Source organism: Stenella coeruleoalba, assembly GCF_951394435.1.
Source record: "Stenella coeruleoalba genome assembly, chromosome: 17".
Lineage (NCBI taxonomy): Eukaryota > Metazoa > Chordata > Mammalia > Artiodactyla > Delphinidae > Stenella > Stenella coeruleoalba.
The window spans coordinates 5,410,598-5,893,412 of NC_137163.1; the positions used below are offsets into that span (position 1 = coordinate 5,410,598).

The 482,815-nt window shown below is 44.1% G+C and overlaps 1 protein-coding gene and 3 long non-coding RNA genes across 19 annotated transcripts; 1 reads left to right on the forward strand and 3 right to left on the reverse strand.

The window, feature by feature from the left end:
* Positions 1 to 24,420: 24,420 nt before the first annotated feature.
* Positions 24,421 to 150,442, forward strand: LOC307176257. 4 transcript variants are annotated; one of them, XR_013824666.1, is made up of 6 exons: positions 24,421 to 24,570; positions 95,094 to 95,225; positions 97,255 to 97,321; positions 99,537 to 99,656; positions 100,813 to 100,974; positions 150,058 to 150,442. It is a non-coding gene; the product is annotated as an uncharacterized lncRNA (long non-coding RNA). The 4 variants fall into 4 exon arrangements; XR_013824667.1 differs by lacking the exon at positions 150,058 to 150,442 and adding an exon at positions 112,116 to 112,215; XR_013824669.1 differs by lacking the exon at positions 150,058 to 150,442 and adding an exon at positions 101,579 to 103,235.
* On the reverse strand, positions 117,167 to 124,563 carry LOC307176256. Its single transcript, XR_013824665.1, has 3 exons — positions 122,743 to 124,563; positions 118,858 to 120,038; positions 117,167 to 117,297 (listed from the first exon to the last, which is right to left on the reverse strand). It is a non-coding gene; the product is annotated as an uncharacterized lncRNA (long non-coding RNA).
* On the reverse strand, positions 124,644 to 445,973 carry LOC307176255 (uncharacterized protein). Of its 12 annotated transcripts, XR_013824663.1 has the most exons (13): positions 445,854 to 445,973; positions 404,529 to 404,645; positions 306,754 to 306,967; positions 201,727 to 207,517; positions 200,808 to 200,913; positions 171,897 to 172,152; positions 169,671 to 169,751; positions 163,299 to 163,445; positions 137,978 to 138,070; positions 132,563 to 132,637; positions 131,860 to 131,903; positions 127,174 to 127,266; positions 124,644 to 126,576 (listed from the first exon to the last, which is right to left on the reverse strand). XR_013824663.1 is itself a non-coding variant. In XM_079902182.1 (12 exons), exons 8-11 carry the CDS (start codon positions 163,443 to 163,445, stop codon positions 131,898 to 131,900), a joined length of 321 nt encoding a protein of 106 aa, XP_079758308.1. In that variant the 5' UTR covers positions 169,671 to 169,751; positions 171,897 to 172,152; positions 200,808 to 200,913; positions 201,727 to 207,517; positions 306,754 to 306,967; positions 404,529 to 404,645; positions 445,854 to 445,973; the 3' UTR covers positions 124,644 to 127,266; positions 131,860 to 131,897. The 12 variants fall into 12 exon arrangements, 1 of the variants encoding a protein (XP_079758308.1); XR_013824655.1 differs by lacking the exon at positions 163,299 to 163,445 and having other exon boundaries at positions 124,644 to 127,266; positions 201,727 to 204,673; positions 206,555 to 207,517; XR_013824656.1 differs by lacking the exon at positions 163,299 to 163,445 and having other exon boundaries at positions 124,644 to 127,266; positions 201,727 to 204,673; positions 206,369 to 207,517.
* Positions 445,974 to 452,431: 6,458 nt separating this feature from the next.
* LOC307176182 lies at positions 452,432 to 470,759 on the reverse strand. 2 transcript variants are annotated; one of them, XR_013824636.1, is made up of 5 exons: positions 470,629 to 470,759; positions 455,981 to 456,023; positions 455,334 to 455,463; positions 453,512 to 453,575; positions 452,432 to 452,786 (listed from the first exon to the last, which is right to left on the reverse strand). It is a non-coding gene; the product is annotated as an uncharacterized lncRNA (long non-coding RNA). The 2 variants fall into 2 exon arrangements; XR_013824637.1 differs by having other exon boundaries at positions 455,238 to 455,463.
* Positions 470,760 to 482,815: the final 12,056 nt, after the last annotated feature.

Sequence of the window (482,815 nt, forward strand, 5' to 3'; positions counted from 1 at the left end):
TTAAGTTTGCATTTTTAAGAGCTCACTCTTACTGTTGTGTAGAAACAGAGAAGAGCAAAAATAAATCTCATGAAGACAAGGCTGGAGACCAGGAATAGAAGAACAGGTCCTTACCATGAAGAAAACGTTCAAAATTAGCGGTCAGCTCCATACTGAATTGTGAACACTAACTGTTGTCAGAAGCAAAGCAAGGATTCTGAGAGGTGTTATCTCAGAGGGAGGGAGGATGAACTTTAGACAAGAGAGGAAGCAGCTGCCCTAAGATTCTTAGACACTGTGGCGTAGGTACACAGTGATGGCTGTTTTCCTTGATTTTCCCTTTTATTTCTGGACACATCTGAGTAAAGACGTGTTAATCATGCTTTTTTATTTCTGATACTTTAACATCTGGGACCTTGCTGACTGTGGAGCGATAGCCCCTCCCAGGGCTAATCAATTCCTAGAGATACTACATGATATGCCTGTGAATGTGCCTTTCATATGCAAACTAACCAATGCAAAGCCCACACCCCAACTGCGTCCTTTATGGGACTCTTATACTTTGGGCCACTATTCACCTGCCCTAATCACCCAGGACCAGGCACCAGATAACTAGATTCAGCCCTACTCCCCAGTGTCTACTGACATGTTTCAAATTAGCCCATCATAAACCGACTTACGCTGCCTCACCTCTTCCTTCCCACAGAAACCACAACGAAAGCTCTTGCCCACATTCTACCTCCTGCCTCCTGACTGACCCTGGTGCTTCCCTCCCCACCATTGTGGTCCCCACCAGCTGTCTTCATATCTGTTGGCCTCACCCTACCTGACTTATAATAAAATGTACATTTTAACAATCTTAACGTAAATCTTTCAAGTAAAGCCTAACTTTCTGGGAACTAGTATCCAGCCTTTACAGACGGCTCGCTATGTGCTAGGCGTTGTTCTAAACACCCGACCTGCACTAACGCAGCTAATCCTCACAACACTGCGTTATTCAGGGGGACTATCCTTACGCCATCTGACAGATGGAAAAATTAAGGCACAGTGAGGTGAAGTGACTCTCCCTACGTCACATAGCGTGGAAGTGGCAGAGGAGGGTTCCAAGCCCATTTCTGTCTGACTCCAAAGCCCTTCCTACTGACATGACAGCTAATTCTTCTGGGGAATGTGGAAGAAAGAGTAAAGAACCTTCTTCGGGGACTAAGATGCATGTGAGAGAGAGAGGGAGGGAGAGAGAGTAAGAAAGTACAGCTCTAGGAGATGCCTAGTCATGGGGCTGTGGGTGAGGAGACGGGAAAACAAGAGCCATGAGAACAGTTGTACGCACTCAGACGGGGAGATTGTGCCCCAGCAATGGAGACATACTGGAATTTTCTTTAAATGGGTACCAAGGCCAACAGGGTCACTCTCAGAGGCCACATTTGCCTCTTGGCTAGTTGTAATTACCGGCATCAGTGCTTTCTATGGGCAATTATCCAGGCTCAGGGAGCTGCCTCAGTAAATAATGGGAGTGCAGGGAGCTCTGGAAGGCTCTTCACACAGACGCTCTTACCCCACACCCTTGCTCCAACTTGCCGTCAGCGTGGCCTCCGCAAAGCTGGCCCAGGGCTGTTGAGCAAATCGCAAAGCTGATCTCTCTGCATTAAGAGAAGCCCATTAGCCCAACAGAGCTATTACAGCTGTCAGATCACTGGGTGCCTGGCCATGCCTGCTTTCTCTTCTTTTGAGCCTGGCTGGCAGGGACCTGGCTATGCCTTTGGGATGGATCAAAGTTGTACTCCACTCACTCTGACTCAGGGAAGGGGGCCTTACCCAACAAAATAAAACACTGGTTTTCCTCCACTCACACCAAATGTGTAGGCTTTTTTCCCTCACATGGAACAATTCTGACACTAACTGCCCAGAGTTAGCACAGACCCCAGAGGTTAAGGGCTCAGTCCCACAGGACTGGCCCTGGCTCCAGATGGCCAATCCCAAGTCCCAGGAGGTCACCTGAAGTCCTGGCTGATAGGCTGTAATTTGGGGATTCCTATAATCCTCCCCTCCGGCTTGATAATTTGGTAGAATGGCTCACAAAACCCAAACCCGGGGGAATATTTTACTTACTGTTTAGTGACTTATTACAACTCAGGAACAACCAGATGGGATTGATGCACAGAACAAGGTTTGTGGGTAGGGCACAGAGGTTCCATGTCCTCTCCAGGTCCGTCCTCTCCCAGAAACTCTCCAAATGGCTTTGGTAAGGGTTCTTATGGAGGCTTCTTTACCTAGGCACAATTGATGAAATCATTAATCGTCGGTGAGTAATTCAACCCCTGGCCCATCTCCCTTCCTTGGAGGAGGGGTGGAGCTGGAAGTCCCAACCCTCTAACCATCTCTAATCCAATGGTTGGTTCCTCTGGCAGCCAACCCCTCATCTAGGAGCTTTCCAAAAGTGACCTCACTAGCATAAGCTCAGATGTGGATGAGAGGGGCTTGGTACGAATAACAAAAGACACTTCTTTCACCTCTACCCCTCCAGAGCTATCTCAGGAGCCAGCAAGGAAGGCCAAGTGTACATTTTTAATTATATCACGGTATCATGTGGGGTCAGGGGCACATAATAGGAGTAATTCAATTACTTTTTAACACTTCTTTGGTGAGTCGTCAGACTGTCCCAGAAATTGTACTAAATCGGAGAGATATACGGAGTAAAACCAGCGAGTCCCTGGTATCGGCCAACCATAGTTGGTGCGGTCCACGAATGGGTGGTACAGCTACCCAGCAGTCAGGACTGGGGAGGAGCCCTGGGGAGGACTGGGGAGGAGCCCTGGGGAGACCCACATAAGTTACAGCCTGTCCTGGTGCCACGTGGTCAGTGAAGAATATGATCCTTAGCCCAGTCTGCTCCCTATTTTTCAGACTTGTGTCCATATTGAGTCTTTCTGATGTGAGAACCTAGTCTGTTTCCCTAGTGCCTCTTCTAGAATATGCTTTAGATGCTTTCTGCTTCCATCAGCACCTTCTCACAAAACACCCTGACTTCCCACTCTAAAATCAGAAAAATAAGGGAATTCCCTGGCGGTCCAGTGGTTAGGACTTGTGCTTTCACTGCCGGGGACTCGGGTTCAATCCCTGGTCGGGGAACTAAGATCCCATAAACCGTGCAGCACAGCCAAAAAAATAATGAAATAAAATAAAATCTGAAAAAGGAACCATCTCCACCCAACATACTGCCTTTGCATCTGACCCTTTTCCCACTTAATATCCACTATTTCCCAGCACAATCGTTGTGGTTATCAGAAACTTTTCTTGCCTGTTTTTCACGGTTGAAAAACATCTCCAAGTCATCAACAATTTCTCTTTTGTCTCTTTTCCTACTTCTCAACGCTGTTTCTGTTTTCATCCTGCCCTCCCACTTTGCTGTAATAAGATACTTCCCAAGAAACCAGCTTCCTTCTTCCTTCTGCCTGTCTCCTCATGTCCTTATTTATCTGCTGGTTCATTTCTCTTCCCTGCATGAGCTGTGAATTGGTCGAATAAAGACACTACATTTTCAACAGCACTGAAATAGACATTGTGTTCCTGAAGCTTTTGAAAAGGGAGGGTGGGTTGGCACCCAAACATTCCCCAGGCACTGTGACTAGGAGAGCTGCATCTTCTTTCTTACTGAGCCAAGCCCAGCCCTTTCTGTTTGCCTTTTAATTTACTTCCCTAAGAAAGATGAATTGTAGTACACAACTCCTGAAGAGTGGGTGAAGAATGACATTTTAATAAGACTGTGGGAGTGAATCACGGCTGCTAAGGACTGACGGACAGAATAGAATGAAAATGATTCTCTGCTGTACAGCTTAGTTGTATGTTCCCTTGTTTTCCAGCATTTCCCCTCAATGGCATCCTGGGAACTTGTGCCTGAACCCAGAGCAAGTTCACCCACCTTCCCATTCTTACCTACAACACTGTGACGTGTGTCTGATATATACAGAGCGACACCAGTATTTAACAAACACACAGTGACACTCATTTGTTCCTTCAAATTACTTTCTGACAAAGACTATTTCACCCAAACCACATGGACTCTTCTCTTTAGAACTGTCTTCATAATGCAGTGTTTCTATCCCAGTGTTTCTAACCAATGTTAGCTACTTAACTGGATCTCAGGAAATGAATTCAGAGCCAATTCATTCATCTCATAGGAAATGTAGTTTAGTCATTCTGTAGTTACATCATGTGTTTAATTCCAATGATGTTTTCAAGTATAATAAGATCATTTTATTCTCAAGATCCAGCTCTGTCAACTTTTTCTTAACTATACATATTCTTTCAAAACTTGAAAGATTGAAGATATTTCACCACTGATGAAATAAAAGAAAATGCTGTGTAATGTTGAAACATTTTGGGGATAACAGTAGAGCTTTGAAGAGGACAATTTAAGTACAGGCATCCCACTTGGAATTAGTAGGTCCTTGAATGTTTAATTTGAAAATGCCAACCGTCGTATCCAAGAAGTTAGCACAGATATCGAAAGTAGACAGTCCTGGGGATAAAGCCTATCTATGACCTTGAAAAATACGTGGAATAGTTTATCTGAACCTTGGTTCTCCAAAATATAAGGTGGGAATAATTGTGTACAGAGGGTAGAGTTCTTGTGAGAACAGAGACGTGCATAAATCTAGATGAGTTAGAGTCCAGTCAGTAAAATAAAACCACAATGAATATTTCAAATAGAGGTGAGCAAGTACACGCAATGGGTCACCCACGTACCAGAAAGCTGATAGAGCAAGTTAAAATTAGTAACTGCAAAAATCAGTGACTTCCCATAGAGCTCAGGGAAGAAGAGAGAAGAGGGAGTGTTACCAGAAACCAGAAGCCTGTAGGGGGAGCATTTCGGGGCTCTTGTTTGCACAGCTAAGAAGAAAAAGCAAAACTCAGAATGTTCTCAGCTTCCAACACCTGATTCCGCGGGGACCTTCAAGATGGCAGAGGAGTAAGACGCGGAGATCACCTTCCTCCCCACAAATACATCAAAAATACATCTACATGTGGAACAACTCCTACAGAACACCTACTGAATGCTGGCAGAAGACCTCAGACTTCCCAAAAGGCAAGAAACTCCCCACATACCTGGGTAGGGCAAAAGAAAAAAAGGAAAAACAGAGAAAAGAATAGGGACGGGACCTGCACCTCTGGGAGGGAGCTGTGAAGGAGGAAAGGTTTCCACACACTAGGAAGCCCCTTCACTGGCGGAGACAGGGGTAGGCAAGGGGGAAGCTTTGGAGCCACGGAGGAGAGCACAGCAATAGGGGTGCAAAGGGTACAGTGGAGAGATTCCCGCACAGAGGATCGGTGCCGACCGGCAGGCACTCACCAGTCTGAGAGGCTTGTCTGCTCACCCGCCGGGGTGGGCGTAGGCTGGGAGCTGAGTCTCGGGCTTCGGAGGTCAGATCCCAGGGAGAAGACTGGGGCTGGCTGAGTGAACACAGCCTGAAGGGGGCTAGTGCACCACAGCTAGCTGGGAGGGAGTCCGGGAAAACATCTGGACCTGCCTAAGAGGCAAGAGACCATTGTTTCCTGGTGCACGAGGAGAGGGGATTCAGAGCACTGCCTAAAGGAGCTCCAAAGACGGGCACGAGCTCTGGCTAACAGCGCAGATCCCAGAGACGGACATGAGACGCTAAGGCTGCTGCTGCCGCCACCAAGAAGCCTGTGTGCGAGCACAGGTCACTATCCACACCTCCCCTCCCGGGAACCTGTGCAGCCCGCCACTGCCGGGGTCCCCTGATCCAGGGACAACTTCCCCGGGAGAACGCACGGCGCGCCTCAGGAGGGTACAACGTCATGCTGGCCTCTGCCGCCGCAGGCCCACCCCGCACTCCGTGCCCCTCCCTCCCGCCGGCCTGAGTGAGCCAGAGCCCGCGAATCAGCTGCTACTTTAACCTCTTCCTGTCTGAGTGAAGAACAGACGCCAGAGGGTGACCTACACAGAGAGGCGGGGCCAAATCCAAAGCTGAGCCCCGGGAGCTGTGAGAACAAAGAAGAGAAAGGGAAACCTCTCCCAGCAGCCTCAGGAGCACCGGATTAAATCTCCACAATCAACTTGATGTACCTGCATCTGTGGAATACCTGAACAGGCAACGAATCATCCCAAAAGTGAAGTGGTGGACTTTTGGAGCAACTGTAGCTTTGGGGTTTACTTTCTGCATCTAATTTGTTTCTGATTTTATGTTTGTCTTAGTTTAGTATTTAGAGCTTATTATCATTGGTAGATTTTTTTTATTGATTTGGTTGCTCTCTTCTTTTGCATATATATATATATATTTTTTTCCTTTTCCTCCTTTTGTGAGTGTGCATGTGTAAGCTTCTTTGTGTGATTTTGTCACACAAAGCTTTGCTCTTACCTTTTCTCCTAGGGTTCTGTCTGTCCGTGTTGTTTGTTTGTTTGCTTGTTTTAGTATAGTTTTTCGTGCTTGTTATCATTGGTGAATTTATTTTTTGGTTTGGTTTCTCTTTCTTTATTATTATTACTTTTTAATAATTTTTTATTTCTTATTTTAATAAATTTTTCTTCCTTCCTTCCTTCCTTCCTTTCTTTCTTTCTTTCATTTCTTTCTTTCTTTCTTTCTTTCTTTCTTTCCCTTTTCTTCTGAGCCATGTGGCTGACAGGGTCTTGGTGCTCCGGCTGGGTGTCAGGCCTGAGCCTCTGAGGTGGGAGAGCCGAGTTCAGGACATTGGTCCACCAGAGACCTCCCAGCCCAATGTACTATCAAACGGCAAAAGCTCTCCAAGAGATCTCCATCCCAACGCTAAGACCCAGCTCCACTCAACGACCAGCAAGCTACAGTGCTGGACACCCTTTACCAAACAACTAGCAAGACAGGAACACAACCCGACCCATTAGCAGAGAGGCTGCCTAAAATCATAATAAGTTCACAGACACCCCAAAAAACACACCACCGGAAGTGGTCCTGCCCACCAGAAAGATAAGATCCAGCCTCATCCACCAGAACACAGGAACCCGTCCCCTCCACCAGGAAGCCTACACAACCCACTGAACCAACCTTACCTTCTGGGGGCAGACACCAAAAACAATGGGAACTACGAACCTGCAGGCTGTGAAAAGGAGACCCCAAACACAGTAAGTTTAGCAAAATGAGAAGAGAGAGAAATACGCAGCAGATGAAGGAGCAAGGTGAAAACCCGCCAGACCAAACAAATGAAGAGGAAATAGGCAGTCTACCTGAAAAACAATTCAGAGTAATGGTAATAAAGATGATCCAAAATCCTGGAAATCGAATGGAGAAAATACAAGAAACGTTTAACAAGGACCTAGAAGAACTAAAAGGGAAACAAACAATGATGAACAACACAATAACTGAAATTAAAAATTCTCTGGAAGGGATCAATAGCAGAATAAGTGAGGCAGAAGAACGGATAAGTGAACTGGAAGATAAAATAGTAGAAATAACTACCGCAGAGCAGAATAAAGAAACAAGAATGAAAATAATTGAGGACAGTCTCGGGGACCTCTGGGACAGCATTAAATGCACCAACGTTCAAATTATAAGGGTCCAGAAGAAGAAAAGAAAAAGAAAGGGACTGAGAAAATATTTGAAGAGATTATAGTTGAAAACTTCCCTAATACGGGAAAGGAAATAGTCAAGTCCAGGAAGCACAGCGTGTCCCATACAGAATAATTCCAGGAAGAAACACACCATGACACATAAATCAAACTATCAAAAATTAAATACAAAAAAAATATTAAAAGCAGCCAGGGAAAAGCAAAAAATAACATACAAGGGAATCCCCATAAGGTTAACATCTGATCTTTCAGCAGAAATTCTGCAAGCCAGAAGTGAGTGGCAGGACATATTTAAAGTGATAGAAGGGAAAAACCTACAACCAAGATGACTCTACCCAGCAAGGATCTCATTCAGATTGGATGGATAAATTAAAACCTTTACAGACAAGCAAAAGCTAAGAGAATTCAGCACCACCAAACCAGCTTTACAACAAATGCTAAAGGAACTTCTCTAGGCAGGAAACACAAGAGAAGGAAAACACCTACAATAACAAACCCAAAGGAATTAAGAAAATGGTAACAGGAACATACATATTGATAACTACCTTAAATGTAAATGGGTTAAATGCTCCAACCAAAAGACATAGACCAGCTGAATGGATACAAAAACAAGACCCGTATATACGCTGTCCACAAGAGACCCACTTCAGACCTAGGGACGCATACAGACTGAAAGTGAGGGGATGGAAAAGATATTCCATGCAAATGGAAATCAAAACGAAGCTGGAGTAGCAATTCTCATATCAGACAAAATAGACTTTAAAATAAAGAGTATTACAAGAGACAAAGAAGCGCACTACCTGACAATCAAGGGATCAGTCCAAGAAGAAGATATAACAACTATAAATATTTATGCACCCAGCATAGGAGCACCTCAATACATAAGGCAAATGCTAACAACCATAAAAGGGGAAATCGACAGTAACACAGTAACAGTAGGGGACTTTTTTTTTAACAGCTTTATTGTAGTATAATTGCTTTACAGTTGTGTGTTAGTTTTTGCTTATAGTCAGGGAGTTTAACACCCCACTTTCACCAATGGACAGATCATCCAAAATGAAGATAAATAAGGAAACAGAAGCTTTAAATGACACATTAAACAAGATGGACTTAACTGATATTTATAGGACACTCCATCCAAAAACAACAGAATACACTTTCTTCTCAAGTGCTCATGGAACATTCTCCAGGATAGATCGTATCTTGGGTCACAAATCAAGCCTTGGTAAATTTAAGAAAATTGAAATCTTATCAAGTATCTTTTCCGACCACAACGCTATAAGAGACTTGGATAGACCTAGACACTGTCGTACAGAGTGAAGTAAGTCAGAAAGAGAAAAACAAATACTGTATGCTAACACATATATATGGAATCTAAAAAAAAAAGAAAAAAAAGGTTCTGAAGAACCTAGGGGCAGGGCAGGAATAAAGACGCAGAATGGACTTGAGGACACGGGGAGAGGGAAGGATAAGCTGGGACGAAATGAGAGAGCAGCATGGACATATATATGTTACCAAATGTAAAATAGATAGCTAGTGGGAAGCAGCCACATAGCACAGGGAGATCAGCTCGGTGCTTTATGTCCACCTAGAGGGGTGGGATAGGGAGGGTGGGAGGGAGACACAAGATGGAGGAGATATGGGGATATATGTATATGTATAGCTGATTCACTTTGTTATACAGCAAAAACTAACACACCATTGTAAAGCAATTATACTCCAATAAAGATGTTAAAAAATAAAATAATAAAATAAAATAAAGGTATTAAACAAACGCCCCCCTCCCCCCAAAAAACAAATACTTGATTCCATTTCCAACAGACTGATGGGAGGAAGGGAACAGAACACTCTTACAGTGGTGAAGAGTCGGACCCTGGTACCAGGATGTCTGGGTTCAGATCCAGCTCTAGCACTTAACTTGCTCTGTGTCTTGAACAAACCATGGAACCTCCTTATTCTTCAGCCTGCAGATTGGTGAAATGGGGACAAAAATACCACCCATCTCATAGGGTTGTTCTGAGGACTCAGTGAACCAAAATATGCACTAGATGTAATATGTGTAAAGTGTAACACACAGTCAGTGCAGTATGAGTATTTGCTAATATTGTCAGTAATATTATTTTATTGTCATTATCACTCTTATCCTTTAATCTTTTGGCAAAGGAAGTACCCTTCTCACATGAAAATTGGAAGAATGTAAAGTAAATATTGTCTCCACTGAGTGGGTCCTGTCTTTTCTGATTAGATGTCCCCTACTTAATTATCAGCTCATGAAAGCGAGAATTCTCGCTTTCCTTTTGCTGCAAAGTTTTCTCTGATTTATAGCACTATAGAAGAGAGGAATGCAATGAACATTTACTGGTTGAATGAAATAGATGTAAACTCCTAATTTCTGATTTGGGCACCTGGGCAAGTGGTGGTATCTTTCCTTTATTTAAGGCCAAGTTGAGAAAGATGAGGAAAAGTTCAGTATAGATGGAAGCAGTGTATGTAGGTCAGTATATGTAAAGCTGGATGGTGTTGCCCAAGGAAAATGTATGGCATGGGAAAGTGTATTTATTTATTTTTACCACTTATTCTATGTCAGGCATTGTTTTAGACATTGTAAACGACTGTGAAATTGAAGTAGATAAAAGTCCTTGCTCCGTGGGGGCATTCTGATAATAAATATGACGAGAGTACGTCGTATAGACTCTTCAGAGCACAGTAAGTACCATGGTGGAGGTGGAAAGTTTATTTATTTATTTACTTTATTGACATATGGTTGATTTACAGTATTATATTAGTTTCAGGAGTACAGCATAGTGATTCAGTACTTTTATAGATTATACTGCCTTAAAAGTTATTACATGATAATGGCTGTAATTCCCTGTGCTACACAATATATCCTTGTTGCTTGTCTATTTTATACATATTAGTTTGTATCTCTTCATCCCATACCCCTAATGTGCCCCTCTCCACTTCCTTCTCCCCGCTGGTTACCATTTGTTTGTTCTCTGTACCTGCAAGTCTGTTTCTGTGTTGCATACACATTCATTTATATTAATTTTAGATTCTACATGTAATGATATCAGACAGAGGCTGAAATTTTAAATGTGGTGATCAGCGTAGGCCTAACTGAGGACATTTGAACAAAGACTTAGAAGAAGTGAATGAGTGAACCGCATGGGTATCTGAGAGAAGAATGTGCCAAGAAGATAAAGTAGCAAGTGTGAGCGCCCTGACACAGAAGCGTGTTTCACATGCTCTAGGGTAAATACGAAGGCCTCTGCGGCCACTGCAGAGCCAGTGAGAGGGAAGTAGAAGGTGAGTCAGGAAAGTGGAGAAGGCCCAGATGGTGCAGGGCAATGGAAGCCCCTCTGAAGATGTGGCTTTGCCCTGAGTGAGTTGGAGGAGTGGGAAGGCTGAACAGGGGCCTGAACGGGACTCAACGTTTTAAAGGATCCCCTAGCCCGCTGGGTTCACCATAGCGCTGGGGGCAAGTGTGGATGCAGGAAGAGCAAGTGGGAAGTAGTTGTGATGATTCACGTAAGAGACAAAAGCTGGCTCAGTGATAGCAGAGGAAGTTGTGAGAAATTGGTCAGATTTGGGTAAATACGATAGCCAAGCCAACAGGATTTATTGAGGAGTCAGATGTAGATTATTAAAAAGAAAAAGAAGTCAAGGATATCTCAGAAGTCTATGACCCCAAATGCTGCAAAAATAGAGTCCCCTTTCATTGTGTAAAGAGCAGGGCTGTGTGAAAAACTGGGACTTTCCCAGCCATGAAACACACTATTTAAGGAAGGACAAAAGCAGACAAATCAATACAGGCACTGAATGAGAGAAGCCGGAGAAGAAGGAAAAAAATATTAAAGTGTATTTCTACAGAGAACAAGAAAGTAAATGAGGGTTTAGTTCTTAAGAAGGACTATGGAATAATATTAGCATTTCTTGAGGTTATTCCGTTTATCCTGGGTTTAGACACTGAATTTATCTCAAGTAATGCAGAATAATTTTCCTAATAGAGAAGAAGCAAGGATTGGTGTGTGGATAGGTCAGCCTTGAAACTGATGTGAAAAAGAAAAAAGGAAAAGTGAGGCAAAAAAGAACTGAAAACTTTTTATCACCCCAATATCGTAGGATGGTAATGAGGTCAGTACTGGCATGTGCTTTGCCTTCTGTGCATTATGGTGGGAAACAACAAATGGGCACATAATGAAAATCTTTACAGGCAAAAAGAGATTGGGACAAGTTCATTGGTTTTCTATTGCTCCTGTAACAAATTATGATAAACAGTATCAAAACAGCACAGATTTATGATTATACAGTTCTGGAGGTCAGAAATCCAAATTGGGTTTCATTGGGCTGAAGTTAAAGTGGCAGCAGGGCTGTGTCCTTCTGGAGGAGAATCGTTTCCTCACCTTTTCCACCTTCTGGAGGCTCCCACATTCCTTTGCTCATCTTTTTTTTTTTTTTTTTGCCCGCACCATGTGGCATGCGGGATCAACTTCCCTGACCAGGGATGGAACCTGGGCCCCCTGCACTGGTAGCTCAGAGTCTTAACCACTGGACTGCCAGGGAAGTCCCCCCTTTCCTCCATCTTAAAGAGAGCTGCATAGCATCTTCTAGTCTCCTCCTGACTCTTACCTCTGCTTGCTTTTTCATGGCTCCCCTCTATCCTTCAAATGGTCTCCAGACTTCATACAGAATGTCACCATGAAACAAAGGCCAGGCTTCAGTGGTGAGCATGGGGTTGGGAGCCTTTTCTTCATAATAGTCACTAGAAACAGAAGCTGTCCTAATTCTCTGCACAGTTGGGTCTTGGGCCCTTTGAGAAGCAGGGTTGAGTAGCCAGGGGAGGGAAGTGGAGTGTAAACCAGTGTTTCACGAACTGCAGTGATGCAACGGTGCCCTAAAGGGTTGTCAGGGAGGAAGCAATGTTCCTCCACCCTTTTAGGTTCTTCTGGCTGGTCTAAGAATTGAACTGGCAAGAGACAGATTAACAGGAGAAAACCAGACAGAGGCTTACTAACATGTATACATGGGAGAAACCCAGGAAAACTGAGTAACTCATACAAATGGCCTTCAGCTTCAAAACGAACTTCAGCTAAAGACAAAGGAGAATACTGGGGGTAGTGGTTTGGGATGTCAAAGAGGAGGAAGGCAATGGACGTGGACATGGAAAAGCAAGTGTTCAGTAAACAAAGGTTTGCTGGGAATACCAACTTCAGCTAAAGACAAAGGAGAATATTGCGGGTAGTGGTTTGGGATGTCAAAGAGGAGGAAGGCAATGGACATGGACATGGAAAAGCAAGTGTTCAGTAAACAAAGGTTTGCTGGGAATACCAACTTCAGCTAAAGACAAAGGAGAATATTGTGGGTAGTGGTTTGGGATGTCAAAGAGGAGGAAGGCAATTGACATGGAAAAGCAAGTGTTCAGTAAACAAAGGTTTGCTGGGCCAGGCAGAGGCAAAGGGACCCAGTGAGGCATTTTAACAAGCAGACTTTGCTAGGTTCCTCCCTGTCTACACACCTAGTTCATACTGCAGTGATCTATGCTGACAGCTCCCTTCCTAGAACAGGTCCTCCATCTACATTCTTTAGGCAGGGAGGGAGAAGGTCAAAGGTTCTTCCTGAGTCTTTGGGGTCTTGATAATTTTCAGCTTGGAATAATCTGCAGGCCCAAGAGATATTGGGGGAGCAAATTTTGCTCCCCTATGGGGTATTTAGTAGCTAAGGTAAGGAAGTGAGGAAGGCTGAAGCAGTGAGAAAAAAAACATTCTGTTTACTACTCCTAAGTGTAGACTTAAGGCACTACATGTGTGAAAACTGATGGGCCAAAGCAGAGAAATACTAGTAACTAATCACCAAGAATGATGGATAAAAACAGCGAGATTGACTTATACACACTACTGTATGTAAAACAGGTAATAAGGACCTACTGTATATCACAGGCAACTCTACTCAATACTCTGTCATGACCTACCTGGGAAAAGAATCTAAAAAGGAGTGGACATATGTATGTGTATAACTGATTCACTTTGCTGAAACTAACACAGCGTTGTAAATCAACTGTACTCCAATAAAATTTAATTTAAAAAATAAACAAACGGACCAAAAAAAAAAAAACAAAACCCAGCAGGAGTCCTGGTCAAACCTCTGTCACAGAGAAAGCCCTTCCTGGCTGAGCAAAACTAAAAGCACAATTAAAGGGAGTTCTGTGTGTAGGAGTCAGAATTCAGCATGAAATGAGAATACACAAAAGCAAATTCCACTGAAATATCAGACAACTGAGAGGCAGGGTATGCTCGCCTCTACCCGCGCAAGCTGCACTTAAGGGCAAAGAATTTCTTCACTCCAAGGACCACACAGAGAATATCGTGTCTTCCATTCGTTTTAAACTTACTGTTCTACCACAAAAGCTGCTAAGAGCAAACCGGGGGTGGAAAGTGGGGAACCACCTGAATCTGTGACAAGACCCAGATCATGGCGCCCGTAGGCTGCCTGGTTACTCAGGAATGTGAACCAGTTCCTAAAACATTCCCGAGACCTGGGGGTATGCAGCTCAGAAGGGGAAGTGAAGGTGTGAGTGAACTAAAGCAGGGGGCAGCGGGCTGAGAGGGACCCGCTTAGCTCAGGCCTCTGGTTAGTTTCCTGGACCTACAAACCCCATCACCACTGGGTGCTCTGGGCTTATGGAAAAGTCCCTAGCAGGCCTGCAAGATGCATGACCAAAAATGCTGAGTCACCTGCCCTGTCCTTGTGAAGCTCTCTTCATCTCTGGACAAAATGCAGATAAATCAATAGCAAATAACTCACCTTTAATCACCCCCCTGTCTTCCCCCCTCAATAACCTCCCCTCCACACACAGGCTCACTGTGCTGCACATGGGGTGAGGGCAACTCTTATTTGTTAGGAGCTACAATGGCGATAGTTAACAAAATTAGTGTTTTGGTTTTGGTTTTGTTTTTTTGCGGTACGCGGGCCTCTCACTGCTGTGGCCTCTCCCGTTGCGAAGCACAGGCTCCGGACGCACAGGCTCAGCAGCCATGGCTCACGGGCCCAGCCGCTCCGCGGCACGTGGGATCCTCCCGGACTGGGACACAAACCCGTGTCCCCTGCATCAGCAGGCGGACCCCCAACCACTGCGCCACCAGGGAAGCCCACAAAATTAGTGTTTTAAGATAATTTCCTAAGAGTTGTTCATATAACTCATTTAGTTCAATTCAGTCAACACGTGGTCTGTGAGGAAACGAGTATTATCATCCCCATTGTAAGGCACGGCTGCATTGGAGCTTGGCTCCAAACCAGTCTAAAAACGTTTAAGAAATACATCTAAGATCAGCATTTATCTTGCTGTTGCCTGGCTCTACTTCTTACAAGACAGGAGGAAAAAGACATGGTTCCAAATGAGAAGGCATTATTTTGGGTTTGCATAATGAACATCGTTTTTATCTGTCGGGTGGCTTGAAGAAGCCCAGCAGCCATTATAAGGTCATTAGGAAAGGGTAGCCATAGGTCCAGAAGACCAATCAGCTGTGCTCTAATCACGGGAGAAGCAGCGTCTTGACAGGGGCCTCGGGGAAAAATGTATTGAAGCAGCTAGAAGAGTTTAATGAGTGAGTCAAGGTAGGAAAATCACTACCTGTGCCCCGGTGAATAGGATCATTTTAGTGGGGATGCCGACGAGCTTAGGGACAGTCTCCCTGCCCCGCCCCCCTTCCTATTCCTGACCCCACAGCAGCAGCAGATGTCTGAGCGACCTCAGACAGAGACCTGAGCAAGGATAGAGACAGAGGAAGGGAATCCCTGAAGTACACAGGTAGGCTTGGCTCAGTAGGTGGGAGCCTAGCCCGGAGGCCCCTCCCACTTCTGACATGGTGGGCCTTAGGGTAAGAGTCTTGTGCATTTGTTTCCAGAACCCAAGCTTTGCATGGAACGGGAGTGGGGCTTGAGGAAGAGAATGAGAACATAGCCTCCTAATTGAAGCAGAATCTAATTTTAAAATCTCCTTTTCAGTAGGCATCTGGGTGTTCTGTTTTAATGCGGCCAATTACCTGGGGTCTATTTCCTGCCCAGCAGCCTATGGAGAGAAGTACTGGAGGAGAAAATGATGTAATGAGAACCAGGCCTAGGACAAGCCTGAGTGCCATGCACAAAAGCATCCCAGTCTGCAGCATAGGGGCCCCTGATGACCACATATCTCAGAAAATCTTGGCACTGGGCTGATCCACATTAGATGCCAGCCAGGGAACATCGCTTTTCCATGCATTGTTTTCTTTCCTCTTCAGAGTGATTAGATGTTGGATGGTAAAAGGAAAATATTTTAGTTACTTTACATTTTGTAAGGAGCACCCTGCAGCCACCTTGTCTGGGTAAGCCTGGTTCACCCCTGCTCTAATGTCCCCCAAACCATCTTCCACCAAAATAGTAAACATCTTGCAATGCCTGACCTGTTAGATAGATCATTACAACAATGTTTTGTGATTTTATCATACTCAGTTTGCTAAAGCATGCCAAGGCACATAGAGGTTAGGGAATTCACCACAAAAGAGACAGTTTGTAATCAAAGCTTACACTTATTAAGGGGCACTGTGCACGAGGCATGGGGAGAATCACTCTGCAGAGACAATGCCACTAAGACCCACCAGCAGCATCTTGAAGGGGGTATTATTACCATTGTCACTTTTTTATAGATAAGTAATCATAGACTGAGATTGATTAAGTAACTCATCTGAGCTCGTACGGATAGAAAGGGATTCAGGGTTGCAATGTGGGCAGTATTACTATATGGCTCCTTCTAAACTTCCATGCTGATTTGCTAGTTCACCAAGATCGTGGCTTTTGAATAAAGGTCTTCTAACTCTAAGTGAGGACTCAGCAAATTAAACAGGAAATACATCTATAGAAAAATAAAATCCTGTTTAATATAAAATTGTTAATTATTAAAAATAGATAAAAAGTGTAAGTGTACAATTACTGTGGGACTCTCAATAACCTGAAGATTTTCAGGTGTTTGGTTCTGGTTCGTGGGTGTGCAAGTTTGGAGCTGATGTGATGCTATGCTATTAACCTCATTGGTATCATAAAACCTTAGGTGATTTAGAGACTTGGAATTTCCCCAGTGGAAATTCCTGGATCTCAGAGGATAGAACTGGACAGGAATGGATGAAAACAGTAGTGGCTCTTCTGTTGTTGGCAGTACCGACAGTGACTTTTAGGAAGGAGGTAAATGTCTAAACGGGATTTGTGAATTTGCTTGCTGTGAGGTGTGCGATGGGAACTTACTCTCTCACTCTCCCGCGGAAACGTCAGTGAAACTCAGAGTGACTACTATGTCTGATACAACTGTGTTTCTTTTTTTGGAAAATACAAAGAAGTTATGAGCCCTGTGTCAAGACTGTTGGGAACACACGGGGATGGCCAATTTCTCTCTTCTCCAGAGCTTAACTGACTCCCAGCCCAATAGGAAGTTGAAAAAAGAGCTGACCATACATACGTACTATACGTAGATCCAACTGCAGCTGCCAAGTTTATGATGGAGCCGTGTCCAACACGGGGCCTGCGAACTGAGGTGTAAACTCAAGCCCTGCATTCCCTGGGGTGGGTTCATTCTCTCCTCACTGAAACATAAAATCATTCGGTATATTATTCAGTCATTCAGTAAGTCATTCACGCATTAATTTGATGAACAGTAACAGTACCCATTTATTAAGAGCTTAACAAATGCTAGGCATTATACAAAATACTTTACATGTGATTTACTAATTGAATTCCCACTACAAACCTATACTATTTAATTCCTATTTTATAGACAAGGAAATTAAAGTGCAGAGGCTTTGAATAACTTGTCCATAAATCCATAGCTGATCAGTGACCAAGGTATGATTTGGATCCAAGCATGTTGGCGGCAGAGCCCTAAATGGGTCCCTTCTTCTGTCTGAAGGTCTGTGCTTGGTGCTGGATACAGATTACACCCTGAGTCAGAAGTAGCCAAGATAGTGTCTCTGTCCTTGCCCTAGTCCAGGTCATTTTCTAATGTTCTTTTCCCTTTCCCCACATAATTTGATTCTTCATCCCAGTCTATGTGACCTAAACCCTGAGATCGCTGTTACACAGGATTCTCTGTTCCCTGTCGTGCATTGCTTAGAGTTCAGTCCTTAGAATTCTAAGACCGTGTCACCAAAAAAAAGAGAGTTTGGCAAATGCATCATAAATACCACGCATTATCTTTGTTACTTTTTGATTTACTTCCCACTGGAAAAATCCAAGCAGTGCATAAAGTGTGGAAGGTACCAGGGAAAATCCCTCTTTAGAGATAATGTTGGGCTGCTCTAATCACTGATGGGAAACCCATTCGCCTCCTACGAAAACACGTAATCCTTTATAGCTGCTTCTGTGCTCTTTGTCATGCTCGTTGGCTTGGCATGTGGTGATTTGGCTTGTAGGAAGTTACATGTCATCTGTGCCAGGGATTGGCAAACTGTATCCCGTGGGTCAAATCCAGCCACCCATCTTCTTTTGTGATAAAGTCTAATTGAAATGCAGTCATGCTCACGCACCTGTATGTTGTCTATAATAACAAAGTTGAGTAGTTGTGACAGAGGCCACATGGCTTGAAAAGTGAAAATATTTACTGTATGACACTTTACAGAACACATCTGCCAGCCCCGCTCTGTGTCATAAAGATGATGGATGTGAAAGTTTTGCTAATGTAAAATGCAGAGCTGTAAGGGGTTCTGGCAGAAGGTGGGAACTGCCTGTAAGGAATTCCACCCCTAATTGGAGATATTACATTTCTTGAACAATCCATCTACATGACTTTGCCTTCAATGTACCCATATTACATTAGCCGAAGTGAAAGACCCTAAGCAATTTCTATGCATTGTCCATAGCAAATGCTGAATATCTTTGTTAAAAAAAGTGAAAATACTACAACCGAAGAGAAGAACTGCTGTACTTTATTGAAGGCCAACTGTGTTCCATGCCCTTTATTTATAGCTATAATTTCATTTGCTCATTACCTAAACCAGGTAAAGCGTGTATTCTCATCTCATCTTTACAAATGATGATACTAAGACTAACCTTAAGAAATTCACCCAGCCCACGCAGTGAATAAGTAGAGAAACGGTTGTGTATTCAGGTTCTCGGGTCTCTAAAGGTATTGTTTTTGCTCCACAAGACTTTCCAGTTATAATGTCTTTCTTCTGTAGTTTAAATGTTTTCATCATATGCAATAATGTCTTTAAATCTGTGATCCACACTGTGATTTAAAGAGAGCTGGTACCACTGTCTTTATTTTACTGCAAGGAACTTGAGATGTAGTGTCACTGAGTTGTTAATTACAGGGTCATGTTTATGTAACTTTAGAGTCTCCAACGTTTAATTCTCAAAACAGCCCTGAGAACCAGGAGATTCACTCTTATCCCAGCTTCATAGATGTGGAAACAGGGCTCTTAGAGGTCAAGTGAAATGCCAGGGTTCAGACACCTAGAAGTAGTGATGCCAGGACTCAGATGCTTCTCTCCTGACTCCATGGTTTTTATTCCCTCTCTCACCTTAGTGCATCACCTGGAGTATAGATGTCCAATGGGTAGCTGCTAAATAAATGCATAATAAGTAACATATTCTCTTGCACTATTTAGAACAGGGCAAAGACATTGGCTTAATGTATCTAAAACGCGTCCTTACTTACTCATTACAAATCATGGAAGCATAAATTGTCCTCTCCTTAACCTGTCAATGTACATTTTGGCTGATTGTGGTATGAATCTCTTTTCTATCTGGAAGAGCTGTGAAACCCTTCCACAAATGCGCCACTGTTGGCAAGATTCAATGTTTGTCCTTGAACCCCACACTGGGTTTTAATTTCAAGACAACAGCCTCCAAAATTATCTTTCTCTCAGCCAAACCCATTTCCTGTTGATAGATAGGTGAGAATTTTGTTTCACAAGAGTAGACATGTAAGGAGGTCCTGAGAGCAACCTACATTACTCTTCTCATTACATTTCTCAAGCCATTTAGGATGCCTGTGGAAACTTGAGGACATTCTCTCTGCCACACTTTGTTTTTCAGTTCAGTTCTATGCAGAACAAAAATTGATTGAATGCACACATTGTATAACATACTATACTATGTTTGGGTTGGGATACAAAGATAAATAAGATATGGTCACTTGTTGACCAGGGTCTCCCATCTGGGTGATCGCAGGGAAAATTCTGAGAGATGCTCAGGAGACACATGACAAGACAAGTAAGTGGTAGGAATCTGCAGAGTATAAACTGTGGTGGGAGGATAGAGGGAAACAATCATTTGTGGCTTGAAGGTGGAAAGATTAGGTTACAGTCTATGAAATGAGCAAACTGGCCAGAGACAGAGGTAAGAAACACATCACAGTGGTAGAGCAGAATTAGCAAGGCCATGGAGTGTATGAATGCATCCGTGATGAAGGATGTTTAGTGCCAGCTAGCTGTAGGATGAATGTACACAGATAACACATTGGGTGAACTGGGAAGCTAAGCTGGGGACATTACAAAGCCATGAATATCATGCTAAGGAGTGAGTCTGCTGTAAACATCTCATGATCTTACACAGGCAACTACTGTACCCTGTGGTCCTTCATGCCTAACAGACAGCCTGTTTCCTACTGCATTCCCACGAGTATTTCCCACATCCATTCTCGGTCCTTCTCTGCCCTGCTCTGAGCTCCCTCAAGCTGACCTTTACAGACTGAATCATACAGACTCCCTTGCATTCGAGCTTCCCATTGGGTGTGGCCAGTGTAAGCCGTGGACTGAGGACTAACAGGCAGAAGAGAGCACAGTAGAAGAACATACCCCTCCCATCTTTCCAGCCCTGCTGGCCTGGGGTCGGCACCGATGACAATCGTCTCTGTAGACTGAGAGGTTTCTCAAGATGCAGAACTTGCCATATAAAACTGGGAAAGTCCCAAGCTAAATAGGATGAATCTGTCACCCTGGCAATCTCCTTTTTGGTGACCTCTCTCCCATAGATGCATCTGTTACTACATCTTAAAGAGTCTCCCTGGGTTCTGGCCATTTCAGTGGCTTCCCTCAGTAGCTAGTGTCTAGAAGCTTCCCTGTGCCTCATCAGTTCGCATCATTATGTCCACACCTCAGAAAATCGTCCCTTCATCTCACTCTTGTCAAACACTCCTTTGAATGTGATGCCTGTTTCCTGCCAGACTTTGACTGACAAAGAAAATAGAATTTACCATAATCCATATTATACGCAACTGGATCCACCTCCTTTAAAGATCTCTACCATCAACAGAAGAATAGTTCTTCCATCTGACTCCTGGAAAGGCAATGTAGTGAGTGATAAAGCAGGGACTTCTGAGCAGAATCTGAGCTTGCAATTTTTATAGCTCAGTGACTGAGTGGGCACGGGTAAGTTATTCTATCACTATAGGTTCTTTGTCTATAAAATTAGAAAAATTATACTCATCTGACATACTTAGCATGGGAATTAAAAAAGAGAATGAATATAAAATACTTAGGACCATGCCTCGACACAGAGCACCTGCTCGAGCAGTTTTAGCTCCTGTTACAAAGCACATTTAACAAGATCACCGGATTGGGAAGTCAGCTAACACTTACGGATACTTAGGTGTGTTGAGATTGTGGGGAGAGTACACATGTTATCCACACAACACATATTCACTGCAGGTTTATTATGTCCAAGTGTTGTTTAAGATGGTGGTTTTCTCATGTCTGTTGAGAGCCTACCATGTGTCACACACCAGCCACACGGCCTCCTCACTTTCCGTCAAGCCTGCCCGGCATGTTCCTGTCTTCGGCATTTATACTTCCTGTGTCCTGTTTGGAATGTTCTCCCTCCAGATATTCAAGGGCTACCTTCTTCCCTTCATTCAGGTCTTGGCTTTAATAAGAACAGTGCAGAGAGAGTCCCATGAGCACCCACAGAAAATAAATCCCCACTCCCCATCTCGCCCTATCTCCTGACCTTATAGCACTTATCACCTGCCACTAAATTATCTGCTTATTTGCTTGTTTACTGCCTGTCTCTCTCCCTAGAACTTAGGGGTACAGAGGTGAATAAGGTGTGCCCTGCGTCATTACAGTTCTCAAGGCCTGGTTCGGAATGAGTTAGAGGCAGCTTTGTGGCCCAGGAGAGGAACTAATTGAACAATTTTGCAAGCCCCGCTAAGAGATTTTGACATTCAGGAGACAAAAGCCTCTTCAAATATCTTTTTTCTTATCAAATGGAGAAGGCAGACTTGAATATGGAAGATTCAATTAAGCCTGGCAAATCTATCTTTCATTGATTGTCTCCTGAACGAGAGAGACCTAGTTGTAAGCCAAAGGAACAACACTGTAATGGGATTGTGAAACTGACTTATGGTTAATTGATGTTTCAACACAGGGAAGCAAATGAATATCTGAAGAACACCAGGATGTGAGCTTACACATGATGCAGTGCTCTTGTTGGGTCTCTGCATGTGCCCAATTTACACTCTTAAAAGCTCATCCTGCCAGTTTCAGAAAAGACAGCTCAAAGAGATGCCCTTTCATCTCTGACCCTAGCTGCATTTACAATCAGATATAAAATGTGTTCTGCACTACAGCCTACTTATTCTTACCTGCCATAATCTATCAAAGATTTTTCAAGGATGATGGAGATAATAACCGTGTCATGGAACCCAACCAAAAGTCCTGGAACCATGTTTAGCTCCACCAAGTACCAGCTGTGTGAATGAGGGAAAGACACTTCATACCTCAGTTTTCTCATTGCTACACTGAGATGTAAATTTTGCATGAATTTTTGGAACTCATTTTGTAGTGTATAAAATCGGAGTTCTTAACCAGAGTTTATAAATTCCAAGTGGATGGAATATTTCATATGGATGTATATGCTTTGTGGGTACATATAGATGTGAACTCAAAGGATATATATTGTGTGTAATTAACTAAGTGCATTTTTTTCTGGATTCTGTCTCCACGCAGTCTCTAAAGCCTTTGTTAGATTCTCAAGGCCTTCCTGATGCAAAGAAAACTAAGCCTTCCCACTGTGAAATGGTGTGAGATATAAGGGATTTGGGGCAAGTGTAGCAGGAGCACTTACTTTGGTTACTCAAAGAGGAAAAGCCAGTTCATACAAACTAGTCTTTAGAATTCCTTGGATTACCAATCAGTATTCTGTACTTGTTTTGTACTCAGAATTCATGGACAAAAATTTGATTGTGGGAGTGGTTAATTAGAAAAGTAGGGTCTAATTTTGACAACTCAGTAGACTATATGAGCCACGTTGCCAACTAAGGCAGCCGCAGAAACACCCATACTTGTATTCACAGGCAGTCATGATTTCTTATATTATTTGCAATCTTTGAAGTGTGTCATCTTCTGTAACCCTAAGAGCTTTTTAACTTAATCATCTTGTAAGGATGAAGTAGTCAATCCAGCAAAAACAACTGGTCGGACTATTTACTTATATTGCTCAAATGAGCCAGTTATGAGTTCCTTGGATGAGTTGCTAAATTCCAGTGACTCTCAAGCATTCCCATCTATTAAATAAGATGTTTGGATGAGATTCCTGTTTCTATCCATTCTCGACCAATAAATCGTCTTCTACCACATTTCCACACCTTCTGCCCTCTGAGCTTATCCTGTGTTCTCCCTGCATTTGTCCATCATGTTTTCTCAGGCTGGATCACATGTCTAACTTCTGCACCTACTGAATCTCAATCCTAAAATCTTAAGTCAGATGCTTCCCAGGTTTTTCCATTCACAATACTTTCTTCTTTTGCCAATTCTACTTAATGTAAATTGTACCTCTCTTTAGCATCGTCCATTACACAGTAAGTGCTCAATATATACTTATGTACAGATGTACCTTAATGTACAAAAGGAAGTCAACCTACATACCCTTCTGTCCCAAGATGCAGAAACAGAGACCTACAGTGCCTAATGGTTCACATTTATTAGAGTCGTACCTCCTAGTTTTAGTATGTCGTGTATCAGGAGAAAGATACATACTGTGACCTAGTAACTAAGCATAGAGAAGGAAATGCAGACCTGGACTGAGGGGAATTTGATATTTGGGAAACTAACCTAGTTGTGTGTATCCGTGTCTCAGTTAAGTGGGCCACCTTGGGATAAGGTCTCAGTACAAAATGGGAAGTGAGATGCTTAGAGGAGAAAAACCAGAAAGGCAATGAGGAATCATTCAGGGGAGAAGAAACCTCTAAAAACTGGGTCAACAGGGTGAGAAGGAAGAGAATGCAGACACAGAAAGCATTCCCAGAGAAAAGCACGGACCACGGTTTGAGTCCACGCCCTTTCCCTGATGTGCCGTGTGATCCTGAGCACATTGCTTCATGTTTCTCGGTCTCAGTTGTCTTGTCTATAAAGCAGAGATAGACTCCTATACCTCAGCATTTAGCTTTGTGGATTAATAATAAATGTAGTTGCATAGCCCCGTGTCTTACATAGAGGATGTGACTAATGAGTGGCCGCTGTTATTCCTCTTGTCATTTTCATCATCCTTGGGATAATACGTTCAACGAATATTGCCAATAATATTTACTTCCATTTGGTACCAGATAGTGAGGTTGAGTTGCTGGTAATTTCCCATCCAGGTTAAACTTTACCCATGAGCTGGAATGAACCTGGAGGGCATAAGGGTGCATGGATTGGCCCATGATTAGATATGGTTAACAGGAGGTGGTCACTATGATGGTCAGAGAGAGATGCATCAGGACCTGTTCCAGCCTAGGGCTTGTTCCATTGTATCATGCAAAATGTGTTGCCAGGCCTTGAGCTCCATGGTAACCTCCCCGCTGCATACACAAACACACCAAACATCTGGGATTCTTATTTTAAGTTATAGCTATTTTTTCCCCTTTTTTCATTCACTTCCCCAGAGTTCTGTAATGCCTGAGAACTTGCATCTACCTAACATCATCGACAGACTATTCTGCCAGGAAAAGATGCCCAATGAAAGCAAATCAATGGGCCGTGGAAGAAACTCTTCCCAGCAGTGACCTAATCTGCCTACTTCAAAAGAAGGTAAGGAAACTACAATTCAGTCACAGGCCAGGATTACTGGAAGCAATCATTTTATATGCAGCACTGTCCTCACATTCTTTTTATAGAGGTTACAATGACGTGAACTGTGAGGTGGAAGAGATATTGCAGTGAACTTGAGTCCTGGCCCTGGGGCTTACTTACCTGCTAAATCATGTCTCTAAGCCTCAATTTCCTCATCTGTGAAATGGTAAGAGTGATAGTTACCCAACCTGCCTCTTCAGGTTCTCTGACTGTTGTTAAGGTGTTATAGGTAAAGATTTTGTACACTTTACACCGCTATACAAAGGTATGTTCTCACTGTGCATCGTGCTTTGATCCCTCTTTAATTTTTAGAAGGAGTCTAAAGCTACGCCTTCTCTGTCTTCCTCTCTTCAGTTGAGAGAACTACTAAGCAGCGAAAGCACAAGCGCTTATGTACCACACTGAAGGCAGGGGTTTTATTCTGTTTTGTTTACTTTCATGTGCCCAGCCTCGGAACAGGAGTTAACTTGTGTATACATTTAGCAAATTTGTTGTGTGGATATATCTTTGTCTTGGTTTGGGATCTGTAGGAGCAGACTCTGAGACAAGGATCTGAGTGTCAGTAATTCACTTGGGAAGTGATCTCAGGAAACAGCAGTAGCAAATGGGGAAATGAGTCAGGGGAGGGAAGAAGCCAAGGAAAGGTGTATTAACAAGGAAGTAATGACCACAGTTGGCAACCAGAGCTTAATCCTGCTGGAAAACAGGAGAGCCAGTGTAGGACACACCCCAGAGTCATGCCATCCAAGTCACAATGGAGCTGGGGTACTGAACCAACACCTCCTGTCAGCCAGTTGGTTCAGGGCTTCACCCAGGAGGCATTAGGTCCCCAACACTTCCTGCCCGGCCCTCACATAGACAGAGGGAGGTTCTGCAGCCGGGGAATGACCACAGGTGAAGAATCATGGGTGCTGGCTACTGGAAGTTGATCTAGCATCACAAAATACTAAGGGATTATAGGCAGGGCACCAATGGCATCAGTTTCAATCGTGTATCAGGAATTTTGTGAAATCATCTTAATTTCTGTGACTCAGATGGAGTTTTCTGTTATTCAGTGATTCTAAAAAGTGTGATCTATGATTTGATGTTATTAATGTTGGATGTAGGAGAAAGTAAAAGCTGAAGAGGCAGTGTCTAGCTTGCTGTGACATTAGACCATCCTGTGTGTGTGTGTGTGTGTGTGTGTGTGTGTGTGTGTAATAGAAGCTGTTGTCTGTTGTGACTAAGGATCAAGGTGTTGTGGTGAAAGAAACAAAAATAGAAAAAAATGTAAAAAAGAGCACTAAATTGGGGCTCAGGTGCTTTCCTTGTTATCAGCTGATATGTAATCACAAACAATTCATCTCTCCTCAATTGCAAAATTAGAGTCTTGCACCAGAACAGGGACAAAAACTACATTTCAAGGCACATGCCTCCTCCACTGAATTAGGGGTGTCTGCCTAGAGCACTTTGTTGAGAAATATGAGACCATGTTCAGGTTGTGGTAGACAAGCCCCATCACTGTCTACTCATGTCAGCAAGGAGCCGTGAAGGGCCATGGCTCCGCCTTCCTGGCTCTAGATGATCGCTATGGTCACTGGGAACTCCTTTCACCCCATCCTGCCCTGTCTTTGTTCTGTAATAATCAACTTAATAGAAAACTTCCACTAATGAGAGACATAGACTAAGATTTTTTAAAACTCTCAAATGTAAAAAACAAAATGCACATATAGGCACTCACTGTAACTACTTATATCATACTCTCTTCCCCCGAAGGTTCAGAAGACCCATCTGAACTGGTAATGCTCAGGGTCACTAAAGTGGACAGAAAACATCACTGCTGTGAGGTTGTGAAAAAGCCTGGGTTAATACTGATTGCTATTTCATGACAAGTAAATGAGCTGTTATCACTCATGGGTGCAAAGGGCAGAATTTAACAAGACGATAGATATAACGTAATGAAACAGAGGTCATAGATATAACGTAATGAAACAGAAGCCCAATATCTTGAACAGTCATTTAATAATTACATTTATTTATAAGTTTAAATAGACATTCGTATATATTTTCATTAATGGTCCTCAGAATAAACACTGAGATAAATTATGGCATGTAAGCCCAGGGATGGAGTACTCATGTCTCCTTTTTCAATATTGTATCACCATTATCTAGACAAAATTCAATAAGTATTTGCTGAATTAATGTCTTATTTTCCTTATTTTAGACAGGATGAAGCAATTTTTCTTAGCTCATGCAGCTTGTAAATAGAAGAATCATTGCTTTAACACAGGTTTTCAGTGTATGCACCAGACGTTGTACCTGTATATGATTGCAGTTAATGTTCAGTCCCATCTTAAATCATATCGTTTATTGTTTAGCTCCTCGATTAGATTCTAAGCTCTTATCTGTCTCTCTCACACCTGAGGCCTCAGTACCTAGCCCAGAGCCTTAGATACAGTAGCTGATCAAAACTTAATTGTTGTAGCAATTTCCATCTTAATGATAAAATAACTTAGGAAAAAAAATTAAGGAACTAGATCAAAGTCATTTAGAGAATGAATGACAGAGGCTTATCTAGAATCCAATTCTGTTTCTTAAGGCCTAATAGAAGTAACAAATGCAACACAATTTTAACTAACTGTGTTCAAGTTCTGTCTGATTTGGATATAAAGGAAGGAATAGTTCCAAAATACCAGCTGCAAATTGGTTGGGGAAAAAAATGTTTTTTTAAATTGCCCAAACAGTCACCATGAGTCAAAACACTCTCGGTTTGGGGTGATATATATTACCTTTTAAGGTGATCTCTGGCCTTATTGAACCTACTGGATGGTGAGTCCAAATATCAGATTTTCTTCTTTTTCATTTGACCCTTAAATTTCAGAGTGAATCACATTTATCACAGAAAGGTCAGCAAGTTCTTTGAAGTGAAATATGGGCAGAGGAGGAGGGAAATACAATGGTTAATAGAAGCTGGCTTTTCAGGATCCTTGCCAGTGGGAAGCATGCTGTCAGCCTTCTAGCTTTACGAAAGGAAGACACAGCTAAACTGATCCTACGCACTCGGAGAGGGGAACACAGCCTGGAAATGAGGGGAAGTGAAGGCATGCCTGTCCTTAGTCTTAATGGTTAAATGTTACCAACTCTCCATACGTATGTGTGTGTGCGTGTCCGTATTCAGCTACCAGAACGGGGGTACAAAGCAAATTTCCAGGAACAATTTAAAAAACATTGGTTAAATGTCTGCAGTATATACTAGGTCTTGGGTTTACAAAGATGACCGAAGATGGCTCCTGAATTGTTAGGGCTCAGGATTCAAAAGGTGACAGATGTCTAGAAATACATTTTTCTTTCTGTCATCTTGGGAAACTCAGGTCAGAAGTCAGCTCTTTCAGAAAGCTTTCCGACACCTTTCCTTCAGAATCTCCCTCTACAAATGTCCTTATCAGTTGCTTTTGAATATATGTGCTTATATCTGTCCCGTTGCTCCAAGGTGGACCCTTTGAGGGCAAAGACGCTTTATTCAGCTCTGTACTCCCAGAACGTAGAACAGCGTGCACAGTGGGTCCTCAATAGAGGTTTGATTTAAGGAATCAACTTACACATCCTTGGAACATTTAGCAAAGTTTCTTGTTCATAACTCTGTATTTCCTCCCTCCCTCCCTCCCTTCCTTCCTCCCTCTCTCCTTCTCTTAGTTAAATGAGTTCTTCCTGTTGCTACTCCTGTGGGCAACTTCTGTACCTTTGCAATTCCATGGAAGAGCAAAACCTCCAGTCCTCTAAACACAAATGGATTTCCAATGGTCCCGGAGAAGGGTGGGTCAAACTTCTGACTACTATACCTTGGGCAGTCTTACAATTCAGAGTTCCTATGGAGTTGATTTTGGTGCCTTCCATTTTCAGGATAAACCAGTTCTCAAAGAAGATAGTAGCTAATGGCAGCCACAAAGGAGAGGATAACAGGTTAATTACCAAATGCTGCTGTGAAATAAGAGAAGAAAAATAACGAATAGCCGGTCCCTAGGCTGGTTAGAAAGGTGGCCCAACAGCATGCATTTTGTATTTTCTCTCTCATCTGGGAACTCCAATACCATCTTGTCCCTAGGTCTGTATCTTCTGGCACCATGGTGCTCCTCTTCTATCCTCCCGTACTTACTCTAAATAAATGCATATAATCAAACACCCATGCAAGTCGCCTGGCTCACTGAACATTTGATGTACACCTACAGCCATTTCTTTCCATTCTAATGTTATCACTCATCGATCACGGCTGTAAAATGGAGGGGGCAGAATCACACTGCCATTCAGCAACTGGCTGTATATCCCATGTTCTGGTGGGCTGGCTGTGGACCATTTTCTTTTTGAACGAAGGAAGTCATCCTGAACACACATTCATTTCTGGTAATTGCTTTTTCTTTTATATCACAGTATGCTGGAGGATGTGTTTTTTGTTGTTTCTCTTCTGTTGGTTCCATTGCTTATTAACAGATTTTGAGCTCTGTATTTTTAGGTTTATTTCCCGATTTTGGTCAGGGACTTTTACAGAGAGCACTGCTATGCTTAGGTGGGAAAATCTTGAGGGCAGTCTAAGTTTGCAAAATATCCCCATGGACAAGATCTACTTTTCTTGTCTCAAAAACTCTGTAAGAGTGGAAGATCAGGTCTTATTATACTGTTTTCCAGATTAAGGATGAACTCTGGGAGGTTGAAATGACGTAGCCAGTTTCATTCACATGAAAAGTTGTGGATCTTGCTTATAACAAAATCAAGTCCTGACTCCTGTCACTTCTTTTTCAATAGATCAATGTAAAAGTTACCATAATAAGAATAAATCAGTTATAATAAATCAGGTTTTCACTTTATTCCAAAGATCTACTGTGGCATCCCCTAACTTCATCTTTTGTCTTTGTAACCTAAAAGACAGGTACTTTCCACCCAAAATTGAAGAGCCCAGAGGAAGGGCTCTGTTGGTAGAGCTTGATGACAGGCAGAGCCCTGGACCACATGCTGAGAAAAGAGGAATGAATGACTGGCACAGTCTGGGTTACACACCCAACCTGGTGCTAGAGGATAAGATCCTATGATTGGTCACCACACAAAAATCACATTACTACATGGGAGATGAGATATTGCCCAAGAAAATGGGGCACTAGATGGAGAAAACTATCTAATGTGCACTACAGAAAGGTCCTAGTGCAGTAATGATGGGTGATAAGAAGTGGAAATGATACAGTATGGAAAAGGAAAATGGGCTGGGAAATCAGGTAACCTAGACTCTATTCTATTACTTTCTAGATGTGAACAATGATTTTTACCTCTCTGGGCTTCAACTTGACCATCTGTAACATGAGGAATCCCAAAATTGGCTGTGTATAAGAATCATTTTGGAGATTTTAAAACATATATTGCTGGAATGTCCAAACATGGGAAAACTGTATATGTGTAATGATAAAAGGTAGAAAAATAATTATCTCTTGGTCAGAAATCAGGGACCAGTATACTAGGTGACCTATCTGGACCTTTCTTGTCCTAATATTTTATGATTATATGAGAGAGAGAGAGAGAGAGAGAGAGAGAGAGAGAGAGAATATGAATCTTTGGATGAGGAATAAGAAAAGAGTTTCATGGCCAACCCAAGATAGCTGTACCATGTGCCACTCAATACTCCCATTACAGTCTCTGCTGATAAACAGTGAAACCCTACCACATGCTTTCAGGCAAAGAAGATTCTCAAGACTTTCCAAATAAAGATCAATGGGCTCATTCTGCATGCAGACAATTTCATCAACAGAAACACACCCTAGAAATAGACTACTCCCCATGGTTTCCTGCCCTCCAGCTTTCGTAAAGTCATAACAGATGCTCTCGACAGCCTTACAGAGCCCCAGACTGCTAGCAGCTATGCATTGACTCCTGCTAATTAAGCCACCTATCACCTGACCAACAGTGCACTCCACGTTGGGATTGCTTTAGGAGAGCAGCAGTCTCACTAATCATTCACCTTCAATAGAGAAGATTTCAGACACAAAACAAGCTTCTTCCAGCACTGCCTGCTTCTACAGGGAAGACAAAAGCTGCACACTGAAAGCACGCACACAGCTTACTGGGGATTAGTGGCACAGCTCGTTTTGAATGTAAAAATAAGTAGCTTAGAGATCATTTAGTGAAGGAGCTCTCCACCAAAGTATACATTTGAATCACTTGTGGGTATTTTGGGTGACAGATATCTGGACCCCAGCCCAGACTGTCTGTATCAGAATCTCACGGGGGTGGACACATGTGTAGACTTAGAAAAATCCTTAGTTTACTCTGATGTGGTTAAAATCCCCACCTCTGTAACAAATACGGATGCTGATATCTAGCTGGGTAAGGGGTTAACTTAAGAATCGAACTCAGACTTTTTGAAAATTAAAAAAAGAAAAAAAGAAATGCAAGATGAAGATTTGAGGGCTGAGGCTATCGTGCAGGGGTTTTTTCCTTAAAAAGCTAATTTTAAAATACATATTCGTGTATCATCTCAGACAGCGTAGGGATACAGCAAAGGTAATGAACACCAGTTTGGATTCATGTAACTGGCTTATATTCTGCCTATGTGTATGCATTTGGAACAATATTATGAATACACACACCACTAATTAATTGCATTTATCTGAAAAAATGATCTTACTCCTAGATTTGAATTTCAACCCCATCACTTCCTGTGAAACCTCATGCAAGTTAGTTAACCTCAGAGGCCTCAAGTACCAATTGGGATAGCAGTAGTGCCTACTTCACAGAACTGTTGTGAGATTTAATTTTTTTTTTAAATCATCAATGTAAAGCACTTTGTTCAATGCTTGGCCTGTAAATGCTTGGTAAATATGAGCTATGATTATTATTCCAAGCCTTGAGAAACATGTTTCTACTTACCGTAAATAGCAAAGTCTAGGCTACCCAGGGTTAAATCCTGACCATGCTGTTTACTAACGGCCATGATGCATTTGTCAACTCTGGTCAAAGTGGGGTCTGGACCAATGTGAGTCTGAAGGAGGCTAATAGAGGGGGAACTAGAAGCTGGGAGCCAGCAGCCTTAAGGCTTTCTACTCAAAGTGTGGACCACGGAGCATCACAGCATTTGCACCACCTGGGAGCTTGTTAAAAAGCAGGAATCTTGAGCCCCACCCCAAGATATATTGAATCTAAATATGCATTTTAACAAGCTCCCTAGGTGATTCATACATATTACATTAAATTTTGAGAAAGACTGCTTTAATGGGTCAGGTCCAGGTAAGGCAGATGCTGAAACAACAGCATAACTCAATGCAAAAAATGACAAAACAAAAATAGAATTTTCCAACAGTGGGTAAAGACAGTTACAGAGTAAACCCATTGACAGGTAACTGACAGGTAATTTTACAGGCACAGAGCCAGTAAATGGAATTCTGGAATAGAAGGTTGTGCTATCTTGGACTATTCTTTAGGGTCAGTTCACTTTAAAGGGTCTGTAATCCTCGCCAGAGAGGTCAAAATACTGAGCAAATTTAGAAGAAAAAAAAAATGTTTCTGATTTCATGTATCAGAGGCAAGATGAAAAGCTGAGGCAAAATTTCTGAGCTGGAGATGGGCCTGGGGCGAGAGAAAAGCTGAGAGGTCAGCGTAGGAAGAAATAGAATGAACTGTGCGGGAAGAAGTGCTTGGCCCAAGAGTAAAGAGTTTCAAAGTAATGGGGGCTGCGCCCCATCTCTTTTGTACGAGAGTGGTGAGGCATCATTACAATGTGGGTAACAGGATTGTGAAATGGTGCTCGTTCTGTGAAAAGCAGGAGTAGCGAAACACACATGAGACATTCAGTGCTTCTCAAGCCTGGCAGCACGTCACCATTGTCAGGGAGAGTCACAAAGGAAAACGTCTGCCCAGGAGTAGTGCTTGACGATCGGGGGCAAAACGCTGACATTTCCGTTTTCCTAAAGTGTCCCACGGGTGATACCAGTGCTCAGCCATAGTGAAAAAAGCGTTCTGGGGAGTAGGAGAAACAAGTTCCAAAACCAGTCATCGTAACAGTGAGTCATCGCCAGAGATGAGAGATGCTGATTGAATAAGCAAGCGAGTGGGCTCAGAACGAGCGTGAGACAGAGGCCATTGGGTCAGGAGTGCCTTCTTTCGTAACTTAAAAATAATACTAGAAAGTGTGTGTGTGTGTGTGTGTGTGTGTGTGTGTGTGTGTGTGTGTGTGTGTTGGGGTGGAGAGGGGGTGGTATTCAAACCCTAAGCCAGGTAATAGCTAACTTTTATTGAACATGTATTATGTATGTTATTCTAAGTAGCTCATATACATGATCTCAGTTAATCTTTAGAACCACCTGTAAAGTGAGTACTATTATTATTTTCATTTTATTGATAAAATTGAGGCACAGAAAGATTCAATACATTTCAATTTATTAAAATTAAAATATTTTAATATATATTTTAATTTTATTAAAATTAAAAATTTTAATTAAAAATTAGCTAAAACTCAACAAATCTAGGATTCAGCAGTCTTGTGCTTTGAAGATCTGTGCTACACACCACCTCTCAGTTGGTGAACTGTTGTATTCCTTGCTTTCCAGGCAAGTAATACCATGACCTTATACTGGTGCAGAACTCTAGGCAAGACCCCTCAAAGTATCCTAGTGAGCTTAGGGTGTCCCTAAGACGAAGTTGTGGGAGTGAAGCCAGCACATGCACGAACCTCCGTATATGCACTCCTCTGATTCCTATCGTGGGTCTATTCATGCTAAGGTATCAAATATGACTCTTCCTGTGGTCTTAAAGGTTCTGCGGAAGTCACAAATGCTGACAACAGAATAACTGATTCTAAGCACACCAGTGTAGTGCAGGGCTCGCAGACGTATCAGAATTAGCCCATCTTACTAAGGTAGAGGAGGTCGGAGACTGGAGACTTGTAGTGTAAGCCCTGACCATTGTTTTGTAGTTGTTTTTTGTTTGTTTGTTTTTCCTTTTTTTTGTAATGCAAGTGCCTGACTTGTCAAAGGCATCCGCATCAAGGAGGCACCATTTCAAAGAGGGGCTCTTGAATAAACATCACCACAGCCTAGAGAGCCAGATGCTGTCCCCTGATTTAGGCTTTCTTCGTTTTAGAGATCTTGGTTGATTTCAATAACTGACCATTTGGGCTAATTTTTTTTTTTTTTTTTTGTGGTACGTGGGCCTCTCACTGTTGTGGCCCCTCCCGTTGCGGAGAACAGGCTCCTGACGCGCAGGCTCAGCGGCCATGGCTCATGGGCCCAGCCGCTCCGCGGCACATGGGATCCTCCCGGACCGGGGCGCGAACCCGCGCCCCCTGCATCGGCAGGCGGACTCTCAACCACTGCGCCACCAGGGGAGCCCTGGGCTAATTTTTTTTCTCTTCCCGTGATTTAAATTCCCACTCTTACATTTTAAATTCACCCATAGAGAATGAGCCTGAAAAATCCTAGGCCTACACCCTTGACTGCAATAAAAGCAAAACCCAGGTGCTCTAACTCTCTCTCTCTCTCTGTCTTTCTCTCTCTCTGTGTCTCCCCTCACACCCTTGCTGAATAATCCTCGATGTGCTGTAGTGCTGTGTGTAGTCCTCCAGGTCTTGTGAGTAATAAGCCTCTATTTTTTCAAACTTTTCTGATGATTATTGCTTGGGGGCAATCATAGTAAGAACCACACAGGCTGGTCCAACCGCAACACTGGTTTTCAATAGGCTGAGAGCAGCACAAAACAAGGCTGGAAGACCTACTTTGGCCAGGGTTGCCGGTCTGTAAATTATTGCTCAACGCGGGGAGAGGAGGGCTTTCTGCCCTTTCACCTTAAAGCAAGTGAAGAGCTTCAAGGGAATTAATCAGAGAACTGATGTGTGTTCCTTGAAATTCAGGGGACTTACGGGTTGATACCTGATTCAAGCATAAAAAAAGCTGAAGGCAAAAGGTATCTGCTGGAGTGACTAGGATAACAACCAAAAGAGAAGAATAAGATAGAAGCAGCAGAGCAGCCAGGGGATGAACCAGGCCTTCTTGCTTGGGGACGTTCCACTTTGAACAGGTTTCCACCTGGGGAGGTGCCAAGAAGGAATAATTCACATTGAACATCTGCAAAACACAGCCCTGCTGGCCATGAAATAGCATTTCCGCCTTCCCGTTACCTCTCCTCCGTCCCTGCTCTGTCCCTGGAAGATCAGAGGCAGCACAGGGAGAGAGTGAGGAGGAGATGAAAAAAAATGGAATGAATAGGTGAAGATGCCCTTCCTGGCCTCTTCCCGAATGTAAGTTTCTAGTCTGAGACTGAACAAGCTAGGGGGCGGAGAAAAGCTTTAAATTTGATGTGAGATTACGTGGGTGGAACTGGACATTTTAATACCTGGAAGTTACCAGGAACATTGTAAGATATAGTCCAGATTCCACCCACAAACTAAAAAAGCTTCAGCAGAACTTTACAGACACGATGTGATACAGCTGGTCTGCTTGCCTCCTTGTAAGACCAGCTGACCCTTTGTCGACTTGAGAGTTTGGTTGGATCCCAGCTCAGTCCCCGGCTCTGCATCTTTTAAAGCCCTCTATAAATTCCCAGCTCAGTGCCAGTCCCAGCATGTGCTTACCCAGTGCTCTCCAATGGCACGTCATGGCTACATGCCACTACAGTGTCCTTTCTTATATTTTTCAGGTTATTATGGGGAGAGATGGAAAAGACTAGAAATAAGACAGCAATGTCCTGTTATTATATCCAAAGCTCCATTTGAAGGCATGTAAACATGCACTAGTGTTCTGTATAATCACACATTTGTATGTATTATCATTTGCTATTAGTTTTATTTCTCCTATTTTAAACGTTATTATCCAAACCGGCTGGGCACAAGCTTTCTGTACTTGTTCCACCATAAATAAACAAAAACGCCTAAACACAATTTGTAATAGGTCATCTCCGGACCACAGCTAGGATGCTGCCTAAGTAGAAAACCAAAATTAAATCAAACTGGGCACAATGCCCAGACCGCTGGCTTCCAGCAAACAGATGCAGAGGAAGAAAGAAAGAAGCGACTATATCGCAAAAAACTGGTGAAATAACAGAGAAACCATAGTAATTAACCCTAGGACCAGTTTGTCTGTTCTGGGCCCCACGTTCTAGTTACCTTTGGAAAATGAATGTTGAAAATTTTATCCATTTTTATTTGAAGTGAATCTCCATTATTGGCATCACCCAATTTTCTGAAAGGAAAACTAGAGAAAAGACACATTCTTTGTTACTCTGCAGGTACAGGTCATTTTCTTTAGCCCCTAATACTTTCTTAATAAGTAAAATAATAATAAAAGTAGTGCCAATAATGGTAATAATCAAGACAACAAAATCAGTAGCAGCAGTGACTACAGTAACAAGAGCTGCTCCCCTTTACTGGCGAATTTAGCAGATGCCAGGGGTGCCTCACTTCACACCCCTCAGCTCATCTGAGTCTGCTTAGAGCTCTGGTCCCCGGCAGGCGGGCAGCTACCAACCTCAAGCATCTGGATCTTTCATCTCCCTCCTCTGCCTAAGGGCTTTCACCAGCTCCGTGAGAGCTGGAGCGCACTCCACCAGAGGCAGTCACAGACCAAGGACAGAAGGAGTAGACAACCCAGGGGACAATGTTTAATCAATGTGGGATGGGAGTCAGTGGATGAAAGTTCCAGTCTTTCTGGTCTGTAGTTGGACAATTTACAGTTTCTTTAATAGGTCCTGGTAGGCCTGAACCCCTGAGGCCCACAAAAGAATCCCACCCACGAGTGTGCCTTGGCTTTTCTCCCTCCTCTGTATCATTTTCCCTCCTTCTAGGATCACCTCCCCAAAGTCTACTTGCCTCAAAGCCCTTGTTTCAGAGTCTCCTTTTGGACAATCCAAAGTGAGACTATCTTCTATTATGAGTCGATTACTTTAAATCGCTATCTGTAATGCTTAGAATACGTTTAGTTATTTTACATATAGTATGTCTAATTCTCAGAATAAACATGCATATTAAACTTATGATCCTTATTGAAGAAATGAGAAAACTGAGAGTCAGGCTAAAAAACTTGTCTGAAGTTTTGTAACTTGAACGTGGCATAAACAATATTAGAATTCAGCTCCAAAACCAGTACCATAATTTCTTTAGATTCTTGTTATCCTTTCTTACCATAAGCCTCATTATGGTAGAGGTCATACAAAACATATCATCACAACTTCTAATACCACCTCTAGTACTCTGACTGGTAGAAAGTTTTTTTCCCAGTAGATTTTGGGGAATAAATCAATGAATTTCACGTGTTCAACAGTCACGTGTTACGCACAAACATTGTGATTGACCTGAAGATACAATAATCTCTAAAATAAAAAAGAATCATGGCTTACCAGGAAAAATACAACAGGTCAATAGATGAAGTAGGGTGAGCATTATAATAAGAAAGTGAACAGACAGGGAGATAAGGGGATGCACCGCTGACTCTCCTTTAAGAAATGACTTGCTGCTGGCCGGTCAGTGGAGAATGAGATCAGCAGAGGGTGTCAGCCATCATCCCCTCAGGGTTGTGTCTCAGCTGCAGAGAGAGGATGCCTTGTCTTTGCCCTTCTGGGACCGACCCACATCCAGTGACTGAGTGAAGTGGGCATTAAGGCCCAGCACCTTTCCTCCCTCACAGGATGGCTCTGATGGAAAATACTCTCTCCAGACCTCTGCTCCTGGCTAACCAAGGCTTTGTTAAACCTGCATTAGTTTTAATTATTCCTCTATCTAATCCTGCTTCCTCGATTCCGATTTCTTTCGCAGATATTTATCTCTAATGAACATTTTACACTCCAAATAGCATCTCAGCATTTGCTTTCAGTGAACTCAATCTGTGACTGTTGGTACTGAGAGTGATGCAAGAAAGCAGGTGGTAAGGTAGAATTTTGAAGCAGGATCATTCACCACCTGGCTGGCAAGGAGGGCCCAATAGTAGTAGAAGGTGAAGTACAGATGGGTCCTAACATAAAGCTGTGGTCCAGTTGTTAAAAATGTTACTGGTGAATTAGGTTGCATAGGGGAAAGGAATCAACCAGTGAGCACTGTGTATTAGTCATTTGAGACATATGGAGGAAATAGTACCCATCTCCTTTACTAAAAATGAACTGATTGTAGATGTTAAAGACATCTGTAAAATATCTTCACAGTAATACCTAAATTATTGTTTAATTAAATAACTAGGTCCTATCACCTGGCCAAATTGACAGACAAAACTAACCATCATGATGGTTCCTCTGTTAGAGTAGGGTCCTACGGGTGTCAGGTGATGTCCTTAAGTACTGGGCAACATTCAGCTTACAGTGTCCAAGGCATCCAGAAGACCACCCAGTGGTCATTTCTCTGATCCCTGAAATTGGGATCGACGTGTTTGGCAGTTGACGCAATCTCTATACTGTGACCGTGGGCCGTGGAGTAAAGCTATCACAGTGGAGAGTGCCAGTGGGAAACTGAAATTACCAATGTCCTCTTCCTCCCGTCCAAGGTAGTAAATTAGAAAAAGTATCGCACTCTAGGGGGAAAGCAAGATTAGTACCACTCTAAAGGACTGAAACGATACAGGAGTGTCATGATCCCTGTGATATCCTTCTCTAATTAACCGGGATGCACAACATAGAAACTGGAGGAATTCTGGAGGATAACTGAAGGCTACTGCAGCTCAACCAAGAATAGCCCCAACTGGAGTCACCATGAGAGACATACTGTCTATGAGAGAGCAGATCAGTACATCCTTGAATATGTGGCATGTGGATTTGGATATTGTGTTCTTTCCTACCTTATCAGAAGGTACATCATAACAGTTTGCACTTGCATGAAACCACACACACACACACACACACACACACACACACACACACACACACACAGTTTTGCCCTGGGACTATGTTAACTGTCCTGCTCACTGCCATAATAATGAAGTTCAAAGTGACCTAGACTTTCTGGATAGTCTGCCAAAGAGCATTTCAGTCCATAACACTGCTGACACCAGGTTGATGGTGCTGGATGAGCAAACAATGGCTAACAAGCGGGAGGGTAGTAAGACACACATGCCTCAGGGGTGGGAAATAAGCCCCACAGAGACTCGGAGGCTACACATAACTACACTTTTAAGGGTCAGATTGTCAGGAGGGCATGAGATCACATGTTGGGAACATGGCCTCCAGAGTACAAGATAAATTACTGCGTCTCACACCTCCCACTGTGAAGAAGAAATCTCCACTCCTGGCGGGCCTCTTTGGGTTCTGAAATATGACAGGGTTCACACCTAGAAATGTTTCATTGGCTCATCTTCTGGGTGACACAGAAAACTATCAACTTTAAGTGGGACCTAGAGAAGGAAAGGGTTACTGCAGCAGGTCCAGGCTGACGTGTAAGGAGTCCTGTTGCTTGGGCCATATGATCTGGTATACCCTGTGGTATTGGCAATGTCAATGGTGGGAAAATATGCCATGGGGTGTTTTGGCAAAATCCAATGAGAAAAATACAACACAAGCCACTAGAATTCAGGAACAAATTCAAACCACCTGCAGCAAATAATTATAAGCTTTTGAGAAACAATTCCACATGGAGACAAAACATCTGACCATAGCACATTAAATGAGAGTCTGGGCCAAAACTGCCCAGTACAAACTGGCTTCTGTCAGATACACTAGGAACTGAAGCCAGGCAAGCCCAACCACCATTCACTATAAGACAAAAGTTTTACATCCAGGATTGAGCCTGAGTGGGACACAGAGCATAAGCGAACAGCATGAAAAGTTAGCCTCCACACCCATGACATCCATGTCTCCTGAAAAGAGCACTGCTCCGTCATTTCACCACTATGCACGGTTGAGTGTGCTTAACCCAATAAAGGAGGAGAAGGAAAAATCCCAAGCATAGTTTATGGATTTGCTGTATAGAATGGCAGTGCAAGCTAAAGTGAGTGGAAAATTCACTGTAGCCTCCTGCAAAGATTTCACTGAAAGTCAGTGATGAGGAACAATCCTCCCAATAAGCAAAGTTCTGAGTAGTGCACATCATCATATACTGCGCGTGGAAAGACACTCGGGTTGAGATTAAATATAGTATGTATATGTCTGTGTATACACACACACACACACTCACACACTCACTGGCAGCGGTGAATCTGGTCATAAAATATTGAAGAAGGATCAGGGACAAGACGGACTACAGAGATACCCGTGGATGGAGTAAACATGAAGTGTGATGTTTTGTTATATATTACTGCTCACAGGAGAGCATCCACCACCGAAAAGATGCTAAATAGGTGAGGAAACACAATGCATCCAGTAGCTGATGTTACTCAGCCGCTGGCATCAGCCACTCCGTTTTGTCACACTGGCCACAGGACCACATTTGAATAGATGAAGGCTACCCGTGGTCTTAACACCACGAGCTCCCACTTACCAGGGCTGATCTAGCTGCTCTCACTATTGATTGTCCAACATGCGAGGAACAGAGGCAAAATTTCAGTCCTTATATGGCACAGTTCCATTAGGAGATCCAACCACTTGGTAGAAAATTAACTACATTAACTTCTCTCCTGGAGGGGCCAATAGTTTGTCCACGTTAGAGTATACCTCTATTTCAGGTACTTTCAAGATTTTTCCTTACCTCCCAGAGGGCCTCAGTCAACACTCACTATCTGAGGACTTTTGACCCACCAGCATGGAGTCCCACATAATGTTGCTAGGGGGACTCACTTTACAGCAAAGGAGGTATGAAAGTAGGAACAATGCAATGGAATTATACTGGTCATACCACATACTCTCCCACCCAGAAGATGCCAGCCTGAAAGAGCATAGAAATATCCTGTGCCAGCTTGGGGGCAATACTTTATGAGAAATAGCTCAGCTGCAGGGAGTGTGATCAGGAGACAGCCTCCAGCTGTCGACACCTTCAGAGCTGTCTGGCTGAGATCATGTCCTTTGAGCAACCCACTTTAGTGACTGGATGAGGGAGGCATAAAAAGTGCCTGCCATTTTGGTTCAGCGCGGGATGATTCTGACTAGCGTTACTCAGTTTAGACTGGCTGAAGCTCTGTCTGGCTGCATCACAATTTGACTTCTTTCTCTGTACAGTTCTGCCTTTCCCCCCTTCCTTTCATGGCAATGATCCCTGATTAACATTTGCCCCACACAACTTCAGGTTATCATCTGCTTCTAGAAAGCCCAACCTACGACATATTCCTAGAACTCAAATACTCACAGGCATTGGAAGGGGGCTTCACAGAAGTTTCCCTGTGCCTCACAGGTAGTGGTTACACCATAAACACTTAGTGACTTGAACTGAACTGACATTGAAGCTGGATGTTTTAAATAACTAATCATTTCCCAAGACTGAGGATATTCAGAGCTATAAGTAAAGTTTGGGCATGTTGGAGGGGGAGGGGCAGGACATGGAAGGATGAATACTGTGGGTTTTTCAGAAAAAACTTCTGCAGGAGAATGACTAGACCTACACCATAAAGCAAAGAACTGTGTGTAAACAAAAGATGAGACAGGGGCTTCCCTGGTGGCGCAGTGGTTGGGAGTCCGCCTGCCGATGCAGGGGACGCGGGTTCATGCCCCGGTCTGGGAAGATCCCACATGCCACGGAGCGGCTGGGCCCGTGAGCCATGGCCGCTGAGCCTGCGCATCTGGAGCCTGTGCACCGCAACGGGAAAGGCCACAACAGTGAGAGGCCTGCGTACCGCAAAAAAAAAAAAAAAAAAAAAAGATGAGATAGGTGTGCTGAGAGAGTAGTTAGATGTAAGAGGAGTGGAGTGATCATAAAAGTTGGTGAAATGGTAGAGCCCTTGAAGGCAAAGACCAGTGCAAAGCCCTGGCCATACATTATTTTTTTATTTCTAGTAACAATGCAGTAAAAGAGGTACCATTATTATTTTTAATATTTTACATGTGAGACTCTAATGCTCAGAACATGTTAGCAACTTATTCTTTGTGAAACCACTTGAGAGGCAGAGCTAGCCATCTAGAGGATACAGGAATGGACAGAAATACAAACGTGAAGGTTCAGTGACACAGTTGTTAAATCAGTGCCAGGAACTGACTATCCCCAGACTTCCACTTATATGGATATTATAAGCCCTATTGTTTAAGCCATTTTTATTCAGATTTTTGGTTACTTGCAACTGAAACCACTGATTAATTGAGGGTAATTGCATATTTACTGTAAAGTAAAATCTAATATGCTGTTAAAAATTTCTCTTTCAGCATAAGGCATTTGCAAAGAAGATCATATGCAATTCCCATATGCAATCTTATGATTTGCGTGATTTTAGTGAAAAATAATAAAGTACAATTAGCATGTTTGCCTACTTACTTGCCTTTGTCCCATAAAACAACATTCTCTATACAAAATGCCCCTTTAGAGTTACAGGCTCCAGAAGTGAGAAAGTAGAACAGAGACCACCTTAGTATAACCACTGCCTGATACGGGCAACCCTGCATCTGAGGATGCTTGTCTCTCCTCTCCTTTAACATTTCATCCATCATTAACTAACCACTGTATAGGGCAGCCTATTTCTTTGATACGGATATACAATACTTTATAAAGTTCTTTCTTTTGGGAGAGTTAAACTCTATTACCTCTCTAGAACCTCATCCATCAAGCCTGTTTCTGACCCCTGAGGCTAAACATAAGTTTATTAATTCTCCTATATTTTACAAGACAACTATTCTTGGCTTTTCACCCCTAAAAGTCAACATACCCTTTCATTCACTCAGTAACTATTTGTCATCTATTATGTATCAGGTACTGTTTTACATACTGAGAACATAATGGTGAATAAAGTAGGCAATGTGCCTGCTCTCTTGGAATGAAATTCTAGCAGAGAGAGGCAGAGGATGAATGAATAAACAGGATAGAAACGTCTGTTATAAAGACCAGAATCAAAAAGAGAGAGGAATGTTGTAATATGCACAGGTTTCTAGAGGAACAGCTTTAGGTAAGGTAGGCAAGGAAGTCTGGTCCAAAAAGATAATGTGTAATCTGAACTCTGAGAATGGTAAGAAGTAGCCATCTACTACTAGAGGAAGATCTAGAGGAAGAATTTTTCAGGAAGAGGAAAAATAAAATGTAAATTCCTTTGGTTCTTTTTTCTCAGGATTGCTTTGGCTATTCAGGATCTTTTGTTGTTCTATATACATTTTAGGATTTTTTTGTTCTATTTCTGTGAAAAATGTCACAGGATTTTGATAGGGATTGCATTGAACCTGTAGATTGCTTTAGGTAATATGGACATTTTAACAGTGTTAATTCTTCCATTCCATGAGCATGGAATATCTTTCCATTTCTTTGTGTCTTCTTCAATTTCTTTCAACAGTGTCTTATATTTACAGGTCTTTTACCTCTTTGATTAAAATTTTTCCTAGGTATTCTTTTTGTTGTGATTATAAATGGGGTTGTTCTCTTAATTTTTCTTTCTGCTGGTTCATTGTTAGTGTAGAGAAACAAAGTACACTTTTGTATATTGATTTTCTACCCTGTAATTTTAGTGTATTTGTTTATTATTATTAATAGTTATTTGGTGGAGCTTTTAGAGTTCTCTGTATATAAAATCTTGTCATCTGCATATAGTGAGAGTTTTACATTTTCCTTTCCAAATTATATGCCTTTTATTTCTTTTTCTTGCCTAACTGCTCTGACTAGTACTTTCAATACTGTGTTGAATCAGAGTGGCCAGAGTGGGTATCCTCATCTTGTTCCTGACCTTAGAGGAATATCTTTCAGTTTCTCAGCATTGAGTATGATGTTAGCTCTGGGTTTGTCATATATGGCTTTTATTATGTTGAGATACATTCCTTCTATAATAATTTTATGGAAAATGTTTACATGAATGAGGTTGAATCTTGTCAAATGAACAAAGCTGGAAGTATCACACTTCCCAATTTCAAAGTATATTACAAAGCTATAATAATGAAAAGAGCATGGTATTGGCAGAAAAACAGACACATAGATGAATGGAACAGAATTGAGAGCTCAGAAATGAACCCACAGATATATGGACAATTAATTGACAACAAAAGAACAAAGAACATACAATGGAGGAAGGATAGTCTCTTCAATAAAAGGTGTTGGTAAAACTAGCAGCCACATATAAAAAAATAAAATAAAATTAGATCACTATCTCACACCATATACAAAAATCAACTCAAAATGGATTTAAAACTTGAATGTAAGACTTGAAACCATAAAACTCCTATAAGAAAACAGGCAGTATGCTCTTTGACATTGTTCTTAGCAATGGCTTTCTGGATACGTCTGCTCAGGCAAGAGAACTAAAAGCAAAGGTAAACAAATGGAAATGGGACTACATTAAACTAAAAAGCTTCTGCACAGCAAAGGAAATCATCAAAAATATGAAAAGACAATTTAGAGAATGGGAGAAGATATTTGTAAATCATGTATCCAGTAAGGAGTTAATATCCAAAATATAAATAAATATTTCATACAACTCAACAACAGAAAAACAAACAACCTGATTAAAAAGTAGGCAGAGGCATATATATATATATATATATATATACACACACACACACACAGACATACATATATATATGTGTATATATATATATATATGTGTGTGTGTATATATATATATATTATATATATATATATATATATATATATATATATATATAAAATGGAATACCATTCATCTATTAGAAAAGATGAAATCTTGCCATTTGTGAAAACAGGGATGTACCTTGAGGGTGTTATGCTAAGTGAAATAAGCCAGATTAAGAAAGACCAATACAGGGCTTCCCTGGTGGCGCAGTGGTTGAGAGTCCGCCTGCCGATGCAGGGGACGCGGGTTCGTTTCCCGGTCTGGGAGGATCCCACATGCCGCGGAGCAGCTGGGCCCGTGAGCCGTGGCCGCTGAGCCTGTGCGTCCGGAGCCTGTGCTCCGCAACGGGAGAGGCCACAACAGTGAGAGGCCCACGTATCGCAAAAAAAAAAAAAAAAAGAAAGACCAATACAATATGATTTCACTCATATGTGGAACCTGTATTTTTGAAAAAACAAAATAAATGAACAAACCAAATCAGACAAACACAAACATGTAGATACAGAGTAGTGACTACCGGAGGGGAAGAGGCTGTGGGGAGGGTGAAATAGGAAAACAGGATCACTGTATGGTGATGGATGAAAACTAACTTTTGGCTGGTGAGCAACCTGTACTGTATTCAGATGTCAAATATAATATTGTACACATGAAATTTGTGTAATGCTATAAACCAGTATTACCTCAATTTTTTAGAAAAGTATAAATTCCTTGAGGTGTAACTTTGGTTCTTTGTGGAAACAGCAATAAAACTGATCTGTCCAGAGAGTAGTGAATGAGAAGAAAGTGAAAGGAAATGCCATTGGAAAGAAAAGAGGCTGATGAGGAATTAGTCAAGGTGAGTTTTGGATATGATTAATACGGGCAATTGGAACATCTGAAAACTAAACTAGATTATCTAATACTTGCCTCAAGATATTGACTTTCCTAAAATTCCTAGGAGTGTCACCTTAACAGACATCACCAAGCTCAATCTTCAGATTTCTCATTTGTAAAAACAGAAGACTTGATTAAACTATAAATTCTTTTGAAGGATAAATGAGGAGAGAGTTACGTGTAAATGATTTGTAAATTTCAGAGTGATATTTACATGGGTACCAATTCTAGGATTACATTTTTCCTTTTCTATCCTGGTCCCCCACTTTAAGGCTTAATGTATTTAGAGTAACTAACAGTGTAATTCCAAGCATCAGTTTGTTTTGTGTTCCTTCACATTTGTCTTGGACTTTTACAAAGAACGTGGCTGAACAGCCTAAGGTGTCTGATAGTAAGAACAGAGACAGAAGTTAAGGCCACTTGGATTCTATATCAGGTAGCAACATAGCCTCCTAGTGGGACCTGACACATTCTCACTGATCTTATGGTGAGTTTATACATTTGTATAAATGGGGATAATAGCTATCTGGATTAATTGGATGAAATGAATGTTGGGAGAAGTCCTGAACTCCAGGGACACAGGTAATGCCAATGTTATCCCTGATCCATCCTCCTGTAGAATTAGTAAATTGCCTCTTAATGGATTTGAAGGTACTGTGATGCCATTCAGTGTACCCTTAACAGTAATTTATTAAATGGAACCTGGTATAGTGGCCATGACATTTGAATGAAGCACCTGATGCACAGCAAGGCATTCTCTCCTCTCTCACCAGTAATATCAGGAACATGGGATGAGAAAAATGATAAACAAAAACTCCAAATGCACATACGCCTTACAAAAAAGAACTTGTCCTCTGATGACCATTTCCCTAAACAAAGTACACTTATGAGTAAAAGTACTGTGAACAATTATATGTATATGATTACAAATTATATGTGTATACATTATGTGCGGGTTATACATATGTATGTATACCAATCTATTTGTATCTATCATCTAACTATTATCTATCTACCTACCTACCTATCCAGAGAATGGTATTTTTATATGTTCTTCCTAATTCTCAAAACAAGTTCATGAGGTGGATGTTATTATCAATATTCCCCATTTCATAAGTCAGACAGAAAAAGATAAATCCTCTATGATATCATTTGTATGTGGAATCTAAAAAATACAACAAACTAGTGAATACAGCATAAAGAAGCAGACTCACAGATATAGAGAACGAACTAGTGGTTACCAGTCGGGGGAAGGAAAGGGGAGGGGCAATATGGGGGTGGGAGAGTGGGAGGCACAAACTACAGGGTGTAAGATAGGCTCAAGGATGTACTGTACAACACGTGGAATGTAGCCAGTCTTTTGTAATAACCGTAAATGGAAAGTAATCTTTAAAAATTGTATAAAATAAAAAAATTCCCCATTTCAGAGATAAAAACACAGAGGATTAGAACACTTAAACAATCACTCAAAGTCACCTAGCTAGAATTGAGGTCTTAAGATTTGAGTCTGGTTCTGTATGGTTTTAATGTCTGTACTTATTCCATTGCCAAGCGTTTGTTTGTTTTTGCCCTATTTCTCTCATACTAAAACTATCGTCATTAGCACCATCACCATCGTCATCATCATCATCATTATTTTTACCATATGCCTTTTGTTGAGTGTCTACCATGAACTTTATTTGACTTCCCCACAAATACTATGAAATGGCCATTATTATCTTTATTATACAGAACAAGGGGATGAATCTTAGAAAGATTCTGTTTTTTGTCTCAGATTCACATTCAGCAAATATAGATCTTTGATACAAATTAATCCCCATCTGTCACAAACCTTTGTCCATTGATTAAAGGAAAGATTTAAAAAAAAAAAACTGTGGAAATAGAAAATGGAGACTTATTAGATATGTGATAAACTTTAGCCCTTTGGAATCAAGAGATATATATGTGAAACCATTCCTCTTAGTCTCAATCAAATTGTATAAAATGCACCCTCAGCCAACTAAAATCAGGCTACACTCGTCCTCGGAAGACCCAACAGATTCCAGGAGGGAGAGATTTTAATAGCCACTTTTCCACTAGCCAAAATGTTAGGCAGATTTGCACATGCTCCATGCTAGGGCTCTGGGGTTGCAAACCAAGTAAATAATTATTTATCTACAGGCTTCCCCTTGCTATTTGCCCTTGTATTAGTCAGATATTATAAATGATGCTGCAATAACAAACAATTCTCATATTTCAGTGACTCAGCACACACATGTGAAAGTGTATTTCTTGAAAATTTCATGCAAATTTTGTTGTGGGTCTGAGTTACTCTTCATATCCAGTGAACCAGGCTCTAAAAACTTTCATCAGCCTGTATGTAGCTGCACCCTTTGGGACATAGTCTCCTTGGATGATGTAGCAGGGGAAGAGTCTGCTGAAGGATCTCACACTGAAATTTAATGATTGATCTGGAAGTAATATGTAACCTTCATTCTCACAACTAATTGACCAGAACTAGTCACATGGCCCTGCTCATGGCCCGGGAGCAGGAAACTATGATATCCCTTGGTCTCCAGCCGAATAGAACCAGATAATCATAAACAGTAGAAACATCTACTACATCCTTGAAGCAATAAACTTCTCAGATCCTTTGAATACCATACATGTTCATTCTTTCCTTTCTCTACCTTTTTTTCCTTAAGTTTTATTGAGATGTAATTCCTATACCAAACTTTCCACCTATTTAAAATGGTTTACAGAATACTCAGAGTTTTGTAGCCATTATAGCAATATAATTTCAGAACCTTTCACTAACCCTAAAAGAAACTCTGGGTGCATTAACAGTCAATCTTCAATTTTTACATCACCCCCTCATTCTGCCCTAGGAAATCTCTAATCTCTTTTCTGTTTCTATAGAATTTCCTATTCTGGATATTTCATATAAATGTATCATACAACATGTGGCCTTTCGTAACTTACTTCTTTAATATAACAACATGTTTTAAAGGTTCATCCGTGTTGTAGCATGCATCAGAACTTTATTTCTTTTTATTGCTCATTAATATATTATTGTAGGCATATACCACATTTATTCACCCATTCATCAGTTGATGGACATTTGTATTGTTTCTGTTATTGACTACTGTGAATAATGATGCTATGAAAATGTGTGTACATGTAATAGTGTGGACATATGCTTTTAATCACTTGAACATATACCTAGGAATAGAATTGCTGGGTCATATGATAAAATCATGTTTAATATGTTGAGGTACTGCTAAACTGTTTCTCAAAGTGGCTGCTCCATTTTACATTTTCATCAGTAACATATGAAAGTTCAAATTTCTGTTCATTCTCTCCAACACTTGCTATTATCTATTCTTTTGATTATAGCTATCGTAGTGGGTGTGAAGTGGTATCCCATTGTAATTTTTTATTTGCATTCCCCCGGTGATTAATGATGTCAAGCATATTTTATGTGCTTCCTGGCCTGGTATTTCTTTTTTTGGAGAAATGTCTACTCAGACACTTTGACCATTTTTAATTGTGTTATTTATATCTTTAGTATTGAGTTGTAAGAATTATTTAAAATTCTGGATGCAAGTCTCTTATCATGTATAAGATTTACAAATATATTCACCAATTCTGCAGATCATATTTTCACTTTCTTGATAGCATCATTTGCAACACACAAGTTTTAAATTTTGATGAAATCTAATGCATCCATTTTTTTCCTTCTTTTTACATTGGTGCTTTTAGTTTTATTGATCTTTGCTATTGTTTTCTTTGTTTCTATTTCATTTATTTCTGCTCTGATCTTTATGATTTCTTTCCTTCTGCTAACTTTGGGTTTTGTTTGTTCTTCTTTCTCTAGTTCCTTTAGGTGTAAGGTTAGATTGTTTATTTGAGACTTTTCTTGGTTCTTGAGCTAGGCTTATATAGACAACTCTATGTTTATAGTCAACTCTATGTCTATAAACTTCCCTCTTAGAACTGCTTTTGCTGCATCCCATAGGTTTTGGATCATCGTGTTTTCATTATCATTTGTCTCTAGGTATTTTTTGATTTCCTCTTTGATTTCTTCAGTGATCTCTTGATTATTTAGTAATGTATTGTTTAGCCTCCATGTGTTTGTGGTTTTTACGTTTCTTTCCCTGTAATTGATTTCTAATCTCATATCGTTGTGGTCAGAAAAGATGCTTGATATGATTTCAATTTTGTTAAATTTACTGAGGCTTGATTTGTGACCCAGGATGTGATCTATCCTGGAGAATGTTCCCTGCGCACTTGAGAAGAAAGTGTAATCTGCTGTTTTTGGATGGAATGTCCTATAAGTATCAATTAAATATATCTGGTCTATTGCATCATTTAAAGCTTGTGTTTCCTTATTAATTTTCTATTTGGATGATCTGTCCATTGGTGTAACTGAGGTGTTAAAGTCCCCCAGTATTATTGTGTTACTGTCGATTTCCTCTTTTAGAGCTGTTAGCAGTTGCCTTATGTATTGAGGTGCTCCTATGTTGGGTGCATATATATTTATAATTGTTATATCTTCTTCTTGGATTGATCCCTTGATCATTATGTAGTGTCCTTCTTTGTCTCTTGTAACATTTTTATTTTAAAGTCTATTTTGTCTGATATGGGTATGGCTACTCCAGCTTTCTTCTGATTTCCATTTGCATGGAATATCTTTTTCCATCCCCTCACTTTCAGCCTGTATGTGTCCCTAGGTCTGAAGTGGGTCTCTTGTAGACAGCATATATACGGGTCTTGTTTTTGTATCCATTCAGCAAGCCTGTGTCTTTTAGTTGGAGCATTTAATTCATTCATGTTTAACGTAATTATCGATATGTATGTTCCTATTACTATTTTCTTAATTGTTTTGGGTTTGTTTTTGTAGGTCCTTTTCTTCTCTTGTGTCTCCCACTTAGAGAAGTTCCTTTAGCATTTGTTGTAGAGCTGGTTTTGTGGTGCTGGCTCCAGATGCTTCACCACTCCTCCATACTGCCCACAGAGAGATATACATGGAAATCCTTCGACCAAAAGATGCTGGGAAGGGAGGTGAGAAAACCCTGATTGAAAAGAGAGAGAGAGAGAGAGAGAGAGAGAGAGAGAGAGCGCTTAGATGGATTATGGGAAGAAGGAAATGAAGGGCTCACTGTGACCGGAGGTTAGACCATGGAGAGAAGGGTCAGCTGATGAAATGCTTTACTCATAGAAATGATGAAGATATGTTTAAGGGTATAGTTATCTAATACACAACTTTACAGTATTCTTTTTTTTCTGTTGAGACACAGACACCCTCTAATCACTCAAGCTTCAGGAAAGACCTGCTATGTGTTACTAGTATCTTGGAGAAAACCAAGACAAGGGACTCATCTTCCACATTGTCTCCTCTCTTTAGTTCTTTGAAACTAAAGGAGAGGTAGAAGCCATAAACTCAAGAGCTCAGCGGGCTCAGGATATCAGAACAGAGGCAAATACGAAGACATCATCTTAGAAGGCTGCAGAGATTAAAGGGAGGCCATTCACTTCCCTTGGACTATGAGAAAGGAGCTCAAAACATGTTTATTATGAGCTAATGTGATATACTGTCAATGTTGGGGGCTTGAAAACACATAAGTAGTAGTCATCAGAGAGATATAAAGACCCACATCCTTGGGTTCTGAGTTTTGCCATGGCTGGATGTCATGCAAGATGTTGGGCCCTTTGTGTGTCTACATCTTTTAATCTAAATGAAGTTCTCCAATTAGCTAGCTGGATGGATAGATAGAGAAATAGGTAGGTAGAGCGATGATAGATAGTAGATAGATAGATAGATAGAATATTTTAATAAAAATGAAGCATCGATCATTATCTCTTGATAAATTTTAAATGCTTCCTCATTTATTTCAGTCATTCTGTGTTCTTTCCCCAGTTTTTAATTTCTAATATATGAATGTGATATTCAAAACAAATGTCAAATACAAGCATGATTACATGCTTCACATTCCTGAACATTGGATCACTGAGTTAAAATTTTTCCAGTAAGCCATATTGGCATGTTCCAAAAAAAAAAAAAAATCCTGGTAATTAGGTAATTTTATTCATTTATTCACTTATTCACAATTACATTCAACATTTCTTGAACACATGTTTTTCCAGAAAATGCACTAGGCAATAGAGAGTTCAAAATTCAATGGAAGACTAGTAAAATGTTACTGTGATATTTGTTCTGATGGAGGGTGATGTGGATAATGAGATGGGATGTGATTAAAATGGTACCCTATTGGTATTCTGGCCAGGGATTTAGAAATAACCTGTTTTTTTCTGGCTCCACCACTTCCATTACTGGAAAGGAAATAATACGCAGAGCATGATAAATTAAGCTTTACTTATTATGCAGTGCTTATGTTTCAAGCCCCAGGTAGAAATCAGTAAACTCAACTAAACCATTTGGTGACCTTGTTTTGTCTATACCAGGAAGGCCTACATTTTGCTGAACAAAAGTTTTTCATAAGGCAAGTTAGGGCATTTTTCCATAATGATTAAGCTAGAAACTCAGGTCTCACTATTCTGATGTGAAGAAAGGCAAAACTGAACACCACCATCTGCTGCTCCTGACGGCCTTGCAGGTGCGATGCAGCCAGAGAGTTTATCTTGGTGCATGAGATGAAAATGGAGAGCCATCTGCTCCAGTCCTGGTCTGCCTGAGGCAGTAGACCTGGACCCAGCGGCAGGCTTTAAAGGATACACCAAGGCAATGGCAGAGAGTGTGCACAAATGAGAAAGCCAAAGTCGGTTCAGCAGCCCCAAGTGTCTTGATCTCTCATGTGCGTATCAAAGCAATACCAAAGAGAAAAAGAAAACGAGAAATAGTCCCACCTAATCTAGACCACAGAGCATGCACTAACCTCATAACACCCCTGAAACTCTACTGCCTGTCACTGTCCTAGGGTCTATCCAGCCTGGTTTGTACTCAGTCCCCCTAAAGGTGGGAAGTAGAAACTCGACAAGAAACTTGATCTCTGTGGAGGCCATAGGAATATATACAGAGATCATCAGGCTAGAAGAACAAGGGAGACTTACATGGTCCTGTCACAGCAGAGGGGAAAGTCACAAAGGAGCAGAAGCAATGCTAAGGCCTCCAAATGAGTAGGGGCTCATGGGAAAGAGTTCCTTTCATAGCTGTCTTCTTGGGCTGTCTGATGTTCCCAGGTTCCTGAAGCTCAGCTATGTACCACCCCTAGGTTGCACGAACGAGCCCTAACATTTATAATAAGTGCCTCAAGTTGCTTAAACCAGCAGAAGGCAGTTTCTACTCATTATAGCCCCAAATTGTAAACTAATACAAATGCCTACCCTTTGTAAGGCAGTGCCAGTCAGTGGCATAATAAAAATGAATTTGTACACCCACCGCCTTTAATGATTAACGAATGGGCAAGATGGGCAGATAGCGTAGTAACCGTCATATCAACTCTTTGAGGGGCTATCATGACCTCCATGGTTCAGACCAGAGAATTGAGAGGCAGAATAGTACTTTGCCCAGAATCCACAAGCACAGGGAACTCTGCTCAATATTATGTAACAACCTAAATGGGAAAAGAATTTGAAAAAGAATAGATACAGGTACATGTATAACTGAATCACTTTCCTGTACACCTGAAACTAACGCATTGTAAATCAACTCTACTCCAATATAAAATAAAAAGTTAAAATAAATTCACAGCACTGAGCTTCATACCCAGGACTTGCTAATGCTAAAGGGAAAGCTGGCCCCAGCAGAACTGGAGATAATTCCAAAGGAAGCTACTTCCTTATCATGACTGGGGGGCTCCCCTGAGTCTTCAGAACATGGATTCAAACATCCTTCCATGGCCTCAAATCTCTTTATCTTGAAGATGCATTTGATATTGGAGGAGCAAAAAGACAAGTTTCTCAGAAGCACAGTTAATGAATAACTTGGGTGGTCAAGTGTCTTTGGGGTGAAATAAGCACTATGGATACAATGGGAAGGGTTTCATGTGTGTCTTATGAAATTACTCTGAAAGCATTTCTGTAAGAGAACTTCAATGTGTATCAACCCATATATTGATTAATGTCACTGGAATAATCTAGGGAAATTTGACATCAGCTAAGCGTGGGGGCAAGGAGCCCATAGATGCAGAAACACTGAGACCTAAACACTGCTTTGCACTAAGCTTATAGGATGACTATGTCCAAGCTACTTATTCCTTCTAGAACTCAGTTTCTCATCTGAGGGTGAAAAGGTCAGCTGAATAACCTGGCTCTTTGCAGATACACTCATTTTGTAAGCCTTTAGATTTATACTCTGCTGAAAAGTTGGGATGAATTCAATGTTGTTATAGTATCTGTTCTTCTCTCTTCTCTCTCTAGAAAGGAAAAGCACTCATATGAATTAGGGAAGAGTGGAAGATGCAGTAAAGGGCGTAAGCTAGCTAGATCACTGTGTGCAGCTAGAGAGAAGATAAGGCTTCCTCCTATTTGTGATATGCTGTCTTCCCTCCCACATAGCTGCAGTGGCAAATGAGGCTCATTACAGCCTCCTGTTGATGAAGTGTCTTTCCCTTTGGAAGGTCATTTGGGACTAAAATAAGTTTACAGAGAAAGAAATCATGGAGTGAGTGGCTCAGGCTGGCTATACACCATTAGAGAATTTGGGGAGTGTTTTCTGTGCCACCCAAAGTTACAAGTGACACAGGAAGACAAGGACCAGAGATGATGGTAAAGGAACAGAGTCTGCAGTTGCTTTATCTCTCCCCTCTGCCTTCTGCCTTATGCCCTCTGCCTTACACAGCGCCCAGTGTGAGCACACTGACTGTGAACATGGAAATATTTACTAGGTCCTGGAAATTTAGCTTATCTGGGGGTGTGTGTTTAATGGTAATTGTCTGCATTAAGCCTGCTGAGAACATACACTCTTGGTTTTAGAATGGGCCCAAGAATAACCACATTCAAGCATTACAATTCTTTCCATTATGAATACAACAGCCCAGAGCAGGTTTCTAAGGGCCCTGACAACTCGAATTACTATCTTTTCCTACTCAGCTGCCTCAGACGGAGCTTACAATGGAATGGCTTTAAACAATGTCATGCCTCTTTACCCACAGATGCAGCCTCCAGGACCTCATTCACATCCCAGTGGCAAACATAAGGAAAGGGAGTGTTGGATCAAGAGGCAGAGGGCTCAGGGTTCTTGCTGTAGCTCTGTGGCTGATGGGCCACGTGACCTTGGCAAAGGTCATTTCCCAGCTCTTGCACTCACTTTCCCTCTCAGAGAAAACTGAGAAGTTAGATAAACCAGAGGATCTTTCTGAATCGTTCCAATTTCTAGTTCAATTCCACAAACATTTACAAAAAGTGTATATGTGTTTCAGTCACTGCTAGACAGCTCCCAGCTGTATAATTTATTTTTTATTCCACTGAAAACTAGAGTCAGGTAATTTTCATGCAATTTTTAGCACAAAATCACTGGACTGGGAGCCACAAGCCTCAGGTTCTACTTACAGCTTCATCATTAAATATTTGTGTGATCCTTACAAAGTCACATCAGCCATCTGGTTTTAGTTTCCTCGTCTGTAAAAGGAGAAGGATGAGGGCTATGTTGAGAGTTCACAGCCATCCTGAAAGTATTGCTTCGCCCACCAATCCTATAATAACCGCTCTCTGAGTGCACATTCTGTGCCAGGTAGTCAGATAAGAGCTGGGGGTGCAGAGACAAACACTCTCTGGAAAGTTCTTTAAAGAAATTCAAAAGGATGAGAAGTTAAATTTATTCCCTTTTGACTTTGCCTTGTTCAGCACATCTCCCTGGATGCATTGTCAGAATTTCTGTTCCTTGGAATCCTGAGTGTTTTCTTAATAGGAAGTCTTTACACAGCATAGAAATGGTTGGCTTACGTGTCAATCCTCCCTTCCAGGCTGGGAGTCTTGAGGACAAAGCCCATATATTTATTCAATTCCTATGCAGGTTCTGCAACCTAGTAGGTGCCCAATAAAAGTGAATCATAGTTATTTTCCACCATGTGTTACTCTGTTCCAGGTGAAAGTTTTTCCCTAACACATCAAACAGAGAACAATCCTCACCAAAGAAGATCCCAATGTGTTATAGTCTAGATCCTAATCTTAATAAATGGTACATCAATGCATTTCTATTTTTTAGTTTTTTACTTTGGAACATTATAAAGTAAATATTTCCTCCCGTCTTCCTTGCATTGTCAGTAGGCACAGTATCCATTTCCTGCGTCCACTGACGTCGACTCTGGTCACGTGACTTGCTTTGGCCAATTGGATGTTACCAAGCACAGTGTGATCAAAGACTTGAAATGTGATTTCTCTCTTGAGCGTCTGCAATTACTAGGAGAAGAACATGGCCCAGGAGTCACTGTTCCCCAAACAATGAGAGACACACAGAGTGGAGTTAGACTAATTCTGCAATTTGGAGCTCAGCTTAGGTCAGCCAACACTCAGATTCATAAACAAAAAAGAATTGCTGTTTTAATCCATCGTTTTGAGACCATTTGCTCTGCAGCACCGTGGTAGCAGAGGATGATTGATACCCTTAGAAGGCCACAGCTGAGTCATTTGTGTGTATACCTTGTGGCTCCTGCCCCCTCTCCAGTTTCTAGAGAATATCTTTGCTCAAGAGAAATGAACTGAAAAAGCTCAAAAAGTTTTGAGCTTTGGGTGCAGAGATTAAGGACACAATCATTGCCTTGAAAGAACTCACAGTCTAGTAAGTAAATTGACAAATTTAATTAAATGTGATACATGCTTTGACAGATTGACACCACACATAGAGGGGAGACTATGAGGTACCACATAGAGGGGCACCTAAAAAACCTAGGGTTTAAGGGGACTTCAGGAAAGGCTTTTAGGAGCGGTGATATCTAAGCTGAGTTTTGACAGATGGGTAAGAAATAGGAATGTGTAGAGAAATCAAAGATAACAAACCAGAAAGAGTTGCATATGCAGAGTCCCTCATGTAAAAGAAAGTGTGCCATGATGATGTACAGAAAGAAAACCTCAGACTTTGAAACCAGAAGGGTAGTGAGGTCACATACCGACTCTAACACTTACTAACTGCATTCATTCGCATGCTACTTAGCTTCTTTAAGATTCAGTTTCCATAACTGTAAAATGGGGATAATTATGCATTCCTTACAAAGTTGTGATTAGGTATAATACCAATGAAACAAATACAGAGGTAGCTAGTAACACAAAGGAGAAAGAAAAAGAAGAAGAGAAAGAGGAGGAATTATTAGAGTAGATTTTCCCAGTGTGTTTCAGAGAAAGGAGGTGAATCCATTCCAGACCCTATAAAATGGTTTTGGTCACAAACTCAACAGATTTTTCCTAGGAGGATGAACAACCAGCAAGCCTCATTCCCGGTACTGTCACTCCTCCAAGGATAAACACTCTGGCCTCCCACATCCTTCAAGTTTCACTGGCCCACCCAGGCAGTCATTCAACCACCTTCTACCATGCTTCTCTTTGAGAGTGGCCCCAAGTCCAAGGTGATGGGGACCTTCAAAATTTTGGAGCTTGGTCACGTAGAGGGGATTTATATTGTTTATTCTAATTCAGGACTTCAGGATTTAAATTCTTACTGCTCACTCATTCTCTACCTCCCCAGTCCCTCCCTTTCTCCCTGAACGTAGCTCTTACCATGCACACCATCCTCCTGCCCTATCCTCTAGATACAAGGACCTTCCTTTGATTCTTCACAGACGGCAACCTTTGTTCTGCCTCAGAGTCTTTGCCTTTGTTGTTCCCTCTGCTTAGAAATCTTTCTGCAGAGGTTGTTTTCTTTCTTTCTTTTAAAATGACCGACTCTTGGCCAAAACTCAGGTTCGAACTCCAGCATTTCCTCCTAAGAAAAAAATTTTCCTGATGACTGATTTGCAGATATGTTTCAAAGAGAACTTATATAAAATTATATATTTCTAATGTATGTCTTTCTTTTCTTTTCCCCATTCTTATTCAATCTAATTGTAAACTCCGTACTGTTCTGTAAACCTAAAGCTTATTAGATAAATGACTGGAAAATAATGTGTCCAGTAATGATTTCTTACACACAGACACACAGAGAATTAAGAGACATAAAGTCTGAGGGTGCAGAGCTCAATAAAAGCCAAATTTATCTAAACCAAACCTCCCTTAAAATGGAATGGGGATATTCATGAAACTCTGAGGCAGAATGTGAAATGAAAGGTCAGGGGGTGGGCGGGGGTGAGAGATGAGACAGGAGATGCCCCAGGGGGTAGACACTTGGCTGTCACATGAATATATCACATTTTATTGTTGAGATAATATAGAGCCTTTGAAGGGTATATTAATCAGGGTCCTTGTTTAAAAAATAAAATCAATCTAGCTATCTTAAGCAAGAGAAGAAATATTTAGTATGTTTCAGCGCTCACAGAATCTCTGGGGGATCAGATTTCCTGGGAATGATGCGACACAGCCACATCACAAGTCTTGTCCAGCAGAAACACCACTGCCGTCACTGCCCATCACGGGCAACTGGGACTCAGTAACTGGATGCTAGAAACATCACCACAGTTGTCTCAGAGTAGGAGATCAGGTGACTCATGTCAGCCTCCAGGTTTCAGAAAGTGCACTTGCTTTGCAGAATCTAGGAGCTACATGAAACCCTAGCTGCAAGGGTGTCTCAGAAATGTAGTTCTTATCTTGTCAGCCTCTCCAGCACAGAAAGATTTGTTAGGAGACCGTGGATGGGTGCTAAATGAACCAGCCCACTCTATCTTCTACCCCGGAGTTCCACTTCAGGAGCATGAGTCAGTCTAGAAGAGAATGTCAGACAACCTGAAGAGGATTCCAGACAAGGAAAGTCTTCACTGGATGGGACTAGCTACTTTCTGAGTTACCTTCCAACATTGGGATCCTTTGACTATTTTGGGATCAGCTTCTTAAAGAGGATATAAGTCAGGAGAACAACATTATTTTTTATTGAACAACTACTATGCTCCCAGTGCTGTGCTGAGTGTCTTGAGTGCATTGATTCATAAAATACTCTTTGATATTCCATGAGGTTTGTGATGAAGAAACCCCTCTCTTCTCCTCCATTCTCCCTCTGCCCTTCTCTCCACCCATCTTCCCTCAGCTGGAACTCTCTGTCCCAATGGAGGAGAAGTTGAAAGTCAGAATACTTATTAATATATTAGGCTACATACTTTTCCAGAAACAGGTTTATTGCCTTTAAATGTCACCATCCCTCCCTCTCTTCCCTTTTCTGCTCTGACAGTGAATGGCTACCTAAAGGATGCTTCTTTATGCATGCTCTGGACATTTAAGTGGTCAGCAACTTGAGACAGTGCGTACTTCCTCAGGGCAGACCCAGCCATGTGTCTAACACTTCTGTGTATGTTGTATTCTCTTCGGAAGTGACACTGCATGGGCGTCAAAGAGAAGGAAGGGAAGACAGGGTATCACTTAAACCTCAAGCCTCAACCATGTTCTACAATCCAGTTTTTACCCAAGATCCTCTCGTTTGCTGTAATAGGTATTTGTTCAGACACTAAGAGATCCTGTATTTCTGTGTATAACTCCCTCAGATGGGAGTTCCACAGAAAGTAAAAGTGAATGCTAGAACATGGGCGCCAAAATGCTAGAACATGGGCGTTACACAGAATCCCTAAAAGTAGGTATTTTATTTTATCATGCCAAGGCCAGTTTCCTGGTTGTGATATTGTCAGACACATAAAATGCCACCATTGAGGGAATTGAGGTGAGAGGTACATAGAACCTCTCTGTGCTATTTTTGCAATTTGAATCTATAATTAGTTCAAAATGCCATCCTTTTTAAAAGATGGTATTAAAATCATCAGCAACAATGTTCGCAAAATCATTGGTCTCCTCCAGGGCAGGGAGGGCTCAGTCTTCAAAAATCCCAAGGCCTGTTTCTTACTTCTTGAGGGAAGAGGAGACCTTTTCATTACTTCCTGAGCAGATGCACCAAAAGAGTTGTTTTTAAATTAAAACAGGGTGGAAAGAAAGAAAGAAACAGACGGGGGGGGGGGGAGGGAGGGAGGGAAGGAGGGAAAAAGAGATACTTTATGTCTACTTTCAGTTGTAGAAACAGAATCTAAGAGTAAATAACTTGCTCAAAAGTATATAGTTAGGAAGAGATTGTGTTTGGATTCAAACTTAGATATTTCTGTTCCTTTTTTCACTCATTTGACATAGGAGGATATAGAATGCAAAGATGACTCTCTCTGTGCGTCCAGAAGGATGCTCGGATAATATTGTCCCTGACACTCAGGGAAGAATCAAGTCCAGCAAAGCGAACTGCACAGCTTCCAAGGGAACTGCTAATATCCAGGGAGCCTTTGATCCCTGAGAGCATCTGGACCAAAACATGACAAGCATTTTTCTCTGTCAGAGCTATTTCAGAGGCCTGTTTATGAGCCACATTTTGCCAAGAATAAACCAGCGTGAACACCCATAGGTAGGAAATGTGAGTCCAACAGCCACCTCCATAATTTGCGATTATGCCGTAACCTTGCAGACACTGTTGTTCCACAGAGGGCTTTGACATAGTGGAGAAGGAGAAAGTAGCCACAGTAGGATGCGATGTAAAGAAATGGAAAGAAATCCTTGCTCCGTTAAAAACTTAAACACCTTGTAATCAAGTCTCTTTTCTTTGATAAAATTTGCGCTGAGCATGTCTGTTCAAAGGGGAATATGGTGCATGGGTGGAAGATAGGGCTTACAGCTCTAAGAGATGTAAGTTAACATCTTGTTTATAGGTAGATTGTCTTCTGACAGTTTCAGTATTTAAACACAGGAAGGAGGACCCTGATTCAGAGATTTTGGTTGGAAAATGTGAACAGAGGAGGAAAGTGGGGAGTTCAGTTACCACATAAAGAATGACAAGGTGAGTTAGGAATTGTGGGTCCAAGCTTTCTTCCATCACAGAGTAGCTGTGAAACCTGGAACAAACCCCTTTTCAGTCTCTCTTCTGCAACACCATCTTGGAACAGGTATGAAGATCAATAAAGTAATCTACATGAAAGTAATTTATATAAGGTGAAAACTTCACATTTTGAGTACTTATTGAGTACACCTCTTGTATGTCAGACAGTTTGCTATCATTTATGTGATGTCCCTTGAGCACACCAGCTATTCTTATGCTCCGTGTCTTCTTGAGTACTCTCTCCTCTGTCTACAATGCTCTTCCTACTTAAATTTTTTCTTGCTTTCTCTTTTTATTAATTCAGTTCTTTTCCCAAAAGTCACCTTCTCTGAGACGTCTTTTCTGGCTGTCGATAGAGAATTAGAGCCCCTGCCACCCTCCTTCTCATTTTCCAGCTTTATTTTGTTTCATATTTGTAATTAATGATTATTTTTTACAAATTTAATTTTACAAATAAGAAAACTGAAGTCTGTATGCATTTCCCTATACAATAATATAGCTAACGTTACTGAGCACTGATTATGGGCCAAGCTCTAATGTAGGTGATTTGAATATTATAACTCAACCTATATCTGGTTAATTTGCAAGTATATTCCCTCCTTTAAGGAGTTAAACTATTAAAGGGAGAAGTGAATCAAAGACCACTTGTCTTAGGGCATTCCCTAGTGGTCCAGTGATTAGGACTTCGGGCTTTCACTGCCGAGGGTGCGGCTTCAATCCCTGGTCAGGGAACAAAGATCCCGCAAACTGCGCAGCACAGCCACAAAAAAAAAAAAAAAAAACAAACTACTTGTTTTATAAATGTGGCGGAGGCTAACTGCAGTGGATGATGCTGAGATAAGTTTATTTGTCTGACTTCCCCACTTGACGGTGCCTTGGTCACTGTTGTACCCTTGAACCTCTCATACTGCTTGGCATGTCAAAACTGATTAATGCATGGCCATTGGTTGAAGAAAAAGCTTCATAGAATGTAAATAATCTTGTGCCATGCCTAGAAGACAGGTGATAAGTATCATCAGTTATATTATTATTGAGCGCCTATCTGAACCCAGCATTGCATCTCGCAGATGCATTATTTCATTTGAACCCGACACAACCTAATCAGTAGGTGCTGTGATCCATGTTTTACGTTTGAACATTCTGATACTGATGAGGGTTAAGTAACAAGCTGGCAAACATCCAAGTTATTTGAACCAGCTCTGTCTCTATGTCTAACTTGATTCCATTCTACATTCATCACTCCTTTGTGAAAACTCAGGTGCAAGCAGACTCTGAAGCTGTCTTTCACTGGCCCAGATGTCTTTGAATGGAGCATAATCTGTCAAAGAAAATCCATCTCACATTTTCTTTCTTGGAAATGTCCTCAACATTCACTCGGCAGGAAACACTGAGTTTCTACACTGTGCCAGACAACGTGCTGGGTATTGAGGAAATCCAGAGGAATTAGACCAGTCATCACCTTCCAGAGGCCCTCCACCTAAAGAGAGAGACCGTCAGACAAACATAAATGTTGATGCCATGTGGTCAGAGCCTTTAGTGAGGATGTTCCAGGCAGGAGTGCAGTGCTGCACAGGAGATGAGACTGGTCCCCAGGCCCCTTCCCATCCAATATTCTGTGACTTCTCTTCCAGTCACCTAGTTCCCTCCCTCTATCTACTTTAGAAAAATTCATAACTTAATAATGCATGAGGGAACATTACCTTAGGTATAATTATGCATTTCCTCAAATGACCTATGCAATTACACCAGAGTGGTGAACAGCTATTGCAGAGAGAAGTTGGAACGAGTGCCTGGGAATATAATGCTACAAGATGATCCCCGTTTCAACGTTCCTTCTAATAACTACATAAAAATTACATTTGCTTCCATCACAGAGATGTGCAGTAAAAAAAGAAAAAGACCCATTAGATTATCTACTCTCATCTCCTCCTAGGAAGTTTGTTTGTTTGTTTTTTTAAACTACAATAGGCTTTCTAAGGACTTTAGGCTGTTCAACTATTCCAAGATAATAGAGATAATGAGGAGGGAGGAAAGGCACCTCACCGCACAGTGTTTATACTTTATAAATCTGTACATTGGTACCAGGCGGGGCTGGGGGGTCGGGGGGGGGGGGTGGGGGGGGGCAGGGACACCATCATGGCCAGAGTATAAGTGGACAAAGCTCAAAGGAAAGGTGGGAAACTGAGCCAGGAGACCCAAGGCAAGGCTGGGATTATAAAATTAGAGCCATTGTTAGAGTTCAAATAAATAATCACAGCTGGGTAAAAGAGAGGAGCTAGTTAGTGGTCATGCAGGCAGTTTCAGACCTGGGAACCAGAGGTTCGAGACAGCATGTTTGATATAAACGTTGATATGGAAATGATATTAATGTAGATTATTATGCAGATATAAATATTTTATAATATTTCAATCATACTGTGAAGTGTTCTGATTCTGTTCCCTTAATATTAAATCCTTACCTTAATCAGGATTGTTAAAAAAAACCTCAAAACAATTTCCTTAATGTCTTAATCATTTTTTTAAAATTAAAAAAATTTTTATTGAAATATAGCTGATTTACATTATTACATTAGTTTTAGATATACAGTATAGTACGTCAATAATTTTTATAGATTATACTCCATTTAAAGTTAGTATAAAATATTGGCTATATTCCCTGGGCTGTACAATATATCCTTGTATCTTACCTATTTTATACCTAGTAATTTGTACCTCTTAATTCCCTCCCCCTAACTGTCCCCCCCATCCTTGACAACACTTGATATTATCAAAGGGGTGGAAAGAAAGAAAGAGATATTATCAGGCTTTTTAATTGTATCCTCGTTAGTGTCTGTGTAGTGGAGGTATCATTGTGGTTTTAACTTGCATTTCTGTAATGATAATGAGTATCTTTTACTGTGCTATACATGTTTTAAATCCTTTACCTATTTATTTAATTCATTTAATTTTATAAATAAAGTATTTGGGGCTTCCCTGGTGGTGCAGTGGTTGGGAGTCCGCCTGCCGGTGCGGGGGACACGGGTTCGTGCCCCGGTCCGGGAGGGTCCCTCATGCCGCGGAGTGGCTGGGCCCGTGGGCCATGGCCGCTGGGCCTGTGCGTCCGGGGCCTGTGCTCCGCGGCGGCAGAGGCCGCGGCGGTGAGAGGCCCGCGTACCGCAAAAAATAAAAATAAAATATTTGTAAATAAATTTTTTTTTCTTTTTTTTGCGGTAAACGGGCCTCTCACTGTTGTGATGCTTATTTCGTCTCCAAATGTTTTCAGAATGAGGGACTAAGGACCTACACAAAGAAGAGAGGGTGAGAGAGAGAGACAGAGATGGCAGGGTGGAGGGGGGAGCTGAAAATGTAAAATGTCATCATTTCATCATTTGAGTTCATTGTTGAGTAAGTTGACACATGTGAGTAAATAAAGCTCAGTTAACTGTAGTCTACTTGTGTCGAATTTAATATCTAAAGATGTTATTATTCAAACTTGACTATCTTTACCTCTATCAATGCTTTATCACTTTAAGTCTACTATGTATAATAGTAATCTGGATTAGCAGGATGCTTTTTATTATACCTCTTCCTTGGTTTGGCAAGAACAGATGACTGTCCCTCATTATCCTTTCCCCAAAGTAATTGAATCATCAATGAAGACTGTATTCCTCACCAGACATAAGGGAACATAAGCCGTTTAAGCAGAAATGTCCTAAGGTAGCTTCTGAGAACTGCCTGTTAAACAAAGCGGTTGTGTGGTATTACCCCCTTTCTACCCTCCTTCTTCTTCTGTGCTTCTACTGTGGGTGTTTGGACTCCATCTCATGCCTGGATAACAAGGTCTCTCACCTAAGAGGTTGCAAAAGGGAATAAGGAAGTTATTTTTTTGTCCCGGAGGAATTTTAAGCCACCATAAAAACTCCAACCACCCAGCGATGCATTAATTTATGTGAGATTGAGATAAAGTTTTATTTTATATAAGCCACTGTCACATGAGATTTCTGTTAGTTGCATATGAACACAGTTCTAACCTGGTGTATATTTTCAATCCATTTACTTTCAACCTGTTTCTATTCTTTTGTTTTAGATATATCTCTTATAGCAATATATAGCTGAAATTTTTTTCATCCAATCTGCCAAGAGTTTAACTCTTTCTAATCTCTTTTAACTAGACAATCAGACCATTCATATTAATTGCTTACTGATATATTTGAATTTATTTCTAACATCTTATTGTTTTCTATTTGATTTTTATTATGATAGTGCTTTAAATTTTCCTTTCTTGTTGGATTCTTTTATACTGATTTTTTTCTCATTAAAATTTTAATTACTAATTTTGAATGTGTATAACATAATATATTTGTATCATTTTGTTGATGACTCTAAAAATTTAACCTGTACCTTTATCTTAAGAGTCTAAATTTAAGCAATATCTTTACTATTCTCCTAGAAAATGTATGTATTTTAAGACTAAATCCAATTCACCTCCTTACAAAGCCAGTATTAACCTTGCCTCAGATCAAATTTCTTTCTTGATTTTTACAACACTCCATATTGAGCTTTATTGTCATTACTTTGAATTGTCAGTGCATGAGTAGTTGTATTCAAATGTTTAACATTTTGTTTGTTCACCATCCATTCCTTTTTAAAATAACTTTATTGAGATATAGTTCATGAACCATACACTTCACCCATGTAAGTGTACAGTTCACTGGTTTTTAATATATTCACAGAGCTGTGCAACCACTACCAAAATTTAATTTTAGGACAGATTCTTTATCACCAAAAGAAGCCATGAATCTGTTAGAAATCATTTCACATTTACCACATTCACTACCCAAACCTAGCCAGCCACTAATTTACTTTACGTCTCTATAAATATGTCTGTTCTTGACATTACACCTGAGTGGAATCATGCAATATGTCATCTGTTAGCAATAGTTTCTTTCACTAATCCTAATGATTGTTTCTCTCCCTACATCATCAATTTTTCTCTCCACTCAATTATTTCTCATCAGTATACAAATATACCATAGTGTTTCCCATCTAAAAAATAATAGTACATTGAGTCCATATCCCTAGACACTTCTGCCATATTTTTCTGCTCTTCTTTGAAGCAAAATTTCTCACATAAATTTTCTCCTCCCACTCATCTCTCATTCTGTCCTGTTGTCACACCATTTTTCCCTCCACCACTATTCTAACTCATTCTCATCAAAGGCATCAATAAATTCCTTTTTTTTACATATATTTGGAAAAACGTCAACCTCCATGACTTATTTTTGTCAGTTATTCCTTAATTTTTGCAACACTCTTTTTCATTTCTGGAATTATTCTGGTTCATCTCCACATTTTGGGATATTTTCAAATGGAAAATTTTCCATAAGCAACACTGACCCTTCAGATCAAAATCCCACATGATTGGCACCCAGCAAAGAACTAGATCTTAATAAATAATATATTTTCCCTGTCTGAGTTCTGAACCGATTTGAGTGAATATAAAAGATTAAATGGATGACACTTTAGTAGTGCATTTGGGATCTTTACCAATTAGTTTACAACAAGGCTGAGACAAATTGAGAGTACATGATTTCTATGAATAGGCAAAAGCTCACAAGGAAGGGAAACAAAAAGAATAAAACCACATGTGCCCTCTCCCCAAATTGTGAATCATATAACTCACTTCATTTCCTCAACATTCTACCCAGGAAGGAGTCAGTGAGTGATGGAAAGAACACAGAACTGTTATACTAATGGATAGTCCCTACATGAGAGGAAGCATCATAAATGACAAACAAGCCTCCCACTCTTCCAATATGAGCAGTTCTTAAACTTGAATGTTAGCATCAGATAAAACTTCAGTCAATCTTTCAAGTATATTTTTAAAAATACCTTCTATCTGGTGCTAATTGGAAATAGGCTATATACTTTTTTTCAAGAGAAGCAGAATATAACCCACAAAGTGACATTTTAAACATTTCTAGCAGTTTGGTGACAGTCATTATAAAAGTCAAATAATCCCCTGCCTTTTTCTTAAATGAAGTTCCTTTTATATAATTTATTATTTCCAGTTGTGGAATTTTCTGCCTAAAAAAGATCATTTAACACTTCTTGTAAGGCTGGTTTAGTTGTGATGAATTCCTTTAGTTTTTGCTTTCCTGGGAAATCTTTATTACTCCTTCAATTATGAATGATAACCTTACTAGATAGAGTATTCTAGGTTGTAGGTATTAATACATCTTGGTGTGGATCTCTTCAGGGTTCATCTTCTTTGGGATTCTCTGTGCTTCCTGGATCTAGATGTCTGTTTCCTTCCCCAGGTTAGGGGGATTTTCAGCCATTATTTTTTCAAATAAGTTTTCTATCGCTTTCTTTCTCTCTTCTTCTGGGACCCCTGTAATGTGAAAGTTAGTATTCTTGATGTTGTCCCAGAAGTCCTTTAAGCTCTCCTCATTTTTAAAAATTCTACCTTTTGCTGTTCAGATTGGGTGATTTCCACTCTTCTATCTTTCAGATCACTTATTAGTTCTTCTGTATCATCTAATCTGCTATTGATTCCCCCTAATGTGTGTGTGTGTGTGTGTGTGTGTGTGTGTGTGTGTGTGTGTGTATAATTTCATTTATTGTATTCTTCCACTCTGATTGGCTCTTTCTTATATTTTCTACGTCTTTGTTGAAGTTCTCACTGTATTCCTCCAGGCTTCTCCTGAGTTTGGTGAGCATCCTTTTGACCATTTTCCTGACCTCTTTATCAGGCAAATTACTTATCTCCATTTCATTAGATTTATTTTCTGGGATTTTATTTTGTTCTTTTATTTGGAACATATTTCTCTATATCCTCTTTTTTTTTTTTGCGGTACGCAGGCCTCTCACCGTTGTGGTCTCTCCCGTTGCGGAGCACAGGCTCCAGACGCGCAGGCTCAGCGGCCATGGCTCATGGGCCCAGCCGCTCCGCGGCATGTGGGATCTTCCCGGACCGGGGCACGAACCCGTGTCCCCTGCATCGGCAGGTGGACTCTCAACCACCTCGCCACCAGGGAAGCCCTGTATCCTCTTGTTTTTTGACTTTCAGTTTTTGTTTCTATGAATTAGATGAAACGGCTACCCCTCCTGGTCTTGGAGGAGTGACCTTGTGTCTTGTGGTCTTGAAGGAGCATCTTCTGTATCAACTGTTCTGGTGGTTCTGGCAGGCTGGCTGGGGCTGGAGTGGGCATGAGCTGGGGGAAGTGCAGCTATAAAATAAATAAGTCATGGGGGTGTAATGTACACATATGGAACGTAGTCAATAATATTGTAACAACTTTGTATGGTAATGGATGGTAACTGGGTTTATTGTGGAGTTCATTTCATAATATGCAAAAATATCAAATCACTATGTCATATACCTGAAACTGAAATAATATTGTATGTTAATTATAACTAAATAAAAAAAGAAGTTCCTGAGCAAAGTATACCACTTGCATAATGACATAGGATCATGCACACGTCATTCATCACATGCTGCTGTAATATGCTCCCAGGATGGACTTCAGATTATATAATCTGTCGCTAACTGATTCCATGTTATTTTGCCTTTATCTTTACATAGCACCATCAGGATTTCCACTATATCATCTCTAAATTTACAGTAGACAGTCTTGAACTCAAACAAATACAGCTTATTTTAGTTACCTATGTGATAAGACCTCTGCTCATAACAGCGTTAGGTTTAAATGTATAATAATAATGGGTAGTGAATTTGAGACAGAAGGATTGGGCATCAAACTTGTGACATCCTTTATGTAATCTCTTAAGAAACATCCCCCTCACTTTCACTTTTGTCTGTTTGTTGTTCTCATAGCTTTTCCAGAATTTTAAGATATTTATTTAATAGTTACATTTATTTAGCATTTACTGCGTGGTAAACTCTGTTCTGGGGACTTAACGTAGATTGTTTGACTTAGTTGTCACAAGAATCTATAGGGTAGCTACCATATTATCTCCATTTTCTTAATGAGCAAACTAAATTCAGAAAAGACAGCTGACTTGCCCAGAGTCACACTTCTGATAACAACAGCAGCAGGACTTGTACTCATCATTCTAACCCGTCCTTTTACTGCCTTTCTAAGTCTAAGGGACTTGCAAACAAGTACAGGGCTACTCTGAGGGGGTAGCTGAGAATATAGTGAAAGATGTCATTGTCTATAACCCAACAGAAATCTCCTTATTTCAATAGGTTATAGAATAAAATGATGAGATGGACCTAGCCTCAGAGATAACAAATTTACCAGTATTTCTTATGTGATATCTGGTTGGTTGGTTTCTATTTCCATAGTTCAATGATAGAGGTTTAGAAATGTCTTGGTTTAATTAGCACAATGAGATTCAAATGTTCATTAGTTAGGACAAAAATGGAAACTTCATTTTTTCTAAAAATGGTGTTTACCACATTGGTATTTTAGTCTTGATAATTCAAAAACCAATATTGCTAATGTCTGGACATTGTGCTCCAGCATTGCTCCAAATATGGCTAGGTTAACAAGTGCCATGGAAATAAAAACAAATACTTTTCATGCTTCTAAGCGCTCTTCTCATTGCTTTACAGGGAATACCCTATTTAATCCTCGTCACGGTTTTTTGAGGAAGGTAGTATTATTAACCACATTTCACAGATAAATATAGTATATGCTCTGGGAGATGATACTTGTTCACTCCAGTAAGATGGCATTTGCTGATGCTTGTATGCAAATTCAGGATGCTGGACTCCCACTCTTGTGTACATAATCACCTTATAAGACTGCTTCTCAATATGTGTATGTGCATTCACATGTGTTTGTGTGTGTGTGTAACAGTCTGATGAAATTATAGGCATTTAGATTCAAAGGACATGCTTTGTGAGTTAAAAAGAAAAAGGCCTATGATTAAAATTGTGTAATCTCACCTATTTCTCAACCTCTGTGGTTTTGTTTTTCTACGTGTAAATGAGAATAATTATTTATTTTATGCTTTATAGGTTTTTTCAAGTGCCTACTATGATTAAGAAACGTAAAAAAAAATTTTTTAAGAAACCTGAACTGTTTAAATTAGAGTTTTGCAACCTCAGCACTATTGGCATTTTGAGCTGGTTAATTCTTTGTTGTGGGAATGCCCTGTGCATAGTAGGATGTTCAGCAGCTTCCCTGGGTTCTACCCACCAGATGCCAGTAGCACATCTCCAGTTGTGGGGAAAAAAAAAAAAAAAGTCTCCAGACATTTGTCAAATGTCCCCTGGGGAGCAAAATTACCCAAGCTGAGAGTTGACTTAGGAGTAGAGTAGATAATTTTGAAATTCTCAGTATATTTTGTCTCTTTGTTTATCAATGTTTTTAAATCCTTGTTTCTTCAGCTTCTTTTTTTTAACTTTGATGCCTTCCTTCTATAAAATTATGGTCTATCATGTCTCAGGAAAAAATTGAGAGAAATCTACCTAGACAAAGAAGTCTATAGAATATAACATAGAAAAATATGACATAAGGGGAGTTACTGTCAGACAAGAAGGGAGAGAAGAATCGGTGCAGAAAGAGGGGGAAATGGGAAAAGGGGTAGAAAGGGATAAGAGGCCAAAGACAGGACTGCTTACCTGTCAAGTACATACTTACCTTAAGAACTTGGTCCTAAGTCCCAGATACCTTGACATTATTCCTATACATTTTAGCTGAACTACATTCTTCACAATCTAATTATAGCCAGGCACTGATGACTATAATGGAAGTCTCTACCCATTTAACCATATCCATCACTGTCTGGTTAGGGGAGTGTTACTAATTCCAAGTGGAACCATCTATCAACATGGTTCTTTATTTTTCTTTCAGACAATCTGTAAGGGCAACTAATTTTCATCTAAGAGCAAATAAAATGAATCTATAGGAAAAATGATACTTAAAAAAACACCTATGCTTCTTTCCATAAATCTAATCTCAGTAGAACTAGACATAGTAATCAATACATTTATACAAAATAATTTAATACTACTAATAAATTAGTACAAAATGAATCTAAATATTAAATAAACCATCTTCCTCTTTGATGGGAGTTAGCTTGGTCTTGGACTTTAAAGACCACTGAGAAAGAAAGAATCTGCATTACATCAATCCTATTCATCTCCCTCGTCATTATTTTCCTCCTCTTTCTCTTTTTTTTAAAATTGTCTTATTGTGACTATAGTTTATGAAGCACTACATCATGAATGTCCCATTTGTCACTCATAGCAACCCTACATCATATGGAAGCAAGTATCGTGGTTGAGGAAACCAAACCTCGTAGGGGGTAAGTGTCTCTGCCACATTCATACAGCAACAGAGAGGCAGAAAAGATATTAGAAGCAAAATCATTTGTTTCCTAAATTCATTGCTCATATATCTTGTAAGCAGGATTTTAATCTTTTGGAAAACTGTATAATAAAAACAAAATATCCAGTAACATGGTACAAAATGCAACTTGTTTGCTGGGAGAAAGAGTAGTGATGAGTCTTGACGTCCAGGGAGAGGGAGAAGGTACTATATTATACCCCTTCTTAGCCCAGAATGATGTCAGATGATGTCAGATGATGGATGCTTCAGACTGAGTGGATCTGAAGATCACCTAAGGTTGGCACAATAAACAATGACCAAAGGAAAGATGTAACCCAAATCACTGCCACTGACAACTGCATAATTTTTATCATAGCCTCTCAGCAAAACATCCTAAGTCAGCCATTACTCACTGCTCTGTGTCAGAGGTGAATATGACTGTGCTTCTGATCTCTGAAATCATCTCAAGTCTACACTGAACTAGGGCCTTGTGTCTTCCACAAATGTTGATCTAAATCCTGAACTCTTCTTATTATCCAGGAGAGATGCAAGGCTCCCTAAGTTATTAGGATTGCTTAAAAATAAAACTCAGCATTGTTATTCCAAAAATATCAGATATATGACTAAATAATAGCTCGCAAATATTGAATGTTCAACATGTATCAACAAATCATGCAAAATGTATCCCTCATCCTTGAAATGTGCTTTGGGGTCATTGGTGCTTCCTTGGCTTTTATATAAAGCAATTGGGGGATCAGAAAGTCTCAGTTACCTGCTCAAGGTTTAATAGCTGGTAAGGGCAATTGTTAGGGTTCGAGCCCAAGTCTGACTACAGAACTCATGTCCTTACCACCCTGCCATAATGCCTCTTAGAACGAGGTAATTAGTGTTCATCAGAATGTGGCACATGATCCTGGGCAGAGAGGAGGTCAGTGGAAATACACTGGAAAGACAAAAGTGGCTCATCCTTGTAAGTGCCCCAGATCAAAGCACCGAGACTAGGGCCATGGTAAATTCTTCCACCCAGAGGGACTATCCTTGGATTCAAATCTGTAGGTAAGGCTTGTACACAATTATTTTGGTCTTATTACAAATCCTTTAAGTCTGACCAAGGTGATATTTGGAGAACCAGAAGCAGGCTCAGTTCCTGCAGCAAAGAAAGGCCTAGGAAGGGCTAGTAACATGGTTAAGCTTCCCCATCAGTAAGTCATGTGACCAGACCTACAGCTTGTCCCTAAAGAGAGCAGAATTGAGAAAAAGAAATCATTGCCCTAGGCATGGGTAAGGCTGCCCACCCATGAGGAAAAGAGCCGAAGAATCCACATTACCAGGCTTCTTTGAGTTCCCTGAAACTAGAGCCAGCCTGGCACAATTGACTGTGAGAGAACAGCAGTAAACATCTCTAAAATCATGACCATGGGTGAAGAGAGCTTTTCAAACACTGGCTGAGAGCTCAAATCTGGAGCCAATCAGCACCCAGCTTACAGATGACAGGACTTTGGTTCATAAAGAGCAAAGGTGGGTGTGTTGGCAGTGGAGAGGGCAGGTAGGCGTGACAGGACAACCACGGACAACTGAGAATCAGGCAGATGTTTTGGTTTGGGCTTTTCAGAAACAGATTCTGAGGCAAGAATTTGTTTCAGTTTGGGTTTTTCCGGAAACAGATTCTGAGACGAGTAGAGTGTGCATGTGTGTGTGTGTGTGTATTGGCGGGGTGGGGGTGAATTCCAAGAAACACTGATGACAAATGGAGAAGTGATATAGGGAAGGGAAGCAAGTCAATACAGGGTGCATTATCAAGCAAGTTGCCCCTATGGGAAGTTGGAGCCTAAATTGCATTGAAGAAATGTGGAATACAGTGTAGATCGTACTTCAGAATCATCCCAACTAAGGAGGGAGGAGGCTGGGGGGTCTATGTAGTAACTCTCTGTCTGATAGTGGATGAGGACCGATCTTGAGGACATTAACTCTGCAACACATGCAGCTTGTCACTGCTTTCATGGCCAGATAAAATCCCCACAAGAATACGGAGTAAAGAGCCTTCCGGGTTCAGAGATCATTGCTTAGGGGATATGGTCAAGGCACCAAGAGCATCTGCTACAGTGGATGCCTTTGTGTCCTTTCCATTCTTTTTATTTACTCAACAGAGTGGTATAGGGGAAACGTGTGGGCTTTGGAGTAAAATAGACCTGAATTTGAAGCCTAGGTTGGCCATTACAGCTTTTCAGGCAAACTTCTTTCAAAGAAGAATTAGTCTACATGATTCCGTAGATCAATAATGCCAGGGTCACCCTACATCCTCTCCCATGGGCACCACTGACTCTATAAAGTCAGTGTCAGATTACAGCCTAGTTCTACAGTTAAAAAGAGGAACTGAGCGCTGTTTAGGAGAGGAATGCTCCACTCTTTCCAAAGAACTCCATGCTGCCTGCCTTAGTTTCTCATTAAGCCAGAAAAATAACACGTACCACCTCAGGTTGTTGTGGAAGTGAGATTATGTGTTTGAAGTATACAGTACAATGCTAGGTACAAAGTAAATGTTCAAAGGATGTTACCTAGTTTTGAGTCATTTTGTTAATAATTTTTAAATAATGATAAATAGTTTTGAGAAGTGCCGTGTTCTAGAAACTATGTTTGTGGAAATATACAGGTATGTTTATGATTTTCCTTTGTAGGAGCTTTCCAAATTGTAGAGATAAGACAAACATACCATTGAGTCATATAATAGATGCTAAAATTTTTTTGTAAGAAGAAAGAACCGTTCCAGTTGAACAAACCATAGGGGACTCCCTAGTGGAAAGATTTGACGTTATTTTAAAAATTAGCATAGGGCTTCCCTGGTGGCGCAGTGGTTGAGAGTCTGCCTGCTAACGCGGGGGACACAGGTTCGAGCCCTGGTCTGGGAGGATCCCACATGCCGCGGAGCGGCTGGGCCCGTGAACCATGGCCGCTGAGCCTGTGAACCATGGCCGCTGAGCCTGCGCGTCAGGAGCCGGTGCTCTGCAACAAGAGAGGCCGCGACAGTGAGAGGCCCGCGCACCGTGATGAAGAGTGGCCCCCACTTGCCACAACTAGAGAAAGCCCTTGCACAGAAACAAAGACAAAACACAGCCAAAAAAAAAAAAATTTTTAATTAAAAATTAGAATAGATTTCTTTATAAGCTGCAAGAGAACAGGGCCCTGGCTGTCTTGTTAATTGCTGTATCCCTGGTGGCTAGAACAGGACCAGACCCATAGCTCAGTACTCGATATTTATCAACTAAATGACTGTGAAGAGGATGGGAAGTGTTTTCTAGACAGAAGTAATGACATGATCGAGAAGAGGAGACAGATAAGGTGCAGAAGGAGATACTGAGTGATCATTTCAGCTGCAATTGGAGTTTGTGTAGGTGAGAGATGAGAAGTAGCCCAGGAAGAGTAGTTGAAGCAAGATTAGCAGAAAGCCTTGAATATCAATGCAAGGTGCTTGGGTTTTATTCTGTGGACAAAATGAAGCCACTGAAGACTGGAAATAACCTGATAAAAATGGTGATTTAGGAAGCTGAATCTGGCAGTACAATGAAGAAGAAATTAGATTAGGGAGGCAGGAAGCAAGGAGACAGGTTAGAGGCCATTCCAGTCGTCCAGGCACAGGTACATCTTCGTAATTGATGCCCATGTGGTTAGCCCCAAATTACCAAGAGCACCGGCTGCTGCAAACTGATTCTTTCTGACATCAAGGGCAGAGAGACAGGAATATTTATCTCTGGCTCTAACCCCTACATGGGACAACCTGTGAATAAAGCAATCTGTTCACCCATATGGACCCCACAAATTTTATAAATGTGAGTAAATTCACTCTCAACTTGTATTTCCTACAATTAAATTTAGCAGAGATTAGTCATCAAAAATATACCAATTGCGGGCTTCCCTGGTGGCGCAGTGGTTGAGAGTCCGCCTGCCGATGCAGGGGACACGGGTCCGTGCCCCGGTCCAGGAAGATCCCACATGCTGCGGAGCGGCTGGGCCCATGAGCCGTGGCCGCTGAGCCTGCGCGTCCTGAGCCTGTGCTCCACAACGGGAGAGGCCACAACAGTGAGAGGCCCGCGTATCGCAAAAATAATATATATATGTGTGTGTATATATATATATACACATTATATATATACACATATATATATATACATATATATATGTGTATATATACCAATTGCAATTCCCCATTGTAGGGAGTGTTTATCCATTAGGTAGAAACACACATAGTCACATACACACCAACAACAATAGTGACAAAATTCTTTATCCAAAATTATCTAACTAATCTATATTCCACAAGGTACCTTTAATCAGTAAAACCACAGACAATCTGACACTCAATATCATGAACACGACTGACTCTATAAGGTCAATCTCTGATCACTGGCTAGTTCTTAGTTAAAGAGAGTAAACTGATACTATTTGAGATGGAAATGTCCCACCCGTTTTCTAAATAATATCATGCCTGTCAACTTAAAATATACCCATGGGAAATATATTTCTTTATAACCATTCAGTCAGTCGTTTACCAAGTATATATTAAATGCCTGGTTGCATAGTTGTGACAAACGTGATAAGGATGATCTAGGTTATGGGGAAATAAATATGAACATAACAAGATTCTTGTCTTTGAGGAATTCAGAGTCTCTTGCAATACGTAATCAAATGCCACAGAAGGCAGGAAGGTTAAGGCATAGCTGGCTCTAGAAAATCAATAAGTATGTATTGGATGTCTGTTGTGTATAAGATCTTAGGTTATTCACATTATTTATAAATAACTGAAAGATAAAACTTAATAACCTTTCAAAATTCAGAAATATCTATGGGTTTGCACACTAAGGCAATATTAGTAGATACACTTCTATTTGTCATTAAACAATAGCTTTATTGAGTACCTACTATATTCTAGGAACTAACGTAGATAATAAGTATTTAAAGACAATTAAAATGTGGTCTGCACCCTATGTATCTCATTTATCTAGTGAGGTATATCTGTCAGATTAAATTATACTGCACATATAACTTCAAAATCAACAAAGATTTATTCTCAGTCATGCTATATACACATCATAGCTCAGCCTCAGCTCTGCTTCACAGTCTTACATATAGGCTAAAGCTGGCGAGAAGGTGTCTATCTGAGAAATCGCTGCTTTTTTGGGGGGGGCGGGTGGGGGAGAGACGCGGGCAAAAGGGACACATATCACTTCTGCTCACATTTCATTGGCCAATGCGCATCTCATAGGCATGATAGCACCAATAAGATGGGGAAGGAAAATCATCCCATGAGAAGAAGCATTACAGGGAAGGAACTGAGAGATTTGGTGAACAATAATATATCTACCACAGTGAGTTCACTAAAACCACAAACCCTCCCAGTAGTACTTTCCCTAGTTCTCAAAAATATAATCAGTGTGGGGCTTCCCTGGTGGCCCAGTGGTTGAGAGTCCGCCTGCCGATGCAGGGGACACGGGTTCGTGCCCCGGTCTGGGAAGATCCCACATGCCGCGGAGCGGCTGGACCCGTGAGCCATGGCCACTGAGCCTGCGCATCTGGAGCCTGTGCTCCGCAACGGGAGAGGCCCCAACAGTGAGAGGCCCACGTACCGCAAAAAAAAAAATATATATATATATATATATATATATATAAAATCAGTGTGGACATACTTATCAGTTGGTAAAAAGAAAACATCGTCGGTTCACCCAAGAGCTATTATAGTAGGAAGGACTAAGTGCAAACCCATGAAATTACCTCCACTTGCTAATGCCAAGAACAGAATAAAAAACAATAGCCCTTCACAAGGGTAATGGCCCAACAAGAATTGGAAAATTCATTCTTCCTGACCCCATAATTTTAGGTTCCATCTTTCCAGAGGTTCTGGTTCCCAGAGCAGGAAAAACTACAGTAGGGGCCACAATATTCTGCTAAACTTAAAATTATATTAGTCAAGTCTCCTCTTAATATATCAGTTTCTACACCGACATATTGACTATATTGACTATATTGATATATTGACTAAATACTGACTATTGCTTCTGCTGCTACTGATGCTACTACTAGTGCCATCACCATCACCACCAACACCACCACCATCACCACCAACACCACCACCATTACCATCAACACCACCACCATTACCATTACCCCTCTGTCACCTTTTACTCAAGACTGCTGTGTGTCTTATATGTATTTTTATTTAATTGAATGTACAGTGGTCCTATGAGGTAGGTACTATGGTTATTCTCATTTTATAGCTAAGGTAAATAAAGATAATGAATTTTTTTTAATTGCTCAAGTTTCCATAGCTAATGAATAATAGAATTTGAAATTTAAATCCAAGAATTCTGATATCAAAACCCAAAAACCTACCCAGCATATAAATTACCCATAAGTAATACTGAATTCCTTAGAAAATGTCCAAACTCTCTTTTTTCATGATGGCACACACAGAACAACAGTAAAAACAAAACAGTGTTCCACTTCTTTCACTATTTGGGGGCGACAGTAGGAAAATCACAGGGTTTCGGACCAGAAGATGTTTTTCTTCTGTTCTAGTTTCACTGCCAGCTGACTATGTGACCTTATAGAAATCTGTTAACCTCTCTGAGTTGTAGCAGTAAAACTGAAACAATAATCTTGGATTGCCTTACCCAGTACTGGTGAGAAAGATCAAAAAATACATGTGACATCACAGTGTAAACTATAATTCCCGTAGAGGTGTAAATTACTATTATTTCTGCTTGATTTTTCCTCTCTCTGAAAAGCTAGCCTCCCCTTATATTCCAAAAACTTAGATTATGGTCTCTAGTCTGTGGTTGGAGAGATATTTATAATATTTTCTACAAAGGATAATCATAAATATTTGAAGTTATCTGCTTTTCAATAATAGAACAATAGGGCTTCCCTGGTGGCGCAGTGGTTGAGCGTCCGCCTGCCGATGCAGGGAACGCGGGTTCGTTCCCCGGTCCGGGAAGATCCCACATGCCGCGGAGTGGCTAGGCCCTGTGAGCCACAGCCGCTGAGCCTGCGTGTCCAGAGCCTGTGCTCCGCAACGGGAGAGGCCACAACAGTGATAGGCCGGCGTACCAATTAAATTTAAAAATAATAATAATAGAACAATAACCTTTTTTCATTCTGATGTCTAGAAAAGAGGTAGTCTCTGATTGGTTTAGGACCCCCCGAAGGGAGCAGGGCCTCAGGGAATTTCCCAAACGTTCCCAATTCAATGGGAGGACAGGTGATGAGGAAGAAGTGAAAGCCTCTATTGTTCACCCTAAAGAATCATTTCTAAAGGGAGGTTTTCTGACTCATGAGCTGCCAACGTTCTTCAATTATTCAGTTCACAAATTGGCAATCCCATTATTTCATCCAGAAAGAAAATAAAGGGAAGATTATGACACACCACAGGACAACTTCTCCTTTGGTTTGTCATTTACAAGATGACAAACTAAGGTCCTACACAGAAGAATGGACTAAGGTCCTACACAGAAGAAGGACCTCAGGAGACACCCTGCCCAGTGCGTATTCATGAATGACTTACTGCTAGAGAGGATCCTTTGTGTAAGTGACCTTGGCTTTTCTGAATAGGTGCTGTGCTGTTCACGCCCTCCTGAGTCACCCTGAACTCACCTGTAGAACTTCACTGAGGGCAAACCATTGCTCAGGATGTTGGAGAAGAATCCATGTGGTTCTACAGAACCCTGTCCCACCACCCTGACACAAGAGCTGATAACTACGGAACCTTCCCTAAAGTAGAGAAGACCTCCTTCTCTGGATAAGGCCTCATTTTAAAAAATTATTTTAAATGCAATGAGGGAGAGTCATGGGATGCTAAGGTGTAAGAAGCAGTCAGATGGTGGTTACTGTTCCTTTGCTTTATGCAACATACTGCTAAGCGACGCTCAGATATTGCCTACATCCAGTTCATCACTCTGGCAAAGAGGAAATTATTTGAAACATGGGAGATGTACCAGGTCCTTGCCTGGCTTTACCTACTTGTATAAATGAATGAATATTAAAGCGTTTGCCTATAACCCTCATCCAAACTCCATGGGTTCAAATAAGCAACTGCCTACAAAAGGGAAACCATTCTGATGGCTTCCTTTCCTCATAGGGAGCAGAAATGATGTACCACAGAAACCTCTATTCATAATTCTTTTACCTCTTGAACACCAAGTGATAGATTTTTCTATACCCTCTAATTGAAACAGGCAAATCTAATTTCTGGTGTAGAAAGTACATCCATAGATATGTTGCAAACATTACCCGTTATCTTCTCTTACTGTGAAGTGTATAATTTATCTTCTAGGCAATGGCACCCATATCTTAGTATGACTTATGTAAGAAAAATAGCCCACAGTCGTGGAATATTAATTGTTTCTGTTTTCCCCAAAATAAAGAGAGCAAAAAAGTTATATGCCTTGGGAGAATAGGTCCAACTTCAAGTTCTTAAAGTTAATTCAACATTTCCCCTAACATCCTTCTAAACTTTGGTTCCAGGTGTCTTCCGTGGTAGTTAAAGTTGGTGCTCTGTATTTACCTCCCTGTATAAAGGACCCTCCCCTTTAGAGAGAGTCAGGAGCTTTTCTTTATTTTGCCTGATTGTTTTAACTAATCACTTACTTTGGCTGCCTGAATCTATGCCTTTTGGAAAAGTTACAACCTTGTGTTACTCTTGGATTTACTTTCAAGGTACTGCTGTAAGTTTTAAAATAAGGGACAGCCTTTGTGACTTTAGAAACAATATATATTATGATCCAGTTAAAGTTATAGGAAAGCTTTTCTCAAGGCCCTCGATTGAAAAACAACACTGCGTGCAGAGAACAACGCTTGTGTTCCCAAGAGTGGTGGCCTGACACGCCAGTAAAATATGGCCTGTCTTCCTCTTGTCGCTTGTGGCACCTGCTCCCAGTGTCACAGGATGAAATCACTCCACTTGCATCTCAAAAACCTACACCGCAGTTTCCCCTGACCCTCACATCTGGACATTTTATTTATGCCTATGGCTTTCCACAGTACTTTCTCCTGTTCCTAAGCATCTCTTTTTTTTTTTTAACATGTGACTGTTATGGTTATTGTTTTTGCAAATATATAATCTATCTGCTTAGACTGTATGCTTCCCGAGGGTGGGAAGTGATGCCGTAAGAGGTTCAATGCATCCAATAGGGCCTGACACGTTGCTTGACACTAAGTAGGTCCTTAAAATACTTACTGAATAAATATTTTGAGAACATGCTACCGGATGATGAAAATTAGACAACACTAGGCAAAGCCTTTGAGCCCCTTGTAGGCAGGTGTCCATACCTCCCCAAGGTGTTGAGGAGCTAGAGGAACAAAAGTGTACAGAGTGAGTTCTTGGGAACCGCAGAGTTGGTTGTGAAGCAGGAAGTGTCTACACTGTTGCTGTCACTGCGTAAGTCCCTATGTCCGTCCATCAGTGGCTTGAATTTCTAACACTCTGGAGAGAACATCATTTTAAGTGACACGGGGTCACCGTCACAGCAGAGTTTTGGCTTCACCAGTGTGAGGAGAAGGGGGCTGTCTCCCAAAGACATGGACAGGGAAAGGTAGACATTTTTCTGTCACCAAGACTACACATAGTTGGAGAAACGCTGTTTTCCAAAAGCAAAGCTGCACGATGTTAGAAGAATCTTGGGTGCTGAAACACTAAAAATGATAAACGTTTCTTAAACCTCAGTTTGCTTAATAAGTGGCATATAGAAGCTACTCAGTATATAATTTGTTAAATGATAAATATATCACTAGGAATTCTTTCCAGATATTTAAATCCAGAGCCCGAAGAAGCATGTTACTTCTGTTTTGTGTGTGTATTTATGTATCCATAAACAAGGTGTCATTAAGCCACATTAGACCTTGAGAAAAAATTATGTTATATTAAAGTTAAACACAATTTTAGCCAGATCAAATTCACACTATTCAGAGTCTTCATGAACCTATTCTTCCCCTTACTTGATATTCTCTACAGAGAAAATAGCATATATGCCCCCATTCCCTATCGTTTCCCAAAAGCATTGATATGGCTGTCATCTTCTGAGGATGTGCTAAGAGCTGGGTTTGCTGATCCAACTCCAGTTGTTGTGCTGAGTGAATTCTCTTCTAAGCCAGAGATGGAGTTGCTGAACTCAAGCTGGAATCGCATTTATCCTGCTACCTTGACAAGCTAAGACTTCCCCTTACTTCCCAGCTGATAACTTAGGCCACTGACGCTTTCACTCCTCATGTGTCATAACAAATAAACAGAACGCTGCAAGACAGAGGGGACAGTTCCTTCTCCTCCGGGGAGAATTCTCTTCAGCTGGTCCCACAGCAAGTTTGGTTGCTCCTCACGATATCGCTGAGTCTAGGTGTATATCTTCACTTAATCATCCTTGTCTTGGAATATTGGAGAGAGATATTTGACCCTCCCTTAAAGCCTATGTGAAAAAGTATACGCTTGTAGCAAAACAATTCTTCTCTTGTTCCCTAGACCTGAATGATGAGGTAATATCTCAAAGATTACTAACATGAAGGCCCATCTAATTATCTTATTTAAAACTGCAACCTGGGTCAAGTGGTGTTTATCCCAGGAATGCAAGGATTCTTCCATATACGCAAATCAATCAATGTGACAAACCATATTAACAAATTGAAGGAGAAAAACCATATGATCATCTCAATAGAAGCAGAAAAAGCTTTCAACAAAATTCAACATCCATTTATGATAAAAACCCTCCAGAAAGTAGGCATAGAGGGAACTTACCTCAACATAATAAAGGCCATATATTACAAACCCACAGCCAACATTGTTCTCAGTGGTGAAAAACTGAAACCATTTCCTCTAAGCTCAGGAACAAGACAAGGTTGTCCACTCTCACCACTCTTATTCAACATAGTTTTGGAAGTTTTAGCCACAGCAATCAGAGAGGAAAAAGAAATAAAAGGAATCCAAATCGGAAGAGAAGAAGTAAAGCTGTCACATTTGCAGATGACATGAGAGTATACATAGAGAATCCTAAAGATGCTACCAGAAAACTACTAGAGCTAATCAATGAATCTGGTAAAGTAGCAGGATACAAAATTAATGCACAGAAATCTCTTGCATTCCTATACAGTAATGATTAAAAACCTGAAAGAGAAATTAAAGAAACACTCCCATTTACCATTGCAACAAAAAGGATAAAATACCTAGGAATAAACCTACCTAAGGAGACAAAAGACCTGTATGCAGAAAACTATAAGACACTGATGAAAGAAATTACAGATGATAGAAACAGATGGAGAGATATACCATGTTCTTGGATTGGAAGAATCAACATTGTGAAAATGACTCTACTACCCAAATCAATCTACAGATTCAATGCAATCCCTATCAAACTACCAGTGGCATTTTCCACAGAACTAGAACAAAAAATTTCACAATCTGGATGGAAACAGAAAAGACCCCGAATAGCCAAAGCAATCTTGAGAAAGAAAAACGAAGCTGGAGGAATCAGGCTCCCAGTCTTCAGACTATACTACAAAGCTACAGTAATCAAGACAGTATGGCACTGGCACAAAAACAGAAATATAGATCAGTGGAACAGGATAGAAAGCCCAGAGATAAACCCACACACATATGGTCACCTTATTTTTGATAAAGGAGGCAAGAATATATAATGGAGAAAAGACAGCTTCTTCAATAGTGGTGCTGGGAAAACTGGACAGCTACATGTAAAAGAATGAAATTAGAACACTCCCTAACACCACACAGAAAAATAAACTCAAAATGGATTAAAGACCTAAATGGAAGGCCAGACACTATAAAACTTTTAGAGGAAAACATAGGCAGAACACTCTATGACATAAATCACAGCAAGATCCTTTTTGACCCACCTCCTAGAGAAATGGAAATGAAAACAAAAATAAACAAATGGGACCTAATGAAACTTAAAAACTTTTCACAGCAAAGGAAAACATAAACAAGACAAAAAGACAACCCTCAGAATGGGAGAAAATATTTGAAAATGAAGCAACTGACAAACGATTAATCTCCAAAGTATACAAGGAGCTCATGCAGCTCAATATCAAAAAACCAAACAACCCAATCCAAAAATGGGCAGAAGATCTAAATAGACATTTCTCCAAAGAAGATATACAGACTGCCAACAAACACATGAAAGAATGTTCAACATCATTAATCATTAGGAAATGCAAATCAAAACTACAATGCGATATCATCTCACACTGGTCAGAATGGCCATCATTAAAAAATCTACGAACAATAAATGCTGGAGAGGGTGTGGAGAAAAGGGAACCCTTTTGCACTGTTGGTGGGAATGTAAATTGATACAGCCACTATGGAGAACAGTATGGAGGTTCCTGAAAAAACTACAAATAGAACTACCATATGACCCAGCAATCCCACTACTGGACATATACCCTGAGAAAACCATAATTCAAAAAGAGTTATGTACCACAATGTTCATTGCAGCTCTATTTACAGTAGCCAGGACATGGAAGCAACCTAAGTGTCCACTGACAGATGAACGGATAAAGAAGATGTGGCACATATATACAGTGGAATATTACTCAGCCATAAAAAGAAACGAAATTGAGTTATTTGTAGTGAGGTGGGTGGACCTAGAGTCTGTCATACTGAGTGAAGTAAGTCAGAAAGAGGAAAACAAATACCATATGCTAACATGTATACATGGAATGTAAAAAAAAATGGTTCTGAAGAACATAGGGGCAGGACGGGAATAATGACGCAGACAGAGAAGGACGTGAGGACACAGGGCTGGGGAAGGGTAATCTGGGACAAAGTAAGAGAGTGGCATGGACGTATATACACTACAAAATGTAAACTAGATAGCTAGGGGGAAGCAGCCACATAGAACAGGGAGATCAGCTCGGTGCTTTGTGACCACCTAGGGGGTGGGATGGGGGGTGGGAGGGAGACATAGATGGAGGAGATATGGGGATATATATATATGTATAGCTGATTCACTTTGTTATGAAGCAGAAACTAACACCATTGTAAAGCAATTATACTCCAAAAAGATGTTTAAAAAAAAAAAAAAGAAAACTGCAACTTGCCCCCATTCTCCTTATGCTATTCTGTTTGAAAAAAAAAATCCATATCATTTATCACTGTATAATAATTTACCTAATTATTATGTGTCATATGTCTGTCTTCTTTTGCTACAATATAAGCTGCATGAGGACAAGCATTTTATTTGTTTTATTCATTGACATACCACAAGTGCACCTTGCAATTCTTTTTTTGGTTTTTTGGTTTTTTATGCGGTACGCGGGCCTCTCACTGTTGTGGCCTCTCCCATTGCGGAGCACAGGCTCTGGACGCGCAGGCTCAGCGGCCATGGCTCACAGGCCCAGCCGCTCCGCGGCATGTGGGATCTTCCCGGACCGGGGCACGAACCTGTGTCCCCTGCATCGGCAGGCGGACTCTCAACCACTGCGCCACCAGGGAAGCCCACCTTGCAATTCCTAGTGTACGTTTGTTGACTGAATGAATAAGTGATTGGCTTTGATTTGCATATTCCTCTTATTTCTCCTCTGGGACAATCATCTTCTCTTGTGCTAGCCTGGAGAAGACTTCAATACCAGCACCAACTCCTCTTCTGGTCCCAGCTTTCCTCTCTGAACCTCTGGTGCCAATCGGATCGCCTCAGTGCTCCTCAGGGTAAATCACTTCTCAGGCTTTCTCGTCTGCTCCAAGTCTTCCAGGTAGATCTCTGTATGTCTGAACCCCAGTAGTGGAAATGGGTTGGCTTTTCCGCCATTCTCTGTACAACTTCAGCAAGGAAATTCCACCTCTCTTGCATAAAACAATGTATAAAATAGACATTTGGGAGGGAAAAGAGTGGCCTGACTGCATGCGTCTAAAGCTTGTATTTGTTTCTTTAATAAAGAAAAACAATGATAAGGAAAACTTTGGAATGTCAGCTTCAGACAGTCTGTGGATTCATAGATGTTTGTGGAATTATTATCTCCTCCTAACCCCCAGTCTTGGCCCATAACCCAGTATCTTCCACTCTTATTGACCTATTGCAAAGAACGTGTTTGTCTGTCTGATAGGTAGGGCTATTCAGGACCTGAGAACCCATGAGAATTTGGGCCAAATATAAGAGCAAAGGATGTTAGAAAATGGTTAAGCCATCACATGGAGCTGTTATGTGGTGTGTTTGGAATCATAATAGGAAACAAAAGAGAGGCTGAGCAGGACTGGCCAATAAAATGGGAGGAAATCCAGAAGGTGTGGCACCTCAGAAAATCAATGGGAAAAAAATGTTTCAAATAGAAGGAAAGTCCTATGATATCATGTACTGCTGAGATATCTGACAGCCTAAAAGCTGAGAATGAGAGAACTGGTAGGATAGAGGTCTTTAGAGGTCTTTGGAGCATAATTATAGAAATTCTAGACTATAAAAGCCAAGTGAGGAAGATTTAAGGAAAGAACAGAAGGTATAGGATAATCAAAAGTAATTGACATTTTAAATGTTAGTAGTTTTGCTATAAAAAGAAACTGAAAATGAGTAATAAGGGGTCTAACAAGGTTTATTTAAAAAATGTTTAAGATAAAAGATATCACAGTATATTCGTATGTGAGAAGAATTGATCCAGAAGAAAAAAAGAATTTCTTGTTTTGGAAGAAGGGATACTCATACGTGCAGTATCTGAGTGAGCGAAACAGACAATGTAGGTACAGTGCATCCTGCAGCAGGAGGGAGGTGAGACCATATCGGTACCTGCTGTCAGTTTGGTGGAAGAAAGATGGAATAGTTCTTTTGAGATGGACCTAATTTTCTCAGTTAAGTAAAGGTCAGATTTTCTGCTGAAAGTAAAAAGGGGTGGGTTTATTGGCAGCTTGAAGATGGAGGAAGCTGAGGAATAGCTGTTCAAGCTTGTGTGTTCAGTAGAAAATCATAAAGGTCACTTGACTAAGCAGTTTTCAGACTTAGCCAGTCATCCACATCAGCCGGAGAGAGCACTGCCAACAGTGGGTTCTCAGCTCCAACCCGTACATAAGGAGTTATGTTTGTAATTATGGGAAATAGACCCAGAAAATATTTACTTAAGAAAGGTTATTCTCAAACAATTCTAATGGTCTACCAGCACTGGAGACCACTGTTAATGTTACACTGCATCCCACCTATGGAATATCTAGAGAAGCAGCCTTACGATGAAAAGAAACAAGTTCACCATTTACAAAATACAGGAAATGACAGTTGCATATTCCGAACTCTGAAAGACCTGTATTCGGAGATCCTTCATGGCCTACAGATAATTCATCCGAGGCAATGAATGGGCAGCAATGATATCTGAACACAGACATTTGTCTTCCAGTCCAACTCAGACCTTAGATTTAAAACACTCGATTTTTTTAAAGTCAGTTATTATGGGTCAGTACTTTGTTTGACCCATAGGATATATTAACCAAAATGATGACATAGGGCATTGCCTTAAATCATGAGCATATTAGTAGAATAGGGAGTGGGAACGAAGAGAGATAAATCTGAGTTTCAAGTTCAATTTGTATTTATTAATAGCTACTTTGTGCTGGCCATTCTTAGTCACCTTCGTGTCAATCATCTCACTGAATCCTCTCAACCTGCTCATTGCCAGTTGAGGAAACACAATTTTAGAGATACGAAGTGACCCGATTAAGATCACACACAAGCAGATGTGAGAGCCAGGATTTGAATGAAGGTCTCCTTAATACAAACTTAGTGCTATTTATTCTATTCTTAGTGTACAGATGTGTATAATGAATATAAAGGCATTTAATCAGGCCCGTAGCAATGACAGGAAAACTTACTCCAGAATTTCCTAAGTAAATGGGAACCAAATGACTGGGTAATGGAACACTCTCTCATTTGTAAACTATGCACCTAGGTAAATGGCTATAATCACAAAGTAGATTAAAAGCAAGTAGTAGTTTAAAAGCAAGCGGCCAGAAACCCAGAGAGACTGAAGATCTGGGGTGACGGTTTTCAAGGTCATCTTGAAAATCAGATTTACAGGTCAATGAACGATCTTTCTTTACCTATCTCTTGTTGGTTCTAATGAGAACATAGTAGTTAGGTTATCATGTTATCATTTCCTGTGCCCCTGGCAAGCCAAGTGATGAGCAGAAGCTGATCGGGAAAGTTTTGATGAGAAGGCATATCCTGGGAAAGAGATGAGTGATGGAGGTTTATTTTTAAAGTATGAGTCAGTGCCTCAAGAGCCAGAATGAAATGCCTAATTTGGGGAATAGATCCATGATATTGGGATGGATGTAGAAACACACACACACACACACGTATATACATATATAAGTATATATATGTAATATATATCACATCCTCTTTACCCATTTATCCATTGATGGACACTTGGATTGTTTCTGTATGTTGGCTATTGTGAATAACTGTGTATCACAATTTATTTAAAGTTTGCAATGACCCTTAAACCTACGTACTATCATTCCAGCTTTAGCAATAAGAAAACTTGTCCAAAATTGGCCATGATCTGCCCCAAATCAAAGATCTAGTAAGTCACAGCAGCAGCCCTGATTTACTCCAAACTTGGAATCCAAACTCTATCTTCTTTGTGCTACACTAGGCTTTCTTCATGCCATACTGACCAGAGACAACCATGCACCAGCACAGCAGTCACTGTAAAAGCCCAGCACTTGGTCTGACCAATCCCATTATTCAAGAACCAAAATACAGGCTGGTGTTGGAAAAAGAGTTAGCCTTCCATAGAGAATTAGAGGGTTTAGCTCAACTATACTGTAACCCAGAAGGCTGAACGTTTACTAAGTAAGAAACAAATCCAACGCTTTTATCATTGTTTCACCCCTACCAGTCTACCCACAGAAATCAGCATTACCTTAAATTACCAGGGTAGGACAAATACAAAAGAAGGCCTGACATTTTAGCAATTCTGCACATGTAAGGGAGTAGGTTATCAAAATCGAGTCCACATTTTATTATGTCACATAAAAATAAATTGGCTCCAAGTAACACATAATCACTTTTGTCATTATGGTCCTTTTAAAATAGTACTGCCACTGTCACAGGTTTACCCTTGTGTGTAAGTGATTGCATTATAATATTGCTGCCTAAAGGAACAGACCCCACACACACACCCATACACAGAGATACTCACAGACACTTAATAATGAACCAGAACCTACCAACAGGTTTTTCCCTTTTCCCTTTTTCCCCCAGTGCGTAGAGAAGAACCTATGCCTGACCAAGTCAGGAAGACTTATCATCTTATGCTGTTTGCTAAATTAACAGAAGGGGAGAATGGCCAACCCAATAGAAGCTGAAAAAAGTTTCTTTAAGCCAAAAATCACTTCTCAAGGTTTAGCATTTTTAGTAGAGGCATATGAGAATCCAGGGACCCAAAGAACTCTTCTGATATTCCTAGAAAAGAATGTCACTTCTTCTGACCCTTAGGTGGCCTTTATGTGTGGGCAGAGTAGGTAGTGCCCACGTGGCACGACCATAAAGGGGCCAGGAGAGTTTCCAGAAACAGCTGCTTCTACTGCTTCAGTATTTAAGTGTTGACTTTCACTGCATGGCATCATATAACTATTGGGAATGAGCGCGAGCTCTTGGGAGCCCGTGAGATGTGAGTGTGAGTTCACACTCTGTACTGATGAGCTGGAGGAGCCCGAGGCTCCATCCTCTGTGCGCTGGGAGCGACACCTCCGTCCGCCTCGCGCGGCTGCCGTGTAGACGCAGTGAGCTAACTTGTATGATGCTGTGTCTGCCAGCACCGTTCCTCCCCATTTTGGGAACAGCCCTCTTCCTCCTGCCTACCGGCATCTTTCCTGTCCATCCCCAATTGAGATGTATCTGGAAGCTGCCACGTTCTTTCAGAGTCCGTGGCCGTGATTCATTAACCCAAGGTGGGGTCCCAGCGAGGAGGTTTTGAATTGGACCTGGGAACGTGAATTAAGGGCTAGTGCCGTCCCTCCTTGGACGCAAAGCTGCGAAATGGCAGCGTGATGCTGCAGCGGCCAAGTTCATAGTTATTTGAAATGAGTCCCATTCATTCAAAATTAGTACTGAAAGCATCGACCATCGTCCCCATTTCTACTTGCTTACCTCCCTTCTCCTTTCAAGTAACGTCATTCAGGATTTTGCCTCTACTTCTCCACTAAATCTGTTCTTATCAAGGACACAATGTCCTCTGTTTTGCTAAACCCAACAGTTGCTTTTCTGTTCTTTTATTAGGTTATGGCGGCATTAAATATAGTAAATCCTCCTTCTGCCTCAAAACACTCTTTTGTGCTGTTACTTCCAGAGCTCCACCCTCTCCTGTTTACATATCGTATTTCTGGTCACTTTTTATTCAGCCTCTTCACTGGTTCTTTCTCCATTCCAGCTCTGCTTGTGAGAGTGTCAGCATAGGATCTGGACTGCCCCATGCTACATTTTTCAATCTTTCCGTACACTCTCCTCAGATAATCTCAGCAGCCCGCGGCTTTAAGCACCATTGTGACACCAGTGGTTCCCTAATCTAGAGCTCCCAGCTCTGACCTCTCCCTAGAAGTCCGGACTCTTATACCCAGCTGTCCATGAGGCATCTCTATATGGATGTCTAATGAGTAACTCAAGGACCTGAATACCATTCTTAATCTTCCCCTCTCTAAAACCCTCTCTCCTCTCATCTCTCATCTCATTTCAGTAAGATATCAATCGTTCAAGCCAAACAATGGGGTTGCCTTTGACTTGGTTTCACAAGTCCCTTCTCTTCTGCCTTCAATGACTGTTTCATGATTCCCTTCTAGATATGGTCTCAGATAAGGCCCATGGTCCACAATTTACATTTCTTATCACTGAAGGCTGAACTCAACCAAAGAGAGCCCTCCCGCAGACTTGAGCTTAGCTCAGATACTGACCAAGGATTTTTCTAACACCTGATCCTAAAGATGCAATCAGAGTCACACTGGACTTGTCCCATTGTGTCTCTTCAGGTGACCTCTGGTCACAAGTAGGTCTGAAGCAGTTACAGCTGACACCTCTGAGCTAGCCTTCCAGAAGGAGTGATTGCTGTCTCTGGGACCCCAGGCTCTGTGCTCTCTGAGACTGTCCTCATAATTAGATTGTTCTCCTCTATGAAAGGAAGAGCAGAAGCTGAGCCATTCTCTCACTATGTACTGAATAGACTTTTCCTACTATATCATTTTAGAGGTGTAGATTCTAAAGGCTGGTTTACAAACTGGAAAAAAAGAGCTGCCTATTATTCACATAGTGAGATTCTCAAGTGGAGCTAGTGGTTTCGTTGTACCCTGCTGTCTGTGAGGCCCTACCTAACGCAGAGACTGATCACTTTAGGACCAGGACGCTACACATGAATGAATGTGCTCAGATGGGTGTGGAGACAGGTGGGTAAGTCCACTCTGAAGGTCACTGTTACAGGCTGAATTGTGTCCCACAAAATTCATATGTTGACGTCCTCACCTCTAGTACCTCATAACGTGACTGTATTTGGAGACAGCATCTTTGAAGAGGTGATTAAGTTAAAATGAGGTCATTAAGGAAGGCTGTAATCTCCTGTGACCAGTGTCCTTATAAGAAGTGATGAGAACACAGACAACACAGAGGGGAGACCACGTGAAGCCACAGAAGGATGGTCGTTCACAAGCCAAGGATAGAGGCTGCAGAGCCAACGCTGCTGACATCTTGGTCTTGGGATTCCAGCCCTGCAGAGCTGTGAGAAAATAAACCCCTGTTGTTTCAGCCACACAGTCTTTGGTACCGTGTTATGGCAGTCCTAACAAATAACACGGTTGCTGTGTCATAAGCTCTGGAACTCCACGGGCCACAACTACAGGGGAATAACCCTCCTCCAGACCCAGGCCTCAAGAGACCCTGCAGAATAGAGGGCACTTAGAGGAAAGAGAAGACAGAGTCTCCAGCAGACGAAATGCCTCACCTGCTCTATAACTATATCCTACCCACCCCAGAACACTGGAAATAAGCCCAGGCAAGGACCCGAGGGATTGGGAGTCGTAGCCTGTAATGCTGGGCAAGGCCACTGTTGCATATAAACTTCAGTCACCTCACTGGTAAAGTGGAGTTAGCCCTTTGAGCCTTCCAGGACAGCTCAAGGGGATGACGGACAGCAAATCAATTTGCTAACTCAGACACGCTCTACAAATGTGAGGGGTTCCTCTTATTATTTTTCCTCCTGTTTTCATTTAACAAAATCTAACCAGTGGCCCATTCAGCCGCACTGATGAATGCCCCCTGCCTCTGAGGTTGCCTTCTTCATTTGTTTCCATTTCAAACACCCTGTGAGCAGAGTAATTGAGTTTGAATTGCTTGGGCGATCCTCCCCCCTTATGGTTCATTGCAAGGAGAGGCTCACAGTTGCTAATGATTTATTATTTCGCCTCATAAGTGTATTTGTTGCTTGTGCCCAGCACAGTAGCTACGTAAGGGCAGCACACATGTGCCGTCACTTCCAATACGGACATGAATAAATCCAGGCCAGCCCTTCTGCCTCAATCACTTATGGAAGCAGCTCTTCGCCCTCTAAAATGGAAATGTTTTTATCTCACAGCCCCTGTCGCGGGAGCTGTGTCTAAATTAACTCGGTGTCCTTAAGCGCCCTGGCTCACATGCAACACTCAAGGTTTCCACTGCTCTGGGAAAGGGAGAAGGATTCGGTGATTTTGCAAGCCCAGAGATAATCCTGTAATTAGAGGCCACGTGTAAATAAAAACAGCTCACGTGTTAGATTATTCATTATATGCTGAGCATTTTACAGTATAGCTTTTCTAAGACTCACACAACTCAATGAGATAAGAATTATTCTTGTCTCTTTTTACAAGTGCAGTGGTTTTTAAACATGGCTGTGAATTCTTAGACAGTCCTTCCAAGGTGAGGTAGGGTCTATGTCTCTTTCCCTCAAATCTGGGTGGGCTCTGACTGTGTTGGCCGACAGAGAAATGACACACAAGGTGCTCAGTGGCTCCAGAAACGTGTCATACAGAGGCCACACTGAGTCCACCTTGATTGTCGGAAGTCTCACTCTTGGAGTCCAGAACCACCGTGGAAGGTGTCTGACCACTCCGAGACCGCCATGCCGGGAAACTGGTGCCTTCCTTTCGGTCAACAGTTCCATATGCACCCAGCCTCCTCATTACTCCTGCCAAAGTGCCAGACACGCCAGCAAACTCGTCTGGGATCCTCGGGACCAGCCATCTGCCAACTGAATACCATCAAGTGACTCCTTTGACACCATGTAGAACAGAAGTATGACTCAGCCAAGTTCTGCCTGTGTTTCTGACCCACAAAATTATGCAATATATTAAAATAGATGTGGATTTAAGACAACAGTTTTGGAAGAGTTTGCACACAGCAGTAAAGAACCCAAATACCACTTGAAGAAACAGAGGCAGAAAATGTGAAGACCTTCCGAGATCACGCTGATGACATGTTGTGGATCTCAGGTTGGACTCAAGAGCGTCTGCCTCTACAGTCTGACTCTTTGACAATACTGCCCTTTAGTAGAAAATCCATAACCATATAATTATGTTATGAATAAGACCGGAAAAAGAAGTAGGAATCAGTTCAACAAAAGAAATGCTTTCCTACAGTGAGACCTGCCAACACTAAAGGTGGGGAAGTTTCAGCATTTAGAGAAATGTCCAATACGTGACTTCAAATCCTTCCCCAACCCCTTATCAGCTGTGTGACTCCCAGGAACTCAACTCCTCTAAACCTTTGCCTTCTCGCTTGTAAAGTGGAAAGATAGTAACTGTGAGGTTCAAATGAGATCAAACCTAGAAGAGAGTGCACACTAAATTTTAAGTGCTGGGGAAATCCTCAGAAGATAATTCCCTCCCTCAGGGATGGTCATCCAGCAGGTGCCATAAAGCAGTGCTTGGGACACTTGGCAGTGGATGAAGATAATTTTCATTGTTACGACGGAGGCGGTGCTACAGCAAACTGCTGGGTAAAGGCTAGAAATGCTGCTAAACGTACTATGGTGCACAGGACGGTAACCCCTCCTTCCCACCCTAACAAAGAATTATCTAGTCCAAAATGTCAATTGCAATGCTATTTGAGAAACGCCCTCATAAAAGAATCTCTGTTAATCTTAGAAGTTAAAATAGGAAACACTTAAGATACCACCAAGTTTGAATTGCATTTCTCAAAAATTCTATTATTCAGGTGTTTAACGTGCTAGGATTCTGACCTTTAACAAGTCTATGATCCCTAGATTATAAGATCTAAAAGATATTATGTGTTGTGATTCTAAGAAGCTACAATTCTAAATTCCTGGTATTCTATATATTATCCTAAGGTTCTTTAAATCTAAGACTACTTTTCTAAGCTTCTGTGATGCTAAGATCTTAAGAGGCTTTAAATTTAGATTCTAGGGCATCTTGAGGTTATGTTTCTAATAAACTCTATGCTAAGAAATAAGACTTCTGCGCTTTTACAGCACCATAATGCTGCCATTCTAAGATGGTAACGTGCCATAATGTACATTTATAGATTCAGTCCGGAGCACGGAAATTTACTGTGTTGAAGGTAAGGAACTAAGCTTTATCCTTAAGCTTAGATTCCCAATCTGCTTTTATAATCTTAATAATGGTGTTTGAGGAATGGAGATTTCCATTGAAATGCTTCTTTCAGTGGATGAAAGTTCAATACCCATGATGCAGTATAGAGTTACTGGCTCAGTTTTGACTAAGTTGCACATTCTTGGATATAAAGAGGATACTAAAATTTGTATGCATTTCACTGAAAAAACGTACTTGTGGGATAAATCATAAAGTAACTTTATTGTTAGTCTTCTGTTGTCTCTCTGCATATACTCTGTGAGGTTACAGAGGTTACTCTGTGCTCCTGGATTACATTTAGGGTCAGTCTTATACTCCTTCTGGTCATGTATGAGTAATTAACATACAGGTAATCAAGAAGCAACTTGTCTGTTCCAGTGAAATAAGCAAGACTTTAAATTTCATTCAAGTTGTAGCTAATACTTCTCTTTCCTGGAACTGACTTACTGCCAGCTGGCCACCTGTACTTGGGGAAGATTCATGGTTGACTCCCTTTTCCTTTCTCCACATTGCTCTTTTATTATCCTACCTTCCTAGTCCTGAGTCCAGACCCCTCCAGGGCTCAGGAATAGGGATGGGGGAGAAGGAGAGGAGGAAAAAGGTAGGAAATGTCTCACTTGACTGAACTGTGGAGGGAGGACTGAGGTCCTCCTTGGGGTTGGCGAGTGTTTAAGCACACCTCTCTCTCAGGAACCAGCTGTGAATTTCTCAGATAAGCTCCTTCTTCTCTGTGGCTTCCCTCCTTGCCCTTCCCTCCAGGTCCATCAATGCGTCTCTATTTCAGCTGATCACACAGGGCTTCTCTTTTAGTCTTAAGCCACCTGCGGTATGCCTCTGGTTTCCTTCTACGCAAGTGCACTCGCCCCGCTCAAGCAAGATCTAAGGCAGCTCTCTTGCAAGGAGCCCACGTGGGTCTAAGGGAGACCACGACATAATCTTTGTCTTTAGAAATTCTGAGAGTTCAAGTCAGTCGTCAGTCCCCATTCAGCCACTTTCTCCTTCCCTAGAGCCGTGAGTCAGCTAGTCCCTTGTCATTTAAAAGTCTCAGGTGTGAGTCAGACACTAGTTCACTGACAGCCCTTCTCTGAGTGATCCCTTCAACCCCTCTCTTTCACCTGAGGTGGAAGGAGAATGCTTCCCAGGCCACCCACACTGAGCCTGGTTGTGGAGAGGATGGAGTGAGATATTAAGATAGATGAGAGGCCTTATCCCAAAACCCTCTTCTAACCACCAACATTTTTTCAGCTGCTCCAACATCTTTCATAGTTCAGAGCAGGGGTCAGTAAATTATGGCCTTCCAGCCAAATCCTGCCCGCTACCTGTTGTAATAAAGTTTTATTGCAACACAGCCAGGCTCATTCATATTGATGTATTGTCTGAGGCTGTGTCTGCTTTTCAACAGCGGAGCTGAATAGATGCACCAAAGTCCAAGTGGTCCACAAACCTACGCCATTTACCATCATGTGCTTCACAGAAAAAGCTGGTGAACTCTGGGCTAGAGGCAAGGGCCATGTTCTGCTCCCTTCTTTTATAGGCACCGCACAGTCCTCTCTTGCTTCTCCTTTTAAATGTTAACATCTATTATATTAGGACCTATATTAAACTGAGACTAAAGTAACTTTAACCTGCTGTCATTCTGTTCATATTTAACTACCTACTCATAAGCCAGGTATCGTAGCAGGATATCCAACCAAGTTACCTTGTTTAATCCTTGTAAAGATACCATGAGGCAAGCAACTGTTCTCCTTTTACAGAGAGGATATTTGGCCTCAGAGAAGCTTAGTAACTTGCCCAAGGATACACAGCTAATAACCAGCTGATGTGGGAATCAAGCCAGGTCTGCCTGAGTCCAGATGAAATGCTCTTTCAAATACCTCAATTCTCTCCAGCTGTATTTTCCAGAGACTGGAAACCATATTGTGAAGCCCACCCCTTCTCGTTACCGATGCATTTCCTGTCCGCAGGGGATTTCAGTGCTGTTGTCATCACCTCCGGAGCACCGGAGCTGGGTGTGCTGGAGGCAACCCTTTGTTGGGTAACAAGAGAACTATTTATCCAATCACTCCTTTTCCGATTCCGGTTGATGCCGTCAAGGTCATCATCTGAAAGGGTGATTTTCGGCTTAGAACTCTTCATTATGAATCTCCAACTTTAACTTACCTTTTGCAAGTAACAAATAGAAGAATTAGGAAAGAACTTTTGACATATTCTGGACTACTCCCAACGCCATTTCCCACTGTTCCATTTTTCAGATGAGAAAAATGAGATCTAAAGGAAACCAAAAATAACTGGTACCAGATGACACAGCAATTAACTACTGAGTTAAGAGAAATGAATTTCAGGCTCCAAACCTAATCTTCTCTCTAGCATCACTGGGACAAAAGGTAACCAAGTCTTTTGCTCTTTTCCATCTTTTTGAAGAATACTCTGTGTTTGCCAGTTAGATACAGAGGTCTTTTATTATGCTGTCAAAAAATACATAAAGAACAAATATTTCAGAAGCTAATAGAAAGGGTTACATTTGTTAAATGAGAAAGACCATCAAGCCACTCCTGGAAGAAACAAATTAATCCAGGATTTATGGGAAGGGGGAGGGGATACATGAGGGCCACAACAGACAAAGGCCAAGGAGAGTTTGGGAGCAACAAAGACAAAACCATATTTGGTTAGACTGAGAATGCAGGGCTTGAGTGGGCGTCATAACCGTACTATATGCTGGATTTTGACAAGATAGGTAGACTGTATATAAGATTATGCCAGATCTTCCTTTTCCATTATACTAAGAGACCTGGTAAATTCTTAATTACTTCTATGTCTTTTTAGATGTCAGACTGGTGTTTCTTTTAAATATGACATATGCTGTGACTTGACAGACGACTCATTTTTGTTCAAAGTACTTTAATATTCATAATCCTCTGTCCTTTCATCCATCTAATTCATTTCTTGATTCACACCACAGCACACATATCTCTTGAGTTCTCTACATTGTCTTGGGCATAACTCTCACTCATTCCCTCAGGCACTTCCTTCATGAAGCCTCTCTGATCACCACTGCTGCAGGGTGTATGTGTCCTGTTGCGTTTTCACCATGCCCACCACGGTGTCTGGTCCGTAAAAAGCCTCCAGGAAACATTGTTATATGGAACTGAGTTGAACTGTAACCCCTGTCTGGGGTACTGGGGACCGAGGTGAATAAGTCAAAGGCTTCATCATTGAGCATCGTAACATCTGGTAGTGAGAAGTAAAGGAAGGGAAGGGAAGGGTACGAGGGAAGTGCAGAGGGAAGCTTCACTTAGAGGCTGACCCCACGCTCTCTCATCGTTGAACAGATGAAAGCAGAAAGGCCACTCTGGCTGGCCCAGATAGAGACTCGTTCTTAAAGGAAGAACAAAATTAAAATTCTGAACCTCTCAGTCCATGTGTTGCCAAGTACACTGCACTGATTACTTACATCCCATGACTGTAAGAGGCTTTGACAAGCAGCAAGTGTGGAACACACTGGGAGTTGATTGTTCTACTGAATAGGCTCTGGGTAAGTTGGATAAATGAAAGGCATGCTGCTTGCCTCTGAAATCCAGGCTGAGGAAATAAAGTGAAATTGGCAAATACACCATTTCAAATGAACTCCAGCCACCACCGTCAAAGACACCAGAGTGAAACCAATATATTAGATTCACAGGAGACATCCGAGGTGCTCAGTGTATATTAATTGGCAGTGTCACTGCTGCGGCCACATTATGTACAGATACACTGAACCTCGATTCCAATTCAGCACACATTTATTAAAGGCTGGCTCTTCACTTATTTATTCATTCATCACTCGATCTACAAATGTTTTGTGTGCCCAGAAACATGCTGGGTGCTACAGAAACAGGGTAGAGCTTACCCAACGTTGCCCTGCCTCGAGGAAGTTCATAATCTAGTGAGTGACCCACGCAGTAAATAATCACGCAAATAATCAGTCAAGATTTGATAAATACAAGGAGGAAAAATACAGACCGTGAAAGGAATGTATCATCAGGGGCTCTCATCCAGCCTGAATGTCAGCAGGCGTCTCCCTTAGGAAGTGATATTTAGGAAAGGACATGAGGACGAGGTGGAGGGAACCAGCTGACAAGGTGGGTTCTCTAGTTAGGAGAAGCACCTGTGTCCTCTGTCACAGTGCTGGGGGCTGTGTGTAGAGAAGTAGACAAATAAGACCCGTGATGACCCACGGCACTCAATGCTTTTGAGGCAAATAACAGAAATCTTGGACAAACTCGAGTATGAACAAGAAAGAAGTGTATTATCTCATATAACTGGAAACCCAGGAGTTGGGCAGCCTCTAGCAGAAGCACATGCGTAATGTAACATAGACTCGGATTCCTTCCATCAGTCTCTCCTTCTCTCTCTCACTCTATCCCTCTCTCCTAGCCTCAGCTCCAGATTCCTCCTGAATCGGATCCTGGCATCCCTTGTAGAACCAAGAGGGCTTCCAGAGGTAACATGGCTTCTATGCATGCTGCCTTGTTCATGTTCAGGGGGACAGCCCAGAAATCCCTCCCTCAGTCATGAGCGGTTGGACATATCCTTCAGTTATCTTGTGATAATTAAGGCATTTCCCCGAGTCCCAGCAATCACAGGGGAACGTCATACACTGATTGGTTTAGGGAAATCAGAATCTAAACTCTGGGGCAGGTCATGGAGTCACCATCCACTAGAAGGGGTAGAGGTAGGTGTTGAAGCAAAATCAGAACTCTGGGGAGAAAGGAAAAGCAGGCTGTGTGGAACAGATGTTGAGTTAGCTACCATCAATGTCTGCTCCACTGCTTTCCACAAACACAGAAAAAACTCATGTCCAGCTTATAGCTGGATGCAAGATGTGAAGAGAGTAGCATCAGCTTTGGTTGTGAAAAGACTAGATTTTATTCCTGTTCTTCTATCCACTGGCCGTGTAAGTAGATTAGCAATTCAATATCTCACTCTCAGCTTGATCATCTTGAAAATGGGGGAAAGAATTACAGCTGTACAGCATGCTTTTGAGAATTAAATACAATAATGTAGACAATGAATTTGATATATGACAGATAATCAGTGTATGTTCCTTCCTCCCTCCCTGCCTTCCATCCGTCTTGCCCCAGAGAATGGGGACACATTGATTCTCAATGGTAAGCAGAATCTGTGGAGGCTCAGTTGCAAAGTTGGGTTTGAAAATGGGCAGAGAGGGCCTGCAGAGAGCACTTTTTGCATATAATACGACATTGGAGACAGTAGTATTACTTGACCTTGAAGAACAGAGAGACACCAGAGCATGGATGAAGAGTGTGTATGTGTGTGATCCCGAGTGTATATGGGGGCGGGGTGAGAGATGAAGACAGAGGAGGTGTAGGTCTTGTCTGGTCACGGACAGCCACCACGCTGGCCTCAGAATCAGCCTTCCTTTTGATGGCTAAGGCCATCTTACCAGATCAAGTTCATTGCATGCCTTCTTTTCAGCAGGAGTTCTTTCTCAGTAGGTTCCTCAAGGCTCACACAAAGAGGCTACGGCAGGCCAGCCCCACCTGTCCACCCAAGTGCCCAGACTTGCATCAGTGGGTTCTCTAGTTAGTTAGGAGAATCAGCTGCTTAGACTCACCCCAGGCCCCACCGTAGGTCAGTACGTGTTTAACCAAAGGCGATGGGGACTCACTCAATGCAGATGTATAAACTGGTTTCTCTGGTGGCAACACCAACAATGGAAAGATGGGGTCTGACTTTGCTCTTGTTTCAACAATTCATAAAAGTAAATAACGAGGTTGTAAACCGGGAGAGGGCAGAAAACATGAAGACAGACTTTTGATAAAATCCAGAGGTCTTAGAAAGCTCTTGTATGTGGAGGGGGGTAAGAAAGAAAAGTAGAAATCTAATATTGCTTCCAGAATTTCATTTGGAACAACCTGGGATATTGTCAATTTCTTCAGTGAAATGGGGAACATGACGAGGAAAATGTAGACTATTTGGGAAAAGGGAAGTAGCTCAAAATTGCTGGAATGTATGTTTTGAGGAGGGGTTGGCAGGAAATGAGGCTGCAGACATTGACAGGCATTAAGGAATGAAGAGCCTCTTACAGTAAAATGTTTGAAATTTATTCTAAAGGTAAAGAAGAATTAAAGAAAGTCTTTAAAGCAAGGACATGTTGTCTATATTTTTGAAAGAAAGACCCTTCTGGCTGCACCGGAAAGATGGACTGAGTGATGGCAGACAGAGGAGATTTCTGTAAAGATCCAGGTGACAAGCAAAGAGAACCTGAAAATAAGGAGCAAGAAGGAATGAAGGAGGGAAGGGTGGAGAGAGGAATGACTGGATAATGGAGGGACTCATCTGCCATCTTAAATGACTTCTGTTTTAAGAGGCAGAGAAGCCCGAGTTTGGAATAACCAAGCTTTAATGATGGAACATCAATGGATCCGTCATTTCTGTAGAAATGGTGTAGTAATGGCTTCAGATGCTGAAAATGGAGCCCAGACTCCACGCAGGCATCTGGGTAAGACTCTACCACCTGGAGCTGAGAGCACATGAAGAACAAGAGATTTGGAAAGTTCAACTTCTCTGAAAAGAATGGAGCTTTTCTGTTTGGAGAGTTTACTCTTACTATGAAATATCACTAATGGGTTATTTTAATATTGTTCACATTTCAGGCATTCGTGGTGCCAATATTACCCTTGTTTACCTTGCAGTTCTGACACAGGGAATCCCTCGATGGCTGAATTGGGTCCCAGCCCCCAAATTCATATGTTGAAGCCCTAACACCCAGGACCACAGAACATGACTGTTTTTAGGACTGCGCCTTTAAAGAGGTAATTAAGGTTAAATCAGGTCACTGGGGTGGGGCCCTAGTCCAGTGCTGCTGATGTCTTTATATAAAGAGGAGATTAAGATACAGACAGACCCAGAGGGAAGATCATACAGAGACACTTGAGGAACACAGCCATCTACAAACCAGAGAAAGAGGCCTCATAAGAAACCAACCCTGCCGCCATCTTGATCTCAGCCTTCTAGCCTCCAGAACTAGAATGAGAAAACACACTTCTGTTGCCAACCCTGACCAATCAACCAGAGACCTCACTATCAAGCCCAGTGGGTTAACAGGAAAACAAAAACTCAAAGACATGGTGACTTCTAGAAAGCACTCATTCTTACCACATCCCACCCCCAACTCTGGCCTTTTAGATTCACATAGGGTTTAAGATTGAGGACATTTCTGGAGGGCCACTTTAACTAGAAGTGAAGTGTCTAAAGTACTTAACAGTCTGAACCACAAGAGTATGATATATTTGGCGAACCCCAAGTGGGATGCATTAGCTGGTTCTGGGTAAAGGTCAGACCTAGGAGCAGCTTCCTACACGGATCACCACTTTACGGTTCTAGCTCCTTCTTCCGTGACATCGGTGGGTGCGCTCACTGGGTTACTATTTCCTCACATTATGGTTAGAAAATCTAAGACATCAGATTGGGTGTTAGAAAAGGGATTGGGAAACAGATGGGGAAATAGGCAGAATTGGCCTTAGTCTTGGTAAAAATGTTTAGTTTTAGCAAAATGAAGTTTTCCATAGGTTCAGCCTTGTATATTAGTCCTTTGCTGATGGTTTTTGCATTGAAGTCAGGGGCTAACACAGAGGGTGATTTTCTTTGTTTTCTTCTGCGTGTGTGCCCATCTCAGGACTTCACAGGGAAAAGAGTGATGGGGTAAAGGGAGATTTGAATACTACTATGCCACCTGGTAAAAATATAGACTATAGAGTAGTAGTTCTATTACTCTGATGTCCCCAATCTTGCCATCATTCCTGTGTAATGGGAAGCCACTGAAGGCACTTAAGTGGGGACTGATATAGTAAGATCTGCTTTAAAAAAACACATGGTGGGTAGACAGGATATAGATGTCACCCAAGGTAGAGAAACCCCCTAAGACGTTGCTCCAGGGGCCCTCATTCATTCTATCCACTTATTTTACAGATATTCATCATGCGTGTATTTTGTGAAATCGATCTTGGCTCCGGAGGCACAGTGACTGAGAAAATCAAAGTCACTGCCTGCACAAAGTTCTACTATAGAGGAAGAAAACAAGGGCTAAGTACGGTGCCTGGGGGCTGCTGTTAAACACCGCAAGGAGGTCAGGTAAGTGCTCACTGATGAGATAATACTGAACACAGTGACTGGAACGCGAAAGCAGGACATGAGGACGTCTGGGGAGGGAGGATTTCAGGCAGTAAGACTAAGTGGAAAGTCTCTGAGGCAGGAATGTGCTTGGCTTGCTGGGGGAACAAGCAAGAAGGCCAGTGTGGCTAGCACAGATTCAGTAGCAGGGAGAGGGGCAGCACATACATTTGGAAAATCAGCAGGGGTAGGCAGAGGGAGAATAGATGAAATGAGGACTTATAAAATCTTCCTGTCTCTCGGTCAGACTTTCATCAAAATGCTATTTTAGTTTTCCTCTGGGGTCCCCTATCTCCTCATCGTTCCCAAACAATAGGAGGCTGGTGCAGGTGGTGAGGGTGACATTGTACAGGCGCTGACACGTCAAAGGCAGGAGGGCCTGAGTCAGGACGGCTACAGAGACGGGCTGCAAAGATGAACACGGTGCTCACCGACCTTCCGTACAAAGACAGCACCTGTGACCGGCAGCCAGGCGGCGTAGGTGTCCAGAGTGGTGATGTTCACGTGCGTGGTGCAGTCTGTGGAGGAGGTGAAGAGTCTCTTAGCCTCGGTCCTGATTCCTCAGGTCATCCAGTTTCTCCAGTCATAGCTGTTCCCGTAAACACTGCCACAAGGTGACAGCATCCCAAGCTGTGGAGAGGCGCTAATGTGTGAGCTGCCACCAGGTGCTGACCCCCCTTAGCAAATGCCCTGTCACTTCCCAGCAGCCTCACGAGCAGCTCTGCGCTGGGCAGGAGGCTCTCTGCTCAGCCTGGGGCCTGCCATGCTGGTTGGGCTTCACAGTCACACCTGCTATATGCTGCTGCATCACTGTTGTGATCAAGAGGCGGAGGAACAAATGCAATTGTGCTCCTTTTAAGCTCTTTTTGATATCATCATCATCGTCATCATTGTCATCACCGTCATCATCATCATCATCATAAACATCTACTCAGTGCTTGCTGTCTGCCTGGCACAGTGATAAACACTTGCTCAGAACCTTACTGAATTCTCCAACAACCAGGAGGTTTTATCACCCACGTATTTAGATGAGAAAAATAAAGGAGAGAGTAATTACATAATTTGCCCAAGTTCACACAACTAGCTTGGGCTCACTGACCCAGAGGAAAGCTAACCTGTCCTCCTGCCAGGATGGTAGACAGAGCTGCACCCCTGCCCACCCTGGGCTCTTTATAAAGACCAGGGGACCTTACATCACTTCCTTAAGGTCCCACAGCTTGTTCATATCAGGAGCTAACACACACCATAGCAAGTACTAGTCTAGTGGCTTTTACGAAATTTTTATTTATTCTTCACAGCAACCTGAATTTTACAGATGAGGAAACAGAGCCCAGGGTCTGAGAGCCACCAGAGAGCTGGGCAGGGGCTTGAGTTCCAGACTCTCTGATAACCTTTGCCCCGACCCCCGTGGTGTCAGGACTCACTTTGAGCAGAGCACGTGCCAGGATTCAGATTTTTAGTGGACAGATTTTGTCTTAGAGCAAACAAGCCAGTGCAGCACCACAAGACAGAAACAGAATGGGAGCCACACGTGCACTTCCTACTTTTTTGAGTAGCCACATTTTTAAAAAGAATTGATAGTCAAGTCATACTCCCGAGAAAGGGAGGATAAATTTTCATCCTCATTCCTGTAAGAAAACTGAAGACAAGAAAAGATCCATAGAGGCGAAGTCCCTGGACTTAGAGTCACTGAGCGAGCTGAATTCAAATCTCCCATCTGCCACTAACTGTGTGACTCTGTGCACTGTATGTAAACACAGTCTTTGCTGCATCGTCTGCAACTTTAAACTCTAACGCCAAGCATCTCAGCACATCATGCTGATTCGTGCCTCCATATGTCTCTTCCAGACTAGGGTTTCTTCCCTTCCTGCTACCTACCCTCTTGTAAAACCGATGCTTATCCAAGGAAATCTGACAAAATGATTGACTTAGCTAAGCTGATACCTACTAGCGCTCCAGCTACAATCCAACTGAATAAGCGCGTCTATGCTTTTTACCTCTCTCTCTCTGCCCCCCCTCTCCCCTTCCCCGCCTGTGTGTGTGTGTGTGTGTGTGAAAGAGAGAGAGAGGGAATTCTGAGGGATTTCTTCCTCCAGTGTAGTTGAGATTAGGATAAATTGAATTGTTGGTTCATGACTATACCGAAGCTTCTTGAGTGTCCAGGAGAGACTCAGTATCAGATGGTTAATCTGAGACAAAACCAATAGCCAGGACTGCGCCATCAATAGACCTGGGTTTACAGTTTGCAGAATAATATTATGAACTTGAGGGTCAGCCTTCTGTTTGCCACTTTCGTCTTTGTTTGCACCAGTCTCACTCAGACCATCTTGCTCTACATGCTGACGTTCAGAACACACTGTTCCCTCTACAGCCATGTCCCGGGGGGCTCCCTTTCTTCCTTTGAGTGTCAGTTTAAATGTCACTTTCTTGGAGAGGTTTCCTTATGCAGACTTAACAAAGTAAAACCCACTCTTTTGGACACTATTTCAACCTCTATTTTTTCCTTCATAACATGTATTTTAGTTCACAATGCTTTTTAAACGTATAAGTACGTGCCTGTTTGCTTGAATATGTTTTTTCTAGACTAAAATGCAAAATTTATAAAGTCAGATATTGGTTTCTTTTATCATTGTTGTTGTTCAGGTTTGTCCTCATTACCTAACATTATTCATGGTACTTAGTAGGTAATCAATAAATATTTGTTTGGGAAAAACAACAGTGACAATAAGGAAATGAGGAAGGAAGGAAGGAAAGCAGGGTGGGTGGGAGGGAAGAGAAGGAGGTTGAAAGAGAGAGAGAAGGAGGGAGGAACAAATAAACTAACGGACAAATGAGAGGGAAATGCAATGAAAAAAGAGGGAAGGAAAGAAGGCAGTTAGGTAGGCACTCAATTTAACAGAGCCTCATATTACCCTTGTGTATTGGGACTCCTGAGTGGAATTAATTATCAAGGATTTTTGTGTGATAATCAAACCATGCAAGTTGTAAACAGTAAAACACTATGCAAATCAGAGCCATTAAGGTTTGTCAATAACTCTTCCCCGCCCCCACCAGAGGCATCTACTATGCAGTACCTAGAACATACTTGGTGTCTCTTTCCTTCTGCCCTGAGTGCTTTCCTCTCTGCCTTCATTCCTACTCACCCTTTAAAACTTCCTCTAGGACTTCCATGATGCCCCGTTTTCCTGCATTTTGAGGTAGGTATCTCCTCTACATTTTTGTGGGGTTCCATGGGCCTCTGGTGACTGGGGGCAGGGGGAGGGACAGTAAGCCACTGCCCTGATCATGTGGTTTTGGTTTTTTTTTCATTTTAACATCTTTATTGGAGTATAATTGCTTTACAATGGTATATTAGTTTCAGCTTCACAACAAAATGAATCAGTTATATATATACATATGTTCCCATATCTCTTCCCGCTTGCGTCTCCCTCCCTCCCACCCTCCCTATCCCACCCCTCCAGGCGGTCACAAAGCACCAAGCTGATCTCCCTGTGCTATGCGGCTGCTTCCCACTAGCTATCTACCTTATGTTTGGTAGTGTATATATGTCCATGCCTCTTTTCTCGCTTTGTCACCATTTACCCTTCCCCCTCCCCATAGCCTCAAGTCCATCCTCTAGTAAGTCTGTGTCTTTATTCCTGTTTCACCCGTAGGTTTTATATGACATTTTTTTTTCTTAAATTCCATATATATGTGTTAGCATACGGTATTTGTCTCTCTCTTTCTGACTTACTTCACTCTGTATGACAGACTCTAGGTCCATCCACCTCATTACAAATAGCTTAATTTTGTTTCTTTTTATGGCTGAGTAATATTCCATTGTATATATGTGCCACATCTCCTTTATCCATTCATCTGTTAATGGACACTTAGGTTGTTTCCATCTCTGGGCTATTGTAAATAGAGCTGCAATGAACATTTTGGTACATGATTCTTTTTGAATTATGGTTTTCTCAGGGTATATGCCCAGTAGTGGGATTGCTGGGTCATATGGTAGTTCTATTTGTAGTTTTTTAAGGAACCTCCATACTGTTCTCCACAGTGGTTGTATCAATTTACATTCCCACCAACAGTGTAAGAGGGTTCCCTTTTCTCCACACCCTCTCCAGCATTTATTGTTTCTAGATTTTTTGATGATGGCCATTCTGACTGGTGTGAGATGATATCTCATTGTAGTTTTGATTTGCATTTCTCTAATGATTAGTGATGTTGAGCATTCTTTCATGTGTTTGTTGGCACTCTGTATATCTTCTTTGGAGAAATGTCTATTTAGGTCTTCTGCCCATTTTTGGATTCAGTTGTTTGTTTTTTTCTTATTTAGCTGCATGAGCTGCTTATAAATTTTGGAGATTAATCCTTTGTCAGTTGCTTCATTTGCAAATATTTTCTCCCATTCTGAGGGTTGTCTTTTGGTCTTGTTTATGGTTTCCTTTGCTGCATAAAAGCTTTGAAGTTTCATTAGGTCCCATTTGTTTACTTTTATTTTTATTTCCATTTCTCTAGGAGGTGGGTCAAAAAGGACCTTGTTGTGATTTATGTCATAGAGTGTCCTGCCTATGTTTTCCTCTAAGAGTTTGATAGTTTCTGGCCTTACATTTAGGTCTTTAATCCATTTTGAGCTTATTTTTGTGTATGGTGATAGGGAGTGATCTAATCTCATACTTTTACATGTACCTGTCCAGTTTTCCCAGCACCACTTATTGAATAGGCTGTCCTTTCTCCACTGTACATTCCTGCCTCCTTTGTCAAAGATAAGGTGACCATATGTGCGTGGGTTTATCTCTGGGCTTTCTATCCTGTTCCATTGATCTATATTTCTGTTTTTGTGCCAGTACCATACTGTCTTGATTACTGTAGCTTTGTAGTATAGTCTGAAGTCAGGAAGCCTGATTCCTCCAGCTCCATTTTTCGTTCTCAAGATTACTTTGGCTATTCGGGGTCTTTTGTGTTTCCATACAAATTGTGAAATTTTTTGTTCTAGCTGTGAAAAATGCCAGTGGTAGTTTGATAGGGATTGCATTGAATCTGTAGATTGCTTTGGGTAGTAGAGTCATTTTCACAATGTTGATTCTTCCAATCCAAGAACATGGTATATCTCTCCATCTATTTGTATCATCTTTAATTTCTTTCATCAGTGTCTTATAATTTTCTGCATACAGGTCTTTTGTCTCCTTAGGTAGGTTTATTCCTAGATATTTTATTCTTTTTGTTGCAATGGTAAATGGGAGTGTTTTCTTGATTTCACTTTCAGATTTTTCATCCTTAGTGTATAGGAATGCCAGAGATTTCTGTGCATTAATTTTGTATCCTGCTACTTTACCAAATTCATTGATTAGCTCTAGTAGTTTTCTGGTAGCATCTTTAGGATTCTCTATGTATAGTATCATGTCATCTGCAAACAGTGACAGCTTTACTTCTTCTTTTCCGATTTGGATTCCTTTTATTTCCTTTTCTTCTCTGATTGCTGTGGCTAAAACTTCCAAAACTATGTTGAATAAGAGTGGTGAGAGTGGGCAACCTTGTCTTGTTCCTGATCTTAGGTGAAATGCTTTCAGTTTTTCACCATTGAGGACGATGTTGGCTGTGGGTTTGTCATATATGGCCTTTATTATGTTGAGGAAAGTTCCCTCTATGCCTACTTTCTGCAGGGTTTTTATCATAAATGGGTGTTGAATTTTGTCAAAAGCTTTCTCTGCCTCTATTGAGATGATCATATGGTTTTTCTCCTTCAATTTGTTAATATGGTGTATCACGTTGATTGATTTGCGTATATTGAAGAATCCTGCATTCCTGGAATAAACCCTCTTGATCATGGTGTATGATCCGTTTAATGTGCTTTTGGGTTCTGTTTGCTAGTATTTTGTTGAGGATTTTTGCATCTATGTTCATCAGTGATATTGGCCTGTCGTTTTCTTTCTTTGTGACATCCTTGTCTGGTTTTGGTACCAGGGTGATGGTGGCCTCGTAGAATGAGTTGGGGAGTGTTCCTCCCTCTGCTGTATTTTGGAGGAGTTCGAGAAGGATAGGTATTAGCTCTTCTCTAAATGTTTGATAGAATTCGCCTGTGAAGCCATCTGGTCCTGGGCTTTCGTTTGTTGGAAGATTTTTAATCACAGTTTCAATTTCAGTGCCTGTGACTGGTCTGTTCATATTTTCTGTTTCTTCCTGATTCAGTCTTGGCAGGTTGTGCATTTCTAAGAATTTGTCCATTTCTTCCAGGATGTCCATTCTATTGGCATAGAGTTGTTTATAGTAATCTCTCATGATCTTTTGTATTTCTGCAGTGTCAGTTGTTACTTCTCCTTTTTCATTTCTAATTCTATTGATTTGAGTCTTCTCCCTTTTTTTCTTGATGAGTCTGGCTAATGGTTTATCAATTTTGTTTATCTCCTCAGAGAACCAGCTTTTAGTTTTATTGATCTTTGCTATCGTTTCCTTCATTTCTTTTTCATTTATTTCTGATCTGATTTTTACGATTTCTTTCCTCCTGCTAACTTTGGGGGTTTTTTGTTCTTCTTTCTCTAATTGCTTTAGGTGCAAGGTTAGGTTGTTTATTCGAGATGTTTCCTGATTCTTAAGGTAGGATTGTATTGCTATAAACTTCCCTCTTAGAACTGCTTTTGCTGCATCCCATAGATTTTGAGTCGTCGTGTCTCCATTGTCATTTGTTTCTAGGTATTTTTTGATTTCCTCTTTGATTTCTTCAGTGATCACTTCGTTATTAAGTAGTGTATTGTTTAGCCTCCATGTGTTTGTATTTTTTACAGATCTTTTCCTGTAATTGATATCAAGTCTCATAGCGTTGGGGTCGGAAAAGATACTTGATACAATTTCAATTTTCTTAAATTTACCAAGGCTTGATTTGTGACCCAAGATATGATCTATCCTGGAGAATGTTCCATGAGCACTTGAGAAAAATGTGTATTCTGTTGTTTGTTTTTGGATGGAATGTCCTATAAATATCAATTAACTCCATCTCGTTTAATGTATCATTTAAAGCTTGTGTTTCCTTATTTATTTTCATTTTGGTTGATCTGTCCATTGGTGAAAGTGGGGTGTTAAAGTCCCCTACTATGAATGTGTTACTGTCGATTTCCCCTTTTATGGCTGTCAGTATTTGCGTTATGTATTGAGGTGCTCCTATGTTGGGTGCATAAATATTTACAATTGTTATATCTTCTTCTTGGATCGATCCCTTGATCATTATGTAGTGTCCTTGTCTCTTCTAATAGTCTTTGTTTTAAAGTCTATTTTGTCTGACATGAGAATTGCTACTCCAGCTTTCTTTTGGTTTCTATTTGCATGAAATACCTTTTTCCATCCCCTTACTTTCAGTCTGTTTGTGTCTCTAGGTCTGAAGTGGGTCTCTTGTAGACAGCAAATATATGTGTCTTGTTTTTGTATCCATTCAGCCAATCTGTGTCTTTTGGTGGGAGCATTTAGTCCATTTACATTTAAGGTAATTATCGATATGTGTGTTCCCATTGCCATTTTCTTAATTGTTTTGGGTTCGTTATTGTAGGTCTTTTCCTTCTCTTGTGTTTCTTGCCTAGAGAAGTTCCTTTAGCAGTTGTTGTAAAGCTGGTTTGGTGGTGCTGAACTCTCTCAGCTTTTGCTTGTCTGTAAAGGTTTTAATTTCTCCATCATATCTGAATGAGATCCTTGCTGGGTAGAGTCATCTTGGTTGCAGGTTTTTCTCCTTCAACACTTTCAATATGTCCTGCCACTCCCTTCTGGCCTGCAGAGTTTCTGCTGAAAGATCAGCTGTTAACCTTATAGAGATTCCCTTGTGTGTTATTTGTTGTTTTTCCCTTGCTGCTTTTAATATGTTTTCTTTGTATTTAATTTTTGACAGTTTGATTAATATGTGTCTTGGCGTATTTCTCCTTGGATTTATCCTGCATGGGACTCTCTGTGCTTCCTGGACTTGATTAACTATTTCCTTTCCCATATTAGGGAAGTTTTCAACTATAATCTCTTCAAATATTTTCTCAGTCCCTTTCTTTTTCTCTTCTTCTTCTGGAACCCTTATAATTCGAATGTTGGTGCGTTTAATGTTGTCCCAGAGGTTTCTGAGACTGTCCTCAGTTTTCATTCTTTTTTCTTTATTCTGCTCTGCAGTAGTTATTTCCACTATTTTATTTTCCAGGTCACTTGTCCGTTCTTCTGCCTCAGTTATTCTGCTATTGATCCCATCTAGAGTATTTTTCATTTCATTTATTGTGTTGTTCATCATTGCTTGTTTCATCTTTAGTTCTTCTAGGTCCTTGTTAACTGATTCTTGCATTTTGTCTATTCTATTTCCAAGATTTTGGATCATCTTTACTATCATTATTCTGAATTCTTTTTCAGGTAGACTGCCTATTTCCTCTTCAGTTGTTAGGTCTGGTGGGTTTTTATCTTGCTCCTTCATCTGCTGTGTGTTTTTCTGTCTTTTCATTTTGCTTATCTTACTGTGTTTGGGGTCTCCTTTTTGCAGGCTGAAGGTTCGTAGTTCCTGTTGTTTTTTGTGTCTGTCCTCAGTGGCTAAGGTTAGTTCAGTGGGTTGTGTAGGCTTCCTGGTGGAGGGTACTAGTTCCTGTGTTCTGGTGGATGAGGCTGGATCTTGTCTTTCTGGTGGGCAAGTCCACGCCTGGTGGTGTGTTTGTTTTGGGGTGTCTGTAGACTTATTATGATTTTGGGCAGCCTCTCTGCCAATGGGTGGGGTTGTGTTCCTGTCTTGCTAGTTGTTTGGCATAGGATGTCCAGCACTGTAGCTTGCTGGTCGATGAGTGAAGCTGGGTGCTGGCGTTGAGATGGAGATCTCTGGGAGATTTTCGCTGTTTGATATTATGTGCAGCTGGGAGGCCTCTTGTGGACCAGTGTCCTAAAGTTGGCTCTCCCACCTCAGAGGCACAGCACTGACTCCTGGCTGCAGCACCAAGAGCCTTTCATCCACACGGCTCCTTAATTTGGGATGATTCATTGTCTATTCAGGTATTCCACAGATGCAGGTACATGAAGTTGATTGTGGAGATTTAATCCGCTGCTTCTGAGGCTGCTGGGAGAGATTTCCCTTTCTCTTCTTTGTTCTCACAACTCCCAGGGGCTCAGCTTTGGATTTGGCCCCGCCTGTGCGTGTAGGTCACCGGAGGGCGTCTGTTCTTTGCTCAGACGGGACGGGGTTAAAGGAGCCGCTGATTCAGAGGCTCTGGCTCACTCAGGCCGGAGGGGTAGGGAGGGTCACGGAGTGTGGGGCGGACCTGCGGCGGCAGAGGCCGACGTGACGTTGCTAGCCTGAGGCACGCCGTGCGTTCTCCCGGGGGAGTTGTCCCTGGATCCCGGGACCCCGGCAGTGGCGGGCTGCACAGGCTCCCCGGAAGGGAGTGTGGATAGTGACCTGTGCCCGCACACAGGCTTCTTGGTGGCGGCAGCAGCGGCCCTAGCGTCTCATGTCTGTCTCTGGGCTCCGCACTTTCAGCCGCGGCTTGCGCCTGTCTCCGGAGCTCTCTCAAGCAGCGTTCCCAATCCCCTCTCCTCGTGCACCAGGAAACAAAGAGGTAAGAAAAAGTCTCTTGCCTATTCGGCAGCTCCAGACTTTTCCCCGGACTCCCTCCCGGCTAGCCGTGGTGCACTAACGCCCTGCAGGCTGTGTTCACACCGCCAACCCCAGGCCTCTCCCTTTGCTCTGACCGAAGCCAGAGCCTCAGCTCCCAGCCCCGCCCGCCCCGGTGGGGGAGCAGACAAGCCTCTCGGCTGGTGAGTGCCGGTCGGCCCTGAGCCTCTGTGCGGGAATCTTGCCGCTTTGCCCTCCGCACCCCTGTGGCTGTGCTCTCCTCTGTGGCTCCCAAGCTCCCCCACTCTGCCACCCGAAGTTTCCGCCCGCGAAGGGGCTCCTAGTGTGTGGACACTTTTCCTCCTTCACAGCTCTCTCCCGCTGGTGCAGGACCCGTCCCTATCCTTTTGTCTCTGTTTAGTTTTTTCTTTTGCCCTACCCAGGTACGTGGGGGGTTCCTTGCCTTTTGGGAGGTCTGAGGTCTTCTGCCAGCGTTCAGTAGGTGCTCCGTAGGAGTTGTTCCACGCGTAGATGTATTTCTGGTGTATCTCGATCACGTGGTTTTGTAAGAATCTCTTTAGAAGCCTGTCTTCTGATTTGGTGGTTAGCTTCCCAAGGGATGTCATGTCTGTCTTGTTTATTATGATACCACTACTTAGCCAAATCACTGGCATATAACTGTATATTGAAACAATAAGCGCAGAGGTGATTGGATAAGTAAATACGTGAGTGAATGAATAAACATTTTACACTTGCTGCACACAGGAGCTTTTTTTGGTGAGCATTCTCATACACTTCCTAGCATCTAGTTTCAAATATAATAGGTACCTAAATGCATCGCAGGTTTTTTTGGATGGCTTGTTATTTTCTTACAAAAGAACCACTGTCTCTATGGTTATGCAGCAAAACCAGACTGCAAACAGGAGTGTTCTGTTCATCAAGAGAGGCCAACAGGTGTTATTTTAGAGGCATCCACTGCCTGAGAGCTGAGCCCTTAATTTACTCTGATGACTACCTTAAGTAGCCAAAGTGACTCGGAAGCCCTCCCTTGAGACATTCATTGGAAAACACAGTTTGAATTAGTCTAATAACTGAATGTCAACCGACTTCTACCACAAAGCAGTGAGGTGTGCTTCCCTCTTTACAAATCAAGTAACCCAGAAGAGTACAGCCTCAATAACCACTAATAAGGGTTCTCAGAGGATTGAGGCCAGCAAGGGAATTCTTTTTACCTGTAGCCTACAGTCCAAATACCTTACCTTAGCATCCACTACCCTTAATGAGTCGGCCCTGACTTCCCCAATCATTGAAAACACTCCGCAAAATCCCACGAGCATTTGTAAAGAAGTGGAGACGACAGCGCATTCCAGGTTGAGGGAACAATTTAAACAAAGGCAAGAAAGTCAGTTAAGTTCAGTAATTCTATAAGGTGCATATGTGGGAGGAATTAATGATAAAATAGGGAAACGAAGGTCTGATTGTGAGATATCTTGGAATAAATGTTGCTCGGTCTTCTGGTCTGAACAGAGTGGTATAGATATATTTTTCCTTGTCCCTCCTCACTCAGCATCACCATAAACCCTAGAACGGGTGCAGGAGACAACCAAGGAGAACTCTGAGAGGTGTAAGAAGGCCAGCAGGCTCGGGCTCCAAGACTGGAAGAACAGCTCAGGGGCAGAGCATCTTGTCTTCTCTCGCCCAACAGAAGAAGGTCACCCAGGCCTGGCGTTCACCAATCCCCGACCCACCAACAGAATAACATGCAGGCAGACGCATTCTGGCCCCGGATCAAACAAGAGTCTCTCTGGATACATCAGGTTACTCACTCAGACACCATGAATAACCAGAGGATAAACAAAGAACTCTTCCCCCACTGGGCCTGAGACTCCCTCTTTCTGCTGAAAGGTTCTGAGGGGTCAGGGATAAAGCAAGAAAAAGACAAGAAAACCAGTGGCTGTGTCCAGGAAGCCTCTCTTTCCTCACAGGCTTAACTGAGATTCCCCCTTCCCACTCAAAGACACCTGGGGAGCAGAGGGGGTGGGACTGGGGTCCAGTAGGTGGACCCAAACCACGCCCCTCACCAGTGGAAGGCATCCGACAGCAGACTTGGGGAAATGCCTTCTGTACCCTCCGCAGCACTAGCCAGGACAGGGAAGGCCCAGCAGCACCAAACCAAGCAGATGAAAACCACGCTGCGCACATTCTGAGGATTAAACTGCCACTAGAACCATACTCCACAAAGTCAGCCAAAGCCTGCATTCTAAACCTAAACTTGGTGACTTGCTAAAAGAAGAGATTTTACTAGGACCCAAAGCATTCTAACATACAGACGCTGTCCAGGACGCAACTGAAAATCACCTAGGATACCAAGAACCAAGAAAATCACAACTTCAATGAGAGACGACAATCAAGTGACGGTGTACAAGGGCGAATCAGACGTGGGAATTATATCGTTGTAAGAGAAGGATGTTAAGGCAGTAGTTGTAAAAAATGCTTCAAAATTCAATTATAGATTCTCCTGAAACAAAAGAAAAAATAGAAATTACAGCAAAAGAATAAAAGTTTTATATAAAGAACTAAATGGAAGTTAAGAAACTAAAAAATGCAGTAACAGGAAAGTCTCACTGGATGAACTCAAACAGTAAAGTAGAAATGACTTGTCGATCAAGACTGTGTGATTGACACACAGATCAATGGAACACATGTCAATGGAACACAATAGAGCTCCTACTGAGAGACTCACATAAATGTGCTCAACTGATTTTTGACAAGGGTAGAAAGGTAATTCAATGGAGGAAGGATAGCTTTTTAAACACACAGTACTGGAGCATTTGGGCACCCATAGGCAAGGAAAGAAAGAGTTATCCTAACCTACTCTCAACACACTATATAAAAATTAACTCACCATTGATCATAGACAAATATAAAAATATAAAACTTTCCACAAAAACAACAGCAACAGAGGAGAAAGTCTTCGGGATCTAGGGCTAATCTGAGAGTTCTTCAACTTGACATTAAAAATATGTTGCAATAAAGGGAAAATTGATAAAGTGGACCTCATAAAAATTTTAAGAAGTTTGTATTTTGACAGTCCATGTGAAGAGGAAGAAAAGACAATTTACAGACTGGGAGAAAATATTTTCAAACCTCATATCTGTCCAAAAATCAGTATTTAGAATATATAATGAACTCTCTAAACTCAACAGTTAAAAAAAAAAAAATGAGACATTTCACTGAAGATATACACATAACAAATAGTACATGAAAAAGGTATTCAACATTATTAACCATCAGAGAAATGCAAATTCAAACCACAATCTGCTATCACTACATACCTATCAGAATGGATGAAGTTAAAAACAAAAAATACCAAAGAAAATGCAAAGAAAATGAATCACTCACACATTGCTGCTGGAAATGTAAAACAGTATAGGCACTCATTAAAATGGTTATTGGCTTCTTGTAAAACTAAATATAAAATTACCATATGACCAGGCAATTTCATACCTGGGCATTTATCCCAGAGTAAGAAAAATTTATGTTCACGTGAAAACCTGTACATGAGAATTCATAGTAGCCTCATTAGCAACGGTGAGAAACTGGAATCAGCCTGGCTGTGCTTCCGCAGGTGAACGGTTAGCAACGTGTGTTACCTAAGTTTCACGGAATACTGCTCATCAATAAAAAGGAATCAACAACTTGGTTAAGTCTCCAGGGAATTATGCTGAGTGAAAAGAGTCAATTCCAAAAGGTTACATTTTGTATTATTCCATTTATAGAACATTTTTAAATGACCAGATTTTAGAAAGGGACAGCTTTTTAGTGGTCAGGACTTCATTCCAGAGCCAAGTGGGGTGGCCATGGTAGGAGATGGGGATAGTTATAAAATGCAACATGAGAGATCCAACATGAAGCAGTAGTTAGAACTATTCAATATCTTGACTGTCGTGGTGGATACAGGAACCTACAAAGATGATAAAACTGTATAGATCTTAACATACACATACATGTGTAAAGTAGAACTGGGAAAATTGGGATGAGATCAGAGGATTGTATTAAAGTCATTGCCCTATGATATTTAATATAGTTTGGCAAAATTTTGCTACAGAGAGAAACTGGGAAAAGTAGTCAAGGGATATCTATGTAGTATTGATTTTTATTACAATTATATGCGAATCTACAATTATCTCAATAAAGCTTTCAAGGAAAAATACTACTTGCTCTAACTTGGGGCAGACCATGGGATGGCTGAGCCCATAAGCCCTAGAGAAAGTAGCTAGAAGGGGTCAGTGTGAGTGGCTGACATTAGGAAAGGATTAAAAAAAAGTGAAGAGCTTGGTCAATGGTTGGCTTTTATGTAAGAGGAAAAAGAAAGAGATAAGAGACAGTTCAGAAATGTGAGACATCAAAAAGTTGGCACAATGAGTATTCTAGGCTCTCAACAGTAGGAAACAAGGTTGGAAAAGCTTGGACTGACAAAGACACATAGAGACTCAGCCATTCTGCATAAAGTAGTAGTGTCTCAGCCTAGCTGTCTTGAAAACAGAGCCCAAGACAATGTTGTATGTCCACGTGTCTTATCTGAAAAAGAATGAAAGACTAGGAAAGCCAAGCAGGGAAGGAGGAAAATCCAATTTAAGAATATTGGCCACTCCTGTGGGTGTCAGGGGCCCCGTCGTCACAAGACCTTCTGAGAAGCTTTACACAAGGTGCCTCATACTGTCAACCCATTAAGTGAAGGATAGGAGACATAAAAAAGGAAGCAGCAAAGTGTATCAAGCTTCAGAATTGTGTCTGGGTTGTGATGACTGGCCACGTGTAACTGACTGGAGAGAAACAGATCAGAAGCTTCCTAAGTTTGGGGGTAAATTACATTGTCAAAACACTACCAAAGGTTCTCTGACTCTTTGAGACCTAAAAGGGCCTTTGAGACTCCATACCATACTTGCACCTGCAGAAGTGGGCTTTACAGGGTTACAGAAACTTTGCAGACCTATAATAATGCACCCTGGAGGATAATGAACAAGAATAGAACTCCCAGAGAATAGAGCAAAAAATCCATGGAGAACGAGGGGCAATGAGTATTCTCCCAAACATCAGAGGAGGATTTAACTAAGAAACGTCACCAATTTTCAAGTTAGAGGACCTTCTTAAAGCCTGCCCTGCAGGACTTCGAAGATACAGACCAGTGGCTGCTGTAGCCTCCCATTCTACCATTTTCTGACTGAGAATTTCTTTGCATAGGAGGAGGATGGGGAAACAGACAACTTCCTTTTTATTTGTAAATTATTGAACCATGAGGAGACATATCCATGGGGAACCACTGGGGCGCTAAGCATCTACCCGACTTTGAGCTGAATGCAGTGGGACAGAAGAAACCTGGCTTGGCTCTACTGCGGAGGGTATGAGAGCTTTTCTGTGTGACAGAAGAACGAAACAGATTTCTGGGCAGTGACCAGAAGGGTAAACTGAAAACCATTCCACGTTTTCTCTTCTCCTTGGGCCCAAAACTAGACTACCTTTTTCACCCTCCCAGCAATTAGCCAGTGGAATATGAACTGAAGTAATTTACTTATACTTTTAGGTCTGACCCATTAAAATATAAATTGTCCATAGATAATTTTCAATTCTGTTTCCATCTGTTGGCTTAATGTAGAAATTTTGAAGAAGTTGGATGTAACTGGAGCCAAAAACGGAAAGAGTTTGGTTCCCAAATACCTTTAACAATGCAGAGTTCTCTTGCTAACCCACATTGGACTGGGATTTATGCTATTTGGCAAAGTGAAGGAATTTTGCAGATGTAATTATTAAAGTCGCTAATCAATTGACTTTAAGTTAATCAAAGGGGATTTTATCCTGGGTGAGAAGGACCTAATCACGTGGATCCTTTATACAGGGGTCTAGATGTTAGTGTCTTTCTACTGTTGGCTCTGAAGACACAAGCTGACATGAATTCTACAGACACAAGGAAATGAGGCTGCCAACATCCTGATGGAGTTTGGAAGTAGATTCTACTCTAGTTGCGCCTCCAGGTGAGGACACAGCCTGGCTGACACCTGGATTTCAGCCTTGGGAGACCCTGAGCCGAGGGTATAGTTAAGTTATACCAAGACTTCTGACCTACAGAAATTGTGAGGTAATGAAGACACGTCAAGTTGCTAATTCGTGGTACTCTGTTATGTCGCAATATAAAATGGAATACAGCTACCTGCATGACACGGATTTCAATTATTTTATGGCAAAACTATATCCCTAAGGTCCTGTCAAAGGAAAGAGTTTTATTATATTTTCCCTTGTTTTCTGAAGTCAACCAGGACAGTCTTCAGTAGAAAAGGACCCCTGGTAGGTGCGGTGGTCGTGGTCACATCCTCGTCTCTGTCGAGTCTAACTGATCCGTTACTGGATCACTTTCAAGTTTTGCCACCTCCAAGGATCACCTGAGATACAATTAAGTAAGTATTTCTTCTTTTCATCGACTCGTATTTTTACTTACGTAAATCTCCGTGAAGAGTGTTAGTTATGGTGACGCCAGCTGCTGTAAGTGACGAATCCTCAGATCTCAGTGGCTTAGAATAAAAGTTCATCTCTTCCTGTGAAACATTCCAAAGATGGATATTCTCCAGGAAACTCTCTTGTGCAACTGGCTCCTATGCACTGATTCAGGATCCAATTTCTTCCAACTTGTATGTCAGTGGCCTTCAACATACAACTTACAAAATCACCTGGTGTTCATCTCAGTATAAGCCAACCTGTGGGTAAAAGAGAATGAGGAATCGTGCATAAGGAGTCCCCAGGTACGAGGCCTTGAAGAAATTTCCTTACTGGTCCCAGGGATATGCCTAATTGCAAGGAACCTGAAAAATACAGTTAAGTCCAAGAATACCCTCCTACCCACCGTGGACCTCAGACATACGTGGGAAAAACACCAGTGTAGTTTCAGTTCTCAACCCTGTGACTACTTCCCAGGTGACAGTTGTCAATGTCTGAAGGCTCTTTTGGTGGTCACAAGTAGGGCGAGGGCCACTACTGACATCTCATGGGTAGAGGCCAGGGATACTGCTGAGTACCCTACAATACACCGGACAGCCCTCCCCCTGCCCCGCAACAAAAATTAACTCTCCCCATATATCAGCAGTGCCAAGATTGAGTAACCTGGTATAGAGTAAACAGCAACAGATCTGTAAATCCCTGATATCATGTATTCATATGGGACAAATTCTTAAGCATTTACCATGTGCCAGGTACTGTTCTATATTCAGTGATGCAAAAGTGAACAAGACAGATTCCTTTCCCTCATGGCACCTACGCTCTGGCTAATTACATATGTGACCTGATTAACCTGCCTGAAAGTTCTGTTTCTCACTTACGAAGTAAGGGTCAATATAACTCACAAGGCACGTATCGAGTTTAAATGAGACAACATATGTGTAAAGGAATGTTAAAATGGTGCTCTTCATGCTTCATGAGGCATGAATTCAACAGATGTTACATTCCAAAGTGAATTGGAGACAGAACACCATGGAAAAAATAATTGGTTATATGACTATCATAAAATGTGGATATAAAAAAGTAGGTGGAGGAGTGATCCAGGAGGACTCTGCAACGGGGGCTTTGGGGAAAGGCCTTGGGGCCAATGAGAATGTGAAGGGGGAGGAGCCTGATAAGAGGGCTTTATGAGCACAGTCAGATTTGATATGTAACCAGGGATGGGTGCTGATCTATACCTGAGAAAGTTATAGTAACCTTGGGCTTCAAGGGTGGAGAGTAACATCTTGGAAGTAATTGCACTCCTTCTGAGAGTCAATCAAACAGGCGTGGGGCTTTGGGACCAAATGAGGTAGGGATGGAAGCTTGGAGTAATTTCCAAAGGACTCCTGCCCCAAAGGGCCACCTTCCAGGCTGATAAGACTCAGCAGTAATGAGATGTGGAGTTTTCTGCTAAGACAGAAGCCCAGAGGAGATTTAGGAAGGAAGTCACATCATAGGAATTGCAGGGGCGGGGTCTCAGCAGGGGAGATTCCGAAGAACTCACCATGGCACTCACAAAGGAAAGGGCAACTCTCATCATCTGCCAAATAAGAAAATCTTAGGACAACACTAGGTAAGAACTTGCTCATTCCCCTATCCTCCCTACCCTCTGCTTGATGGGGTCAGAAAATTACTTCACGAGTCTGGAGGAGGAGAAATTCCAGGTAGAAAAGAGAGTACGAGGATTATACCAACCTCTTTTGTTTTAAATGAGCAGCATAAACCCATTGGCAGCATGTAGAGAGCAGAAGATTTAAAACTAAATCAAGTTCTGGGCTTACCCTGGTGGCGCAATGGTTGAGAGTCCGCCTGCCGATGCAGGGGACACGGGTTCGTGCCCTGGTCCGAGAAGATCCCACATGCCGCGGAGCGCCTGGGCCCGTGAGCCATGGCCGCTGAGCCTGCGCGTCTGGAGCCTGTGCTCCGCAACGGGAGAGGCCACAGCAGTGAGAGGCCTGCGTACCGCAAAAAAAAAAAAAAAAAAACACTAAATCAAGTTCAGAAAATTGGTCAGGATAGGAGAGGCTATAAGGAGGTAACAAATAAACCTACAATTCCAATTAATTCACACCACAATTTTTTTTATTTCTTCTCATCCGCACATCTCAGTTATAACAGCGGGTGTGCGTATGCCTAGGTTTGGGGGGCAGAGGTGCGCTTTCACATATTCACATAGGGAACCTCACTGACTGAGATTCCATCTCATCATTACTACCTCAACAAATGACTTCCAGGGCTTCTGAAGCACAGCAAGAGAGAGCTGGAGTGTTATACATGGGCTTTTATAAAGTGACCCGGAACGGTATACATGGCATAAGTGGCTTTTCTCCATCTCCCAATGGCCAGAATTCATCAACATGGTAGCAAGCATAATTGCACCGGAAGCTGGAAAATGCTGTCTTCCTATGTGCCCAGGAAGGAGAGAGCTGAATATGAGTGAGCACTAGACCCCTTTCAACTTTCCAAGTTATAATCCACTGGGACTAGACATTTTCAATTGCTATCTTGAGACATTGGATTTTAGGTATACCCAACAAAGTCGGGAAACTGAGTTTCCATCCAAGGGCAGAGGAAAGATCGCCAATACTAAATAGGTTAAAGAGAGATAGTTAGATGCAAAACAATGAAGCAGTTTTCATTAGACTCCACAAGTCCTACAAATTCAACTTTCTGGTAATAGAAGTAAAGCCCTAGGTACATTGAGTTACACAGACTGGGTACCATGGGACCATTTCCCTGTTTCTTTCTCTTTTCCATGCACAGATAGCTTCTATACCTTCCTACTCCCGATGTGATACAAAATAATATCCTATATTATAACACATTTTGTAACAGCAACACTTGCCATTTCTTTTGCACCTACTATATACCAGATGCTCTGCTAACACCTCTTCACATTTTCTCTTCACAGTCCTCCAGTGGGTGGGTCCGTGTTTCCACGTGGGGGTTAATGCAGAAAAGTCTGCAGAGTGTGGGAGATATGCAAAGTCAGAATTTCCTGGATCAACATTTTTACTCAAATAGTGGGAAGACAACCTCACTAGCAAGAAATATAGAAGAGGGAATATTATTTTTTATTAGAACAAATGTGAGCGTATCTGTGGGGTTTTTTAAGCTCTGCTGAAATATACAAAAATTGTACACATTTAATGTATATATTTCGATGAGTTTGGGTATATGCATACTCTCACCACAGCTAAGGTACTAAACATATCCATTACCTCCAAAAATGTCCTTGCACTCTTTTGTGTGTTTTGCCCCCTTTGGTAAGAATACGTTAACAAGAGATCCACCCGGTTAACACAGTTTGAAGTGCACAATACCCTATCATTAACCATAGGTACTGCGCCGTACAGCAGATGTCTGGAATTTATCTTGTGTAACAAAACTTTATATCCACTGAAAAGTAATTCCCCATTTCTCCCTCCTCCTAGCCCGTGGCAACCACCATTCTATTCTCTGCTTCTCTGAGTCTGACCATTTTAGATATCTCATTTAAGTAGAATTATGCACTATTTGTCTTTCTGTGACTGGCTTGAGACCAGTTGGGTGTGTGCAGCTCATAGGAAGAATGTACTATTTTATTTTACTTTTATTTCTATGCAGAAAACTGCTAGTCCCTTCCCCTTCCTCCCTCTTCCCGCCACGCCAGGAATCAGACACAAAGCTGTCTCTATCCATCAGCACATTGTACAGGTGTTCCCTGGGGGGGGGGGGGGCAGCTTTGTTAAATCCCTGTCCCCGCACTTAGCTTGTCTTAGCTGAAGAATTAGGAACACTACCTTAGCAGAACAGGTACAGACAAAATTTATACTTTTCCTCAGGGTTTTGGGGACATCTCGGAGAAAAGGTAGGAAACCTTATACTAGCAAATGGAGAAAGAGAATATTCAGGGAAGAATAAGAGATTGACCCAAATAGAAAGGAGCCACAAAACTCTGATGGAAGGAAACCTTAGAGATGAGCATCTGTCCATGAACAAATCATCATCACACCCAGCACTCACAGAGCTGCTCTGTGCTAGGGCGTCCATCAACTTCACTTCGTTTAATCTTCTCAACAACCTTTGATATAGATATTATTATCTGAAGCCATGCACTCAATACAATTGAGACCCCAGAAGGTTAAGCAAGTTTTTGAGTCACTGCGACTCAAAATCTCCCACGTCATGTCCATTCTCCTTCCTGGCCCTGCCCTGAGTCTCCATGGGTCTGTGGCATCCTAGATCAAAAGCTCCCAGACTAGATTCCGCAAATGCTCATTCATCTCTCCACCTTCTGAAGGTAGCTCTCGCTACTTCTCTTTGCCAGAGGGAAGTAATAACCTCTGATTCAGTCAGTAGAATTCATGAAGGAGGATTTAAATTCCAGGTCAAACAAAACCATTAGTGTAAAAAGCCCCCAACAAAGCAAAACTGTAATGATCATTAGTGTACTGATTGCTTTAGATCTTTTCTAAAAACAAGGCAAGTATAAATAAACACCTGAAATGATAGAAGCCGTAAAAATAATACAAACCACGAAGAATGGTAAAAAACTGTGTTTTCTAAACCAATGCCTCGTGGGATACAAGCTCAATGAAATTATCCTTTAAAAAAAAAGATGATATGGTTGTGTAGTTTGGAAAATGGTCTAAGCTTAGAAATTCATGTTAGCATTGTAAAGATTCTAAGATGTCTGGCAATATTATAGTTAACATGGCTTAACTCAGATAATGAAAATTCCAAACTCAGTCACAAAACCATCTTTTCTCTGTAATGAATGTCCTTGATAAAATACACTGTGTATTTACTTCCTGTGGAAATATGTGGAAAATGCCAATAGGAAGCTATTTCTTTTTCCTTCTCAGCCCCTTGTTCGAGCCCTTGATGTAAAACCTCTAAGACTTGCCCTATCTGCCCCTCAGCACAACCAACAGGAGACTTTGTAATATGAGTAGCAGAGGTCCACATCCCGCCTAAGTCTTTTCTCCCCGGTGCTTCCATTGCTTTTCCTGCTCTACCTCTCTTTAGCTTCTCTGACCTCTGGCTCTTCAGCTGGGATATTTCCCTTGACTCACTTGACCAAGGCTTTTGGATTATCTGGTTTGGGCTGAGCTAAGTGAGGTACCCTTCAAAGATTCATCACCTGGTCTCTGACCTAAGAACTTCCCATATTGGCCTATAGTTTATCCAACATTTCAACACGTCTTTACTGAAAGCCCACACTGAACATAGAGGGATGAATAGGAGAGACATGTACGTTCACACAGTTTGTTTATAAATTAAAGCTAGACGAACAGGGAGCACAGCAAGCATTATGGGAAGGGAATAACAAGCAGATAAAGAAGGGCATCTAACCCAGACCTGGGGGTTAGGAGAAGATCCAAGTTTAGAGGAAACAGCACATACTCTAAACTACGGGGTGAACAGGAACATCTACGTGAAAGGACATAGAAATGGAAGCAGAGCGTTGTGTTCCAGACAGATGGAACCACATGGGTAAGAGTTTGAGCTAAGAGAGAGAAGGTGATCTTAGAACAGAAATAACTTCCATTAACTGAAACATGTAGTTTGAAGAGCTGAGAAACAGGGTGTGGGGCTTCAGACAAAAGGGAAGAAAATGTTCCCTGGGCCAGCAACCTAGGGGTGGACGCTTGACCAGGCCAGCCTCCTGGACCAGTTCTTACCAAGAATGCAGAGGAAACATCAGATTCACGAGCTCCGTTCAGCTGCAGGCATCGCGGATCTTCGCCGCGGGTCAGAGTCCTGCCCTTCTGCCCAGACCTTCAGCAAGTTAAGTAAACTCCAGGTGCATATTAGGAGCCTCAGCAGCGCCACTCAGAATGGACACAGGAGGAGAAGTATGAGGCCGAAGCCAGGGCTACTGTACATGCAGGGTCTCTACAACAAGCACTGCTCTGGACTCACTCTCATCCACCATCTCTTCTGATCCTGCAAGTTAAATGTTAAAATTCCCACTTAACATTTTAGGATGTGGATGATAAGAGAGATTAAGTAACTCACTTAAGGATATATAGATTATAAATCACAGAATCTAAGCACTGATCTACCGAAATCCATCCTCTTTCTATCATGCTGCCTCACTGAATGCATGTTTGCTTCCTGGTTGGTTTATTAATAGCAATGATTGTCATATAATAGCATCTAACATTGATTAAATGTCTTCTTTGGACCAGGGGCTTTATTAGGTGTTCTGTATTCATCATCTCCCTTAAACCTAACAACAGCCTATGAAATAAATATCATGATGCTTAATCTGCCGAGGATAAACCCATAGTTGAGAAAAGGTAATTTTTCTGAGGTAAATGGTTATTACACGGAGGAAGTAAGATTGGAATCCAGGTTCTTCTCATTCCAAGTTGCACATTCTTTCTGTAACCACACTCCTTCTGGATTGAATAACTGAATAAACAGAGAGACAAACAAATGCATTAACGAGAGCACTTTTTAAAAATGAAATGCGTTGAATTTTCTAATTGAAAGAACATGCCTTTTTACTATTTTTTGAAAGTGAAGAAGCCTTCCAGCAGAGATCTCTGGGGTGCTGTGCAATTATCCATTACAGTACAAGAGACACAGGTGTCAAATGCGCCTGCATCCATCATGGGTTTATTTTATTTTATTTCAAGGGAGATAACGAGCATCCCATTTATTCTAGGCACTTTTGTCGATGGCATACTAGTTGCCATAAAATCTGAGAAGTAAGATCAATTTTATGAACAATTAAATGGGGTCTATCCAGAGGTAATTAATTTTATGATGGAGGTTGGACAAGGTGATAGGAGAGCCTGTTTTAGAGGCATTGATGATAGGGAGGAATAATGGCTCATCAGCTATGAAGTAATTCTAAATTACCTGGCTTTCAGGTCGTTATTTATATTTTGTCTGCTGCCCTCCCCGTTCGCATCATGAAGGGAGAGCATATTGTTATCCTTAGCATTTTAGGGAGTGATCCAAACTTGCTCTTGGGAGCATAATGGAAACCCAGACTGTTAGGAGACTGACTTTGCTTTCCTGTAGGACAGATGTTCTTTGATCTACAGTTGAAGGAACAATGAGACCATTTATCAGTGAAAGGAGCTGCTGGACTCAGGAAATTGAGAGCAAACAGCTGAGCAAGAGGTCTTTGGAGGTTATGCCCCAGGTAGAATTAATTACCTATACATTCACTAAACAAATATTTATTGAGGATCTTCTATATATCAGGCACCACGCTAAATACTAGGGATATAGAGTAAGATTAACATAATTAGTGGGGAGCTTGTCAGTCTGTGATAACTGTATTTCCCCTTGAGATGATTCCAATTTTTCTTAAAAAAAGTGACTCTTGGGCTTCCCTGGTGGTGCAGTGGTTGAGAATCTGCCTGCCAGTGCAGGAGACACGGGTTCGAGCCCTGGCCTGGGAGGATCACACATGCTGCGGAGCAACTAGGCCCGTGAGCCACAACTACTGAGCCTGCGCGTCTGGAGCCTGTGCTCCGCAACAAGAGAGGCTGCGATAGTGAGAGGCCCGTGCACCGCGATGAAGTGTGGGGCCCTGCTTGCCACAACTAGAGAAAGCCCTCGCCCAGAAACGAAGACCCAGCACAGCCATAAATAAATAAATAATTTTTTTAAAAAAGAAAGTGACTCTTGAATAGGCCTGACCATCTCAAAATCCAGGGATTGCTAAACGCGTGCGCAGTGTGGCTTGCCTCCCAGTTTATTGATGATGCTTGCCTTTATCCTTAGAATGGTGTTCCTGCCAGAGAGAGAGACAAGTTTGATTGTGATCACCAGGGACAGTATAGCACAATAAAAAATGCCAAAGGACATTCTACTCACCATAGTTTATCAAAGCTTTACCAATCCTTCATGTCTTCTTCATGACGCTTCCTTTTCACCTGCGTTTTCCGAGCACCCACTCCACTCTCTGTGTCGCCAGGCATGGGCAGAGCATGGACCTCTGAGTCAAACTAATTTGTCAGACTCTAGTTGTCCTAATAGTAGCTTCAATTTAGGCAAGAAATTGCACCATGTCGACCCTCCTCACCACCCCCTATAACAACTCCATGGTTACAGGTTTTCAGTGAGAAAAAGACCTGACCCAAATTGCTGAAGGGAAAACAAAAGTTTCACTGGCTTGCAGGACTGAGAAGTCAGGTGGAAAATGGCTTCAAGCACAGCTGTCTTCATATTCACATATATTCAGATGATTTAGTGCCACACTTTCTCCATCACTGCTTTGTGCTCCTTTGTTTTTCTCCAGAGGGCTTCTGAGATGGTGACCTCTGGTATCTCCACATGTACATTATCCCTATTGCCTAGAATTCCACAAGGAAAAAGTCCCGTCTTACTTGCTTGAAAAGACATTTCCAAGATTCACTCTGATTACACCAAATTGGGTCTCATGTGCCACATCAAACCAGCCACTCTGATGGGTCAGTTCTGGACTGTACACCCACCCTTAGCAGTAACGGGTGAGATGAACTCCATCAGAATCCCATGGACAAGGAGAAGGTTAATTTCCCAAAGGGAATTATTACGAGTGCTGCTTCCAAACGACAGAGGCATAATTTACAGGGCAGACACAAGGAGCAGAGTCCATTCTGCCTACTTTTTCCTGAAAATCTAGCACTTGAGCCTCATAAAGTTGTTGGGAGAATTAAAATAAATGATTCAAATTATCTTCGCAGGTAGCACAGAGTAGGTGCTCAAATAGTCCATTCTCTTTCCTTTCTTTCAAAATGAAATGCATTGTTTTATGCTTTCCTGTCTCTCTAAAGAGGCAACAGAAGGGTTTTGGTTGGGTGCCAACTCATGTTTTTAGCTTTTTCAAGATCAACCAGTCCTGTGGCTTGTGCCGAGTGACAGGTGTGCGTTTTTAAAGGAAAAGTGTTTATACAAGCACAGACTGGAATTACAGAAAAGTCTAGAGAGATTTCTTGGATAAGATCACTCATGTTGATACAGCTAACTTAACTGGTCCTCTTCATGACCACATCATGGACCAAAAAGGATTCACCTTGAGCTCTAATTGATAGGGAGCTTGAGTTCCTATGACAGGAATAATACTATAGCTGGGAAAAAGATTCAGAAGTCATCTCTGACCCACGCAAAAGTCATCCATGGCACAGCAGCTTCCCTGAAGACTTGACAAACAAAAGTTGTGGTGAAGGATCATGTAGCCACGTGTTCTTTCAGCTAGCCAAGAAGGAGTCTGACCTAGAAACACGTCTTGCTGCACCTATATAAATATAGCCAGGCAAGTAGAACAGTCTGTGGCTAAGATAAAAGAAAAAGCCGTCTGGCTTTCTAGAACAACCCTAGCTGGGATTTGAGACGTGTTCTCGTAGCCTGGGTTTGGTAATCTAAGCTCCTGGCTTTAGGATCTCCTAAAAGAACAGATAGCCATTTTGTTTCTGGTAATCCCTTGTGTTACGATTGGCCAGTGCCTCTTGTTCAGACCCTTAAATGCAACTACAAAGTCATTTTTATACCAGATGATTCAATGATTTATCCTGCAACCAAGAAACAGGAGGAATGAATTCCAGCCCAATTACCAAAAAAACATTCTCTAAAACATTCATGATCAGCAGAAGATGGCAACGATGAAGATCTGGATACCCTGAATAAATGCCTACAGCCCAATCTGATCTACCCTCATCCAAAAGAGGGGACTTAAAAAAAAAAAAAAAAAAAAGGAGTAGTTGTGTAGTTGTGACAGCTCTTAGCTTTTAGCTGTGAGCCACTTCATTCCTCCTACTGCCTAGATTAAAAATTATTGGCATCCAATCATTGTATTACTCCAAGCTCCTGACAGCAAGACACAACAGAGAAAATCCCTTGAACTTTCCCCAAATCACCTAACACAAGTCCAAATCCTGTAACTAGTGCCTCCTAACACCATCTTACCGAAGGTCCCACGGTTCCCTAAGGTGTGTGGTACCATTCTTTCAGCAACTCACAAATCCAGCATCGTTAGACACCAGTGTGTCTTCATCTGGAGGACATGGACTCCATCACTGGTACTCATTAGATATTAGTCACTGTGGGGAGTTATGAGTATGTGGGCAGATTTCATTAAAGGGAACCACTCTTAGGGGGTCCAGACTCACTCTCAATCCTGGTCCTTGCAGCATCTGTGGTAGCTCTAGGGAAAATTTTGGGTTTCCTCTGTGTTTTTCTAGATAACCTTGCGTTGAAAGAACCTAATTTTGGTGAAGAATGAGAATAGTTTGCACAAATGAGGACAGAACTGCACGACATAACCCTGGCTTCAGAAAAGAATCCTTCAGCAGATGGGAGACAAAGATCCTGCCTGTCTCTTTGGATTTGTGCCCTCATCTTTTAGGTCCAGACTGCCAGGACCTTAGGTATTTAGGCTCTGGGGAGACAGTGTAGAAATAACCCCACATGAGAGGGAGTCTGTGAATAGTGAGAAAAACATAGCCTGTAAGCCCTAGAAAGCAAGCCACACCTCGAAAATCAGATTATTGAGTGGTACATGACTTTTGGTGTTCATTTTTTGATTAACACCAAGCCTTTAGTAAACTCTCACTTAAATGTGTCAGCCTTGTTCCACTACGTAAGTGGTTATACTGAATGTCCATTCTTGGTCTTAGAGGCTTAAAAAAGCAACACTGACCCTGCCCCGAGGCCAGTGTGGAAGCAGAGACAGACAGAAGCTAGACCTCCCAAATAATGATGCTTCACATGGATAGCTTTGAAGACGCTGGTTTTGATTGTAAGAGAGGTGGCAGTTCCTTCAGAGTGTGGCTTGGCTGGTTTTAAAGGAGTTTTGTCATGAGCCCAGTAACTGCCCTTCCTTGGGTAATTTGCTAATACTTGGAAAGAAAATGAGGAGGGAAAGCCCTGTGGCTTGAGGCATTCACAGAGAGCCTGCCTAGTAAGGAGACAGTAAACGGAGGAAAGCCAAGGATATATTGTAACTTAAAGCAGCTCAGTAATTCCAGACCCTGTACGCTCAAATCTAGTTTCCACCTGCCCCCCACCCCCCATCTTTGGACACTCATAACCATGACCCAAACGCCCTCTGTCTTGCTAAGAATGAACATGTCTCTCTGCAAACATTTTTATCAGTTCCTTTCTGTGCTAATCTTCCTGCCTGTCATGCATAGGTAGCAGAGTTATGATCTGTAAGTCCAGAAATGTATAATGCAGTTTGAACAAAGAAAATACTGAGAACTATTTGCTACTTACTGGGCAGGATTACGGTGTGCACAAGGGGTTTGAAATATTTACACGTCTCAGAACTACAGGTGAGGATTCATCAAGGCCACTGTGGCTTTTCTTCTTACAGAATTAAGTAAAGCAAGCCATAGAGTTTCACTGGGTGGCAGCGTCTTTGACAGGATATTAATATCACAGGATATTAAAATCACTCTGCTGCCCCTGAAATAATTTTACATCTTTTATTTACAGCAAGCTACTGGTAGATGGGACTAGTCCAAGAGAGCTCAGGGACCACTGAGGTAGGCTTGAAAGATATGGCAGATCAGGCGGAATTTGTGTGATTCAGTAGGCTTTTTTTTGTGTACACCTACTATGTGCCATCTTTTGTGTTTGGGCTTGTGGGAGAAATGGGTGATGTGTTTGCCATGTGATCAGTCCTGAAGAGGCAGAGCCAGCCGGTAAACCCTGAGGTCATCATTCCTCAGTCCTTCCATCCTTCTCACTTGCACATCTGTTCTGTCCCAGGTTAGGGATGCTTTGTACTCACAGTGTGCCCTCATTTCTGCCCACACTTGTTCATGCCTAAAATTGGACCACTGTCCTCTCCACTGCTAACACCCTGGTTTCAGCCACCATTCGCTCTTTTTCTGGGGAACAGAAAAGCCTTCCACATGGCCTTCCTGATGCCACTCTCATGCTCCTGCAATCCTAACTTCATTCTCCACACAGTAGCCAAACTCAGTTCAACTTCAGAGTAGTTTGACTCAGGCCAACTCATGAGTGGCCTGATGGAAGAAAGGGTGTACCCTCTCCTGGAGGTAAATACCATCTATTTCCTTAGCTGCTGTATTTTGTACAGAATGTCTGGCAAGTGATTAAAAATTAGGAACATATGAAAAATGTAAGAACATATGACTCATGACCTAGAGAGAAATTAGTCAATAGAAGCAGGTCTGTGTTGGCTTTAATGTTGGAATTAGCACATTATGATTTCAAAATAAGTATGAAAAAATATATTAAAAGATCTAGTGGGAAAAGTTCACATGTATGAACTGATGGAGAATTTCAGGAGGGAGGTGAAATTAATAAAAGGATTAAGTGAAATGCTAGAAATAAAAAATATGATATTATTTCATGGGCTTCAAAACAATCTGAGTACATCAAGGACAGGATCACTGAACCAGAAGACAGGTCAATAGACATTTCTCAACATAAAACACAAAGAGAAAAAGAGATTCAGTAAAAATGAGTTCTAGCATCCAAGACCTTTGGAACAAAATTAATAATATAACACATGTAATTGGTGTATCAGAGGAAAGAAGATAGAGAATTGGAGAGTTTCCAATAATTTTTCAAAATTTTTGAAAAAAAATCAACTCACAGAACCAAGAAGCTCAGCAAATCACAGACAATATAAATACAAAGGAAATCACACATACATATTTTATAGTCAAACTGTGAGATCTTTAAAGTGCTGAAAGAAAAAAAAAATCAACTCAGAATTTTTTATATAGCGAAATTACTCTTCAAAAAGGAAATCAGGGGCTTCCCTGGTGGCGCAGTGGTTGAGAGTCCGCCTGCCGATGCAGGGGACACGGGTTCGTGCCCCGGTCTGGGAAGATCCCACATGCCGCGGAGCGGCTGGGCCCATGAGCCATGGCCACTGAGCCTGCGCGTCCGGAGCCTGTGCTCCGCAAGGGGAGAGGCCGCAACAGTGAGAGGCCGGCACACCGCAAAAAAAAAAAAGGAAAGCAAAATAAAGACACTTTCAGATGGATGAAAGGTGAGAACATTTGTCTACACCTGACCTAAACCACAAAAATGCTAAAAGATACCATACGAAAGTCAGATCTCAGGAAATACTAAAAAGTAACAAAAGGGCCAATATACCTTTTTATTTGCACACACACACAATTATGTGTTTTTATAATTTCTTTAAAGACCATTGAGTGTTTAAAATTAATATAATAGCAATTTGTAGGCCTGTAGCATAAACTATCAGACAGTCAGGGTGAGAGGAGGGCTGAGACCAGGGCGAGGGGAGTGAGGCACCTAGGACGCAAAACTGAAGGAGGCGCTCACCCTCAGGGTCATGTCTGTACCTCACTCACTTCACCTTCGTCCTGACTCGGAGTGGGAGAGGTAAAATGTAAATATACTATTATAGGAATCTTACATTTTTCATATGGTTGTATAATTTTGTTTGAAGAAAAAGGTGAAATGTTAGCGTGCATGTTATAATATCTAGAGCAACCACTGAAAAATGTGAGCTATAACAAGTCAACGAGGTACATTCAAAAACTTAAAGATACCAAATACTAAACAGTCAAAAACAGAAGAAAGGACTGAGATGCAGAGAAACAAAAAGTAAATGGGATAAATAGAAAACAAATAGGAAATACAGTAGAATTGAGCCCAAACATATATCTTTATATTAAAAATAAAGAGACTAAGCAAACCAATTAAAAGGCAGAAGTTGTAAAATTGGATACAAAGCAAGACCTGGTTACCGGTTATTAGCAAGAAACTTCAAACAGGCTGATGATAAAAGGATAGAAAAAAATACATTGTAAAAACTTTGACAGAAAAAAATGTGATTCTATTAATAGTCTTCAAAGTATACTTCAAAAGGAAAGAACATTACTAAGCAAATGCATTTAACAATGGTTAAAGATTACATTAATCAAGACGGTGTAATGATCATACTCTGTATTAAACTAATAAGGAGCTTCAAAAAGTTTTACAAGGCAAAAATTGACAGAACTAAAGGGACATATAGACAAATCTACAGTCAAATACAGGGATTTCAACATCCCTCTTTTCTAAATGACAGAACATAGATAAAAATATTAACAACATCAATGCTTGTAGAATTTTTCTAAATCAGAATTTAAAGGGAGTAGGAATAACTTTAATAACAATATTAAATAGTTACTCTCCTAAAATCACAGAGCAAATGGCATGACCAGACTCCCAACCAGCTGCTAGCTATTCTGATTTATCAGTTTGGTGCTCTTTCCTCACACCATAAATGCACTGGAAAATGCTAAGGTAATTGTTATATCACTGAAAATCATAAAAAATGTGGCTCCTTGTGTGCGAGAGCCCAGTGCAGGTACTAGAGCCTGAGAGAGAAACTCTAAAATGGCGGACATGGATAAAATGGCAGGTGGTTCCACTGGGAGCCAAAATAGCTCTCTTCCCAAGGGGCGGAAAAGGATAGCCCATTCTTCCCACGTCATTGACTCAAAAGACTGTAATGAAACTATAATGATCCATCATGTCAGGGAATACTACTGTTCAGGGAGCACTTGATCTGTGAGCTGTTGGCACCATGCACCGTGAGGAACCGTTAAGGTACAGCTTCGCCAATGTGCGCAACATTGAGGAGCCACGTCGGCCAAAGGGGCAAGGATCTGCCAACTCTGAGGGCTCCATTCCTGAGACGCAGGGTTAAAGCTAAAGTGGAAGAGGTTTTTCAGACAAAACATGGCACTATTTCTTCATGAGAGAGAGGGAAAGAGGGAGGGAGAGAGACGGAGGAAAGGAGAGGAAATGAATAAAATTCTATCAAGGCAATTTAAAAAATCAAAAGTACCCACACTGACCTGTGTCACTGTCAGCTCAATCAGTCCATAGGTGATCGTTAAGCCTTTAGGAAGAATGAGATATGAAATGATATATATAAAGAATATCATCCTTGGCATACAGACTGAATGGGTTTGTTTGCTCCCCAAAATTCATAGGTTGAAATCCTAACACCCCATGTGCTGGTATTAAGAGGTGGGGTCTTTGGGAGGTAAGTAGGTCACAAGGGTGGAACCCTCATGAATGGAATCAGTGCCCTTAAAAAAGGGACCCCCGAGCACTCTCTCTCTGCTCTTTCCACCACGTGAGAATGTAGGGAATGTAGGAGTTGGTGGTCTGCAAACTGGAAAAGAGACCCCACTAGAACCTCATGGTGATGGCACCTTGATCTCAGATTTCCAGCCCCAAGCCTGTGAAAAATAAAGTTCTGTTGTTTATAAGACACCTGATCTGTGATGCTTTGCTGTAGCAGCTCAAACTGACCAGGATGCTTGGTCTTTGCTCATATAAGCATATTCCTGTGCAGTAAAACTTAGGTTTCAGGGACGCTGCAGTGGAAACAGAATAGTCTGACAGACCTGGCTTTGCATCCTGTTCCACCAACTTTCCACCTTATGATCTTGGGTCGAGAACTTAAGCTTAATTTTCCTCATCCAAAAAAAAAAAAAGTACTCATCACTCCCATTGCTGCTAACCTGGCCCCAGACTGCCCTCATCTCTCACCTGCATCAACATCATAGCTTCTGAACTGGTTCCTTGCCGGCACTTTTCTCCCCTACAGCCAAGTTCCGGAGCATTCTTTAAAATCATAAATGTTTTCATGTCATTTTCCTGCTCAGAACATTTACCATTAGAATAAAGCTCAAAACCCATAAAATTTGTTACAAGGTCTTACAACATCCTACATAACCTTGTCCCTGCCTGTCTCCCCCTGCTCTCCTCCTACGACCCACCTGGTGGTCACTGCACTGTTGCCATTGTGGCCATCTTGTTGCGATTAAAAAACATCAAGCCAGTTCCCACACCAGAGCCTTTCTACTGGTTCTGCCTTCTGCTTAGAACATTCTTTTGCACAGCTTGCTCTCTCAGTTCCCGGGTTTCCGGGAAAATTTCAGGTCCTCAGGGAAGCCTACTCTGGCTGCTCCAACTTAAACAGCCTCCTGCCCCCTCCACCTCTCTCTCCTCATCATCACTCTTCAAGCCACCACTCTGCATTATTTCTTACTGCAATCATCTCTATCTGAAATTATATTATGTATCAATCAATTGATATAATAGTTTATGATAGTGTATTACTTCTACACCCAACTTCTATAATAATGTAAGCTCCAGGAGGAGAGAGTGTTTTTATTTGTTTTTGTTCTGTATTGTGTCCCACATGTTTAAAATAGTTTGGATCGTGAAACAGTTTGGGTCATATCATAATATGACATGTATGTGTATGTGTGTGTATATAAGTATATTATGTGTATACAGGCAGACATATACAATATGTTTCTATTTAGATTTGTATTCATACTCCTATTAAATACATGAATGAATGAACAACTCCACAGATACTGAGTGCGTAGAAGTGACTGAGCTGAGCTGTGTCCACAGTGTGCTGCTTTCCCTGGCCGCTCTGGGTAATTGGAGCTGCTCCAGAATGCCCGTCAAGAACTCTCTGCGCTGCAGCTAACACGGAGCAGACCTCTATCCAACAACAAGACCTTCTGCAATCAAGTCTCAGTGGGCCCCTCTGAAATAACACAGATACAGTGCAGTAAAAAGAGCCCGCAGAAACAGCATTTATAACTCTCTTTACAACTCAAGTCTATCAGAGGAAATGCCGAGAAAACACATATAAATAAAAATGAATTCTCAGATTTATCTGCTGAGACTATAACAACCTAATAAGGTTTCCCCAGCAAAATCAGGGCAGGTGGGGAGGAAAAATACCCCCTCAATTTCTTCTTTTCAGCCCACATATAAAGGCAATTCCTCCTTGTTTCCAGCCAGGGCCTCCCCTGATCACACGTAAGTGGTTCTAACTACCTTCGATTGGAGGTAAGAAGGGAAGGAACCATGCTTTCGCATGGCTGAATTCTTCATGGCACGTAGTGCAAACAGGACCACCTGGTTCCCAGGTTTTACATCCTTCTACTCCCACTAGTGAGTCTGACGTACCTGAAGGTCTGACCATCAAAATCTCAAGATCTTAAAAGAAAAAATAGGGCTTCCCTGGTGGCGCAGTCGTTGAGAGTCCGCCTGCCGATGCAGGGGAAGCGGGTTCGTGCCCCGGTCCGGGAAGATCCCACATGCCGCGGAGCAGCTGGGCCCGCGAGCCATGGCCGCTGAGCCTGCGCGTCCAGAGCCTGTGCCCCGCAACGGGAGAGGCCACAACCGTGAGAGGCCCGCGTACCGCCAAAAAAAAAAGAAAAAATATATGTATTTATATATGTATACGTGTGTGTTTTAACTTCTTGCCTCAAGCAGGATGTGTACATGCACACATGTGTACACACACACACTAGTTACCTCTGTTGTCAACTCATTTTCTGCCACATTAGCTTTAACTCTATACCCCAGTCCTAATAACTAGACTCTAGTTTCCTTCTCTGTGCATAAGGCCCAAATTCCCAGTGCCCTCAAGATACATATAATACCTTACCCTTAGAATTTCCATCCTAGGCATGGTTTGTCTGTTCCTAACTGTTGTCTGGACTCACCTTTTGCCATTCACCCTTTATATCCCATACAACCTAGACACTGTATTCTCTGCACCCCGCTCTAATTCAGAATCCAGTTTGCTTGGAGGTCATTCCAAGCCACAGGTTATTCTAGAAAAGAACCAAAGTTGTGGGGAGGTACACTCATGGTGCAGCAGGAGTAGATGGTACCTTGAATATTAGTTTGGGGGAAAAACAGAAAAAGTTGAATAAAAATACTCAAGGCCTTGGGTCATATCCCGGAGTCTGCTGGGACGGGGGGAGGGGCAGCAGGTACTGAAGCCATAATGGAGGGAGGCGTAGGGAATCAGAAAATGGGTAAAGCATGAAAGAAAATGAATGCATGAATGCTGATTCACCCAACTGTCAGCACTTGCTGTGACCTATAATATGCTGAGTGCAGTGCTGTGCTGCAGGGATAGAACACAGCCCCAGCCATCATGAGAACAGCGCTGAGTGGAGGTGGGAACTAATAAGAAAACTGACAATTTTAATACTATTATCCCCAGCAAGACTTTCATTATGCACAGTGCTGCTGAGGATTTCTATTCAATATAACAGACTGAGCTGACATAAGAATTCTCTATCTCCAAGCTAAAACAAATAGAATGCTGGATAAAACCTAACCAAAATTTATTATTTTTTCATACATAAAGTGAGGTTAATCCAATAAAGGGATGAAGAGCAAACACATTGGTAATGAGATGACAAACCTAAAGGATTTATGGGAGAATCAGGACCAAATCTGCAATTCCATGCCTGGGGGAGAGATCTTTAGCATCAGAAAAGGTCATGAAGTACCAGCCAGGGTTCCTGTGCACATGAGAGCTACCTGTTAGAGAAAAGTACGAATGCCCAGTCTTTATGTGAAACAGAACAAAAACGCTATCCGCTGGCCAAAGAAAGAAGGGAGAAAGCATACAGTCATGCCTGATACGCAAAACTCAGGCCCGCCCTGTAAGAGTATATGGTCTGCATATTAAATAAATAAATATTTTAAAACTGCTCTAGGATCAGTGAAATCATACTCTCCCAATTCTCTGAAGCAGATATAGACACAAATCTGTCTAAATGAATGCTCCGCAAATGGGGGCCCAGATAATTCTCCAACAGACTTAACACCCACTGAAAGTGAGCTCATGGTCAGAAATGAAAAACCACAAGAGGACAGCAACCACTAAGCGGGACAGTTAGCAGATGCTACAAACAGGAAGAGCTCGAGACAATGTATTTATTTAGTCAGCAAATATTTACTGAACGCATACAGAGCACTATTTTAGCACAGTGACAAATACGCAAATAAAACAGACCCAAAATTTTAGCCTTCATGAGTTTATACTGCAGTAAGAAAAGACACTTGAAAAATACTTGAAAGTAGGCAACCAAGAAAGAACTTACAGCTAATGAATTACCTATAAATTGTGTGCTTCCTCTCAAAAAGCCAGGAGTCACCTTATACTCAAGAGTTCAGAGATGCACCAATCATTCAGTAACTTCTATTCATTTCTTAAGATGAAAAAGTTATAGCATAGTGAGATATATGTATATCTCAGTATATATAATGTAATGTGTATCTTACTATGTATTGATATATGATTCACTATACATAGTCCAAGTCTGATGATGCAGCCCAGGCACCTGGACTGGATTTGGCTGTTTCCTCTGCTTCCATCATGGAGCATCTCTTACATTTGGGACAGAAGTGCACACAGGGATTAAAGTGCAAACTACAGAGTCAGCCAATCTGGTTTTGAATATCAACTCTTCATTTACCAGCTAAAAGATCTTAGGGGGGTTGCCCAAACCCACTGAACTCTTTCCACAGTTTTAAAAAGAAGATAAAAAGTGGGCAGAGGAGCGGAATGGACTTGTCTTCAAAGAAGACATACAGATGGCCAACAGGCACACGCAAAGATGTTCAACATCACTAATAATCAGGGAAATGCAAATCAAAACCATAGTGGGGGGCTTCCCTGGTGGCGCAGTGATTGAGAGTCCACCTGCCGATGCAGGGGCCCAGGTCTGGGAGGATCCCACATGCCGCAGAGCGGCTGGGCCCGTGAGCCATGGCCGCTGAGCCTGTGCGTCCGGAGCCTGTGCTATGCAACGGGAGAGGCCACAACAGTGAGAGGCCCGCGTACCGCAAAAGAAAAAAAACCATAGTGGGATATCACCTCACACCTGTTAGGATGGATATGATCAAAAAGGCAGAAAATGACAAGTCTTGGTGAGGGTGTGGAGAAAAGGGAGCCCTTACAAACTGTTGGTGGGAATATAAATTGGTGCGATGACTACGGAAAACATTATGGAGATTCCTCAAAAAAATTAAGAATAGAACTACCATAGGATTCAGATATCCCACTTCTGTGTATCTATCCAAAGGATATGAAAACACTAATTCAAAAAGATATATGCACCTCTAAGTTCATTGCAGCATTATTTACAATAGCCAAGATTTGCGAACAACCTAAGTGCCCATCAATGGATAAAAGGATAATATATATTTATACATAGTGGAACACTACTCAGCCATAAAGAAAGATGAAATTTTGCTTCTCTCATGTGTGGAATATAAGCAACAACAACAAAACTAAATAAGCGAACAAACCAAACCAAACAAAAGCAAACACGTAGATGCAGAGAACAGAGTGGTGGTTACCAGAAGTGAAAGGGTTAAGGAGAAGGTGAAACAGGTAAAGGGGGTTCACCATATGGTGCTTTTGATGGGAACAAAAATTTTGGTGGTGAGCATGCTGTAGCATACACAGAAGTAGAAAAATGATGTTGTACACGTGGAACTTACGCTGTAACCAGTGTCACCTCATAAAAAATAAACTTTAAATGAAAAGGATATCACGAGACAGAAACTCACAGGGCAATTATGATTTCTCTGTGTAAAGCACATAGCAGTGCTTGGCAAATAGGAAGAACTCAATTAGCTATTATTATACTATTTTGATGCCAGATAAAATTTACCCATGATACATATTGATACTTCTTGATTCTTTTTTCAAAGAATGGGATTTCTTTTAAATTCTGGAAGATAACCACCATTCAAACACTTAAATCTTTACACGTGAAATGAAGTCCCTTCCCTTTCATGGACAACCTTAGGAAGAGAGGGAAGCATTTGTTAAACTGACGAGAGATGGATGGCAAGGATTATTCCAGAACCGAAGCAGGTAAAAGCTGTTCAATAAATTGTGACCAACAAGTTAACTGCGATGGAGAAGAAAATTGTGCAGACATGTGATTTGGGACGATTTAGGGCTAAAGCTCCTTTGAAATGTACATCCATTCTGTCCTCTAATACCTCCCGCAGGTTGATTAACTCACTAAGCTGGGTTTTATGAGAAAGCCCCTGTGATAATCTGTGGGTGAAGTCATCTTGAAAATGACAGAGTGCAGCATTAAGGGCAGTTCATCTTACCTTGTGGCTGTTTGATGTCAGTAGACTCTGATAATGTTGAAGTGTGTTATCAATGCCGTGTGAAGCCATCAGAGGCCAGTATGTATGTCTTTTCTATGAACACAATGATAACAGCAAGGATGATATCAATATTGCTCCACTAATGACTACATATGCATACTCTAATTTTATCTGCAATTTATTGTGAAATATAACTAACAGCATCTTCATTTTACAAATCAAGAAAGTAAGACTCAGAGAGCTTAAGTCACATTATGAACAATGGCAAAATCAAAATTCTAAGTCAGTCACTCTGATTCCAAAATTTCTGCATGGAATCTGCTGTAAAATAATCAAATCAAGGAAGTCTGTAAATAGATTTTCTCCATGTTACTCTTCCTTAGTCAAAAAATAATAATAGGGCTTTCCTGGTGGCACAGTGGTTAAGAATCCACCTGCCAATGCAGGGGACACGGGTTCAAGCCCTGGTCCAGGCAGATCCCACATGCCCCAGAGCAACTAAGCCCGTGCACCACAGCCACTGAGCGTGCACTCTAGAGCCCGCGAGCCACAACTACTGAAGCCCGCACGCCTAGAGCCTATACTCAGCAACAAGAGAAGCCACCGCAATGAGAAGCCTGCGCACCGCAAGGAAGAGTAGCCCCCGCTCGCCGCAACTACAGAAAAGCCCACGAAGCAACAAAGACCCAACACAGCTAAAAATAAATAAATAAAATAAATTTTAAAAAATAATAATAACTGATATTAAGCACAAGGAAAACATAGTCAACCATATTTGTAAATATTATTAAAAAATTGTTTCAATGATAAGGTGCTTCCCCTTGAAAAAATTGCTCTTGTGATTCTGGTATTTTATTGGTGTATTATTTATCTCTCCTGCACGTTTGGTTTCATAAACACTTCCCACAATGCTCATATGTCCCTAATAAAACAATGTGACACTTGCATTATGGGCTTTCCACAAATTAGTTTGACAGCCAGTAAAAATCATGTTAAGAAAAAGAAAAATCTCAGCATCGAGATTGTGATGGGCATTTATTTGGACATTTGAGAATAATATTTGAGCATCTGGAGTACACACCCTGATTAGAGTTTACAATTGTTTAGCCAGCTGTCTCATTTCTATTGCCACTGGGTGTTATCCAGACACATATCTTAATCATTCATGAGCTTCATGGAAACATTCCAAGAGGAACAACTAACGGGCCACCGCTCTTGCCTGGATACTGTCAGATAAGATGTAGAGTCCTCGAATGTCAGAGATGAAAGAAACTTAAGTGATAATTTGTCCAACTACATCCTTTTACAAATGAATAAACTAGAGCCCGGAGAGAGGATGCAATCACTGTATTAGTCAGGATAAGGCAAGGTTATACTGCAGCAACAAGCAATCTCACATTACGGTACTTTAAAAAAGAGGGGAGTTATTTCTCTCTTAGGCTACATGACCCAAACCCTAGTCGGCCAGGCATATAGGCCATAAGAGGCGCTCCTCCCACATGGGCTTACATTGTCATCACAGAGGACTAGCACAATGCAAATTGTACCCAAGGTCTTAGACTTCCTTCCATGAAGCAAAGCTCTTCACTTTTGCTTCATTTTGTTGGCTGAAATTAGTCACATGTTTAACTTCAAAGGAGAAGGGATGTGTAATCCTACTAAGTACTCAGAGGATAAAGTCAGGTATATGTTTGAGTTGCAATAAATGTCATAATCCCCATTAACCATAGCCACACTTACGATGTGACATTAGTGTAGAATTCAATGAAAGGCGTGATTCCAGCAGAGGTTAAAACCAAGAAAGAGGGACGTCCCTGTCAGTCCAGTGGTTAAGACTCTGCTCTCCCAATGCAGCGGACCTGGGTTCAAGCCCTGGTCGGAGAACTAAGATCCCACATGCCGTGTGGTGCGGCCAAAAAATTAAAAACAAAAAACAAAAATAAAACAAGAAAGAGATGCTTTGGCAGACCTAGAAGGGCAGTGACAGAAGGAAACCTGACATGCTGTTCTAATAATCTCTCCATTTGGGGCCAAGGACTCTTTGGATAGTTTGGTACATCTGGATAGCTCAGGAAACATATGTCCAGCTCTGACCCTACAGATGGAGAAAACCACGTTGGAAGGAAAATAACACCAAGGTAAGTGGATGCTGGGGACTAATCAAACTCTTCTGTAGGTTCAGGAGACACTGGCAAAGGGAGAACCCAAATTAGGGTGGAAAATAGTCAAAGCTGTAACTAGAATATGTAGCAGCACTCATGACCCAAACTAAAGTGCACTGAGGGTAAAAAGTAAGAGAATGAAGATGGGGGGGAGAGCTGGAACCAGTATAAGGAATGGGTCAAAGCCAACTTATCATACTAAGAGAGTAAATACGGAGAGAAGGAGACACATTCCCTTTCATATGGTCCTTGGTGTCTGAGAAGGGGAAGCAGCATAGAGATTGGAGGAGTCCTGAGAGTAGAATCTGGAAAGCACTAAGCTTGGCTTTAGGAGGACAGAAGAATGCTCTTAGGAAGACAATTGTTCTTTGTTTAGGAAAAGCTCACCAACAGGAATCTTTCCAAGTACAAAGTGAGAGCCGGAAGCTGATTTGATGTATATACCTAAGGAGGGGATTTTTCTGCATCACAAATTAATCGGGTCTCTGTTCTCCAAACATAGGATTTTGAAGATCCCCAGGGCAGCTAAACAAGAGGAGTACAGGCCCAGTAAGGGCTGAAGGTAAAGGGTAAAGGGTAAAAGGCTGGCACCAATAGCAGGAAGATCAGCCAGGTCATGTGGAGAAAGACAGCCAATGAGAGCTCACGGGGGCGTATGCGTCCCGGCCCAGCCTATTGCAATGTCTCACCTGTTCTACTCTGAGCCATAATCATCCTCCAACATCCTCAGCACTCAGGGAAAGGTTGTTGCATCCAATGGCTTCCTGTTAGTAATCTGGAGAGTGTAAGTCATGTGAATATCCTCCATTTGGGAAAAAAGCAAGACAGAGAGTGCACAGCAGTTTCTGAAGGCCATAGGGGAAGCAGAGTGATGGCAAAGTCAAGAAAAAGATCGTGAGAGAACAATCGGAAGGCAGGATACGAGCCCTCTTCCCGCCCTGAGAGTCCTCGGGGATGCTGGAGAAGCTGAGAGGCTTCGCCAGCAAGCAGGCTGGGGCTCCAGACATGCTGTCAGAACACTGACATCAGGGGTGGCGGACAGTCAGGGCTGGATGCGCAGCTACCCTTCACACTCACAAACCTGGAGCTGAGTCTTTGTGCCCAAAGGCAGGTTCACTTTGAACTGGAGCTGGCTGAACGCAAAATCACAGGAATGCTGAGAAATGACAAGCTGGCCCTTTGAGTCAGAGAACTTGCTCTTGTAGTTTTTTCCATTCTGCTCGGGAGGGGGCCAGTAAACATCCCAGGAAAAACCCCAGGGAAGTGATTGTTTCTCGAGCGCTCGAATTACACTGCATGACGTGCTTGCTTCACTCTAACTAGCCCTGGTTTCTGCTTTGCCAGCTACCCCTTATTCCTTCCTAACCCAACAGAGGTTCTGTTCAGGGGGCTACTCCTTTGCCACCGGGTTCAAGGGAAAATGACCACATCACCCACTTGTCTGTGTAGACGGTCACTCACAAAGCCTTGAGGGTGCTGGGAAAGTCTCACGTCCTGCAAAGGAAGCGGGACCTCAGGAGGCATTAGAAATAGGAATAAGAAATCAATCAGACGCCGGGCTTCCCTGGTGGCGCAGTGGTTCAGAGTCCGCCTGCCGGTGCAGGGGACGCAGGTTCGTGCCCTGGTCCGGGAAGAGCCCACATACCGCGGAGCGGCTGGGCCCGTGAACCATGGCCGCTGAGCCTGCGCGTCCGGAGCCTGTGCTCCGCGACGGGAGACGCCACAACAGTGAGAGGCCCGCGTACCGCAAAAACAAACAAACAAAATATAAATCAATCAGACGCCAGGTGCCTCTCCCTCTCTCCCGGTCTTTCTCCCCCTCACCTTTTAATCTCTCCTCCTCATTCTTCCCCACTTCCTTACCTGCTCTGAAAACAAGCGAGCCCTCACATCCATAGCTTTACGTGGTCTTCCAGATGAAGAGCACGACAGAGTCCTACAAGGCTCCGAGACCTGGACTCCAGATTCCCTGCAGGCAGAGGCTGACTGGCCTAGTTTGGGCTACTGACTTACCTCTGGCCTGACCAGCTGTGGCCTGGGGGCCAGAGTCTAAGGGTCCCAACAGCACATTCTCAGGAGAAGGGTGAATGACACTGTCTAAAAAGGAGTGTGTGAACACTGAGAAGCAATGAGCCTTTCTAGTGTTCAATTGTGAGGAGTCCACACGTCCAGGCACCACAGCGGGCACATTCGATAAACTGTTTTCTATAAATCTCACAAGAACCAGGCAGCATAGCCATTATTAGCCCATTTTACAGACATGGAATGAGAGGTGCATCAGAGAGTCCCAGCAGAAAACAGATGGCACACTCCAGCAGGGCTCAGACAGCATCAAGGGGGGATGTTCACCCAGGAACCAACCACAGCTGGAACCAGCCACCACCCCTGGATCCAGGGTCAGGGCGAGGCGCAGTGTTCCAGAACCTGATGGGAGCTGCAGGGGAACCATCTCTACCTGGGGGCTGTGGCCATAGGTAGAAGCACCAGCTGCTACCCAGGCTCTATTCCGACAAGGACAGAACAGTGAGAGCAAATACTGTGGCCACTTTTACTCTCATCATCTGCTGGTGCCTCCCACCAGCAACTAGAAACTAGAAACGCTGCACAGATGATGTAGTCCACCAGGGCAGCCTCCCAGGGCACCAAGTAAGGTGAGAAGTGGAGCTATCAGGCAAATGGAGAATAACTGAACAAGGGCCTTGAGGGTCCAGGCCTTCTGGGGTTCTCATCGCTCTCATCTCCTTTACCACTTGACCCTTTCTTGTCACCTAAACTCCAACCATATTAAATGACTTGGATTACTGATGCCTTGCTGCTCAAAGCATAGTCCACGGACCAGCTGTATCAGCTCAGCAGGGAGCTGCAGAGTCTCAGGCTCCACCCCAGATCTACTGAATCCAAATCCACCTTGAATCAGTATCCACGGGCGATTCCTGTGCACCTGGAAGTGTGCAGGCATTACCCTAATGGACCCCGAGGGCTCTAACTCTAGGACTTCATACAGGACGACCCCCCTTATCTTTGCATGGTGTAACACATATAGCACCATTGTTAATTTGTCCAGAAATATTTTTAAAGGGATTCCTTTCTCCAGCATGGTGGGAATGCTCATAATATAGCTGGTCTCCCCAACCTCATGGGAGGCTCGTGATTCAGGCTGACCTGGGTGCACAGATTTCAGTGTCCAGAGATAAACTCGAGAACAGTGCTTCTAATTAACTGCAGTGGATGACTGAACACATGAGTGAGTAAGAGAATAGGAATGTGGCCCAAACAGGACCATGCAGTGTCCTTTTCTGGGGAACTGACGTGGATCCCGGCAGAGTACCCATTTGTACAAGGACCATGCAAGCCTGGATCAGCTTAGCGTATTCCACTTGCCTAAATGGGAGAAAAATTCTAGAGAAACAAACAGGAAAATAAAATGTATGTGTAAGAACAAGAGAATTGTAGACATTGTCTAGACCGGGATTCCACCCATACCTGGGCAGTCCCTTGAACCCCTCACTTGTGGCAGTCAATAACTTCTTTCTTTGTGCTTAAACTTATTCTTTTTGGTATCTCTACCTAGCAACTGAATGATGTCCAATTAATCCTTCTGGATATTTTATATTCGTATTCATCTTTCTGGAAGAGCATAAGTGTCACCTCCTCCAGGAAGCCTTTCGTGATACCTCTTCCCTAAGCAGAAAGAAGTGTCACGTCTCTTTGCCAACACAATCTTCTGGGCGTATCTCTAGCACAACATGTATCACATCATAGGACCACCACCTGCCCCAGCATCTTTCTCACTGGACTGAAGTGAGGACCAAAGGCAAGTACCACAGCTATCTTTTTCACCATTGAAATAACAGCATGTTGAGGAGTGCCTGGCATATAATGGGCACTTAATATATTTTGTTTTATTTTGTTTTGTTTGTTTTTGCATTAGGAGCTAAAACACTTGCTCTGGAATTTTTTATTTGTTGTTTTTCTTTTAACTGTGGCATGGTGGTTTTTTTTTTAATTGAAGTATAGTTGATTTACAATGTTGTGCTAATTTCTGCTGTACAGCAAAGTGACTCAGTTATACACATATATACAGTCTTTTTACATTCTTTTCCATTAATATATTTTTAATTAAAAAAATCATTGGGCATAACTCTCCTACATCCTATACATATGCAGAATGTTTCTTAAGTCTTTGTGAAAATTTCAAGTTAGTAGTATTTCAGCAGAATGGAACAAATTCTCCTGGGCAGGTCCAATAAAAATAGAGGAACAATGTAATCACCCACTCTTTTCAGCTTCATTAAGTAAGGAATTGGAGGTAAACTGAGAAGGCAGACAGCACTTGGGAATTTGATACATGTCTTTTAAAGGACTTAAAAAGAACAATTAGGAAGACAGGGCTCCACAGTTAAAATGAATCTTAATTGAATCAGTCTGGAAAGAGAAGCCTGAATTAGATTTAAAGGGAAAGTTTAAGGGACTCTTCATAATTAAGTAAGTTAATTCAAAACATTCACAGTCTAATGGTTTCATCCACTCCTAGGGCTGGGTTGAGAGGAAAGAGAACAAATTAGTAAGAAGTACCTCTGTAAAATCTGTACCACGCATGCAGTTGAATCTCCTGCTGGACTAGGACCTGACGTGGTGGAGAAATCAGGTGGTGGAGGCAAGATGGTGCCTCAGACTGCAGCTTGGGAGATGCACAATCAAAGGGGAATTAACAGAGGCTGCACTTCCAAAGGCAAAGTCCATGAAAGCATCCAAAGTCATGTTAACAAATCTAAATAAAGCCTGAAATGAAGAAGCAGGTTCAGTTGTCTGCCCTGGAGTACAAGGAAAACAGCAGCTTGTGTGTGGATGCACATCTAGACATACTGCCAGGGACTTGCCAGGATCAGTCCACGGAGGTTGGGGCATCAGGTAACAGGAAGATGCTAGGCCACACCAGTGTTCGCTGCAGTGCTGTTTACAACAGCCAGGACATGGGAGCAACCTAAGTATCCATCGACAGATGAATGGGTAAAGAAGATGTGGTACATATATACAATGGAATATTACTCAGCCATTAAAAAGAATGAAATAATGCCATTTGCAGCAACATGGGTGCACCTGGAGATGATCATACTAAGTGAAGTAAGTCAGACAGAGAAAGACATATCATATGATATAGCTTATATGCAGAATCTTAAAAAAAATGGAATAAATACACTTATTTACAAAACAGAAACAGACTCACAGACTTAGAAAACAAACTTATGGTTACCAAAGGGGAAAGGGGGTGGAGTGGGGACAGGGATAGATTGGGAGTTTGGGAATAACATATATATACACTGCTATATTTAAAAAAGATAACCAGGGACTTCCCTGGTGGTGCAGTGGTTAAGAATCTGCCTGCAGGGGACACGAGTTCAAGCCCTGGTCCTGGAAGATCCCACATGCCGCGGAGCAGCTAAGCCCGTGTGCCACAACTACCGAGCCTGCGCTCTAGAGCCCGTGAGCCACAACCACTGAGCCCACGTGCCGCACCTACTGAAGCCCACGCCTAGAGCCCGTGCTCTGCAACAAGAGAAGCCACTGCAATGAGAAGCCCATGCACCGCAACGAAGAGTAGCCCCCGCTCGCCACAACTAGAGAAAGCCTGCACACAGCAACGAAGACCCAAAACAGCCAAAATTAATTAATTAATTAATTAATTTTTAAAAACCTTAAAAAAATAGGTAACCAATAAGGACCTACTGTATAGCGCAGGGAACTCTGCTCAATATTCTGTAATAACCTAAATGGGAAAAGAATCCGAAAAAGAATAGATACATGTATATGTATAACTGAATCACTTTGCAGTACACCTGAAACTAACACAACATTGTTAATCAACTCTACTCCAATATAAAATAAAAATCTTAAAAAAAAAAAAAAGAAGAAGAAGTCGCTAGGCATGGTGAAGAAGAGAGGACAACATGGGTTTCCCCCAAACAGAAACCATCTTGACCATCACTGTGTCTGCACAAGACAATAGCAACAAAAAGATTGTGTGCCTCCTGTGTGCATACCTTTGTTAGATGCTGGTAAATTCAGAAATTAATATGACTCCTTTAACCTCTCTCAGGTTTCAGTTTTTATTATCTACTCCCAAAGCTTACTGAAATGAGGTAGAGTATATTTAATTTTATAAGGGATTACGGACATACCAAAATGCGTGACAGACAGCCCCTGCACCGTGGATGTGCACAATCAGGTAGAGACGTAACACAGGACACCAGGATGTAAGCCTGCCGGAACAAAGTAGCATGCTACTTCTAAACAAAGTAAAGCTGCTCAAAGATGAATTCTAATCCAAGGAGTAGGATGTGACTGGGTGATCCTTTTTCAACCGGTCTGTAACAACAGGAAGCGAAACAAAGAAAAGAAACCTCTAGGTAATGGAACCAGCACAAGACTCCTGGATGGAGAGATGTATACACATCTGAGGGATATTTTTGCCAGAAGAGACATTACATTTGATTCTGTTACCACAACCACTACATACTACACGCCACTCTCTCTACTATGATAAATTCTTCACAAAACGCTTTCAGATTTATTTATAATTTTATTTTATTATTTTTATACAGCAGGTTCTTATTAGTCATCCATTTTATACACATCAGTGTATACATGTCAATCCCAATCTCCCAGTTCATCCCACCACCAGCCCCCCCACTGCCGCTCTCCCCGCTTGGTGTCCATACGTTTGTTCTCTACATCTGTGTCTCTATTTCTGCCTTGCAAACCGCTTCATCTGTACCACTTTTCTAGGTTCCACATATATGCGTTAATATACGATATTTGTTTTTCTCTTTCTGACTTCCTTCACTCTGTACGACAATCTCTAGGTCCATCCACGTCTCTACAAATGACCCAATTTTGTTCCTCTTTATGGCTGAGTAATATTCCATTGTATATATGTGCCACATCTTCTTTATCCATTCGTCTGTTGATGGACATTTAGGTTGCTTCCATGACCTGGCTATTGTAAATAGTGCTGTAATGAACATTAGGGTGCATGTGTCTTTTTTGAATTATGGTTTTCTCTGGGTAGATACCCAGTAGTGGGATTGCTGGGTCATATGGTAATTCTATTTTTAGTTTTTTAAGGAACCTCAGTACTGTTCTTCATAGTGGCTGTATCAATTTACATTCCCACCAACAGTGCAAGAGGGTTCCGTTTTCTCCACACCCTCTCCTGAGAGAGTGGCATGGACATATATACACTACCAAATGTAAAATAGATAGCTAGTGGGAAGCAGCCACATAGCACAGGGAGATCAGCTCGGTGCTTTGTGACCACCTAGAGGGATGGGATAGAGAGGGTGGGAGGGAGACGCAAGAGGGAGGAGATATGGGGATATATGTATAGGTACAGCTGATTCACTTTGTTATAAAGCAGAAACTAACACACCACTGTAAAGCAATTATACTCCAATAAAGATGTTAAAAAAAAAAGATCTTGCTGTGATTTATGTCAAAGAGTGTTCTTCTTATGTTTTCCTCTAAGAGTGTTATAGTGTCTGGTCTTACATTTAGGTCTTTAATCCATTTTGAGTTTATTTTTGTGTATGGTGTTAGGGAGTGTTCTAGCTTCATTCTTTTACATGTAGCTGTCCAGTTTTCCCAGCACCACTTATTGAAGAGACTGTCTTTTCTCCATTGTGTATCCTTGCTTCCTTTGTCATAGATTAGTTGATTGGATAACTTATTTTATATTATTATCCTCTTTACAATCCTGTGAGAGGGTAAAACAAGGGATTTGATTCTCCTTTTACATGTGAGGAAGCTGAGGCTTAGGAAAATGAGGCAAAAATGGCAGAGTCAAAGCTGGAAGCTTTCTACCCCCAAGTCTGATGCTTTTCGGTGTTCTACCAACCAGAAAAAAAAGGGGCAATAATGAAAGAGCAGGCCATAAGAGTAATCATAACCACATCTTTACTGTTTCTCTAAAGAGTTTAGAATATAGCATGTAGATAGTTAATAATCAATATTTCATTATTATTTAAATTTTTTAAGCAGAGACTATCAAACCTAATTCTGTTGCAAATCTGCTTTTGCAAAGATAAAACAATTTGGATCAGACATTATTTTCATCCAAATGTTTACTGGTCACACGGCAATCTCCAGGAGTTCAAACCACTCCCCGCCTCCATCCTTCCTTCACCTGCCCCACCCAAGGAAGCCTGAGATGTGTTGTGATGGCCAGCCTCCAAGGTGACCCTCCATCATCCCTGTGTTCATGATCTTGTATAACACCCTCCCTCTAGCTATGAGCTGGAATTGTTGACCCATTTCTAACAAATGCAACAAAGCTGAACCAGCAGGACGCTGCACCTTATCAGGTTTTAAAGATAGTGGCTTCTAGCTTAGGCACTTTCACTCTTTGAAATCTCTTCCTCTGCCATGCTATGTGGGCGTCCCGTGAAGAGGCCCACAGGGTAAGAGATCAAGGTCTGCAAACAGCCACGTATGTGAGCTTGGAAGTGAGTGCTCTTCTCTAAATCAGGACTTCACAGGAGACCACATTGCTTGACAGCTTGACTGAAACCTCATGAAAGGCTTTGAGCCAGAGGCACTCAGTGAAGTTATGCCTTGACCCACATTACACGTGAGATCATACATGCTTGTTGTTTGAAGCTGATAAGTCTGGGGGCAATTTGTTGTACAGCAATAGATAACTCATACAAAATTTGAAGACTGCAAGGAACCTTCAAGAATATATAAGTTGACCTTCCTAAGGTACTGGAGTTTTTAATGACCTGTATTTGTTTTGTTCGTTTGTTTGTTTTTTCTGAAAAGGACAAGGAGCCTTATGAAAAGAGTAAGATTCAGCAGGGTTAAGGCAGGACTCAGAGATTTTCATTTTCAGAGGGCTGCGTGGGTGATTTTGAAGTTAACCAAAGTTTGAAACCCACAGACTCAACGGAAATGTCCTAGCCTTTGGGAGAGTGAGAGCTGGGTTCAATCCTAGCTCCATCATATACTGGATGTAGGATGTAAAACATGTTACTTACGTTGTCAGACAGAGCCTCATTCCCCAAATATATAAATGGGAAGAATTCTATCACCCTCTCAAAGTTACTGGCAGGATCTATTAAGATAAGGGAGCTAAAAGGACTGGCGTGTGGCACGCAGTAAGGACTCAACAAAATTTCATTCTCTCCCTGGCCAGTTGGGTTTGCCCTCAGACCAGGACTGCATATGTGTGATGGTTATTTTTATTGTGTCTACTTGACTGGGTTAAGTGATGCCCAGGTACCTGGTAAGGCATTATTTCTGGGTTTGTGTGTGAGGGTGTTTCCAGAAAAGATTAGCATTTGAATTGGTGAACTGAGTAAAGCAGAAGATCCTCCCCTGTGTGGGTGGGCATCATTCAATCCTTTGAGGGGGCAAATAGAACAAAAAGGCAGAGCAAGGGCAAACCATTCTCTCTCTGTGCTTGGGGTGAGCCATCCATCTTCTCCTGCCCTCAGGCATCAACATCGGTACTCCTGGTCCTTGGGTTTACTGACTCAGAGTGGCACTTAAACCACTAGCCCCAATTCTTGGCTTTCAGACTCGAACTGAATTGTACCACCAGGTTTCCACCTTCTCCAGCATGCAGATGGCAGATGGTGGGACTTCTTGACCTCCAAAACCCCATGAGCCAGTTTCTACAACAAATCTCCTCTTAAAACTATCTGTATCTATCTATCAATCATCTATCTATCTATATATCTATCTATCATCTACCTATCTGTCTCCTATTGGTTCTGTCTCTCTGAAGAACCCTGATTAATACGATATGTTAATACTTACAAGGGCAACACTACTAGAGCAGAGAGCCTGGAGGAATGTAAGATTACTGTTGTCTCCCTCAAGGACTGAAAGAGCCTATCACCTGGTATTTTTCTCTTTTAGATCAAAAAGTAGAGAGTGGGGACTTCCCTGGTGGCACAGTGGTTAAGAATCCGCCTGCCAATGCAGGGGAGCCCTGGTCTGGGTTCGAGCCCTGGTCCGGGAAGATCCCACATGTGGTGGAGCAACAAAGTCCGTGAGCCACAACTACTGAGCCTGCACTCTACAGCCCGTGAGCCACAACTACTGAAGCCCCTGCGCCTAGAGCCTGTGCTCCGCAACAAGAGAAGCCACTGCAACGAAGAGTAGTCCCCACTCGCAGCAACTACAGAAAGCCCATGCGCAGCAACGGAGACCCAACGCAGCCAAAATAAAAAGATAAATAAATTTATATATTTTTTAAAAGTCGGGAGTGATGGGAAAAATGATTGAGCCAAGAGTAACTACCCAAACCTCTCAATCCTCAGAAAGAATGTTATTACTGAGAATAAGAAAGCATTTTTTCCCCAGTGGAGTAACTGAGAGATGCAAGATGTGTGTGTGTGCGTGTGTGTATACACACATCTATGCACACACATGCACATATATATGCGTGCATGCACTTATGAATATTCACACACATATACCTGTGTACACTTGTAAACATACAGGCTTACGCACGCGTGTACGCATATATGTACGCACACACTGTGTGTGTGCATATGTATACACACACCTGTATCTGTATATGTACATATACATTTGGCCCTGAAACCAAGCTAGAGAGTGAGTGTGTCGCATCGCGTAAGGATGCATGTTTTTTCCTTCAAACACACAGAAGCTACCTGCCTAGTGAGCTGTCTGCATGGATTTGTCACCCTGGTACAGGGCACCAACAAGTTGTAACAGACATTGTGGAATAATAGTCAGACAAAGACAAATGGCCCCTGAGAGCTCCTACACCACATGGCACCACGCACCCCGAGTAAAAGCGTTTTGTCCTTGCATCTCACAGTCGGCGGCTTCTCCCTCCCTGCTCGGCTCTCAGGGACCCTCCCTGCCAGCACACTGCCCTATATTGTTCGTGCCTCCTTGCTATTTATTCCTTTTTGTTGCAGCTAATTCCACTCAAGTGCCATGTGACCTTCGGTTTTCCTCCACTTGGGGGCGTGCAAGTAACAAAAAGAGGTTACCGAAGACCAAAGGTGCCAGCCTGCTTGGAGAGGGTAGGAATTGGCTGAATCCCAAATCTGGTTTTTAACTCTCTTAAAGACATGCCTCCATTCTTGCCTGTTCTCTACTCTTTTTTTTTTTTTGGCCGTGCCATGTGGCACGTGGGATCTTAGTTCCCCAACCAGGGATTGAACCCGTGCCCCCTGCAATGGAAGCCTGGAGTCCTAACCACTGGACCACCAGGGAAGTCCCTGCTCTCTACTCTTGACCACATGAATGATCTTGAACATGTCTTTTAAACTCTTGTACATCCAAATTCATTGGGTTATCAAGGAGATTAAAGGAGAACATCCATGTAAAACGCTGGTACATGGTAAGAACTCTTTAAATGTTAACTCATTGTTGCAGTTTTTATTTTATTTTATATGTACCTCCATGGGGTTACTGAAGCAACTGAATGAGGTAATCTATGCATTGTAACTACTATGGGACTGCACACATTGTAGAAGCTCAATAAAAGCTATTTCTATTTCTTTCCCTTCCTTTCCCTTATCTTCTGATATCTTCCAAAAAGTAGAAAGATATGTCAATGATAGATAGATGAAAAGAAGTGTCTGGTCCAGGAAACCATTACCAGCCACTTTAAAACATTCCAGAAAGGTACTGGCTACTGTAGCAACCCTAAGACAGTCTTTAAATTCTTCAGAGGGGCCCTGGCTGTGCCCAGTTCTTCCTGACATTTTCTGAGACTCCCAGTTTCCTCCACATCCAAAAATATTACCCAAATTTTCATTCTGAGAATAAAAACCAAAAAAGAAAAAAAAAAGCAAAAAAGAAACCAAAAAAGAAAAGTAGGAACTAGAATCTGCTCCAGAGTTTCTCATATCTCAATCTTACTTGGAACAAAGTGTGCCGGGATTATGGAGATTCTGAATTCAGTCAACGAGTTTTATTGTGACAAAGATCAGTACCTCTCTGACAAAAAATTGTGTTTCTGGTCCATGCTATAGAGGTGTTTCTGGGACATAGCTTCCACTGCAGGGAGGAGCTTGTCTTTGAGGTCTGGCCAATAGTGGGAGCAATTTATATCTCGTCTTGGCCTGACCCCACTCAACACCCTTCTGGCTGATCCTCTTTTCTCCCACGTCCTCATTCGTCTGCCAGATGAATGTTGTTAATCAATGTAAACTTGAAAACCAAAAACTGTTATGAGGTTGGATCCTCCACTGGTCTGGGTTTCAGAATTAATCCATGGAACAAGCTACCCTCGCCACTATCACCCATCAAAGTGCCCATTGGCCAAAGTTGGTCTTACGAATGACATCCCTTGGAATTTGCTGGAAGTGTTGAGAGAGACACTTTCCAGCTATTCAACTGTAGATGCAGACTGAAATCAGTTTATGGCCATCTCTCTACTATGTTAGACCAGCTTGCCCAAGAGCAAAGCCACTGCAGAGGAAATCAGGACTGGCTAGAAGAAGAACAGCGGCGGCCACTCCATAATGGATCTTTCAGATACATAAGCCATTTTTTCCATTAAACAGTTTGAGCTATTTCTATCATAGGCAATCTGGAGACTCCTGGTGAATATAATCCTACCTACATATTATGTTTCTTCAGAAATCCTTATAACATGATTTCTTGTCTTGCAATATGTCAGAGTTGCAACACAGTAACATGGAAAAAACACAGATTTTTTATTCATTGTTTAATAGCTGTGTGACCATGGATATATTACCTAATGTTGTTAAGCTCAAGTGTCCCATTATTAGATGTGTGGATAAAAATATAATGATGTACAAGTTTGCTGGGATGAAGAAATGAGATTGCTGGATTCAAGTTCTGACATATGGTGGATTGAGTTAATACTGTAACATAGCTACCACTCTTGTATCTTACTTAGAAATAAGGGATAAAATTAATTCTTTAAAGATTAAATATGTAGCCGCAGGGGAAGATGGCGGAAGAGTAAGACACGGAGATCACCTTCCTCCCCACAGATACACCAGAAATACATCTACGCGTGGAACAACTCCTACAGAACACCTACTGAACGCTGGCAGAAGACCTCAGACCTCCCAAAAGGCAAGAAACCCCCCACGTACCTGCGTAGGGCAAAAGAAAAAAGAATAAACAGAGACAAAAGGATAGGGACGGGACCTGCACCAGTGGGAGGGAGCCGTGAAGGAGGAAAAGTTTCCACACACCAGAAGCCCCTTCGCGGGCGGAGACGGCTGATGGCGGTGGGGGAAGATTCGGAGCCGCGGAGGAGAGCACAGCAACACGGGTGCGGAGGACAAACGGGAGAGATTCCCGCACAGAGGCTCAGGGCCGACCGGCACTCACCAGTCCGAGAGGCTTGTCTGCTCCCCCACCGGGGCGGGCGGGGCTGGAAGCTGAGGCTCGGGCTTCGGTCGGAGCGCAGGGAGAGGCCTGGGGTTGGCGGCGTGAACACAGCCTGCAGGGGGTTAGTGCGCCGCGGCTGGCCGGGAGGGAGTCCGGGACAAGCCTGGAGCTGCCGAAGAGGTAAGAGACTTTTTCTTCCCTCTTTGTTTTCTGCTGTGCGAGGAGAGGGGATTAAGAACGCTGCTTAAAGGAGCTCCAGAGACCGGCGCGAGCCGCGGCTAAAAGCACGGACTCCAGAGACGGGCATGAGACGCTAAGGCTGCTGCTGCCGCCACCAAGAAGCCTGTGTGTGAGCACAGGTCACTCTCTACACCTCCCCTCCTGGGAGCCTGTGCAGCCCGCCACTGCCAGGGTCCCGGGATCCAGGGACAACTTCCCCGGGAGAACGCACGGCGCTCCTCAGGCTCGTGCAACGTCACGCCGGCCTCTGCCGCCGCAGGCCCGCCCCGCACTCCGTGCCCCTCCCTCCCCCCGGCCTGAGTGAGCCAGAGCCCCCGTATCAGCGGCTCCTTTAACCCCGCCCTGTCTGAGCGAAGACCAGACGCCCTCCAGCGACCTACACGCAGAGGCGGGGCTAGATCCAAAGCTGAGCCCCGGGAGCTGTGCGAACAAAGAGAAAGGGAAATCTCTCCCAGCCGCCTCAGGAGCAGCGGATTAAATCTCCACAATCAACTTGATGTAACTTGCATCTGTGGAATACCTGAATAGACAACGAATCATCCCAAATTGAGGAGCCGTGTGGATGAAAGGCTCTTGGTGCTGCAGCCAGGAGTCAGTGCTGTGCCTCTGAGGTGGGAGAGACAACTTCAGGACACTGGTCCACAAGAGACCTCCCAGCTCCACATAATATCAAACGGCGAAAATCTCCCAGAGATCTCCATCTCAACACCAGCACCCAGCTTCACTCAACGACCAGCAAGCTACAATGCTGGACAACATATGCCAAACAACTAGCAAAACAGGAGCACAACCCCACCCATTAGCAGAGAGGCTGCCTAAAATCATAATCATTCCCAGACACCCCAAAACACACCACCAGACGTGGACTTGCCCACCAGAAAGACAAGATCCAGCCTCATCCACCAGAACACAGGCACTAGTCCCCTCCACCAGGAAGCCTACACAACCCACTGAACCAACCTTAGCCACTGGGGACAGACATCAAAAACAGCAGGAACTACGAACCTGCAGCCTGCAAAAAGGAGACCCCAAACACAGTAAGATAAGCAAAATGAGAAGACAGAAAAACACACAGCAGATGAAGGAGCAAGATAAAAACCCACCAGACCTAACAAATGAAGAGGAAATAGGCAGTCTACCTGAAAAAGAATTCAGAATAATGATAGGAAAGATGATCCAAAATCTTGGAAAAAGAATAGACAAAATGCAAGAAACATGTAACAAGGACCTAGAAGAACTAAAGATGAAACAAACAATGATGAACAACACAATAAATGAAATGAAAAATACTCTAGATGGGATCAATAGCAGAATAACTGAGGCAGAAGAATGGATAAGTGACCTGGAAGATAAAATAGTGGAAATAACTACTGCAGAGCAGAATAAAGAATGAAAAGAACTGAGGACAGTCTCAGAGACCTCTGGGACAATATTAAACGCACCAACATTCGAATTATAAGGGTTCCAGAAGAAGAAGAGAAAAAGAAAGGGACTGAGAAAATATCTGAAGAGATTATAGTTGAAAACTTCCCTAATATGGGAAAGGAAATAGTTAATCAAGTCCAGGAAGCACAGAGCGTCCCATACAGGATAAATCCAAGGAGAAATACACCAAGACACATATTAATCAAACTGTCAAAAATTAAATACAAAGAAAGCATATTAAAAGCAGCAAGGGAAAAACAACTAATAACACACAAGGGAATCCCCATAAGGTTAACAGCTGATCTCTCAGAAGAAACTCTGCAGGCCAGAAGAGAGTGGCAGGACATACTGAAAGTGATGAAGGAGAAAAACCTGCGACCAAGATGACTTTACCCAGCAAGGATCTCATTCAGATTGGATGGAGAAATCAAAACCTTTACAGACAAGCAAATGCTGAGAAAGTTCAGCACCACCAAACCAGCTTTACAACAAATGCTAAAGGAACTTCTCTAGGCAAGAAAGACAAGAGAAGGAAAAGACCTACAATAACGAGCCCAAAACAATTTAGAAAATGGGAATACGAACATACATATCAATAATTACCTTAAATGTAAATGGACTAAATGCTCCCACCAAAAGACACAGATTGGCTGAATGGATACAAAAACAAGACCCATATATGTGCTGTCTACAAGAGACCCACTTCAGACCTAGAGACACATACAGACTGAAACTAAGGGGATGGAAAAAGATATTCCATGCAAATGGAAACCAAAAGAAAGCTGGAGTAGCAATTCTCGTATCAGACAAAATAGACTTTAAAATAAAGACTATTAGAAGAGACAAAGAAGGACACTATATAATGATCAAGGGATCGATCAAAGAAGACAACATAACAATTGTAAATATTTATGCACCCAACATAGGAGCACCTCAATACATAAGGCAAATACTAACAGCCATAAAAGGGGAAATTGACAGTAACACATTCATAGTAGGGGACTTTAACACCCCACTTTCACCAATGGACAGATCATCCAAAATGAAAATAAATAAGGAAACAAGCTTTAAATGATACATTAAACAAGATGGACTTAATTGATATTTATAGGACATTCCATCCAAAAACAACAGAATACACATTTTTCTCAAGTGCTCATGGAACATTCTTCAGGACAGATCATATCTTGGGTCACAAATCAGGCCTTGGTAAATTTAAGAAAATTGAAATTTTATCAAGTATCTTTTCCAACCACAATGCCATGAGACTAGATATCAATTACGGGAAAAGATCTGTAAAAAATACAAACACATGGAGGCTAAACAATACACTACTTAATAACGAAGTGATCACTGAAGAAATCAAAGAGGAAATCAAAAAATACCTAGAAACAAATGACAATGGAGACACAAAGATCCAAAACCTGTGGGATGCAGCAAAAGCAGTTCTAACAGGGAAGTTTATAGCAATACAAGCCCACCTTAAGAAACAGGAAACATCTCAAATAAACAACCTAACCTTGCACCTAAAGCAATTAGAAAAAGAAGAACAAAAAACCCCCAAAGTTAGCAGAAGGAAAGAAATCATAAAAATCAGATCAGAAATAAATGAAAAAGAAATGAAGGAAACAATAGCAAAGATCAATAAACTAAAAGCTGGTTCTTTGAGAAGATAAACAAAATTGATAAAACATTACCCAGACTCATCAAGAAAAAAAGGGAGAAGACTCAAATCAATAGAATTAGAAATGAAAAAGGAGAAGTAACTGATACTGCAGAAATACAACAGATCATGAGAGATTACTACAAGCAACTCTATGCCAATAAAATGGACAACCTGGAAGAAATGGACAAATTCTTAGAAATGCACAACCTGCCAAGACTGAATCAGGAAGAAATAAAAAATATGAACAGACCAATCACAAGCACTGAAATTGAAACTGTGATTAAAAATCTTCCAACAAACAAAAGCCCAGGACCAGATGGCTTCACAGGCGAATTCTATCAAACATTTAGAGAAGAGCTATCACCTATCCTTCTCAGACTCCTCCAAAATATAGCAGAGGGAGGAACACTCCCAAATTCATTCTACGAGGCCACCATCACCTTGATACCAAAACCAGACAAGGATGTCCCAAAGAAAGAAAACTACAGGCCAATATCACTGATGAACATAGATGCAAAAATCCTCAACAAAATACTAGCAAACAGAATCCAACAGCACATTAAAAGGATCGTACACCATGATCAAGTGGGGTTTATTCCAGGAATGCAAGGATTCTGCAATATACGCAAATCAATCAATGTGATAAACCATATTAACAAACTGAAGGAGAAAAACCATATGATCATCTGAATAGATGCAGAGAAAGCTTTTGACAAAATTCAACACCCATTGATGATAAAAACCCTGCAGAAAGTAGGCATAGAGGGAACTTTCCTCAACATAATAAAGGCCATATATGACAAACCCACAGCCAACATCATCCTCAATGGTGAAAAACTGAAAGCATTTCCACTAAGATCAGGAGCAAGACAAGGTTGCCAACTCTTACCACTCTTATTCAATACAGTTTTGGAAGTTTTAGCCACAGCAATCAGAGAAGAAAAGGAAATAAAAGGAATCCAAATCGGAAAAGAAGAAGTAAAGCTGTCACTGTTTGCAGATGACATGATACTATACATAGAGAATCCTAAAGATGCTACCAGAAAACTACTACAGCTAATCAATGAATTTGGTAAAGTAGCAGGATACAAAATTAATGCACAGAAATCTCTGGCATTCCTATACACTAACAATGAAAAATCTGAAAGTGAAATCAAGAAAACACTCCCATTTACCACTGCAACAAAAAGAATAAAATATCTAGGAATAAACCTACCTAAGGAGACAAAAGACCTGTATGCAGAAAATTATAAGACACTGATGAAAGAAATTAAAGATGATACAAATAGATGGAGAGATATACCATGTTCTTGGATTGGAAGAATCAACATTGTGAAAATGACTCTACTACCCAAAGCAATCTACAGATTCAATGCAATCCCTATCAAACTACCACTGGCATTTTTCACAGAACTAGAACAAAAAATTTCACAATTTATATGGAAACACAAAAGACCCCGAATAGCCAAAGCAATCTTGAGAACGAAAAACAGAGATGGAGGAATCAGGCTCCCTGACTTCAGACTATACTACAAAGCTACAGTAATCAAGACAGTATGGTACTGGCAGAAAAACAGATCAATGGAACAGGATAGAAAGCCCAGAGATAAACCCACGCACATATGGTCACCTTATCTTTGATAAAGGAGGCAGGAATGTACAGTGGAGAAAGGACAGCCTCTTCAATAAATGGTGCTGGGAAAACTGTACAGTACATGTAAAAGTATGAGATTAGATCACTCCCTAACACCATACACAAAAATAAGCTCAAAATGGATTAAAGACCTAAATGTAAGGTCAGAAACTATCAAACTCTTAGAGAAAAACATAGGCAGAACACTCTATGACATAAATCACAGCAAGATCCTTTTTGACCCACCTCCTAGAGAAATGGAAATAAAAACAAAAATAAACAAATGGGACCTAATGAAACTTCAAAGCTTTTGCACAGCAGAGGAAACCATAAACAAGACCAAAAGACAACCCTCAGAATGGGAGAAAATATTTGCAAATGAAGCAACTGACAAAGGATTAATTTCCAAAATTTACAACCAGCTCAATAACAAAAAAACAAACCACCCAATCCAAAAATGGGCAGAAGACCTAAATAGACATTTCTCCAAAGAAGATATACAGACTGCCAACAAACACATGAAAGAATGCTCAACATCATTAATCATTAGAGAAATGCAAATCAAAACTATAATGAGATATCATCTCACACCAGTCAGAATGGCCACCATCAAAAAATGTAGAAACAATAAATGCTGGAGACGGTGTGGAGAAAAGGGAACACTCCTGCACTGCTTGTGGGAATGTGAATTGGTACAGCCACTATGGAGAACAGTATGGAGGTTCCTTAAAAAACTACAAATAGAACTACCATATGACCCAGCAATCCCACTACTGGGCATATACCCTGAGAAAACCATAATTCAAAAAGAGTCATGTACCAAAATGTTCATTGCAGCTCTATTTACAATAGCCCGGAGATGGAAACAACCTAAATGCCCATCATCGGATGAATGGATAAAGAAGATGTGGCACATATATACAATGGGATATTACTCAGCCATAAAAAAAACGAAATTGAGCTATTTGTAGTGAGGTGGATGGACCTAGAGTCTGTCATACAGAGTGAAGTCAGAAAGAGAAAGACAAATACCGTATGCTAACACATATATATGGAATTTAAGAAAAAAAATGTCATGAAGAACCTAGGGGTAAGACAGGAAAAAAGACACAGACCTACTGGAGAACGGACTTGAGGATATGGAGAGGGGGAAGGGTGAGCTGTGACAAAGCGAGAGAGAGGCATGGACATATATACACTACCAAACGTAAGGTAGATAGCTAGTGGGAAGCAGCCACATAGCACAGGGATATCCGCTCGGTGCTCTGTGACTGCCTGGAGGGGTGGGATAGGGAGGGTGGGAGGGAGGGAGACGCAAGAGCAAAGAGATATGGGAACATATATATATATATATATATATGTATAACTGATTCACTTTGTTATAAAGCAGAAACTAACACACCATTGTAAAGCAATTATACCCCAATAAAGATGTTTAAAAAATGATTAAATATGTAAGTGAACATAAAAATCCAAAAGGGAAAGGGAAATTCCAGGTGCTAGAAACCAATGGTATTAGTTCCTGAGCTGCTCCTGAAGTCTTTGGAGCCTAGAGATACACATTAGACAGACATTCCAGGGGCCTAAGGGATGTTAGCCCCATAGAAGGGAAGAAGGTTTGCTATTTGGCCAGGTTATCCAGAGAGTTTGAAATGAGTATCCAGAGATTTTGAAATGGGTTTCCTGTGTTGATTCAGGACCTGAGAAAACCAAATGCCTAAGTGAAGGAGGGACCAGAGAAATACTGTTCAACAGCCAAGGAAAGAGGCAAAGAACATTGTCTCTAGCCAGAGCTCTAGCTGAGAGGAAAGAATAAGGAAGGTCATTCATTCATGAGAAACTGTTAAACACCCAAGCCTGCGTGGAGTGCTGCTTTTGCTCTATCTGAAATGCTCAGTGATCTCTAAACCAATAAATGAACGAACTAACTTATCTCAAACCTGGAACACCCGTGGAACACCCAGGGGAAGGAAATTCAAAAGTTTTCTGAGCCCATTTCCAAAATCTAAGATTCTCCCATAAATACCCCAAATAAACATATCCCTTATGAGAATGTTAACTCTGATATCAATATTTGGACACCAGCTTTCTTTTAATATAGGCGAGACAGATACTAATTAAGTGAATGCAGAAAGCATTAATATGGAGAAAGGTGACCTTTATAAATGATAAAATGAATAATTCACCAGAAAGATAATATAATCCTGGACCTATGAGTACTTAAAAACACAGATGCTAGAAGTTAAAGTAGAAAGGACATTTGATTAACTAAAGAATACTAAATAGAAAGATGTTAACACACCTCGGTAAGAAAATTATAAATCAAGCAAAGAAAAAATACTGAGGATACAGAAAAGAGACTGACAAATGTTTTCTGTGAAAATATTTCTGTAAATATTTTATAACTTGCAGACCACATACAGCTCTCTCTCCCTCTCTCTCTCTCTCTGTCTCTCTCTCTCTTTCATATACCAAATCCCTCAAAGATGTAAAAATTAATCTTTCAGAGATGGTCTTAAAGACAGCGGTAAGCGTGAGGGAATGCCTTCCCAGCGGGCAGAGCTTCAGATGGCGCTCATGGTCATCCAATTTGTATGGAAAAAGTAGTAGCCCAAATGCAGATTAAATAAGGAGTCAGGGGCAGCAGCGAATGCTCTGGCTGCCTGTTCAGGGGCTTCAAGAGAAACTATTAGAATATTGATAATGAGGAGGTCTGGGATTGGAGGGGTAATGAAGTCTCAAGTTCTTAGTATCCCATATTAACGTCCATCAAAGAGCACTTTCCATGGAAGAGGCACCCGCCCAGTACCAAAAGGACCCAGCCATCTGATGTCAGCTGCCCTCTGTCACTGAGTACCCAAGTGCTACCACGACAGGCACATGGGTGGAGTGGCTACAGTGGCAGAGATGGAAGCTATTCGCCAGCCCTATAACAAAGAAAGGCTCACCAAGGTTGATCTATTGCCACTACCAAGTGTTAAACCCCCCACCAGCAGAAACCAATGCGGAACTCTCAATGGGACACAATTTCTCAGAGAGGCCCTGAAGCCACTGGTGACAATCGAACACGCAAGGCCCCTTCTACTCTGAAAGGACCAGCAGTTTGTTCTCACAGTAGTGGACACATACTCCAGGTACAGATCTGCTTTCCCTAGTCTCAAGGGATTACGGAGCATTTGATCCACAATCAAAAGGCTCCAATCATGTGAATCCAGGGAATTCACCTCACAGAAAAGATGCTGAGGGGGGCGAGTGCATAGGCATGGAATCCTCCGGGTGTAGCACACCACACTACCTAAAAGCTTCTGACTTGGCAGAATGCTGACCTGGCTTGATGAAGCACAGCTGCAAACAATAGTTTGGAGACACTACCTGAGGAGCAGTGGGTGCTGTCCTCCAGGAACCAGTCTATGCTTTGAACCAAAAATCTTAATATGGCACCGTGCTCCCCACTGGAAGCACGTATGGTCAGGGAGTCTAGGGGTATACATGGCACTCACAAAAGAAGCATATGTTTCCCATCCTTGTATCTATGGGCTCTTCAAGTTAGATATCCTGGTCCCCAAATACATATGGAGAAGGACATTTAGCAGACAAGGGATGGACCATAGTAGACATGGCTCTGTGCTGTCCTAATCCCTTTTCAAAAAAAGACTTGCTGCCCATCTATAGGGAGTACAGCCCAGAGACAGCCACCGATAACTTCCCAGCATTTAACTAAATATCTGTTCCTTTGTCTTCTATACATGTATTTTTCAAATCTAATCTATATAATTTATACATGATTGAATATTGTTTTATAATATTTTGTACTTCACAATAGATTGTATATATTTTACAATATGACATTCGTGGCTACATCAAATTCTATCAGCCAAATACCATAATATATTTCTCTGATTTTGATATTTATTTTAATTGTATTTTCCTTCTCTGTGTGGAGCAAGTCCAGTTTCCCCTACAAATGGCAAGCAGGAATTCCTAGGATATGCTGTGAGAGGACTTACACCCATGAAGATCCTTACCAACAGCCATGTTGTAGAGTACTGTTAAAATTTTAGGGATGATATAAAGATAATAAGGAAATTTAGATACCATGACAGATAACAGTTACAAGGGCAGGGTGGGAGGAGGGTAGTTAGTGAACAGGATGTAATTGGGGAGGGGCCCACAGGGCCTTCTAACGTACTGGTGATATTATTTTCTTAATACATGCCGAGTACTCAGAGGTTCATTTTTAAAGTAGTCTTTATTTGTGATCTATTTCATAATAAAAAAAATTTTAAGTAAAAAAAATGTTAGGGATGATACATTGAAGACAGAGTAAACTTATTACATTGTTTATAATTTTTCCTCAGCACTTTCTTGACTTATGAATTTAAACACCACCTGCTATTCTTGGATCTCCTTTCGCCCCGAGAGAGAGTCCAGCCCCAGGCAAGATGAGCCAGAGCAGGTGGGGCCTTTGCAAAGCCAATCTCTGGTGGCCTATTTCCCCATCCTAATTATTGGTATAGAAGCAACTGCACAGCATGAGGAAAAAAAATAAAGCTTACATAATTCTGCCTTTAATTTATGCTTGCGATAAGTTAAGCTTGCGCCTAACTACCTGTGCCAGACACAAAGTCGTAACAGGAGGAGCGCGACGGTGCATTTCTAAAACTAGCCTTGACTGAGATTGTCGATGTAACGGTAGTTTGCGCATCACCGAGGAACGACTATTAGGACTTTATATATACATATAAAATCTGTGACTTTTCCTGTGTGTGTTTCTATTTGTTTCTCTGACTCAAAACACATAAATGGCGTGCCTGAGTCAGCGACCCTGAGCGTGACACTCACGTAAGCAGAAGGGAAGATCTCTGCAGACCTCAAGAAGCACAGCCATCCCTTCACCTGCAAGTCAAGCCTCCTCCGATGAGACCAGAGGCCGGTGCGGCGGGAGCCACGCACTTCTCTCCAGAGCTGACTCACTCTCAGCTTGGTCATCTGAAACGCAGACACCGTGTATCTGTCTTTTAGGGACAACCTCTGAAGGTGATGTGACAACTGTATATACCACCTAGTAAAGTGGAGAATGTAGAAATCATGGCAAACTCTATGGCAAATTGTTCAATTTCTTGAGGTCCTGAAAGATATTACTGTAAATCTACAATACGCCCCTTAACAGCTACCTCAGCGTGGATAAATCACTTAACCTTTCTAGTCCTTAGCTTCCCATCTTATACCTGGGAGAAATGATGTGTGTCTGTGAGGATGATATAGGATAATTCATAGAAAGTGCTTACTGGTGCATAAGACAGTTTTGGTACTGGGTTTGCTGGAGCTTCAGATAAGTTGTCACGTATATACAGAAAGACAATACACTTAAAAATTTCTTAATGGAATCCTCACATGTGATCTTACTCATTTTACACATGTAAGAAAATAAAGACTAAAGAAATCTGTGACTTGGCCAACCTCACATAGCTGGTAATGGGGTGAAACTTGGGCTCAGTCTTCTGAATGAAATGCAGAAACTGCCCCTGTACTCATCCTGGAAGAGCCTACAACACACCAAGAAGACTTGTTTCCTCAACTCCTCTATAGAATCTGAAAAACTGTGACAAATACCAACAGCACTGCGTCGCTTACATTAAGTTGTTTTTTCCTTGAAAAATTTTAACGATAACAAGAGTGAACCCAGTCTATAGGACAAAGTATATTCTGCCCAAACTTGTGATTAATGGAGGTGTTCAACAAATATTTATTAGTACCGTCCACATACCACTTAACCATATATTGAATACGAGTGTTGTCCACCTACACACACAAATGTAGTAAGAGTTTGTCTATATAGGCTTTAATAAATATTAGATCAAATCTTTGTTTTTTTTGTGTTTGTTTGTTTTGCGGTACGCGGGCCTCTCACTGTTGTGGCCTCTCCCATTGCGGAGCACAGGCTCTGGCCGCGCAGGCTCAGCGGCCATGGCTCACGGGCCCAGCCGCTCCGCGGCATGTGGGATCTTCCCGGACCGGGGCACGAACCCACGTCCCCTGCATCGGCAGGCGGACTCGCAACCACTGCACCACCAGGGAAGCCTCAAATCTTTGTTCTTTAAAAGTAATATATAAGAGTCACCTAACTGTGGGTCTCATACTATTTACCAGTTTCACCTCACTGTGACACTGATTATGTCCTTAGAATGGTAAAGGCAGTATTGGGTCTGTGTAATCCAATACTAATATTATACTTATTTACAGTGCACATAAGTTGGGCTTAGCATTAAATAAAATGCTAGTTTTTGAGGATACATTTCCTCAAACGTTAGCCTTTAAAGGAATCGTGCCTTGATTACCCAGAATTTATAAACAGTCTACCTAGGTCTTTAGTTATTTTTGTCCCAAATAGCTATTTTGTGAATCCATGAAAATGACAAAATTCAACAAGTGTGGCTCTCTTTGAATGGAAAAACATCACAATACCCTCTATGAAATGCTATGTAACTGTAGTGGGAGGAATTTAATTACCGTCCCCGGGTTTTCAAGGAAAAAAAAAATCATTTTCCTGGCTGACTACTGCCCAGAATGCACACCCCATAACTAACATGCCTTTTCATTTTGTTATTTCCTATCTGCTGCCTTCAAGTATTTTTCCTCCTCTCATCTCATCTTCTACCTCTAGCCTCCCCATCCTACCCAGCCCAACTGTAGCAGACAGAGTGTAAAGTCACACAGAATCATAAAATGAGTTCTTTCTCAGGATCCACTTTGCAATCAGTTTGTGTCTACTCCATGGGAGTTAAATTGAAAACATAGAAGAATGAAATTGCATTGTTCTTGCTTTTCATTTCTTGTAGCTAATACATATTTTGCTATAAAAATTCAAAGATACATATGTGAGTAAATAGGAATAATCTCTGAATTATGCATCGGGTATGCATTTCTATAGAAAAATACTGATAGAATTATTTATTATTACAAAGGAGCAAATTTTTCATATATAATATAAAAAATAAACACTGAAAATGTGAGAACAAGGACAGGCTAGGTGTATGTAAATATACAGGTACATATATTGCTTCAGTCATTTAATAAGCAAGACGGCTTCTATGTTAAGCAGGGCTAGGTGTGGGATATAGAGATGAAGAGACACAGTCCCTGCCCTTAAGAAGCTCACTTTCAGGAAGGGAGATAAGCACAAAAATGGACACATACAAGATATACACTATTTTAAGGGTTATCTCAGAGTGTCTGCAAATACATCGGGGCCCCCAAGTTTCTTGGCAGTATTAGACCAGTTCATGTCTGAGGTCAAACAGGTAATCAGTAGGAAATTCATCGCCCATTCTATAATTGTCAAACGGATGGGCTGGAGTAGCAATCCTCTCTCAAGAGGGTAATTTGCAAGATGCTTGGAGGAAAATTGTTCAGATTTTAAGAAAAGTCAGACAATAACTATCTTCTGAAAAAGATGAGGAATATGACAAAATAGCTTAGGGTGGGGATACTAGTTTGTAATCAGCCTTCTGTTTATAAACAATCCTAGTCAAGAAGAATAAAACAGCAACTTTTCCTGTTTCTCTCAGACTTTTCCTTTGCATTTCTTTTTCCACTGAACAATCCAAACAACCGAGAAATGAAGGAAAACACAAACACTTGCAGACAGACAGACAGACAGACACACACACACACACACACACACACACACCATTTCATCATACACGTTGTCCTCAGGCATGAGAAGCCTTTAACGTTATACGGTTTCCCTAAAGTCATGTTGGATAAAGATCTTGATGTGTTGCAGAAGGGCGTTGTAGGGGGAAGGTTGAGAAAACCGCTTGGGGAGACAGGAAGGAACATTAGGGCACACGTCGCTCGGGTGTGTGTTAACGTGTGTGTGCGGGCAACTCATAGGGACCGATGTTTAGCGGGTTGTTCTATAAAAGAGAAAATCTTTACCGGATTGAAGCTAATCCCTTAATCCCTTCCATTTGTACAGCAATTTACAGTTCTTCAAGCACTTTTCCAACCATTATCACATTTAATCTTCACAAGTGCCACGAAAGAACAGGGAAAGGGATTAATCAGTCCTCCTAATGCAAAAAGGAGAGGGTGTGATTTGGCCAAGGTCACAAAGACAGTGAGGGGCAGAGCTGGCTGAAACTTTGAGTGATTCTTTTTCTTTTTAGGCATGGCCCCTCTTTTTTACTTTTTTAAAGCCTTGAGGTAGATATTAATTTGGGCCATGGGAAGAAGTAAGGAAACAAATGACAGTTTTATGTTTACACCAAGCTTTCATACCAGGTGAAAACTGACTCCTCCTAAAGTCCTGCCTGGTCTCCTAAACTCAGTCAGAAGATTCTAGAAGCAGGACCCAAGGACCTCTGCTAGCCCCAAACAGTGTGTTTTCACTCTGCGGTGAGAAAAGGGTTTGTGCCTGAATGCAATCAGTTGCACACTGCAGGTGGCAAATCTTTTCTTGGAAAGGCTCTGCTGACCAAGGAGGGGGTGTGTGTCATGGATGCGGACGCAGACGCATGCTCCCGTCACAGCCCTGGAACCGGCAGCTGGAGGACAAGCCTTTTGAGCAGCATGGCTCTCGACTAATGAAACTAATGCCACTGAATTAATGAAACTAATGAAATTCCCTAGTGTGGGATTTCGGAGTGCCCTTTCTCCTGGTAACAACTTGAGTTCCCATGGAGAACTCTGGACTTGGGGAGCTTCCTATTCACATCTTGCTCATAACTTCCCTATCTCCCCCACCCTCTCAAGTGGAATAAGCGCCCATTTACTCAGCCACACTCTTCTGAGCCCCTGCTTCTTGCCAGCTGTGGACTACAGGCTGGTGAAGTCTATCGACACGGAAACAAGCATTAATGGAAGAAAGTGTGAAGGGCTGTGACTGAGGTAGGTACGGGGGCTCTGGAAAGACCAGGCAGGAGTCCGTAAACCAGGGTAGTGAGGGAAGAACTTGAGAAAAGATGCCCGAGAGCAAGTAATGACTGTACTGAGCCAGATGAGTGCTAGTAATTTACCAGGCAGACAGTGGAGGGAAGTGAATATCCCATAGAAGAAATAGTGCATAGAAAATCACAAGGGCGAAATACAATGTGCTCACAGAACTGCGAGGAGAGGGGCATAGCACAAGCAGGAGGATCCTGACCATAAAGGATCATAAAGGATCTTTTATGCCAAAGTAAGAGGCTTAGTTTTTATCCTGTGGGCAGTGGTAAGCTACTGATGGCATTTATGCAGGGTCATGGAGGAATAAGTTCAAAGTTTTTAGAGACTGTCACTCTGGAAACTATAAGATTGTTGGAGGAGGCTGGTATAGGAAGCAAGGAAATTAACAGATTTTTGCAGTAACCCGGGAGGGCAGGCCTAGCCAGGACAGAGACAGTGGAAATTTGGGAAAGAAGATTAAAATTTTCAAGAGGTTGATCTCGACACTTAACGATAACATTGGGGTGAAGGGTGTTGAGAGGGAGAGAGGTATGCAGGGCCATGGTGTCCTTGGTTTGTGCTACGTGTAGAACCCTAATGTACTGGTCCCCAGCCCAGCACTCATTTCTCTATGTAACAAAGCAGGTTGCATGTGAATGTCAGGACCCACCTGCCACTGTCCTTGACCTCTGCCCTGCACTGGCCAGGTTCTGCATAGTGACCAAATCAGGTCAGTGACGTGGCCTATCACGCATGACCCTCTGTACTTGCTCACAACATGCTCACCCACGGATCTGGGGTCCCAAGCAGCTTCCAGATCCTGGGCTCCGTCTCATGGTCCCCATCTCATCCTGCCCTCTCAGACCCCGGTGGCTTCTGTTCTCTCTGCCTTCTGACTCTGCCTGTACTCGGTGACCCCAGGTGGGATAACCCATTCTTCCTGCCTGCTTTGAACTGCCTCAGATGAGATGTCCTATCTAGCTGGCACTCAGGATCCAGGGGTGCCCACTTCCAGCCCACCAGCCGGCCTCCCAGACTCGACTGAGTGACTCTGGCCAGAATTGTGCACAGTGTTAAGGTCCCAAAGGGCCTGTGTTTGCTCCATCTTCCCTGAAGACTAGGGGATGGTCACTTCTCTTGGAGACCACGTAGCTCAGAGGGAAGTTTTCAGGACCTAATCTGCTCAGCTGCCCAGGCAGAGCCCGCAACCCATCCCTGCTCCGGAGGTGTCCGTGAGCCCTGTGGGTAAAGGGAGAGTGGTGCTCACATCCAAGTACCTGGGCCCCATGGATGAGGCACCAGAGGGCAGAATAATAACATCTGTATCACATGTTGTCTCACTGAATCCTCACAACAAATGTGGTTTGCTCAACATGCAACAGATATGTGCTTTGCACCTGCTACGTACCAGATACTGTTTAAGGAGTTGAAGATTCAGAGGAGAGAGGACGAAAAGGTTCCTTCTGGTCATGAAATTAAAATTTTAGTGGAGGGGAGATGGACATGAACAAACAAAGAGTTCAGTTAGTGCTAAGTTCTATGAAGAAAATAAAACAGCCTAAAGAGATAAAGGGTTTTGGCAATTTTGGGTCTTTTATGGTTCCACATTAAATTTTAGGATTATTTCTTCTAGTTCTGTGAAAAACATCACGGGTAATTTGACACGGATCACGTTAAATCTGTAGATTGCCAAGGCGGAGGGGAGGTAGGGGCGTCTGGGGTGAGCAGGTGCAAACTATTATATACAGAATGGATACACAACAAGGGCTTACTGTAGAGCACAGAGAACTATATTCAGTATCCTGTGATAAACCATAATGGAAAAGAATATATATATATATATATAAACTGTATCACTTTGCTGTATGACAGAAATCAACACAACATTGTAAATCAACTATACTTCAATTTAAAAAAGGAGCGATAAAGGGCAATGGGGGAGAGTGGTTAGGGAAGGCCTCGCTGAGCAGGGGCATTTAAGTTGAGACAGGAATGTACCAGGGGTCGCCCTGCTTCCTGAGACGGTCAGTAGGAAAAGCCTGTTAGCCAGAGAGGGCAGCTGATGCAGACACTCCAAGGTGATAACAAGCTTAGCTAAATGCAAGGACCCCGTGGTAAATTTGTCTTGGACAGCCACGTAGAAGCTAGATCTTGTTTCCAAAATTCTGTTCTGGAAGAACATTACTGCTTCTTAATTTCCCAGTCGATGCCTCTCTTTTTATTCTTTATAGAGAAACATTTTGGCACATTAGAAAGAACCCAGGCTTTGGAGGAAGACATACTTACGTTTGACTATCAACTTGATCTCTCTTTATCTCCATCAACTTAGTCAAACCACTGAAAATCTCTCAGCTTCAGTCTCCTCATCTGTGTAATAAGGATGAAAAGCTCAACTTTAGAGATTTAGAGTGAGACCCAAATGAGATAAACATTCATTAAAATTTGGTAAGTTTTCTGAGACATAATGTTCACCTAATAAATATTGGTTATTCCCCTTCCTCATTAAAGAGGCTGAAGACTATTATAAACAAAAGTATTATTAGAGCTCTTATTAACTTCATAACCCTCTTGCTTCCAATTAAGGGAAATACCTTTTATTAGTGTCATAGAGTATGAATAGAAATTTGAATATCACAATATGCGAACCTCTATTAAACGTATTTAAATGTGTAAATTAAAAACAAACACATCTCAATGTGTGAGTAGTCTGCTAAAATATACCCATTTCCATGGGCCTTGAGGATTAATAATGGCAACAAATAGAGAAAAAAAAATCAAGATTAATCCAAGGCAAATTGGTCAAGGGAGCATTCCACTTCATTTATCTAAAGAAACAATAAAAGGACCTGCCATTCTTGGAATGATCATTATGTGCTTTGAGCACGTTATACCTCAAATCATTAAAATAACCCTGAAAGTTAAGTATTTTTTTGGGACTCCAGCCATTGCAAATGACAGGATCTCAAATCTAACTCACAAAAAGAGACGATTTTGTGAAGTCCTAACTGTGAAGTATAAGGTTGGGACCAAAACCAGGCATGGCTGGATTCAGAAGCTCAAGTGAGGCTTTGAATTTGACGTTAGTGTTTGCTTCCCTTTCAATATTTCTGCCTTTTATCCTTCTGTGTTGGCTTTGTCATTAGGCAAGCTCTTTCCAGGAGAAGCAGCATCATCACTGGATTCCCAAGACCCTCAAGACTCATAATCCAAAATTAAAGAGTTCTTTTCTTTTCCAGTGTCCATAGACCAATCTCAAGGAGGACACTGAGTCAGAGCCCTGCTTAGAGCAGGTGACTTTATTTTAACACTTTCTCATGGTCAGGGTGATGAGCTCATTCTCTACTGTGGTAAGGATGGCATCTAAGGGTGGGAAGGAAGTAGGGTCATGATCAGGACAAAATGGAGATGGTAGGAGTGCTGTCAAAGGAAGGATGTGAAACAAATATACACAATATACTATATTGCATTCTTAATTTGCATATGAGAAAACTGAGGCTTGGATATTTAAATCAATGAATAAACAAAATCTTGCCCAAATCACACAGCTAATCAATGGCAGAACAAAAATTCAAAATGATAACCGATTCTAAAGTCTGAAATCTTCCAGTTTGCCACTTGCTTCTCTAACCCTCCATTAGTGCAAAGGCATATCCACTGGGTATTTCAACAAGGAAGACAAGATCACTGTATTGTACTTGCAAGGTCCAGTTTCTAAGGGGCATTTTTATGCTTCCTCTCAGTTTTGTCCTATCTTTGGTGTATGTGTGTGTGTGTGTGTGTGTGTGTGTGTGTGTATATATATATATATATATATAGATTAGATTATTATCTAATATATATATTAGATTATTCTAACATGTGCCTTCTTTGTGCTATTTCAGATTTTCTAAATGTAATCTACTAAACAATAAGATTATCAGGAAAAAAAAGTTAATTGAAAAGACTCAAGTCATGCACAGTTAAACTTAATAAGTCTTGGATTTTGGCCTGGGATTATTTTCCAGTCAAGTCGACAGAGCTGTACAGAGGGAGAAGGTTTGCTTTGCAAACGTCTCTCTCACAGCGCATTTATGTCCTTCCATTATCATTATGTGTCTGTGATTCTTTCCCTCTACCGCCACCCTCACTGTATTATCAGGACTTAGTACTAGGGGTGTTTATTTAGTTTACAAGTCTGGTGTGTAACACAGGACTTGGCTTAAAATCTCTGCCAAACTGTCTGCTGAGTGAATAGGTGTATTCATGTACTACTGGAAGAGAGAAGCAAGAGATGTATACCTCTGTTCAGCGTACTAATGTCAAAATGTACTATTACAAAAGAAAACAACAATAAAAGAAACAGAATGAGTATGAAACTGCAAAGAATAAGTCAGACACAATTATTTTAAAGCTTTGGGGGTTTCCCTCAATATGGGTAGGAAGGAGAGAGAGCCGTGCCAGTGAAGACCTGTCTCTGACAAAGGCAGAAGTCATGCAGTTACATAAAGATAAGTGATTGGTTTAAAAAATTACCTGTCATCTGCTCTGGACTGACTGATTACAGTAGAGTTGGTGCTGCCGATGGCTGAGCCCAAAGTCCATTTGTTGAGTCCAGAGAGCACAGTCAATGAGTTTATCAGTCTGTTTTTCTGCTGTTTCTGGGCAACTTAATGAAAGTCTTGGGTTTCTTGTTCCAGGGTTCTGACCACTTGGCCTACGCCTGTGTGAGTAATACTCCTTTGAAGTAATCATCTTCTTTACATCTACTTTACATCTTTGAAGTAATCACCTGAGGGAGAACAGAAGTGTTGGCTACCCAGCCCAAAGGGAGAGGGACGGGTCAAAGCAGCCTTCCAGAAAAGGGGACACCGGTTCTTCCCTTTTGTCAGTTCTTTATTTTATTGAACATCCAGAAGTGGCTAAAATACGGCTACAAATGTTGGTTTAAATAATACTGGCTTCCAAATGACGGAAAGGATCCTTAGGCACCATTGGATAAGGATTTACGTATGAAGTACCTGTAGTACCATTAGGAAATCTTATGAAGATTTGACATTCATCGTCATCGACATTCATCGATGCTCAGTGATGGTCTCTGATCCCAGTTGACCTGACACTTGCTTCTCTTGCCTTTGAGAGTGTTGCTCTAGGCATCTTTAGACCTACACACCTTCTTCTCTTGGGCATATGCTATCTATCTCTCCACGAAGGCACATCTTTCCAACATAAGCAACTGAAATTTCAGTGGGAAAGCAAAAGAGGTGTGAAACAATTCTCCTTTTGGACCTTGCAGGTTTAATAAGGAATCTATCATCTCCCCAGCTTCCAGACTCTATGTTTCCAGAGAAGAAACCAGATATGAGGATGTCTCCTTAGGTATTTTGTTCACATCTTCAAGAGAATAAGATACAGTTTTATCAGAACAAGAGATATGAAGCACAGAGCACTGGTACAGGTGCATGAACTGCTAAGAGTTAAGAGCATAGGTTGGGTGTCAGCAAAAAAAAGTTCACCCTCTGGCAATGTCAATCACTGTGAACTTGGCTAGGTTACTTAACCTGCCTGATACCGTTTCCTCATCTGTAAAATGGATATTGTCTTGGTGTCTACCTCATAGCCTGAGAATTAAACCTGAAAGTGTATGGTGAGGAGAGCTTTTGTCCACAGTTTTTCTTATATAAACATTCGTCTCAATTCTGGGAATTTATCCTTAGAGCAAGTTAAGCGTGGTTCTTGTTTGAAAAATTGGAGGAGACTCTCATGATCAAAGAGGGAAGGCAGCCTCAACAGGAGAAGAAAGATTGTTAATTCCGGTTGGAATGTATTTGATGAAAAGCAGGGGATGGAGAAGTTTCACCTAATGCTGATTTAGATGAAGCATTCTGCAAACGGTATTGTTGCAGGAAACAGTTTTGAGTCTTTACCGTTAGCAAATACTGTGCAGATCACTTTGGAGAACACAAGGGTGAACTGATGCCTTAAGGGCAGGAATTATGTTTACCCATTATTATCTGTCAGGTAGTAGATGGTGAATAAATATGCTTTGAATGAATGGACTAGAAAAGGCTTTGACTTGATTCTTATCATTTATGTAAAACAGACGTGCAAATAAATGATGATGCAATGTAGAAAGTGGTAACTACTCTGAGTTTGATACAAGTGAAGAGAGATGGGATAATACCAGAAGCGTGATGGGTCAGGAGGAAGGTGGGACATTTTTAAAACATCTCCTTTCTGCCATTTACAAAACTCTTCACCTGCACAACCTTGAGTAAGTTAGTCAGTTCTAATCGGTGTTTGTTGAACACCCACAATGCACCGGGAATCCAAGGTAATGCACCAGGTTTCTTAATGGAGGGGCCCCAACCTCCCCATCTGCAAAATGACGGTGGTGGTTATACTTAGTTCCTCAGATCTTTGTGAAGTTTTAGTGAAACAGCATATGCAAAAGCACTTTTTTAAACTAAAAAGTGGTTTTCAACTGTGCATCGCTGTTGAGACGTCTGCTCTGGGAGTTCATTAAACAGAGAAAGACGACTTCCAGGTGGAGCAATGACCAGAAATGGCCTCCACGTAGAGACCGAAAAAATTACCTGAGTCCTTTCACATTATATCTGTTGAAGCATCATGGAGCACTTCTGAATGTTTCCAAAGAGAAATGAGAAAAATGTATAATTGAATAAAAGCTGGATGTTTGTTATAAAAGTGTCATTCAAAAGGCTTCAGAAAACATGCTCGGCTAATTAGCCATTATGATCAGGTATCTATGGAAACAGCTGTATATCGGTACTCAAAATAGACAGTCGCTTAACCATTTAACAGAGAAGAAGAACACAGAAGTGAGCCTTGTTGAGTGATTTCTTGCAACATATGTACTAGGAGAAAAATGTAGAATTTTAAAGGAAAAAAATAACATTAAAATAAAAAAGATCCAGGTGGGAACGAGGGAGTAGAATAAAGGAAATCGTTTGCACGACTGAAGCCCACGCCTGTTTTATGTGCATAAGCAGCAACACACACTGGGCCCTTGATAAGATAATAATCTGCAGGCATATCTCACATACACTATCAATAATACAAAAAACATTAAGCTTTACTTACGTTGTCTAGCAACACAAAGATGAAAAGGATCCAATCTCTGTCCTTGAGGAACTCACAGTATGAAGATCAGGAGAAAGATTTAATTAGGGGAGGTCCCTGTGAAGCATTCTGGGAACACAGATGAGTACATTACAGATTTGGTGTTAGAGCTGGGGATCGGTGAGAACCACAGGGAAAAGTGGCATTGGAGCATGGCCGTAAAGCCAGAGAGATATTTATACAAGTGGAGAAGAGGGCTAAGGAATCGTGCCAGCAACATGCCATGACCTTGAATTATGTGCACAGTGCACTGGGAAATGACCAAAGCAGTGGACTTTGAGGTTCGAAGAACTCCTGACAAATTATTTCTAAGCCATTCCCACAAGAGATGGAACTTCTGAAGCCCTGTTTTAATCTAGAATCTTCACTTGCTTACGACTTCCTTAACAACACATGTGACTTTCCTAATGACAACTGTCGCACCTGATAGATGATCCTTGGTCATGGAGTAATCCTACATAATGATAACAGTAATGGCTTGGCAGCGGCAGAACAGATGAGCACCAGGGTATAGTAAGCAAGAACTACCACAGCACCTGATCAAGTCTGCTGAGAGGCTGCCTTTGGAACAGAATAAAACTCCAGTCATTTTTAGTCTTTTTTTTTTTTTTTTTTTTGTGGTACGCGGGCCTCTCACTGTTATGGCCTCTCCCATTGAGGAGCACAGGCTCTGGACGCGCAGGCTCAGTGGCCATGGCTCACGGGCCCAGCCGCTCTGCGGCATGTGGGATCTTCCCGGACCGGGGCACGAACCCGTGTCCCCTGCATCGGCAGGCGGACCCTCAACCACTGGCCACCAGGGAAGCCCTTAGTCTCCTTTTGATGTATGTAAATGTAATACATATGAGAAACATAACCTGAGGGGGGAAGGTAAGGTACCTATTTTACTGGAAATATTCATTCTAAACTGACTGTGAAAAGGTATGGCAGGTATATATGTTGTATTCCCTTAAAGCAACCACTAAGAAAACCAAAAAAAAAATGTATAACCCCAAAACCCATAGATTAATTAAAATGAAAAGCTAAAACCTATTCAAATAATCCAAAAGAAGGAAGTAAACGAGGAATGAAAGAACAAAAACCAAAGGAGACAAATAGAAAATGAGTAATTAAGTGATATACTTAAATCTAGTCATATCAATAATTATATTAAATGTAAGTAGTCAAAACATGCCAATTAATAGATTGCCAAATTAAATTGGGGGTGGGAAACCTAACTATTTCTGTCTATAAAATACCCTTGTTAAATATAATAATATACAGCTACATTACAAGTAAAAAGATGGAAAATGATATATTAAGCAAACGTTAATTTTAAAAGAAAAAAATATAGTGGTTATTAGTATTAGATCAAGAAAAATTACCAGGTGGGACTTCCCTGGCAGTCCAGAGGTTAAGACTCCGTGCTTCCACTGCAGGGGGCACAGGTTTAATCCCCGGTCAGGGAACTAAGATCCCGCATGCCGAGAGACACAGCCAAAAAGTAGAAAATAAAATGAAATAAAATGTGTTATTTCTTTAAAAAAAAGAAAACTTACCAGGGATCAAGAAAGATATTATTGATGATAAAATGGACAATTCACCAAGTGTGTTAGTTTGCTGGGGCTGCCATAGCTAAGTACCACAAACCGAGTGGCTTAAACAACAGAAATTTATTGTCTCACAGTTCTGGAGGCTAGAAGTTAAAAATCAAGGTATCAGTAAGGTTGATTCCTTCTGAGGGCTGAGAGAGAATCAGCTTCCTGCCTTCTGCCTAGATTCTGGTGCTTTGCTGGCAGTCTAAGGATCACTCCAATCTCTGGCTTCATCTTCGCGTCGTCTTCTGCCTGTATACATGTCTGTGTCCAAGTTTCCTCTCTTTATAAGCACACCAGTTGTACTGGGTTAGAAGCACACACTACTACAGTACAACCTCATCTTAACTAATTACATCTGTAACCACCCTATCCCCAAATAAGGTAACATTCTGAGACACTAAGGGCTAGGACTTCAACATATGGATCTGAGGGGAACGCAATTCAATTCATAACATCAAGGAAACATAACAATACTAAATGTGTATGAATATAAACTCAGATTTTCAAACCACATGGAGCAAAAACTGGTAGAACTAAAAGGAGAAAGGGACAAATCCACAAGTATAAGGCACAGATTAAGGCTAGGTGATGCCGTAAACCCAGACCAACCACAGTGACCCTTGTAAAAGAAAGAAAAAGCATACACATTGCGGGGGAAAAAAAGAAATCAGATCGTCTTTGTTCACAGATGGCATGATTGCCTATGTAGAAAAATCCAAAGGAATCTACAGAAAAGGCTCCTAAAATGAATGACTGAGTTTTGCAAGGTCACATTTTACAAAGGTAACATAAAATATCAATTGTATTTCTATAAGCTAGAAATAAACAATTGGAGATCAAAAATGCTAACAGTACTATTTACTATAGCATCCAAAAAGGAAATACCTAGATATTTATCTAACACAATGTGGGCAGGATCCATAGGCGGAACTACAAATCCCTAATGAAATAAAACAAATAGGATCTAAGTAAATAGAGAGAGACACTATTTTGTGGAGTGTAAGACTCCACAACCCTCAGATTCATCTGCAGAGTCAATGCAATCCCAGTTATAATCCCATATTGACAAGCTGATTCTTGGTGGAAATATAAATTGGTACAATAACTTGGGTCAACTGTGTAGCAGTGTGTATTAAGGATGGGGATGTACACACACCATGACCCAGCAATTCTACGCCCAGACTTACACCCAACAAATACACACTTCCATTCACCAAAGAAATGAACAAGGACATCCAGGGGAGCACGACTAACTGAAAGCTGTAAACTGCCCACGGGTTCCGCTACAGATGGATACAGGTACATGGCAGTACAGTCGCACAATAGGATTTAAAAAAAAAAAAAAAAGGGCTTACCTGGTGGTGCAGTGGTTGAGAGTCCGCCTGCCGATGCAGGGGACACGGGTTCGTGCCCCGGTCCGGGAAGATCCCACATGCCGCGGAGCGGCTGGGCCCGTGAGCCATGGCCGCTGAGCCTGCGCGTCCGGAGCCTGTGCTCTGCAACGGGAGAGGCCACAACAATGAGAGGCCCGCGTACCACAAAACAAACAAAACAAACAAACAAACAAACAAAAACCCCTGTAAATTGATGAGTCTCACAAAAAGTCTACTGAGTGAAAGATGCCAGGCATGAAAAAGTACAGGATACATGTATATACTTTCCATCAAGTTAAAAAACAGGGAAAACACATATGTACTGTTACAAATCAGGAAAGTAGTTACCTTTTGGGAGAGGTATGATCGGATGGGGTGAGAGGGCCTCTATCATTCTGGTAATGTTGTGTTTCTTGATCTTGGTACTGGTTACACAAATGTGTTCAATCTGTGAAAATTCACCCTAATCATTTGTGTATTATTCTTTATTTTGAATTGATTTTGGGGGGGGCCACACTGTGTGACATGTGGGATCTTAGTTCCCCAAACAGGGATTGAACCCGTGCCCCTCACTGCAGTGGAAGCGCAGTCTTAACCGCTGGACCATCAGGGAAGTCCCTGTGTACCATTCTTGACATATGTTATATTTCACCATCGAAAAAAATTGGAGTGTCTTCTCCTGCCTCAAAATGCAATTTGGAGTCCTAAGTTTTCAGTACCCACTCAGCAGTTCCTGGAGGCACTGTGCAAACACACACTCACACCAGCACACATACAAGTGCTGTCCCACTTTCACGTGCCACGCAGGAAAACACAGTGACATATATTCATTCACACATATGCACACACATGTATGTATGCAAACATGCACATACAAAGCCACACACCCATGTGTGGGTTTTCTCCCGTGTGTTGTGACGTGCCTGTGGTCCCAACCTTCACCCCCTCCCCAGCCTTAGCTGCTAAGCTCTTCTCACACAGGAATCCTGTGTCTTCTTTTTTGTCCCCTGCTGGGCCTGCCTCTGACACACAAACAAACAGTTAAGTGTTTAATGCTGACACACTGCAGCGTGCAGAGTTAAAAAGCTTTGGCTCTCAGAAATCTCAACACTGGAAATGACAGCAGGTGGCTTCACCCGGAAATCGTGCGTGACCATGTTCTGCTCTCTCCACAGCTTGGAAGAAAAATAAACAAAGGCAATGAAAACACTTCCGGATGGGTAAGGTAGTCTGTCCTGGTAGCAGACACTCTTCCTTCTTCATAACTTATGCGGATTCATCGAGGAATTCACTCGTGCACAGATTGTAAGAAGCTGAAGAAAGATCTCAAGTCAGACCTCTGGGTGGAGAAAGAAGAAAACAGGAAGAAAGAATGAAGGAAGAAGAGAAAAGAGCAAAAGAGGAGGCGGTCAAAGGACAGAAGCAAAGGTTTGAGCGTTTTGTCTTGCCAAGTAAGTTTGGGAAGAAATCATGACCAAGTATACACTTAAAAATCTTTGTGGTCAGTGATAAAGTGCATTGACTTTTTTTAAATTTTTTATTTTATATTGGAGTATAGTTGATTAACAATGTGCTAGTTTCAGGTGTACAGCAAAGTGATTCAGTTCTACAAATACATGTATCTATTCTTTTTCAAATTCTTTTCCCATTTAGGTCATTACAGAATACTGAGCACAGTTCCCTGTGCTATACAGTAGGTCCTTATTGGTTATCTATTTTAAATATAGTAGTGTATACATGTCAATCCCAAATTCCCCAACCCTTCCCCCCTAGTAACCATAAGTTAAGTCTGTGAGTCTGTTTCTGTTTTGTAAATAAGTTCATTTGTATCATTATTTTTTAGATTCCCCACATAAGCAATATCATATGATATTTGTCCTTCTCTGTCTGACTTACTTCACCTAGTATGAAAGGATACATGCATCCCAATGTTCATTGCAGCACTGTTTACAAGAGCCAAGACATGGAAGCAACCTAAATGTCCATTGACAGATGAATGGATAAAGAAGATATGGTACATATATACAATACAATGGAATATTACTCAGCCATTAAAAAGAATGAAATAATGCCATTTGCAGCAACATGGATGGACCTGGAGGTGATCATACTGAGTGCACTGACTTTTTGACATTCTCACAAAGGGCAGTCATGGAGCACACAAAATCAGCAACAATGCCATTTAAATTACGAACCACCACCATGCCCAATATGGTTCCAGTACACAGCACTCTTGCCCGGGTTGCCACATCACACCAGACAGTGAGCAAAGTCAGGTCACGATGATGACCGCTCAATGGGAATCTTGTGGATCTGCCCTTGCTTGGAGGTTTCTAACCTCTCCCACATCGCTGGGCTTTCCCTGGAGATGTTTCACCTGTAGTTTCGTGCCTGGTCCTCTCAGTGACCATGTGGTGCCCACCATTTTCCTCTCATACCTGCCTTAGCTGATTGCCTGGATCTCTGGCCAGACTCTGATGTCTCCATCTTCAAGGAGCTATAGGCTCAGGTCGCTCTACCGAATCCCTGTGAAACCACTTCCTGTTGCTTCCAGGGCTCCACCTCCTCTAGGTCTGGTCCACCACTGGCATCTAAAGGGTGAGAGATGACTCCCAAAGCGCTGCCCGTGGCCAATGCCAGCAGCATCCCTGGAGAGCAGGCCCTATCACATATTTTCTTCTGGTCTCTGAGAAGCCTTTCCCAAGACCACCAGGTTTCTCCGTGCTCCTTTAGTATTTGCTACATATGATGATATCGTTCAACCATCAGAGCATTCTGGCGAGGAAGGGATACTGTACCTTCTTATAAAAAGAAGAAAACTGAGGTGCAAAGAGATTGACTTTCCTGGTGTCACACGATGGTGAAATGGCTTCAAATTTTGACCCCAGAACATGTTTGATTCATCATGACTTAGTGCTTGTAGCCAAAATGGAATTATTGCTCACTTTGTCTGTCTTCCAGAGCAGATGATAAACTCCAGGTCTATGTCATCTTTTGGTTCAAATTACCCATTCCACACCCCAAACAGCAGCATAGACCGTGCAATCTGGTTAATCTTTTTCCATGTGGCTAAACCCCATTCAACCTTCAGGGATTACTTACTTAAACATGATATTCTTAGGGAGCCCTTTCCTGACTCTTGCCTTACTTTAGGATCGCTGGTTATACCGTCCCATAACTCCTTATATGTCCCCTGTGATAGTACTCGTTGTGCTTAATTGTAAAGATCAATGTCTTAAAGAAGGGAGTGTCTGCCTCATTCACAAATGCAACCCCAGTGCCCATCCCCTATTTCAGCGCCTGGCACTAAGCATGTACGTAATATGTATTTATGTAAGACAGAAGTATTCTGATGCGTATAATAATTACTCTGGAAGTTTATTTAAAATGTACATGTGTCAGATTCTGTGGATCTGTGATGTGACCCAGGAACTTGCATTGGATCAATCAGTTTTCAAATTTCGATGCTGAAAGATAGTTTGCATATGTTTATTGAGTGAGTTAATCTTTAGGTGGATGAATGGGTAGATTGATAACAATGAATAAATATTGGGTTGGCCAAAAGCTTCATTCGGGTTTTTCTGTAAGACGTTACGGAAAAACCCTAACGAACTTTTTGGCCAACCCAACTACATCCATTAGCCATTTAATTAATGAATGGACAAATAAATATAATGCCGAGCTGAAGCGACATCTGAGGTTACGTTGACCCCATTAAGATGCATTTTACTCTTTCCCGAGTTCAGCCTAGTGGGTCTTCCCTTTGACATCTCTTTAAAGCAAATGCTCTGGGATGAAGAGTTCTCTGATAATCATCATCATTATATTTTACTCACCTCACCAACACTCCAAATGAAGCCTTTGCACTAAATCTTTACAGAAACAAACAGCTGGGAGCTAGGAAAACTCTTAATCAACCTGAAAGGAAACACTATGTTGCCATTTAAATAACTATCACCTCCCCACATGTGAACTCCTTAAGACCAACACTGAATAAATGCAGAGAACACATCTATTAGCTGAAAATGAAGAAAATAGTACTTATGAAATGAGTAATTTGAATTCGATGAATGTTTATAAATGTGTTTATATATGAATTGAATATTAACTTATAGCTTGAAAGGGTTTAATTCACCTTGGAATATTGTTTTGGAGCACAGGAAATATAACCAGTTCACAAAGGGAAAGGCAAAGGATGTCAGCACGCACAACTGAGGTCAATTAATTAGGCAATTTGCATACATTTGAACGGTTATTTTCGGAGCCTTTTATTTTTTTTTTTGACATTTGGCTCTTCCACTCCCATATTGTGTTTTCAGCATTCTATTTATGCAACACGTCAATCACTCAGCCACTCTGAGTGCATCGTGATTGGCTCAGGTGCAGCCCTGGAGGCCACCGTCTTCCCAAGAACTAGTTATCTCTGCACAAAAGACATAATAACTTGTCCAAATAAGCCCTAGAATGACAAGGAGGGAAGTCAGGTTTCAACCAAACCAATGAATTTGATATAGATGCATAAAATATTGGTAAACAGCTACTGGGATACAGTAGAAGCTCAGTAATTATTTGTTGAGTGAGTGAATAAATGAATGAGAGCTAGCCTGGATTTCAAGAATCATTGAATGCAGAGTTTTATAAAGTTATTGCAATAGCATCATTTAAACCTTTTGAAACCCACACCTTCCTCAACAGTGCTTTAACCCTCTATATGTTGCACTGAGCCACGTCTCAGGAAGATTTTGTGAAGCCTTACTGTATTCCAATGACCTTATAAAAATAAAATGTATATTTAATATGCTTTTACAATGAGTTATTTTGGTCCTTCGGGTTTTGAAAATTCCCATGAAGGATGCTCCACCCTCCCAATATCAAGGCAAAATTATAGAGGGTCCTAATGCGAAGTCAAACAGCTAGTTAATCAAATAATGATAAGGTTAACCAGATAGACAATGATACCTAACCTCTACTCCCTGACAACAAATGCAGAAGGAGGCCACTGGTAATCAGATGTCCAAGAACTAGGAGTCAGCCAAGGGAAGAGTAATCGCACCATCAGGAGGGAACCCCATCCTTATAGGTTTGTAATGTATCCGATTGTGCAAAGCGCTATTATACGTCTCACTCAATGTGAGTTTACGAAAGAAGCGCGGAAATGTCGTTGTCCTCATTTCGAACAGGAGGAAACCTGCTCTTTTTATTGGAGTGGGATATTCAAAGCACGATCACTGCTACGCTCAATTCTGATCCTCAGGCTTGCTCTGCCTTCAAGGCTGAGAAATGGTACAGAGAGCAGTGCAGAAAGAAAATCCATCCATTCCGAGTGGGGTTAGCACTTAGTGTTGCTGGGTCAGCACCCACTGTGTGTCATGACTGTGAGGAAGGTATTCTGCCCATCCCACACACTTTCCCTAAATTTTGGAAGATATATTAAGTATTTAACTACAGACAGAGCCTCTCTTTCCACAGAGGGAATAGAACGAAGAAAATAATGCTAGGAACAATCACTGTTTATACTAACAGTAAAAAATTAAGGTGTGTAGGGCGAATAGTAAAGCATGTCTTTCCAGTAGTTTTGGTTAGGTGGAAGTTTAGACAGAGCCTGATAGAAATATATTCTCCAAATGAGGAGGCTGGAGCGAGTGTCTTTGAAAGGAAAATAAATAATTCATGAGATGCGGTCTACTATACTGACATCAAACTTTGCCCACTCTCCTCCAACTTCACCAAGATCTTGATCTAGGTAATCTTTCCTATTATCCTATAAGCCAAATAGTTGGCATGTAAGTGCTGCGTTTGGTGACGTGAACCATTGAGAGTGTAGTGGAAAGGCCCTGAAGTTGGAATTACATCATTTTGTTAAAGAGTGGCGAGTTAATATATTAAAAGCCTGCAATGTACCAGGCATTGTACTAGGCTCATCGGCATACATTATCTAATTGAATTGTTATAATAACTCTTTGAGAAGCAAATTATATCCAGTTTCATTTATTTTGCAACCACGGCTCAAGGAATGTTTAAGTGTGTCCAGTTTCCCTTAGGCAACAAGCAGCAGAACCAAGACTTGAGCTCAAATCTCCCCAACTCCAAATCCCAGATTCTCGCCTTCGGCTCCACTACCTGGTAACCATGGGGTCCACTCACACGGCTCCACTGAATACCTTGAGCGCTGATAACTTAGGACCCAGGAGAGTAGATTGCTTATTCCAGGCACTGAGAAAGTAAGACCTGAGTCTAATTTTCCTGAGTCTGAGAATTCACAGCCTGCTGGCAGAACAGCCATTTCCCAGAAACTGGAAGGGAATGCTCTCCCCAAGCCCCCCGAAACAAACACACAATTTCCCCTAGTTGTAATCTCCAACTTTCCTTCCCTTCCGTCCCACTTTCCATTCACTACCTGTCGTCCCTGACCCACGCCCCACGCCTTCCCAGTCTATGAAGGCGACATGGCACAGACAGCAGGCTTAGTTTTGGAATCAGATAGAAGTGGCGGCTGAAAGGCTGATTCCCTGTGGGATTTTAAGCAAGATGAGCTCTCTCAGGCTTTTCTTCCTCATGCATTAAACAGGGAAAATAATGTTTAAACTGAAGTATTGTGAGTGTAAAGTGTCTGGTTTACAAAACTGAGCTACTATTTGTACAAATTGAACTATTACTGAAGTTCAATTCGATTCAGCAAACACTGACTAAGGGCACATTACATCAGATGACAACCAGGGTAAGATTTGGCTATTAGACTAAGTAACTCCCAGTTCAAGCCACCAACCCCAAGAAAAAGGAACTTCCATGTCATATTCCTGCTCACGCTCTGCTCTCTTACGGTTGTATTTGTCTCCTGTTCCCTGCCTCTCACAGGCCCTGAGCACCTGAGGCATCGCACTCTTCCTTGGCCCTGTCTCAAATTCCTTCCTTGGTTCGAATCGCCCGTGGCGTCTGGATTTTGCTAGTCTCCAGCTGCACCCTTCTCCATCCTCGCCCGGGGCGTGACACCATGGTGCTCACTCTTTGGAAGGAGATTCACCACATTTGCACTCAAAAAACCATCCAAGGAGTTCGGGGCTAGGCTCTGGGGATTCTGATGAATACAGTACTAATTTCTGTATTCAGAGGAAGTATCAAATGTGCATGCTTTCACTGACCTCTTACAGATTTCTATCACGAGAGCTTTCCTTAGAAATAGACACCAGTGCAAATGCTCTCATCCCAAGGCTAGCTGGGATGCCCTCATTGTTCAGCTCCACAAAAAACCCCTCACAGGTCTTTAATAGCAAATACTGTAGTTTAAGTTGCTAGTTTGGGTAGTTCTTTTTTTTTTTTTTCTGTCTGCCTGTCTATCTAATTTTCTTTCTTTCTTTCAAAGACAGAATAGGAGGTAGACAGAAAACCAGTATCTGAGAATCTGTTCACCATCCCTCACTTCTGAGACAGACACCTTGGTCCCCCAAAACACTCCTTTTCTAAAGGCTGCAGAATGAGCCAGTCTCTTTCACACAGCTCTGTTGATTCATTCGCGCGGACAAATGTCAACCAAAACGCTCATCCATTCTGAAAAATAAATCCCAAGTGAAGATGCACTACCTTATCTCCAATCAAAAACTACCTAAAATTTTGACTAAACCAATTTCACTGAGGTTTGGTCATTTGAAGCTAAAATATATTTTCTAAAGTCAAAATCCAAGCAACTATCAACCATAGGAAAAGGATATTAACACATTCATGTTTAGTTTAAGATTCGATATAAACTCTAAATTTGTCTTTATCCTGATCAAATTTTATCCTTTGTAACAGGTGTTTTCATAGGAAACAAATTTCTATGGACTAACTATTGCTTCTAAATATTATATTGTAGAAAAGCCAGAGTCATCAGCTTTTAATTCAATTAGCAAATTGAATGGCAGAAACTAATCAACTTTATTAAAAGGATTAGGTTTATTAAATTTTATGAAAATTTAAAGTTTGCTAATTATGAAACTAAAAAGGGTAATTATAATAAAACATGATCAGATTTGACGATAAAAATCATACATCAGATATAGATGAATTATTAAAGCTTTAACTCAGGGAAACTAGTTAGCGTGTGGTTTTGAGCTATAAGTGTTTTACCCGTTCATTCATTCATACGCTAGTGATAGATCTACTATGGTCTACAGTCCACGTTAAGGGCTGTGCAGAATGCAAGAGAAGGACTCACAGTCCTCGTACTCAAAGAATTCCCACTGAGTGGGGAAAGTGATTCTTGAGTTATACAGTGGCGCCTAACATGTAACTCTGTAGTTCCACGGAGTCTTTCTTAACCTTATCCTTGTGGTGGAGTAAACTCCTGTAGGGAAGACCTGTTGTATTGGGAGGGATGATGTGCTCACCAGGAGAACTGCTGTAGAGTAAGGAGCTGTGGAAGTGGCGAGCCCATGGGAAGGGAGGAAGGGACATGTAATATACACACACGTTTTGTACATGGATATATACATATACATACATGTACATACATAGATTTATAAAATCTGTCCAGTCCAAAGGTCAGCACCAAAGACAGAGTGCACCATACTAAACCCTTACCTGTAAGAAGGAGACACATGGGCTCAGGAGGAAAAGAGTTTTTCTCCTGATTTCAGGAGAAGCTTCTGTCTTGAAGGGAGAGAAATGCCCCAGCTAAGGCTAACATAGTAGTCATACTGCTTCATTCTGCTTTGTTTCTGCCCAGCAACCTTTACCTCTTCAACACCAGCTCCTTTTTCTCTTGGGGGAGCAATCCTATTCCCTCCTACCTTGTGGTTTGTGGCAGAAAGTATTTAGGGCAGGCTAAGCCTTGAACGTGCGTTGACTCAAGACCCAGTGCTTCCCAACCAGAGCACTTCCCTGGGATTTTGCAGAATGGGAACTAGTCCAACACAGAGATAACTTAGCCTAGAAAGTGCCTGGGTTTCCCGTCCCATCTTCAGAAGAAGACCATAGCTCATCTGTGGGAAGAAGCAGAGGCACTGAGGGAAGGAAAAGTACTGCTACTCATTGGGTTTCTGGTTATTTTACTTATTTAACTTATATATATTAAGCTGCATCGTTGTGACCACCTAGAGGGGTGTGATAAGGAAGGTGGGAGGGAGACGCAAGAGGGAGGGGATATGGGGATATGTGTATACGTATAGCTGATTCACTTTGTTATATAGCAGAAACTAACACAACATTGTAAAGCAATTATACTCCAATAAAGATGTAAAAAAAAAGCTGCATCACTGCTTTCCAAATTTTAATTAGTTGACCCAAAATAATTATACTTTCGCCTAATATATTTTTAGTTTGTTTTCTGTCATTTGTTTTTTGGGGTTTTTTTTGGGGGGGGGGTCATTGAATTTGATTAAAAAAAAAAAAAACCTGCTTCATATGCCCCCAAAAGATAATTCAGAAAATTTGTTTTTACAAACACATACATAACACCTTCTATGTGCCAGCGCTCAGAGTGGAAACTGAAAACAGATTCAGCTCCTAGTGAGGAAGATAAGAACAATGAAAGAGAACTGTACTATTTTAACGGTATAATAAATGGGTTTCATACAGTCATGAATGCCGGGGAAGGATTCCAAGGAAGTGTCACTAGAACTGGGGGTTCTTGGTGCCCCTTCCAACCCTAAGTTTTATTATTCCCTAATTTCCGAGGGAGGAGAAATGTCAAACACTTCATATCCCATGTCACTTAAGGAATAAAGGGTAGTTTTCAGTTTACCTCCATCTTCCCTCTAAGGCTTGCTGGTTCTTTCAACAGACACTCCACATCTAACTTGATTTTCTCGAGTTTGCTAAATGGCCACCGTCGGCTGATTGAGCCGTTTCTACTGATTACCAGGGGACTTGAATTAAAAAATGATCAATAAGATAATTCCTTACAGCTGTCAAATTCATAGTCTTTCCCAAGAAACATATGTGCTTGAATTCAGCATCTCAGCTCAACTTGGTACTGGTACATGACCTTGGACAAATTATTTCACCTCTCTAAACCTCAGTTTTCTTATCTATAAGATGGAGGTGGTGACATCTTTTTTTCAGAGCTTTTTAAACTGTAAATGTCATACGGAATCTCTTAACATAACATTTAACACACAGAGTTCAGTAAATCTTAGCTAACTCTGAGACAAATTGTTGGTGGAAAATCTTAAGGTTTGAGATTTCTGGTCATTTAAAATGTTGCCTCAAAGCCCATCATTCTGAATTTGTCATGCCTACCATCAATACCCAGCATGAGAAGTCTCAGTTCAGAGGTTTCAGTTCATATTTACTGATGAGGCACAAAGCAGTGATTGGTTTCCTATGATTATACACATGCATGCACACACACATAACTTATTACACAAATATTTACCTCACTCCTTCTATGTGCAAAGTTTTATAGGCAATAAAAAGATAAATCAGATATGCATCCTATTGTCAGGCACTTAAATTCAAGCAGGGGAGATAAGAGACATGAATCACTGGAATGTAAGGTTGCAACAGATAATAATAGCTACAATTTACTGGACATCTGTGTACCTGGTACTTTTCATCTGCCAGTTCTGTTTCAGAAATCAAACTTTCTTTTTCCTAAGGGGAACTCTTTTTTCCCCTTCCCACATTCCCTGCCTTGGCCAATACAAAAGGGATCTTCCCTGACCCCTTGTACACTTTCAGAGGTACTGGGGAAGACAATGAAGTACCAGGAAGGATGCTGGAGTTTTCGGAAAGTGGGGTGCTTCCACTTTCTCTCCATTCCTGTTCTCCTTGGTCTCCAGGACAACAAAGAACATTTAATCCATTGGACAAAGTTACCATCGGCTGCCTAAAAAATTAGGATAAATTCCACCACTTAGGTCTCTCATTCTTTGCCTTGTGGGTCAATGAAAAAGAGGATGCATTCTCTTACCTGCCATGTAAATCCTATTGGAGCAGGACTAAAGTTCTGCCTTCCAACCTTTCCCTCCTCCTCTTTCTGGGGTTCCACTTCTGTCTGTGACCTTGTCTTAGCCACCAAAACCAAGTGAATTATTCTTTGGAACTGTAATGTTTGATCTGTATATTTTTATGTTACTGCCATGTGGGAGGCAACCCTGGAGACAGCAGAGTGGGTCGGGAGCTGGCCTCACCTTCAACTTATTGTTTATTAAGCACCAGGAATTGGGCTGTGTGATTTCCACACAGGATGCTCACAACAGCCCTAAGAGGAGGCTAGTAAGAGGTTCCACTTGATCAAGACATTTCTCCGGGTTCAAAGGTTCAATCTGCAGAGTAGAAAGGTGCACTGACAGTGATTAAGGAAGCAGGATTCATAAACACATGAGGAGAGAGGGAGGAAAGAAGGGAGGAAGAAAGGTGAAACTTTCAACTCATGCTCTTGTAAAAGCCCTCTGGGAGACAAGGTGTTATCACTGCAAAACTTTTTGCTTCTCTACAGACCTATGACTAAAATCTCCAGGGGAAGGTCAGTCCCATTAAATTTTCGAGTATTCTCTGAGCACTTACAGCATTTTACACAAAGCATGTTGCTCTGAAAGTTGCATGTGACCATCTACAATAATATGCACCAGAGAATGAGCAGTGGGCCAGACCCAAGCCAGTGGTCAATAAATGGTAATTATGAAGAAAGTTTTCTGGAGCAGAGTGGGCGTCCAACCCACTGCGTACATCTTTCAGGATGCTACAGAGAAGTCAGAATTGATGAGTTTCAAATTTGATTTCAAATATGCAGAGTAAACACAGAAACAGAGATCAGGTAATAACAACTAAGTTTGTTTTTTGCGGTACGCAGGCCTCTCACTGTTGTGGCCTCTCCCATTGTGGAGCACAGGCTCCGGACACGCAGGCTCAGTGGCCATGGCTCACGGCCCCAGCCGCTCTGCGGCATGTGGGATCTTCCCGGGCTGGGGCACGAACCCGTGTCCCCTGCATCGGCAGGCGGACTCTCAACCACTGCGCCACCAGGGAAGCTCAACAACTCAGTTTTGAATAGCCCTCTACAGTTCACTGAACAATCCCACACCGGCCATCTTGATTCTCACCCCAACCTTACGAGACTGGTAGATAGGATATAACATATTTTTTATTATTTTCAGGAGCTCAAAGAGCAGAAGGGTATTTCCCAAGATAACAGCATTTCAAAGTGGGAGAGCCAGGGTCTAAGTTGATTCTGTGATTTTTATCCAAAAAGTCAATCCATGCAAGCCAACAAGAAATTGCAATTATGTCAATTGTGCTGTCCCACATTTGTGTTTAGATAGCCTGGGTTATTTTAAGAACAAACGCAGGGACTCCCTGGTGGTCCAGTAGTTAGGATTTCGCCTTCCAATGCAGGGTTTATGGATTCTAGCCCTGGTCAGGGAGCTAAGACCCCACGTGCCTCCGGCTAGAAGGCCAAAACATACAACAGAAGCAACATTGTAACAAGTTCAATAAAGACTTTAAAAATGGTCCACATTGGGCTTCCCTGGTGGCCGCGCACGGTTGAGAGTCTGTCTGCTGATGCAGGGGACACGGGTTCGTGCCCCGGTCTGGGAGGATCCCACATGCCGCGGAGCGGCTGGGCCTGTAAGTCATGGCCGCTGAGCCTGCACGTCCGGAGCCTGTGCTCCGCAACGGGAGAGGCCGCAACAGTGAGAGGCCCGCGTACCGCAAAAAAAAAAAAAAGAGGAAATCCAAAAATATCTAGAAACAAATGACAATGAAAACACGAGGACCCAAAACCTATGGGTTGCAGCAAAAGAAGTTCTAAGAGGGAAGCTTATAGCAATACAATCCTACCTCAAGAAACAAGAAACATCTCAAATAAACAACCTAACCTTACACCTAAAACAATTAGAGAAAGAAGAGCCAAAAAACCCCAAAGTTAGCAGAAGGAAAGAAATCATAAAAGAGATCAGAAATAAATGAAAAAGAAATGAAAGAAGCAATAGCAAAGATCAATAAAACTAAAAGCTGGTTCTTTGAGAAGATAAACAAAATTGATAAAACATTACCCAGACACATCAAGAAAAAAAGGGAGAAGACTCAAATCAATAGAATTAGAAATGAAAAAGGAGAAGTAACAACTGACACTGTAGAAATACAAAGGATCATGAGAGATTACTACAAGCAACTCTATGCCAATAAAATGCACAATCTGGAAGAAATGGACACATTTTTAGAAAAGCACAACCTTCCAAGACTGAAACAGGAAGAAACAGAAAATATAAACAGGCCAATCACAAGCACTGAAATTGAAACTGTGATTAAAAATCTTGCAACAAACAAAAGCCCAGGACCAGATGGCTTCACAGGCAAATTCTATCAAACACTTAGAGAAGAGCTATCACCTATCCTTCTCAAACTCTTCCAAAATATACCAGAAGGAGGAACACTCCCAAACTCATTCTACGAGGCCACCATCAACCTGATACCAAAACCAGTCAAAGATGTCCCAAAGAAAGAAAACTACAGGCCAATATCACTGATGAACATAGATGAAAAAATCCTCAACAAAATACTAGCAGACAGAATCTAACAGGACATTAAAAGGCTCATACACCGTGATCAAGTGGGGTTTATTCCAGGAATGCAAGGATTCTTCAATATATGCAAATCAATCAATATGATAAACTGAAGGGAAAAAAACATATGATCATCTCAATAGATGCAGAAAAAACTTTCCACAAAATTCAACACCCATTTATGATAAAAACCCTCCAGAAGTAGGCATAGAGGGAACTTACCTCAACATAATAAAGGCCATGTATGACAAACCCACAGCCAACATCATTCTCAATGGTGAAAAACTGAAAACGTTTCCTCTAAGCTCAGGAATAAGACAAGGTTGCCCACTCTCACTCTTATTCAACATAGTTTTGGAAGTTTTAGCCACAGCAATCAGAGAGGAAAAATAAAAAGGAATCCAAATTGGAAAAGAAGAAGTAAAGCTGTCACTGTTTGCAGATGACATGATACTACACATAGAGAATCCTAAAGATGCTACCAGAAAACTACGAGAGCTAATCAATGAATTTGGTAGAGTAGCAGGATACAAAATTAATGCACAGAAATCTCTTGCATTCCTATACACTAACAATGAAAAATCTGAAAGAGAAATTAAGGAAACACTCCCATTTACCACTGCAACAAAAAGGATAAAATACCTGGGAATAAACCTACCTAAGGAGACAAAAGATCTGTATGCAGAAGACTATAAGACACTGATGAAAGAAATTAAAGCTGATACAAACAGATGGAGAGATATACCATGTTCTTTGATTGGAAGAATCAACATTGTGAAAATGACTATACTACCCAAAGCAATCTACAGATTCAATGCAATCCCTATCAAACTATCAATGGCATTTTTCACAGAACTAGAACAAAAAATTTCACAATTTGTATGGAAACACAAAACACCCCTAATAGCCAAAGCAATCTTGAGAAAGAATAACAGAGATGGAGGAATCAGACTCCCTGACTTCAGACTATATTACAAAGCTACCGTAATCAAGACAGTATGGTACTGGCACAAAAACAGAAATATAGAATCATGGAACAGGATAGAAAGCCCAGAGATAAACCCACGCACATATGGTCACCTTATTTTTGATAAAGGAGGCAAGAATATACAATGGAGAAAAGACAGCGTCTTCAATAAGTGGTGCTGGGAAACTGGACAGCTACATGTAAAAGAATGAAATTAGAACACTCCCTAACACCATACACAAAAATAAACTCAAAATGGATTAAAGACCTAAATGTAAGGCCAGATACTATAAAATGTTTAGAGGAGAACATAGGCAGAACATTCTATGACATAAATTACAGCAAGATCCTTTTTGACCCGCCTCGTAGAGAAATGGAAATAAAAAAAATAAATAAACAAATGGGACCTAATGAAACTTAAAAGCTTTTGCACAGCAAAGGAAACCATCAACAAGATGAAAAGACAACCCTCAGAATGGGAGAAAATATTTGCAAATGAAGCAACTGACAAAGGATTAATCTCCAAAATATACAAGCAGCTCATGCAGCTCAATATCAAAAAAACAACCCAATCCAAAAATGGGCAGAAGACCTAAATAGACATTTCTCCAAATAAGATATACAGAATTCCAACTAACACATGAAAGGGTGCTCAACATCACTAATCATTAGAGGAATGCAAATCAAAACTACAATGAGGTAACACCTCACACCAGTCAGAACGGCCATCATCAAAAAATCTACAAATAATAAACGCTGCAGAGGGTGTGGAGAAAAGAGAACCCCCGGCACTGTTGGTGGGAATGTAAATTGATACAGCCACTATGGCGAACAGTATGGAGGCAATCCCACTACTGGGCATATACCCTTAGAAAACCATAATTCAAAAATTGCTGTTCATTGTAGCACTATTTACAATAGCCAGGACATGGAAGCAACCTAAATGTCCATCGACAGACGGATGGATAAAGAAGATGTTGTACAGATGTGGCACAGATGTGGCAATGGAATATTACTCAGCCATAAAAAGGAACAAAATTGAGTTATTTGTAGTGAGGTGGATGGACCTAGAGTCTGTCATACAGAGTGAAGTAAGTCAGAAAGAGAAAAACAATACCATAATCTAACACATATATATTGAATCTAAAAAACAAAAAAAATCATTCTCAACAACGTAGGGGCAGGACAGGAATAATAACGCAGATGTAGAGAATGGACTTCAGGACACGGGGAGGGGGAAGGGGATGAAGTGGGATGAAGTGAGAGAGTGGCATGGACATATATACACTACCAAATGTAAAACAGATAGCTAGTGGGAAGCAGCCGCATAGCACAGGGAGATCAGCTCGGTGCTTTGTGACCACCTAGAGGGGTGGGATAGGGAGGGTGGGAGGGAGACACAAGAGGGAGGAGATATGGGGATATATGCATATGTGTAGCTGATGCATTTTGTTATAAAGCAGAAACTAACACACCTTTGTGAAGCAATTATACTCCAATAAAAATGTTTAAAAAAGAAGAATATCAATTGCTGTGTTAAGGACAAATGAAGAAACAGTTATGATTTAGTTTCATAAGCTGAAAAGTCATGTGCAAAAGTGAAGAGCTTTTCTTTTATGAATGGAACTGCTGATGTTTTCTACACCATCTATTTTAATACTCATAACAACTGGGATGACGTCATACCCTGGTGCCGGTAAGGAGACAGCGCTTCAGAGAGTTTAACAGTCTCGTTCAAAGCTGTGCACATGTAGCGAGTTACGTGGGGGAGTCCAGATTCCGAACCCATCCCTCGATGCGAAGCCCAGATGGATTCCCCAACTCCTCTGCCAAAAAGAGAGAAGCCGCTTATGGCACTGCATTGCTTTGGGTCATCAGAGGGCCAGCTTTGTGCACAGGAAGGAAAGCGCACACATGAGAGCTTCCAGATCAAAATGTCCCTCCTGCTTAGCAGGGAGAGGATGGCTCAGCTCTTCCTGGGAAAGGGACTGTGAGAGCTCAGTAGTATAGAATTATAGTATTTGAGTCAGCCGGCCTTGCTCAAGCCCCGACCCACGACCCCATCAGCTGTGCTACCCCAAAACTCAGATCCTTTCTATGTGAAATGAAATTAATGCAACTACCTACTTTATGATGCTGCTGCGAGGATTAAGGTAGACATTTCATGTGAACCGGCCAAAAGCGGCTGCCAGCCAGTGAGCCCTCAGGGAAAGTTACATAGTAATCGTGCTGTCAGAGTTACCAAGAAGCTCAGGGTGCCACACTCGCGTGTATCGGGGAGAGACCCAGTGTGTGCAGTCAGGAAAGGCTTCCAAGGAAATGACATTTAAAGTAAGATCTGGAGAAGGTGTGGGGATTAACCAGGTGAAGAGTTCTGGACATGTTTCCTAGAGCACGCCAAGGAGAAAGGATGCCATGAACAATAACTTAGGCACCAAAAATCTTGGTGCAAATGAAAGACCTAGAGGTAGGTAGAAGCAAGGTCATGAAGGGAATTTGAAGCTCAGTTATGGACTTTTTCTTTTTTAAAGAATGTGTCCTGCACACAAGGCAAGTCCCTGAAGGGCTGTAGACTTGCTTTACCTGGCATCTGACGATGGATTTTTCCCAGCTCGGGAGGCTGTTTATTCCTGATTTGAAGAGTTCTGTCACTCAGGCATATAAGTCATGACAGTACATCTCCAAAATGTATCCCCCAGTTGTGCCATATCCCTTTTCTCTGTGACCATGAACCTAGCACAATCTCTTTTCTGGATTTCTGCAGCAACTTCCCAAACTACTTCCCCACACAACACCCCCGGCCCCAGCTCAATGCCTAACGCTCAGCAAGCACGGTAATCTCTCTAAAGCACAATCAGATTATATCCCTCCCTGTTTAAAACCATCGAATCATTTCCCTTTCTACTTAGGAAAAAAAAATCCAAAATTCTTACCCTGCTTTACACAGTCCTACCTAAACTAGATTCTCCTTTTTTAACCATTTCCATTTGAAAACCTGTTTCTCAAGGAGACTTTTTCTGACAACTCTAGGTAAAACAGCTCTGGATTTTCCCTCTTCACATAACAAAAATCGTTTCTCTCTACACATAATTCCTGGTATAGTTTTAAGAGGTTTTATCAGTATCCAGACCTATCTCCTGAATTCATCTGTCTACGTGCTTGTCATTTGTTTTCCCTCTTGAGCAGATAAATTCTGCTGGGCAGGAATTCTGTCTAATCTGCCTCTGTGTCCTCAGCACAGGGAAGAATTTATGGCACAAATTAGAGAGGAAATTTTGGTTTGGTTACCCACTGAGTGGGTATTTCTTCCGATTCTTCCAATCAACATTTAGGTTCCCAAGTTGATTTGTTCACCTTTATGTTCGTTTTAAACCCTCATGTACCACAAGATTGATTATGAGACAATGAAGCTATGATCATTCTAAATCCCAGATCCTCTTGGGTCTGAATTCATCTGGTTGTTACTACTATTTTTTTTTTTTTTTTTTTTTTGCGGTACGCGGGCCTCTCACTGTTGTGGCCTCCCCCGCCGCAGAGCACAGGCTCCGGACGCGCAGGCTCAGTGGCCATGGCTCACGGGCGCAGCTGCTCCGCGGCATGTGGGATCTTCCCAGACCAGGGCACGAACCCGTGTCCCCTGCATCAGCAGGCGGACTCCCAACCACTGTGCCACCAGGAAAGCCCACTACTACTTCTAATGATCATCATCACCATCATCACCATCATCAACACCATCACCATCACCATCATCATCATCATCATCACCATCATCACCATCACCATCATCACCATCATCACCATCATTACCATCATCATCACCATCACCACCACCAGCAATCTTTATCAGCACAAACACCACCACCATCCTATAATAATAGCCGCTTCTAAAAACACATTTCATGTGCCAGACATTCTGCCACTTTCTTATTTAATCTTCACAATGAGAGAATGTTCACACCATTTTCTTTATTTTTCAGATAGAGAGAGAGTGGCTCAGAGCTCAGAAATCTCAAATGGGTTGTTCAATCACAGAGCTAAGGTGTGGGCAGGTGGGTTTCAAGCCTAGGTTGGCTTGAACCCAAAGGCAGTGCTTTCCACAGGGCAATCATGCTCTCTCTCATTTTATTCCAGATTATCTCATTTCATGATTATTGACTAGACCCCAGCTCATCACTACCCTTTGGATTTTTTAAAAACTCATTTCATCCCACTCTTTCTTCTGTAAGGACTGTGGCTTGGAATTGACATCTGGCTCCTGTGCTCTCAGCCACCCTGGGCAGAGTCCTCCTGACTCTTACCATGAAGTCCTAAAACCAAGTCCACCCTAATTCTCATTCCAAGTGGAAAACTTGAGAATATGTCTGTATAACTGGATTGGTGAAATCGAGTTATTAAGACACAGTCACTGATGGGCTCTCAGGGTCCACACATGTTTTTTTGTTGTCTACACTAAGTGCCGTCTTAATTTCAATACAGAAGATTGAAGCTCAGAGAATCCAATGTCTTGATGGGCACATCCATCAGAGCCGCTGACTGGCAAGACCCTGCTTGCCAATTCCCTTGAAAAGATTTCTTAATAGAACTTAAGAGATCTTCTTGAAATGAGTGTGATGGGATGGTGCTTTTTGCTCTCATCACTTTAACCACATTAGAGCCCAGTGCATTAAGCCTCGCTTTTGGAATTGCACCAATAATAAGCTAAAGAGCTGCAGATTTGAGTTAAATCTTTGACATCTCAAGAGGAAAAAAAATCGTCAAGAAAAACATGCCTCACATTTTCTCTCCCTTGTCAGACAAATTGGTATTCTGTTGATCTTGTTTTTGAAATATCTTGTATTTCAAGCCATTAGAAAGAGAAAACACTTATTTATCATCACTTTCCTATGATGCTTAGATGTGCACTGTCAAGGGTGATTTTTCAGACATAATCCAGCCATGTGAGGATTGCTATTTGTGTTAATTAGTATGTGACAGATTGGATTTCTCCAGAGGGCCTCCCAACTCTTGTGGCTTATTTAAAGCAAGGAGAAATGAATTTTACTGTGCAGTAAGCGATTATGGGCCTAACATTTCCTCTGTACGACCCCTTGCCCTAAGTGGTTTTATAAGATGTTTATCTCAGATGTGGCCAAGTGTGTTTTCATGTGGTCAGGCTTCTTTCTCAGGGCCCATACAGACTGTCTCTTAGCTTCCATTTTGAAATCCGAAATTCTGAAGGCTGAAGGTTTTTTATAAGTATTTTGCAATAAAACATTACCTGACTTGACATGAGGCTTTTTCTAGTCTTTATCCCTTTAGTGTGGATGGGTTTGTTGGTTACTGCATAAATATTTATATTTCTTCTCCATGACCCCACTGAGGACATGACCTTTCTAAAATTAAAGGAAATAAAGAAAGGAAGAGGAAGGAAGGAGGGAGGGAGGAAAGGAAGGAAAGAAGAAAGAAAGGGAGGGAGAGAGGAGAGAATTCTAAAGCACAAGCCCTAAAACTTCCAGATACTGATTGAGAAACTGTGCCTCTATGTTGATGACACCATATGGATATACAAGTAGTTTTCATCAGTATTAAACCGTGAGTTCTACTGGTAGATTGATGACCAACTGTCAAGTTGGTAAAAACCCCAACCTTGTCTTTGGTCTCTAGGCAACCTCTCCTCCCTTCACTGTCAACATAGAAAACCTCTTCTGTTCTCCATAACCAAAAAGTCTCACCATATTGCAAATCCCAAATTCACTCCTCTGACATCTTCCTTGTTTCCCTAACACAGTAACCTGCACTGCTCTCCAGGAGAACAATGCGGGTAGCTTTCTCACATTCGAACTTTGACTTATAGTTAATTGCATGTCTCCCCTACTTGACTGCAGAGTTTACTCACACACTCATATTATTTATTCATTCATGCAATTGTTCAAGTTTTAATGCCAGTCTTATACTGGGTACTTTTATAATTTTGTTTTCCGATTAGTCACTGCAAAAACCTTTAACACATTATTAATGCCTCAATTTTTACAGAAGAAAAACTGATAACTGAGGTTCAGAGAGTTTAGACAACTTAAGGATTGTAAACTGTATACTTAGGATTTTAACTCAGGTCTTTCTGACCCAAAAGTCCATGGTTTGTGGATACTACACAGTGTCTGGGGGACATATCGTCCTATTTGCTTTGTTTTGGTCATGCTATAATGCACTACTGAAGTGGTTTTTAAATAGGTAGTTAGATGTATTACTCATTTTTTCCATTAGATGACTCAGAGGAACACAGAGATCTCCTGCCTTGCTCTGCCTGATACAGTTAAGGAATTATGCCCTCGTCTTAGATTTTGACTTATTGTCTCCTGTACTGACCACGTGTGTTGACTTTTCCTTTTTATGCATGTTCCAAAAGGAAAGATATTATCTCAAAGTAATGCCACTTAAACACAAGAGAATGTATTATTTTTAGTTTTAAGGATAACTTTATGACTGGCTACTATGACAGTCGGCTGAGAGTAAGGCCTCAGACGCTGCTCAGTCAGGGGCTTGCATCTCCCCGAGCACCCTACCTCTGACGCTGCAATACAATTAGCGTGAATCTATTATTCATCCCCCAGGATATAGTCAAGAAAGGGAGTCTAAGGCTTCTGTTAATCCAACCTGATTCTTTGTGTGGGTAATTTCCACGGTTCTCTTGCAAGTGGCTTTTTTTGCTCAACATCATATAATGCAACTCATCTTTGCTGATATGCGTAGTGGTGATCTGTTCTGTTTCACTGCTACATGGTATTCCATTGTAAACGTGTACCACATTTAATTAATCCATTTATAGCCATTGCATATCAGGTTTTTCTAATTTTCTTCTGTTTTTTTTTTTATCTGCTTATCCATTCATATATTCAACAGATAGTCATTGAGGGCCTATCCAGTGACAAGCAATGTTCTAGGCACTTTGGAAACAAGAGTAAACCAATGCAGCAGTGTCCTTAAGGAGCTTACATTCTCGAGTAAAGAAGGAAACAAAAATAAATGTGAATACACAGTGTGTCAGATGTGGAAAAAAAAAAAAAGTGGGACGAGGGGAATAAGGATTGTTGCAGTTGGAGAACACAGTGTAGTCATGTATTACGTAGCATAGTCAGGGAAATCTTCATTGATAAGGTGAACTTTTGTATAGAGACCTAAATCTGGTGCTCTCTGGAGAAGACGTTATCCAAACAGGATGCAAAGGCCTTAAGTAAGTAGGATTTTGGACCATCTGAGGCACAGTAAGTGGGCCATGGTGCCTGGATCAGGGTGAATGAGGAAGAGTGGAGAAAATGAGATCAAAAATGTTACAGGGAAGCTAAGACAGGTAGGGCTTAATGGCCCAAGATAAAGATCTTTGCTTTTGCTCTAAGTGGGATGGGAAGTCCTTGGGGAGATGTGATGAGAAAGAGCGGCACGATACGAATTATTTTTTAATAGAGTCACTCTGGCTGCTGTGTTGAGTGTGAACATTAAAAAAGCCAGGGATGAATCAAGGAGTCTGGCTGGGGGGTATTGTGAGAATCAACTTCAAGAATGATGGTAACTTGTACCACTGTAGTGAGAAGTAATGCAGTTACAGAAATACAGTAGTATACTGATATATTAGCAGGTTTGAGTTTTCATACCTCCCTGTGTCCATGCTGACACTGACTTTGGACTTTATATTTGACTTATTTTGGCCAACAGGACAGTATCAGATTGAGATACACAGGAGACTGAAAAACTGCTTATGTATTTCTGCTTTCAGGTCACCGTAATATCAACATGCCTGGACAAGCCTGCTTGAGGGATGTGAGAGACGTGTTGAAGAATTAAATCGTTGAAGCCCAAGCCAGATGACCACAAACACATGAAATGAAATAAGCCAAGCCAGGTCCAAATCATCAAAACTGCTCTGTTCATCTGCAGGCTTCTCAAAAATAGTAAATCATGATGGTATTAAGGTTTGGAGTAGTTTGTTATGCAGCATTAGCTAACTGATATAATGCATAGAAAGAGCAGATGTGTTGGTGGGAATCTTTTCTGTTTACTTCTATTTGTTCATAGGTATAAAAAATAAGGACAGTGACTGAGAGTGAGGATTAGGAATGGCTTTTGAGGAGGTTTTCGAGTGAGAAGATCTAAATTATTTATCTAGAAGAATGAGAGAGAAAACAAACAGCAGAATTCAGTAGAATAATGTATACTAAGATCCCAGTTGGGGTTAATGCTTAAAACTGTAAAGGGAGACAGGGCATTATGCCTGTGTGTTTTTCTTCAGACATACTGAGCTGCATGAGATAGGAGGCAAAGACTCGGATTTCGCCAGGCTTATTTTAGTTTTGTTTTGGAAAAAGAAGGAGATGGGGTCAGGAGTCAGCACACATTTTCTGTAAAAGGAGATACAGGAAACGTTTTAAGCCTTGTGTGCCAGAGACTCTCTGTAGTGACTACTGAACTCTGCCATTGCAGCATGGAAACAGCCACAGGCAATACCTGAACAAATGGTATGGCTCTGTGTTTCCAATAAAACTTTATTTACAAAACACATGACCCGCCCCAGGTCTAAAGACGTGAGGGTATTCAGAAGGGAGTGATTATAAACTCAGTCCCTCTAATCAAATTGGGAAAAGAGGAGATTATTGAAGACATAAAGAATGAACACTCTTACACACATCGATTGGTGTAAATGTGTGTGTGTCGAAATGTTACTCACCTCGTTAACACTACTGGGTAATGGCAACTTGTTTTCCTTACTATCTACACCATTTTATCCTTCCAGTGGCATATTAGGAAAACTCTAGTTTCCTCACATCCTTGTCAATAGTTAATATTTATAGATTTATCTCTCTCTCTCTGCTAATTTTGGGATTATAAATGGTATCATATTGTCATTTTAATACAACATTTTCTTGGCTCACCATGTTTTCTGGAATCCCAGAACTGCCATCTTGTTCACTCTGTGGAATGGATGGATGTACAGAGAAGCTCCACACATGTGCCAGGCCTCTGCCTACTGATAGACCCCTGTAAGAGACAGACACATGGCTGAATCCAATGCACATGTCCAGGCCTGTTCTAGGCCCTGGCCAACCCTGAACAAGATAGGAAGTACTTTGTGGCTTGAGGCAAATTATTTGATGGAATCTAGAATTAAGTCATTGAGCTCAATGCATTACTTATCGGGAGACTTGAACATCATCTTAAGCAGCACCATGGTTCTACTTATAGTTATGGAAAGTGGCTCCTTCTGGAACTCATATTTCTCAGTATTAATAAAAATATGAAACCCCCTGATGACTTGGATCTGCCCTTTATAGCATCTAGTTGCAGACGGGCTTACGGAGATGGTCTCAAGGCTAGCATGTCTCATAGATAGAAACCAATGAGTGTTTTATTTTGTCTCTAATGCAAACTTCATGTGGCGAGCACTTTTAACAGTTACGGTATTACAAAAATAACTGCCCATTCTCAAAAAATTTAAAAACAAAGAAAATGACGAAAAATAAAATCAATGCATTCTGAGTTCCACCACACAGCAATGTTAATGTTTGATCATCCTGCGCATGGGTGTCTTCAGGGTCACAAGCGCAAACCACTCCCAGGATATATTACCTAAGATGTAGATGTCACTGTACTTTACACAGGGAGCATCGGCAACATGTAGTTCCTTAACCCCTTTCTTGTTATTTGTAAGACTTGGTGACACCTGGCTTGAGGTTCATTAGATAGTACCATCCCCTGTCCAAATGGTGGAGTTTCAGGGTCCCTCATAGAAATGATGAAAGCATGCATGGCTTCTGGAAAGACCCAGGAGGGATTCCTGCACTTGTCACTTACCAGCCGTGTCATAGTACGCTAGAAAGTCATTGGCTGAGATGTGTTGATATCATGCTATGTGCTGGTAATTGTTCTCAGTATCTTTGTGTTATTGCCTGTAATTCTCACAAGGCAATAAAGTCTCCATAACGTCTCCATTTTACACAGGAACATATTGAGGCACTGCGTAACACACCTTGTCTCAATTCCATTACCTGCAAAACAGGGTATATTAGTCAGGGTTCTCCAGAGAAACAGAGCCAATAGGATATAAATAGAGAGAGAGAGAGATAGGAGAAGATTTATTATGGGGACTGCCTCATATAATTACGGAGGCTAAGTCCCACAGTCTACCACCTGTGAGTTGGAGACCCAGGAAACCAGGGACGTCATTCAGTCCAGGTCCAAAGGCTCAGGAAACTGGACCTCTGATAACTGATAAGTGAGGGCAGGAGAAGACAGAAGTCCCAGATCAAAAAGAGAGCAGCTGAATTTGCCCTTCCTCTGTCTCTTTGCTCTATCTGGGTCCTCAGTGGCTTGGGTGGCGCCCACCCACCTTGGGGAGGGTGATCTTTGCTCAGTCTCCCAATTCAGATGCAAATGCTAATCTCTTCTGGAGACACGTCCTCACAGACACACGAAGAAAGAATGTTTTAACAGCTATCTGGGTATCCCTTAGCCCTGTCAAGTGGACACATAGAATTAACCATCACGCAGGGCAACAAGATCTTCCGAAAACTGAGGATAATATACAGTAATTAAGTCTAAACCACCAGGCAATGTCTCTGGCTCACAGCACATACTCAAGAACTATTCATTCCTTTCCTCCTTCTGTGGAGGAATCAGGCCTTCACAACTGATCCCTCTATTATTGGTACAAACTTCCAACTCAAAATACAAAAAAATTAAATAGAACTGCCCATGAGAAGAGAAGAGGAGAAATAAAGGTAACATATTCATTGTTCTCACAACCCTTTGATGTGACAGACAGGGACTCTTGCAGAAGTGATGCTCTTGCAGCGAGTGGGTCTGTCTGAGCCTGGCCATCCGCATTCACCAACCTCACCCTAGTCAAGCAGAAGACCCCAACAGTACTTGCCATGAAAATACAATCTTCCTAAAATAATGCAAAAGACAGAAGAGGTTTGAATGGGACACATGTCTGCAGCTGAGTGGTCCCAGAAGTGCACCCTGGACAAGGACTTGAGTGCATTGCATTTAGGTGGGAAAAGTTCTCAGGAAGCGCCATAAATGAATGGGGAATTGAGGTGAGGATGGAAGGCACACAGTGGATCATATACTCATGAGCAAGACACTGCTGCAAGCACGTCGGGGGGTCCATACCATCGAGGACTTAGAAAGACTGGACCCACTGCTGAGTTATCTCACCCAAAGGTAAGGATACTGGGTGTGTATCCACCACTCCTGTCTGTCACTGGTTGAGGGTTTTTCTCAGGGGAGTTGCTCCCCAGCATCCTGACTGCCTCTGCTCTGCAGTTCTGACCAGGAAAGGACTCAGCTAAAGAGTCCCAGGTATTTGCAGCAGAAGGGCCTCAGGGTAAGGAAATGGTGAGTGTTGAAGGAAAAGGGACCAGACAGCAACAGCCGCTGCTGCAAATAAATAAGGCGACAAGTGAGTTTAATATAGCAAGACATAAACTGCATCCAGGACTAGCCTCACCACAGTTGCATTATAAATATTATTACCAAAATGCACGTTAAAACAAACAAACAAAACACTTCATCAGGTAGGTGGGGGAACGAAGAACAATTGTTAAACTGGGGGACATGACAACTCGTTGGAACAACTCAACTGGGCTTTCTTTCCTGAAGCTTTTTAAAAACTATGCAGTAGAGAGGTGGTTTTTTTTTTCTGCAGTGAAGGAACTTCGCCAAATGACCTCTCTGGCTTCCTATGGGAAGAGCATCTGAAATGTTGAATAAAGTAAACAAAGTGTGCTTTGTATATATACAGAAGGTACTAAAAAGGAGCAATAAATCCAAGTCCCTCATTTTTTTATCCACTGCATTAGTTTCTAATGTCATGTATTTAATTGCAAGTTTATGCTATAGTATCGTTTTGAATAATGGTTTCCATAACCCAGCTCTCAATGCCTTTGCTCTTCTGATTTCAAATCCTACACTCAGTCGCTCTGTCCTTGGGAGAGTTTACTTGGTTACCTGTCTGGACGCAAAGGCCCCCCATGAGGCTTTTGATTACCCAAGTTCTACTTTTGGTAAAACAAAGTGTTTTTCCCTCTTTTCTATTTTTTAAATTTTTCTTTTATTTTCTATTTTTAACTGTTGTTAAAAAAAATAAACACATAAATAAAATTGACCATCTTCACCACTTCTACGTGCATTCACACAGTTGTGTAGCCATCACCAACTTCCACCCACAGAACTTGTTTATCTTACAAAACAGAAACTCTGTACCTACTGAATTACAGCTTCCCACTTCCCCTCCCTCCAGACCTGGCCACCACCATTTTACTTTTTGCATCTATACATTAGACTCTTCTAGATACCTCCTACAAGTAGAATCACATCACACAGCCTTGCTTTTTGTAACTGACTTCTCTCACTTTGCATGACATCCTCAAGGTTCATCCATGTTGCAGCACGTGTCAGAATTTCCTTCCTTCTTAAGGCTGGCTGTTATTCCACTGCACGGATAGACTGCATTTTGTTTCTCCATCCATCTGGCAATGCATACCTGGCTTGCTTCCCCCTTTTGGCCATTGTGGCTAACGCTGCTGTGAATGCTGGTGTCCAGTCCCCCATTTTTTCACGGGGGGAGACGGAGTCTCGGCAATATGGATGAAATGACTTGCTGGTTCACATGACCACAGGCAGCAGGACCTGGGCTCTGCTCTGGGTTGCCTGAGTCCAAAGGCCGTGTCCTTCCCGTTCATTCAACCAATATGCTTTTTGGATTACTTCCTGTAGCCAGGCGCTGTGAGAGATGCTGGGGATGGAAAAGGAAGTAAAACAGACTCAGTCCTTGCCCTTTTCACGTTTATGTTCTAAGGAGGGAGACAGACAACAAACTGGCAAAAAAAAGGACAGATTGTCATACGTTCTATGAAGAAAAGATGTCAGGCTCTAGTCATTGGTGAGCGTGCCCTTTACACAGGGCATGCCTCTTCAAGAGCACGACCCTTGAGGAGAAACCCAAAGGATGAGAAAAAGCCAAGCAGAAGAGAAGTCGGAGAAAGAGCCTTCCAGACGGAAGGGGCAGCAAGCACGCCTCTAGGAGGGGAGCAAGCTTGGCTTAACAAAGGAACATGCACGACAGCCATGCAGCCAGAGCATCTTGAGCAAGGAGGTTAGGAGTGTGATCTGAGGACTAAGAGGCAGGCAGATGCTAAGCCATGCGGGAACCCTACTGAGGATTTTATCCTAAGAGAAACAGGAAGCACTGGAAGGGTTTCAAGCATCAGGGTGTTGTAATCTGATTAGCGTTTACCACTCTGACACTATTACACTATTATTAATCATCATCATCATCATCATCGCTAACTTTTACTGTGTACTTACTATAGATGTAAGGTATTAGTTTAAGCTTACATTAACATCTTAATTCTTACAACACTCCTAAGAATCTATTATTGTCTGAGACACAGAGAGGTTAAGCAATTTGCCCAAGGTCACACAGCTTATATAAGTAGTAGAAGTAAAATCCCAACCTTGGAAATTTGACTATAGTAACCACCCCCGTAGTGAAGACATAAAGTCAGTAAAATACTTTGATATAAATCCATTTGGATGCAGTTTTCCATTTGTTTATTTTATGAAGACAGATTGCCCAGGGCTTTCTAGACAACAAAAACAATTCCATCTTCGAGTTGTAAAGGTTTTCTAGTTAGCCCAGTGTTTTTATATATGGCCATCATTGTGTTTAATCCTCTCAACATCCCAGTGAAATAACAAACATGAGGGGCCTCTTACGGTGCTAGATGTTGGTGGGCAGAAGGGAAAGCCTCTTTCCACCCCTGACACTCCCTTCAGGTGGAGGCCGGTCACACCGCTGGTTTCTCTTTGCAGTGTCTCCTTCACTGCTCTTCTGGAAAAGTCTAGAGACATGTGATTGGCATGTATACAAGAAGAGGCTCGAGCCTGCCCAGCTCATGCATTTTCTCTTCTGGGCTGCCAACAGATAGCTGGAGGCCTCGATTGCTCTCGGACACGGGGAAAAGTTGGCAGTAGAGGCTGAAAGAAGGCTGTCAGAGCCAGGAGTCTGGTGACCAGGGGACTGAGTCTCACTCATTCCCTGGATCTGGGTTAGAAGCCTAACTGGCGCTAATGCTGAGTCCTGCAGTCTCCCTCCATGAGGGTGGCGGGATATTTTACATCGGGAGATATTCTGACTTTCCCATCCCGATCTAGATTTCTTTCTGTCATTCCTCAGCTGGTTTAGAAGACAGGCATTGCATCCGCTGACCTTCCAATCCCAACAGTAGGTGTATAATGGTGACTCAGTAATTTGGGGGTCACTTCTAATTTTCAGAGAGGTTCAAGGACCCCCACTGTGTCACACAACTAACCAGTGACAACTGACATTGAGCCCATATCTGTCCTCTGTGCCCCAGGGATTTAATAAATCAGTGAATGAATGAACACACGTAGAGCTTGGCTTCTCAGAGCCCCAACGGTGCCTTACCACCAAAGCGCACATCCCATACGGCTTGCTCAGATGCAGAGCCCTCCCTGCTCAACACCAAGCGTTTTCCGCAGGGCAGGGGCACCTCCAGCGCTGGCTCCAGTGAGTCGTGTGCCTGGCTCTGAAACACAGCTCCTCTAGCCCAGAGCCGTAATAGCTCCCGGCGTGGCTAGCCCAGTGACAAACCTGCCATCAATAATTCAAGGAGCCGGAGAAGCTGAGTGTCTGCTGTTTTGCACAAACCCTGCTCCTTCGACCCTCTGCGGGCTGGTCGGGGCAACCGCTTGCCCATCGGGGGGAAGCAGACAGTCTTAAACCCAGAATAGCGTCTTCTCTCCTGCAAGAAAGAAGTAAAAATAAACACTGTCAACGGTAGATGACATCAGATCACACTGGAACATTATCCAAAGGTCAGAAGGTGGAGTCAAATGTCAAAATACTGGGAGGAAAGATTGCTTTTCTGATGCGGACATCTGTGGTCTCCCCTGGTACCTAATACGCGACCAAACACTTGATTGCTGTAGAGAAGATCATGACCTCAGGAAAATCTTTGGCTGCATCTCTCGACATTGTTTTTTTTTTCTTGCTCTGTTTTACAACAGAAGAAATGGGAAATAGATTCCATGTTTTTAAAATGAAACTAATCTTTGGGTAGTGGTTAAAATAGCTGCTTTCACCATTAATAAGAAGTGGCTGTCTGAAATGCTGTCTAATTACATTTTATACATTTTTATTGGAAGAATAAAGCGAGGAAAAAGAATATAGAGGTAGGGAGGTGTAAGAGGTACAAACGACTGTGTATAAAATAAGCTACAAGGATACATTGTACCACATGGGGAATATAGCCAATATTTTATAATAACTATAAATGGAGTATAACCTTTAAAAATTGTGAATCACTATATTGTATACCTGTAACTTGTATAATATTGTACATCAACTATACTTCAATTTTAAAAAGTTTGGGGGGGCTTCCCTGGTGGTGCAGTGGTTGAGAGTCCACCTGCCGATGCAGGGGACACGGGTTCGTGCCCAGGTCCGGGAAGATCCCACATGCCGCGGAGCGGCTGGGCCCGTGAGCCATGGCCGCTGAGCCTGCGCGTCCGGAGCCTGTGCTCCGCAACGGGAGGGGCCACACCAGTGAGAGGCCTGCGTACCACAAAAAAAAAAAAAAAAAGTTTAGGGGAATAGTAATAGTCTACTTCTAGAACAATAAAAATAAAACAACTGTGTGTATAATACATGGTTTTGACAGGCATCCAGCTCCTTTCCTCAGCGTAGATCATGTAATGATTCTTTACTCCATACAACCTGTAATTAACCTGAATTCTACAGGATAAAATATTGAAGTCATGGTTTGTAGTCTCTTGAATCTTCTCAAATTTTTATTGTATTTCCACCCCCTAGGCAAAAATCCCAATTCTTGAACAATCTTCAGAATACAACATATAAGACTTTAAAAACATCTGACTTCAATATAGCGTTCTAGACTTAGCTTCCAAAATACCTTCCCCATCCCCTTACCCTTCCCTATTTGATGCCCCGGGAGCAGGAAACGTGTCTGCAGCCAGGCCGTGTCGGGCTCCTAGGCATCTTCACTCACACTTGGACTGGAACATCTGGGGCTCCTCGGGCCTCTCTTTGTCTCTGCCTCTCTCTGTCTCTCTCTCTCTCTCCCCGTCTCTGGTCTCTCTACAAGGTTGTTAAGCTTGCGGTTTGGCTTTTCCCAACCCAGTCTCAGATGTCACATGGTGTCACTTCTGCCACATTCTATTAGCCAAGGAAACCCCCAAGCCTGCCTAGGTTTAAGGGGAGGGACAGAGATGCCTCTTAATGGATGGTGTGTCCAAGAATGTGTGAACATGTTTTAAAGCCACCACGTATGATTACCCATTGACTGAATACGTTCTATGCCCTGAAGCTACACCTAACCTTATCAGGATCTTTTTAGCAATCCTCTTAGCAATCTCATTGCAATGACTGTTTACCTGTTTTATAGAGGAAAATTAAGATGCAGAGCAGTTACATAAATTCACAGAGCTAGGAAGTGGTCAAACCAGGCCCATCTCCGGATGCTTGGCTACATGCCTGCAATCTCACCACACCTAGCACATTGTGGGTTCTGAATGCATATCCGGTCAATGAATGAATGAATGAATGAATGAACACTGGATTCCAAATCCTTTAAACATTCTATACTAACACATCTTAAATAGCACAAACTTTTGTCCTGGGCTCTAGACCCTGTTTTTATATTTCCAGTTGCTGGCCTGGATCATTTGTTTCTTTATTTATATGAGGATATCTCTAGCTTGGATCTATTTTAGACTTACTATCCTCCAGACCCTCTGCCAGGAGCGATGGAGAAGCAGCGGACGAGCCCAACACAGTCCCTGTCACCAGAGAGTTTACATTGTAAAAAGAAGACGACATTTTAATAGACAACTTAATGGATTAGTGAATTACAGGTGTGACAAATATCACAAAGGATAATCTTGGGGTTGCGATCTAAATAGAATTGTTCTCCTCCGATTATGACACGGTTACCGGGAGTTTCATTATTGCTTAGAAAAACAAGCTGGTGCCCCTGGCTGGTCTGATTGAATCATCTTTGCTAATGACACCAGATTCCAGTCAGCTGAGGTTGACCAGGTTCCCTGGGCATGAAGGTTTGCAGTGCTACCTATGAGTGTCTGCCCTGTAGTTATTAGATTGTGATTATAGTGTTGTGGTGAATCAATTTAATTGATCACTGGTCAAAGCACAATTTCTCAACCTTGGCTCCAGTGACACTGGGGCAGGATAATTCTTTGCTGTAGAGTCTGTCCTGTGCATTGGAGGATGTTCAGGACGTCCTACACCTCTGCATACTATATGCCAATATCACCACCCACCAGTGGTGACAATCGGAAATGTCTCCAGGCGCTGTCAAATGTCCTCTGGAGGACTCAACCTCCTACGGGGTTGGAGACAGATACCGGTACAAACCCAAGGACTTCTGTTTCCTTAACCTCCCAAGTCTCAGTGATAGCATCCATAAAATGGGCATATGCATAATGATTTTCTCATAAGGTTTTTTTTAAGAACTTTAATAACTTTTGCTAACATTTGTTAAGTACTCATGATAATCTTGGTACTACATTCAGGGTTTCTGCACATTAATTCACTGAACCCCACAGAAATCCCATATGGTAAGTATGATTCTTTATCTCCATTTTATACATGAGGAAAGTGAGAGAGTAACCCTCTGGTCTAGGGTCTGTGAAGTGCTTTCTGGAAAGGATACACTATTTTTAGCCACAATATGCGCCATTACTAGCTTTTTCCAAATGGCTATTGCTTGCCTGACAGATACATCCACAAGAGTTATAAGAGGATTTCTGAGAGACAAAATAACAGGTTAATGGGAAAGTTCAAAATTACAGGATATGCTCTCTGTTCCTGGCATCATGTCAAGTGTGGGGAATCCAGAGATGAACAAGGCTCACGCCCTGTCCTCCAGCTTGTCAACGTTCCCCCCGATCTCTCTAATTAAAAGGCTCAAGCTCTCTCTGCTGCACTGCAGAGGTCCTCTGGGGGCCTGGACACCAGCAGGATCACGTGTCCTGAAGCTGGTCGGTCAGAAGCAATCCGGGAACGCACCCGACCACCCAGTGACATGCTGACGGTCCAGTCTTGAGAAAGGGTTGGAAGAAAAGGAGTCTGGAGGCAAGTAGATCAGCTCAAAGACCTATTACAGAACCTCTGAGGGGAGAGGAAGCCTCGATCAGGGCACCAATCGTGGGAATGCCAAGCAGAGGATCTTACAACCCATGTGATTTGGCAAGTGAAATAGTTTTAGTCAGTTTCATCATCAACAAAATCATGATGACAGTACTGATTCATCCAGATACCATAAGGATTAACAGGACCAAATCAGATAACGCATGTAACACAGGACAATGACGAATTCCTCAATCAATTTCAGCCACTATTATAACTACTGTAAAGCAATGAGCACAGAGTAGGTCTGAAAAACTAGTAGCTTTTCTTGCCCAACGCCCTTTTCTAATGTTTCCAATCTCTCCCTCACTGCCCTAAGGATAATGTTGTTACAAACACTGACCTAATAAATGTGCACAGAAACCTCTTTTCATACACTGCAGCAACGCAAAGCAAAACAAAACCCTAAAAGGCAAAGCAATTCTCTTTCGCGTTTTGCAAGTTCCACTGGGGTTTCCTTTCCAAATGAAGATATTCTATTTCTATTCCAGGAAATAAAGGTATTAAAAATAAGAAAGTTCCCCTTAACACTCACTATTCAGTAGCTCCGCAGTTTGGCCTTTTTATTTTCTCAGTTTCCCATATATCATCTGATATATTCACTCTCCTGTGTTCTCTTTCCAAGAATGTGTTGAATACATTTAAAGAGGGAAAAAATAGCCACTCAAATCAAAGCATCCGAATCTAATAAACATTGTTTCTTCAGTTTATTCTTTCAGCAAATAATCATCGTCTACCTACTCTGTGCTGGGCATGTTCTGGGCACTCAGCAAGCACAGATTGTTTTAACAAAATTCTCTGCTCTCATAGAGTTCCTACTTGAGTAGGAGGGGAACACAAGGAAACAAATAAGTAATACCATTTCAGCTAATACTTAGATCTATTCATACCCTGAAGCTGATGGCAGAGACTGATGCGAGGCGGGTGCTTCCTAAGATAGGGGGAGCGCAGGAACGCCTTCTCTGCAGAAGTGGTCTTTGCGTTTAAACTTAATGACCTCGGAAAGCACGCCATGGGAAGCTCTGGGAAGGGCAGTTTAGGTAGAGATAGGGCGGTGAACCCCCCAATGTTAGAACCTATTGGGGGGTCTCTGAAGAACAGCAATCCACAGGTTGCACAAGAATAAGAAAGAACACAGTGGTAGGGGGTGACCCTGGAGAGGGGCAGAGGGCAGGTCACATAGCACCTCCTAGGCCATGGTAAGAATGTCAGATTTTTATCCTAAGAGAGGAACGGGTGATTGAAGAGGAACCATAGAAGGTGCTCAGGGAACAGCTGTATAATGTAAATCCTCGGAATGGCTGATGTGCAGAGAAGAGAATTAACAGGGAACTAGAACAGCGAACCTGAAGGCCTGAGTCCTGTCTCCAAGTATCTCCCATGAGCAGCGGGCACTGAAGCTGCGCTAGCAGAGGTGTGTCCGTGTCACGGGTCCCGGGGTGCAGAGAAGGAGCTCCGGCTAAGGGCAGAACTCTTAGAGGAGCAGCGGCTTAAAGGAGTCTCAACATTCATTAGAAAGAAGCCCTGTAGCCAATACAACAGGGCTATCAGAGTGGGCTAATTAATCAAAGGAATCAGTTAAAGAGAATCATAAAAATGAGGCACACATAATTCAAGCATTTTGTATTGACTTAAAACGTAAAAACAGGCCTCGTTTGCCAAGGTTCAGATGTACAACCAAGTCGTTGAACTGAAGAAGGGTCCCTGATGGACTGCAGGTCCCCCTGGTCTTTTCTGCATAAATCCTATTCGCAATGTATATCTTTGATTTCCAATATAAGTTTCTTGAAAGTAGAGGAAAAATGTAAAGACACTCAGAAAGCAATACGAATAGACTTCTGGATCTGTTTTTACTTTTTTATCCCCCATTTTTACTGATTTAACCATCATTTTTAAACAACTCACTTTCATCAAATTCTTCCCAAAGCATTTACATTTGTGTTCATAGAAATGACTCTCTTCGTCTTTGCACTCCCATTTCGTCATTTACACGGCAATTAATTCAATGTATAAATACAAGAACAACTGGCACGAATACAGGGGCTTCTTAAGACGCATAAACTCTCCCCTCGCGGGCAGAGGTACGCAAGCGTACGGGGAGCAGATGATCAGCTCAGGTCTTTCAAGCCTGCTCTACACATCATCAGTGTATTTGAAGAAGAATAGCGAGGTGCTGTTTAACCAGCAAATAATTAAGTAAAGCTCATCTAAGAGACTACTTGGGAAAGAAAGAAGACATTGAAGAGGTTCTATGAGCAGCCTCTCCTTCCACCTAAGTTTCTAACCCCACTTTTGGCTAAAGCCAAAGTAATCAATTTACAATGAATATATGACTTGGAACACATCTGCTGCAAATTATTTGATTTTTCCTTTTTTGTTTCAAGGTAATATTGATGGTTAACATTTCTCCATTGCCCGTGGCATCCCAAGCACTGTTCTAACCACCGTGCATGCATTAGCTCATGTTGTCCTCAGAGAACCCCAAGGTAGGTACTGTTACCACGCTCGGTTATGGATGGAATGGGGAGCAGGGCACAGAACGGTAAAATCCAAATCCCTTCAGGGCATCAAGAGCCCTATTTTCTGTTTCCTTTCTTTTTCCTTTGCCTGCACAGCTACAGAACTCTAGAGGAGGGGGGTGGCTAACTTTTTCTGTAAAAGGCCAAATAATGAATATTTTCAGCATTATGGACTATAGCTTCCATCCCAACTATTCTACTCTGCTGTTGTGGTAGGAAAACAGCCCTAGGTAATCCATAAACACATGAGGGTAGCTACCTTCCAATAAAACTTTATTTATAAACAGATGGTGGGTCAAATGTGGACCACGCACCATCAGATACAGGCCCCTGCCCTAGATAAAGAGGATAATTCACTATTTCTTGAGCAAATCATAGTCCTTGGTCAGATAATTCCCTACCCTGCCTTCCGAAGTCAATTCTTGTTCAACTCTTATTCCATTGTTCTATTGTTTATTGTTGTCTTATATTAGTTAAGGTAAACCCTAACATTCTGTGACTATCAAAGTAGAAACTTATTTCTTACTCATGTGAAGTCCTAAACGGTTGTTCTGACTAAGGACTAATCTCCTTCAAGTGGTGGTGATTCAGGCACCCAGGTTCTTTCCATCTTGTGGCTCTATCATCTTCAACATGTGGATTCCAGGGTCATCTCAGAAACAGAAAAAGTAAAGGAGACTGTGCACAGGAAGGCTAGGGGTGTGGAGGTCACAGTCACAGCTTCATAAAGGAAATGCCATTTAACAAGCATCTTGAAAGCCAGGTAAGATTTTACTCAATGTTGTGGGTAGTGGGTATTCACAGCTATGGTAAGATCATTAGCCAACCTAACACTCTGCACAGGAGTAGAAAGTTCTGGCTGGAGTTTAGAAAACACATGACGAATACTTGGATATTGGAACAACCATGCAGTGGTATATATAGGATCTAAAAGTCAGAGTACAGCTAGTAATCAAAATAGTCAACAATAAATAAATATCAAAGAAGTTTGAACTCTGGTTCAAGACTCTCTGGTCTGGTTAAGGACAAAAGTTGTGTGGAGGAATTCACAGAGGAGGCGATGTGGAAGGTGGATGAGAAGTAAAGAGGGAGGAAGCAGGAAGTTCAGGAAGAGGTCCCAACTACAATGGCATTCATGGTACAATTACCTAAATAACACCTGGTGGGCAACGTGAGTGATGGAGCATTGAACGTGAAGGCTGAAAACTTGAACTTAAGGCTTGGTTCTGACAACAAGCAGTGGTAACCTTGAGTAAATCTCTTCTCCTTTCTGGGATTCAGAGTCTCTGTTTCTCACAGAAGGGAGTCAGGGTACGAGAAGACAGAAGCATCTTCTCCTAGTACTAACATTTAGTGGCTTGATGAAAATTAAATATAAACAAGGAACCATTTAAAGTCTCTGCCACCTGTAGTACAGGGGAAGAGTCTAATTACAAAAGCAAGAAGACTCAAAAATGGACTAGAGACTGTAAATGAGAAACTTCTACCCATGATCGACTCCACGTGGCCTGAGACATGTAGCAGCCTCAGAGCAAGAATGAACGTGCCCCTTGAAGCACACCTGTAGGGGCCTCCATTTCCGCTGATAATAATGTTCATTAATTTATTCAACTTGCTTGCACTATTCTTTTCCTATTGTCCGGAATCCATCAAATTATTCTGCCGTCTCACAAGAACTGCTGATAGCAATCGATCCATTCCTTTGTTTACAGAGGCTTGCAATGTCCCAGCTTTAAAATAAAATTAAAATGGAAAAAAAGAGTCCTAAAACAACCCTGCAGCAATCAGGAAGTTAATCATATGCTAGTTTCCACAACATGCTGGAGGCTGAGATTAAAAAGTATCAACAAACCGCCCCCGCAAAGGATCACAGCACACAGGGGCCTCCACTCACCACCAGAAAATTATTCTGGAGTTTCCAGTGGAAGCTAAGCAAACCCTTTTCTTTGTGGCCACTCTCACAAGCATTCCCCACACCACTCAGCCTCGACACTGCTGAGTACCTGTGGGCTGCGCTTACACAAAACAGAGCAGTTTGGAAGCCATTTTGATAAATGGTACATCCCTTTCAGGTGTTGTCACTTCTAAGTGACATCTACATTGCCCAGCACGGTTAAGGCATCATTTAAGTTCTAGGAATGTTTTGTCTGATTCGGAAACAGGGAGCCGCTTAAAACGTAGGTATTCAATTCAAGGAAAAAAAAAAAAAACCCTCTAAATCCATGTTCTATTCAAGTATGGGCCCTACTGCCCTTGACGACATGGTCAATAAATTGGCATGACCAGTAGGAAGACACAGAACCCTAACAGGGCTGTTCCTGACAATGGTTGTCCACCTTCCAATTCGAGCAGGACCAAGACAGGAAGGAAGCCTGGAACTGTGGCCTCTATCTTTTACTTGGTGCTGGCCTCTGATGCTTGATCAGACTTTTTTAGGATAGACAGTATCCCTCAGGTAGTGGTACCACCGGGAACTCTGGAATCACAGAGGGCATGGGTCCCTATCCCAGTTCTGACACCCGTTGGATTTGGAACTCCACGCAAGTTATTTAATTCCTCTACATTGTGATTTTTCTCATCTCTAAAATGAAGAAAAAGATATACTTTACATTAATGTAGTGCTGTTCTTCAAATGCCCATTCATTTCTTGTCACTGTGATGTTAAACGAGTGAGTGCCCTCAGAAATTAACATTTTATGAATTAAGGAAGTTTACACTAGTTAGGAGAATTCACCAGAATGCAACAGTCAGCTTGTATCAGAGTCTGACTAGAATTCAGGGTATCTAATATTAATATCAATGTTACTATTAATAATTATAATAGCAGATATAAATTGAGTGCTGCATTTTAAACTTAATTATATAGTGAATTAGTTGCGAATAAGTCATCTATTACGTTTGTTCAAAATCGAACATATGAAAGTATTACAGGGAAAAGTCTTTCTTCCCTGATCCTACCTCCCCAACAAGTACCCTCAATTAATAGTTTCTTATGTATATTTACAGAGTATCCCTATGCATAAAAAGCAAATGAAAATATATATTCTTGATTTTCTTCATCTTTACACAAAAAGATACCGTGCTACATAACTTGCTTTCTCAAATGTACTACTATATTTTAGAGGTATTTCCACATGAGCATTTTCTCATTCTCTTTTATAGCAACTTCGAATTTGGTTGCATGAAAGTATCATGATTAATTGTTGTGCAACAATGTTGTACTGCATAACAATGCTGTAGTTAATAATCCAATGCTTAAATCATCTTATACATGACTAATTAACACTACAAGATAAATTCCCAGAAGTAGAATTTCTGGAACAAAAAGCATATGAATTTATAATTCTGATAGACATTGCCCTTCGTATGGGGTTCTGCATTTCTACAAGTAATATGTGAAAGGGTCTGTTTCCCCCACAGTTTTACCAAAGAGTACATTAACTTACCTTTTCAATCTTTGACAATATGGTGAGTAAAAATAGTAAGTACAATTTTAACTTCCATGTGTCTCATTGTAAGTGATGCTAAAACATCTTTTCATGTTTAAGAACATTTTTCTGTAAACTCTTAATTCATATCCTTTGCATATTAAGGGTTCTTCCTTTTTCATCTATAAAATGAAGACTTTCCTTTAGTTTCTAATTTGCTTTTTTTTTCTTTTTTTGACAGTGTAAAGTCTTCATAAGATCTCTTTTCATCTCATCCAAACTTGACTCTGAGTGGTGGCTTGGAAATCCAAGTTTGGTTCTGTTTATGGACCAAGACTTGGGGTATGCTGAATGAAATCATAATTCATAGTTAGGTAATTTAGATCCTAACTCTCCTGTGTTGCTTTGACTTATCTGATCTCCCCAGCTGTGGATATCTGGGGGAGCCTTGGGTAGGAAACATTCACTCAAGATCCAGACTTAAAGCCAGCTCCCTCTATGTTCCACCTGCAGGATGAAGAGTCAGGCAGGCGGGCCGGGACAGATTCACTCCACTGCCTTTCTGATTCGGCCCTCATTCTCCTCTACTCTCTTCTGAACCCAGCAGGCCGATATCATTCTACCCAAAACCATCTAAAGGCTCCCATTTCACTCAGAGAAGGAGCACAACATTTGACCAGGTCCTACAGCATTGGTGCTACCTTCCTCAGCTCTCTGGCTGTATCTCATTTTTCCTCTCATTTTGTTCAGCCACATTGGCCTTCTTACTATTTCTCAAAGTCTACAAGTACACTTAGGGGCTCCGCACTTGCTTCTCCTCCAAATGTTATGTTTTCAGTGAGTCTTTCCAAGAATACATGACTTACAGTTACAACCCCTCTGCAGCCCCTCCTCCCTGCTTTCAGTCTTTATCACATCTCAACATCTAATCACACACGCACATTTATTTTAATTGTGATCTCTCCCTCCACCATAAATTCCATGAAGGCAGGGATTTTGTCTGTTTTGCTTACTGCTGCATCCCCAGTGCCTCAAATGATTCCTGGCATATATTAGATACTTAATAAATAATTGTTGAATGAATGAATGAACAAAATGGTAGCCAGGAGAGGTTATCTAAATATTAAGGAATATTACTGGCAGATCCTAAGAGCTGGGCAGATAAGGCATCAACTAAATGAGGTTTTGGTGGTTCGATTTTCAGTTGTAAATGACATTATTTGTGAATGTTGTACTATAGTGATTATTTAAAGAAGACTTTTACTTCCATTTCTTTGTCAGAAAAGAAAACCATACTCCTCTTACCTTAAGGAAAGAGCTCTAGCCTAGGACGAAAGATCCTCTGGAATGAGAACCACTCAAAATTGAGATTCACAGAGTGTAGGTTATGCTCAGTGCACAGTGACCAGACTACTGGCTTTGAAGTCAAATCGTCCAGAGTTCAAATCTTGGCTCTGCCTATAATTATGTGCATGAGGACATGTACGTCCTTTCAACTTTAGTATCCTCTTCAGTACTACGGCAACACCACCATCTCATGAGGAATCAATGGAACAATACAGGTTAACTGTAAAGCGCTCAGTACAACATAACTTGTTTTAGCAATGACAATGTCGATAATACAGTCCAAAATCCCATAGCTACATTTCTGAAATCGGAAGCTTCTGGTAAAACTATTTAGTGGAACAATTTAACCTGACCTGAGCCCACTTAGTGGCAATACATAATCTGGCCTAGCAAGAGGCTAGGCTCTTTATAATTTTTATTCATCCTACTTGTGTCAACATTCATAAGTTTGTGTCAAAAATATTGCTGTGTTTAATGGCAGAGTGCTCTCCCCGACCCCTTGGAGCATATGTGATACAGTATACCCATTCATTACTTTCAAAAAAATGTAAATAAAGAATTTCAGACTATATCTGCCTCCAAGGAGCTTAAATATGTGGCTTTGAACCTATATTTTTACGAACAGATACAGTTGGAATAAGAAGGCTTATTATGAAGTTCAGAATCTGACATCATTGGGGCAATGTGTTATCATGGTACCTATTTCTTAGCTCTAAAATGAATGTGGCAATAGTTAATTGATGATTTCCCATATTCCAGGATATGAATTATTGACTATGGTACACCTCTTCCTCTACAAAGAGCTACCTGAGAAAGTCTAAATGTGATGGTACGGGAATGGGGTGACGGTCTCAGTAGAGACGATCTTAAACTAAAAGGTGTGACCAGTGAATTGAGACACAAACTGAAGGATGAGTAATTGGATTTCCCAAACAATCCTCAAATATTTTGGTGGAAGTTAGTCATTTTATTAAAGTCTTCTTATGTGATCAGTTCATCCATGTGGCCAGTCCTTTTGCTCACGGACAATCATCTTATACGTGCAAATGCAGGAATGAATTTGACCTTCAAAGTCAAGATCTGGGACTCAGAGAGGGAGATGAAATCAGACTAATGTCAAAAATTATGTTTTTATCATTATTATTATTACATATAAATCTATTTTTGGCTGCATTGGGTCTTTGTTGCTGGGCGTGGGCTTTCTCTAGCTGCGGCGAGCAGGGTCTACTCTTCGTTGCAGTGCGCGGGCTTCTCATTGTGGTGGCTTCTCTTGTTGCAGAGCACAGGCTCTAGGCGCGCGGGCTTCAGTAGTTGTGGCTCACGGGCTCTAGAGCACAGGTAGTTGTGGCACACAGGCTTAGTTGCTCCGCAGCATGTGGGATCTTCCCTGACCAGGGCACGAACCTGTGTCCCCTGCATTGGCAGGCAGATTCTTAACCACTGCACCACCAGGGAAGTCCCTTACCATTTTTTTAAACTTCCTATATTGACTTTATTTTCAAAAATTTTTATTGGAGTATAGTTGCTTTACAATGTTGTGTTAGTTTCTGCTGTACAGCAAAGTGAATCAGTTATACATATACATATATCCCCTCTTTTTTGGATTTCCTTCCCATTTAGGTCACCACAGAGCACTGAGTAGACTTCCCTGTGCTATACAGTAGGTTCTCATTAATTATCTATTTTATACGTAGTATCAATAGTGTATATATGTGAATCCCAAACTCCCAATTCATCCCACCCCCCACCCTTTCGCCCCTTGGTGTCCATATGTTTGTTCTCTACATCTGTGTCTCTATTTCTGCTTTGTAAATAAGATTGTCTACACCAATTTTTTTTTCAGATTCCACATACATGCATTAATATACGATATTTGTTTTTCTCCTTCTGACTTACTTCACTCTGTATGACAGTCCATCCACGTCTCTACAAGTGACCCAATTTCGTTTCTTTTAATGGCTAAGTAATATTCCACTGGTAAAAAAAATAATAAATAAATAAATTATCAGTGTCCATAGAGTCAGTAGGCGAGTTCTTTTGTTTCCTAGAGGCACTGATAACCTAATTTGCAATATAAAAGAATACGACAGGCAGAGTGGGACGCATGGGGGAGGCAAGTTCATGAAAGACAAGACTATGGATTAAGTCAGCTCAGAAAGCAGAAAGTCTTTACTTGAATGAACGTGGTTGGAGTCTGGATGGCCTGGAGTCCAGGAAGTAGGATTTTTTTGGAGGAAAGCGTAATAGATGGTTGATGGTGAACCTCAGGATATCAGTTGAGCTTAAAACCTCAAAGCTTAGTCATCATTCCAGAAGGAGGGAGACAGCAGCTACTGAGCCAGGCTCAAGGAAGTAGTTTGGGCGGAAAAGCCTCCTGATACAGAAACATCCAGGTCTAGGATGGTCCCACTCTGGAGATTTGAGGTTTAAGGAGACAGCAATGTTGCAGAACAAAAGGGCAGGTCCCAAGGAAACTAGACAATTAGACCACAGGATGGCAAGTAGAGATTTTTATTTTTGATAAAGGAAAGTCTTTGGTTATCCAAAATGCCCTAAGCAATGAGAAGAGTTAAAATGTTCCTTTCCCCAGTTTTGGCAAAGAGTGGAGGCAGCCTAGGAGACTCCTCATACCAAGGGGAAACCCTTTGCATTCCACCCTTTTCGTTTTTAGGAAAGTGAGCTAGCTAACACTGCTCACTGCCTGAACTGGTCTCTTCTTCCTCACAGCATCTTCCCCTCCACTGAGAAGACTTCCTACATGTCCAGGACATACATATGTCCTCATTCCCTTGACCTCCTATTACAGCTTGAACACTCAGTGATGGAACTTTTCTTGTCGGTGTCTAGAACATACCATGGAAACCTTGAGGGCAGGGACCACGTTACATCTTCAAAGACCAAGACCTACAAAGGACCTTGCCTGCGGAGAACATGCTCCCCCAAAGCGGGGCATTTCCTAAAGCCAGTGGAGAGTGGCAGCTGATACATGTCTATTTTCCTGTGTGTATTTGAAGACACTGGGTATTTCTCCCACCAGTTTCATCTGCTGATGAGTAATCCGTTCAACCTGAAGAAAAATATTTTATTATTAGGAATTTGATTAACTCTTGGCTCCATGGGTATGTAGACACTGTGTGCTGGATATTAAGGTTAGAATATCGGTATCGGGAGCTAATTTAATTCTGAGGTCTCATTTTTCTCTACTTTTTCTCCTTGGTAAAGTGTCAACAAATTGAAAGTTAATTCTGCTGCTAAAATCACCCAAGGTATGTAACAGATTTGTCTGCAGGAAATACAGATAGGCAGTCACCTGATTCTGCAGTGTGCCTTGCAACAGGGCTGTTTGGACAAACGTCATGATATGCTATACTACTTCTAAAAGCTAGTTCTGTGCATTAGGTTTAATGCAGTCAATTCTGCTTCTTCTCAAGCGGAAGAGGCTGAGTTGCTCAGATGTCTGGCTAATAAGAGCTTCTCTGTCCTAGGGCAAAAGCTGAAAAAAGGGTGCCTTTGTAGTGTGGGAAATCTGACTTATATGGATAAGGGCTCCATACATGCAGATGAAAAGAAGGAAGACACTGCGGGGGAAGGTGAGAAAGAACAGAGATAAAAGCTGCTTACTGAGTATTTATATGTGTCAAATATCTTATATGTTATTAAAACTTATTTAATCTTCACTGTACACTCTGAGATGGCTACTGAAAGACAAAGAAACTGAGGCATGGAATAGTCATGTAAGTTGCCCAAAGTCAAGCCCATGTCCATAGAATGTGATCCAGTGTAGACGGAACAGAGGTTAAGAGCAGTTAATGGACTCAGAGCTGAATCCAAGACAGGCGAAGTTGAGTACATCAACATGTCTCTTTGAGCCTCAGTTTCTTGGTACATAAAAGCGGGATGCATGGTATTTATGGCCCATGGATGCCGGAGGAATCGATGTGATGCTGTTCATCATCTGCTGAGCATAGAGTCCAGCACAAAGTGAGACAGAGTGGGATGGGACCTGGGACCCTCTGCTGCAGGGCTCGCACCTGGATAAATGACTCCTCCAGCAACAAAATACAAAGAAACTATAAGGGACTAAAAAGAGCTGTGTGCATGCACACGCAGGTGGGGCAAATTACGGACAAGATAGGAAAAGACCAAAAACCCAACTGCCACTTCCGGAGAGCTGGGAGCAAAAGCAGGGCACTGCACATGCCCCCTGCACACACCACCACCAAAGGGGTGGGCAAACCACCTAAGCTACCCCTCTGGCCTAACCTCTGGACCCGTCCCTACCCTCACCCCCTATCAGGAGCCAGCTTGCCCCCGCCTCGGGGAGCGAGCAAGGGAACGTGTTAACTTGCTTTCGCTCCCTCATGCTGCAGCAGGAGCCCCAGTAAAGCCTTGCCTGAATTTCTTGTCTGGCATCTTATCAATTTCTATTGATTAAGGAGGCCAAGAACCCTGGTCAGTAACAGAAGTGTTCAAAAGCAGTCCTCCAAGTTTTAGTAGTCTTGGAGCTGTCTGGGATGCTGCTTTTAGAACTGTTGTTTTGTTTTGGCTTCCCAACTTAAATCCTTCTAGGACCGGTGCCAGGTATGAGTGACGCATGAACGATACTGGGACATAAAACCTGGCAGTAGGAGAAGTGGCTCGGAACTGCTCATGGAACCTTTGCTTGTGGGTAGAGAATGAGGAGAAGCGGACTTCAGGTCGGCCGACACTGATAGATCACAGCGTAAATGCATGTGACACGGCGAGGGCCGTAACTGCCTCCTTTGTTGCTCACGATTGTTCACTGCGGCCTGGAAAGGCCCCCAGATCATACAGGGAACATCTGACGTAAAATATCACGAGCCTCATCTCTTTTTTAAATAAAAGAAAAATAGTTAAAGGGACAGACAGTCAAATTTTAAGAAGTTACAAATCCCTCTCTCACTGCACTCCCTCTCTGCGCCCTCACCTTTGTGCATGATTGAAAAGAGCTGGGAGAGAAGGTGTCTAGAACCACAGCACTTCAGAGCAACACAAAAATGCGACACCTTAGCATGAATACAGAGCCTCCGGCCTTTTGTCCCCAAACACGGATGGGGCACCTACACCACACTCTGTCTCGAGTGAGGCATGTCTCCCCACCCACCATCCCAGCCTAGAATGGCGCATGGTGACAGGTACCCTCCACCTGCTCCTCTCATCTAGCCCTTCGACAGCATCCCACGCTGGCCACAGGGAAGTATTCACTGGGATCTTGCAAAAGACGTCAGGACGAACGCCTCACTTTCAGATGAAGGGAGAGGTTGGCTTCTTGCCCAGCCTGGGATTACTATTCCCCCCAAAGCCAGTCATAGAACTGGACCAGAGTCTGGTTCACCAACCTGAAAGCTCAGTGGTCTCCCCTCTACACTGCATGGTTTCCACTCTACTCTGCTTAAGATGGCCTTACATTTGTTCCTATCATCATATCACAACACGAATAATATTAATAATGGTAATAATTATTACCAAAAGAATAATAAACACTAAATGTGCTCCAGGCACTGTTCTAAATGCTTTCTACATAGTAACTAATTTCAACCTCAAACCAAAGTGATGACGTAAGTAGTAGGTCCATTTCACAAGTGAAATCACTGAGTCACAGAGAAGTGAAAACACTTGGATTGGATCATAAAACCAATGATCTCAGGAGTCTGGGGAGGAGTGTTTATATTTCATTTTTTTCTTTGGTTAGCAGTTAGCATAGGCTGAGATCATGGCGCCCCAGGCTCTGCAACTTGACACAACGAAGGTAAGATTTCATTCACAACACATCCAGCTTGGGTCGGCAGGGCTTTTTTTCCACTCAAGAACTCAGGCTGATGTTGTCCGTGTCACCTCTGCACTTCCTTGATCAGTGCTACAGGATAAAGAGATTGCTTTGGGTCTTGCTCTGGAAATTCAATGCTTGTTTCCAGAAGCAATGCAACAGTCCAAAATTTAACTCATCACTCCCCCACTGTTTCCTTTAGTCTCTCCAGATCTCCATCTCTGCTGGGAGCAACACTTGGTCTCCCCTATGAGACACTGGGGATCATTCTTGTTTTCTCCCGCCCCTCAGTTGTTGACAGTCACTCACAGTGTCTCCTCTAGGTGGTTCTGAGTCAGCCTCTTCCTCTCCATCACTGGTCCTCTGCCCTTGTCAAGACTTTCATCATCTCTCCCCGGACCACTGTGGATGCTCTCTGATTGCCCTTCCTGTCTCCAACCTTATTCCTCAGAAGATTATAAAGAGTAACAAAGAGGTGTCCAACGTACCCCCTTTCTCACCCTCTCAGAGACAACGACTTCCACCCCTTTTAGCTGCTTACTTGGGCAATTTGCCCAATCTCACTGATTTTACGTCTTTCTGTCTAAAGTGGTCAAATTTCCCAGAAAAGAATCCTGCCATCTACTGCCTGGAGGCTGAAGTCCTGGCTGCTATGATTTCAGGAACTAAAGATTGGAAAAGGCCCACGGTTTCAACCCCCTGTGTGCAAATATTTACTCACTTTTCCTGTCCTCCCATGGTTCGCCCCTAGTCCTAGGACCCTCTCTCCCAGAGTCAGAGGATAAGCTTCCCTGGGGGATAAACCTTCAGTCTTTATTGTCAGGTGACAGGGAGGCAGTTTTCCCTTGGAGCTGGTGTGAGACAATATGGGGATTCGATAGCTTCATAAAAGAAATTTCAACAGAGGTGCCTGACACTGTGTATTCTGAAGATTTTTTTTTTTTGGAAGATTTTACATCAGCTGGAGAGTTCACAGCTCTCCCAACTTCTGGCTTACGATTGTTATTTTGACAGTTCTACTAAAAAATTGTCCCCCATCCATTTTCTTTCAACCTACAAAGTGTTATTTATGTTTCCTCTCCTGATATTCTATTCATGTGGGTTTACATCTTTTTGTTTTTTGTTTGTTTACTTTTGTTTTTGTTTTTTTGTATTGGGCCTTCGTTGCTGCACGCATGCTTTCTCTAGTTGTGGCGAGCAGGGGCTACTCTTCGTTGTGGTGCGCAGGCTTTTCATTGTGGTGGCTTCTCTTGCTGCAGAGCACGGGCTCTAGGCATGCGGGCTTCAGCAGTTGTGGTGCACAGGCTCAGTAGTTGTGGCGCATGGGCTTAGTTGCTCCGCAGCATGTGGGATCTTCCCAGACCAGGGCTCGAACCTGTGTCCCCTGCATTGGCAGGTGGATTCTTAACCACTGAGCCACCAGGGAAGTCCCGGGTTTACATCTTTTGAAGTATCCATCTCTCTATAATTTTAGTGGGTATGGGGGAGGGATTGTAAGTGGGCATGTGAGTTAATTGTCCCATATTTAATCAGAAGGCTCTCCATTCTGTTCTTCACCTCTGAGCCTTGTTCACGCTCTTCCTCTTCTTTTTTTTTTCCATTTTATTTTTTTCATATTACTCAGCCATAAAAAAGGGTGAAATAATGCCATTTGCGGCAACATGGATGGACCTAGAGATGATATTAAGTGAAGTAAGTCAGAGAAAGACAAATATCATATGACATCACTCACAGGTGGAATGGAAAAAAAAATGCTACAAGTGAACTTATTTACAAAACAGAAACAGACTCACAGACATAGAAAACAGACTTATGGTTACCAAAGGGGAAAGGTGGGGGGAGGAATAAATGATGAGTTTGGGATTAACAGATACACACTACTGTATATAAAACAGATCATCAACAAGGACCTGCCATATAGCACAGGGAACTCTACTCGATATTCTGTAATAACCGATATGGGAAAAGAATCTGAAAAAGAAAGGATACATGTATATGTGTAACTGAATCACTTTGCTCCATGCTATTCCTTTTCTTGAAACGTCCTACTTCCTGCCTGGAATCTTCAACTGTTTCTCTGAAACTCAACTAAATTATTACCCACTTCAGGAAGATCCCTGATGCCACAGACTGGACGCCTCTCCCTCATGCTTGCATTATGCCCTGTGCTTACACCTGTAGTGACGTCAACCACCGATACTACAAGGGTCTCTCCTCGTGACCGTCCTCCCTGCCTTGTAGGCAAGATTGTGATTTACTAAGCTCTCCTAGAGGAGGCACTCAATACATGTGTTTAATGTTCATTTTAGGGTTGGGAGTATAAGTAAATAGAATTTATCTGCACAAACTAAATTAAATCTGTCATGTATTTCTAGCGTAACTACTATTTACAAGAACTTCTTTTACGATCACATAGACCCGGAATCATAGCTCTGTGGCCCAAATAGCACTTAAAAGTCACTGAGCCTCTCTTAAGCCATGGTTTCCTGATCTGAGAAGTGGGAAAAATGGAGATAATGCTTATCTCCCAGCATCTTGGACGAGCAACACATGAGAACGTGTTTGTGCCCAGAACATGTTAATTGCATCTGAATGGCATGCAATCACAAAGTGTGAACTGGAGAGCAGGAACCAGCTGCTCTTTTCTCTCTTCTTTGAGAAGCAGCAAAGTCTGCTTGTTAAATGTGGGTTCTGGAGCTGGACTGGAAGGTTCATCTCCTGAATATGTCACTTTATCCATCCTTTGTTTCAGTTTCCTCTGCTCTAAAGTGTGTGCAATTATACATATTGTGAGGTTATTGTGAGGATTAAATGAATAAATGCATGTTAGGAGCTTACAAGAGGAACCGGTCCATATTAAGTATTAGCAAACATTTGTTGCTGTTATTTCACCTTTAAGGACATAGGAACAGTTGAAAGTGCAAGCGTTGTGCAGGCAAGAGCATGTGTAACCCTGCAGGGAACTGCGTGAAGGCAGCCCGGGGCAGAGGATGCTAAAACTGGAGAAGGCAGATAGGTGTTCTATGAGATCTCGAAGATCCCTTAACTTAATCCTGGATCATTTATAAATCACTGAGGGATCATAAACAATGAAGTAATAAGATATTTTTTTAAAGAAAAATCACTCTGATCATTTCCAACTCAATGAGTAGACATGGCCTAATGCCATATCCATGAAGTGACACGTACAGCAGTGCTGGGGCTTGGATCCAGCCAGACATACATTTTAATTATTGCTGCTTAATCTAAAAGCCCCTTTTCTGCAGTCTTTAGCTTTATGAAATAGAAATGCAGCTACAGTGACCCTTTGATCTCCTGACCCTTTGATCCATCTTTCTGAGATGACCCTGCTTAGGAAAATTCTGTCTAATTGAAGACAGATGTGTCACAACTGCCCAAGGTCCCTTTGCTATGACAACAGTGATGGCTTTCCTTCAGTAGCCCAGGCACTGTTCTTAGTCCCTTAAAAAGTAAAACACACTATACAAGGTACTTGATTGCTACAGCTACATTTGGGCCAATCAAAGAAAACAACAGAAAGTTTATCCCAACTTTGTTTTTTAAGAAAATGCCCAGGGCGCCCCTGGTGGCGCAGTGGTTGAGAGTCCGCCTGCCAATGCAGGGGACACGGGTTCGTGCCCCGGTCCGGGAAGATCCTACATGCCACGGAGCGGCTGGGCCCGTGAACCATGGCCGCTGGGCCTGCGCGTCCGGAGCCTGTGCTCCGCAACGGGAGAGGCCACGGCAGTGAGAGGCCCGCGTACCACAAAAAAAAAAAAAAAAAAAAAAGAAAATGCCCAGTATGTGCTCAGGCTGTCCTGGAATTCATTCACTCAGAAGCATGCACTGAGCCCCTGATATCATCAGGAATTCTGTAGGTCCTGAGGATACAAACATGGAAGGTAAGTCCAAGGATTCAGAAGGAGTCAATGACCGCCATGTTAATCCCAAGTCCCCAAGCTCCATCCAAGCTCAAATGAAGACACACTGGGTTTCTAAGAAAGAAAGATGTGGAGCAAGTCAGTCAACTAGTAGAATGTGTTGGTCCACAGAAATGCATAATTTCACCAGCCCATGACTTCCATCCTTCATGGGCTCCCTCTGGATCTGGAAAGCAAAGACATTCTAACCTAGAAGGCAGCTCCATCACTCAAGGTCTACCTGTCACTCTTACTGTAAATTGCATAACCAGCTTGGCTGCTTCTCCTTCTTACTTGAGAAGCCCATCACCTTCTACACGCACCCAGTGTTCACTGAGCGCTGTTTACAATAGCCAAGACATGGAAGCAACCTAAGTGTCCATCAACAGAGGAATGGATAAGGAAGATGTGGTACATATATGTAATGGAATATTACTCAGCCATTTAAAATCTAATGAAATAATGCCATTTTCAACAACATGGATAGACCTGGAGATGATCATACTAAGTAAAGTAAGTCAGACAGAGAAAGACAAATATCATGATACCACTTATATGCAGAGTCTAAAAAAATGATACAAATGAACTTATTTACAAAACAGAAACAGACTCACAGACTAAAAAAAAAATGTATGGTTACCAAAGGGGAAAGGTGAGAGGGGAGGAATAAATTGGGAGTTTGGGATTGACGTGTACACACTACTATATTTAAAATAGATAACCAAAAAGGACCTACTGTATAGCACAGGGAACTCTACTCAATAGTCTGTAATAACCTAAATGGGAAAAGAATTTGTAAAAGAATAGGTACATGTATATGCGTAACTGAATCAGTCTGCTGTACACCTGAAACTAACACAACACTGTTCATCAACTAGACTCCAATATAAAATTTACAAAAAGAAGCCCTTCACTTTGGTTGACCACAGACATGCCTTCATCCACTGCCTTCTCAAATTAGATCAGTGTTCCTGTTGGGTCACTTTAGGAGAGAGCAGTGGCATGGGACACAGGGCAGACAAACGACAAAAACAAAACCAGCTGCATCTTCTCCCACCCCTCCCAAACCCATGGGGATCAGACGGTAGTTTTATTGTGCTCGTGGCCAGATCTCAGAGCATTGTGTAGCTAGCAGCCTGGGGTTTAAAGTTCATGAGCGATGAATGGCAAGAATAGGAGTTAAAGTCAGTAACTCTACATGAAAATTAAAAATGCTGAAACTTCCTTATCAGTAACATGGCAAAAGCAATGCTCACCTCACTCCTAATTCACAGTGCTCATGAGAATTGGAGCGATGCTGGCCATGAAAGGCCTGTGCAAATCGCTGGGTGCCCTAAAGGTGCTGGAGATTATTCGTGAGCAGATGGAAAGAGCATGAACTTGAAGTAAGACGTCTTTGGGCTCGAGTCTTGGCTGTTCTACTGTAATGATCCCTGGAGGCCCAGAGTCCCTTTTCCCAACCTGCAATGTACTAAATACCTAGTTCAGTGGTTCTCACATTTGGTTGAACATTAGAATCATCTAGAGAGCTTCCACAAGCCCTCATACTCGTGCTCTAACCCCATTGGTTTTATCAGAATGTCTGAGGGGAGGACCCAGGCGTGAGCATTTTTTTAGGCCCTCTTCTATTTCCAGTCTGCAAGTAACCCTGAGAACCTCTGATTTCGTGCTATGAATGTAAGAAATTAGCTCTTCTCAAAACCTTAACATCTCTACATTCTAATCCTTTGTCTGTCACTTTGAGTAGCTGAGGTCAAGTCACTTGATATCTCACAGCCTCAGTTCATTTCATCGTCTATTAAGTAGGAATAATAATAACCATGTCACCCACCTTATTGGATTGCTGTGAGATCAGCTTGGACGCTCTCTGTGAACAGGATACTGCTATGGGGATCTTAAGGTGTTATTAAATCATGCCTGTTGAGATTCCTCAACCAGCAGAAGGCCCACAGGAAAGTATGGGGATGGTCTGAAGCAAATAATAATTTCTGTTTCCAGAAAGAAACACACAAACAAACTACTTATCTTCTGACAAGGAGGACCCCTACCATCTTCACGGCAAACCACAGAAGGATCTGGGCTCAAGTATGAGCCTGACAACAACTCTTGTTGTTCAGAGACCTTCTAATGAATCAAACGACAGCTGGCTTCTGGTTTTCTTCTCCTATGAAATGATTCATTTCCCCTGACTCCCAGGAGTTTCTGTGCCCAGAGAAACAAGGACGAGGGGAGGATTTGGACTCCAGAATGGCGGGCTCTTTTGTTAGGAAGGCTGCTGGCAACTCAGCCGGCCCCCTCTGCCCTCCCTCTTGCTGGCTAAGTGATTTAACGGGAGACCCTCATGGATGTGTTTCAGCTCCACAAGGGCCTGTCCAGCTGATTTACGTCACGCCAGGAGAAACTCGTATTTGTTCTTCCTGGTTTCTCTTGTAATTGCTACTGAAGGGAAGGTGTGGCACTTTAAGAGGAAGGACAGTCATACTTCAGCTCAACAACAGCCCATATTCGGAAGGTTTCGGCCCTTCTGTTTTAATAAAGATGCCCTTTCTTAAAAGGATGGCTCTGGAGGGCATATGTAGAAATAATGTCAGCAGAGAGAAGCCATTTCTGTGTCTACCACACCCCTGGCCTTTCCCCTCAGCCGGGGTGTTGTGTCCAGATGACGCACTAAGAGCAAACTGTCTCCCTTCCGGTGCCTGCACACAGCCGTCAGGAAGCCCCCTGGGTCAAGCCCAGGGTTTCTCAGTCTCTGCACTATTGACATCTGGGGTCCGACGACTCTTTGAGGAAGGCAGCTGTCCTGGGCGTTACAAGCTCTCAAGGGCACCTCTGACACCTAATACCCCAATGCCAGTCACGATACCCTCAAAGTTTTGACAACCAAAAACGTCCCCAGACGAACGTCACCCAGGGGCGCAGACGGCCTGTCTTCCCCAGTTGACAATCACTGGTCTTTGGAACAAGGAAGCAGGTAGTCACCTTTGCCCCTGACTCTGGCCCCTCTGGATGGGGTCACATTATAAGTCACCTCTTTCCTCAGACGCTCAGTGTTCCCTCCTGAACACGCGTGACAAAGATTGAACGCAACAACGTGTTTGAACACGTTCAGTGAGTTAGAACACACGACAAAGGGGCAGTGACAATTTTGATGGCAACAAAGATGCCTATTGCACTAGGTTCTCTTTGTGTTTCTAGGAGCTTCTAGCGGCAGCAAAGCTTCAGTCAGACAGGTGTGGCTCTTCCACACACCTGGTCTCATTGTTGTCAAACCTTGCTTGTTATAGTGTCAGAGGGCTTCTCTTCAATGTAGTTAACATGCCAGCAGCGTCCTCGTGGGTGAACAAGCGTATGTGTGTGCTCACTAGTGTAAATGTGGCTATGTGTGTGTGTCACAACTGAGGAACGAGAGGTGAGCACAGGCTGTACAGCATGTGAGGGATGGGGGACTGGCTGTGTGGGGGATGGAACACGGGAAACAAGGGAAGGAATATGAATTGTGTGAGATATGGGGTTATGATGAAAGTGTGAGGGTCCCTCTCACTTTGTGGTATGTAAATGTTCATTTATTGTGTTTTTATATATGAGTGTACACACATGATAAGAGTAATGTGGGAAAGTTCTGTGTATAACGCAAGCAGGAATGCTGGTGTGGTGTGTGTCTGTAAGTCATGCTTGTAGTTTGGGGTGTGCACATGTGAACGCGCGTGTGAGGCGAGGATGTGGGCTTCGAGGCACGCACGCGATGTCCATAGCGGGAGGGTATTTGTCATTTGTTCATCGTGTCGTTAATGTAAACCACAGGTACTCTGCACTGGTGCAGTGAGATGTGATGGGTACAAACTTGTGTAGAACGTGTGTGTGTGTGTGTGTGTGTGTGTGTGTGTGTGTGTGTGTGTGTGCGCGTGCTTATCAATCCTTTATTTTAAGCATTTAAATCTCGACACACCTTTGTGGAATTTACTTGAATGGAATGAAAATAAAATGCTTCCCCAGTCCCATTGATCCCAGGGCTCTTTCGTGAATTGGCTCCCGGACAATTCCTTGCTGGCCTCCGGCCCCTCGTATGGTTCCCCACTCCGCCATGAAATCCTCAGTGAACTAACCCAACAAACTGAGCTTTCTGCATTGGGTATCATGTCTCCTAATTTCGCTAACGAGCTTCCAAATGGATTGGATCCATTAATGAGAAAAAAAATGTGTTTTTTCTGGTTGAATAACTTTTTGGCCCTAATCCCCATTCTACTGATGGTGTGGTGTAGGACCTCAGCAGTGAAACAGCTGGAGAAATCATCGTGAGAGTAGTAATAAAGTATTAGCTCTGACTTCTGTGTGTATTTTCCACATCCCACACTCAAGAAACTACTTCTAGATACAACAAACACGTTTTTGGGCTCTTGCTACATCATACGTCTGCTGGAGGTTCTGGGAACTCAAGGATAATCAAGACATGACCTTCTGCCAAAAGCTTTCATATTAAATTAGAGAGAAACGGGGACTTCCCTGGCGGTCCAGTGGTTAAGACTCCATGCTTCCAATGCAAGGGCCATGGGTTCTATCCCTGGTCGGGAACTAAAATCCCACATGCCATTTGGTGCAACCAAGAAAGTTAAAAAAAATAAAAATTAGAGAGAAACAAACAAGAAAAGAACCTACTTCAGTTTGGTAGGGGGCACGTCAGGCTGCTGGTGGGACCACTGGGCTTGGCTACGCTGGCTAGTTTGGGGAAAGCCGGGGGACCCCTTATCTCATGTCACAGGGTGAGTGATGTAATTCATTCCCCTGACAAGGCAAGAAGGCCATTCCAAAGAGGACAGCATGAGAGTAGGTGTCTCTCCAGTAACTGACAGACAACTCAGAGAGGCGGGTGTGGAAGTGCTTTAGGACAGAGAGAAAAGCATCCCTGAGACACCGGAGAACCTCGTATGTCAGGAGAGGGGCTTGCATTTTATATGCTGTGGCAGCCTTTGAGGAGCTCGTGCGAAGAAATGGCATGACCAGCTGTGCGTGGTTCTATTCCCTTTTCTCCACCTCCGCATTCCTATGTCAGGAAGTACATAAGGTATTCCTGTCTGAGGCAGAAGTATCTCTGTTTCACAGCCCTCTTCTGCCTGGTATGTCCGAGTGAGCTGAAGAAATCCCCCCGTTGCCATCTGCTTTTGTGCCATTCGCTTTTGTGGATAAACCGGCTCTAACGGATGTCCAAATACCTTGTTTGAATTTATATTTTAGAGCATTAACGTACAGTGTCTGGGAACATTTATGTCAGAGGCAATCTGTAAATACAGCTAGAAAGTTGCCACTGTTGCTAGGGAGTCATTTTTAACGTTTGGCCAACACCAAACCACCCGCATAAAAACGTGTAGGGGATAAAATGCCCTTTTTAATAACAGAATGAAAAAGCAGATACTTCTGATTGAATAAAATATACATAATCATGGTATATACTTGCAGTATGGGCATATTTTTTTTTCCTGCTTCATCTTCTCAAATTTGGAGGATGGAAGAGAGAAAATCTAAGAATGGTCCACGGATGAGGAACACAATCATCATAAGATGTGACAGCAGATAAGGCAGAAGTGACTCCCTAGGTGTGAATACCCATCCCTGATCACTCTCAGCATCTCCAAGGGCTTTGTTTGAGGAGCTCTGAGTTTGGAGGCAAGAGACCAACCTCTGCCCCAATCTTTCTGTGGAGGCTTTAGAGCACTGGCTCTTAAACTTTAATACGATGACAATGACCTGGAGGTCTGCTGAAACCACAGATTGCTGGACCCCACCCCAGAACTTCAGATTCATCATGTCTGGAGCAGGGACTGAGAATCTGCATCTCTAACAAGTTCCCGGGCGATGCCGATGTTGGTGATGCTGCTACCTGTGGGACCACACTTGGAGAACCACTGCCTTCTGGAGCCATCTCCTCTCTTACAATGAACATCTCAAAGTAAGAGATAAATTTAAAAGCACATTTTCGGGCTTCCCTGGTGGCACAGTGGTTAAGAATCCACCTGCCAATGCAGGGGACACGGGTTCGAGTCCTGGTCCGGGAAGATCCCACATGCCGCGGAGCAACTAAGCCCGTGTGCCGTAACTACTGAGCCTGCGCTCTAGAGCCCGTGAGCCACAACTACTGAGCCCGCGTGCTGCAACTACTGAAGCCCACCCGCCTAGAGCCCATGCTCCACAACAAGAGAAGCCACTGCAGCGAGAAGCCCACGCGCCACAAGAGGAATAGCCCCCGTTCACCGCAACTAGAGAAAGCTCGTGCACAGCAATGAAGACCCAACGCATCCAAAAATAAATAAATTAAATAAAATAAATTTTTTAAAAAATTTAAAAATAATTTAAAAATAAAAACACATTTTCAAAAACACATTTTCTTACAATGTAAATAGGCATTCAACCAGGGAGACCTGAAGTTACACAGCATGAATTCAAACAAGTGAGGCACACTTCACGGCTGTCCTAGCTTCCTCTGATCAAAGGAAAGAGGTTACATCATTCCCTAAAGAGTTTCCTACTGCTTTATTTTATATTTATTTCAACCTAAAATCCACAAGCTATATCCTAATAGTGAAAGGCATTTGGATCCACAATAATATTTAGAAAGGAGTTTTATTTTGTATAAGACCCGTATTCAATCCCCGTATCACTGACATATTTTAAGAATTAGTGAAAAATGTATATTTACCTAGGTGGTTATTTCTGTCAACGTTTACCACATATAATTAACACTTCCATTATTCAATATTTGTACTTTTCAAAGAGAGTTGCATCTGAGATTAAACTAACATTATTTTTCAATTATAAATCTCTAAAATGTGATGTAGACAGAGCTAATATATTAAAGGACTGAGAATAATGGAGTACTCTTTAAAGACACAGAAATAATATATAGCTCAATGATGATTGTGGTCCGATGGCTCTCTGGTAATTAAGCATTAACTCGTTGATAAAGCTTGACACAAAAGAGGTGATCTAGACTTATTTGCAGTGACTCCTGTCAGGTGCCAGAGTTGGAGTACTGTGCTTTCCAAGCTAATTCAGTCATTTACCTGGGACTTGCGGCCTTATATTTTGGTAATATCTATAAAAGTTTTAAATGCTTTTAAAAGTGCTATTGGGACACAAAAATTTTACTTCATTGAATTTGTTAACAGACACATACTCCAAAAATACAAGTACAAAAAAAAATATTGTGACCTTGTTTATAAAAGCAAAAAGAGATGTAACTGAAATGTTCTGCAGTAGGGGACTGAAAACAATTAGTGAGAGTTCATGTACACAGTGGAGAACTGTGAGTACTTACAAAGTGTAAGTCCATCTCTTTGGAGTGCTTCGGAACCAACTCCAAGATCAGAGTGAGAGAGAAAGGTGTGGAAAAGTGAGAACAGTGTACTACCCACTGCATGCAGAAGAGGGGGGTTATGGTGAAATATCTACACTTAAACCTACACCTACAGCTATGGCTACACCTATATGCACACTTAAACCTACAGCTACATCTATACTTACAGTTACATCTCATCTACAGGTGCACCCATATCTACATATACAACTATATCTACATCGACACCTATATCTCCCTCCACATCTATACCCACGACGACACATACATCCTTTGATCACCTACATCTACAACTACATTTACATCTGCAGCTATATCTGAACTGCATTTATAGCTACACATGCATCTATCTCATCTATATTTACAGCTACACCGACATCTGCACCTGTATCTGCACCTATACCTCTATCTACACATACATCTGTATCTACATCTCACCTACATCTCCATGTGTCTCTTCTTGTACATGATTTTAAACCTCTGGAAAAGTATGTGAGCAATTGCTAATGGTGATGGATTTGGGTGTGACACAGGAGTCTGGGATAAGATAGGGTCAGAAAGAATGTTCTGTTCACTATTTTGTACAGTTCAAAGAGCTAGCTAAGGGCACGCCTCGGTTTTTCACTGTATGCACACATACATAAGCTCTGAAAGAGAGCACAAGAGGTAGTCGTGTTGTAACGTGCAAGTCTGAATTAAACACAAGTCCTTTCCCACGCTTTTCAGAGTTTCTGTGTCTGCCTTCCAGGTCAACCCTTGGTTGGATTTGACCTCGAAATTCTCTATGGATTCCTGGGTCCTTAAAGGCCTCTGTCTGGATTTTAGTTCTGCTGTTTCAGCTTCCAGCCCAAGCTTGTTTTGAGAATTCTGACTCAACTTTCATTTGGTTTCACTAATATAATTAGGGCCAATATTACAAAGACAAGGAAACTGGGGTCAGGGGAGGCAAGTAACCCCCCAGAGTCCTAACACCGGCCACTGACCGAGTTGGAATTGGAATCAGGACAGCACAGGTTCAAACCTTGTGCTCTTTCCCATTCATACGGTGCTGCTTTCAGTATGTCCCTGGATCCATCTTGAAACTTAGAGCTTATCATGATCTTAGGAATACACGATCAGGGAGAGCCAAATGAAAATCTTGCTGGTGTTATGTGTGTGGTCTTAATAACAAAATCTTTTTTCCTTCCTCACCTCACTATCCCATAAGCCTCCTACTGGTCCTTCCATCTCCCTCTCTTTCCAAATTGGTTCTTTCTTCCCCCATCTCATGTCTGGCATCAGACTAAACTGCATACCTATGCATTTTTCATCAATCTGGCAAGTTTCTTAAACACTTGGTATAAACACATCACCACCATATAATTATGAATAGCATCAACCCCGGGTATGATTCTGCTACAAAAGAGTCAGCGTGTTGTACAATTTTTTTTTCTCTCTCTCCTTTGTTCTGAAAGCGATTTTAAAGCATTCTTCATATACGTATATGTTAACATCCTTATTCTTCATGCTCTTCAGCCATTCATCTCGGAGCTGCCTTCACTCAGCTCTCTCACAGATGAGGATATTTGATTATATCAGTTCTCATTCTCAAGAGAAATGAGCAAGAAAGAACCCATACGGTGGTCATACAAATAGACATCTGGGGTGAGGCGTGGTTCACAGCCGGCAGGTAGGTCAGAATTCTGCTTTCCTTTTATGATCTTCTGCAAATTATGGGGAAATGACCAGCTGTTTTAAAATGCTCAGGATAATACAGGTAACACATTACAGCTGGTTCTCCGACTGTACCAGACCCTGTACTTGCTGCTTTTTAATGTTTTTGTTTTTTAACCTACTTCAATCCTCAGGCTCACTCTATGAGATAACTTTTCTTCTCACTTGCTGAGAAAACCGAGCTTCAAATGCTGAAGTAGCTGCTTCAATGCCACACGCTGCGAAATGGCATTGCTGATACTCAAATGCAAATCCATTTACTCCAAAAATTTGATTGGTGTTTGTCCGTGTGTCACCCACAAATATAGGGGTGAAGCTAAATAAAATGGAACGCAATGAATGCAGATTTTTTTAAGTTGCTTATGACACACCCGTGTCTGTACATCTTGCCTGGATTTCTGCCGTTATGTAATTACCTTCGTGAACATTTTCTGAGTTGGCAATTTCTCCTCTCTCAGCCCTTTTGAGGAATATCTGAGAAGCTATACAGATTCCCTTACAGTTGAACTACATTAATATGTTTAATTAACATTAAGCAGCATTAACTCAGTAGTTGGTGCTTGACACTGGGAAAACTTGCTTCCCCTGTGCTACAAAATTTCAGGACTTGTGAGGGTTTGACCCAATGTATGCTGCTTGACTATGCAAGAGGTCTTAACGTCTGGTGATCCTGGATGCCGCAGTCTGTCTCCAGTGACGGTCATACCTCTCCCAAGCCTGCCCTTTCTGGATCTGTGAGTCCATCAGTGTTCGGGGCTGGATTCAACAGCAGGCTGGCTGTTCTCACTCCAAGACCTGTGGTGCATAGGTCACGTGCCTCCCCCAACACCTGCTTCTGCTCTTGATCTCTTAACCTGCTCATCACTAGACCATCCTCTCAGTGTTCTGAGAGTCGAGGCATCTCTGCCTCTCAAGCTATTTCTCCCTAACCGGTCTATGGATTCTTTCCCGGAAGCACCCCCCGTCGCACAGGGCAGGGGCTCTGCTATTAGGAATTGTCTGCAGCATCTGACGAAGGCTGAACCAAAGCCAGGGCAACCGCTGGATGGGCCAGACCAGATGAAGTTGGGAAACACGGGTCCAGACAGGTACTCAAGATGGTGCAAAAGTGAGGGCTGATCGGAGTGGGTGACTCAGAGATGTGGACATAGGAAGGTGAGTCCAAAGGCAGATTCTAACCTGGGAGCCGTCGTATTTGCTGTTATCCCACTGGCTGAAAAGCTGCATGGCCAAGCTCAGGGGCAGGGTGGTAGGAAATACCCCAGGGCGTGGACACAGAGAAGTGTGAACATCGGGGGGCATCAATGGAACAATGCACCAGCGGAGCAGAGTGAATTCAGAAGTGGCTCCACTGTCTCTGATATCAGGTCTTAGGACTAGACAGAAACCCTAAAAGACAGAGAATGAATGAGAAAGGTCTGGAAAGGGCTGAGAAGTGGCATGCAGTGCAACCCAGAGCCAAAGTGTTCAGGGTCCAGCCTCGGAGTCTGGAGTTGGAAAGAGTCAGAAAGCCACTGGTGTGGATGAAAAGATATTTGGGATCCGCAGCCAGGGAACCAAGCCGTGCCATGGTGAGAGGGGAAGGAAGAGGCTGGCTTCCCGGGAGCACCAGTTAGGTAATTAAAGCTGGCAGGAAGGAAAGGAGGTCTGAGCACAGCTATGATCTATTCCTGAACGTGTTCACAGGAATTATTAAAATGATTCCCACTGAAATGCCTGGAAAAGGAAGCACCTGGCTCTCCCCCTGACACTTTCCAAAACTGCAAAACACCAAAGAAGCAAACAAGTTAATCTCCGAGAATGTCTCTGATAAATAACAGCGTTGCTATACAGTCAGCTGTAATCACCACAAAACTGTAAATTCAATCCATCTTCACTCATTTAGAATGATTACCGAGCACCTACGATATACCAGGCACTGTAAATGTGCTATGCCTGCTGTGCTGTAGAATGTTCACTCCCAGGAGGGCTGTATATCCCATCTATAATACCCTGATTTTAGCACAAGTCATTATTCTTCCCCAATATTACTGAAACAGCCCCTCCCCTCTCCTGAGAATCACTTTCTGGGTGGGAAACAAAATATGGGAAAAACATTTTCTTTTATGTTCCTCTAAGTGGGATTCATTCACGTTTCTATGTAAACAACAGAGCACCACCTTCAATTCAAATGCCTCTGCACTTATTTAGTTTTTTTAATGAGATATAGTTGATTTACAATACTATGTTAGTTTCAGGTGTACAACATAGTGATTTGATATTTTTATAGATTATACTACATTTAAAATTATTATGAAATAATGGCTCTATCTTCCTCTGCTGTACAATATATCATTGTAGCTTATTTATTTATTTATTTATTATTTTTCTGGTGGTACACGGGCCTCTCACCGCTGCGGAGCACAGGCTCCAGACGCACAGGCCCAGCTGCCATGGCTCACGGGCCCAGCCGCTCCGCGGCATGTGGGGACCTTCCCAGACCAGGGCACGAACCCGTGTCCCCTGCATCGGCAGGTGGACTCTCAACCACTGTGACACCAGGGAAGCCCAAGCTTATTTATTTTTTACCTAGTAGTTTGTATCTCTTAATCCCTTACCCTTCCCTTGCCCCCACTTCCCTCTCCCCACTGGTAACCACTAGTTTGTTCTCTGTATCTGTGAGTCTGTTTCTGTTTTGTTACATTCATTCTTTTTTTTTTTTAGATTCCACATATAAGTGATAACATAGAGTATCTGTCTTTCTCTGTCTGACTCATTTCGCTAAGCATACTACCCTCCAGGTCCATCCACGTTGTTGCAAATGGCTAAATGGCATTCTTCTCATGGTTGAGTAATATTCCATTGTGCACTGCACTAATTTAGTTTTTATAGAAAAAGTCAGCTCTGGAAATCCTCAGTGTAGGCACAGCTCAGAATTTCATCATTAGGAAAATGGACAGGCTGAAATCAGCTAAGACTTTAGCTATAAGCCTATAATAATATCAAACAGTGATTGATGGCAGTGATATTTAGGGAAGAGGGAAATGTATTCTACTTAGATGCACTGGTCTTCTAAATCTTACTCTTCCTTGGCTTGTTGCTTAAACAAAACTAATGCTTATAGATTATTAACAACTTACACAGCAATTAAAATACTTATATTTTATAGAAAAATCAATAACTGCTTGCTTTTGGTTTATTTCAACAGACTCAGTTACTTACACGTAAGAGTAATTTAATTACGTGCCGTGAGATGCAAAACCTAAACTGGAGAAGGAAGCCAGGGAGGCTTGAAGGCTAGCACAGAATCTTCAGAACTCCAACTGCAAGACCTCACAGTTTCACACAGACCATCAGTAACATAACTACATCGATCTAGAAGTTTCTTCAAAACTATTTCATATTTTGTTTGGTTTTTGTTTTTTCAATTTACCAGTGAAGGTAGTTTCTCATTTCTAGAATACCCTCACCTAGGGTAGGTTGTATATCCTTCCTATATCTCTTATTACTATCAGAGCACATAATCACCCTGTTTTTGTTTGTTTCTGTTTTGCCCACACACACTCCAGACTCTGAGCTCCTTGAGATTAGCAGTTATATATTATTGTTTTCAAATCACAGTCCCTATCAGAGATCTGGTACACAGCAGTTGTTTAGTGAATGTTCTCAGAAAGAAAATTACAGTACGTGTCCAGCACGTCCAGGGGATATGTGTTTCTGCGTGTCGTCCATAAACTAAAGCTTCTAGGGTAAGGTTTCTAAGGCTGACTACAGAAATGCCTAAATAAAAGGGGTGGAAAACACATAATCCAGACACATAAATACAATATTTTCTTTTCTGAATTATGTTTTATTTAAAATAACAAGTGGGACAGCTAACTCTCACCTCTGAGAAGAGCTTAGGAGAACACGGCTGCAGAACCTGCTGAGCTCTGTTCCAGAGCGTCTCAATGACCTCTTGTGACGACTAGAGCAGAGATGGCGCAGAGGGATGTTATGGGGATGGGGGTGGTGGGGGGGATGAAGGGTGATCAAGAAATTTAGGAGTACTCTCATTCCTGTAGTACCCAAAGTCTGTAATATTATTTAAATACAAATTTGATCACATCTACACGCATACAGGACTCCCATCATATGTAACACCTATTAATCTGCCCACAGAATGTCTGCGTACTTGGGGAAACACTATTTTCAGCCTTTGTTATCAATCCCTATGTTTAAAAATCTTTCTATTCTTTCCTCTCTGGAGAGTGTTGCTTTATCTCATCTGTGTTTTCAGAAATTGAAAACTCACATTTAAGTCCTGAATTTCCCAAGAGGCTTGTACGGTTGGCATTGGAAGCTGTGTGGTACCTTTATCAGAGGGAGGTGTCAACTGTGTCTCTACAAATCACACCCAGATGAAGTTTGCTTCCAAAAGCCACCGTTGCTTTTGGCAGACAGCACAACTCAACTATGACTGCTAACTCTGAAAACAGCACCCTTGCTCTTGGTGACCAGTAGGGTGGTGGAGACAGTGCAAGTACAAAATACACCACCAGCCTCTATCAGAGTAATGTGCTCTGCAATTAACCTGGAAGCTTCCTACTAGCACTGGTGGCTAATTTGGAGATGGGGGTTAACCCTTCACTACAAGGAATATACCTTTAGCTTAGACTAAAGCTTCTTTTTCCTGAGGACCTTTTTTTTTTTTTTTTTTTTTTTTTTGGCGATACGCGGGCCTCTCACTGTTGTGGCCTCTCCCGTTGCGGAGCACAGGCTCCGGACGCGCAGGCTCAGCGGCCATGGCTCACGGGCCCAGCCGCTCCGCGGCATGTGGGATCTTCCCAGACCAGGGCACGAACCCGTGTCCCCTGCGTCGGCAGGCGGACTCTCAACCACTGCGCCACCAGGGAAGCCCATCCTGAGGATCTTTTTACAGCAGCCATAATTACTTTCCTATGCAAAGCTTAAAACATAGCTTAGCTCAACAAACAAGGTTAAACACACTGAGAGTAAGTTTATTTATCGAAAAGAATTAAACAGATCTAGCCTTAACTCTGGACTCTGTTATTTAATATTTGTATCACACTGGACATGCCTCCCTTCTCTCAATAGAACTGGATTAACAAAATATATCTCAGGGTTTTTCTAAAAGGATGTAGTAACATGAGGAACATACAGGTCCTGGCATTGCATACAGCACAACACATGATAGATCTATTCACCTAATTCCCTGACACTCACCCAAGAGAAACTAGGGTGGATTACAGTAAACAATACAACGAGATATTGGTGAATGGATAGAAAACACAATGGCAATGCAATGAGAAGAAAGAAAACATGTCATCAGTGATTACAGATGTCCTATAACAAACTGCCCAATCAAGGCATCTGGGAGCCAGAGAGAAGACATTCAGGGTAAAATGGTTTTAGATTAAAACATCTAGGGCTTCCCTGGTGGTGCAGTGGTTGAGAGTCCGCCTGCCAATGCAGGGGATAGGGGTTCATGCCCCGGTCCGGGAAGATCCCACATGCTGTGGAGCGGCTGCGCCCGTGAGCCATGGCCGCTGAGCCTGCGCATCCGGAGCCTGTGCTCCGCAACGAGAGAGGCCACAACAGTGAGAGGCCCACGTACCGCAAACAAACAAACAAACAAACAAAAAAATACATCTAGGAGTCAACTTCAACCTCACAGGATCCTGAATCCTTGTCAACTCATCACCGCCACAATCACCATCATCTTCCTCATCATGGTTGCTCAGATCTCCAGGCTCTTAAAAATTCACAAAATCCTTTCTCCCACTTGACGGTCACAAGAGCCCTGAGATTTAGATGGGTCTGTATTGTCCTTCAACTACAGAGTAAAACTGTGAGGCTCAGAGAGGTTGGGAGGCTGTCCAAAAGCACAGAGCAAATGTCAGAACTCAGATTCCACCTCTGGTCTTACGACAGCCACTCAGTTTGTCTTCTCAGTCCTATGCTGCCCCCAAGTCTACAATCACCCTGCATGTCAAGGAACCCCTACTTTAGAGTGTGACTTCCCTCAGGAATTAGTAACAGTGATTCATTCCCGTGACACAGCTCCCAGTTTCCTCCATGATCTCCGCTTCTATCCTTAAAAACGTTCCTACAAAGACTCCTTCAATTGCTGAGGAAATCAGCTTCCTAACTTGCTATTAATTACTCGCAAGGACTCTGGCCTATTACAAAGTATCAACACAAGGAGGAGTTTCTCTGTTAATTTATTTCCTTCCTTCATTCTGTATTCTAGCTGATGGACCCTCTTGGCATTATAAATCCAGAGCGAGTAATTAACAACTACACTTTGAACCCAATTCTCTGGCTTTTTCTCTTCCTAACTACCTCTGCCTCCTTTGATTTGGTTCATTTTCTTAATTAACTATGTGCCTGCCAGACTTGTTTCCTTGTGTCTGTGTAAACTGGGGAGCTTTGGAAGCATGAGAGTGAGGCTGACTTCACAGCAAAGGGGCAAAACAAGGTCATGGCCACAACCACAGCAGCGTGAACCCCAAGAAAGAGCAATTAACACCAACTAAAGCCACTATAACAAAATCACCACTAACTAAGCAATCACTGCATCCCTCACTTCTCATCCTCACCAGCCCCTGCGAGGGAGGTACCTGTATCATGCCCCCTTCAGTGATGCGCAATTAGCCTCAGGGGAGGTAAGTGGTCTGCTCAAGATCCCTCAGCTAGGAAGTCACTTCAAAACTGTTTTCTGTCCTACTAAGATGTTCTTAGAGATGGCCTCAAAGTTGGGTGAACAGCAGTCCAGGATAGAGTGTCCAGTGAGGCACATGGGACTCAGGCCAAACTACAGGTGGCCCTAAGAGGGTGAATGCAACTCAGTAGGCAGGTAGAGAAACAGGCACAGAGGAGCTGGGCTCCTTCCCGAACCCATCAATTCTGGTTGACGAGTCTCTCTGGAGCTGACCTCATGCAGAGCTTGGTGGTACAAGGAACAGAATCTGGGACACAGAACCATGACCAGCAAGCAATAGGCAATTTTTCAAGACTGCAGACACCTAAATGAATCCAAAGTAAAAATGTCAGTCCCAGTGGAGGACTAGAGAAACTCAAGTAACCAAGACAGAAGCCAGGCCATATGGCAGGGCTTCAGGAAAAGTGTCCCGATTCCCGTGGGGCAAGTTGGCCACCAGGCCCACAAAACAGAGGTGGTCAAGCTTCCAGATGGCAGAGAGACACTGCAGGACAGAGGCTCACACCGCAGCCCTTCGGGTCAGACAGTTCTGAGCCTAATCTGGATTCAACTGCTGCTTTCCTGCAGCGTGTCCTTAAATTACCTAATGTATCTGGGTTCTGGTTTTCTTATCTGTAAAATTAGAAGGATGGAACCAATCTCATGATGGGAGGTGAGCTATGACACGGTGAGCTGGTGTGTTCAGAGATTTGGTCAGCAATATTACGCTGGTCTCCACTTTGATCAGAACTCATTCTAAGACTGGATGGAGCTGGTCTTGGTGGCTGTACCATTTCCTGCTCATGTGAGCAGTAACTCAATGCTGAGGCTGAGGCCTGGTGCCTCACTCTTTCCCTGTCTGTCTCGTCCATCACTTACTGTAACAACACTTGTATGAGGAGCTTAAGAAACAACAAGTTACTGGATCATTCATTTAATTTACTTTTCTGGCTGCACTGAACTTATTAAAATGATTTATATAAGAATTTTTTATATAAAGGAATGAATTAACTTATAAACCATTTATACCTCCCACTGCCCTATGCACTGATTATCCTCAACAGCATTTGACAATCCTGAAAGGATTGTTCACGAAGGAGAGACATAAGCCCCCTTATGTGAGCAAGGAAGGTTCAAACACGGCAGTGCAGGCACCGCTCATTCACCCAGCTGGCTAGAGCTGGAGTGGCCTTGGCATTAGTCTAATCCCCCAAACAGAGGCTGCTAGTGGGTCACCCGGGCCACAGATCTGGTTAATGTTAGAGACAGAATCTCAACTCTCTTCTGCGTCTTTAGCTCCAGTCGACTGTGGGGAATGCCTCAAAAATGATCATGGGAAGAAAGAAAGGAGGACCGCAAAGCTAGAATAGCCAAGGACAAGATGAACAAGCTACATCCGTAAGCTCTCTGGTGAGAAGGTCGCTGAAACGTGGGTGACACAGCTGACGGAGCCAGGGCCCCTCTTCCTGGACATACAAGTTTCTGAGTGAGGAAAGGCCTGGATATCCTGATGTTCCTGACAGGGGTTCAGAATTAGCCCAGATGAACCTGAAAGTGCCTTCCCAAGGTCTGTTGAGCTGGATACTTAATTAACCGTAACCATGGCCTTTGCCTCTCCTGTGCACCCACGTTATTCTCTGCCTCTGGAGCCATAAGGACACAGAAGGGAGGGCATCAATCCTCCGGTTTCTACACCTTGCTGAGAGTTGCTTCCTCTTGTGCTTGCGGCCAACAATTTTCCACCGAAGCAGATGGAAAATACAGCAGTAGTCAAGGCTGAGTGCAAGGCCACAGACTTCATTTGTTGGGTGTTACCTAATATGTGGTCAAATCTCAACCGATCAGAAGGCTTGGACAGGAGACTGTATTGAGCTAGAGCTGCTCTGCAGAGTGATGATCGATTATGTCTCTAATAGCACTGCGGCCCATCGACCGTGAGTCCAATTAGAAGTAATTATACACTTTAAACTAATGTGTCCAATGAAAGCACTGGAATTTGCAAAGGCCTCTAGGAATTCTTGCATGATCATGGAATACACCTAAAGAGAGGGGAGTTACCGAGTTTTGCCAAGGGAAGCCTTAGGCTCTGCAAAGCTCTGTTGGCGGGAAGTGTTTGTTGTTACATATGTCAGAATCCAAGAAACCTCAGGATAATGGCAGGCAGCCAAGTCCAGTAGACAGATACCAGTCACAGTGATCATCAGCATAAGCTCTATCACAGCTATTATTGTATTAGGTACTTCTATGTTCCAGACATTGAGCTGAGCATTTTACAAATAACATCTGATTGATTCAATGCTCTTGAACAAAGGCTGGCAAACTACAGCCTGAGGGCCAAATTCTGTCTGCCTTGTTTTTGTAAATAATTTTATGAGAACACAGCCACAGCCTTTTATTTGCGTATGGTCTATGGTGGATTTCACTATACAGTCAGAAGTTGAGTTTGGCCCAACGAATTGCATTTAGGAGAGAGCTACTCTACCTGGCCTGCCCCCTGCTGTGTTCCTAAATCTGCCTGTGAGACCTCACTTTTCCTCCCTCCAGTCAGGAGTTCTCAGCATGCTGTAGGACAAGTACTCTGATGACTGCGTTTCCAACTATGGAACGAAGAAAATACTCTGTTCAATTTAACCCATTTTCCCTAGGAGTAATTCTTAAGTGTACAAGTCACTGGAAGTTAAAAGGTAAGCCTTATTGAGGATCATGAAATCACGAACGAAACTCAATTGCCCGACTACATATAGGTAAAATAAGTTAGGTCTAGTTGATGGAATGGTAAGCAACCAATGAAAGGCATCATGGCCGTCCAATGCTTATGATGTGATGCTAAGCGAAAAGGGAATAATGTAAAAGTGAGTCTTTATAATTAAATTCAGTCGTCAACAATGATTCCACTATGATCCAGGCCTTCTGCAGATGCACCGTCTGCAGTGATGAATAGATGTTCTCCACCTTCGGGAAGCTTACAGTCTAAGGGGGGAAAGGATATGGCACAAAAATCATCCAAACTACAATAACCAGAGGGAAGCAAAAGTAGGAAAGTACAGGGTACTCTGATATAGTTTAACTAAAGGAATCTAGTTTATTTTTTAAAATTTATTTATTTTAGTTATTTATTTTTGACTGCGTTGGGTCTTCGTTGCTGCGTGCAGGCATTCTCTAGTTGTGGCGAGCAGGGGCTACTCTTCGTTGTAGTGCGCGGGCTTCTCACTGTGGTGTCCTCTCTTATTGCAGTTGCAGAGCACAGGCTCTAGGTGCGTGGGCTTCAGTAGTTGTGGCCCGTGGGCTCAGTAGTTGTGGCGCACAGGCTTAGTTGCTCCGCAGCATGTGGGATCTTCCCGGACAAGGGCTCGAGCCTATGTCCCCTGCATTGGCAGGCGGATTCTGAACCACTGCACCACCAGGGAATTCTCAAGAATCTAATTTAGATTAGAGTAAGGAAAAGCTCTCTGACACATGTAGGATGCCTTGAAATCATCACGCAATAAATAGGGTGAGAGTGTGCCAGATGAGATAAAGCAGGACAGAGATTGAGCTTTGAGAGCAAACTCGGGGGGACGTTTGCAGGCATCTAGCAAATAAGGAGGATATTGATGGGAGATAAAGTCAGAGAGATGATCAGGGCCCGACTGTGTAAGACTGTGTTTGCTGTGCCCGTTAAGGACTTGAAATAGTATTCTGAAGACTCTGAAGGAGATTCTGAAGAGTGTAAGCAGTGCATAGTATGACCAGATTTACATGTTAAAACAATGTCTCTGAATGCCTGGGGAGAACAGGTCGTAGGGGAACAAAATAAAAATGTAAACATGACACATGTGTGACAAGATATGAACATAAAATGAAATTACTTTGATTTATTTTGGATGAGAGATGTTTTTTTTAATTTTCTCTATTTGAAATTCTCTTCATGTTTTCTATGTAATTACAGAGTTTTAAAAAATAATAATTCAATTATCCCCCGCCAAACAAATGTAAAAAGAAAATGCAATGAGGCCATCGTCTAGATTGCATAAATACAATCTAGTGACCCTTCTTTGGCTGAAGGAAGCTCCCGCCCTACCAAGCCTGCAGCTCCTCCCTCCTTGGGGCTCACCTGTCCTGCCCCAAGGCTGTGGTCCTTGCTCCAAGCTCCCCTCTCCTCCAGATTGTACCCAACAAACAGCTTTTGCCATTGATTAAATGCTGCCGCGCGCCCGGAGCCATTAATCAATTTCACCAGCTGTTTACAGCTTTATTTACTATAAAGGAAGCAAGGTAGTGCCTGTAAACTCAATAGATCTAAATTAACTGCATATTCAGGAGCCAGCTTAGAAAGAATCATTGCTCTCTGACTCTGGGGGACGGAGGAAAAGAATGAACACAGAAACCAGTGACAGAGGGTGACAGAGGTTGTGACTTTCTCCCCAGTGTCCAGGGAGGTCATATCACAAAGGGCACTTACTGATCGTGTCTCTATTAACTAGGTCTTTTAGCCTAGAGTCCAGCTAAAGCCCTGCCTTGTTTGGAATCCACATTTCCTGCCATGAATCCTGTTGTCTCTCATTTCTTTCTGTCTCCTTCCCTCCACTCCTCTGCCTTGAATGGCCTTCCATCCTTTCCATTCTGTAGCAACTATTCCTCTTCCATGATAACAATTTTCTCCACATTCTTTCGTTTGTGAATGATCACAATAATCTTTCATTTGTTTATCTCTGTTTCGTGAAATCATATGCATTCTGAATTGACTAGGCAACAACTGAATGCCTGGGGAAGAAAGTAATATTTATACACCAGGAATGGGTCATATAAATGCTTTTACACCATTGGATTTTTTTTCTTATCTGTTAGAACAACCCTGTAAGATAAACACTAATGTTCTTGTTTTAAAGATAAGACTAGAACACTCAGAGAGATGAAATACTTTGCCTAACATAACAAAAATGGCTAGTGGATGGCCCCACTGGGCTTCACCCTGATTTCCCAATACACGCTTCTCCTCAGTCATCATTCTAGGTCAGAAGCTGGGTGTTGGCACTGTAGGGTCAAATCACTTCCAAGTATAGAGAGAAGGTGAGAAAAGGGAAATCCAGGGCGACTTGGGATACATAACCCCCCCCTTTTTTTTAACATCCTTATTGGAATATAATTGCTTTACAATGGTGTGTTAGTTTCTGCTGTATAACAAAGTAAATCAGCTATACATATACACATATCCCCATATCCCCTCCCTCCTGCGTCTCCCTACCACCCTCCCTATCACATACTTTTAGGTGGTCACAAAGCACCGAGCTGATCTCCCTGTGCTATGCAGCTGCTTCCCACTGGCTATTTTACAGTTGGTAGTGTATATATGTCCATGCTACTTTCTCACTTCGACCCAGTTTACCATTCCCCTTCCCCGTGACCTCAAGTCCAATCTGTACGTCTGTGTCTTTATTCCTGTCCTGCCCTTAGGTTCATCAGAACCTTTTTTTTTTTTTTTTAGATTCCATATATATGTGTTAGCATACGGTATTTGTTTTTCTCTTTCTGACTTACTTCACTCTGTATGACAGACTCTAGGTCCATCCACCTCACTACAAATAACTCAATTTCGTTCCTTTTTATGGCTGAGTAATATTCCATTGTGTACATGTGGCCACATGTTCTTTATCCATCTCTCTGTCGATGGACACTTAGGTTGCTTCCATGTCCTGGCTATTGTAAATAAGGCTGCAATGAACATTGTGGTACATGACTCTTTTTGAATTATGGTTTTCTCAGGGTACATGCTCAGTAGTGGGATGGCCGGGTTGTATGGTAGTTCCATTTTTAGTTTTTTAAGGAACCTCCATACTGTTCTCCATAGTGGCTGTATCAATTTACATTCCCACCAACAGTGCAAGAGGGTTCCCTTTTCTCCACACCCTCTCCAGCATTTATTGTTTGTAGATTTTTTGATGATGGCCATTCTGACTGGTGTGAGGTGATACCTCATTGTCGTTTTGATTTGCACTTCTCTAATGATTAGTGATGTTCAGCATCCTTTCATGTGTTTGTTGGCAATCTGTATATCTTCTTTGGAGAAATGTCTATTTATGTCTTCTGCCCATTTTTGGATTGGGTTGTTTGTTTTTTTGATATTGAGCTTCATGAGCTGCTTGTATATTTTGGAGATTAATCCTTTGTCAGTTGTTTCATTTGCAAATATTTTCTCCCATTCTGAGGGTTGTCTTTTTGTCTTGTTTATGGTTTCCCTTGCTGTGCAAAAGCTTTTAAGTTTCATTAGATCCCATTTGTTTATTTTTTTTTCCATTTCTCTAGGAGGTGGGTCAGAAAGGATCTTGCTGTGATTTATGTCATAGACTGTTCTGCCTATGTTCTCCTCTAAGAGTTTTATACTGGCCTTACATTTAGGTCTTTAATCCATTTTGAGCTTATTTTTGTGTATGGTGTTAGGGAGTGTTCTAGCTTCATTCTTTTACATGTAGCTGTCCAGTTTTCCCAGCACCACTTATTGAACAGGCTGTCTTTTCTCCACTGTATATTCCTGCCTCCTTTGTCAAAGATAAGGTGACCATATGTGTGTGAGTTTATCTCTGGGCTTTCTATCCTGTTCCGTTGATCTATATTTCTGTTTTTGTGCCAGTACCACACTGTCTTGATGACTGTAGCTTTGTAGTATAGTCTGAAGTCAGGGAGCCTCCAGCTCCATTTTTCTTTCTCAAGGTTGCTTTGGCTATTCGGGTTCTTTTGTGCTTCCATACAAATTGTGAAATTTTTGTTCTAGTTCTCTGAAAAATGCCAGTGGTAGCTCGATAGGGATTGCATTGGATCTGTATATTGCTTTGGGTAGTATAGTGATTTTCACAATGTTGATTCTTCCAATCCAAGAACATGGTATATCTCTCCATCTGTTTGTATTGTCTTTAATTTCTTTCATCAGTGTCTTATAATTTTCTGCATACAGGTCTTTTGTCTCCTTAGGAAGGTTTATTCCTAGGTATTTTATTCTTTTTGTTGCAGTGGCAAATGGGATTCTTTCCTTAATTTCCCTTTCAGATTTTTCGTCATTAGTGTATAGGAATGCAAGAGATTTCTGTGCATTAATTTTGTATCCTGCAACTTTACCAAACTCATTGATTAGCTCTAGTAGTTTTCTGGTAGCATCTTTAGGATTCTCTATGTATAGTATCATGTCATCTGCAAACAGTGACAGTTTTACTTCTTCTTTTCCAATTTGTATTCCTTTTATTTCTTTTTCTTCTCTGATTCCTGTGGCTAAAACTTCCAAAACTATGTTGAATAATAGCAGTGAGAGTGGGCAACCTTGTCTTGTTCCTGATGTTAGAGGAAATGGTTTCAGTTTTTCCCCATAAGATGGTGGAGTAGTAAGATGTGGACATCACCTTCCTCCCCACAAATACATCTACATGTGGAACAACTCCTACAGAACACCTTCTGAATGCTGGCAGAAGACCTCAGACTTCCCAAAAGGCAAGAAACTCTCCACGTACCGGGGTAGGGCAAAAGAAAAAACAGAGACAAAAGAATAGGGACTGGACCTGCACCTCTGGGAGGGAGCCATGAAGGAGGAAAGGTTTCCACACACTAGGAAGCCCCTTCACTGGTAGAAACAGGGGGTGGCCGGCGGGGGGTGAGCTTCGGAGCCACAGAGGAGAGCGCAGCAACAGGGGTGCAGAGGGCAACGCGGAGAGATCCCCTCCCAGAGGATCAGTGCCGACCAGCACTCACCAACCCAAGAGGCTTTGCTCACCCACCAGGGCGGGCGGGGCTGGGAGCTGAGGCTCGGGCTTTGGAGGTCAGATCCCAGGGAGAGGACTGGGGTTGGCTGCGTGAACACAGCCTGAAGGGGGCTAGTGCACCACAGCCAGCCGGGAGGGAGTCTGGGAAAATGTCTGGACATGCCGAAGAGGCAAGAGACTTGTTCTTCCCTCTTTGTTTCCTGGTGCGCCAGGAGAGGGGATTAAGAGCGCTGCTTAAAGGAGCTCCAGAGACCGGCGCGAGCCGCGGCTAAAAGTGCGGACCCCAGAGACGGGTATGAGACGCTAAGGCTGCTGCTGCCGCCACCAACAAGCCTGTGTGTGAGCACAGGACACTATCCACACCTCCCCTCCTGGGAGCCTGTGCAGCCTGCCACTGCCAGGGTCCCGGGATCCAGGGACAACTTCCCCGTGAGACCACATGGCGTACTTCAGCCTGGTGCAACGTCATGTTGGCCTCTGCCGCCGCAGGCTCACCCCGCACTCCAATATGACTACCATAACCCCCTTTTGCTATTTTGTCTGATGTCAATCCAGAGCCCCTGCCTAAAGATGCCTTCATGGCCCACCTCTCTCAGCCCATCCTTTTTCTGACTCCCTCTCACCTCTTCCAAACTCCCACTGTCACTACTGTACAGTCTAGACTTTAACACCTCAAAAGGCTTGCAAAACCCCCAAACAAACCCTGCCTTTACCTAGGTTATTTCTTCTGAAATGTTATGGTCTCCTTGCCTCTCTGGCAAATCTCTACAGAGCTTCCAGGCCTATCTCTGCCACTTACTTGAAAACATACCTTATCCCTTCCACCCTTTCCTGCCTTAGGAAGGGTTAACCATCCCGGTTCTCAGCACCTGAAGCCACTGCACCTATCACTCTGTTGTATTTACCCTCGGGTCCCTGCCACACAGAGATGTGGCTGGCACAGAATCTGTGCTCAGTCGCTTTTTTGAAGCACACGAAAGCAGGAAAGTCTCTGTCCCTCAAACACACCGGGGAGACAGGCCTTAAACACATGCAGAGCCATGAGACAGAAAAACAAGCACATAAGTTCACATCATCACAAAATTATTACCTTTCCAAAGACGACAACCTCGTCTTTTTCAAAGTGTCATGACATCAGGCGACATAGCAACAGGAGGTTATTTATCCCAGGCCCCTGTGGTTTTCCCTTCTCTCGCCTTCTGTGCACACTTTCGTTCCTGGCAAGCTAAACGGGAGCAGATGGATTGTACAGCACCCTTTCTTCCTCCGAAGTCTGAATCCAGTGCAAACTCCAGTCACTACGTAATTACACGCGCTTGCTATTTTCACACCCTTCCCACCCCAAGCTAAAAATGCTCACATTGGGCTTCCCTGGTGGCGCAGTGGTTGAGAGTCTGCCTGCCGGTGCAGGGGACACGGGTTCGTGCCCGGGTCCGGGAAGATCCCACATGCCGCGGAGCAGCTGGGCCCATGAGCCACGGCCGCTGAGCCTGCGCGTCTGGAGCCTGTGCTCCGCAACAGGAGAGGCCACAACAGTGAGAGGCCCGCGTACCGCAAAAAAAAAAAAAAACAAAAAAAAAAAAAAAAAAGGAAATAAAAATGCTCATGTTCATCCTCCTGCATGGCATCATCATGACCCGCCACCAGCCTCTGAGGGCAGAGATTCCCAGTGCTAACAGAGTTCTTGTGCCTGTCATCTGCACTGACCCACAGGATCCGGTCTGCCAGGGCTTCCCAGGATGCTCGACCCTTTCCCACAGATGCTGCTGAAACTGTCTACAGCCCAGGTGTATGAACCCCCAAGGAACTGACTCTCTGGGTACAATTTATAAACAACAAACGGTAGTCCTGACATGTCTTGATCCAGACTGGACAACAGACAGCAATTATGACTCGTCAAAAAGAGTTTTACCTGGTGCTCAGGACTGTACTCCTCAATTTTTAGGTTGTTCTTGTTACTCATGCCTCTTGACTCTTCTGCAAATATGAACCTCATGATAAACAGATGCCGAGAGGGTGTTTTGTTTATCAACGTGGTGGTAAAGATGACAAGCTATGCAGTCAGCCAAAGCAGGGTTCAGCTCCAAGCTCGGGTGTTCTCCAAGCACTTGATTTGAGAAGTTATTTAACCTCTTTCAAATTCAGTTTTCCTCTAAAATAGAGTTGTCATATGATCCAGCAATCCCACTCCTGGGCATAGATGTGGACCAAACTATAATTCGAAAAGATATGTGCACCCCTCTGTTCATAGCAGCATTATTCACAATAGTCAAGACATGGACACAACCTAAATGTCCATCGACAGATGAATGGATAAAGAAGAAGTGGTACATATATACAATGGAATACTATTCAGCCATAAGAAAGAATGAAATAATGCCATTTGTAGCAACATAGATGGACCTAGAGATGATCATACTAAGTGAAGTAAGTCAGACAGAGAAAGACAAATACCATATGATATCACTTGTATGTGGGACCTAAAATATGACACAAATGGACTTATCGGTGAAACAGAAACAGACTCACAGACGTAGAGAATAGACTTGTGGTTGCCAAGGGTTGGGGGAACAGATGGGTTGGGAGTTTCGGATTAGCAGATGCAAACTATCATACATAGAATGGATAAATAACAAGGTCCTACTGTACAGCACATGGAACTATATTCAATATCCTGTGGTAAGGGGGCCTCCCTGGTGGTGCGGTGGTTAAGAATCCGCCTGCCAATGCAGGGGACACGGGCTCGAGCCCTGGTCCGGGAAGATTCCACATGCCGCGGAGCAACTAAACCCATGCGCCACAACTACTGAGCCTGCACTCTAGAGCCTGTGAGCCACAACTACTGAGCCCACGTGCCACAACTACTGAGCCTGCACTCTAGAGCCTGTGAGCCACAACTACTGAGCCCACGTGCCACAACTACTGAGCCTGTGCTCTAGAGCCCGGGAGCCACAACAAGAGAAGCCACTGCAATGAGAAGCCCACACACCACAACAAACAGTAGCCCCCGCTCGCCGCAACTAGAGAGAAAGCCTGCGCGCAGCAGCGAAGACCCAACGCAGCCAAAAATAAGTAAATAAATACAATTTAAAAAAACCAAAAAACAAAAAAACACATTCCTAATCATCAACCTAGCAATAACATTGGAAGAAGTCTATCCTAGGAAATGCCTCCCTGCCCCCACTGGCAATAAGACAAGCTATGTGCTGGAGTTGTTACATACAAGTGCAAAAATTCTTGGAGGAACATAATGTCTAACAGAAAGAGAAGACTTCATTAAAGTCAGTGGCATGCTAGGTAGGCATTAGGAAATGTTCTTATAAAGATGCTACAGACACATGAAAAAATTACCACGTTGAGTTTCCAGAGTGAGATGGAAAATTGTATACAGTCTGATTGCAATAGTGTAAAATTATATAGGCATTTGGACAAGCCAAGAAATGAACCTGCAAGAATGAAAATAATCATTTTAGGCTGATGAGATGGAGGGTGATTCGAGGTCTATTTTCTCTTCTGTTGTGACACTATCTTTACTGTGAAGAAAGGGAAACAAAAGTAAGCACCTTCCGCTACTCAAGTTTTGACCTCAGCTTTAGCTAAAGCGATCTCTTCTCTTGCAGGGAGATGGGGCCTGAGTGCCAGGCGATGGTAACAGTAATCAGAACTTTCCCAGGCGTAATAACCCCCTTTTGAGACAAACTCTCTTTCTTTAAACAAGATACAACAATCCTCTAAAGATGACGGTCCTCCCTCACTCTCCTCTTTGTTGCCTCCGGGACATTTTTGTCACCGAAGCAATCGTTCTAAAGCATATGTCTGGGGCTTCCCTGGTGGCGCAGTGGTTGAGAGTCCGCCTGCCGATGCAGGGGACGCGGGTTCGTGCCCCGGTCCGGGAAGATCCCACATGCCGCGGAGCGGCTGGGCCCGTGAGCCATGGCCGCTGAGCCTGCGTGTCCGGAGCCTGTGCTCCGCAACGGGAGAGGCCACAGCAGTGAGAGGCCCGCGTACCACAAAAAAAAAAAAAAAAAAAAAAAAAGCATATGTCTGATCACTCTTCACCGGCCACAAGACACTTAGCTGGTGTCATGGGCTTCTGATAAAGTCCAGAAGCTCTCAGGCAGCTCTGCTCCCGCCATCCCACTATGTCCAGTCCTCAACCACACCTGTGCTCTCACCTCCAGGCCTTTGCTCACGTCGTTCCTTCTGCCCCAAATTCTCTCCCTCAGATGTCCTCTCTCAAGTTTCATCTTAGAAGTGAATTCTTGACATCTCAGCATGCCCTGCCTTGCCCAACACAAATACACAAGCCAGTGCATGAACCCACACACACGTCCTTTCTCAGTGCTCCCGCTACCACGTTTTTCATGGCACCTAATATACACGTGGCAATTAGCTGGGTAGTGGGGTGATATTTTCTGAAACATGAAGGGACTTTCTTCTCTTTGGTATTTTCTTGAAATTATTTCCTATCTATTGAGCCAGAGGCTTCTGTATCTTTGGGGAGGTTTAGAATTGCCAGCATGTACAGGAGAAAAATCATCATGACCATGGGCTCCCAAGGTGGGTACCAAGACCACCTTTCAAAAGGCCGCATGGGACCAAGCATAACAGGGTAGCCCCCAGACTGTAGGAAAGACTGTCCAACTCTGGGGCTCTGTACTGAAGTTCCAGTGCCGCTGGAACAAATTACCATAGGGTCAGCGCCTAAAACATACCCACTGATGATTTCACAGCTCTTAAGGTCAGAAGCCTGGAGACAGGGTGGCTCAGCAGGCGCCTCTGTTTAGGGGGTCACAGGGTCAAAATCAAGATGTCAGCAGGGTTGTCTTCTTTCCTAGAGGCTCTGGTGGTCAACCTCCTTCCGACCGCATTCAGGTCACCGGCCACATTCAATTCCTCACCCCCACTGCCTTGCTGAGTGTCAGCAGAGCCAGGTTTTGCTCCTAGAGGTAGCCCACGGCGCTCCACGTGCTCTCCCTGTGACCCCCTCCGACAACAGTGGGTCGCGTCCTGCTCACACTCTGAATTTCTCTGACTTCTCCTTCTGCTGTATCTCTTTTACTGCAGCCAGAGAAAGTCCTCTGCTTTTAAGGGCTCATGGGATGAGACTGATAACCCAGGATCTCTCCTGATCGAAAGGTCCATAACCTTTACTACATCAGCAAGGTCTCATTTGCCGTGTAAAGTAACACATTCACAGGATTTGGGGGGTTGGAGCAAAGACATGTCAGGGGCTGTTCTGTCTACCACGGGCTGCAAAGACCAGAAGACGTTCATGAACCCCTTTCCTAAACAACCCCAAGGTCACATCGGCCACACACCCCTTCCTACCACAAAATCTTCTTTAAATTGGAAGCAAGGGATGTGTGTCCTCTGTAAGCCGGAGCATTATCTGGGCTAAAGAAGCTGTTACAATGTTTCTCTGCATTAGACTTGGACTCGGTTTGCTCACAGAATTGTACCACCATTTTTTTTTCTACCCAACACATGCTGGCTCATGAGGAAAAAAAATGAAAACTTTAGTTAAAAGGAATATATCAGTTATAATTGATTGCCTTTAAAGCAAGGCTGATTTTATCAGGCTTCCAAGATTTTGTAAAGAACATATGAAATTATGTCCAAAATAGCCTGACACATCGAAAATAGCTATCATTTAAACTTCTGAGTGGATTTCATGGTAAAAAAGTTCACCATGACCTATAGAAGGAAGGAGGCTTGTGGAGACCCATCCTAGAAAAAGAGAGGAAATGATCAGTGGAAATTCTAGGAACTACATTCCTAGAATGTACGTGTAGGGACCACGATGGTGAGTATCCTGGGAGATTTGAGGACCTTTGTCATCTCCACTCCTGGAGAGGTAGGGAAGCATGCCTTTGGTTCTTTCCTATTGATCTTCTCTCTTTACTCATTTGGATCATTAGACAGAACCTTTAAACAAAAGGAGACTCTTATCCTAGCTTGAAAATATCAGGAAGAAGAAGAAATGGAGAATCTGGGGACCACAGCCCAGGCCAAAGCCAATGTGAGTGAAGAGAAACTCCATGTTTACAGTGGGTGGAGACAGTATCAGGAGTGGAGAATAGACTTGGTCTCCAGGTCGGAGAACGTCTACGAGACCAATAAGGGCTGGAAAAGGGTTTGGGACAGGGGAGAGGGTACTGGGTTCCCTGGATTTAGTCTTTATCTGACCACTGACTGGCATAAATACACCAAAGACACACACATTTTCCACACTGAAAACAAAGACATTCAGATGTATATTCATTCATTCCTTTTTACCTCATATTAATTCTGAGCGGTTCATCCTATCTAGCAGGGGTTAGAGCAAGCCCATGAAGGGCACTGCACTGGCAGGAGTCTATGGATCAGAACGATTAAGCAAAAGGTAGAACACAAAAGAGACGCAGTGCTCTCACCCGCCAGGCTGTGTGGAATCATTGCTGAAACCCACTGCATGTGTCAAGTGCAGGGACTGCAGAGCTCAGTTCCCCTGAGGCACTATGATTTTTCTCTGTTTGTGAGGGAAAAATGAAGAGTAAGCAAAATTAGTACATTATTTTATATCCAATACATTAGAGTCATTATGTTGATCAATGGAGGCTAAAATACACTTCAGGCTCCACTTCTATCGCATTTTCAGGATTTGAATGATGCATAACGACATGGATTCAGGCTCAGAACAACAAAATTCAGGTCGGAGATTAACTGGGTAAATGTTTCACTGTTTGATAGAAAAAGCAGATAATTTGATTCCCAAGTTTCAGTAAAAGGAAGGCACGACAATGAGGGAAGATGGAAAACCCCAGCATGTTTTTTTTCTTCTGATATGTTTACACAGCCCATAGCTAAAAGCAGTGGGTTAACTTCAAAGTCAGCATATATTTTTGCATTATGTGTAAGAACAGAAAGTTGTTTGGGGCCATAAATTATTAACCTGAAGGGGGAAAGCGCCAGCACGCCCGCCCCTTCTGCTGGTATTTGCGACGCTCAGATATTGTGCTGTGTACAAACTCCCGGTGTTCCCTCCTTTGCTGAAAGATGTCAGGCTGTGCTGTGGTGGCAAAGGCTGTTGGTTCGCAAACTGGCCCTGGTACATGGAGGGCAAGGAGAGATGGAAGAAAGAGGCAGCCACCCCAGATGAGTAGGTGGCAGGTTGAGTAAGTACAGAACTTGTAAATGAGGCTTGTCTTGAGCTGCAAGATGAGTACACCTCCACACCCACCCGCCACAGTCTTAAAAGTTTACAGAGAGGACTTAACAGGGTTCAGCCACACAGACTGTCCAGAGGGTCTCAACAAAACCTTACTGCCTCAAGGCTGTGCCCTTGGAACAGCTCCTAGTGTGGGAACGATGGGCAGAGCATACATTCCAAGGACAGGGCAGGGGCCAAGGAGCCTCCAATTGTCCTGGTCTAGCTCATGGGTCAACCATCAGTCATGTCCTCCTCCAGCAAAGACACAGGATTGGAAGTCCAGAGATGTGGTTTCTCAGGCCAGTTCTGCCAAGTGGCATCACCTTGGGCACATCAGGTGGGACAGGATGATCTCAGGTCACTTCCAGCCAGCCAGCCAGCCAGCTTTCTACACATCCCTTTGCAATTATTGTGCCAGATGCCATGTGAAAGACTGGAGAAACAGAAATCAACAGTCACGGTCGCTCCTTGTTTTCTAAAAACTCACCAACTAGATGAGACACAGACATGGAAACTACCATACAGTGGGATCATCATGGTTCAGACCAGACTAGCAGTCAACACACGGAGCTCTGCAGAAAGACTGCATTCAGACCCCAGGAATACACTTACTAGTCTCTGAGACATGAGGCAAGTTACTTAACCTCTCTGAACCTGTGTTTCCCAACTATAAAATGCATATGAGAGCCAAATGGTCACATTACATTCCTTAGGCCTTTTATGGGGATTGGATAAAATAATACAGGTAAAGAGTTTATCCCAGATGCTGGTGGCAAATGGCAATTACTTATCCTGTTGCATCATCATTATTATTGTCATTATCATCAATAATAATAGTATCATTTAGAGTTTGAGATCTGCTCTGACTGGAAAAATTTCCTTTTACATTGGCTTCTGGCAAAAATCCTCCTTCCACAGTAAAGAGATCGTGGCTATCAGCTGTTCCTGATGCAAGCAGGCGTTTCACAATAAGGTGACCCACTTCATGCTGCATCAGATTGAGGAACCCTGCTCCCTGGGGGCTCATGCTGCTCTTATTGTCCCACCCACTTGGATCATTAAGGTGAAGAAACCTCAGGATTGTTACCTGAGCAGAAGCAAGAAGAACTACAATCCTGCAGCTTGTGGAATGAAAACCACATTCACAGAAAGACAGACAAGATGAAAAGGCAGAGGGCTATGTACCAGATGAAGGAACAAGATAAAAGCCCAGAAAAACAACTGAATGAAGTGGAGATAGGCAACCTTCCAGAAAAAGAATTCAGAATAATGATAGTGAAGATGATCCAGGACCTCAGAAAAAGAATGGAGGCAAAGATGGAGAAGATGCAAGAAATGTTTAACAAAGACTTATAGAAGAATTAAAGGACAAACACCTAGAAGAATGAAAGAACAAACAGACAGATGAACAATACAATAACTGAAATGAAAAATACACTAGAAGGAATCAACAGCATAATAACTGAGGCAGAAGAACGGATAAGTGACCTGGAGGACAAAATGGTGGAATTCACTGCCATGGAACAGAATAAAGAAAAAAGAATGAAAAGAAATGAAGACAGCCTAAGAGACCTGTGGGACAACATTAAATGCACCAACATTTGCATTATAGGGTCCCAGAAGGAGAAGAGAGAGAGGAAGGAGCAGAGAAAATATTTGAAGAGATTATAGTTGAAAATTTCCCTAACATAGGAAAGGAAATAGCCACCCAAGTCCAGGAAGTGCAGAGAGTCCCAGGCAAGATAAACCCAAGGAGAAACATGCCGAGACACATAGTAATCAAATTGACCAAAATAAAAGACAAAGAAAAATTATTAAAATCAACAAGGGAAAAACGACAAATAACATACCAGGGAACTCCCATAAGGTTAACAGCTGATTTCTCAGCAGAAACTCTACAAGGCAGAAGGGAGTGGCATGATATATTTAAAGTGATGAAAGGGAAGAATCTACAACCAAGATTACTCTACCTGGCAAGGATCTCATTCAGATTCGACAGAGAAATTAAAACCTTTACAGACAAGCAGAAGCTAAAAGAATTCAGCACCACCAAAGGAACTTCTCTAAGTGGGAAACAAAAGGGAAGAAAAGGACCTGCAAAAACAAAACCCAAAACAATTAAGAAAATGGTAATAGGAACATACATAATGATAATTACCTTAAATGTGAATGGATTAAATGCTCCAACCAAAGGACAAAGTCTTGCTGAATGGATACAAAAACAAGACCCATCTATATGCTGTCTACAAGAAACACACTTCAGACCTAGGGACACATAAAGACTGAAAGTGAGGGGAGAGAAAATGATATTCCATGCAAATGGAAATCAAAAGAAGGCTGGAGTAGCAATACTCATATCAGAGAAAATAGACTTTAAAATAAAGAATGTTATAAGAGACAAGGAAGGACACTACATAATGATCAAGGGAGCAATCCAAGAATATATAACAATTGTAGATATATATGCACCCAACATAGGAGCACCTCAATACATAAGGCAAATGCTAACAGCTATAAAAGAGGAAATTGACAGTAACACAATAACAGTGGGAGACTTTAACACTTCACTTACACCAATGGACAGATCATCCAGACAGAGAATTAATAAGGAAACACAAGCTTTAAATGACACAATAGACCAGAGAGATTAAATTGATATTTATACGCCATTCCATCCGAAAACAGCAGATTACACCTTCTTCTCAAGTGCACACGGAACATTCTCCAGGATAGATGACATCTTGGGTCACAAATCAACCCTCGGTAAATTTAAGAAAGCTGAAATCATATCAAGCATCTTTTCTGACCACAATGCTATGAGATTAGAAATCAATTACAGGGGAAAAAATGTAAAAAAACACAAACAGATGGAGGCTAAACAATATGCTACTAAATAACCAAGAGATTACAGAAGAAATCAAAGAGGAAATCAAAAAATACCTAGAGACAAATGACAACGAAAACACGATGATCCAAAACCTACGGGATGCAGCAAAACAGTTCTAAGAGGGAAGTTTATAGCAATACAGTCCTACCTCAAGAAACAAGAAAAACTTCAAATAAACAATCTAACCTTACACCTAAAGGAAACAGAGAAAGAAGAACAAACAAAACCCAAAGTTAGTAGAAGGAAAGAAATCATAAAGATCAGAGCAGAAATAAATGACATAGAAACAAAGAAAACAATAGAAAAGATCAACAAAACTAAAAGCTGGTTCTTTGAGAAGATAAACAAAATTGATAAACCTTTAGCCAGACTCATCAAGAAAAAGAGGGAGAGGACTCAAATCAATAAAATTAGAAATGAAAAAGGAGAAGTTACAACGGACACCGCAGAAATACAAAGCATCCTAAGAGACTACTACAAGCAACTCTATGCCAATAAAATGGACAACCTGGAAGAAATGGACAAATTCTTAGAAAGGTATAACCTTCCAAGACTGAACCAGGATGAAACAGAAAATATGAACAGATGGAGCACAAGTAATGAAATTGAAACTGTGTTTAAAAATCTTCCAACAAACAAAAGTCCAGAACCAGATGGCTTCACAGGTGAATTCTTCAAACATTTAGAGAAGAGCTAACACCCACCCTTCTCAAACTCTTCCAAAAATTGCCGAGGAAGGAACACTCACAAACTCATTCTATGAGGCCACCATCACCCTGATACCAAAACCAGACAAAGGTACTACAGAAAAAGAAAATTACAGACCAATATCACTGATGAATATAGATGCAAAAATCCTCAACAAAATACTAGCAAACAGAATCCAGCAACACATTAAAAGGATCAAACACCATGATCAAGTGGGATTTATCCCAGGGATGCAACGATTCCTCAATATACACAAATCAATCGATGTGATAAACCATATTAACAAACTGAAGAATAAAAACCATGGGACCATCTCAATAGATGCAGAAAAAGCTGTTGACAAAATTCAACACCCATTTATGATAAAAACTCTCCAGAAAGTGGGCACAGACAGAACCTACCTCAACACAATAAAGGCCATATATGACAAACCCACAGCAAACATCATTCTCAATGGTGAAAAACTGAAAGCATATCCTCTAAGGTCAGGAACAAGACAAGGTTGTCCACTCTCGCCATTATTATTCAACATAGTTTTGGAAGTCCTAGGCACGGCAATCAGAGAAGAAAAAGAAATTTAAGGAATACAAATGGGAAAAGAAGTAAAACTGTCACTGTTTGCAGATGACGTGATACTATACATAGAGAATCCTAAAGATGCCACCAGAAAACTACTAGAGCTAATCAACGAATTTGGTAAAGTAGCAGGATACAAAATTAATGCACAGAAATCTCTTGCATTCCTATATACTAACGATGAAAAATCTGAAAGAGAAATTAAGGAAACACTCCCATTTACCACTGCAACAAAGAGAATAAAATATCTAGGAATAAACCTACCTAAGGAGACAAAAGACCTATATGCAGAAAACTATAAGACACTGATGAAAGAAATTAAAGCTGATACAAACAGATGGAGAGATATACCATGTTCTTGGCTTGGAAGAATCAGTACTGTGAAAATGACTATTCTACCCAAAGCAATCTACAGATTCCATACAATCCCTTCTCTTTGCCCTCCTAGATTCACCTGCTATACTTTACTGTGAGCATCTTAGGTGACTGCCTTTAGCCAAAGGTGGTGATTCTGGCAGTTGGCAACAGGTAAGAAACGGTGTTTGTGGTATGGTTGCGGAGGTCCAACTATAAGCCTGTTTGCTAAGGAGTGTTGTAAGAAATGAAATTGTATCCATCAGAGTTAAATCTGAATAGCAGAACCTAGAAATATATTATTCAGGGATGTCTGTCTATCTGTCTGTCTCTATCTCTCTGTCTTTCTGTCTCTCTGTGTGTGTCTCTCTCTATATATAGAATACACATATACGGAATTCATTGTATACATCTGAATTGATGCCATTGCAGGTGCTGATAACGCTACTGTTTCGCCGTCTGATTTTGGAGCTTGAGTTCTGCAGACCAGATAGTCAGGGTGAGCAGACAGAGGTAAAATGCGTGAGCACAAACTCACAAGAGCAAGCTGGCAGATCTTGCTGCTGTGAGTGTCCAGAGAAGCGATACCCTTCTTCCCAGAGCACATCTGGCCCAACCGTTGGAGACACTGAAGGAGGACGTGGGACGGTGGAGCAGCCCAAGGACCTGATGCTGCTCTACACCAGCAAGGCGAGCCAGCAGGTAAGGGACAACATGTGTGAGCTGCTGCTTCACCTGCACCCTCCCCAATAGGACCAACTCTCCCTGTTTGCCCAGGACTGTCCAGGTTTTTGCACTGAAAATCCCATGACCAGGGAAAACCCTCAGTCCTGAGCAAACTGAGATGGTCAGTCACCCTGCTTCCTAATTTTGCACCAGAATCTGTAGATCACCCTCACCTGAAACATACCAGAAAGAGGATTCTGGACAATGTTATACATTTGGACCCCATTGACTCATTACAAAGGCACCAGAGAAGCTAACCAGTGGTCATCTTTTCTCTCTTTAAATACAATTCTTTATTAAAATCACAATAGAAACAATTTTATTATATACAACATAGTATATAACTAAGGATATGAGAAAAATACTATTAAAAATTAGGAGTAGCCATAAATTTTGTCCCTTACTCTATTTTCAATCTCTACTTAACCAAATTTTTGGCTGCCTCTCTACTTGCAGGAATTGTTTGTAATTTTCTCTCACCTCCTGTGCTTTGAGATTGAAGAGCTCTGGGTCCCAAGACCATTGATAGTGACTGACAGATTTGAGCAACTTGGGCGCGAAAGTCCTCGTGGACATTCTTCCTGCTGTCTTTTTCACTGAGCACTGTTGCTGGAATCTTTGTCTCACGTGGATCCCTCTGTCCATTACGGACACATCCAATGACCACATCAAGCTCTACTCCTTGTCATGCACCCCCAAGGACCCCCATTGCCTATTCACCTTCATCGGTGTGCTGGAGGGGAAGAGACTTTCCTCTCCTAGGTCAGAGTACACATGATGGAGGCAAGATAATTTTACAACTATCATCTACCATCACTACTTATGACCAGCAGGAAGTACGTGTCATACTCAACAAGGAGAACGGAAGTGTTCAATGCCAGAACTGTTACAAAGACATAGACAAGGTTAAGGTCAACCAGCAAAGGATGATGAAACACTACGGTCTAATGACGACAGAGAGACGAGACCGAAGTGGTTAGGCCTGAGAGGCAGGGTGGGGAATGGTTATGGGACCTAGAGAATGCTGTAGTTATCCTACAGCTACAGGGAAGCACCCCTGGTAGGAGCTGTGGCCTCGCGCAGGCACACTCAATGACCAACTGCAGCCCAGGGTGTATAAACCCCTCAAACTCTCTATCCAGCTCTATCTTCCATCTCCTGTCTCTGCTTCCACCGGCTGAATTCAAGCTAGAACAGGACAAAGTGAGGTTGAAGCCTCCCAGGGCACAAAGCAGGCTGGTGAGGCAGGAAGGAACTAAAGGAGAAAATCCAGCGTACACTTCTTCCAGGGATGTTCCAACCAACTTTTCCTAATTTCCAATCAGTAAAGGATTATCTTAGCAACAACGTTACTAACCCAGTTGATTAAGCCCTCCAAATACTTCGTCATCCAATTAACATGGTCACATCTTTGTAAAGCCCTATAATTCCACGATGCGTTCAGATCAATATGCCCTTACAGGGTTCACGGATTTATTTTCTCTAAATTTTTCTTCTCAAGAAACGCAAGTATGGCAGAACAAATGAATAGAGGCCCTTGCCCTTCCTATCTGCATTCAGAATCTATGCTTTGGGACAATATGGCAAATGAAATCATGTAAAAAGGCGTTACCAATAATTAGCCTAATTGAGCCCCTTGAGCCTAAGAGCGGCTGATGGAGCAGCACAGTGAGGATGGTGGTCGCGATGCCAGAGTGGGAAGGGGTGTGTGTGAGCCCTGCCTTAGGAGCCTGTGACCTTGGGCAAGTCACTTCACCTCTCTCAATCCTGGTTTCCTCACCTGCTCACAGAAACAGTCAAAACCATTCTTTCATGTGTTGTTATGAATTACAAGTAAGAAAACATATATGAGTGCACTTTAGACATTGAAAAATCTATATGAGGATTTATTGACTGTTGATGGACAACTGAACTTGCAACTGACTGGCAGGTTCTGGGAAGTCTCAAATTTGTGTCCCAGATACGCTTTGGAGAGAGAAAAGGTCATGACGATAATTACCTTGCAACGTTTCTTTAAAAATTATAGGGAGTGTTCATCATTATCTTAACTTAGTAATAATAGCATGACATTTGGGCATTTGCCTTTTCATAACACTTTACTGTTTTTGCTTGGTTCTCTGAACAATTCTGGGAGGTAGACAGAGCACACTATTTTTTTTTTCCTTTTGATGGGTTAGAAAATCCAAAGGATGGGTTGCTAATAGAAATCAGAATACAGTACAGATAGCTAAGGGCCTAGATAAATCCATGAGATGAGGTTCATCCAGAAAAACTGGTGTGAAGGCTGACCTACTCTAGGAGTCAATGTGACCCTCATATCTTCCAGGTAAAGGAACTGACTCAACCCCTACCTCTGTTCCCGACCATCTGTAAGTCTGACCATCACCCACCCACCCGACTGGATTGTTATGAGATTTTTTATGAAATTACATAGAGACGTGTATAGCACGTTTTCTGGCACAAGCAGGTGATAATCTTAAATGCCATCTGAATCGGGACTCTTATTTTCACGTGAAGATTCTAGGGATCTTTCTCAGGTACCTCGGACTGAGGACCCTTGACCATGGTCTACATTTTATTTTATACTTATTTCCAAAGATAGTTGTAGCTGTAGCCCTCCTGTTCGTTAGAGGGATGCCTATTATATTCTCTCATCAACACAGAGAGTCTTCATTCATTCACAGTTGTATTCATGCTAAAAACACTGAATGATAAAGTTCCCGTGTACGGGTTGCTTGCCACGTGCCAAGGATTATGCTAAGTGCTATATAATCATTATCCCATTTAATTTACACAAATCTGATGTGTAGTGTTGTCATTTCCATTTTAAATATGTGAAAACTGAGTCTTAGGGGTAAGGTGAAGCCGTTCAGTCACTCAGCCGTCCGCCGAGCGCCCACACTGTGACGGCGCCGTGCTCTTCAGGTGAGCAGGACCCGTCTTCATGGATACCACACTTCAGCAGTTTATCTTCTTGCCAATTACACACCGGTCAGTGGTCAAACCAGGATTAAAACTGAGTCACCTCTGGCTCCAAATCCTGTGCTCCAAACCACCGTACCTTACGGCTAATCGTTAGTGATGATACAGCACAACGAGAGGTCCCTTCCCTTTGTGTCCTCACACACATAGTTAGCCAGGAAGAAGAAAAAGTCCAGAGTGACGTTTGCAAGTTACAATCATGCGGAATGGCTGCAGGAATCAGAAATGGTCACTTGTCCGAACATTAATAGTTTATATATTCTGAAAACAGGGTTTATGTTTACTGAGCTTACTTGCATAGCTTTTTCCTGACTTTGGGGTGAGGGGAGAAGACCGTAGCTTTGTACTTCAGCTTTTGTTATTTGTTTGTTTGTTGTTTATAAATTCTCTTCCTCTACTCAGTCACTGGGAGGCAGCAAGATGTTGTTCAAAAAGCATCCATCCTGGGCTTCAAGAGCCTGTGTTCAATCCTAGCTGTGATGAGAACGACGGTGACGACAAGGATGACGATGATGATGACGCTGACATTCGTTGGTCTGATCAAGTGTGACCTCCTCAAAGAGACCTTTTCTGACCCACCAATCCAGGTAGGTTTTCACTCTCTAATTCCTTATCCTACTTTATTTATTACTGTAGTTATTATCACTACCTAACATTAGATCCTACACATATTTTCATACGGTCTTTTTTTGTTTATGGTCTGTCTCCTGCTGGAATATAACCTACGTAGAGCCAAAGACTTTATCTGTTTTATTCTCCCTTGTACTCCCAGCACCTAGACTAGATTCTGGTTTTCCATAATTAATTCACGTTTTTTGAGAATTTACATCTGCCAGGCATTGAGCTAAGCATCCTAAGTACATTATCTTATAGAGTACAGCAACCCTATAACAAAGCTACTTGTTCTTATATCATTTTAAAAATTAAGAAACTGAAGCACAGGGAATTTAAGTAACTTGCTCAAAGTCATAGTCTCCAAAGGAGCCAGGATTCCAACTTGAGCATTTAACCACTTCTCTGTACTTCCACGAAACGATCCATGTAACTTTGGGCAAGTCACATCGCTTCTCTGGGACTCAGATTTTTCATCTGTGAGATGAGGGAGGTTGGCTGTGATTATTTCCAAGTTACCGAGCTGCTCCGACTCAACTGAATTCCACCGTCTTCCACCAACTCTCGGTAATCCTCAGAGTATCTGCAGGCTATGCTTTCTACAGAAGGCTTCACGGACACTGTGAGGTTTGAGCGGATCCCTGAAGGCTACACAGAGACCATCCAAAATAAGAGGAAAACAGATTCTCATTCCAGGGAAACGAGCTTATTGCAAGGACACGGCAACTTGGGGCTGAGGGGCACAGCCTGAAGCTGGGCAGGATCTCTAGGCTCCTAGATGGCTGGGTATCTGTGGAGTGATCTATTTCTGCATAACCGAACACTCCAAAGCTTAGTGACTTCCAATAACGGCCCATTATTTCTCATAATTCCATGCGTGGATCTAGATAGAAAACTTTCTACCATGGCTACAGGTTAACTAAGGGGTAAGCCCAGAGTATGTAGGGCAAGGTACCAAGATCTATAGGCTATTACCTGGAATGGTAAATTGAAGGGTTGCCTGAAGGATGGAAAGAAAACCAAGGCAATTCCAGAAGAATACGACCCACTGTCAAGTCTTCAGCAAGAAGAAGTGAACATATTTAGCTTGACAGCTCATTCACATTGGGATTTGCTGTCTGGTAGAAGGGTCAGGTCAGCAGATTTAATGGAGGTGACCTACCATTTCTAAGAAACTTAATCATCTCCGGGAACCGAACTGCCAGGGTGGAAGACAGCCACGTCTGAATCGCATCTCACTCGGGAGGGGACCCAGCTTTAGACAAAGTCGCATCTCACTCTGGAGGGGACCCAGCTTTAGACAAAGTTTCAGGTCAAAGAAACATTTAAGCATCACCATAATTAATCACTTTGGATGGAAAGCTGGTGACCTAAATGCCGGGGTCTGTATCTTAACTCCCATCTGCAGTATCTACATTAGAGGAACTTTACAACCCTTGGAAATTCTCATCCCAAGAGGGTCCTAGTGCAGAGCAGATGTTTGCAAATCATTTAGCCTGTCGGTGATGAATTAGTTTTTAATAGCATTCTCATGTACTTGTTATAAATCATTAAGTGTCCAACAGACTGTCTCCTGTCTTCAGTCTTGGTCTGCCGGGGTTCCTAAGTAGCAAAAATTCACAGTGATGGGAACGAGGTTGCCTCACCCAGTTGAAAACAGTAATAATCCTCGCTCATCTTCTCCCTTGTCCTTGACATCTGTCCACAGCCCTTTTCTCCCCTCTCCTCCTCCCTCCCTCCCCACTTCCTCCTGTCACCGCCCAATGTCCCCTGCCCTTTTCGACCTCCTCACTCTTCCCTCCATCCTTTCCAGCCTCCCTCACAACTCTCCATTACTCTTATCTCTTTCCTCCCTCCACCCTTTTCCCTACTTCTCTTTTTACCACCCCAATCTTCCCTCGGCATTAAAAATAAAAGCTGTTTTCTTTCGATAAGCCGAGAGAGAGATTCACATGCTGACACCGTATGATTCTTAACACCAGTAATAAATTCATGGTCAGCTGTTCCTGGAAATGCAGGAAATTAGAGTTGGGGTGGGGATAGGGACAGAGAACAAGAACAAACCTGAAAAAGAGAAAAAGAGCTCCAAGCGGGTTGAAGAGCAGATATCAGCATTAACTATATGTGAGACAGCGCACTAATCACGACAACCAACAACATAGTATTCTATACTGCAGAGTGGTCCCTCCTCTGGAAGGAACACACATGCTTCTTGGAGACACGTGAGTAATGGTTTGAACCTTGGGTGTGCCACCGACTCACCAGGTGACTCTGAGAATTTGGGACATCTCTAGTCTAAGATACCATAAATAGGGCTTCCCTGGTGGCGCAGTGGTTGAGAGTCCGCCTGCCGATGCAGGGGACGTAGCTTCGTGCCCTGGTCCGGGAAGATCCCACATGCCGCAGAGCGGCTGGGCCCGTGAGCCATGGCCGCTGAGCCTGCGCGCGTCCGGAGTCTGTGCTCCGCAACGGGAGAAGCCACAACAGTGAGAGGCCCGCGTACCGCAAAAAAAAAAAAAAAAAAAAAAGATACCGTAAATAAAAGATGGTAGCGCAGAACAGTGTTTCAGAAATAATTATCTTTTCTCATTTTAGCATCTACTTGGGAGTCGGGAAAGATTAGAGAAAAGATAAGTGAAATTCCAATATTGTTAAAAGCAGACATTTATCGACGGTGGATTTATTGAATGTCACCATGCGCTAGCCTTGGTCCTGGGTTCAATGCAGGTTCTATGTATTCAGCACTACCACAGGCTGCTAACCCCAATAAAACTGAAAGAGAGATAAAGCTTTATTTTGTCATTGTCAAGTTAACCTAATTTGAATCCAAGGCTATTCCTCTTGGCAAAAGCTCTAGACCCTTCCTTCACTGCGATGAAGACTCTGACATTTGAGGACCTTCAATTCCCATTCCCTCCTGATAAAGAGTCTCCGCTCATCACCATCTGTCTGTTCTGCTCCCTTTGTTACCAAAGCCTGTCGGGTTATTCCTACCTGCATCCTCAATGCCAGTCTGAGTGCTCTCTGTGCCACCCGCAGTATCAATTCCTCTCTCTCACCTGTATCTGGACTCTCTTTCTCTCTTGTTAGGACTTTTTGCCTCAGCTTTAAGAAGTGCTCAGGCTTCCCTTGTCTTAAAAGATACGAGTCTCCTTTGCCTCCCCCCACCCCCATTTACTGAGTGACTCTCCTCTGTCCCTTTCACCTCACATCCAAACATCTAGAAAGAATGCACCTCACTAGCTGCCACCGTTCCTGATCAGCACCTTCCTTGAGCTCAGTGCACCTCTGTCATCGATAACATCCTTATTCTTTGTCATTGATTTTCCTTCAGCTTCCATGACCGTCTCCTACTCAGAAGACCTTCAGCACCTCATCCGAGCCTGGAGAGTTGAGTCCGGATTAAGTAGCCCAGCTCCCACATTCCTCCCGACTTTCACAATGCTTCTCCTGTTCTATCTGCCACTTCCTCTAGATCCCACTGTCCCATCACTTGTCTTCTGTCTCTACACAGTCCCGCCCTCCTTGGGAACTCTTTCCCACGCCCCATGCTTTAACATTAAACCCTCTGCTGCTTATACACAAATGTTCGGGTCCAGACAGTTCTCTCTCCTGAATCCCCAAATCTGGAGTACCTGACATCTGCCTGGTAGCTCTATTTGATCATTTTCTAAACTTCAAATGCAATATACCTAGAAATTAATCCTTTGTGTCGCCCCAAACTCGCTCTTTTTCTGAACCTTCCAATTGCTAGAAATGTCACCCTTATCCTGCGGGGCACCCAAAGTCTACAGCCGACCCACCTTAGATGCCTCCCTCCTCCTTGGCCCTGGCATCCATTAGGCTGCTTAGTTCTTTCAGCACTGACTTCAGAGCATCTCTCATGGAGCCTCACCACTGTCAGTGCTCTTCCCATCATCACCTCTCTAGTCCTTCCTGCAGCTTCTCACCATTCACTCGGGCTATTTCAACAATCCCGTGAATGATCTCCCTGTCGGCAGTGTCTGCCCTCCCCTACCCCTCATCCTGCAGACCGCTGCCAATCTGTGCTGCTGGTACTCACACGTCAGACTGTTCCTGAAATGGTACTGAGATTAGTACCAGCTCCTAACCTCTTGTTCAAATGCCTTCATGTTCTTTCCCAACCCAGATCTTAGCATTTAAGTAGGCACTGTGTTAAGCAATATACATTTGTGCGTGTGCATGTGTGTGCGTGCGTGTGTGTGTGTGTGTGATTATTACACTGTCTGACAAATAGCAGGTGCTCATTCCGTTGTGAGATAAATAGTAGCTCAATAAATAGTAGTTGTTGTCATTATTACATTGAGAACCCTGAGTATTTTTCTCATGTAACAAGGGAGTGATAATATATAATTCAATGAGTTATTGTGAAGATCAAATTAGAGAATATATTTATAAAGCTTAACACATTATTTACTAAGCACATGGTGATACTCCATTGATACTGGTTTCCTTCCCACCCCCATGAACCTGGGCCTGGTAGTTACTCTCTAGGGCCTTAAAATTGAACTAGAGATCCACACACTGATTAGAGTTTTTATTAGGTTACTGTCTTATCAAAAATACACTGTTAAAACCCACGGGACAGGAAGTAAATGCTATAGAATTGCAGAGAAAAATACGGCTTAAGCATAGAAGGAACTTAAAAGTTTAGATGACAGACATGCAGATGTCACTAGAACTAGAGCATACACAAACCTTAAAGTCTTTATTCCAAATAAAACCTTTTATAACCAGAGTGGAAAGATTTTCATTTTAATCAGTCTCCACTCATTTTTGATAGGATAATGTGTTGGACCTTCTTTGCAGATAAAAATGACTAACACTTGTTGATTATTTTGAAACGATGCCATGTGCATTATATATTTGCTCCAGCCCTGTGAGACAGGTAATTTGATCCTTCCAGTTCACAAATCAGAAATGGAGAAGCTAAGAGCTCATTTCTTGCCCAAGACACACAGCTGAAAAAATATAATATTGACACATACTGAGATGACAGGCTTCAAGATCTTTTGACTCTACTACAAATACTTTTTATAATATTTGGATTATTTAAACAAATACATATATGCACATGTATGTATGCATATACGTATATGTGTCACACATATATGAGATGCATAGGTGTATGCATATATATATATATACACATACATATATATACATACATATGCATGCATATACATATGTTGCTCGGGACAAAAACCAGCACACAGGAAGTGCTGCCCACAAAATATTTCCAGTCCTCCCTCTTTCAGGCACACGGAAGCGCTGCACTCCCCTTAGGGGTGATCATATGACTGGCTTTGGCCAGCGAAATGTGAGTGAAATCGACAGGTCAGTTCCAGAGGGAAGCTTGTACAGTTGGTACCTCCTTCAGGATTCTTGCTTTCCTTATACCACTGACAACAGAAACAATCCAGATGGACTTCCCTGGTGGCGCAGTGGTTCAGAATTCGCCTGCCAATGCAGAGGACACAGGTTCGATCCCTGGTCTGGGAAGATCCCACATGCTGCGGAGCAACTAAGCCCACGTGCCACAACTACTGAGCCTGTGCTCTAGAACCCACGAGCCACAACTACTGAGCCCATGTGCTTGCAACTACTGAAGCCCGCGTGCCTAGAGCCCGTGCTCCGCAGCAAGAGAAGCCACCACAGTGAGAAGCCCGCCCACCGCAACAAAGAGTAGCCCCCGCTCGCCACAACTCGAGAAAGCCCGCACAGAGCAACGAAGACCCAACACAGCCAAAAAAAAAAAAATCCACATAATGGCTGTTCCACATGCCTGGGTACAAGAGAGATGGCAACATGAGTCAGAATCCCTAGAGAACTCTGGGTGGACAAGAAGGATGAGTGAGAAACAGACCTTTGCTGTCTGAAGCACTGAGATGTCAGGGCTGTTTGTTACTGCACTGTAACCTAGCCTCTCTTGGCCAGTGTTTCTGTTGTTGCTGCTTCTGCTGGTTTATTATTACTATTATTGGCAGTAGCAGTTGTCATGTCCTCATTATTATTATATTTTGCCATCCTCACTCGTGTCTGTGAGGAAAAAGCAGAAATGCCCCGTGTGTGCCTGCAGGACTGCATAGATTAAAGCTTCATTATACAGACCGTGGAGTGTGATTCGAATTCCCTTTACCATATTCCACGTGGAGACCCCACATGGCCTCGCGTCAATCCCCAGAGGAGAAGGGAGAAGGAGTGTCGGCAAGGCCAAGGCTACTTCATCACACTCATTAGCTTTGAGGTAAAAGTTGGATTTATAGTGTTATAAAATGCAAAAGTACTCCCTTGCCTAACTCCTTAGGAGACAGGCCTGAATGTCATTTTTGGTTTATTTCTCTAGGGAATTAACTGCTTGGATTCCTTCAGAGTTTAATTAAATTGTCACATAACACATAAAATAGCAAATAAAACAGGCTTTTCCTATGTCCTGGTGTTAATTTTATGTCATCAAAATTGTTTAGCTTGTTAGCTGCCTAACTCCGGCTTCCCCGGTTGCCAATTAAGGGTTCTGTGCGAGTGCACCGTCCCCATTTGAACACCAGCTCTGGCTGCACTCTTGTTAAACTTTTCATTGCCTTGGGGTTACAGCTACTAATTTTTTAATAGGTTCTTAGTCATTTAAGTTTTATGCTGTGCAGTTTTAGATGGCAGAAGAAAATCTGGAAAGTTTGACTTAAGGAAAAAGTATCAACAAGCTGAAGTGTTGGTAAAAGGGGACTTTACAGACTGACAGCTCTAACCTGCTTGTGATGCTGACCAAGAAACCGAGGCTCAGAGTGGTGACCTGTGCGGTCGTGGTCCCATGATGAAGCAATGGCCAGGATGAGATTATAATCCAGGAAAGCAGATTCTGAGCAGGATGCTGTTACGGATGTATACAGCCGCCATTTTGCCTGATAACCTCCTCTCCATTCAGTGACACTTCCTGACGGGGGGGGGGTCTCATCATTTTTTAAGCAGGCTACTGACGTCATCATCTTTTGATTGGCCTTCCTGATTGTAGGCACACTGTAAGGAAGGAACTCTTATCCATCCCCCATCCTTCCTCTTTCTCCCCCTTCCCACAGCTCAGGTTCCATAAGAAAGATGAGGAGATGTTCATTTCGCTCCTGGGGGTGAGGGAGAGGAGTTGGCTTGAGCACCTCAGGTCATCTGACCCCACCTACCCCCCTTGTCCTCCCAAGGGAAAGGGAGTGACCCTCATCTGCTTAATGCAGCTTAGAGGCATGACACACGCTGGACCACATGAGCTAAGAGCGGAGTCACTGCCCTGAAAAGCCAGGGCAGACCGGGACAGTAACTGTCTCTGCCCCTCTGCTCTACGAGACAATGGGTGCGTGAACAACAGTATGACCTGTATTCCAAGGGCTGGACCGCTGTCCTCCCGGCAGATCGTGCTCTCACCATGTGTCCTCTGTCTCTGTGAGTCTGGGGAGGAAGGAGGAAGCCTCATTTTGACTTGGGTTCAAACTGCTTTCGTGATTGTAGTTCTGTCGCGGAGCCCTGAACACTGGGGTATAACGGAAGCATCTCGCCCAATAAGGGATATTGCGTTCCTATCTCCAAGTCCATTTCTTTTTATTGGAGTATAGCTGATTTTAAATGTTTTGTTAGCTTCTACTGCACAGCAAAGTGAATCAGTTATACATGTACATATCCACTCTTTCTTTAGATTCTTTTCCCATATAGGTCATGACAGAGTATTGAGAAGAGTTCCCTGTGCTATACAGTAGGTCCTTATTAGTTACCTGTTTTATACATAGTAGTGTGGATATGTCAATCCCAATCTCCCAGTTTATCCCTCCCTGACTCCTTCTCCCCGATAACCATAAAAGTTTGTTTTCTACATCTGTGACTCTATTTCTGTTCTGTAAATAAGTTTATTTGTATCATTTTTTATAGATTCCACATATAAGCAATATCATATGATACTTGTCTTTCTCTGTCTGACTTGCTTCACTCAGTATGACAATCTCTAGGTCTGTCCATGTTGCTACAAATGGCATTATTTCATTCTTTTGTATGGCTGAGTAATATTCCATTGGATATGTGTATCTCATCTTCCACTTCTTAAGTCATTAGAAACCCGTGTGAAGGAGGGGTGAGTAGTTGGCATCCTCAAATTCTTCCCATTTATCCTCCCGACTGATATCCAGATATCACGGGGTGGTTAAAACCCTTGAATATGTCCCCAAGGCTTAAACTTGGCATAAAATTAAAACTATTTAGAATAATGATAAAAGATGTTTCTTATATGGCCCTTCTCTATCTATCTACCCATCTCTCTCTCTCATCATAGCCCTCCTTTTAGCCTAAATCTCAGCTATACAAAGCCACTGAGAGATCCCTCTGAAATACTGCAGTTCTGGGCATCTCAGAAATACCCCTCTGGGCTTCCCTGGTGGCGCAGTGGTTGAGAGTCTGCCTGCCGATGCAGGGGACGCGCGTTCATGCCCCGATCCGGGAAGATCCCACATGCCGCGGAGCGGCTGGGCCCGTGAGCCATGGCCGCTGAGCCTGCGCGTCCGGAGCCTGTGCTCCGCAACGGGAGAGGCCACTACAGTGAGAGGCCTGTGTACAGCAAAAAAAAAAAAAAAAAAAAAAAAAAAGAAAAGAAATACCCCTCTGCATGGATTCTGTACCCATACCTGCCCTCCTCCATCTCCACTTCCACATACACATAATTCACTGCTTGGCAAACGTCTACACTTCCCTCTAGAATATGCCAAAGGTTTACAACTTCATTGAGAAGACCAGATTCCGAGTGACTTGATTAGCCAGGATTTCAGCCAGGGTCAAGTACACAAAGGCCACTTATGAGCGATTTAAAATTCTTCTTTCAGTTTCTCTATTCTTAGTTTAAATGTTTTCCCTTTTTTTCAGTTATGGTAAGAGCACCTCACATCACATCACCCTTTTTCCAGATTTTTAAGCGGCAGATAATGCTACCTGCAGTATTACGTACAGGCAGCCAGATCTCTAGGCCCCTCCTGCATATCTGAAATGTTATAAATGTTGACCAGCAGCTCCCCGTCTCTTTCTCCCTGGGGCCCCTGCCAACCACCATCCTGTTCTCCGCTTCTGTGGATTCGTCTGTTTTAGCTACCTCACATAATCATGCAGTATTTGTTCTTCTGTGATTGGCTTATTTCACTTCGTACAAGTCCCCCCGGTTCATCCACGTTGTCACAAATGGCAAGGTTTTCTTCTTTCATAAGGCTGAATAAAATACTCCATTGTATGTATTTACCAGCTCTTCTTGACCCGTTCATTTGTGGACTGGGGTTTGGGTTGTCTCCATAGCTCGGCTATTGTGAATAATGTTACAATGAACACAGGCGTACATATACTTCTTTGAGATCCTGATTTTCCAGAAGTGGGGTTGCTGGATCACACAGTAGTCCTACTTTTTAATATTTTGAGAACCTTTTATAATGCTTTCGATAGCAGCTGCACTATTTTGCATTCCCACCAGTACTGTAAAAGGGCTCCAATTTCTCCACATCCTTGCCAACACTTGTTGTCTTTTGACTTTTTTTTTTTTTTTTTTTTTTTGCGGTACGCGGGCCTCTCACTGCTGTGGCCTCTCCCGTTGCGGAGCACAGGCTCCGGACGCGCAGGCTCAGCGGCCATGGCTCACGGGCCCAGCCGCTCTGCGGCATGTGGGATCTTCCCGGACCGGGGCACGAACCCGTGTCCCCTGCATCGGCAGGCGGACTCTCAACCACTGCGCCACCAGGGAAGCCCTGTCTTTTGACTTTTTGACAAAAGCCACTCTCATAGGTGTGAGATGATATCTCATTGTAATTTTCATTTGTATTTCTCTGATAATTAGTTATGTTAAGCATCTTCTCATCTGTATATCTTCTTTGGAGAAATGTCCATTCAAGTCTTTAGCCCCTTTTAAAATCAGGTTATTAGTTTTTTTGCTATTGAATCACAGGAGTTCCTAATATTTTTTTGGAAATTAACCAGTTATCAGATATATGGTGTGCACATATTTTCTCTCATTCCACAGGTTGCCTTTTCACTCTGCTGACTGTTTCCCTTGCTGTGCAGAAGCTTTTTAGTTGTAGTCCCATCTGTCTAATTTTGCTTTTTTTGCCTGTGCTTTTGGTGTCATATCCATTAAATACATTTCCAAGGCCAATGTCAAAAGGCTTTTCCCCTGCACTTTTTTCTAGAAGTTTTACAGTTTCAGGTCTTACATTTAGGTCTTTCATCTGTTTTGAGTTGATTTTTGTGTGTGGTATAAGAATCCAATTTTATAGTTTTGCATGTGGATATCCAGTTTTCCCAACACCATTTGTTAAAGAAATTATCCTTTCCCATTGTGTATTCTTGCAATCCTTGTCAAATCAGCTGATCATATATGCATGGATTTCCTTCTGAGCTCTCTCTTCTGTTCCATTGGTCTATATGTCTGCCTTTGTGCCAGTACCATACTGTTTTAATTACTGTAATTTTAGAAACAAATAGCACCGTCTCCTCTCCCCTTCTATTTCCTGGAGTCAAATTATACCCTGGACCTGAATTGCCTGGCTTATCATTTTGATTTAGTCGGTACTCTATTGAGACTGAGTAGGGATATCCCAGATTATAATAAAGTCCTTTCTCATGCCTACTTTTGAACAGTAAAGATAATAGCCTGAATGTCATAAAGATAAACTCACGTAGTAACATCATAAATTCATTCATCGGTTTTGTTCAACAAATGTTTAATGAACACCTACTTTATGTCAAGCCTTCTGCTATTCGTTGAGGATTTGAGGATGATTAATACATATGCCTGTGCCTATGAAGTTCAAAAATTAGAGGAGACGGAATTTAGATAAATGTAATAAAATGTAAGGGAGTGATGGATAGGATTCGATAGGGTCAGAGAGAAAAGCGAACTTCAGTCTCCTTAGGGTAGGTAGGACATTTTCAGAGAGGAACTAAAACTCAGCCTGGGCCTTGAAGGATGAGGAACAATTTGCAAAGGGGAGAGGAGAAGCTAAAGCAGTCCAGAATATGAACATGAATGAATGCTAGCAGGTAACACAACGGGGGGAATGGCTTCAAAAGAATATTCTACAATCCGGTGTCCAGAAGGTTTTGTTAACTGTTCAGAGATCCAGTTCTCTACTAGCTAATACGAAGCCTTAGCAAAGATCTCTATAAAATGGAAAACCTGTCCTTTTCAATAATTATTTTCAGCAATTTCTACAGTGATGGTGCTAGTAACTAATACCGGAAACAGAGTTCTTGCTACGTGTCAAGCACTCAGCTAAGCACTTTCCACGTATTATCTAATTTAACACACAGAACCCATCTGTAGGGTAAATACTATTATTCACATAGTTATTTCTTAATTAAAATTCTTGGGTCTTAGTCAACAGCAAATGGGGAATGTCACTGATTGTTGGAGAAATAATAATCATTTGCAGGCTGGGAAGAGAAGCAGAACGGATAAGGGCGGCAGAGGAGGAGTTGCTGTGGACAGCACGCCTGCTGTTCAGAAACATGTCAGTAGCTGTGAGAGGCACCTGCCAGAGTGGGCAAGGTGTGAGTATACACTGATTCCTGGGCAGTGGTTAATGGCTTAGACAAATAATCAGGAGCTTGGTAGGCATGTGATTAGAAAGTTAGAGAAAAGAAGGACTGGGAAACATACGTGAATGGATCGATAAAATGAGCTACAAATTAGGCAGATCTTTATGCCTCCAATTAACGTTCAGAGCTCACCTACCACACAGAAGGCACTAAACAGTCATGCACATGGAATATCCTGTCCCCTCCCTTCAGGCACCCCAGCACTTGTGCAACAGACCCATGAACATGTTGTCTACGGTGGCACATATGGGGTTTATGCACAAACTTAACGACACAGGTCTCCTCTATCTGGGATGACAGCCACTGACAATGTTGGGTGCCCAACACGCCAGCAGAGATCAGCGCAAATCTTCTCTATGGCATCATTCTTCGGGAAGATAGGTGAGCCCCTAAATGGGAGGTTGATTACATTATACGCTTTCTATGCTGAAGGAACACTGATTTGTCCTTACTGGAATTGACGCAAACTCCAGATACTAGTTTTCCTTTCCTAACTACCGTGCTTCCTGCAGCACCATTCCCAGGATTTACAAAATGCCTGACCCATGTTATCCCACACAACACTGCCTCAGACCACGGGAGCCATTTAATATATAGAATCAACAATGGGCCCACAGCCGTAAGTGTCCCTGGTCTAACTGTGTGTCCCATCACGCAGAAGTCAGTTGTCTAAAAGAATCATTGCTTAAAAGCTCAAAGGCATAGCTAAGACACCACCTGGAGACAACACCTTACCGAGTTTGACTACTGACTTCCAGGATTTGATTTACACATTAAATTAGGAGTCGGCAAACCACTGTCTGCATGCCAAATTTGACCCAACGTCTGTTATGTATATCAAGTTTTATTGAAATCGCCATTTTATTTGTTTACCTATAGTCTGTGGTTGCTTTCACACTGAAATGGCTGATATAAGTAGCTGAGAGAGAGAAGGTAGTGCCCACAGAGTCTAAGCTATTTACTAATATTTACTATCTGGCCCTTTCCAGAACAACTGTGCCTACTCTAAATCAATGACAACCATGTGCTTCTGCATCCTCAACAGCTAGAATAATGGGTCTAGAAACCACAAGCTGCAGAGTAGAGTTGGCCCCTCATGCCATCACTTCCAATGACCCACCTGGAAGAATGTATGCTTCCCATTCCTCAATCTTAGGCTCAACCCAGTTTAACGTCCTAGTTCCAAGGGAGAGGACTAGATAGGAAACTATGATGACCACATGTCCTCTCTGGGCTCCCGTGCCAATAAACCAGCAAGAAAAGAAAGGAGATATTAACTTTCTGAATGTAACTGACCCTGATTTGCAGGGGTGCTACACAATGGGGGAAGGGAAGAGTTTATTTGGATGCCAAGTATTCAGTCCGGTGTCCCTTGATGCTCTTGTGTACCATTAGTAGTCAACTGGAGTAGTCATGACCTCTCAAGGGCTGAGAATTAAAGGTTCAGATCCCTCCAGAATGAAGATCTGGGTCACTGGGCAGACAACCTAGAATAGCCAAAGTGCTGTCCAAGGGTGAGGAAAATCTCAAATGAGTGACAGGGAGTAAGATGATGAATAGCACTTATGGTTCCAGGCTCAGCTGCAGCACCAAGGACTGCAGCTGGGTTTGTTAATCCCATCTTCTGAGGAGACTGCAATTGGCCACCATTTTGAAAAAGTAGATAAATAAGTTCATCTTGTCCTAGTCTCACAGTGTGCGATCCAAGTGTTCTCTGACAGCGAGTCGCTCTGAGTGACACAGGAGGTAGATTTACATAACCCAGTTTATATACTTCATCAGATTCCCTTGGCCCACCTGCCCCCCAGGTTTAGATTCTAGCTCCTGCTGTCTCATCTCCTAACCCTGCTGGATGTCTCATCCTAACCTGGCTGAGGGCTGGGCTTTGATACGTCCTCTGTTGCACCTGCCACAGTCCTTCCGAAAACCAGGTCCAAGCCAGCTGGACCCACAGATGACCTGACTCTTCCCACCACTTCTGATTTCAGATGAAAGGCTTCACCATGAGACGTGAGTCTGTCCTTCTCTGTGGCTTCCTGGAGAGGTGTAGCCATACCACTCAGAAGTGTAGGTGAGCTAACACTTTGTAGGGCAAACATGGACCAGTAAACCAGGAGATGGGAAGAAGCTGGGAGATAAACATTCCTCCGTCCTCCCTCGGACTGACTGCTCTGAGGTGATGTGCTACCATTTAGCCGGTCTAACAGTGTCCCTCGTGCCATTCATGAGCTGTGTGTTTCTGTGACGCTATGACCAGGTTGGTAATGAACCTCCTCTTATGCTTTCCCTCCTTCCGTGTCTCACTTTCCCTCTCTCTTGCTACCCTGATATCGTACCTCCCAATAAAGTCTTAACGTGCGATGCTTATTTCAGCTTTTGTTTTCTAGTGGAACAGAGCTAAAACCACCTGTTTGAACATCAATCTTGAATGAGGCTTACCCAAGGAGAACAATCACAGAGGTTATTCAAAGCTTTTCACCTTGAAGGCATCCAAGATAGTCTTTATTCCCAACTACTGGGATCCTATTAGGCAGAAGTAAATATAAGCTCTGAGATCGGACAGATCTAATTTCAATACGTGGTTCTGCCATCTGCTTAACCTGGACAGATCACTTATCTTCTCTGAACCTCAGTACCTTTGTCTAGAAGCTGGATACAACCATATCTGTTTAATAGGGCCATTTTTAAAAGGCAGCAAGGCAACATACAAAGAACCAGTATGTCACTTAGCACATGATAGGTAGTCAATAAATATTACCTTTCCTAGTTTGGGGTCCTGACTCCTAGGTATTGTAAGAACTGTGGATATCCTAAAACCAGAGCTCTCTAGCTTCTTTTTGTTTAAGTTCCATACAGAGAAGCCATATATCACAAGAGACCAGTGTTGGCTGCCTGGGACAATACATTTTCAGAATGGCATCCACATGGAAAGGGACTGACATTTCTGGCACCCAGGTGGCCCATTTCCTCCCAGATGCCTGTCACATCCTAGAGACCTTATGTCATTCGTCAGAACTGTCTTGCCAGGGGACGTCTTCCACGTGTGGCTTCTACCTCTACTCTCCTTTTGGCAGAAGACAAATGAGAAAATATAACTCAGAGCCACTTTCACACAGTACAGAAAAAGCAGCTTGGTATTTAATTTGGCAATCCTGCCCAATGAACTTCTCCTGAATCTTAGGATCAAGTTCTCTGAATAAATTGTCATTTCCAACCTTCTGTGTGGGATATTCTTTCCCATTCAATCCAGGAATATATCTACATAAGTACGAATATTAACATGCAAATGTATGGAAATGAGGCCCAGATGGGGCTAAATATAGGGTTGTAAAAGAAAATTAACTTGTATATGTGGGCATATAAATGTTCTATATGAAAAAGGCATTTAGTTATTGTTCTCTATATTTACGAAATATGTTCAGGAGGAAATTGCCTACAACAAGAGAGATCTTAATTAAACACAGGGAAGAACTTGATTTTCTCAGGGCAGGAAAATAAACAGAAATCTAGAATGGGCTGCTGAGGAAAAGTGTGGCAACTGCGTCCAGTCCGCTTTAGGCAGAACATAGAAAACGTTTAGAGGTCAATACACGTGGAAGCGTGGAGAAGAAGAGGATGTTTTTGATTCACAAGATGTCAAGGCAGGGAGAGATGTGAACACGTATGCATCCCAGGCCCTTCACTAACCTACGTCCTATGTAAGGACACGAAGGTCCAGAGAAGTGGGTCTTTACCCCTCAGAACTTCTGCTGTCCCCAGGCTGATGGAATGTTATAAAAGAAGAGACAGAGGAAGACAAATATCCTATGATATCACTTATATGCAGAGTCTAAAAAAATTTATACAAATGAACTTATTTACAAAACAGAAACAGGCTCACAGACTTAGAGAACGAACTTTTACCAGGGTAGGAGAGAAAGAGAGATTGGGAGTTTGGGATTGACATGTGCACACTGCTATATATAAAACAGATAACGAACAAGGATCTACTGTGTAGCTCAGGGAACGCTGATCTATATTCTGTAATAAGCTAAATGGGAAAAGAATTAGAAAAAGAATAGATACGTGTATATGCATAACTGAATCACTTTGCTGCACACCTGAAACCAACACAACATTGTTAACAACTATGCTCCAATATAAAATAAAAATTTTTAAATAAAATACAATTTTTAAAAAGAAACTTGGGAAAAAGCAAAGAGATAGATATGCGTGGGAGCAAAGGGAGGCGAGGGGGAAGGAGAACCCTGTGGGGCTGAAAGTTGTTTTGACAGTTTCATCCTCACGAGGGGAGTGATCGCCAGCCTTCACTTCCGTCTAGGGCTAATTCTTGTCAATCTGGGTCCCAGAGCTCCCCTCACTAGGAGGAAATGTCCTGCTGCATCACATCTAGAGCCGGTACAACACCGTGAGGGGAAGGTCAGAGAGATATTCAGAGTGAACCTGCAAAAACACACATCTGATCTGCCCTCCTAGACGGGAAGTTACTTCTGGAGAGATGATAAGGAGCTGAGTCTTATTCATCCAAATTGGCCCCTTGGAACACCTAAAGCAGAGCTTACAAAATAGTGGACTCTTCAGCAAACGCCCCGCACATCCCATCACTAACTCACTCAGCCTTTACTGGGTTTCCCGACATGACTACCAGCCATGCAGAGCCAGCCTCTTTCAGCTGTAAACCACTCAGTATGTCTCACTAGACTTCCGGCCACCAAGGAGTAGGTGTTGTCCGATGCTGCCCCATCCCTGTGGGCGATACCCCATCTCCCCAGGCAGGGTCACTTTGCTTCCAGGTTCCCGTCTTTGCCATTGTCCCGTTGCCTACCAATCAGCTAAGCATTTCCTATCTTTGTGGTCTTCCCACTTAGGAAGCAAAGCGTGGCTGAACTCATCAGAAGCTCAGATGGAGCCTCTGCCTTTTCTCTTCCAGAGTAAAAACCCCAGTCACTTAAAGGAGTGAAACAAAGGCCTAAGTAAGAGAGTGAGTGGGGACTGGAGAACACAGCCAAGTGTGCACCAAATGTGCTTGAAAACGAGGGCCTGCTCACCCCTTCTGTGTGTCAAAGAGGAAATGCTCCTGCTACTTTCAAGTTTTCTGGATGGATTCTGAAGAGTGAGTAGAGTTTGTTAGGAAGACACTAGGGAGGAGAAGGGAGGCAGGGGCCCTGAGGTGTGCAGGAGGGGGAGCTGTTTGGGGAGCTCAGCGTGGTGCCCTGTTAATTCTGCTAGGTACCCAGATGGGGTCCTTCAGACGACTTCTCAGAACTGTGGTATTTGAGGCCGACAGCCAAAGAGAGATGGCTGGGTAACAGGAGGGGCCCGAGGCCTCCCTCTCTCCCTCATTTACAAGGGACCAGGAAGAGAGAGCATCTTTGCCATACCTTGGCCCAGAGAAACAGGCCCTGCCCAGCCCTGCTTACTTTCCACGTGGGCACAAGAGGGAGGAAGAACAAGAAAGAGGAACACAGGGGCTCCTGCCCCTGCGGCAAAGGAGACCTGCCCCCTGGCCCACGGCCGCCCAGTGTTTGTCTTGGGATCGGGACCAATCCGATTCTTCCTCCTCTTGCCCAGCGTGGTTGCCAAGAAGTGAGTGGGCAGCTAGCAGGAGCAGACGGCTGGGAGGCCACCTCCGCCGCACTTGGCATCTAGAGGCGGGCAACAGTAGACAATTTCGTACATAGAAATTAGGAAACAAAATAATAGAAGTAATAGCTAACATTTATTGAAGCAGCCTCGAAAACTATCTAGCACATTTGACCGATTTCGCATCTATTATTTGTTTCAACCTTCCCCAAAAGTCCATGATGTCTGCGTGATTAATATCATCTCTGTTTGACAGATAAGGAAACTGAGACACAGGGAGGCTCTCTAGTCTGTGATTCAGAGACTTACAGAATGTTCTGGAAGCCCATAAAGGTGTGTACGTGTGTGTATGCGTGTGCAGAGGGTCATGTGACCCGATTTAACGGGGACACAGATATACAAGAGAAATAGTGATCGGGGCGTCGTCCTTGGCTGCCCCCTTTCTTTCATTTCCCACACGCTATCTCCGAGAAAACACTCAGGTCTACCCTGAACACATGTCCGTGTTCTGACCACCTCTCAGGACTTTCCCTGCTACTGCTCTGGCCCAAGTCCTCGTCATCACCCATCTGGCTCAGCGGCAGCCTCCTAACTGGTCTCTCTGCTTCCACTCTTTTCCTCTTCAGCCTACTCTCAACACAGCAGTCAGAGCCAGCCTGTTAGAATGGAAGAAAGTTCAGATCGCTCTTCTGCTGAGAACCATCTGACAACCGTCGGAAGATGGTGAAGTAGGACCAAAATCCTCAAAACGGTCAAAAGTTCTACAAAACCTGACCTCCAGTTTCCTGTCTGACTGCGTCTTCTATTTTTCTGTGCTTTCTTTTGCCACATTCCAGATGTACCGGTCTCCTCCCCACTCCTGGAATAGGCCAGGCACGCCCTTTCCTCAGAGCCTTTGCATGGCCTGCCCCCCCTCCCTGGAATGCTCCTCCCACAGATATCCGTAAGTCTTGCTGCCTTCCAGTCTTTTGTCGAAAGCGGTGTATCACTGAGGGTTTTTCTGAACACCCTGCTAATTTTACCCCTCAGCACCAAGTACTAACACTTACCATGCTTTGGCATTTCTAAGATGATTTTTTTTTTTTTTTTGGTTTTAACATCTCTGAGATCAGGATGTATTATACAATTGATGGTGAGCCTTGGCTTAGGTTCCCCTAAGGAACAGGACTGGGCTTGAGGTGCTACATGCCCACACCCAGACCCCCATGTCATTAACTTCCCCCAATTCAGGGGTGTGTCTGTGGTCTCGGCTAAGCAGCGTTTTGTGGCATCCTGAAATCACCATGGTGCTCACAGAAGGTAGGCCTCTGACCAGTACAGGTGTGACCCACCACAGCTGCACAGAAATCAGGTGACAGCTGGGATCACAAGTGGCAACTACAGCTCATCTTAACTTCTGGGGTATCACTCCTTTCTTACTGGCCCATAAAATGGCAATGCAAATTACAATCAGTATTCAATAATGTCTTTGACCTGATGAAAGGTGGTAATTTTCTTACTTGGTGTGTATCTCTGCCACTAGAAGCCAGTCTCCATGAGAGCACTGCTGCTCCAAGATGGGTAAAAGAAGAACAAGCTGCCCTTTTTGGATATGCCTGGCACACAGTCTTATTTAATAAATTATTATTGAATGAACAAAGCAACTGAATAAATTCTATATGCAAATGCAACTAAATGAACTGTCCACAGGGATCCTCTGTTAAAACTGCAACCGCAGAAAAATCTAAAATTATTTAGCAGGCTTGTCGAAGTTACTCTGTGACCAGAGGTGGTCTCCTTGACATGGTTAGTGACACTGGTCTCCAAGGAAGTTCCAACACCCCTTACCCAACGCCTGCCAGAGAAGGAGCTTGGATATGGATCAAAGTCAAGGATGCTATCTGGCTACCTGGGGAGTGGGCGTGGCTGGCTGGATGTGGAGGGTGGGGCCGGAGGAGAGACGTTGGAGTGAGGAACAGAAGTTTGGTGAAGGCTCTTACCTGTGGGTGGTACAGTCTTCCCTCTGGGATGTCTTTTGTTCCTTTAGGATGTATTTTTTCTCTGTTCCTACACTGGGATCTGCTGTAGCATAAGGGGCCAGAAGAAGGACCCTCACTCGTTCCCTGCAATGCCTAGCAGGAAGTGGCCCCGGGGGCGGCAAGCAGCCCTCAACAGGTGTCTGTGGCCGAAGGGAGAAATGGTCTCTTTCCTTCAGGATCTGGGTTAGACCACATGCAATTCGCAGGTATTCCTTTGGACCCAGTCCAACTCTGTGTGCTGAAATTCCCTACAGGGAACAGTCACCAGCGGTGATTTTTTCTCCGAGAGCCTCGTCCACCTGCTTCCCATGTGACACTACATCCACTGACCGCTGAGGGGAGAGGCAGGGGTTTGACGCGGCTTGAATATATTTTCTTGCATTCCAAGGAAACGATACAAATTCAGCATCCACAAAGGGGCAGACCAGCGAAGGCGCCTCTGAAGGACTCTCACCATCTATACTTCTGTATGTCCAGAATCTATTATGATGCCCCACAAATAACAGCTATTCAATAAAGTTGCAAGAAAGAGAGTCAAGGGAAAGCTTCATAATGATAAATAAATCAGCACTCACTGGTATTTTGCCTTAAATGTTTCCTTCTGTTTTACATGGAAAAATTAATACACAAAACATGGCTCTGCTTAACACTGGACAAGTCACGTCCCCTTCCGGGTTTCCATTTTCCCATCTATAGAAATAGGGCACGATCCACATTACCCCTAAGGCCTTGGGCTTCCCTGGTGGCGCAGTGGTTGAGAGTCCGCCTGCCGATGCAGGGGACACTGGTTCATGCCCCGGTCCGGGAAGATCCCACATGCTGCCGCAGAGCGGCTGGACCTGTGAGCCATGGCCACTGAGCCTGCGCTCCGCAGCAGCAGAGGCCACAACAGTGAGAGGCCCGCGTACCGCTAAAAAAAAAAAAAAAAAAAAAAAAAAAAAGAAGGCCTTGCTCTGCAACTGACCGGATGTGAGAGGTTAAGGGGATCGGAGGATAAAATCAGCTCCTGAAGATGAGGCTACGTGAGCACAGCATCACTACCTGTGCAACATTCCTCACGGGCAAGAAAGTTAACCTCAGAGAGTAACACATTACCCCTGGAAATGTGATGAACTAAGTAGCCACTTTATGTGGAACACACTGAAATAACTATGTTAAGGCCACACAACTCGTTAAGCAGGTCTAACTCCCATGTGTCACGCCATTGGCCTTGCTCTTTTCCCTGCATGGCATGTCATCCAGAAATACCAACTTCAAGTAGGGTCCATGTGAAACAGACTGAGCAGCGGTAGATCAAAGAACCACCCCAGAGGTTTAAAGTACCACCCCAGCATCTGAAAAGTTAACACCATTGTTCATCTCTCATTGGCATTTCTCAAGATCAATTGTATTTTTCCCATTTACCAGACGAGCAAATCCAGACAAGCCTGGAGTGATCATTGATTTGCTCCAATCAGAAGATCATTTTTGTTTATTTAAGCATAACATAACAGCTGTGACCTAGTTGATTCCATATGTATCCCCTAGGAATGCTTTTGTCTGCAGGGAACAGGAAACCCAACACAGAATGGCTCTTGGCTCTGAGCAAAGACATTAAATTATCTCATGGAACCAGAAGACCAAAGCTTTTGTTCTGGGGCTTAACTGGGTTAGCAAAGACTCAGACTCTTTCTTATCTTCCTGGCCAACTATCCTTAAGGCCTTGACCTTTCTTTTTCTTTGTTTATTGCCTTAGGGTCTCAAGAAGACTTCCACAACTCCAGATATCACATCCTTTCAATATTTCTCTCAGGAAAAAGTAAGGCAATGCTATATGCTTTCTCTCTTAAGGGTCTGTCTTTTTATTTGGAAATTAAGCCCTTAGCAGACTTCCTCATATGTCTCATTGGACAGAATTGGGTTATACAATAGACCAAACACTAGCAGAGAATATGAGATTTCCACAGCAGCTTTAGATCAATGAAGACTGATTCTCCAGGGACTAGGGTGGGACCTCCTTTCCTAAAAATCACTTCACAAATCCTGCCAGTCAGGCCAAGAGTAGAACTTGGGTCCCCCAAGTCCTCCCAGCAGTGACCACAGCATTGGCTCCAGGAACCTAAGTCTGACCGTAAAACACCACCAGCAAACCGACAGCTCAACTTTAATAGCTGTTTTCATCATTCACTAAATTTTTTTTGAGGCCCATGTTTTACCGTACAAATAGGAATAAAGTATTCATCTCGGTGTGCTTCCGAAAGCCAAACATATCAACAGATCCTCACTCCAGATGAAGGGAAAACAATGGTTTGGAGCATGGCTCTTGGCCTCAGTACCATTTCATAGGGGTCTGACTCCATCCTGAGATTCTCAGCCCCACTCACCATCCAAACCAGACCAACCGTCCCCAAGCACAAGCTCTGCTTTCTGAATGAATCCAGGCTGAGTATCAACAGAAGGACGTCTGAAGAGCCTGAATCTGGAGTCCAGACTGGCTCAATGCCAGGCTGTGCCACGTATAACCTCTGTGAACTGCAGCTGTTTTGCATGAAGACAGGGACCTCCTTCGGGGCAGGGGCTGTGCCATGATCACCCCTAGCTTCAGGTCATACCAAATGCCTAGTATACGGTTGGGACTCAACACATGCATTCGTTCATTTGTCCATTCATTCATTCATCAGTGTTAGGTCCTATCTAGACAGCGGAGATTAACAGTGAATGAAACAGATGGATCCCATGTCCTCAGAGCATACGGCATAACTAGCAGTGATACAGACAAGGAAATAAACAGTTACAATGGAGGGCTACAGGTGTCTCTATGAGAGGAGGGCGTCCTGCAGGAGCACGTAGGAGGGATAGTAGTTAAAAGTCCAAGGAATCCTCATTTATGAGGGGATGTATAATCTGGGGTCCAAGGCATGAGTTGAAGTCAGCTGGGTGAAGAGGACAGGGAAAGAAAGCGCACCCTGAGGGATGGAATGAAGACTTGAGAGCAAAGGAGAACATAATGCTTTTGAAGAAGCAGAAGTAATTCAAAGTGCCTAGAATATAAAGTGCACATGCATTTAGGGTTCAGAATACAGTGGGGAGGTGGCAACTGGTGTTAGAAGTGTTAGGATAGCAAGACACGGAACTAGAGAAGCAGACAAAAACCAGATCTTAAAGGTCCTTAGAAGCCCTGCAAAAATGCCCAATATCCCAAAGGAAAGGAAGGGCTTTCAGCAGGGGAATAAAATGATCATATTTGCATCTTTTAAAATATCCATTTGGTTGCTGTGTAAAGAATGGATTAGAGGAGCCAAGACAGGTGATATGAAGATGAATTAAAGGGCTATTAAAGTTGTCCAGGCTAGAAATGCTGGAATAAAACTATAATATGGAAATGATATTAACTGACCCATCTATTTCATGTGCGTGTTTATTCATTCATTCTCATTCATTGCCTAGCTCACTCATTGAACCGTGGTTTACTAAATCCCTCCTCAAATGCACCTAACGCCCTACTACAAGGATGGAGAGGCCCCCGTCCTGCCGTCAAGGGTTGTCGTCCAGTGGAGGAGAGACCAGTAACCAACCATTGCGTTCACGTGATAAGCGTTGAGGGGAGGGTGGTAATGTGAATGTTTGGCTTGCTGGTTTGTTTTTGGTCATCTAGGTTGCCTTTCCCCTTTCTCTGGAGAACAGAAGCTTTCTTTCCTGTGGGAAACCCATCCTGTGTGGTCTGGGTGAAAATAAGCAAGCAAACCTGTTCCCTGACTGCCAAGGTTACTGAAGTTTGGACGTATAAACCTACCAGGGACAACCGAGTCCCCATGAGATTTAGTGCATATACACTGAAAGAGAGAGGGTGTCTCTTCTTCAGGGTTGTGACTTGTAAAGACAGTGAAGACCCAGCATTGCCAAGGGCCAACTTGCCTCCACCTCAAAGGTCTGGTGAGACTGAAGTTGGGGTAAGCAGAGCTAAAAGGGAGAGAAAGAGGAAGAACATTAACGCCCTGATTGTAACATTTAAACCATAAAATCATCTCCATCATCTCCTTATCCTAGTTACATAAGCCAACATTTCCCTCCTTCTGACTATACAAATTTGAGTCAGGTTTCTGTCACTTACATCCGGAAGGATCCTAATATAAATAGGTTCATGAAAATACAGAGCAAGAGGGGTATACAATTGCTTGTAGAAAAATAAGTTTCCGAGAACTCAATCTTGACCTGGTAAGAGTGATAAGAGTGCGTCAACCAGGTGGAAGGAGTAGAAGAAGAAGACATTGCAGGCACAGAGGAATGGGCAGAACCTGAAGGCATGAAAGAACAGGGAATATCCAGGGGACCACACAAGTGTCTATGGGCAAGTGCACAAGTGTCACAGGTTGGTGGGGAGGGAAGGATGGAGCCTTAGGGAAGGTCCAGAGATGCTTCCTCCTTCTCCTGCATCCACACCTCCCAAAACTCACATATACCCGGACTGGGGAAATGTTTGCTCTAAGCTGTTCTTACTTGATATGTACTTTAGGATCATCTGGGTGTACTGTCCTCTCATCCTTCTGCCCACAATCTGTTTTTACGTCCTGAAGCCTTGCTTATGGCATCCCCTAGATTTTCAACTTTCCTTACTTTTCCTATTCTCTGAAATCCTTTAGGACTTAACTTTGAGAAGCCCCTCTTGATTTTACCAGGTGGAATTTGTGCCTCTTCCCCCGAGCTCCCACACCCTTGGCGTGTGCCTCTCTTAAGCGCTTAGTTCATCCTACATCCTATGGAACTAATTTTTGAATAGCCCCAGTCTGGTGAGCTCTTTGAGAGCAAGGACCTTTACGTATTCATCTTTGAGGAACCTAGCACAGTGCCTGGCCACAAGAGTTGTCAAATACATGTTCTGGAAAATGTTGTCAGTGTCAGCAATACAGCCTTAATCAGCTAGAAGTGCTCTGGCCTGAGCTCAGCAGCAACACCAACGAGGAAAAGCCGACGCCGAAGAACACATTTGCATTTTCTAGGTTGGGAAATAGCTACAAATCTTCAACTTCTGAAGCTTTTCATTAAACAACAGGAAAGAAGTGTGAGACCAGTTCTGCTTACAATATTTTAGCTTGACAGTTTCTGGGCTCAGTTGGACTCCATGAAGGAATTTAAATAATGGAAAAAGCCCACCCACAACATCTCTTGGAGCAAGAAGAGAAGTGGGGGAGCCTGCCCATCTCACTTCTGGGATTTGGGGACGATTTTTAAAGTGTCAAACAGTCAGGTTGAAAGGGAGGAAATCCAGTCATCCTGCTTCAGATGTGCAATAGCACCTCTGGGTCCTTGGCATCATAAAGACCATCATTTGAAAGCTCAGGTAATTTTGCATCTTTCATACAGATGTTATAGTATCAAGCAGACTGAATTTATGGAAGATACTTCTGCCAACATGGCTATTCGCTGACCATTCAGAAGGAAGAAAACATGAACTGGATTCCTTGAGCGTAGAGGAGTTTGAAAACGCACATCTTTAAGCCAAAGCACAAGACCTTATGAACTAGAACTCGGGCTTCACAAATAATGTCCAAAAAACTTTCATACCAATATAGACGATGCTCAGTACGGCAAATTGAAGTTTAAAATAATGATTCGAGTGCATCTGGCATCGGAGACCAGCTACACGTGCACACATACACACACGCGTGCATGTATGTGTGTGCGTATGTGTTTATGTACCTTTTTTTTGCAGGAGAATAACAACGTATTAAGTCACAGTAAAGACTGCATTTTAGCAAACAGAATCCTTATGTTTCTTACCCAGGACATTCTTGAGATACAGGGCAAGCCACTATAATAATAAGATTTATGACCCGAGACTCTTTCAGTTGCAAATGGCAGAAATCCTGAGCCAAAATGACTTAAGTGAGTGTGTCATGTAACTGATTCTCCAAAAGATTAGTTTCAGGAATGGCGTGATCCAGGGACAGGACCGGGTCACCTCCTCTTCACCTCTCAGCCCTGCCACCCTCCATGTCGGTCGGTCCCTTCCTCTGACAAGGGCTCGCCTTTAGACACAGGAAGGCTACGGCAGCTTCAGATCCGGCAAGCTCTCAAATGAAGTCCTGCAGATAAACAGTGATTTCTTTTTCCAGAAATCTATGCAAACTTTTGTTGTCTCTGACTGTATCATGTGCTCATCCTTGAGTCTGACAAAGTGACCAGGGAAAAGTACTGCCCAGCTGTGCTTGGGCCCCAGAGCTAGGGACTCAAGCCCCGCCCACTCCACTGGAATCAAGGATCCTGGGTGACCAAAGTCAATGCCTGCCGAGTTCACTGTGACAGAGCGTGGAATCAGCGTAAGTAGAGGCGGGGGCTCCTTGACACTTGTCTGCAACGCTGACCGCCCCTCCTGCTGATAGGCTCACTCTGTGATTAGATAAATACCATGAATTAGCCATAAACCAATGACTGCTCTGTAAGCGACATTCAACTCCATGTTGAACGGAGAGATCTAGAGAGATCTTAGCTCTACCGACTATGCCCCACCCCCACAATACATAACGCTGGCATTAAGCGAGGCAAAAATAAGCACTGGGGAAAAGGAAATCCTTTTTTATTTCATTAATATTTGTTAAATGCATGCCACATTACAGACACTGATGATACAGAAGTGAAGAATAAAACTGCTATCGTAACGTTGTATATAATTTAGAACAGGCGTAGGCAAGAGTAACAGTATTTGTTGTGGGAAGAGCAATGAACAAAGGCAGGGAGGCTTCTCTGTCTTCTCCTCCCCCCTTTACCTTACTTCTCCACAACCTAAACTTCTCATTCTTCCCCAGTTCAAAAGTAGAATACTTTACTTATATGAATGGCTATCAATAGATACTAAAGGAAAAAGAGAAAGGGGCTGTGGAAGAGCCTGGGATGGCTGCCTGACCCCAGCCCACCCAGCCAAAAGGCTCTGCTTTGTGTTAATGGAATAGCAGCCACCCTGTACTACCCACCCGTTAGTCTGGTTGTGCTTACGAAAAGTTTAATTTCTTATCCTTATGAAGCTTTGATTTCAACATGCAAAAAAAAAAAGAAAAATCCTCAAAACAGGGGGAAAAAAGGCTACCCTAAAGGCAAAAATCACGTTACCTAATTCCCACGTGGTAGAACAATTTAATAAATGTACAGAGATTGAGAGCAAAAATACACTGACACACACACACGCATTTATCCACTACAAAAACATATCATTTTGCACACGCTATGTGCAGGCGCTGGCCGAGGCAACATTCTGTTGACAAGCAGCACACTTGTCAATTAGGACAGCGTAAGTCAGAGCTACTTGTCATCGACGTCGAAAGTACTGAATAGAAGTATGTTTAGGGTACCCAAGAGTTTGGGGGGGCAGGCAGCAGCTTCTTGGGGAGAGGAGACTGAGAGATTTTCAGGGGAAAAGATGCCTGGGTTGGGTTTCCAAGGATGATCCCAAATCTCGCCCCGAGAAGTGGGAGGGAGAGCACCGTAGGTGTAAGTGTGTGAAACAGAAGAATGTGGTGTCCGTGGCGAGGGGCTCCGTGTTGACTGATCACCTCCATTGACAGCATGCAAGTGAAGCGGACAGAGAATTACACATACTGAACGCCTGGGCTCTTATTAAGGGCTGAGCCGGCCAGTCAGTGCCTGGGAACAATCTACAGGGGCAGTGACTGTCACTGTTAATACACTGTTTATCAACATGCTGGGGAAAGAGGTATTTTTTTAAATTTATTTATTTATTTATTTTTGGCTGTGTTGGGTTTTCATTTCTGTGCGAGGGCTTTCTCTACCTGCGGCGAGCGGGGGCCACTCTTCATCACGGTGCGCGGGCCTCTCACTATCGCGGCCTCTCTTGTTGCGGAGCGCGGGCTCTAGGCGCGCGGGCCTCAGTAGCTGTGGCTCACGGGCCTAGCTGCTCTGCGGCATGTGGGATCCTCCCATACCAGGGCTCGAACCCGTGTCCCCTGCATTGGCAGGCAGATTCTCAACCACTGCACCACCAGGGAAGCCCTGAGAGAGGTATTTTGATACGGCATTTAGGGGACCAATGGAGAGTGAACCCTCCCCAGAGATCCTGAAACCCCAGACGGCCACTAAATAGTCTTCCCAGGAGAATAAAATCAGGTCCCTGTAGAGAGTGCAAGTCGGGTTGGGCTGAATTTTCAGTGCCTGAGCCAGACAGTCTGAGTGCAGCACCTGGTAGGCTGGCCTCCTTCTCCACCTTTCCTGGATACAAGACTCAGCCTTGTGCCAATATTGCTTAACAATAAGAAGAATGAGTAGTAGTAGTAGTAAGCAACTCTATTGCTTCATGATTGTGAAGCATATATTCAATAAATATCAACTTGGACTGGGCACCAAGTTACAAATCTGCACGTAGGTGGACCTGGTCTTGGTCTAGCCTTTCTGCGTAAGACAAAAGCTCACTGCTTTCACCTCACGGACTGGTCCATCCTCACGAGTCACCGCTAGGAGGTGCGTCAAATAGACTAGTTTTTCAGAATGAGGAAACTGAGGTCCCGAGACAGGAAGTGACTTTCCCATGTTACAAAGCTAAAAGCATCAGCGCTAACACTTGGACTCTGCCGATCCAGTCGAGACACTTCTCGTGCTCTCACCCACAGCCCCTCACCCCATGCCTCATTCTTCCTCGTCAAAAGGCACAAATTATCCTGAGCTTTCCTTCCTTGTAGAGCAACTGTGAGCATTCCACGTGGCAGCCTGGTGGACAATCCCTAAGTTCCTGTGCTAACAATTAGCCATGAGGCTGCCTGAAAACTGCATTTATTAAAGGACACGCAAACCAGCATCAGCATTACCGGCTGGCTTTCTCCTTGGGGATTCGCAACGCTGCTGCTGCTTATGGTGATGAATGAGTTAATAATGAAGATTAAGGTTTCTGGGTGCCTGAGCAGAGGGTAGCTGTCCACTAAAATGGATTAGCCTTGGCCAGCGGGGGTGGCCCTGAGGGGAACCCTGCTTTATGCTCCTCCGGGGACCTCGTTTAGCACCGATCACCCTGTCATAAGGATCTGTTGCTAAAGGGAAAGCAATTTTGGCCGCCTGCTCGGAAACGCTGACCACTCTGGCTGCCTGGTGATTTCGAGTTTGCAGAGCGGGTCCGGCCCCAGAGGAGGGAGAACAGAGGGGAGACAGAAGTCTGGCTTCTCTGCTTCCTCCGGAGCCAACGGGGTGTGTGACCTGGAGAAATCACCTCCCTCTAAGCCTCAGTTTCCTCACATACCAATCAGAGTACAGGACTAGGTGATCCTTCTAGAAAGACCATCTGTGATCCTCTTACTTAAGCCACTATGTAAACTGTCAGTAACGACAACTCACCATCGCCTCCACGAGTATTTGCTGTTAAAATGGAGCCAAAGCCAATAAAACACAAAAAACAAAACAAAAAAAATGGAGCCAAAGCCTTCAGCAAAAGGCTGAGTTTCCCAGTTTGACACAGTGAGAATTACCTGAGTTCAGAATGTTAAAATCTCCAAGTCTCAGGGACTGAAACTTTCTCTCTCTCTCTCTCTTTTTTTTTTTTTTTTTTTTTTTTTGCGGTACGCGGGCCTCTCACTGTTGTGGCCTCTCCCATTACGGAGCACAGGCTCCGGACGCGCAGGCTCAGCGGCCATGGCTCACGGGCCCAGCCTCTCCGCGGCATGTGGGATCCTCCCGGACCGGGGCATGAACCCGTGTCCCCTGCATCGGCAGGCGGACTCTCAACCACTGCGCCACCAGGGAAGCCCTCTGTTTTTTTTTAAGAGACGAAATAGACTTATCCTTTATTCCAACTGACAAGCTGCAGAGAGCGGCAATCAGACAAACATTCCACCAGGTATCCAAGGCCCTCCCCGGCTCGGCAGAATCCCAGACCCCAGCTCCACCTCACTGTCTGGTTTAGGTTTCTTCCTCCTCCTCCTCCTCCTCCTCCTCCTCGTCGTCCTCATCCCAGCTGAAGGTGCCGTCGGGCAGGCTATAGACACAGACGACCTGCTTGCTGGGTCCCTGAGGCTGAGGTACTTGCCCTCCTCCAGCTTCATGCAGGTGTCGATGACGCAGCACAGGATGCCCCAGGCGTTCTCCTCGCTCGGGTTGATCTGGCTGGCAAACTCATTGGGCTTGAACTGCTGGGCGCCCAGGATGACGTGGCATGAGGAGTCTTTCACGTGGTACCAGGACGCATAACCAAGCTTGAGGTACTCGGATCCGGCCAGCAAAGCACAGCAGGTCCAGCGGGCCAGCTTGTAGCTGTTGTTCTTCAGCTCGGTGGCAATGACGGCCCCTCACTGAAAATCCAGCTTCTGACGCCAGTCAACGCCATTAGGGTGCCTGGAGTCCCACTCGTTGAGGGTCTTGATGTTGATGAAGGACACAACCCCACTGGCGCCGGTCATGACGCCATCGTGCTCACAGTGGACGATGAGGTCAGTGTCAACTCCGAGCTTCCACCTGTGGTGACGGTGTGCCACAGAGGCGACCCCATTCTTATCCATGTCGTCCTCCACAAACGGGTTTAGGGTGGGGAAGTGGTATCTTTCCTTCCCCATCCTCAAGTACTGTGGGCAGAAGTGGTGGTTGATGTAGGTTTGCTTCCATGGCCAGGTTACGGGGCGAGTTGAAGGAGTTACCTTCATCTTGAGGGGACTCGTTGGCTGCCTCACTCACCGTCAGGAGGTCAAAGTCACAGTTTTGTCCCTCTTGTCAAAGAAGAGCTTGGACCCGACTCTCTGGACAACCATGTCCCGGGAATACACAAAGCGGGTGCAGCTCGTCAGTGTGGGCAGAATGGCGTCAGTGGCAAACACGTTCCCCTGAGTCTTTACCAGCTTCCAGATGACTGGTCCCTGGTGGCGCAGTGGTTAAGAATATGCCTGCCAATGCAGGGGACACAGGTTCGAGCCCTGGTCTGGGGAGATCCCACACGCCGCAGAGCAACTAAACCCGTGTGCCACAACTACTGAGCCTGCACTCTAGAGCCTGCGAGCCACAACTACTGAAGCCCACGTGCCTAGAGCCTGTGCTCCGCAACAAGAGAAGCCACCGCAATGACAAGCCCGCGCACCGAAACGAAGAGTGGCCCCCGCTTGCCGCAACTAGAGAAAGCCCGCACGCAGCAACGAAGACCCAATGCAGCCAAAAATAAAAAAATAAATACATTTTTTTTTTTTTTAAATCTCTAAGTTTCAGGGGCCACCCCAGATGCAAAGAACTATAATCTACAGGAAGAGGCCTGGGGGACCCTTAACAAACAAACACCTTAGGGGATTCTCCTGATCACGCAAGTCGGGAAGCAGTGGGATAGAGGAATGTAGCCTTGATGGTGGTGTGTGGAATCTGCAGGTTCCAGACCCACGGTTCTCGAGCTTGGGAGCATGGGAAGCACCAGGAGCTTTACCTTCCCTGCCACTCTGATGCCATTTCCAGAAATTCGGATTAAGTTGGAATAGGATTTTGTTTTGGGGGTGTTGGGGGTCTTAAGGACTCCCCAAGCGATGTTCATATGCAGCCAGGGTCAAGAACCTCCGCCCCAAACTCAAACTGGCTGTTACTCCTACGTCCTCAATGTTCCTCCTCCACCACCAAGGAGGTAAGTGGCAATCCAACCAAGTTCTGATGTTCCTGCCAGGGCTCTGCTGAGCCATCTGGCGCCTGGTAGAGACAAGGGAGGCCAGAGGACCAAGTTCCACCACACAGCAGCACGGGAGCAAGAGATGGGAGGTTCCTTGTGCATAATGGGGGCGTCGACTGCTCCGTGTTGCCCGGAGATGGGACTCACATTATGTCTGTTCACGTCATAAGTACTCAGTGGAGGCTGGTTGGATTGAAACCTGGGAAGAACCAGGACGACTTTTAGGAGATCACAGGAATCCTTCAGTCCTAAGATACTTGGCAAATACTGCCAAGAGCAAGTTGATCATTTTATTCAATTTTTAAAAGCAGAAATCGTGGTAACTATAGCTGCTATTTTTTGAGCTCCGACTATGCCCTCTGCACTGGGTTAGACCCAACAATGAGCACCACCAACCCTCACACCATCCGCAGAAATTAGGAGTCTGACCCCATGCGTCTTAGGCAAGGACACTCAAGGTCAAAGACGCGAAGGCTGCACAGCCAGCACAGAACAGAGGTCCAAATCCACGTCTGCTCCCTTCCCCAGGACACGCCAGCCCCACAGTTTATTCAGTAGATTGTCTGATCTCTGTGTAATGAAGGGTCTCCCTCTGCCCATCACCTAATTCCATGTAATCTCCGTGAGCGCTGTCTCTGGAGCACTGTCTCTGTAGGAGAGAGCCGCCCTTCTCAGCCGTCTGAAATGTCTAGACAAGGAGCGGGGGCCCATCTGTAGGAGGTGGTGTGGCAGTTAAGCGGCCAACGTAAGTCTATTACGGGAGGAGCGTCCATTCTGAGGGTGACCTGACATTTTTTAAATGTCTATTTGCCACCAACAATATCCTTTCAAATGTTTCAAAAATCCTCTAAAACCAACAAAGTCAGCCACAGTGTGAATCAGCCTACCTTCCCTGTCACTGCCTGAGTAGTGCTATTTCAGCAATGAAAGGAGATGTGTGTTTCTGTGTGTATACGCATGTGTGGGCGTGTGTGTGTGTGTATGTGCATCTGTGTGTATGCATGTGTGGGCACATAAGTGTGGGCACATGTGTGTACATGTATTTGAATATACGCGTCTGTGTATGTGCATGTGTCTATGCATGGGTGGGCACATATGTGAGTGCATATGTGCATGTGTGCGTATCTATGTATGTGTGTGAGTTTGCGTGCATGCGGAAACACGTGTGTATATATGTGTGTGGTTTAAATCCTATGGGTTTAGAAGCCATAGGGACTAGGACGTGTAGACAAGACAGAAAAGTCCCCAACAACAAAGTGGACACAGGACAGAATAGAAGGACCTGATTCCGTTCATTCCTTTCACGATGCAGAAGGAGAGAAAAGAGCACAGATCTGAAGACACGATCAGGCCTCAAATCCCAGCTCGCCTCTGGTAATTTATCAAATGGGTTAGAGGACTCAGAATCCTCAACTATTATATAGAAGGAGAAAATAGCTGTATATGCAACTGATGCCCACCTTGATCACTTGCAGATCTCAGCAGGTCATTTAACTTCTCTGTGCCTCAGTTTCCCCATAGGATTCTTATGATGATTAAATGAGCTAATAAATGTAAAACAAAACATATGGCATGTAATAAGTGTCACTGTTACTCCTAACTCAAAAATATTATTGCTTTGTTCCACTTCACTATCCTGGGAAAGACATCAAAGACATATTTCCTTTAATATTCAAGTTAGAGAAACTGCCACCCCCATGACTGTGAATCGACAAAGCATCCGGTCTTTCTCCTGGGGCTGCCCCCTCTCCGAAATGACTATGGCTCTCCAAGCATTGCTTAATGGTTCTACTAACCCGCTCTGGTTGCAGATATTTCTTCTTTCTCCAGCCATTCACGGTCCAAGTTGTCATTACTCCACAATTTCTTTTACAGAAAGTATCCTGGTTTGTTCTAAGCTTGGGCACAATCTTCTCTGTTCACTTCTCCGCACCCACTACCCCGCCGGTTTCTAACATTGCCTGGGATTTGGCAAACCTTACTCCATGCTAGAGGAATAGCCAACAGAAAGCAACGAGTGGCGTATGTTTCTCCCGAGGTTGTTCCTGGGTCTCACAACTGTTAACTCAAACTTGGGATTTCATTTCACAGCTGGCAGCCTTCCTGGTGGAGGAGGCATCCAATCCTCACTGATGAGACCCCCCTGCCAATCCCTCCTTCAGAGACCAGACAGCCATTCCTTGGTGCACAGAAAGAAGGTCCCCTCCAGCTCCCTGCCCACATCTGGCTCAGGCTGGCTTCTTTTCTGACCAGAATGTGAGAAAGCAGGGAGCACCCATTTCTTCAGGACACGCCCTGTTCTTCCTTCCACCTACGGGATGGAATCTGATTGCCTAGGACAGACAGGGCAGTCGTTGTTGTTGGCATTTGTTTCTCAACTTAAATAGAGCAGGTTGAGAACACCAAGAGTCCAGCACAAATCCACATTTAGGAGGAGTAATTCTCCAAGGGCTGGGTCAGGAGAAAGACACGCTCAACTTACATCAAAAGGCCAAGTGGTACTTCCCTGGTGGTGCAGTGGTTTAGAGTCTGCCTGCCGATGCAGGGGACACGGGTTCGTGTCCCGGTCCGGGAAGATCCCACATGCCGCGGAGCGGCTGAGCCAGTGAGCCATGGCCGCTGAGCCTGCGTGTCCGGAGCCTGTGCTCCGCAACGGGAGAGGCCACAACAGCGAGAGGCCCGCGCGTACCGCAAAGAAGAAAAAAAAAAAGGCCAAGTGCTCCATTCAGCAGAACAATAGGTGGTGGGTTTTCCTGATATGAAACCAAAGAGCTTCAGTAGTAATTTTCCGACAGATAATTAATGCTCCCCAACTGCAGGAAGCAAATGTTATCAGTGACCCCAAAATGTCCACATTCCAATGAAAGAAAAAAAATTAAAGGCCCTATTCCTTGGGTACCTCATCAACAGAGATGTGGTGAAGACAAAGTGAAATGTTCTTTGTGAATTTTAGAACTTTTAGCAAATTAGGGCACAGGGAGACCTTGAGAGGAAGACAGCAATTCTTCAAATCTGGTAGTTAAATCCTAGAGCAGTGACTCAAAAAACTTAAGAAACATCAATATGTTTTTGCCCCAAGCTGGTGCCGCCAGCCAGACGGGGAGCATGAGGGGAGTTGCCTACCTTGCAAGCTGTTGTGAGGATTAAATGAACAAACAGATGTGAAATCTCAGTGTAAATGGCTGTTCTACCCCCATCACCTTTCTTATTTCCACAGTGCCCAGAACTGCACCTTATACACTGCAAAGTCTGAGATGAGTTCTGTACAGTAAGTGATGAATATAAAGCTGGAGTCTGAACAACAGGTGAATGGTACCCTGCTGCCCCAAGGTCAAAGGAAGCGAGGGCTCCCAGGGGCCTCAGAGGTCATGCCGGCCAGTCCCCCTGATCTGCAGGAGAGGGAACCTGTCCTGAGCGGCCAAGGAGCCTTCCCACGGCCACACGATGACCCTCCTCATTCCCAGACGGGAGGTCACGCCGCCTCCTCTTCTGCTCCAGAGCTCCCTGTGGGATCAGGCCGAGGCCGGGACTCCTCCTGAAATTTCAGCCTTGCCTCCCTCCTACCCCTTCCCTATCTTGCACCCTCCACCCTCCACCAATGCTTTTACTTGTAGGCTCTCCTTCGAAAATCCCTTGCACTCAGATCCTTGTCCTGAAGTGTCTTTCTTGGAAGAAACTGCCCTAAGACAGACCCTATCACTCTAGCACCCCTTCTATTGGATGTCTTTTTTTTTTTTTAACTGAAAAATGTTATTTTATTTTGAATCCCAGTTTTAATCTTTTCATGCTTAACTTTTTTGTTTGTTTGTTTTAATTAATCTTTATTGGAGTAGAGCTGCTTTACAGTGTTGTGTTAGCTTCGACGGTACAGCAAAGTGAATCAGCTATACATATACATATATCCCCTCTTTTTTGGATTTCCTTCCCATTGAGGTCACCACAGAGCACTGAGTAGAGTTCCGTGTGCTATACAGTCGGTCCTCATTAGTTATCTAATGCTTTCTGTAGATTCAGGAAGTGTCTGCAGGGTTTCAAAGCTACTCTAGGTATTCTGGACAAAATTGGTAGTTTTCAAACTGTCTTCAGAAGCAGCAAACCATTTTTCAGATGAAGCAAAACCTTCCTTGGAGCCACAATGTAGAAAATAGATACGAGCCCCTTGCTCAGTCCACAGATGGTGGGACTTGAAGCCCCTTCTGTCGGTGTTCTCTTTACCCCCGTCATCCCCAAGTCACCTCTTGAAGATGTGAATACTCAGTGAAACCCTACTGGCAAACAAGCAAATTGAGGTGTTTGCTGTGATGCCTCCTGATTTGACTCTGGTGCTCTGGAATGCAGTTCTCAGGTCAATTTCTATTTTTGTAGAAGAAAAGCAAACGGGTCCCATTCCTCCTTGTTTCAGCAGGTGACCACTGCTTCCGTTCCTGGCACCATTCCCAGACCCCTGGCTGCTCGCACCCCACCCCCTTGCCAAGCTCCACTATCAACCTCAGGTGACCAGGCGAGCTGCAATCTACTTTCCTTTTACTGCAGCTTGGGGTCTCATGCATCACGCTGCCAGATGTGACCAGAAGCCTTAGCAGTCAAATGCCCGCTGCCGTTTACAGTCTGAATTCAGAAGTGGCGAGCACCTCTTTCCCGGGGCAAGCCTGCCTTTCTGCAAGAACTCACCATCCGTCATTTCACTGACCAGCCCTCTCCCAAAAATACATTAAAAGGCTCAAAGAAAAGTAATGTAGCCCAGCAGTGCACTGTAACAGAACAACATTTGCGGGGAAGCGTAAATGACCTGACTCCCTGTCCTCCAGAGCAATGGCAACTTGATACCACCCGCTTCATTTATAAACTACTTTCACACTCATGAAATCATTCCTATTTTCCGCAGAAATATTTATGCCTGAGGTTCTTTGAAAACCCATATATATACTTCAAAACCCAAATGTGCCAGGGAGACTTGGGATGTGCCAGGGAGAAAGTGACCCAGAATGGCCGTCATGGGGAACAGCGGTTGGGTACTGGGACAGTAACGGGTTGCCCTGACTGAGAGAAATTCTTTTACCTCAAAGGCCAGGGATATTGAAAAACTTTTCACACTTCGTCAGCTCGGAGGAGGAGGCAGATTGTGGCTTCAACAGAGGCAGCTGCTGAAGGCATCGCGGCAAAAACGAAAAAATACGACCTCCCCAGCATCCGTGCAGAGCTGCAGTGTCACAAACAGCAACAGACCTAGAACCTTTGAAAGACGGCAAAAAGACGCAGCCACAAAACGTGCAGTTTGAACTTTCTACATCATTCCGAGAAGAAGAACTTTACATTCTTGGGGCATCAGCCCAGTTAGGAGAAAGCCCACGTTTGATATATACTGACAGAGGCAACGCGAGATTCACATCCCAGAAGGGAGTATGGGAATGGCAGAAGATGGGACCAAGCTTCAACACACACCCATAACCTGTCAGAGCCAGCGACTCCTTTCTCAAGACTTCTTTAGGACTCTTGTGAGGCGGGATTATGATTTAACACCTGTATGACACCTCAAAGAATCTGTGATCTGAGAGGCAGAGGTTTAGGGGATCTGACAAAGCTGAGTTTGCCCCCATTACTTGCTAGTGTGACCCAGGGGAAGTTGATTACTGTTTCTAAGTATTCGCTTCATTTGGAAACTGGAATAATGTCTAATTCACAGGCTGGCTGCAAGAATAAAATGATGCCTGTAACTTTCCTGACATAATGTATGAAATAAAACAGGTGGTTGAAAATGTCAGTTCCTCTCTTCCTTCTTCTTGCACATTGTGCGACTGATAAACATATATACAATCACATAAAAAAATCATCTGCTCGGAGCCTTCTTTCTGATGGTGGATGACACCAAATTATACCTTGATCTAATGAACACCACTGTCATCATCATTTAGTGAAGACCCACTGGGTTGACTAAGTTTTGAATGACTGGGTCTGTTCACTTGCATCTTTATGCTCAGCTCTGCTGTTAACAGCCTGTGGGATTTTAGGCAAGTTAATTAAAAAGTCAAAGTCTCATTTTGCTACTGTGAAATGAACATTTATAGCTGAGTAATATTCCATTGTATAAAAAAAGAATGAAATAATGCCATTTGCAGCAACATGGATGGACCTAGAGATTACATACTAAGTGAAGTGAGTCAGAGAAAGACAAGTGTCATGTAACATGGCTTATATGTAGAATCTAAAAAAATGATACAAATGAACTTATATATAAAACAGAAATAGACCCACAGACATAGAAAACAAACTTACAGTTACCAAAGGGAAAAGAGGGAGGAGGATAAATTAGGAGTTTAGGATTAACATATACACACTATCAGATATAAAACAGATAACCAGCAAGGACCTACTGTATAGCACAGGGAAATATACTCAATATTTTGTAATAACCTACAAGGGGAAAGAATCTGAAAACAATATATATATGTACGTATATATCTATACATATAGATCACTTTGCTGTACACTTGAAATCACTTTGAAATCACTTTGCTGTACACTTGAAATCACTTTGAAATCACTTTGCTGTACACTTGAAATCACTTTGAAATCACTTTGCTGTACACTTGAAATCACTTTGCTGTACACTTGAAATCACTTTGAAATCACTTTGCTGTACACTTGAAATCACTTTGAAATCACTTTGCTGTACACTTGAAATCACTTTGAAATCACTTTGCTGTACACTTGAAACTAACACAACATTGTAAATCAACTATATTCCAATTTTTTTAAATGAACATTTAGCCCAGTGATCTCTCCTTTCCCTTCCAGACCATTTCCAGAGAACGTGTTACAGACACAAAGTGTCTGACAGAGATGAAGAAACGGTGGGATGCTTCTTCTTGGAGGTGAGTGTTTGGGTCCTTCCAGACCATTTCCAGAGAACGTGTTACAGACACAAAGTGCAAAGGGAGCTCTGACGGAGATGAAGAAACGGTGGGATGCTTCTTCTTGGAGGTGAGTGTTTGGGTATCACCACTGCACGAGGTGGAAACTAACCCAGAAAAGAAAAGAGCTGCTTGCAAAAGTGAAGCACATCTGACAATAAGTGACGGGGAAAATATTACATATGCAGATTCATCACCTATGAGGATGTGCTCAATCGTGTTGAAAAGAAAGATCACCAGTTATTAAGGTGAACTCGTTTTGGCTTACTCTGATCAAGAAATCCAAGCAAAATTCCATTCTGCTCTCAGGTTGGCTCACCTTCATGAGTTCTCTATGATTAACCCTAGCGATAAGTGACACACCGTCTCACCACTCCTCACCCCAGAGACACCATCACTGCCCTCTCCTCTAGACAACTCATCCTATACCTCTTCCACTTCCTCTCTCATAGAAGTGGTACCAAATTGTTCAAGACGTCTTTCAAAAATATGCAAAACCTTTGCTGTTCCATAACTGCCTACTGAATGCAAGATCAACTCTGTCATGGTCTTCCTTAGAGTCCTTGAGCACCAGCCTTGTGCTGGGAACTACGCCAGTTAGAGAATAAAGGGGTGAGTGGAGCCTGGTCCTTACCCTCAGAAGCAAAAATTCTGAGTGAGATGCAGAAGACAAGTCAACAGAGCATGTTAATATTGGGGAGAGATGCCTTATGGAAGAAAGTGCTGTTGCAGGCGGAGGAGGAAAGATTCCTCCTGACACTGTCATTGAGGATGACCTTGAGGACAAAGCACAGTAACCGACGGCCGTGTTGAGCACACCCCATAGTTTCCTGCCTTCCTGCCTCTGTTCACGGTGTTTCCTCTGCCCACGTTCCACCCCATTCCCTCCTTCCAGATAAAACCTTCCTAACATGGGTCAAGCAACAGCTCCTTCCGGGAATTTTCCCCAACACACCCAGCTGGAATTACAGATTTCCTCCTGAGGGATTGCTCACAGTGGGCTGCTGGGCGCTCTATTTAGCTGTCATTTTATTTTCTGTTCTTGTTAGAGCCACTTGTTTACATGTGTCCCCCAGCTCAGCTGTGGGCTCTTAGAGAGCAGACTCCATGCTTTATTCATCTCCTTAGTTCCCATAGCCCTAAGTACAATGCATTGCATCTAGTAGGCAATGGATAAACAGCGGCTAAATTGAATTGTATTCATAGTCAATCCTTGTTTAAAGAGAGCAGCTGAGGTTCACCCTTAGCGTGTAGAGAGGGAAGTACATGATAATGCCTTATCCTGGGCATCCCCAAACCTCAGACTTTCTGCTCAGGTCCAGGTGTACTTCCTTTCATCTTTCTTCCATGTATCAGCTCGTCTGCAGGCTCCACTCATTCGTACCTTTGAAATGTATACAACTGGGACTCTCTTTGTTCCATGTGTGGATTCTGTTCCCTCCTTTGCTTGTAACTATTCTACACTTTGATTTTCTCTTGTTTTTTCAAGCATCACTAAAAGTTACTTCTGTGTCTTGCCCGTTTCTTTTCTTACCTGTGTCAGGCTCCTCTTGTTGAGGACCCCTTGTTGAGGGGTTTGTTTCCCCTCTACAAAATAAAACTTTTCTTCCCCCAAACTGTACTTTGTCATCTTCTTTTCCCCTGGAAGCTAATCAGAGGAAGCAATATAACCCTCATCAATGCTCTCATCAGGGAGTTGATGATCCTCTGAAAAGGTTCTCTCCACGTGGTCCAGGGTGACCACTCAAAACTCCCCCTCTTCCTCCCCAGAATCTTTGGTCCATGCATCTCACCTCGGACAGCCAAAGGATCCTTGCTGACCAGTCTTAACACATAGATTCTGTTTGTGATCAGCTAACCCTCTATCTGCTCACAGATAAGGATTTTGCCTTAGTCTGTACCTTCTATCTAGACTCACAGCCTGGTTTCTACAAAAGAGCTGCCGTTTGTCACATGTTCCTGTAATTTGCTCTCATGAGTCAACCTCCTTAACATTCTTTGAAACTTCACCATTATCTTCATTTCCATTTCAAGTGCCTCACCTGGATGAACCGACAGCACCTCACCTCACTCAAGTCTTAACCTCTCTCCAACCCGTTCACTATGGTAACGGTCTCCTTTTGGACTATATTTGATTGCACTCCAAAAGTAAAAACTATTTCAGCGTGCTCTCTCACCTTCAATCTCTATCTATCTACCTACCTACCTATTCATCCATCTACCTAGCCACTACCTATAATTTATGAGTTGTATAATATAGATTTATCATTACCATTACTTAATATCTCAACACAAGACATACATTTCCATGAGGCTCACCATTAATGATTATGAATAGAATTCACATTCTGCTTTTCTCTTATTCAACAGAGTCACTTACTCACCCTTCCTGTGTATCAGGCAGCGGACTCTTGCACGGGGCAGGGGCTGAACTGGGTCTGATGACTAACTCAGAGCTGGTGGTAAGTCAGGCGCATTCATACACCTCCACCCCCGAGTCCTCCAGGCAGTGGATCAGAGCTGTTCCTCGCTTCCCGGGCATCTTCCTCCCCACGTGACCCCAGCAAAATGCAGCTGTGCTCCAGGGCTCCACGTAACCTACACAGGGAGACACTCGCTTAGACAACAACCCAGGAGGCTCACGGTCCTCAATTCACGGATTTCCACTTCCTGGGGAACCTAAAAACCAGTGGGATTTTTTTTTTTTTTTTTTGCTATATGCGGGCCTCTCACTGTTGCGGCCTCTCCCGTTGCGGAGCACAGGCTCCGGACGCGCAGGCTCAGCGGCCATGGCTCACGGGCCCAGCCGCTCCGCGGCATGTGGGATCCTCCCGGACCGGGGCACGAACCCGTGTCCCCTGCATCGGCAGGCGGACTCTCAACCACTGCGCCACCAGGGAAGCCCAAACCAGTGGGATTTGATGTGGACACAGGACTCTGTTAAAGCAGGATCCGCTCCGCGTTTCACTACAGTTGTTTCACTGACCCTGAGAATAAGGGATCTGGAAGAAGCCCTGGCATCACTGTATGGAAGACGCGACTGGGCTGCTTCTCCTCGGGCCCCTTCCTGAGGCTTTCTGCTCTTCCTCACCTCTCAGCCTTGGGGTGCCCCTGGGCTCTGACCCACTCGCTTCTCATCGCCCTCCCTCGTTAGCAGACCTCCTATATTCCCATGACTTCAAATGACATCTGTTTTTCAAGTTTTTTTTTTTTAATTAAGTGACATAAAGTGAAACGCATACATCTTAAGTGTACCGTTAGATGATTTTTGACAAACATATGGACTTGCATAACCAATATCCCAACCCCAAACAAGATACAAAATATTTCCGTCGCACCAGAAACTTCTTTTATATTCTCTTCCACTCAATTCCTGACCCTCCCCCAGAGACAGCCACTCCTCTGATTTCTGTCCTCCTAGATGAGTTTTGCCTATTTGTAAACTTCATACAAGTGGAATCATACAACACATCCTCTTTCCTGTCTGTCTTATTTTGATAAGCATAAAGTTTTCAAGATTCATCCTGTGTTGATGAGTGAATTAGTAGTTCCTTATTTTTCATTATGGACACGTGTTCCACTGTGCAAATATAGCACAATTGGGTTGCAGCTCAACTTGAAGGGAACTTAGAGGTTGTCACTCCCATCTTTACAACAGGAAAAAAACTGAACCATGAGAATCAGTGATTTCTGTTAGACCCATCAGAGAACTGAGGTTACGGGGAAACTACGGCCCTAAGATCTGGAGAGAGAGGTGAATGCAGAGTCTCATCTGAGAACAGAAGCATCTGAAGCCAGAAACTGGTGGGAACACTTGCATGGTAATTTTGACAAATCGGTGGAGGCTGAGGGGGAGTAGCCTGTGTCTTAGGGAGGCCACCACACCTTTGCAGGTTTTAGCTCCAGCAATCCTAGTGGGTCCTCACACTGCAGAGCTGAGAGAGGTTCCCTTGTGGCCCTGGCAGGTGGAAGAGAAGAGTAATCCTTGTGAAATGCCCCCAGCCCCTTATTCACAACAGAGTCCAGCCCTCCAGGGGAAAATATTTCACCAGCATTCTATCCCACCTTGGAGAAAAGCATTTGCAACCAAACATTTCTGGTACTAATTTCTGTAAGGCTGAGTTGCAAGGCCAGGCTGACCCTTCTCCAAAAAGACCTCTCTGGACCCCCATGGTGGGCACTAAGAATTCTTTCTCCAGCCCCTGGCCCAGCCCTGTCTTTGCAGATATGACACTATATTAAAAATATCTGCCCATATATTTGTCTTCTCTATCAGAATATGATCCTCAAGGCAGAGGCAGTGCCTTGTCCATCTTGGTGTCTCCAGGACCACAGCAGGACTTGCACTTGGAGAGCCCGCAGATCATTCCAGTGCGAGTGTGTGATAATTTGAGTTGAAAGACTGTCTTTGTAGTGAGGGGGAAATGAGCTCAAAATTCTTCTTCAATTTAGGAACTCATGATGTTTCACAGAAATTCGGTTCTGTAACTTGGTCCCGTGTGTATAAGTCTCCTCACCACCTAAAGGTATGAGTCTTCATGCTTCCTTCCTTCTGTCCCATTTATTTCGTATTATCTATCACTCTCCTAGGCACGGCAATGACTTCTAAAGCTTGAGCTTTCAGGTGCCGAGGGCAAGAGCAGGAAGTTCACAAAGCAAAAATACAAATGGATAATAATTCTATAAAAATATTTAACCACACTAATTATAAAAAGCTGCACTCGTACAATAACACTAAAATATCACTTCTTCCTTCAATTATCAAAGTCTTTTTAAGTGAATGTTCCCAGCTGCTGATATTCAGCAAAACACAATCTCCAAAGTACTAATACGTCAATGCCCGCAATGACCCCGTTACATAGATGTGACCTCTATTTCACATTCAGGGAAATGAGTCTCCAGGAAGATAAAGCCTCTGACTGTTTAAACTGTCCATCCCCAATCCCAAACCCTCTTCATCTCTTAAGACTATTTCCAGGTATCATCTCTTTCAGGAAACCTTCTAGGATAGAGAATCTTAAGCTGGCACACTCCATAATCTCCTGTGTATAGCCCTCCACCTCCGAACTTGCACAGCATTTCACATGCATTTGTTTAACGATCTTCCTCTCCTTTCATGATCATCATGAAAATACTGACTGCTTCGGTTAATCTCTGTACACCCTCCTCCCATCCTCTGCCGCCGCCATACCATGAACTAGCCAGCCTCAGTGAACGTGCGTTAAATTAAAGACTGAAAGATGGTGAGCCAGATCTGAACCTTTCCCTTTCTGCCCTCAAAATCCAGGCTCTTTCTATTATAAGACACAATGCAGCCTTGCTGAATTTATTGATGTCTAGCTGCTGATGGGCTTGGATATACAGCCTACAGGGCAGGCGAGCCAAGATTCCTCTCCTTTGCCTGGTATGTATGATACACCCTGCCTGAAAAACAGCTTGCTTCACCTTTCTTTGGTAGACAAAATTTCAGCAATAAACATCGTATTCTGTAGGGAATGAGCATCCTCCTGGAAACCCACCTGGCCTTTAACTGCCAGGCAACGAGAGAGAGAGGCTTTTCTTTCCTTTTTTTTTTTTTAACATCTTTATTGGGGTATAATTGCTTTACAATGGTGTGTTACTTTCACGAAGTGAATCAGCTATACACGTATACATATATCCCCATATCCCCCCACTCTTGCATCTCCCTCCCACCCTCCCTATCCCACCCCTCTAGGTGGTCACAGAGCACCGAGCTGAGCTCCCTGTGCTATGCAGCTGCTTCCCACTAGCTATCTATTTAACATTTGGTAGTGTATATATGTCCATGCCACTCTCTCACTTCGTTCCAGCTTACCCTTCCCCCTCCCCGTGTCCTCAAGTCCATTCTCTACATCTGTGTCTTTATTCCTGTCCTGCCCCGAGGTTCTTCAGAAAAAAAAAAAAACAGTTTTTGTTTTGTTTTGTTTTTTTAGATTCCATATATACCTGTTAGCATACGGTATTTGTTTTTCTCTTTCTGACTTACTTCACTCTGTATGACAGACTCTAGGTCCATCCACCTCACTACAAATAACTCAATTTCGTTTCTTTTTATGGCTGAGTAATATTCCATTGTATATATGTGCCACATCTCCTTTATCCATTCCTCTGTCGATGGACACTTAGGTTGCTTTCATGTCCTGGCTATTGTAAATAGTGCTGCAATGAACATTGTAGTACATGACACTTTTTGAATTATGGTTTTTTCAGGGTATATGCCCAGTAGTGGGATTGCTGGGTCATTTGGTAGTTCTATTTTTACTTTTTTAAGGAACCTCTATACTGTTCTCCATAGTGGCTGTATCAATTTACATTCCCACCAACAGTACAAGAGCGTTCCCTTTTCTCCACACCCTCTCCAGCATTTATTATTTTTAGACATTTTGATGAGGCCATTCTGACTGGTCAGAGGTGATACCTCATTATAGTTTTGATTTGCATTTCTCTAATGATTAGTGATGTTGAGCATCCTCTCATGTGTTTGTTGGCAATCTGTGTATCTTCTTTGGAGAAATGTCTATTTATGTCTTCTGCCCATTTTTGGATGGGGTTGTTTGTTTCCTGATATTGAGCTGCATGAGCTGCTTATATATTTTGGAGATTAATCCTTTTTCAGTTGCTTCACTTGCAAATATTTTCTCCCATTCTGAGTGTTGTCTTTTCATCTTGTTTATGGTTTCCTTTGCTGTGCAAGAGCTTTTAAGTTTCATTAGGTCCCATTTGTTTATTTTTGTTTTTATTTCCCTTTCTCTAGGAGGTGGGTCAAAAACGATCTTGCTGTGATTTATGTCATACAGTGTTCTGCTTATGTTCTCCTCTAAGAGTTTTATAGTGTCTGGCCTTACATTTAGGTCTTTAATCCATTTTGAGTTTATTTTTCTGTATGGTGTTAGTGAGTGCTCTAATTTCATTCTTTTACATGTAGCTGCCCAGTTTTCCCAGCACCACTTATTGAAGAGGCTGTCTTTTCTCCATTGCATATTCTTGCCTCCTTTATAAAAGATAAGGTGACCATATGTGCATGGGTTTATCTCTGTGCTTTCTATCCTGTTCCATTGATCTCTATTTCTGTTTTTTGTGCCAGAACCATACTGTCTTGATGACTGTAGCTTTGTAGTACAGTCTGAAGTCAGGGAGCCTGATTCCTCCAGCTCCATTTTTCTTTCTCAAGATTGCTTTGGCTTATTTGGGGTCTTTTGTGTTTCCATACAAATTGTGGATTTTTTTGTTCTAGTTCTGTGAAAAATGCCGTTCGTAGTTTGATAGGCATTGCATTGAATCTGTAGATTGCTTTGGGTAGTAGAGTCATTTTCACAATGTTGATTTTTCCAACCCAAGAACATGGTATATCTCTCCATTTGTTTGTATCATCTTTAATTTCTTTCATCACTGTCATATAGTTTTCTACATATAGGTCTTTTGTCTCCTTAGGTAGGTTTATTCCTAGGTATTTTATTCTTTTTGTTGCAATGGTAAATGGAAGCGTTTCCTTAAGTTCTCTTTCAGATTTCATCGTTAGTGTACAGGAATGCAAGAGATTTCTGTGCATTAATTTTGTATCCTGCTACTTTACCAAATTCATTGATTAGCTCTAGTAGTTTTCTGGTAGCATCTTTAGGATCCTCTATGTATAGTATCATGTCATCTGCAAACAGTGACAGCTTTACTTCTTCTTTTCCAATTTGGATTCCTTTTACTTCTTTTTCTTCTCTGATTGCTATGGCTAAAACATCCAAAACTACGTTGAATAATAGTGGTGAGGAGAGTGGGCAACTTTGTCTTGTTCCTGATCTTAGTGGAAATGGTTTAAGTTTGTCACCATTGAGAACGATGTTGGCTGTGGGTTTGTCATATATGGTGTTTATTATGTTGAGGTAAGTTCCCTGTATTCCTACTTTCTGGAGGGATTTTATCATAAATGGGTATTGAATTTTGTCGAAAGCTTTTTCTGCGTCTATTGAGATTAGTAAATGTTTTTTATTCTTCAATTTGTTAATATGGTGTATCACACTGATTGCTTTGTGTATATTGAAGAATCCTTGCATTTCTGGGATAAACCCCACTTGATCATGATGTATGATCCTTTTACTGTGCTGTTGGATTCTGTTTGCTTGTATTTTGTTGTGGATTTCTACATCTATGTTCATCAGTGATATTGGCCTGTAGTTTTCTTTTTTTGTGGCTTCTTTGTGTGGTTTTGGTATCAGGGTGGTGGTGGCTTCATAGAATGAGTTTGGGAGTGTTCCTCACTCTGCTATCTTTTGGAAGAGTTTGAGAAGGGTAGGTGTTAACTCTTCTCTAAATGTTTGATAGAATTCTCCTGGGAAGCCATCTGGTCCTGGGCTTTTGTTTGTTGGAAGATTTTTAATCACAGTCTCAATTTCAGTGCTTGTGATTGGTCTGCTTATATTTTCTATTTCTTCCTGGTTCAGTCTCAGAAGGTTGTGCTTTTCTAAGAATTTGTCCGTTTCTTCCAGGTTGTCCATTTTATTGGCATATAGTTGCTTGCAGTAATCTCTCATGATCCTTTGTATTTCTGCAGTGTCAATTGTTACTTCTCCTTTTCCATTTCTAATTCTATTGATCTGAGTCTTTTCCCTTTTTTTCTTGATGAGTCTGGCTAATAGTTTATCAACTTTGTTTATCTTCACAATGCACCAGCTTTTAGTTTTATTGAACTTTGCTATTGTTTCCTCCATTTCTTTTTCAATTATTTCTGACCTGATCTTTATGATTTCTTTCCTTCTGCTAACTTTGGGGTTTTTTGGTTCTTCTTTCTCTAATTGCTTTAGGTGCAAGGTTACGTTGTTTATTTGAGATGTTTCTTGTTTCTTGAGGTAGGATTGTGTTGCTATAAACTTCCCTCTTAGAACTCCTTTTGCTACATCCCATAGTTTTGGGTTGTTGTGTTTTCATTGTCATTTGTTTCTAGGTGTTTTTTGATTTCCTCTTTAATTTCTTCAGTGATCTCTTGGTTATTTAGTAGTGTATTGTTTAGCGTCCATGTGTTTGTATTTTTTACAGTTTTTTTCCCTGTAATTGATATCTAGTATTATAGTTTTGTGGTCAGAAAATATTCTTGATATGATTTCAATTTTCTTAAATTTACCAAGGCTTGATTTGTGACTCAAGATATGATCTATCCTAGAGAATGTTCCATGAGCACTTGAAAAGAAAGTGTATTCTGTTGTTTTTGGATGGAATGTTCTTTAAATATCAATTAAGTCCATGTTGTTTAATGTGTCATTTAAAGCTTGTGTTTCCTTATTTATTTTCATTTTGGATGATCTGTCCATTGGTGAAGTGGGGTGCTAAAGTCCCCTACTTTGATTGTGTTACTGTCAATTTCCGCTTTTATGGCTGTTAGCATTTGCCTTATGTATTGAGGTGCTCGTATGTTGGGTGCATAAATATTTACAATTGTTATATCTTCTTCTTGGATTGATCCCTTGATAATTATGTAGTGTCTTTCTTTGTCTCTTGTAATAGTCTTTATTTTAAAGTCTATTCTGTCTGATATGAAAATTGCTACTCCAGCTTTCTTTTGATTTCCATTAGCATGGAATATCGTTGTCCATCCCCTCACTTTCAGTCTGTACGTGTCCCTAGGTCTAAAGGGGTCTCTTGTAGGCAGCATATATATGGGTCTTGTTTTTGTATCCATTCAGCCAGTCTATGCCTTTTGGTTGGAGCATTTAATCCATTTACATTTAAGGTAATTATCAATATGTATGCTCCTATTACCATTTTCTTAATTGTTTTGTATTTCTTATCGTAGGTCTTTTCCTTCTCTTGTGTTTCCTTCCTAAAGAAGTTCCTTTAGCATTTGTTGTAAAGCTGGTGTGGTGGTGAATTCTCTTAGCTTTTGCTTGGCTGTAAAGTTTTTAACTTCTCTGTCAAATCTGAATGAGATCCTTGCTGGGTAGAGTCATCTTGGTTGTAGGTTTTTCCCTTTCATCACTTTAAATATGTCCTGTCACACCCTTCTGGCTTGTAGAGTTTCTGCTGAAAGATTAGCTGTTCACCTTATGGGGATTCCCTTGTATGCTATTTGTTGTTTTTCCCTGGCTGCTTTTAATATTTTTTCTTTGTATTTGACTTTTGATAGTTTGATTAATATGTGTCTTGGCATGCTTCTCCTTGGATTTATCCTGTATGGGACTGTCTGCACTTCCTGGATTTGACTATTTCCTTTCCCATATTAGGGAAGTTTTCAACTATAATCTCTTCAAATATTTTCTCAGTCCCTTTCTTTTTCTCTTCTTCTTCTGGGACCCCTATAATTCGAATGTTGGTGCATTTAATGTTGTCCCAGAGGTCTCTGAGACTGTCCTCCATTCTTTTCATTCTTTTTTCTTATTCTGCTCTGCGGTAGTTATTTCCACTATTTTATCTTCCAGGTCACTTATCCTTTCTTCTGCCTCAGTTATTCTGCTATTGATTCCTTCTGGAGAATTTTTCATTTCATTTATTGTGTTGTTCATCATTGTTCGTTTGCTCTTTAGTTCTTCTAGGTCCTCGTTAAACGTTTCTCGTATTTTCTCCCTTTTATTTCCAAGATTTTGGAACATCTTTACTATCTTTACTCTGAATTCTTTTTCAGGTAGACTGCCTATTTCCTATTCATTTGTTTGGTCTGGTGGGTTTTTACCTTGCTCCTTCATCTGCTGTGTATTTCTCTGTCTTCTCATTTTGCTTAACTTACTGTTTGTGGTCTCCTTTTCGCAGCCTGCAGGTTCGTAGTTCCCACTGTTTTTGGTGTCTGCCCCCAGTGGCAAAGGTAGTACAGTGGGTTGTTTAGGCTTCCTGGTGGAAGGGACTGGTGCCTGTGTTCTGATGGATGAGGCTGGATCTTGTCTTTCTGGTGGGCAGGACCACTTCCGGTGGTGTGTTTTTTGGGGTGTCTGTGAACTTATTATGATTTTACGCAGCCTCTCTGCTAATGGGTGGGGTTGTGTTCCTGTCTTGCTAGTTGTTTGGCCTGGGGTGTAGAGCACTGGAGCTTGCTGGTCGTTGAGTGGAGCTGGGTCTTAGTGTTAAGATGGAGATCTCTAGGAGAGCTCTCACCAACTGATATTACTAAGGGCCAGGAGGTCTCTGGTGCACCAATGTCCTGATCTCGGCTCTCCACCTCAGAGGCTCAGGCCTGACACCTGGCCAGAGCACCAAGACCATGTCAACCACATGGCCAGGTATGCAGGGAGTTTCTTGCCTTTTGGGAAGTCTGAGGTCTTCTGCCAGCATTCAGTAGGTGTTCTGTAGGAGTTGTTCCACATGTCGATGTATTTGTGGGGAGGAAGGTGATCTCCACGTCTTACTCCTCTGCCATCTTGAAGGTCCTCCCCAAGAGAGGCTGTTTCTTAACACACACTTCAGTCACTATAATTGGCACCTTACTCCTATTCTCTCCTTCTTTCTGCAGAGTCCAGGCTCCCCTGATAAGTGAACTCTAAAATGAACAATCTCTTGAGTCTTTTTAATGCTCCAGGCAAATAGGCTATTTTACCTGCTTTATCACTTTGAACCTCAAACTAATTCTGCAAGGCAGACTTTAGAATATTATTCAATATTTTTTTTCAGCTGAGAAAATTGTGGTTCAGAGATGTAAGAAACTTGGTTCAGGGTCATCCAGAGAGGAAGAGACTCAGAGTTTTAATGGGGTCTGTCTGACTCCTAACCACAATGCCATATTCCAGTCTAGGCCTCCTGCCTTTCCCTTTATGTTTTGTGACTCCATCCTGCCACTGGTGGCCCGACCCACTGACACCGTGGATCTGCAGTGAAAATGTTGTATGCCCCCACTTCCAAATCCAGTCACTCATTCCGTTCTGCTGCCGAGTGACAGCGACCTCTGCCCCCTTGGAACAGCACCCCACCCCCTGTCCACCCAGTTACAACTTTTCTGGGCCTCTTCTTTCTCCAGATTCAGCACAATCAAATTTTTCCATTATATTAGCTGGCTACAGGTCAGCACCTCTCTCAAATTGAAATTTATTATAGATAGCCCGCACACCACTTTATTTTTCTTCCTCTGTGTGTACCTTTCCGAAAATAGAGATGCTTTATTTCTCTACCTTCTCATCTTCTCGAGCAGCTCAGGTGGACGAGTGGAACCACAGCCATGATTTCTCCTGTAGTTTCTTCCAGCCAGTGTCTTCCTCACGGTGATTGTTATTCAGCTGAATTTTAAAATCCCAGATGGAAGTAAATACATGCCAGGCGGCAGGCAATTTCCCGGGAAGAAAGAAAGGGAGGCTGCCAGGCAGATGAGACAGTTATACTAAATTTAATTCCCTAGGACACCTACAGGGGAAGGAGGGAAGGAAAGACGAGGAATTGTTTACGGAGCACCTACTATGTGTCTGGCCAGTGCTAGGTTCTTCACAACCCACCGTGAGATATTTTCTACACCTTTAAAACTGAGGGATATGTGGGGTAGACAGGGATTTATCAGAAACTAAGCTCATTACAGATCATGCATACCCATTAGGGAAATCTGAAATACTTTCTGCAGTCCTGGGGAGCCAACCAGTCACCAACACCAACAGGTCCCACCCTAAGACTTGAGTCTCCAAATCTCAAGACAGCACCGGGAAGTGCATCAACAGCCTGCGGCCAGAGGCAGGCGTGTCTGAAGAGCGTGGGTCTTGGACTTGGGGACCATTCAGCTCCACCCAGCCCTTTCGGCTCAGCCTCTAAGGTGAGGCGCCATCTCCTGTCCTAGGGGACCAGTTGGGCTCCCTGTTTAGAATTTGAACCCATTGCTTACTAATCTGACTTCCCCTGAAAACTCCCATGTTTCACTGCAGAATATAAATGGGTTTGATTATAGGATTCTGCCCCAGACAGCACTCAGTGATGCATACTACCCAGTATGTGCATAGCGTTACCTCTCTAAGATCCAGAAAACTGAATTCTTAAAGATGTCCCCCTCAAAGGATACAGGTAAGAGACTGCAGGAAAACAAGGTAATCGCCCCAGACCTGCTGGGGGGAAGGAGTTGAAGGAGGGACGTGCAGGCTGACCGGCCTCTGGTTTAGACCTTCATACCCCCATCTCCAAACTCCCAGGGCTGAGGGGTTACCACCTAGGAGACCATCCCCAACTGCTTCTTCTCGCAGGTCTAGAATGAAACTCTGACCTGAAAAGTGCCTGAGGGAGGATAGGAGGGAAAACCGAAGTGCTTGTGGTCCTGGTAATCATGCTAATCATATAATCCTTCCATGCGACTGCCTAACTTATTCTCTCCAACTGTGTTTTACACTAGTTTCCTTGTTTCCTTCTCTTCTCTTCTCTGTTTCCTTCCCACCATCACACAATGTCCCAAACACTTCATCATGCTTTTCCCACATTGTATTCCTGAGGGTCCCGCAGGTAACACAGGACACATTCAAATTAGGAGAATTTTAGGGGAGTTTAATAACAGGTCTATTTACAGAGGTGAAGGCAGGACATGGGCAGACCACAAGGGCAGTGCATTGCTCTGGGCTTGTAACCACCCACTGGCCTGCAGGGGTTAGGGAAAGGAAGGATTATCAACATCCAGAAGGAGATAGTCTAATGGAAAAGGACCCCTTGGCCTTCCTTCTAGAGATACAGCCTGAGTGAGGAGTGAACCTCCAGCAAGAATGAAGATATACCCTGACTCGACTTTCATTCCTCCCATGTCCTACTGGGGTTCCCACTGGCTGAACCCACTACGTGTTATCTGATCTAATCCCTACAGGTCAGCTTCCGGGGGCAGCAAGGAAATTAGTAAGCAAGACTGGAGACCGATGACATTACCCAGAAGCCTGGTCCTCACCCAAATCACTGAGGAAGGAAAGAGGTGGCTCACAGGAAGCAGTGCAGGGCAGAAGACATTTAAAGATAATTAAACGTACTTGTAATCACCGGTTTTACTTGTTGGTTTCTGGCAGCTGCAGAGGAGCAAAGAGTGTTTCTGCTCATCTTCTCATCAGTAGGGCCCAGCCCCAAACCTGGGATGTGGCCCGTGCTCAGCAACTTGTAGAAGAAAAAGAGTAAAGGTACAGGGTGACCGAAGCGAGCCACAGGTGCTTTCAGGTCTAATGGTTATGTTTTGTTTTTGTTTTTGCTGTTTTTTTGTTCTGAGCATTTGGACTGGATGATCTCTAAATCCCACAAGAACACAGGGCATCCTTGTGGCCATGACAGTACCATCGTTTCATTCATCTTTGTCAACGAACTTGAAAAATGCCCATGGTTGTTATTCAGGCCCTGGGTATTCCGGTTGGCCTACAAAGACCCCAACAGGAACTGGAGAATCAGGCGAAGTTAACAAGTGAGCCCAGATCTTCCACTGCCGAAAGCCCTCCCAGTTGAATAGGTCATTCATGCCTTTGTTAATTCACGGCTCCCTTATCCCATCTGTCCTGCTATGGCCTCCATGGCCAAATTTCCAGCTATTCAGAAAACCACAGCTGCCTCGGCTGCCTGAGCATGATGATTTCTCGAGAAGCCAAGCATATTATATGAGAAAGAGACTGTTGGATTAATCTCATCTGGGGCTTTCTCAGTTTACAAAAAAATGCTCTGTGCATACACCTAGTACGGAGGAAGGAACTAGCATTTATTAAGCACCTGTTCTGCTGTCTCATTTAATCCCTGCAAGAGCCCTTAGACCATGAATCCCCTGCTGTGTAAGGAGGAGAGGAGACGTGCCCGGTCTAGATGGGACCCCAAGCAAGGAGGTCACTGTCACTGTCTCCCAGAAAATCAGTGGCAGAGCAAGGGGATAAGAAGTCCAGCCTTCCTGATCCCAATCTAGCATTGTTTCTGGAAGCATTTGTCAAATGATTACTATATTCAGCTTCCACACTTTTTTTTTTTTTTTTTTTTGCACCACGTGGGCCTCTCACTGTTGTGGCCTCTCCCGTTGTGGAGCACAGGCTCCAGATGCGCAGTCTCAGCGGCCACGGCTAACGGGCCCAGCCGCTCCGCGGCATGTGGGATCTTCCCGGCGAGGCACGAACCTGTGTCCCCTGCATCGGCAGGCGGACTCTCAACCACTGTGCCCTCCACACATCTTTTGGGCCAATTTCAGTGTGTTGAGCATGGCTCCTTGAACCAAAGACAGCTCAGAAACCTCCGTTCTTGCTGCTTCGTAGCTAATAACGTCTATTACACATGCTATAATAGTGATGATAGTAATAATATTAGTATTGGTAATTTAATTTAATAGTAATAATAATAATAATAGGAGGCAATGTTCTGGCACAGTTACTCTGTGCTTGGCCCTGTAGGAAGAACTTTACGTAAATCAACTCCTTTACATCTTATGATAACCTTCTGCCTTAGGGATGAATATTATCCTTGTTTTACCAATGAGGAAACTAAGACATCAGAGAAGTTAAATCACTTGGTTGATGTGGGACAGGGAGTAAGTGGGGAAGCTGAGATTCAACAGACTCTGATTCCAGAGTCCCCGTACTTTCCCAGTCTTATCTGCAAATACCAGCAGGGAATGTAGGGCAGTGTTTTAATAGGAGTATTTTATAGGCAAGGACCATGAGGCTGGAGAGTGGAAGTGACTTGCTGATAAACGGTGTACTGTGTCAGTGGTTAATGAAAGGGCCTAACCTATCTGCAGAGTCAGGATTCTTTCCCAGGTCCAGCATCCTGAGAATATGTGTCCATATGGGTACTTGCAGAAATTAAATGAGATAACGGACATGGAAGCATAGAGTAAGGAACAGTTCCTCAGCTATTACTGGTTCTTTGCATTTTTAAAATTCTGTCCTTCAATGCCTGAAGTCCTTTTAGAAGGTGGTAGAGCCAGGACTCAAACATAGTTTTCCTGACTCAGTCCTAATGCTCTGATATCTATATATCTATAGACCTCAGGCTTGGCCATATGACTTTTGGGAGTAATGAAAATGTAAGCAGAAGTAACAAGTATAACTTCTAGTAAGTAGGAGTTCTAATGTAAGAGGGGAGTTGCCTCAAGACCACAGTATTAGGCTACTTGGGCTGCCATCACAAAATACCATAGACTGGGTGACTTCACAACAGAAATGTGTTTTCTCACACTTCTAGAGGCTAGAGGTCCAAGATCAAGGTGTCAGCATGGTAGAGTTCTGTTGAGACCTCTCTTCCTGGCTTGCAAAGTGCCACTTTCTCCTTGTGTCCACACATGGCAGAGAAAAAGAGAGAGAAAAAGCTCTCTGGTGTATCTTCTTATAAGGGCACTAATTTCATCATGAGGGCCCCACCCACATGACCTCATCTAAACCTAACTATCTCCCAAATACCACTACATTGGGGCTTAGGGCTTTAGTATATGAATTTGGAAGGAACAGAATTCAGTCCATAGCAGCCAACAATTGTCCAGAAAGAGGCTCTCCCTAAGCCTGGGACCAGAAGCGAAGACCTTGTGGAACAGAGACACAGCTGACTCATGACGGACAAGTATCTTGGTACTTGTAAGCCACTGAAGCTTTGGGGCCATTTGTTACTGCAGCATGCCCTGGCCCATCCTGACTAAAAGACCACCCTACTCCCTGACATCTACTCAGATGAGTTTGCTCCATGGATGAATAGAAAATTCACCCTTTGTCTAGACAGACAGATTTTAAAGAGGGGAGAGAAGAGACTGAGTTGGACAAGTTCAGTATTTTTTCCCCAGATTTGCTCATCAGTTAAGTTACTTCTGCTTCAGTCTTGAATTGTTCATATTCAATATTTTCCTCTTTGGGGAAGAGGAGTAAAAGTTCCCTTCTTACTATGAAAATCTATTCAGTGGCAAATAAAGTTAACCTATTTTCACACAGGTCTGGGCTGTGCAGGACATTAATACTAAGCACAGGAGTGACAGGAGATTTTTAAAGAGCCACACAAGAGCTGTGATTTTTGTATTCCAATTTGGAACCCAGAGTTTAGAGTGTTCTAAAACATCCTATCCTTAGCATTGATTCCCTCTGCTCCACATTTGTTCACTTCTTGGTTGACTCTGCCATAAGGTCCTTTAAAGGATGGTAGCAGGTCTAATTCAGATGGTGTTTCTCACACGACCTTCTACCCTTCCAGCCAAGGTCAGCTCTTGGCAATAGTAGGTCCTCAGTAAATCATTGTTTGTAATGTCTTTGCAACTGGAGATGTGCCCTCAGCCCCTTCCCTCTGCACTTTGTGCTTCTCTGAAACAAATTCCAAGTCCTAGGGAATGCCTACCAAGAGCCCCAGGGCCCATGAAAAGGCATCATCCAACCCCTTTGCTATGGCATTGTTCATTTATGACAATTCTGAATCTCTTCTCGTGTTTCTCCCTCATGGCTAGGGATCCACCTGCTCACTGTCGCATCTGCTCCTGCCAAATCCCATCCCCAGGGAATGCGCTTGGCTCTTTGGCAGTACTAGCTCTAATCCTCCTGCCAAGAACAGAGGAAGGTAAATGACACAGTGCACAGATGAAATAAAGCCGAACTACAGAAATCACGCTGTATTTTTTTAGACGCAGATTTTTAAAATTAGGCAAGTCAGGAAAGATCTTACGTAACATTTGGCCCAACCTTCTAACTTTCCACACTGAGAAAAATAAGACTGAAAGACTTTGTGGGATTGGGTCATGGTTACCCTATGAGGAGAGTCATGTCTCTTTCAACTTTGCCCTGCTGAGCACTGATTAATTAGAGCGCTGTGCGTCTCAGACATGTTCTCATGCTATAAAGATGCAAGTAAATATCTGAATTCACCTCAACAGTGAGCATTCTGAACATCTCAGTTAACGAATATTTCCCTTAATGTCAGGTCACCTAGTCAAGCAGAGAGAAGCCTCCATAATCGTATTGGCCAGTTCCTTTGTCTCTCTCTTCCTCTCTCTCCCCTCCCCCCACTGATTCTATTGATTCTGTTTCCCTGGAGAAGCCAAACTAATACAATACCTCAATTAATGAGGTAATGGTGTAGCCTGACACCCAGTTAATGAGGTTGTCATCAAGTGATACCTTCCTCTCCTCCATCCCTACGGCCTCTGTCAAACTTTAGATCTTCGTTTTCTCTCCCCTGGATACCTGCGACTACTTATTAATGTTCTCCCTGCTTCCTTTCCTATCCTTTTCAAAACCATCTTCCTCATTATTATAAGAGTCACTTGTCGAGGAGACCATCTGCCTAACTTTTTTTCCTTCTAAAAACCCATGAATGATGATAATACGGCCACACTAGGTTAAAAGCACGATTCTAAATGTTTTATGTAATTCAACTCATTACATTCTCCCAGCCACACTATGACGTGGATACTTTCAGCACTCCCATGCAGATGAGGAAATCAAGGCAGAGAGTGGTTAAGCATCGTGTCCAAAAACACACAGTGGCGGAATGAGGCTACAAGCCCTGGTAGCCATAGCCGAGGCCATGTTCTTAACCTCCATATTGTAATACATCTCACTTCCCTTTGCCATCAGGAAAAACCCCATATTCCTTGGCATGCAGGTCTTCATGACATTGCCTTAGGGCTGCCACAATGAACAATTCCAAGAGTATCATTCACAGCCTAGCGCACCTTGCCAGCCTCTGGAATTCTCATGATTCAGTAACTGAAACTCCTGCATATTATACATACCATTCTCATGAAAGGACTTAAAATTCCCAATCATACCATGCAAGTTCCAACCTCACTTCCTTGGCACAGGCACCTGACACCATCTGGAATGTCATTTCCATCCCCCCCGGGCCGCTTGGAAACTCCCTCTTTTGAGTCTCCACTCTTCTTACCTCTTTTGTAATTCCTCCTCTGAGACCCCTGGGCCCTGGGCGAAGCCTCCATGTGGCCCCAGAGGCCTGAGCTCTCTCTATCATAGAGCTATCCAACTGAACTGGAGTGATGCATTTCATACTTCTTCCTCTCTTAGGGCTATAGCTTGTATAGAATCTTGTAGACCTTAATATTTACTAACTCAATAAACTGAATATATGGCTAAATGAGTGACTTATTGGGTTTATTGAAACAAAGAGAGTGTTAGAGGATCCAGAAGATTCACAAGAACCACAGGGGCAAGAATGGCCTCCTTCGTGGATACAGACACAGGGCGAAGTCCTCAGGAGTACGAGCCTATTGATCAGTTAAAGCCTACAGTTCCACCATCAGCGTTTGACTCTTTTAGCTTAAAGTCATAACCGACCTAAGAAGCAAGTCCAGGAAAGGGTCAGAATCAGCGGAGAGACAAGAGGGCTGAGACACTGGATTAGTGAGTCATTTTTCTGAGTGCGTCAGATGAAGACCTGGAGGGAGCAGCCCCAGCCCAACAGCCGATGATTTTCTGATGACCTCCCTTCCCGCAGACACAGCCCTCCCCCATGCGCTCCCCCCAGGCCATCTCAATCTTTTACTTTGTGAGGTTAACAGAGGTAGTGAGTCGAAGACTCCAACACAAGCCCTGGTTGGGCCATTGCCAAGCTGTGCATGTGTCCCTGGGCGAGTTGCTTTCACTGCCGTGTATCATGTTCTTCCTCCAGGCCAGGCCCTCTGCTCAAAACTTTAAAGCTAGTGTTTCTGGTTTTCTTAACTCTGTGAAGGAGGTAGGTCTTTACCATTTTACACATGAGGATACAGGGGTCCAGGACCACAGAAGGACATGGCCAAGGCCACAGGACCAGCAAGTGGACAGATGGAAACCCCAACGTGGGTCAGCTCACCCCGACTCCCTGCTCTGCCTGGGCTCCCGTGAGCCTCAGTTTGTTCATCTGTAAAATGAAGGGGTTGGGATGATTGCCTTGCCAGCTCTTTCGTTTTATGACTTGATATTCAGTCATGATCGGGGCAGGTTTCAAATTATTTCAGAGACCTAAGCGTCTGCCAAATCATAATCAAACTGGCTGTCTAGTTGGAAGTCCAATGAACAATACTGTGTCCATGCTTGAGGACAAGCCCTACGTCCAAGCCCTGCTTGAGGATGGCGACGGCGTGTTTCCAGGGATTTCTGGAGCCCATCGGGGGACTGGCCCCAAGTCATGTCATTCCTCACGCTGCACGCAAGGAGACACCAACCTTTCAAAACACATCAGCACGTTCCTTTTTGCTGCCATCAAATCCTCTGCTCGATGACTCAATCACGGTGATTTATTTTAATTGAGAAGTCTACCAGTCACCCTTTGCCAAAGCATCTGGCCATCTCCTATTTGATTTCCTACCAGAAAATGCCCAGCTAGCCAGCAACAATTAAACGGGCCGCCGAAAGGGAGGGGGAGAGCTGTAAAAGGCCATTTGGCTTCAGTCTGACATTTAAGAAGATCCTCAAATTTAGATTTTAAACTTTTTTTTCCCAAATGACAATATAAAAAGCGTTGCATGGATTTTTGTAGCAGTTTTTAAAGTGTTTATAGTAAGTAGGACCCAATATTTCACCTTATTTTTATATTTTTATCTTAAAATTCAGTCAATGCATCAAACAAATGAGAGAAGCCAGGATTTCCTTAGTTCCTGAGATAGTGGGGGCGGTCCGGGTTTCACGCCTGTCTTTCCTGCCCTGTGTCTTCAGACACATTGTTTAATTTCTCTTGATCTTGGTTTCCTCACCTGTAAAGTTGAGCTCCTACCACATACACATGAATGGTCTGGGCTTTCTTTCTTCTTTCATCCTTTTTTTTCTTTCTTCCTACCCTCCACTCTGAAAACTTGTTCACGTTTCAGTGAGGACTAACTGACAAAGCATCGGAACACATATTTACAAATTTAAAAGGACCAGGCAAAATTAAGAGATTCCTATTAGGGAAAGTGGAGGGGAAAATACACACACACACACACACAGAAAAAATGAGGGAGAAAAGTAGGAGGAGGGGGGGGCAAGAAGAAAGGGAAGATGCAATTGGGAAAAGGAGGTGCAAGAACTATCTGCGTACGAGGTTCTTTCATATTTTTCCAATTGGTCTGCATTTGATTTTCAAAAAAAGCCCATGATAAACAACTTGTAATTCTTATTTTACATAAGGGGAAAGCCAGGCTTGAAGAGTTTGCAAAACATGTCCCCGGTAACTCTCCTGTGAGCAGAGCGGCCGAGATCTAAATGTAGCCTCCCCACTTCAGTGCCAGGCTGTCCCCCAAAACTGCAGTCAGGGAAGCATCCCTGGAGTGTCCTCTCTGGGTGGCCTCCAGAGTCACTGGGGACACCACGACTTTATCAGGCTCCTGTGGGTGAGGCTGCACCACAATGCAAGGTGCCAGAAACAGACTTATCGCACGTGTGATATTGGAACAAAGCAGGTGTGGGGGCGTGGCAGTTTCCAGGAAGTGACAAAGGAAAAAAAAATTCCATCCTGATAGTTCATGAACACACAGCACCGCAGGGGGTGGAAGGGAGCTCGTCCACCTTCCACTCAGTGCAGGAATTCTCCCTACAAGTTCACAGTCAAGTGGGTTCCTTCCCCCGGCTTGATGGCAACAAGGAGCTCACTCCTCACCGGCTGCATCCTCTGCGGGGCATCCTTTCCCAGACTGAACTGACAAAGTCTGTGCACTGGGGGTAGCTCTGCCTTCTAACCTTAATCTCCCTCCACTGAACATGAGAGACCTTAAGATACAGGATCACATTTCTCCTAAAGACTCCTATTCATAAAAGTATCACTTCTTAAGGCAATTCCTCCCGCGACACAGTCATTGCGTGATTAAGCTAATATTCATTACCCACTACGTGGTAGATAACAGCAAGGACCTTTGATGTCTTGCTTGTCAGAGGACCTGGCTGTCAGGCTCCCCTCCCTCACTTTCTCTGTATAATATTGATTGGGTTTTCTTCTGATTAAGGAAGTAATACATATTAATTGTAGACACCTTAGAAAATAACATGGATAAACAGATCATTATTAACTTCTAATTCCGAACCAGGCACTGTGCAACGTACACTTGAACATACATTATCTCATTAAAAATTCACAACAGCCTTGCAAGGTCATCTTTATTCCCATTTTAGAAAGAAAGTTTAGGGGATTCAGGTCATGTTCTCAAGGTCACACCCATGAAAAGAGAATTCAAACCCAGGAATCTGCCACAGACCAATAAAGACAATGACAACCACCTCCAGTAACCTGGAGGAATTATGCCAGCATACTTAAATGCATCTCCCCTGCACTTATTCTACTCACAGATATCCGTACTTTCGTTTTGTTTTCCTTCAAATTGGAAACATGCTGTATGGACTGGAAAAGGTGAATATAAAGTACCATTCAGTGGATATGCTGCCGATGTACTTAAAACTTTTCCCTCTTGATCTACATTTAGGTAGATCTCCACTGTTTGCTAACATAAATAATGTTGTGAGAAGCATCTTTATAAATAGATACTTGTGCAATCTGCAATTTTTTAAAGATAAATTCTTAGGAGCAGAATTCTCTGTTAAAATTATCTGGAGCTGAGCACAATCTCCCCAGTAGGGGTACTACAGCATGGACGATAAAAACAACTATGCCCAGGAAATTCTTCATCTTTTTCCAGAGAAGTCTTTGAGGGCAGCAGCCTGGACTGACTCATTACGCCTGGTATCCCAGGGCCTAGAGCAATGTCAGGCATACCCTGGGTACTCAATAAATACTTGGATAATGACTGAATGAATGAATGAAATGAAAGTGACTTCATTGAGCCTCTTTCAGGGGAAGGTTCTCGTATTCCCTGAGGTTCCTAGGAAATGAATAACTATGTATGAAACAAGGACTGCTAAGTTTACCCCATTGTTTGACCCAAGGATGCTTTGTCTCTCCCTGTTCTCCCCAGATTTCCTGTTCCAGCACACAGGGAAAACCACAGGATTTAGACTCCAGAAGACTTAGGATACAAGCCCATATGCCAGCTGTTCGTGTACTAGCTGTGCATGTGCCAGGCTCTGTGTACGCGTACGCGCATACACAGGAGTGCTGTGCTTACACAGCTGGAACAGACAGGGTGGTGGACAGATCTCTAGGTGGCAGCTCCTCGTTACCACGGCTGGTTAGATTAGATGATCTCTGCTAAAACCCTCTAACTTCATCTAAGTTAATGAGAAGGTAATTGGTATGTCTCTAAAGGTCAGGATTTGGATTACAAAAAAAGAGAAAGGAATCTAATGCTTCTTAACTGTTGGGTAGAGGCTCAGCTAGTTAATGATCTGATTTCCATTTCTACAGCACTTTACAGTTCATATACAACTTTTACACACATGGGTCATATAATAACCTCATAAGATACACCTTATCATTTCCATTTTGCAGATCAGGAAAGTAGAGTCTGAAATTCATTCTCTTAACTAACTCAAGACCACATAGCAAGTAACTGGCAGCATCAGAATCTGCAGCCGTGCCTGTCTGAGACCCGACCGGGTGTTCTCTCCACTACAGCATCCTCCTGTAGACCCTGCTGCCGCCTCCCCCCCCACTTCCCCTTCTGCTCCCCCCACTTCTGCACTCCCCCGAGGTCTCCAGTCACATATGGATATGCTCAGACCCCCCAATCAAAGATCCTAGGCCTCCTCTCCAAATGGCCACCTCCTGCCATCTGCCTCAGGGACCAGGCCCACACAGAAGAAAGGCACAGGCCTGGTGTTGAGTCTGTCCCTGTGATAAGAACAAGAAACAATGACTCACTAGGGCCTGGCCTGAAAGCACACCGTGTCTCAGACACACTGCAGCCCAGCTGTCCAACATAAGCACTTCTTATCACCAGGAGTCTGGGCCATTTGCAAACCAGTGACCTCAAGGTAAAAAGATTCGGCCAAGCAGCTCATTAGCAAGCCAACAAAGCCTTGGAAGCCAGCCATTCTGCCCCAGAGGGCTTGCCCAAGTGTGGAATCATCTAGGAGGACGCGGTGAAGGGTGCCGTCTGCAGCGATGAATCTAACTGGTGTCATCTTTATTTCCCAGGGGGAGCTCTGTGCATTCCAAGTAGGAGAGAGAGGCTTCCTGGCCCAGCCTTGGAATAAATCAAAGACGGCAGCAGACGCCTCGGCTTTCACGGACATGGCGTCATTTTAAAGCCAGGGACCCTCCCTCGATCGCTCAGGAATTCGGAATGGCCAGTGACATTCTGAAGTTCTTAGGAGAGGCCAGTCCCCGGTATGGCTGAAATGATGGTCATGGACACAGCCTGAGAACTCGGGTGTCCAGCAAGGAGGCTGGCAGGCAGACACAACTGTGGGAGGACTGCCGGGCAGAAATGAGCCAACAGGTAAGAAAGGACAGTTGCACAAATTGAGTTCAAGAGTAAAAGCTGAACAAAAGTGGATCTACCTCAGGAAGTTCATTCATCCACTCATGTATTCATTCATTTACCAAAAATCTACTGCAATGCTGTTCTGGGTCATTAAAGTCTATCACTGAACAAAATGCACAGAGATCCCCGTCGTCATGCAGGTTGTATTCTGTTGCGGGAAGACAGACGAAAGACAACTAACTTACAACGTAAATAAATTACATAGCACATTACCATAGACACAAGAGCTAAATCTCAAGGAAGGGTTTTATCCTAAGATAGAATAAAAGGTAAAGGCAGGTGCAGCTACGAAAGGGACGCATTCAGAGGTGAGACTAGATGGCCCAAGGCAGGGGGAGGAGGAGGCCACAGGGGGCAGACGTGGAGGGTTGGTTTGTCCCCATGCCGCTCAGGGCATTGTCATTCATTCGCTCACTCATCCAGCCAGTGAGCGTACATTGTCCACCTCTGTGTATGAGTCACTCTGCTAAGCACACAACGTTTACGAGAGATGCCCAGCCTCAAGGAACTCACAATCCAGAGAAGCGGTTTTGAACACACCTGACATCATCTGGGGAAGATATTAAAATTCAAACTTTCAGACCTCACTCCTGAAAGGTCTGATCCTATATCATTGGTGTGTCCAACGAGATCTCCAGGTGGCTCTTCAGAGATGGGTTTGACATATAAATAGTTCATTATAAATAGGAAGACCAGAGATAGACATAACGCAGACTGAAGGAGTGATCAATGAGGGCTTCCTAGAGAAAGACTATTGATATAATTCCTCAAGGTGAAGTCGGAGTTGGCCAGGCAGGTTTGAAGTAGGGCAGTATAGGGGCCAGCGGGGAGAGCACAGGCAATGCCACTAAGACGAGGTGGGTTACCCAGAAAATGGTTAGCATTTGGTGTTGCTGGAAGCCAACGGGATTAGAGACAGTAAGGGAAAGTTAGCCAGGCGAAGTCTTACTGAACAGAGCAGCTACGTGATCTGTTGGTTCTCCATTCCACAAGCTCACCTTTCTTCTTGAAGAAGACAGTAGGCGGGACTTCTAATGTGGACGTGACCAACCCTTGGCCATGATTCTGAGCCCTCACTTCCTTTGTTTCAGCTTAGTGTCCACCCACCGTCAAGCACTGGTAAGAGCCGCCTCAGGACAGAATAGCTAACCTGCACGTGTTTGTTAGTAAATTCATTTCACAAGCAGTTGCGGGGCTTGGGAGATGCTGCACGGAGGTGACACTTAAGCTGGATCTTAAAAGTCTGCCAAGGGTACTCTTAAAATATATACAGGGCGTAAGAATGCAAACCTGTTTGGGAAGCTGTAGTGGCTGCAATACGGTGATTCAGTAATTGTCAGGGGAAAGTAGGACATGAGGCTGATTAAAAAAAAAAAAAAGAAAGAAAAGAAAAAAAAGGTTAAAGCCAGACTTTGAAGTGTCTTGAATGACATGCAAAGGAACCTAAACTTTATTCTGAAGATAAAGGGGCCTTTGGTTATTCTGAAAAACATGCGTTGAACACCTGTTTTATGCTGGTCGTTGTGACAGGTACTGAGGACATGACGATGCTTAAGAAGAAGGCAATTCTGTCTTCTCGGGACTTACGGTCCAGAGGAAAAGGGGGACAGCTGGCAGTGCATCAGGGTGAGTGTCTAGCACGGCCCCAGCTGGATGAGGGACCCTCAGCTGGCCACCCTGATGATATCTGAAGGTCATCCCTTTATGTCACCACTGACCCTCCAGTGGTCTCGGTCCTGCCTTCTATTCCTGGGGAATCACAAATGTGCTGGGAAGCCGAAGACACTGACAACACAAGCAGGCCAGATTGAGGACAGAACAGGGTACCGGATACAGACAAGCCTACTTCTGGCTGCAAGTTCAGTAGGCAATGTATTGAAGTCAGTAACAGGAAAAAGGGGGCACTGCCTTCCACATTCCTCTGCCTCCCTGGTGCTGGTTGGCTCCCTGCTGGTCAATGAGCAGGGTGTTCCTGAAGACTGACTCTTGGCACCTCTCTGCCTTACACTGGAAACAGTGTTTTTTAAATCTCAGTAGTGAACTACACCAAACAAATGCAATCACAAATGCCAAGAAGCAAAACCCACATGAATAAATGATCATTTTCCTTCTCACCGCTTTTGGAAAGCTCATTATATCTGAACTCACTAAACAAGATTTCAGACTATTTGTCTAGCTTGTAATTAAAGCACTAGTTTTCCCCAGTCTGAAGTCAAATAAGGGGGGAAAACTTCGGCAAATTGTTCTCAAAATGGCATTCTTTCTAAATTACTTGGAAAATTTACATTGCAATCAGCTCCCCATTAATAGAGTGTATATTTTAAATTTGTGTTATTCTAGCTTAGTTAGCTACTTGCTACTCAAAAAAAAAAAATAATCGGGAAGGCAGGGGATGGAGAATGTACAATGTCTATGTTCAATAACTGCTTAATGATGACACTGGAAGGTCCATATTTAAACAACTCCAGCACTCCAAAATCCAAGAGTGCCAGCTTTTCTCTACTGGAGGATCAGCCTACAGATTAGTATCCTGCATTTCTTAGAAGGGAAACTGGGAGTAGAATTGTGAACTTTGCCTGAAAGCTGTTATATGGTGCAATAGAACAAGATGAAAACTGCAGTTAGAAGAAGTTATGTCAGTTAAGATAAGGTCCATTTGAGAACAATGGGGTATCCAAAGTAAAACGTAGTAAGACACAAATATATTTCTCTCACCCATAAAAGAGGTATGAAGACTGGCAATATAGAGCAGGGTAGTTTCTTGAATTTTTCAGCACCAAAGTTTCTTCTATCTTGCTACTCTGGCAATCTCAGCATACAGCCTTTACCTCAGAGTGCAAGATGGCTGCTCAAGTACCAGCCATCACAACTCCCAGCAGGATGGAAGAGGGTGAACAAACATATGCTCCCTTTGGAAACATCTCTAAATCCCACATGACACTTCAAGAACACAGTCATTTTGATACACTGGACTGCAAGGGAAATAGAAAATGTAATTCTATTCAGGGCAAGCACACATTCAGCTGAAATTTGCTGGTTGGAGATGTTTGCAAATAAAGAATTAAAAAATAAAGATTTGGAGTCGAAAATCAGTCTCTACTGGGGCCAGGAAGTGGTGTACAATTTCTCAGCTCAAGGGGTGCACCCATCCAAAGGACTGGGGAAGAACTAACTTGAGCACTTGTTGGGCGCAGAAAGCCTTAGTGCTTCTAGAACACACTAACTGCTTTCTCAGATGTCTTGGGGTCCTCTAACCTCATTTCCATTCCTCGTGCTGAAAAAGAGGAGAAGCACAAACACTGTTTGCACATCTGTGAGGGAAATTTTGGCTCCTTTCCGCCCCAATACTAGCTGGTGAAATCTTCCCTTGTTCAATGAGGAGTTTAAATCATTTCACATTTCAGATGGAATTTTCATACACATATATTCACTTTGATCTGATGAAGAGACATGCCTGGTACAGTTTTTCACGTTCTTTCAAATGACACTGGCAGGCTGTGGGCAGGCGAGAAAAAAAGAAGTTACTGTCGGTGGTGAGACGCCAGGCATTTGCCAGGAGAGGAAATGCAGACATGCCAGAAATCCAGCATCTGGGAAACCACCCAAAGATCCACTGCCCGCTCATCCCTGCTGTTCAGAGGAAACCGCCCCTCTTTTTACAGAAGTTCTATCCTTTGTTCCTATAAATTCTTCAAATACATATTCTTGAGAGAAGGAAAAAAGCAACAACACAATGTCAAATCTCATCTCAGATACATGGGGTGGAAATGAGGGGGAAAATCACAGTCAAGTGTAGCTCTGTTTAAAAATACAAACCCAAGGGCTTCCCTGGTGGCGCAGTGGTTGAGAGTCCACCTGCCGATGCAGGGGACACGGGTTCGTGCCCCGGTCCGGGAAGATCCCACATGCCGCGGAGCGGTTGGGCCCATGAGCCATGGCCGCTGAGCCTGCGCGTCCGGAGCCTGTGCTCCACAATGGGGGAGGCCACAACAGTGAGAGGCCCGCGTACAGCAAAAAAAAAAAAAAAAAAAAATACAAACCCAAGTGCTATTAAGGGGTGGTGTTAGAATGAGAAATCGAGGGTGGAAACACTGCATCTCCCGATCACATGGGTATCACCCTTTGCCCTGTGTTTGTGTTTATTACGCTAAATCAGCTTTTATCATTTCAAAAACAATCCTTGTTCATTTCAGATGATATGGAAAATATAGCAGTAGAAAAATATAAATGAAGAAGTTAAAATTCCCTATTGTTACGGAAGGTTCTCATTAAACTACCCTCTACGGGGCCTATCTGACCACCAAGTAATATTTTCCATTACTTTTCAGGTGGGATTTGCAGACTGGCATCATTTCCTACTGTTCTTAAGCAAAATATTCCAAGGTCTACATGAGTATAGTGTGTAATCCCTGGAACTATACTAAATATAAAGGATACCTCTAGCAACCTGGGCAGTCTAAGGTGATAGAGATAAGCCCACTCCTGTTACAAAATCATATATATGCTGAAAAATTATAACAAACTGACACAGAAATGAACTCAAAAGAATGAAAGGGAATTACAGGGTTTTAGTAATAAAAGAGAAATAAAACCAGCACAATAAACCGGGACTGATGCTGGGAGGGCCCTCAGGGTTTCGGACTAAGATCTGTGTCATAGATGATGAGAACAAATGTTCTGCTACCCAGAAAGACAGAAAAGATGTGTCTTTAAGTCCATGAAAACTATGAACTGGAACTAAGTCCTCGCATAAATTCCAGATTCCTAAAGAGTTTTTCCTTCCATGAAAACTCTGCTGACTGCTCTGGGAAATAACTCTGTCAAGGGTATTAGATGTGGTTTAAAAACACCAATGAGGGGCTTCCCTGGTGGTGCAGTGGTTGAGAGTCCGCCTGCTGATGCAGGGGACACGGGTTCGTGCCCCAATCCGGGAAGATCCCACATGCTGCGGAGCGGCTGGGCCCGTGAGCCATGGCCACTGAGCCTGCGTGTCCAGAGCCTGTGCTCTTCAACAGGCGAGGCCACAACAGTGAGAGGCCCGCGTACCACCAAAAAAAAAAAAAAAAAACCAATGAAAAAACAAAACCCAGGCCTGTGTCATAAGATCATAAATTAACATTAAAAACTAGTCTGGGGGCTTCCCTGGTGGCGCAGTGGTTAAGAATCTGCCTGCCAATGCAGGGGACACAGGTTCAAGCTCTGGTCCGGGAAGATCTCACATGCTGCGGAGCAACTAAGTCTGTGCACCGCAACTACTGAGCCTGTGCTCTAGAGCCTATGAGCCACAACTACTGAGCCTGCGTTCCACAACTACTGAAGCCCACACACCTAGAGCCCGTGCTCTGCAACAAGAGAAGCCACCGGGATGAGAAGCCTGCACATCGCAACAAAGAGTAGCCCCCGTTCACCGCAACTAGAGGAAGCCCACATGCAGCAACTGAAGGCCCAACGCAGCCAAAAAAAAAAAAAAAAAAAAGTCTGATAACGATGGATACACGTCTTTACACAGTTGTCCAAACTCATAGAATGTACAACACCAAGAGTGACGCCTACTGTAAACTGCGGTATTTAAGTGGTTACAATGTGTCAATGTAGGCTCGTCAACTGGAACAAACGCACCCCTCTAGCCAGGATGCTGGTAATGGGGAGGCGGTGCATGCGTAAGGACTGGGCTGTAGGGGAAGTCTCTGCGCCTTCCTCTCAATTTTGCTGGGAACCTAAAACTGTTCCAAAACAAAACAAACAAACGAAAACCTAATCTGGTCCATTAAAAACCCAAGGCCCCTCCAGAATCAATGAGGAAACCCCACACAGTACTCCAGTGAGAAAAACTCAAAACATTAACAGCCCCATAAAGATTATCAGGTGTAATGAATTTAAGAATTAATGTCTCAATAACTGGCTATTCTTAGAAAACAAATTTAAGGGGAAAGAAGGGGGGGGATAAATTAGGAAGTTGGGATTAACATATACACGTTACTATATATAGAATAATCAACAAGGACCTACTGGATAGCCCAGGAAACTCTACTCAGTACTCTGTAATAACCTATATGGGAAAAGAGTCTGAAAAAGAATAGATATATGTATAACTCAATCATTTTGCTATACACCTGAAACTAACACAGCATTGTAAATCAACTATAATATAAAATAAAAATTTAGAAAAATAAATAAAAATGTAAAAAAAGAACTAGCTATAAAAGCAACAAAATGAAAAAGAGTATTAACTAACTATATTAAAGACACAAAGGAGATTAAAGCATAAATATAAAAAATAAATTAAATAGAAATACAGTGTGAAAAAAGCAAGCAAATTTGAAAATGTCCAAAATAAGACTTTTACTAATAAAGATTTAAGTAGAATAACTTTGCCTGAAATTAGATATGATTTAAGTAACATTTAGTAAACTGACAGATCTGATGGAAGCATCATGAATGTAAGAGAGAGAAGGAAAATCAGTAGCAAAGAGAGACAGAGGTGGAGACTGAGAAAGTCCAGCATACATCTAAGAGGAGTTAAAAGTATAGAGAGAATGAGAGGGGCTCATATTTGAGGAAACATAATGAGAAGTTTCTCAACATTGAAGAAAGATGAGTCTCCAGCTCGATAAATAAGTTCTCAGCAAGATAAACACAAAGACATTGTAGTTTTACTACAAAAAACAAAATAGAACATCAAAGGAAAACAACTGGAAAAAATACTGGAAAGGGAAAACAAATAGACTGTCAGCAGACTTTTCATCAGCAACAACAGATGCCCCAAAACCGTGAAATAACCTCTTCAAAGGACTGAGGAAAATAGCTATCAACTCATAATTCCAGAGCCAGATAAATTACCCTTCCAAAGTGAGGACAACATAAAGACATTTTTAGATCAATTCTCAGAGGCTCTTACTGCAAAATGCCGCCTTAAAAATGCACTGCAGGGACTTCCCTGTGGCGCAGTAGTTAAGAATCTGCCTGCCAATGAAGAGGACGAGGATTCGATCCCTGGTCTGGGAAGATCCCACATGCCGCGGAGCAACTAAGCATGTGCGCCAGTAGTACTGAGCCTGCGCTCTAGAGCCCACGAGCCACAACTACTGAGCCCACGGGCCACAACTACTGAAGCCCGCGTACCTAGTGCCCATGCTCTGCAACAAGAGAAGCCACTGCAATGAGAAGCCCGCGCACCGCAACGAAGAGTAGCCCCCACTTGCGGCAACTAGAGAAAGCCCGTGCGCAGCAAGGAAGACCCGATGTAGCCCAAAAAAAACAAAAACAAAACAACAACTAAGAAAGCTTTAAATAAAAAGAAATGCATTGCAAAATAAAGGAATTTGAGGGCAGAACAAAAGCATGAAGTTCAATAAGTACAGGTGAACAAATTAAATATCTAAGTTTGTGGGCTTAAAAGAATTGCTTTGGACTAGGCTACCACACATATTTCTTCCTGTTAACGGGATGTACTCCAAATTTATTATTAATTTTATGAAAGTATTTGAGGCTTGGTTTGAATTTGTTGGCCTAGCAATGTTTTGTTTTCCAGGCAGTTATAATCTTTTAAAACCCCAGTGTCCCATTTCAGATAAAGTAAATTTATTTATTTGTTTATTTATTTATTTACAGAGATATCAGTGGTTTAATCGATGAGGGAGCTTACACATCTGAAACAAGGTCCTGGAGCGACACCCCACCGTGGGAGGCGCTTGGCAGGCAGGACGTGTTGGTAGCCTTCTTCCAGGGTGGGGGGAAGGGGAGATTACCAGTTACAGGGGAATTGACATCAGGTGGGCTCATTAGTTACCAGGGAAACCAGTCGAGGGGCACACCCCTCACTGCCCCTCTGATAAGCTGTCACCAGCTGGGTCCAGGGACAAGTAGGTAGGAAGGGCAGTCAACGTGAGCAGGTGTGGGTGCAGCGGGCATTGGTCAGGCAGGCGATGGACAGGAAGCAAGAGCGCAGCCATCCTGACCACACTCTCCACCCCTACATACCCTGCACAACCCTGACATCTTGGTCCTCCCCTCTTCTGCGGGGTCAGGCATGTAGGGGGCACTGCAACCAGATGCCACAAACTCAATACAGACTGCAGCAGCCAGAGTATGAAGAATAAGACACCTACTATGTTCAGGACAGTCATTTGCCCGGATGTGGGCAAATTCGGAGCTTACCGAGTCAATGGAGATGGCGTCAACAGCGGCAGTGCCCTGCCCAGTTATAAGGAAGGTTAGGCCACCTCTGTTTTTCACAAACCCAGAGCCACCCCCATGAGGAGGGGAAGGCCTGGCTTTAAAAGAAATATTCTGGTGGCCTAGCCACCAGACAGACCGTGTTGGTCACAGTACAGATCTTTGCAAACAAAAAGCAGTTAATCTCACTAGCTGGACTTGTGTGTCCAGAAGCCAGCCTATTCCACTCCACCCAGCATAGTCCGGGGGGGCTCAAGGGCAGTCAGTTGTACAGTAATGTCTACCGACGGGGGTCCTTCTGAGGTACTGGCTTGTGGGACAGGAAGATGGTGAGAGTCTTTCTCCCCCATGGTCAGTAGTCCCCACAGTCACAGTACCCGGGTCGATTTTTCATGGAAGCCCGGAGGAGGGAGACAACGGCATCTCGCTGGGGACCCAGCACTTGGTCATTCCACAGGGAGGGCGGTGTTGCTACTCAGTCCTTGAATAGATTTCCTCCCTCAGGTTAGGGAGGGAATGTAAGACATCTAACAGGCACGACACAGGGAAGATGATGACAATTGAGCAAAATACAAGCAGTAACCACATTCTGAGATAGTACCACACCCACCGATGGTTTTTTTGTCCTTGTCTGCAATACAGTTCAGAAAACTCAAGTTTTCAGTAATACAGGAATGTGCCCCAAATCATGTATACAATGGCCACCTAGTTTTACCTTGGATGTCTGAACCACAGCTCCTCCATTTTGACTTTCAAATCCATCCCCTTCCTCAATGGCCAAAGCAGGTGTACAATGCACGTCTGAAAGGCCACAAAACAGGCTGCTCTGATCAGTAAAATTTAAGTTAAACCACGTATAAACCTTCTGACTTCCTCAGACCTCAATATGTGAAGATTTTTCCATCATTTCCCCTTTTGACTGCAAATCTTTCAATGGAAAGCACTGATGATCAAAATATCCATCCCTCGGTGCTGGGGTGCTGACTGCTACCCTCGGTTCAGATCATGTCCCTCCGTGCTAGGCCTCCTTTATGTTTGCCTAGTCATTCACTTTGGGGGAAAACTAACCAGATCTCATGAACAGGCTCAGAGGTACGTTAATGGGGGAACACTTTATAGGCTGTACATTTTATCACGTATACCTCATCGTGACGGAAGCACTGTACATGTGCTTTTAGCTGCAGACTTAAAGCAAGCAGTGTCACAGCTCATGAGTAGTTACACTCTGTGATAATTTCACTAGATAATTTTCTTTCCATCCAGAACATCAGGGCAAAAGTATGGATAACATTCATAAATACAGACCTCAATGAACAGAACTAGAATTTAACATCCACTGAAACATAATATTGTTCTCTCTAAAATTACCCTCATCTCCACCAAATACGGCCAAGTCAAGACTAATTTGTTTGCAAAACAAGTCTGGTCAGTTGATCATATAGGCTCCTCCAAACTGGCTGAGGTAGAACTCCCCAGAAGGAGTTCTCAGACTGAGTTCCCAACAGACTTCTCAGGGCCAGGAAAGTCAAGCCCAAGGCCTGCCGTCAGGCTCTGCCTCAGTGGATTTCTCAGTCCCCAAAACACTGAGATTCTTGCACGTGCCAGGAAGCCCTGCCAGCCCACCCCATTCACCTGACCAGGCTGCTCAGAACTGGAGTTCTCGATTTCTGGTGGGACCAGGCAAAGAGAAAAGAAAAATGTTTCCATTCTACCCACAGGAGTAATTTCCCAAATTGCTATAAATCATAACCAACTTGAGGTGAAGGGCTTCCCTCTATCCTGTTCAGTAGTGTAATCTGACATTTATCAGGGACGTGTTATTGTCAGAAGGTTCTTCCCATGGATCTTCCTGAAGATGAAGCACTTACATTTGAAGCCAGGTCCTAGAGCGACACCTTCTAGAGTAAATTTAAATAAGAATTAATTGTAAGAATAAAAACTATGAGGATGATAATCTGGATTGATTTAAAAACAAGGTGGAACTTATGTATTTGGCTGTATTAAGTGCTGATTAACTTTAGACTTTGTAAGAACGCCTAATACAACTGCAGAGAGCCACGAAATAATTGCAATAATTATGTTTAACTTCCAAACAAGAGATGGGAAATAGATTTAGATAAAACTCAATCTTTTATCAGAAGGTGAAAAAGAGAGGGAAACAAAACTAGAAAAAGTTAAATATAAAATGCAAAAATAAGATGTAGAAATAAGTCCAAATATCTGCCTAATCACAGTAAATACCAGATTCTCAGTTTTTACTTTAAAAATATGTTGTTTACACTTATTCACAACTAAAAAGAAATTCTAGTTTCAACAGATATTGATGATCCATCCATGAGGCACTGTGGATATATCAATGAACAGAACAGATAACGCTTTATCTTTACGGAATTAATATTTTAGAAGGATGAACTCATAGCAAACAAACAAACAAAACAGACAAATACTGAATATCAAATATAAATAAGTCTGTAGTGGGTTGAAGAGTGTATCCCAAAATTCATGTCTACTCAGAACCTCAGAATGTGACCTTATTTGGAAATAGGGTTTCTGCACACATAATGAGGTAAGTTAACATGAATCATATTGAATTAGAATGAGGCCTAAATCTAATGACTGGTATCCTTATAAGAAGAGAAGAGCATCTCCAGAGACACACACAGGGAGAAGGTGTGTGAAGATGCAGGCGGAAACTGGAAGGATGTGTCAACAAGCCAAGGATTGCCAGCAACCACCAGATGTGGGAAGGGACAAGGAAGAATTCTTCCTTAGAGCCTTCAGAGGGAGCATGTCCTTCTGACAGCTCCATTTCAGATTCCCAGCCTCCAGAGCTGTGAGAGAATACATTTCCTGTTGCTTTAAGCCACTCAGCTGTGGTACTTTGTTACAGCGGCCCTTGGGATCAAATATTATGAAAGCTTCCTCGTGTAGGTATGATTAATGATTAACACCATTTCTAGCCTTTCCCCCTCCCTGGAGGATGTGGGGGGGAGCTAGAGCTGAAAACTCCAACCTTCTGATCATGGCTTGGTCTTTCTGGTGACCAGCACCTCCATCCAGAACCCATCCAGGAACCCAACCAGAGTCGCCTCATTAAAACAAAAGATGGTCCTACTGCTCTTATCTCAGGAATTTACAAGGGTTTTAGGAGCCCTGTGTCAGGCACTGGGCACAAAGACGAAAATATATATTTTCTATTTTCTCACAGACATCAAATGAGTAATTTCCTCTTAGTTTCCTCACCTGTAAAATGGGTTTAATAATAGTATCAGTTTCAGGGAGGGATGGACTGGGAGTTGGGGGTTAGTAGATATAAACTATTACATATAGAATGGATAAACAACAAAGTCCTACTGTATAGCACAGGGAAGTATATTCAATAGCCTGAGATAAACCATAGTGGAAAAGAATATAAAAAATAAAGTGTATATATGTATAACTGAATCATTTCGCTGTACAGCAGAAATTAACACAACACTGTAAATACTTCAATAAAAAATAATAGTATCCGCTTCAAAAGTTTGTTATGAGAGTTAAATGAATTAATACATGTAATACATTTACACCACACTGGGACTCATGATAATTACCTATTAGGTGTTACCCTTTACTATGATAAATGCCCATGCTCCCAGGGTACCATGATCCCCTTTATTTTCATTACACGCTACCTTGGGCAATTTTGGGTTTTTTTAATTTTTTTAATTGAAGCATAGTTGATTTATAATGTTGTGTGAGCTCCTCCTCATTCCTGCTACTCTCTATATACTGATGATGTCCACCTTCCCCTGGATCACCACACTAGAGACCACAAAGCTTTGCCAAGCCCCCACCATTTACTTCTGATTTACCTCTCAGTCCTGCCTGACCATTCCATTTCTTTAAACTATCTCTTCGTTTAAGATCATTTTAATTATTGGAGGTCAAGGGCCTCACATCAAAGATATTTACTGATCTATTCCCTTCTACATTGCCCTCACTGCTGCTGGCCTCTTCGATCACTCAGTATTCTCCATACCAACTCTTTCAATATCCTTTCAGAAAATCCCTTGTACCTTCAGCCAGTGCCCTCCCATTCTCCCACAAATAGAATTGACTTTTCCAAATAATTATCAAGTTTTCCATAATAATATTAGTTCATTTAATATTTTTCATAATTTAATTCAATAATATTTCTCTAGTTTACCTATTCAGTAGTTCTGGAAAGACTTCTCTTAGTGGAATGTAAATTTAATCACATCACTTCACTTATTGCAAATGTATCAGCCATTCCCCATTGCTACCAAATGAACCCAAGCCCCTTGGAATGATGCACGTGGTCCCCCAACAGGATCACAGGAGCCACAGAGAATTACTCTGAGTTTTTTAAAAAGAGTTTGCTGCGTCATGTTTCCATGCCTTTGTAGACAGTTCTCACTCTACCTAAAAGGCTTCTCCCTCTCTTATCTGAAGATCACCTACCTACAGATAAAAGGACAAAAATGACAATACAAATACTGTACTTCTCAGTGTATCTTTTCTACTGACTTGTGTCTTTCTTATTGCAAAATATTCTATCAATGTGGTTTTTAAAAAGTATAATTAAATGTCTCATAAGTTTATATTTTTGTGACTTTTATTATAAAAAGATCCACAAATCATAATTAGTTGGCAAATCTCATATCTCAATGTGGGGTTTGCACAACCTGGTGAATGGTGAGTTTGAGATCTTTCTGGGAGGCACAGGGCAATTATTTAAGCTCTAGAGGAACAGGCAGGGAGTTCTGCATTGTTTTTTTCAAATCCAAACCTCAAGGACTCTGATTTTGCTATTTGAATTTTGTCTACGACCACATAATTTAATGTACTAGCCTGGATGAAAGGATTGATTATCCAACCACCTTTTTCTCAAACTAAATTTGGTGAGTCAATGAACAAATCAAAGACCGGGATTACCTTTCCCTAGTAGTGTCTGAAAACACTAAAGTGATTTTATAAAAGAGAGAGTAAAAGAATAAAAGTAAAAAAGTAAGCTCTTATACCTAGTGCTTGGGATAATAATGAACCCGCTATGTGTTCAGGAAACACAAAATAATTATACTTGTCTAATACATACCAGTCTTGTTTATCTAGAGTAAACCTACCCAAAAGATTCAAATAGCATAGATCTTCCTTTCCATACAGCACAATCTAAGTGAACCAGAATCACACCTCGTCTTACGTATCATCAGGGCAGAGAAAAAGGTATGTGTAAGAGGCTGTAGTCACTATGGCCTAGTCAGTCCTAGGTACCAGACACCACTCAATACACTGTACGTGGACCAACCCTGCTAGGATGGCTGTGCTATGCCCATTTCAGCAAGAAGGATACTGGTCTTCAGAGAAGTTAGGAAACCTGACTGAAGCCACACAGTGTGTAAACCAGGTGTTGCTGTTAAAATTATATGTGCTAATGCATATAAGGTGTTTAGAAAAATGACGAGCACACAGCATGCATTCAATAATAGTCAATATTAATATTACATATAACATAATGGGTAAAACTTGACAGTTTGCAAGCTATATGTAGTCATGGCCATTAAATCAAGTTTCAAAATAACAACGAAGAAGAAAAATTATGGAAAGATAAGCAAGAACCTGTTAGTGAGAAAGGATATTAGAGGTTTGGTGAGGAAGGAAGACTTAATCATTTTAGCATATGCACATATGCTTTTATTTAAGAAACTATAATGTTCTTTATCTGCTATAAATTAAGATCAGAATATAGATTTCAGTTTTAGCTAGAATGGTCTCAGTAGAAAAGGATGACACGATGAATTACAATTTAGGTTGGGGGGAGGCTGTGGTCTCGGGGAAAAAGGTCACACAATGACTAATCTTAAAGTAATTCATCATCTGTTCCCATCTCTGTCCTCAAATCCCATACTATATCCCGATGTCAGGCAGGCAGGAATCCTGTCCTCCAAGTTCTCAGTCTCAAAATAAATCTGCACAGATCCACTCAAGTTAAAAATGGTTACACTGAACTTCTGCTTTGCAAGTATTCATTAAATCTTAGTCCTGTGTACACAGGAAGTTTTATTGGATTATTCCCTTATTTTGCTTCAAATATGAACTGCTTCATCATACTCAATAAACTTTTATCTATGTTTTATGTTGCAAATTTTTAAAGCTTTATGGAGGCTTAATTGATATACAGTGAATTGCACATATTAAAAGTGTACATTTGGGACCTAATGAAACTTAAAAGCTTTTGCACAGCAAAGGAAACCATAAACAAGACCAAAAGACAACCCTCAGAATGGGAGAAAATATTTGCAAATGAAGCAACTGACAAACGATTAATCTCCAAAATTTACAAGCAGCTCATGCAGCTCAATATCAAAAAACAAACAACCCAATCCCAAAATGGGTAGAAGACCTAAACAGACATTTCTCCAAAGAAGATATACAGATTGCCAACAAACACATGAAAGGATGCTCAACATCACTAATCATTAGAGAAATGAAAATCAAAACTACAATGAGATATCATCTCACACCAGTCAGAATGGCCATCATCAAAAAATCTACAAACAATAAATGCTGGAGGGTGTGGAGAAAAGGGAACCCTCTTGCACTGTTGGTGGGAATGTAAATCGATACAGTCACTATGGAGAACAGTATGGAGGTTCCTTAAAAAATTAAAAATAGAACTACCATAGGACCCAGCAATCCCACTACTGGGCATATACCCTGAGAAAACCATAATTCAAAAAGAGTCATGCACCAAAATGTTCATTGCAGCTGTATTTACAATAGCCAGGACACGGAAGCAACCTAAGTGTCCATCGACAGATGAATGGATAAAAAAGATGTGGCACATATATACAATGGAATATTACTCAGCCATAAAAAGAAACGAAATTGAGTTATTTGTAGTGAGGTGGATGGACCTAGAGTCTGTCATACAGAGTGAAGTAAGTCAGAAAGAGAAAAACAAATACTGTATGCTAACACATATATATGTAATCTAAAAAAAAAAAAAATGGTTCTGAAGAACCTAGGGGTAAGACGGGAATAAAGACGCAGACGTAAAGAATGGACTTGAGGACACGGGGAGGGGGAAGGGTAAACTGGGACGAAGTGAGAGTGTGGCATGGACTTATATATACTACCAATGGTAAAACAGATAGCTAGTCGGAAGCAGCCACACAGCACAGGGAGTTCAGCTTGGTGCTTTGTGACCACTTCGAGGAGTGGGATAGGGAGGGTGGGAGGGAGACGCAATAGGGAAGAGAGATGGGGATATATGTATATGTATAGCTGATTTACTCTGTTTTAAAGCAGAAACTAACACACCACTGTAAAGCAATTATACTCCAATAAAGATGTTACAAAAAAAAATAAAGTGTACATTTGATGAGTTTGGACACAGGCAAATACCCATGATACCATCACCACAATCAAGGTAATAGACATAGTACCTATAGTTTAAAATATGGTGCTTTGTACTTCAAAGTTTATTAAGAGGGTATATCTCACATTAAGTATTGTTACCACACATAAATAAAGGACACCAGGCACGGCTTCCCTGGTGGCGCAGTGGTTGAGAGTCCGCCTGCCGATGCAGGGGACATGGGTTCATGCCCTGGTCTGGGAAGATCCCACATGCCGCGGAGCTGCTGGGCCCGTGAGCCATGGCCACTGAGCCTGCGCGTCCGGAGCCTGTGCTCCGCAACAGGAGAGGCCACGACAGTGAGAGGCCTGCGTATCGCAAAAAAAAAAAAGGACACCAGGCAATTCTGGAAGATGTTGGTTTATCAATAAACTTCTATTGAATAAGAGATATTGACACTTACTGTGTATTTTCTAACCTGTGAGGTTAAATACCATTATTGCTCTCAATTTGATCATCTGAAATGGAAGTTTAGGGTGACACACTGAAGATCACACGGGGAGCAGAGGCAAGACCCAAACCCAATCTGACTGATCTCCAAGGCCGAGAGCTCAACATTACACAATGCTGCCCCAATAAATAAAAGTTATTCCTGCTTTTAGCTCTTACCTCCATTTTTAGCTCTTGACTCCATTTTTAGAGTCACTGAATTCTCTCATACCTGTGAAAAATGTTTTAAATGTCCTACCAACCATTGAAACAACTACTTTATTTTTTTTAGTCCTTAAATGTTTGACCATTACCTGTAAACAGTGCATGGCCTGCTGATCTTTCAACCCATCCAGTCGTGTTGCAGTGAGCACCCAGTTTAGACATAGACTCAGACAACCTCTGGACTGTCTTCCTTCCTGCGTCCTTTAGGGCATCTCTGGGTAATACGTTCTATGCTTTGAGTTGAAATGATGAAGGGTACTTACCCTGAAATGAGCTGAAAACATATGTTTTCACCTTTCCCTGTTGTATCCCTGAAATTCAAAACTCTCACATCGTCTGACTTAGTCTGAAGCCCGGTGAGGTTTTTTTTCTTTTTCTATGTCCACACAGAAGCTTAAAGCCTGGCTCTGGGCCCAAATTGTATCATATTTCCTTTCAGTTGGAGTTTTGCTTTATTCCATCCCCTCTGCTGTGAGAGTGATTCCCTCCCAGAGCTGTGGAGCTTGGGTCCCATATAAATTAAAGTTTAATGTGTGTTATTATGATCACTATTATCATTACTGTTATTAATATTGTTCTTTTCAACAGCTTTTGGGAGCCACTCCATCAGTGACATTTGGCTCCCAGCATAAGGGATCTTTTTATGTACACCCTGATGCCTGCTGTTTTCACTTCAGGGAGGGCAATTTCCTGACATCAGGAGGCTTGTGGGAGCCGGAAACTGTGAGCCTTAGTTGTATTTTCCAACATGAACCAAAGCTCTCTGGGTGACCAAGATGGAAAGACTCTGCCACAGTCATCGATGAAAACATCGAACCCACGTGACTATTTATTCATTCATTTATCGAATAAAAGTTTGCTGTTCACTTGTGGACCATTTACTTTATTCTTTTTATAGTAAAGTGTGGGCCAAACTCTGCCGTAAATGCCGGAGATAATACGGTGAGCAAAGTCAATTACTCTTCCCACCATCTGGAGCTAAGTGCCTTGCAATAATGTGTAAAACGCCGCAAAGACAAGTGCAGAGAGTCAGACCCATGAGAGTGATGGAGGCAGAATCTGCAGGTGTTGGAGATGACGTCTTTGAGTAAAAGTGATGATGGGTCTAGAATCTGAAGGATGAGTGGAAGTTGACCGAATACAGGAAGAGAAGAACATTCCAGAGAGACGAAACAGCATGATGCGCAAGAGCCCTGTGTACGAAAATGAGATGAGGTACGAGTCCTCATCCATCAGAGGAGGCTGTGCTGGCAAAGGCACCTGATGAGGGCTGCCATCTACAAACCGGCAGGGAAGAGACACGCGCACGCGGCTATATTTAAAATGGATAACCAACCAGGACCTCCTGCACAGCACAGGGAACTCTGCTCAAAATTATGTAATGATCTAAATGGGAAAAGCATCTGAAAAAGAATAGGTCCATGTGTATGTATAACTGAATCGCTTTGCTGTACACCTGAAACTAGCACACTGGTAATCAACTAGACTTCAATATAAAATAAAAAGTTAAAAGAATAATAATAAAAATGAGTCACCCATGGATACGCATCCTACCTTGCTCCCAATCTAGTAGGGATATAAGACATGCCTGATAGCTTGGTAAGTCCCACACACTACATCAGTGAGAAAGTGTGATTAGATTTCAGAGAACAGTGAGACAGTTAACGGCTGTAGGCTATTGGAAAGTTCCCCGAAGTGCTGTAGAATTTGAACATGAAGATGCCCGTCCAGCTCCCTGATCAATGCTGGGCCTGGGCGGCATGGAACTGGGAGCCACCACCAACAGTTCAGCGTGGGCATCAGGGCAGAACAGGATTTGGGAGGCTGCAGGGTATAAAGTGAGGAAGGGCAATCAGGGGACAGCATTTGGGGAGAAAAGGACCCCAAAAGTGAGGCAGATCATCTAGGTAAGTTGTGGTCCGGACAGAGGAGCCCTTTTGCGGGTCGGTGGGATAGAATCTGGGCCACAGGGAAAAGGGAACATGCAAAGTGGAAGGTGGAAGATGATGCTTGGAAAAACTGCTTGGTCAGCAGGAAGCAGCCCAACCCTTTTTTGTCAGGCTTTGCAGGCCCTGGCATGAGAGGAGAGGAAGCCACAAAAGGGCCCACCAGCCCGGACGGCTGCCCCCAAGCCCAGGCACAAGGCCACACTGCTTCGGCAGGCAGAGCTGAGTCAAGCATCTACAACACCTGACTTTCAATCCAATGTTACTTTCTTGCCTTGTCTTATTTTTATTTATTTTTCTTGTTTTTACCAAACACAACTCTCTTGGCTGACAACAACTCAGCTTTTCCAACCCTGAGGGATTGAGCAAAGCAGCAGCTACGGAGAGAGAAGTCTCTGAGGTCCAATATGCAAATGGCCCCATTTTTCATGAGCCTGAGGGTTCTCGGATGGTAACTCCCGGTAGTTAAACATCCTCCAGAAAGCAGCAGAACGGAAAATTACTTGTTTTCTTTGAGTGTTTAACCTAATTTATAGAGAATGAATTCCCTTAACCATTGGAAAGATTTTTCTGGTTTAGACTCACTGAGAAGTTACTTTGGAAGTTAAACTCAAAATTGTTCTCCCCTATTTTCCTGATGACTAGGAATCCCGAGAAGACTGACCCGGTATGTCTTAATGCCGCCCTATCTGCTCTCAGAACATACTGAGCAGCCTCTTCTATTCTCGTTTTCTTTGTATAGTTTGAAAATGGTTCCATAGCACCTTCATGTGTATTTTGTCATTTGTCACCACAGTTCTGTTGTCAAGGAGCTGTTTCTAGTCACATTCTACAGGTAAGGAAACTGAAGTGCTGTGTGATTGAGGAAACCTCCTAAGTTCCCGGAGACACTCAGGTGTCTGATCCCAAGTCCTGCGCTCTTTCTGCTTCCTCTACAGTTTGATCACTGGAAACCCCACCTCCTCTTGGTAGTCACAGCCTTCCTAGGGTGTCAGAACAATGTGGAGATAGGCACTCCGAGGTGTGTCAGGTGTACCAAGTCAGACTCACCTGCTCCTTCGCTCTGCATGACAAAGGGAATCAACTGTTTGTGACAAAATCACTTGGAACGTGGAACTGTGAGGCACTGAAACTCTAGAGGCTTAGTTTTGGTAATTATCAGAATCTGGCTGTAGCCATTCAGTTGTTCATTCAAAAAATGCATTTATTTATTGCATGCCTTTTCTTAAGTAGGCACTTGTCTGTCAATGTCTTTATTTTCTCAAGACCCAGCCTAATTTAACTAGATTAATCTCTCTCAACTGGACCTCTAGAGGTACATTTAGTACACGCAGACTTACTCCTGTATGCACTTTACACAGGGCGTTTACTGATGCACTAAATGTGAAATCCAAATTGGTGAAGTAGTAGTTCAGTCTCCAGGTATCTTTCTTGCTCTCAGTAAGACAGACCTAACATGTGCCTCTTCCGTCCTCATTCTTCTAGCTGGAGCTCTCATTCCTTCTAAGATTCAGCAAAATGCATTCCTTTTTCTCTCTCTTGTTATATGAACTTCCAATGTGGTTAAATACCAAAGAATAGAATCCTGGATGCCACTCTTCATATAATCGCAAAATCTGATACAAATCGCAACACTATACCATGTGAATCCTCATCCTACCAAAAAGCAGATGACTGTAGGAAATAAATCAATGTCCATTTTTTGTCACTTTCATAAGCTAAGTGCTTTAACAGACCCTCAACCCCTGCCCCTAACATAAACCATCCTGAAGAGGACATACCTCTTAAAGCACTATCCTTCTCACAAAAGATAATGTACATCTTCAATTATTTTCCCATCCCAAGTAGCAAAGGGGAAAAAAGAATCAGAGCTAAAGAATGGTGCACATGAAGTCAGTATTTTGGCAGGAAATTGGGAGGTTCCCTAACTGGGAGCTTTGGGACAAAGCTGAGATGGGAGATGAAAGCCTTGGGCTCCAGCACTGAGCCAAGACTTTTGAGGAGCATTAAAGTGGTCTCTGGCTGGTAAGAAACCCCTGAAAGCCAGAAGAAACATCTGTGCTTCAGAGGAAAGTTTCCCCAATGATGTTCTCACCGATTCTGATAAATTAAGATCAAGGAATGATCTCAAAATCAGAGATCAGAGAGTACCCTGGATACCAAACCACCACGGATGAGAGTCAGCAGAAAGTAGAAAGAACACATTTATGTCTCTATGGATTGCAGTTATTGGAATTGGGAGATACAGAATATTAAATCACCATGTATAAAATGTTTAAAGAAATAAAGACATCACCACAAAGATGAGCAAAACAGGGCTTCCCTGGTGGCGCAGTGGTTGGGAGTCCGCCTGCCGATGTGGGGTGGCATGGGTTTGTGCCCCGGTCCAGAGGATCCTGCGTGCCGCAGAGCGGCTGGGCCCGTGGGCCATGGCTGCTGGGCCTGCGCATCCGGAGCCTGTGCTCCGCAACGGGAGAGGTCACAACAGTGAGAGGCCCGCGTACCGCAAAAAAAAAAAAAAAAATACAATGGGTAGTGACTTCATCATGGCCACATGAGAGATATTATTACCAGACTTATCTTACTACCCTAAGCAACAATAAAATGTATCATCATCATCAACAACAACGAGGCATGTTTTTATTTTTTTTTAATTAATTTTTTTATTTTTGGCTGCATTGGGTCTTCATTGCTGCATGCAGGCTTTCTCTAGTTGCAGCGAAAGGGGGCTACTCTTCCTTGCAGTGAGCAGGCTTCTCATGGCAGTGGCTTCTCTTGTTGCAGAGCACAGGCTCTAGGTGCGCGGGCTTCAGTAGTTGTGGCATGCGGGCTCAGTAGTTGTGGCTCGTGGGCTCTAGAGTGCAGGCTCAGTAGTTGTGGCGCACGGGCTTAGCTGCTCCATGGCAGGTGGGATCTTCCCGGACCAGGGCTCAAACCCGTGTCCCCTGCACTGGCAGGCGGATTCTTAACCACTGCGCCACCAGGGAAGTCTGAGGCATGTTTTTAGGAACTGGAGAAGAGCCAGAGGAAGACTGTGGTCTTAATAAGAAGAGAAACATCTGATGTGAGACTATGACAGCCCCCCATCTCCTGAGCCACCTCCTGAGTGCATGTTCCTAACCACGGGGCTGCACCCAAGCAGAATGCCTGAGTTCAGCTGAACTGAGGTGGGTTCATAACGGTGTTTGTAGTTGCTGGAATTTGTGGGGAAGGCAACCAGAGAGGAGGAAATTGTGCACAGAGGTGGCCCCAGAAGTTTGCATGAGAGTCACTGCAGCTCTTAGCAGAAAGTCAGGATGGACATTTACAGGAGGAAACTCATCATGCTTAGTAAAGAGTGGCTGCTGCAGGGCTGAAGGCTGAAAGGCAATCTAGAGATTATCCAGTGCTGGAAGACACTGCTGTTCCAAGTTAGCAGAATGGAGAGACTTCACTGAGCATTCCTGCATGCAGCTGAGACCCCAGAAAGACCTCACTTTAAGAATAGGGTCTTCTTTTTTTTTTGCGGTACGTGGGCCTTTCACTGCTGTGGCCTCCCCCGCTGCGGAGCACAGGCTCCAGATGCGCAGGCTCAGCGGCCATGGCTCACGGGCCCAGCCGCTCCGCGGCATGTGGGATCTTCCCGGACCGGGGCACAAACCCGTGTCCCGTGCATCGGCAGGCGGACTCTCAACCACTGTGCCACCAGGGAAGCCCCAAGAATAAGGTCTTCTTTAGTGAGAACAATTTTTTTATTAATAAGGGGAAAATAACAGGCACTTCTATCATAAAAGGTATAAAAACCAATACGACAGGATAGAGAGGATACAACCAATAATTTAACTGTCTTCCCTCTAAAGGAAGATCACATGATCTATAATTCCTACAACCTATCACCCACAAGAGCCACCATGTAACAAAAACTTTTAGACATGTGAGGAAGCAGGAAAATGCAGCAAATCATTTAAGAAAAAGAAGTTAATAGTAACAACCATGAAATAACACAGAAGGAGAAAATAGCAGAGAAGAACTCTGAAAGAACTATAAAATATGTGTAAGGATTTAAAAGAAAATATGGGTATAATGAGTGAATAGATGAGAGATTTCAACAATGAACTGGAAACTACCAAAACAATGGAAAGTCTATGAATAAAAAAGTAAAATATTTTAGAAATAGAAATTTCACTGGATGGGCTTAATAGCAGATTGGAGAGAACAGAAGAATCAGTGAAATTGAAGACAAATCAGTACAATGTTGAATCTGATGAACAAAGTGGAAAATATTTTTCAACGATCAGGGCCCTGATGAGATTTAAGATAATTTCAAACAGTCTATCATATGTGAAGTCACACCCCTTAGAAAATACAGGAGAATGAGTGAGCCATAAAAATATACCTGGAAATTAAATCATGGCCAAAACATCCCCAAATTCAGTTAATAATGATAATAATAATGACTTTAACTTAAAGATCCAGGAATTCACTTGGTAAATTTGCTGAGTAAAATGAAACACAAACGTAGACATATCATAATCAAATGTCTGAAAATCTAAGATGAAGAGAAAATCTTTAAAAAAAAAACAGAAAACAAACGAAACCTATACATTGAGAGGAACAACGAAGTCAGGAAGATTGCTTAATGGAAACAACAGAAGTCAGGTGAAAGCAGAATGACATCTTTAAAATGCTGAATAAAACAAAAGTCAACCCAAAATTGTATACACATTTAAAACATCTTTCAAAAATAAGGACAGGGGCTTCCCTGGTGGCGCAGTGGTTGAGAATCTGCCTGCTAATGCAGGGGACATGGGTTCGAGCCCTGGTCTGGGAGGATCCCACATGCCGCGGAGCAACTAGGCCCGTGAGCCACAACTACTGAGCCTGCGCGTCTGGAGCCTGTGCTCCGCAATAAGAGAGGCCGCGATAGTGAGAGGCCTGCACACCGCGATGAAGAGTGGCCCCCGCTTGCCACAACTAGAGAAAGCCCTCGCACGGAAACAAAGACGCAACACAGCAAAAATAAATTAATTAATTAATAAACTCCTACCCCCAACATCTAAAAATAAATAAATAAGGACAAAAGTAAGACATTTACAGAGAAACAAAATCTGAAAAAAATTGTGGACAACTGACCTACACTGCAAGAAATGTTACAAGAAGTTATTTAGGCTAAAGAGAAATGATACAGCTAGAAACTGAGATCTACCACACAGAAAAATAACCACCTGAAATATGTATATATGTAAGTAAATACAAACGTTATTTTTTTTCTTTTATAGTTTTATTGTTTTAGCTCTTATGTTTAGGTCTTTCATCCACTTTGACTTAATTTTTATATATGTTGTGAACTATTTGTTGAAGTCTATTTTTTCTTCATTGAATGGTTTGGCACTCTTGCTGAAAATTAGTTGACCAAAGATATACAGGTTTATTTCTGAACTCTCTATTCTATCTCTATTGATCTATACATCTAGCCTTGTGTCAGTACCATGCTGTCTTGATTACCACTGCTTTGTAGCAAGTTTTGAAATCAGAATGTGTGGGTTTTCCTAGTTTATTCTTGTTTTTCAGGATTGTTTTGATATTCTGAGTCCTTTGCAATTCCATACGAATTTTTTAATCAGCTTGTTGATTTCTACAAAGAAGGCATCTGGGATTCTGACAGGGATTACACTGAGTCTGCAGTTTAGTTTGGGGAAGATTGCCATTAAAATTGCCAACTGTTAAGTCTTTCAAACCATGAATGTGGGATGTTTTTGCATTTATTTAGAGCTTCTGTAATTACTTTCAGCAATTTTTTAATAGTTTTCACAGTGTAGGTTTTTCACTTTTGTTTTTTGTTACTTGTTATTATGAATGAAATTGTTTTCTTAGTTTTGTTCTTGTATTGTTCATTGTGAGTGTATACAAACACAACTGATTTTTGTATGTTGATTTTGCGTGCCACAACCTTACTGAGCTCATTAATTCTAATAGCTCTTAGTTGATGTTTTAGGATTTTCTATATGCACGCTCCTGTCAGCTGTGAATAGAGATTTACTTCTTCCTTGCCAATCTGGATGCCTTTTATTTCCTTTTCTTGCCTAATCTCCCTGGCTAGAACCTCCAGTAGACGTTGAATAGAAGTGGTGAAAGCAGACATGCTTGTTGTCTTTATGCTGATCGTAGAGAGGAAGCATCCAGTCTTTTACTATCTTCTTCCCTTTTACACGAGTCTCTGATATAGCCTTCTTTCTCTCAAATGCATCTTCTCACATACCAAAAATTATGCAAAGACCAAGGGCACACTAATTTTTATCAAAACTACTTCCTTGGCTTCCCTGGTGGCACAGTGGTTAGGAATCCGCCTGCCAATGCAGGGGACGTGGGTTCAAGCCCTGATCCAGGAAGATCCCACATGCCGTGGAGCAACTAAGCTCACGAGCCACAACTACTAAGCCCACGTGCCGCATCTACTGAAGCCTGCGTGCTCTAGAGCCTGTGCTCCACAACAAGAGAAGCCACCACAATAAGCCTGTGCACCGCAACGAAGAGTAGCCCCCACTCACTGCAACTAGAGAAAGCCCGTGCACAGCAACGAAGACCCAAAACAGCCAAAAATAATAAATAAATAAAAATAAATTTATTTTAAAAAAAAAACTACTTCCTATTCCCAAAATAATCCAAGTTTATTCAGTTATCCGTGGTTGGAGAAAAATGGATGTATGAGAAAAAGTGGGTCGTGTGAGGGGAAGAGAGGTCATTAGGCATCCCGCTTAGGCATTTAAGGAAAAAATAACTTGTTTGTTCCAAGAAAAGCCAGTTGTGTTCCGAGTGGCCCTAAGCTTTGCTCTTCTTCTGGGTGCCCATTAGCCTCAGATTTACTGCGGGGAGCAGATGTACTGGCCCCAAATCAGCAAAGATAAGAGGCTTCTTGGCAAGAAATAGACAAAGAGGACTGGAAGCAACAGAGGGGGCAGAGAAAGAGCAGGAGAAAATGCTGTCCAGGCAGCAGTAAATAAATCATTTTGCTGAAAAGGATTCTGGCTAAATTGCCTCCCAGTGTCTATTCCCACTGGGCACTTTTGATCAGAAAATGCAAAGCATCGTGAAAAGGGTTCAGAGATGAGGACTGTGTTTCACTGAAAACATATCGGTGGTTGCAGAGGAGGGAGCCACATCGCTAAACGTGCATGGGGGCTCCAGTCACACTCTCTCATGTACCACCTAAGTGATCTTGCACTAGAAATAAATACACGAGTCTCTCTTTATCATCTGTAATACAGAGACTATAACCTCTGTTTCGCAGAGATGGAAGGGTTAAATCACGTGATTCCTGGCTCATGATAGGTGCCCAAATTAGGTTAGCTTCTTTCACCCTTTCTTCTGATAGCATTTTAAAAAACAGCAAGTTTTAGGGAAATCCCTGGTGGTCCAGTGGGTAAGACTCTGTGCCCCCAATGCAGGGGGCCTGGGTTCGATCCCTGGTCAGGGAACTAGATCCTGCATGCATACCGCAACTAAGAGTCCGCGTGCCACAGCTAAGACCCGGCGCAGCCAAAATAATAAATAAATAAATATTTTTTTAAAAAGTTTAAAGAAAAATAGCAAGTTTTTTTTTCAGCATGGTCCATAATATTTTCATAAAAATCCTACCAATTATCAACAATCTCCAAGACTTACATTTAAGTCCTACCTCCTGAATCTAGTAAACTGTCAGCCCGCTCCGATTGCTTCTCTCTCTCTGAATCTCAGTTTCCTAATCTATCACCTGGGGAAGGGGCTGGCCATTTTAAAAGATCCCTGTGATTAACTCTCAGTTTTATCCCCAGTGCCTGGTCCACAGTTCGTCCATACAAGACATTCAGTCAATATTGGCTGAATGAATGAGGCATTGGCTGAACCTTGAAATAATCCTACCAATAGGCGGGATCTAGCCACCAGACTATCAGGTATCGATGCTGAGACCTTGGACCAGACACTAGAAGAAACAGGCAAAATACTCACTGCCTTGGCTCAGGGTGCTGCAAAGTGTTGGCATCTGGGGATTCAGACAAAACACACAGAAATCCTTCATCCTGTTCAAATTCTGACTCCATTTCTCTTTTACCTTCAGAGTTGAGAAAGGATTGTCGCTTACAAAGCAGAGGGCACAGAGAGCTTAAATAAAAAGTTCTCCTTGCTTCAGTGTACCCCTGGGTCTCCTCTTCTTGAGACTTCTTACTTTTTTCTTTCCTCCTTTCCCCTTCATCACACCTTCCTTCTCTCACATCTGCTTACCTTCTCCCTGTCCTCATTTTGACTCTCTTTCTCATCTGTAAAATGGGAATAACTGAGATTTTGCCTACTGAGGATACTAGGATTCTTTGAGGATTAAATTATTTGTGTGATGAGCTTATTGTAACACACGTAATAAGTATCATGGCACATAGTAAGAGCTCAAGAAGTGATCTGTCATTATTTCTATCACATTTAGCCCTTCCAAGAACCTTAGCAGGTGAAAAGTGACCCACCAGGGCCAACGAGAAAAATCTAGATCTGGATACAGAGGTCTTCTCATCCTACAGCCCATGGTGATCCATCTTCCCAAGCTAGAGGAGAGGTGCCTGGAATTGCATTTGCCCACTGAAACAGATGGCAAAGGAGCTGGGAGGAACCAACCCAATCATGTAAAATGCAGCCCAGTGCCACAGGAAAGGCACAGTACAAGCACCACAGATATATTTGTAATAAACGTGGGCAATGGAGCACAGGGAGCCAGATTAAGCAAGGTTTCCAATTTGTAGGGGGCGTCTGTATCGGGCTATAATCAAGTCCAGGTAGACAGGCAAGTCCAGGAGACACGTCCAGGCTTGAACGTTCAGAGACACAGCTCTGTAACACAGGAGAGGCTAAAGCCAGGCGGGACTACACTGACAGGAATCACGGCCAATGACTTGGGATGGAGACCAAGGCTGCAGCCCTATTAAAAAGACAAAGGCTCTCCAAGAATGATGATTGGGAGGAAGGGACTGAAGTGACTTAATAATGAAAGATATATTTTACTGACCATCTGTCATTTTCCAGGTGTCTTACGCTGTGGTTTATTTCTGACATCAACTCTTTACAGTAGGTATGATTATCTCTAACAGGCAAAGAATAACGAGGCTCAGAGAAGGCAAACAATGTCTCCTAAATTATATAAAACTTACTTGTCAGCAAGTAAATAAGAGCTAGAAAATCAGTCAGTGCCAAAATAAGTGCTCTTTCCACTTTATCACTGATGTTATAAATTATATTCAAGGTATTCAGAGCCTCATTTCTTAGAGAGTTCTGGGGGCAGGTCTGTGACCTCAGATGCGGCAGACATCTAATAGTCACAGCCATGGGGAAGAGCTGAAGTCCAGAGCTTTTCTGGGTCTGCAGTTCCCTTTTGAGGTCCTCCCTCCTTTCCTCCCTCCCTCCTTTCCTCCCTCCCTCCTTTCCTCCCTCCCTCCCTCCCTTCTTTCCTTCCATTCTGGCTCTGCACAGTCTTCTTCCCTTGAACAAAATTAACTGTGCAAAGGTGCCAATGTGCTTTCCTAATCCCTGCAAAGCGCATAACCTTGTCCTTCAGCCCATCTCACCTCCCACCTTGATTTTCTGCCCTCCCCTTCTGTGGAAGGCAAGTCCTGGTGCCACCTGAGCGCTTCTCTCTGAAGACACGCCCCCGGACTGTGTTTCATCAAACAAAGTCATCCAAGCAGAATAAAGGAGCGATGTGCTCTCAGGGGAATGTTCCCACGCAGATGGTGTCAGGGCAACCCATCACCAAGAGGCAGGAACAATGGCAAGACAACCTACCTCATACATGTTACCTGCACTGCAATCTCCTGAAGCAGCCCTGATACCCACGGATAAAGCCTCCTCTCTATAATCAGCTGGACCTTTTCCAGACACAGCTAATCACGTGCAGGAAAACAGCTAGATATTTACTCCATGTGCTGGCTATGTAGTCCGATGAATATGGTACAAATAAACTTCTATATCAAAATAAAGCCGAGTCTTTCAGACCAAAGTCTTCACTTAGGATTAGTTTAGATGAAACAGTAAGAGAAATTAATCTCCTCTAAGCCTCACAGTAACCCCCTGAACTCAATATCAATATGTCCATTTTACTGCTGGCAACACTGAGGCAGAGAAGCTTGTGAAACTTGGTCAAAGTCCCAATGGTTTTAAGTGACAGAAAAGGGTCATGAAACAGGCTTAACAGGCACTTGTCAATTGTCTTCCACTCCATCATGTTTCATCCAAAGAAGCTCATTCATAAAATTAACAGAAAATAGTATTATTTTGAGAGGAAGGGAGTTCCTTAGATAGTATCTAGTCCACTTCCACAAACATACGGCTTCTCCCCTACGGCTGAAGAAACTGAGGTCCAGAGAGGCAAAGTCCACGGCAGATCTGGAACAGGATTCACGGCATGTGAGAGTTACTGTGACGTGCTTCCCAGACCCCACTTCCAGGACCGAGGCCCCTGGGTCCTGCCTTGGGAGTGCAGAATGGTAACCTCTAATGGCTGATGACTGAGAGGAACCTCCCGGCCCAAGGCCAAGTGCCCTCCCTGGGAGTGACCTGCATCCAGTGACTGCTGGACGAGTGGCCACAGAGTCCTGGCCCCCTTGCCTCAGATCCCAGCTCCAGAACCCCATCCCCTGCGGGATCTGCTGAACCACGGGAGCAACGGCATCACAGTCCAACCTCTTCCTCCACCTAATTCCCACTCCCTTCCAGGCTTTATCCTTGAGAGCAGAGCGCTTCTCAGTAAACTTCCTGCACACAGATCACTGTCTCGGACTCTGTTTCCAGTGAATTTGATCGAAGACAGCTGAGGCCTGAAGTGGTGCCAGGAAACCAATGCTAAAATGGGCTTGGGAGCATATTCACTGTTAAATGAGGAGCCCACTGCTGGTGGCTGGTGAAGTACCCGTTACTATTTGCATTCCGTTAACAGTGTAACCGTTCAAATTTCTCCAGTGGAACTGGGGTGGGGTAACTGCGGAAGGGGGTGTGCTGGCTGGTACAGTTGCTCAGGTGTTTGAGAGTTCTCAGAGAAAGCAGTCATTGTAAGGAGTACGGCAGGCGATGGCTGTTGCCGAGGGATATTTACTGATGCCTTGAAACAAGACAGCGAGAGGCTGAGGATGACTCATCACCAGTTTTTTAAACTGTGGAAGTTAGAGCAGCATCTTGGCTTGGCAGCATATCTGGGACATCCACCTCCTCCAGGAGGAGGACTTAATTAGGAGGGTTCAGGAGCTCCAGAGAAGGTTAAATTCCTCAGCCCAGAGAGGCTACTACGCCTAGGTCAGGTCCCTAACTGGGAAGTTGAGGGATTTTGAGATTTGGGATTGGAATCTCAGTCAATGATCATGAAAGTCTTGAATTCCTAGACTCTGCTGAATCCCACAGCTGGCACCTTCCTCTTTCTTGAACAAGATGGAGAGGCCTTTGATTTGCAAAAAACATGAGCCCGCCCAGGATCTGCCCCCATCTCTTCTCTTGGTCAACAGATCAGTAACAAGTCAAGTAATAATATAATGTGGCCGGGGGAGTGTAGGGGTGCTGAGGGAGCAAAGGCATTGCGTGCTTAAGGAGAAGCAAGAGTAGCCAACATTTGGGAGAATCCGTACATATGCAGAGACCGGGTCCTGCAGGTGCTGGATCGAGGTGGGAGCGGGCAGACCATAAAGTGGGATAAGGTCCAAACATATGTTAAATACTGTGATACAACATGGCAATAAACTGGCAAGGAAATAACACCCACACACTGATAAAATGGCTTTTAGAAATGTGGAAATAAATGGTGAATTCTACATGAAGTAGAAATGCCGGAAGTGCTGTGGCCGATGGTGAAGGGAAGGATCAAAAGACTCAGTGGAGTGAGGCTTCCACAGTTAAGAGACCACATGAGAGTAAGAAGCCCACCGGCTAGCTCCGTCTGTTCTATGTTCCAATGGAGAGACCCCCTCACCAGAGTGACAATGAACGCACTGATGAGACAGGCACCATTGGGATGCTCAGCGGTGGCCCCCCCTGTACCCCAGGCCCGAAAATAGGACATGCCACTACAAACGACGGCAATGGGTACATCAGGGTCCAGATATAACAGGGGCCAAATGGAGACACTTAACCCTTTGAAACGAGATGGGCACGAGTGCTGTAAGGAGAGGCGATGTCAGAATAGCAGCCAGGGTGGCCCCACCTGCAGAGTTATGGTGATGATGGTTACAGGACAAGACAGTCCCACAAGTATAAGGAACTGAATTCTGTCAACAATCAAATCAAGTTGGAAGCAGATTCCTCCCTAGAACTTTCAGGCAAGAGCCCAGCCTGCGAACACCTGGATTTCAGCCTTGTGAGACCCTAAGCGGAACCCAGCTGAATCCACCCAGACTTATGAACCACAGCGCTGTGAGATAAGAGATGGGTGTTGTTTTATGCCACCAGATATGTGATAATTTGGTATGCAGCAAAAGAAAACTAATGCGACCACTGTATACTATGATGTCCCCAATTTGTAGAATACAGGGTCTAGGAGCCAAAGGGCAGAAATAGGACAGTGCTTCTTAACCATAACGCTCAGTGATGCACTGTTTCCTGTCCCCAAAACATAAGGCTCTGTAGTCTAGAGGGTCTAGTTCACATAGGAGAAATGCTTGCATCAGGAATACAATGACATTCCCATTCGATCTTCAGCCAAGGCTACAGACCAATCACTGCAGGTTCCCTGGGCCAAGAGTCCAGCAGGCAAGAAAATGAGTCACCATCCTGACAGGGGCCACTGGCCCTGATCGTCCAGAAGACAGCGGGCTTGTCCAACACGTGGGAGGAGGTGGAAAAAAGGTTTGGCACCTAAGTGACCTACTAGGGTGCCTCTTGGTACTCCCATGCCAAATGGTGACGGTAAATGCACAAGCACAGCATTCACAGCCCCCAAAAAGGTTCGTAAACAAGGACATCAGGGATGAGAGACTGGGACACACCACCAGGGAAGTCCCTTAGGCCCGCAGATGTGCTAAGAGTGAAGGAACCTAGGGTCAGCAGTGGAGAAAGGAGACAATGGGTACCAGTTGTATTCTCACAACCTGATGGAGCAGATCTCAGGGGAGAATAGTTTGTACTATTGACATTCGTACTATAACTTTCCCAAGGCAGAGAGACCAACAAGAATCTTGGAGGAGCTGTTCCCAGATGGGATCAACTATTGTACAAAGCAAATGGACCCAAGTGCTGCAAAAGATGGGCTATAGTGGCCGGTGTGGCACAAATCCTACCCCCACCTCCTCAGCACCAAACTACTCACTCTTCCAGCTGCAGGAAGTATTGGCTGCTGAGCTCTCAGAGCTGAGCACCTGTCGAAGAACGAATTGCCCTTGGCAAAGAAAACTGCCTCATCTTCCCCAAGGGTAGCCTACAACCAAAAAACTGGTCAAAAATTCAATCCTTCTGCCTCAATTCTGCGCAGGTCTAAGGGTCATCCTGCCTCCAGAACGCCCTATAGGACCGGTGTTGCAGTTGCATCACAGCGCAACCTGTCCTCTGCTCAGTCCTGCTCCCCTCACCCCCTTAGGGAAGTGATTCTCAAGAGCATTTCCCAACAAACTTCCCACACACAAATCTCACAGTGCCTGAAACCCAACCTATCATGTCATATGTTTGAATGGAAAAAAAGTCAGGCTTTGGAAACAGGTCTAGGTTCAAACTAACTCCAAGTTTTATAACTTTGGGGACATGACTGAACTTGTCTAAGCCTCCAGATCCTCAGCAAAAATGGGGGGGGAGGGGAACAAGTCATTCAAATGAAGGTGTGATCATATCGTCAGCTATTATTCTTGACATTTGTCATTACTGTGAGTCTCTTTCATCTCAGAGCATTAACAAAGAACCTCAAGGAGCTCAAGGTTTCACCATTTCATCTCAAGAGAGTAGACACAGAGAGAGTAAAGGCAGGAGTGGGAGATGTCACGTGTTGAGCTTAGATGTTTGGATTTTTGATGAAGTGGAATTTGTATCTTCCTACTGCCGCTGCTGACATATTCTAACCAGCATAACGGATCTCAAATTAATCCATCACATCTTTATAAAAATGATCATGTGATTTTTCAAAAGACTGTAAATTGACTGCAAGGAAGCCCCTTTTGGACTGTCATCCCATCCTTTGGAAGGTAAAGCCATGAGAATAAAAGGCCCAGGACAAATGCCATTCCCACCCCCCAGCCGCACTGGAACACTCCTTCTCAGCCAGCTGTACCCAAGCCTTCCAGGCCGCCTGTTTTTTACATCCTCATCCTTCCCCCACCTCCTGGAGATTATTTTTGGAGACCGAGCAAGTTGTTTCAACATTGCAATAATTAAAGAGCAATCGCTGAGAAAAAGCAAACATATTAAATCCAAATGCATGTGGGATGTGGCACATTAGAAGGCTGTTGCTAGTTGGCAGACAAGAATTTATTTTTAAAGTTCCAAGACTGTGCTTCCAAACTTGGTTCCCTCACTACCCAAAGACCTGGGAGGCTTTTCAGTGAGGGCTGCATTTACCCTTTTGCAGGAGATCCTTGGCACTGATGCTGGCTGCAAACTTCAAACGGACTCATCAACTTAATTGTGCCACGTGGCCAGGAGTTAAGTACAAGTGCAAAGACATTGCTGTGTGCTCAAGAAGTCAGACTCAGCTCAAATACGCAAGAGGGGTCATGCTATCCGCAGGGAAGCCATGCAGCCAGGAAGTCAAGAAAGCTGCAGGCAGCACAGTGGAGCATATAGAATCCAGAGGCAGGAAGGCTCCGAGCTTGAAACAACTTTACTTCCTGTAAAACCTTTTCTGTGTGTGTGCTAAGCCTTTCGCTGTAGCTGACACTTAATATTTGCCTAGAGAGAAACTGACAAAAGATGCTAAACCACGATTTATAAATCTTGTGAGTTGCACATCATAACAGAGGAGCAACCAAACGAATAATTATTGGTTAATAATAACTGTTTTCTGCTCGTGCTGGTTTCAATTCACAGTGTCCAACTATTTTTAAAACATGAAAATGAAAAGTAAAAAAAAAAAAATTAAAGTTTATGGCACTTAAATCTTCCTCCATTACTTGAATGGATTTAAAGAGAAAGAAGAACTTCTAGCTGATGTTAGTTGAAACTCTAACGGACCATAATTTTAAAATTTCTTCCTCTATTTAAAATGGAAATGACTGTTCCAGTGCTGAAGGAAAAATTTTTTTCTGGTTATTGGTAACCAGAGGAGTAACTTTCTCCAGTAATAAGTAACTTTCTTCTCAATGTCATGTTAATGCACCAGTTTCTCTTCCTCTCTGTCTCCCCACCCCAGAACAGCATGAACAAACAAAAATTATAATAGTGATAGATACAACCTTGGCTAAGGAGACTAAGCATAATCATTATGACCATGTAAAAAGGGAAAAGAACTCTACTTTTTGTTTAAAAAAATCAGTGAAGGAAAACTCTTCATTTTGGGCAGAGTATCTAGAACAGGTCATTGTGTTTAGTAGCTTATATTTCTCCTCCACCAGCATACTGTATCCCGTTAAAAATCGGAGAATTCAGCAAAGGCAGAACTATATCTTCCGTGGCTAAATCAAACTCTTAACAGGGAGCAAGCAGAGGCTTAATAATAATAAGTTAAAGTATTCATAAAATGTATAAGGTAAATGTTTCATTATGATAGGATTTATTGACCAAAAAATTAATAATAATAAACAACTCTATGCTAGGCCTTGGACTGAGGGATCTTTTTGTCCTTTGAACCTTGTGAACAAATCCAAATGAGGTAAGTAAAAAAGAATTATCATCTTTATTCTACAAATAAAAATAATGGCACAGGGTTTCCCTGGTGGCGCAGTGGGTGAAAGTCCGCCTGCCGATGCAGGGGACGCGGGTTCATGCCTCGATCCGGGAAGATCCCACGTGCCGCGGAGCGGCTGGGCCCATGAGCCATAGCCGCTGAGCCTGCGTGTCTGGAGCCTGTGCTCCACAACGGGAGAGGCCGCAACAGTGAGAGGCCCGCGTACCACAAAAAATAATAATAATAATAATGGCACAAAGAATGATTAGGTAATTTACATGAGCTCTCCCAGCTCGTAAATGATGGAGCAGGTATTCAGACCTACGCAGGCTGACAACCTGTTGACAAGATTAGTCTGAAGGTTTTCTGGTGAGTGTGACTGTGGGATGTTGCTTTGCAGCTGAACTGCGGGTTGCACCTCAGTTTGCATCCTCCCATTCTTCCCTTTGTATAAGAATCCCTGACTTTAGCTGGGCCCATAACCACCCACAGAAAATGTCTGCCTTCACCTGCAGCCAGGTGTGGCTGAGAGATGAGTTTCTGGGCACAGACAGTCCTGGAGAGGATGTGCCACACGCCCCGGTGAGGTTGTGCCTTTAGAAAGGATGGGGGACCCCAGGCCCCGCACCTGTGTTTCTCTCTCTGCCTGTCCCCCGACACCACGGCAGAGTAGGGATTTCAGTAAGTCTCAGTCTGATCAGGGAGATGGAGCTCCTTCCCTCACCCGCTGTGGGGAAGTGCTTTCACTGAGGCCGTGGATGGCTGATGTTCCTACTTGCTAAGACCCAGCCCGAGCCTCTGGAGCACTGGAAACTGTTAGCTACATCCTCCTTCCAGAAATCATTTCCCTCTTGGGTTCTGGGAAGGCTCTCTCTCCTGCAGCTCTCCTTCCGGTCCCCAACTGCTCCGTTCTGGCCCTTGCCCCATCTGCCTCAATACTGGGTATTTGGCCAGAGTCCATTCTGGGCCTTCTTTGACACTCTATTTGGACTTCCTAACCATTCCACAAATGCGGTTCACTTCAGTGCCATCTAAATACCCATCTCTTAAATGGCTCCCTTCGGTCTCTACCTCTCCTCTAAGCTGCAAACTTCTAGCTATAATGGCTTATCTTGGCTGCTGGAAGCCTCTGTCTGTATGTCCTACATGCAAATCTAACTTTAACCTGCCCTAAATCCACTTACGAGAAGGACATCTATCCACCTGGCCTGTCTTCCCTCTGTTGTCCTCCCATCTGAAAGCATCCCTTTTTGAGATACCCTTGACTTTCAGTCCTGGAATAAGACAAGGCAGGAAGCCTTGTACATATTATACTATAGAAATAGAGATATATATATATAATCTATATTACTTATATACCTGCATACAAGATAATGGCTGTACAAGTGGAAGGAATGGTATGATATGCAAACTTTCCACATACAAAATTGGCCTGAGAATCCCAAGTGTCAAGCAGGCTGCACTCGTAATAACGGGGATGGGCTACCTGCTCGAGGTCAGTCCCAGCTCCTGGAGGGTGTGCAAGTCACTGGATTCCCCATCTGTCCCATCTATCACCTTTGGAGGCTGACTCTCCCCAGCTGCAAGCGACCCCAGCCACTGACCTCGGCCAACAAAATCTCTCATATTTGCAAAGTGCTTTAACATTTTAAAATACCACTTTCAGATCTGTCTTTTGTTTGCGCCTTTGTCTTAAGCTCCAAATCTGTCTTGGGCCCATCAATGATATCCTTTGGTGGCATGAACCTTCTAGTCATCAGACATGAGTAATGGAGTCACATCCACTTAACATTTCACTTCCCTTGCACAAGGAAAAAAATGTATTCTAGTTTAGATCAAAGTTCTTTGAGCTGATACCTTCAGGTGTGCCCCATCCATCAGAGGAGTGGACACTGTTAACACAGATATTAACAAGAAACAAACAAGCAAAACTCGCAGAAATATCTCATTGACACATGACATTAGACCCTAGAAATCCCTCAGAATTATCTGTTTCTTGCCCACAGTCTTCTCTTTTTATTCTCAACCTTCTTCTACAACACTTGCTTCCTTTACTTGTTAGAAAAGCATTTTCTCCTATTGTTCTTTCATCTGGATCTTAATGCCTTCAAACCGAGAGTCCACAGACCAGCTCCCCTCTACCAAAGAGGACATCATTTGAATAGTTTAAGAGATGAGAGGGTGGCCAGAGCAAGATGGGCCAAGGTCCAGGGAGAAACAATACAGGGTTGGAGGAGACAGCATTTTAATCCCGTGTCTGGGATCAGAATTTCTCATGCTCTAAATGCATGAGAAGATGGAGCCCAGAGAGGAATGAGGAAGTGTCCCGGGGATGCCACTGGCTTCCCCAGATCCAGCCATGCCTGATGAAGATATAGGCCCGAACTTTCCAATTACATCAGTCATTCCCCGACTGAGACCAGTGTATCAAGAACGTCTCCTTGCACCCTTACACGTGTGATGCTCTGTTCCACCGAGATCTCAAATATCCTAATTCTGCACTAATTTGCTTAAGCGGTTTATGTTCATTTCTCTCAAGACCCATTTCCTCACCTGTACAAAAATGTGATGGTCATTAGAAACCTAGGTATAGGGGATCTGGAGGCAGTTCTGGGTGCTGTTACCACCCACACTGAGAGGTGACCTCTAACACGTGGAGTGAGGGCTCAGATGGCAGCCCCACACCCGGGGTTTCAACCCACCGTGCCACAGTCTAGCTATGTGACCTGAAACATGTTCCTAATGTAGCTGAGCATCATTTTCCTCCTGTGTAAAACAGGAATAATTAAAAAACAGTAACTTACACAGGCGTTCTAAGGACGAAGTGAGCTAGTCTTTGCAAAGCACTTAATGCACTGCTCAGAATATAGTTAGTGCTAATTAACAGGAGCTATTCTCAATATGATGAATCCTAAAATTATTTCAGGCTTTCCTAAAGTAGAGATTCCAGCAAAAACCCTAGCTCTGAATAATACTTCAGGGCAAATATATATATATATATACACACACATACATATACACTATATGTCATACACATATATACTCTCTCTATATATACACTTATATACATGCATACATATACATTACATGTATAAAAATACACATTCACATGTATATATAATGATCCTCCAATTTTTCTGGTATGAGGTATTACTACTGTCCTCTTTGATCCTCACAACTTTACGGTAGAGGCAAATATACTGTCCTTCTTGACTGACAGATTAGGAAACTGAGGCCTGACAAAATTGAATTTCCAGCTATTTCCACAGCTGGTGGCAGCAGGACTCTGGCACGCTTCCCCATTTACTGTCACACAACCCAGTCTTTTTCTTCCCAGCAGACAATAGTGCCTAGACGAATTTTCAGGCGCAGCAATTCATTCGTTCACTCATGGCTTTTGCGGGGGGGGGGGGGGGGGTTGCGGGGGGTGTTTTGTGGGCGGTGGCTTTGTTTGTTTTTTTTAAGTAGCAGCAGCCTCCTGCCTTCTTCTGAAACGGGAGAACTGGACACGCAAACCTCTTCATGGCTAGACGTGCTGGAGATTAAAGAGGTAACTGTCCTTCATAATTCACACTCACAAGTGGTGCAAAATAATCAGTTATTATCGAGAGGAAAGAAAGAGAGTAATTTATAGCCAACCGTGAATACTTAATCATTAGGCCCAGTGACGTTGCCCATATTAACTCAGCCAACATAAATCAGCCGTAAATCCGCCGCTGACTTCAACATGGCATCGGGAAGATAAATCAACGGGGCCTGGCGTGAAAGAGTCTGTTTAAGTGGGAAACAGAATTATTAATAAGTGGTAACCCGCGACCCTGCCCTTCCCCGGCACCCAGGCCAAAACCGCCATCAGCCCAGCAACGAAAGTAACAAGACTGCAGATTTTTATAACCAGCAATTAGAACCACAGCAATTCCAAACACATTAATTACTCCTAAAAGGCCCCAGGTTGTCTTTCTGTTAATTTTCCAGTGGATAAATTTGCTACCAGGTGACAAGTTGAGTAAAACTTCATTAACTGAGACTGCCCAGGGACCACAGTCTGAGTTAGTGAAAAGTGCAAATTTCACATTTATAATCAAGGAAATGTGTTGTCTGTGCCTCTGAGAACACGGGGTAATTGGAAGTAGATTAGCAAAAGTTTTATTTGCGTCACTGTGTATATCTGAAAGCAAAAGGAAAAAAATACTGATTTGTACCCAAAAATTATTTTTCCATAGAGATTCTTATATCCGTTTTAATAAAAAGATAAGATTTTTGTTTATAATTAGCAGAGCGATTATTTACAAATGGCACTACAGATAATCGGGAAATTTTTTTAAAAACTCTTTAAATGTTTCTCTTCTCTTTCACTTCTGAAGTCTTTCAACGTTATATAATCTGGTTAACAACCTTCTGTGTCTTGGGTAACCTTTAGGCTAGTATTTTTCCAAATTAGTTCTTATCAGTACACTAAAATTAATGTGGTCACGTAACACATCTCCCCCCTATCTGCCTTTCTTCGCCCTGGCCTGCACTAACTCATTTGATGAAGTACCGCAGATTCTGCCACGGCTGCTTCCTCTAAGGATCTGTTAAAACATAAAACAAAAAGATCCCCTTCTTCTCACCTACTCGTGCTGCATATGAAGCTGACTCTAAGTGACTACAGCATCAACTGCCTGCTGCCTTTTCTTTCAACATTTGTCATCCGAACATATCACATGTCATAAGGCGGCACAGAGATCACGCTCCAGATCTCCCATTTATCCTCTACTTTTGCAAGCATGGGTGGCAGCATCTCTATTTCAACCACAACAAGAGTGTCGGGAGGCCACCTGGTCCCCTTCGTCAAGACTGTGCAGCCCTCAAACAATTGGGCAAATCTCAATGAACCAGCCTGGAGCATGGGCACAGAGGAGGGAACCAGTGCATCAGAACACGTACACCTCAAAACAACCTTCTGAGCCGGGTATTTCCACCACTTGGCAGATGAATAATTGAGAATTGCAATGACGACCCAATTTCTCAAGATGTCCCAGTTAATACCTGACTGAGTTGAGATTCAGACCCAAGTCCATTTGAATCTAAACGCCATGAGGAGAGAGAGATTTAACTCGCTGGGTGTCCCTCAGAAACCCAATTTAATTTCAATCCTCATTGGAAATCTTTCTGCAGGACATCAAACAACACCCTGCCGAGGACGAACGGAGAACAAAGGTGGCCCTCTTCACAGGCTGAGGAGCCACTGAGTGCGAAGGACGCATGACCGGAGCCAGTAGAAGAAAGAGGTACAGGAGATTGGGCAGATGCAGGCTGGATCCAAGAAAAATACATGGAGATGACGACTTTAAAATAAATTCCTGAAATCAGCTTCCTATGTTTTAACTTTTTTTCCTTATGGTAAAACTTCAGCCGAAATGAACGGAGACTTCCCTGAGTATTCTATATAAGGACCTAGTCCTTTAAATAAGGAATGAGGAGACAAAATCATATACGCTAAAGAACACAGACTTTGGAATAAAACAGTTTTGATTCCACAATATGTATCGCTTACATTTGAGACAAGAGCTCTCTGTCTCAGTAACTTCTCAGTGAAACTCTGAGTTGATAATACCTATTGTGTGTGACGCTGTTAGATAGATTAAAAGAGATAACACGTAGGGAAAGTTTCCCTCTCTAGCTGGCATGGAGTTTATGCTTAGCATAGATACCCATTGTTCCCTCCCTCCTTCCTTTTATTTCCCTGCATCTAAAAAATCATATGTGTCAACAGACCCAGGTTCAATTATTCAGTCTAAAAGGGAAGGAAACATGTTACTGTGGAAAGATCTTGGTTCTTAACAATCGCTGTCATTTGGGACATCCATCCTCAAGAAAAAAAAAATAGGAATGATAATTCCTATCATAAAGGATTGTACATATAGAGTGCCCAGGGCAGTGGCTGGCAGGCAATTTTCTATCTTTTTGACTTGAACAAATGATGTTAATAAATTATGTTCATTTTTAGGACCTCAATTTTCTTACCTTTATTTATTCTACAAATTATCATGAAGCGCCTTCTATGTGACAACGCTGGCGATACAGCCACAAGCAGGTGGATAAGGTTCACGGTCTCATGAAATCACATTCTAGTGGGAGAAGCCACAAGAAATAAGTAAATAGTCAAAATAATGTGAGACAGTGATTCAAGCTGGGAATAAAATAGCCAGGATGATGTGAAAGAGAGGCACCATATGGAGAGTAACGTTGCTTTGAGGATCCTTCTGATTCTAATATCCTGGCACTGTACCTTCCACTAGAACTTAGACTCCAGGCTCCTGATGCTGTGTGGGTGTTTTCTGCTCTAACCCACTGCCTATACACGCCCTGGGTTCTGGGCAGTTTTCTGACCTGGACAGAGGGGCAGCAAGCTGTAATGAAAAGAGCTCAAAGTTTGGGGGGAGAAGTTCAGGGTCTCATTTTACCCCATCATCTCCCAAAACAGTAGGAAATGGAGCACATAATTGCCCTGCTATTATGCCTCAATTCTCTTGTCCATGAGGCAAATATTTTTGAAACCCCAGTTTTATTTATAGATTTTTAGTTGTATTCTCACCATTTATCAGCCCCCAACCAGATAGCCAGAGAAGTGCTTCTCAAATTTTGTGTTTAAGATTCTCCAAGGAATCTTGTCAAAATGCAGATTCTGCTTCAGTAGGTCTGGGATGGGGTCTGAGATTCTGTTTCTAACATGCCTTTCGATGATGGTAATCTACTATTCCAAAGACCAAACCTTGAATAACAAAGAGTCAGACCACTCTTCGTGTGTATTGCTTCTAGGAAGGGATGATGGACAGAGAGCAAAAGGGTAAAGGAAAAAAAAAATCTCTTCCTGTTGGTTTTAAACTCCTAAAGATCAAGTTTTCTCACCCTCCGCCCTAGCTGAGAAGATGATCCCCCCAGAGGGGTTAGGGAAAAAAATAGACAATTGACAAGCAACCACAACCATTAAGTTGGTGGGAAATGGAATCCAGGAAGAGGCAGATGGGGAAAGGAGCTGAGTCTGAGTATGCAGACAGCTCAGCCTCCCGTCCTAAGGGCACCTCTATGCCAACACCCGGGAGTGGCATGGGCATTGAGACTCCCCTTAGGTGCGTATGCATCATTGCACAAGGAGCTATTGGTAGTGGGGATGATGGGGGTATTTACTGTGGTGACGGTTAGCCGTAATGATGGCACTGGTGGTGGTGGAGATGATGGTGATGTGGGTGGTGGTGGTGGTGGTGATGGCGACATTAATGTCGAGAGTGGCAGTGGTTGTGATGGTGGTAGCGGTAGGGGTGGGGACGGGGATGGTAAGGGTTGTGGTGGTGGTATAGATGGTATTTATTTACGGTCATGGTTTCAAAGAGAAAGCCTCTGAACCATCCTTGGACAGCCCTGACGAGAACCAGTGTTAAGATGTCCATTCGGCCAGAACATCGCAAGTCACAGCTCAGTTGCATCCATAAAATGGGCACAAGGAACCCTAACTCATAGGCTTGTTTTGCACAAGATGTGAGCTCACATCTACTGCAGAGCTTGAAGAAATAAAAGACTACCTATATACATTTTATCATTATAAATCTATATGGCAAAATCACAGAGAATGTCTGCTTGTTTATGTCACTCATATTTGCCTAGAAACAGGTAGCCTCTAGAGTTATAACTCTTCAACGCAGAACTTTCTGAGAACAGGTTCTCTGACACTTGGTTTTTCCAAGGGAGGTATTTTTGGCCCAGGGCCCTGTTCAGAACACCTTCAGATCACACAGCTCGGGTCACTGCCTACTCTTCCCACGGCCAAGTCTGCATAAATTTCAAATCCTATTACTCTGTGCCATGGACAGTTAAAAAAAAAAAAAAGCTCTCCTCAAAGTTTCCTCAATAAATGTTCAATGAACAGAGGTCAAGAAGTGTGAGGAATTAATTATAAACACTCTGCAGCTTGCCTTTCCAGAATGAGAGGAAAAAAACCGAATTTTTAAGATAAATTTTAGAAAAAACAAATGGAACTTTTTTTTATTTCAAATGGAACATTTTTCATGAAAAGCTATTTTGACACAGTCCCCAGAAGGAGATACATGCTTCAGATTAAAGCCATGAGGAACGGCGTCGTCTAGAGGGAGCTCCCGCTGGATTCGGGGGTAGCTGTGAGTTCCTCAAGCTGCTAAGCTGTTTATTCAGAGGCGGTGGTTGACCATAAAACATGGCGGGGCCCTGCCGCCATCACCATCATCCACTGAAACAACTCCTGCCTCAGTGTAACTGATTAAAGTCAGAGAGAAGGGACAAGACCTATGGTGGCGCGCTCTTCATTCATCCTGGTCCCCCTTCCATCTCCCATTATACCCTCCAATTATTTTCTCAGATACAATTTCATCATTCTTCTTCCTTTATTTCATTTATCCATCTACCTTATTATTTCATTTATTTGATATATATTTATAATGATCTGGAAGATTTAGAAAATGTTTAAAAGGTACAGATATTCCTCTGCAGTGATGTTCAGAGAGATTATATAATACTAGAAATGTCTGTTCTCACTTATCTTAAATTGCTGCGAAAAGACACCAGAAATCTTGAGTATCCACCCTAGAGGGGAGAACCAAGAGATTTCCTCACCCTACTGGAAAGGCAAATCACATTTTTCAGTTAGGATAGAACAGGTTATAGTGAAGCAACAAATACACTCCCAAATCTCATTGTGTTGACACAATAAAAGTTTTCTCACTCATGTCAAAGTCCTATAAGGGTCATGCAGCTCTCGGTGACATTCCTAGTGGTGACTGGGGCACAGGCTGCTTCCGTCCTTTACCTATAACCTCCAAGACACATGTCTTCCAAGGAGACTGTAGACAAGAGAGTGAGGGCTGAAGGATCTGCAGAATGAGTTTAAGGGCCAACCTCAGACCTTGCTTATACTATATCTGCCTACGTCTAACCAGCGAGAACCTAGACATATTGCCCCAGTGCAACCATAAGTGTGGCGGGGAGATAGAGAGATACTCATGGGTATTCAGGGAATGTCGAGTCTTGCCACATCCATGGTCCAGGAGTCTGACCCAAACCTCTCCCTCATCCTCTGACTTTTGTAACAGTAGCCCCACCCTTGGCACCCTCTGTGTGAACTGCACTTGCACAGAAGGCTTCCGTGAGAAGGCGCTGGCGCACACCCGACCTCTAACACTTCACGTCGCATCTCTGAAAAGAGGCAGCACGAAGTGGTTTAGTGCTGGCCTGGGACTACCACCAATCTCCCCCACCTGTCCATGACATACCCTTGAGCACGCCTCTCAATTTCTTTGAGGATCATTTTTGTCCTCTACAAAATAGCAATGATCATGCCTCCTTCGAAGGCGTTACTAAGGATAATTGAGACAATACAAGTAAATGGCTCCTTGAGGAGTTTTACACCGATTGCTAATGATGTTTGTTGTTACCTGTAACAGGTTCCTACTCTTCTACATGGATCTCACCCTCACCGTCTTCACACACCAAGAGTGAACGCCCAAAGCAAAGAGAGGATTTGCCATTGCTCCCTTGGTTGACAGAATGATACACTTTCATCGTATGTATCCATCAGCAGCACAGCAGTGAGCTTTCATTCTCAGGCCCAGGTCAGCAGAATGGTTGGAAATACTCTACTATAAATGTGTTCACGCTGGGGTCTCGACTGAAGGGGTGGTAGTTCTGTCCAAGAGCATGTTCTCTCCAGTGCGGAGGCTGGAAGCACTAGACCGTCCTCCTTATGGTCTAGGCTTGGAACTGGCCCACCGTCCATCCACCCACATCTCGGATGCCAAGGCAAACAGCAGGGTCATGCCCGTCACCAGTGGGGTCGGGGGATGGAAGGGCAGGCTTGTAAGGCAAAGGCACAGGAAGAAAAATCAGAAATACTAACACAATCTACCACATACTATCATCTATTTCACCCCCAATTCCTCCTAAAAATCATTCCCAAATTTGGGAAACAATGGAAAAGCTGGAAATAATTTTAACTAAAAACTCCGTTTTATAGATAAGCAATTAAAGGCCCAGAGAAGGCATCGACCCACTCAGTCCAGTGTCTGGTCGAAAATGCCAGCTCTTGATTGTGAAAGGGCCCTAGAAGGGATAAGATGGTTGAAATCATTCCATGAAGTCTCCGAGACCATCTGTGCCAGGTGTATTGTGATCTGACAGAACAACTTTGCCATATAAGTCTTATTTTCTCCACTTTACAAACAAGGCAGGAGAATCAAATTACATGAAAAAAGTATCTGAAAGCCACTCTTTTTTTGAAAGAGAAACTGTGTTCAAACTGTATTTGCTAGTTTGCAGCACTTAGATTACAGGTTTATCTCAAATGTGTAGAATAATATATTTAATTAACACTTAAAAGTGAAGTGAAACGTGGGAGAATGACCAATAGGGACTTCTGCGGCAGGAGCCAGGCTTGGGAAGGCGTTGACAAGAAGGAAGGCAAAATGCTTTTTCCACTAACATAACAATTGGAGAGCATTTAATTATGACTTGATTTTGGTGACTGCAATTAAAACACTTTCTCTGTTTGGGGAACAGCATGTCAGAATCCCAATCTAGGTTAAGTAGACACTGTCTTTAATAAGAAGTCTGATGAAAGATAAGAATAAGATAAGAACCACCCCTACATTATAAGGAGAAGAGGCTGGAGCGGGGGGCAGTGCTATATAATCTCCTTGAGACAAAAGCTAAACCGTCTCAGTCAGCAGACTTCAATGAACAAATCTTCCCCGCTGGACAGATGAAGAAACGGGAGACCCAGAGAGGCTAAATAACTAGAATTCAGGTCACTTGAGCTCGATGCTCATTCCTCTGTTGAACAATTACTCATTGGAATTTATCTGTGCCAAGCAGTTCACTTGTCTCTAGGGCAGAGAGAAATAAACCAGAAGTCTCTGCACTCAAGGAGTTCATGGTTCCAAGAAACAGACCATCAAAATGATAGATGGTCAAAAAATACATACACACACACATAATATTATATATAATATGTTAATATATTATATGTAATATACAAATGTTCTTTCCACTAATATAAATATCACACGGCTGTGAAGACACTCTGGCTACACAGGTGCATACGCTAAGCCACAGGCATCTCATGCCGACATAGACCCACAGACGCCACGACAGACTCAACAAAAGGCATGCTCACAGCAGCATGATTCACAGCAGCTCCAAATATAAAACTGTCCAAATACCTGTGAGCCAAAAGATACGTAAGTAAATTATAGCATCTTCACCCAACGGAACACAACACAGCAGGAAGAGTGGACAAATTACAGCACACGCAGCAACGTGGTTGAACCTCTCAAAGCCCGCTGAGTGAAAGAAGCCAGGCACAGAAGTGTGGAGGCTGCACAATGCCATTCAGAGGAAGCAGGGGACACCAACCTCTGCTGGGAGAAGCCAGGACCGCAATTACCCCTGGGGTGGCGAGAAAAGGGAAGGATGGAAAGTAAGCATTAGGATTCTGGACAGGCGGTAATGCTTGTTTTCTTGATCTGATGGTGCTGGTGACAAGGGTGACTGTAGTTTACGGAAATTTATGAAGCCAGGCCCTTAGGATATGTGTGCTTTTCGCTGTGCGTATTGTAAATTACTTGGAAGTATTTTTAGAAATGCAGTAAACGATGGCCCCATCCACTTCATCTCTTTAGTAATTCTCTGATTTGCTTTCTTTGTCCTGGGCACAGCCAGAGCTTGGATTGCTATAATATACAGTATCCTGGGTTAACAGAGCAAGTAGACATCTTTATTCCCGTAACAAATCAGCAGGCTGATAAACAAGTGTATTATCAAATGTGTGTCTGTCTTTCTGACTCTTTGATTTTTCACTCCTTTAGCATAAAGACCAACACACCCTGGGTCTTCAGATTCTGCTCCAAAGAAAGCCATCAAGTTCTGATTAGCTGCAATCCAGAATGAATCTTTTCAATGAATGAAAATGAGGTAAGATTTTATGGGCCTATTACCCGAGGGCTTCTAGTGGTATTTTTATTCTCCATATTTGACCTTAAAAATGTTTTGTAGTTTGCCAAGGATATAATTCTCACCCAGTCAGGCTGCAGGGGCAGCTAATTAAGTGGTGTTTAATGACATTTGTTCCTTAAACGAGGCCTGATTAAATGTACCATGTAATTTTTTACCAAATCAAGCAATTCACCCAATTTCCAAATGTGCTTAATAATCCAGGCCCAAGTCATTACAGCCCGCCGGCTGGGTGACTGATGTGCTCTGGCTGGAAGGACTCTCAAACGTATTTTAACTTCCTCCCTCCTTGCCTCTGTCCAGGCCCTTCCTTCCACGCGGACATCCTTCTCCATTCCCCCTTACCTCTGCCAGTCTGACTCATTCTGGAGACTCCAACTGAAACCTGGCTCTTTCCCTTGGAATTTTCTCCGTCTGGAATTCTCTCCAGTGTAGCTGAGATCAGCTCTCCCTCTTCCCAACTCCTGTACCTCGTGGTATTTGCCCCTTATCTTTGAATTTGTGCCCACATGTCACACTGTTTGGTCCTCTTTCATCCATGTGCCTCTAACGCCCCCAATTAAATTATAACCAATGTGAGTTCAGAATCCATTATTCTACTTCTTCCCAGTCTCAGAGCTTTACCCGGTCCTAAGGACACAGTCAGCTCAAATTTGGGAAGAGCAGGGCAGCTGCTTTAGGAGGACATGCAGATGTCACAATCTGGCCACTGTGTGTCTATGTGGCCTTGGGCAGTTAAAGATTCTCCTCTCCCAGTCTGAGTTCCCTCACCTGTAAAAGAATATACATAAATCTCCCTAGTGCGACTCAAGTGGGAGTTAAATAAGAAAAGGCAGTGGCTCTCGGGACTTCCCTGGTGGTGCAGTGGTTAAGAATCCGCCTGCCAATGCAGGGGCACGGGTTTGAGCCCTGGTCCGGGAAGATCCCACATGCCGCGGAGCAACTAAGCCGGTGCACCACAACTACTGAACCTGCGCTCTAGAGCCCGCGAGCCACAACTACTGAGCCCGTGTGCCACAACTACCGAGCCCACGCACCTAGAGCCCGTGCTCCGCAACAAGAGAAGCCACTGCAATGAGAAGCCCATGCACCGCAACGAAGAGTAGCCCCCGCTCACCGCAACAAGAGAAAGCCCGTATGCAGTAACGAAGGCCCAACGCAGTCAAAAATAAACAAATTACTTACTTGCTTAATTTTTTTTTAAAAAGGCAGCAGCTTTCAAACTCTGCTTGGCCTAAGAATTATCAGAGTGGTTGTTAAAAATGAAAAATCCTAGGCCACTCTCCTTTTCCCCCCCAGAAATTCTCACTAGGGCTAGAAAAATGCTCAGGAATCTGTAAGCATCCGTACGTGCCGCTAGTGCAGGTGTTCAGAGGTATCGGCCTTTGAGAAACACTGAGATGTGAAATAATAGTAACAGTAACAATAATAATATTTACTATTATTATTATAAAGCAAGTTAATGTCAAAATTTAAAGAGCTAATCAACAGCTCTTCAACTCTCCACCCAATTTAAGGACAAATTAAGAGATAAAGAAGCAATAAATTCCTCATATAAGTGATATCATATGAGTATTTGTCCGACTTAGTTCACTCAGTATGACAATCTCTAGGTCCATCCATGTTGCTGCAAATGGCATTATTTCATTCTCTTTTATGGCTGAGTGACATTCCATTGTATACAATGTACCACATCTGCTTCATCCATCCCTCTGCTGATGGACATTTGGGTTGCTTCCATGTCCCGACTAATAAGGACCTACTGTAGAGCACACGGAACGCTTACTCAATACTCTGTAATGGCCTATACAGGAAAAGAAGTGAAAAAAGAGTGGATCTATGTATATGTATAACAGATTCACTTTGCTGCACACCTGAAACTAACACAACATTGTAAATCAACTGAATTCCAATACAAATTTTAAAAAAGAAGCAATAAAATGGATAGAGACTGCAATGCCACCCACATTTTGTGGCTTCTATCTGTGAGCAAGTGGACTAAGACTAAAGTCAGGGCTTAGAAAGTTCCTGCTTTGCCACTTTGGTTGGGCTTCTTTGGTTGCAACAGAAAAAGCCCTTGAGAAACAGCACCTTTCCAGCCCTCTCTGCCATTCACATCCCACCCTAGCACACAGGCATGACCCACCTGCCCCGTCCTGTCCTTGGCCACTATTGGCACTTGGTGCAGCCCAGCTCATCGTGCACGTGCTGTAAGCCTTAGAAATACAACAGGGAACAAGAAAGAGCCAGGCCCCAGGCCCTGCCTTGGAGCTGTCAGAGTCTGGGAGGGCTCAGAGGAGGAAGCAGTTCATGGAGGGACGTGCTCAGGGCTATGGCAGAGGCCTATACACGCCCCCTTGATGCCACAGTGTGTCAGCCTAGGCCCCGAAAGGCCTTTGTCCACTTTCATCAGAGTCTGCACGTTCAGTGCTGCTGAGGCCCCTTCCCCGGTCTGTCCTGTTCTTTGCATCCATCTCTCCTCTCCCTTTTACCCAGGATTGCACGTCCTCCTCCAGGCAACACCCTATTTTTTGTGTTTAAGGGACATGTGAGGCAGAAGCTAAAGTTTAAAAAAAAAAAAACTTAATGTTTGTTTGTTTGCTGAACAAAAGGTAAGAAAGGTGCCCCCACCTAAGACTGGGAAAGTGAAACCACCAGGACCTGGAAAGGCCTTTTGTCACGTTATCAAAAAAGCCCAGGCCAAGGCCTGTCTCTGCCGGGACCCCTCTGAGCTCTCTGATCTCCCCATCCTTTCCACCCTTCATATGGGGGCAGGAGCCTGGAACAGCTCTTTCCTTTACTGAGCAAGAAAGAGTCAAGAAAGGAAAGGGGAACACGGTGAAGGGGCGCCCTGAGCCACCCTAACCTGATGGAGGCTCGAATTTCTCACTTACTAGCTGGTAACTTAGAACAAGTCACTAACTTTTCTAAGCCTCAGTTTGCAAAGCAGGAACAATGGTCATGAGTTTAATTCAGACAAAACCATTAAAACAGGCGCTGGTATGCAGCAGGGGCTTTAAATGTGAGTTCTTGCTGCACGAGGCTTGTACCCAACTCTTTCTGAAGATGGGAGGACAGGGTGTGCCCAGGCAGACAGGCTAGGGCTTTTTGAAGTGGCTCATGGGCTCGTAGCAGAAATCAAAAAACTTTTAAGACACCATTGCATCCCTGGATGCAGAATAAAAGCTAGCAAGCAAGAAGACATACTCGCTTCAGCGGCTCAAACACCCACTGTCGCTTTGCTTTTTACCTTTAAGAAAAAAAAAAAATCAACCAAACAGAACCTTTCTTCTCATTTCTTTTTTTTTCATGCCTGGGTCTTTGTTCCATGCCTCCCACACCCTAAATCTCTCTCCCTCAAGATCTGTTTTCATCACCACTTGCCCCAAGAAGTACCCTCACTGGAGCGGCCGCTGGCTTCCTGACTATGACACAGAAGTGCAGCTTCCCAGCTCAGCCAGGACCACCGTGTGGGACCGCCGTGTGGGAGAGCCCTGGAGGGCAGGGACTTTCTTGGGGGCAGGTGATGCCTGAGTGGACGGCTGGCAGAGGACTAAGCATTAACCAGGTCAAAGGCGGTGATGCAAGGGGGCACTCACCAGCCTGTCGTGTTCATGGCAGGCTTCCTAGAAGAGGTGTCCATGCTTGTTAGTGAGCAGTAGCAGTGAATCAGGAGGTATTTATTGAGCACCGACTTTGTGCCAAGCCCTAGGTTCTCAAGAAGAGTTGAACATGTGAGCCTACAGCAACTGGAAGAGTGCAGGTGCGGGGGACTAAGTGACAGGTGCGGGGAGCACAAGTCACTGCTGGAGCACTGCAGGCAAAAGGGGAGAAAACATGGGAGACGTGGCTGGACCAGAGCACAGAGGGCCTAGAGGTCAAGCTCGTGTCCTAAAAGAACTCAGTCCCTGTACGTACAGAGAGCCCAGGGTCACACACCCTGGATGGCAGAGCTGGGATTGAAACCCAGGTGGCCCAGCTCCCCAGCCAGAGCTTCCGGCACAGCGCACGATGGCTTCCCCGACCACTTCTTTCCGTCCTGGCAAATAACACCAACAGTAATAATAAGAACAGCACCAATTAAATATTCTGTAATAACCTAAATGGGAAAAGCATTTGGAAAAGAATAGATACATGTATATGTATAACTGAGTCGCTTTGCTGTACACCTGAAACTAACACACACTGTAAATCAGTTATACTCCAACATAAAATAAAGATTAAAAAAGAACAGCAGCACTTAATGTTTACTGGGTATTCACTGTATGCCAAGTGCTATTCTAAGCGCCTTACATGTTTTTATTTCTTGCAACAATCCTGTGAAATAGATGTTACCATTAACCCTCATTTCACAGAGGAGTCTCTGCAGGCACAGAAAGGTTAAGCAACTCAGTCAAAGCCGCACAGTTAGTAAGAGGTAGTGCTGGATTCAAACCCCAGCATTCTGGCTCCCAAATCCATGTGCTGACTGCCTATGCTCTGCCGGCAGGCGAAGCCCATGGTCCCATGGCTGCACTGATCTCAGGGCGGCTGGGGGCCATCCTGGCTCCAGACCGATCTCTGAACTTCCCATCCGCCCTTTCCTTCAAAGCCATCAGGGACACTGACTTGAGACTGGTAACTCTGACCTCCTCCAAGACACAAGGACGATGCTCACTACAGACCTGGCCCCATGCCTGGGCAGGCGAGTTGGAAGTGATGCTCGGCTCTGGGCTGGGGGCCGCCACCTTTTGACCCCTGCATGCCTACACCACGCACCTTTCTCTCTACTGTAATCCCCAGCCGGAAACTCCTAGGCCGGTAGAAAACCATACAAGCCATGGTGTGGGAGCGAAGGGAGAAATGGCAGGAAGATGAAAAAATCTCATGGAAAGGCAGTAGGGGCCCAAACAGCAGTCTGAGCTGTCTGTCTAGGGGCAGCACGCTGTCCTGTTATTTTGCAGGACAGACAGTACATTAGTTTCTTAAATGTGTTAATAAGCCTTTGCTTCCTGGCCTTCACAGGGGAAGAACTGAACTAAATGCCTTTCTTTCAAAGAAGGCTGTGTACAATGTCCGTGCTGGCCAGACCAAGTGCTGAGGATGGAGAACAGGGAGTGAAAAGGGGCGCTTGCTGAGCGGGTACTGCGTGCCAGGCACCTCTCGAAGGGTCTCATGTACATTATCTTTTTTCCATCTTCTGACGTGGGTGCAATGAGTGTGCCTATTTCACAGACGAGGAAGCCAAGGCACAGGATGGTTCGGGAACTAGTGCCAGGGCACACGCTCACAGAGGTGGTGTCAGGTCGGCCCCAGAGCCCTGCTCCTACCCGCCACACCCCAGCTCTGAGCCAAGCAGGGCTTGGGTCCAGAATCTGAGAAGCTTCACTACTGTCGTGTGCTGTGACTCTGAGCCTCGTGCAGAGGTGACCCATCTGTGCGTTCAGCACCCGTGGAGCGATGGTGGAGCACATGCCCGGGCTTGGAAATAGACAAGGAAGAGGCCCGGTTCCCACCGCAAGGAAATCACGCCAGTGGGACTACAACACAGACGTGGACAAGGGCAGCTCAGAGCAACACGTGCTGGCCAAGTCCACCCGGCCATCCCACTGACCCCCTGATGAGGCATGTCTCAGTTTACTGTCATCCCCTCCCCTGGATTCCATATTTCCAATCAATCACGACTAAACACTGAGACCAAAAAGCCAGAAAGCTAACAGCCACTCACCTCTCCCTGGACCCTCCTCTCTCAGGTGCCACCAGGGCTGCTGTTTCCAGAGCTTCCACATCTCTGCAGGGCGACCTGGCCATGCACAGAGGTGGCACCCCCACCTCTGCAGGCCCCCCACCTGCACCAATGAACTTTCCTCCGCTCTGACCCAGCTTCCCTCCTACCGCCAGGACCCCTGCATCGCCCTCTGTAAAGCCCTTGGCTGGCTCTCCATCACCTACCACAAGGGGTCCACTATGATGGCAGATGTGAGACCCCTCCTTACCGCTCCGGACTCCCTCCAGGCGTCTGCCCCCGACCACCCCAGGCTGTCCACAGACAGCGCCGTCTTCCTGAAATAACGACGATACAGGTAATATCAGTAGCCGCAAAGAGCGGCTACTGACTCTGCACTGCATGCTGCAAAGGAATTACCTTGTTTAATCCTCCCCGCCACCCGACAAGGTGCATTATGCTTTGAGACCTATTCTACAGTCAAAAACGAAAGGCTCCGAGAAGTCAAATAACGTTAAGTCCACAGAGCTGTGAGAGGTGATGATGGGTCTGACCCCAGATGGTCTGCCTACAGAGCCGCGTTCCTAACACAGCGACACACCCACCCAGTACTTTCTGAGCCAAGCCCGCCTCATCCTGCAGCCTCAGCTTCAATACTGCCTCTGTTTAGGAGGATCCTCTGAGCCCAAGGGGCCACGCACCTTCTCCACGATGGTCCTGTGCTCCCTCACAGTGTCCATGAGGGAACCGAATACTCCACGGAACTTAACTCTGTGCACAGCTCTTCCTGGAGCCAGTCCCCACTAGTCTCTGAGCTCCTCGGGGACCACCCTTCTCCCATGTGCCTCATCCAATGCCAGCCAGGGCCCCGGGACCAAATTAATTCATATTTGACGAAGGCATACATGAGCCGGGACGCCCTCTGGGCTGGTGGGGTTTGGGGGAATTCATTTCTTGCTCTCTCTCTTTCTCCTTTCTGGTTTTAGTTGTGGGTGCTTTTTCTTTGGCAGAGGGAGCAGGGACATTAGTTAAGAGGTGACCCAGAGCAAAGGAAACAGAGAAGCCGCTGCTGAGCCCTGTATGGGGCTCTGGGCTTTAAGAGAGAGAGGGAGATTCATCAAACAAGGAGACCCCTACAGCGCAGGCTGCACCGTAGCGTGGGACCCAGACTCAGAAGCCAGACTGCCTGCTTTCAGGAGGCTTGACCACGCTCACCAGCTGTGTGATCTGAAGCAGGGCAACTAACCTCAACAAGCCTCCTTTCCTGATGCATGGAACAGGGGCAGTAAAAGTACTGCCCTCATTAGGGTTGCTGCGAGGGTGAGATGAGTTAATATATGAAGCGGTCTTAGAAATATGTCTAGCTTTATTATTATTTTGAAAGTGTAGTCTCAACTCTCAAGGGCTGTAGAAAATTTGATAGAGTTTTCTCCATCCATTTAAAATAATTTCTCTACATTTTAAATAATGCAGGATGGTTTATAATAAAATAGTCATTCAGCTGGATGGATGTAACTCACATAACAGAATAACAAAGTAGGAATCAGGAGAACCGGATTTTCAACCCAATTCTGTCTCTAACCAGCCACATAACTTTAGGGCGAGTTTCTTAACCTCTCCATCTGCATCTTCTTCAACTGCAACATAGAGATCATGGTAATGACTGGGATGCTTTTGGTAAGAATTAGAATAAAGATAGCTTAGTCGATTTTTTAGTACTTAACCCAGTTGAAGAGTGCCAAGATTATTCAATAGAGAAAAAACAGACTTTTCAACAAATGATGTTGAGACAGCTGGATACTGACGTGCAAAAAATAAAGATGAACTCTCACCTCACACCATATACAGAAAATTAACTCAACTACCATATGACCCAGCAATTCCACTACTGGGTACAAATCCAAAAAAACCAAAACCCTAATTTGAAAAGATACATGTGCGACTTCCCTGGTGACGCAGTGGTTAAGAATCTGCCTGCCATTGCAGGGGACACGGGTTCAATCCCTGGTCCGGGAAGATCCCACATGCCGTGGAGCAACTAAGCCCGTGTGTCACAACTCCTGAGCCTGCACTCTAGAGCCTGCGAGCCACAACTACTGAGCCCGCGCACCTACAGCCCGTGCTCCGCAACAAGAGAAGCCACCACAATGAGAAGCCTGCACACTGCAACGAAGAGTAGCCCCTGCTCACCACAACTAGAGAAAGCCTGCATACAGCAACAAAGACCCAACACAGCCAAAAATAAATAAATAAATAAATATATTTTTTAAAAAAAGAAAAGATACATTTCTATGTGTTGATTTGATACATTTACGTATTTCAATACGATCAGCACTGTAGCATTCCCTAACACCTCTATCATGTCATATAACTATAATTTCTTTTCTGTGGTAAGAAAATGTAAGGTCTAGTCTCTGAGCAACTCCAAAGTATAAAATACAGAATTGTTGATTATAACCACTATTCTGTGCACTCCATCTCCAGAACCTATTTTTCTTCTAACTGCAAGTTTGTACCCTGTGACCGACACCTCCCCAGGTCCCCTCCAGACCCCCGGTAACCACCATTCTATCTATTCTCTGTTTCTCCGAGACTGTCTTTGTTAGATTCCACATATAAGTGATATTGGACAGTATTTGTCTATCTCTGTCTGACTTATCTTACTTAGCATCATTTCCTCGAGGTCCAGGCACACTGTCACATGCAGCAGGATTTCCTTCTTTCTCATGGCTGAATAATAGTCCACTGTGTGTGCGTGTGCGTGTGCGTGTGTGTGTATGTGTGTGTGTCCTACATCTTATTTATCCATTGGTCCATTCATCCATTGACAGACTTTTAGGTTGTTTCCATCTTCTGGCTTGAGTAATGCCACCACGAACATAGGCGTGAGTGATGCAATTTTAAACCTAAGGGGCCACTGCTGATAGAAGGAGAAAGGCATTCACTGTTAGGGATGCCCTGGGGATCCAGTAAGGGAGTTTTCGGATGAAAGTAACACGGTACGGTACACGCTTTCTCAATAAAGATCACTGTGGTGGAGGGTGGAAAATGGAACGCAGGCTGATTGCGGCCAGGAGGCCACCAAGCAGGAGCCTACCAGCAGAGTCCAAAGACAAGCAAGAGTGAATTAAATCAGAGGCACGGCGGAGGAAGTGGACAAACACAGATGGATGCAGAAACCAGAGCGGCCAAGGACGCTTGGGTGGCATTTGTGAGTCTGCCACGTGCCAGCTGCGGGATTCTAGGACAAGCATCCTTTCAACTCTCTGCTCAGTATCAGCTGTTGGATCCACTCCCAAGGTGAGGTCAGGATTAAATGAGAGAGTGGATACCTCCCTGCTTTATTTTCATTGGGGTAAAATTCACCGAACATGAAATTCACCATGCCGAGGTATACAATTCAGTGTCTTCTGGTATACTCATAACGCCGTGCAAGCATTGGCACTATCTAATTCCAGAACATTCTCACTGCCCTGAACTGAAACTTTGTTCCCATAACCATCACTGCCCCTTCCTTTATGCCCCTCCCCCCCAGCCCCTGGCAACCACTAAGCCACTCCCTGTCTCTACGGACTTGCCTATTCTGGACATTTCATTTGAACGTAAACATCCGACATGTGGCCTTTTATGTCTGACTTCTTTCACCTAGCATGATGTTTTCAAGGTTCCTCCACATTGCAGCGTGTATCAAGTCTTCATTCCTTTTCATGTCTTGATAACATCCCATCGTGTGCCTATCCTACATGCTGTTTAGCCAGGCATCGGTTGATGGACATTTTGGGTTGTTTCCACTTTGGGGCTATTAGGAATAATGCTGCGATGAACATTTGTGTACAAGTTTTTGTTCCAATGCCTCTTTTTGAGCTAAAAGACTGCATTCACTTCACTTAATTATTCACTCAGCACGGTTCGTGTGCCAGAGGGTGTGCTAGGCTCTGGGGCTTAGAACCATGCACAGGACAGGTCAGGTGCCTGACCTTGGGGTATGTACACTTTCTTGGGGGAGAGAAGCAGTAAATGAGGAGGCAAACAAATAGACAAGATAATTGCAGGTGGTGACAAGCCTTTTGAATGGAAACAGGGCAATGATAAAGCAGAGCAACTTGTGGAGGAAGGAGACGTGAGACCTTGGGCGCGACGGTCGGGGTATCAGTCAGGGTTCTCCAGACAAAGAAGACCAGGAGGATGCGAAGAGAGAGAGAGAGATTTATTTTAAGAAATTGGTTCATGCCACTGTCATGCTTGGCAAGTCCAAAATCTTCAGGGAGGGCCAGCAGGCTGAAGACCCAGGGAAGAGCCCATGTTGCAGTTCAGCTCTGAAGGTTATCTACTGGCAAAACACCCCCTTGCTTTGGGAGGCCAGTCTTTGTTCCAGCAAGACCTTCGACGAATTAGATGAGGCCCACCCACATTACGGAGGGCAATCTGCTTCACTCAAAGTTCACCCATTTACATGTTACTCTCATCCACAGAAACACCATCACAGAAACATCCAGGATAATGTTTACCACATCATCTGGGCCCCACGGCCCCACCAAGTTGACCCAGGAAATTAGCTGTCATAATCAAGAAAGGTGTCCACGGTCAATTCCGGCTGTGACGTGAGAACGAGCAGGTGCCTTCTGTGCAAAAACCTAGGGGAAAAGCGTGCCAAGAAGAGGAGCAGCAAGGGCCTCGGGTAGGCAAAGCGTGCACATTAGCTGAGGCTTGAGGGGGATGGATCGGAGGGGTGACGTCCAGAGGTGAGCAGGGCAGGTGTAAATGCTAGGACATACTTTTTAGAGAAGGAGAAAAGCCACTTTCCACTCATGGCCCCCTCCTCCATACCGCACTGCCCCTGGCAACCAAACCACAAAGCCTCGTTCTGCTGTGGGAGATGGGCTGGAAACAATATCCCCAGGCAGCCACACGAAAAGAAATCATCAGGACTTTTGAAAGAAAACCCAGGGAAAGGTAACATCTAACATAAATATCATTTCTCATGGCTCTCTCCCGTGCTTCCAGAAACAGACAAATTTACTTCTAAGTCGTCCTGCTGAGCCGGCCTTTATTACCCGCCTTAGGAAGGCTGCATCTGGGCCAGCTGGGATGTGGGCCGCCTTCAGTAACGCTCGCGCCTCTCAGCTTACATGGCGCCAAGGCCAGCGGAAGCTTGATTTCCCCACAGATCCCAGCAGCGGCCCCGTCGCCTTGATTGCTTCTGATCAAGGCAAACTGAGAAAAACGAAACAGGGACATCTGTTCTCTTTCTGTCACTTGAAGCCGGCAAAAACCTGCAGTCAATGCAGCCACTCAAAACCAACGCAAAAGCAAATTCCCAATACAAGAAGCCCTGGTCGCAGCATTAGGAATTAAAACTTTGCTCCATCCTCTATTCAGAGGGAAAACCACAGGCTGCTTTTAGTCAGAATCCAATGCCTAGGACTTCCCTGGTGGCACAGTGGTTAAGAATCCGCCTGCCAATGCAGGGGACACGGGTTCGAGCCCTGGTCCGGGAAGACCCCACATGCCGCGGAGCAACTAAGCCCGCGAGCCACAACTACTGAGCGCACGTGCCACAACTACTGAAGTCCGTGCGCCTAGAGCCCGTGCTCCACAACAAGAGAAGCCACCACAATGAGAAGCCCGCGCACCGCAATGAAGAGCAGCCCCCGCTCGCCACAACTAGAGAAAGCCCGTGCACAGCAATGAAGACCTAACACAGCCAAAAATAAACCAATAAAAATAAATAAATTTTAAAAAAACCCACAGAATCCGATGCCTATGTGTCTTAGTCACACCCGTCTGCCAGGAGAAGCACCGGCTTGTCTTACATCCTGACCTCGTCTTTAACACTTGGCACCTGCTAACACCTTTGACAAACGTGTATCAACACCGTCTGAGCTCAGAAGCACTCTGTGCCATCACCTGTCAGCCGAGCCACCGCAGAGCCTCCTGACGGGCTCCCTGGGTGTCCCCCGGCCCCTCCATCCACTCCCCATGCTGCCCGCGGCCGTGGTCCTCTCCCGCCTCCTTTCTCTGCAGACCCCACTTCAAACACGAGGTCAATGAGGTCAAGCCTCGGGGCTGCTTTCTCTTCTTCCAGCAGGTCATACTCCCCTTCACCTCTGCACCTTTGCACGGGTGTTCCTTCTACCTGGAACATCCCTCCTCTTCAGCCCCCTACCCTAAGGGCATCGACGAGCTAACCCGGATCCCTCATCTGGTCTCAGCTTTGGGAAACCTTCCCCGACCACGCTGCCTGCATTGGAACCAAAGTCCCAGCTACGCTTTACCAGACACGAGTCCCAGGATGCTGTGACCTTCGTGTGTGTCCCCACCCCACTGCTCACCACAGACCCCCGGGGCCCAGGAAGGTACCTAGTGAAGGCAGGTGCGTCCCGTTACTTGTTGAATGAATGAATGAATGAATGAATGGCACAGTGACAGACTCTGAGTGTACAAGGTTATAGACAAGAAAGCTGGCGCCTTCCGGAAGCCTCCAGACAAAAGGGAAGAAACAAGAGGCAACCACAGGAAGCGATGCCACCAGAGTGGGGATACGCGTGGGGAGGAGGGACGTTATCTGGTCCCTGCCAGAGGCTCAGGAGGTGTCCAGGAGGAGCCGACGCCTGACCTGAGTCTTGAAGGATGAGTACTGATGAGCAAGTGTGGGGAGACAGCCTAGGCTTTGGCATGAATCGTAGGCAGAGGGAACCCCGGAACCCTGGCGTTTGCGGGAAGCCAGTTCTGTACAAACAGAGCTTCGCGTGCGTGGGGAGTGTCAGGGGATGAGGCTGGTGTGGTCGGTGCACAGAGATCAGGGCTAGAAACACAGCTCTGACGGTCACCTGCTCATGATGAAGGCTAAATCCAGGAGAGAAGATGAGCGTGTTCAGCCAGGACATATGGCAGGAAGGACAGACTCAGAGGAACATCGACATTTCATTAAGAGACAGAATGGGGAAAGGAGGACAAACAGGGGAGAGAGAAGAGTCAGTCAGAGGAAAGGAGGAGAACAAGGGCGAGGGTGTTGATGTGGACGCCAGGAGCAAAAGAAGCTGCAGGAAGAAGTGGGCACGGTTAACCGGGTCACTTGCAGCACAGAAGCCTTGCCCTAGGCGTCAGCGAAGTGCAGAGGTGAGCGGGATGGGAAGTCAGCAGATCAGACCTCAATGCACCAAAGAAGAGATGGGAGATGAGGACACAGAAGCAGAGAGAATTCACCACTCATTCAAGAACCACCATTGCGAAGGTCAAGAGGGAGAGAGAAACTCAAAGCAAAACCTGGAAAATGTAGGGGCAAGAGAGAACATGTTTTTAGAATTGGAAATGCTTAGCCATCTTTGCAATCTAAAAAGAAAAAGGTAGGGCTTCCCTGGTGGCGCAGTGGTTGAGAGTCCGCCTGCCGATGCAGGGGACACGGGTTCGTGCCCCGGTCCGGGAAGATTCCACATGCCGCGGAGTGGCTGGGCCCATGAGCCATGGCCGCTGGGCCTGCGCATCCGGAGCCTGTGCTCCACAACGGGAAAAGTCACAACAGTGAGAGGCCCACGTACCGCAAAAAAAAAAAGAAAATAAAAAAAGAAAAAGGTCAGGAGGAAGCAAAAGGTCAAGGACAAGGGGAGGAAGTGATTGATGAGTGATGCTGAGAACAGGCAGAACGGGCTGGGGTTAAGCCCACTGGTGAGTGGCTGGCCTTGTACAGGAGGAAAAGTGACTCAGGCTTGAAAAGAGAAAGCGTGCAGGGGTAGACAGAGGTAAGCTTTCAGGAAGGAACCAAGGTCATTCATTCCCACCTCAAGCCCTGGCTACTAATCTCCTTTGGCTCTGATTTATTTTCTCCTTTGCCAAGTGCAGAGGACGTATTCCCAGCTTGCAGTGGGTCCGGGACGGAAGAGCACCATGGGATCCTTGAGGCTCTCCTTTGCCGTGAGGATGTGAGACGCTAGCCTGTGAAGCTCGAACACACCTAGAGAAATTCCGACGCTTCACATTAACTCAAGGAAATGGGGGGACTCCATGAGACTTAATGTGTTTTTTTTTTTTGCGGTACGCGGGCCTCTCACTGCCGTGGCCTCTCCCGTTACGGAGCACAGGCTCCACACGCGCAGGCTCAGCGGCCATGGCTCACGGGCCCAGCCGCTCCGTGGCATGTGGGATCTTCCCGGACCTGGGCACGAACCCGCGTCCCCTGCATCGGCAGGCGGACTCTCAACCACTGCGCCACCAGGGAAGCCCCCTTAATGGTTTTTAAGTCAAAAAAACCCACATTCCGTGAATCAAGTGAGTGTGAACAGGAACTCCTTCAAAGATGAAGCTCTGGCAGCACTAGGCTGCTTATAATAGGTCAGTCCTAATGAAAGTGGCATTTTTGCAAATTGAAACGCGTCAACTAGCAGCAATGTTTGACCGTTCTACCTAATGGGCCCCCTTACCACCCTGGCCTTTTCTTGCCCCAAACCTTCATCCATGCTGTGTCCCCGCTCCTTTCAATATCCTTCTCCCCAGGGCACCCCACTCACTCCTCCCTATGTGGATGGTCCCCAACATTCAATGGTTCAACGGAGGGTTTTTCGACTTTACAGTGGTGTGAGGACAATTCGCATTCAGTAGAAACCAGACCTCAAATTTTGCACTTTGAGCTTTTCCCAGGCTAACTATGCAGTAAGCTCCTCTCTCGTGACGCTGAGCAGTGGCAGGGAGCCACAGCTCCCAGGCAGCCCTGCGATCACATGGGTAAAAGACCAGCACACTGGCGACCATTCTGTACCCGGACAGCCGTCCTGTTTTCACTTTCAGTACAGTGTTCAACTGCATGCAGCAGTCAACATCGTATCATAAAACAGACTTTGTGTCAGATGATTATGCCCTACTGTAGCCTAACATATGTGTTCCGAGCACGTTTAAGGTGGGCTGGGCTAAGCTGCGATGTTGCGTGGGTCAGGGGTAGCAGATGCATTTTTACTTTTTTTTTTTTTTTTTAAAGAGAGGAAAGTTGCTTTAATCAGAAAAGCCGGGAATCTGGGGAGAAGGAGCATTTACGCCCTGAGACCAACCTGGAAGATTCTGCGCAGCCGTGACGATTTTTAAAGGGAATAAGGGAAAGAAGCTCGGTGAAGCATCAGGCAGGAGGGTGGGTTCTGTATCACTGTCCCCTGCACGCAGCCTGGCTGACTCCTCCTTCACATGTTATCTTGCCCGTGTGATGGGAGGAGGGTGGGTTCTGTGTCACTGTCCACTGCACGCAGCCTGGCTGACTCTTCCTTCACACGTCATCTTGCCCGTGTGACAGGAGGAGGGTGGGTTCTGTATCACTGTCCACTGCACGCAGCCTGGCTGACTCCTCCTTCACACGTTATCTTGCCCGTGTGACGGGAGGAGGGTGGGTTCTGTATCACTGTCCACTGCACGCAGCCTGGCTGACTCTTCCTTCACACGTCATCTTGCCCGTGTGACGGGAGGAGGGTGGGTTCTGTATCACTGTCCACTGCACGCAGCCTGGCTGACTCCTCCTTCACATGTTATCTTGCCCGTGTGACGGGAGGAGGGTGGGTTCTGTATCACTGTCCACTGCACGCAGCCTGGCTGACTCTTCCTTCACACGTCATCTTGCCCGTGTGACGGGAGGAGGATGGGTTCTGTATCACTGTCCACTGCACGCAGCCTGGCTGACTCCTCCTTCACATGTTATCTTGCCCGTGTGACGGGAGGAGGGTGGGTTCTGTATCACTGTCCACTGCACGCAGCCTGGCTGACTCTTCCTTCACATGTCATCTTGCCCGTGTGACGGGAGGAGGGTGGGTTCTGTATCACTGTCCACTGCACGCAGCCTGGCTGACTCTTCCTTCACACGTCATCTTGCCCGTGTGACGGGAGGAGGGTGGGTTCTGTATCACTGTCCACTGCACGCAGCCTGGCTGACTCCTCCTTCACACGTCATCTTGCCCGTGTGATGGGAGGAGGGTGGGTTCTGTATCACTGTCCACTGCATGCAGCCTGGCTGACTCCTCCTTCACGTGTCATCTTGCCCGTGTGACGGGAGGAGGGTGGGTTCTGTATCACTGTCCACTGCACGCAGCCTGGCTGACTCTTCCTTCACACGTCATCTTGCCCATGTGACGGGAGGAGGGTGGGTTCTGTATCACTGTCCACTGCACGCAGCCTGGCTGACTCCTCCTTCACACGTTATCTTGCCCGTGTGACGGGAGGAAGGTGGGTTCTGTATCACTGTCCACTGCACGCAGCCTGGCTGACTCTTCCTTCACACGTCATCTTGCCCGTGTGACGGGAGGAGGGTGGGTTCTGTATCACTGTCCACTGCACGCAGCCTGGCTGACTCCTCCTTCACATGTTATCTTGCCCGTGTGACGGGAGGAGGGTGGGTTCTGTATCACTGTCCACTGCACGCAGCCTGGCTGACTCCTCCTTCACACGTTATCTTGCCCGTGTGACGGGAGGAGGGTGGGTTCTGTATCACTGTCCACTGCACGCAGCCTGGCTGACTCCTCCTTCACACGTTATCTTGCCCGTGTGATGGGAGGAGGGTGGGTTCTGTATCACTGTCCACTGCACGCAGCCTGGCTGACTCCTCCTTCACACGTTATCTTGCCCGTGTGACGGGAGGAGGGTGGGTTCTGTATCACTGTCCACTGCACGCAGCCTGGCTGACTCCTCCTTCACGTGTCATCTTGCCCGTGTGACGGGAGGAGGGTGGGTTCTGTATCACTGTCCACTGCACGCAGCCTGGCTGACTCTTCCTTCACATGTTATCTTGCCCGTGTGACGGGCCTGCGGATGGCTAAGGAAGCTGCCGAAGGTGGAGAGCTAGTCATTCGTAACTGATCAGGACCTGACCCCACCGTCAGCCAGGGGAGATCTGAGGCACCTGGCTGACTCCTACTCACCCTTCAAGGCACAGTTCAGGCGTCACTTCCTGCAGGAAGTTTTCCTCAAACACTGTGTCAGTTATCTATTGCTACATAATGGTATTACCACAACCTTAGGGGGTTAAACCGGTACACACTGTATTGCCTTACAGCTCCTGCGGGTCAGGAGCCCAGCCACAGCTTAGCTGTCTTCTACGAGGCTGCAAGTGAAGTACCTGTCGGGGCTGGGTTCTCATGCCAGCCATTCATGCGGTTGCTGGCAGAAATTCCTGACTCTGTAGGTCCATCCGTAGGGCAGTTCACATGGCCACTTCCTTCATCAAAGCCAGCAAAGGCCAGGAAGGTAGCACGATGGGCATTATACTCTTGTTTAACCTAATCAAGTGGCATCAGTCACCTTTGCTGTTTTCTACCGGATAGATGGAAATCACAGGTCCTTTGGGGGAAGGTAACTCCATAAGGACGTACGCACCAGAAGGCGGGATGACGGGGGCCATCTCAGAGTTTATCTACTACAGCCAGTAAGACTTAATCCTGGATCCTCTTGTAAGCACCCACTGCCTCAGGCATGTCTATACCGTTAGCTTTGCTACATAAACACGATGATTTTCTGTTCGTGTGCCTCCCCCGCCCCCGATAACTTGGGAGCTTTTTGCTGGACGGCATTGTGTCCTGCTTATTACATCCCTGTAAGCAGCACAACGCCTGGCGCACAGCAGATACTCAGTACACACGTGACAAGCTCACGAATTGATGCTAAACTGACAAGTTGCTGGACAACCCAGGCCAAAAGTATACTCTAGGCTGTATCCATTTTCAGTCAAGACTGGATACGCTAAACCCAATTCTTGTATTCCGCAGTTACGTTACAAAATTAAAATTGGATGAATGAAATCATTAAAGGAAATTGCTGTACGCTAATGAGCAGAGACACTAAATGAGATTGCACGACGCCACATCGAAGACTCGTTCTGGCTGCACCTGAGGTGAGTGTTGCAGAACTACATGACCCAGCAACAAGCCACTCCTCAGATGCGAGTTCTGGAGTCGGTACTTCTTTGTCATGATCATTGAAACAGAGAAAGAGCAAACACCAGGAGAAAGAGGGGATGGAAAGGGAGAACAAGAGAGGGCATAAGGGCAAGAACAAGGGAGAGAGATAGAAAAAGATTAAGGTATTTAGTGTGCAGACGCCCAAGATACTCCAAAGAAATGGGTGGGGCTTACGGAGGTAAGAAGATGGGGGAGGGTCAAAGCCTGTAAAACAAAGTGACTAAACCAGGGAGAAGCTGAAACTCACATCTCTGCCTGGGATCCAGGGTGTCCAGACCTCTGATCATTAAAACTTCTTGTTTACAGAATACCAGTAACAGGGCAGGCTCAGGCTTAGGTGCTATGGATAGAGTGGTATCAAGACATGCCCGGTCCCTGCACTCCTAGGGCGTACATACCCCCACTGGGGAAGCCTGGTCAGAGATAACAAATGAGTGAATGACCACAACAATTTCAGCCTGGGATCTTCTACCCGATAAACGGGTATGGTGAGAAGGATAAAGGTTATGCGCTATAATCACTAGTTTTACTATCTCAGCTAGTTAGTTAATCTTCGTGACCATCAATGTTTTCATCTATAAGTTGTGGCTACCAATCCTACCTGCCAAATAAGGACTGGGATTCAGTCGGTTAATGAAGATACAAACAGCACAGCACACGGCACTGAGAAGACCTTTAACGCCACTGCTATTACCATCCAAGTTCATCGTCCACCTGCATTTCCAATTTAATTCCTACCGTTACGCTGGACTATTAGCGGGTGCTCAGTTTGCATGGGCTGAGCTCTGAGGCTGGGCTTTTTGACAGAGGATGCAGGCAGCACTGCTATTTAAACACAGATGCATGCTCCCATGAAGAAAACCATCCTATTTTTTTTATTTTACAAGCCTGGGTCGGGGGAGGAGTCATTCAAGTAAATAGTTCCCTTGCTGACAGCTGACCATGGTATCACTACCCACCAGCCAGCCGAGCTAAAATTAGTAACAACCTGATTCAGAAACCCAAACGGGTATATGGATAAATCAACAAAGTAACATGTCTACATGATATTATGGTCCAAAAAGGAAAAACCAAAATCATGTCAGCAGACCTGGTTTCTAGGAATAATAATGTGCCGTTGGCTCAGTGTACGATCTTGAGAAAATCACTTTCCCTAATTAGGTCAAAGTTTGCTCCTTTTATTTATCTTTTGCTCCTTTTAAATTCCAAAGCAAAGGATTCTGGTCAGAGGAGGAACCAACAAAATCAAGAGCTGAAACTGTCCTTGAATTGCATGCAGGGCCAGCTTTCAGAGCAGGTCACCAGAGAATTACCACGGGGCTGTGGAATATCTCTAGAACGTACACGAAGACCCTCATTCCCCAGGAACTTCCAGACCTGGAACATTCGGTGATGTGGTTGGTGTTTGGGGGGAATCTGGGAAGAGCTGGTAATCACCAAGGACAGGGGCTGTGGAGTATCTGAATCACGTGTGTCTCTAGTATACGGGGCAGCTGTATGTGCTCCTGGCTACACCACGCAAAGGGACAGACAGAGCTGACCGGTGGCATCTTGGTTCGTTAGAGGGAGGCCAAGACCATCTGGACTGGGGGTCCTGGCACACTTCTCTAATTCTGGCAGCCTATGAATCTGAGATTCAGTTGTGCTTGGAAAAGACAATGCAACAAAAGCCGCATGTCTGGACATCTCTCTAAACAACAAACACCACCAGGTAGAAAGGTGACTCTTTAACAAAGGAGAGGGTGACTGTGAGCGAGTTATTCATCTTTCCTCGAATGAGGCTGGTGCCGTGAGCCTGGAGGGAGTGGGCTTAACAAATGGCAGTGGGTGGAATGTAGGTTAACCCGAGAAGGAGAGCATGTCGGCAAGGGTTACGAAACACCAGAAGGAGTGACGGATGAGGTCGTGTCATCTGCTCTCCTTGAAGATGCCCGGGAAGGAGATGGAAGGCTCTCCTCCAAGTCAGATGTTGACGAACAAGCCCAGGCCCAGGCTAGTGGGAACTGGGGTTGGAGGCCTCTGACGGGGGCAGGGCACATGGTGGTTGCGAGGGGGGCATGTGGTACTAAGTCGCACTCCTGTTTCCTACCCAGGTCCTCAACAAACAGAAATCGGATGAATAGCAAGGCAGATGGAGGTTAGCATATCACCTGGGAGTCAGGGCCTAAGGGGCCTGTGCGATGAGCCGCAGGAGGCGGCCAGCCAGTGGAGGCCCAGGCAGCCCTCGTGCCGCGCACCAGGACAGAGCCCTGGACGGGCCCTCAGCCTTGTGTCTCTGCGTGCACAGCACCCTCTAAAGGAGAGTAAGGGCCAAGCTGAGCTGAGCATGCCCAGCGTGACCTGGTCGGTCCTCCAGTCAGAGAGGCCACTCCTGTGCCTGGGACGGAGGAAGGAAAGAAGCAAAGGGATCACGTCCAGTGGGCTCCCCAGCAAGGAAGGCGGCCCCTAGGGGAACAGGGATACCCCTTCCTGGTACCGGTCACTCCCTGCCTCTCTCCACCTCGTGACGTCCAAGTGGTGTCCAAGACCTTCGTGTTCCTGATTGCATTGAGTCTTCTGGAAACCCTGGGAGGAAGGTATCAACACCACACACAACTCACAGACGAGGAGACTGAAGCTCTGAGAGGGTATCAGCCAGTGGAGACAGGCCAGGAGCTGTACCAAAGGCTTGTGATCCCACTGTCTCTGTGATCTGTATTTTTTTTAATGCGTAAGTCCCAGCAAAGAGCAGTCCCAGATTACTCTGGGAAAATCTTACCAATAACTGGTCAGAACGTAGGCATCCATAATGATGTTAAATTTCTCTTCACCCCTAAAAGCCACCCTAACCATGAGACCCCGCCATGGTTTTATGGGGAATGGTACACAAAAGTGTCAGAGAGACACAAGAGGAGAGGAGAGGAAAGAATCTCGGATGCCCACGGTTCGGACCCCATCACTTTACAGACCAAAGACCTGCTGCTGAGAAAGGGGAAGAGACCAGCTCAGGGCCATCCAGCTGGTGAGTCTCAGAGCTGGGAGCTGGGAATCCCAGTCCTCGCTGGCTTCCTCTGCCAGCACACAGGCATCCGTGGACCCAACATGCACTCAAACGCACAAGGATGTGGTCTGAGCCACAGCTTATGGGCCCGTCACCACGTGACTTTAGGCAGATCACCTAAACCCTTTGAGTCTCGTTTCTTATACCAAAGCAAGAAACCATCCTAATACCAGGTCCACCTGCTCACGAATTCCCTTGTGAGTGAACAGCCACGAGAGGGTGTTATACAAGTAACTAAAAGATGGAAAGTAAAATTTTAAACTTGGGACTGGCTCCTGCAGAGTGGAGCAGGACCAAGGGGCTGGCACTGATTCTGCATATAGTTCTATCATCCGCGCTCCGGACCAGGGCTGAAGTGGACCAGGCCTTTGTTCCCTGTGGCCGTGTTCAGGGTTAGGGCTTGACAGCTTCTTTCCAGTTCCTTTTACTTAAAACCCCTTCTATTTTGTGACAAGATGACTTAAGCTTTAAACCCAGGCCGAGGGCTCTGGAGAGCACCTCCTCCACCTGCCTGCGGGAAAGGCCCCAGGGTCAACGAAATGGAGACAAGCGATGAAGCCTGGTGATGACTGACCTACCCTCCGCAGTCCACGTTTTGAAAACATGACTAAATACTTTTCACAGGGGGAGGGTTTCCATTTTAGGTTAATAAATCCCCTCAAGGAAGAAAATGTAGCGAAGCATACAAACAGCTCACAACTGAAACATTTTCTTCCAGAATACTTTTTTCCCCCAAACTTGGTGATAATGCAGCAGGAGGAAAAGAAAGTGTTCTTAAAGTTTATGTCACTTCTGTGAGTGGAAGATTCTATATAACACTTTCAGGCATCATCACTGGTGCTTGAAAATTCTGTAGATTCCCCCCAAGCCAGCAAATGTCCACCTACTGTGTGCATAACACCATGGGGGAAAAAGGACAATGGGAAACACAGGAATGGATAAAGAGGGAGGGAGGTCAGTGATACTGCCAGGTGGGCAGCCTGGGTATCTGACAGAAGAAATCAACCAGTCGTAAATATTTATGAAGACCCGTGAGAGGCAATGACCTCATCCGAGAGCTCATGCCTGACCCAAAGAACGAGCCCCTCTCTCACGGAGCACGTGGTCCATCTCATTCCACAAGGATGTGCTCCTCTCATTATCCGAGTTGTGTAAACAAGGAAAACTGAGAATCAAAGAAGTTAATCAACTTGTCTAACAGCTTAGAAGAAAGGGAGCCAGGACCCAATCCAGACAGTCTAACAAAAATACTACTCTCTCCACTGCACAAGACTCCCTGTGCTTTGACTGGACCCCAAAGTAAAGTCCATCCTCAAGGTTAGACTGTTTCTCACCCTTAGGCCAGATCACTTCTCTTAACATGACAGACCAGCTTCTTTGGTTTCTACAAATCCAGTTAATCTCTCATCACACAACACTGTCCTAAAGAGATTTCAAGGGAATGCTTCAAATTAAAAACAAGCTCCGCGCTTCCAGTGCAGGGGGCACAGGTTCAGTCCTGGCGGGGGAACTAAGATCCCACATACCTCGCAGCAGGGCAAAAAACAAAAACAAACAAACAAAAACAATTTAAAAAGAAATCAAACTCACAGAAACAGAGAGCAGAAAAGTGGCTGGTTGCCAGGAACTGAGGAGTGGGGGAAATAGAGAGAGGTTGGTAAAAGGGTGCATCTTTCAGCTGGAAGATGAATAAGATCAGCGGATCTAACGTATAACATGGGGACCAGGGTTGGTAACACTGTATCGTGTAACTGAGATTCACCAGGAAAGGAGAACTTAAATGTTCTCACTAAAAAAAAAAACAAAAAAAAACAAAAAAAAAACAATTTAAGTAAATCAATATGTGAGGTGATGGATGTGAAAATTAACTGGATGGAGGGAATCCTTTCACAGTGTAAGAAGATATCAAATCATCATGACGTACACTTTAAATATCTTCTAATATATACCTCAATAACATTAAAGAAAAAAGAAAAAAAAAGAACCAAGCAAACCTTGGAGAATAGTAGCAAGGGAAAAATATGAAGTCAACCACCGGGAAGCCACATCTTCTCTCTGTGTCAGCAACTCGGCATCCCTAACACATCTGCAGGGCGAGCTCATTAACCATGCCTGGAGATGAGCGCGCTCCTGGCACGGAGCATAATTTATTTCACTTCGGTTTCTTGTCTCCTGCAGATTGAGGCTTTCTTTACATATTATATTTTGCAGTTAAAAAAATATGCAAGATGATGATGGCTTTTGTGAGACTTTTTTTTTTTTTTTTCCATCAGGCTAATGTTGAGAAAACCAATCTGACTCCCTGGCCCTCTCCTCCACGGCTGTGAAATCACAAATCAGGCATAATAATAGTGTTCTCCTTAAGGATTCACCCAAGCGTTGCCGCCAGCTCGGTGTACCAATAATGAAATTTGCATTGTGCTTACAGGACTGTTTTATTGATACAAATGGACTTTTGTACCCAAATGACTGAACAGCTGGTTCCTGTGCCTTGGTGTGTATGGGATCTCTTGTTCTCTTCCTGGATCCCTGGAAGAGGCCAGCCGTGAGTGACCGTGATAGCATGAGAGGACAGAGGCGGTGGGTGATGCTGTCCGTTCCAGCGAGAAAGTCATCTGGCTCTCCAGCCATGTCCTTCTTCTCTATCCTCTCTGCCTGCCCCTTTCCTTGGAGTCCACAGGCCTCAAGACATGAATTTATCCATGCTTCCCAGAGGCCTGCAATGGCTGAGCAAGTGCGAAGATGGGCCCCTGGGCACGTGGCCAGCCACGGGGGCTGGGTGGGGATACGGTGTAGCCACAGCATATGTGGTCAAATATTCCGATGTTTCGGTCAACGGGAAGCTCAAAATTGTAAAGTCTAAAAATTCCATGTGCAGCTGCCTTGACATCTTTGAGCCCCACAGAGCCCCAAAGACCTAACCACGAGCGCCCCTGCTCTCCCCAGACATGCTCCCACCCGGCAGGAAGGCTCCCTACCCAGCGAGTCCCCCTTACTAGCTGGACCAGCTGCACCCCACCCAGTCCTCAGCACAGCAGCTCTCCCCTCCCTGCCAGCCCACGGAATCATTCCAACAAGCCGGCCACATCCTCCCTCGGGGACGAGGGGCCGGCCACCCCACCCTCTTGTCACTACAAAGCCTGTCTCCCACTGCCCCTGCCAGTTCACCTCGTCCCCAAGGTGTCCCCAAGGACATCTTGTCCCCAAGGTGTCCCCAAGGACAACCTCTGGGTGGCCCTGTGTGGCTCGAGGTATGCTCCTCTGCTGGCCTCTGAGTACACGACTCATAAACTGCTGTCAATCTCATCCGTCCGGCGTCCTGTGTTTGACCATCATGTACTATTTAGGGCAGGAAATCCATCCCTCCCCAGTGGTGTGAAGAGGAGACAATCAAAACATCGTTTCCCAAATTAAAAAAAAAAAAACCACCCACAATTCCATTTTAGTTGCATTAACGGATGGAGAGGAAGTGGGATTATTCTGCCCTGAAGTCAACCTGATCAAAGGGCATCTCGAGCCCTCTTCAGCCCTAGGAAGCATGTGTTTAGGGAAAGCCATGAGCAAACTGGCGCATGCTCAGAGCACCCTGATCAGCTGGATGAGAGGGGACCAGGGGCCAGACTCAGACTGGACTCCTTTGCTCAGCAGTGAGACAGGCAGGATGAGGCCAGGCTGCAGATTAGGAAACTGAGGCACATTCCACGGAGGAGCTGTAGCAGAGGCTGCCAGCACTCTGCCCAGCCCCTCCCGCCCCAGCCCCCAGCTTCTACGGGCTTCTTTCCAAACGACTCGTCCCGAAACCTTATTGAAAAGACCATCTTTGTGGTCCCGGAGCTACTTCCTTTGGGCAAACTGTGAGCCAAAGCTTACAACCCTGGAGCCGTCCAATGACTGACCGGTACGGGAGTGTGGAGGATCCCCTGCCTCAAGGACGGACACACTCTGTGCAGTGCAGCTTACACTCCAGAGCTCCCCTCGGGATCCAGCCCAGGTCAGGGATGCACGGAAGTTGTTTGGCTTCTTCCCTCTCCTATCCTGTTACCCTGCTTTTATGCAGGTCCTCCCCAAAGCACTTCCTTCACGAATCTTCACCTCAGAGAGCCTGGGGGGCCTGAACTAAGTCAGCATCCAAGGGCCACGCCTCAACCAGGTAAAGAGGTAATGCATCAGAGGCTACAGGTGGCCGTGGGCAGACAGAAAGGCAGAACTCAGCGAAGATATGCCGGACAGGAAGAACAGTCAGGTGACAGTCCAAATGGGTGCGTCACCAAGGATTTATGGCCCAAGGAGCTAACGCATCATCATCACAGGGAATCGGTACATCGAAGGGCCACCAGGACCCTGGGGTAGGAAACAGGCAATGACAGAAAGAGCCGTCAAAGTGGAGAAGGTAATCAGCTTGACTCATTCAAATGTATTTCCTGGGAATCCAAGCTGATTACCTTAGAAAAGAAGCAGGATAACCAACTTCTGATACTTGAATAACACCCACGAAGAAGAAATTTGAAATGTTCTCTGGGGTTCCACAGGGGTAATTTGGATCCATTATGTGGAATGAGGTAGAGATGGATTGGGGCTCGGTTTAAGGAAGATCATTCTAAGAGCCGTAACGGTTCAAAGGTGGCACGGTCCTCCCAGGAGTTAATGAGTATTTGGCCACTGGAAGCGCACCACACTTTTTAGGGACATATTTGAGCACATCAAAGCATCTCTTAGAGGGGATGTGGAATTAGATGACTTATAAGGTCCATTCCAGCCAGAACCCCCAAAATCATAGTTTCTTTCTCTACTCCCAGCCTCGCAAAGAGCCTGAGCAAACAGACCAATGTTTCCAGCTCCATTTATTTCCCTCAGGGTTTCTTCAGCACTTACCAAAAGTTCAATAGGTTAAAAAAAAAAATCTCCAAAAGGAAGAGTACCCTAAAACAATGGTTACAACTATTGTATATTTCAGATTTCTAAAAAATAGTAACTGAGTGATCAAGGTCAGGCAACTTAACTGACTTTGCAGTACAGATCATTAAAAACAAAACCTAAAATCAATTTTAAAAAAAGGGTTGTCTTTCCCCAAAATAGGTTAAGTTGGCGATATTACACTGGCAGATACACTGTGAACAGGTGAAAACTTCATTACATACTAGTTTTGTTCCACAGACCAGTATTTGGGAACCTTTGCCCTGAAAATATATGTCTGCTAGAGTCTCACCATATCGCTGTTTCCAGTTTTCACGATTTAGAGGATATGTTTAAGTAACGCAGTCAGGTAATAAAAGGTCTCTTTCAAACTTCCATAACTGAATTCAACATTCCAGTAATAACAGAGTCAAGACTGCTAGGATTCTACGTTGTTTCATGCGACACCTCACAAATCACTTGTGCTATTGAGTTTATAAAACACTTGCACGTCCATTATTTCACTGGGTGCGCTCAGCAGCTGCGTGTCGCTAGGTAGAACGGTGTCATTCCTGCTCAGAAATGTGCACCTGGGGTCCAGGCTGGCTATGAGCTGGGCACAGATGTGCCACTGTGAGGGGGTGGGCCTCTCTCCTCCTGCCTAGCTGCCCGCGCTGGTGCACGGGGTGCGCTCACCCTGGAGAAGCGTCTTTACAGTGAGAACACAGCACCTGCCTGAGGAGTGGAGGGAGGGGTCCAGGAGGGAGAGGATGCTGGCGGGGGCAGGGGGCACTCCTGCTTCCTAGGCAGAGGAGTGGGGCAGTCAGGCAAGGCTTCTCTGAGGCCCCGTTAGGGAAGGAAAAACACACCAAGGACTCCGCACCAAAGGGGCAGCAGCGGGGAGGCCTACAGACAAGTGGGCCTGGGGGCTTCTGGAGTAAGAGCTGGAGAAAAGGAGAAAAAGCCGGAGGAGAGCCCTGGGAGACGAGGGAGCTCACGCTGAACACAGCGGTCCCCCCCCCCCCCCGCCGCCCCCGTCTCCATCTCCTCCGTCCCAGTGAAGGGGGTCAACCTCCCGTTTCTCAGTCAGAAGCCGGGGAGTCACCCCGACACCTCCCTTCCCGTAGCCTTTCCCTGCACCACCCTTCCAGGTCCGGTCAGTTCCAGTTCTGGTCCCACCCTGGGTGGAGCTGCCATCACCTCCCACAACTTCAGGGGCCTCCTAACTGGCTGTCCCCAGGCCAACGATCGCCCTTTTCCACAGAGCAGCCTACGTGCTACTCTAAAGACACATCTGACCAGTTCACTCCCCACATAAAACCCTTCAATAGCTTCTCTTTTCATTTAGAATAAAATCCAGGTCCCTTATCGTGACCCCCAGGCGTCCGCATGGCCGACCCCTTCCCACCCTCCCGCGTGCCTCGCGAGGTCTCTGTCCCCACGGCTCACTCACCTCCCCACAGGCTCCCCGCACCCCACACTGCATCCCATCCCAGGTCACATGGCTCCTGGTCCATCCCTCCTCTGATAGCTCTTCCCCCAGCTTCCTCAGGGGAAGCTTCTTCTGCCCCTAAACTAGGTTAGCAATCGAGTAATCCCACCCGCATCGGTCACTCTCGTAACACGGATCACTTCTCATCCTTCACTTCTATTGGAACGAAATCACTCTCTGCGTCTTTTGCCCCAACTCAGGCACGCACTCGGTTTTGTTCATTCGTCTATGCCCAGGGCTAAGCACAAGGACCGGCGCATTGTAGCAGTTTAATTAAATGTTCTCTATTAACCTTAAAAATGAGTCGAAAAATAAAATCAAGAAGAGGATGATGAAGAAAGACAGGTATGCTGAAGTGTCCAAATGGCTCACAGCTGCGAGGAGGAGGTGCTGCAGAGTTTTCAGGAGACCTGCTCAGCTTTGCCTCTCGGAGCAGAAGGCCGGGGGCAGACTGGCCGGGCGGGGAGAGAGCAGGCGGGCTGTGGTCAAGCTGCTGCAGTGAACCGGGTGGTCATTACTGAGACCTCAAACTGGACAGTGGCAACGTGCAGTAGGTGGAGGGGAAAGAGTGAAGAGCTACGAGGGGGTGGATTGGGGAGAACGCATTAGCTGGCTGGGTACCTCGGGTCCAACGGGAGCGAAGGAGTCAGGACATGGCTCGGGCTTGAACAACTGGCCAGCCGATGATGCCGTCCGAGGAGATGGGACCCAGGAGCGTGACGGGGGATGCACTTGTATTAGCTTCCTACGGCTGCTGTAACAAGTTACCACACACTAGCTGACTTACAACAACAGAGACTTATTCTTGCACAGTTCTGGAGGTCAGAAGTGTGAAAGCAAGTTGTCATCAGGGTTGGTTCTTTCTGAAGGCTCTGAGGGTTCTCCAGAGAAACAGAACCGACTAGATGAATAGAATAGAATAGAATAGGATAGAATAGTAGAAAAAAAAAGATTAAAATATACATATAAAATAGATACATGATATATCTATGGAGAATATATCTCTCTATATAGCTGACCATTGATCAACAGGAGTTTGAACAGCATGGCTCCACTTATACGCAGATTGTTTTTCCCTATAAATACGTCCTATGGTACTCTGTCCACGGTTGGTTGAATCCCCTGATGCAGAACCTCGGGTACCGACGCAATTGTAAAGTGATACACAGGTTTCTCTGCTGCACAGGGGTTGACACCCTTAACCCCTATGTCATTCAAGGGTCAACTATAATATTTTTATAAGTATAATATAAATAGATTTATTATGAAGAATTGGCTCACATGATTACAGAAGCTAAAAGTTCCACAGTCTCCCATCTGCAAGCTGGTGACCCAAGAAAGCCAGTGGTGTAGGTCAACCTTAGTCCAAAGGCCTGAGAACCAGGGGAGATAAGTCTCAGTCCAAGGCAGGAGAAAACCACTGTCCTGGCTCGTACAGTCAGGCAGAAGGGGTGAATCTTCCTGTCCTCTGCTTTTTGCTCTATTCAGACCCTCCGTGGATTGGCTGGTACCCACCCACACTGGGGAGGGCCGTCTGCTTTACTGAGTCAACTCTTCCAGAAACTGTCTCACGGACACACCCAGAAATAATGTTTAACCAGATATCTGGGAACCCCATAGCCTAGTCGACATGACACACAAAACCAACCATCCCAGGGAGGAGCCGTGCCATAGCGCTCTCCTAGTTTCCAGCGGCTCCTGGAAATCTTTGGCATTTCGTGCCCTGTGGACACATCTCTCCAATCTCCGCCTCTACTCTCCTCCTGTCTTCTCTCTGCTGTCTCTGTGTCCCGAACCTCCCTCGACCTTTCTCTTATTAGGCCTCATCTCATTGGACTTAGGGGCTACCCTAAATCCAGGAAGATCTTATCTCGAGATTCCTGCCTTAATTACTGATACATCTGCAAAGACCCTTTTTTCAAATAAGACCACAGTCACAGGTACCGGGAGCTGAGGATTTGGACGGATCTTTTAGGGGGGTAGGAGCCACTGCTCAACTCACTACACAGGAAATGTGGAAATGTTGACTCTCATAGGCCTGTTTTGCCACATTTTAAAGACACGAGAGAAAGAGCAAATGGTCTGGAGTCACTCACAGGGGTAGACTGACACCGAAGACGTCCTTAGCAATACATGGGGTTCAACAAAACAGATCCGGCGCTGTTTAAAATGCAGGGATCGGCACCGCGCCCATCTCTCTTTGTCCTTTTCATTTCCTAAATCACTTGATTTAAATACCCAGCTTTTGCATTAACTCGCCAGAATAACTGACATCTCAATGTCCTCCTCTCTTTGTCACCCGTTACTAAATATACATTCTCTTCAGCAAAGTTTTCAGATTGACTGCTCCTGACAGGAAACACAGATTTCAACATTTACACAGAAGTTGTCTGTCAAAAAAAGAAAAAAAAAGGAATAGAAAAAAATGCCCTATTTTAGGATGTCTCTTTGCTTAAAACGCAGGAGAGAGAAGAGGGAGAAACCTCTCCCGGTGCAGAACACCAATTTATGCCAGGATGCTCAGTCTGGCTGGAGAGGTTGCTAGGCAACCGCCTGGCGGTATGTCAGGGGGGCAAAAGAAGATGGAAGGTAAAAAGGCACCAAGGCCTGGGTACTACGGGACACGCAGAGACCCGCTTGGGACAACTCTCTGCCCCCTCCACTGATGGCGAGGGCGACTGGATGGGTGAGTTTGCAGCTCTGTGGCCTGGAAGCCAATAAGCTAGATTCCACACTCAAAGCCCAGCCTGGAACACAGCCACTGTCACTGGCCATCTCTTGTGCAGTGGAACAAGCTTGGGAGTCCAGCAAAGCCTGGTTTCTCCATCTGTAAAGTGGTGATTGTAACTGTAGCTGCATCACAGTACTGTGGTGAGAATCTTCCTGTACTTTCCAGGCCCCCGTACTTACCTGCCTGGCAGGATCCACTGCGTTACGTTGAGATCTCTGTTCCTGTCTGCTGTTCCTAGTGGGACTGTGGGGACCGCATCTTCCTCATCCATCATTGTCTGGTGACAAAGACATTGCCTGGAATACAACAGGGCATCATTAAATAATTTTATTTTCTCTGATCTGAATCAAGGCCTCCTAGAGTGTCTTGTAGGAGCATTCATGCTCTAGCTTCACTTAAATCTCTGCCCGCATCACAGACTGTCCTTGAATCTTCAACACACCCTCCCAACCCCAGCTTGACCTTCATTTTATCATCACACGTCTCCCTATTTCCTGAGTGAACCTTGATCTCTGAACCATGGTTCCCTCTCCCCCATTACCTTCTGGTCAACTCCTACTCATCCTCTGAAACCCAACTCACGCATGGCCTCCTCCATGAATGCCACGTGTGAATTTACTTAAGCATCTAAGCTGCAGGTGGAGAGTATGACAATAGGGAATAGAGTAGACTGTGGCACATCAGAAACCCATTCAGAGATAGACAGATAGGTAGACAGACAGATGGATAGATCTATATCTATGTAGCTATAGAGAGAGAGCTGTCCATTTTGTGATCTCTGCTATTCCAAGTCTTGGGGTTGTAATCAATATTTGACTTGCTGAAGGTCACACAGATAGTTAAGGGGTAGTCACATCTAAGACGAAACCCAATTCTATCTGGTCCCAAATGTCCTGCACACCTCTTTAAATCATGAAGTGCCTATTACATGTAATGTGAACCATCCCTTCACTGATTCAAATATGTAATCAGTTATCACGCACATATTTTGGACTAGGTGCCATGGAGGCTGCCACAATATTGTGCATTCATTTACTCATTCAATTCAGTCATTCACGCTTTCATTCAGCAAAAGGCACCATGCCAGTCCCCGGACATTCAAAGGTGAATACCGCTGCCCTCAGGCTGCAGGTGAACACTGTAACACAATTCCGGGCTGGTGTGTTTCATGTGTGTGATGGGTCTTCTCTCCATACTTGGACAGTCAGCACCTTAATGGATTCCCAGGTCTCACATCCTGCCTTCCCGCAGCTGCCGGCTTGGGGCTTGGGACGTAGGAGATGGTTTATATCTTCTTGTTGGTAGAAATGGAGCTCCTGGTATGTTTCCTTCATCTAATTTATGCAATTTGATTCCACAAAGGAAGTGAGGGAAGTAGCAACTATGGAGTACCCACCATGTGTCTCATCTTGTGAGTTCCCTACATTTAATCCTTGCAACAGCTCTTTGAACCAGGGGTCATGACTCCTGTCTTCGTCCGTGAGAAAGCTGAACTCGGGGGCAATAAACAACGTGGCCACGGCTGGTCACTGGTGGAGCCAATGCTAAAGACAGGGTTTTTCTCGAAAGTCTCTATTTCTTCCATGACAGCATGTTGCTTCACATAGGCCTCGGAAGATGGCTGAGAATTCCACAGACACAGACTAGGAAGAGGGGGATGTCAGTGGAAGAAACAAGGGCAGAGGCACGAAGGTGCATTGAGTTAGAAAATCGTGGAATGCTTGGGACAGCCAAAGCAGAGTGGGGCCACGGACGGACATGGAAAACGTGGCTGAGATCTGGGACAGAACGTGAAATGCCCCGAGAATCCTTTGCGTGCTGCCTCATGGTCGCATCCCCCCAGAAGTATTCAACGATAACAATTCCGTCTTTTCCCCGTTAAAGCCAGGCCTCATTTGCAGAGGTGGACCTAGGAAAGCGTACTTACTCTGCCGTGTTCACGAATGTTACCCTTATCAGGCCCACGGCAGAAGCTCCCTAGTTCTCAAGGCAGTGATCTCACTGCACCCGATCGCTTTTGAATCCATCTCCCTCGGACTGAACGTGAGCTCCCTGAACGGAGACTTATTTTGGTCGCAACTCTCTGAAGCCACCACCTTGCAGGATGCTAACCCCGTGACAGGGGCTAACCCTGTGCTCTATTTAGAAGCGAGACCCGGAATCAGCGACCAAGTGAAACAAACCATTTCTCATTTCCATGTCAATAACAGCAACTCAAAATCTTGTGAGAAAGCTACCTCATACTTGAATAAGTACTTAGTACCTGGGGCTCCAGTACTTGATCAACCCCCTTTGCAAATACATGACAGAGCGCATGCGGCACTTTACTGAGTCCCACCGCGCCGGCAGCGATTTGCAGCGCACGTCTGATCTGGCTCCTCGGGAGGGATCTCCACTCCAGATCTCACGGCAAAGAGCAGGTACTCCTGCCGAGCCTGGGGATGGACAGACCCGGAGCTCTGGTTGTTAACTGGGCTGGTCTTAATCACAGTCATTCTTCATGCGAGGGAGTGGGAAGGGGAGGGAGGAAAAGCAAGGGTTTTATTTTTAATGATGCACTTTTTGTGAGGAGCGTGGCCCCCACTGACAGCAACGAATGGACGGGGCTGAATTATTAAGTGCATATAATTAGGCCCTTGGTTCCTGGAGCTGGGAAGCGAAGCGCTCTGTGCAGCGCAGGGGTGGGGAAAGGCCCATCCATTTTGAGTTTCTCATCATTTAAAAGGATAATTAGTGAGAGATAATATGCCTCCGTAGCCAATTTCGCCTCTGATTATTTACTTGAATATGGTAATTGTGTGGTTTTGTTTTGTTCCCTCTTCGACACGCTTCCTAAACTCCTTGTGATGTTTTAGGGGGCTGCGGGTTTCATTATTATCTCTGAAAGTAACCATGGAAATATATAATTAGACATTATTCAGGGTAGAATGACCCAGGGTGCAGGAAGTCTCCGTGGGCCCGTGCATTTAAGTGTGCAAGGACGCTCCTAACAGCAGCTGGGGATTCTTTTCCCGAAGCTTCAATAGTCCCAGCTCGTAGGGCTGCGGAAGGCGTCTACATCCAGGCGACAGGAGACATGCTTTCCGGTACTGGCTCTGCCCCTTTCCACAAATGGTTTTAACGTCTCTGGAAACTGGGGGGAGGGGGCCCCGCATGATTTCAAATTCAACACTAAGTACTTGCGTCTGTGTTGTTTTGTACTGCGTTTCTTTATTTCAAGTGGTAGGTCCCTGTCAGATTTCTTCTTTACATTAGAATGGCTGAGTCCATCAAATAGGGGTGGGGGGGAGTTCTGGTTTTGTTAAAATATAAATATTTATTTGGAATATCATGGATACATAAGGAGATGAAAAGGGTTAGGTTATGTCATCTGTTTGGAAATCTGAAAAGCAGCACTCAATCTAGAAAGATAGGAATTAAGAAGCTACCAAAAGGGACTTCCCTGGCGGCGCGGTGGATAAGACGTCACGCTCCCGACGCAGGGGGCGTGGGTTCGATCCCTGGTCAGGGAACTAGATCCCGAACGCACGCCGCAACTGAAGATCCCACATGCCGCGATGAATATCCCGCATGCCGCAACTAAGACCCGGAGCAGCCTAAATAAATAAATAAAAGCAGCAGCTACCAAAAGATGGGGGAGGGAGGGGCGCAGAGGAGGCAGACTGCAAGTGAGGGCTGGAACACCTGGCCAAAGTATAGTACGGACAGGGCCTGTAAGGTTTCATCGAAGGTTCAGTGTGTCACCGGGGGTGCCATTTGTGAGCGTAAGGCAAGGAATCCGTTTCAGAAGCTCAGCTCCTTTGCAGGTGAATGCCAGACCCCTGAGCACGGCACAGAGAGCTGTCTGTGACAGGAGCATGACCCACCTTCCCAAGGTCCCTGCCTCGTCCCCTCCACACCAGCCCCATGGCCGCTCCCCCCCTGCATTCCAGTCACATTAAACTTCTTGAAATTTCTAGAATGCCCTACACTTTGTATCACCTCTGAGACTTGGTCTGTGTCCTTCCTTCTGTCCAGAACGTCTGTGTTCCCTCTTTGCCTAGATAAGTATGAATCACCCTTTAAAACAAAACTCAAATATCAATTGCTCTAAGAAACCTCCCCAGTCTGGATCAAAGGTACTCCCTCAGTACCTCCTTAATATCCTGCATCTATTCCAATATTGTCCATGCCTAGCACACAGTAGGTGCTCAGTAAGTGTTTGACTGATTAGAATTGATTAACGTAGTTCTCGGAAGACTCGTGCACGCGTGTGTGCACACATCTTGGCACCATCTGGCTCGGGCACCATTATGCTTGCAAAGCACTCTAAAAGCGGCATCAGTTGGAGGCTCGACAGACCAAAGAACTGTGCCGAGAAGGCCTTGCTCTCCAGAAACCATCCTTAGGAGAGGAATTGAAAGGGCAAAGGCAGCAGTGGAGAAAGTTAAGCGACAGGTGTGTGGAGCAAGATGGTGGAGTGGAAGGACCCTGGGCTTCTCTCCTATGACTTATGTAGGATCTCATCTCTTCACGGTGTCGGCTGAGTTGGCTAAGCTGGGACTGGAATAAGAAGGAGACGAGCAGAGCGAGATCATAGGGTCTGATGATGAATATTTTTTTTCTAAGGTGAAGGTGGGGAAGGTACTAATATTCTCTTTGGTGCCATGGTTTTCACAGGCTGTTTCGTTTACTTCCCACAACACTCTGATGGCAGGCAGTGCTATTCCCATTTTACAGACAGGGAAACAGAGACCTGTCTTAATTAAAAGAATCGCTTTCCACCCAGCTGCCACAGATGGAAACCTATGGTGCCGACACTTAAATCCACGTCTCCAGCCCAGATCTGTCCTCCAAGCTCCCACTTGTCTCTCGGCAAGGACGTCCCAAACATAACATGTAACAGAACTCACCGTTTCCTGCCAACCAAGCCCCCAACTCGTGCAGAAATCATGGTCATCCAGGCTACGCAACCATGAGCCAATCCTGCTGAAGCTCCGGATTGCCCCTTCTTACCACCCTCGCCCTGGGTCACATCTTCCGCAGTCCCCACCTGGACTCATTCAAGGCCTCCTACTCCCCCCACTGTCCACCACACACTGTGGAAAGTTCTCCTACAATCGCTACCAGCTTTCTGGTAGGTGTTTCCCATCATTTATCATCTTCCCCACTGGGCTGTAAATTTCCAGAGGCAGAATCGGTGATGTCTACTCCTCTGCACCAGCTTCCTACCCAGACCTTGGTGTAGAGAAGCACCTTAACAGCGTTAGGTAAATTGAAAATGGATTGATCTGACCTCTGCTCCCTGTTTTCTCAGGTCCAGAAATAACCTTATTTTAGTGGTGGCCGTGAAAAGCTGGCAGAAAAGTCACATTAGACAGGATTAATGAGAAACAATGAACAATAATGTTGACTTGCGCACAGCTCTACCCTGCTTCTCTTTTTTCTAATCCAGTGCTCTAAGTGATCTCAAGCAACCACCTGGCAAGTGTCTTAGACGAAAACCCCAGCGTACCTGTTCAGAGAGTAAGGTCAGTACGATAATAACCAGAGTTTCCCAATTCTATTTGTAGCAAGCCCCAAGAGAACAAATCAATTCTGTTCCTAAAAAGCAGCATATGCAAGACCTAATTCTCTATCTCTAGCAACCATGGCTGTGTTACGTCCACTGTATTTAAATGCTTTCCATCTGGGGGAAAGAAATGTGCATCCCCCTCCCTGATTGAACTGTTAAATGCCTCTCCTGCCCCCGTATGCCCTTCTTCACCAGTTTTCCCATCTCTGGCCCACAGGGGTCTTGTGGGGTGGCAAAGGTAGACAAAGAACATTGCCATGATTGCAACAGAACAAGAAGAATTCTGATAGCTTCTTGATAGTTATTAGCACGAAAAAAACAATGAGGTAGCATCCCCCGGGAAAGTAAGAAAGAACTGACACCCTGCCATGGAAGCCGGCACCGTGTGTATTAAACGTGGAGATGTGTCTTGTATTCGAAGGTCATGGCCTCGTTAGGGGAAGTACCTCCCTCTTCCCGAATCAGACTTCTGCCCAACATGCAGTCAGTTGGCCACTCACATCTGCCCCTTCCAAGGATGCCCTGATGTTTCCCTGGGACCACTGCAAGTCCAGGCTTGTGTGGAAGCAGCCCTGAGGCAGACACTAGTTGGGGACCCCGCTCTGAACCGCTACACAGGGAGGGCTCTTCCTGGACACCCGTGACTCTGCCTGCACACAGGCAAGCTGGACAACCCTGAAAGTGGCTCTCGGCAAAGACAGAAGCAGAGAGGGTGGCTAAAACCCCAGCCCCTCACAGCCCAGGTGGATAACTCAGAAGTGTGTATTCCACCCTGGCTCCCAGAGCTCTTCAGAAGGACTGAGTTCCTGCAGCCACAGAGGTCATTTTCATGGCAACATACACTTTGCTGGCTTCCTTCTCTCCCTATATTACTTCGCCCCTCTTTTGCTAGCGTTTCTGGGAAGCATCTTTTAAGTAAGTCACCAGCACTAAAATTCTGATCTCAGGATCAGCTTCTGGGGGAGCCCAACGATGGCAGGCCCCTGCCCTGATCTGGACAAGAGTCTTGCTTCAGAGCTTCTCTCCAGAGATCTCCCTGCCCGATGGGCAAGGTCTTGGTGATCTGAGGTCTTGGTCGGTACCATTAACCTGAACAGTTAATCCGGGCACGGGACAGTTTCTCTTGCCTTCAGGGGCAGAGTTAGGAGCTGAGGAAGGGGACAATTTGTAAAAGAATGACATAGGGAAACGTCAAATCAACTTGAGGCACACATAGTAACCAAAGCATCAGCATCCACTGGGGGTGAAAACAGAATGGGGCACCAACACCTCAAACTCAAATGCCCTAGAGGCATCTCATTCCACAGATATGTAACGAGTACCTTCTACGGGCCAAGGGTGGTACCAGCTACGTTCTGTCCTATACAAGACTCCTCCTATATGAGAGTTCTCATTACCATCTTCTTCTTTAACTGTGATCTCGTATTTTAAAAAATGAAAATAAGAAAGGCAACATTTTATACTCTTCCAGTGAAATGTAGGTAATAAGCTAAGAGAAGGCTCTCCCTTGGATAAGGTATACAGAACAGAACAGGCACCTAGGCCTTTCAAAGGAGCCTATGGTACCTGCCTTGGGAATCCAATGCCGTTGGCATGGAAACAACATGTCTCTAAAGTTCTGAAATGCCTTCAGGTCATTAACACGAGGATATAATCCAGCAGCCCATAGAGGTGACTCAGAGTCAACACATAATCCTTATGGTGCTGGAAAAAGAAAACATCCAGAAGACTCTAGAACTAAGCAAAGGGTGGAGGGAGAGTGGCTCTCACCTCCTTTATCTCCTCAGCTCTGGCGTGCTCTCTCCACCACGGGGATGCTGTATACACTACTCCCACTCCTGCTGTTCCCCAGTCTAATCTACTCACCTCCTATTTACTCTCCAGATCTCAAATATTTTGTCCCTCTTTCCAGGATGTTCTCCTAGACTTTCAAGAACAAATCCTACGCCCTCTTTATGAGGGTCTCCCTGGTGCTCTATACTTTTATGTTATGCCGTCTATCATAACTGATAACCACCCATCTATCTGACGCGACTATCTTTTCTGTGAGCTCCGTGAAAGCAGGAACAAGGTCTGCTTCTGCTTGCTGTTAAATCCTCAGCATCTAGTTTAGGGTTCGACCCGTAACTGGGCTCCACAACAATCACTACATAATGAATGAAGTGAAAACGCTGCTGTTTTTTTCCCAACACCAGGGTGGGCTGCCGAGCCAGACCAGATGCATTCCTAGCTCAGGGCTCCTCGGAGTGTACTCTACAACAGGGGTCTCCAGCCCCCAGGTCCGCGGCCCGCTGGGAACCGGGCGGCACAGCAGGAGGTGAGCTGCGGGCCGGCGAGCGAAGCTTCATCTGCCGCCCCCCATCGCCCCCCATCACTCGCATCACCGCCTGAACCATCACTGCCCCTCCCCGCCCTGTCCGTGGAAAAACTGTCTTCCACGAAACCGGTCCCTGGTGCCAAGAAAAGGTTGGGGACCGCTGGTCTACAAAACACTAGCTCCAGGGGACTTCGCTGGCGGTCCAGTGGTTGGGACTTCGCCCTTCAATGCAGGAGGTGTGGGTTCGATCCCTGGTCAGGGAGCTAAGATCCTACATGCCTCTCGGCCAAAAAACCAAAACATAAAAAAAAACCTGAAGCAATACTGTAACAAATTCAATAAAGACTTTAAAAATGGTCCACACCAAAAAAAAGTCTTGAAACAAAACAAAACGTTAGCTCCAGGTTTTATGCCAAAAGGAAAAAAACTTCTTTTCAATGTGGATGAAATAAGTTCAGGAACTCAGGCTTTAACGAAACTGTGCGGGTGTCTTTAGTTCTCAGAGCACTTAAAACAGCAAGGTGCGTGGCGACCGCCAAGATGGGAGCACACTAAGGGACACGTCCCAGCCTGTCTTCTCCAGCTCCACCTGCCCTGTGTGCTGGCCCAGGCATTTGCATCACCTGTGTCAGAGCACCTCTAGCAGAGTGTGGGCAGGAAATATGTAAGTGATAAAGGAAAAGAATGGTGGGAACAGGGAGCCTGGGAACAGGCACAGTTGACGCTTTGCCAAAACAAAAGCTTATACAATTTGGGAAACTAAGAAAAATACGGAAAAATCTTAATTGTGTGCATTTTACAAAAATATATGATTATGGGAATACATAAATAGAGATCTGCTTTGAAATCATACCCAAGCTGCCTGACCACCTCTGTGTTCTCTGGCAAGACATGCCCTCGTAAGTATTCCCAATTTACTCAAGGTGAACAGCTTCTGGAGGTAAGAACTATGCTTTTTTTTCCCCAGCTCTCTGTATGCACTGCTCTCTTCATTAACCACTTTTTTTTTTTTTTTTTTTTTTTTTGCGGTACGCGGGCCTCTCACCGTTGTGGCCCCTCCCGTTGCGGAGCACAGGCTCCGGACGCGCAGGCTCATTGGTCATGGCTCACGGGCCCAGTCGCTCCGCGGCATGTGGGATCTTCCCGGACCGGGGCACGAACCTGTGTCCCCTGCATCGGCAGGCGGACTCTCAACCACTGCGCCACCAGGGAAGCCCCACCACTTTTTTATTTGAGCAACATCCTAATATACAGTAGGCACCCAATTAATGGCTGATTGATGATAAACTGGAAGGAGGGAGGGAGGGGAGAGAGGGAGGGAAGGGAGGGAGAAACCTGACTTGGTTTATTCTCTAAGCACCAGAATCTTTAGAGTTTCTCATCACAGGAAGTTTACTTAACTTAAGCATAGAAGATTGATGAAGAATTTCTTTTTAAATTAACCAGAGCACAGCATAAAGGTCAGGAGTAAGTTACATTCTTCAAAACGCCATGATGTGCAAGAGAGATTCCAGCTTCTCTTCTTCAATGAGTCAAATCCACTCTCTTTCCCCTGCACCTTCAGGAACTCTTAACTTCTTCTGGTTCCTGCCCTGTCATGGAAAGCTAGGAAGACTCTACACTGGGGACTCACGTCGGAGCCTGAAACAACCCTACCTTGACTGTTAGTTCCATCTGTGGATAATCCAACCCATAGGAGGCCTAACCGGGAAAACATGGGCTTGAGAGTCACTAGTTGCACACAGTTGGGTCACCTGGGAAGCTCATTAAAGACACATCCCCAAATCCCAGTCCAGACCAATTAAATCATACTACCTGGCAGCAAGGCCCGGGCATAAATATGTTTTAAAAGCTCCTTATGGGGCTTCCCTGGTGGTGCAGTGGTTAAGAGTCCGCCTGCCAATGAAGGGGGCACAGGTTCGAGCCCTGGTCTGGGAAGATCCCACATGCCGCGGAGCAACTAAGCCCGTGAGCCATAACTACTGAGCCTGCACTCTAGAGCCTGAGAGCCAAAGCAACTGAAGCCCACGCTCCTAGAGCCCATGCTCCACAACAGGAAAAGCCCGCGCACCGCAATGAAGACCCAGTGAAACCAAAAATAAACATAGATAAAATAAATTTATTAAAAAATAAATAAAGGGCTTCCCTGGTGGCTCAGTGGTTGAGAGTACGCCTGCCAATACAGGGGACACGGTTTCGTGCCCCGGTCCGGGAAGATCCCACATGCCACGGAGCGGCTGGGCCCGTGAGCCATGGCCGCTGAGCCTGCGCGTCCGGAGCCTGTGCTCCGCGACGGGAGAGGCCACAACAGTGAGAGGCCCGCGTACCGCAAAATAAATAAATAATAAAAAAATAAAAGCTCCTTATGTGCGTATGAAGTGTAGTCACGTTGGAAAACTTCTGGGCTACCGAAATGAATGCTGCTTCCAAAAGCTGCCCTTAATTCCTTATGTGAGCATGGGTAAATTCATTACATTTTCTAGACCTCAGTTCTCTCATCTGTGAAATATGTGGGATGAATGTTATCCCTAATATCCTGTTTAGAGAGAAAATGGTTAAAGTTCCATACTTCGTGTATAACAAACACTTTTGTAGCTACAACAAAGGCAAGACGCTGGAGAGTGCAAAGATACAGGTGTGGGGCTTCCCTGGTGGGGCAGTGGTTGGGGGTCCGCCTGCTGATGCAGGGGACGCGGGTTCGTGCCCCGGTCCGGGAAGATCCCACGTGCCGCGGAGTGGCTGGGCCCGTGAGCCATAGCCGCTGAGCCTGCACGTCCGGAGGCTGTGCTCCGCAACGGGAGAGGCCGCAGCAGTGAGAGGCCCGCGTACCCTCCCCCCAAAACACCAAACAAAAAACAAAAAAGATACAGGTGTGGCCCCTGCCCTCAGGCAGTTTACAAGCAAGTTTTAAATCCCTCGGTTACCTTAGAGTAAAAGGCAGAATGGCACTTGTTGGCTTGATGGATGGGTGGATAGACAGGAGAGAGAAAGGGAGGGAGGGGAGGAGGGAGGGAGGGGAAAATGTGTTTTCCTTCTGAAATATCCTACGTAGCATTTTGATTCCTTACATCCCCTTCTAAATCCCAGCACTATCCTGATGTGGATCAGAGAGAAATAAAACACACTGTCATGTAGCTTACAGGAAAATGTAAATCAAAATTTTATACTTGTGTTGTTTACTTTATGAACCTAAAGCACACAGAAGTTGTAATTCTTGGCTCAAGAAACACTATCACCAGTGGTCCATGCCTTCTATTATTTCTTAGGGTTTGATAAAATCATACCTGTTAGGTAAAGAGCATCTATATATCCATCGCCTAACCATGAAGAAGAACGTTAGTACCTAAGCCTTAATCTAAGGCTCTTCTCATCCCAGTCCCTTGCCTTCACCACCCACCCAAGTCCAGAGATAAAAATGACTTTAAATTTTGTATCTTTCAAAGTATTGTTTTAGAAAAATTTTCATCATAACACTGCCGATTGCCAGGAGGAAGTCCAGAAAGGGTCCTTTGGAATTACCAACAAAGACAATATTGGAGACCTTGGGAAATGCAATGTCAGTGGAGCGGTGAGGGCCAGGGTCTGCACATCCCAGGTTGTATAGTGAGTGACAGGTAAGGGAGAGAAAAGAATTGGTGCTAGAGACAGATGAGGGGAAGAGAGATAACCAGAGGAAGCATGGGCACAAATTAATAATCTACTTTAAAGATGCAGAGACTTAACATATTAAGATGGTGAGGGGAAGAAGCCAATAGAAAGAAAATCCGAAAACCTAAGAGCACCTTGCTGTACGGCAAGAAACTAACGCCACACTTTAAAGCAGCTATACTCCAATAAAAATTAATGAAAAACAAGAAAAGAAAATATAAGACCAGCCCTTAATTGATCAACAAAAACCTTCTGATTGGGGAGAATCTGAGCCCTCCTCCCTTATAGCTGGAAGTTGGGTAATCTTTGCTTTGGAGTTAATTGGTAGTTTCCTTTGGCCCCCAGCCTATTCAAAGGAGTTATTCTAAATAATCAAGTATGATTTCTGAGCCTTTCAGATCCAATACTTATAAGTTTTACTAACACAGTCTTCCCCATTATTTCATAGAACCTGAGAATTAGAATCATCTGGTGTCCAACCATCTCATTTTACTGGAGAAAACTGCCATCTCAGAACTTTATTCCACTTAACCAAGGTGATAATAAATACTATAACGAACTAGTGATGGAAGGCTCATGAACTCTAGTTTAAAAGTAGTCCATTCAGGGAGTTCGCTGGTGGCCCTAGTGGTTAGGATTCCGGGCCTTCACTGCCATGGCCCAGATTCAATCCCTGGTCAGGGAACTGAGATCACGCAAACCGCACAGCACGGCCAGTAAAGTAAGTAAGTAAGTAAATAAATAAATAAATAAAAATAGGCCATTCACTCAGTACAGTCAGTACAGTTCAACATGTACTGACCACATGCAACTCAGACAAAATCTCTGTCCTGTGGCTAATACAAGACGATTTCCACTACACCAACCTGTCCTTACAGGTTTATATATACGTCTCTACGAAAAATAAAACAGCACATTTCCTGGACTTCTTTAATGAAGACTAGAGTCCATTCTCACCTCTTGAAGGCACTGAGGTCTTCTGGCCCCCTTTTGCTTAAGTGGTCTCAGCTTAGTAAGACTCATAATCCTGACCACTGGGCAGAGCGAAAGAGGGCACCGAGATCACCAGAACCCTTGCTCCGTCACAGTTCTGCCCTGTGCAGCTGTGTGACCTTGGATCTCTGCTTCCTTTCCTCTGACATATAAATATTTGTTGTAATTATACGAAGAGCCAAAAGAATAATGTACTGTCATTTTCTGGCATATAGCAGACCTCCAGCACATACTGGTAGGAGATAAGTTTGAAAATTTCAGACAGAGATACAGAATGTTCAAACAAAAACAAAGAATTAAAATAGAATTTATAGATTATTTTCCCCAACAAAACTGCTTTATGGAGGTTCTGAACCCCAGGGAGGCACGGAGATCCTTCCAGAGCAGCATGACCAGTCAGTAGCCTCACTGCACCTGATCCTGGACCTTCCAGTTACTAGCCCAGAGATTTTGTTGCTGCCAAATGGTATCGTACCATGAAGGCATCTAAGTTTTGTACTATGAACGATGGAAACTTATCAAAGATTACCAAGAAGTGACATGATGAATCACCCATCAGGGCTGGACACCAAAAGTGTGTAATAATTGGCAAGGACCAGAACTGGGAAAAGAGTTCCTGCCCTCCAGATGACAGTCTCCATTTATCTGGTGAGCTCTATTTCTAAATTTAATAAACTGTGAAAACTCTGACTTCCAACAGACACGTTAAAATAATCAGAGTCCACAAAAATGCCAAGAGATGCACAGATTCAGTTTCCACAGGCCTGCCCACCTCCAGCGGGATCCTGAGTCCTTGAAAGCACTTGGTATGCATTGAGTTGATCAAAAACCATCAGGGAAAACATATTTCATCTGTGGACATCATTTTTCTTTGGTACAGAGTGACTTTTTCACTCCTGACCAAAAAAAAAAAAAAAAAAAAAGAAAGAAAAGCAAAGTCTTCATATCAAAGCCTTATTGATTTTTTTTTCATTTACAAAAACTCAACCATGCCTGTCTATTAAAAATAGAATGTCTAAGGGCCTGAACTTACATCATGCCAAGATCCCAAACTTTCTGCTGACTTCAAGGAGGGTTTCTGGGTTGGAACAAAAGCAGAAGAGGCCAAAAGAGGGCTAGGAAATCAAATCCCAAACCCAGGTCTTCAAAACCTTACTTTCTTATTCTCTCCCCACACTCCACAAAGTTTTGAGTTGAAACATCACACAGGAGGTATCAAAGGGCTTTATATGAGGTGCCACGTTGTGAGTGAAAGCGAGACAGTCAACAGACATTTGAGGACCTATATTGTGCTGCACCAGCAGAGTCACAAAATATGACTTTCAAGCTACCTTTCTAGACTCATGGCCCATCACTCCCCCCATCTGCCCTCTACTCCAACCGTCCAAAGTGCGATCTGCAGTCCAAATGCAAACATGGCATTGACCATAACATCTCCAAACCTTTGCCTGTACTTTACCATCTCGTGCTTCGACGCCCAGCCTAAACATCTGAGATCAGTCTGCGCACACTGAAATTATGTTTAAAGGTCTGCTTCTTCCATAATAATGGGAACTCACTCCACAAAGACACCAGGCCTCATTCACTTTGTACTTCCTGTACCTATCAATTGCCTTGAAAAAGTAGATGGATAATAGGTGTTTTCTTAAAGAACACATGGGCAAATGAAGAAAGGAGGAGTTAAACGCAGATTCTGCCATCAATGAAGAGTCTAGAAGGGGAAGCAGTAATGGAATAATATTAACAGAAATCGTAATCAAAGTGAAAAACATGATGAGAGATGCTCAAGAAAGCCTTTAGAAGCATGAACTAGAGAGTAGCTACTGCTGGGGAAGAGGGGAGGTGTGGTCAGGGTAGGCTTCATGGAGGAAGTGGCATGTGAACCAAAACTTGGAGGATGGCTGGAGACTGAACCAATTAAGCCAAGCAGGGCACTTGTAAGAATTACAGGCAGCATAAGCAAAACACCAGGTCCACAGTGAGAGCTAAATAAATGGCAGCTAATAATAATAATGATGATGATACTCTAGCTAGTCTCAAATGGGTATGTCAGTTGTTAGTGTTTCCATTTTATTTCTTTTAAACTTTATCCTGACTGGAGTCTCAGGATGTATGAGTTTGAAATTGGTATGTCTTACCTATGAGGAAGTCTTCGTGTTAACGGCTTTTGCGCAGTCATGGAGGATACCGAGCTCCTGGTTCGTTCAGCCTTGAGCCTAGCGTTACTTCCTAGAATTTGGTTGAACTGGCAAGGCCACTGCCTGTGCTCATAGTCTACTCTTTATAGTCAAGAGTCAGCTCAGATTTCTATTCGCCCATCTAGATGGCCCCAAGTCAGGGCAGGCATCCCTCCTTTCAACAAAATGCTCTTGCCTCTAAAGGAGGACACCAAGGCTCAACCTTGAACTTTCATCTTGATGACCTTGATAGTTAACAAACAGTGAAAGATAAAATCTGTAGAGAAGCAACAAGGATGTACTGTGTAGCACAGGGAACTACAGTCAATATCTTGTAATAACCTATAATGGGCAAGAATCTGAAAAAGAATATACGTATGTATAACAATCACTTTGCTGTATGCCCCAAACACACACAATACTGTAAATCAACTATACTCCAATTTGAAAAAAAAAGATAAAATACGTAACCTGAACAGGCAGTTCACAAGAGATTTATGTGAGTATTACAGGACTACAAGTAGCCGCTGGTAAAACTGGTGAATCCCTTAGAAAACTGGACACTTTAAATTCATAAAGGTAAGCTAACTATTGTAACAAACAACCTCAAAATTCTCAGAGGGTTAACATGAATGCAAGTATGTTTCTCACTCAAGATGTGGTCTGATGTGGGTGGATTGGCGTGGTGTGGGGTGGGATGGGATGGGAGGGAAGTTCTCGTCCAATCAGACTCCTTCCATCCATGTAGATCTGCCAACTTCTTGACCAGAGGTTGGCAATCTTTTCCCGTAAAAACTAGACAGTAAATTTTTTCAGCTTGCAGGTCACCTGGTCTCTGTCACAGCTACTTAACTCTACCATTGTAGCACAAAAACAGCCACAGACAATGCATAAATGAATGGGTTTGACTGTATTCCAATAAAAGGACATTTACAAAAATAAGCGGTGAGCCAGTTATGGCCTGCTGGCTGTGGTTTGCCGAATTCTGTTCTAGACCTTCATCCTTCTCTTTCTTCAAAAGGTAGAGAGGAAAGACAGAAGGACAAGACACACCTCATGAGGTTATTAGTGCTTATACAGTCCATGCTAGAATATCAACTCTACTAGAGATTTTTCCCGTTTTTCACCACTGATCTAAATACACCTTTGTAGGTGATTGACAAATATCTATTAAGTGAAATTACTGAATGTATTTATTATAACACAAATATTTATTTTGCTTTTCAAAATTAACCATTTTGTGCATTCTAAAAATTAAAAATAGTAGCTAATGTTTATTGTTTAATACATGCCAGGCACTGTTCTAAATCCATTATGTGTAATATGCCATGAAGTTTCTCCCAATGACCCTAATAAGTTCCATTATTGTAAACTTTTCTTTTTCCAGATGTGAGAACTAAGGCACAGGACGGTTATCATAGTTTTAATTATAACCTAACTATGATTCATTATAAGTAAAATGCACTCACTTTCAAATTTTGAATTTTATGTTTCTAAATTAAAATATCACCATTTACTACGACATTTTCTTCTTTTAAAAGGAAAGTCTCCTAGGGTGTCTTTTTCTTGGTATTAACTATTCTCCCTTACTGAGTGCCTCCTGTGATGGTTTATAAGTGTGTCCATTATCAATTTATTGCCTCTCGACTGAAAATTAATCCTTCAATGTCAGTTCTGCAAAAAAATGGAGCTGGGCCCTCTAAACATTTTTTCCATTGTGAACTTTGCCAACAGAGGGCGCTGAAGAGACCTAGCAGAGACCTAGTAACTCCTCAGCCGGCTCCTGCAGCAAGGTGGCTGCGGGCATCACAGGGTTGTTCACAGAAGAGTTAAAAGAAAAAAAGGAATATAAACTACCTGGCACACAATTCATGCACAAGCAATCTCGTGTCCCTTTCTTAATGAGTAACTATATCTGATTTCAATACTGTGGAGGATTAGCCACAGAATGTGGGGATGAAAGAGGCATAGAAATTTTTTTCTCTCCCTTCTGTTATTTTAGGAGGAAAAATACCACTGTCCCACAAAGCAAATATTTATTTTATTTGTTAAGATCATAAGTTTACAGGTCAATGAACAAACATTCCCTATTTAGTCCTTCTGTTGGGAGAGCAAAAATAGAAACAGTATCATGTATCAGAGGCATTTTGTCCTGGAACCTTAGTTTGCTAGACCTCCATTCATCCCTGGGAAAGAAGATTCTGAGGTTGAATGTTTCTATTTTTGTTTCATTTGTTCTTTTGTTTGTTTTTATTAAGTGAACTGCTTTTATGGAATAAGAAAAACTAATGATGTATTCAAAATATGTAACAATTATTTATCAAGCTTGCGAAGCAAATCATTTCTGATCATCAAAGTAACTACAAAAGTTAAAAGGTATAATTTACACATTACATTGAGAAAACATAGTTCAAAGAATTTATGAAATTTGCCCAACAGCACAAAGATTAAAAGTGACGTATCCAGGATTTGAACCCTAGATGTGATTGGCCCAAAACATACCTTTTACTCTGACATTGTCATACTTCTCTCAGAAACTGTCAGTGACAATAACATTTGATAAAACCAGGTTATAAGCCCAGGTCTGCCTGAGTCCATAGCAAACACATTCTCCCCTAGAAAGGGCAAGGGGATAGGAGAGGGGGGTGGGCAGGAAGTCAGAACCAAGCACAGATATTTACCATGCACCAAGTCAAGAATTTTGGTGACGAGTGACAGAATTCTAAGGCCAACTAGTTCAGCAAGTTGCAATAAAGAGAATTTATAGACGCATGCAACTGGCAAGTCCTGAGACAAAGCTGCCTTCAGGCACAGCTCTGGATAAGGGCTCAGCAATGACAGTAGCTCTCCACCTTTCTGTCCACTCAACGTCCTTCTCTGGTTCCCTTTGTTAACTGGATTTTCTTCCTGTAGTCAAGCTTTCTCCACATAGCAGTCGAAACAGCCATCACCAGCCCCACGCCTACATGTTTACCACCCTTGATTCAAAAGAAAAAGACAACTTCTCATCTACTGCCAATAATGGAAAATTCCAGGAAGGTCCCCAACTGGCTGAAAATCACTAGACTCTTGTAATAACTTGGAAGTGGGAGGTATCCCCAGAGTCACTTGGAGGGGGGAGGGGTACCCCAAACCATGAGATGTTGACAAGAAGTTGTCACCACCTCCCTAATACACACATGCATACAAGCCAGCATTACGCTATAATTCTAATATCCCCCAAATTGGATATTCTAAGTGATAAAACATGGCACATTTTAATATAGCACAACAGATAAAATCAGCTAAATTACAATCACATTGTTTTGTTGTAGAATAGACATCATAAATTTTTCATCAAATGAGAAATCAAATAAAATGAGAAATCAAATAAAATATAAAGTATGAACTCTATCTCATGGAGAGATCTATCATCTCTACATCAGACTGAGCCTGGCGAATAGCGATGCTTTGGCCTGTTGTGTGAGCTTGGATATTATAAAGCGTGTGAAATATTGAGGCATCTTGATGTGATGATACTTTTGCCCAACCCCCAGAGGACTTTGCTCCTATCCTGGGGAGGCTATATGCCTTTAATGCCGGATGACTCTTACCTCACGTTAACTGGCACCTAAAAGGATATCCTAAGCTCGGGTAGGTATTTGTATACGTTAAACCAACACTTCTAAAAGCATGTTCATATTCCATGGGGCACATACCCTCAGTTGATAAATTTTTAAAGGTTCAATGGCTAAAGGCATACCATAACCTTCTCTTAGATAATGATAATCTGAAATAGTGGATAAAACTCTCTGAGAACTGTAATAGAGAGGAACTATTTAGCTTTTCCTGAAACCACATCTCTTCATTTCGATTTCCCTACAGGCAAAGTCTGAGACATAGATTTGCACAGAGTTATAAAGGTGATCACAGGAATCAGGATAGAAGGAACGGCAAGACAGGGAAGGAGGAAAAGGTAATAAACGCTACACTATGGAGGTGGCCACCACTATGGTTACCTGGCGGTTGGTCTCCGGAGGGTCCCTACATGGAATAGAGGGAAATGCCCTCAGAGTTTTCTCTCCAACTTCACGAAGCTTGCATTTAACCACCACTTCTGATCCTCTATTTGTTGAGGGCTGACCCCCAAAGCATTAACTCTCTTACACCCCTGGACACCTTCACACAGGCCAAGAGATCTGCTGCAGCTTAGGGGAAACAATGAGACAAAACCACAGAGGAATATAGCATGAGATGCTACTGCAGCGGCAGAAGGTAGGACCCCAGCGGGCATGGAACCAGGTACCAAGGCTGTGTTGGGATCAAAGGTGGAGAAGAGCACGTAACACAGGAGATGTTTTTAATCTGCTTATGTATTACTTCTCAATTTTTTTTGAGCATAGAATCCTTGCTGTATGAAACAACTTTTAACATCACACACGATGTGGAAAATACTCAGTCCATTATGCAGAAAAGAACCAATGAGGACCGACTTCCAGAAGAGCAGAGAAAGAACCCTCTGAAGATCCACTCCTCCACAAAGACAACAAGAGCGCTGGCAAAAGAAAAAAAAAAAAAGTCTAATCACATTTTCCAAAATTCTGGAAATTAACAAATATCTTGCAATAATCCAAGGAGCATTTATTCAAGAAAAAATAGCTGAATCTTGGTAAGAATCGGGAGTGCTGTGATGTTTTAACTTGTCCTATTTCCATCCCTTCCTTCCCAGCTCTATAGGGACCTTGAAAACCAGCTGCCTTGCAATCTTGATTGCTGGGCAAACAAGCAGCCTCGCAGACACTGATGGGTCTGGGGCTCTTCAAAAGTCCCATCCCCATCACACTGCACTATTTCTCTCGTCTGGCAACTCCCTGGAAAAGCCCCATTATTTGACCTGATTCAGAGCTCACACAATGAGAAAAGTTCTATCCCCAGGGTGTTTGTCAAAAACAATCAGTGGTCAAGAGGATGAGAAAACAAGCCACAGACTAGGGGAAAATATTTGTCAAAGACATATCTGATAAAGGACTGTTATCCAAAATACACAAAGAATACTTAAAACTCAACAGTAAAAAAAAAAAAAAGAATAACCCAGTTAAAAAATGGGCAACAGGAACTCTCATTCACTGCTGCTAGGAAAGCACAATGCTAGTGCCACCTTGGAAGACAGTTCGGCAGTTTCTTACAAAACTAAACCTACTCTCAGCATATCATCCAGCAGTCGTGCTCCTCCTTCCTAGGGTTCCTGTTGCTCTACACCCTCACCAACATCTGATGTTGTCAGTGCTCTGGGTTTTGCCCATTCTAATGGGTGTGCAATGGCATCTCACTGTGGCTTTAATTTGCAGTTCCCTAATGACATACGATGTTGAGCATCTTTTCACATGCTTATTTTCCATCTGTATATCTTCTTTGATGACGTGTCTGCTCAGATCCTTTGCCCAGTTTTTAACTGGGTTATTCATTTTTTTTACTGTTGAGTTTTAAGTATTCTTTGTATATTTTGGATAACAGTCCTTTATCAGATATGTCTTTGACAAATATTTTCCCCTAGTCTGTGGCTTGTTTTCTCATCCTCTTGACCACTAATTGTTTTTGACAAACACCCTGGGGATAGAACTTTTCTCATTGTGTGAGCTCTGAATCAGGTCAAATAATGGGGCTTTTCCAGGGAGTTGCCAGACGAGAGAAATAGTGCAGTGTGATGGGGATGGGACTTTTGAAGAGCCCCAGACCCTTCAGTGTCTGCAAGGCTGCTTGTTTGCCCAGCAATCAAGATTGCAAGGCAGCTGGTTTTCAAGGTCCCTATGGAGCTGGGAAGGAAGGGATGTTGAAAGGAGTTGAAAACTTATGGTCACACAAAAACCTGCACACATACGTTTAGAGCAGCTTAAATCATAACTGCCAAAACCTAGAAGCAACTAAGATGTCCTTCAGCAGCTCAACACATACATAAATTGTGGTCCATCCAGACAATGGAATACCATTCAGCTCTAAAAAGAAATGAGCTATCAAGCCATGGAAAGACACGGAGGAACCTTAAATGCAATTACTAAGTGAAAGAAGCCAATCTGAAAAGGCTATGGACTGTTACGATTCCAGCTACATGACATTCTGGAATCGGCAAAATATAGAAACAATAAAAAAGATCGATGGTTGCCAGGGGTCAGGGAGGAGGGGAGGAGGAACAGACGGAGCCCTGAGGATTTTTAGGGCACTGAAACTATTCTGTATGCAACTACAGCAGTAGATGCATGTCGTTATATGTTCGTGAAATCCACAGACTGTCCACCACCCAGAGTGGGCCCTAACGTAAACTCCGGACTTCAGGTGATGCGGCATCGGGGTACCACTCGGGTGGGATGCTGATGCTGAGGAAGCCTGGGTGTTCGTGGGGCCTGGGGACATACAGGGACTCCCTGTGCTTTTTGCTCAATTTTACTGTGCGCACCTAACACTGCTCTGAAGAGAAGTACACTTAAAACTGAGCGGCAACTGTCTCATACTGTGGTGCGACAGCTTGAGGTGGTGATGCTATTGGGGGCAAAAAAGAGGCGAGCCAAAACCTCTGAAAGATCTGAGGAACGCGAGGTTCACAGGGGACTTTGAAAAGCTGCAGCGCATCCCTGGGATCTCACGGGCCACACACACGTGCACGGGTGTGCACGTTCCCAGGAAGGACCACTTCTGGCTCCCCTTGAGACTCTGTGCAAACAGGAAGTAATGATTAAGGCAAAGTTACAAACTGCTAGAGTAGCGAAAAGGTGTCCAAACACACTCACACAAACACAGCTCCTTGGCAAAGCAGGAGACTTATTGGTTCAAGGATTTGAGGACATCTCTGTCCAGTCTCCAACTGACCATGGAGCTAAGTGGGCACAGACCTCAGTGGCGGCACAGGACAGGACATACAGGTGTTAGAAGATTAGTCCAGAAAAGTCACGAAATAAACAAGGAGCGTCAATAACAGCAACAAAGAGTAACAACAGTCAACCCTAGCGAGAGGGGAGTCACATTTCCAGAGTAGCCACATTATATTGTTGAAACTGTACAGCTTTCAACAAAAGTGATTTCACCTGCAAAGAAAAATGTCCCATACCCAGGAAAGAAAAGAGTCAAGAGAAGCTGTCCACGCAGAAGCAGGGACATGCGTGCTGGGTCTTTCCATCAGCTCTGTAGATCGGTTATCAGACTATGTTCCGTGTGCACCGATGTAAAGCAGATCTGCGGCTGCTGGTGGATGGCAGGGTGGCAAGGAAGGATTACCAGGGAATGGGAAGACGCTCTGGAGGTGATGGATGTGTTCACAATGCCAGTCGTGGTGATGGTTTCATGGGTGTACGTGTAACAGAGAGCTTACAAACTGTTAATGTGTGCGGCTTATTAAATGTCACTATTACTCCTACACGGGGGCTGGCTTGCGTGGATGCTACTGAGTGTTAAGTCAACATTCCGAGGCTCCAAACGGATGAATCCAGGTGAGGCAGTCCCCTTCGGAGCCCCGAACGACCGTCCCCGCTCTCTCTCCCTTTGCTGCCCTGCACACAGTCCACGGCGGAACTGTGCAGGGAGCCACGCCCACTCTGGACCCCTCAGCCCCCCGAGCAGGTGAGTCTGAGGTTCTGGTGCTCGGCTCCCTCCCCGCCCGCCACGAGGAGAGCCAGGCGCTTTGAGGGCTTTTCAGCTCCTCGGAGCCCCCGGCAGGCGGGGGCGCACCCCGCCCACTCCTTCCCTGCAGCCGCAACTCCAATCTGCCGCCTCGGAAGCCTGTAACTAAAAATATACCTCGGCCTGGCTCTGGACTCTGAAACTCTGCCCCCAGGAGCTTCTATTACTTTCCTTGCTTCCTCTTGAAAAAGACAGGATGCGCCATTTCACAGTTCTGTAGAGGCCAGCAATGAGAAGACACTGGCAAAGCTGTCACCTGGAGGACCTGAGTAAGATGTAAGGAAGGTTTCCTTTCCCGGTGGCTCCGGTCAGCAACGATGTTCTCTGCACCTGCGGTGAGCCAGGCCCGCGGTGAGCCAGGCCCTTGGTCAGGCTCTGGAAGGGAAGCGTGAGCAGGGAGCCTTCCTGCCCCCTGGGAATGTGTAAAGTCGTCTCTGAAAAAATATATTGTTAAAAACGGAGGGCAGGGCTTCCCTGGTGGCGCAGTGGTTGAGAGTCCGCCTGCCGATGCAGGGGACGCGGGTTCGGGCCCGGGTCTGGGAAGATCCCACATGCCGCGGAGCGGCTGGGCCCGTGAGCCATGGCCGCTGCGCCTGCGCGTCCGGAGCCTGTGCTCCGCAACACGAGAGGCCGCAACAGTGAGGCCCACGTACCACAAAAAAAAAAAAAAAAAAAAACCAAAAAAAAACGGAGGGCAGAGTAATATTCCATTGTATATATGTGCCACATCTTTTTTATCCATTCATCCAACGATGGACACTTAGGTTGCTTCCATCTCCTGGCTATTGTAAATAGAGCTGCAATGAACATTGTGGTACATGACTCTTTTTGAATTATGGTTTTCTCAGGGTATATGCCCAGTAGTGGGATTGCTGGGTCGTATGGTAGTTCTATTTGTAGTTTTTTAAGGAACCTCCATACTGTTCTCCATAGTGGCTGTATCAATCTACATTCTCACCAGCAGTACAAGAGGGTTCCCTTTTCTCCACACCCTCTCCAGCATTTATTGTTTCTAGATTTTTTGATGAAACTGAGTTATTTGCAGTGAGGTGGATGGACCTAGAGTCTGTCATACAGAGTGAAATAAGTCAGAAAGAGAAAGACAAATACCGTATGCTAACACATATATATGGAATCCAAGAAAAAAAAATGTCAGGAAGAACCTAGGGGTAAGACAGGAATAAAGACACAGACCTATTAGAGAATGGACTTGAGGATATGGGGAGGGGGAAGGGTAAGCTGGGATGAAGTGAGAGAGTGGCATGGACATATATACACTACCAAATGTAAAATAGACAGCTAGTGGGAAGCAGCCACATAGCACAGGGAGATCAGCTCTGTGCTTTGTGACCACCTAGAGGGGTGGGATAGGGAGGTTGGGGGGGAGACGCAAGAGGGAGGAGATATGGGTATATACGTATATGTACAGCTGATTCACTTTGTTATAAGGCAGAAACTAACACACCATTGTAAAGCAATTATACTCCAATAAAGATGTTAAAAACAAAAACAGAAAAAAAACAGAGAGCGAAAGTAGTGCTTCGATGGCCCAGAGCAGGAGTAGAATGCATTCTGGCTTTGCAGTTAAAAGCAGCCACGTCCCCAAACGCTGAAAGAATGACAGTAAGGGAATTCATTAAATCAAAACCTATAAAGACAAGAGAGGTGAGAGAAGAGAGGACAGCCAATGAGAGGCGCACACTAAATTTTAGACAATGGAAAGCAAGCATCTTAACCCTAACCCGCCCAGAGGGGCGCCAGCAGGAAACAAGCTGTGCTAGCTGGCCATCCAAATTCCCGCCCCCTCCGTGCTCGACAAAGAAGACAGTCTGGCTTGGAGCAGCCAAACACCCAACCCAAGGAACAGATCGTGACTGACCCCGGCCATCAGGGTATCCGTGGTCTCTCGTTTCCCAGCCTCTCTCCTAGAGAAGTATGGCCATGTTCTGGTCTCTGAGGCTGAAGCAGACGTCTTCTGGGGCTGGTCTTGAGAATTGTTTGGCTTTCTTAATAAAAAAAGATGTACACATCTCTCCCCCTTCTTTCTGCCTGGAATGCAGCTGTGATGACTAGAGTTGCAACAGCTATTTTATAGCCCTGAGGGTAAGATCAAAAGGATTGCAGAGACACTGACCTGGCAGCAAGTGCCGACTTCAGATTTCCTGCCACATGATCCAGCATATATCCCACTCCTGGGCATACATCCAGAGAAAACTCTAATTCGAAAAGATACACGCACCCCGATGTCCACAGCAGTACTATTTACAACAGCCAAGACACGTACGTACAACCTAAATGTACATCAGCAGATGTACATCAACGGATAAAGAAGATGATGTGTATAGATAAAATCGAATATTACTCAGCCATAAAAAAGAATGAAATAATGCCATTTGCAGCAACATGGATGGACCTAGAGATTGTCCTGCTGAGTGAAGTCAGACAGAGAAGGACAAATATATGGTATCACTCATACGTGGAATCTAAAACAATGATACAAATGAACTTATTTACAAAACAGAAATAGACTCACAGACATAGAAAAGAAACCTATGGTTGCCAAAGGTGATAGCAGTGGGAGGGGAAGAGATAAATTAGGAGTCTGGGATTAACATATACACACTACTATATATAAAATAGATAAGCAGCAAGGACCTACTGTAGAGCACAGGGAACTATATTCACTATCTCGTAATAACCTATAATGGAAAAGAATCTGAAAAAGAATGTATATATAACTGAATCACTTTGCTGTACACCTGAAACTAACATATTGTAAATTAACTCTACTTCAATTTTTTTTAATGGTTTAAAAAAGGAATTGGCAAGGTTAACATAAATGGACAGTAAATGATCAACCTAGCCAGTAAGTGAAGAGACAGAAACTAAAACAAGAAAATACCTTCAGCTATTACACCTGAAGGAATGGAAAAGAACGATAAAAATGAGGGTGAAACTGAAAAGAAATCAGCACTCTTATGGAGTGTTGGCGGGTGTGTAAAAAGCAAAACATTTCTGGAGACAAATTTGGCCACAGCCATAAAAACACGTTATTTTAAAAGTCAGCCCAGGAATTCTAGTTCTAGGAATGGATCATAAGGGAATCATTGGCTCGGCACAAAAGGATGTATGTGCAAAACCATTTGTTTCTGAATTGCTTGTGGTGTAAAAATTGGAGACAAACATATAACCAGTTAAGAATTATAGAACACAAAAGGAGATTCATAATATACTACTGACAGAAAAAGCATGCTGTAAATTCCTGATATGTGATTCCATTTTTGTTTTCAAAATTTTCTATTTTCTACCATATATACACATACAAAAATTTAATACAAAGTTATGTATATAATTAGAGAGAGAAAGTCTCAGAAAGTTCTGGAAAGTTACACACCCAAATGTTAACAATGGATATGTTTTGACGGTGGTTCTTGCAAGAAAAATTTTAAGCCATTATTTCTGTCTTCAAATATATCCCAAATTTCACTTTTATCCTTCTGTGATCATGATGAATCTTGTTATATAATCAAAAATAGTATTTTTAAAATGAAAATAAGCATTACGTTTAAAACACTCAGTACAGTGTTTAGGCTGTAACGGGTGCTCGTTAAACGGCTGTTACTCTTAACAGACATTTGAAGCAAGAACACAAAACAAAATTAAGTGATTCATCTTCAGCTCAAATTTATGAACTTGATCCTATTCCCTCCATTCTCTGATCAACTTAACTAGAACCTACTAAAGAAAATATGCATTTTAATGATCTCTGAATCTCATGTAGCCCAGTACCTGGCCCACAGTCAGTACTATGTAAGCACAGCGGGGAAAATGAGTAAGTGAATGAATTTCCTCATAGAGAAAGAGGTCTTCACAGGAATCTAGAAAGTGAGGGGCAAAGAGATGGAGACTGTCCTGAGTACTATTCCAGGTGCTTTGTTTATGTGTCTCATTTGATCTCACAGACCTTGATGTCATCACCTCCCTCTTACAGATGAGAAAATGGGGCTCAAAGAGGTTAAGCCGCTTACAGAAGTTCATACAGCCAGCCAGTGGTGGAGAAGGGCTGCCAGCAGCTCCGTCTGACTTTCAACATCCGTTCTTTCCTCCACCCCACCAAGCTTCGTCTGCAAACGCATGCACTAGTGGGGGTTAAAAATCAGACTGGTCATCCACACGCTACTGCCTTCACGGTATCAAGCAGTACAGGTGTGGGTCCCGATGGTTCAGAGGCTCGCTGATCAGGAAACGAGCCTGCAGACACACAAACCCCTGGGTGATGGGATGGAGCGGCAGCCCTCCTCCACCGAAGAAACTGAGTGAATTTCCATCCAATCCCCTAAATTATCCTTTTCCCCTCTCAGGAGACATAGCAATTGAAGAGACGATGCAAAGAGAAGCAGTGCGCTTGGAAAGGTCAGTGGTACTAAAATGCCCAGAATCTTCCTCCATTAATGCCCTTAATTGTTTTTATCACCTAGTTTTCACTCAAACATCAAACTTAATCTCTGCCTTTCTCCTCCCCCGGGTCACAGATGTTTAATACTCCTAACCAAGACATAATGAACCTTTTTATGTCACTGTAATATTCAGTCTCTTTAAAACATGATTAGCTTCATCCATTGTGCAACGCAGGGATGACTGGAAATTTTGGAGATGGGATTCCATTAGGCGGATATTATTACCAAGTCAAGCTGAAAGGGAAATTAAGCCAGGTGGCAAAGTTCAGCGGTGATAAACTGCACTGCCAGCCTGGGTTGATTGTCTGTGAAACTCAGGTCAAAAAAAGTTGAGGACTGGGGTATTAAGGACTTGACAAGTTATGATTTTCTAATTTTGTGAAAGTCTGCTTCCCAAATGAATATATATTTTTTAATGTTGCCGTGTAGCAAGACTTTTTAAAGGATAACTTCAGTCTATGTTCTTCTGAATTGCAGTGCTCATCTTGAATGGCTCATTGGGCAAAAATAAGCTCACAAGTCAATGGGTAGGCAGTTGCTCATAAAATATCACTGAAAAATGTAGAAGTGCAAAAAAGCATGAGGATGCACCTACCATTTTCTTTTTCTTTTTCTCATTGCTCAAAATAACATGTAGCCCCACGCTCACGAAAAAACACACACTATCTTTAAAGCACCCCAACGGATCACGCAAGAAAAAACTAATAAAACTGAGCCGAACACACTCCAGGGCTCTTTGTGGCAATTACTCCAATTCTAAACATTTCATCCCAGACTTGTCACTTCAATTTCTACCTAGGAATTCACTCTTTATTTTTGTCTCCCAGTTTTCTATTCCATCAATGACCTGAAACTTGAAACACCTCCGGGAAGAAGAATTAGGATGGTATAGGACATTTCTTGTGAATTATAAGTAATAGTAAAAGCTACAGAAACAGGGGCCACAGTTACAGAGAGGGGATCTGTGAAGCATTTTTATAATTATCAAGATACAAACACTGGCTTCTGATTTCTGTCAATTTACTAAAATAATAATAATAATTAAAATTCTAATAACCATATTAGAAGGATGAATTCTAAAGACATAGCACCAATTAGATTCTGCCCTCCAACATGGGCCAAACCAACTATCCAAACCTGGCCAACTTCACTTCTTAAATATTTTGTATCCATCTGTTCTCTATCTCTATCATGGCTACAAGAGATGAGCCCCTCATCAGCTCTCAGCTGGACCGTTTCTACAGGAGCCTTTGAACTCGTCTCTCTGCCTCCACATTTGCCCCCAGCTCACTCGATGCCTTTATTGCCTTCAGCCCAGGGTCTTCACCATGATGTTCAAAACCCTCCTTGAACTGGCCTTTTGCAGCCCTTTCCTCTATGTCTCCACTTCCAAGCGGGAAGCTTTCTTCTCCGCTCCGGATTTTCTACTGCTGCGCGGGCACAGACCTGCAACCTGGAAGGATGCAGGCGTGGAGTTTCATCTGAGGGGAATCTGGCCTCCTGCAGATACAGAACCTTTGGTTCCCTGCTGACATGGTTTCTGAGAAAGTGGCAGAAGGAATGCACTCGGAACCATGGAATGTAAACGAAGCTATTCACAGTCCACTGATAATTTTCTTCCTTCGTATATATCACAAGGTAATAAACAGCTCTTGGTACATAGCAGTGTATGTATGTGTATGTATATATATGCAATTAGTTTATTGATTTCTAGATATTAATTTTGAATCACACTATTTTATTAAATTATTTTTAATATTTTTGTTAATTGCCTTGAATTTTTCAGGTATATAGTCATATATTTAATTACTGACTGTTTCACCTCCTCCTTCCAAGTTTGTACATATAATTTCTTTATCTTATTAACACGTCTGGTATGATGAGAAATTACGGGAGTGATGGCATCCTTGTCTTTTTCCTGAATTTAGTGGGAATGTTTCACATTGATCCTGAAAATGCCTTTGGGACAAAAGAAATACAGTTTACCAAGTTAGGAAAATATCATGAATTCCTCTTTAAGTTTTTTAAAGTTAAAAATGGATTTTCAGTGTTACCTAATGCCTACTCAGCAGCTATGAAGATTATCATAAGTTGTTTTCCTTAGAATTACCAATATGATGAATTAAACATATTGCCTTATAACATACCACACTTGATTACTGGAATAAATGCCATATTGTCATGCTGTGCTTTTTTTTTTTTTAATGTGCTGCTGAATTGTTTGTTAAGTTTTTATTTAGGATTTTCTATTATCATGTATGTCACAATTCATTGCTGGAGGATTTAAGCACATCCCGTGTGACTCCATTAGGAAAGGATGCTAGGAAGCTTGTTCCTGGTTTCCTCTGAATTTTCCCCGGGTCCCCTTTTCTTTGACTAATTGGGCCTTTTATCATTTTGCTGTGATAAATTACCCCAAGTGCTTTGGAGGTCTGGCTAAAGGGAGGTTGAGTTGGGGATATATTTAGTGGGGACTTGTTGATATTATTTATGTGATTTGCTGTCACTACCATTTATAGTTGAGTTATTGCTAGCCATCCTGGTAGAGGAAGAACTTCTAGAAGTCTCCACCTCCCTCTGTGCCAAATTACCCTGCACGGTGACTTGAAGATTCAGGGTTTGACCCTGATAGGAATCTGTGCTCTATTCCCTGGCACTGGGTCTGTGTAGCTAGTGGGAGAGAAACAAGGTTTGAAATGTACACAGCCAGAAACCAGAATTTTCCAAGGGCTGAAAATATTTCCAGTCATCAACTGTGAACAATTATAAGTTTGTTTCTCCTTGTCTCATCAAAACAGAGGCCCTCTCCTGTCAGCAATATGCTCAAATATGCTCAAAATCTCAGAAGTTATGATTATAAATGGACCGTATGCGTTTTTCTTTGAAACAAAATAGAATTTATCAGAATCCCTGTGTTTGTAGAGTGGAAACCAGTATGAGAACAATAAACAGAACAATCACAGCAAGTGTGTCTGTGTGAGAAGCTGTGTGTTTCATGTATTCTAACATGTTGGATTGCATCTACCACAGCCAACACATCTTGTCCTGAGGAAGTCTGCTGGTTCCAGATTAAAGAGAACACAACATTGTCAGCGACACAGAAAAACAGCCTGAAGTAACAAGTGACAAACAAGTGACAATCTCCTACACATTCATCAGTAAGTCAATGGATGTGGAGGAAGAATAATTGGATTACACTATTAAGTAGCTCAATACAAAGTGAAAACGCAGTTTTTAAAAGCATTTGAATTGCTCCTGTTTATGCTTTAATTTCAGAATAATTTTATACATTTTAAGAAGTATTGATCAAAGCAAAATGAAAATCTGATGGGAAATGTCTTAGTAGACGTAAAAAAAAAAAAAATTAAGCCAAGACTGGCAGAATCTTTATGTCAAATACTGTGTTGTTATATCACAACAGGAATTAAAATTCTGATGGACAAAATGAGAAAGATGCAGAAAAGGATCCTGGCAACCAAAAGGATAAAATTAAAATGACAATTGAAAGATAACAAAAACTGGAAAATCAGGACACTCCCAAAGAGAAAACAAAGTCAGGAGGGAGATGAAAATAAAAGCAAAGTAAGACACAAGTTGTACAAGTGACAAAACTGGCATGAAGGTCAACAGTAGCTCCCCTTTGCAGAATTCATCAACTTCAGTAACTTCTGTGATATTTCGTGATAGACTGTTACAGTGAGCGGTATTTTTATTCATATAGGTTTAACTAAAAATAACTTTTTTCTAATATCATGATCACAGTAATATGAAGCATCGTATTACAAAGAAATACAAAGAATCCAACAGAACAAAAATGGACATAAAAATGTTTCTGAAACAAGTACTTAAAAAATTAATGACCAGACTTCTGAGATCCTGGCTGTCCTATAGGATGTCCTACAGGTGTGTCCTGTATGGCTTGGTGCTGTTTTGGTTATAAATCATGTTCCATTAAGAGAGGTACTGAACATTTTGCTTTTTTGTTTATTCATTTTTTATATTCCACATTTGAGTGGGAAAAAAATAAGTGAACAAACCAAACCAAGCATAAACAAACACATAGTTACAGAGAACAGAGTAGTGGTTATGGGGGGGGAGGGGCTGGGGGAGGACCATATGGGTAGGGGGGTCAACTGTATGGTGAGAGATGGAAACTAAATTTTTGGTCGTGAACACATTCTAGGGTTTATAGGAGTAGAAATATAATGCTGTACACATGAAATTTATATAATGTAATAAATCAGTGTAACTACTGAGACAATCAAAATTAATTAACATCCAGGTGGGGAAAAAGAGAGCTATATCAAATAAACCGCCCCCTAAATATTATACTACTCCATTACTGTAGGTCCTCCTTGGGATGTAACCAACACTGAGCTGGGGCTAGTACTGCGTGCTAGTTTTTTACCAAAAATCCTATGAGAAAATTTTAACTTTTTTGTAGACTGACAACTATCTATCGATGACTTCATTCAACCAAGGGAAACAAGTTTGGGACTACTGTAGCCCGCCCTTGAATGCTATTCATGGTCAGTCACATGAAAACACGGCTACTATGGAGAACAAAGGACTCCACATGCGCTTTTAAAACATTTTAAAATGGCACAATGTGTGCAGTGAGCATGTCATTGCCTTAAACCTAGTGAAGAGAAAGCTGCCTCCCCGGTGCTGAGGTTGTTGATGCCTTTGGTATTTTGCTACACTAAATGTTTTCTTTTCAGATTTGAATTGTAGATGTGTTATTTTATCCACACATGCCAAGTCGGATTTTTCTTTAAAGATTTTAAGGGTGATAAAATGGCCTGGCCATTATAAAGCTATTCAAGTCTTGCACATGGACTTAAAGACATTAAAAAGACTCTGACATACACTTCTGAAGACTCAGAAGAGAAATCTGAGCACAAAGAAAATGTAAAAAAAAAAAAAAGAATGTATTCAAAAAGTTGATAAGGCTTCAATACACCATTTCCACTGCAATTTGAAAAGGCATTCTGGAATGTTTCAATAAAACAAATAAGAAATACAGGCTCCTGAAGTGGATGTTTATGAACATCCCATTTATCATCTTTATTTGTTAAGGAGAGGAGAGGAAATTCAATTAAAAATTAATGGAAACAAAATGAAAAAATGAAGGAAGAAAAGCAATAGAAGTCAATCTGGCATTTAGGAGTGAATTATAACAAAAACTAAATGTGGTCATTCATTAGAAGGAAGAGTGACTCTCAGACATAATGCATAGGCTCTTAAATTGTTTAATATTTTGATCAACCTAAAGGAATGGATCATCTGAATATACTGGGGAGATATTCAAATGCCTGGCTGATCTGAAACAAAATGCTGACATCAATAAGGTCACACAAAACTCAAAATATACCATTACAAGAGGAAATCACTGAACCTCAGTCATTCAAAGGTGATTCAGTATTTAGTTGTTACACAAGAAAACTTCAAATGCTCTTACATGTTATAGCCCATCTAGGGAAGAAGTTAAATAGAGTTTTCCCTAAAGTTGGTAACAATCCTAAAAACTTACATGACAGGACCAGCAGTAGATTGGGATACTGAAGAGAAATTTTCTAAATTATGAATAAAACTATTTTAGTCTACCATGCTAGAAGAAACACTGAATAAGCTTTCTATTCTCTCATTAAAGATTATTATGGGGCTTCCCTGGTGGCGCAGTGGTTGAGAGTCTGCCTGCCGATGCAGGGGACACGGGTTCATGCCCCTGTCTGGAAAGATCCCACATGCCGCGGAGCGGCTGGGCCCGTGAGCCATGGCCGCTGAGCCTGCGTGTCCGGAGCCTGTGCTCTGCAACGGGAGAGGCCACAACAGTGAGAGGCCCGGGTACCGCAAAAAAAAAAAAAAAAAAAAAAGAAAAAAGAAAATTATGCAGTTGTCATCCTGTGAAGAGACAATAAAAGAGTATGCACCCAAAATCTTAGGGAAAACTTGTTATAGATGTGTGCCTGGAAGTTATTAATATCTTTTTTTTAATTTAGGCTAGATTTTGTGAGATTACATTGAATTTTATAGATTTTCAATCTGTATAACTTATTTCCTTTCCAGCTCTAAATAAATATTTATTTTATATCTAATTTTCTGTTCACAATCCTGTGGTATTTTTCTTAAAGAGAGCCCCTGTAGTTGTGCAATCTGCAGGCCTCACAAAATGTTAAGAGCAGTAATAATATCTTGTATATAAAAACAAGACCTGAGGGCTTTCCTGGTGGTGCAGTGGTTAACAATCCGCCTGCCAATGCAGGGGACACGGATTCGAGCCCTGGTCCCAGATCCCACATGCCGCGGAGCAACTAAGCCCATGTGCCACAACTACTGAGCCTGCACTCTAGAGCCCGCGAGCCACAACTACTGAGCCCACGTGCCACAACTACTGAAGCCCGCTCATCTAGAGCCCGTGCTCCGCAACAAGAGAAGCCACCACGATGAGAGGCCTGTGCACCGCAACCAAGAGTAGCCCCCGCTTGACACAACTAGAGAAATCCCACACACAGCAACAAAGACCCAATGCAGCCAAAAAAAAAAACAAGACCTAAGGAGAGCATTAGTGAAGATGTAAATTTGGGGTAAAAATGTTGAGCCATTATTAAACTTTAATACCTTACAAAATGCCTCTCCCATTGCTCCACTGATCAGAATCTCTCTCCTTCCCAGATAATTTGCCATCATTGACCTACACAGGTTCTGATAGATGCTAGGTGTTGGTCAGTGGAAAAACAAGAAAAAGACAAACTGACTTCTCAGAGCTGGTTAACAAGAAAACACAATGATAAACTATGCTTTCTAATACAAGGACCACCAGAAAACACTGCATTCCTGGAGTAATGCCAAGATCTTTGTCCATCATTCAGGACCCTGAAGAGTCTGACAAGACCAGAAGAACCACCCGGCTGAGCCCAGCCACAATTGCTGACCTATGGGAGTAAAAGCAAATGAAATATGTGTTGTCTTAAATCATTATATTATGGGGTGGTTTGTTACACAGCAAAGGCTGACACGCTAACAAAGCTGCCCACTTAAAAGACAGCCAGCTATAATGTTTATCAAGTTCTGCCTTCTGTCTGCTCTGAACATAACCCCGAGTCATCTAGCTGTTTTGAATGTGCTATCCCCTCTGTCTTAGATGCCTTTTTACTCCACTTTGCTGATGAACTCAAACATTTAAAATCCTTGCTAATATTGCTGTCTGCAATTTCCTTTTGTGAACCAGATAGTTAGCCATCCTCTCTATCATGTGCCTCTAGCATATGTTATCATTCAAATATCAAGTGGTTTTATTTATTTTGGTGTCTTTAGTAGCTGGCACAGTGACAGTCATGTAATGTTTTCCAAGAGAACAAACGGCATTGTGATTAATAAAATGAGCTTTCACCTAAGAAAGACCTCACTTCACATCCCAGTTCTACCACTTACTAGCAGTGGGACCTTAGGAAATCATCTTGGCTGTGCAGAACAGAAAACCTATATGATGTAGTAAATGAAACAGTAATTATTTTCCTTTCATTAAAATAAGCCTGGGGTAGGCAATCCCAGGCTGGGCTGGTGGCTCCCTAGTAATCAAGGGCTCAGACTTATTCTATCATTTTCCCCATCGCTCTTCACTTGTGATTTCCACTCTCAAGTTCCCCTCATGGTGCAAGAAGTCTGTAAGTGCTCCAGCTATCACATCCTTGTCCCAAGCAAGGAGGAAGAACAGGGAAAAGGATGCTGCTCTGAGCCAAATTATCTCCTTTTAAAGAGCTCCCCCCAAAAGTCTCAAGCAACAACTTCTTGCCACATCTCATTGGCCGTTCTCATCAGCAAGAGAGAATGTAAAATACACTTTTATAATCTGACACATTGCCACGTCCAGATATATACAGATATACAGATATATATGGCTCCTGTCATTAAAGAAGAAAGGAGAATGGATATTGAGTAGGAAACATGAAGTCTCTGTAACATTTTAAACCAATCAGTTCAAAATTCTTGAGCCTAAATTTCCTCATATGTACAATGGGACTAAGACTCTTTCTAGGTGGCTGTGAGGATTTTGTGAGATACCTCATGTGAAGTACCTAGCAGAGTGTCTGTCCCATAGTAGATGCTCAATAAGAGGTCCTAGCACAGACACCAGTTGAACCTGACCAAGTTACAATACTCTAAGCCTAAGCTGCCCCTAGTAGGGCACCAGAAAAGTGCAGGAGACATGTTCCCAGCCTGCAAGGGACTCACCGTCCACTTGCAGAAAGAAGATGCACATCTAACAACAATCGACAAGCCACTGCCCCCACTCTGCCTCGTGTATATTTTAAAAACTGTCAGATGAAATAATGGTTACTTATCAGTGTGGCTCAAGCGCTAAACTGGGAGCTCCGTGAGGACAGGACCAGGTCTAGTTTCTCCACGGACCCCCAACAGGCTCACGTGCTAATGGAGTGAGTGGTTCAGATAACATGGGATCAGGAAGTTCAGCAGGTGGGTGGCACATACTGAGGGCCCATAACTTCATTAGATGAATGAATGAATGAATGAATATGTCACGCATTACGGTTAGGTATTATCTATCCATCTGCATGAACAGCGGTGACAGAGTCTGCGCCATGATCTAATCCCACCCCTCACTGACCATATGCACTTGGGTTCAAGCACCCTGTTCTCATTTGCCTCAGTTTCCTCACTATGAAATGAGACGGTAAGTCAGAGGATTCCCACAAGAATCAGATGCCATCACTGTTCCCTCTATGAAACAAGTCACAGTCAAGCACCACAGGGCACTCACCTTGGTGACACAGGGACGGGAAGGCACTGCCCACAGCAGTAAGTGGCTCCAAGCCCAGGGCAGGTCATCTTCGTAGGTGAGACGATGACCCTGTGAGCCACACACAGCACACCCTGAGGAAGGGGGCACAGCCACAGCCAGTGGACAGGCCACAGCTGGCCCAACGCTCAACAGGGCAGACTCAAAGCGCACAGAGAATAAGGAACACTGACCTTGGTCTCCAGCTAAGCCCCAGCTGGGTGCCAGTGTATTTCTCCTATATTGGTTCTCATGTCTTATTTTCCACCTTTCTCTCTGTGTGCTTCTCATTTACCCTGTTCACAGTCCATGGTGTTTTCCCATTATCTTGTTTCGCAGGGCCGCCCCGAATGTTCTAACCCGTGACCCCCGGTGACGCTGACTGGATAAGGTAGTGCGTGCGAGCCTCAGACTCCAGCCGCCTGCAAATGCTGTGGGCAGAAAGTGTGGCACAGCGGACACGCAGGACAGCCACGTGTGTGCTCCCTGAGTTTTTCCATCAGCGCTGAAAGCAGGTCTAACAGTGACTGAACCTCAGCTCTGCCACTCACCTAGCTGTGTGAACGTGGACCACGTAACCTCCCCGATTCAACTTCCTCATTTGAAAAATAGAGACAGCAACACCTACATCACTGAGTTTAAGAATTAAAACCAAGTTTTATGAGTACTTCTTACAGGCCCAGTATTGTTCTAAACATTTCTAATGTTTTAACTGTTTAATTCTTATAACATCAACTATTAGCACTCCCATTTTATGGATGGAGAAAGCAAGGCAGAAGAGAGGATCATGAGAATGCACAGCCAGCAGTGGCAAGCCAGGAGTTAACCCCAGACAGAAGGTGCCAGAGCCCACACTATTAACCCCTCTTCATACATCCCGGCCTTCTGTATCAGGACTCAGCGAGCTAAGGGTATGCAGAGAGCACAGTATGTGTCCAGCACATAGTAAGTGCCCTAAAAACAGTGGTCGTTATTCAATTCCCAGGGCACATGGAGAAAAAAAACTGCCTGGATTCAATTTGGGTAAATCTCCAGTTTATGAACAAGTGACATGAGAAAGAAGACCAAAGATTGTGATGACCCAGGGAGCTAACTTCTAGAGCACTGGTTCTCAACTAGGGGTGTTTTTCCACAGCAGGGGACATCTGGCTATGTCTGGGGACATTCTGGTTGTCACAACTGGGATGAGGATGCTCCTGGCAGCTAATACGTGTGAACCAGGTATTCTGCTAAACATCCTACAATGCACAGGACAGCCTCTCACAATCCCCCACTAAAAAAAAAAAAAAAAAAGAATTATCCAGCCTCAAATGTCAGTCATGCCAAGGTTGAGGAACTCTGTCCTCAAGCATTGAGTCTGCACCATGCTCACCGATGGGGGCTCACTTCCCAGTACCCAGCCTCGCACGGAGTGTGTATGGATACATATTCCTCAGCGCTAAGATGCTGCCAGTTGAAGAATGTACTACCAGCTGAACAGACGTGGTTCAGGGGGAAAGGAAACAGCACCACAATGACTGTAAAATACACCACAGGTCAGAAATGTTCCAATGAGTGGGAGGTGGGAGAGATGTGCATCTTAGAAGTGAGTAAACGGAGAATATTTCTTATGTTTAAAAATAAACTAATCAAAGAAGAGACAATCTTTCCAATGTGGAAAGGACCACCAAAATATAACCCAAGATACCTTCCGGGCCTTGCTCAGCCCCCAGAAAGACAACACACAGACTACCAGGGTGGCGAGAAAATGTTATCTTCAGCCTCAAGTGTTTGGTAGAGGGCTGGGTTGACAAGGATTATGAGCCAATGTCTCAATTCAGCAGGACATCCATGATTGATTAGTGATGTCTGTGCAGACATGGGAGGGGAAGCAATATTATGTATGACACCAACCTGCTGTCAAAAGAAATCTACTATAGTCAAACCTACTATAGTCAAAAGAACAGTGGATTTTGAATCACACTATCTGGATGTGAACCTCAGCTCAGCCACGGAAGAGCTACTCCTTGGGGAGATCCGTCTCCTTCTCTGAAACTCCAACTATCCTTGTATAAAATGTGTATAATACATCTTAGTTCCGTTACATGGTTGTTTTGATGAGCTCCGTTGGGTATAATGAAAATGCTAATTATCCGAGATTCAAATGAGGTAATCTATTCTGGTGCTTCTTAACCTGAAGTTCCCAGGTACTATCTGGGAGCTATTCTATTTTCTGTATTTCAAAGTGTACACTGGATATCATTCTTTTTTTTTTTTTTTTTTTTTTTTTTTGTGGTACACGGGCCTCTCACTGTTGTGGCCTCTCCCGTTGCGGAGCACAGGCTCCGGACGCGCAGGCTCAGCGGCCATGGCTCACGGGCCCAGCCATTCCGCGGCATGTGGGATCTTCCCGGACCGGGGCACAAACCCGCGTCCCCTGCATCGGCAGGCGGACTCTCAACCACTGCGCCACCAGAGAAGCCCCTGGATATCATTCTTGATACAGCCTCACAGGTCATTAGTTAGTCAGTGCAGTGTGTTATATAGCAGTTTGTGAGACACGTCTATATTGTTAAGGTTACGTGATTTGAAGGAATTGTTTTAGGCCATCCTTTAGGCTCATTTATGTCCTTTTTTAATCTAGATAAGATATCAGGGCTTGGCATGCTTTATGTAATAGGAAATCGACTGCAAAATAAATTACTACTCTAATAAATGCCCTTTCCTGACTCAGATTAGAGCCTTCCAGGGACAAAAGATATTCTGTCCACAGCTAAGGAGGATACACAAAGGAGCTATCATAACTAGTCTCCCCACAGGCCCTACTTAGCCAGGTCTCCCAGTACTGACACTCTTGCATAATGCTTGCCACTTGAATCTAGTCTGGTCCTTTTGCTTTAACAAATAGAATGTTTAGGAAGTGACTTTTCAGGCTGGGTCAGAAGAAAACTCGCAACTTCCTCCTTGATCTCTTGGTACATTCATTCTCAGGGAAACCAGATTCCATGTAAGCAGTATGATAACCTTAATACTGCCATGATGTGAGGAAGCCCATGCTAGCCAAGAGCAGCTACGTGAAGAGAGAGACCAGCCAGCCCCCAGGATTCTATACAGCCAACCACGGCACCAGACACTGGTGAAGACATCGCCTTGGTTGTCTAGCCCAGCTGAGTCTTCAAATGACTCCACCCACAGCTGTCATCTGACTTCAACCATATGGAAGACCAAGCAAGAACCACCCAGTGAAGACCTGTGAACCCACAGAACCTAGAGAGATTGTAATAAATTATCATCTTAAGTCACTAACTTTGGGGATAGTTTGTTACCCGGTGTTAGAGACCCGAACCAGGAGCCATCTTGGATGTGGCCGGTAGGAGACAGATTGCCGTAGGAAACTACTTATCCTCTGCCCTGGAGCAGGTCACATTCTGAGGTACTGAGGGTCAGAACTTCAATATTTCTTTTTTGATCTTTTCAGGTGAGGGGGACACAATTCAACCCACAAAGCAGATATTTAGATTTTTTGTGGCTGGAGTATAATATCCATTAATTATACTTAACAGGCGATGAAACTAGAAAGATAAGTATCTGTCTGATCCTGAAAGGCACGCATGCCATGCTAAGGACTTTAGACTTTACAGTCAAAGAAACACAAAACAGCTTTAAGCAGAAAAGTCATGTGATCAGACCTGGCTTTGGAATAGACAACCGTGACTGGAGCAAAAAGTAGGATAATTCATAATAGGAAGCCGGGGTGGGTACCAAGCAAGAGGCTATTTCAAAGTCAAGGTGAACCTCACACAGTACATAAAAAATTAATTTGACATGGTTCATAAACCTAAATGTGAAAGGTAAAGCAATGAAGCTTCTAGAAGAAAACATAAGAGAACATCTTCACGACCTATGGGTAGGCAAAGATTTCTTAAACATGCCACAAAAAAAGCACCAGCCATAGAAAAAAAAGACTGACGAACTGGACTTCATTAAAATGAAGAACTTCTGTTCATCAAAAGACACTGTTAAGAGAGTGATAAAACAAGCCACGGAGTGGGAAAAGATACCTGTCGCACATATATATGAAAAAAGACTCATATCCAGAATATATAATTCCTACAATGCAGAGACTTATAACTCAATTTCTTTAAATGGACCAAACATACACATGCACGTGTGCGTGCGCGCGCGCGCGCGCGCGCACACACACACACACACACACACACACACACGAGTCTAAAGGCAAAAACAAAGTGTAGAAAATATGGAATAATTTCTACTCTCCTACATTGCTAGTGGGAGTGTAAACTGGTTCAACCACTTTGGCCAACTATTTGGCAAAATCAACTAAAGCTAAACACAGATATTCTATGACCTGGAAACTCCACTCTGGGCTTCGTCCCTAAGAGAAATGAAAACTTCTTTCCACCAAGACAGGCACAAAAATGTTCATAGCACTATTCATAGTAACAGAAAGATGGAAATTACTAAACGCCCATTAACAGCAGAAGGGATAGGGCTTCCCTGGTGGCGCAGTGGTTGAGAGTCCGCCTGCCGATGCAGGGGATACGGGTTCGTGCCCCGGTCCGGGAAGATCCCACATGCCGCGGAGCGGCTGGGCCCGTGAGCCATGGCCGCTGAGCCTGCGCGTCCGGAGCCTGTGCTCCGCAACGGCAGAGGCCACAACAGTGAGAGGCCCGCGTACCGCAAAAAAAAAAAAGAGTAGAAAGGATAAATCATTTGTGATATAGAGATATAAATACAGATAGATTTTCTTCCTTAGCAGATGCTACAGACTGTGTCCCTCTGAAATTCATATACTGAAATCTAAACCCCAATGTGATGGTATCAGGAGGTGGGGGGCCTTTGAAGGGGTGATTAGGAAATGAGGGTGAAGCCCTCATGAATGGTATTAGTACCCTTTATAAAAGAGACCCCTTGCTCCCTCCACCATGTGAGGTTACAGCAAAAAGACAAAAACATGGATATGAACTAGGAAGCTTCCCTTCACAAGACATTGAATCTGCTGGCACCTTGATCTTAGACTTCCAGTCCCCAGAACCGTGAGAAATACATTTCTCTTGTTTACAAGGCCCCCGGGTCTACAGTATTTTGTTAAAGCAACCCAAAAGAACAAAGACAGTGGAACCCTTCGTCATAACGAAAAAAATCTACTTCTAAATACAGTAAGTTGGATTTATCTCATGGACATAATGGTGAGAAGAAAAAAAAAACTAGACACAAAAAAGTGCATTCTGATTCTATTTAGAAGTTCAAGAACAGGTGAAAGTAACCTTGATGTAAGTGAGAAAGATAATTGAGCCTTTGGTTACCAACAAGAGGGCCCAAGGGAGCTGCAGGGGTGCTGGAAATCTGTCTCGAGCTGGAGGTTCCACAGGTGTAGACATATGTAAAAATTCATTGGAGGCTGGGGCTTCCCTGGTGGCGCAGTGGTTGAGAGTCCGCCTGCCGATGCAGGGGATGCAGGTTTGTGGCCCAGTCCGGGAAGATCCCACATGCCGCGGAGCGGCTGGGCCCGTGAGCCATAGCCGCTGAGCCTGCGTGTCCGGAGCCTGTGCTCCGCAACGGGAGAGGCCACAACAGTGAGAGGCCCGCGTACCGCAAAAAAAAAAAAAAAAAAAACAACACAAAAAAAATTCATTGGAGGTAGAGCCGGGGTTTGTGCACTTTGCTTATGCAGGTAATGGCTGAATGAAGAAGAAAGCAAGCGCACGTGAGCCAGGATGGAAGTGTGAGGCGACGGGGGGAGGGGCGGGGAAGCACTGGAGATGGAGAGGAAAGGCACCTTACACCTACTGGGTGCGGTGGTGACGCGCGGACATGAAACCCATTTCCCCTGCCTTCCCTAATCAAAGTGGTCTGCAAAAGACTTGCACGTCCTCCACGCCGCAAGTAAAGTAAACCAGAAGACGCTTACCCGAGTGGTTTCGCGGGAACTTGGACTCAAGCTGCGTTTTGTTGGAGCTGAGCTGGTTAAGACTGAACGGGACCACGCACCCTCCCACTGGGCATGCGCGAGTGCCCCGAGTGACCTTTTGACGTCAGAGGGCAGAAAACTCCACCCCCCACTCGTGCCAAGCGCCTCCATTTTTGAACGTGCAGAGGCCCGTGGCTTAGTTACGCCTGCGCACAACAACTGCCGCACCTTTTTGCAATCCCCTCCCCCACGCGCCCCACGCGCCCCACGCGCCCCACGCGCCCCACGCGCCCCACGCGCCCCACGCGCCCCACGCGCCCCACGCAGGGACCTCCCTGCTGCGCCGGGACCTCCCTGCTGCGTTAGTCCTCAACCCATAAATATCTCAGCCCCTGGCCTGTGGGAGACTGGTTTCAGATCTATCCTCCGGTCTTCTTGTCTCTCTGTCCGTCTGTCTCAGGAAAACCTCTCTGTTTTGGCTTGCTGAGCTCGGGGCTAAAGCCACCCTGGGTGGGTAACAGTGGGAGAAGCAAGAGTGGGAACCAGCTGGGTGGAAAGCAGGGAAGATGAGAAAAGATTCGTCTCGTTAGTCGGGAGCGAAGGGCGGGAACAGGGAATAGCGCTCAGAGAGGCGTGCAAGAAGCCAGAGCCTGACCTGGGCCCTCAGCGAGGGGCTGGGTTTTGTCGGCGGGGATCGGTGGGCAGACGAGGGGGCTGGTCCCCGCAGCGTGAAGACCACGCACAAGGGTCACTGGAGGGGGTCGATCACAGCCTGCCCCCTGCAGGGAGCTTGTCCTTCTTGCTGGATAGAATTTTTCTAGGTTTTTGTGGTAAGGGTCGAATTTTTTTTAAGTCAGTGTTTTGGCAGAAAAAGTGACAGGAGGCCCCAGGGTAGAAAACCTCTAGTCAAGTCTTCCTCCTAGACAGGAAAAGGTGGGGGGTGACTGTACGTGAAACGCGCAGTGCTGCAGCCTTTCAGGAGAAATGCTCTCCGAATCTGAAGCCCACTTCATCACAGGTGTCGAAGCGGACTCGGGCAGTACATAATGCATGATTCTGGGGTGGCAGTTGAGGGGAGGAAGCCTAAAAGATTGAATTATTTTTCTTATTAATATTTATTGGCTAAGAAACATCTCTGTCCCCACTAGACCAGAATATGGGCTTAATTTGAAGCGGACGTAACTTGATTTGCATTTCTGAACCCCCGTGGCTTGGTCCTCCAGGCTGCCTGGAGCAGAGATGGGTGGGCAACGCCACCTTCTTCACTCTGCTGCCCCGTGGCGGTGGGGACTTGAGAACACATTAGAAGTGGGTCCCTCTGATGGAGCTTGTCCACCGCAGGGACAAAGATGGGTGGAGCTGAGACTGATGCAGACAGGAAATGAAAGCCCCCAGCACAGAGCTTGGAAGAAGCAGGGAGGCCACAGCCAGCCCAGGGGTGCAGAGGAAAGCGACATGAGCTACAGGTTGGAGGGCGGGTAGGACCTAAGTGAAGTATGGCGGAAGGGTGCTCCAGGCAGAGAGAACAGCATGTGCAAAGGTCCAGCGGCATGAAGGACTGCATCTTTTCTTGGGGGCAGGGGGGCGGTTCTCTCTCCCTTTAGGAACACTAAGTGAGAAAAACTAAACATTTCATTGATAACTGGTGTTGGAGGAGAAGGAAGCAGACAAGAAAAATTGGCAATAGCTCCTTTCTAGAGAGCAGAGTGCTGAGTCAGGAATGAGGGTTTGGAAAACTGCCTGCAGGTGGGAGCCATCTCCAGCCTCCTAGTGATGGGCAAGGTATGTTGATGACACCTGGGCTTGAAATGAGGCAGGCAGACTGTAAGGCTCTGTGCCTCACCTACAGCAGCCTGCACAGAGCAGGGCACAAACCCCCTGCATGATCTCACTGCAGCCCAAGAGGTGGCCAGGGCGGGTGGTCCTATCACAGCTGGTCACAGGGGAGGAAAAGAGAGCCGGACAGGGAGGCACTGCCCAGGTTTCACTCCACGCAGAGTCTGGACTTGGACTCTCGGCTCCTGACTGCAAATCCGGCGCTTTCTGCACAACGTGACCTCTGTCCATCTCTGCTCCGATCCCGAGCATAAACTCGGGTTTTACAGAGACAGGGAAGGGCTGAGGAAAAGGAGGATAGAGGAAGAAGGGGATGAGAGGGCAGGGGTGAAGCGATCAGGAACTGGGTTCTCTCCCGCCCGGCTGGGCGAGCTTGGACTAGTGACGTAACATTTGTGAGACATGTTCAAATCTGTGGAAAAGAGAATTACACCCCTTTCATCAAGCGCTCATGAAATTAAAAGGTTGCAATAAATACAACTGAGCACTTCTTATGCGCCAGGCACTGTGCTGGACACTCCTGCAACCTTATTTACTCTCTAGACCATTCTGCAGAGCGAGTGTTATTACTTCCATTTTCTGGAAGAGGAGACTGCGGCCCCAGTGACTTCGCAACTTTGCCCAAAGCCAGTGGCACAGGGTTAATAATACTCTCCCTCTCTTTAAAAAAATAGAGAAAAACCAGTCCAGACAAAAACAGAAGGGGGAGAAGTCTGCATGCCCCCCACCAGACAAGCCCTGGCCCCTCGAATCCAGCAGTTAGAATCCACCCCCAAGTGCTTCCTTCTCGGTTTATGCTCTTTCCTTTGCCTTTTTAGTTTCTTTTCTTTGCCAGGAGTCAAGATGGCTAGAGGGAAGCCTTCTGTCTTTAGGTGTGGTTTTTGAGAAGAGCTTTTAGGCTGTTTTAAAAAATCTTTTCTGGGGGCTTCCCTGGCGGTGCAGTGGTTGAGCGTCTGCCTGCCGATGCAGGGGACACAGGTTCATGCCCCGATCTGGGAAGATCCCACATGCCGCGGAGCGGCTGGGCCCGTGAGCCATGGCCGCTGAGCCTGCGCGTCCAGAGCCTGTGCTCCGCAACGGGAGAGGCCACAACAGTGAGAGGCCCGTGTACCGCAAAAAAAAAAAAAAATCTTTTCTGGGAAAACTCACTCCCAGAGAAAAGTCTTTCCTCGGAACAAGAAAATTACAAGGGAGGTAACGGATTCTGATCTCATCAGCCTCCCCGAGAGGCTCATCAGGTGGCCTCCCAGATGGTCTCTCATCCCCTAAGCCTCAATAAAAGCCCAGCCCAGCCCCAGGACACTGTGCTGTGGCTACCAGACTAATGGGATGTCTTTCCCAGCAGAGACCCATGCAGGAAGACCCCAAAAGAAGTACCAAAGGGAGAATTAGAGTCAGGCCTGGGGTGTTTCTGGAGAGAGGGGGATATCCAGAGGACACCTGGAGGGATTCAAGGGGAGGAGGCGGGAAAGACGGGGGATGGAGGGTGTCTTCATGATGACACACACCCACAGCAGTGGGTTGAATTGTGTCCCCAAAAGAAAGAGGTCCAAGTCCCAACTCGCGACCTGTGCATTCACCTTATTTGAAAATAGAGTCTTTGCAAAAGTTTTTTTGAGATGAGATCATCCTGGATTTAAGGTGGGCCAGAAATCCAATAACTGATCCTTATAAGACAAAGCACGGGGAGATTTGAGGCAGAGAGAGACACAGGGAGAATCCACGTGAAGTTAGTGGCACTGGTTGGAGTGATGTATCTACAAGCCAAGAACACCAAGGCTTGCCAGCGGCAAGCGGAAGCCAGAGAGAGGCCTGGCGTGAGCCTCAGAGCATCCAGGAGGAGCCAAGCCTGTCGGCACCTTGATCTCAGACCGCTGGCCTCCAGAGCCGCGAGACAGATTGAATTTCTCTTGTTTTAAGATACCCAACTTTGTGGTAACTTGTTACATCTGCCCTAGGAAACTAATACACCCACCTAAGGGCCAGAGCCGCGTAGCTCCCAGATTTGTAGCTGGTTTCTGACTGGCTTCCCCGGGCCTCACAGTCAGAGGGAATGATGAGGCAGTTGGGTCCTTTAGCTGTAAACTTCCCGGGCTCATTGGCCCCACGTCTCCGTGTTACATGGGGCTGCAGGAGCCAACACTCTGGGTCATGTTCTCCGCTAGCAAAGACGTGCGAGGCCAGGCCGGGCCCTCCTGCTGGTGTAGGAGCAGAGCCCAGCTACACGGCCTCCCCTGCCCCTGCATGCAGGCTGCGGGCCTTCCATCCAGTCTCCAGGGCCCGTCCCTCCCTGCAGGACTCGGCCCTGGTCCACAGCTGGGAGGAGAGCCTAGGCCTCAGGGCAAAAACCTGCATCCCCGCCCCCTTCCCCAGGCAAATTACTCCAGCAAGTCAAACACCTGAAGGGCTAAGAGCTCGTGGACTCAGCACACCACCACATGCTGACTCCCAGCTTCTGCTTACCTTCCCCCGGGTCCCAGCTGCACATGCTTTCCCTTGTAGGGGCCTCACGAGTCCCTTGAAGTGGGCAGGTGCTGATGGGCAAGTATCCATGCAAGAGGTTCTCTTACTGTTTTTTCTTCTTTTTTTAAACGTTCCATAAAGGCCGTCTCCAGCAAAGCTGATGCCACCCAGCCTGTGCCCACGCTGGTCCCTCTGCCTGGAGCCGCCTCCCTCCGTATTCACATGAGCCCCTCGACGTCAGCTCAGCCACCGCGTCCCCTCCCCCCATGCCCCGCGCTGGTTCCGGCACCTCTTTCTTCTCCGTGCTTTCTGCTGGCAGAGGAGCCCAGCTCAGAGGCTGAGGCCCTTGGCTAAAGGCACGCAGTCGAGAGTGCAGGGCCAGGAATGGAAATGCACGGCCCACGGGACAGGGTCCTGCCCTCACAGGGCTCGTGCTCTGGTGCCGTAGGAAAGGAGCGCAGACAAGTTCAGGCGACCCTTCAGATGGGGGGGGGGGGGCCACTGCCCCAGCCCAGGTCAGAGTCCAGCCCTCCCGCAAGCTGCGCGTGAGCGCGTCCTGGGGCGGCAGGTCACACCTGCCCACCCATCAGAGGGGCCGGGGTGGGAGTCCTGAGATGCCTGGAACAGGGGGCGGCAGGGTGAGGCCCGTGGGCCCGGTCTGCTCGCTCGCGAAAGAAGTTTGATTGGGAGAGAGCCACACGCACTCGCTGATGGCTTGTCGTTGCTTTCTTGCTCCAGTGGCTGAGCTGAGTAGATAGGAGATCTTCTGGCCCGGCTCACAAAGTTTGAAACAGTTACTACCTGGCCCTTTACAGAAAAGGGTTTGCAACCTCTGCTTTAAAGAGCAGAGGCCCCCGGGCACTCGGCGTCCTCGAGGTAGGGCGTTCCAGCCCCGGAGGGGGAGGAGAGCCACCCAGGTGTGTGCATTTTGTTCTCTCCGGGATCAGGCAGAATGTGCTAGTCCCTGCAGGTGGAGGCTGTGGTTGGTTTTGCTCTGTATTTCGGCTTGTTTATTCCTCCTGTTTGTGTTACCGAGTCCAAGCTCGCTCTGCTCGCCGCATGACAGGCCAATGAGTCGGAGACGAGGTGTTGAGGCAGGGAAGAAGCCGGCAGACCCAGAAGCCGGCAGACTAAAGTCTCAAAATAACCATCGTGTCAGGGTTTGGATGCCAGTTTCTTTTATAGCACAGAGAGGGGGAGGAGATGAGGAAGTAAAGTAAAAAGGACCTAAGTTTTGCAAATTTCCCCTGGAATGGCCAGCCTCCGGGAGGGGATGTGCTAATTTCTTCTTTCTTGCAGCCACCCACAGGTGGACAGGGTCCGGATGTTTCCCTGAACAAAGGCACTTTGGTTTAACATTCAGACAGAGGGGCAGGGTTCCCTGAGGCAGGCCATTATGTATACACAGTATCCTTTTAGTGAACAAAAGCAGCCGGAAGCAAAGGTTAAAGTAAAAGAAACAGATCCAGGCTTCCCTGGTGGCACAGTGGTTAAGCATCCACCTGCCAATGCAGGGTACATGGGTTCGAGCCCCTGGTCCGGGAAGATCCCACATGCCGCGGAGCAACTAAGCCTATGCACCACAACTACTGAGCCTGTGTTCTAGAGCCCGTGAGCCATAACTACTGAAGCTCACACGCCTAGAGCCCGTGCTCTGCAACAAGAGAAGCCACTGCAATGAGAAGTCCACGCACCACAACAAAGAGTAGCCCCTACTCGCCACAATTAGAGAAAGCCTACGTGCAGCAATGAAGACCCAATGCAGCCAAAACAAAAAAAACCCACACCACTCCAGCCCTCCTTTCTGGCTGCCTGCAGGTCACGAACTCTTGGAGTCAAGGAGGCTGTTCCTTGGAGGTGATTCAGTCTGAACTCGGCCAAGGTGGTAGATACCAGATGTGAAGACGGTGGGATGCTCTCAGGGGCAGGGCTGCCTATGTCCAAGCATAGACCTCCTCTCTCACTGAGGTGCAGGGGTGGCCATGAGACACAGACTACCTTGCTCCAAGCTGTGTAGGTCTGCTCGTGGCCCAGTCCCTGGTAGGGAGTAGCCAGAAAATTTAGACCAAGCTTCCTCTTGCAAAAAGAACCCAGTCCACTGGGAGGAAATTCATCACCAAGTGGAGAGTCTGGAATGTTATATGGATTTATTGAGCACCTACTATGTGTCAGGACTATGTTCAGGATACGGTGATGGGCAAAGCAGACCCAAGGAGCCCCCAAGGAGCTCATGGACTCATGAAACAAACATGCATTTGACAAGGCAGCCCCTACGTGTAAAATCATACCATGAGAACAGTGTTGTCTTTTGATTTCCCCAAAAGTAGAGCTGAGACTAGGCCTCGGGTGCACAGACTTTATTTGGGATGTGATCCCAGGAAGCAGAAGGAGGGAGGGTGGGCAGGCAGGGAAAGAAAGGAGGAGAGGACACACACAGGGATGCCTCTGGGAGGTCAGTGCAGACGAGCAGGGGCCAGTGCTCCTGGGACCCCTGAGAAGTAGGCAGAAACCCTCCTGGAAGGTCAGCCGGAGAGACGCAGTGGGAGGGAGACCGGAGCACTGTCCACAGCTCCAGGGTGCCCCCCGCTATGAACTCGATCCCACTTCTCCAATGTGGCTGCTCTCGGGGGAGCCCTGGAGGAGAGAGACCGAGACCCCAGCCGTGGACTCAGCGCTGTGCACCGAGACCCACCTGAGTTCTGTGAACTGACGCCCAGGCTGGCGGAGGGAGGTGGGGGAGGGCAAGGAGGATGTGACATGGGCCCCAGATGTGTCGCTGTAGGTGCTCTAAAGGCAAAAGCGGGAGACAGGGAGACCCGTCCAGCTGGGGGCAGACAAGACGCGCCTGAGGAAGGGCCCAGCAGGACCGGCCCGGGAGGATCACGGGACGCAATGCAAGGATGGCTGGGGGAGGGGACAGGAGATGGGCTGGTGAGCGAGGGGGCATGGGTCCACATTCCTGCAGAGAAGATTACAAGGAAGGGAAGAACAGGAATTCGTGATTTTTGTCTCTCAAAGCTCAGATCCTCAGGCTCTGGTCTGCCTTCCTCCCTCCCTGCCACCTTCCCTTCCCTCCTTATTTTACCTTTCTCCTTCCCCCAGTGGCTTCCCCACATAAAATTAGTACCTGTGTGTTTTATAAAAGTTACGGGTGGCACGTTGTGCTGAGTACCATATCCGCTCTTTCTGAGATGGTGTAGTCAATTCATGGGCAGCCCCCACGGAGCCGGGAGGAAGGGCAGAGTCCAGACTTGACACACACACACACACACACACACACACACACACACACCCCACCACCACCACCACCCCCCCCCACCCCCGTGACCAGAGGGCTCTGCAGAGGCCCGGAGACCCACCTGGGGGTGGGGGTGGAGGGAGAATTCTGCCATGCTGGGTGATCTAGAACGAGATGACGATCGTCTAGGTAAGAAGAGAGAGATTCTCCTGAAAATCGTGCCTCGTCAGTCAGGATTCCAGGGGTCTTCAGTAGTCTAGTCTCATGTCCATGTGTTTTTTTATCTGTAAACATGTGAGTACTACGGATACAGATGGCTTCACATTCTGCTGACCCACAAGTCCAAAGTAAATCATTTTCTTAACATCGGTCACCAGAGAAGAAAACTATAGAGGGTGAAATATAAAAATATAAATATTTTTATACCCTACAGGCAGGTTGAAAATGAGGTAGAACAAAGGAAAATGCAGCTCCTGTGTATAAAAAGCCAAAATAAATTAAAGCAATAAATCTGGAACAGTGACAGAAGGCAATTTAATAAGGCTTTCCAACAAAAGCACATTTTGAACAAGAACACACATCACTACCACCACTGTCCCCATCACCACCATCCCCACGACTTCAGGAAGCCAGATGTGGAATGACGAGAAGCTGAGTGAGAACTCTGCGAGTTGATATGGTACTTTTGGTTTTCCTGATGGCCTCATCCTAAATCATGAAATAATGCATGGGTCGATTTTCTGACCTGTCAAATGCAGATAATAATGATTGCTTTGTGACTGTGACTGTGCAGTTAGAAAATTTGGAAGGAACCCCACTGGAAAAGCATAAATCCTCTATAAATACCAGTGTCTTCATCAGCATCTTAATCATTTTTATCAGAATTGAAGTCATAACAGCAATAATAATATATCAGTTAATTCTTAACCAATTTCTCTCGGGACTATAAAACCCCACTTTATGGGTGAAGATAACAAGGCTCAAAAACATTGCAACTCGTCAGGGTCAGAGCTGCCATACACAGTTGCACAGGTTGTGCACTGCACAGCTCTAGGCTCTAGGGATGCTGTTTTTGTTATCACAGTTTGGGACACTCTCAGCAAAGGGCAGTGAGAAGGCTTGAGCAACAGGCAACCTTTGTTAATTCTCAAAAAGGTTTAGCAGAAGGGCTGGTCAGGAGTTCGGTTTAATTGTCTGACTCGAAGATGACATCTGAAACTTAAAAGAAAGTGTGATCTTTTTTCCAAACTAAATGGTGTAGAATCTCAACATAAAGCCTTCCTTGCCCCATTCCCTGCTGTCCCCAGCTAGGGCCACCCTTGTACTGCAGCCTGGATTCTGGGACTGGGGAGAAAGTTGTGGGTCCTCCCTGCCCACCACGCCACCATGGATGGGGGCAATAACAGATGTCAGCAACAGCCATCTGGGGGGGAGGTTGGAAGATAGCCACGCATGAGACACCAAACCGGAGGGTCAGCAGTCGGTAACAGCAGAGGGAGGTGGGGCAGTGTTGTGCCCTGAAGGAAAGTTTGAAGAGAACTGAAACCCAGGCCCCAGTCCCCACTGCCCAAGCCATGCACCATGTGGTGAGAGGTGCACCTGCCCAACAGAAGGGCACCTTTGCTGGTTCACAAAAAGGCCTCCTGTAGGGAGCTGAGTACCCAAGGGGAAGGGAGGGGAGGGAAGGAGGAAGGGAAGTTGAGGACAGGAGAGGGGAAAGGGGAGAGAGATCCTGTATTCATCTGACAAGCATGGCTTGGTGGTTAAGAGCTTGGGCCCTGTGGTCACACTGCCTGGGGCTAAATCCTGGCCCCAACACCTACCAAGTGCATGACCTTGACAGTTACCTCCACAACTCAGTTTCCTTCTCTGTAAAGTGGGATTGATAGCTCCTTGAGGCTTAAGTGAGTTAAGCGGGGGGCAGGGAGGGTGCTGGTAGATACCCCGCATGTACTAGGTGACTGTCCGCTGTTGTGATGGGCGTGCGCTGGGCTCTGGGCGCCCACGGATGAACCAAACAGATCCTGGGAGGCAGATTCATAAACGAAGATGGATCTCAGCTGTTTCCAGGGGCTGTGATCAAAGACCAGGAAGTCAGGTCAGCCTGGCAGCCAGGCCCCTCAGGACAGAGCAGATCCAAAGAACAGCAAGCTGACAATGAGGGTTGTGTTTAACTCCTGCACATTCAGGGGCAGAGACTTTACCAAGAGGAGACAGAATAAAACCCAGCTGCTCACCAAGATCTCCCCAACCCAGGCCCAAGGGAGCGCCTCCCGGTCAGCGCCCTGCCCCCTCCACGTCCCCTGCCCCACCCAGCACAGCCCCTCAGAGCACTGCACTCTGCACCTCCTCTCCTCAGGGACCTCTCCCCCTCATTCTGCGCCCACCCCCAACTCGGCAGGGTTTTGAAAACAAAGAAACCAGCTCGAATCCTGGTTCCACCCTGTTCTAGTTGGTGAGCTAGAGCATTGACTGGGAAGATTCTGTCCCAGCAGGTGGGGCAGGCCAGTCCTTACTGTACACACGAAAGGAGGGATGCTCAGCTAGGAGCCGGAAGGCATGGGCCTTCCTTCGCCTAGTGGTCACTCACCGCAGGCAAACCCCGTAACTTCACTGAGCCTCAGCTTCCTCGCCTGAAAAGCAAACAAGGGTAATGATGGTTGAATGAGAAAATAGATTTAAAAACATTAGAACACTACGAGGCACACAGCTAGTGCTCAATAAATACTGTTGTAATTGTTACACCTGTTGTATAAACAATGCAACCCTCCCCAAGGTATTTCTCCTTTCTTGGTTTGCCTCTCACATGGTTATTTCAGTTCTACAAGCAAATTCTGAGCTCCGTTGTATAGCAGACCCTGGGCTGTATTCGGGGTGAGGAAGAGTATGGTCCTTGCCTTCAATATCTGTCTTAGAAGGGAAACAAACTCATAAATAACCATATTGCAATGGGGTCATTACCTCTCAGCTATTGTTACACACTGCTGTGTAACAAGCACTCCCTAAACTCTGTGGCTTACAGCAACAGTCACCTTCTCACACTGCTCAGTCCTGCAGCGTGGCCTACAGTGCTGTGTGTTTAGCCGATGTACCCTGTGCTCAGCTCCGCCACATGTCTCTCCTCCCCCCGGACCTGCAGCCACCCAGGGCACGCTCTTCTCTGCAGACACAACCTCAAGAGGCAAGTCCAACCACGCAAGCACGTTTCAAGCCTCTATCTGAGATGCGCTCACTAGCATCCCATTGGCTGAAGAAATTCACACAGGCAAGCCCAGAGTCAAGGTGTAATGATATCCACTCTGCATCCACATGGTTCTGGGCAGGGGGTGTGGGTGTAGAATGCGCGGGTGCAAAGAACTGGGCCCAATCTCCACGGGAGCCTGGACTTCAGTTCATTCTGAACACAACGGAGGTGTGAAAGAGGAATAAAGGCCCCGGGAAGATCATGCTGGTTACAGAGAGAAGGCTGCCTTAGAGGAGAGAGGGACTCGAAGCAGAAAGACCTCTTACAAGGGACCCCCTAGGAGTTCCACAACCTGACCCCTGTGAGTGACCGAGGGATGAATCTGAGAAACAGACCACACTCCCCAGTGCTGTGCGCCAGCCCCAGGCGTTTTCCAGGAAATGAAAATCACTCCCCTCGGTCACTTGATAACTTGGGGAAGATCGGTCAGGCAGGCAAGAGGATTTTTCTAAGGCTCCATTAGCGAGGATCAGACGAACGCCAGGTCCAGCTTCTGCTTTCACGTCCACCAGCGTGGGTTGCCCACACTGCATTGCCAATTTTTGGTCGCCCTTTGAGAAGTCTTAATTATCTGGACCCATTGGAAACTGTGTCAGTTATTTGAAACCAAGAGATCGATAGCTCCAATCAATGCCGGGCCATCAAGGCACAGAGAGGTCGATAGAAACAGCCCCAGCTCACACGTCAAACTCGCGGTGCCCGAGGCACCTTCATTTTCTGAAATAAGAACAGAAAACTCTTCAAGTCGGACAGTGTGGTCACTGACTCCCTGACGAGGCCATCACCGCAGCTCTCCGGAGGATATAGAATTAGATTGAGATCTTTTATTTTAGGTGGTTGAAAAGTTTTTGCCATTTTCCCCTTAGGAAACTGGTTATTTATTTTCAAATTGAGCCAGACCTGCCTGAGAAGGTTTTCTTCTCTCCTTCTCTTTCTTGTCTCCCCTGGGGTCCCACCTGATTCCAAAGGCCTCACCAGGCAGAGAAGAGCTGGGCTCCACTCATGATGCCATCATGGCTTTGCCGGGTGACCCCCGTGCCCAGAGGCACACTTGGCCTTCCCCTTGGGTGTCCTAACTTAGACATGGCATGACCAAGCCTGTGTCTCTGCATCTCCTCTATCTCAGAAAGTGGCATGTTGTGGGTACCATCCACAACTAAAACAGGGGGCTTCCCTGGTGGCTCAGTGGTTAAGAATCCGCCTGCAAATGCAGGGGATGCAGGTTCGAGCCCTGGTCCGGGAAGCTCCCACATGCCGGAGCAACTAAACCCGTGCACCACAACTACTGAGCCACACGCTGCAACTACTGAAGCCCTTGCGCCTAGAGCCCGTGCTCTGCAACGAGAGGCCACCGCAGTAAGAAGCCCGCGCACTGCAACAAAGAGTAGCCCCTGCTCGCCGCAACTGGAGAAAGCCCGCACGCAGCAACGAAGACCCAAAGCAACCGTAAACAAAAAAATTTTTCTTTAAAATACAGTTTTTGGTGCAAATAATTACTGAGTGAACAAATGAAGGACACCGGGGAAGTTATATAATCTCCTGGAGGCCACTTTCCCACCAGTAAAGAAATGCAACTATTTTTTATCCCTAGGAGCAGTTTAATGATTGGCCCCAAATAGGTGAGAACTTTAGCACCATGCCTGGCACACCTGGGCCTGCTCCTTCTGCCAGTGGAGACAGGAGGCAGCCATCTGTGGGCCACAGGGAGAACTGGGGCTGGGTGTTCCCAGAGCAAAGGGAGAGCAGGGAATTGAGAGGCCCAAAGTTTCTCGTGCAGGTTCAGAACCAGCCAAGGATCCTGTGGAGAGAGAAATGAGATTCTCTCGTGGAGAAAAGCCCCAGAAAAACACCAAGTTGTCAAGACTGAATGTAAGAGACCCACATGAGCAGCTAGTGATGTCAAAAAGTAAGGGGACAGCACTGCAGCTGGTAGCGGTGTCACGAATCGCTTATTTGCTCCATACAACATGGCTGCGGGGTTCCGGCCACTACATCCTCATTCCAGGCAGCAGGAAGGGAAATGGGGAATGCAAGGAGCACTTCTAGAAGCCTGCCCATTGGTTGAACTCAGTCCCATGGACAAACCCGTCTGCAGGGGGCGGTGAGCAAGGTAACCTCTCAGCAGGGCAGGGCTCCCTCTAACAAAATGAGAGTTTTCTTATTTTGTTGGCAGTGAGGAAGAGCAGAATACACATGGGTAGGGGACCAGTTGACTCTGCCTCAGGCGGCTTCTGCCCAGATAGCCAACATCATGCTGGGGGGTAAGGGGGGCTGAGCATCTGGGCCACCCTGGGCCAGAGAGGACTCCAGGAGGGCCTGAGCTGCAGGCTGACGGAGGAGACAGGACTCACTGTCTGCTCCCCCCGGCTGGCCCATCTCCTTAAAACAGGGCGTAGGGGGCGAGGACCAAGAGACAGCATAGAGGCCAAGAGGAGAGAGGTCTGGGAGGCCTGGGTCCCAAACAAGGGAGCTGGGTTCAGGGTCAGGGTTCCAATCCCACAGCTGGGGTCTTGGACCTTGTGTGAGCCCCCAGGGCTGGGGTGTGGAGAGCATCTGCATGGATTTATACTCCACTGTTTTCAACATAATGGAGTTCTTTCCATTTTATTAATTTTTTTTAGTTCTTTCCATTTTAAAATTAATCACAAGCACTGAAAAGTGATGTCAATGCCACTAAACACTAATTTTTAAGAATGGTGAAGAAGATGTGTTGTATATATACAATGGAATATTACTCAGCCATAAAAAAGAATGAAATAATGCCGTCTGCAGCAACGAGGATGGACCTAGAGATCGTCATACTGAGTGAAGGAAGTCAGACACAGAAATAGCTATGATATCGCTTGCATGCGGAACCTAAAAAGAAATTATACAAATGAACTTATTTACAAAACAGAAACAGACTGAGAAGGAACTTATGGTTACCGGGGTAGGGGGAAGGGTGGGGAAAGGGATAGTTGGGGAGTTTGGGATTGACATGAGCACCCTGCTGCTGTATTTAAAATGGATAACCAACAAGGACCTACTGTAGAGCACAGGGAACTCTGCTCAATGTTACGTGGCAGCCTGGATGGGAGGGGAGTCTGGGGGAGAATGGATGCATGGATATGCATGGCTGAGCTGCTTCGCTGTGCGCCTGAAACTATCATGGCGTTGTTAATCGGCTGTACTCCAATATAAAATAAAATTTTAAAAATGCAAGAACCGGCAACTCAGACACTGATACAACCAGCAACGCGGACACTGACACACTGAGCAACTCCCTTTTCCTCCTGATGGCCACTGAGTCCTGCTGGCCTGCCCTCCAAGCGTCAGCGCTCAGCCCCTCCTTCCATCCCCACAGCTCTGCCTCCATCTGACCTTCATCTCTTTGGTCCTGGACCATCTCCATCACCTCCTCACTGGTGTCCCTGCATCCCCCTTCCTTGCTCTCCGGGCCATCCTCCACCAGCTGCCAGGAGGGATGATTCTAGAGCTGTGGTCCTCGGTGCTTGTTACAAGCACAGAACCTCAGGCCCCACTGTGGACCTACAGGACACCGTCTGAACTGTCACGCTATCCCCTGGGGATTCTCACGTACAATAAGGCGTGAGAAGCCGTGTTGTAACCCACACCCCAACCGTGCCACGTCACCCCGGCGTCAAGGGCACCTTCACAAGACCCTGAAAGACAGTGTTCTTAGCCCTCCCAGCTGCCTCTCCTGCAGCTCCCCTCCCTCCATGCGCCCCTAGAACCTTCCACTCCAAATACAGCGAGCTACTTACCATCCCCCAGACGCTACTGTTGTGTGTCCCCATATCTGGCCCTTTCATTCATTCATTCAGCTATCATTCATTCACTCCTTCCACAAAGATACACCGATGCTCAGGGCAAGGGACTGGGGGGCGCTCGTCCTCAGGGAGGTTAGTGTCTCCATAAGGAAGACACTAATGGGGAGAGCAGTCACTAAACATTAAGTGACTGATTATGCGACGATTAATTACGTCCATGTGAGGGCCTCGCCTGAGACGTTCTGGGTGATGCGAGCACACAACAGGGGTCTAACCTAGAAGATGCCTCTCAGAGTATGAAGACAGGCCAGACAGAGGAAGCGTGTGTATGAGGCCACGAGAAGTCCAGAGCTCCCGGAGTATGGAAGCAAAGAGGAGAGTGGCCCCAGGAGGCTCACTGGACGGTCCTATGTGTCCTCAGAGGCCACGGTAAGGGATTGGCCAGATGGAGAGATGAAGTGTGCTTAAAGAGGCCCCAGCGTCAGTTTTCCCATCTTTGGAGTGACCGGGCCAAGCTTTCTAAAGTGCCTCTCCCCAGGAAAATGTTGCAATCCTACACTATTCACAGAGGAGGTTCCAAATGCCTTGGAAGTTATCCCTGTTTTCCTACGGTGACTACAAACAGCAGCCGTTGCTCCCTGTCACTTGGGCGAAAATATGGCCACATGTGTGAAATGGATTTACTGCCAGAGAAGGGGGTATTAATCCAGCTGCAAGTTTGCTCTGCTACAACCCAAGGCAGTAAATTCCAGCTAGCCGGCAGCAGCTCTGATACAGCATGAAATACGGTGCTTATGGTGTGTGTGTGTGTGTGTGTGTGTGTGTGTGTGTGTGTGTGTGTGTGTGTGTGTGTGTGTGTGTGTGTGTTTAACAAAGGGAACTCTTTTTCAGATTCTTAATTGACAATCACATGTTCCCATCTAAAAACCAGAGCAGATGATGAGATCATAAAAACATGAGGCAAAAAAATGCCCGTTCCCTGCCCTTATTGACTCTTCAACGTACAGAGTTCATTGAGGGAGCCTTCTTGTCTGCGGTAGGGACTTTCCTGTGCTTTTGAGTATCAAAAGGAAATTAAACCAGCCAGAATAATTCATTGAACACGCAGTAAATGCAAATTGGCTTTTAAGAACAATAATAGCGAGTATTAATATTCCTGGTTATTATTGTCACTAACATTTACTGAAAGATCCCAGGACATGGTGATTATTCTAGAGCTCCCTCCTGTAGATTCTGAAATAGCCAGGAAAGGCAGGCTGCTATTATCCCCTGTTTCTGTTGACTGACGAGCACTAAGATCAGAGAGGGTAAGTGTCTGTTCCAGGCTTGCACAGGTGGGTAAGGAGCCAAATGTGAACCCAAGCTTGTACGTTTCCCACCACATCACAGAAATTAGACCCAGATCCCCAAGGTTGACACACTTCCTCATGCTCTAAAGTGGGAAGCCCCTCCACTCTCCCCAGCTGCACCTGCACCCCACCAATCCCCTATTTCCACGGGTTCCAGGGAAGATTTGATAAAAGTCCCAAATCCCCAGCTACTCCCTTGGGCTGGTTATCTGAACTGGACCTTATGGCAAATTTCTCCCCAGAACAAAGTCTGCTTCAAAAGGCATTTTCCTGGCAATGTCTGATGCTAACAGGGTTTTTCCCAGATAGCTGTCATTTTCAGCCTCAGTTTTGTTCATTTCATCAACGTTTATTGAGCACCTACTGCATGCGATGATCTCAACCCTGGGGAGGCAATCATGTGGCTCGCACTCTAGCGAGAGAGAAGAGAGGGAACCAAGGCAGGGAGGAGCGCTCACCCATCCCCAGCCAGTGGCCCCATCAAGTGTACTTCCCTGGAGAGCCTTTCCCACGATGGGTGGAAGGGGGGTTGGCCAGCGAGCGCCGGGCACAGGAAGCTACTTGCGTCCAATAGCTACCTTTCTGACCCTCCTTCTTGACCAGCAAAACCTGCCTCTCAATGACAGAGGTTCCAAAGGCAGGTCCTCAAGTTCCCAGGCTCCCTTGCCACTAAGAGTGGTCATGTGATCAATGCCAGCCAGTGAGAGTGGAGGGCAAACCTGTTAAGGCTTCCGAGGAACATTTCTCTCTGATAAGATACAGATGCAGAAATAGAAAGCCTCAGCCCTGTTTTTTCTCATCTTGATTTTTTTTTTTTTTTTTTTTTTGTGGTACGCGGGCCTCTCACTGTCGTGGCCTCTCCCGTTGCGGAGCACAGGCTCCGGATGCGCAGGCTCAGCGGCCATGGCTCACGGGCCTAGTTGCTCCACGGCATGTGGGATCTTCCCGGACCGGGGCACGAACCCGCATCCCCTGCATCAGCAGGCGGACTCTCAACCACTGCGCCACCAGGGAAGCCCCTAGTCTTGATTTTTTATTTGGCTATGTGAGGAGGTCAGAAATCCTGTGACATGGAGGACTTCAAAACGCACTAAGGAGACAGAGTAGAAAGAAGGAAAGGACCTGGGTTCTTGACAGCATCCTTAAGCTGCCTCTGGTCTGTAAAAGGAAGATGTGTCTATAAATGAAAGAATGGCAGCCTGAGCAACCTAGACGTCAAGGCAAAAATGGAGAACAGCCAAGTCAATAATAACCGTTTCTCTCCAGAAGAAAGCAAATGGATTTATCAGGGCAGAGACAATGGCCATAGGACGTAGCACCCAGTAACTGTTTGTCCTATCCCTGAGTTTTCTTTTTAAGATATATATATATATATATATATATATATATATATATATATATATATATAATGCTTTTCTTTTTTAAAAAAAGTTTATTTAATTTATTTTTGGCTGCATTGGGTCTTCGTTGCTGTGCGTGGGCTTTCTCTAGTTGTGGTGAGAGGGGGTTACTCTTTGTTGTGGTGTGTGGGCTTCTCACTGCGATGACTTCTCTTGGTGTGGAGCACGGGCTCTAGAGAGCAGGCTCAGTAGTTGTGGCGCACGGGCTTAGTTGCTCCGGGGCATGTGGGATCTTCCCAGACCAGGGCTCGAACCCGTGTCCCCTGCATTGGCAGGCGGATTCCCAACCACTGCACCACCAAGGAAGCCCCCTGAGTTTTCTTTTAAAGTGTCCACAGTCAGCCCCAAACCAGGCGGGGGCAGGATGCTGTGTAGGGTCTGAAAACAAATCCCAGGCTGTGGATCCCACCTTCACTGAACCCTACCAAGATTCCCCAGCTACTTCTAAGATTGAAAAAGAACAAAAAGAAAACCCGGCCCTGAAGAGCTTTCCTTCAGCAGCAAGTCGGTCAGGATGGAATCAAGCAATCCATCAAGGAGGAAATGAGGACAGTCGAGTAGGGAATTGGAAATGAAGCCGAGACTGTACAGGAAAGTAGACGAAGTATGAAAAGCAGCTTTCCTTTTAATGCATTTATACATGAGAACATCAAAAATACCACATCTAAGGGGGCCTGCATTTCCATTTGCAGAAGCAACCTTGGGACTACAAGTCTGGGTGGAAGGGAGCAGTGGCATCGCTACTGGGCCACCTGGAGGCCCTTGGGTTTTCCGCTCTGTCCCAGCCAGTGCATCCTCGGGATCAGGGGGGCAGGGAGGCAGCCAGAGGGCTGCTTCCAGAGCGCAGAGCCGACCTGTCCCTTTCAGACCAAAAGATGCCCATGAACTCTGTTGTCCCGAGGCCTGGGAATGGCTTCTTTCCACAGAGTCCTGAGCTCTCTGTAATCTGACCTCGGCCCTCTTCCCCTGCTGCCTGTTTCTGGCTCTGCTCCCTCAGTACCGATCCACTCACTTCTTCCCTCCTTCACGCCTCTGAGCCTTGACCCATGTTCTCCTTCCTTCGTGCACCCAACAAGCATTTGCGGAGTGCCTTCTGTGTACCTGGCATTGGAACAAGTAACAGCGTATAAGGATGCATTAGATATATTCCAAGCTTTGAAGACCTGCTGAGCCCAGTGGGGAAGACAGATACATAAAAAGATCATCAAAAAGCAGTGTGCACAGGACGACCTGCACATCTGAGAGGGGAGCCTTGTGTGAGGTGTCAGAGCCCGAAAGGGGTGAGGAGGGCAGCCTGGCATGGACACGGCCAGCGTGGCGTGGAACCCAAGCTGGGGGAAGAGGACAGCCTCATGGTGGGGCAGCTTGACAGGAGAAGTCAGAGCCTGGGGGAGGTGGTGGGAATGAATAGAGGGGATTTCACATACAGGAGGGTTGATAAATAAATGAATACGTTAAGGAGGATGGAGGGAAGTCAGGTTTCTCACCACTGGACTCACAAATACAGGAAGAGTGAAAGCTAGAATAAACTCTCTGGGGTTGGATTGGAATTGAATGTCTTGTGGGATCTTAGTTCTTAGTTCCCCGACCAGGGACTGAACCCAGGTCCTCAGCAGTGAAAGCGCTGAGTCCTAACCACTGGACCGCCAGGGAATTCCCAACTCACGGTTTTCAGTACATACAGACAGAATTAGAAATAAACATCCATGTAAATGTCTGATGCCACCAGGCAGCCATACTCCAAAACACCAGGCGCACCTCTCACCCAGCCCTTGGCTTCCAGATACCCTTGTCTTAAAGGAATCGGGCCTTCCTGAGCAACGGCTATTGGCATATTTTGAATGTAATCTCCTCACAGAATTTGCTCGAAATGGGAAGTAAAGGAGACCTGGACATCCCGTCCTACCCAGATGTTCAAAATGATGGGACAAGTTGAAGCCACAAGTACGGCACCGCTTCTGTGACATTCCCGTCAAAGGGGCCTGACCCAGCCTTGAGGGAACGTCAGCCTGAAGTGAGGGATACTGACAAAATAACTGGCCTGACGTTTTCAAAGGTGTCAAGGCCATCAAAGTCAGGGAGAGATTCAGATCTGGGTCCCCCCCCATCCCCGGGGGCCCTTGGAACCCCTTGGCCTGCCCTTCCTTCTCAGCAGGTTCATGGAGAGCTCGGCTGTGGTCCCACACATCTCCCCAGAGCCCCTGAGATGCAGAATTTCATATTACTGTGGGTCACCTCATCTCCTTCTCTTATAAGTTCACCAGGGGAACAGGAGAAATTAAAGAGAGCAGCAAGGAAAATAATTACTGGGCTGAAAGACTTGATAATTGCCAAATGATTGAAGTTCGCAGAGAGCTGGAACTATGGAGACCAGCCAATTGATCTTCTTGACGAGAGTTCAGAAACGACGGCACTACCTGTAGCAATAATTGCAGAGTTTGCTAGTCCCAGGAGGGAAAAGCAAGGCCTACTTCCAAGAAAGTGATCTATATAGTTATGGAGATGTATTTATCGTGTCCCCACTCCCAGTCGGCAGCAGACCGGTGAGGAGATACGAGTCCAAGCTTGGGGTCAGGCTTTTCAGTTGTCACAGCATTCACTGGATGAGCCCTGGACAAGTTCTTATTCTATCTGAGCCCCAGTTTTCTCTTCTATAAAATGGGTTTAACAATACAAATATCATAAGGTCGTGGAAGTGCTAAATCCTACGGAAGTTGATTATCACAGTGAGAGCTCGGTGAGGGCCGGCACCTGCTGCTGTGGCTGCACTTTGCACCTCTATCTCTTTACTTTATAAGCAGCGGCGATGAGAAACAAAAACAAGGGCCAGTGAGTCCAGAGAGGAAAGAAAAGCCAACTCAACTCATAAAAGAAGGGCTTCCCTGGTGGCGCAGTGGTTGAGAGGTCCACCTGCCGATGCAGGGGACGCGGGTTCGTGCCCTGGTCTGGGAAGATCCCACATGCCGCGGAGCGGCTGGGCCCGTGAGCCATGGCCGCTGAGCCTGCGTGTCCGGAGCCTGTGCTCCGCAACGGGAGAAGCCACGACAGTGAGAGGCCCGCGTACCGCAAAAAAAAAAAAAAAAAAAATACAAAAATAAAAAACTCACAAAAGAAATCTTGCTTCCTCCAGGAAGACTTCCCAGGCTTCTCAGGGACAGGTCACTGATCCCTTCCCTCCAGGCTTGCTGCAGCCAAGAAGGTCTGAGTCAGACCACACAGAACCACGCCTGCAACACAACATGAGGGGCTCCTCCAGCCCAGCACTAGCCGGGGACCCTCCCCTGGTGCCCATGCTCGCTCCAATCTGCCATCTATGCCTCCTGAGCCTGACCCTGGCCTTGCTCTTTGGACTACTAACAGGTATGGCTTCTCCAGGTTAGACTTTTGGCTCTCTCTGTCTCTTTTTGTGTCTCTGCTCCTGTGTGTGTCTCTCTCTGAGAGACCTTGCCTCTACTCCCTAGCGCTCACGACCCCCCAGCCTGAGTGCCCCCCCTCAGTGGCGGAACAGTGGGATTGGTGGGATTCTATACCCAGGCCCCAGCGCCAGCCCGGTTCGCCTGGAAACCGCCCCTCCCCACCGCAGCTGCAGCTCCAGGGCTATCCTCAGCCCCCCTCCCTCTTCTAGGGCTGGGAAGCCAACTGGACCCAGGCCCAGCAGAGCTGTTACCCAGGAACTTCCAGCTACAGTGGACACTTCACCTGCCTCTGATGATGGAGGCCACGGGGTATGAAGCTCAGAAGCTGAAAGTGAACAGAAGCCCCCGTGTGAAGGAAGCTAACTTGCAGCAAATGAAAATTAATCCAGAGGCCCAGGTGAGCCCTCTCGTCTGTGGTCGTCCGGCCCCTCGATCCCAGTGCCCATTCTCGCCTCCCAAAAGCCTGTGTCTACACAGCAGTCACCAGTGATCTCCTAAAGCAGAAGACAGACCATGACCCTCTTCGTTGCTTTCTCGTCACCGTCGAGGAAGGTGCCTGACTCTTCCCGTGGCCTCGAAGGCCGTCCGTGCCATGGGCCCTGCTGCCACTCTGACCTGTCCTCCCGCCACAAGCCATGCTTCCCTTCCTGCTCTCCTCTCAGGCCCTGTGCTGGGGCAAACTTCCCGGCGTTCAAGGGTCAGCTGCCCTCACACTTTGATCTCAGCTGCAAAGCCCCTGCCCTGGTGCCCTCTGTGCGGAGGCCCTACCCGTCCACTGGCCTGGCTGGGGGAAAAGGCAGCAGAACCTCCCAAGAGGGCGTAGGGCTCCCTGCTGCCCCCATGAGTCTCTGGTCAGTGCCTGCCCGAGGCGTGTTCCAGTCACGGCTGGGACCAAACTCACAAGGCCAGGGTGGCACTTTTGATTTCTGTTCTTAGCTCCCTGAGGTCCTAGTAAGATGGGAAACACCAGAGGCTGGGTTTGCAAAGGACCCGAGGAACTCGGAGAAGAACCAGTGGTCTAAGCCTTTGTGTCTGAATGAAGAAAAGGAGGCAGAGGGGAGACACTGCCGACTTAAGTCCCCAGTGAGTGAGAGACGAAGCTGTCACGCATCCCTAAAACCTGCGGATGTGAGGGCAATAGCCAAGAGAAGAGTTCCCCCACCAGCCTCTCCTTTAATCCTCCGACATGTGTGCCCTGCGCTCCGAGGAGACAGGAGACGGAGGTCAGTTCTCATCGACTAGGTCACCTGTCCAGCAGAGCGCCCTCCCCAGAGCTCAGTGGCTGAAAACATGTTTACTGTTTCTCCTCATTCTCCCTCAGCAACCAAACACACATGCACTGCAGGCCTCCTCGTCCGGGCCCGGGCCCGGGTTGGCACTTGGAACACAGAGGTCGGGGAGAAAGGGGTTCTGCTTCTGGGTTGGTGGAGCAGCTCACGCCGCTGCCTTCAGCTGAGAGCTTAGCTGGGGAGCCCTGGCTCTCCTCCACGTGGCCCGACTCTCTGTGTGCTGTCTCAACTCCTGTGGCCTCTGGGTGAATCCTTGTGTCCACCAGCCGATAGCCCGGACTTCTTAGAGCATGGCAACTGGATTCTCGGGGGCAGCCTTCCAAGAGGACAAGCCCCAACACGGAGGCAGATTTAAAGCCTTTGCTGGCATCACAGGGGCTAATGTGACCATTGGCCAAACCAAGTCATGCGGCCAAACTCAGAGTCAATGTCAGAGGGGCAGGGGATGCCAGGAAGTGGGGTTCCCTGGGGGCACTCAGGCACCTGTCTGCAACACTCATCCTCCCCGCAGACAGACATGCAGCTTCCCCAGGAGAAGGAAAATGTAGGGCCAGCCGGCGGAAAGTCTGACAGGAGAGTCTAAATGAAGCTGGAATCCCAAAGCGCTAGAATGTGTTCCATATGTGTGAAACGGGGAAAAAGGAAAAGCACACACTGCAGAGAGACAGCAGGAAACTCTGCCCACTGCTACCTGCCTCAGCACGGGGTAGAGAAAAACCGCCCCTGAGGATCCGTAGCCACCAACCAGCTCTCACACATATTTGCAGACCAAACTATTACTCCACCTGTAGTTCCAAGACCCTTTGTCTGCAAGAGCGGCCATAACAAAATGCCACAGAGCAGGGTCTTAAACAGTGGAAATTGTTTTCTCATAGTTCTGGAAGCTAGAAGCCCAAGATCAAGGTTCCTGGAGGGTTGGTTTCTGGTGAGAGGTCCCTTCTCTCTGCCTCACATGGACTTTCCTCTGTGTACACGTAGAGAGAGAGAGAGAGAGAGAGAGAGAGAGAGAGAGAGAGAGAGAGAGGGAGGGAGCGCTCTGGTGTCTCTTCCTGTTCTTATAAGGACACCAGTCCTACTGGATTCGGCGCCACACTTATGACCTCATTTCACCTTATCTCCCTAAAGACCTTATCTCCAAATATAGTCGCACTGGGGGTTAGGGCCTCAACATATGAATTTGAGGGGGACACAGTTTAGTCCATAACCAATCACAAGCTTAGAATTCATTTTAAAGTAAAGCAAATATGAACCATTTCTAGAAGAATGCAACTTCATTCCAGTACTGGAAGAATTTCTACAGATAAATATCCAAGGAACATGAATTCACAATTAAAAAAAAATCTGAAAACACTTAAGGAAACAAAACACTGTTAATGTGGAACCAGACCCACAAATAATTAGGCACAGTATCATTTATACATTTACTGTTTAAAGGAATAAAAGAAACTATCCACAGGAACATGAGATAGTAAAATTGACAAGCAGATCTAAAAAGCAGTGCTTCTCTAAATCGAAAAAATAATCACTGAAATTTAAAACTCAGCAGGTCAAATTGCAGATTGGCTACAGACGATGGGAGAATTCATGAACAGGAAGATAATTCTGAAGAAGTTGCCTCAAAATGTAGCATAAAGAGACCAAGCTGAAAAATATAAAAGCAAGATTAAAAAAACGAGAAGACGCACGTGAAAAGGCTTTTTACAACCTTATGATCAAATTTCCAGAACAGTGAATATGGGGAAGAAGAAATTTTGAAGAGAAAATCTAAGAATTTTCTAGAAATGATGAAAGACAGGTCAGGATTCAGGAAGCTCAGCCTACCACAAGAAAACACCCAGGCTGAAAGTGAAGAACACTGAAAACAAAGATTCTAGAAGCTTCCAGAGACGGAAGACAGATTCCCTCTCACGGAACCAGCACAGATTGAGAGCTGACTTCCGGGTAGCAATAGTGAAATGCAGAGGACAATGAGATAATATCACAAATGTCCTGAGAGAAAACGTTTGTCAACCTAAAACCATATTCAGCGAAAATCTTTTAAAACGGAGCATGCAGTCAAGACATTTTCCAGACATGCGCAAACCAGGAGCATTTATGACCAGTGGCCCTTCGCTGAAGGAAATTCTGAAGGAAGAGTTTCAGGAAAAAAAAAAAAAAATCCTCTGAAAGCAGAAAGTCCCTCAGAAGAGACAGTGAGCAAATAATTTGATAAATATATAAGCAAATCTGGGCTTTCCTGGTGGTGCAGTGGTTGAGAGTCTGCCTGCTAATGCAGGGGACACGGGTTCGAGCCCTGGTCTGGGAGGATCCCACATGCCGCAGAGCAACTAGGCCCGTGAGCCACAACTACTGAGCCCCAGTAGTGGCCCTGCCGCTGCCCCTCACTTGCCATCAGCGAGAGCCAGATGCCAGGAGTGCGGCTGTGCGGCCCGCCAAGAGCGGGAGGGGACCTGCTGTCCCAGAGGTGCCCCGGCCTGACCGGATCTCGGGCCAGTCAGCATGGGGGGGAGGGGAGGGAAGATCCCCCAGGAGTGGAGAGGGGACACTGTAGGGTTATGGGTGACCGAACACACCACTGTCCCAGTCGCCCAGCGCCGCCCCCAGCCCCGGGAAGTGGCCCCGAGATGAAGTCCCTTCCTTCCTCCTGGATCTCGGTCTGACCCTCTTTTCGTCAGGCTGGGCTGACCGTGACCAGCGGACCCCTCTTCTCTACCTTTCTGGCTGAGTTTCCTACAATGCTAATAAAACCGAACAAACAACTTTTACGCACCCAGTGCCCTCAAAGTGGCCCCAGAAGAGAGGGTGAGGCCCCGGAGACCGCTTGGTCCTCTCCCCACTCACTGATTTTCTTGCAGCTTTTCACTCAAGGAGAGTTTCTATCTTGGAGGCGGAGGGAGGCCCCCTCCCATCAGCCCCGCCCCCGCGCCCCGCCCACCCCGCGCCCCGCCCACCCCGCCCACCCCCGGCCCCAGCGCGGCCCATCTCTTCTGTGAAGCGTCTATTTACAAAGCAGGTCACGATCTGAGAAGCACGCTGCCGTCTAAAAATAGAAAGTCATTACGCAGCAGACAAGCGCCAGCTCCGGCCTGCAGAGCTGCGAGCTGGGGCAGCGCTGTTCCCTCCTCTTCTCCCCTTTTGCTCCTTCAGCCCCTCCTGGCCCAGCACCGCCCGCAGCTGCAGGTCACAGGCCACCTGGCCGCCCACGCGCCGCGCCACCTCCACCTGGGTCCTGGCTCAGCCCCAGAACCCAGCCCGGGCAGGACCTGGTTTCCCTTTGATTCTTTCGACAATCCCCCCGAGGCTAGTGTTCTCGTCCATTCGTCCACTGAAGGACCCGAGGCTCTGGGCGGCAGGGGACTGTCCCCAGATCAGGAGGCCAGCGGGTGGCAGAGCTGGGAGGAGTGGCAGGTCAGTCTCAGGGGATTTGTCCATCACGCCAGGGGCTCCACCTCACGTCCCCAAGGACCATTCTCTCTGGGACGAGCGCCGTGGGCCCTGACACCATGAAGAGACCCTGGGAAGTGCGGGGCCCCTCTCTGCCCGCCCCCTCCTGGGGGGCCTGCCTGGGAGGCGGGATAGGGGACCCTGATGCACCTCTTTGCCTGGGATCCACGCCGCAGGGTACCGAGTGTGCCTGCCCTGTGCCTGGGAGAGCCTTGCGGCCGCGGATCAAGGGGACAGCTCTCCAGATGGGGGGTGGCCTCTGACGCCGAAGGAAAGGAGACGGGAGCCTTGGGCATGAACAAGGGCGAAGAGGAGCCCGAGACCCCGGGGCCGCTGTCTCCACGGAGGCTCTGCGCGGCGCAACCTTAAAGCAAAGTAGTAGAAAGAGAGCCTGCGCGGTTGAGAGAAGCCCCCCCCCCCCCCGGGTGTGGGAGTGTCTGGACGTGCGGAGGCCGGTGCTGCGCGCGGCCCTGCTCGGTGGGGGGCAGGGTCAGCTTTGTGCGTTAGGCTCCTGCTCAGGTGGGGGCATGTCTCCTGGCATCTCTGGCCAGTGTGGCAGGGCCCCTCCCTTCTCACCTGCAGGGGCTGCTGCAGCCGAGGGCGGGTGGAGGATGCCCCTGACAGTCTCGCGCGCTGGGTGCCGTCTGCTCGGGGGATCCTCTCCCCTTGACCCACGGGGAACCCGGACAAGGCACTGCTTGTTTCTTGAGTCCTGCCCCTGCTGAGCTCACAGTGAGCCAGGAGGTGTAAGGAGTATGTTTTGCTTAACGGTGCAAGTCACCATCCTATTGTGACACAGAGGGAGGACTGGGTTGTGACTTTTCCGGCTAACTTGATTCCTTCATAGCACGCAGAAGAAAGAATGGAACAAAACCTTACTGCTTGGGCCATGGACTTCAAATGCAAATAGCAAATGAGGCCAAATAGTTACCAGCAAATGCCTGCAGCGGCCTGGGTGGGAGGCGATAAAGAACCGTGGGGACTGGGGCAAACCCCGGGGCCTGTGCCTCGGTTCCACGGCTCCACGCCCCAGCAGACCCAGGGCACGCGGAGCGCGGGCTGAGGTTGCAGGTCCCCTGCTTATCGTGCAATCAGAAATGTAGATAATCGTGTAGCGTTATTTGGTAGCAGATGAAAATAACCTAAAACACTGGGAAAATAATCTAACAACACTTGCTGTTGGCAAGTCAGAAGCAGAGAAAATAGGCACACCGCTTGATAGTTAATGCAAATGTGTTTCTCAGGTATCTACAGCTTGACCTAAATTATTCAGTATAATAGACGTGTAGGAAAAAAGTATCTAGGGAGGTGAATATTCTGTGATACAGTGGCACCATTTGGTTTAAGATGGAGAAGTTAAGCAAGGGAAGGACCAGCTCTCCTGGATCAAGCCTGCACAGCCTTAGGAACGACGGATAGAGCATGTGTGTTCATTATGAAAATAGTCTGTGGTTTCCCATTATGAACTCGGAATCCCTTTCAATCCAGAGAATCCAGGCGGAGAGGCCTACACAGGGCCCACGCTCCTGGGAGCTTCTTGGGCTTGGGGCTTCCCCTGCAGCTGCTCTGCAGGCGGCACCGCGGCGACCACGGGGGGCCCGAGTGGCTCTGGACTCAGCTGCCCGGTGGACTTGCCCTTCGCGCCCCTCTTTGGAAGGTTTTGGATCTTGCCCCCTGCATCATCATCTTTGGAAATCATGAACTTCCTGCCCGCAAAGGGAAGCAGATCCAATCCCCTCTGCCTGCATCGTTGCGTTATGATTCGCTTTGGGTGTTGACGTTGATGTCCCCTCGACAGCTGCCGGCGGCTTCCCCAGGAGCCCGGCCTTGGGCGAGGGAATGAGCACAGCATAGCATTTTGTTTGGGGAGATCGTCCTACATTTTGCTGAGCAGAAATACCACGTGAGGCTAGCCCGGAGAGCTAAAGGGGCTCTGGTTTTTAGAAGCCCTGTGTGATCTTCCCGCCCACGTGAGGGTGGGTGCGTCCTCCCCACGCCCCCGCACAGTGCAGGTACTCACCCCGCCCCCGGCCCCACCCTATCACCCCAACTGCTGGCTTCTGAGAGTCCCTCCACCGCACCCCGAGGTGGCGACAGAGAATCTCCGTCTTAGCGATGGAAGAACCGAGGCTCAGAGAGCTTCTACATGGCTCAGCTGATGGGGAAGGACAGGAACGGGGGAGCCTGGGCCTGGCTCTGGAGAAGCAGCCAGGGATTAAGGGTGATAGGACATCGGGGGTTAACACGACACCCACGGGGCCGGGCGCCTCTGTCTGGAACCGCGGTGGTCTGCTACTGGGAGAAGTGGGTGACGAGTCACTCGGTGGGCAGCCTCTCGCTCCCGGCTGGTTAGACCGGTCGAGGCAGGGCCCAGCCGGCGGCCAGGGGGCTGGGGTCCTGGGGCGGAGGAGGCCAGGGCCTCTGGGAGTGATGGCTCTGGAACCAGCGGGGAAGCTGGGCTGAAGCCCCCTCGGGGGCCTTGAGGGTCAAGGGAAGGCTGTGACCCACACCTGAGGACTGCAGGGGCTGCACCCGGCGCGCCGAGTGCGTGCCCGGCAGCTGGGGGACCACTCGCTGGTGGGTGGAAGGGGCCCTTGCACCTGGCGGGCACTTCACGGGAGCCTGCTGTCGTGGTGAGTGTCGTGGGGAGGGCGAGTCCTTGTCCTGCCCTCAGGAGGTCACTGTCATGGAAATGAAGGCTGAGGCTCTTCACCTGGGGAGGGGCGGAGAGTGGCGTCCACGGTCCCCCTGGGAAGTGCCTCTGCGCAGGCGCGCACGTCAGTCAGGGTTCTTCCCGTCCTAGTGCACAGCTGACAGCTGCCGAGAGCTTACCACGTGCCAGGCCTCCTCCTGACGACCCGGGAGGGGGGCACGACTCTCCCCATTTTGTGCAGGAGGACACAGAGGTGTCAAGTGGCCCCCCTGGGGATGGGGGAGCCCGGAGCAGTCCCCCGGCCACACTATCCCGCGGCGAGGGGGCGGGCCAGGGTGGGGGGTAAGGACCACAAGCCTGTGGAGGAAGCGACGTGATGTGACTTCTGAAATCAGGGCCGAGCCTGTGGCCCCCTCGCTTGGGGACTCTCTCTCTTGGACCTATTGCTCTGCGGGAGGCTGGCCGCCGTGTTGTGAGGACCCTCGGGTGGCCTGTGGAGGGGCCCCTGGGACAAGGGCCAGAGCCTCCCACCAGCAGCCCCGTTGAGTGAGTCGGTGAGTGGATTCTCCAGCCTCCAGGGACCGCAGCCCCTGCTGACGGTTCGCACCCTCCTGAGACTCTGAGCCAGAAACAGTCCCTGATTCTCGACCCTCAGGGAATGTGTGACATTGTAAATGTTTGTTCTGTTAAGCTGCTAAGTCCTGGGGTGGTCGGTTACACGGCAGTTGATAACAAGTGCACCCAGGTATGGGCTGCAGGGACTGCGCTGTTGCCTCCAGAGGATGCCCTGTGCTGGGTCACCTCCATGAGCCAAAATGAGGGACAATTTGGAGGAAGAGCGTTTGGGGTGAGGGCAGAGCAAGGACAGCAAGCCATCTGGGACAGGCTGCTGGGGAAGGTGCTGTCTAAAGGCAGGAAGATGGGCGCGGATATGGGCACCGGGAGAGAGGCCAGAGCCAGGCGGCCCGGGGAGGGACTCGAAATCACCACGGAGCCGGAACACGGACAAGAAGCTCTCAGCTTCTGCACAGAAGCATCCATTTGTCGGAGCTTCCCATAATGCAATGCAAATGCACCAGGCCTGGGCCACTTTGCAAGATTTAAGTCGCACCGAAGGCAGGGCCGTCGGACTAGCAGAAAGCAGAGGTCCTTCGGCGTCGTGGTCGTGATTTTCACAACTCCACCAAAGCATCCCTTTAAAAAGCTAGCTCTAAGGGTTGAAGACAGTTAAATACACATTGAAGACGCCATCAGCTGTTATTTTTAAAGCCACGGGAAGTCGCTCAGATCCTTTAAAAATCAAACACTAGAATGGCTATCTCAGCCTGCCATGCTTGAAAGCTGCTGCTGACAGACGGGCCAAGGAGGAAGCCCCGCTGAGACGGACCAAAACCAGCTTAGCTGGAGAAAAGTAAAGTGGAATTTCAAATCGAAAGACTTTTGTCCAGTTGTTCAGGGCTAGCCGCACCCTCTCACACCTCCTCCCCAGCCCGTTAGGGGCCTGGCCCGGGGCTGAGCTGGGGACACTGTCACCTGGGATGCAGTGGGGCCTGCAGAGCCCTGAAGCCAGCGCAGGACCCACGAGGAGGCCAGTGACTCTAACGCAGTGTGACAACGAGTCGGGGTCTCTGGGGCAGAGCTTCCGGCACCAAGTCTTAAAGGAGGCACACGAGTTGGCAGAATCTCAGCGCTTCCAGATCCCTGTGATGCAAACGGGTCCCAGATCTCCCTCCCCGGGGGCCACGCAGTGAGGCCCTGGGGCTCTGAGCTGTGTGTATGTCATCATTTCCTTTTCCCTGCCACGTCCTGAAATGGCAGGGAGCACGGAGCAAGCAGAGAGGTGACCAGGCCGACAGGACGCGTGTGCTGAGGTGAAACGCAATGAACAGGTACCGACGGTCCGGGCGAAGGGCCTCGAGCAACCCCCCGTGAGGGGGACGCACGGGGGCACACGGTGCGCAGCGTCAGGGCGGCCGAGTGGGGAGCTAGGCCCTGCCCCCAGCTGGCGTACAGAATTAGAGCCACCTGAGGATGGTCGTCGCAGGGGGGATTTCAGGCTGGAGGGGTCGGTAGGGGCCAAATCGCGGAGGGCCTGGGCAACAATCGGAGAAGCCGCGGGCACCCAAGGGTGCTGGCCGCGCCTCTGAAAGGCGATGTCACGCAGCCCTGGCAGCAGGCGCCCCGGTGCGCGTACATGCCGAGCCGTCCCCACCTCCCCGCCCGGCCCCAGCCCTACCATCTGGCTGCTGTCGGCCACGCCCGCTCCTGTGCTCCTGTCGGGGCATCTCCCCAGCACCCTCACTCTCTCCCACGCTCTCAAATTTCTCATCTCGAGGCCACAGCCCTCTCCAGCGATACTTTAAAGCAAACTCCTTGGAAGAGTTGACTATACAGGCGGACCTTGTTTTACTACGCTTCGCAGATACTGCGCTCCTTACAGATTGAAGGTTTGTGGTAACCCTGAGTTGTCAGGTGATGGTTAGCATTTTTCAGCAATAAAGTCTTTTTAAATTAAAGTATGTATCTTGTTTTTTTAGACATGATGCTGTTGCCCACTTAACATGTTTCCGTAGTCTAACTTTTATACGCACTGGGAAGCCAAAACCTTTGTGACTCACTTTACTACTGCAGTGTTTGTTGCCTTTACTGCATGGTGTGGAAGCAAACCCCCAGTACCTCCGAGGTCTGCCTGCTCCATTCTCTCCTGAATCTGCCTAGGCCTCACTCTGAAGCAAAGCACGGTCAGCACGGCCTCTACGCAGCTACCGTGTCCAGTCTTCCTCATGTCACCTGCCCCCTGCAGCAGAGGGTCACGGCCCTCCTCCGGAAAACCCTCTCTACACATGCCGTCGAGGGCAGGACTCTTGGTTCTCTTCTTACCTCCCGGCAGCTCCTTCCTGGGCTCTGGTTCTTCGCCATCTCACTGACTTGTACGTGTCGTATGTTCCCTGGGCCTGTTCTCTCATGTCCACACTCAGGCTATACCTTTACAAGACATCTATATTCTAACGGCTCTCAAATTCCCATCTCCAGCTGAGATCTCCCCTCAAACTTCAGATCTGTATCTTAAACAGTCCCTTCTGCAATCTTCCCATCTCAGAAAGAAGTTTCTATTTTCCCAATGGCTCTAGATCAAAATCTTTGCATCATCCAACCCCTTCTTTTCTGTACCTCACATCCAACCTGTAGACTAAGTGTTATCGGCTCTACTTTCTAAGTGCGTCTCCAGTCTGGCCAGTCCTCAGGACTTGCAGGGCGGCCACCCCGGGCCATGCCAGCATTCCCTCTGACCTTCACCGCAGGGGCTTCTAACAGGTCCCCCCTACCTTGCCCCACCATCGCCGCTTCTCCACGTGGTTGCCGAAGTGATTCTGTTGAGATATACATCGGATGGACAGCGTTCCTCTTGGGCTCAGTGTGCCTGATAGCCCCTCTGAAGTAAAGCTCCGGACGGCCCTCCACACCCAGGCCCCGCCCCCACCCTGACTTCCTTCCTGCATCCTCGGGGCTCCTCCAGCCCTCCTGTTCCCACCTCAGGATCCTGGCACCTGTTAGCGTCTTGATGTAGCTCATTTCTTTACTTTTCTAGGTCACGGCTGAAACATCACCTTATTATTCCCCTGTGGCCCAAAGTCCAGTCTAACCCCTCTTCCCGTGACTGTGCTCTGTCGCCCCCAGCTCTGTCACTGCCTGGCGTCCTCTGGTTTGCGGGTGATGGCCTGGATCTCCCCACTGGGATGTAAGCTCCTCGAGGCAGGAGCCCCTGTGCTCTGTCCCGTGCTCTCCCACGCAGGGCGGTGCCCAGCATGCAGCAGGCTCTCAGTAAATGTGTGCTCAGGGAATTTAAGTGATACAGGCGGCCCAGTATGAGGCCAAGACCAAGGCAGCGAGAGCGAGGCTGGGAGAAGCAGGACAGACAGGAGGTGAGGTGGACAGTTCGAATCCCTGGGATTTCACTTGCAGCTTTGTGACTGTGTCCGCAGCTCAGGAGGGGAAAAGGCTGCAGGCAGAAAGGGAGCTCAAATTCCTCCCCACTTACGACAGTCTGGCTCCCATCCTAAAGTTCCTGCTTGTTTAGGATTAATTCCACACAGGGGCACTGCTGACCGTGCTCTGGTGAGCACCCACACCCACTCACTGCAGCACTGCCGTGGCCCTCTGGGACGCGGGCCTTTATTCCTTGCACTTCTGAGAGGGAGAAACACGTATCTGACAAACGCAAAAGTGCCAACTGCAGGAGTAGAAGATCATGTCTTTAGGGTGCATCACGAGAGGATAAGGAAAAGCAAACCTATCAGAAGTTGTTCTGTGCTTTTAACACAATGCTCCCAACACGGTACCCTGTAAAAAGTGAACGCCTTGAGGGAATGTGTCTTTGAGGTAAGAAAGTGACAACTTAATGATGCACAAGACTGTTTCCGAAATTCCAAGACTAGGAAGCGTGTTGTGTGGGCTTCTAGCAGAAGGAATAAAACGCATCCTCCCGGGGCGTACTGAATTAAAATCACAAAGCACCAGTAAGTGATGAAAAGAGAAGGAACTGAATAATACTGTCCATGGGGATGATGACCTTTATGTTCCACAACAAAGTACAGAGGCATGAAAATCGGGTTTCTATTCTGACAGTGCCACTGCTTCCCGCAGAAGCCTTCATAATTAACCTTTTACGTGGCCGCTTACTTTTGGCATAACATGTTCATATTTATTGGTCCATAATTGAGTTGGATAAATCATTTTCAAAGCTGGAATTTGTGCTGAGGCTTGACTTCTTGTGAGCTGTGAGTTGCAGCCATATATGGTTCTCAAGTGTGCAGAATTTAGAGCTGGGCTGAAATAACGAGCCTTTGTTTTTCTAGGTTTATATTAAAGTAGAAGAGATTGAAATGGGCAGCCTTTGTTAAGCAATACACAAATCATTTGTTTTCTGTTATGAGGAGACAAAGAGATTGACTTTCTTTCCCCTTCTCAAACAGATTTTCCAAATTAAAAAGCATACCATTTTATAAAACATTTCATGAAACAGAGTTGTACAAAAAAAAAAAGTGATTATTTTCAAGTTCTCAAGTGAATTCATTTACTGACTAGGCACGTTGGTGAGTTGATTATTCTTAAGCAGTCCATAATTGCAAGGAAAGTTCCTGAAAGAGAGGAAAATGATATATATTTGTATACTTCAAGTAACAAATTATTTACACTCTGGTGGGAATGGCAGGATTTAGGCAGAGGAAGCAGGCAAACTGAAATTGGATAGAAATGAGAACAACAATGCAAAAGAGAATTGTAGAGATTAAGGACATAAAATATTTGTGTTCAGTAAGGCAGATGAGTGATGAAACAGAATGGTGATGACCAGACTCCTCCCTGCTATGACATGCATGGGTAGGAGGCTTTTCACACGGAACTTCCTGTACTAAAATGTGCAGCGACTTCCTATGGATACACACTGGCACTGTCCTTGCCTTCCTGTCACCGGAGACGAGACTCAGCGTTCAGGTATATTTAAACAAAATTTTATTTACTAACACCAAACAATATATTCTGACGTGCTAATTACAACAAAAGCTGTTGTTTCAAAACCCAAGGGGCAACCAGAAGGAAACAAAACACAAAACAGAACCTAATCACAAGAGAAGACGCGGCCTTCGCCATGCTTGCTCCTCACTGCTCTGGTCACAGATGCGTGGAGGAGGGGGGAGGGGGAGGGGAGGGGGACCATCCTCGAGGCTCCCTGTGATGTGACCCAGCCCCGCCCACCCCTCCCGCCTCCCCCCCCCGCCCCCCACCGGCACCTGCCCCTCAGTTCCCAGCAACTGCTTACTCGTCCCCAGACACATGAGGCCCCTCCCTTCCTCCCCCACGACCTGCACCAGCCTGGCAACTCTGACATCTCCTCCTCCAGTGTCTGCTTCAAGATTTTGACTTTACTCTAAACCCCGCTTCAGGTTTCTCCTCCTCTGTGAAGCCTTTCCCTCCTTGCCCTTCCTCGGCCAAAGATCGTGACCTGTGCCTCTGCACCCTCTGCCTTCACCTTGCCTGTCACGACCGCTCGCGGAGCCAGGGACAGTGAGCCTTGGCCCCCGCACACGGCACCGGTGTGCCAGGACGAACCAGACACAGACAGTTATTTTAAAGGCTAATACTTAAAAAAAGGAAACAGCTAATACAGTGCATCTATTCATTAGGGTACTGTTTAATTCATCAGTGCCTGTTTCTTGAATGGCTAGATGACTGCGTGCTCTTAAGTTACACATGACGGGCTTGCTCCTGGCCCCCGAGGACTTCTCAGGGCTGCAGGACAACCACACATCAATCAACAGATCAGAATCAGGGGTTCGCCACTTGGGTGTTACTGGCCAGTACTCTCAGAGTGAAGAGAGACAAGGGTTCTCTGGGCAGAAGGAGAGAGAGAAGATCTTGAGGAACTGGCAGGCTCTGGATACCCAGAGGAGAGGAGAAGGTGGGCAAAGATACGGCGGACGGAAGGGCCAGCTGGGGGCCGGCTTCCTCAGAAAGACCGTGGGCCCCTTAAGAGCAGAGGCCTCCCCTTGCCCGGGTACGTCCACAGTGCTGAGCACAGGGCCCGCCACTGCAGGTCGGCCTTAGAATCCATCGGCTCGTGAAAGGAGGCTCCAGGAGTGAGGAGACCAGCGGGAGCCTGAGGAAGGCTGGTCTTTCACCATCCCTGTAGGACACAGCCGAGCGCCCAGAGCTGTCCTCACTCACTTGCTCACACGGGGATCCAGCCCACCACGTGCCCACCTCCGTGGGAAGGAAAGACCACTGTGAACCCACTCTGCGCGGGTGAGTTTTGTGTGGCCGCCCCCCCCCCCCCCCCAGCAGGTGCTAACAGTTGTACGTGGTGATGGAGAGTATAGCACTGAGGGTTCAAGTTTCCTTCAGAAAAGCATATTAAGATACACCATTACCTCTACGGGGAGCAATACAGTAATAACTCTAAGAAAATGTAATGACTCAATAAATCTACCTTAGAAACTTATTCTACAGATGTAAGAGAACGTGCACAAGAACAGAGATGAAGGGCTGTGCTTTCTAGCACTGTCTTTAATGAATGCAAAACACTGGAAGCAAAACTACTTGTCAACAGTTGTTTAAATTATGATGTGTTCATATAAATATTATTCAGCCAATAAAAAGAAAAACATACCTTTAGAATTTAAAATGATAGAAAACGAACTCAAAGGTATACTCTAAAGTGAAACAAGGCAGGTATAAAACAGTGTACTGTTCTGTATGTTAAAAACAGTAACCATTAGTCTGTGAAGAAGCAAAGCACATGTTTTTCTATCTCTGAAAAAAAACAAAAAAACCCCCCCAAAAAGCCAAGACCAACAGCTGCCTCTGGGTGCTTGAGGGCAGGGGTGGGAATTAAGACCAACTTTTCATTGTACCCTTTTTCCAAAGTTTTGGATTTTGTACCGAGCACATGCTATCACCTACTAAATATAGGGCATGTTTTTGTTTTCCAACTTCTCCTTTTCCACTGAAAAAGCCAATGGTTACAGAAGTCAATTATCTCATTTCCACTGATAAACCAAACTAACACTGAGAAGGGCTCAGTGTCAGTATTTTAAGAATTACAGCATCGTTTGCTCATTAATTCATTCAGTCATTCGCCCCTCAATGAGCACTGTCAGCCCCCGCTTTGCGCCAGGCACCTCGCTGGGATCTGGACGGAAAGTCAAATGAGACGTGGTTCCGTCTTTAAAGAACCTGAAGTGGTGCCGCTGGTGAGAAAGACAAACGCGTCAACAAGTGAGCAGAGATCGGCTTCAGGAGGGCACCTCCAGCCCCGCGCCCGCCACAGCGGCGTCTGCTCATCTGTTCCACCTCCGTGCTGTGAGAGCCTGTTAGGTGCTAGGAAGTGTGGCAGTGAGCAGACGTGGGGAGGTGAGGAAAGGCGTGCATCTTGCCGTGGTGGTCGGGTGAGCTCTTACATACGTCACATGCAAACAGCAACATTTAACAACCTGGTAAATTCTCTTCCAGTGGAAGAATGACTCTAACTTGACCCGATGAAGCCGGTGAAGTCCTAATCTACACTGTCCCGCACCAGGAGACACCACGCCACCTTGTTCATTTCACTCACCACCTACATGACGGCTGTGCTAAGCCATGGTACCTGCACTGAAGATGTTCACATTCGGGGGGGTGGGGGGTGGGGATGGAGAGGAGAGTAAACAGTCAATCGTAGGACCCCATTCTGCAGATGAGGGCCCTCCAGTAGGGATTCTGCACCCAGGGAGATGTGGAGACACGGGCCAAGGAAGACTTCCTGAGCGAGGTGACGCTTCAAGTCTCACTCCAAAGTTGGACAGACCAGTACTGACCAGCTATATCGAGAGCTGGGGAGAAGAGTAAGGAAATGTGATTTCAGGCAGACAATGGCACAGATATCCAAACACCGCGAAGGGTATTCGAGAGCAAGGCTGCAGCAGAGCAAGGCTGAGAGCGGCACGGCGGGTGGGGGAGCGGCTGGAGGCGCAGGCTGGACCAGGATGGTGCGCTGAGAGCCACGGAAGGACTCACACTAAGACGAGAAAAACAGGCACAGCAGTGGGTGCTGCTTCCTGAAAGATAACCGGATTCCTGGAACAAGAATCCCATCCAGAATCAGCTTCAGCCGGAAAGGATTTTCCATTAGATAAGCGGAGGATGGAATTCAGATTTTAAAATGTTCCACAGCCTTCCTCAAAGACGGAAACAGAATCAAGCATAAAGTAGATTTTGTTATTTTAAACATAATGATGGATTTTTTCTTTTCTATTCCTACAATATAAATCAATATAAATAGTACATCACTATAAATAGTAGATATGATTTGCATATAAAATAACTAACT

Bases quoted from the DNA above. Each gene is read 5' to 3' on its own strand.
- LOC307176255 (XM_079902182.1), bottom strand. From the start codon at position 163,445: ATGACCAAGCTGAGAGTGAGTCAGCTCTGGAGAGAAGTGCGTGGCTCC. The intron at 138,071-163,298 runs GTGAGTGTCACG...TTGTGTTCATAG, and splicing joins AGATCTTCCCTTCTGCTTAC to AAAAGACATACATACTGGCC. The intron at 132,638-137,977 runs GTAAGATGAACT...ATGATTTTAAAG, and splicing joins TGACATCAAACAGCCACAAG to AATGCTCCGGAACTTGGCTG.